Source organism: Ranitomeya variabilis, chromosome 8, assembly GCF_051348905.1.
Source record: "Ranitomeya variabilis isolate aRanVar5 chromosome 8, aRanVar5.hap1, whole genome shotgun sequence".
Lineage (NCBI taxonomy): Eukaryota > Metazoa > Chordata > Amphibia > Anura > Dendrobatidae > Ranitomeya > Ranitomeya variabilis.
Window position 1 is genome coordinate 82,628,072 of NC_135239.1, and position 443,598 is coordinate 83,071,669.

The 443,598-nt window shown below is 44.1% G+C and overlaps 1 protein-coding gene and 1 long non-coding RNA gene across 7 annotated transcripts; one reads left to right on the forward strand and one right to left on the reverse strand.

Moving 5' to 3' along the window:
• Positions 1-120,708: 120,708 nt before the first annotated feature.
• On the reverse strand, positions 120,709-366,758 carry DENND1B (DENN domain containing 1B). 6 transcript variants are annotated; one of them, XM_077278454.1, is made up of 24 exons: positions 366,416-366,758; positions 346,709-346,773; positions 302,376-302,419; positions 278,014-278,063; positions 277,775-277,894; positions 274,979-275,048; positions 271,987-272,067; positions 270,226-270,285; positions 266,539-266,592; positions 257,714-257,824; positions 227,335-227,435; positions 208,156-208,201; positions 203,823-203,924; positions 153,991-154,116; positions 150,029-150,130; positions 144,434-144,509; positions 143,785-143,825; positions 142,962-143,030; positions 142,765-142,809; positions 139,745-139,852; positions 134,122-134,204; positions 131,077-131,302; positions 124,620-124,668; positions 121,265-121,436 (listed from the first exon to the last, which is right to left on the reverse strand). In XM_077278454.1, exons 1-24 carry the CDS (start codon positions 366,430-366,432, stop codon positions 121,414-121,416), a joined length of 1,869 nt encoding a protein of 622 aa, XP_077134569.1. In that variant the 5' UTR covers positions 366,433-366,758; the 3' UTR covers positions 121,265-121,413. The 6 variants fall into 6 exon arrangements, with proteins under 6 accessions (XP_077134570.1, XP_077134564.1, XP_077134565.1 ...); XM_077278455.1 differs by lacking the exon at positions 270,226-270,285 and having other exon boundaries at positions 120,709-121,436; XM_077278449.1 differs by lacking the exon at positions 124,620-124,668 and having other exon boundaries at positions 120,709-121,436.
• Positions 125,172-130,969, forward strand: LOC143788647 (uncharacterized). The gene is made up of 2 exons (XR_013218695.1): positions 125,172-125,310; positions 130,768-130,969. It is a non-coding gene; the product is annotated as an uncharacterized LOC143788647 (long non-coding RNA).
• Positions 366,759-443,598: the final 76,840 nt, after the last annotated feature.

Consider the following 443,598-nt stretch of genomic DNA (forward strand, 5'->3'; position numbering starts at 1 on the left):
TCGGAAAGGATCTTCGCTTAATGATGGTATTGACCCCAATTTGAGTTCGGTGATGTACATTAGGGGTGTCAAACTGCATTCCTCGAGGGCCTCAAACCATGCGTGTTTTCAAGATTTCCTTAGCATTGCACAAGGTGCAGGAATCATTATCTGTGCAGGTGGTTAAATTATCACCTGTGCAATACAAGGAAATCCTGAAAACATGACCTGTTTGCGGCCCTCGAGGAATGCAGTTTGACACCCCTGATGTACATATCATTCGATTCAGCGATGGAGTGGGTTCGAGTATGCGGAAGGGGGGCTAAGTTGGCGAAAACTGACATTGAAGCGGCTTTTCGTTTGTTGCCATTTCATCCCGACAGTTTGCATTTATTGGGTCGTTTCTGGGATGGCGGTTTCTTTGTCGATCGATGTCTTCCCATGGGTTGCTCAATTTCCTGCCCTTACTTTGAGGCCTTCAGTACGTTCCTAGAATGGGTGGTGAAAAATGTGTCTGGGATTCGTTCATGTTCCCACTATCTAGACGATTTTTTGTTTATAGGGCCAGCGGAATCAGCGGAATGCTCGATCTTGTTACACACAATGGAAAGCGTGGCAAAAAACTTTGGTGTGCCATTAGCGGAAGAAAAGACAGTGGGCCCGGTGACGGTGTTGAGCTTCCTAGGCATTGAAATTGACACGGTAGCAATGGAGTGTAGGCTACCTGCAGATAAGCCTACGGCGTTGCGTCAGGATGTGGTTTGAAAAAAATTAGTTTGCGCGGTTTGAAATCGCTGTTAGGGAAACTGAACTTTGCCTCCAGGATCATGCCGATGGGTCGAGCGTTCTGTCGTCACCTATCATTGGCAACAGTAGGGGTAATGTCCCCTTTGCATTTCATCAGGATAAAGAAAGAATTTCGGGACGATTCGAAGGTGTGGGCGGCTTTTCTTGACGAGTACAATGGCAGATCTCTGTGGATTCAGCCTGTTGCATATGCCGCCTCATTGGGCATTTTGGTTCATGTTGTCGAAGACAGTGGCTTTGGTCTTTTCTTTCACGGGAGCTGGTCAGCAGCGGCTTGGCTAGTAGAATGGAAGGAGGAAGGTTGGTCAAATAACCGGTTATTGCTGCATTTGTTCCCCAGAGTTGTTGCGTTGGCCTTGTGGGGCGACAAATTGAGGAATTTGAAGATCTCTTTTCCTTGCGAACATGTAGGAACGGTAACGGCTGTAAACTCGCTGTCAGCCGCTACGCCCGCAGTAGTGAAGGTTTTACAGCATTTGTTTTTTCTGGGACTTAAGTACAATTTATGGATTGTATCTGAAGTTGGTTTGTTAGCGCCTGATCCAATAGTTGTTGCTCTTTCTCAATTTCAGTGGCGGCTTTTCCGAGAACTGGCACCTCAGGCGCAGAGTTCGGGTCTGGATTGTCCAGAGGAATTGTGGAACCTGCTGCGAGGGCCGTAACAGAGTTATTTGCCAAATTGCTCGCGGACTCATCTTGGTCCCACTATAATCAGGCTTGGTGCCTGTGGGAATCCTGGAAGTCAAGTATGGATCAGGATATGGAGGAGGAGTATGGTTTGTTGTTGTTCCTCGGTCATCATTGGGAAGCAGGATGGTCAGTAACGCGTTTGAATAAGTTTTTGGCGGGGCTAGCTTTCAACCTTAAGTTCAGGGGTTGTAAGGATTTAACGAAATCCTTTTTGGTTCGGGAAGTAGTTCGTGGTTGGAAGAAAGGTTGGAAGGCCTCTGATGGCCGGCGTCCCGTGTCTTATGAGGTGCTTTCAGCCATTGGTCATAAGTTGCAGGAAGTGTGTCTTTCTGAAGGGGAAGTGGTTTTGTTCCGGGCAGCCTTTTCTTTGGCTTTCTTCGGGGCGTTTCGGCTAGGAGAATTGGTTAGCCCGTCTAGGAGTCAAAGAGGTACTTTGTTAAGAGAAAACGTTGATGTTGAAGGGAATAGGGTGGTGGTGTTTGTTAAGTCCTCGAAAACGGACGTGTATGGGAAGGGGTGCAAAGTGGTGCTATTCAGTGTTGAGGGCTCCCCGTTATGCACTGTGGCATCCGTGAAGAAGTACATGTCAAAGGGCAGTATGTTAAGCGAGCCATTTCTGGTGCATGAAAACGGGTCTTTCTTGTCCCGTTTTCAGTTTATTACGGTGCTTAGGAGATGTTTGGCGGCAGCTGGTTTACCTTCAACACAATATAGCGGTCACTCCTTCAGGATCGGGGCAGCGACCGAAGCAGCCAGGTTGGGCCTGGGTGAGGATGTGGTTCGGAGAATTGGGAGGTGGGAATCTTCTAGGTTCCGGTCGTATGTTCGCCCAACCTTATTGTGATTTCAGGGCTGTGGTGAGTTAATTGTTTGTTGCCTTTCTTTCTTTATTGCAGGGGCAGATTCGGTGCTCGTCTGGATCATGGGGCACTCGTACGTTTTTTGGTCCGCGTTGCGTGCTGCAGTTCATCCGGACGGCCGTCAATTAGGTCTTTCCAGAGAGACAGTAACATTACGATGGATCAGTAAAAGGTAGATGGTGTGGAAGGAATGGTTACCTGAATTCCATCATTTCTTTAGATTGGTTAGAGTGCCTGAGATTGTGGTTATTCATCTAGGGGGGAATGATTTGGCAAAACGGCCTTGTAGGGAGCTGATTAAGGATATTAAATTTGATATCCTGAGGTTTTGGGTCATGTTTCCAAAAGTATTGTTGGTTTGGTCTGACATCATTCCGCGTAAAGTATGGCGAGGTGCTAGATCCCCTGAAGGGGTGAACAGAGCTCGGATCAAAGTGAACAGGGCTATATCAAGGTTTATGGCTCGGAATTGTGCGTTGGCTGTGAGGCATGTGGACTTGGAATCGGGTCAAGGAGCTTACTGGAGAGCCGATGGCGTGCACCTGAACACGGTGGGAAATGATATGTGGTGTTTGGCTATTCTCAGTGGCATCGAACTAAGTCTGAAGGTGTGGAGGGACATGAATGGCTAAGGTGTCAGGCCATTCATGTTCATGGCGGGGGTGGAGGTCCTCAAAGTCAGTGGTAATGGTAAATGGCAGTTCAATGGGGGGGGATCTTGAGAGGTCCTGGACCCCCCAGGAGAGAATTTAACAAGGCGCGGTTCGGTTATCCCGCGTGAGGTGGATTTATGGGCCCCTAGGATGGAGGCAGGTTCGGTGGACCAGGATTGGTTGTTATCTATCCCTGAGCTGGTGCTTTATGGCTGGGGGTAAGACATCCTGGACTGAACAATGTGGAATTTGGGATGCTGAGGTTTATAACTTTGGGGCTTCGAGGACCGCCCCTCCTATTATGGGTTGTTAAGAAAGTTCTGTTATCATTTATGTTAATAAAATGGCTGCTGTGGCCAATTAAATCCAACATATGTCTCAGTCTGTTGATTTGCGCACAAAAGAAGTTTAATCTTTAGGTTGTTAAGTGTAAAAGGGGGGGGGCCGGTTTAAAAGGGATGGGGGAATTTTTCCAGGTCACGGAACTCACGTATACCCTATGTCATGTTTTCCTCATCTCCAAAATGACCGTCACATTGGCATGGGGGGGGTGCTGTGGAAAGTCTATAGCACACCTCTCCTGCTTTTCTCTCCCAGAAGTTGGACACAGCACTGTCATCACCAAAACTAGTGTGAGGGTGGTGAGGATGGCGCTCCACTCCTCTGACAACTCCTGTCATTTATATGTGTGGAAGTGTATATTTATATGTATTTTACTGTATTGTATTTATCAGTTAACCTTCTGTGGCTGCAGTTCCTGTTAGTAGGGAACGGGCCGGCTCCAGGTTTTCATGGACCACTGGTGAAAGAGTCTCAGTGGGTCCCTTTTACCCATACCACGATTCATGATGAACAGATACAGCAAAGAAAGGTAGGTATGGCACAAAGCCAAAGACTTCACTTCTTACATTACATGAGTGATATCTATTGTAAATTCCACAATACCATACATATACTGTAGTATAATGCATCCCATAGTCCTCCATAGAGTATAGTGCACAGCCCATAGTCCTCCATATAGTATAATGCACGGTCCATAGTCCTACATAAAGTATAATGCACAGCCCATAATCCTCCTGATAACATATTGCACAGCCCATAGTCCTCCTTATAACATAATGCACTCCCATAGTTCTCCATATTCCTCAATATAGTATAATGCACCTCCATATATAAGACACAGACCATAGCCCTCCATGTAGTACAATGTACAGAGCATAGTCATCCATGTAGTACAATGCACAGCCCATAGTCCTCCATGTAGTACAATGCACAGCCCATAGTCATCCATGTAGTATAATGTACAGCCCATATTCCTCCGTTCAGTATAATGCACAGCCCATATTCCTCCATATAGTATAATGCACAGCCCATAGTCATCCATGTAGTATAATGCACAGCCCATAGTCATCCATGTAGCATAATGCACAGCCCATAGTCATCCGTGTAGCATAATGCGCAGCCCATAGTCATCCATACAGTATAGTGCACAGCCCATAGTCCTCCATTCAGTATAATGCACAGCCCATATCCTCCATATAGTATAATGCACAGCCCATAGTCACCCATGTAGTATAATGCACAGCCCATAGACAGCCATGTAGTATAATGCACAGCCCATAGTCAGTCATGCCTGGCCTGGCGGCCTCGACCAATCAGCGACGGGCACAGTATCGACGTAGATGTCATAATGGTTGCCATGGCGACGATGATGTCATAAACTTTGCCTCGACCAATCAGCGACGGGCACAGTCTGCCGCGAATTCTGGAATCATCATTGTCCATATACTACGGGGACATGCATATTCTAGAATACCCAATGCGTTAGAATCGGGCCACAATCTAGTGTAGTATAATCACAGCCAATAGTCATCCATGTAGTATAATGCACAGCCTATAGTCCTCCATTAAGTATAGTGCACAGCCCATATCCTCCATATAGTATAATGCACAGCATCTAGAATAATGCACAGCCCATAGTTCTCCATATAGTATAATGCATAGTCCATAGTCATCCATGTAATTGGATGGTGACCATGTACTCACAGATTTAAAAAAGAACAACTCAGCTTCCTACTGCTTCCACACCACACGGTGTCCTCTTGGGAAGCTGGCAGTTGACTTCATGGTGCAAGCAATGGGAGCGCATGATGTCACTGCCATGAGCCCCTGGTCACGTACATGACGACGTCAGCTGCTGGCCTCTGATTGGCCGACAGCATGTATTGCATCCAGTATGAAGTATTTGATGGCGTCGGCAGCCACTTCACCGGGCCTGGAAGGTAGCAGTGGCAAACGCTGTGACCACAATAGTTACGCCTCTGCCAATGGCGAGTTGGCCCCCATTTGTCCAGGGCTCTGGCACTTGCTCAGGTGCGCCAGTTGGCGATACTGGCACTGGTAGGTAAGACAGGGTTAACTGCAGGGCCAACCCTGATAGGAAGTTAGTTATATTTTGTCAACTGAAGAAGGACACCCTCTAGTCAAGGTGATTTTCACCTGGGTGTGTGTTGAAGGAGTCAGCAAAGACAGCAATGAAGAAGAGAAAAAGGAACATCTAAGGACCATTACATCTGTGCCAACATAAGACTCTCAGCAGGCAAGTTGGGGAAGGGAACGAATGGTCAGCAACTTAGAGTCTCTAATAGTGATGAGCGAGTGTACTCGTTGCTTGGGTTTTCCCGAGCATGCTCTGGTGGTCTCTGAGTATTTGTTAGTGCACGGAGATATAGTTTTCGTTGCCTCAGCTGCATGATTTGCGGTTGCTGGACAGCCTGAATACATGTGAGGATTGCCTGTTTGTTATGGAATTCCCACATGTATTCAGCCTGTCTAGTAGCCGTAAAACATGCAGCTGAGGCAACGAAACCGAAATCTCCGAGCACTAACAAATACTTGGAGATCACCAGAGCATGCTCGGAAAAACCCGAGCAATGAGTATATTCGCTCATCACTAGTCTCTAAGGGTCTGTGGATAACGGAAAAGTGTCAGCCAGGTCATGGAAGCTGGTGGCACAGTTGGATAATAGAAAAGTGTCAACCAGGTCATGGAAGCTGGTGGCACAGTTAGTATAAGGACAGCCACAGGACGCTTCATTTACATGGTTTCCTGAAAAAGTGGGCTGAAGGATAGTGATCACTGAAATGCTCATTGTAGCTAAAAAGATTGCAAATTTCACCAACTATGCCGCTGAAGATGTTTACTAGAGATATGTCACAGTTTTGTAGCTGGAAGAACGAGGTCTGCATCTCCTGCTGTTTCTTGTGTGCTACAACAACTGTTAGTAAAGATGAGTTTGTTTTTACGGTCTGGTGTGTTTTCCCGTTCGTGGGGTATCTGAGTAGTGCAAAGCATGGTGGACCAGAGGAGCTGGCAAGTGTCCACGGAAACAACGACATCACACACACACACACACACACACAGAAAACATATCACATTTTTCTGTAGAGGGCCAGGGCACGGAAAAGGAGCCTCTCACCCATGGCTCCTGCCCTGAGCCCTGGTCTATCTCACACCGACAAAGAGAAAGGGGAGTGTTGTGAATTAGACTTTTTTGGCTCCCTCTTGTGGTCACTAGTGATATGACTCTGGGATTGTCTTTCCTCAGTTTGGCACCCACCTGGGTTGTTAGTCCAGGGGTGTTGCTATATGAACTTCCTGAATTCTCAGTCTGGTGCCTGGCATCATTGTAATCAGTCCTTTCTGTTTGCTCCTGTCTGCTGGTCTTGGTTCCTGCAAAATTAAGCTAAGTCTTGCTTCCTTGTTTTTTGGTTATTTGCATTGCTCTTATTTTTTGTCCAGCTTGTACTAAATGTGATTCCTGATTTTGCTGGAAGCTCTAGGGGGCTGGTAATCTCCCCCCGGGCCGTTAGACGGTTCGGGGGTTCTTGAATATCCAGCGTGGAAATTTTGATAGGGTTTTTGCTGACCGTATAAGTCATCTTACTATATTCTGCTATTAGTCAGTGGGCCTCTCTTTGCTAAATACCTAGTTCATTCTTACGTTTGTCTTTTCTTCTTACCTCACCGTTATTATTTGTTGGGGGCTTGTATCCAACTTTTGGGGTCTTTTCTCTGGAGGAAAGAAAGGTCTATCTTTTCCCTTCTAGGGTTAGTTAGTTCTCCGGCTGGCGCGAGACGTCTAGAACCAACGTAGGCACGTTCCCCGGCTGCTGCTATTTGTGGTGCTAGGATTAGATATACGGTCAGCCCAGTTACCACTGCCTTATGAGCTGGTTTTTTGTGTTTGCAGACTTGGTATTTATTTCTGAGACCCTCTGCCATTGGGGTCATAACAGTATGCCAGGCCATCATTGAATGTTTAATGCATTGCAGAAGTGGGATAATAAGAAAGGAAATTCTGAGTTTTTTTTTTTTTCCTCTCTTTCTTCCTCCCCTTTACCTCTGAGTGGCTTATGCTTGCTGCAGACATGAATGTCCAGACTTTGATTACAAGTGTGGATCAGCTTGCTGCTTGTGTGCAGAGCATACAAGATTTTGTTACCAGTAGTCCAATGTCTGAACCTAAAATACCTATTCCTGAACTGTTCTCTGGAGACCGATTTAAGTTTAGGAATTTCAGGAATAATTGTAAATTGTTTCTATCTCTGAGACCCCGTTCGTCTGGAGACTCGGCTCAGCAAGTTAGAATTGTTATCTCTTTCTTGCGGGGCGACCCTCAGGATTGGGCTTTCTCGCTAGCGCCAGGAGATCCGGCATTGGCGAATATTGATGCGTTTTTTCTGGCGCTCGGATTGCTTTACGAGGAACCCAATCTTGAAATTCAGGCAGAAAAAGCCTTGCTGGCTATTTCTCAGGGCCAGGATGAAGCTGAAGTGTATTGCCAAAAATTTCGGAAATGGTCCGTGCTTACTCAGTGGAATGAGTGTGCTCTGGCCGCAAATTTCAGAAATGGCCTTTCTGAAGCCATTAAGAATGTGATGGTGGGTTTCTCCATTCCTACAAGTCTGAATGATTCCATGGCGCTGGCTATTCAAATTGATCGGCGTTTGCGGGAGCGCAAAACTGCTAATCCTCTGGTGGTGTTGTCTGAACAGACACCTGATTTAATGCAATGTGATAGAATTCAGACTAGAAATGAACGGAAAAATCATAGACATCAGAATGGGTTGTGTTTTTACTGTGGTGATTCTACACATGTTATACAAGGGTTGTTAGCCCTGTCGCCATTGGTAATTTGCAACCTAAATTTATTTTGTCTGTGACTTTAATTTGCTCATTGTCTTCCTACCCTGTTATGGCGTTTGTGGATTCAGGTGCTGCCCTGAGTCTTATGGATCTGTCATTTGCCAGGCGCTGTGGTTTTGTTCTTGAGCCATTGGTAAATCCTATCCCTCTTAGAGGTATTGATGCTACGCCATTGGCGGAAAATAAACCGCAGTTTTGGACACAGGTAACCATGTGTATGACTCCTGAACATCGGGAGGTGATTCGTTTTCTTGTTCTGCATAAAATGCATGATTTGATCGTTTTGGATCTGCCATGGCTACAGACCCATAATCAAGTCTTGGATTGGAAGGCAATGTCTGTGTCAAGTTGGGGCTGTCAGGGAATTCATGGTGATTCCCCGCCGGTGTCTATTGCTTCCTCTACTCCTTCGGAAGTTCCTGAGTATTTGTCTGATTTTCAGGATGTATTCAGCGAGTCCAGGTCCAGTGCTCTGCCTCCTCATAGGGACTGTGACTGCGCTATAGATTTGATTCCAGGTAGTAAATTTCCTAAGGGAAGACTATTTAATCTGTCTGTACCTGAGCATACCGCAATGCGTTCGTATATCAAGGAATCTCTGGAGAAGGGGCATATCCGTCCATCCTCTTCCCCTCTTGGTGCGGGATTCTTTTTTGTGGCCAAGAAGGACGGATCTTTGAGACCTTGTATTGACTATCGGCTTCTGAATAAAATCACTGTTAAATTTCAGTATCCTTTGCCTCTGTTGTCGGACTTGTTTGCCCGGATTAAAGGTGCCAAGTGGTTCACCAAGATAGATCTTCGTGGTGCGTACAACCTTGTGCGCATTAAGCAGGGAGATGAATGGAAAACTGCATTTAATACGCCCGAAGGTCATTTTGAGTACTTGGTGATGCCTTTTGGGCTCTCTAATGCTCCTTCAGTGTTTCAGTCCTTTATGCATGATATATTCCGGAAGTATCTGGATAAATTTATGATTGTTTATCTGGATGATATTCTGTTTTTTTCTGATGATTGGGACTCGCATGTAGAGCAGGTCAAGATGGTGTTTCAGGTCTTGCGTGAGAATGCTTTGTTTGTTAAGGGCTCAAAGTGTCTCTTTGGAGTACAGAAGGTTCCCTTTTTGGGTTTTATTTTTTCCCCTTCTGCGGTGGACATGGACCCAGTCAAGGTCCGAGCTATTCATGATTGGACTCAACCCACGTCAGTTAAGAGTCTTCAGAAGTTCTTGGGTTTTGCTAACTTCTACCGTCGTTTTATCGCTAATTTTTCTAGCGTTGTTAAACCTTTGACGGATATGACCAAGAAAGGTTCTGATGTTGCTAACTGGGCTCCTGCAGCCGTGGAAGCTTTCCAAGAGTTGAAGCGCCGGTTTACTTCAGCGCCTGTTTTGTGCCAGCCTGATGTCTCACTTCCCTTTCAGGTTGAAGTGGATGCTTCTGAGATTGGGGCAGGGGCCGTTTTGTCGCAGAGAGGCCCTGGTTGCTCTGTAATGAGACCATGTGCTTTTTTCTCTAGGAAGTTTTCGCCTGCTGAGCGGAATTATGATGTTGGCAATCGGGAGTTGCTGGCCATGAAGTGGGCGTTTGAGGAGTGGCGTCATTGGCTCGAGGGTGCTAAGTATCGTGTGGTGGTCTTGACTGATCACAAAAATCTGATGTATCTTGAGTCTGCTAAACGCCTGAATCCTAGACAGGCCCGTTGGTCATTGTTTTTCTCCCATTTTGACTTTGTGGTCTCGTATTTACCAGGTTCAAAGAATGTGAACGCTGATGCTCTTTCAAGGAGCTTTGTGCCTGACTCTCCTGGAGTCGCAGAACCAATTGGTATTCTTAAAGAGGGAGTAATCTTGTCAGCCATTTCTCCGGATTTGCGACGTGTGTTGCAGAGATTTCAGGCTGGTAGACCTGACTCTTGTCCACCTGACAGACTGTTTGTTCCTGATAAGTGGATCAGCAGAGTCATTTCCGAGGTTCATTCCTCGGTGTTGGCAGGGCATCCAGGAATTTTTGGCACCAGAGATTTGGTGGCTAGGTCCTTTTGGTGGCCTTCCTTGTCACGGGATGTGCGGTCATTTGTGCAGTCCTGTGGGACTTGTGCTCGAGCTAAGCCTTGCTGTTCTCGTGCCAGCGGGTTGCTCTTGCCCTTGCCTGTCCCGAAGAGGCCTTGGACACACATTTCCATGGATTTCATTTCAGATCTTCCGGTGTCTCAGGGCATGTCTGTCATCTGGGTGGTATGTGATCGCTTTTCCAAGATGGTCCATTTGGTATCTTTGCTGTCATGAATCCCCAATGGCTAGGGATAGCACAGGACAAGCAAAGTACAAATAAATAACGGACGAGCTCTAGGGTGATGGAACCTGGGCTGACCGCTGCCCTACGCCTGACAAACGCAACTAGAGATAGCCAGGGAGCGTGCCTACGTTGGTTCTAGACGCCACGCACCAGCCTAAGAGCTAACTAGTACTGCAGAGAAAATAAAGACCTCACTTGCCTCCAGAGGAATGAACCCCAAAAGATATAGTTGCCCCCTCACATGTATTGACGGTGAAATGAGAGGAAGGCACACACATAGAGATGATATATATAGATTTAGCAAATTGAGGCCCGCTGTAAACTAGAAAGCAGAACGATACAAAAGGGGACTGAGCGGTCAGCAAAAAACCCTAATCAAAAAACCATCCTGAGATTACAAGAACCCATGTGCCAACTCATGACACATGGGGAGAACCTCAGTCCACTAGAGCTACCAGCTAGCATAGAGACATAATAAGCAAGCTGGACAAAAAACCAAACAACTGAAAATCAGCACTTAGCTTATCCTGAAAGATCTGGGAGCAGGTAGGCAGGAACCAAACAGAGCACATCTGAATACATTGATAGCCGGCAAGGAAATGACAGAAAGGCCAGGTAAAATAGGAAACACCCAGCCTCTGATGGACAGGTGGAAACCAAAGGCCGCAACCCACCAAAGTCACCCAGTACCAGCAGTAACCACCAGAGGGAGCCCACAAACAGAATCCACAACACTTTGCCTAAGCTGCCTTCCTCTTCCGATCTGGTTCCTTTGTTCTTTCAGAATGTGGTTCGTTTACACGGCATTCCTGAGAATATCGTGTCTGACAGAGGATCCCAGTTTGTTTCCAGGTTCTGGCGATCCTTTTGTGCTAAGATGGGCATTGATTTGTCGTTTTCGTCTGCCTTTCATCCTCAGACTAATGGACAAACGGAACGAACTAATCAGACTCTGGAGGCTTATTTGAGGTGTTTTGTTTCTGCAGATCAGGATGATTGGGTGACCTTCTTGCCGTTGGCTGAGTTTGCCCTTAATAATCGGGCTAGTTCCGCTACTTTGGTTTCGCCATTTTTCTGCAACTCTGGTTTCCATCCTCGTTTTTCCTCGGGACATGTGGAGCCTTCTGACTGTCCTGGGGTAGATTCTGTGGTGGATAGGTTGCAGCAGATTTGGAATCATGTGGTGGACAACTTGAAGTTGTCACAGGAGAAGGCTCAGTGTTTTGCCAACCGCCGCCGCGGTGTGGGTCCCCGACTTCGTGTTGGGGATTTGGTATGGCTGTCTTCTCGATTTGTTCCTATGAAGGTCTCCTCTCCTAAATTTAAGCCTCGCTTCATCGGTCCTTACAAGATATTGGAAATCCTTAATCCTGTGTCCTTTCGCTTGGATCTTCCGGTGTCATTTGCCATTCACAACGTGTTCCATAGGTCTTTGTTGCGGCGGTACGTTGTACCTGTGGTTCCTTCTGTTGAGCCTCCTGCTCCGGTGTTGGTTGAGGGCGAGTTGGAGTACGTGGTGGAGAAGATCTTGGATTCTCGTCTCTCCAGGCGGAGGCTTCAGTATCTGGTCAAGTGGAAGGGCTATGATCAGGAGGATAATTCCTGGGTGGTTGCCTCTGATGTGCATGCGGCCGATTTAGTTCGTGCCTTTCACGCTGCTCATCCTGATCACCCTGGTGGTCTTGGGGAGGGTTCGGTGACCCCTCCTTAAAGGGGGGGTACTGTTGTGAATTAGACTTTTTTGGCTCCCTCTTGTGGTCACTAGTGATATGACTCTGGGATTGTCTTTCCTCAGTTTGGCACCCACCTGGGTTGTTAGTCCAGGGGTGTTGCTATATGAACTTCCTGAATTCTCAGTCTGGTGCCTGGCATCATTGTAATCAGTCCTTTCTGTTTGCTCCTGTCTGCTGGTCTTGGTTCCTGCAAAATTAAGCTAAGTCTTGCTTCCTTGTTTTTTGGTTATTTGCATTGCTCTTATTTTTTGTCCAGCTTGTACTAAATGTGATTCCTGATTTTGCTGGAAGCTCTAGGGGGCTGGTAATCTCCCCCCGGGCCGTTAGACGGTTCGGGGGTTCTTGAATATCCAGCGTGGAAATTTTGATAGGGTTTTTGCTGACCGTATAAGTCATCTTACTATATTCTGTTATTAGTCAGTGGGCCTCTCTTTGCTAAATACCTAGTTCATTCTTACGTTTGTCTTTTCTTCTTACCTCACCGTTATTATTTGTTGGGGGCTTGTATCCAACTTTTGAGGTCTTTTCTCTGGAGGCAAGAAAGGTCTATCTTTTCCCTTCTAGGGTTAGTTAGTTCTCCGGCTGGCGCGAGACGTCTAGAACCAACGTAGGTACGTTCCCCGGCTGCTGCTATTTGTGGTGCTAGGATTAGATATACGGTCAGCCCAGTTACCACTGCCTTATGAGCTGGTTTTTTGTGTTTGCAGACTTGGTATTTATTTCTGAGACCCTCTGCCATTGGGGTCATAACAGGGGAGGTCAGATTTAGACTTTCCACAGCGCTCCCCATGCCTCCATTGTGGTCATTTTGGAGATTAAGAAAATGGGGAACCAGTCTGATAGATAAAGACCGTGGCAGAAGAATGGAGGACGTGTCAAACTGACCAAAACCCTCATAGACTCACAGTTGGCATCCAATAATAGTCAATGGGAATCTTGAGGAAGTATTTGGATGTCTCTTATGATGGATCTGGTGCAGCATCATGGCTTCTGTTATTATTAAGAGCCAAGATAGAAATGCACACATAGCCCCAATAGGATTCAGGAGACTCCCGCTGAATGGATCAGTAACGTGGCATGATTGGTATGAATTTGTTGACTTTTAGACAGCAGAACTTACCATAAAAAGCATTTGTAAAATCAACTAACATAGATGAGAAGATATTACATCCCACACCATTACTCATTGACCTGTGAGTATGTATATTATATTAATGCTTGAGGGCAATAGGAAAAGTACAAAGGGCAGCGCAACTGCGCACGCCCTGAAAAAAAACCTTAATGCGCAGGCGCCGGGGATGATAATGCAGCAAGAGGAGGCGGCGCCCAGCGTGCACAGGCCTGGAGTGACGGCTGTGCTGCGTCTGATTAGGAGGAAAAGACACGCCTCCGGGAACATTTCACGGTATGAGGGGGCACATTTTATAAGTGATTATTTCAGCGGAAAAGAGACCCTGATTCCAGCAATATATCACATAGTTTTCTGGGTGCAGCAGTAGTGACACAATTAGAGTTTTTAGATGTAGTATATAGCAGAGCTCAAAAAGCTAACCCCGCCCACACTACAGCTTTTATTTACATTGTATATTGATTGTAAGCTGCTATCAGTGCTGGGGGCGGAGTTAGACCAGGTCTCCAAGGAGCACTGGTCCGGCAGTGATAATCTCCTGCTGATAAATCACTCATTGTGTTTAAACAAGAGCAAGCAGCCTGAAAAGTGACACATCCCTAAATCAGTGCCTCAATCCCTACCTTATGCTGCTCTCAGATAACAAATCAAAATCCTGCTGAAAGATTATCTTTAAGAAGTGGCCTATAAGAAAGCCAACTAGTAGGTGGTGTGAACCTAGATTAAACAATCTAAAAATGCACTAGATTTATCATCCACCAGAAGTCTTTGAGATAAATTTGGTACATTTTAAAATTCTGTTGCCTGAGTTTATGCTATTACCCATGATTTATAGATTTACACCAATTTTCAACTGCATGCCGAAACCTAGAAATGCATCCAAGGCTACCATATCAGTGTCCACACAATCCAATGATCTCCAACCTGCAGATCTTCAGACAGCCACAGACTATCATATAGCTCCCAACCGTCCCTCATACTGCTGGACTGTCCCAATTTTGAGGCTGTGCCCCGCAGTCCCGGCCGGGACTCTGCTTCTCGCACAGCCAGCAGAAGCAGCTGACATGCCCCCTTGTGTTAGGCCATGCCCCCTCAATATATTCTTCTCTGGTGGTTCAGAGAGGGAGAGAGGACATTCTGAGGTACGTGTGTATGTGTGTGTGTGTACTGCACACACAGCTGCAGCTGGCCCTGCTCTGCTATGCTTACAGTACAAGGCATTATAACCAGGAGTAGTGGCAACAGTTAGAGCAATCCAGTGCAGCCTGTTAGTCATAGGCACAGTATATACATATAGATATATATATATACAGTACAGACCAAAAGTTTGGACACACCTTCTCATTTAACGATTTTTCTGTATTTTCATGACTTTGAAAATTGTAAATTCACACTGAAGGCATCAAAACTATGAATTAACACATGTGGAATTATATACTTAACAAAAAAGTGTGAAACAACTGAAAATATGTCTTATATTCTAGGTTCTTCAAAGTAGCCACCTTTTGCTTTGATGACTGCTTTGCACACTCTTGGCATTCTCTTGATGAGCTTCAAGAGGTAGTCACCGGAAATGGTTTTCACTTCACAGGTGTGCCCTGTCAGGTTTAATAAGTGGGATTTCTGTTATGATCCCAATGGCAAGGATCTCAGAGATTACAGCAAAGTCTGCAAACATAAATACCAGCTCATAGGGACGTGGTAACTAGGCTGACCATATACCTGATCCTAGCACAAACATTAACAGCAGCCGGGGAACGTGCCTACGTTGATCCTAGACGTCTCGCGCCAGCCGGAGAACTAACTAACCCTATAAGGGAAAATAAGACCTCTCTTGCCTCCAGAGAAATGACCCCAAAGTAATACAAGCCCCCAACAAATAATAACGGTGAGGTAAGAAGAAAAGACAAACGTAAGAATGAACTAGATTTTAGCAAAGAGAGGCCCACTGACTAATAGCAGAAAATAGTAAGATGACTTATATGGTCAGCAAAAAACCCTGCAAAATATCCACGCTGAATATCCAAGAACCCCCAAACCGACTAACGGTGAGGGGGGAGAATATCAGCCCCCTAGAGCTTCCAGCAATATCAGGAATCACATTTTGTACAAGCTGGACAAAAATATGAACTGTTGTGAATTTGGATTCTGGGCTCCCCCGGTGGCCGCTTGTGGAATTGGACTTGTCATCCTCTTTCCTGTTTCACCTGGTTCCATCAGTAGTGGGTGTCGCTATTTAAGCTCATTTCTCTGGTGGTTTCTTGCCGGTCAACAATGTTATCTGATGCCTCTCAGTGCTTGTTCCTGCTTCTAGACTACTACTAGATAAGTTGGACTTTTGTCCTTGTTTTGTTTTGCCTATTTGTTCCAGTTCACAGCTGAAGTTTTGTTACTGTGTCTGGAAAGCTCTCGTTGATCAGGGATTGCTACTCTGGCGTTATGAGTTAATGCCAGAGTTTAAGGTAATCTCTGGATGGTGTTTTGTTAGTGTTTTTCTGCTGACCATGAAAGTATACTATCTGTCTTCTGCTATCTAGTAAGCGGACCTCAAATTTGCTAAGACTATTTTCCTGCTGCGTTTGTTGTTTCATCTGAACTCACCGTCATTATATGTGGGGGGCTACTGTCTTCTTTGGAAATATTTCTCTAGAGGTGAGCCAGGTCTTATATTTCCCTCTGCTAGCTATTTAGGTCTTAGGCCAGAGCTGGGCATCTAGCGATAAATAGGAAATGCTACCTGGCTATTTCTAGTTGCGCGGCAGGCTTAGTTCATGGTCAGTATAGTTCCATCTTCCGAGAGCTTGTCCCTCTATAGGCTTGCTATGATCTCTGCCTGCAGAGATCATGACAGTTTGACCGGCCCCTAAAGTGTTAAAGACCCAGGTTTAGAAAGGAGAGTTATTAGAAGTCTGCTGGAATTTTTTTTTTTTTTTTTTTTTCCTCCAGTCTGCCTTGCTGCAGTCTTTTTTCTCTCTCTCCTCCTAATCTCTGTATGCTCTGTGTGCACCTGACAATAATGGATCTCCAGAGTGTAACTGCGGGTTTGAATAAACTCATCACGAAAGTACAAAATTTACAAGATTTTGTGGTACATGCTCCGGTATCTGAGCCGAGAATTCCTTTGCCGGAGTTCTTCACAGGGAATAGAGCTAGCTTCCAGAATTTCCGAAATAATTGTAAGCTTTATTTGTCCCTGAAGTCTCGTTCAGCTGGAGACCCTGCTCAGCAGGTTAGGATTGTGATTTCCTTGCTCAGGGGTGACCCTCAAGATTGGGCCTTCTCATTGCCAGCAGGGGATCCTGCGTTACGCGATGTGGATGCGTTTTTTCTGGCCTTGGGCTTGCTTTATGAGGAACCTCATTTGGAACTTCAGGCAGAAAAAACTTTGATGGCACTATCTCAGGGGCAAGACGAAGCTGAAGTTTTCTGCCAAAAATTCCGTAAATGGTCTGTGCTTACTCAGTGGAATGAGTGCGCCTTGGCGGCAACTTTCAGAGAAGGTCTCTCTGATGCCATTAAGGATGTTATGGTGGGGTTCCCTTTGCCTGCAGGTCTGAATGAGTCCATGACAATGGCTATTCAGATTGATAGGCGTCTGCGGGAGCGCAAACCGGTGCACCATCTGGCGGTGTCTATGGAAAAGACGCCAGAAAGTATGCAGTGTGATAGAATTCTGTCCAGGAGCGAGCGACAGAATTTTAGACGGAAGAATGGATTGTGTTTCTATTGTGGGGATTCTACTCATGTTATATCGGCATGCTCTAGGCGTACAAAGAAGCTTGATAAGTCTGTTTCCATTGGCACCATTCAGTCTAAGTTTATTTTGTCTGTAACCCTGATTTGCTCTTTGTCATCCATTGCCACGGACGCCTATGTTGACTCTGGCGCCGCTCTGAGTCTTATGGATTGGTCCTTTGCCAATCGTTGTGGTTTTGATTTAGAGCCTTTGGAGACTTTTATTCCTCTGAAGGGGATTGACTCCACCCCATTGGCTAATAATAAACCACAATACTGGACACAAGTAACCATGCGTATCAATCCGGATCACCAGGAGATTATTCGTTTCCTGGTGCTGTATAATTTACATGACGATTTGGTACTGGGATTGCCATGGTTGCAGTCTCACAACCCAGTCTTGGACTGGAGAGCAATGTCTGTGTTGAGCTGGGGATGTAAGGGTATTCATGGGGACGTACCTTTGGTTTCTATTTCGTCGTCCATTCCCTCTGAAGTCCCTGAGTTCCTCTCTGATTATCAAGACGTCTTTGACGAACCCAAGCTTGGGTCGTTACCTCCGCACCGTGAGTGCGATTGTGCCATAGATTTGATACCGGGTTGTAAATATCCAAAGGGTCGTTTGTTTAATTTGTCTGTGCCGGAACATGCTGCTATGCGGGAATATATAAAGGAGTCTTTGGAAAAGGGACATATTCGTCCATCTTCTTCTCCCTTGGGAGCTGGGTTTTTCTTTGTCTCAAAAAAAGACGGCTCTTTGAGACCATGTATTGATTATCGGCTTCTGAATAAGATCACTGTTAAGTATCAATACCCATTGCCATTGCTTACTGATTTGTTTGCTCGTATAGAGGGTGCTAAGTGGTTCTCTAAAATTGATCTTCGTGGGGCGTATAATTTGGTGCGGATCAGGCAGGGGGATGAGTGGAAGACCGCATTTAATACGCCCGAGGGCCACTTTGAGTATTTGGTCATGCCTTTTGGTCTTTCTAATGCCCCTTCAGTTTTCCAGTCTTTTATGCATGATATCTTCCGCGATTTTCTGGATAAATTTATGATAATATATCTGGATGATATTCTGATTTTTTCTAATGACTGGGACTCTCATGTCCAGCAGGTCAGGAGAGTTTTTCAGGTTCTGCGGTCTAATTCTTTATGTGTGAAGGGGTCTAAGTGCGTTTTTGGGGTCCAGAAAATTTCCTATTTGGGGTATATTTTTTCTCCCTCTTCCATTGAGATGGATCCCGTCAAGGTGCAAGCTATTTGTGACTGGACTCAGCCCTCCTCTCTTAAGGGTCTTCAGAGATTTTTGGGCTTTGCCAACTTTTACCGCCGATTTATTGCTGGTTTTTCGGATGTCGTTAAACCACTGACTGATTTGACCAGACAAGGCGCTGATGTTGCTAATTGGTCCCCTCATGCTGTAGAGGCCTTTCAGGAGCTTAAGCGCCGTTTTGCCTCTGCCCCTGTGTTGCGTCAGCCTGATGTGAATCTGCCTTTTCAGGTTGAGGTTGACGCTTCGGAGATCGGAGCTGGGGCAGTGTTGTCGCAGAAAGGTTCCGACTGCTCCGTCATTAGGCCTTGTGCCTTCTTTTCTCGCAAATTTTCGCCCGCAGAGCGGAATTATGATGTTGGGAATCGGGAGCTTTTGGCCATGAAGTGGGCGTTTGAGGAGTGGCGCCATTGGCTCGAGGGGGCTAGGCATCAGGTGGTGGTATTGACTGACCACAAAAATTTGATTTATCTTGAGACTGCCAGACGCCTGAATCCTAGACAGGCGCGCTGGTCTTTATTTTTTTCTCGCTTTAATTTTGTGGTGTCATACCTACCGGGTTCTAAGAATGTTAAGGCAGATGCCCTTTCTAGGAGTTTTGACCCGGACTCTCCTGGTAATTCTGAACCCACAGGTATCCTTAGGGAGGGAGTAATTTTGTCGGCCGTTTCTCCTGATCTGCGGCGGTCCTTGCAAGAGTTTCAGGCGGATAGACCGGATCGTTGTCCGCCTGATAGACTGTTTGTTCCGGATGATTGGACCAGCAGAGTCATCTCTGAGGTACATTCTTCTGCATTGGCAGGTCATCCCGGAATTTTTGGTACCAGGGATTTGGTGGCAAGATCCTTCTGGTGGCCTTCCCTGTCACGAGATGTGCGAGTCTTTGTGCAGTCATGTGACGTTTGTGCTCGGGCCAAGTCTTGTAGTTCTCGGGCTAGCGGACTGCTGTTGCCCTTGCCTATTCCTAAGAGGCCTTGGACACACATCTCGATGGATTTTATTTCAGATCTGCCTGTTTCCCAGAAGATGTCTGTCATCTGGGTGGTCTGTGACCGTTTCTCTAAAATGGTCCATTTGGTTCCTCTGCCCAAGTTGCCTTCTTCTTCTGAGTTGGTTCCTCTGTTTTTTCAGAATGTTGTCCGATTGCACGGTATTCCTGAGAATATTGTTTCTGACAGAGGTACCCAATTTGTGTCTAGATTTTGGCGGGCATTCTGTGCTAGGATGGGCATAGATTTGTCTTTTTCATCTGCTTTTCACCCTCAGACTAATGGCCAGACCGAGCGGACTAATCAGACCCTTGAGACATATCTGAGGTGTTTTGTCTCTGCTGACCAGGATGATTGGGTTGCTTTTTTGCCATTGGCAGAGTTCGCCCTCAATAATCGGGCCAGTTCTTCCACCTTGGTGTCCCCGTTTTTCTGTAATTCGGGGTTTCACCCTCGATTTTCCTCCGGTCAGGTGGAATCCTCGGATTGTCCTGGAGTGGATGCGGTGGTGGAGAGATTGCATCACATCTGGGGGCAGGTTATGGACAATTTGAAGTTGTCCCAGGAGAAGACTCAGCGTTTTGCCAACCGTCATCGTCGTGTTGGTTCTCGGCTTTGTGTTGGAGATTTAGTGTGGTTGTCTTCTCGTTTTGTCCCTATGAGGGTCTCTTCTCCTAAGTTTAAACCTCGGTTCATCGGCCCTTATAGAATATTGGAGATTCTTAATCCTGTTTCTTTCCGTTTGGACCTCCCTGCGTCCTTTTCCATTCATAACGTTTTTCATCGGTCGTTATTGCGCAGGTATGAGGTACCTGTTGTACCTTCAGTTGAGCCTCCTGCTCCGGTGTTGGTTGAGGGTGAGTTGGAGTACGTTGTGGAGAAAATTTTGGACTCTCGTGTTTCCAGACGGAAACTCCAGTATCTGGTTAACTGGAAGGGTTACGGCCAGGAGGATAATTCTTGGGTCAATGCATCTGATGTTCATGCTTCTGATCTTGTTCGTGCCTTCCATAGGGCTCATCCTGGTCGCCCTGGTGGATCTGGTGAGGGTTCGGTGCCCCCTCCTTGAGGGGGGGGTACTGTTGTGAATTTGGATTCTGGGCTCCCCCGGTGGCCGCTTGTGGAATTGGACTTGTCATCCTCTTTCCTGTTTCACCTGGTTCCATCAGTAGTGGGTGTCGCTATTTAAGCTCATTTCTCTGGTGGTTTCTTGCCGGTCAACAATGTTATCTGATGCCTCTCAGTGCTTGTTCCTGCTTCTAGACTACTACTAGATAAGTTGGACTTTTGTCCTTGTTTTGTTTTGCCTATTTGTTCCAGTTCACAGCTGAAGTTTTGTTACTGTGTCTGGAAAGCTCTCGTTGATCAGGGATTGCTACTCTGGCGTTATGAGTTAATGCCAGAGTTTAAGGTAATCTCTGGATGGTGTTTTGTTAGTGTTTTTCTGCTGACCATGAAAGTATACTATCTGTCTTCTGCTATCTAGTAAGCGGACCTCAAATTTGCTAAGACTATTTTCCTGCTGCGTTTGTTGTTTCATCTGAACTCACCGTCATTATATGTGGGGGGCTACTGTCTTCTTTGGAAATATTTCTCTAGAGGTGAGCCAGGTCTTATATTTCCCTCTGCTAGCTATTTAGGTCTTAGGCCAGAGCTGGGCATCTAGCGATAAATAGGAAATGCTACCTGGCTATTTCTAGTTGCGCGGCAGGCTTAGTTCATGGTCAGTATAGTTCCATCTTCCGAGAGCTTGTCCCTCTATAGGCTTGCTATGATCTCTGCCTGCAGAGATCATGACAATGAACAAGCAAAATAACAAAAAATAAGAAAGCAGGACTTAGCTTATCTTGCAAAGAACCAGGACCTGAAGACAGGAGCAAACAGAAATGAACGGATTACAACGATGCCAGGCACTGGACTGAGAATCCAGGAAGTTTAAATAGCAACACCCCAGGCCTAACGAAGCAGGTGAGTACCAACCTTGTAAAAGACAATCCAAGTGCCAAATCACTAGTGACCACAAGAGGGAGCCAAGAAGTATAGTTCACAACAGATTTCTTGCCTTATAAATGGGGTTGGGACCATCAGTTGTGTTGTGCAGAAGTCTGGTGGATACACATCTGATAGTCCTACTGAATAGACTGTTAGAATTTGTATTATGGCAAGAAAAAAGCAGCTAAGTAAAGAAAAACAAGTGGTCATCATTACTTTAAGAAATGAAGGTCAGTCAGTCTGAAAAATTGGGAAAACTTTGAAAGTGTCCCCAAGTGCAGTTTCAAAAACCATCAAGCGCTACAAAGAAACTGGCTCACATGAGGACCACCCCAGGAAAGGAAGACCAAGAGTCACCTCTGCTTCTGAGGATAAGTTTATCCGAGTCACCAGCCTCAGAAATCGCAGGTTAACAGCAGCTCAGATTAGAGACCAGGTCAATGCCACACAGCGTTCTAGCAGCAGGCACATCTCTACAACAACTGTTAAGAGGAGACTTTGTGCAGCAGGCCTTCATGGTAAAATAGCTGCTAGGAAACCACTGCTAAGGACAGGCAACAAGCAGCAGAGACTTGTTTGGGCTAAAGAACACAAGGAATGGACATTAGACCAGTGGAAATCTGTGCTTTGGTCTGATGAGTTCAAATTTGAGATCTTTGGTTCCAACCACCGTGTCTTTGTGCGACGCAGAAAAGGTGAACATATGGACTCTGCATGCCTGGTTCCCACCGTGAAGCATGGAGGAGGAGGTGTAATGGTGTGGGGGTGCTTTGCTGGTGACACTGTTGGGGATTTATTCAAAATTGAAGGTATACTGAACCAGCATGGCTACCACAGCATCTTACAGCGGCATGCTATTCCATCCGGTTTGCGTTTAGTTGGACCATCATTTATTTTTCAACAGGACAATGACCCCAAACACACCTCCAGGCTGTGTTAGGGCTATTTGACCAAGAAGGAGAGTGATGGGGTGCTACACCAGATGTCCTGGCCTCCAGTCACCAGACCTGAACCCAATCGAGATGGTTTGGGGTGAGCAGAACCTCAGAGTGAAGGCAAAAGGGCCAACAAGTGCTGCTAAGCATCTCTGGGAACTCCTTCAAGATTGTTGGAAGACCATTTCTGGTGACTACCTCTTGAAGTTCATCAAGAGAATGCCAAGAGTGTGAAAAGCATTCATTAAAGCAAAAGGTGGCTACTTTGAAGAACCTAGAATATAAGACATATTTTCAGTTGTTTCACACTTTTTTGTTACTGTTCAAAATATTTTTATTCAACAAGAAGAAGAAATATACAAACATTATAACGGTAACCATTGATAATAATGTCAACATTCTACTCCCCTCTCCCTCATCAGGAGCTCCACTACTACTATGGTGATACCACAGCAGTTTATACAACAATTTGTAAACAATATGAGAAGGGACAAAGCAGGTCACACTTACATGAAATAGCAAACAAAAGAAAACAAAAAAAAACAACAAAATACATTAAGAGAAAAGAAAAAGAGAAAGAAAGATAAGAAAGAAAAGAAGGGAAGAACGGAGATCGGTACAGGTACAATGATAGGACTCCAACAGCCTACTACTTAGTAATTTTCCATTATAAGGAATGAGGTAGTACACCCTGTGACTAGTGTTGAGCGATACCGTCCGATACTTGAAAGTATCGGTATCGGAAAGTATCGGCCAGTACCGGCAAAGTATCGGATCCAATCCGATACCCGATACCAATACAAGTCAATGGGACTCAAGTATCGGACGGTATTCCTGATGGTTCCCAGGGTCTGAAGGAGAGGAAACTCTCCTTCAGACCCTGGGATCCATATAAATGTGTAAAATAAAGAATTAAAATAAAAAATATTGCTATACTCACCTGTCCGACGCAGCCTGGACCTCAGCGAGGGAACCGGCAGCGTTGTTTGTTTAAAATTCGCGCTTTTACTTGGTTACGTGAAGTCCCGGCTTGTGATTGGTCAGGGCTGCCATGTTGCCGGGACGCGGACCAATCACAGCAAGCCGTGACGAAATTACGTCACGGCTTGCTGTGATTGGTCCGCGTCCCGGCAACATGGCCGCCATTAACCAATCACAAGCCGTGACGTCACGGGAGGCTGGACACGCGCGCTTTTTAAAATACGCGCATGTCCAGCCTCCCGTGACGTCACGGCTTGTGATTGGTTAATGGCGGCCATGTTGCCGGGACGCGGACCAATCACAGCAAGCCGTGACGAAATTACGTCACGGCTTGCTGTGATTGGTCCGCGTCCCGGCAACATGGCCGCCATTAACCAATCACAAGCCGTGACGTCACGGGAGGCTGGACACGCGCGCTTTTTAAAATACGCGCATGTCCAGCCTCCCGTGACGTCACGGCTTGTGATTGGTTAATGGCGGCCATGTTGCCGGGACGCGGACCAATCACAGCAAGCCGTGACGTAATTTCGTCACGGCTTGCTGTGATTGGTCCGCGTCCCGGCAACATGGCGCCGTGACCAATCATAAGCCGGGACGTCACTGGAGGCTGGACACGCGCGCTTTTTAAAATACGCGCATGTCCAGCCTCCCGTGACGTCACGGCTTGTGATTGGTTAATGGCGGCCATGTTGCCGGGACGCGGACCAATCACAGCAAGCCGTGACGTAATTTCGTCACGGCTTGCTGTGATTGGTCCGCGTCCCGGCAACATGGCGCCGTGACCAATCATAAGCCGGGACGTCACTGGAGGCTGGACACGCGCGCTTTTTAAAATACGCGCATGTCCAGCCTCCCGTGACGTCACGGCTTGTGATTGGTTAATGGCGGCCATGTTGCCGGGACGCGGACCAATCACAGCAAGCCGTGATGTAATTTTGTCACGGCTTGCTGTGATTGGTCCGCGTCCCGGCAACATGGCCACCCTGACCAATCACAAGCCGGGACTTCACGTAACCAAGTAAAAGCGCGAAATTTAAACAAACAACGCTGCCGGTTCCCTCGCTGAGGTCCAGGCTGCGTCAGAGAGGTGAGTATAGCAATATTTTTTATTTTAATTCTCTCTTTTACACATTATTACATTAATGTTGTTGCGATACCCGATACCCGATACCACAAAAGTATCGGATCTCGGTATCGGAAATTCCGATACAGCAAATATCGGCCGATACCCGATACTTGCAGTATCGGAATGCTCAACACTACCTGTGACACCCACATCTGAAGATGTTGAGCTTCCTTAAATTGTATCCACGGATACCACGTCGCATACCAGCTGACACCCGACCTGTCATCGAAAGCCCTCATCTCCTCCATCCTGCACAGTACATCCAACACCTCCACCCAGTCTATCCTCCTCGGCGCAACGGGGGATCTCCACAATCTGGGTATGATTTGGCGCATTGCATTCATGAAGTACGGCAACATACTCCTCTTATTTTTGGACACAGAGCCCGGGAAAATTGATAATAAAGCTATCTCCGGTGTCGCTTCTACTTGCTTTTTTGTAATATGATTATATAGGGCAAATATGTCGTTCCAGAGGGGCCTGACACCACTGCAACTCCACCATATATGTAACATGGATCCCACCGCCCCATTACATCTCCAGCAGGTGTCCGATATTGTCGGGTCGATTCTATGCAATCTAGCAGGTGTTCTATACCACTGTGTTATAATTTTATAATTCAGCTCCTGGATTCTACAAGACACCGACATCCTATGTGCGCATGTGAAGGCCCTCAACCACAATCTCTTTGTGCAATTCCCTTTGCCATTGTACTGTACATCTGAGAGGCCCATCTCCCATCCCCCCAGACACTATCAAACCGTATATCAAGGAAATAGAATGTGTCGGGCCCTGAGACATAAAACACAATTGTTCAAAAGGAGTGGACATGCGGTACAAGCCTCAAGACTCAATGTAACTCCGGAGTTGCAGATACTGCAGCCAATGCCCCGGCATTTGCCTCCCCTCTCCCAGAATCTCTCCCAATGATAAAATATCTGAATGACTGGTCACGTCTCTAATGCGAGGAATAGCCCCTTGAGCACTAGAACAAACTATAGATGTTGAATGTTGTAATTCAGGGGGGAGTCCAGGGTTACCAACCAAGGGAGTTAATGGTCCCGGAACACACTTTTTTGTTAAAGGGACTCTGTCACCTGAATTTGGAGGGAACAATTTTCAGCCATAGGGGCGGGGTTTTCGGGTGTTTGATTCACCCTTTCCTTACCCGCTGGCTGCATGCTGGCTGCAATATTTGATTGAAGTTCATTCTCTGTCCTCCGTAGTACATGCCTGCACAAGGCAATCTTGCCTTACGCAGGCGTGTACTATGGAGGACAGAGAATGAACTTCAATCAAATATTGCAGCCAGCATGCAGCCAATGGGTAAGGAAAGGGTGAATCAAACACCCGAAAACCCCGCCCCTATGGCTGAAAATTGTTCCCTCCAAATTCAGGTGACAGAGTCCCTTTAAGTATATAATTCCACATGTGTTAATTCATAGTTTTGATGCCTTCAGTATGAATTTACGATTTTCATAGTCATGAAAATACAGAAAAATCTTTAAATGAGAAGGTGTCCAAACTTTTGGTCTGTACTGTATATGTGTGTATCCTTTATATAGTACAGCAGTTATGGAGTGGAGCCAGTAGATAGTAGTGTTGTCTGAGAGCATGCAGTTTGCAGAGCTGGGCTACATTGCAATGTGCAGGATCTGTGAGGCAGCATTGTGGACAGCGAAAGGTGGGGAAATCTTTGCCTGCATTGTAAGCAAAGCTGCTGGGACACATCTACAGCCCCGACTGTACACTGGCATCATGTGGGGCCATTATACTGTACGCAGCATCATGTGGGGCCATTATACAGTATGGAGCACTGTGTGGTCACTATACAGGATTGAGCATCATGTAGGGCCATTATACAGTACACAGCATCATGTGGGGCCATTATACAGTATGGAGCACTGTGTGGTCATTATACAGGATTGAGCATCATGTAGCAACAGAAATCCCATATACATATTTGAAAAACAGGGGTAGCAACACAAATTGTCTGCAACCCCATCAGACAAAAATAGGAGAAAAAGGAGCAAACTGATTACATCCGGTAAAAATAGTCATATAACTTTATTAATTCGTAGAAAAGATAAAACATCTCAACAGTACATAAAGAGCCATAAACAATGCAGATTGCTATATACCCCACCCCCCACCTATCACCACCTCACATTGCACATGGGTCCCTGAAAAAATAACATAAAGGTCCAAAGACCATAACCCTGAGGGAGCAGTGCATCCAAAAGTGGACACCTGGAGGTCAGCATGCATCCATAAAGTGACTAAGGATAAAGTAACACCTGTCTATCTTTCATATCCCTGTCCCTTGAGAAAGCGGCCCCAAGTAGCCGTGAAACGTGCGTCGGGACCCTCCATCCGACCCCCCTTGTTCCCACTCATCTGCTGGTAAGCATTGCACCTTTTGCTAGTTACTTCCGCACTTTACAGTATATGAAAGATAGACAGGTGTTACTTTATCCTTAGTCACTTTATGGATGCATGCTGACCTCCAGGTATCCACTTTTGGATGCACTGCTCCCTCAGGGTTATGGTCTTTGGACCTTTATGTTATTTTTTCAGGGACGCATGTGCAATGTGAGGTGGTGATAGGTGGGGGGTGGGGTATATAGCAATCTGCATTGTTTATGGCTCCTTATGTACTGTTGAGATGTTTTATCTTTTCTACGAATTAATAACGTTATATGACTATTTTTACTGGATGTAATCAGTTTGCTCCTTTTTCTCCTATTTTTGTAGGATTGAGCATCATGCAGGGCCATTATACAGTACACAGCATCATATGGGGCCATTATACAGTATGCAGAACCATGTGGGGGCATTATACGGTATGGAGCACTGTAGGCCATTATACAGTATGGAGCATCATGTGTGGCCATTATACTGTACGCAGCATCAAGTGTGGCCATTATACTGTATGGAGCACTGTGTGGCCATATTTTTTCTGTTTATAATTATTGTTTATAATTATTGTTTATGAAACAGTGTGATCAGCACTGCTAAATGGGTGTGGTTGGGGCGTGGATATGTGTGTGACTAGTTGTGAAATGGGTGTGGTCAGTGGTATGGCCTAAGGCTGCTGTCACACTAATCTTATGCATATCAAAAATCCAAACTATGAGGCAATACCTCCAACTAAATATCATTATTCAAAATCTCCCATAAGGACATGGGAAGAATTGAGGCAACAACCAAAATAAACATATAGTATAACATTTAATAATTTATTTCAAATACAAAAATTAAAATAACAAAGGGAATATCACAAACAAACACCTGAGGGTAGTACATTGACCAGGATTTAGGTGTAGGCAAGCAAATGCAATATTAACCAGTATTCCTGCACATGACTGCCTTAATATCTACCAACAACTCAAAATGGAAACTGTTCTATGTCAGGATCCTAGTTGTAAAGTGGCAGTGCTTTGTGCAAAGTAGGTACATATTCAAGCAAAAGCCTGTTCAATAATACTATAACATGCTACTTACATATGGTCTTTGAACCTGGTGTGTACCGCCTCAAGTACCCCGACAGCGCCGTTTCGCCATAATAGCTTCCTCAACACATGCTCCCTGTTTATTTTGGTTGTTGCCTCAATTCTTCCCATGTCCTTATGGGGGATTTTGAATAGTGGTGCGGTCACACTAGTAGTATTTGGTCAGTATTTTACCTCAGTATTTGTAAGCCAAAACCAGGAGTGGGTGATAAATACAGAAGTGGTGACGTGTTTTTCCTCTGATTGTTCCACTGCTGGTTTTGGCTTACAAATACTGATGTAAAATACTGACCAAATTCTGCTAGAGTGACGGCAGCCTAAAATTTGCCGCGGCATACCACGCATGACGTTACCTTTATCCCTCTTTGCCTTCTTCTAAAGTTGGGAGGTATGCTATCAGGTCATGCTGAAAATTGCTTCTCAAGAGCTCGAAAGCCACAGGGGTTGTAGACTTCTGCAATAACACAACACACATTTGATGCCATTGTGGGATTAGTAATGATTGCTGACCACATAACATAAGCAAGTATAGACACAGGCAGCCACACTTACACTTTATAAATGATGGACTTTCTTTTACAGTTGGCCTTCTATTCCGTAAAATATTACTGATACCATTCATAAATGCCAAGGGTTTATCCTTTCTGCAAGGCAGGAGACCTTCATTGACCTGCCGCAAACTGTGTTAGAATGAATTTTGTTAGTTAAAGTCTGACTTCATAAGTAACATAACTTCATCCCAAAGTAAGGGTATGCTCACATGTGGCAGGTTTTGCTTGGTTTTTCTTGCATTTTTTTGCATTTTTTGCTGTGTTTTTGCCATGCTACATTTCTCTCTCATGCATGCTGATAAAGTTTAGTGACAAAAAAGTCATATTCTAACTTCATAAGGTTTTGGCACAAAAAATGCAGCAAAATCTGATACCTGCTTTTTTCAGCGTTTTTTCACCACCCATTACTTTCAATGGGTGAAAAATGCTGAAAAAAACGCTGAAAGAAGTGAAAAGCTCCATTCTGCAAAAAACAAGCAAAGCACAAAAGACTAAGGAAAAAAACCAAGCTATGTGCATGAGATTTCTGAAATCTCATAGACTTTGCTGGCATTGTAAAACGCAGCTGAAAAATGGCATTGAAAGATGCATTAAAAAACACAGTAAAAACACCCAGTTTGCACTTACCCTGAGATGGATCGTCATGTTTGGTGGTGCACCAACTGGTAAAGCAAGAGTTGTCATATAGCTTAAAGTGTTCATAGAAAATGCCTAAGAATGAACTAAACAACACGATAAAATATCCCACGATGAAATAGTGAACTGTTCTCATTACATGTCATGAATTTATAAGACTTCATAGACCTCACTAGTGACTGTTCTCTCATATGTGCCATGATAAGGACTTCATAGACCTCACCAGTCACCAGTGCACCGTGTTCTTCTACAATATGTGCCATTATTTTACATTTAACCATGGTATCGTCCTATGTGTGACAATATTTCCTAGTGCAATAAACATTAGAAACATATTGATCGGCTCTGCCTTTATTTCATAAATGGCTGCTGTGCCCTTCGCAGTGGAGTAAGCTCTCATACTGGCAAATGTTGTAAAGGAAATCAAAGCCTAAGTCTGTTCAAAACCGGAGACTGCAATGTGACTGCAGGAAGCCCCATGTACCCAGTGAAGACCTGTGGTCAAGTATACATTTCCCCTTGGCTCAACATATCCCAAAATCTGTTTTTCAGGATGAACAGCCTTAAACGGAATGCGTTGTCAGGTTTTTGCTATTTAATCTAAGAGCAGCATAATATAACAAAGAGGCTGTGTGTTGTAGTTTCAATACAATCAGTGTTTTATCAACAGGAGATTATCGCTCCCTGACTAGGTCACACATGCACAGAAGTCCAGCTATTCTGTTTAACCACGCCTCCACTTCTGATTGGTAGTTTGCTTAAACAGTTTACACAGAAAGATGCCAATCGGGACTGTGGGCGGGGTTATACACAGCTGAGCGTTCTGACCAATGCTACATCTACACCAGAGAAAATAGGGATTATATCAAAACTGCAGTGGGCAGCCCAGTAAGTGACACATTGATGGAATCAAGCTCTCTGCTCCTACATCGTGCTGCTAAGAGATAGTGCAGCTCCCCAAGTTCCTGGTCGTTGCAGTAATATCATTCTCCTCTAGGGGGGAGTGATGTTAACGTTTGGAGGCAATAAAGGAGGTCTCTTTACCAGGTACCACAAGCATACAACACATTTCATACTCCAGTCCACCAGGGGGAGCTGTGCTCCTATTTATTAGGGCACTTTTCACACTTAGGTAAAACTGGTGGCCTGGATAGGAAGTTAGGCAGATGCTAGCTGAGCTTCGCTCAGGCAGTTGCTGGCTGAGTTTCGGCTCAGGTAGTTGGTCCCTGACAGGGGTGGGATCCTGTCAGAGGCCTAGACAGAAGGTCACGGAGCTGCGCCTGCCCCACGTGCGGCAGTTCCTAAGAAAGGACACGAACAGAGAACTGTATTGTAGAGAGTGAGAAGTCATAGCAAAAGGAGTGGAAACCAGAAGGAGTTCTGCCCTACACAGGCTGCCTCCTTCTGAGGCGCAGGATCCCGGTAGCCGGAACAACGAGGGAGCAACAGTCCTTTATGCCTTGCTCCAGAGACAGGAGGACAGCTATTTGCAAGTTACTGATCCGCACTATACCCAGGAGCAAAAAGAATACTTGCAAAAGAAGTCAGCATGGCAGATACGTGGATATAAAAAAAGTACAAAAGTCAATCATAATAATAAATAGCCAGCTATATAAAAAGGACTACATTAATACGGACTAGTCGCTAATCAAGACACAGAAGAGAACACATGGCTAAGAAAAAGCCAAAAAGACGACCAAAAACAGTCCATATGTATATAAAAGTGCAAATACTTTATTTCATATATAATAAGGACAGACAGCCATCAGGCAAAGGAATAGCATGCAATACAAGTATCCAAAAAAATGACAACAGTAAAACATGCAAGGTGTGCACACAAACAGGAACCCACTCAATATAAATTACTAATACAAATTAATCCCCCTTCACAATATTGCGATATGGGAGTAGATGCCTAGGAAAATTCAGAACAGCTCACAAGGTAAATAACGCTCTGAAAAGCAGAGCGACCTTACAATTTAGTAAAAAGAGAGACATGCATAGTAATGACTATACCTATGTAGTGAGCGGCACCGGAGTAAAGGTTCCTGGGGTGTGTGCACACCTTGCATGTTTTACTGTTGTCATTTTTTTGGATACTTGTATTGCATGCTATTCCTTTGCCTGATGGCTGTCTGTCCTTATTATATATGAAATAAAGTATTTGCACTTTTATATACATATGGACTGTTTTTGGACGTCTTTTTGGCTTTTTCTTAGCCTTGTGTTCTCTACTATACCCAGGAGGCACGGTGGCACCCCTCAGAGGCCGGGGCGTGCTAGAGTCCCTGTAAAAAGCCTCAAGCCACCTGTCATATGGGTTGTCCTATCCATCTGGGGGACAGAGAGAGACACAACATCTAGAACATCTACAACAGTTGTGAGGACCTTATGAGAGGCTCAGCAATAAGGTACTACAACACCCAGGCACTAGAGGAAGGCTACTGATTTCCACCTGGATAAGAGGACTCTGGATTTGCCTTCAGACCGGCCGGACTCTGCCTACCCTGTGATCTGGTGCTCTGGACTGTGGATGCCGAAGCCTTCAGTAAAAGGTAAAGAGACTGCACCCTTGTGTCCTCGTTCTTCACTGCGCCTTACATCATCCACCATCACCATCTACACACTGGGAAGCCCTGGGGACACACTTCACCTGTGGGAAGGTATACCATCTTGCTGCCATAACATCACCCCAGCGAACCCCTTTAAGCAGCGTCGGTCACCCTGACCGAATACCACAGGTGACGTCACGAACATTTCCCCTTTAAAAACCTTTCCCCCTTTTACAACGAACGTCCCGAGGGCCACGGACGGGGTCAGCCACCGTGACATCCCCCTTGAGAACCGAAGGACCCGGTACCGTGTACCCCGCTGCCCTGATGGGGCGATCCAATTACGTGGCAAAAAACTGCTGACGGATTCCTTTTTAAAAACACACAATTTCTCATTAATCTGTTGGGATATGCATCTGCTATATGTGTCTATTTATGGCCTGTGGTTGTGATGTCTATCTAGAATGTTGCTTGGACATCTCAAAATTTTGTACAATGAGAAAATGGAGTCAAGATAAAGGTGGACAAAGCATGGAGGAGCACAACTGTCTCAAAAGCCGCTTACTCCTGTATGTGACAGTTCTTAAACAGACTGACATGATGGACTTTATAGCTCACAATTACTGGTGCATATGGACAGAGACATAAGGAAAGCTATGAGTTATTATTCTGCTGCCTGCTGTCTACAGTTCCCCACCATGCAATGTCAGGCTCACATGGATCCAGGATGCTGAGAATTTGGGGCAGATTAACTCCTTCACGATGGGTCCAATTTCCATCTTTGCCTTTTCGTTTTTTCCTCCCTTTCTCTCCAGAGCCATAACTCATTTTTTTTCTGTCCACATATATAGATTGCTTCTTCAGAGAGGAAGAGGACTTGAACTCTACTGCACCACACAGACATATGAGGGCTTATTTTTTGCAGGATGAGTTGTACTAATTCCGACATTTTTGGGGAATTGTTTTTATGGTGCACATTGTGTGGAAAAATGACCTTTCAGTATGATTTTGGTAATCATTATGATAACAGTGATACTAAACATGTCCAGTTTTTGTTATATTTTAGAGGTAAAAAACCCCACAGTTTTTATTTTTCAGTTGATGGAGCTGTTTGATGGCGTATTATTTTGCAGGACAAGATGACTTTTTTTGTTACCATTTTGAGATGAATTGTGTTTTGATCTCTTGATTTTTTTCTGGGATTGCAGCCACCAAATAAACATAATTTTGTCATTCTTGATTTTGTTTATGACATTTACCAATTGGGTTAATTATTTCTATATTTTTTGTATAGATCAGACTTTTCTGAAAACAGCGATACCACATATTTAATCATATAGAAAAAATTGCACATAAGAGCCAAAATTTACACAAAAAACTAAGAGAAAATAGAATAGACCACTAACACAATAACAACTGGGACCCACGGAACGTGCGTCGGGTCCTAGGTGTATCTCATGCCCCTAAGCAGGTATCTGTTTACCCCCTATTTCATGGTTCCTTGTTATAACATGACTTTAGACATCTAGTTTATTGTTTATTTCCTGAGAATTTGTTCCAAATGGGACCACATCGGGGTTTTTAGTCCCAGTTAATAAAGTGTTAGCAGTCTTTTCCATTACATATATTGCAATGCCTGCAATTATGATCTTTCGGACTGTGGCGCCACCTTGTGGTTTCCCACTTTTTAATGTTTGTGCTTTTTATCTTTTTTGTATTGTCTAAGATTAATATGATTTCTATTTTCTCACAGTTTTGTGGTGTATATTCCGGTTCTTGTGTACAATTTTTTCTTTTTGATTACATTTTCCTATGTACTGAACTGTGTATGGTGTCCATGTAGAAATTTATTCTGGCATATCATGGGTGACGTTATTTGTAGATCATGATGCATTGTTTGTTGTCATTTTTGCTAGATACCACATATGTGTATCTTTTTATTTTTTAATATCATTATTTTTAATATATTATATATTATAGTGAGTATCATAGTAAATCATTTATGCTATATATACAGTTCACCAAATGGTAATACACTGATTTGTGTAGCAGAACCAATGAGGAATAGTGGTAATACACATGTACGTGCAGCAGTACCAATCTCCAGCATTATCAAGTGACATATCAAAGAACAACATTATCTATTTCTTATACAATATCTTGTACACAAATGGATATAACCATAACATAATGGTACTGGGACGACAGGTACGTCATGCATAACCCATCCCCCTACACCTGCTCTACTGGGCTGGTTCCATGCCTGTGTAGGTGCTTGACCTGTCATCTTGTAGTGGTGAGCAGACCACACTGGGTTACAAGCTTGCTGAGAGTATGTGAGATAATGGCATCACATGTCGGGGTGACTGATTAATACATTATGGTGCATTTAGTGGGAATATGCCCTCAAAGTCATATTTCACCATAACATATTGGATACATACAACTACATATAAATACCCTTATAATACTAGATCTGAATAAAAAGCCATTTCCTCTGATTTATGTCTAGAACTGGAAAAAGTGAAATTATGGTAAACAATTCATCCAGCTGAGTCGGTGAAATATGGGTGTAATTAGGAAACCCCAGAATTCTCAGCTCAGAATTTCCGCCTTAGCTCAGCCCCATGCCCTCTACTTGTTCAGCATTCAGGGGGCAAAGTGAAGGGATTTCTATGACTAGAGGAGGGAGCAATTACAGAAGCACTGACATTTTAGTGCGAGACATGAAAAGCATACGGCCAGAGACCACATGAAAGACAAATGGCAAAAATGCAAACTGCTAATTAGTGGAAAATGCCAAATTCGTTAGTAAGCCGCTCAAGGGATGGGCACAGAGGCTGTAAAGTTACATGCTGAGGCTAACTCTTTCAGTGCTAGCAGCAAAGCATCATCAATAGAGCCGTGTCTGTGAGTCCTAGCAGTGCCGGACTTCCGTAATTGGGATTATTTATATCAGGAATGAATCATTTCTGTTATCGGTTTAATGTTTCATTACATGAAATTGTTAATTTGTGACATAGCGAGAAACAGCAGATTATTCCGAGAATATTACCGAGTCTTACAGAGTTCATTCAAAGGACACATTGGAACTACTGAAACATGGATCTTACTGGGATCTGTCAGATGTTACCAGTCTAGTGGCTGTAAAATATTCCCGAGATACAGAATTGTTTTCTTACTATAAGGGTATGTGTCCACGTTCAGGATGGCCGGCGGTATGGACGGAGCGACAAACCCGCTCCGCCCTAAGCCTTCTGTGACGCGATGATGCTGGATGTGTTCATTGCACACATCCGGCATCATCGCACCCCACACATAGGGCCCTGTGATTTACCTTGCGGCAGCGCAGCGTCGCCGCAAGGTATACGGGTATGCTGCGATCTAAAAAGACACGCAGCATGTCCGGAATCGCAGGGCCGCCGGGTGCGTGTTACCACGCATAGTGGAGACGGGATTTCATAAAATCCCCTCCGCTATGCTGTAACATCCGGACGCTGCGTGTTTGACACTGTTTCTATGCACAGTTTCAAACACGCAGCATTTCCTGCACGTGGACACATACCCTAAGGGTAAGTTCACACTAGCGTAAAAAATCGGTCCTGTTTTCATCCAGGAGAGTGGGACAATTTCCCCTCACTTATATAGAAAAAGAAGCAGCATCCGTTCCAGGTGAAGAGGATATCAAGCAGTCCTTTATTCTGCCATCATAACATACAACGTTTCGGCCATGTTGGCCTTTGTCAAGTACTGACAAAGGCCAACATGGCCGAAACGTTGTATGTTATGATGGCAGAATAAAGGACTGTTTGATATCCTCTTCACCTGGAACGGATGCTGCTTCTTTTTCTATATTTGTGAGTATTGTTCCAATTGGATCCTTGGACTTTGGAGCGTGCATCTGAATACTCTGGTGCTGTTGGTTGTGGTTTTTCTACAATTTCCCCTCACTTGTCATCCGTGTGCTGTCCGTGTACAATTTTTTTTTTACTCAGCAGCTGTATCTTTTACAGGACCATTTACAGTTTACTTGGCTACATAACTGTAATGTATCTATAAAATACTGATGGTCCGGGTGGCGTGTGAAACATTCAACCATTGTGCCTTTGTTTCACAAAGATAGTGGAACAATACTAGGATTGCAGTACAATAGCTAATCAGCAGCCAGTGAACAATAATTTAGTGACAATAAGGGCCAACAGTCCTTCTCACATGAACTCTAGCTCATGTCTCTGGGCCTACCAAAATAATAAGTCTGGATAATTCAGATTAATGCGATGTCACCACAGGGGTATTATCCAGAGCAGTCTAAAGATGCTCCCCCAAAGAATTCTGGGAGCCATGCCACCTTAATAAAGGCCATAAAAATCTGTACTAAATAAAAAGCCCCATATTTCTGGAACAGTATGGCGACTTAAAAAACGACAAAAACAGAATACTCAGTGGAGCAGCGGGAATAAAATTAGAACAAAAAACTGCACAGGTCCGATTTAAGAGGATTGTCCAGTACATGTTGATGTTTCAACATAAGAAGTAACTGCAGCAACCCAGTGGATTTCCAAAAGCAAACCTCTATAATATACAGCAAATCAGCAACACGTCTCCTGCTGATCAGTACAATTCTGTCTCCTGCTGATCATACCAATGTACAAGCAGACATATCCAGTCCTCATGACATCACATTTTCATTTAGTCTTCCATAATATCCCTTCATACAAAAGTACAAAAATATTTGAAAATATTTAAACAATGACTCATTACCATATCTAAAAGCATATACAGTAGGAATATACAAATATTAGCAGCACAAAGTATAATAATCATTACAAATCACACTGAATCTTATAGCAATTCCTTGGCATCCAACCATTCTGATACTGATGCTACTGTGCCATCAGGGTCAGAGGGTGCAACCGTGACTGGGCCCAAGAAGGAAGAAGAGGGCCTGCAGACACCTTTTTCAGCTGGATGTGTGTCTTCAGATGTACATTCAGTTGAATTGTATTGCAGTGCAGAGATCCACCAGCTCCCTGCACTGCAATAGTTACACAGGGTGCCAGGCTATTAGAGGCTGGCAGCTTATATCATGGGTAGTGCATGACACCCCTGCCATGCCCCCTGCCTGCGCTATCTATGGGGGAGTAAGACAACAGGGACAGAGGAGAGGAGTTGGTTATATTTTGATGTTTTCTTTTTTAAATGTGTTTAAGAAGAGTGCCAGGACATGGGACGTATTTATGGGGGACATTATTACAAGATAGAGGCCAGGACGAGGGACATTATTACAGGATGGGGCATGGATGGGGAACATTATTACAGGATAGGGGCTAGGACAGGGGACATTATTACAGGATAGGGGCTAGGAGAGGGGTCATTACTGCAGGATAGGGGCTAGGGCAGGGGACATTATTACAGGATGGGAGCTAGGACAGGGGACATTACTACAGGATAGGGGCTAGGACAGGGGGCATTATTACAGGATAGGGGCTAGGACAGGGGAGTATGGGGGCTAGGACAGGGGACATTACTACAGGATGGGGGCTAGGACAGGGGACATTATTACAGGATGGGAGCTAGGACAGCGGACATTACTACAGGATAGGTGCTAGGACAGGGGACATTATTACAGGATGGGAGCTAGGACAGGGGACATTACTACAGGATAGGGGCTAGGACAGGGGACATTATTACAGGATGGAGCTAGGACAGGGGAGTATGGGGGCTAGGACAGGAGACATTACTACAGGATAGGGGCTCAGACAGGGGACATTACTACAGGATGGGGCCAAAATAGAGGAAATTATTACAGGATGGGTGATAAATTTTATAGATAGTTAGAATAGACTCTCACTGGAAAACCTGGTATGGGAGCAAAATAATTATTATTAGGTATGGGAAAAAAAGAATTTATTAATCTTAGAACGTTGCTGTAAAGAGATATACATATGTTATGCAAAGGTTCACTTGTTGCATGTACTAGATATATAATCCACACTTATCAATGCTTATACTGTTACCTATTGGCTCAGGAAAGAGAACAATGGTTTGTGGCAAATAGAAGTAATCCCCAATATCAGTGTTATTGCACTATGCCCTTGAGAAGCTGTGGAGAGAGGCTGTAAAAAATTTTGATGGGTAAAAAAAAGTTAATTGAACTCCTAGATAATGCCACGCTAGGCAATGAGAAATAAAAGTTAATGAGTACAGATAAACAATTGGTATAAAAAATAGTCCAAATATGTCCTTAGTAAAACATTCTTTGCACCGAAATGCCTTCAGGATAAGATAAAAGTTGTTGTCTATAATCCTATGGAGTGTTACCCCGACCGGTGGCAGCTGCTCCAAATCACGTTTGCACGGTGAGCAAGTGTTGTGTGCTCAAAGAATGGTATGTTGAGCGGCAAGGTTAAATATATCTGTGTGCAGTACCCTCCAGTGGTCTGCACGTAGTGCGGTCACCTTGCTATCGGCTGCGTCCTGGCAGGACGTTGTCAGGGAGGGACCTTGTTGAGGCTGTGATGTGCCGTGAGATCAGCGCTCCAGCAGTCAACGGAGATCCGGTCACTCCAGTTGGTAATTGCGTCCCGGCGGTGTGTAGTGGGAGCAGGACCTGTGTGACGCTGTGGATCATGTGATGCCGCGTGACTCGTGCTGGGTGGAAGTACGGATAGCAGAGAAGACCAAGATCCAACGCGTTTTGGAAAACCCGGTTTCCTTCTTCAGGGAATGTGATATATTTTATGTCTGGGGGCTAAAATGAGAAACATTAATTATTAGTTTATATTGGTGGTTGTGATGGTGTGATATGCTATGTGGGTATCATTTTTGTGTATATTTTTATTTTACTTATTTTCATGGTGTTCTCTTGTAGAAGGAGTTATTTGCTAATTGATGAATGGTTGTTGTTGCCATCTGATATCAGCCCCTACAGCACTGTATTGTCTTCTCACAGGATCAGTGAATAGTCTATTTGCTAATATGCTAATGACATGTTGACCTAGCTTGTTGAAACAATGAGCCCCTGAGATCTTCCCCCTCCTGACCTGTGAATGAGGAGGGAGACTTAAAATATCAGGGAGGTGAGACACAGATGAGTCCTGTGTGGAACCATGATGTGAAGACAGCACGTGAGAGAGAAAAAAATGTATATGGACTATGTGATCCTCTGTCTGCTGGATTGTTGGACTTTTATCCTGTTACTGAATTGCATTCGTGTTCTGGACTATTGTATCCTCAGTGTGGTGGATTATATATGGACCTTTCGTATTTTTGCCTAAATAAAGGTCTTGGAATTGTTTACTATACTCAAGCTCTGTTGATTATGTGGTACCGGAGAAGGATTCCGTGACAGTAGACATAATTACTGTAGGAGGCCAATGGGATGACACTGTCATTATATATACACCATGTTCCAAATTCTTATGCAAATTATATTTTTCTCGGATTTTCCTAAATGGTCAGTGCAAATGACAGTCAGTCTAATAAAAGTCATCACCCGTTAGAGTATACATTGAATTTTATTGAAGAAACTTCCCAATGATAACAGTATAATCTCCAAAATGAATAAAAACTCAAAATGCACTGTTCCAAATTATTAGCCACAGTAGAATTTTTTAACAGCATTAGGAGGTCACATTCACTGAATAAGAAAGCTATTTAACTCCTAAACATCCTAACAGGCCAAGTTACATGTTAACATAAGAACCCTTGTTTGATATCACCTTCACAATTCTTGCATCCATTGAACTTGTGAGTTTTTGGAGAGTTTCTGCTTGTATTTCTTTGCATGAAGTCAGAATAGCCTCCCAGAGCTGCTGTTTTGATGTGAACTGCCTCCCACCCTCATAGATCTTTTGCTTGATGATACTCCAAAGGTTCTCTATAGGGTTGAGGTCAGGGGAAGATGGTGGCCACACCATGAGTTTATCTCCTTTTATGCCCATAGCAGCCAATGACTCAGAGGTATTCTTTGCAGCATGAGATGGTGCATTGTCATGCATGAAGATGATTTTGCTTCTGAAGGCACGTTTCTGCTTGTTATACCATGGAAGAAAGTTGTCAGTCAGAAACTTTATATATTTTGCAGAGGTCATTTTCACACCTTCAGGAGCCTTAAAGGGCCCTACCAGCTGTTTCCCCATAATTCCGGCCCAAAACATGACTCCTCCACCTCCTCGCTGACGTTGCAGCCTTGTTGGGAAATGGTGGCCATCCACCACCCATCCACTACTCTATGCATCTGGACCATCCAGGTTTGCTCGACACTCATCAGTAAACAAGACTGTTTGAAAATTAATCTTCATTAGGGTTGAGCGACTTTTACTTTTTTAGGATCGAGTCGGGTTCTGCGAAACCCGACTTTGTCAAAAGTCGAGTCGAGTGAAATCGGCCTATTATCGCGCAAAGTCGGGGATCGACCGAAACACGAAACCCAATGTAAGTCAATGGGGGAGCAAAGTCGGCAGTGAGTGGAGGACAGGAAAACACCTACAGTGCCCATCTTAATGTCAAAAACATCAATTCGTGTCACTTAAGCTTGTGAATCTTAATTTACCTTACAATAATAGTTAGGCATTGAAAATTGGGGGTCATTTGGCTAAAGTTGTGGGGGGGGGGTAGGGCTGGCTCAAGTTTTTCGTGGGCCCAGGAAACGCAGACTACGTCACGGCGGTGGAGCAGGAAGAGGTCAGTATTTCAACTTTGCAAGTGCTGCGATCCTGAGCAAGCAGGGAGGGGCCACTCGTTCGCATTGGCACTGGCACAGGGCCCCTCAAAGTACGGCGTTGTGTTTGATGGCAGAGACACTTTTGCGTACTATGAGGGGCCCTGTGACAGTGACGTTGCCAACGAGTAAGCCCTCCCCACCTGATAAAGGAACCTGCACTTTCATCTGCGCCTTCCTCTTTGTCCCCCTGTAAGGTGGTATAGTATGCGGGAAGGGGAACCTGACTTTCAGCAGGGTCAGATTCTGGCTGTGCAGAGTGCAAGGGGAATGTAGTGGTCTGGGTCCATGTAACAGCAGACTCATGTAGCAGTGGCTGGGCAGGATGAGGAGGAAAAACAGATATAGGCCCAAATAATAAAGTGGGCTAAATGCAGTTCAAAATTGGTAACAGGACAAACCAGGCAGCATTGCTTTGTTCAGTGGAGGACAACTGTAATGAGTGGCAGACAGTTAGTAGGCCCACCCAAACTAGTAGCCCAAATGCAGTTTAAAATTCTAAATACAGGCCGAAAGCCTGAAGATAGAAGCTCAGGAGAAAAGCACAGGAGAACACCAAGGAGCATCAGACACCGTTAGTAGGGCCCAACCAAACTAGTAGCCCAAATGCAGTTTAAAATTCTAAATACAGGCCGAAAGCCTGAATATTGAAGCTCAGGTGAAAAGCACAGGAGAACACCAAGGAGCGGCAGACACCGTTAGTAGGGCCCAACCAAACTAGTAGCCCAAATGCAGTTTAAAATTCTAAATACAGGCCGAAAGCCTGAAGATTGAAGCTCAGCTTTAATCGGTGGAGGAGAACACCAAGGAGCGGCAGACACCGTTAGTAGGGCCCAACCAAACTAGTAGCCCAAATGCAGTTTAAAATTCTAAATACAGGCCGAAAGCCTGAAGATTGAAGCTCAGGAGAAAAGCACAGGAGAACACCAAGGAGTGGCAGACACCGTTAGTGGGGCCCAACCAAAGTAGTAGCCCAAATGCAGTTTAAAATTCTAAATACAGGCCGAAAGCGTGAAGATTGAAGCTCAGCTTTAATCGGTGGAGGAGAACACCAAGGAGCGGCAGACACCGTTAGTAGGGCCCAACCAAACTAGTAGCCCAAATGCAGTTTAAAATTCTAAATACAGGCCGAAAGCCTGAAGATTGAAGCTCAGCTTTAATCGGTGCAGGAGAACACCAAGGAGCGGCTGACACCGTTAGTAGGGCCCAACCAAACTAGTAGCCCAAATGCAGTTTAACCCCTTCATGACCTTGGGATTTTTCGTTTTTCCGTTTTCGTTTTTCACTCCCCTCCTTCACAGAGCCATTTATTTTTTTTATTTTTCCGTCAATTTGGCCATGTGAGGGCTTATTTTTTGCGGGACGAGTTGTACTTTTGAACGACATCATTGGTTTTACCATGTCGTGTACTAGAAAACGGGAAAAAAATTCCAAGTGCAGTGAAATTGCAAAAAAAGTGCAATCCCACACTTGTTTTTTGCTTGCCTATTTTGCTAGGTTCACTAAATGCTAAAACTGACCTGCCATTATGATTCTCCAGGTCAGTACGAGTTCATAGACACCTCACATGTCTAGGTTATGTTTTACCTAAGTGGTGAAAAAAAATTCCAAACTTTGCAAAAAAAAAAAAAAAAAATTTGCGCCATTTTCCGATACTCGTAGCGTCTCAATTTTTCGTGATCTGGGGTCAGGTGAGGGCTTATTTTTTGCGTGCCGAGCTGGCGTTTTTAATTATAGCATTTTGGTGCAGATACGTTCTTTTGATCGCCCGTTATTGCATTTTAATGCAATGTCGCGGCAACCAAAAAAACGTATTTCTGGCGTTTCGATTTTTTTTCTCATTACGCCATTTAGCGATCAGGTTAATGCTTTTTTTTTATTGATAGATCGGGCGATTCTGAACGCGGCGATACCAAATATGTGTAGGTTTGATTTTTTTTTTATTGATTTATTTTGATTGGGGCGAAAGGGGGGTGATTTAAACTTTTATGTTTTTTTTATTTTTTTCACATTTTTAAAAACTTTTTTTTTTCACTTTTGCCATGCTTCTATAGCCTCCATGGGAGGCTAGAAGCAGGCACAGCCCGATCGGCTCTGCTACATAACAGCGATCATCAGATCGCTGTTATGTAGGAGAATTGCAGGTGTGCTGTGAGCGCCGACCACAGGGGGGCGCTCACAGCCACCGGCGATCAGTAACCATAGAGGTCTCAAGGACCTCTATGGTTACCATTCAGAAGCATCGCAGACCCCCGATCATGTGACGGGGGTCGGCGATGACGTCATATCCGGCCGCACGGCCGGATGCGGTAGTTAAATGCCGCTGTCTGCGTTTGACAGCGGCATTTAACTAGTTAATAGGCGCGGGCAGATCGCGATTCTGCCTTCGCCCATTGCGGGCACATGTCAGCTGTTCAAAACAGCTGACATGTCCCGGCTTTGATGCGGGCTCACCGCGGAGCCCTGCATCAAAGCAGGGGAGCTGACCTCGGACGGTATAGTACGTCCGAGGTCAGTAAGGGGTTAAAATTCTAAATACAGGCCGAAAGCCTGAAGATTGAAGCTCAGCTTTAATTGGTGCAGGAGAAGACCAAGGAGCGGCAGACACCGTTACTAGGGCCCAACCAAGGTAGTAGGCCAAATGCAGTTTAAAATTTTCTATAGGCCGAAAGCCTGAAGATTGAAGCTCAGCTTTGTTCAGTGGAGGAGAACACCAAGGAGCAGCAGACACCGTTACTAGGGCCCAACCAAACAAGTAGGCTAAATGCAGTTAAATATCTGACATCGGATGAAAATTGAGGCTCAGCTTTGTAGAGTGGAGGAGAACTGTAATGGGAGGCAGACACAGTTAGTAGGCATAAATAAGAAAGTAGGCAAAATGCAGTTCAAAATTGGTTAGTGGAGTACACAGGCGACATAGCTTTGTTCAGCGGAGGACAACTGTAATAAGTGGCTCAGACAGACAGAGTAGGCCTACAATTAAAAAAGGTGGCTAATTGCAGTTCAAAATTTGGAATAGGAGTACACAGTCGGCATAGCGTGGTTCAGTGGAGGAGGACAAGTGTAATTAGTGGCTCTGACACACTGAGTAGGCGTAAAATTAAAAAGAAGGCTATATACAGTTCACAATTGGTAAGAGGAGTACACAGGCGGCCTTGCTGGGTTCAGCGGTGGAGGACAACTGTTGTGAGAGTCTGACAAAGTTACTAGGACAAAATAAATAAGTTGGCTAATTGCTGTTCTAGATTGGTAAGAGGAGTACACAGGCGGCCTACCTTGTTTCAGTGGGGGGACAGTTGTAATGTGTGGCGAAGACAGACAGACAGACAGAGGCCTAACATAAAAAAAGGTGGCTAAATGCAGTTCAAAACTGCTAGCAGGACTAACCTGGCAGCCTAGCTTGTTTCAGGGGGGGACAGTTGTAATGTGTGGCGCCGACAGACAGACAGACAGACAGAGGCCTAAAATAAAAAACGGTGGCTTCATGCAGTTCTAAACTGCTAGCAGGACTAACCTGGTGGCCTAGCTTGTTTCAGGGGGGACTGTTGTAATGTGTGGCGCCGACAGACAGACAGACAGAGGCCTAAAATAAAAAACGGTGGCTTCATGCAGTTCTAAACTTCTACCATGACTAACCTGGCGGCCTAGCTTGTTTCAGCGTGGGAGGACAACTGTTATGAGAGGCTGACACAGTTACTAGGCACAAATAAGTAAGTTGGCTACATGCAGTTCACAATTGGTAACAGGAGTACAGAGGTGGCATAGCTTTGTTCAGCGGAGGTCAACTGTTAGAAGTGGCTGACACAGTTAGTAGGCCAAAATACTAAAGTGGGCTAAATGTCAGCCAAGGAATTGGTCATAAATAAACTGGTGGCATAGCGAGGTACAGGGGTGGGCTCCTCTGAAGAGTTGCAGACAGGGGTAGTTGGCGCAAAGTATTAAGGGGTCTAAATGGAGGCCAGGGCCCCTGTATATTTTTACTATCATCTATCATTGCAACAAATTTGTTATGGCAGTGCCATTTAAGGATTTAACAGCACAGACTACACAGTGGTGGGGCAGGGAGAGGAAAGTTTTGCAAGTGGTAGAGCACAGTTCGAGCTGGGGGGGAACACTCTCTCGTGGGCGGCGGTACTGGCCCAGGGCCCCTCATATTACGACGATGTGTCTGATGTTGGTTGTGCACCACCACCGTCAGAGACACTTCATTGTACTATGAGGGACCCTGTGCCAGTGCCGTGGCCCAAGAGTGGGCACACCCACCTGTCCAGGCAAAGGGCACTCGCACGGGTGGTTGCGCCACGTTGTGACCACGGCCCTATGGGGGGAGTCAGCCCATTTAGGGAGGTATACAAATGGCCTATGGTGGACATTCGGCACCTGCAAATGGCGGAATTGGAGCAGTCAGTAAGAGGAGGCCAAAAACAAGAACTTTTTCTGGCAAGCTACGTGTCAGCAGGGGAAGGTGGGGCAAAATAATTCGAAATCCATGATTGGTTCATTTTAATGAAGGTTAGATCATCAAAATTTCGGGGAGCCAGACGTGTCCTTTTTTCGGTCAGTATTGAACCAGCAGCACTGAAGACTCTTTCTGAGAGCACACTAGCAGCTGGGGAAGCGAGCTCCTGTAATGCATATTCTGCCAATTCGGGCCAGGTGTCTAGTTTAGATGCCCAGTAATCAAAGGGGAATGAACTGTGAGGGAGAACATCAATAATGGCGGAAAAATAGTTGGTAACCATACTGGACAAATGCTGTCTCCTGTCACTTTGAATCGATGCAGCAGAACCTGCCGTGTCTGCGGTCATTGCGAAATCACTCCACAACCTGGAAATCCCCTCTGTCCAATGCCACTTCAGCTTTGTGCACCTCTAGCACCTCTGCCATGTTGCCCCCTACAGCTCGTGTGAGAACCATCAGCGCCGCTGTGTGCTGGGAATGCCTGAACCAAACGGTCTACAAGAGTTGCTTGTTTGGTAGCCAATATTTGCTCAAGGTTCTCATGTGGCATGATATTTTGTAATTTGCCTTTGTATCGTGGATCCAGGAGGCAGGCCAACCAGTAATCATCATCGGTCATCATTTTGATAATGCGGGGGTCCCGTTTTAGGATACGCAAGGCATACTCTGCCATGTGGGCCAAAGTTCCAGGTGTCAATTCACTGCTTGTGCTGGGTTGAGGAGCACTTTCTTGAAAATCTACCTCACTTGTGGCCCGCAAAAACCCTGTACCTGACCTTGCAATGCCACCAGTTTCTATTGCCCCCTGAGAAGCATCCTCCTCCCATAAATATTCAGCCCCATCATCCTCCTCCTCCTCCTCTTCATCTGCCACCTCGTCCCGGAGACTTCCCTGACCAGACAATGGCTGACTGTCATCAAGGCTTCCCTCCTCCTCGGCCGCAGACGCCTGCTCCTTGATGTGCGCCAAACTTTGCCTCAGCAGACACATTAGTGGGATGCTCATGCTTATGATGGCGTCGTCCGCACTGACCAGCTGTGTGCATTCCTCAAAACACTGAAGGACTTGACAGAGGTCTTGGAGCTTCGACCACTGCACACCAGACAACTCCATGTCTGCCATCCAACAGCCTGCCCGTGTAAGTGTATCCTCCCACAAATACATGACAGCACGCCTCTGCTATTATTAGGCGGTGCTGGGGAAGATTCAGCGATCGCTGATGGTTAAGCATACGGCTGGAGTGTACGGACGACCGGCGGATGTGCGAGCAAAGTCTGCGCACCTTCAGGAGCAGGGCTGGTAAATCAGGGTAATTCTTGAGGAAGCACTGCACCACAAGGTTCAAGGTGTGAGCCAGGCAAGGTATGTGTTTCATTTCGGAAAGCTCTATGGCAGCCATAAAATTCCTTCCATTATCACTGGCTACCTTGCCTGCCTCAAGATGTACACTGCCTAGCCATGACTGAGTTTCTTGCTGCAAGTACTCGGCCAGTACTTCCGCGGTGTGTCTGTTGTCGCCCAAACACTTCATTTGCAGCACAGCCTGCTGATGCTTACCACAAGCTGTTCCATAATGGGACACCACGGGTGCAACACTGGCAGCTGCGGATGGAGTGTTCGTGTGACTGAGCTCTGTGGACAAGCTTTCGCTTCTGGAGGAGGAGGAGGAGGAGGTGCAAACGCCTACAGCCAACTGTTTCCTAGACTGTGGGCTAGGCAGAACTGTGCCACTATGGCTGTCCCCTGTGGACCCTACATCCACCACATTAACCCAGTGTGCCGTGATGGACACGTAACGTCCCTGGCCATGCCTACTGGTCCATGCATCAGTTGTTAGGTGCGCCTTTCTACTGACCGATTGCCTCAGTGCATGGACAATGCGTTCTTTGACATGTTGGTGGAGTGCTGGGATGGCTTTTCTCGCAAAGAAGTATCGACTGGGTAGGTCATAGCATGGTACTGCGTAGGCCATCAGGGCTTTGAAAGCTTCGCTTTCAACCAACCGGTAAGACATCATCTCTAACGAGATTAGTTTAGCAATGTAGCCGTTCAAACCCTGTGTACGCGGATGAGAGGAAGAGTACTTTCTTTTCCTATCTAGAGTCTCTAGTAGGCTGAGCTGGACTGGAGAGCTGCATATGGTGGAACTAGCGGGGGGGAGGGGGTGGACATGGCAGATTGAGAGAGGCTTGGTGATGGTATTCTTGATGTGGGCCTACCTACAGTGTTTCCAACCAAGAACCTTGTGATTCCCTGACTGCTTTGGCCTTGCGACAATACCTCCACATTTGTTACTGGTGGTGCCATAACCGGTGGGCTTCCAGTGAGGGAAGCAAAGTTGCGTTGCTGACTAACTTCAATATGAGGAGGTGCATCAATGGTACGGGAAGTTTGGTAGTTAGTCCATGCTTCCAAGTGCCTGCTGGTTAGATGTCTACGCATGCACGTTGTATTTAAACTTTGTAGATTCTTCCCTCTGCTAATGGTCTTGGAGCATTTCTTACATATTACTTTGGACTGATCATTCGGATCTTGGTTAAAAAATTGCCACACTGCACTCGTCCTACCATGGAATACCTTTTCAGGCTTTGCACGCCGTGCTACTATCACCGGATTGCAACGCTGTCCTACACCTGTTGTGGTTTTTGACACACGTTTTGGGCATGATGCGGGCCTGCCAGATGACAGCTTTTGCGATGTAGATGGATGCAGCAGATCATCCTCCTCCGCTTCTGAGCTACAGGCAGCGGCACCCTCTTCCCCCAATGGCTGCCAATCAGGGTCAACAACTGGGTCATCTATCACCTCCTCTTCTATGTCCTGTGCACCTTCCTCTGTGTCACCGTGTAAGCCGGTGCTATAGCATTCGGAACGGGCACCATAGTCTCATCAGGGTCAGATTCTGGCTCAGTACACTGCGAGGGCAATGTTGTGATCTGAGTCAATGGAACAGCATAATGATCTAGCTGTGGCTGTGCATCTGTGCACTCCATGTCCGATTCATCTTGTAATGGGCATTGCCTGTTAACAATTTCCCTTTCTAACCCAGGCACAGTATGTGTAAAGAGCTCCATGGAGTAACCTGTTGTGTCGCCTGACGCATCCTTCACTGTTGTTCTGGGTGAAGGACACAAGGAAGCGACTTGTACCTGACTGGGAGCATCCACTGGCGACACGCTGCTTTTAAATTTTGCACTTTCCGAAGAGGAGGCGAAAGAGCTAGAGGCTGAGTCAGCAAGGAAAGCCAAAACTTTTTCCTGCTGCTCCGGATTTAAAAGCAGTTTTCCTACTCCCAGAACAGGGAGTGTTCGAGGCCTTGTGTAGCCAGACGATGACGCTGGCTCAACAACTCGAGACTTAGGTGCTATATTGCTTTTCCCACGACCACCTGATGCTCCACGACCACCACCACTACCATCATTACCAGCTGGCAATGACCGCCCACGGCCACGACCTCTTCCACCAGACTTCCTCATTCTTGGAAAACTGTAACCAAACTAACAACCGTTATATGGTACTGTAAAACCAGGTAGAAGGTGTACGTAAACTTGTTGTGAATTAAAATCTCCCTTTATAGGTGTGGGAGACTGCTGGGAAAATCAGGCCCACTGTATTACACTACACAGCTTCAGTGTCAGAAAGTGGCTGACAGATATGCCACAAACAGGACTGACGCAGATGCACTCAGTGGCAATAGAAATTTCCCTTTATAGGTGTGGGAGACTGCTGGGAAAATCAGGCCCACTGTATTAGGGCTGTCCCACACGTCCAGATAATTCCGGTACCGGAATAAATCGGTACCGGAGTTATCCGTGTCCGTGTGCCTGGGAACTCACGGAGGCCATACGTGCGGCACACGTGTGCCGCCCGTATGGCGAGTGGGTACCACACGGAGCGTGTGGTACCCACTCTGCATGGTGCTGAAGCTGCGATTCATATCATCCCTGCAGCAACGTTTGCTGTAGAGAAAATATGAAGAATAGTGTTTAAAATAAAGATCTATGTGTCCGCCGCCCCCCCACCCCCTGTGCGCCCCCCCGCTGGTCAGAAAATACTTACCCGGGTCCCCCGTCGGCTGTCGCTCCTTCCTGGTCTGGCCGCGGCTTCTCCTGCATGCGGTCACGTGGGCCCGATCATTTACAGTCATGAATATGTGGCTCCACCTCCCATAGGGGCGGAGCCGACTATTCATGATTGTAAATGATCGGCCCCACGTGACCGCATACAGTAGGAGGCGCGGCCAGACCAGGAAGGAGCGAGGGAGCGGGTAAGTATTTTCTGACCAGCGGGGGGGCGCACAGGGGGTGGGGGGGCGGCGGACACATGGATCTTTATTTTTAACACTATTCTTCATATTTTCTCTATAGCAAACGCTGCTACAGGGAAGATATGAATGGCGGCTTCAGCACCATGTGGGGGGACAGCGCTTACTGTAGCGCTGTCTCCTGCACGCACACGGACCCCAGACGGAGAATGTCCGTGTGAGGTCCGTGTTTTACGCGGACCCATTGACTCTATTGGGTCCGTGTAAAACGTGCGCTCCCACGAACACTGACATGTCTCCGTGTTTGGCACACGGAGACACGGTCCGCAAAAAATCAATGACATCTGCACAGATGCATTGATTTTTATGGGTCTACGTGTGTCAGTGTCTCCGGTACGTGAGGAAACTGTCACCTCACGTACCGGAGCCACTGACGTGTGAAACCGGCCTTACACTACACAGTTTCAGTGTCAGAAAGTGGCTGGCAGATATGCCACAAACAGGACTGACGCAGATGCACTCAGTGGCAATAGAAATTTCCCTTTATAGGTGTGGGAGACTGCTGGGAAAATCAGGCCCACCTTATTACACTACACAGTTTGAGTGGCAGAAAGTGGCTGGCAGATATGCCACAAACAGGACTGACGCAGATGCACTTTGTGGCAGTATAAATCTCCCTTTTCATGTGTGGGAGACAGCAGAAAAAAACTCAGGCCCACTGTGTTACACTACACAGTTTCAGTTGCAGACAGTGACTGGCAGATATGCCACAAACAGGACTGACGCAGATGCACTTTGTGGCAGTATAAATCTCCCTTTTTATGTGTGGGAGACAGCAGAAAAAAACTCAGGCCCACTGTGTTACACTACACAGTTTCAGTTGCAGACAGTGACTGGCAGATATATTTAAAAAAAAGGGACTGTACTACAATAACAATCTCCCTACAATGATCTCAGTCAGGACAAGTATGGCAGCCAGCAATAAAAAGGACTGCTGCACACAAAAGTGTGGACAAATAAACAAGAGATCTGTGCAGAAAGGAAAGAGCAACAGGATTTTTGCTTTTAAAAAAGCAGTTGGTTTGCACAGCGGCGTACACACAGCAATGCAGCTATCAGGGAACCTTATAAGCTACAGAGCTGATGCACAGAAATCTAGCCTCCACTGTCCCTGCAAAGAAAAGGTGGTGTTGGACAGTGGAAATCGCTACAGCACAAGCTGTTTGGGGGTTAATCTTTCCTCCCTAACAATATCCCTGCTTCTGACGAATCTGCAGCAAACTCTATCTATGCTACGATCGGCAGAAGTAAGATGGCGGTTGGCGTGCACGCCCCTTTATAGCCCTTGTGATGCCGCAGAAAGCAAGCCAATCACTGTCATGCCCTTCTCTAAGATGGTGGGGACCGAGACCTATGTCATCACGCTGCCCACACTCTGCGTGCACCTTCATTGGCTGAGAAATGGCGCTTAAAGCGTCATATGAAACGCGACTTTGGCGCGAAGATCGCCGAGCGCACGGCCGATCCCACACTGGGATCGGGTCGTGTTTCAGGAAACCCGACTTTGCCAAAAGTTGGCGACTTTTGAAATTGTCCGATCCGTTTCGCTCAACCCTAGTCTTCATGTATGTCTGGGCTCTCTGCAACCATTTCTGCTTGTGAACACTGTTTAGGGGTGGCTGAATAGTAAGTTTATGCACCACAGCAGGCCTTTCAGGATCCTACACCTTGAGGATAGAGGGACTCCAGAGGCACCAGCAGCTTCAAATATCTGTTTGCTGCTTTGTAATGGTATTTTGACAGCTGCTCTATTAATCCAATGAATTTGTCTGACAGAAACCTTCCTCATTATGCCTTTATCTGCATGAACTCTGTCTGTGCTCTGTTTCAGTCACAAATATCTTCACAGTATGATGATCACTCTTAAGTTTTCATGAAATATCTAATGTTTTCATTCCTTGACCAAGGCATTGCACTATTTGATGCTTTTCGGCAGCAGAGAGATCCTTTTTCTTTCCCATGTTACGTGAAAACTGTGGCCTGCTTAATAATGTGGAACATCATTTTGAAGTAGTTTTCCTTTAATTAGTATCACCTGGAAAACTAATTATCACATGTGCTTAAGATTGATTTCAGTGATCCATTGAGCCATGAGACACAATACCATCCATGAGTTTATTTGAAAAACAAAACAATTAAATCTTTGACACTTAAATCCAATTTGCATAATAATTTGGAACACGGTGTATATGGCCAATTATGGGACATTATTATTATATGGGGCTAATTGGGGAACAATTTTACTGTTTGGAGGTCAGAATAGAGGATTCTATTACTCCAAAATGGGGACATTAATAACATTCCTCATTGAGGCCTACATATTATCATTAATTTATGGAGCCACAATATGGGATATTCCAATTGTATCATAGCGTTGACCTTACTATGATAAGGTGGACGCTATGACTGTATGATGGCAGAAATAGTTTCTGCTACTACTGTATTGTTGCCACTAGGGTGGGTGCATTATTGTTGTATTTGAGCACAAAGACAGATATTACTACTGTATGGGGCCATAAAGAGGAATTTTACCATTGAACGGGGGCCACAAAAGGAGACATATGCATTAATATTGTATTGGAGCCACGAAAGGGGACATTTGTACTGTGAGTGAGGGAAAAAAGGAGATCGCTAATGTTAGTCCTCATTGAGACATCCATGTTGCACTTATGTGTTGTATCCGTTTTTTTCACAGATAGTATTCACTAGCCTATTTTTTCACATTTAAAACTCAGAGACAGGTCTGTTTTTTTCCGGTATCACAGATGAAAAGGGCCAATACAAGTCAATGGGTCAGTGAAAATCTCATAAACCATCTAATTAAAGGGCCGGCATAACCATATTGCATATCTCCATTAAGAAACCTATACCATGTACCATATGTTGTAGCCTATAGCACCATAAAAAGGCAACATACAGTATATCAAAGGTAATAAGGGCAAGGCAAACATCTTGGATAAAACCACATCTTTAGTAATACATTTAGAATGAAATATACAATTGGTACGGAGACAGCACAAGTTCACAGGAATACAGATAAACTGGATGGGAAAACACCTGGGCAAGAATGTGATCCTTTCCGAATTATTAACTTCAATATCTACTACAATATGGCAGCATATAATGACAAGAGCAAAAAAAGCAAAAAAACAAATATTTCTATGCTGTCAAGGAGAAACAATATATCTAATAGAGTAAAGCCAAGGGATATTAGGTACTAATTGCCCCATAAATATGTGTTGGGTCCCAAAATAAGTCCCTGGGAAAGCTTGAGAATACTAGAGAATAGTAACAAAAAGGTATTTTGAAATCAGCATATAAACAAGAGTTTTTACAGTAATATAAGTCAAAGATGAAGGATGTCCTCCAGTGGCAAATATCCACTACATAAATTGATGATCGGTTAGAATAAAAAAATCGCCTTTCATTACTCAACATAAGAAATATAAAAACTAGCCACCAAAGAGGAAGGCATGTATAGAAACCGACGCATTTCAGTGAAGTGCCTTAATCGTGGTGTGTAACACAGCATACTGACCAGTATTCTGATATACTTCCCCCATTCCCCAAATTGTACAGAGACTGGATAATTACAACAAATTTTAACCCTATAGGATTGGGGTTGGAAAGTACAAACAGATTACACAGACAAATAATGGAAAACATCAAAGGAAAAACCACTGATAAAAACAGAACATATTATGCAAGGATACAGGTGATAGAAGAAAAAATTATCAAAAAAAATTTTTTGAAAGAAAAAAAATTATTTTTTATATACTCCACCATGCTTCACTACTACCAGTATTGTACTACTCCCCATTCCTTCTGCAAATAAACTGCTTTCTATTATAGTCAAATATTTCAGATTTTGACTCTTAAGTAGTGTTGAGCGATACCGTCCGATACTTGAAAGTATCGGTATCGGAAAGTATCGGCCGATACCGGCAAAGTATCGGATCCAATCCGATACCGATACCCGATACCAATACAAGTCAATGGGACTCAAGTATCGGACGGTATTCCTGATGGTTCCCAGGGTCTGAAGGAGAGGAAACTCTCCTTCAGGCCCTGGGAACCATATTAATGTGTAAAAGAAAGAATTAAAATAAAAAATATTGCTATACTCACCTCTCCGAGGGAACCGGCAGCGTTGTTTGCTTAAAATTCGCGCTTTTCTTTCCTTACGTGAAGTCCCGGCTTTGTGATTGGTTGCGTCGCAGTCACATGGGCGACGCAACCAATCACAGCAAGCCGTGACGTAATTTCAGGTCCTTAAGGATTTTAAAATTACGTCCCGGCTTTGTGATTGGTTGCGTCGCAGTCACATGGGCGACGCAACCAATCACAGCAAGCCGTGACGTAATTTCAGGCCCTTAAGGATTTTAAAATTACGTCCCGGCTTTGTGATTGGTTGCGTCGCAGTCACATGGGCGACGCAACCAATCACAAGCCGTGACGTCACGGGAGGCTGGACACGCGCGCATTTTAAAATGCGCGCTTGTCCAGCCTCCCGTGACGTCCCGGCTTGTGATTGGTTGCATCGCGGTCAACCAATCACAAGCCGGGAGGCTGGACACGCGCGCATTTTAAAATGCGCGCGTGTCCAGCCTCCCGGCTTGTGATTGGTTGACCGCGATGCAACCAATCACAAGCCGGGACGTCACGGGAGGCTGGACAAGCGCGCATTTTAAAATGCGCGCGTGTCCAGCCTCCCGTGACGTCACGGCTTGTGATTGGTTGCGTCTCCCATGTGACTGCGACGCAACCAATCACAAAGCCGGGACGTAATTTTAAAATCCTTAAGGACCTGAAATTACGTCACGGCTTGCTGTGATTGGTTGCGTCGCCCATGTGACTGCGACGCAACCAATCACAAGCCGGGACTTCACGTAAAGGAAAGAAAAGCGCAAATTTTAAACAAAGAACGCTGCCGCTTCCCTCGGTAAGGTGCAGGCTGCGTCGGAGAGGTGAGTATAGCAATATTTTTTATTTTAATTCTCTCTTTTACACATTTTTACATTAATGTTGTTTCGATACCGATACCCGATACCACAAAAGTATCGGATCTCGGTATCGGAATTCCAATACCCGCAAGTATCGGCCGATACCCGATACTTGCGGTATCGGAATGCTCAACACTACTCTTAAGTCCAGAGCACCTGATGGCTGCCATTTTCTTCACCCCAGTTCCATGTTTTTGTGCATAGTTGAATCTCATGGCCTTGCTTCCTTGTCTAAGGTATGGCTTTTTGGACGCAATTCTTTGATAAAGACCACTTCTGTCCAGACTTCTGTGAAAAGTAGATGGATGTATCTGGGTCCCACTAGTTGCTGCCAGTTCTGACTTGCTCCTCTCACAGCTGAGTTCTGATCTGCTCCTGGAGATATTCCAATTTTGAAGGACAGTAAGCATGATGTTTCATCTGCTGCATCTAGTTTCCTTGGCAGACCACTGTCTTTAATGTTGCCTATTTCTTGGTGCTTCTTCAAAACAGTTTGAAAAGCACATTTTGAAACTCCAGGCTGCTTTGAAATCTTTGCCTGGGAGGGACCTTGCTGATGCAGTATAACTACCTTGAGTCTTGTCAATGTGCTCAGTCCAGGTTTGTCATGGTGTTTTGTCTATGACATAAAACGATCTTCAACAACCTCACGGTTGTAGTAGAGTTTTGCTGATCCTCCCTGTTATGATCTGGTGGCCTAGGAGCAGCATGAGACGTACTCTGGAGAAGGTGGTACCTGTACTGACCGCAGACCCTGAACTTAACACCACAACTAGAAGTAGCCGTGGAATGTACCTAACACTCCCTGGACATCTCGACCCAGCCGGAGGACTAATTACCCCTAGAGATAGAAAAGGGAAAACTATCTTGCCTCAGAGAAAATCCCCAAAGGATAGACAGCCCCCCACAAATATTGACTGTGAGAGGAGAGGGAAATAAGATACGCAGACTGAAATCAGAATTTAGCAAAGGAGGCCACTTCTAGCTAAATAGAAAGGATAGGACAGAGTACTATGCGGTCAGTATTAAACACTAGAAAATATCCACCACAGAAAATACAAAATCTCCACATCTAACTAAAGACATGGAGGGTATATCTGCATCTCCAGAGATACCAGCTTGGCTGAACAAATCCTTATACAGACCAAGCTGGACAAAACAAAACATGGAAAATAACTTGAACGATCAGGCCCACAGCATGTGGACTGCAAAAAACAAAGCCAGAACTTATCTTTGTTGAAATGAACAGCAAGCAAGAGAGACCAGGCAGGGAAGTGAATCCTCCAGGAAACAATGGACAACTGGCACTAACTAAAGGGTCAAGCAAGACTAAATAGCCCAGTCAGAATTGCAATAAGTGGACACACCTGATGAATGCTGCGATCCAAAGACAGCAGCGCTACCACTTATAACCACTGGAGGGAGCCCAAGAGCAAAATTCACAACACCTCCCCCTATTTTAAGCCTCGTACCCAGCTGTTTCTGTTTCAGCTGACTGTGTTTTATCCTAAATATGAAAATGATGATCATTATCACCTGTGTGGTATAACTGGCTACTCACACACCTGACTTTAGTCCTATAAAATCCCTAACTTTGTACCTAGAAAAAAGGATGCTGTTTTGAAGGCAAAGTGTGGTCACACCAAATAAATCTCCAATGATATGTCTATAACTTTGTGCCTTTGTATGAAAGAGGCCGGGAAGCAAGCATCGGCAGACTTCAGTATTGTTCAAAATTAATTGTAATTCTTCATATGTCGTTTATCTTATCACATGTGTACAATGTAATGTCCAATGAGTAGGCTGTACAACCCACCCACTAATGGTACACATGTGTCAGCACTAGTGTTGAGCATTCCGATACTGCAAGTATCGGGTATCGGCCGATACTTGCTGTATCGGAATTCCGATACCGAGATCCGATATTTTTGTGATATCGGGTATCGGTATCGAAACAACATTAATGTAAAAATGTGTAAAAGAGAGAATTAAAATAAAAAATATTGCTATACTCACCTCTCCGACGCAGCCTGCACCTTACCGAGGGAAGCGGCAGCGTTCTTTGTTTAAAATTCGCGCTTTTCTTTCCTTTACGTGAGTCCCGGCTTGTGATTGGTTGCGTGCCGCCCATGTGACCGGGACGCAACCAATCACAGCAAGCCGTGACGTAATTTCAGGTCCTTCAGGATTTTAAAATTACGTTCCGGCGTTGTGATTGGTTGCGTCGCAGTCACATGGGAGACGCAACCAATCACAGCAAGCCGTGACGTAATTTCAGGTCCTTAAGGATTTTAAAATTACGTCCCGGCTTTGTGATTGGTTGCGTCGCAGTCACATGGGAGACGCAACCAATCACAAGCCGTGACGTCACGGGAGGCTGGACACGCGCGCATTTTAAAATGGGCGCGTGTCCAGCCTCCCGTGACGTCCCGGCTTGTGATTGGTTGCACCGCGATCAACCAATCACAAGCCGGGAGGCTGGACACGCGCCCATTTTAAAATTTTAAAATGCGCGCGTGTCCAGCCTCCCGGCTTGTGATTGGTTGACCGCGGCGCAACCAATCACAAGCCGGGACGTCACGGGAGGCTGGACACGCGCCCATTTTAAAAAGCGCGCGTGTCCAGCCTCCCGTGACGTCACAGCTTGTGATTGGTTAATGGCGGCCATGTTGCCGGGACGCGGACCAATCACAGCAAGCCGTGACGTAATTTCGTCACGGCTTGCTGTGATTGGTCCGCGTCCCGGCAACATGGCCGCCCTGACCAATCACAAGCCGGGACTTCACGTAACCAAGTAAAAGCGCGAATTTTAAACAAACAACGCTGCCGGTTCCCTCGCTGAGGTCCAGGCTGCGTCGGAGGGTGAGTATAGCGATATTTTTTATTTTAATTCTTTCTTTTACACATTTATATGGATCCCAGGGCCTGAAGGAGAGTTTCCTCTCCTTCAGACCCTGGGAACCATCAGGAATGCCGTCCGATACTTGAGTCCCATTGACTTGTATTGGTATCGGGTATCGGTATCGGATTGGATCCGATACTTTGCCGGTATCGGCCGATACTTTCCGATACCGATACTTTCAAGTATCGGACGGTATCGCTCAACACTAGTCAGCACCTTTTAGAAGGTGCTACTCGTCTGCCCCCTCTCTCCCATGTGCAGGGCCCATGCACTTTATGTGGTACCCAGATGGTGTACCTGTTTATTAATGTCTTGTGTTCATGTACTGTGCTTATAATGTCTTTATGCTGCATCATTGTAATATATGTGCTGTGTTTGCCTTGTTAAAATGTTCTACCATTGTACTGTATGATGTCTGTAGTGTAGGGTTAGTCTTGGGTTAATTTAGGGGGCTGAGCCAGCAGCTCCAAGCAGACAGGAAGTCCCTGTCAGCAAGTTAGAGCCCAGGCAGCATGACCTGAGGCAAGATGCCTGTCCCCATCTGGGACAGCAAGGACCTCAGCTGGGGAAAATATAAGCTGGCAAAACCCCCTCCTGGACTGAGACTGCTGCCCAGGACCACAGGCAGTGAAGCAGGCACCGGGACTATGTGGTGCTCTGCCGAAGGGACTTTAAGCATCCAGATTCCGGCATATGGACTATCTCCTCTTTCGGTCACCAGGGCTGAGGTGGGCGCAGGACTGTGTGAGTGCCCCGCCGAAGGGACTAGAAGCATCCAGTTTCCAGTGAGTGAAGTTTCACTACCTTTGCTTGTGAACGGTGACCGCTGCTGTGGCTAATGCTGAGACGGCAGTGAATAAGAGTAGGAAAAGAGCAGGAAGTCTCTATCGTATTTTCTCCAATCACCTCTTTCTACCCCGTTTATCCTACAAAAATAAAAGTTATACCTGTTGGATTACTCCTGTCACCCTGGATTGAGATTGTCTGGACTGCAATGACTGGGAAAAAGAGGTAACTCGTGAGGGGAGCCGTGTCCGTCCTATCTATTTCTGTACAAGGTCCCGGGGTGTAAACTGACTGTGGCTTAGTTGACTCGGCTGGGGATACCACCCCGGACCACCTTGTTACACTACCAATATGGCCACTAATTTTAGTGTGACACCTCAGGTTCCTAGTTGTCACTGTGGCATAGCTTTCCTCACGGGGAGAGTAATGTTACGCTTGGAAGCGAGGGAGGATCTCTTTTATCAGGTAAACACAAGCAAACAACATGTTCACACTCCAGGTCAGAAGGAGGAGCTCTGATCCAGCTTGTGGGTGGTTCCCCTATATATATTCTGGTCTGGAGGGAAAGTTAGTCAGTCAGAGAGAGTTCCTGTCAGAAAGACAGAGGAAAGGAAGCTGAGGGGCTGTGCAGCCACGAGAAGCGCTGCAGCTCCTAGAGAAAGAGAAAGACAAACGGATTGTAGAGAGTGTGTTGGAAAAGTCAAGCGCAGAAGAGTGAGAACTGGGGAGAATAGCTGCGACTGAGCTACCTTCCTGCAGAGTGCAGAAAACAGTAGCCGGAAGACCGAGGTTGTGAGGGACTCCAAGACTCACAGCAGAAACCGGCAGGACAGCTGGACTACACGTCATCTGTTCGCCCTAACACCTGGAGACACAGTGGCGCATAGAGGCCTGGTCGTGATAGACACCCTGTAAAAAGGCTCGAGCTACCTGTCATACGGGTTAGTGTTCCATCTTTAAGGAGGACGGAGAGAACAGTGAGGACCTTGACAGAAGCCACAGGCAGCAAGGGACTACACCACAGCGCTAGTAGGAAGGCTTCTAACTCCACCCGGTAAGGGGGACTCTGAACTCACTTCCAAGCCAGCCGGACCCTGCATGTACCTGTGATCTGGTGCCCTGGACTGTGGATGCCTGAAGTCTTCAGTAAACCAGGTAAAGAGACTGCAAACCTGTGTCCTCCGTTTCTTACTGCACCACACACTATCTTCATCTACACACCGGGAGCCCTGGGGACCCAACTTCACCTGTGGGAAGTTAAACCATCTTAGCTGTCACAACATCACCCCTGCAGACCCCTTTAAGCAGCATTGGTCATCCCTGACCAAATACCACAGGTGGCGTCACGAACACAAACTTTATTCACAAACCCCCTTTAAAGACTTTTCCCTTAACATGAGCGCCCAGGGCCACGGACCGGGTAGCCGCCGTGACACATCCCTTTAAGTACCGGACCCGAGTACCCCACGGCCCTGGCAGGCGTTCCATTAGACATTTTGTTCATCAGCATAATAGCAGCACCACTGCTTTTCGTCGTGTAGGGATTTACAGACATCTAGCCATGGAAGGGATTGTATGATATTACTTCTAAGCCGTGAATCATTTTGGATCTTCACTTTAAATACTAGATACCTGACAGCTTCAAGGAGAGGAAGTTAATATACTTGTACTAATATTCATTATACAACATTTTTTATGCAAAACATTTTTTGAGGATGCTTTTTATTTTCTGGCGTATCATAGTGGAATTATGTTAAGGCTCACCTCAGTATCGGACTGGGGTGTCAAGGACCCACCAGTAACATTGACTTTGGGGGCCCACTTTTCACCTGCATACAAATATTACACAACCCTCGTTCACAAATCTGCCTATATATTTATATAATAATAAAGTCCGTAGTTTGGTTAATGAATGAGCTGTTGCTTTTTTTTGTACAGAGTGAATCAAGTGAATTATGCCAAGCACTGCCCATACTGTGGGGTTGGGGGACCAGATGTGCACAAGGGCCCACTGGGGGATTCCCCTGTTCCCCCATGGGCCAGTCCGAGCCTGGCTCACCTTGTGAGGCGGATCCTCTAAGTCCAGGTTCTAGTGGGCACACAGATCTTGGGCATTGATGCAGCAGCAGAAAAGCATGTATGAGGGAGGACTTGAAGCACTGAAGGCCGCAGCCAGACTGGCCACAGGAAAGCAGGTATGGAGCACAGTAAAACAAACCAAACCAAGAGCCTTAATACCAAGGTCAGATGTGTGTCATAGAGGTCCTTATAAAGGCCTAGGCAGATGATCACGTTGGAGCACATCAGGCCACTTGTAAAACTCGGCGAGGAGCACAGCAGAGAGCAGCGGCCATAGGGGAAGGTGATGAAGCCCTTCCCAGCCAAGGCAGATGTGCAGCGCCCCAGAGTCCTGGTCGTTGCAGTACTGTGGCTCCGCCGCTAAGGGGGGCTATGGTACGTCTGATGGCACTGAAGGAGTTCATCTGACCAGGTATCACATACACCAATACATTTCACAGTCGGGCCTCCAGGGGGAGCTAAGGGTACTATTCATTAGGCCACTCCTCACATACTGGTAAAACTGGGGGTCAGGCAGGAAGTTAGACAGAAAGCTGACTGGGTTGGAACCAGGCAACACCTCCTGGCAGAGGGTGTTGTGGGGAAGATTCGGTAGGGTCCCTGTCAGGTTTGGGACCCTGACAGAGGCCTGGCAATGAGAAAGAACGTTACGGGACCGTGCCTGCTCAGTATAGCGGCGATGCCCCAAGAAAGGACAAGAAGCGAGATTTATTGTGCTGAGTGAGAAATGAGATCAAAGCAAAAAGGAGAATACCAGTAGGAGTCGTGCTGTAAGACCGAGACAACATCCTACTGAGGCGCACAGCCGGCGGCTGGAACGCCGAGGAAGTATTTCTATATATAGCTTCAGGCAATACTTCAAACCAACGGCAGGACAGTCAGTCATAGGCGGGCTGTCTCACCTAAATCACCTACGCAGACATAGGGGGCAACCTGTGGAGAGGGGCGACTCTAGGGTCCCAGAAGAGCTCCGAACCTACCCGTCATACGGGTGCGTCCCAACCGTAACATCAGGAAGGGACGGTGGATTAGCAGAACATCATCTAATCGAGTTGTGAGAGAACACGAGAAACAGACACAACAGTTGTGGGGACTATCCCGTAAGCACAGCAGGGGAGGACCACAACACATAGCGCTAGCAGGAAGGCACAGATTTCCACCTGCAAAGAGAACTCTGAAGGTGCCATTGGACCGGCCGGACTTGCGCAGCCTGGTGAACCGTATTCCGGACTGAGGACCCAGAGACCTTCAGTAAAGAGGTAAAGAGACTGCAACCTGGTGTCCTCGTTATTTACTGCGACCGGCACTACACCGCACCATCCACACCTATCATTGTGCGCCCCTCAGCAGGGTCACGCACCGGGTCTAGCCACCGTGACAACCCCTGAGCAGAGACTCAGAGGCCCGGTACCGGGTACCCCTCGGCCCTGCGACAGTGGGGGCGCAACAACTTGGCGTCACGAACAGGATCTACTTAAGCCTGAGGAATCGGGTCATGTGTGCCTTGGAACTGTGATTTACTGTTCTTGGACTGTACTTTATTGCAAAGACTGTGTGTTGTCGCTTGCCGCCAAAAAGTCCCGCCAAAAGTCGCCGCCATTGCAGCGCCACAGGGAGCGCAGAGGTGAAGAAGGAGCCCGACCTCGGAGGAATGGCGGAGCCAGGTGCATGCGTTGCCGCCGAATGCCAGACAGCGACGATGAGCAGCAAGTGCCCGAGCAACGGCGAGGTGATCCCGGCTTGCCCTCACCCATCAGAGGCGGACTCGCGTCCACCGCCGGTGAAGGACCTGAACTCCTTGGAGCCGCCAGTGGAGGAGCCGAGCCTACCTATCCCAGCCACGGAGCCATGGAGGGTGGAGCCACATCAAGAGGCGACTCCGGAAGAGCCGCGGTCCGGGCTGCAGCCGATTCCAATGTCCTCGTCAACGGAACAGATCGACATCGGTGGAATCATATCAGGCGCAGGTATGGACGGCACACCTACTCCCCCGGCCGATTCTGCTCTCCCGACCGATCTGGCTCCGCTGACCGATCCCGCTCCTGTGACCGCTCCTCACCCCAGCAACAATAACCGTTTCTTCTCAGTGGAGCGGGTAGTCCTCACCCCCGACGCGATGGGGAAGCTGGTACCTCCACTACCGACCAAGATGGGGGAACCCATAGATGTAGGCCCGGACGGGGTGATCCTCCGGTGGGACACCCCCTGGAACGAGCCGTATGGAGCTCCGGGGGAGAGCCTCACCCTTGCTGTGCTCACTTGGGAACAGTATAGACAATGTCTGATCCAACACTGGAAAAACCGAGATGGAACAGAACAATCTGATATACCGAAGACGCAACACAGGAAGCCTGCGCACAACAGGAACGACGTGGTAAAGCGGGGGACTGTGCTAGCCTTCCACCCGAAGAGGGGTTGGGGCTCCATACAGGAACCGGGACTACCAACTGATGTCTTCGTTACTAGCTACAACGTAAAAACTCCCTGCTGCAGTCGAGATGGTGACCCATTGCAAAGGGGGGGATCAGGTGACCTACACTCGCCGCCGGAATGCACAAGGATGGTGCGCTCGGAACGTCCACCGGTGTGAGCCTGAAGGAGCGTCACCTGTTGCCGCGACCCCGATTGATCCAGATTTGACAGATCTCGTCACTGTCACCACCGTCCGCCTTGTAGCAGCCACTGAGCTTGCAAGCAGGGTTAGCCTCCAAATCCAGACACCGGCTGATCTGATGGCACCTGAGAGACCAACTACCAGCAAGGGTGCTGCATCGGCCGGGGACCAACGACCACCCCCTACACTACAAGACTGAGTAAGCAAAAATGCTTTAATGAATGTAAATAGTTAACTGTTTAACTTTTCACTGTTTTGCTGCTAAAACCCGTCCAGGGTTAACTCTTAAAGGGATCCCTTTGTTGACCCGGGATCCCTATTGTTTTTGTTTGTTTTCTACATTTGCACAAGTTATCAAAGAACTTCCGAATCATGAACAATGCATGATACAAACTCCTTGTATGTAGTTTGCACCTTCTTAAAGGTGCTCTCTACTGGTTTTACATAAAAGGCGGACTCTTTGCGAAGATACGGTTCTTGGAACCTGCACTGGAGTCCTTGCTGCATACGGACTTGCAGCTTGAGAAGTTGCGCTACCTCATAGAGACTTGGTCCCCTCTTAAAAGGGATGTTCACATCCTGCACTTATGAACAGTGTTGCCTGTCATGAATCCCAATGGCTAGGGATAGCAAGGGACAAGCAAAGTAATACAAAATATCGGACGAGCTCTAGGGTGATGGAACCTGGGCTGACCGCTGCCCTACGCCTGACAAACGCAACTAGAGATAGCCAGGGAGCGTGCCTACGTTGGTTCTAGACGCCACGCACCAGCCTAAGAGCTAACTAGTACTGCAGAGAAAATAAGACCTCATTTGCCTCCAGAGGAATGAACCCCAAAAGGTATAGTTGCCCCCCACATGTATTGACGGTGAAATGAGAGGAAGGCACACACATAGAGATGATATATATAGGTTCAGCAAATTGAGGCCCGCTGTAAACTAGAAAGCAGAACGATACAAAAGGGGTCTGAGCGGTCAGCAAAAAACCCTAATCAAAAAACCATCCTGAGATTACAAGAACCCATGTGCCAACTCATGGCACATGGGGAGAATCTCAGTCCACTAGAGCTACCAGCTAGCATAGAGACATAATAAGCAAGCTGGACAAAAAACCAAACAACTGAAAATCAGCACTTAGCTTATCCTGAAAGATCTGGGAGCAGGTAGGCAGGAACCAAACAGAGCACATCTGAATACATTGATAGCCGGCAAGGGAATGACAGAAAGGCCAGGTAAAATAGGAAACACCCAGCCTCTGATGGACAGGTGGAAACCAAAGGCCGCAACCCACCAAAGTCACCCAGTACCAGCAGTAACCACCAGAGGGAGCCCACAAACAGAATCCACAACAGTACCCCCCCCCTTGAGGAGGGGTCACTGAACCCTCACGAGAACCCCCAGGGCGATCAGGGTGAGCTCTATGGAAGGCGCGGACCAAATCAGTCGCATGAACATCGGAGGCGACCACCCAGGAATTATCCTCCTGACCATAACCCTTCCACTTAACCAAATACTGGAGTTTGCGTCTGGAAACACGAGAATCCAAGATCTTCTCAACAACATACTCCAATTCTCCCTCCACCAGCACCGGAGCAGGAGGCTCAACCGAAGGAACAACGGGCACCTCATACCTCCGCAACAACGACCGATGGAACACATTATGAATAGCAAACGATGCTGGGAGATCCAAACGAAAAGATACAGGGTTAAGAATCTCCGAGATCCTATAAGGACCGATGAACCGAGGCTTGAACTTAGGAGAAGAGACCTTCATAGGGACAAAACGAGAAGACAACCACACCAAATCCCCAACAAGAAGTCGGGGACCCACGCGGCGACGGCGATTAGCAAACTGCTGAGTCTTCTCCTGAGATAACTTCAAATTGTCCACCACCTGATTCCAAATCTGATGTAGCCTGTCCACCACCACGTCCACTCCAGGACAATCCGAAGACTCCACCTGACCAGAGGAAAAACGAGGATGAAACCCCGAATTACAAAAAAAAGGAGAGACCAACGTGGCAGAACTAGCCCGATTATTAAGAGCAAATTCGGCCAGCGGCAAAAAAGCAACCCAGTCATCTTGATCAGCAGAAACAAAACACCTCAAATAAGTTTCCAAGGTCTGATTAGTTCGCTCCGTCTGGCCATTCGTCTGAGGATGGAATGCAGACGAGAAAGACAAATCAATGCCCATCTTGGCACAAAACGTCCGCCAAAATCTAGACACAAACTGGGATCCCCTGTCAGAAACGATATTCTCCGGAATCCCATGCAAACGAACCACGTTCTGAAAAAATAAAGGGACCAACTCAGAGGAGGAAGGCAACTTAGGCAAGGGCACCAAATGAACCATCTTAGAAAAGCGGTCACACACCACCCAGATAACGGACATTTTCTGTGAAACCGGGAGATCAGAAATAAAATCCATGGAAATGTGCGTCCAAGGCCTCTTCGGGATGGGCAAGGATAACAACAACCCACTGGCCCGAGAACAGCAAGGCTTAGCTCGAGCACACACTTCACAAGACTGCACAAAGGTACGCACATCCCTAGACAAGGAAGGCCACCAAAAAGACCTGGCCACCAAGTCTCTAGTACCAAATATTCCAGGATGACCAGCCAACACAGAAGAATGGACCTCGGAGATGACTCTACTGGTCCAATCATCCGGAACAAACAGTCTTTCTGGTGGACAACGATCCGGTTTATCCACCTGAAACTCCTGCAATGCACGTCGCAAGTCTGGGGATACGGCGGACAATATTACCCCATCCCTAAGGATACCAGTAGGCCCAGAGTCTCCAGGAGAGTCAGGCACAAAACTCCTGGAAAGAGCATCTGCCTTCACATTCTTTGAACCTGGCAGGTATGAAACCACGAAATTGAAACGAGAAAAAAACAACGACCAACGAGCCTGTCTAGGATTCAAACGCCTGGCAGACTCAAGGTAAATGAGATTCTTGTGATCAGTCAAGACCACCACACGATGTTTAGCACCCTCAAGCCAATGACACCACTCCTCAAATGCCCACTTCATGGCCAAAAGCTCCCGATTACCCACAACATAATTGCGCTCGGCGGGCGAGAATTTTCTAGAGAAGAATGCACATGGCTTCATCACCGAGCCATTAGAACTTCTCTGTGACAAAACCGCCCCCGCTCCAATCTCGGAAGCATCAACCTCAACCTGAAAAGGAAGTGAAACATCTGGTTGACACAACACAGGAGCAGAAGAAAACCGGCGCTTAAGTTCCTGAAAGGCCTCCACGGCCGCAAGAGACCAATCAGCAACATCAGCACCCTTTTTAGTCAAATCAGTCAAAGGTTTAACAATACTGGAAAAATTAGCAATGAACCGACGATAAAAATTAGCAAACCCCAAGAACTTCTGAAGGCTCTTAACAGATGTAGGTTGTGTCCAGTCACAAATCGCCTGAACCTTGACGGGATCCATCTCAATAGTAGAAGGAGAAAAATTGTACCCCAAAAAAGAAATCTTCTGGACTCCGAAGAGACACTTTGAACCCTTCACAAACAGAGAATTTGCCCGCAGAACCTGAAACACCTTCCTGACCTGTAAAACATGAGACTCCCAGTCATCAGAAAACACCAAAATATCATCCAAATACACAATCATAAACTTATCCAGATATTCACGGAAAATATTGTGCATAAAGGACTGAAAGACTGACGGAGCATTGGAGAGTCCAAAAGGCATTACCAAATACTCAAAATGGCCCTCAGGCGTATTAAATGCGGTTTTCCACTCGTCACCCTGTTTTATCCGCACCAGATTATACGCACCGCGAAGATCTATCTTAGTGAACCACCTAGCCCCCTTAATGCGAGCAAACAAATCAGTCAATAATGGCAGTGGATACTGATATTTGACTGTAATCTTATTCAGAAGGCGATAATCTATACAAGGCCTCAGGGAACCATCTTTTTTTGCCACGAAAAAAAAACCTGCTCCCAGAGGGGACGAAGATGGACGAATATGTCCCTTTTCCAAGGACTCCTTAATATAATTCCGCATAGCAGTATGCTCTGGCAGTGACAGATTAAATAAACGACCCTTAGGGAACTTACTGCCAGGAATCAATTCTATAGCACAGTCACAATCTCTATGAGGAGGGAGCGAATTGAGCTTAGGCTCCTCAAAAACATCCCTATAGTCAGACAAAAACGCAGGGATCTCAGAAGGAGTAGATGAAGCGATTGAAATCGGAGGTGCATAATCATGAACCCCCTGACATCCCCAGCTTAACACAGACATTGTTTTCCAGTCCAGGACAGGATTATGAGTTTGTAACCATGGCAGACCAAGCACTAGTACATCATGTAAATTATACAGTACAAGGAAGCGAATCACCTCCTGATGAACGGGAGTCATGCGCATGGTCACTTGTGTCCAATACTGCGGCTTATTGATAGCCAATGGTGTAGAGTCAATTCCCTTCAGAGGGATAGGAACTTCCAGAGGCTCCAGACTAAAACCGCAGCGCTTAGCAAATGACCAATCCATAAGACTCAGGGCAGCGCCTGAATCCACATAGGCATCGACGGAAATGGAAGACAGTGAAAAAATCAGAGTCACAGACAAAATGAACTTAGGCTGCAGAGTACCAATGGCAAAAGATTTATCAACCCTTTTAGTGCGTTTAGAGCATGCTGATATAACATGAGCTGAATCACCACAATAAAAACACAATCCATTTTTCCGCCTATAATTTTGCCGTTCACTTCTGGACTGAATTCTATCACATTGCATAGTCTCAGGTGCCTGTTCAGAAGACACCGCCAACTGGTGCACGGGTTTGCGCTCCCGTAAACGCCGATCAATCTGAATGGCCATAGCCATCGACTCATTCAGACCTGTAGGCGTAGGGAACCCCACCATAATATCCTTAATGGCCTCGGAAAGACCATTTCTGAAGTTAGCAGCCAGGGCGCACTCATTCCACTGAGTAAGCACCGACCATTTCCGAAATTTTTGACAATATATTTCCGCTTCATCATGCCCCTGAGAGAGGGCTAATAAAGCCTTTTCAGCCTGAATCTCCAGGTTGGGTTCCTCATAGAGCAATCCCAATGCCAGAAAAAACGCATCCACATTGAGCAATGCAGGATCCCCTGGTGCCAATGCAAATGCCCAATTCTGAGGGTCGCCCCGCAGGAAAGATATTACAATCTTGACCTGTTGAGCAGGGTCTCCAGAGGAGCGAGATTTTAAAGAAAGAAACAATTTACAATTGTTCCTGAAATTCAGGAAGGTAGATCGATCTCCAGAAAAGAACTCTGGAATAGGAATTCTAGGTTCAGACATGGGAGTGTGAACAACAAAATCCTGTATGTTTTGAACTTTTGCCGCGAGATTACTCAGGCTGGAAGCCAAACTCTGGACATCCATGTTAAACAGCTAAGATCAGAGCCATTCAAGGGTTAAGAGGAGGTAAGAAGCAGCTAGACAGCAATTAAGGGCTAGGCAGCAAAACTCTGAAGGAAAAAAAAAAAAATAAAAAAATTTCCCTTAAACACTTCTTTTTCTCCTGCTTCAGCCCAAACAATTAACACTTTGTGGGCCGGCTATACTGTCATGAATCCCAATGGCTAGGGATAGCAAGGGACAAGCAAAGTAATACAAAATATCGGACGAGCTCTAGGGTGATGGAACCTGGGCTGACCGCTGCCCTACGCCTGACAAACGCAACTAGAGATAGCCAGGGAGCGTGCCTACGTTGGTTCTAGATGCCACGCACCAGCCTAAGAGCTAACTAGTACTGCAGAGAAAATAAGACCTCACTTGCCTCCAGAGGAATGAACCCCAAAAGGTATAGTTGCCCCCCACATGTATTGGACCTCAGTCCACTAGAGCTACCAGCTAGCATAGAGACATAATAAGCAAGCTGGACAAAAAACCAAACAACTGAAAATCAGCACTTAGCTTATCCTGAAAGATCTGGGAGCAGGTAGGCAGGAACCAAACAGAGCACATCTGAATACATTGATAGCCGGCAAGGGAATGACAGAAAGGCCAGGTAAAATAGGAAACACCCAGCCTCTGATGGACAGGTGGAAACCAAAGGCCGCAACCCACCAAAGTCACCCAGTACCAGCAGTAACCACCAGAGGGAGCCCACAAACAGAATCCACAACAGTTGCCTTAAGATGGTTGAATGGCCATAATGTCTTGAAAAGAAAGTATTGATGATGTTGATATGTGAAAGTTAAATGTAACCAACTAGTTGATTGTAAGAAATGTTCAATAATGTTAATAGAAGAATGAGGACAGGAAGTGAACCCGTAGGGGTTAGTAGTGAGTCCTCCTAGGAGCCATATAGAGATGGCTCAGTGATCTTAAACTGAAAGAAAAATGATATGTTCTATACTGTGTATAGTAGTGGAAGGACAGTAGGCTCGGGCAGAAAGGAGCGGTCCTGTAACAGAAAGGAGAGGCAGTAGGTCTGGAGCAGTTAGGACAGGCGGTCCTGCAGACGTAAGGTAGGAGAATGTAGCACAGTTGCTTAAGCCTTATAATGTGTTATAAGAAGGTCTTTAGTGGATTCAGAGTGTACATCCTTAAAGGCAATGTTAAATTATTGTTCAAAAATTTTGCACTTAGTAGAATACCCGGTTGGGTAAGAAAAGTTATTTATAGTAAGTTATTTAAAAATAAGTAACCATGTTTGTAACGTTCAAGTGTCCTCACCTCCCATAAAGGGAAGCTCTGTTCAAATATGCTTATTGTTATTGCACTCACAAAAATTGTATGTCTTTTTGCTGACATGTATTGTTGTTTTCTTCCCAGTCCAGGAGTACTGTATTTAACCGGGGGGGAGTGCAGCGCCCCAGAGTCCTGGTCGTTGCAGTACTGTGGCTCCGCCGCTAAGGGGGGCTATGGTACGTCTGATGGCACTGAAGGAGTTCATCTGACCAGGTATCACATACACCAATGCATTTCACAATCGGGCCTCCAGGGGGAGCTAAGGGTACTATTCATTAGGCCACTCCTCACATACTGGTAAAACTGGGGGTCAGGCAGGAAGTTAGACAGAAAGCTGACTGGGTTGGAACCAGGCAACACCTCCTGGCAGAGGGTGTTGTGGGGAAGATTCGGTAGGGTCCCTGTCAGGTTTGGGACCCTGACAGAGGCCTGGCAATGAGAAAGAACGTTACGGGACCGTGCCTGCTCAGTATAGCGGCGGTGCCCCAAGAAAGGACAAGAAGCGAGATTTATTGTGCTGAGTGAGAAATGAGATCAAAGCAAAAAGGAGAATACCAGTAGGAGTCGTGCTGTAAGACCGAGGCAACATCCTACTGAGGCGCACAGCCGGCGGCCGGAACGCCGAGGAAGTATTTCTATATATAGCTTCATGCGTTACTTCAAACCAACGGCAGGACAGTCAGTCATAGGCGGGCTGTCTCACCTAAATCACCTACGCAGACATAGGGGGCAACCTGTGGAGAGGGGCGACTCTAGGGTACCGGAAGAGCTCCGAGCCTACCCGTCATACGGGTGCGTCCCAACCGTAACATCAGGAAGGGACGGTGGATTAGCAGAACATCATCTAATCGAGTTGTGAGGGAACACGAGAAACAGACACAACAGTTGTGGGGACTTACCCCGTAAGCACAGCAGGGGAGGACCACAACACATAGCGCTAGCAGGAAGGCACAGATTTCCACCTGCAAAGAGAACTCTGAAGGTGCCATTGGACCGGCCGGACTTGCGCAGCCTGGTGAACCGTATTCCGGACTGAGGACCCAGAGACCTTCAGTAAAGAGGTAAAGAGACTGCAACCTGGTGTCCTCGTTATTTACTGCGACCGGCACTACACCGCACCATCCACACCTATCATTGTGCGCCCCTCAGCAGGGTCACGGACCGGGTCTAGCCACCGTGACAACCCCAGAGCAGAGACTCAGAGGCCCGGTACCGGGTACCCTTCGGCCCTGCGACAGTGGGGGCGCAACAGATGCGTAACAGGAATGTCAGTGATTGTATTGTTAGTAAAGAACACTCATCCTGCTTTACAATTTTCCACGCTATTATATCAATGCTATTGTGTGATTGGATAGATTTCTGGGAGGAGGGGCTAAGCCGTATATAAATAAATTCATTGGGTTTAGCCGTTTATGTGAGCCATGAATAAGAACTAGCTGTTCGAAACACGTTGGTATTTAAGTGGCTGATGTGTATGAACATATTCATATAATAAAGACTGAGAATATAATCATCGATTGTGTGCTGGACTGAAATTCATATGTTTTTGGATTGCTAGCTCACTCGATTGGATGAGTTCACGCACCAAGAGAAGGGAGACCAATTTGCATTTTCCAGTGGTGTCCCATATATTTGATAAGAATGCACGATACAATAAGCCCTATCGTAGCATGATAGCTGTAACAGGGCTTCGAAGAGGACAATAAAAAAAAGGACCTCAAGGGGTGACCTCAAGAGGTTAATATTGAGCAGAATTAAGTTCAGCCTATTGGTTCTGCTCTTCACAACAGTCATATTTTCTCTTACGTGACTCCATGGGCAAATTAATTGCCCCAGAGCTATACCCCATATACCCCCCTTCACTTGTGCAGCTTACTCTCCGCGTTCTCCAGATTCTATAAATTGCCTTACCCTACACGTTATCACCACTGATACCCTGTAAGTGAAGTTTAGCCTGTCTACATTCTCCACTTGGGAAAAGACACCCAGAAACCCACCCACCGTAATGAATAAGGTCCAAACTGAGAACAGAAAATGTGCACAGAGGAATAAACCTGTAATAAAAAAAACTGCATAGATGTTGCACAGACGGAATAGTGTGGTAACAGGTAACATCACTTATAGAGTTCATAAACTCCAATATTAACCCCCGGAGCTTTTTTTGATTTTTCCAACTGTGGTGAAATTGTAAAAAAGTGCAATCCCAGTTGTTTTTTGTTTGGCTTTTTTACTAGGTTCACTAAATGCTAAAACTGACCTGCCATAATGATTCTCCAGGTCATTACAAGTTTATATATACCAAACATGTCTAGGTTCTTTTTTATCTAAGTGGTGAAAAAAATTTTCAAATTTGTAAAAAAAACAAATAATAAATTGCACCATTTTCCGATACCCATAGCATCTCCATTTTTCGTGATCTCAGGCTGGGTGAGGGCTTATTTTTTAATGACACCATTTTGGTGCAGATACAATCTTTTAAACGCCCGTTACTGCATTTTAATGCAATGCTGCAGCGACCAAAAAATGTAATTCTGGTGTTTTGACTTTTTTTTCTCGCTACACCGTTTAGTGATGATCAGGTTAATTCTTTTATTGATATATCAGGCGATTCTGAATGTGGCAATACCAAATATGTGTATGTTTGATTTTTTTTATTGTTTTATTTTGAATGGCGGAAAGGGGGGTGATTTGAACTTTTATTTTTTTAATTATTTTTTTTTTAACTTTTTTTTTAACTTTTGGCATGCTTCAATAGTCTACATAGGAGACTAGAAGCTGCCATAACCCGATCGGCTTTGCTACAAAGAGGCGATGATCGGATCGCCTCTATATAGCAGAATTACTCACTTGCTACGAGTGCCGACCACTGGGTGGTACTCACAGCAAGCTGGCACTGACAACTCCGATTGTCATGCTAACACACCGGTGACCCGCGATCACATGACGCGGATCACCGGTGGGTGGATTTCCGACACAATTGCCGGAAGCGCTTGCTAAATGCCGCTGTCAGCGTTTGACAGTGGCATTGAAAGGGTTAATAGCAGCGGGTGGATTGTGATTCCACCAGCGGCTATTCCAGGCACATGTCAGCTGTTCAAAACAGCTGATATGTGCCGGTAAAGATGTGGGCTCACCGCTGGAGAACACATCAAAGGGAGGGAGTCCGATATGGGCGTAAATGTACGCCCGATGTCGGAAAGGGGTTAAAAAAGTTCCGAAATCTTCGCTACTCAAAGCATAAAAATGGAGATTAAAAAGAGAGGTACGTGGATGATAAGACAGGATCCACAAGGACCAATAGAAGGAAATGGAATCATTTATTTTTTTAGAAAAGATCAATTATTAAATTTGGAAGATAGTAGCAAGTATAGGTATGAATACATAGAAAGGAGGCCATGCTCGAGAGTAGCACATAATACATAAGTAAACAGTGCTGTGTAATATTAAAATATCAAAAAGGGGATACCGTGCATGTACTTACATTAATCTATTTATTATATAAAAGATGGTAATAAATAAGAACATAGAACAAAAGTCAAGTCACAAGACCCAATCTAGGTTGTGTTTAATTACATACCATATGAACAGTCCAGGGTCCAGTATTTCACCTCAGTATTTGTAAGTCTAACCAAGGAGTGGGTGATAAATACAGAAGTGGTGCCGTGTTTCTATTATACTTTTCCTCTGATTGTTCCTCTCCCGATTTTGCCTTACAGATACTGATGTAAAATACTGACCAAATACTGATAGAGTGAACATGGCCTAATACTTGCATAATTTGCAGAAAACTGTAAAAATTTCTTCACACTGGTTAAAGGGGTTGTGACTGCTGTTAGCCATATTGTGACTCTGTGCAATGTGCACTGTCATTATTCTACTGGATTCCCCATGCAAATGGGCAGACATATGGCTGCATGTATACCATGTGTATGTAGCGCCCCCACTGCCGCAGGGCCGAGGGGTACCCAGTACCGGGCCTCCGAGTCTCTGCTCCGGGGTTGTCACGGTGGCTAGGCCCCGGTCCGTGACCCTGCCGTGGGGCGCACAGTAAATGCCAGATACGGTGTGACGGATGGTGGTGAGGGTGGTGCAGTTGTGGGGTGCGAGTCGCGGTAAATAATGAGGACACCAGGTTGCAGTCTCTTTACCTCTTTACTGAAGATCTCTGGGTCCTCAGTCCGGAACACGGTTCACCAGGCTGCGCAAGTCCGGCCGGTCCAATGGCACCTCCAGAGTTCTCTTCACAGGTGGAAATCGGTGCCTTCCTTCTAGCGCTATGTGTTGTGGTCCTTCCCTGCTGTGCTTACGGAAAGTCCCCCACAACTGTTGTGTCTGTTTCTTAAGTTCCCTCACAACTCGATTAGATGATGTTCTGCTAATCCTCCGTCCCTCCCTGATGTTCTGGTTGGGACGGCACCCGTTTGACGGGTAGGCTCGGAGCTCTTCCGGGACCCTAGAGTCGCCCCTCTCCACAAGTTGCCCCCCAAGACTGCATAGGTGATATGTGTTAGACAGCCCGCCTTAGACTGACTGTCCTGCCGCTGTTTGGAGTATTGCTTGAAGCTGAATTTTATTCTACTCCCTCGGCGTTCCGGCCACCGGTAGTGCGCCTCAGTAGGATGTTGCTTCGGTCTTACAGCACGACTCCTACTGGTATTTCTCCTTTGCGTGATCTCGTTTCTCACTCAGCACAATCTATCTCGCTTCTAATCCTTTCTTGGGTACCGCCGCTACCCGGAGCAGGCACGGTCCCGTTACGTTCTTTCTTGTTGCCAAGCCTCTGTCAGGATCCCACCCCCGACAGAGACCCTACTGTATCTTCCCCCCACGACACCCTCTGCCACAAGGTGTTGCCTGGTTCCAACCCAGTCAGCTTTCTGATCTAACTTCCTGCCTGACCCCCAGTTTACCCACTATGGTGGGGAGTGGCCTAATGAATAGCACCCTTAGCTCCCCCCGGAGGCCCAGCTGTGAAATGTATTGGTGTCTGTGATACCTGATCAGATGAACTCCTTCAGTGCCATCAGACGCACCATAGCTCCCCATAGTGGCGGAGCCACAGCACTGCAACGACCAGGACTCTGGGGCGCTGCATGTATACTTATGGATCGCCCCCAGAGTAGGGCAATGGGGTACTCGGCACCGGGTCTTTCGGTTCGGGGGATGTCACGGTGGCTGACCCGGTCCATGGCCCTCAGGGGTGACAAGTAAAAGGAATAGTTCTTATGGGAAAGGTCTTTAAAGGGGAAGTGTTCGTGATGCCACCTGTGGTATTCGGTCAGGGCGGCCGACGCTGCTTAGGGGTCCGCTGGGGTGATGTTATGGCAGCTAGATGGTATACCTTCCCACAGGTGAAGTGTATCCTCAGGGCTTCCCAGAGTGTAGATGGTGAATGGTGTGAGGCGCAGTAAAGAACGAGGACACAAGGTTGCAGTCTCTTTAACTTTACTGAAGGCTTCAGTGTCCACAGTCCAGGGTACGGACCACAGGGTAGGCAGAGTCCAGATGGTCTGAAGGCAAATCCAGAGTCCCCTTATGCAGGTGGAATTTAATAGCCTTCCTCTAGCACCTGGGTGTTGTAGTACCTCCCTGCTGAGCAACTTGGTATGGTCCTCACAACTATTGGAGATGTTAAGTCTCTTTCTCTCTGTCCCCCTGATAGGATAGGACAAAACACGTATGACTGGTGGCCTGAGGCTTTTTATAGGGACCCTAGAGACTCCCCGGCCCCCACAAACTGCCACCGTGTCTCCTGTGTATAAAGGTCGGGCAGCCAACATAGAATTAACTGTCCTGCCAGTCTCTGAAGTAAAGCGTAGAGATCCTTACTCCCTCAGTATTCTGGCCACCGGGATTCCTGCGCTTCAGAAGGAGGCAGCCTTTTACAGGGCAGAACTCCTTCTGGTTTTCTCTCCTTTTGCTATGACTTCGTTTCTCACTCACTGCAATACACTTCTCTTCTATATCTCTTTCTTTGGATGCTGCCGCACGTGGGGCAGGCGCAGCTCCGTGGACCCTCGTCCTCCTCAGACAGCAGTCTGGATCTGACTGGAACTTCCTCCAGCCAGCTCAGTCTGGAGACCTTTCTCTCTCGGTCCCCAGCCAGGAACTCTCTAACTTTCCCTCCAACTACCAGTTTTACCTAACTGTGAGGAGTGGCCTAGTAAATAGAAACTTTGCTCCCCCTGGTGGCTGGAGTGTGAAGTGTGTTGTGTGTGGCTGTGATACCTGGACAGAAGATCTCCTTTATTGCCTTCAGATGTAATATCACTCCCCCTGGTGGAAGAATGACATTACTGCAACGACCAGGACTCCGGGGCGCTGCACTTACACCCTGTTCCAAATTATTATGCAAATTGGATTTAAGTGTCAAAGATTTAATTGTTTTGTTTTTCAAATAAACTCATGGATGGTATTGTGTCTCAGGGCTCAATGCATCACTGAAATCAATCTTAAACACATGTGATAATTAGTTTTCCAGGTTATTCTAATTAAAGGAAAACTACTTAAAAATGATGTTTCACATTATTAAGCAGGCCACAGTTTTCAAGTAACATGGGAAAGAAAAAGGATCTCTCGGCTGCCAAAAAGCATCAAATGCCTTGGTCAAGGGATGTGTAATAATTATAGGGGATAACTCAGGAGACTCTTTGCGTGGAACAAGACAACTACAGGACACAGTTTTATAAGTGGTAAAGTCTATATTATCACACAGTGATTCAAACAGGTGCAGAGAGAAACTCAAGTCCACAACACTTGGAGTAAATATTAAACGCAGCTTAGCAGTCTATAAGAAACTTCAGAGGAAAATGCAGTCACGCAGAAAGTCTATGAAGTACAGTTATTCTTGAGGATACTTGACATGTATAAGTCCTTGTTTTAGTCCAAACACAGATAGATATGCTTATAAGGCAGTTCAAATAATATCTTAGCTCAACCAGGGAGGCCTGGGTAATAGTCTCAGGTTTTTGCAGAGCAGCAACAGCTTACATGTCAAGCAAATGCAGATGGAAGTAAACACGAGCAGCAGGTGAAGGATTACTGGAAACTGGTGTATGCAGCAGGAACTCAGAGCAGAGTAGCAGGATCACCACACAGGTTCACAGGAGCAGGTATATAGCCAGGGAGTCATCAGAGTCAGGAGCTGGATGCAAGGCAGAATACTGTAGCACAGACTGAAGGCTGGGGTGGAGTTTTATAGCAGGAAGACACAGTGCACATGAGACCAAAGACACCATCTTGGAAAAGGGCAGTAATACACAAAAGGTAATAAAAAATGTTCAGAGTCCTGACATTACTCCCTCCTTAGAAGCGGCCTCAGGACGATCCTGGACATGGTTTCTCAGGGAATCTCTGATGAAAACGAGAAATCTTCTGTTGGGCATTGATGTTTTCCACAGGTTCCCAAGAGTCTTCCTCAGGGGGATATCCCTGCCATCTTATCAGATATTGGAGCCGATTCCTGCGAATCCTGGAATCAACAATTTCCTCCACCACAAATTGTTCTTGCCCATTAATCACCACAGGCTGCGGAGGTGGCACAACACATCCCTGGAAGGTATTAGGAGATACAGGCTTTAGTAAAGATACATGAAAAACTGGATGTACCTTCATAGTCCTAGGCAGCTTCAGCCGGCAGGCCACAGAGCTCACAATACCGTTGATCTTGAAAGGGCCAATGAATTTCTGTCCAAGTTTTTGTGAAGGAACGTTTAACTTCAGATTCTTAGTTGCTAACCACACGGAATCTCCTACCTTGAACATGGGTGCAGGTTTACGGAATCTATCAGCCGATCTCTTATAACGTTCTTGAGCTGTGGTCAGGGATTCCTTCGGAACCTCCAGATTTTGCCTCATAGCAGTCAGCCTTTCCTCCACTGCCAGAACCGGAGAATTAATTGGAGACCTAGGTAAGATACACGGATGATAACCCAGATTGGCAAAGAAAGGTGTAAATTTAGTGGAGGCGCTCTGAGAATTGTTATATGAAAATTCGGCTAACGGCAACAACTCCAACCAATTATCCTGGAGATAGCTGACATAGCATCTTAGATATTGTTCCAGCGTCTGGTTGGTACGCTCAGTCTGACCATTTGTCTGGGGATGATAAACGGAAGAGAGACAGACATTAATATTGAGTGCAGAACAAAACCCCTTCCAGAATCTTGAAGTGAACTGTACTCCACGGTCAGAGATGATCTCATCCGGAACCCCATGCAACCAAAAGACATTCTGTAACCAAGTTCACTGTATCTTTAGCTGAGGGGAGGCCAGTGCATGGAACAAAATGAGCAGCTTTAGTCAGGCGATCAACTACCACCATGATTGTATTCATGCCCCTCGATTTAGGCAGCTCCACAATAAAGTCCATTGATATATACCCCCAAGGGCGGGACGGAACAGGTAATGGTTGTAGAAGACCCGTAGGTGCCACATGAGGAGTCTTGTAATGAGCACATACCTCACAAGAGAGAACATAGTCCTTGGTATCCTTCAGGCAAGTTGGCCACCAGAAGAATAGGCTCAGGAACTCTTGTGGCTTCTGTACCCCCCTGTGACCAGCCAACTTGGAGTCATGTACCAACTTGAGATTCTGCAGACGGACGACCTCAGAGACATAGATACGTCAACCTCTGAACCACATGCCACCCTTAAAGACAAGATTAATATCCACAGGTGGGTTGACCAGAAATACATCACCATCATAGGCCTCCCTGCACTCCTTCCACAAGTCCTGATAGTGGATAACTCGGATGAAATTGGCATCAGATAGAATGGTCTTGGACGGGGCTCCAGGTACAGAATCCGCAGCATGGATTCGGGATAAACCATCAGCCTTCCCATTACGAGAACCTGGACGGTACGAGATAACAAACTTAAATTGATTTAAACATAAGTTCCAATGAGCCTGACGAGGAGAAAGACATCCAGCAGATCTAAGGAACTCTAAATTGCGATGGTCAGTTAGCACTATGATCTGTTGTGCAGCTCCTTGCAGATGATGCCTCCATTCTTTGAAAACCGCAATAATAGCCAGCAATTCCTTGTCTCCCACGTCGTAATTCTTCTCTGCTGAGGTTAGTCTATGGGAAAAGAAAGCACAAGGATGTAGCAGACCCTTCTCTCCAGTTCTTTGGGAGAGAATAGCTACCAAAGCATTATCAGAAGCGTCCACCTCCACAATGAAAGAAAGTGTTGGATCTGGATGTATCAACGTGCTGATGTGAAACAGATCTTAAGCCGATCAAAAGCTTCTTGAGCCTGTGATGACCACTTAAAGGGCTTTTCCTTCTTTGTCAAGGAAGTAATGGGACGGACAATATCAGAAAAATTTCAAATGAAGCGTCTGTAGAAATTTGCAAAACCAATAAAACGTTGGACCTCCTTAATGTTCTTGGGTAGCGGTTAGTCAAGGATAGCCTGAATCTTACCAGATTCCATGTTCAGCCCCTGGGGAATGATGATATAACCTAAGAACTGTATCTCAGAACAATGGAATTCGCATTTCTCCGGCTTAATATACAGATGGTTCTCTTTCAGACGTCTTAAAACAGTTTTGACATGTTCTTCATGTTCCCGTAAAGAGTCAGAAAACATTAGTATATCGTCCAAATAGATCACCACAAACTGGTCCAACAAATCTCTGAAAATGTCATTAGCAATGTGTTGAAATGTTGCAGGGGCGTTACAAAGCCCGAAGGGCATCACAAGATATTCAAAGTGTCCATACCGGCCCCACGAAGATCCAGTTTAGAGAACACCTTAGCATGGCGGACTCTTTCCAGTAATTCGGGAATCAGAGGCAAAGGGTAACGGTTTCGTGCGGTTACCTTATTGAGTTCCCGATAGTCAACACAGGGTCTCAGGGTCCCATCCTTCTTTTTTACAAAAAATATAGGTGCCTCTGCTGGTGAGGAAGAAGGACGTATGAAGCCTTTGGCCAGATTTTCATCAATATACTCCTTTAAGGCTTGAAGCTCAGGTGCCGCCAAAGGGTATACGTTACCAAAAGGAATAGCTGCCCCAGGAAGCAGCTCAATGGGACAGTCATAATGCCTGTGTGGAGGAAGCTGATCTGCATTCTTCTTGTCACAGATGTCAGAGAACTCTTTATATGCTGGAGGTAAAGAAAATACCTGTACATGTGGTTCCGTAGCCGTGGACTCAGGGACAGCTTCTGTTAACGCTGAGTTGCTCCTTGTTGGAAAGATAATCTCCTTGGTCTCCCAGTTGATAATTGGGTTCTGAGAACGCAACCAAGGAATGCCTAAAATCACAGGAAAATGAGGAGAGGAAATTAGCAAGAAAGAAAGTTGCTCCTGATGATTAGGCTCCAACACAATTTCAAGGGGTACGGTCTCCTGATCCACAGGCCCAGAGATTAAAGGTGACCCATCCACTGTTTCCATGGTAATTGGAGAGGCTCTTTGCTGAATTTCAATACCATGTTCCTTGGCAAATGCGATATCCATGAAATTGCCACCTGCACCAGAGTCAATCATAGCTGCACTGGAAATCCACTGTCCTGAACACAGGATCTTAATAGGGAGAGAACAGCGAGAGTTCTTTTCCTTCAGCTCCTTGGGGGGTGGTCATAGAAAGTGAATGGAATACAGCGTTTAAAGGCAGGCTACATTCAGAGATGTCAGATTCATCATCACAGTTCAATAAAAATCCAAAAGGAAAGACAGCGCCACAACGGTCAGTGAAGAATAACTTACATCTTTAATCTGCCCTCTGCGGCGACGTTTCGGTATAACAACCTTTATCAAGCACAGTCAAACACATGTTCCAACCACCATTAAATACTACAAGCACCCCCCCCCCATTACATGAACCACCAATGAGAGAAAGGCACCATGATAGAAAATCAACATTAATACATATAAAAACACATAAGCATACAAAATATTGCACCAATTCCTAGAACAACATATCATAACATCTAACAAAGGTGTACTAGGTCTGATCGCTAAAACGCTAAAAACAAGTCCTCCAAAGTGCAATCAAAGCTCCCCACAGAACAGTATAAATAAACCACCATCATCCAATCAATATCGCGCATCATAGGTAACCTGGAAACGAACACACCCTCCAAATGACATCATGACGACCACAGTCCAATGCGAAGTTGATCCTAGGTCAGATGAATAAGGAGGTGGAGAGAACTACTGCGCAAGTCCTATTCCAAGATCTCCACTGCGCATGTCATACAAAATGTCCAAGAATGTTACCATGGTGATTGTTATCCAGTCAAATTCTCAATTGTCCGTCACATGACCGCGGCGGTGAGTGGATTATTGCGCCAGTCCAACTTAAATACTGCGCAAGTCCCACTCCAAGATCTCCACTGCGCATGTCATACAAAGTGTCCAAGAATGTTGCCATGGTGATTGTTATCCAATCAGATTCTCAATTGTTCGTCACATGACCGCAGCGGTGAGTGGATTATTGCGCCGGTCCAACTTAACTTCCCCAGGCAGAGCAGATACAGCATCCGCAGGAATCTATGTATATAATGCTACTGTGTAATTCCAACAACAGTGTTCATTAAAATTATCCGGACATCAGTATAAGTGTCCCACAGAGCTTCCATGCGCTGACGAATGTGGATCCAATATCGCCCCTCCAAACTATATGGTAATCCCGCATATATATCTATTAAAAAACTAAAACTCATAAGAAAATTAGAAATAGACATACAATGCAACACAGGTCACCTAGCACGAGTCACCTAGTATACTATTCTAAACAAAGATGTGGAATGTCCGCAAAAAACAGATAACATTAACATATGAAATCCACATCAAAGTATAAAAAAAGGTATAAAAAACCTTTCCATATGTGCTGATAAACCCCTTCAGTATAGACCAAATACAATGAACTAAAAAAGTCCACCGCACATGGCCCCACCATAGGGCAACAACAGTTTGAAAAAAGGGAATAAACCCCACATATACACATTTCACATCTTTGTTATAAAAAAGGGGGGAATACTTAATGATATGCACTGAGGTAAACCAAATACTTTGGTATAAATATATTATAAGACATACAAAAAAAGGAAAAAGTAAACTAATATACATACATAAGAAATAAACAATGTAGAAAATATGGTTAAAAACAATATACCGGAAAAAACTGCAAAAACTACAAAAGACTACTAAAGACAACAACCTTGATGGTACTCCAAATTCATACCCCTAGGGTATAGGGTGTCCAACTCAAAAATCCATTTTAATTCCTTCCTTTTTAAAAGGGTAATACGATCACCACCACGTCTCATCACTGGTACATCGTCAATCACCCTATACCTTAGTTGGTTGACCGAGTGGCCTTTATCATGGAAGTGTTTTGGTACAGGTAGATCCAAAAGTTTGGTCCTGATTGTACTCTTGTGCTTGCTGATTCTAGCTCTGTCCTCCATTGTGGTCTCCCCCACATAGAAGATACCACAAGGGCAGGTCAGAACATACACAACATAACTGCTCCTACACGTATATCGTTTCCTGATATCATACCTCTTACCCATGTAGGGGTGGCAAAATGAGCCCCCTTTAAGCATGTTACCACAGCAAGCGCAACCCAAACATGGGAAATTGCCAAGACTAGGTTGGCTCAATGTTGTTTGCAAATCCCTCTTTGAACTTCCAATATCAGAGGAAACCAATTCATCTCTCAAGTTTTTACTCCTCCTATATGAGAATAATGGAGGTGTTTGAAATTCAGCGACTCCAGAGTGACCTTTATTAAGCAGGGACCAGTGCTTCCGTACAATGCCCGAGATTCTAGAGCTCATATTATTATACGTGCTCACAAAAGGAATCCTTTTATTGGTCCTAACCTTATCCTTCGGAACCAAAAGGTCCTCACGCCTGGTCATCAAAGCCTGCTGTTTGTATTTCTCAAGGTCAGCCCTGGGGTAGCCCCTAGCTAAGAATTTGCAACACATCTCCTCCAGTCTATCATCAACAGAGGTTTCACAAGACACAATCCTCCTCACCCTCAATAGCTGGCTCCAAGGCAAGGATTCAACCATCTTACGTGGATGCTCACTAGAGAAGTAAAGAAGATTGTTTCTGTCTGTCTCCTTGACATACAGATCAGTATGTAAACGTCCCCCAGTCTTATATACACAAGTATCAAGAAATTGGATCTTATCCTGAGAACACTCCATCGTAAAACCAAGACCAGGGTGAACCTCATTCAAATGGGCAAGAAAGGATGTAAGTTCGTTCCTATCACCATCCCATACCAGGAAAATGTCGTCGATGTAGCGTCGCCAACCCCTGACATGGCACCAAAACCGTGAACCGTAGACGTGTTCATCCTCAAGGACGGCCATATAGATGTTTGCGTATGTGGGGGCCACATTGGACCCCATGGCCGTCCCTCGGCGCTGCAGGAAGTAGTCATCACCGAAGAGAAAATAATTCCTCCCCAGGATGAACTCCAACAGCGCCAGGATGAACCGTATACAGCTCGGGGCCATGTCGGAGCCGGCGAGCGCCACATCGACGGCATATAAACCCCTGGCATGTTCGATGGAAGTGTATAAGGAAGACACATCAAAGGAAACCAGCCACGTTGAGTCAACCACACATATTCCTTCAAGGGACTTGATGAAATCACTAGTGTCCCTTACATATGAAGGGGCAGACACAGCATAGTCTCTTAGAAGTCGATCAAGAAAAATGGCCACTTTATTGCTCAGAGACCCCCTGCCCGACACGATCGGTCGGCCAGGAGGTCAGAGCTAGAATCAGCAAGCACAAGAGTACAATCAGGACCAAACTTTTGGATCTACCTGTACCAAAACACTTCCATGATAAAGGCCACTCGGTCAACCAACTAAGGTATAGGGTGATTGACGATGTACCAGTGATGAGACGTGGTGGTGATCGTATTACCCTTTTAAAAAGGAAGGAATTAAAATGGATTTTTGAGTTGGACACCCTATACCCTAGGGGTATGAATTTGGAGTACCATCAAGGTTGTTGTCTTTAGTAGTCTTTTGTAGTTTTTGCAGTTTTTTCCGGTATATTGTTTTTAACCATATTTTCTACATTGTTTATTTCTTATGTATGTATATTAGTTTACTTTTTCCTTTTTTTGTATGTCTTATAATATATTTATACCAAAGTATTTGGTTTACCTCAGTGCATATCATTAAGTATTCCCCCCTTTTTTATAACAAAGATGTGGAATGTGTATATGTGGGGTTTATTCCCTTTTTTCAAACTGTTGTTGCCCTATGGTGGGGCCATGTGCGGTGGACTTTTTTAGTTCATTGTATTTGGTCTATACTGAAGGGGTTTATCAGCACATATGGAAAGGTTTTTTATACCTTTTTTTATACTTTGATGTGGATTTCATATGTTAATGTTATCTGTTTTTTGCGGACATTCCACATCTTTGTTTAGAATAGTATACTAGGTGACTCGTGCTAGGTGACCTGTGTTGCATTGTATGTCTATTTCTAATTTTCTTATGAGTTTTAGTTTTTTAATAGATATATATGCGGGATTACCATATAGTTTGGAGGGGCGATATTGGATCCACATTCGTCAGCGCATGGAAGCTCTGTGGGACACTTATACTGATGTCCGGATAATTTTAATGAACACTGTTGTTGGAATTACACAGTAGCATTATATACATAGATTCCTGCGGATGCTGTATCTGCTCTGCCTGGGGAAGTTAAGTTGGACCGGCGCAATAATCCACTCACCGCTGCGGTCATGTGACGAACAATTGAGAATCTGATTGGATAACAATCACCATGGCAACATTCTTGGACACTTTGTATGACATGCGCAGTGGAGATCTTGGAGTGGGACTTGCGCAGTATTTAAGTTGGACTGGCGCAATAATCCACTCACCGCCGCGGTCATGTGACGGACAATTGAGAATTTGACTGGATAACAATCACCATGGTAACATTCTTGGACATTTTGTATGACATGCGCAGTGGAGATCTTGGAATAGGACTTGCGCAGTAGTTCTCTCCACCTCCTTATTCATCTGACCTAGGATCAACTTCGCATTGGACTGTGGTCGTCATGATGTCATTTGGAGGGTGTGTTCGTTTCCAGGTTACCTATGATGCGCGATATTGATTGGATGATGGTGGTTTATTTATACTGTTCTGTGGGGAGCTTTGATTGCACTTTGGAGGGCTTGTTTTTAGCGTTTTAGCGATCAGACCTAGTACACCTTTGTTAGATGTTATGATATGTTGTTCTAGGAATTGGTGCAATATTTTGTATGCTTAAGTGTTTTTATATGTATTAATGTTGATTTTCTATCATGGTGCCTTTCTCTCATTGGTGGTTCATGTAATGGGGGGGTGGTGCTTGTAGTATTTAATGGTGGTTGGAACATGTGTTTGACTGTGCTTGATAAAGGTTGTTATACCGAAACGTTGCCGCAGAGGGCAGATTAAAGATGTAAGTTATTCTTCACTGACCGTTGTGGCGCTGTCTTTCCTTTTGGATTTGTATTGGACTTTTTAGCTGGGCTGACCCCCTGGCACTGACGTGCGCTACACATTAGCCCATGGAAGGCATATGGGCATAGGGTGCGGTTTAATTAATTTTTTTTTTTTTCTCATCATCACAGTTGTCATACTCCCCTACTGCTGCTAGCACCTTGTTAGGCCGTCTAGGACACTTAGGACAATTGATCAAGAAGTGGTCAGACTGGCCGCAGTAGAAACATAGACTTTCACGAAGGCGATTCTCCCGGCGCTCATTGATCTCGCGCCTCTGAACGGAATCAATTTGCACCACCTCCTCCTCCCGAGATGTTTTACCTGCAGGCTCTTTGGAAGGAAGGGAAAAGTTAGAAATACAGTTATATGCAGCAAACTTCTCCTGTCTACACTCTGTAAGGCGAATGTCTATGCGCACACAATGCTGTATAAAGGTCTCTAGCTCTTGTGTTGATTCAGAGCGAACTAGTTCATCTTTTACAATACTAGACAGACCCCTTTTAAAAATAGGCAATTGTGCATAACTGTCCCAATTGGTACCTACCGCTAATCTCCTGAATTCAGTAGCATACTCAATAACAGAACGTTTAGCATGGCGTAAAGACAATAAAGCAGATTCAGCGGTTGCACAGCGATTAGGGTCATCAAACATTAATGCCATAGCGGCCAAGAAATCATCCAAGTTATTTAACTGTGGGTCACGAGACTCAATCATCGGATTCGCCCAGGCGAGCACTCGTGCGGCCAGCAGCATTATTACACACAATACTTTGGATCTATCATTAGGAAAACGGTCAGCATGCACATCAAAATATAGCATGCAGTGATTCACAAAGCCACGAAATTTGTCGCGATCACCATTAAATCTGAATGGGGGCAACTTAGGTGGGCTAGCTGGTGGCGGTTGCCCAGAGGGAAAAGACGCTTGTGCAGCTATTTGCATGCTTATGTCCTGAAAAGCTCGTCCATACTGGGACTCTATGCCAGCAAGTTTGTTTTCCTGGCCTGCCATGCGGGTGCTTAAGTCCTGCAAAGTCTGTCCAAACACTTGTTGATTGTGTTCAAAGCTTCCATACTTCTTTTGCAGACCTTCCCCATCTTTCTGCAGTGATCTAATTATGGAAAACACCTGCTCTAATCTTCTCTCTGCAGTCATTGTTCCAGCAGTCTCCTATTTTGTGGCTAGAGTATCCTGTAATAATTATAGGGGATAACTCAGGAGACTCTTTGCGTGGAACAAGACAACTACAGGACACAGTTTTATAAGTGGTAAAGTCTATATTATCACATGGTGATTCAAACAGGTGCAGAGAGAAACTCAAGTCCACAACACTTGGAGTAAATATTAATCGCAGCTTAGCAGTCTATAGGAAACTTCAGAGGAAAATGCAATCATGCAGAAAGTCTATGAAACACAATTATTCTTGAGGATACTTGACACGAATAAGTCCTTGTTTTAGTCCAAACACAGATAGATATGCTTATAAGGCAGTTCAAATAATATCTTAGCTCAACCAGGGAGGCCTGGGTAATAGTCTCAGGTTATTGCAGAGCAGCAACAGCTTACATGTCCAGCAAATGCAGATGGAAGTAAACACGAGCAGCAGATGAAGGAGGATTACTGGAAACTGGTGTATGCAGCAGGAACTCAGAGCAGAGTAGCAGGATCACCACACAGGTTCACAGGAGCAGGTATATAGCTAGGGAGTCAGCAGAGTCAGGAGCTGGATGCAAGGCAGAATACTCTAGCACAGACTGAAGGCTGGGGTGGAGTTTTATAGCAGGAAGACACAGTGCACATGAGACCAAAGACGCCATCTTGGAAAAGGGCAGTAATACACAAAAGGTAATAAAAAATGTTCAGAGTCCTGACAGGATGAAAACATTAGATATTTCATGAAAACTTAAGAGTGATCATCATACTGTGAAGAGATTTGTGACTGAAACAGAGCACAGACAGAGTTCATGCAGAAAAAGGCATAATGAGGAAGGTTTCTGCCAGACAAATTCATTGGATTAAGAGAGTAGCTGCCAAAATACCATTACAAAGCAGCAAACAGATATTTGAAGCTGCTGGTGCCTCTGGAGTCCCTCGAACCTCAAGGTGTAGGATCATTCAAAGGCTTGCTGTGGAGCATAAACCTAGTATTCGGACACTCCTAAACAGTGTTCACAAGCAGAAACGGTTGCAGTGGGCCCAGACATACATGAAGACGAGTGTCGAGCAACCCTGGATGGTCCAGATGGATGGAGTAGTGAATGGTTGGTGGATGGCCACCATGTCCCAACAAGGCTGCGACTTCAGCAAGGAGGTGAAGGAGTCATATTTTGGGACGGAATCATGGGGAAACAGCTGGTAGGGCCCTTTACGGTTCCTGAAGGTGTGAAAATGACCTCTGCAAAGTATATAGAGTTTCTGACTGACAACTTTCTTCCATGGTATAAAAAGCAGAAATGTGCCTTCAGGAGCAAAATCATCTTCATTCATGACAAAACAGCATCTCATGCTGCAAAGAATACCTCTGAGTCATTGGCTGCTATGGGCATAAAAGGAGATAAACTCATGGTGTGGCCACAATCTTCCCCTGACCTCAACCCTATAGAGAACCTTTGGAGTATCATCAAGCAAAAGATCTATGAGGGTGGGAGGCAGTTCACATCAAAACAGCAGCTCTGGGAGGCTATTCTGACTTCATGCAAAGAAATGCAAGCAGAAACTCTCCAAAAACTCTCAAGTTCAATGGATGCAAGAATTGTGAAGGTGATATCAAAGAAGGCGTCCTATGTTAACATGTAACTTGGCCTGTTAGGATGTTTTGGAGTTAAATAGCTTTTTTGTTCAGTGAATGTGACCTCCTAATTAGGGTTGAGCGAAACGGATCGGAGAAATTCAAAAATCGCCGACTTTCGGCAAAGTCGGGTTTCATGAAACCTGACCCGATCCTAGTGTGGGATCAGCCATGCGGTTTCGTATGACGCTTTCAGTGCCATTTTTCAGCCAATGAAGGAGGACGCAGAGTGTGGGCAGCGTGATGACATAGGTCTCGGTCCCCACCATCTTAGAGAAGGGCATGACAGTGATTGACTTGCTTTCTGCGGCGTCACAGGGGCTATAAAGGGGCGTGCACGCCGACCGCCATCTTACTTCTGCCGATCTTAGCATAGGGAGAGGTTGCTGCAGCTTCATCAGAAGAAGGGATATAGTTAGGGAGGGAAGATTAACCCCCAAACTGCTTGTGCTGTAGCGATTTCCACTGTCCAACACCACCTTTGTTTTGCAGGGACAGTGGAGGCTATATCTTTGTGCATCAGCTCTGTAGCTTATTAGGCTGCCTTATAAGGTTCCCTGATAGCTGCATTGCTGTTTGCACCGCTGCTGTGAAAACCAACTGCTTTTTTAAAAGCAAAAATCCTGTTGCTCCTTTCTGCACAGTTATCTTGTTTATTTGTCCACACTTTTGTGTGCAGCAGTCCTTTTTATTGCTGCCAAACTTGTCCTGAGATCATTGTAGGGAGACTGAAATTGCACTACAGTCCTTGTATTTTTTCATATATCTTCCAGTCACTTTCTGCCACTTACATTGTGTTGTTTTATACACTGGGCCTGAGTTTTGGTTCAGTCTCCAAAAAAAAAAAAAAGTGAGATTCAAATTCTCACAAAGTGGATATACTTCTGTCCTGTTAGTTTGTCGTTAGTGTTGAGCGATACCGTCCGATACTTGAAAGTATCGGTATCGGATAGTATCGGCCGATACCCGAAAAGTATCAAATATCGCCGATACCGATACCCGATACCAATACAAGTCAATGGGACACCAAGTATCGGAAGGTATCCTGTATGGTTCCCAGGGTCTGAAGGAGAGGAAAGTCTCCTTCAGGCCCTGGGATCCATATTAATGTGTAAAATAAAGAATAAAAATAAAAAATATTGATATACTCACCTCTCCGACGCAGCCTGGACCTTATCGATGTTAACCGGCAGCTTCCATTCCTAAGAATGAGCGCGACCAATCACAAGCCGCCACGTCATCTAAGGTCTTTCAAGCGCTCATTCTTAGGAACGGAAGCTGCCGGTTAACATCGGTAAGGTCCAGGCTGCGTAGGAGAGGTGAGTATATCAATATTTTTTATTTTTATTCTTTATTTTACACATTAATATCTATCCCGATACCGATTCCCGATATCACAAAAGTATCGGATCTCGGAATCGGAATTCCGATACCGCAAATATTGGCCGATACCCGATACTTGCGGTATCGGAATGCTCAACACTATTTGTCGTATATCAGCCAGCCACTTTCTGCCACTTACATTGTGTTGTTTTATACACTGGGCCTGAGTTTTGGTTCAGTCTCCCAAAAAAAGTAAGATTCAAATTCTCACAAAGTGGATATACTTCAGTCCTGTTAGTTTGTCGTATATCAGCCAGCCACTTTCTGCCACTTACATTGTGTTGTTTTATGCACAGGGCCTGAGTTTTGATTCAGTCTCCCAAAAAAAAGGGAGATTTAAATTCTCAACAAGTTTATATACACCTTCTACCTTGTTTTACAGTACCATATAACGGTTGTTATTTTGGTTAGATTTTTCCAAAAAATGAGGAAGTCTGGTGGAAGAGCCCATGGGCGGTGGTTGCCAGCTGGTACTGATGGTGGTTGTGGTGGTGGTGCATCTGGTGGTAGTGGCAAAAGCACAAAAGATGTTTTCCCTCACAGGTCATTCCCCTTTGATTACTGGGCAACTAAAATAGACACCTGGCCTGAATTGGCAGAATATGCATTACAGAAGCTCGCTTGCCCAGCTGCTAGTGTGCTATCTGAAAGAGTCTTCAGTGCTGCTGGTTCAATACTGACCGAAAAAAGGACACATCTGGCTACCCGAAATCTTGATGATCTAACCTTCATTAAAATGAACCAATCATGGATTTCAAATTATTTGGCCCCACCTTCCCCTGCTGACACGTAGCTTGCCTGAAAAATTTCTTGCTTTTGGCCTCCTCGTACTGACTTCTCCAATTCCTCCATTTGCAGCTGCTGAATGTCCACCATAGGCCATTTTTATACCTCCCTAAATGGGCTGACTCCCCCCACAGGGCCGTGGTCACCACCTGGCGCAAGCACCCGTGCGAGTGCTGTTTGCCTGGACAGGTGGGTGTTCCCACTCTTGGGCGACGGCACTGGCACAGGGTCCCTCATAGTACAATGAAGTGTCTCTGATGGTGGTGGTGCACAACCAACGTCAGACACACCATCGTAATATGAGGGGCCCTGTGCCAGTACCGCCGCCCACGAGAGAGTGCTCCCCCCCAGCTCGAACAGTGCTCTACCACTGGCAATACTTACCTCTCCCTGCTCCACCACTGTGTAGTCTGTGCTGTTAAATCCTTCAATGGCACTGCCAATACAAATTTGTTGAAATGATAGATGATAGTTAAAGTATACAGGGGCCCTGGCCTCCATTTAGACCAGTTAATATTTTGCGCCTACTACCACTGTCTGCTACTCAGCAGAGGAGCCCACCCCTGTACCTAGCTATGCCACCAGTTTATTTCTGAACAATTTTGGGGCATACATTTAGCACACTTTATTATTTGGGCCTACTAACTGTGTCTGCCGCTCATTACAGTTTTCCTCCACTGAACAAAGCAATGCCGCCTGTTTAGTCCTGTTACCAATTTTGAACTGCATTTAGGCTACTTTATTATTTGGGCCTACTAACTGTGTCTGCCACTCATTACAGTTGTCCTCCACTGAACAAAGCAATGCCGCCTGTTTAGTCCTGTTACCAATTTTGAACTGCATTTAGGCTACTTTATTATTTGGGCCTACTAACTGTGTCTGCCACTCATTACAGTTGTCCTCCGCCTCCTGTTTAGTCCTGTTACCAATTTTGAACTGCATTTAGGCTACTTTATTATTTGGGCCTACTAACTGTGTCTGCCACTCATTACAGTTGTCCTCCACTGAACAAAGCAATGCCGCCTGTTTAGTCCTGTTACCAATTTTGAACTGCATTTAGGCTACTTTATTATTTGGGCCTACTAACTGTGTCTGCCACTCATTACAGTTGTCCTCCACTGAACAAAGCACTGCCGCCTGTTTAGTCCTGTTACCAATTTTGAACTGCATTTAGGCTACTTTATTATTTGGGCCTACTAACTGTGTCTGCCACTCATTACAGTTGTCCTCCACTGAACAAAGCAATGCCGCCTGTTTAGTCCTGTTACCAATTTTGAACTGCATTTAGGCTACTTTATTATTTGGGCCTACTAACTGTGTCTGCCACTCATTACAGTTGTCCTCCACTGAACAAAGCACTGCCGCCTGTTTAGTCCTGTTACCAATTTTGAACTGCATTTAGGCTACTTTATTATTTGGGCCTACTAACTGTGTCTGCCACTCATTACAGTTGTCCTCCGCCGCCTGTTTAGTCCTGTTACCAATTTTGAACTGCATTTAGGCTACTTTATTATTTGGGCCTACTAACTGTGTCTGCCACTCATTACAGTTGTCCTCCACTGAACAAAGCAATGCCGCCTGTTTAGTCCTGTTACCACATTTGAACTGCATTTAGCCCACTTTATTATTTGGGCCTATATCTGTGTTTCCTCTTCATCCTGCCCATTGCCCAGCCACTGCTAGATGAGTCTTCTGGTACATTGACCCAGACCACTACATTCCCTTTGCACTCTACACAGCCAGAATCTGACCCTGATGAAAGTCAGGTTCCTCTTCCCGCATACTATACCACCTTACACGGGGACAAAGAGGAAGGTGCAGATGAAAGTGCAGGTTCCTTCATCAGGTGGGGGGGCATACTTGTTGGTGACGTCACTGGCACAGGGCCCCTCATTGTACGCAAGTGTGTCTCTGCCGGTGGGAGGCGCCACCCGCCATCAAACACACCGCAGTACTATGAGGGGCCCTGTGACAGTGCCAATGCCAATGAGTGGGCCCCCCCTGCTTGCTCAGGATCACAGCACTTGCAAAGTTGAAATACTTACCTCTCCCTGCTCCACCGTCGACTCGTGACGTATTCCGCGTTTCCTGGGCCCACGAAAATCTTGAGCCAGCCCTACCCCCCCACAACTTTAGCCAAATGACCCCCAGTTTTCAATGCCTAACTATTATTATAAAGTAAATTAAGATTGACAAGCTTCCGTAATAAGAATTGATGTTTTTGGCATTAAAATGGGCACTGTAGGTGTTTTCCTGTCCTCCACTCACTGCCGACTTTGATTCCTCATTGACTTGCATTGGGTTTCGTGTTTCAGTCGGCCACCGACTTTTCGCAATAATCGGCCGATTTCACCCGACCCGACTTTTGACAAAGTCGGGTTTCGTGAAACCCGACTCGATCCGAAAAAAGTAAAAGTCGCTCAACTCTACTCCTAGTGCTGCAAATTCCACAAATGAGCATTTTCAGTTCTTTAAAACATATCAAATGTTTAGAAATTCTACTGTGCCCAATAATTTGGAACAGTTCATTTTGAGTCTTTATTCATTTTGGAGATTATACTGTTATCATTGGGAGGTTTCATCAATAAAATTCGATGTATATTCTAACAGGTGCTGACTTTTATTAGACTGACTGTCATTTGCACCGAACATTTAGGAAAATCCGAGAAAAATATAATTTGCATAATAATTTGGAACACGGTGCCTGTAGACTTGCAGAGATCGGGATGTCATCACGGACAGGAGGCAGATCAAAAGTTAACAAATCTATTAACAGATGAAAACTCCACACAGGGAGTAAATGGCTATGGGAGGCAAAGGATAGAACGATATGGGTACTGGAGGGGAGGACAAGGTAAATAGGTGTTAGGCAAATGTTTAGAAAGGGGAAAGAAGAGTACAACTTATCAGTCTGTCGGCTTCTTGATTGCAGTTTCTCGGTTTCCAACGATGGCACCGACAACAGCGGCACGTGATGTCCCGGGGTCATCCTGGATAGACGGAGGTCCGGTCCCTCGATGTAGATAGAGAGTCTTTGCTACACTAGGCGGGGTTCTGTACCTACGGTTTCCTAGTACTAGTCTCGGTTCTTTATACGGTATCACCGGAGCGTGGCTCTGCTCCACAGTGTAGGTGGGGAAGGAGTCGGTATATCCTGACTCAGTCACTGGTACAAGGCTAGGCCGCACACACACGCAGCAGTCATTGGTCTCACGTGTGAGTAACCTCCCGGCACGAGGAAAGTTGGGAGAGTAGCTGTCTGATGTCCAAAAGCAGTGGACACAATTACAGGGGTTGCGCTAGGTTGGCCTACGCTTGCATGATGCCCCGCTATAAAGGCCTGCACCTCAACCTGCTGTGTGCTCTATCTTCCCGCCAGAACTCCTGCCTTTTTCCCCACACGCAGCCTTTTTATCTCTGACCCGACCCCTGCTGACAAGTGTAAAGATCGGTCCGGGCCAGAAAGCGCTCCCCTGTGCAACAATGGTGACAGTCACGACAGTTCTAGAACTGGCGCAAGAGAGGTACCCCAGGTCCTGTTCATCTTCTTACACTTGCTAACCCGGCTTTTCTTAAAGGGCCACTGTCACCCCCCCCCCAGCCGTTATAAACTAAAAGAGCCACCTTGTGCAGCAGTAATGCTGCAGTCTAACAAGGTGGCTCTTTTAGTTTTTGATTCATTTATTACCTCAAAAAAGCGTTTTAAAAATTGGCCACACATACCAGATATTATACCGGGAGGCGGTCCGAAGCGTCCTGTATGAATCCCCCAACTGCCGTCACTCATCTCTTCAGGGCCGATGGTCCCCGCCCCCTGAGCGCTGATATCATCTGAAATCCGGCGCCTGCGCTGTTCTTTCCTGCCTGGGGCCTGTGCAGTGTTTATTGTGAGTCACAGCACAGACGCAGGGTGCCTGACTGCGCCTGTGCGGGCAGTGCGGCCGCCCTGTTACTGAATCCCCGCCCCGCACTGTGTTATTCATTATGCACAGTGCGGGGCTGGCATTCTGGAATCTGGCAGCCGAAAATAACAATGCAAAAGGCGGGGGAGCAGGGGGAACGTCAGACAAGGGAGAACGTCCGAGATGGGGGAGGGCCTGAACAGCGCAGTGCAGTGCGCATGCCCAGGAATGCCAGCCCCGCACTGTGCATAATGAATAACACAGTGCGGGGCGGGGATTCAGTAACAGGGCGGCCGCACTGCCCGCACAGGCGCAGTCAGGCACCCTGCGTCTGTGCTGTGACTCACAATAAACACTGCGCAGGCCCCAGGCAGGAAAGAACAGCGCAGGCGCCGGATTTCAGACGATAACAGCGCTCAGGGGGCGGGGACCATCGGCCCTGAAGAGATGAGTGACGGCAGTTGGGGGATTCATACAGGACGCTTCGGACCGCCTCCCGGTATAATATCTGGTATGTGTGGCCAATTTTTAAAACGCTTTTTTGAGGTAATAAATGAATCAAAAACTAAAAGAGCCACCTTGTTAGACTGCAGCATTACTGCTGCACAAGGTGGCTCTTTTAGTTTATAACGGCTGGGGGGGGGGTGACAGTGGCCCTTTAATAGGAGAGAATTGAAATGAGCTGGATGAAACCAGTAGGCAAGTGACTACCCAAATCGTCCACCACACAGGGAATACATACCGTAATTCTGACAGCGTGCACATCAAATTCGGCACACTTCACATAGAGTGACTGCAAACTTTTCATTTTAATCTAGAAAACCCCTTTAATGAAGGATTAATCAACTATAGAAAATGACGAGAAGACCTGAATGTGAAGAGCTCTCTGTATTATTCTTCGTTCAATGTATTTTTCCAAGTAGGCCCTGTTCCACCATAGCCTAATCCACTTATGGAGCAACTCTTTCAATTATTTTTGACAACCGTCTCTCTCTGACCACCCACCATGGAGTCATTTTCAAAGACTAAGACAAGTTGGAGAACCAGGATTCTTCCCTTGCTCAATAATTCATCATAACTGTTCTCAAATTTGTAACACAACACAAATTCCTTGACTGGCTATGTGCTGTCTGAGTGTTCAGTAAAGTTTGAATTCAGTTCCCAGTGTGCTCCTGGTGTTTTGCTTTACCATCCATTTCTCTCAGCTGGCTAATCATCTATTCAGCAATCTCCTGCTTGTTTATCATCTATCTGCACTTATGTCCTGGCACAGGCCTTTGGTAACCATTTCTCTACCAAGAGCATAACAAACTGTTCTCTACTATACTGGTGCTGTTCACACCAGAACACTGCTGCAACAGTGCTATCTGCTAGCAAGTATCCAGTTTTGCCTGTAGTTAGCCACTTTCTTCATGATTGCCTATATCTCTGCCATTGACAGTCTGCTAATAGCATACAACTCTGCTATTAAGCAGTTGCTTGCTGCAAGTCCTGCACTGACTTTACCTTTACAGTTCCTGTTTATATCCACACTTTTGTGCCTTCTGGCGTTTCCTGCCCTGCTTCTCTGCCTGCCATCCTGCAAACTTTGAAGCTGTGGAGCTTGTCCTGCCCATTGTTCCATCACCTTTGGTCAGTGTTGCTCACTTCCCTGGATGAGCCCTTTACAATACATTTATATAAGCATATGCACATCACCCCTTTTGGTATATTTAATTTATTATTATTATACATTTTTATAGCGCCATTTATTCCATGGCACTTTACATGTGAAAAAGGGAGCAAACATAGACAAATACATTAAACATGAGCAAAAAACAAGGCACACAGGTACATAAGGAGGGACGACCCTGCCCGCGAGGGCTCACAGTCTGCAGGGGATGGGTGAGGATACACTAGGAGAGGGTAGAGCTGGTTGTGTGGTGGTTCAGTAGGTTGAGGATCACTGCAGGCTGTAGACTTGTCGGAAGAGGTGAGACTTCAGATTCTTTTTGAAGGTTTCTATGGTAGGCGAAATTCTGATGTGTTGGGGTAGAGAGGTCCAGAGTATAGGGGAGGCACGGGAGAAGTCTTGGATGCGGTTTTGGGAAGAAGAGATGAGAGGGGAGTAGAGAAGGAGATCTTGAGAGGATCGGAGGTTGTGTGTGGGTAAGTACCGGAAGACCATGTCACAGATGTATGGAGGAGACAGGTTGTGGATGGCTTTGTATGTCATTGTAAGGGTTTTGAACTGGAGTCTCTGGGCGATAGGAAGCCAGTGAAAGGCTTGGTATTACGAGCAGGAACGAAACAAGAGTGGACCCTCTGGACCGTGGGGGAACTACCCCTGGGCGAGCGGACCTAGATAGGAAACCAACCCCTATACAGGGATCGTTTAGGAGCAAGCCCAGAGGTCTCTTACCCACGGTGGAGTACCAAGAGGGACGGCTCCAGGAAGGAAGACGGGAGAGGCTGGAGGAGAACAAGGCTGAAGGTGTTTTGAAAGGCTGGAAACCGGAGCAGGGAGACTGATGGAAAGAAACAAAGGAACAAAGACAAGGGAAGGAAGGAGCGGGTACTGGAAGGGAAAGGAGGGCAATGGTGAGACTAGACGAGGAACCAAACGGAGTAGGTACACAGCACAGTAGCGGAAGGGGCCAGACGCACAAGCAAAAGCTAATGACAATCAGGCACAGAGGAACAGGTGAAGCAGCCTTTTGTAGCAGGAGCAAGAACAGGATAGGATGAGAGAGACCCCATGACCTCAGGGGGCGGTGGCCGAGAGGCTGTACCTGCGTCCAGGAGGGAAGCTAGAGCGCCTGCATTGAGACAGGACACCAGCCGAGGACCTGGAGACCGGAAGTGCCGGGAAGGCAGAGGAGCGTGCAAACCGGGACGCAGCAGAGGTGGAATGAGAACGCAGGAGAGTGGCGGTTGTAACAGGCGCAACGCTGGAGAGGTGAGAACTGCGCCGCAGGAGAGTGGCGGTTGTAACACTTGGCATAGGGGAGAGGCTGGGGAATAGCGGGGAGACAGGTAAATTAGTCGGGCAGCAGAGTGTAGGATGGATTGGAGTGGTGCCAGAATGCTAGAGGGGAGACCAGAGAGTAGGAGGTTGCAGTAGTCAAGGCGGGAGATAAGGGCATGCACTAATGTTTTTGTGGTGTTGCGGTCAAGGAATGTGCGGATCCCGGAAATATTTTTGAGTTTGAGATGACAGGAGGAGGCAAGGGCTTGGATATGTGGCTTGAAAGAGAGAGCAGAGTCGAGGATCACCCCGAGGCACCGGGCGTGTGGGACTGGGGAAAGTGAGCAACCATTGACATTGATGGATCGGTCTGGTGGAGGGTTAGAGTGAGATGGGGGAAAGATGATGAATTCTGTTTTGTCCATTTCAGTCTTAGAAAGCGAGCAGAAAAGAAGGCCGAGATAGCATACAGACAGTGTGGGATTTTGTTACGCAAGGAGGTGAGGTCAGGTCCGGATAGGTAGATCTGCGTGTCATCGGCGTAGAGATGATACTGCATACCGTGGGATTCTATGAGCTGTCCCAGACCGAAGGTGTAGATGGAGAAGAGTAGGGGTCCTAGAACAGAGCCTTGAGGAACACCGGCAGACAAGGGGCGAAGTGAGAAGGTGGCATGGTGGAGAGAGACACTGAATGTTCGGTCTGTCAGATATGACGAGATTCAGGATAGGGCCAAGTCTATGATGACAAGAGATGAGAGGATCTGTAGTAGAAGGGAGTGGTCCACAGTGTCAAAGGCAGAAGACAGGTCAGGAGAAGGAGAACAGAGTAGTGTCGCTTGCTCTTGGTTAGTAGGTCATTGGTGACTTTAGTTAGGGCAGTTTCAGTTGAGTGATGGGGTCAGAAGCCAGACTGAAACCGGTCAAAAAGGGAGCAGGAGGAGAGGTGGGAGGACAGTTCAAGATGGACATGTTGTTCCAGTAATTTTGAGGCATAAGGGAGAATAGATATTGGGCGATAGCTAGACACAGAGGATGGGTCAAGGGAGGGCTTTTTGAGGATGGGTGTGATCTTGGCATGTTTGAAGGCTGAGGGGAAGACACCTGTTATGAGTGAGAGGTTGAAGAGGTGTGTTAGGGTTGGGATGAAGACAGTGGCAAGGTTAGGGATGAGATGGGACAGGAGCAGGTCAAGCTTGCAGGTGGTGAGGTGTGATCTTGACAGGAGGGTGGAGAGCTGATCTTCTGCCATGGTGGAGAAGCTGGTTTTGGAGGAACAGGGTTGAGCAGCTAAGAGGGGCATTGGGTGCTGTGGGCCAAAGCTTTCTCCGATCATATCGATCTTCTGTTTAAAGGAGGCAAAGTCTTCAGCAGAAATGAGAGGGGAGGGAGGGGGTGCAGGGGGAATGAGTAGAGAATTGAAAGTGTTGAAAAGCTGTTTAGGGTTGTGAGACAGGGAGGATATGAGAGATGAGAAGTTTGTTTTGCGGCAGTGAGCATGGACTTGAAGCTGGCGAGGGACTGCTTGTATGCAGTGAAGTGGTCAGCGGAGCGGGATCGCTTCCATCTCCGCTCAGCGATCCTGGAAGCCCTTCTCAGTTCTTTGGTCAGGCTGGTCAGCCAGGGCTGCCTGTTGAGTATACAAGTTTTGCTATGCATGAGTGGGGTGGCCGAATCGAGTGTTGCTGTTATTGTGGTGTTCTAAAAAGTGGCAGCAGCATCTGTGTCATGAAGGGAGGCTATGTCTGTAAGAGGGAGAAGGGACTCAGAGAGTGATTGTAAGTTGAGGTGTTTCAGATTTCTGCGAGGGTAAGTGAGTTTGTGGAGTGGGGGTTGCACATTAGGAGAGGAGAGGGAAGAGAATGTCAGTAGGTTGTGGTCAGACAGGGGGAGGGGTGAGTTAGTGAGATTATTAAGGGAGCAAAGGTGGGTGAAGATGAGGTCCAACGTGTGGCCATCTTTGTGAGTGGCCTCAGAGGACCATTGAGTGAGGCCAAAGGAGGCAGTGAGCGATAAAAGTTTAGAGGCAGCTGAGGTGGAAGTGTCAATGGGGATATTGAAGTCACCCATGATGATAGTGGGGATGTCAGCAGAGAGGAAATGAAGTAGCCAGGTGGTGAAGTGGTTAAGAAAGGTGGAGATGGCTAGTTCTGAGGGGCGGTAGATGACAGCCAGCTGGAGGTTGGAGGGGGAATAGATGCGGACGGAGTGCACCTCAAACAAGGGAAGATTAGCGGAGGGTGGTAGCAGGATTAGAGTAAAGGAGCAGGTGTCAGACAGGAGCAAGCCAACACCTCCACCACGTTTGTTGCTGGCACGAGGGGTGTGAGGTGGAATCCGCCATAGGAAAGCGCAGCTGGAGAGGCTGAGTCAGAGGGAGTGAGCCAGGCTTCAGTGATGCCAAGGAAGGAGAGTTTGTTGGTGATGAAGAGGTCATGGATAAATGGCAGTTTGTTGCAGACAGAGCGTGTGTTCCACAGTGCTCCAGGTAGGGGGGCCGGGGGAGTGGGGGCTGGATGAATGGGTATGAGGTTATCATGGTTGGGAAAACGTGCAGAGGATCATGGCAGGTGGTTAGAAATGAGTGTGGGGATGGGTTGAGGAGGGCCGGGATTTGGGGATATGTCACCAGAAATGAGGAGTAGCAGACAGAGTGTTAGAAGGTGGGAGCAGGATTGGACATGATGGGGTAGTGTGTGTCTGGAGAAAAAGGATTGTATGTGGAGAAACAGTTCTGAGAAGGTGAGATGACTGGGGAGGATGGAGGGAGAAATGACTAGTTCTTTACTAGGTGGAGGGATTTCAGGAGATTGTAAGAAGGAAAGTAGTATGGGTGAAAGAAAAAAGAAACCGAAGCATTGTAGTGGTTTGGTAATTTGTTACCTTCCAGTCAATTCCAGTCCAATTCAAAGTAATTAAAAATATGTAATTTCAAAGATGGAATGTGAAAGATGCATGGATCAGACTACGCCTGGGTCAGACTCCTGGATCTGAATATATCCCCAGCTAAAGGCAATCAGGTGTGAATGAGGAGGTGGGTGGGTATGGGAGACCAGATGTAGAGAGCTAAGCAAAGGTCATAAAGAGAGAGAGGGGTTGGACTGACCACTCAAAGATATGCCAGAATAACATAATGAGAGACATGAAACAGGTCATGGAAACAAGATGATGGGTAAGAAAGCATACCAGAAAAAGATTATATGCGCTGCACATAGACACTCAGATGCCAGGGAAAGCATAGAAAGTCAATGCAATATACAGAGACATTCAGGATCCAGGGAGAGCTGGGGACATTCAGTGCATACCAGAAAAAGATTATATGCGCTGCACATAGACACTCAGATGCCAGGGAAAGCATAGAAAGTCAATGCAATATACAGAGACATTCAGGATCCAGGGAGAGCTGGGGACATTCAATGCATACCAGAAAAAGATTATATGCGCTGCACAGATGCCAGAGAATATTTATATGTTTACTATAACACATCACTGTTTACTTCTAGATTATTTTTCATTCATATTTATCACACCCCTTTTTATTTATTCATATCCATATTTACAATTATATTCCAATTTGGTCAGGGATCATTTGTGAAAGATTTTTCCATGTCCTTCCACTGGTTCTTGTTGATGCTGTTTTATCATCCACGGTGGCTTTTTTTTTTATAATCACCATTTTTCTCCATGCTATGGCTAAAAGGTTTATTAACCCTTTCCTGACATGGCCAATTTCTATTTTTTGCATATTAGTTTTTTTCCTCCATTTCTTCCAAGAGCCTTAACTTTTTTTTTTATGGCCACATAACCGTATGAGAGTTTGATTTTGCAGGACAAGATGTACCATTGAATAACACTATTCATTTTACCATATTCTCTACTGAAAAATTGGAAACATTTTCAAGTGCAGTGAAAAAACAGCACTATTCTGACATTGCTTTTTGAGAATTGCTTTTACGGTGTATTGTATTTTTTGGTCTAGAAGATGCACTTTTTTCCTCCAAAAATTTGGAGGAAAATGTGGGGTGCGTTTTATGGTTGGAATGTACCTGCTGAGGTTGTGGAGGAGCGGTAACAGTGAAGCATTGGGTCACAGGAGGCACGAGCCGGCTGCCGCGGCTAACTCCAGTGCCCGCTGTTGAAGAGAAATTAATATTCTCTGCTCCACACCCCCATAGTCCCTCCCACCTATATATGCACTGCAGATGGTGATGAGAGGTGGGAGTGACTATGGGCATGTGGATCAGTGAATAATAATTTATCTTTAATAGCAGACCCGCTGTTAGCCGCATGCTTCCAGCAGCTGCTGGGTGATCATGTGTGCCCGCTGTTAAAGAGAATGAATTCATTGCTCCCCATGCCCATGGGAGTGGAGACCAGTGACTATTCATTCCCTTTAGTAGCGGGCACAGGTGATCGCCCAGCAGCTGCAGGAAGGCGGCGGCTGCTGCTACTGTGGCAGCTGTTAAAGAGAAATCAATATTCACTGCTCCACATGCCCATAGTCCTGTGCAGTGAGTATTCCGGCAGCTGTCCTCAGCTTGTAAGCAGCGCATTATGTCACTGCCATGCCCTGCTTACAAGCATAAATCAGCTGCTCACATCAGAACAGGACACTGTTTTTTTTATGTCTTTCTGATGGGGGCCATGCATATAAATATGACTACCTCTTGAAGCTCATCAAGAGAATGCCAAGAGTGTGCAAAGCAGTCATCAAATCAAAAGGTGGCTACTTTGAAGAACCTAGAATATAAGACATATTTTCAGTTGTTTCACACTTTTTTGTTAAGTATATAATTCCACGTGTTAATTCATAGTTTTGATGCCTTCAGTGTGAACATAACATTTTCATAGTCATGAAAATACAGAAAAATCTTTAAATGAGAAGGTGTCTCCAAACTTTTGGTCTGTACTGTATATCTATATCATGATGGAGGACATTAGTACAGAATTTACCACATTTTTTGCTTCAATTTTTTTTTCCTCCTCTAAAACCTTGGTGCTTCTTATGGTCTGTTGAGTCTTAGGCCATGTGCACACGTTAAGTATTTTTCGCGTTTTTTTCGCGTTTTTTCGCTATAAAAACGTGATAAAAACGCGAAAAAAACGCTTACATATGCCTCCCATTATTTTAAGTGTATTCCGCATTTTTTGTGCAAATGTAGCCTTTTTTTCCGCGAAAAAATTGCATCGCGGAAAAAAAAGCAACATGTTCATTAAAATGCGGAATTGCAGGGGATTCCGCACACCTAGGGGTCCATTGATCTGCTTACTTCCCGCACGGGGCTGTGCCCACCATGCGGGAAGTAAGCAGATTATGTGCGGTTGGTACCCAGGGTGGAGGAGAGGAGACTCTCCTCCACGCACTGGGCACCATATAATTGGTCAAAAAAAAAGAATTAAAATAAAAAATAGCGATATACTCACCCTCGATGTCTTCCCGCCTCCACTGCATGCTGCCGCTTCGGTTCCTGTATCTGATGTGCGGCGAAGGACCTTGCCGATGACGTCACTGTCCTGTGATTGGTCGTGAGCGGTCATGTGACCGCTCACGTGACCGTGACGTCACGGAAGGTCCTGCGCGCACACACCAGCTATAGGAAGACGAACGGACGCCGCTGATGAGATGTCTGGGTGAGTATAAGCATTTTTTTATTTTTTTTATTATTTTTAAACATTCTATCTTTTACTATAGATGCTGCATAAGCTGCATCTATAGTAAAAAGTTGGTCACACTTGTCAAACAGTATGTTTGACAAGTGTGACCAACTTGTCAGTCAGTTTTCCAAGCGATGCTACAGATCGCTTGGAAAACTTTAGCATTCTGCAAGCTAATTACGCTTGCAGAATGCTAAAAAAACGCGAAAAAAACGGAACAAAAACGCAAAAAAAAAAATGCTGATTTCTTGCAGAAAATTTCCGGTTTTCTTCAGGAAATTTCTGCAAGAAATCCGCAACGTGTGCACATACCCTTACAGTCCGAAAAATACATTACATTGTTTGCTAAAAATAACCTGGCAATATAATTTTCCGCATCAGTACGATTACGACGATGCCAAACTTGTCCTTTTTGTTATTATTTTAGTGGTGAAAACAAATCCAAAACCCTTTTTATTATGGTGCCGCCATTTTGCAAGACCCAAAACATTTTCATTTTTCAGTTAATAGTGCTATGTGAGGGCTTATTTCTTGTGGGATGAGATGGTTTTTATTGATATTTTGGGATAAATATGACATATCGATTGCTTTTTACAGCATTTTTTGCATTAATTGCAGTGACCAAAATAACTGACATTTTAGAGTTTATTTTTTTTTGTTTTGTTTACAGTTTACAGTATTTAACAATCGGGTTAATTATTTTTATATTTTGATAGACCAAATTTTTTTGGGTGTGGCAATACCACAAAGTCGGTGAAATAAGTGTATGTCACTAACCCCGCCCATCGACGCCACCTGTCACATGATCGCGGGGCGCCGATGGGTTACTATGACAACTGGGGATCTCCAGGACACAACATGCTTGTCGTTTGCCGATCTGCTAATGAGCGCCGTCCCGTGGCTGGCGTTCATAGCCGATGATGATTTTTGCTACACATGGCAGAACTGAAGCACTGCTATGTGTAGCACAAGCGATCAGATGATCGCAGCTTCAAGTCTCTTAAGGAAACTATTGAAGCAAGGAAAAAGTGTAAAAAATCATTTTTAAAAAACAAACATAAAAGTTCAAATCACCTTCCTTTTACCCAATTCAAAATAAAACAAAATAAATAAATGCACATATTTGATATTGCCGAGTTCCGAATAGCCCAATCTATGAAAATATAAAAAGAGTTAATCAGATCAGTAAACGGCATAACAAGAAAAAAAATGAAAGCTCCAGCATTATGTTTTTTTGGTCGCCGTAGTGTGGCAATAAAATGCAATGCAGGTGATAAAAAGATCATATCTACCCCAGAAGGGTATTGAAAAAAAGGTCAGCTCGGCGCACAAAGCATAAGCGCTCACCAAGCACCAGCTCCCGAAAAATAGAAACGCTACGGGTCTTGGGAAATGGCGCCACTTAAAATATTTCTATTTTTTTAATTTATTTATTTATTTTTTTTTTTACAAAATTTGGATTTTTTTTTCACCACTTAAAAAAGAACCTATACATGTTTGGTACCTGCGAACTTGTAATGATCTGGAGAATCATAATGGCAGGTCAGTTTTAGAATTTAGCGAACATGGTAAAAGAAATAAAAAACAATTGTGGAATAGCACATATTTTGCAATTTCACCACACTTGGAATTTTTTTCCCATTCTCTGGTACACTACATGGCAAAAGTACAACTCGTCCCACAAAAAACAAGCCCTCACACAGCCATATGGACGGAAAAATAAAAAAAGTTATTGCTCTGGGAAGAAGGGGAGGAAAAAATAAAAATGGAAAATACCAAGGTGGTGAAGGGGTTAATACTTTATACAGAAGCATTTGTTGGTGATGACAGCTTCAAGACACCTCCTGTATGGAGAAACTAGTTGCATGCATTGCTCAGATGTGATTTTGTCCCATTCTTCCATACAAACACTCTTCACATCCTGAAGGTCCCGTGGGCTTTTTATATGAACTCTGAGCTTTAGTGCCTTACATAAATTTTCTGTATATCTTGAAGGTAAGGTGAACAATTGCTGCTCATTTAGATGGCAGTGCTTTATTTTGTAGAATTTCAATTATTTAGATCTAGTACAGTTTAAGGAGTTGCACTTGACAACATTTTCACATATGTCAATGCACTATAGTAAAATATGCGGTTGAGGAGAGAAGGCCATACTTTCCTAACCAGAAAGACATCAAATATCTGATCAGAGACCTTCGTCTTACCAAGTCCAATGCTGAGCTTCTGACATCCAGGCTCAAGCAGTGGAACTTGTTGGATGAAAGAGTGCAAGTCACAGATCTGAGAAAGCGTCACCAAACATTTTCCAACCTCTTCTGTCGGGAAGATGAGTTGTGCTTCTGCAACAATGTGGCTGGTCATTTTGAGGCTATAGGTATCACCTGTAACCTGAGTAAATGGCACCTATTCATAGACAGTTCATCCCGGAGCCTCAAAGGCGTGCTGCTTCATAACGGAAACAACTACCTGTCTCTCCCTATGGCTCACTCTGTGTACCTCAAAGAGGACTACACTAGTGTCAAGATGTTGCTGAGTGCCTTGAAGTATGACGACTATGGATGGGAGGTCATCGGAGACTTCAAAATGGTGTCATTCCTGATGGGCCTTCAAGGTGGTTTCACAAAATTTCCTTATTTCCTTTGCCTCTGGGACAGCTGTGACACTAAGGCGCACTATCACAGAAAGGACTGGCCACAGCGGGCCAAATTCTCTGTGGGGAAGAGCAACGTCAAGTGGGAGCCACTGATAGAACCTCTGTCACCACGGCACATCAAGTTAGGCCTCATCAAGCAATTTGTTAGGGCTCTTGACAAGGAGTCAGCAGCTTTCAAGTACCCCCAAGATCTCTTTCCAGTGCTGTCCGAGGCAAAGGTCAAGGCTGGTATCTTCGTCGGACCGCAGATCAAGAAGATCATAGAATGTGACGAGTTCACAAAGCTGCTGAACAGGACGGAGAAAGCGGCTTGGAACAGTTTCGTTGCAGTGGTTCATGGCTTCCTGGGTAATCACAAGGCTGAAAACTATGTGCAGTTGGTGCAGACTCTCAAAGAATTACGCCATAATGGGATGAAGAATGTCTCTCAAAGACCATATCCTTGACGCTCATCTTGAAAAGTTCAACGAGAACATGGGAGCTTACTCAGAGGAGCAAGGCAAGCGCTTTCATCAAGATATATTGGACTTTGAATGTCGTTACCAAGGACAGTATAACGAAAACATGATGGGGGACTACATTTCGGGGCCTCTTCGAGAAAGCGATTTGCAGTAAAAAGGCAAATCTGGAAAAACTACTCATTTCTGAACCTTTTTGAGTGATTTCTGACTGTCTTTGTCTATTTACTATGCAAGTGTTGTTTTTTATCAGACCGCATGAATGAAAATATAATAATATCCTATTTTTGTCACAATAAATACAAAATTTTTCTGGCATGTGGTCATAAAATCAAAGTTTGTGCTGAATGTAGTAGTTTTTCCATAGCCTTTAACCATAAGCAGTTGAAATATTACACTTGGAAGCCAGGAACAAAAATTGTGTTACATAGTGAATTATTTATATGCGATCTGCAGTAAGTTATCTGAATAGTTTGTGCACTCGATTACCATGGACTGTCGGATAAATATGTATCTGTGCATGGAAGTCATGATGGGCACGTCTCATTTTCGTGAATAATAGATGTTGTACTTCTCTTTTAATCCTTCCTCCAACGTCAGGGTCTACCGAGCAATGCAGAGCGGGGTGTCCGAGGCCTCGGCCGGCATGTACACCGTGAGTGAACAGCATGTTGTGTACTCAGGATTCGCCTCTGGGATTTGAATGTCTTGCAACATTTTTCCCTTCTATGACTGACGTGAAATCGCCACCAGATCTTCCCGCGTACAACAAGGCTTTCTATAGAACTGACTTCACAACTCCCGGCGTGGCTTCATTTCATATTTGCTAAGACCTGCCACATCAAATTAGCCTCCCATTCCCCTCATGCCAGTAAATAATCCGGCCTCGTTATGGCCTCGTCATCACTCTGATTAAGAAGACACTACAATCCCAACCACATCTGCTGCGCCATTAATGACCATGGGATGACGGCTGGGGAACGCACATCATCACTCTTACACCTCTCCAGGCATAACATCATATTTCTCTATCAGTTATGAATACCTGCATTAATACCTGCAGATATATGCAAACGGTTCAGATTTATATTACATATTAACAACTTGATCCGCAGAGAAAACAGGAAGTGGCGTGTCTAATGTTTGTCACCTCGGCCTGGAAAATGAAATCATGACTTATTGAGCGTGGGATCCAGGTAGACAGAAACCCTGATTATCCAAGGAAATGCGAGAAATGTGAAAAGAAATTACGGGGGATTAAGTGTCAGCTTTCGCCAAGTGGAAAGATGAAAATATATAGCTGCTAAAATATTTCCCAGTTTTTTCCACAAGTCCGCAGTGATGCACAAGTCATAGAAGCCATTATATAAGGTATATGAGGGGGTAGAGATCAGTCAGATTCAAGCATGATTATGGGGGCACTGTGACTCCCACAGTCATTGCAAGGATCAAGAGGTATGTGCATAACTCACTAAAAACTGTGTGCAAATAAAATTCCTGCAGCAGTCATTCAACTCTACGTCCTGCAACAAATTTGTGTCCACGGCCCTAAACAACCCCCATAACTACAGCCATTTTCAGTTCTTTCTTAGCTGGCAGAAGGAGATGACAGACGGGGCATGGTGGCAGTGAGTGACACTCCGCAGACCGCCCGGGACAGCAGGGCGTAGACCCAAATCAAGAACTGTCCCGCTGTATCCATGATGGGTGAGATCGATGCTTTTACTGTCTTGTTCTTTCATTCATTTATTCAGCCGAAATTTTTACGTAAGCTTCACTATAGGAGATCTTGCCTCTCAGTCTGTAAGGTCATGTTCAGACGTATCGTAAACGCATTTTCTTCTGCGGCTTTAAGTCTACATGTTTTCTGAGAGCATGCACACCAATTTATGCAATAACAATCATCTCTGTGTCCTGCATTATTTTGGTTTTCACCCTTATTTAATGCATTTTTGAATCAACATTTTCAATGCATTTTTGTTTTATACTACAGGAAAGTTTTGATTTCGCATGTAAAAAGCAACTTTTTAAAATGTTTTTTTTTTTTTCGGGCCTCCCATAGAAGTCTAGAGAAAAAAAATGCACCAACACCGCAGAACGCCAACATCTTTAGATGCACAGTAGGCAGGAATTTTCATAAAACCGCATGCACTTTACCTAAACAGTTATACGCAGCGGAATTTCTGTGCAAAAAAAAGCAGAAAAACCTCAGCATTTCCGCTACATGTGAACACAGCCTAATTGTCCAAGCAACGTGGCTGCGATTAATTAAAACTCCTGCCCACTGTGAGTCTAAATAAAAACAGTTGTTTTTAACCCCCTTTGACATGTATTAAACACAGGTTGTGTGCCCGACTTTGATGCAGATCGCATGCTGAGCCCAGACCTTTCCCCGCACTTGATGGCTGGGTAAATCGACCAGTCTCCCGCACTGCTCCATCCCCGGCAGCTTTTACAATACGCTTTCCTCTAACGTCGCAGGTCCGAGCATTCCTACATGAAGTTTCCTGGAAAGTGGATTGGTCGTCATGGGCCAGTTGAATTTCTTCATGACCCTCTTCCCACTGGAAAAAATAAAGTTGGATCCAAAATGTCTGACTTCAAAATGGCCGCCACGGTCACCACCCATCTTGAAAAGTTTTCCCCATTCCAAATACTAATGTGCCACAAACAGGAAGTTGATATCACCAACCATTCCCATGTTATTTAGGTGTATCTATATAAATGGCCCACCTTGTAGAACAATTTTAACTGATTATAAGGATACCAAATATGTCTATAGTAACAAAAAAGGGGCAATAACATTCCAGACATGTCTGTGCTATTTGCAGATTTGTGATGTTTATTTATTTTTATGTGCATTAAAAATGTCATTGTTGTAATCGATTTTCATTATTTTTTTAGCAATTTTATAGGAAGAAAAAATGTCTGATTTTTTAAAAACTCTAATATAGAGATACATAAAATACACTGGTATACAGAGATGTATCGCCATGTACCAGGCCAGCTGCATGTAAGAAGGCACCATACAATGAACATTCAAGTACATAGAATTTTCATACACCTGTTGCTCATTGTTTCTGCTGCTGCCTCCAATGCTACAGGTTGGGAGTTTAAATTCAGGGAAGATCAGACTTTAAAGGAAAAAAAGAACGAGTTAATTAGATAAGCTTAAGTATAAACAGTACAGAAAGTCTGCTTCAGTCACCGCTAAAGCGCATAGTGAGCGTCAGCTATAACCACGCCCTGCCACTGACTGCCAACTCCATGGTGCAACAGCACAAAGCCGTCTGTCAGTCAGTGGCGGAGCGTGGTTATAGCTGTCGCACACTATGAGCTGAGTGGTGACTGAAGCCATGCCGGCTGCACCTCTATGACTGAAAGCCGGAGGCTGCCGAGAGGAATAAAGTTAATTTCCTCCAGGTAGCAGAGTTATCGATACAGAGGCTGAGTGGCTTTAGAAAGCTATTAACCCCATATCTGTAAGTTAATAGCTTTTTTTTAACATGACAAGTTACCTTGAAAATTGGTGCTGAATTGAAGCACAGGGTATGAAAATAGTGTGACTTTTAGGTACACAGCACCCCTTCAAAGTCCCATAAATTGTATCGAGCATCTGAAAACCTCACGAGCGAGGATCGTGACACTGTCCTAGAAAATCGTTTCGGGCTTGTGCACACGTTGCAGATTTGGTGCGTTTCTGCAGTTGCTTTTTCCCTACAAAGAGATGCAAAAATGGTGCAAAACACCTGCACCCATTTACTCAGCGTGTGCACATAGCCTTATAAGAGATGCACAAAAAACACAAACTGGCATCTAGAGGGCAAGGGAGAGACTTTATTTAAATAACAGTGTGGGCACAATGAGGGATTACAGTATTATTTCTCGGATACAGTGCACTTTCTACACACATTAACATTGCTGATTATGTGCAGGAGACAGTTTTCATGGACAGATACTACATCCCTTTTTCCCCTCGGACAGAGCACATACTATATGACATTAGTACGGTTAGAAGTTGTGGCATCTTCCATTACGTTCGTTATAACTCGGCTGTCTTACAAATGTCCTCAAAACCCCTAATTGTTTCACTCTGGCTACAATTCTTTTCCTGTCTTGCCCAAAAGCCTTTTTGCTCACTGACCTTTAACGAACGTGTGATAATACATTGGCAGAAAGTCCCTAATTTTACCTCTCGCCATGTATCACGCATTGCAGTAAAATAAAAAAAAAATAAAACATTGCGGCGTTTTATGGCATCTTTATAATCCTCAGATAACCAGCAACTACGGATCACACAAGTAACCACTGATGGATGCTATGCTCATTCACCAAGATTTGCTGCTCAGATGTGAAAGCCGAGCTTCCACGTCCCGCACCCAGAAAGAGGCGAGCATTCAGCTGCAGGCTGGGAAAATTGACAAAATGCATGTTTTTTTTTACGTAGCCAAATATTTAAATGGAATGTGTCAGCAGGTTTTTCTATGTAATCTGTGGGCAGCATGAGGGAGGGGTTAAAACACTGAATTCAGCAATGTGTCACTTATTATTAGGCTGTGGGTTTTATCACCAGAACATTGTCATTAATGTGACTAGCTGGAGCTCACTTGCAAGTCCAACTTTGCCCCTCCTCTGATAAGCAGCTCACTGTCAATAGACACTGTACACAGAAAGCTGTGGTGTGGGAGGGGTTAGCTGTGATGTGTGTGGGGTTAGCTGTGGTGTGGGAGGGGTTAGCTGTGGTGTGGGAGGAGTTAGCTGTGGTGTGGGAGGAGTTAGCTGTGGTGTGGGAGGGGTTAGCTGTGATGTGTGTGGGGTTGGCTGTGATGTGTGGGGTTGGCTGTGGTGTGGGAGGGGCTAGCTGTGATGTGTGTGGGGTTAGCTGTGATGTGTGGGGTTAGCTGTGGTGTGGGAGGGGTTAGTTGTGGTATGGGAGGAGTTAGCTGTGATGTGGGTGGGGTTAGCTGTGATGTGGGTGGGGCTAGCTGTGGTGTGGGAGGGGTTAGCTGTGATGTGGGTGGGGTTAGCTGTGATGTGGGAGGGGTTGGCTGTGGTGTCGGAGGGGCTAGCTGTGATGTGTGTGGGGTTAGCTGTGATGTGTGGGGTTAGCTGTGGTGTGGGAGGGGTTAGTTGTGGTATGGGAGGGGTTAGATGTAGTATGGGAGGAGTTAGCTGTGGTGTGGGAGGGGTTAGTTTTCTGTGCTCAGCTACATGATGAATCTAAAAACTCTAATTGTGTCAGAACGGCTGCACCCAGTAATCTAACTGTTACATCATTGAATTCAGGGTCTCTTTGCCTACATCAGACTGCTCTCAGATGAGGTAGCAAAAACCTGCTGACAGGTTCCCTTTAAGTGATCACAACCATCTGCAGAATGGCAGAAAACCTCAGCTTAATATTTTCTCTCCATATCTTAAAATCCCATTAATAGGACAATGCATTGTCATTACTTTTTCCACTAAGGTCAATTAAACGTTTTATTTCAAAATAAAAATGACTGGTTTTCTAACAAATCGATTTACTACACACAGAAGAACTGTGAGATTTGGTGCATTATTAATAGGTATGTAATCAGAAAGAAGAAACCTTCTGATTAAGAGCAGGTTAGAGGTTTCCGCTTATTCTTTAAACTGCTGGTAAGACGGTGGAGACTGTCCTAATACAAGGGTAGGATCTATAAACCAGTGGACCTAAGCAGCTTACATTGGTTGCATGGTTTGGGCTAGCTACACATATTCATGGCCACTGTTGGGTGTATATGGCGGCTCGCTGTATAGGATAATGCAGTCTTATGCGCTGTCCCATACAGTTTACCAAATGGTATACAGATGGAGGCCAAATGTACACACTTCTGTGCTGGCCTCCATCTGGTGACTGGGGCTTATACAAAGTTACATATATGTTGCAAAATGCTCAGGTTTAAAGAAGAGGGTCCTCTATTCATGACCCTGATCTATTATCCAGAGGGAACGTTACACAGACCACCATCACTAAAAATCAGCAATATACTTAAAGTCCAGAGGTGGCGCTGTCCTATAGTTGAGCCTTTGTACTGACAAAATATCGGAATTATGTGAAATATATTTCTATTTAAACGTTTGGTTACAAAATCAGTTTCTAGTGAACTTTAAAGGCATCTTGATGAATGTGCAAAATGACTGCATCCAGTGTGTGACAGAGCAGATCCTCAGAGGCCAGGAGATAGGACACATTTTACTAGTTATTTGGTATAGTTCCTTTTGAGATACCTTTGCCTAAACCGTACAACTGAATCTCAAAATTTAGGGTTCAACGACAGATGAACATCAAGTGATGGGAATTCGGTTATAGATCAAGGGCTTGTAATTATTTACACTGATAACTTCCTGCAGAATCCCATCAGGAATCCCGGAATTCCACATTTCAGTAAGTGCAAATCTTAAGTCTTTTTGACACATATAGAAAAATTACTTTCAAAATTTTAGCATGAAAAATAACTTCTACATTAGTTTTCTATTAAATAAACACAGTGACTGATGGAGCACGGGGTTCATATAAAACATTACAGTGCTACATTGGTCACTAATGAGTTGTGCGAGAACATCCAGGGTGCGGCCCGTCTTACCGAGAGTACCGCCTACCCCGCGACTGCATAGGAAGGATCAGCCCACTCCACAGCCCTATTCCCTTAAACAGTAAAAGAAATAGTAATGAAATTGAAGTAGCCTGGGATAAAGCCTCCCGCGCCATTATAGCCATCAAATTGTATGGATACAGTTGTGCAGAACCCAAATAGGGAAGATTCCCAGTTTGTTATTTATAAATAATCCAAATAAAATGTACCGTAAGAACTCGTTAGATTTTGTCAAATATGTTATCACGCACCATAACTGACTAATCTCAAAAATGTTAGGTCACCCTTAGGGCCGGGTTCAGACAGTTGCAGCAAAATGCGGACCATATTGCCTCCGTACACAGCTCTTGTGGACTGGTCCAGGAGCTACAATCGTTTACACACATTCTTCTTGTCTGTTGCGATTTTTCTCCACTATAGATAAGTAGACCATGGTGCCAATTGGAAAAATGCCCAATCACACCACCATATTGGCCACAATTGGTCTGAGTGCTGTTCATCGTGTACACGGTCACAACACACACACAGAAAACGGTCTTATCTGAATGCGTCCTTGTGCACATACTTGGAGTAATTATTTTGAAATCACTGTTAGGTCTCCACTCTTATAATATAGGTAGATCTGTGTGTCCATCTCCATATAACAATTTCCATAGTGCTATTGATATACATCCCTTCTTTATACATTAAATTAGGTACCAAAACCATCAGTGTTTATCGGGCGCACCATTGAGCATGGACTCCCTCCCTTTCTAACCCAAAAATAACAAAGTTAAAAAAAGGAAAAAAAATGTAATTAGTTCAAGCTGAACGACAAACACATGAAGGCCATCTGATAAAAGTAATTATCTGCCCAGCATGTACTATTTCCAGTAGGATTGTCCGGCCAGGCAGTTAGCGCTCAGTCACAGTGCACTGGCATTGCCGGGTTAATAAAATATAGGCTACTAATAACTATATCTAGGTAGTTCAATAGAAATACAGTATTTACAATCTTCTAATAAAATATATTCAAGATAACACCAAGAAAAAGGAAGAGTATTCCACATTGTACCAGGAGGAGATCACACAGAGCCTGCGCTGCAATGTCACTAGGTATTAGGTACAAGTGTGCTGCTACGTGGGGACAATGGTCATTCAGCATCTTATTAAAGCGGCTGTTCAGAGGGTAGATATTGATGATCTTGAGAATCGATCATCAATATCAGATCGGAGAGGTTCCAAAATCCAACATCCTCACTGATCAGCGTTTTGCAGGGCTGTACCCGCGAGACTACCACACCATCACCCTTGGGTATTCCAGATTTGCTCCCTTTGATGCAGGACCAACAAATTGCTAATTGATAAGGGTGTCGGGTTTTGGAACGCCAGTGATCTGGTATTGATGATCTCTTCATTTAGGCTACTTTCACACTAGCGTTAACTGCAATACGTCGCAAATGCGTCGTTTTGCCGAAAATATGCATCCAGGAAAAGTTCTTGCTGGATACGTTTTTTCGTCATAGACTAACATTAGCGACGCATTTGCGACGCATTGCCAAACGTTGCATCCGTTTTGCGACGCTTGGGCGTGTGGTAGCGGACCGTCGGGAGAAAAAAACGTTACATGTAACGTTTTTTGCTCCCGACGGTCCGCTTTTTCCGACCGCGCATGCGCGGCCGGAACTCAGCCCCCACCTCCCCGCACTTCCCTGCACCTCACAATGGGGCAGCGGATGCGTGGGAAAAATGCATCCGCTGCCCCCGTTGTGCGGCGGAGACCACGCTAGCGTCGGGAACGTCGGCCCGACGCACAGCGATGGGTTGTTCCCGACGCTAGTGTGAAAGTAGCCTAAGGGCTTTTTCGGGAAGAAATAATTGATGACCTATCCTTAGAATCGGTCATCAATATGAGATTGGTGGGGTCCGACACCTGACACCTCCACCAATCGGCTGAAAGCTGTAGTACTCAGCAGTGGCCACTAGGAATTGCTCGAGCTACTGAGTTCCACCATGTCCAATGCTTACATTTCACCACTGCAGGAGCAGAATTTAGCTGAACGTTGGGAGTGCTTTGTTTCGAACACTCACTGATCTTATATTGATAACTGGTCCTAACAATATGTCACTTGTTTAGTCCTGGAAAACGCCTTGAAGGGTAGGCCACCAATATCGAAGCGCTGGACAATCTCTCTATATTACACCTCTAAGGGTAGGTCTACATAGGTAGCAATGTTGCAGAGTTTGCTTGCACAGATCACATTAGCCAAGAAGTGAATATGATGTTATACGTCTCGTCCACGTGCTGCTTATTGTGTCTCAGCGGAATCTCAGTTGTGGCGCAGGGTTATAATTTGGCAGCATGTTAAATCTGCTGCAGATTTTTTCTTTTCAGATTTTGCAGCAAAGTCTACAAATGAAAATCTGCACGATTTACTTTGCATTTTTCCAGCGACTCGTGCCTATAGGGATTCAAAACCATCACATACAAGGTAAAACAATATTCAGCTCCTAATCCGGCAAATGTTCTGGAACAAAAACTAAATGATGTATTCACAAGTGCAAAAATGATATAGGACAGCGCCACAGTTACTATGCCACAGAGCATCGCGGGTCAGGAGTCATATATACCGGCGTGTGGCTGCAATTCACACGTTTACATATAATCACCATTTGTGCGCTGTATTATTGGTGAATATTGAGCCCAACCTAATTCACTACGGTCCGGAGCAAATACTGCTGGTCAGTGTCAGAGCAAAGCCAACATAATCCATATATCTAAAGTCAATCAGTCTGTCTACAATGGAAACGTAAAATACAATACCAGAACTTTCATTTCTTTTAGTTCTTTCTGCAAACACTTTTGGTTTTACGTCATTCTCAATATATTGCATGTTAGGGCCGCAAACAAGTACCATACAGTTACAGGGAACTTGTCACCATGAAAATGCAGCCCAACCTGCAGGCACCATGTTATGGAGCAGGGGGTGGGTAGATTGATAGATTATTTTACTACAAAACTTTCAGTATCACTTGTGTATTAATTTTTTATACCACTGATGTTTATGGCATATCGGTCCAGGCAGCATTCCTATCAGTGACTGATAGCTGTACCTGTATGCTCTCTTATACAAGGAGGGCTGTCAGTCACTGACAGGACCGCTCACTAGACTTAAAATCTCACAAAGAGCAGAGGCTAAAGAGAACTGGACATGTAAAACAATGCTATTAACCTGCTGATACGGAGTTAATCTCACAGGTTTATAGCGCTCCTAAAGCCGCCACGTGCCCGCAATGAAAGCCCTGTTGCTGGGAAGAAATACATTTTATTACTCCTGGCAGCCTCTGGCTTTCAGTCATAGGGATGGGCCGGCACGGCATCAGTCACCGCTCAGTGTATAGCGAGCTGTGGCTGTATCCGTACCCCGGCACTGATTGACAGACGGCTCAGCAATAGAGCTGTCAGAGTGCCATGGTGTGGCTACAGCTGTCCCTCACTATACACTGAGCGGTAACTAAAGCTGCACGGCTCCAGCCCTATGACTGAAAGCCAGACGTTGCCTAGAGGAATAAAGTTAATTTCCTCCCAGCAATGGGGCTCTCAGTGCGGGCTATTAACCTGCAGATTAACCCCCCTATCTGCAAGTACATAGCTTTTTTACATGACAAGTTCCCTTTAAGTGAATAAACTATAGGTTATACTGTTTTCTCACAAACTCTATATTGGTCTGCTCAGCTTCCCCTGCTCTATAATATCCTGACTGCAGAGAGTTCTGCATTTTCATGGTGACAGGTTCCCTTTAAGGGTATGTGCACACGTGGCGGATTTGGCTGCGGATTTTTTCTGAATCTGCATGGAAAAATCCGCACACGAATCCGCAACGTGGGCCCATACCCTAAATGTTCTGGACTACTGGAGGTCAGAAGAAAAAGATTTTAAGTGTTTCTATCTACGGTATGTCACAGATCTGATGAGGGTGTATGACGATATGTGGAGACCCACTTGCATGTGAACACTATATAACCTGCAGAATGCTTAGGGTTGTACCCACAGATTCCAGAGCCAGCCTGCAGAATTGTGAATGCAGCTCTGGATGACAATGAACAACTAGACATGCTGCAATTAGAGATCAGTACGCAATGAGTAAAGTTTAATAAGTTACCATGTTATGTCAATAGCCAACATGTGAGAGATTTACAAAGGTAAACCAACCCTTAACAATTTATAGCACAATTCCCATGACATGCCGTCATAGGGAATAGAGAGAGCAGCATTCAAGCTGCTATTTCCCTTCTTTCCTTCCCTGCTATTAGGAATGCAATATTTATTGCAAAAAGATATAAATTATTTCTTATATTCCGCATCTTGGGCGAAGGTTGTCCGACAAGCCAGAGATTTAGACTTGGGGATAGAATTACCGGCAGATGTATACGGGAAGCCGTGCTGCTACTAAACGCAACAGGTCTGAAGTCCCAGACACCATCTTTACCGACCATCGTAATCATGACACGAACGGACACATGTAAAGGCACTGTATACACCTTGCAATTCCTTTACTCCGGCATCAGCGGTGCTTACCCATTATACAGAACCTTCCGGAAGAACATGTAAAATATTAATAGGGAATCCGCTTCTCAAGATCTGACTGTAACAGAGCAATCACAGGAGTTTTCTGCTTCTGGTTTTGTAAAAATCCACATATTGCTGAAGATGTGTCATATCCGATACCAGATTAAAGACATTTTCCAGTATTTCTAATTGTGAAAACATAGCGTATGGTGAAGTCATATTTTTAACATATTTTTTTTTACAGAAGACCTGGTCAATGATGTGTCAGGACTATAATTGGTCAGTTACAGAAAGTATGTATGGTATCCGGCTAATTATCTGTAGAAGACCCTGGGCACACCAGACACGGCACAACAGACCCCCTGTGACTGTAGTCTGTTTACAGGATGGACCGCCATTGTCTGACAATAGCCTAGCATCGGCACTGCTGCTCTCCCTATAGTGAGACTGCTCAGATGGCACTGCTCTAGGCACCATGTACCCATCACCCTCCGCCATCACTGGGGAAAGACGACCGATAGTAAGGTCAAGTAACAAAACCGGAAAATAAACCGGATGAGCTTCTGTGCATCCGCGGCTGTAACATATCTACCGTTATCCCAGGGTACCATACAGCCCGCCACCATAATAACGACTGTACTACAGGGATCGGGTAAGTGGCAGTTAGTAAAAAAAAAAATAACTCTGCTACCCAAGATGTCTGGAGTATAAGGACAGAAGTGAGATAGTTAGGGTATGTTCACACAAAGGTTTTTTCAGATGGGTTTGGGGTGGGTCCACTCCGAAACCTGAGCACTCAAATATACGTAACGTATGCATTTCTACATAAAGACGACTTGCCGTGCATATGTTCAGGATTTTTAATTGCTTCAGGTTCCCAATGACACCAAGTGGTTAAAAGAAGTGACCGTTGGTCAAAAATGTTCTGGACTAAACATTATTAAAGAAGTTAATAGGAAAGCTCAGAAGACTCCCAGGCATCTTTTTGATCATCAGTTCAGATCGTTTTGTTAGCATTTTTGAATAAAAAAAAAATAGTAAGTTTTTCATTGTTGAATGGAATTTAAAAAAATCCTGAAAAACAGCAGTAAAAAAGACGCCTCAAAATTGCTGAAAAAGAAACTGCCTGCGGTCAAAGACCAGCAACAACGTTAACGATGAAATCAGGATTACAGAACGGCAGAGAAAAGGAGCAATTCCTGAAGCAGCTTCTGCTTGAAAAACAGATGTTTTTGGCCAACGGAAGAAGACATTGGTCATGATTTCAAACAATTTCATCAGAATTTTGAATAAATTACTTTCAAAAATTGCACAGCTTTGGTATAACTTTAGAGTTGTGCAAAAATGTAGCCACTTGTGGGGTTTTCAAACCAGTTTCTCCAAAATGTGGGGAGCAGGGGTGGGAGGTGTGACCCCACTGCTCATGTAATTCATGACAAGCGGAGATGTACATTACGCCAGTATTTTTAGTCCAGTTGGGGACTTGAGCAAAATTTTGGCAAAGACTAAGAACTGTTGTTCGAAACGCCTCTGCCCACATTACAGTCCAATATGGAGGTTGTTTATGATATGTAACTTTTTTCTGAAAGATATTTTTCTAATAAAGATTTAATTTTTTTTTTTTTTAATGGACCTTTCTGACCTGGATTATATCTTCATGATTCACTTGCTCCTGCTACACTGCAGCTTTCGTGCTTGGCTTCTGGGACCGACAGATGGGTGAGCTGGCTTTTTTCTATATTTTTTCTTAAAGGTAACCTGTCACCCCCCAGGCGTTTGTAACTAATGCTGCATTCTGACAAGGTGGCTCTTTTAGTTCTTGTTCCAGGCACTGCTGAAAGAATCGGTTTTGAAATTTGTTCCTCATACCGTGAACTCGCCAGGGAGGCAGGTCTTTCCCCCCCCGAATCCAGACGCCTCTCAGCCGTCAATCATGGCCTCTGCACGCCAGGCGCCGCCTCCTCTTCCTTCATTATCGTCCCGGGCGCCTGCGCTGTTATTTTTTTTTCAGGCATGCGCAGTTGCGCTGCCCTTCGAGCTTACAGCGCAGGCGCCGGGGACGATAATGAAGTAAGAGGAGGCAGCACCCGGCACGCAGAGGCCATGAGTGACGGATGTGAGGCGTCTGGATTAGGGGGGAAAGACCTGCCCTCGGGACAATTTCACAGGTATGAGGGACAAACTTCAAAAGTGATTATTGCAGCAGTGCCAGGGACCCGAACTAAAAGAGCCACCTTGTCAGAATGCAGCATCAGTGCCTGGGGGGGGGGGGGTGAAAGGTTCCCTTTAATATATCAAAATGGTTCGATAGAAAAACTGTTACCAATAACAACTGATCGAAAACCATGTTTCATTCCATTTTTAAGAAATGAAGGCTAAGCTCTGATTAGTTGCACAAAGCTTGATTTTTTTTACTCCCACAAAACTTTTTATTACCTAAACTTGTATAAATGTGTATGTAATACAGTACAAGAGGGGTAATATTTTCACCGTTCACCATCTTCTCCAGTTTACAGCACCGCTCCTGTCCTCTTCTTACCACTCTATTCCACTCCCCGTTATACTGGGATCTATGTGAGGGCTGAAAGTGGGTTTATAATGTAAGGCTATGTAGCGCTAGAACGAGGCTTCACAGACCTACATTGTAACAGCGTCTTCTGGCTCACACATAGACCCCAGTGTGATATGGCAAGTCTTGTGAATGAGAAGAGGACCTGAGTGGTGCTGGAAATCAGGGAAGATGGCGATTGGCGGGAATATTATCGCACTTACACTGCATTTCACATACATTTACACAGGAGTAGGCAATACAAAGTCTTGTGGAAGTGTTTCTTTAAACAGCATTAAGTTATATCTCATTAGTGCTTTTTCTTTGTCCAGACTCCACTCCCCCTACAGCTTACACACTTTCTATTATTTTCACGCCACTCCTCTCAAGGTTTCTCAGTTTCATCATGGGTAAATCTTTTAGAGCCCATACATCGGTCTGATTCTCATGTAAGCAGCTTGCCTGGAGTTTACCAGGAGGCCACATTCCCTTTGCTTGGAAAAAAAAAAAAAAGACATAGAGGTCATTCTAGGAGGTCTGACTCTCAGAGGTCCAGTGTGTGTGTGATGATGGGGATGTTGATTTTGGATGTTCTGGAATTGTGAACTCGCAGGCCAGAATCCTCTAGTCAGTGAACCAGAAGGAAATCACTAAGCCGGAGGTCAGTCCCTCCAGTGGCTGCCACTTTTGGGTCTGATACCAGAGACCTCTTGCTTCCATAAGCCCAGAACGGTTTAGTGGCTTGCCCCAGATGTTCAGACCAGATGACTGTATGAGAGGCCTGGGAAAACTGGCATCCAGACAATGTAAAAGTGCTATTTTTATTGTCTTTTTCATTATTATAGAATAGCAGACCTTTATAATATCAAGTTTATTAAATATTTCCTTTAGCCTCCCCTCCAGCAGCCATTGAACTAATGACTGCGGAGGGAAAATGTGCGGTGGCGCTCAAGTCCGTGCATTACCCCCCTGTCAGTATTGTCTGCACATTGCACAGAGCTTTCCTAACTGGGGCTGCGTCACACATGGCAGGTGCAGAGAAAGATGTGGCCACACCAAAGCCCCTCTGTAGTGGGGAGATATATGGACAGGACATTGCTGCAATGTAGGAGTGCCCAGCTAAATGGGCGCCAGAAGGAGGGAGGACATTTTTTAACAAACATTGAATTATAAATTCATCTTATTATTTTAGAATTAGAAAGCTAAATAAAATGTTATATCCCAGATTACCCATACATTAAATCAGACCCACTGTGTGAATAACAGGTGGATTTCCATCAGGCATGGGATAGGAAAATCACATTTAACAAGTGAGTAACCTGCATGTGTGGCTGGTTGTTATCTGAATGCACAGATTTGCTTGTCCTCATACCCACATGTACACAAGACAGCTGCAAATTAAAATAATAGCAATTAAAAAAGTACCTTTGAAATACCGTACCACAACATAATAAAATAATTATATCAACTTTTTTGGCCTTGTAGGGCTGTTTCCATAGTCAGTTTTTGTGGCAAATTATTCTATGATATGACTCAAAATTGTTGGGGTTCAGAAGATCAACTGATCATGAAAACGTGTCGGTCTCGGTGGAGAAGTGGCCATATTGTGAGATGGAGCGTGTAGGTTTCTGAAGCTCCCAGAGATATCACTGATTGACACATCATCAGAGCTGATCGCAGGAAACAACCCGTTTACTACCAGGTGGAATAAAGTGACGTAATAGCACACACCAAAGCTAGAGCAGACAGAGAAGCTTCTGTCATAATTCTAAGTAACCGAAGCATCCACTCCACAGTGCAGACCCACGGACAGAGAATGAGATGAAAAAGAACTAACAAGTCTGTGAAATGGTCAGGTGTAACAGAAATTCAATGGATTCCTCCCGGAGGACTGAAATGATTCATCTAGGACACTTTGTGACACAGTAGTTATACCAGGGACATTTCCATTCCCCTTCTTCTAACTTTCACAATTATTCTGGGAGCTGACACAAATAACCTCAAAGACGGGAAATATGTTCGAGAGGACTATTTGGACTTTGATCACCGTTTGACTCAATGTCCTCTTTTTCCCATGGCACATGAGTATCTAAACTCTTATATGGAAGCTCATCATTGGATATCTTGATGCTGTATACTGCTCCCTCATCTGGTCTGCAGAAAAGAGAAGTGGGACGTCCAGTTGTTCCAGGCACTGCCATCTCATGGAGAACCATTTTGGGAAATTCTGATCTGCGTCTGTCGAAGTCTTTGCAAGATGCCTCCCCTCTTTTTTGTTGGTAGGTGGTGGTAGAGACAGGTTTTCTGTAAAGGACACTGTCATCCTGGCCATAATTCCAATTTTGTCCAGAATCCAGGCATAGTGATGTCAGGTTGTTCTCACTGGGAGTATTTGGCTTTTTCTGGGGATGACAAAAACCCAATGTTGTTAAACGATCAAATATGGGTCCCTAAAAATGGTGAGGAACTGCAACACATACAAATCGAGATGAAAGCATTAATTATCATGAAGGATTTAAAGGGAACCTGTCACCCCCAAAATCCAAGATGAGCTAAGCCCACCGGCATCACGGGCTTATTTACAGCTTTCTGTAATGCTGTAGATAAGCCCCCGATGTATCCTGAAAGATGATAAAAAGAGGTTAGATTATACTCACCCAGGGGCGGTCCCGTCCGATGGGCATCGCGGACCTGTCCAGGGCCTCCCATCGTCTTATGATGACGTCCACTTTTTGTCTTCACGCTGCGGCTCCGGCGCCCTGTTGAGGGCAGAGCAAAGTACTGAAGTGCGCATGCGCCGGGAAAGGTCAGAGAGGCCCGGCGCCTGCGCACTGCAGTACTTTGCTCTGCCCTCAGCAGGGCGCCGGAGCCGCAGCGTGAAGACAAGAAGAGGACGTCATCCTATGAAGATGGGAGGCCGCGGACCGCAGCGGGACCGCCCCTGGGTGAGTATAATCTAACCTCTTTTTCTCATCTTTCAGGATACATCGGGGGCTTATCTACAGCATTACAGAATGCTGTAGATAAGCCCCTGATGCTGGTGGGCTTAGCTCATCTTGGATTTTGGGGGTGACAGGTTCCCTTTAACAAGATATTATGGCCATCATTGTACCGTGCTGAAAGCAACAGGTAGGAAAGAAGCCACAAGGATGTCATACCCAATATAGATGGACAGAGGCGAGTTTACAGCATTTCAAAAAAATTCTCACGGTGAACTGCGGTGAACTCACCTCTCACCGGAGGAAGGTCACCGCAGTTTAGCCCAGCTGACAATGCAGTTTTCAGCCTGGCAGGTCGCATCTTGGCACCGTCTAGGTTGAAAACTAGTTATCACCAGACATGGATTACAGCATCTTGTTTTTTACTTTTGTTTTATTACAGGATGCAAGGGATTCAATGCAATGGGCATTAGGTGAGTATAACTTTATTTCTTAGTTTTAAATAAAAAAAGGAAGACTATGCTTTGTCTTATTTCTAATAAACCACCAAAAAAAGAACACCTTCACATAAGGCCAATAAAATCCACATAATCTTTATTAAACATTATAAAAACAACCAATATAGATATAAAGGTATATAACCACAGGCACAGGCAAATAAAGGGTGGGAAACCCCAGGTGGTAACCTCAAAATATGGTATATAAACAAATGACAATTATATATTCAAACAACACTGTGTGACCATGTACGATCCAGCACAAAAAGTGACAATAATATAGTAGTAATACAAGTGTATATAAGAGAACAATGACATAATATAATTACCAATGAAGTACTCCTGGGGCCCCACCAAACCCGACGCGCGTTTCGCACTGAAATGCTTCGTCCAGGGACCCCTGGACGAAGCATTTCAGTGTGAAATGCGCGTCGGGTGTGGTGGGGCCCCAGGAGTACTTCATTGGTAATTATATTATGTAATTGTTCTCTTATATACACTTGTATCAAAAACTAGAGAACATGGAGTACAAAAACACCAGCGAATTTGAAAAGGTAAAAACAATAATTTTATTATTACATTTAAAACATACAAAAACGACCCAATCAAAGTAAATAATACAGAAAAGAGGAAAAATACTGGGAACCTACTAGCACAGCAGGCTAAATGGACCAGTAATGCAATATATGTAAGGGCAGGTGCAGCAAAGCCAAATGTGGGGGGAGGAGAAATAAATAGGTAAAACATCCAGGCTGTGCGCATAAACCTCTATGGATGCTACCAACAGTATAAAATCCCCAAACCCCCTATACCTATCAGTAGGAAGCCGTCACTCACCCATGAATACAAGTGTCCTAGGTCCTCCTGCTGTGGCCCCTTATTATTACTATTGTATATTGTATTACTACTATATTATTGTCACTTTTTGTGCTGGATCGTACATGGTCACACAGTGTTGTTTGAATATATAATTGTCATTTGTCTATATACCATATTTTGAGGTTACCACCTGGGGTTTCCCACCCTTTATTTGCCTGTGCCTGTGGTTATATACCTTTATATCTATATTGGTTGTTTTTATAATGTTTAATAAAGATTATGTGGATTTTATTGGCCTTATGTGAAGGTGTTCTTTTTTTGGTGGTTTGTAGCTATTTACTTCATGGCCTTAATTTAAGGATATACTTAGGTGTTTTTATTTCTAATAAAGGAAGAGCTGGGCAAAGCGCCAGATTTGGCGCATCTAATAGATGTGCCTTTTCTGGGTGGCTGCTATTTTTAGGCTGGGGGGGTCAATATCCATGGCCCCTTACCAGCCCCCAGCTGTCAGCTTTAGCGAGGCTGGTTGTCAAAAATAGGGGGCACCCCACGTCGTTTTATTTATTTAAATAATTTAAAAAACAGCATGGGGACTCTTTTATTCTTGATAACCGGCCTTGCTAATGCTGACAGCTGAGGGTTGCAGCCTGCAGATATCAGTTTTGCCTGGCTGGTTATCAAAAATACAGAGGAACCCACACTGTTGTTTCTAAATTATTTATTTACAGTGCAGGCGCCGGCTGATGAATACTTCCATCAGCCACTGCCTGCTCTCGCTGTTATTAACGGAAGCAGGCGTAGGCTGATGGGAGCAGTAGTCCCATCTGCCTGCGCCAGTGACCGGAGGTAAACTTTATACCTCCGATCAATAAAGCATCCTGGTTATCCATTCTTATTGTCATGGGATTGCAGGTCTTCTGATTCCTGGGCTCTGCCCCTTTTCTGAGCACAACTCTTATATTAATGCAGTGGTGGAGTTGCGGCTGCATCATGCTGTATGGACGTCATCACACAAGTAGAATAATCTCATAAAACTATTGCACTTACACAAATGTAAGAATAATCCTCAGGGAATAACTGGGAAATCTAACTGTGCCCTGGGTTTGTTTTATTTGCTCATACATTAAATTGATAAAATCAAAGATCAGCCATCATAAGAAAAAAGAGAGATGGATGATGACAATAGTTTATGAAACATCAACAAAAGAATATCAAACCAATACAATGTTTAGTATTAAAATATATGCTAAAAAAAAATGTATATAGAGTGAACATTTGGAAAATATGCTGGGACAAGGAGCCATGGGAATAGTCATCGAAACTTGCCTACCTTTGGTATAGGTTTTTTCGTCCACACTCAATGACTTAGATTTGGTTTGCTAATATCAAGTCCAACAAATTGAATGCATGAAAAAAACATCAATGCAACAATGAAAGTCGGAAACTATGGCAAGCATCAACTGTGCGGATAAAAAATGGTTACACACTGTAAACACACTTAGTTATATCTATATTTGTAAACCGGCCAGTAACAGAACTGACTGCACACCCATACATCATCAGCAGATGGACGTGGTACGATATCCTTAAAGCAAATTTAAAGGGGTTATCTGGAATCCGGGACTTTAATTTTATGTCCCTGTGGGGCTAAGCACTTATCGGCAGGTAAGTCTGTGCTGCCTGTGACAATCTCCTCCAGATCAGAGCGGTCACTCACAGATCCATCTGATGATTCTCCCGCTTCCTGTGACATCACATCGACAGAGAACGCCTTCTCTTCCCCTCTGCTCTGTCGACGGGGCGTCACTGCTGACATCATACTGATTGACAGCCGCCCACCTCCAGAAACCTCACCATCTAACTGCGGGAAGTTGGCTGTGGCTGTCAATCAGCATGAGATCGGCAGTGACACCCCGAGCTTCTCTGCTGATGAGGGGTCACAGGAGGCAGCAGAATCGCGGCCTGAGCCAGGAGAGATCGTCACAGGGCAGAACAGGCAGATAATTAGCAAGTACCTGCCGGTAAGTTATCAGACCCATAGAGAAAAAAAACAAGAGCCACGGATGACATCTTTAAAGGGGTTTTCCCACAAACATACGTACACTTAATCAATAGGTCTTGTAATAATAATAATTTTCACAATTGGGGGTGTTCACACTAGGCAGTTAGGTCAGGGACCCATCCGATCTGAGATTACCTTGACGTTTGGTGGATGGGCTCACATTTTTTGGCCAAATCTTGTGCTAAGCATCTCATATGTTTTTTCATAGACTTCACAAGCCTTTAACCCCTACCCGACCTTTGACGCATACGCTGCGTCATGAAAGTCGGTGCCAATCCGACCTGTGACGCAGCGTATGCGTCATGGAATGATCGCGTCCCTGCAGATCGGGTGAAAGGGTTAACTCCAATTTCACCCGATCTGCAGGGACAGGGGAAGTGGTGCTTCAGCCCAGGGGGCTTCACCCCCCCCGTGGCTACGATCGCTCTGATTGGCTGTTGAAAGTGAAACTGCCAATCAGAGCGATTTGTAATATTTCACCTAAAAAACTGGTGAAATATTACAATCCAGCCATGGCCGATGCTGCAATATCATCGGCCATGGCTGGAAATACTGAAGTGACCCCCCCACCCCACCGATCGCCCCCCCAAGCCACCGATCTGTCCCGTAGTCCCCTCCGTCCTGTGCTCCGCTCCCCTGTCCGCTCCCCCCGTGCTCCTATGTCACCCCCCCCCGTGCTCCGACGCCCCCCCCGTGCCCCGATCTCCCCCCCCTTATACTTACCTAGGCTCCCGGTTTCGGTCCGTCTTCTCCATGGGCGCCGCCATCTTCCAAAATGGCGGGCGCATGGTCAGTGCGCCCGCCGAATCTGCCAGCCGGCAGATTCGTTACAAGTACATTTTGATCGCTATGGTAGGTTCTATCACAGCGATCAAAATAAAAAAAATAATAAATAAACCCCCCCCTTTATCACCCCCATAGGTAGGGACAATAATAAAATAAAGAAAATATTTTTTTTTCTTTTTTCACTAGGGTTAGGGTTAGAACTAGGGTTAGAACTAGGGGTAGGGTTAGGGGTAGGGGTAGGGTTACGGGTAGGGTTAGGGTTATGGCATGTGTACACAGTGCGGATTTGGCTGCGGATCCGCAGCGGATTGGCCGCGGATCCGCAGCGGATTGGCCGCGGATCCACAGCGGATAGGCCACTGCAAATTCGTAGCAGTTTTCTATCAGGTTTACAGTACCATGTACACCTATGGAAAACCAAATCCGCTGTGCCCATGGTGCGGAAAATTCCGTGCAGAAACGCTGCGTTGTATTTTCCGCAGCATGTCAATTCTTTGTGCGGATTCCGCAGCGTTTTACACCTGTTCCTCAATAGGAATCCGCAGGTGAAATCCGCACAAAAAAACACTGGAAATCTGCTGTAAATCCGCAGGTAAAACGCAGTGCCTTTTACCTGCAGATTTTTCAAAAATCGTGCGGAAGAATCTCACACGAATCCGCAACGTGGGCACATAGCCTTAGGGTTAGGGTTGGAATTAGGGCTAGGGTTGGAAATAGGGTTAAGATTAGGCTTATGGTTAGGGTTACGGATAGGGTTAGGGGTGTGTTGGGGTTACAGTTGTGGTTAGGGTTGGGATTAGGGTTAGGGTTGGGATTAGGGTTAGGATTAGGGATAGGGTTGGAATTAGGGTTACGGGTGTGTTGGGGTTAGGGTTGTGGTTAGGGGTGTGTTGGGGTTAGGGTTGTGATTAGGGTTATGGCTACAGATGGGATTAGGATTAGGGGTGTGTTGGGGTTAGTGTTGAAGTTAGAATTGAGGGGTTTCCACTGTTTAGGCACATCAGGGGTCTCCAAACGCAACATGGCACCACCATTGATTCCAGCCAATCTTGCGTTCAAAAAGTCAAATAGTGCTCCCTCCCTTCCAAGCCCCGACATGCGCCCAAACAGTGGTTTACCCCCACATTTGGGGTACCAGCGTACTCAGGACAAACTGGGCAACAACTGTTGGGGTCCAATTTCTCCTGTTACCCTTGCAAAAATAAAAAAATTACTTGCTAAAACATAATTTTTGAGGAAAGAACAATTATTTTTTATTTTCACGGCTCTGCGTTATAAACTTCTGTGAAGCACTTGGGGGTTGAAAGTGCTCACCACACATCTAGATAAGTTCCTTCGGGGGTTTAGTTTCCAAAATGGGGTCACTTGTGGGGTGTTTCTACTGTTTAGGCACATCAGGGGCTCTGCAAATGCAACGTGATGCCCGCAGACCATTCCATCAAAGTCTGCATTTCAAATGTCACTACTTCCCTTCCGAGCCCTGACGTGCGCCCAAACAGTGGTTTACCCCCACATATGGGGTACCAGCACACTCACAACAAACTGGGCAACAAATATTGGGGTCCAATTTCTCCTGTTACCCTTGTGAAAATAAAAAATTGCTTGCTAAAACATCTTTTTTGAGGAAAGAAAAATGATTTTTTATTTTCACGGCTCTGCGTTGTAAACTTCTGTGAAGCACTTGGGGGTTGAACGTGCTCACCACACATTTAGATAAGTTCCTTGGGGGGTCTAGTTTCCAAAATGGGGTCACTTGTGGGGGGTTTCTACTGTTTAGGCATATCAGGGGCTCTGCAAACGTAACATGATGCCCGCAGACCATTCCATCAAAGTCTGCATTCCAAAACGTCACTACTTCCCTTCCGAGCCCCGGCATGTGCCCAAACAGTGGTTTACCCCCACATATGGGGTATCAGCGTACTCAGGAGAAACTGGACAACAACGTTTGGGGTCCAATTTCTCCTGTTACCCTTGCAAAAATAAAAAATTCTGGGCTAAAAAAATATTTTTGAGGAAAGGAAACATTTATTATTTTCACGGCTCTGCGTTATAAACTTCTGTGAAGCACTTGGGGGTTCAAAGTGCTCACCACACATCTAGATAAGTTCCCTTGGGGGTCTAGTTTCCAAAATGGAGTCACTTGTGGGGAGTTCCTACTGTTTAGGCACATCAGGGGCTCTGCAAACGCAACCTGACGCCCGCAGAGCATTCCATCAAAGTCTGCATTTCAAAACGTCACTACTTCCCTTCCGAACCCCGACGTGTGCCAAAACAGTGTTTTACCCCCACATATGGGGTATCAGCGTACTCAGGAGAAACTGGACAACAACTTTTGGGGTCCAATTTCTCCTGTTACCCTTGGGAAAATAAAAAATTGTGGGCTAAAAAATCATTTTTGAGAAAAGAAAAATTATTTTTTATTTTCATGGGTCTGCGTTATAAACTTCTGTGAAGCACTTGGGGGTTCAAAGTGCTCACCACGCATCTAGATTAGTTCCTTGGGAGGTCTAGTTTCCAAAATGGGGTCACTTGTGCGGGAGCTCCAATGTTTAGGCACACAGGGGCTCTCCAAACGCGACATGGTGTCCGCTAATGATTGGAGCTAATTTTCCATTCAAAAAGCCAAATGGCGTGCCTTCCCTTCCGAGCCCTGCCGTGCGCCCAAACAGTGGTTTACCCCCACATATGGGGTATCATCGTACTCAGGACAAACTGGACAACAAGATTTGGTGTCCAATTTCTCCTATTACCCTTGGGAAAATAAAAAATTCTGGGCTAAAAATCATTTTTGAGGAAAGAAAAATTATTTTTTATTTTCACGGCTCTGCGTTATAAACTTCTGTGAAGCACCTGGGGGTTATAAGTGCTCACTATGCATCTAGATAAGTTCCTTGGGGGGTCTAGTTTCCAAAATGGGGTCACTTGTAGGGGAGCTCCAATGTTTAGGCACACAGGGGCTCTCCAAACGCGACATGGTGTCCCCTAACGATTGGAGCTAATTTTCCATTCAAAAAGTCAAATGGCACGCCTCCCCTTCCGAGCCTTGCCGTACACCCAAACAGTGGTTAACCCCCACATATGAGGTATCGACGTACTCAGGAGAAATTGCCCAACAAATTTTAGGATCCATTTTATCCTGATGCCCATGTGAAAATGAAAAAATTGAGGCTAAAAGAAATTTTGTGTGAAAAAAAAGTACTTTTTCATTTTTACGGATCAATTTGTGAAGCACCTGAGGGTTTAAAGTGCTCACTATGCTTCTAGATAAGTTCCTTGGGGGGTCTAGTTTCCAAAATGGGGTCACTTGTGGGGGAGCTCCAATGTTTAGGCACACAGGGGCTCTCCAAACGTGACATGGTGTCCGCTAGCGATGGAGATAATTTTTCATTCAAAAAGTCAAATGGCGCTCCTTCCCTTCTGAGCCCTGCCGTGCGCCCAAACAGTGGTTTACCCCCACATATGAGGTATCAGCGTACTCAGGACAAATTGGACAACAACGTTCGTGGTCCAGTTTCTCCTTTTACCCTTGGGAAAATAAAAAATTTTTCGCTAAAAGATCATTTTTGTGACTAAAAAGTTAAATGTTCATTTATTACTTCCATGTTGCTTCTGCTGCTGTGAAACACCTGAAGGGTTAATAAACTTCTTGAATGTGGTTTTGAGCACCTTGAGGGGTGCAGTTTTTAGAATAGTGTCACTTTTGGGTATTTTCTGCCATATAGAACCCTCAAACTGACTTCAAATGTGAGGTGGTCCCTAAAAAAAATGGTTTTGTAACTTTTGTTGTAAAAATGAGAAATCACTGGTCAAATTTTAACCCTTATAACTTCCTAGCAAAAAAAAAAAGTGTTTCCAAAATTGTGCTGATGTAAAGTAGACATGTGGGAAATGTTATTTATTAACTATTTTGTGTCACATAACTCTCTGGTTTAACAGAATAAAAATTCAAAATGTGAAAATTGCGAAATTTTCAAAATTTTCGCCAAATTTCTGTTTTTTTCACAAATAAACTCAGAAATTATCGACCTAAATTTACCACTAACATGAAGCCCAATATGTCACGAAAAAACAATCTCAGAATCGCTAGGATCCGTTGAAGCGTTCTTGAGTTATTACCTCATAAAGGGACACTGGTCAGAATTGCAAAAAATGGCAAGGTCATTAAGGCCAAAATAGGCTGGGTCATGAAGGGGTTAAGCTATTGACATTTCATGTATCGCACATTTCCTTGCTTTAGTCATGTTCCTGTACGGTCAGACACGGCCATTACACAGTACACAGCAGGGCACATTTATAAGATTATCTCAGCACAGGAACATTTTAGTTAAACACATCCAATTGTGGAAATTATTATGATTCCAAGATCTATTGATTAAATGTACTTTTGTTTGTGGCACAGCCCTGTTAAGCATCATCCTACATTTTTTATGCAAGTCTACCCTCAGATAGCGCTATCCAGCTATTTTTGCTCTTCTGTGCTGGCTGGTTTTCCGCTATGGCCCAGGGCGCAGCTATAATTCAGTGACTTCAGTGTTACTGCATTGTCTAGTCCACCTCCTGTTTTTCTGGTGCTCTGGCTGCTGCTCTGTCTCTTCTCTATTCTTTACACTGCAGCTCTACTCCGTTACAGTGACTTTTCTATAGAAGAAGCAGCCTACTGCAACCTCACAAGGAACTCAGCGCACGCAGAGCTTCTTTCTAAGGCACCAAAGACTGGGAGAAAGGACATTATTCCGTAACCGGCACACATGTACTGAGGCAAAGGGGCTTTGGTAAAAGAAAGTCTAGAAGTCTAGAAGTGCGCCTTAGGGCTCAATAAAGAGTCTATTCCACTACTGAATTTGTATGTATAAAACAAGGTTTAAATGTCAAATCTCTGTATTTGGATGAGAAAATGGAACAATACAGACAGAAAGGGGAGTAGAGATCAGGAACATACCGTAACCTTATAGTCCAGATCCTCCACAGAGCGGAAGAAGTCCAGACTCTTAGCAGCGGTGAGGCGGCCTCCTCCGGGATCAGAGCTGTGCGTACTTAGCGAGTCCAAGATCTCTCCAAGAAGATCCATCTCTCCTCCCGGGCGAGACGACAGACTCACATCATCGTATGAAGCATCACTGTCGTACAAATATGCAGACGCTTCTTCACCGTCCTCTGATGATAACCTGTGCAGGGGAGATGGAGGCAATGACTACTATACAAGGACACCCCGAGCACTGGGCAGGATACATGTACAATCCTTCACCAGCAGTAATGGCAGGATACATGGAACACACATGAAGGTGTGCGGCCACTCTGAGAACACCCTACAATGATGTCAGAGTGATCTCCGGTGATAGAAGACAATATGTAAACCTCAGGGAAGGAATTCCTACACAGCCGCAGGACAATGAGCCGGAATGCGGCTAATGGTCCAGCACTTCATTCCCCGGGTGTTGCAATCATTGCAGATTTGTTCCGAAACTTAAATAACTGTATTTAATGGTCCCTTAGGGGACTTTGATCTGTGCAGATGTTGTTGTGTAGGGACATGGGGGAATTAAGCTGTGGCATCAGACATCACTATTATGAATGGTGGATCCTATGTTATCAATGTATGGATGTTATGTGTTATTGTAAACCTCCCCATGATGATAATGCGATGATTGCAGAAAAGTGATATCTACAGACTGTAAGTGTCAGCCTATTATGAAGCCCTAACCTGTGAAAATGGCAAGATTTTTTAAATACCTAGAGTAAGGATTTATTAGAAAGCATAGCCAAGATATATATGCACACTCAACCAGGAGCTATATGCACGCTCAGCCAGGAGTTATATTCACGCTCAGCCAGGAGTTATATGCACCTCTCGGGCAAGGCAGATCCAGTGATCCACCTTCTCATTTAAAGATTTTTCTCTATTTTCATGACTATGAAAATTGTACATTCACACTGAAGGCATCAAAACTATGAATTAACACATGTGGAATTATATACTTAACAAAAAAGGGTGAAACAACTGAAAATATCTTATATTCTAGGTTCTTCAAAGTAGCCACCTTTTGCTTTGATGACTGCTTTGCACACTCTTGGCATTCTCGTGATAAGCTTCAAGAGGTAGTCACCGGGAATGGTTTTCACTTCACAGGTGTGCCCTGTCAAGTTTAATAAGTGGGATTTCTTGCCTTATAAATGAGGTTGGGACCATCAGTTGTGTTGAGCAGAAGTCTGGTGGATACGCAGCTGATAGTCCTACTGAATAGACTGTTAGAATTTGTATTATGGCAAGAAAAAAGCAGCTAAGTAAAGAAAAACGAGTGGTCATCATTATTTTAAGAAATGAAGGTCAGTCAGTCCAAAAAATTGGGAAAACTTTGAAAGTGTCCCCAAGTGCAGTGGCAAAAACCATCAAGCGCTACAAAGAAACTGGCTCACATGAGGACCGCCCCAGGAAAGGAAGACCAAGAGTCACCTCTGCTTCTGAGGATAAGTTTATCCGAGTCACCAGCCTCAGAAATCGCAGGTTAACAGCAGCTCAGATTAGAGACCAGGTCAATGCCACACAGAGTTCTAGCAGCAGACACATCTCTACAACAACTGTTAAGAGGAGACTTTGTGCAGCAGGCCTTCATGGTAAAATAGCTGCTAGGAAACCACTGCTAAGGACAGGCAACAAGCACAAGAGACTTGTTTGGGCTAAACAACACAAGGAATGGACATTAGACCAGTGGAAATCTGTGCTTTGGTCTGATGAGTCCAAATTTGAGATCTTTGGTTCCAACCACCGTGTCTTTGTGCGACGTAGAAAAGGTGAACGGATGGACTCTACATGCCTGGTTCCCACCGTGAAGCATGGAGGACGAGGTGTGATGGTGTGGGGGTGCTTTGCTGGTGACACTGTTGGGGATTTATTCAAAATTGAAGGCATACTGAACCAGCATGGCTACCACAGCATCTTGTAGCGGCATGCTATTCCATCCGGTTTGCGTTTAGTTGGACCATCATTTATTTTTCAACAGGACAATGACCCCAAACACACCTCCAGGCTGTGTAAGGGCTTTGACCAAGAAGGAGAGTGATGGGGTGCTATGCCAGATGACCTGGCCTCCACAGTCACCAGGTCTGAACCCAATCGAGATGGTTTGGGGTGAGCTGGTCTGCAGAGTGAAGGCAAAAGGGCCAACAAGTGCTAAGCATCTCTGGGAACTCCTTCAAGATTGTTGGAAGACCATTCCTGGTGACTACCTCTTGAAGCTCATCAAGAGAATGCCAAGAGTCTGCAAAGCAGTCATCAAAGCAAAAGGTGGCTACTTTGAAGAACCTAGAATATAAGACATAATTTCAGCTGTTTCACAGTTTTTTGTTAAGTATATAATTCCACATGTGTTAAGTCATAGTTTTGATGCCTTCAGTGTGAATATACAATTTTCATAGTCATGAAAAGACAGAAAAATCTTTAAATGGGAAGGTGTGTCCAAACTTTTGGTCTGTACTGTATATGCACGCTCAGCCAGGAGCTATAAGCACGCTCAGCCTGGAGCTATATGCACCTCTCGGGCAAGGCAGATCCAGTGATCGGTGGGAGTCTCAGGACCCCAAACTCGACTAATATGGTTGAATTATAATGAAATATGAAAATACATGATAAAGGTTTAGTTCCTCTGTATTCAGCAGTGTGTCATATCGATGGTAGCAATTTATGGAAAAGGAATATTCTCATTTATTCCAAGTATACTTTCTACAGCTTTATTTCCATCGCTGAATAATGCTAGCTATTTAGCGCCACAAGGCTTCCTTGTTTTCCCCTCATCCATCAGATGTCTACCTGCAATCAAAACTCGTCAACCCAGTAAATCCAAGGAATACAAAATCCCATTTGTATAAATAATGCCATTGACGTGTGTAAAAATGATTCTCGCGAGCTTTTGGAAAAGATTGAAAAGCATTTCTGATGTTGTCAAGATAACATGTTCCTCCTACTCTGGGGTTGTGCAGTGTTACTCACTTGCTGGCGCTGTCACCGGTGTCTGAATCCTCCAACCCAGAGTTATGGTTTGCTGTGCTGAGTAGCTGTCGACTCATCCGTGTCTGAACGGGAAAAAAAAGAAGATCACTTAAAAAGTTGTAAAACAATTTTAAAGTGGACAGAAAACTATTTTATAGTGCAGGAATCACAGCTTGGAAGGGATTGACAAGAGCAATGTACAAGAAAAATTAAAAGCTCAGGTGTTACATATTTTGACCACAAGAGGGCAGTGAATGATCTACTAATGCACTAAGCAGCTGTGGCTTCGTGCGCTGCGGTTATCGCCAACATGGCGTGATTGTAATACGCCATCGCATACGCTAAATCCAGGATTAACTGTGTGCGCGCAGTGATAGCATCTACAAAACCACTCATTAAGTGAAAAGCAGCATATTTCACCTTAATCACGGTGGACGGATTAAAAACCATGTAGCTTTAGGGATTTATAAATCATTTGCAGAGCAGACTGAACAGAGATTGTCATTACTTAACCCATTCAGACAACAACTAATCATTTAAATACTCATTTATTAGCTCTCTAAGAGTGATGTTAACGTGTCAGTATCCCAAATACATATATCTGCCCGACACAGCGCCCCAGCTACGGGCAAAGCGGGCATTTAGGGGAGCAAAGTTTCATTGCGTATGGTTCATAACTAGGTTTTTCTTTCATTTTCTGGCATGGTGGTGCAATGAAGCACTGAGGGGGTTACTTTCCATAATGCATGTTCCCCCGTGGCGGTGGCAGAGCTACAGAAATGATACTAGTTTTTTCAGATCTAATTGGGGATTTTTTTGAGCAGAATGTTGACATTTTCACAAGCGCTGCCAGGCTAACGAGGAAGTCACCATTGCTAATTAGGGAAGCACAGAGGAGAGGAGACCAGATTATGGGGAATAGTGTCAGTATGACAGAAAACAACTTCAAACCAGCCCCGCGCCGCCTCGGTGGGAAAGGCGATTCTGGGGGAGAGAAGTCAGGGATGTGCTGCGGACTGCGGGCGCTCCACCGTTCCCGCTAGCCCAGGCCTAATGAACATCAAATGCCGGGGAACTCGGATATCTGCTCCTGAGCAGTGGAGACTAGGACGTCACCCAATTAAAACATTTCATCAGAGAGGAGATAAATGTCCGCTGTGCATCTGCAAACACTTGGTGAAGGGGTCCTCTCACTAAACACAGACCAGCAGGGATTAAGTGGTGGAGGGGAGTGGGCACTGCCATATGTCTCCTGGCACTGACCATACTGAACCTCGGAGCAAAGCAGCACAGGGTCACCCAGGAGCCTACGGGCTCCAGCAGGGTCTCGCTAACACAAGGCTCACCTGTCTGGGGTCGCTGAGGCGAGCCACTAACTAAAGGCTCAGAAAAGGCTTTTATAATAAACGGATGGGGTTTATTGGGTGGTGGTGGGGCATACAAGTTCCAGAAATTTACCAAGCCCACAGCCGGCACACAGATTTCACACTCTGGTGCATGGGCAGCCCAAATATTCAGGTGTGTGACTCTGCTGAATTTGGCACATTTTATTCAAGGGCAAGAAAATGTCAGCTTTCTGCAATCACCACTAGGGGGAGCTCAGATAACACATCCATTGTAAAGGCTGCCTAAGCCTTACTGGAGGCGCTTTATTATATATATATATATATACACACACACACATATATATATATTATACATACACACATATACAGGTGCTTCTCACAAAATTAGAATATCATCAAAAGATTAATTTATTTCACTTCTTCAATACAAAAAGTGAAACTCATATATTATATAGCAGAAGTGTCAAACTGCATTCCTCGAGGGCCGCCAACAGGTCATGTTTTCAGGATTTCCTTAGCATTCCACAAGGTGCTGGAATCATTCTGTGCAGGTGATTAAATTATCACCTGTGCAATACAAGGAAATACTGAAAACATGACCTGTTGGCGGCCCTCGAGGAATGCAGTTTGAGACCTCTGTTATATAGAGTCATTACTAACAGAGTGATCTATTTCAAGTGTTTATTTAGGTTAATGTTGATGATTATGGCTTACAGCCAATGAAAACCCAAAAGTTGTTATCTCAGTAAATTAGAATACTTTATAACACCAGCTTGAAAAATGATTTTAAAATCTGAAATGTTTTCCTGCTGAAATGTATGTTCAGTAAATGCACTCAATACTTGGTCGGGCTCCTTTTGCATCAATTACTGCATCAATGCAGCATGGCATGGAGGCGATCAGCCTGTGGCACTGCTGAGGTGTTATGGAAGCCCAGGTTGCTTTGATAGCAGCCTTCAGCTCATCTGCATTGTTGGGTCTGGTGTCTCATCTTCCTCTTGACAATACCCCATAGATTGTCTATGGTGTTACAGTCAGGAGAGCTTGCTGCCAATCAAGCACAGTGATACTGTTGTTTGTAAACCAGGTATTGGTACTTTTGGCAGTGTGGACAGGTGCCAAGTCCTGCTGGAGAACGACATTTCCACCTCCAAAAAGCTTGTCGGCAGAGGGAATCATGTAGTGCTCTACAATATCCTGGTAGACGGCTGCACTGACTTTGGTCTTGATAAAACACAGTGGACCTACACCAGCAGATGACATGGCTCCCCAAACCATCACTGATTGTGGAAACTTCACACTAGACCTCAAGCAGCTTGGATTGTGGCCTGTCCACTCTTCCTCCAGACTCTGGGACTTTGATTTCCAAATGAAATGCACAATATACTTTCATATGAAAACAACACCTTGGGCCACTGAGCAACAGTCCAATTCTTTTTCTCCTTGGCCCAGGTAAGACGATTCTGTATTTTCGTGACTATGAAAATTGTACATTCACACTGAAGGCATCAAAACTATGAATTAACACATGTGGATTTATATACTTAAAGGGAACCTACCACCCCGTTTTTTAAAAATGAGATAAAAATAGTGTGAAATAGGGGCAGAGCTGGGCTTTACATTAGGGCCTTTTCGGTGCCTTTACACCCCCGTTAGGCTGCCCAAATACCTTTGTGAAGTGGCCGTTTTCTGCTGTCACTCAAGTGGGTCAGGTCGGATGGGCATGGTCACAGCGCTGTTTGTCCCCCAGGATCCTGCTCATCATTACGTTGGTGGCGTAGTGGTGTGCGCATGTCCAGCAGGCGAATCCACTGCCCAGGAGATGAATAACGGCGCGGTCTTCGCTATTCAGCCGTTTACCGGTGGGCGCGGCCATCTTTCCTGTGGCCGCGCCTGCGCAGATGGAGCTCTCTGCTGCCCGGGACTTCAGGAAAATGGCCGCCGCGATCTCCATCTGCGCACGCGCGGAAACCCGCGGCCATTTTCCTGAAGTCCCGGGCAGCAGAGCGCTGAATAGCGAACGGCTGAATAGCGAAGACCGCGCCGTTATTCATCTCCTGGGCAGTGGATTCGCCTGCTGGACATGCGCACACCACTACGCCACCAACGTAATGATGAGCAGAATCCTGGGGGACAAACAGCGCTGTGACCACGCCCATCCGACCTGACCCACTTGAGTGACAGCAGAAAACGGCCACTTCACAAAGGTATTTGGGCAGCCTAACGGGGGTGTAAAGGCACCGAAAAGGCCCTAATGTAAAGCCCAGCTCTGCCCCTATTTCACACTATTTTTATCTCATTTTTAAAAAACGGGGTGGTAGGTTCCCTTTAACAAAAAAGTCTGAAACAACTGAAATTATGTCTTATATTCTAGGTTCTTCAAAGTAGCCACCTTTTGCTTTGATGACTGCTTTGCACACTCTTGGCATTCTCTTGATGAGTTTCAAGAGGTAGTCACCGGGAATGGTCTTCCAACAATCTTGAAGGAGTCCCAGAGATGCTTAGCATTTGTTGTCCCTTTTGCCTTCACAATGCGGTCCAGCTCACCCCAAACCATCTCTACTGGGTTCAGGTCTGGTGACTGTGGAGGCCAGGTCATCTGGCATAGCACCCCATCACTCTCCTTCTTGGTCAAATAGCCCTTACACAGCATGGAGGTGTGTTTGGGGTCATTGTCCTGTTGAAAAATAAACGATGGTCCAACTAAACGCAAACCGGATGGAATAGCATGCCGCTGCAAGATGCTGTGGTAGCCATGCTGGTTCAGTATGCCTTCAATTTTGAATAAATCCCCAACAGTGTCACCAGCAAAGCACCCCCACACCATCACACCTCCTCCTCCATGCTTCACGGTGGGAACCAGGCATGTAGAGTCCATCCGTTCACCTTTTCTACGTCGCACAAAGACACGGTGGTTGGAACCAAAGATCTCAAATTTGGACTCATCAGACCAAAGCACAGATTTCCACTGGTCTAATGTCCATTCCTTGTGTTGTTTAGCCCAAACAAGTCTCTGCTGCTTGTTGCCTGTCCTTAGCAGTGGTTTCCTAGCAGCTATTTTACCATGAAGGCCTGCTGCACAAAGTCTCCTTTTAACAGTTGTTGTAGAGATGTGTCTGCTGCTAGAACTCTGTGTGGCATTGACCTGGTCTCTAATGTTAACCTGCAATTTCTGAGGCTGGTGACTCGGATAAACTTATCCTCAGAAGCAGAGGTGACTCTTGGTCTTCCTTTCCTGGGGCGGTCCTCATGTGAGCCAGTTTCTTTGTAGCGCTTGATGGTTTTTGCCACTGCACTTGGGGACACTTTCACAGTTTTCCCAATTTTTCGGACTGACTGACCTTAATTTCTTAAAGAAATGATGGCCACTCATTTTTCTTTACTTACCTGCATTTTTCTTGCCATAATACAAATTCTAACAGTCTATTCAGTAGGACTATCAGCTGTGTATCCACTGGACTTCTGCACAACACAACTGATGGTCCCAACCCCATTTATAAGGCAAGAAATCCCACTTATTAAACCTGACAGGGCACACCTGTGAAGTGAAAACCATTCCCTGTGACTACCTCTTGAAGCTGATCAAGAGAATGCCAAGAGTGTACAAAGCAGTCATCAAAGCAAAAGGTGGCTACTTTGAAGAACCTAGAATATAAGACATAATTTCAGTTGTTTCACACTTTTTTGTTAAGTATATAATTCCACATGTGTTAATTCATAGTTTTGATGCCTTCAGTGTGAAAGTACAATTTACATAGTCATGAAAATACAGAAAAATCTTTAAATGAGAAGGTGTGTTCAAACTTTTGGTCTGTACCATATATATATTATATATATATATATATATATATATATATATATATATATATATATATATATATATATATATATATATATATATATATATATATATATAAAAATATATGTGTATATATATGTGTATATATATATATATATATATATATATATATATATATATATATATATATATATATATATATATATATATATATATATACACACACACTCACACACATATCTATCTATCTATAAACACACACATATAGTCTTAGCTATTATCAGGGCATATATGGTTACTTTGACAATCCCAATAGCACTTGTAATAACTGTGCCCATGCCCATAAATGCCCAGTAAATGTGGTGCAGCTTTCGGCCACAGGTTCCCAGTTGTGAACTCTATAGGATATAGATGAGGTTGCTCTTGGAGTGACCTAGAATTAGAGGTTTTGCCCCCATGATGTCCCATATGTCCTCACCTGAGAGAGTTTCCGCTTCTCAAAGCTAAGTTGCTTTGCGTGGTTTAAAGGGAAGGTATTAGAGTTCAAGGACTCCAACCCGTCCATAGAACTTTCCTCCTCAATTTCCTGTAACAGATGCACCAAACACATATAAAGCATGCAGAACACATGCGGTTAGTGACATGCAGCATACACAAGCATTTTATTGAATTTGTCTATAGTAAATATTTTAAGGGGACAAAACTAATCCTTTTTTTTTTGCTGGACACAGAAGTCAATCAGATTGTAGCTTTCTTTTGTATAGCGCAGAATGGTCATTATAGGCCTCCATCTGATAGGTCACCATAACTACAGTTGCTCCTGTTTCCAAATATATTATTTTCTATTGTGTTTCTATTGACCCCTTATCAAGGGACATTACACCCTAAACAAGGAAATATCTATCATCAAATATACACATCTTGTTGCATCCATTGTGGATGGGGTTGTCCATCTTTGGGAATATTTTTTCTTACTTAAATGTATGAGTTCTTGCAATTGGGTTTCAATAAAAATTCTGCACTGTTTTACTTCTATGGTCTCGTTGTACTTTGTATTGTTGGCTGCAGAATGGGTTAACTGAGAATCTGTCAGTGATTTCTTTCTGACGGCCCAATGGCAGCGTTTCTATCTCTTATAGGTCAGTTTTCTTTTCTCTTAGCTCATGTATGATCACAGATGACAACATAGTTGTATGAGCAGGAAGCAAAAATCAAAATGGTGCAAAATTTGTTATGAAGCGGAATTGCAAAAATGTCTTTTAGCCTCAAATAAATGGATTTATGTAAGTAAAAATTTCCCCAGGGGAGGGCAACCCCACACACCTTGGACTTGTTGAGCAATCAGTGGCACCAAATGGTGTCTGGCAGCTGCTTTACCCTACGCTTTAGAAACATGTATCCCAAGGAGCATCATTTATGACAATGGGGTAATCAGGGCTGAAATTCTCTTATGCTTCCACATGCAACTGTGCCGAGGCAGCCGAATTTCAATCTCTCGGATATTAACATCTTGTTAGGATATTACAAGGGCCTAACACACACAGTATCAAACACAATAATCCAGACGGCACAATCCCAGGGCAAAATACGAAGTGAAGAGGAAAGTGTCCGGCACGTCCGTCCGGTAAAATAAAAATCCTTCATTCAAAATCCATTGAAACAAAATCCCTATGGTTTAGAGGGTTTGTTGAGCCCAAAATGTGTCAGTTTTGAACGTTTTTGTATGGATCCACGTGTTTTAATAGATTTAGAATAAAGGATTTTTATTTTACTGGATGGATGTGCCGAAAAGTTTCCTCTTCACGTCATATTTTGCTGAGCTTCATCTCCAGGACCCGCCGGTCTCGAGCTTCTCAGAGGTCTATCCGACAAGCAAGCGTGGTGAGCTCTATCCTCCTCCACATCTACAATCCCATCCTCCTCCTTTCCTCCCCTACATGTATTATACTATGTAGTAATTAGAACTGTCCCGGTTGCTGGTAGTAACCAATTTACAGCAACGTTACATTTTTCTAGTGTGGAAACAAAAAACTATCAGTGGGATAGAAAATAAGTTAGTTGATCACTGGGAACCAAAAATCGGGGTATTACAACACTAAGAGCGGTGGCCCAGTCCCATTACTGCCCATGGGACTGCGGAGTTTGGTCAGTATTTTACATCAGTATGTGTAAAACTGGAGCGAAACAATCAGAGGAAACGTAGAACAGAAACGCGTCACGTCACCACTCCTGTATTTATCACCCACTGCTGGTTTGGGCTTACAAATACTGACTAAATACTGAATGTGTGACCGTGGCCTTATACTGATCAACTTACTAAAGGTACCTTAACACGAAACGACATCGCTAGCGATCCGTGACGTTGCAGCGTCCTGGCTAGCGATATCGTTTCGTTTGACACGCAGCAGCGATCAGGATCCTGCTGTGATGTCGCTGGTCGCTGAATAAAGTCCAGAACTTTATTTGGTCGTCCGATCGCTGTGTATCGTTGTGTTTGAAAGCAAAAGCAACGATACCCAGCGATGTTTTACACTGGTAACCAGGGTAAACATCGGGTTACCAAGTGCAGGGCCGCGCTTAGTAACCCGATGTTTACCCTGGTTACCAGCGTAAAAGTAAAAAAAACAAACAGCACATACTTACATGCGTCCCCCAGCGTCTGCTTCCTGACACTTACTGAGCGCCGGCCCTAAAGTGAAAGTGAAAGCACAGCGGTGACCGCTGTGCTGTTAGGGCCGGAGCTCAGTCAGTGTCAGGAAGGAGACGCTGGGGGACGCATGTAAGTATGTGCTGTTTGTTTTTTTTACTTTTACGCTGGTAACCAGGGTAAACATCGGGTTACTAAGCGCGGCCCTGCGCTTAGCAACCCGATGTTTACCCTGGTTACCCGGGGACCTCGGCATCGTTGGTCGCTGGAGAGCGGTCTGTGTGACAGCTCTCCAGCGATCAAACAGCGACGCTGCAGCGATCGGCATCGTTGTCGCTATCGCTGCAGCGTCGCTTCGTGTGAAGGTACCTTAAGACCCGACCACGGAGCTTTGTAATCTGATAGAATAAGAGAACCACTTGTTTACAATGAGAGGGATGAGCTCATTACTGGGGTCTGAACGGCGCTGGGCCCTGAATCTCTTGTGTACAAATGTTTCCATTATGGAGGAGGTTACAATGGGGAATCTGAAAGGTTAAGCTTTACATGAGAATTCAAAAGTGACAAATTGGTAAAATAAGGACTTATAATAAGCAAAATAAAATAATAAATAACATAAGAATGTGTCCGGCTCCAGACAAGCATATATCAGGGGCATTGTACATCCGTATTATGGATGCGGGTCCCGGCCTGACCGCTCATTAAAGGACCCAGCCACGTCAGGAATGGACATGCTAGATCGGGCTCTCGGATCCGCTGTCAGGCCGGGACTGGAACCTGTAATGCTTGTCTGAGACGGCTCCAATATGTACTTCTGGGAGAAAACCATATGGATCCATGGTAACTACTACCTTATTCTTCAGCTTGCTCTTCACTTCTTTGATGCCTTGTTTGGCCTGCAGACAAACACAGACTAATTAGTAAAGCTATGAGTGGCAGGACTCCGCCATGGCCATATCTATGCTTTCTTCTGCAGAGTGTCCCTACACTTGTACAAATACAATATTACAGCGGTAGGGGGTCATTTCTCCTTTTTCAGCATACTTACATACATGTAGGCGTTCTTCACCGCTGGGCTGGCTTTAATCACTGCAGTATTAATTAGAGCGCCCCCTTTCTGTAAATTGGACAAATGATACAAGCACGGTTTATAGATCACCCAGACCTGGTTCTGATGGACACATCGAAAAATGCTAAAAAAGAAAAGCTACGGGCGGCTAAGGGGGGATATCAGAAAATTACAAAGACCTGAGCACTATAAAGATGTCATATAATATTTTAAGACTCTTTAGATAAAAAATAACAAAAAACAAACATAATAGTATTTAACCGTGAGCATTAACTTTAGACCATGTTACCCATATGTTAAGGTTTACTTCTTTTACCATTCTTTTTTTTTTTTTTTTTAAATGTTCTGAGAAGTTCACTTCTACATCGGGAGGTGAGGCGTGCGGATGACTTGGGGTCCACATATACCTGCCAGGAGGTGTGCACGTGCCATAGTGCGTAGGTCAGGGGTACGATACCTGCCAAATGTGCACGCGTCCTGGCCGGTAGGTGTCCATGTGACATCATGGGGAGCACCCACCTCGCAATGTGGAAGGGAGCGCCTCCAAGTGGCCATTCAAAGGATAGTAACACAAGTCAACATTAAAGTTTGGGGTAAAACAAGCTAAAGCTAATATTACTGTGATATTAATGTGTATAGATGAACATTTGTTGTATCAGTACGTTGATGATGATGATTCAGAGAGCATTTTTACAGAATGGATTACAACCAAACATAAAATCTTCCAGAGACTGACACTAATTCAGACCTGCATCATCCTGATCTCTATAACTGACTAGAAAAATAATAACATTAGTTTTACCTTCATTGTGTTCATCCATTGTTGGTATGACCGTGCATTTCCTGAAAGACACACAAAAATTAATAAAATCAATAAAACAGAAAGCCTAAAGGAAATCTATCACCAAGTTTTTACTATCTGGGTTTTTTTTTCTTTCTGAGAGCAGCACAATGTAGGAGCAGGGTCGATTGGATGTTTTGGGTTGTCATTATGATTTAAAAAAAGAAAATACAGTAGTTTGACAATGAATGGCTTCACCCAACCACTAACCATGAGTGGAGAAAAAGTTTTGGTGTTATCATTCATATTCTCTGAAAAAGGCCAAGAAAGCAAAAATTCTGCTGGGGTATGTAAACTTTTCAGCACAACTGTATCGGTTCTCTGAATGCTGAGTTGTGTATAACCCCGCCAACACCACTGATTGGTAGCTTTTTATGTACACTCTGCATAGGCAGAAAACTGCCAATTAGTTATGGGGGGTTATACAGAGCTCATAAATATGGAGGACTACATGGCAGCAGGTTTACTAGTCCTTTAGTGATAATCTTCTCATAAAACAGTGATTTTATCAAAACTACAACAAGATTCCCTTTTTTATTCCTAATATATATTTTTCCAACAACAACAAAAGTTATTATCAATAAAAATGAAATACCGCCACCGAATGTACCTGAAGTTATCTCCTCTTCAAACATGCCGGAGAATCCGTGCCCCGAGTTAAGTTTCTCCAGTCGACCATCAATAAACTAATTGGAAAGATAAAACAATTACATATCAGTGATTCAATCTCCACAAGGAAAATAACCACGGCAATCTTCTGTGAGCTCTTTGCAGCCCAGCTCTGCCTGGGTTCGGGCACGGTGGCAATCATCTGTGAGCTCTTGGCAGCCCAGCTCGCCTGGGTTCGGGCACGGTGGCAATCTGTAAGCTCTTGGCAGCCCAGCTCTGCCTTGGTTCGGGCACGGTGGCAATCATCTGTGGGCTCTTGGCAGCCCAGCTCTGCCTGGGTTCGGGCACGGTGGCAATCTGTAAGCTCTTGGCAGCCCAGCTCTGCCTTGGTTCGGGCACGGTGGCAATCATCTGTGGGCTCTTGGCAGCCCAGCTCTGCCTGGGTTCGGGCACGGTGGCAATCTGTAAGCTCTTGGCAGCCCAGCTCTGCCTTGGTTCGGGCACGGTGGCAATCATCTGTGGGCTCTTGGCAGCCCAGCTCTGCCTGGGTTTAGGCACGGTGGCAATCATCTGTGGGCTCTTGGCAGCCCAGCTCTGCCTTGGTTCGGGCACGGTGGCAATCATCTGTAAGCTCTTGGCAGCCCAGCTCTGCCTTGGTTCGGGCATGGTGGCAATCATCTGTGAGCTCTTGGCAGCCCAGCTCTGCCTGGGTTTGGGCATGGTGGCAATCATTTGTGGGCTCTTGGCAGCCCAGCTCTGCCTTGGTTTGGCACGGTGGCAATCATCTGTGAGCTCTTGGCAGCCCAGCTCTGCCTGGGTTTGGGCACGGTGGCAATCATCTGTGAGCTCTTGGCAGACCAGCTCTGCCTGGGTTCGGGCATGGTGGCAATCATCTGTGGGCTCTTGGCAGCCAAGCTCTGCCTGGGTTCGGGCATGGTGGCAAACATTTGTGGGCTCTTGGCAGCCCAGCTCTGCCTTGGTTCGGGCCCGGTGGCAATCATCTGTAAGCTCTTGGCAGCCCAGCTCTGCCTTGGTTCGGGCATGGTGGCAATCATCTGTGAGCTCTTGGCAGCCCAGCTCTGCCTTGTTTCGGGCACGGTGGCAATCATCTGTGAGCTCTTGGCAGCCCAGTTCTGCCTGGGTTTGGGCATGGTGGCAATCATTTGTGGGCTCTTGGCAGCCCAGCTCTGCCTTGGTTTGGCACGGTGGCAATCATCTGTGAGCTCTTGGCAGACCAGCTCTGCCTGGGTTCGGGCACGGTGGCAATCATCTGTGAGTTCTTGGCAGCCCAGCTCTGCCTGGGTTTGGGCACGGTGGCAATCATCTGTGGGCTCTTGGCAGCCCAGTTCTGCCTGGGTTTAGGAACGGTGGCAATCATCTGTGAGCTCTTGGCAGCCCAGAGCTACCTGGGTTCGAGGATGGTGGCAATCATCTGTGGGCTCTTGGCAGCCCAGCTCTGCCTGGGTTCGAACCACGGTGCTCACACAGCTGCCATTACTATGTTTCAGTTCATGGACATGGCACAGGCAGATAGAAGCACTCTGTACACACTGGTAAAATCCTGATATCTTGCATTGTCCCATAAATCAAAGCAGTATGAGCTCTAACAGGAGACATTTATGTGCTGACTTTAAATACTTCCTCAGAGGGATTAAAAATAAGGAGGATCTTTCATACAGTAATAAAAACAATCATTACTTACGGTGGTTACTATCTGCAGCATGTCATGCTCCCTTCATGTGCAAACTACAGTCCGTGTCCATTATTCATAAAATATGGCTGATAACCTACAGCTCTGGCAAAAATTAAGAGACCACTACAAAATGTTCAGTTTGTCTGATTTTTCTCTTTGTAGGTATATTTTTGAGTAAAATGTAAATTCTTCTTTTATTCTATAAACTTCTGACAACAAGTCTCCGAATTTCCAAGCAATAAATTTTGTATTTTTTTCTGACAAAGAAAAATGGTCAAAATAAAAAAAAACCCAGTGCTTTCAGACCTCAAATAATGCAAAGAAACAAGTTCATAATCATTTAGAAACAACAATACTAATGTTGTAACTCAGGAAGAGCTCAGAAATCAATATTTCGTGGAATAACCATGATTGTTAATCACAGCTTTCATGTGTCTTGGCATGCTTTCCACCAGTTTTTCACACTGCTTCTGGCGCAAAAATGTAAGCAGCTCTTCTTTGTTTGATGGCTTGTGACTATCCATCATCCTCTTGATTACATTCCAGAGGTTTTCAATGGGGTTCAGGTCTGGAGATTGGGCTGCCCATAACAGGGATTTGATGTGGTGGGCTCTTAATTTTTGCCAGAGCTGTGTTTTTTGAGGTTTGTGATTGTGGATTTCTAAAGCTCAAACTACAAAACTTCACATTTCTTCACACATGTCCCTTTTCTCTTACAAAGTAAATCTCTGGAGTATTGGGCACCATTATTTAAACCATATCAATTTACAAAAAAACACTCTCCAGTGTAATTTTCACCTCCTTTTAGCCTCCTCCCTCCTCTGCTGTTGTCTTTTTGTGGGAGGCCAATAAGTCTCCTAGCATAGCACTGCAGCCAGTTTCTGCCAAGTCCTCATCTCATATCTACAATCAATCAATCAACTATATATATAGTTCATATGTCTTTGAACATCATTTCTCCCTCTTTCGCACCTGCTTGGTTCACCTACTCCATATGCCTAATTTTTCCTCTCGTTATCGCATAGTATATAGGCCTATTCACTGTCATATGGCTACTAGTGATGAGCGAGCGTGCTCGGATAAGGTGTTATCTGAGCATGCTTATGTCCTAATTGACTATTTTCGGGGTGCTCGAAAAATATGCTTGAGTCCCTGATATTGCATGTCTTGCATGTGTTTGACAGCCGCAACACATATAGGGATTGCCTGTTTGTTAGGCAATCCCTGTATGTGTACCAGCTGTCGAATGTCCGCGAGACATGCAGGCACGGGGACTCGAGCATATTTTTCAAGCATGCCGAACATACTTGATTAGGACATGAGCATGCTCAGATAACATCTTATCCGAGCACGCTCGCTCATCACTAAGTGGTACACATAATCCTTATTGTGGAACAGCTCCTTTAAGCTTTTATCTTAAAGGGAATGTATCCTCTACATTATTCTTAATTATTTAAACCAGATCATTATACATATTCATTTTTAGATTGAATTTTGTGATTGCAAATTTTGCATTCTAATTTCTGAATATAATTAGAGGGGCGACCAGCTAGTTTAACCGCTGTTATCAGCATTCAGAGATATGCTTTACAGCAGCGACAAGAAACGTATACACCAATAGTCTGGACATATTCATTGACTTCTATGGGACAGCGTTCTAGCATGGCCTTTGAAGTACCGTAATTTTGCTGGGAAATGGGAGGAGGTATGATTATCACCTACTGTGAAATGTGTGATTCAGGCAAAAGGAAACATCAGCTTATTATGGGGCTCAGTGACCAGAGTGAAAACTGCAAGATACCAGGATAGTTTTTTTAATGGAAAGTGTCATCAGAAAATGACCTATTGTTTAAATTAGGTTTTTATTTTAAATGAATTTTTCCAAAACATATCACATTCTGCATTTTTAAAAATGGTTAGCAATAGCTCCAGTGGCCAAAGTGACAACTTCAAGATTTTAATTTTTGAATACAAATTGTAAGATGAAAAAACATGGACAAAAACTTTTACAAATACATTTAAACACAAAAACTTGATTTAAACAGGTCATTGTCTAATGATAACTTCTCTTTATATAGAGATGTGAAATAGTAATAATGACAGATATAGAAAAGAAAATAACCAAAAACCTATAAAATTCTATAAGTTTAACATAAATACATGAATTAACAGGTTATTTTCTGATTGTCATAGCAGAAAAGTGAGCCAAACTCTGATATTTCTGAAATGTCAGCACCGGTATGCGTGCCTTTCATCTGGGCATATAGTACTTCAATCGTGATCCTTTGTTCCCGTAGGAGAAAGCCACCGTCAAAGATGTCTTGCAGTGGCTTATTCCCTCTAACCAAAGAATTAAGCGGGCAAATGTCTGAGCCAAGCATGCAAATGTACAGTGAAGAAGGCAGCGGATGACCAGGAGTTTAGCTAAAGGTAACCCATATGTACGGTGGCCTTTATGTGGCACATTATCTGCTCACTACTTACAGATGCTTTCCCTACTGTAAATGCCTTGTTGAGGTACAAAATTCAAGTCTATTAACCTGTTCAATAATGCAACTTTTTCCTGCACCCTTCTCCCTTCAAATATAAATTCTTATCCTCAAATCCTGCCCATGACCTCTATCAATTAGATTTATTACAATTACAACTTATTGTAGGCTATTATCCCTTTTTGTGGTGCACAATTTAACCCTCACCCAAGATCCATCTAGAAACCCCCACCAACCCCCTGCAGAAGCAAACTTTGCTACACATTTGCACAAGACCTGTTTCGCAGGACAATCCCAATAAAAGCTGGGATAGTTTTGAGGTATGGGACCTTATCTGTTTCTAGCTGTGTCCCATTTTAAGAGTGGTGGACTATGGCTGTCACATTTCAACCCTTGAAGACACCACTCGTGTTATGTGTATAATGTCCTGCGTTTTTGTGAATATCATGATGTAATGTGCCATGTGAAATGTAATATGTCCCTGTGTGACATATAGTAATATAGCAATGTGAAGTTTAATATCTATATTGCAAAGCAGTGTTATAGGTAATATTGGTAATGTACTGTATAATGTGAGATGTGATTAGATATGTAGATAGTTGGTGACAGGGTAAGATAGTGTTAAAGCTTGGGACAAGCCCATAGTGGGAGTGGCTACTGTTTAGGTAGAGTGACTGCTCCCTGCTAGGAATGAGAGCTGGGTTTTGGAGTGCAGAGTGAGCAGTGTTGCATCGGAGGATGATCCTGTGTAAGAGGAGACTGAAGAAGGAGGGATAGCATGATCCTGAGGAAAAGTGACAAAAGAGACAAAGTGGCCTCCCGGAGTCAAGTCCTGGAGAGGACAAGCTATGGCAAGACAGAGACGGTGACTAGTAAAGGGTCCAGAGTGGGAGATCCAGGGAGCCAGTAGTGGATGAAACAGGACGTGGAACCGCTGAGCAAGTAAAGGAGACTTGTTAATCAGGACTGGCATTAAAGCTGCATTGTGGTGAAGTAGAGAGAAACCGTGTATACAGAAATCCCTGGAGTATACTACAGAGGAAAGATACTGTGTGGAAAAGGCTTCATACTGTAAAAGAAACGTCCATAAGACTTTGTAGCCGCTATCCCTAGTATATAACCCTTACCAAGTTCCCATTCAGTACAGAGTTTATTTTGGAATAGTGGTCTCCCTCATTGAACTGTGAAACATCTGGTCCTGGTACACCGGCAACATCAGTTACATGAGGCCTGCAAGGGCATAATGCCCTCACAGCACAAGTCCACACACTCTGCCAGGACCCAGACTTTCATGTAACGTGCTGGGGTGCTGAAGACAAGGGACTCACCCACCCACAGCTACCGCCACAAACCATGTTACACCATGACTATTTGTGGGTGGGGGTTTGGATGTGACACATTACTAATTCTGTACCTGCTTAAAGAGCTGCAAGTTAACAGCTTTTTCTAAAAATTGCTTCATGGTGCTGGAACGATGGGCTACAAAGCTTTCTTCTGAAAATGTAACTGGCTCCCCCTAGAGAAATCAAAGAAGAGAAATTAGCAGCAAGCAACACATGAACATGCTACTGTGTTACTGTGACACACAACACATAGAAAGGACATCATAACGGTTGGTCTACAAATAGCAATTTTGTCTTTAAGAAATATCAGAAATCATGCTTTTTTCTATATGGAAAATAGAAAGACTGTCTTCAAAGCCCATTAGTAAACCCAAAGTAGCTAGTGATGGAGCAAATTCTTACATGTAATGCCATACGTAAACACCTTCAATATTTTAGCACCCAAACCATGGTAGCCTATCCTGAGAGCATGGTAGTATACCATTATTTTGTTAGTTTGGGTGACAGAACTTTAGGTCCAGCAGAAACATCTGAAGAAGACCTTGTGTCTTGTACGTAACGTCTTTATTCCGATGGCGTAACCGTCAAGGTTTTCCTAGGTGAAGACGTTTCAGGAAAAAGTGGTCTTTCTCCTGAAGTGGCCAGCGCCATTTTCCTATTATCTCAACTATTAAGACCTGGCGACTTTCAGATGAAGCTAACTGAGGAATAAACATGTTACTTCTTTTAAAAGATTCACGGTTTCTGAACCCTGAAGTGGTTGAAAGAAGCAACAGATCATGACTGATCACACTGATCATGTGCACAGTAATGCCATTTTTTGATTGCCGTACATTATGTTCATTTTTTGCACCAGTTGTATGGTGTCTTTTCAGGCGTAATCCAACCGAAACAGACATGGTGTGCACATAGCTTTATACTGTATGTACAGTGCCTTGCGAAAGTAGTCGGCCCCCTGGAACATTTCAACCTTTTCCCACATATCATACTTCAAACATAAAGATACCAAATGTAAATTTTTGGTGAAGAATCAACAACAAGTGGAACACAATTGTGAAGCTGAACGAAATTTATTGCCTATTTTACATTTTTGTGGAAAATCAAAAACTGAAAAGTGGGGCGTGCGATATTATTCGGGCCCTTTACTTTCAGTGCAGCAAAGTCACTCCAGAAGTTCATTGTGGATCTCTGAATGATCCAATGTTGTCCTAAATGCCTAATGATGATAAATATAATCCACCTGTGTGTAATCCACTCTCCGTATAAATGCACCTGCTCTGTGATAGTCTCAGGGTTCTGTTTGAAGCACAGAGAGCATTATGAAAACCAAGGAACACAACAGGCAGGTCCGTGATACTGTTGTCAAGAAGTTTAAAGCCGGATTTGGATACAAAATGATTTCCAAAACTTTAAACATCCCAAGGAGCACTGTGCAAGCGATCATATTGAAATGGAAGGAGTATCATACCACTGCAAATCTACCAAAACCCGGCCGTCCCTCTAAACTTTCACCTCAAACAAGGGGAAGACTGATCAGAGATGCAGCCAAGAGGCCCATGATCACTCTGGATGACCTGCAGAGATCTACAGCTGAGGTGGGACAGTCTGTCCATAGGACAGCAATCAGTTGTACACTGCACAAATCTGGCCTTTATGGACGAGTGGCAAGAAGAAAGCTATTTCTCAAAGATATCCATAAAAAGTGTCATTTAAAGTTTGCAGAAAGCCACCTGGGAGACATATCAAACATGTGGAAGAAGGTGCTCTGGTCAGATGAATTCGAAATCAAACGTTTTGGCAACAATGCCCAAAAGATATGTTTGGCATAAAGGCAACACAGCTCATCACTCTGAACACACCATCCCCACTGTCAAACATGGTGGTGGCAGCATCATGGTTTGGGCCTGCTTTTCTTCAGCAGGGACAGGGAAGATGGTTAAAATTGATGGGAAGATGGATGGAGCCAAATACAGGATCATTCTTAAAGAAAACCTGTTGGAGTCTGCAAAAGACCTGAGACTGGGACGGAGATTTGTCTTCCAACAAGACAATGATCCCAAACATAAAGCAAAATCTACAATGGAATGGTTCACAAAGGAACGTATCCAGGTGTTAGAATGGCCAAGTCAAAGTCCAGACCTCAATCCAATTGAGAATCTGTGGAAAGCTGAAAACTGCTGTTCACAAACGATCTCCATCAAACCTCACTGTAATCGCAGCAAAAGGTGGCTCAACAAAGTATTAAGCTAAAGGGGCCAAATAATATTGCACGCCCCACTTTTCAGTTTTTTAATTTCCACAAAAATTTAAAATAACCAATAAATTTTGTTCAACTTCACAATTGTGTTCCACTTGTTGTTGATTCTTCACCAAAAATTTACATTTGGTATCTTTATGCTTGAAGCATAATATGTGGGAAAAGGTTGAAAAGTTTCAGGGGGCCAAAAACTTTAGCAAGGCACTGTATGTAATGTTAGACGTCCCATTCTTTACCGCGTATTAGAGAGAATGGATCTACAACGATATGCGAGCCATTTTATTCATTATGATCCCGTTAAGAAAAAGGCATCCATGGCAAAGCGACTCTAACTTTAACCTCTTGACATTACTAAACTTCCTCCTTTAAAGGGAACCTGTCACCCCCAAAATCGAGGGTGAGGTGAGCCCACCAGCATCGGGGGCTTATCTACAGCATTCTGTAATGCTGTAGATAAGCCCCCGATGTATCCTAAAGGTACCTTCACACGAAGCGACGCTGCAGCGATAGCGACAACGATGCCGATCGCTGCAGCGTCGCTGTTTGATCGCTGGAGAGCTGTCACACAGACCGCTCTCCAGCGACCAACGATGCCGAGGTCCCCGGGTAACCAGGGTAAACATCGGGTTGCTAAGCGCAGGGCCGCGCTTAGTAACCCGATGTTTACCCTGGTTACCAGCGTAAAAGTAAAAAAAACAAACAGTACATGCTCACCTGCGCGTCCCCCGGCGTCTGCTTCCTGACACTGACTGAGCTCCGGCCCTAACAGCACAGCGGTGACGTCACCGCTGTGCTTTCACTTTCACTTTAGGGCCGGTGCTCAGTAAGTGTCAGGAAGCAGACGCTGGGGGACGCGCAGGTGAGTATGTACTGTTTGTTTTTTTTACTTTTACGCTGGTAACCAGGGTAAAATCGGGTTACTAAGCGCGGCCCTGCGCTTGGTAACCCGATGTTTACCCTGGTTACCAGTGTAAAACATCGCTGGTATCGTTGCTTTTGCTTTCAAACACAACGATACACGGCGATCGGACGACCAAATAAAGTTCTGGACTTTATTCAGCGACCAGCGACATCACAGCAGGATCCTGATCGCTGCTGCGTGTCAAACTAAACGATATCGCTAGCGAGGACGCTGCAACGTCACGGATCGCTAGCGATATCGTTACAAAGTCGTTTCGTGTGAAGGTACCTTAAAAGATGAGAAAAAGAGGTTAGATTATACTCACCAAGGGGCGGTCCCGTTCCCGGTCCGATCCGATGGGCCGGCGCCTCCCATCTTCATCAGATGATGTCCTCTTCTGGTCTTCATGCTGCGGCTCCGGCGTACTTTGTCTGCCCTATTGAGGGCAGAGCAAAGTACTGCAGTGCGCAGGCGCCGGGCCTCTCTGACCTTTCCCGGCGCCTGCGCACTGCAGTACTTTGCTCTGTCCTCAACAGGTCAGACAAAGTACGCCTGCGCCGGAGCCGCAGCGTGAAGACCAGAAGAGGACGTCATCCTATGAAGATGGGAGGCCTCGGACCGCGACGCCCATCCGATCGGACCGCCCGCCCAGGTGAGTATAATCTAACCTCTTTTTCTCATCTTTTAGGATACATCGGGGGCTTATCTACAGCATTACAGAATGCAGTAGATAAGCCCCTGATGCCGGTGGGCTTAGCTCACCGTCGATTTTGGGGGTGACAGGTTCCCTTTAAGCAAAAAAGCCAACCCACAAATGAATGATAACAGGCTAAATCATAAAGTGAGTGCAGTAGGTGAAGTTAGAGGAAGCTTACGGGTTTATATCGGAGAGCATCCCTGTATGAACCAAAGAGCGCGGCCTGAGCTCTGAGGAACGCCCGGGACACTCCATCTCCAGTAGACGTTGACTGCTTCTTCAGCTTGCTCTTCAAAGTTGACACCTGCAATACAAAAGGATATATATAATAGATTAGAGATAAATCAGAATAACAAAATAGGAAGAAAATTGGAGCTTGAACAATGATATATGGCACATGATAGCAATGAGGAAACGTGTAGGGAGAAAAGCTTTAATATTCTAAAAAAGTTCAATAAATAAACAGATGGACATAAAACTATAGCAGATTAGGACAACCAGAAATGAAACAAGAAGACAAGGAAGCGTCAACAGGAGACAAAATGAATTAACACCTGTGAAATTGACCCGGTGAGGGGTGACAATATCCAGTGGTGTGGGTCTCATCCCCACTGACTTAGCCAAAATCTCAGAGCCCTTTGCAAAAAATGTATATTACACCTGCTGAACTGTTAATGGAAATGAAGGTGGGGGCACCCCAATGTGAGAAAGCAATCTCTCTCACTTTCTTCTCCCTGGGACTACCACATAGACATCTTTTATCATGTGTGCACCCATTGTGTAACCTTAGCTGGGGTAAAGCTTTGACCTTTCTCTACATCCTTCAGCCCAACCAGAGTAAATAGCGTGTGACCTCTGCGGCGGCGCTGTGTGGCAGATCAGCCCCGCTGCGCCAGAGAGCTCTGCTGCAGAACATATTGTGCCAATGCACCAGACGCTTTCTGCCTGGGAAGAAATCCACAAGAGGCTATGGGAAAATGCAGCAGTAAAAATTTATGCATCTTTTCACACGTTAGACCCACTTTAGAGCAGGAGAGAAGCGTAAAGGTGCATTCACACTGGGAAAGTTCTCAATGCATAAATCAAATGTATACACAGGTCACTACATAGAGACTAAAAGAGTATTATTACAGAGAAGGGGGAGGAAATGCTATCCTTGATATAATTTATATCTTAAGTCATATGGCGAGGCTTTTTAAAGGGTCAAGATTGACTTCAATGTGCGGCATCAAAGACCCTGTTCTCTTCCTCTGCATGGCCTGTAAGTCTCCCTACGCTGACTTGGTATTCTTCTTAATGAAAATTTTTATCCCCCAGTTCTCCAATAAAGACCTCTCACCCAGTTGACCTACTTTGTGCCGATGAAGGTCCCGAACCCTGAAACAGTAATGGAGTTATTTTCCTCTTGGAGATGATTCTGCTTTGGCATTCTATCCCAAGTTCTTGTAGGAAGGCACCTTAAAGGGAGACTGTCACCTGGAAAATGCTATTTATCTCCAGATATAGGGTTAGTATGCAGCTACATAGCATCACAATGCTGCCCGGCTGCCTCACTGAAAGTGCAGCCACCAGGAGAAAATGAACTGACTTCCTCCCAGGACCAGCTGGCTTCCAGTTATAGAGATGTGCACAGAGCAGCTACAGTCAGCGCCACTCAGTATACTGTGAGTGACGGCTGTAACCATGCCCGATGCTTTCATTGACTGCTGTCTCTGTAGCATATCTGTGCACAGTGAGCTGTCAATCAAATTAATGAGGGTGCTTACAGCTGCCGCTCACAGTGCAGTCAGAGGTGACTGTAGCCGCTCAGTGTACTCACCCTTGACTGTAAGTCAGCGGGTCCCAGGAGGAAAAAAGTTAATTTTCTCCTGGTTGCTGCACTGTCAGTAAGGCGGCCACAAAGCAGTTTAACACTATTTACCTGCTTATTAACCCTATATCTGGAGGTGAATTGCGTTTTCCAAGGTGACTGGTTCCCTTTAAAGGGAATTTGTCACCAGGTTTTTGCCGAGAGCAACATAATATAGAGACCGAGACCCTGATTCCAGTGATGTATCTGTTACTGGGCTGCTTGCTGTAGTTGTGATAAAATCACAGTTTTGTCAGCAGGATATTATCACTAGAGGAAGGTTTAGCCTGCTGCTACATAGTCCAACTCACCCCCCCCACACTGATTGGTAGCTTTCTGCCTATACACAGTGTACATAGAAAGTTGCCAATCAAGTGATGTTGGCAGGGTTATGCAGAGCTCAGCAGTCGGAGAACTGGTGGATTTGCAGCAGAGAAAACTGTGATTATATCAAAACTGCACAAACGGCCCAGTAAAGTAAGTTACCGTATATACTTGTGTATAATCTGAGTTTTTCAGCACATTTTTTTGTGCAGAAAATGACCCCCCTCGGCTTATACTTGAGTCATTGTCCCAGAAAGACGGCAGGAGAAAGGGAGCGGCGGAGCAGCGGCAGGAGCCGGCGGCTGTGGCTAACTTCTGTGCCCGCTGCTAAAGAGAAATGAATATTCACTGCGCTGGCAGTGAATATCCATTTCTCTTATAACACGCACAGTTACAGCTGCAGCCACCGGCTTCCAGCACACATCCTACTTCCCTTCCCTGCACGCCCTCGCTGTATCTTGTTCCAGTGCCAGCAGCTCATCTGGCCGAGCAATCATGTGTCCCCCGCTCATGAAGGTAATGAATATTCACCTCTCTGCACGCCCATAGGCGTGGAGTGAATATTCATTACCTTAATGAGTGGGGACACATGATCTCTCGGCCGGATGAGCTGCTGGCACCGGAACGAGATGCAGGGTCACGCAGGGAAGGTGAGTAGGATGTGTTTTTTTTTTATAGGAACCATGCATACAAGGACAGGGATGGGGAGCCATGCATACAAGAACAGCAATGGGGAGCCATGCATACAAGGATAGGGGAAAAGGAGCCATGCATACAGGGAGCCATGCATACAAGGACAGGGAGCCATGGATACAATGACGGGGACAGGGAGCCATGCATACAAGGACAGGGAGCCATGCATACAAGGACAGGGAGCCATGCATACAGGGATGGGGAAAAGGAGCCATGCATACAGGGAGCCATGGATACCATGACGGGGACGGGGAGCCATGCATACAAGGACAGGGAGCCATGCATACAAGGACAGGGAGCCATGCATACAAGGACAGGGAGCCATGCATACAGGGATGGGGAAAAGGAGCCATGCATACAGGGAGCCATGGATACCAGGACGGGGACGGGGAGCCATGCATACAAGGACAGGGAGCCATGCATACAAGGACAGGGAGCCATGCATACAAGGACAGGGAGCCATGGATACAAGGATGGGGACGGGGAGCCATGCATACAAGGACAGGGAGCCATGCATACAAGGACAGGGACGGGGAGCCATGCATACAGGGATGGGGAAAAGGAGCCATGCATACAGGGAGCCATGGATACAAGGACGGGGAGCCATGCATACAAGGACAGGGAGCCATGCATACAAGGACAGGGACGGGGAGCCATGCATACAGGGATGGGGAAAAGGAGCCATGCATACAGGGAGCCATGGATACAAGGACGGGGAGCCATGCATACAAGGACAGGGAGCCATGCATAAAAGGACAGGGAGCCATGGATACAAGGACGGGGACGGGGAGCCATGCATACAAGGACAGGGAGCCATGCATACAAGGACAGGGAGCCATGGATACAAGGACAGGGACGGCGAGCCATGCATACAAGGACAGGGAGCCATGCATACAAGGACAGGGAGCCATGGATACAAGGACGGGGATGGGGAGCCATGCATACAAGGACAGGGAGCTATGCATACAAGGACAGGGACGGGGAGCCATGCATACATGGATGGGGAAAAGGAGCCATGCATACAGGAAGCCATGGATACAAGGACGGGGAGCCATGCATACAAGGACAGGGATAGGGAGCCATGCATACAAGGATAGGGGATAAGGAGCCATGCATAGAAGGATGGGGATAAGGAGCCATGCATACAGGGATGGGGAAAAGGAGCCATGCATACAGGGAGCCATGCATACAAGGACAGGGAGCGATGGATACAAGGACGGGGACAGGGAGCCATGCATACAAGGACAGGGAGCCATGCATACAAGGACAGGGACGGGGAGCCATGCATATAAGGATAGGGACGGGGAGCCATGCATATAAGGACAGGGATGGGGAGCCATGCATACAAGGACAGCCATGGGGAGCCATGCATACCAGCATAGGGATGAGGTGACAATGCATACGTGGCTTATACTGGACTCAATAAGTTTTCCCAGTTTTTCGTGGCAAAATTAGGTGCTTGGGCTTATACTTGGGTCGGCTTATACTCGCATATATACGGTATATATATCAATAGAATCAGTGTCTCTGCCCCTACATCCTGCTGATCTCAGATGAGATAGCAAAAACTTGATGTCAGATTCCTTTTATAGGATCAATATTGATTTCTGGGATTCCTGCTTCCAAAAGAAACCCTGTTCTCTGCCTCTATGAACAATATCAGTATATGTTGGTAAACCTTATATTCGGCTATACAGAATAGTTAATCTGGCTATTTAATACAGAAACACCATATTAAAAAAATGTACCATGCCGTGTAAGTCTTTTTTAACATGAAAGCTTATTGAAAATGTGCACCATGGTATGTCTATACAATAGCATTATTTGGAAAATCATCCTGATGCACATCTCCAACATACAATGCAAACAGGTTTGATGCGTCTATAAAAGAAACACTTGCATAAAGGAAATGTAAAGCTCAGTTCAGATCCTAAAGCTACACCACAGAGGCAAATCCCAGCTGCTGAAATCTACCCCCATTCTGAGATCACACAGTATACTGCCATGTTTGGATTAGCGTGGCTCCTTTAGTTTACCAGTTAAACACATAATACTGTAAAAACACAGCGCTCCACTCATAAAGGGGTTAATACTGTCTTGACGAACCATACTTGTGAGTAGGCCTCCCTTAACGATCGTAATGGAAGAGTCAAATTAATTAGTGTGTAATCCTAGTAGGCTGCTAACAAGGGCAGAGAGCGGCTTTATAGAGAAGAAATTAAAGAAAAGGACATCGCTGTGGGTGATGAGGGCACCGGCACGGGTGACATTCTGCATTCAGTCCTCCCACGTGAGCACATCAAAGGAGAGATGATGCCCCACTGGGTGCAATTATCATATGGTTGGAGAGGGGGGATTTCTGCACAATGTATGAGCTGATCACACTTGCATACATGATGAGTTCTATCACTTACCTTGTTTATATGTATGGAACTAGAATCAGCACAATACATTTCCTGGACGTACATACTGTACATATTAATGTGCTCAAGAGCGCAGCTCGGAACGGGCTCTGGGGTCTTTTCTTGTTTGTTTTTTTTTTGTTTCTTGCCTGCAGTTCAGTATTTCAAGCGCTTACACCTACATTGCTCCAGACAAGGCTCCTGCAGAAACCAACTGTCCAGACTCAGCCGTTGTAAAACATCTATGGATGCAGAACTGTCAAAGAACATATACTAGTATGATGGGGCACGACTTCATGAAATGGACTAGTGAGTGACAGCTCGGCTTCTCTAGAGATCCAGTAGCACCAGCCACCGGTGCCAAGGTCTGTGATGTACAGCCGGCCACATATCATTGTCACAATGCCAGGATGGATATGTTGATGCTTTAGTAGTCACTTAACCCCTTACAGTCATTAAATGCTCAAGTAAAAAAAAAATGTCTGCGCTTGAGGAAATGACTGCATTTTGTTCTGGAGATTCTCTGCGGTTTATAATTTAGACTGATGGCATCTGAAATGTTTTGGATTTGCTTTTTCCGCAGCAAAAGACATTCTAGGAAGGAAAACGGTGTTAACCAAGAAACTTAATCCTGAGGGTGCGTTCACGTAGGAAGGATGAAATTACAATAAAAAATAAGTATATGATGTGGATTCTTCTATATACAGTTGTGCTCAAAAGTTTACATACCCGGCAGAATTTTTGCTTTCTTGGCCTTTTTTTCCAGATAATATGAATGATAACATCAAAACTTTTTCTCCACTCATGGTTAGTGGTTGGGTGAAGCCATTTATTGTCAAACTACTGTATTTTCTCTTTCTAAATCATAACTCAAAACATCCAAATGACCCTGATCAAAAGTTCACATACCCCATTTCTTAATACATGCCCCCTCTAACATCAGTGACAACTTGAAGTATTTTATGGCAGTTGTGGATGAGGTTCTCTATTTTCTCAGATGGTAAAGCTGCCAACTCTTCTTGGCAAAAATCCTCCAGTTCCTGTAAATTCCTGGGCTGTCTAGCATGAACTGCGCGCTTGAGATCTCCCCAGAGTGGCTCAATGATATTGAGGTCAGGAGACTGAGATGGCCACTCCGGAACCTTCACTTTGTTCTGCTATAGCCAATGACAGATTGACTTGGCCTTGTGTTTTGGATAGTTGTCATATTACTGTAGAACGTCCAAGTATGTCCCAGGCGCAGCTTTCGGGCTAGCAATTGCAAACTTGCCTCCAGTATTTGCTGATAACATGCTACATTCACCTTTCCGTCAACTTTGACCAAGTTTCCTGTGCCTTTGTAGCTCACACGTCCCTAAAACATCAGCGATCGACCTCAGTGCTTTACAGTAGGAATGGTGTTCCTTTCATCATAGGCTTGTTGACCTCTCTCCAAATGTAACGCTTATGGTGGTGGCCAAATAGTTCAATTTTGGTCTCATCACTCCAAATTATCTTGTTCCAGAAGTTTTGAGGCTTATCTCTGTACTGTTTTGCATATTGTAGGCCAGATATTTTGTGAGATTTGCACAGTAATGGCTTTCTTCTGGTGTCTCAACCATGCAGCCCATTTTTCTTCAAGTGCCTTCTTATTGTGCATCTTGAAACAGCCACACCGCTAGTTTTCAGAGAGCCCTGTATTTCAGCTGATGTTATTTGTGGGTTTTTATTTGCATCCTGAACAATTTTCCTGGCAGTTGTGGATAAAATTTGTGTTGATCTACCTAACCGTGGTTTTGTTGTTACAGAGCCCCTGATTTTCCAATAGTTAATCATAGTTTGAACACTGCTGACTGGCATTATCAATTCCTTGGATATCTTTTTGTATCCCTTTCCTGCTTTATACAGTTCAACTACCTTTTCCTGTAAATCCATTGACAATTCTTTTGCTTTCCCCATGAGCCACAATCCAGAAACGTCAGTGGCTGGATGAAAGATGCAAGAGTCTGTCTGGATCCCAGAAACTCACTCAGCTTTTATGCACACACTGATTACAAGCAAACAGGTCACACGTGAGGATGTTACCTTTAGTAGCCATTCAAACCCATCAACTTCTGTGCATGTTATCAGGCCAAAATCACCAGGGTATGTAAACTTTTGATCAGGGTCATTTGGATGTTTTGGGTTGTCATTATGATTTAAAAAGAGAAAACGCAGTAGTTTGACAATAAATGGCTTCACCCAACCACTAACCGTGAGTAGAGAAAAGGTTTTGGTGTTATCATTCATATTCTCTGGAAAAAGGCCAAGAAAGCAAAAATTCTGCTGGGGTAAGTAAACTTTTGAGCACAACTGAATTTTACTATGGAATTATGAAGAAATCCATTGCTGCAGATTCCCCAACCTAAACTGACATGCTGCACACTTAAGATACATAGCAGGGGTTAATTTAACCATGGAATCCATGCAGATTGTTTTTCTGCAGCATGTCAATGCAATTTGGTAAAAATTGATCCAAAATCCTGCAAATTTGCAGTATAATTGCCGTGTTTGATCATATTCTAAAGTTACCAGTGACACCCAATATATGCTGATATACCCTCAATAAGAAAATAGCACTGGGCAGAGTCTGGGAGAGTATATTGGAAATTGAACAGGTTTTTTAACATGTGTACCCCGCAGCCTTCATAAACAGCTTTGTTTATGTCATTGGAAAGAATCAATTGACTTTACAGCAGAAAAGTTCAGCATAAAAAAAATTAGAGAACTGGTGAAACTAAATCACAGGGTCATTTTAAATTTCGCACCATAGCCCAATGCATAACATAGCACAGGAGGGGATTTGCCTTCAAACACAGCTTCAATGACAGCTGGGATGAGTTTATTTTGTTTCTTTGCATTGGAGCAAGAAATTATGACGTTATTGAATTTTGAAAACCTTATTTTATCATCCTGCCATTTGAGGTCCAATATTTTGATCCAATTCATCTCTTAATACATCGTTACAGTGATCAGAATTCTGTTTGGTTACAAAGCTCCAAATTCTCTACAAAGACTTGTAGTTAAAAATTGACATGCTGAGTTCCAGCAGCCATCAGTAGTTGGAGCTCAGGAGTTTATTGCATGCTCAGAACAAACCACTGATGGGCGGATGTGTTACAGCTGTGTTGAGCTTTATAGTTGGACTAATACCACAATTCGGCTACGCACCCGAACTGTCACTCAATGAGGAGAGCCTGCCCTGCCAGAAACCAGTAAGTAAGGAGCCTGCATAGCTCAGAGCTGCTCAGGAGACAGAGAATACCACTGTAATGTTGCAGAACGCAAAGTTTTCACTGCAGAATTTCCACTATTGTATTTCCACGGTGGACTCAGCCTGTGCGAATATATCCTGAAGCAGTGATACAATAAATTATGGACAACATATTGCAGGAACAATCTTTGGTTGTTATGGCACTTTATTTTCTATGAGCAACCAAGTCACAGATTTTTTTTATGGCTACGTGTGACCTTTTCATTTACTTAAAAGGAATGATTTAAGTTGTGAAGCAACTGATTTTTACCACTATTTAAGCAGAACTTTTATCAGCTTCATACCGCTAGCCTCAAATTAGCCTAAATTGTAGCTTTACAAGCTGGATTTAGAGAAGGCTAAAAAGCAAGCAATATTAACGCCAATGACTTCAGAATACCTGAAAATGCTAGGAGAAACAAGAAGGAAGACAACTTTTGAGTTATTGGCAAGAGTAAAAATCTTTCACTCCAGCAACCGTGTAAAATTATGGAAAGAAAAATACAAGAATCTCTTGACCAGCCGTGTAATGGAAACTCTACACTGGTCAACCAGATACTTTAGAGACAAAAACAGAACAAAAAATAGGTTGGTTTCATAGTTAAAGTAGGTAATAATGAAAAAATGTATCATTTGACTCTACTTATTCGAAAATAGGATATTGCTTAGCCGAGTCAAAGTGATACATGTAGAGACACAAGGGTCAGTGGGTGCTCTAGTCCGTTGGCCTGGCTGTCTTTAGAAAGATTGAACAGGCCGGGACTCATCCAACTGAACGCCCGCACTCCTTCCCCATGGGCAGAACACTACCCAGATAACACAGGGTGAGAGGACCCAGACTCCGGTAAGACTTTATTGGATCACCAATAGATAACAGCATCTGTTACATTTCCAGCAAGGACAGAAGATGGTGCATGTGACAGAGTCTCACTCTTTCTTTGGCTAGCCAGGGATTAGAACCTCTTCAACTACAGGGCAACCAGGGCCAACTACGCCAACCAACAGCACCCAGCCTTTGGTGGGCACCCACTGAGAAGAGGTAGCAGTAAGCTTGGGAAGCTGTCCGAGCACAGTGAGGTATGATGCCAGTTGACTAGCATAACACAGGGGGCTGAGGCATTCCGTAATCAGCAGGCATTCAACAAATTACAGCACGAAAAAGGGGCAACTCTCACATGAAACAATGGCTCATGTACGTTGACTTGCTGAACAAAGGAATAGTACGTCTGGCATAATTAAGACTAGTTCACCCCCGCACAAGTGGCCAGGTTTTCCTCATTGATGCAGAGTCATCACAATACAATTTAAGAAACCGTGAAACATATAATACTGGAAATTGTATGTTTTTAATGCAAATGAATAAAGGCACTGATAAAGAACACAGGTTTTAATTTGAAACGCATTGCTTAATCCACTGTGATTATGGAATTTATTTTACAGGACTACATTTGTGCAAAATGTATGAAGCTGGAATCCTCCCTTTTTTCATTGAATTTCACTGCAAGTGGTCCCTTGAGTTCCATGCTTCAGGACCCGAGTCTTTGTGAGCTAGTTATTTCTTTATTTCACTTGTTTTTTATTTTACCAAATTTTTACAATTTTCTAATATATCTTTCTTCTCTTCAAAATAAAAAAAAAGTAGTTTACACCAAGCACTCACCTAAACAAAATTTGGTACACAAACAAACACTGCATAAGTGAAAAAATGTTGTTCCCAAACGCGGTATTCAGCATAGGAAGCGTACGCCTTCCTTGCCTCAGACACTGATAGTGAGGGAGAGCACTCCACCTTCCTTTATTTTTCCTTATCCTCCTCTTCCTCAAGTGATCCCGAACCGCAAAAGCAGACGCCTAGGGACAAAAAGTGAACCAGCACCCACTGCTAGTGACCCCATGTGGACCCCATCCCTCAAAGATTATTTTGTGGTGCTATCAGGAATCTAATTTGACATACCGGCCTCACAGAAATAGAATTTTTCAAAATCTTTTTTCTCTGAGGATTTTGTAAACCTCGTGGTGCCCCAAATAAATTTGTACACCTAGCAAATTTTTAACACAAAACAGCCCTTCATCATTTTCTAACTGGACCCCTGTAGTCGCAGTAGAAATGAAGACGTTTTGGGGCCTGGTCCACTCAACATTGGTGAAGTGAACCTTGGTAGCACGCAGTACTGTGAGAGCGAGTATGTTTATCCTTGACAGTACTTCTCCATTGCACAGGCACTTTACGCTTACCTCCACTACCTCGGAGTATTAGCCACTTTATACCGCTGGTCACCTTAGATTTTATAATTTGGTGTTTATTATTATATTGACCGTTCTGCAATATTTAATAATAATCTTCTGACTTTATATTGAAATAGTTGTGTATTAGTGGTGTAACCTATTTATACTAGCAATTTTTAAGAGTGACTATTTAATCGTGCCTGCACTTAAATTCATTATGTGTTGTATTATTTATCACATAATCATTGTGCATGCTATCAAGGTTCAGTTCAGCAGTGTTTAGACTTGATGCATTTCCCACTTAGTCTCCATATAGTCAAATCATCTATATATATATATATATATATATAATCGTCCAAGGGGCACTTCCGTCTGTTTGTCTGTCTGTCACGGAAATCCCGCGTCGCTGATTGGTCGCGGCCGGCGAGTTCGCCTCTTCATACTCTATGTCAGTGCCCCCTCCATACTCCCCTCCAGTCAGCGCTCACACAGGGTTAATGGCTGCGTTACACCGCGTTATGCCGCGGTGTAACGCAGTCCATTAACGCTGCTATTAACCCTGTGTGACGAACTTTTTACTATTGATGCTGCCTATGCAGCATCAATAGTAAAAAGATCTAATGTTAAAAATAATAATAATAAAAAAAAATCATTATATACTCACCTTCCGGCCCCTTTCCCGCTCCTCACTACGCTCCGGGCCACGCATTGCAGTCTCGTGAGATGATGACGTAGCGGTCTTGCAAGACCGCTATGTCATCATCTCGCGAGGCCGCAATGCATTCTTGGGACCGGAGCGTTGCGAGAAGCATCGCTAAACGTCTCGCCTGGATCTGGGGGCCGCTGGAAGGTGAGGCTGTGTTATATACTACGTGGCTGTGTTATATACTACGCGGGCTGTGTTATATACTGCGTGGGCTGTGTTATATACTGTGTCTCTGTGCTATATACTACGTGGGCTGTGCTATATACTACAGCGCTGTGCTATATACTACGTGACCTGTGCTATATACTACGTGGCTATGTTATATACTACGTGGGCTGTGCTATATACTACGTAGCTGTGCAATATACATGGCTGGGCAATATACTACGTGGCTGTGCTATATACTATGTGGCTGTGTTATATACTATGTGGGCTGTGTTATACACTGCGTGGGCTGTGCTATATACGTGGGCTGTGTTATACACTACGTGGCTGTGCTATATACTACGTGACCTGTGCTATATACTACGTGGCTGTGCTATATACTACGTGGGCTGTGCTATATACTACGTGAGCTGTGCTATATGCTACGTGGCTGTGCTATATGCTACATGGGCTGTGCAATATGGTACGTGGGCTGTGTTATATACTACGTGGGCTGTGCTATATACTAAGTGGGCTGTGTTTTATGCTATGTGGCTGTGCAATATGCTACGTGGGCTGTACTATATGGTACGGGGCTGTGTTATATACTATGTGGCCTGTGCTATATACTACGTGGCCTGTGCTATATGCTACGTGGGCTGTGTTATATGCTATGTGGGCTGTGTTATATGCTACTTGGCTGTTGTATATTTCTCTGTTGTATCTGTGCATCATGAATCGTGGTATGTGTTTAAGAGGGGGGCCCACTGAGACTCTTTCGCTCGGGGCCCTCGAAAACCTGGAGCCGGTCCTGGCTTCACTGATTGGTATTGCCCGGCCGGCTGCGAACAATCAGCGACAGACGCAGTCCGGCCGCGAATTGGTGCGAAATTTGAACCACGCTTCGCTAATTGGTCGCGCCCGGCCGGCCGAATCCTGTGTATAAATTGCATTATTCTGAAAACTTCATAAATAAACTACATACATATTCTAGAATACCCGATGCGTTAGAATCGGGCCACCATCTAGTTGTTACAATAACTGTACAGCATGTTGATGATATATGTGTATAGACTTTTTTAGAACCTGATGCTACCTTTATTATTCATCAGCAATTTTTTGGGAAACTGAATATAATGGATATATTAATTACATATCAACATACCTACCCCTCTCGTTCTATTTTTTCCTGTTGAGTTTTCTTTTTATCTTAATTTTATGTCGTAATTAATTCAATAAAAATTTTAATTTTACATGTAGTTGTGTCCCATATTTTAGGTTGCATATTCCAAATGGTTACAGAACATTATGGTAATTACTTTAAGTTTGTGTTAAAAAATGAAAATAAAGGAATGTTGCAAAAGTGGTGCAGAGTGTGTTATAGAAGGGAGATACGCAAGGACACCACTTATCAATGCGACCCCTGCACGACAAACCTGGCCTGTGTATAAAAGAATGCTTCAGACTGCACCACACGTCCAAGAACTACTAAATTCATTTCTGTCTCACAACTCGCGAATGCCTGACCGAACACTACACAATGCATGTATGTCAAGCTGATGTACACTACACAATGCATGTATGCCAAGCTGATGTACACTACACAACTCACGTATGTAACCGGGCCCTGGAGACCTAGAGGGACCCAAAAGGTCTTTTTGTAAAATATGACATCTATACCAATGCTATTAAAAATTCATAAAAGTTGGGGGTCCTGTTGGAGATTTTGTATTGGTGCCCACAAGCTTCATTATTGGTGCCCACGAGCTTCAAGTAACATCATTGCTTGAGCAGTTCAATAACATGCAATGATACTTAGCTAGGATGGTAGGAAGAAAATGTTCATGTGTACAAATTAGCAACTTGATTGGTTTAACTTTTTTATCCAGTAACCCACAGAATAATATGCCAGTTGGGACTTTGCAACATTTTCTATATATGAACGTATGAAAAGCAAAGAAACAAGACATAATATTTCTAAGGCCCCTTCACACATCTGTTTTCATGTCCATATGCATTCGATGGTGGTGCGTATGTGTCAGTTTTTTCACACAGACTCGCAGACATGTCCGTTTTTTATCAGCAGCACAGACTGCAAAATGTCCGTGTGTGATCAGCATGACACGTACTGGCACCTGGGAAAAAGAAGTACAGTTCGTGTTGTTTCCAGATGCCGAGTTGTGTAATGAGAGTTGTATTCAGCAAAATGAAGAATTAAATGAAAAAAAAATTGGCATGGGCTCACGCCTAATTTTGATAGCCAGCAAAGGAAAGCCCACGGCTGGGGTCTAATGTTACTAATGTGGGAAAGGGGTAATATCCAAAATGGTTCACAGGCTATTTGTTTAGCCTTTACTGGTTAGTTTACGGGGGATTCCAGAAAAAAAATGACATTGGGTCCCCCTAAAATTATAACCAGCAAAGGTTAAACAGACAGCTGTGGGTTGATATTAGTAGCCTGGGAAGGGGTCAGAGATATTGCTCCCCCCCTCCCAGACTACCAACATCAGCCTTCAGCCACCCCATAAATGGTGCATCCATAAGACTATGGGGTTAGTAATGGGGGTGTCTTATAGACGCCTCTCCATTATTAACCCCTGGGCTTGGTTTGAGAGGCCATAAAATAGCTGACATCAACCCCAGCCCTATTACCCCACTTGCCATCGCACCAGGGCAAGGTGGAAGAGCGAGGCTAAGAACCAGATTTGGCACATCTTATTGATACGCCATTCCTGGGGCCGCCAGAGGCTGATGTAATTAGCCTGGGAGTGGAGCCAATAACCATGGCCCATTCCCTGGCTATTAATATCAGCCCAGAGCTGTCTGTTTAGCGTTTGCTGGCTAAAATTTATAGGGTGACTCTACATCATTTTTTTTCTGGGGTCCTCCTGTAAACTAAACAGTGAAGGCTAAGCTAACATCTGTGAGTGGTCATTAATCGCCTGGGAATATATAAAGCTAATGGTCCCTTTCTCAGATTATTACTATCAGCCACCATCGGCTTTCCCTCTGCTGGTTATAAAAACTACATGGGAGCCTATGCCTTTTTTTTTTTTAATTAATTTATTTAAAAATAAAAAACAAGTACAGCAAAAAACACACACACACAAAGCACTGATTATAGAGTACCCTGACATACACTACCGTTCAAAAGTTTAGGGTCACTTAGAAATGTCCTTACTTTTTGAAGAAATGCACATTTTTTTCCAATGAAGCTAACATTAAATGATTCAGAAACACACTCTATACATTGTTAATGTGGTAAATTACTATTCTAGCTGCAAACGTCTGGTTTGTAATGCAATATCTTCATAGGTGTATAGAGGCCCATTTCCAACAACCATCACTCCATGCTACTTTGTGTTTGCTAACTGTGTAAGAAGGCTAATGGATGGTTAGAATACCCTTGAAAACCCTGGTGCAAGTATGTTAGCACAGTTGAAAACAGTTTGGCTGATTACAGAACCTTTAAACCTGACCTTCCTTTGAGATAGTTGACAATCTGGAGAATTACATTTGTTGGTTCCATTCAACTCTCAAAATGGCCAGAAAAAAAGAGAACTTGCATGTGAAACTCGACAGTCTATTCTTGTTCTTAGAAATGAAGGCTGTTCCATGCGAGAAGTTGCCAAGAAACCGAAGATTTCCTACAACGGTGTGTACTACTCCCTCCAGAGGAGAGCATAAACAGGCTCTAACCAGAGTAGAAAGAGAAGTGAGAGGCCTCGCTGCACAACTGAGCAACAAGACAAGTACATTAGAGTCTGTAGTTTGATAAATCGACACCTCACAGGTCCTCAACTGGCAGCTTCATTAAATAGTACACGCAAAAAGCCAGTGTCAACATCTCCAGTGAAGTGGGGACTCCGGGATGCTGGCCTTCAGGGCAGAGTGGCAAAGAAAAAGCCATATCTGAGACTGGCTAATAAAAGGAAAAGATTAATATGGGCACAAGAACACAGACATAGGACAGAGGAAGATTGGAAAAAAGTGTTATGGACAGACAAATCCACGTTTGAGGTGTTTGGATCACACAAAAGAACATTTGTGAGAAGCAGAACAACTGAAAAGATGCTGGAAGAGTGTCTGACGCAATCTGTCAAGCATGGTGGAGGTAATGTGATGGTCTGGGGTTGCTTTGGTGCTGGTAAAGTGGGAGATTTGTACAAGGTAAAGGGATATTGAATAAGGAAGGCTATCACTCCATTTTGCAATGCCATGCCATACCCTGTGGACAGTGCTTGATTGGAGCCAATTTCATCCTACAACAGGACAATGACCCAAAGCACAACTCCAAATTATGCAAGAACTATTTAGGGAAGAAGCAAGCAGCTGGTATGATTTCTGTAATGGAGTAGCCATCGCAGTCACCAGATCTTAACCCCATTGAGTTGTTGCGGGTGCAGCTTGACCGTATGGTGCAAAAAGTGTCCATCAAGCCAAACCAACTTGTGGGAGGGGCTTCTGGAAGCATGGGGTGAGATTTCTCCAGATTACCTCCGCAAATTAACTGCTAGAATGCCAAAGGCCTGCAATGCTGTAATTGCTGCAAAGGGAGCATTCTTTAACGAAAGAAAAGTTTGAAGGAGAAAATTATTATTTCAAATAAAAATCTTGTTTTCGAACCTTGTCAATGTCTGGACTAGATTTTCAAATCATTTGGCAACTCATTTGATTAATAAAAGTATGCGTCTTCATGGAAAACAGAAAATTGTCTGGGTGACCCTAAACTTTTGAATGGTAGTGTATCTATCATGTTCCTCATCACTATCTTTTTGTACATCTTTAATACATAACACTCTTTAATTTCTATGCTGCATTTCATTCCATACACGTCACACTGACAGCACACGGACATGGACAGCACAAGGATGTCACATACGTACACACGGATGGCACACAGACACGGACTACGGATCTCACCCGTACTGGTTTTTCCAGTACCAAAATCATCAGAACATGTGAAGGGGGCCTAAGAGAGGGATGTATGAGCTAAATAACCTAATACCCTAATTTACTAAAGAACTGAGTCTACCATTGAAGTAAAAATTGGAAGGAGTATTAAATCCTACACATAATAAAATAAATGTGGAAGCTTAAGCCTTACATGTACCAGAACTTTTTTTTTTTGTTATTGTTGTTTAGTCTTTTTTTTACCGTCTTTGGTTGATTTATATTTGCAATCTGAAATACTTTAGCGGGAGCGGAAATGCTACTGGCTGACAGCGTCTGTAACAGCCAGTAAATCTGAAATATTATGTGCGAATTCTGGAAGGCAGCCATTAGGAAGATTGTAGTATGGGACGCAGCAGGGGCATCCCCATGGAGAAGGGACGTCTAATGGGGGACAAGTGTGACCTCTAACCTTGGCAGGGATCAGCACTATCTAGACTAGTAATCAGTATCACATGCTTCCAATATCTTACACCCTGAAGCCCTTCCTAGGACTGCAGACAGGTAATGGCAGTGATATGTTTAATGGGTTCAGCGGAGCTGACTGACACCTCTCTAACAATTAAAGTCAGACAAGCCGTTTGGAAATAAATTCTCCATGTTTGATGTTATGGTAATAACATGGCATGTGTGCGGAGTTTCACTTTGTGGAAATGATGAATTCACAGAAAGAAACAACTGAAAATGTGTCATGCGGTGTTCAAACATCAAATGAAATTAAGGTTTTGTGCAGGAATTCAGCAGCCGGCTCTAATGTGAATTGTGTGAACCAAATCTATTGACGGCAAAGTCACAATTTCAATATATTATTTGATGTGAACATTGGAAAAATTATATATATAAAAAAAATTGCTTACATCCACTTCTGAAAAAGTTAGCAGCCCTCATTCTCTTTTATAAATCTTCCCCTATGTACCAAATATTGCAGTCTGCCGACATTTCTAACATGCAAGAATAACAGTCACAGGGACAGATATCATTGGCGCAACCTGGTCAGTCGCACGGGGGCCCAAGAGGTAAAGGGGCCACATCTACTTCCAAAACAGGTGGTATTGTGCATTCTGATGAGTTATAGGACTATAAAGGGCCTAAATATTGCTCTCCTTTCCGTGTCCGCCAGTGCACTGTCTGATGCATTGTTCCTGCTGTCAGAAATATTAGAACCAACGAGGAATCTGAGCAGTCCCATCATAAGTCAATGTGATGTATTAAGAATTATCAATATCCATAAAGAAACAGATCTAGCATATCAGTTATGGTTCCATTATGGACAGATCTGGCGCAGCTGTCATGGCTCCATTATGAACATATCTAGCATAGCTGTCATGGCTCCATTATGGACAGATCTGGCGTAGCTGTCATGGCTCCATTATGGACAGATCCGGTGTAGCTGCCATGGCTCTATTATGGACAGATCCGGTGTAGCTGCCATGGCTCTATTATGGACAGATCTGGTGTAGCTGCCATGGCTCTATTATGGACAGATCTGGTGTAGCTGCCATGGCTCTATTATGGACAGATCTGGTGTAGCTGCCATGGCTCTATTATGGACAGATCCGGCGTAGCGGTCAAGGCTCCATTATGGACAGATCTGGCGCAGCTGTCATGGCTCTATTATGGACAGATCTGGTGTAGCTGCCATGGCTCTATTATGGACAGATCCGGCGTAGCGGTCAAGGCTCCATTATGGACAGATCTGGCGTAGCTGCCATGGCTCCATTATGGACAGATCCGATGTAGCTGTCATGGCTCCATTATGGACAGATCCGATGTAGCTGTCATGGCTCCATTATGGACAGGTCCGGTGTAGCTGCCATGGCTCTATTATGGACAGATCTGGTGTAGCTGTCATTGCTCCAAGATAAACAGATCTGGCACAGCTGTCATGGTTCCATTATGGACAGATCTGGCGTAGCTGCCATGGCTCCATTATGGACAGATCCGGTGTAGCTGCCATGGCTCTATTATGGACAGATCTGGTGTAGCTGTCATTGCTCCAAGATAAACAGATCTGGCACAGCTGTCATGGTTCCATTATGGACAGATCTGGCGTAGCTGTCATGGCTCCATTATGGACAGATCCGGTGTAGCAGCCATGGCTCTATTATGGACAGATCCGGTGTAGCTGTCATTGCTCCATTATGGACAAATCTGGAACAGCTGTAATGGCTCCATTGTACATACATCCGGCATAGCTGTTATGGTTCCAATATGGACAGATCTGGCATTCCTGTCATGTCTCTATTATAAACAGATCTGACACAGCAGTAATGGCTCCATTATGGACAGATCTGATGTAGCAGTCATGGCTCCATTATGGACAGATCTGGAATAGCTGTCATGGCTCCTTTATGGACAGATCTGGCGTAGCTGTCATGGCTCCATCATGGACAGATCCAGTGTAGCTGTCATGGCTCCATTATGGACAGAACTGGCGCAGCTGTCATGGCTCCATTATGGACAGATCTGGCGCAGCTGTCATGGCTCTATTATGGACAGATCCAGTGTAGCTGTCATGGCTCCATTATGGACAGATCCAGTGTAGCTTTCATGGCTCCAGTATGGACAGATCCGGTGTAGCAGTCATGGATCCAGTATGGACAGATCCGGTGTAGCCGTCATGGCTCCATTATGGACAGATCTGGCGCAGCTGTCATGGCTCCAGTATGGACAGATCCGGTGTAGCTGTCATGGCTCCATTATGGACAGATCCGGTGTAGCTGTCATGGCTCCATTATGGACAGATCCGGTGTAGCAGTCATGGATCCAGTATGGACAGATCTGGTGTAGCCGTCATGGCTCCATTATGGACAGATCCGGTGTAGCTGTCATGGCTCCATCATGGACAGATCTGGCGCAGCTGTCATGGCTCCAGTATGGACAGATCCGGTGTAGCTGTCATGGCTCCATCATGGACAGATCTGGTGTAGCAGTCATGGATCCAGTATGGACAGATCCGGTGTAGCCGTCATGGCTCCATTATGGACTTATCTGATAGATCTGTAACAGCTCTGTTATGATTAAAAGCTTATACAGACATGGTCTAAAACCATTTTTATTGAACATGGGATAATTTGGTCTCAGAATCTTTAGTTAATAGGATCTCTCATTTTTCTTCCTTTGGTAAAATAAGGTAATAATAAATGGATAATACAGATGCATTACTAAAGGATACACAAGGTAAAGGTAGGTATTTGACCAGTCATTGTGGTAACAGACTTCAGCAGCTAAATGATAACTGTTGTGCTCAGTAGAAGAATGTTAAATGATTTAGGACAGGGATCAGTTTTGTGATGGTTCTGAAATACCAAGTGACACTTCTATCTCTGATCGCCTCCAGTATCTAATTAAAATGTCCAGAGCAGAGAACAGGTAATTGAATAAGATAAGTTCACAGATGGGGAGAGGATTGGTCAGATAATTAGCATCTTACCTGAGAGGAGGCAGATACTAATTATCAGTGAGCAGAAACCGAGCTGGAGCAGTGTTTATTAGATGAAGTGCAGATGCAGAGAAGGGACTAATGAACCCTGCTCTATTAAAATCCTGCTTTTCGCATGTAAAGATTGGCCGTAATGGTGGATGAATGTGAAATATGAGCCATATCATTTCTGATGTCAAAAGTTCTACATGATAGAACAGACGTTTACTCCAGGCCTGGTGACACAATGTACATTTGGCAATTTCTAGTAGTAGTCAGTCATTTGACACCTGGTTAAAATATCAAACTTCTTAAAACCATGCACCATTCGTCTTCTTCCAAAAGGAGAGACTAGGGTCCGATTCCTTACACCGGAAACAGTTTTGAAAAGTCATAAAAATGTTTGTGCAATTTAGAGTTGTGCACAAATTTTACGACATTTGCCATTTTCACAACACTTTTGGCTAGCTCTGCCAAAATGGGCGAAGCTGGGGTGGGACGGGGGCGTGACGCCACAGGTCCTCTAATTCATGACAAGCATTTCTCCCACTTCTAGTATGTGACTACAGCAGACAATAACGTTAGATGTGCTGAGATTGACATCACACAGGCACAGGCAGGTTCAGTGTACTGAAGAAGAGTGTGATATAAAATGTCTATTATAATGTTATATAGCACTCGGAAAACCAAGCAGCATCCACCACATTACTTGTTCTCTGGGGAGCCTGCACTGTTTATATGGCTGCTGCTCTCCCTCCCAGTACACAATCCAAATCTCTCCCACCATTATTACACCACCATTCAGATCACACTGCTATGACGCTGCTGGCTGAGTCCTGCCTCCTGCATGTTGGGCTGTGCTTGATTGACCTAACTTTAAAGCACAGACAGGAAATCTCTGTACTCTGTGCTTTGACTGAACCATGAGAAGAAGCTAGAGGGCATTTAACAGTTCAGGAACAGAGAAGAAAACTCATTTTAGCCGTGACATCACTGTTATTATTATACAGGTCTACAAAAAAATTTTTTCCAGGTGCCAAGGTTTTTTTTTTAATGGATTCAGGGTAGTTTGAGGGTGCTGAACTCAAAAATCCAATTTCTCTTGCTGAATTGTTTCTAGTTTTTGAGATACAGTTAGGTCTATATATACTGTATTTGGACAGACACCAGTTTTTTAAATTTTGGTTATAGACATTACCACAATGAATTTTAAACAAAATAATTCAGATGCAGTTGAAGTTCAGACTTTCAGCTTTCATTTGAGGGTATCCACATTAAAATTGGATGAAGGGTTTAGGAGTTTCAGCTCCTTAACATGTGCCACCCTGTTGCTAAAAAGGGACCAAAAGTAATTGGACAGATTCAATAATTTTAAATAAAATGTTCACTTTTAGTACTTGGTTGAAAACCCTTGGTTGGCAATGACTGCCTGAAGTCTTGAACTCATGGACATCACCAGACGCTGTGTTTCCTCCTTTTTGATGCTCTGCCAGGCCTTCACTGTGGTGGTTTTCAGTTGCTGTTTGTTTGTGGGCCTTTCTGTCTCTTTATGCACATAAAGAGAGGGCCTATTTTACAGATTTTTCACTTGGGTAAAAACTCTATTTGACTCACATGAAATAAAAGAACCACCTGTATACATTAGGCTACTTTCACACATCAGTTTTTTGCTGTCAGGCACAATCCGGCAAATTTTGAAAAAAAACAAAAACGGATCTGGCGGAAATTGTGAAAACTGATGCCGGATCCGTTTTTTTTACCCGGGTATAGAGTTTGGATTTCCTGTTCCGAGAGAGAGAGAGAGAGAGAGAGAGAGAGAGAGAGAGAGAGAGATGGGGAGAGAGAGAGAGAGACGGGGGAGAGAGAGAGGGAGAGGAAGATGGGGGAGAGAGAGAGTGAGGGGGAGAGAGAGAGAGGGAGAGGAAGAGAGAGAGAGAGACCAGAACGGAAAATGCATGATTTGAATGGAAAAAACAGATTCGGTCTCCAGATTCCAACATTTCACCTCACGTTTCATACGTTTTTTGCTGGATCCATTGCTGGGCGTTTTTTTGCCGGACAGAAAAAACGTTCCTCTGTATGTTTTCTCCGGCCGCCAGAAAAAGAATTTTCAACGGATCCGGCAAAAACAGATGAAATGTGAGGCCATCAGGCGCAATCTGGCGCTAATACAAGTCTATGACACAAAAATGGATCCAGAGGCAAATTTTGCCGGATCCGTTTTTTTTTCAAAATTCGCTGGCTTGTGCCTGACGGCAAAAAACTGATGTGTGAAAGTAGCCTTTGAGATAATTAATATTGGTTTTATAATGGGTCATGAATGGGAAAACATTCACAAGTCAATATAATATTTATGAAATTTTCCTTCACTATAATAGAGTATTTACAGCAAGCAGGCAGGCGGACACAGTCAAACAACCAGTTTGCAGATAAATAAAGCTGAATAACAATTTTTTTGTCTGAAAATCATTTCATTTCAATGTGAGAGGAGATTCAGCAGAGTTTTAGTTCTGGGAGGATTTCATACCACTCTGTTCTGAAGTTTAATATGCAATTTGTCTCTTCAGAGGGGAAGAGGACTAGAACTCTAGAGTCAGCTATTGGAAGTAGCTGCCTAGAGAAACTGCCATCAGCTTTCAGAGCTGATATCCAGCATTCTATAATGCTGTATATCTGCCCCCAACCCGATCTGTAAGAGAAGAAAAAGAACTTTTATTATACTTACGTGTGGGGCGGTCCGGTAAAATGTGCTTCGCGGGTCTTGACCCGGAGTCTCCCATCTCCTCACAATCCCCATCCTCCTGCTTGCTTCCTGTGGATGACACTTCCCTTCGTCATCCAACACAGTCTCCTCAACACAGCGGTCCTGCGCAGGCGTACTTCTCTGCCCTGTCGAGGGCAAAGTACTGCAGTGCGTATGGGCCGGAGCTCTTGGACCTTTCCCGACACCTGGCACTGCAGTGGTGCTGAGGAGACGCGTCATCCACACAAAGCAAGCAGGAGGGTGGCATCGCAAGAAGATGAGAGGCGCCGCTGCGATGCCGATCAGACCAGACCTCCCCGCAGGTGAGTATAATAAAAGTTGTTTTTCTTCTTTTTCGGGTTGGGGCTGATATACAACATTACAGAATATGCTGTATATCGGCCCTGAAAGGTGATGGACGTGTCTTCATGATTCATGTGGTATTTTCTTGATGAAGTTATTTAGATTTTGAAACGCATTGAATAAATAACCATCCTTTATGTGAAATACATCTGGATCTACATTTATTCAGCAGCGTGGACCATATCCACACCAATTCCCTGGTTTATCTATAATACAGTCAGAGGCTGACTAGTAGATCTGCTGCAGCTGCCATTTCTACATGCTCTATCAAAAGTTTGTCTCAGGTTAGTATAATCTGAGTTTATTCTTTGATTCTCCATCAGATAAGACCCTATTTGCGCTAATCTCTCCAGCATCGATCAAACCTGGTGACAGGTTCCCTTTAAGAGACAAATTGCATATTTAATTTCCCAGAGGAGCATGCATGGCTTATAAGTCTCCTCACTCTGACATGCCAGACTTGGCTTGTCATTCTATACAAGGAGAAATGTTACCTCTTAGACACCTGTTCTGAAGCCTCCAACCTATAGCAAGTTTTCTTGCTTGCAGTTATTAATTTATGCATGCTAAATTACAACCTAAAATTTTATGGCAATTCAAGAGTACAGTTTAGTAAATGTGCAGAAAAAATCCCCACATATCTCACATTATCGTGGTGCAACGAAAGCTACGCTGCCAGCTGACGGCTGCCCTCATTCCCACCCCCGGCCAAGGTGACTGCACAGCTGGATTTTAACTTTGCATATAAAGCATAGCAGTCATTTTCAAAAACTTGATTTGTGTTGTGAAACATTAGGTAATTACTGTATATATCATTTTTATACACAGAGAGCTCCGTATAGCGTCAGCCATAGTTACAACAGATTTCTTTTTTCTTAAAAGACTGGAAACAAAGCATATTTTCCTTCATTACAGTCCCAGTACGTTTCACAAGGTGTTGATACATATATCAGCCTCTCACAAACGGGGAAGGTGTCGCCTCTGGTTTTCTCGCTCGTTTTCAGCAGAGTCATCTGCTTTTAGTTTTCCCTCCAGCATACCAGCATTTCGGGAAGCGTCAGAAATGCTGTGACTGAGATCTGGCATGTAGCTAACAGCGCTGTGCCTGGATTACGCCAGAGACACAAGTGCTTCGTGCTAGATTCTAGTAAAAAAGTGGGTTCTTTTTTCGCAAAAAATTAAAATGGTTATGTTAACTAAAAAAAAAAAACATGCCTCACAAAAGATTTCTATTTTTCACTTGTATAAAATGAATGCAAAAAATTCTGTTATGTTTCATGTATGGTTCAAATTTATTCAAAACTAGATGGCGGCCCGATGCTATCGCATTGGAAGGGCGGTAATGTCATGATGGGGGCAGGCATGCGGCACTGTTGTTGACTAATGGCATCCTGTGATAATCTAATGACTTTTGCATCAGGGGACTCATGGGCTTGAAGCCTACACTTATATGCATTGTTTTTGTCCCAGTGATGCTGTTGCTCTTCGAGAGTCTCATTTGCCTTTTGTTGTCTTCGACGTCGTGCCTTTGCTGCTTTCCTTTCACTGTCATTGGCGTACTTTTTAGGAGGAGCCATGTTGGCTTTGATATTTGCTTTTTAAAGGGGTTTTCTCACAAACAAAAGATCATTTTAAAAATTGTCTGTGTCTGAACGTGCACCGAACATACCACAGCTCCTGGTCAGGAGAGGAAGCAAAAGACAATACTGACAGGAGATCGCAGAGGATACATTTTGTGAGGTAAAACATTTTTTATAAACTGTCAGTGAAATATTTTACCTCACAAAATGAATCCACTGTGATCTCCTGCTGTAATGTCATATTGTCTTTTGCTTCCTCCCCTGCCCAGGAGATGTAGTATGCTCCGTACACAGTCAGACACACTCACGCCTGTGTCTGACTGTGTACAGAACATACCACAGCTCCTGGGCAGGGGAGGAAGCAAAAGACAATACTAACATTACAGTAGGAGATCGCAGAGGATACATTTTGTGAGGTAAAATATTTTTTAAAAACAGTCAGTGAAATATTTTACTTCATAAAATGAATCTTCTGAGATCCCCTGCTATAATGACAGTATTATCTTTTGCTTCCTCTCCTGCCCAGGAGATGTGGTATGCTCTGTACACGGTCAGCCACAGTCAATTTTTAAAATGAACTTTGTTCTTTGGAAAAACTCATTTAATGTGACTGGCTTCCGCTGACTGCAGACACATCACGCATCTGCTGGCAAACGATTCACTGCATCTGCGCGTAATTCGCACAGGCACAGTAAATCAGACAGCTGCCATCTTTGTGCAGACAGACAGCAATGGTCACATTAAAACTGCGCATGCACTCCTCTTGTACAAAGATGGCAGCAGTCAGTGAATCATTTGACTGATCATGGCGGCGGCGTGTTCCCGACGGTGTTTCCGCTGATGGCACCGCGCAACAGGCTGCGTGAGTGTGTGATTGTGAGTGTGTGAGTGTAAGTGTGAGCATGTGTGTTTGAGTGTGAGAGAGTGTGAGTGTGTTTGAGCGTGTGTGTGTGTGTGTGTTGCGTACGGCATATAGAGTGTGTGTGTGTCTGTGTGTCTGGTGCAACAGTGTTCCGCTGGTGGTACCACGCAATAGGTTGGTACTAGCAGCAGTTTTCATATTGAGACACCCATCACTTGGGTATCCCAATATAGCGGTTGGTGAACTTCCTCCGCTTGGAATTCTGGGATACGGTGACATCTGGACAGAACAGGAAAATAAATCATTTCAAGGCAATTATACAAATAGACTATGGGATTAGGCTTTTAAATACATATACACACACACATTACACTGTGTTCCAAGTTATTATGCAAATTGGATTTAAGTGTCAAAACGATTTAATTGTTTTGTTTTTCAAATAAACTCATGGATGGCATTGTGTCTCAGGGCTCAATGGATCCCTGAAATCAATCTTAAACACGTGATAATTAGTTTTCCAGGTGATTCTAATTAAAGGAAAACTACTTAAAAATGATGTTCCACATTATTAAGCAGGCCACAGTTTTCAAGTAACATGGGAAAGAAAAAGGATCTCTCTGCTGCCGAAAAGCATCAAATAGTGCAATGCCTTGGTCAAAGGATGAAAACATTAGATATTTCTTGAAAATGTAAGCGTGATCATCTTACTGTTAAAAGATTTGTGGCTGAATCTGAGCACAGTCGTGTTCATGCTGATAAAGGTATAATGAAGAAGGTTTCTGCCAGGCAAGTTCATCGGATAAAGAGAGCAGCTGCTAAAAAGCCATTACAAAGCAGCAAACAGATATTTGAAGCCGCTGATGCCTCTGGAGTCCCTCGAACCTCAAGGTGTAGGATCCTTCAAAGGCTTGCTTTGGTTCATAAACCTACTATTCAGCCACCCGTAAACAGTGTTCACAAGCAGAAACGGTTGCAGTGGGCCCAGACATAAATGATGACTAATTTTCAAACAGTCTAGTTTACTGATGAGTGTCGAGCAACCCTGGATGGTCCAGATGGATGGAGTAGTGGATGATTGGTGGATGGCCACCATGTCCCAACAAGGCTGCGACATCAGCAAGGAGGTGGAGGAGTCATATTTTGGGCCGGAATCATGGAGAAACAGCTGGTAGGGCCCTTTAAAGTTCCTGAAGATGTGAAAATGATCTCTGAAAAGTATATAGAGTTTCTGACAACTTTCTTCCATGGTATAAAAAGCAGAAACGTGCCTTGAGGAGCAAAATCATCTTCATGCATGACAATGCACCATCTCATGCTGCAAAAATACCTATGAGTCATTGGCTGCTATGGGCATAAAAGGAGATAAACTCATGGTGTGGCCACCATCTTCCCCTGTCCTCAACCCTATAGAGAACCTTTGGAGTATCATCAAGCAAAAGATCTATGAGGGTGGGAGGCAGTTCACATCAAAACAGCAGCTCTGGGAGGCTATTCTGACTTCATGCAAAGAAGTACAAGCAGAAACTCTCCAAAAACTCACAAGTTCAATGGATGGAAGAATTGTGAAGGTGATATCAAAGAAGGGTCCTATGTTAACATATAACTTGGCCTGTTAGGGTGTTTTGGAGTTAAATAGCTTTTTTGTTCAGTGAATGTGACCTCTTAATGCTGCAAATTCCACAAATGAGCATTTTCAGTTCTTTAAAACATATCAAATTGTTAGAAATTCTACTGTGCCTAATAATTTGGAACAGCACATTTTGAGGTTTTATTCATTTTGGAGATAATACTGTTATCATTGGGAGGTTTCTTCAATAAAATTCGATGTATACTCTAATCTAAAGGGTGATGTCTTTTATTAGACTGACTGTCATTTGGACCGACCATTTAGGAAAATCTGAGAAAAATATCATTTGCATAATAATTTGGAACATAGTGTGTGTATATATATATATATATATATATATATATATATATATATATATATATATATATATATATATATATTTGCTCTCAAAAGTTTACATACCCTGGCAGAATTTTTGCTTTCTTGGCCTTTTTTCAGAGAATATGAATGATGACACCAGAACTTTTTCTCCACTCATGGTTAGTGGTTGGGTGAAGCCATTTATTGTCAAACTACTGTGTTTTTCTCTTTTTAAATCATTATGACAACCCAAAACATCCTAATTACCCTTATCAAAAGTTTACATACCCCATTTCTTAATACCGTGTATTGCCCCTCTAACATCAATGACAGCTTGAAATCTTTTGTGGTAGTTGTGGATGAGATTGTTTATTTTCTCAGATGGTAAAGCTGCCCACTCTTCTTGGCAAAAAGCCTCCAGTTCCTGTAAATTCCTGGGATGTCTAGCATGAACTGGGCGCTTGAGATCTCCACAGAGTGGCCCAATGATATTGAGGTCAGAAGACTAAGATGGCCACTCCAGAACCTTCACTGTTGTTTTGATCACTTTTGCATTTTGTCATTGCTCTTACCCCTAAAGGTACAGTAGCATGAGGCAGAAGTTGCTCAGGTAGTGCAGCTCATTCAGGATTACACATTAATGCGAGCTGTGGCAAGAAGAGTAGCTGTGTCTGTCATCAGTGTCCAGACCATGGAGCAGATACCAGGAGACAGGCCAGTACACCTGGAGACATGGAGGGGGTTGTAGGAAGGCAACAACCCAGCAGCAGAACTGCTACCTCAGCCTTAGTGCAAGGAGGAACAGGAGGAATAGTGCCAGAGGACTGCAAAATTACCTCCAGTAGGCCACTAACATACATGTGTCTGCTCACATCAGGAAACAGACTCCATCAGGATGGAATGAGGGCCCAACATACACAAGTGGGTGTTGTGTTTGCAGCTCAACACCGCACAGGGCGATCGGCATTTGCCAGAGAACACCAAGATTGGCAGATTAGATATTGGCGCCCTGTGCGAATGGATGCCTTCAACATCCTCCAGCATGACCATTTTGGCAGTGGGTCAGTAATGATGTGGGGTGGCATTTCTTTGGAGGGCCGCACAGCCCTCCATGTGCTAACCAGAGGTAGCCTGACTGCCATTAGGTACCGGGATGAGATTCTCAGACCCACTGTGTGACCATATGCAGGTGCAGTAGGCCCTGGAATCCTTCTGATGCATGACAGCGAAGTGTGTTAGCAGTTCCTGCATGATGAAGGCATTGATGCTATCGGCTGGCCTGCCCGTTCCCCAGACCTCAATCCAATAGAGCACATCTGGGACATCATATCTCATTACATCCACTAAAGCATTGTTGCACCACAGATTGTCCAGTAGTTGACTGATGCTTTAACCCAGGTCTGTGAGGAGATCCCTCAGGAGAACATCCACCACCTCATCAGAACCATGTCCAGGCACTGTAGGGAGGTCATACAGGCACGCAAAGGCCACACACACTACTGAGCATCATTTCCTTGTCTTGAGGCATTTCTACGGAAGTTAGTTAAGCCTGTAATCTGATTTTCCACTTTGATTTCGAGTATCAAAATCCAGACCTTCATGGGATATTAATTTTGATTTACATTGAAGATTTTTATGTTTTATTGTTCTCAACGCATTCCACTATGTAATGATTAAAGATTTGCAACTGGAATATTTCATTCAGTGATATCTAGGATGTGGGATTTTAGTGTTCCCTTTATTTTTATGAGCAGTGTATATTCTTACTGGAATAATTGATCAATAATGAATCCATCATTTTATCAATTCCTGATTTCATGTATTTTTTTCATTGGCTCTATTCTTGCATTTGCACACTTTTTTCTATTGCTTTTATGCGTGCTCCTTTTTTAAACTGTATTTTATTCAGTATGTGTGATTTTTGCTATTTTTTTTATATTAGTCATTGTGGCCAGAATTTTACCACTTAAAGGGAACCTGTCACCCCGTTTTTTCAAGATGAGATAAAAATAGCGTTAAATAGGGGCAGAGCTGTGCTTTACATTAGTGTATTTTTTGTGCCTTTATTCCCCACCTATGCTGCCGAAATACCTTGGCAAAGTCGCCGTTTTGGGCTGTCACTCACGCTGGTCTGGTCATATGGGCGTGGTGACATCGCTGTTTCTCCCCCAGATCTTGCTCATCTTTCCGTTGGTGGCGTAGTGGTGGGGGCATGCCCAACAGGCGAATCCACTGCGCAGCTGAAGGAAAAGAGCGCGATCTGTGCTATTCAGCGGTTTATCGGTGGGCGCCACCATCTTCCTGAGGCCGCGCGTGCGCAGATGGTAGTGCTCGGCTTCCCGGGGCTTCAGGAAAATGGCCGCGGGATGCCACGCGTGCGCAGATGGAGATCGCGGCGGCCATTTTCCTGAAGCCGAGTTCGCATAATTTGTTTTCTGGCACTGTTTTCCACATAAAAGCTTAAAATAATGGTTCAAATTAATAAATCAGTGCTGGAAGTCCGATTTAAAAGGGCATTCCCATCTCAAAGATAGTATCTATTTCCTCATGTGCAGCCTGTGGAAGGTCCTGCAATGCCTGCACATTAGGTAAGTGACATAATCAGAAAAACTATACTACATTTCTAATTGGAGGTATTTGCTAATACTATTATTACACGTACTACATATTGGGATAGGATCTTGGAGATGGGAATACCCTTTAAATATGTTATTTACTAACCAAGGGTACAATCTCACTAACATCACAGCTTCCATCTATAACACAAAAAGACAATGGGCCAGATTTGTAATATATCAGAACCAAACGGCCATCAACATATTACACTAGTTCATGATATAGTCTGGCAAAATGATGGTGCATTTTCTAAAAGTGTCTAATAAGTTGCAAAAAGTGTACAATAGAATTGTATAACTCAATACCTTACACATAGTTAAAAGATACATATGGGGTGTGAGTACAGATAAAAAACACAGCACAAACCACACAACAGCTGCAAACTGTAGCTACTTACACATAGTTCTATCTAGTCCATCAAATTAAAATTGTATATGGTAAATCAGCTAATTATATTTAATGACAGATAAGATTACACTGAGCAGCTGAATCACATACAGTTTAACTGGATGTGACAAAGGCTTTACCAGGAGTTTATGACAAAGCTTTTGGGAAGGTGAAACATACAGTAATGTGTCTGTACTCTCTGTGTTTACTTTCTCCATCATGTGGAAAGGAAGATGCGATGATTTGGATCTGTACTGCTGCACAGGTTATGTATGTAGTGACACACATGTGGGTATCGTCGGCCTCAGCACTTGTCACTTATCCATCCCTGCGGAATATGTTGGCGCTATATACAGTCATGGCCAAAAGTATTCACACCCCTGCAATTCTGTCAGATAATACTCAGTTTCTTCCTGAAAATGATTGCAAACACAAATTCTTTGTTATTATTATCTTCATTTAATTTGTCTTAAATGAAAAAACACAAAAATAATTGTCCTAAAGCCAAATTGGATATAATTCCACACCAAACATAAAAAAGGGGGTGGACAAAAGTATTGGCACTGTTCGAAAAATCATGTGATGCTTCTCTAATTTGTGTAATTAACAGCACCTGTAACTTACCTGTGGCACCTAACAGGTGTTGGCAATAACTAAATCACACTTGCAGCCAGTTGACATGGATTAAAGTTGACTCAACCTCTGTCCTGTGTCCTTGTGTGTACCACATTGAGCATAGAGAAAAGAAAGAAGACCAAAGAACTGTCTGAGGACTTGAGAAACCAAATTGTGAGGAAGCATGAGCAATCTCAAGGCTACAAGTCCATCTCCAAAGACCTGAATGTTCCTGTGTCTACCGTGCGCAGTGTCATCAAGAAGTTTAAAGCCCATGGCACTGTGGCTAACCTCCCTAGATGTGGACGGAAAAGAAAAATTGATTTCAACGCAAGATTGTGCGGATGTTGGATAAAGAACCTCGACTAACATCCAAACAAGTTCAAGCTGCCCTGCAGTCCGAGGGTACAACAGTGTCAACCCGTACTATCCGTCAGCGTCTGAATGAAAATGGACTGTATGGTAGGAGACCCAGGAAGACCCCACTTCTTACCCCGAGACATAAAAAAGCCAGGCTGGAGTTTGCCAAAACTTAACTGAAAAAGCCTAAAACGTTTTGGAAGAATGTTCTCTGGTCAGAAGAGACAAAGTAGAGCTTTTTGGGCAAAGGCATCAACATAGAGTTTACAGGAGAAAAAAAGAGGCATTCAAAGAAAAGAACACGGTCCCTACAGTCAAACATGGCGGAGGTTCCCTGATGTTTTGGGGTTGCTTTGCTACCTCTGGCACTGGACTGCTTGACCGTGTGCATGGCATTATGAAGTCTGAAGACTACCAACAAATTTTGCAGCATAATGTAGGGCCCAGTGTGAGAAAGCTGCATCTCCTTCAGAGGTCATGGGTCTTCCAGCAGGACAATGACCCAAAACAAACTTCAAAAAGCACTAGAAAATGGTTTGAGAGAAAGCACTAGAGACTTCTAAGGTGGCCAGCAATGAGTCCAGACCTGAATCCCATGGAACACCTGTGGAGAGATCTAAAAATGGCAGTTTGGAGAAGGCACCCTTCAAATATCAGGGACCTGGAGCAGTTTGCCAAAGAAGAATGGTCTAAAATTCCAGCAGAGCATTGTAAGAAACTCATTGATGGTTACCGGAAGCGGTTGGTCGCAGTTATTTTGGATAAAGGTTGTGCAACCAAGTATTAGGCTGAGGGTGCCAATACTTTTGTCTGGCCCATTTTTGGAGTTTTGTGTGAAATGATCAATGTTTTGCTTTTGCTTCATTCTCTTTTGTGTTTTTTCATTTAAGACAAATTAAATGAAGATAATAATATCAAAGAATTTGTGTTTGCAATCATTTTCAGGAAGAAACTGAGTATTATCTGACAGAATTGCAGGGGTGTCAATACTTTTGGCCATGACTGTAAATAAAGATTGTTATTATTATTATCCATGATGTATCTTAGGATATTGTAGGATGACCTAGAGAATTGTAGTTGATTAAGCCGCTCAGTGTTATCGACATTTCTGCTCTAGAATTGTCTTGGCATGTAGCAGTAAATATAATTAGAAATGTATATAGTAAATTACTTATATTGATTGACTAAATGTAACTATGGTGTATGTTGAGTGGATAGTGTTTGGGGTGTTCCTCCCTGTTTTTGTTGTTGTGTTCCCATTAATTACTTAAAGGGGTTGTCCAACCCAGCTTAATAATTCAAGACCCCGTATAAAATAAAACCAATGTATGCTCACCTCCTGCATCAGCACCGCTGTTCCCGGACAGAGAGGTGACTTGTTGCATCACGGGCAGGCTGTGGTCAATCAGCAGCCGCTCTCTGGCTGCATCTCACCAATATTCAGCTCATTAGCTGAAGCCAGCGCATGACACAGGTCATGTCACTCTCCATGAACAGCGGCGCTGTCATCACTGGGATGGTGTTGCTGCGGGAGATAAGTATTGATTGTTTTTATTTTAATAGGGTCCTGAAATTAATAAACTGGGGTTGTCCAGTAGTGGACAAACCCTTTAACTATACGATGTATATTTTTTATACTGTATAATAAAATATATTTTTTTTTTTTAAATTAGAACGGCATGAACGGCATTGGTTCCTATACTGGGTCTCTGAGGGATAGAATTCAGAAGATTTTTATTAAATATGGTAAAAATGTCTAAGCTGGGAAATACCCTTTAAATTTTGATGCCTAAATCTCATGTAAATAGAACCCAAGACCTAGGTATCTGTAAGGGATCCAGGAGTAACAATTACTATATTATAAACAGATACAAAACATCGAGACAGAAGCAGATGTGATAAAACTGCAAAATAAAGCCTCTTATTTCCCCCAGCCAGCAAGCCACATAGGTACATGCCCCACAGGTCTTCTCAGCCTCCACTAGGGCCCAGCACATGACTCTTGTAGCCATTTACAAGCCTCATTGGCCATGGGCTATATGCCAGGCTTTGCCACTAAGTGATGGAAGCCACTGATTAGCTGCAGTGGTCACATGTCAGTCACTTGTCAACAAACATTGGGAGGGTCGTTACAGCTTCTGCATTATATCGCCGGGGAAGAAGAAGAGGCAAAGTATAGTTAATTTTGCTATGTTGTCACATCTGCTGATGTTTCTATTTATTTTTTAAAGTTGAAAAATCCCTTTAAGGCTTCTTTCACACTAGCGTCGGTATGGGTCCGTCGCTAAGCGTCAGCGCGACGTACCGAGGCACGTTGTGAAAATTTGGCACAAGGTCGGCAGCGGATGCAGTTTTTCAACGCATCCGCTGCCCATTGTAAAGTCCCGGGGGGGGCGGAGTTCTGGCCGTGCATGCGCGGTAGGAAATGGCGGACCCGACGTAAGAAAAAAGGTTCCCTTGAATGTTTTTTTGTGCTGACGGTCCGCCAAAACACGATGCATCCAGTGCACGATGGACGCGACGTATGGCAATACAAGTCTATGGGGAAAAAAACGCATCCCGCGGGCACATTTGCAAGATGTGTTTTTTCCCAAAACGACGCATTGTGACGAACGTCACATGACGCAAGTGTGAAAGTAGCCTTAGGCGTCTTTAAATATTTCTAGAATCACACAGACCCCATTTAAATATACAATAAGTCACCTTAATTCGAGAATGTCTATTTATGAAGTTTGAATTAAACACATACAATGCACACACTCTCTGTTTACGGCCAGCGTGGGTCCTGATGGCTGATATCGCACACACACCGACACATTGTATACTGCGTGTATCGCACACACACTGACACATTGTACACTGCGTGTATCGCACACACACTGACACATTGTATACTGCGTGTATCGCACACACACCGACACATTGTATACTGCGTGTATCGCACACACACTGACACATTGTACACTGCGTGTATCGCACACACACTGACACATTGTACACTGCGTGTATCGCACACACACTGACACATTGTATACTGCGTGTATCGCACACACACCGAAACATTGTATACTGCGTGTATCGCACACACACTGACACATTATATAGTGCGTGTATCGCACACACACCGACACATTGTATAGTGCGTGTATCACACACACACTGACACATTGTACACTGCGTGTATCGCACACACACCGACACATTATATAGTGCGTGTATCGCACACACTGTCACATTGTACACTGCGTGTATCGCACACACACCGACACATTGTACACTGCGTGTATCGCACACACACTAACACATTATATAGTGCGTGTATCGCACACACACTGACACATTGTACACTGCGTGTATCGCACACATACTGACACATTGTACACTGCATGTATCGCACACACACTGACACATTGTATACTGCGTGTATCACGCACACACACTGACACATTGTATACTGCGTGTATGGCACACACACCGACACATTGTACACTGCGTGTATCGCACACACACCGATACATTGTACACTGCGCGTATCGCACACACACCGACACATTATATAGTGCGTGTATCGCACACACACTGACACATTGTACACTGCGTGTATCGCACACACACTGACACATTATATAGTGCGTGTATCGCACACACACTGACACATTATATAGTGCGTGTATCGCACACACACTGACACATTGTACACTGCGTGTATCGCACACACACTGACACATTGTACACTGCGTGTATCGCACACACACTGACACATTGTACACTGCGTGTATCGCACACACACTGACACATTGTATACTGCGTGTATCGCACACACACTGACACATTGTACACTGCGTGTATCGCACACACACTGACACATTGTACACTGCGTGTATCGCACACACACCGACACATTATATAGTGCGTGTATCGCACACACACTGACACATTGTACACTGCGTGTATCGCACACAAACTGACACATTGTACACTGCGTGTATCGCACACACACACTGACACATTATATAGTGCGTGTATCGCACACACACTGACACATTGTACACTGCGTGTATCGCACACACACTGACACATTGTATACTGCGTGTATCGCACACACACTGACACATTGTACACTGCGTGTATCGCACACACACTGACACATTGTACACTGCGTGTATCGCACACACACCGACACATTATATAGTGCGTGTATCGCACACACACTGACACATTGTACACTGCGTGTATCGCACACAAACTGACACATTGTACACTGCGTGTATCGCACACACACTGACACATTATATAGTGCGTGTATCGCACACACACTGACACATTGTACACTGCGTGTATCGCACACACACTGACACATTGTATACTGCGTGTATCGCACACACACTGACACATTGTACACTGCGTGTATCGCACACACACTGACACATTGTACACTGCGTGTATCGCACACACACTGACACATTGTACACTGCGTGTATCGCACACACACTGACACATTGTACACTGCGTGTATCGCACACACACTGACAGATTGTACACTGCGTGTATCGCACACACACTGACACATTGTACACTGCGTGTATCGCACACACACCGACACATTGTATACTGCGTGTATCGCACACACACCGACACATTGTACACTGCGTGTATCGCACACACACCGACACATTGTACACTGCGTGTATCGCACACACACTGACACATTGTACACTGCGTGTATCGCACACACACTGACAGATTGTACACTGCGTGTATCGCACACACACTGACACATTGTACACTGCGTGTATCGCACACACACCGACACATTGTACACTGCGTGTATCGCACACACACTGACACATTGTACACTGTGTGTATCGCACACACACTGACACATTATATAGTGCGTGTATCGCACACACACTGACACATTGTACACTGCGTGTATCGCACACACACTGACACATTATATAGTGCGTGTATCGCACACACACTGACACATTGTACGCTGCGTGTATCGCACACACACTGACACATTATATAGTGCGTGTATCGCACACACACTGACACATTGTACACTGCGTGTATCGCACACACACTGACACATTGTATACTGCGTGTATCGCACACACACCGACACATTGTACACTGCGTGTATCGCACACACACAGACACATTGTACACTGCGTGTATCGCACACACACCGACACATTGTACACTGTGTGTATCGCACACACACTGACACATTGTACACTGCGTGTATCACACACACACGGACACACTGTACACTGCGTGTATCACACACACTGACACATTGTACACTGCGTGTATCGCACACACTGACACATTGTACACTGCGTGCATCGCACACACACCGACGCATTGTACACTGCGTGTATCGCACACACACCGACACATTGTACACTGCGTGTATCACACACACACTGACACATTGTACACTGCGTGTATCACACACACACGGACACATTGTACACTGCGTGTATCACACACACACTGACACATTGTACACTGCGTGTATCACACACACACGGACACACTGTACACTGCGTGTATCACACACACACTGACACATTGTACACTGCGTGTATCACACACACACGGACACATTGTACACTGCGTGTATCACACACACACTGACACATTGTACACTGCGTGTATCACACACACACGGACACACTGTACACTGCGTGTGTCCCTTCATCTGCCACGCAGACATTCTTCATCCTCACATGGGGCGGAATCCAAGCTACTATCCAGTGAGGGAGGAAGAAGCGTCCAGGGACAAGAACTGAGAAGAGCCTGTGTGGTTTTACAGTAATACAATACTATTTGTAGAAATATACGGACACTGTGTTTTCTGGTGACAGGTGTAATTACACTGGGAGCGATTCTGTATTCTCTCATCCCGCTGCATTCTGATCTCTTGTTAGCGCCATAGATGAGCCAGTATTTCCCTACTGTAGCCATGATCTAACAAATCTGAGGTGAAAAATCACAGGGGCAAACAAAACTGATGTGCGAATAAAAAAAACAAGCCTGCTTGTTTGGAATAAATGATCGTTCTCCGTATTTTAGCAATTAATAATTGCATTTACACTTTTGGAATAATGCTATTTATAGTAAGGGTACTAATCTACTGTACATAGTAAAGGAACTTTACCCCAGACAACAGTTCTCAATTCCAATCAGTGCGGAAATAAACACAGTGCAGGTATGAGAGACAGTTATGTCACCGTACAGGTATGAGACACAGTGATGTCACCGTACAGATATGAGACACAGCGATGTCACCGTACAGGTATAAGACACAGCGATGTCACCGTACAGGAATAAGACACAGTGATGTCACCGTACAGGTATGAGACACAGTGATGTCACCGTACAGGTATAAGACACAGCGATGTCACCGTACAGGTATGAGACACAGCGATGTCACCGTACAGGTATGAGACACAGTGATGTCACCGTACAGATATGAGACACAGCGATGTCACCGTACAGGTATAAGACACAGCGATGTCACCGTACAGGTATAAAACACAGTGATGTCACCGTACAGGTATAAGACACAGCGATGTCACCGTACAGGTATAAGACAGTGATGTCACCGTACAGGTATGAGACACAGTGATGTCACCGTACAGGTATGAGACACAGCGATGTCACCGTACAGGTATAAGACAGTGATGTCACCGTACAGGTATGAGACACAGCGATGTCACCGTACAGATATGAGACACAGTGATGTCACCGTACAGGTATAAGACAGTGATGTCACCGTACAGGTATGAGACACAGTGATGTCACCGTACAGGTATAAGACACAGCGATGTCACCGTACAGGTATGAGACACAGTTATGTCACCGTACAGGTATAAGACACAGTGATGTCACCGTACAGGAATAAGACACAGCGATGTCACCGTACAGGTATGAGACACAGCGATGTCACCGAACAGGTATAAGACACAGTGATGTCACCGTACAGGTATAAGACACAGCGATGTCACCGTACAGGTATAAGACACAGTGATGTCACCGTACAGGTATGAGACACAGTTATGTCACCGTACAGGAATAAGACACAGCGATGTCACCGTACAGGTATAAGACACAGCGATGTCACCATACAGGTATAAGACACAGTGATGTCACCGTACAGGTATGAGACACAGTTATGTCACCGTACAGGAATAAGACACAACGATGTGACCGTACAGGTATAAGACACAGCGATGTCACCGTACAGGTATAAGACACAGCGATGTCACCGTACAGGTATGAGACACAGTTATGTCACCGTACCGGAATAAGACACAGCGATGTCACCGTACAGGTATAAGACACAGCGATGTCACCGTACAGGTATAAGACACAGCGATGTCACCGTACAGGTATAAGACACAGCGATGTCACCGTACAGGTATAAGACACAGCGATGTCACCGTACAGGTATAAGACACAGCGATGTCACCGTACAGGTATGAGACACAGCGATGTCACCGTACAGGTATAAGACACAGCGATGTCACCGTACAGGTATAAGACACAGCGATGTCACCGTACAGATATGAGACACAGCGATGTCACCGTACAGGTATAAGACACAGTGATGTCACCGTACAGGTATAAGACACAGCGATGTCACCGTACAGGTATAAGACACAGTGATGTCACCGTACAGGTATGAGACACAGCGATGTCACCGTACAGGTATGAGACACAGTTATGTCACCGTACAGGAATAAGACACAGTGATGTCACCGTACAGGTATAAGACACAGTGATGTCACCGTACAGGTATGAGACACAGCGATGTCACCGTACAGGTATGAGACACAGTTATGTCACCGTACAGGAATAAGACAGTGATGTCACCGTACAGGAATAAGACAGTGATGTCACCGTACAGGTATAAGACACAGCGATGTCACCGTACAGGTATAAGACACAGTGATGTCACCGTACAGGTATGAGACACAGCGATGTCACCGTACAGGTATGAGACACAGTTATGTCACCGTACAGGAATAAGACACAGTGATGTCACCGTACAGGTATGAGACACAGTGATGTCACCGTACAGGTATAAGACACAGCGATGTCACCGTACAGGTATAAGACACAGCGATGTCACCGTACAGGTATGAGACACAGCGATGTCACCGTACAGGTATGAGACACAGCGATGTCACCGTACAGGTATGAGACACAGCGATGTCACCGTACAGGTATAAGACACAGTGATGTCACCGTACAGGTATAAGACACAGTGATGTCACCGTACAGGTATAAGACACAGCGATGTCACCGTACAGGTATAAGACACAGTGATGTCACCGTACAGGTATAAGACACAGTGATGTCACCGTACAGGTATAAGACACAGTGATGTCACCGTACAGGTATGAGACACAGTGATGTCACCGTACAGATATGAGACACAGTGATGTCACCGTACAGGTATGAGACACAGCGATGTCACCGTACAGGTATAAGACACAGCGATGTCACCGTACAGGTATAAGACACATATTAACAAGGAGAAATGAGAGTTCTTTTGGGTATGATAGAATAAAAGACAAAATTTTATTGAAAATTCACATTAATATAAATAACAATAATATATGAAAAGGAGACCCAGTACAGTGATACATGTGCAGAACTGGATAACAGGGCAACCAGAACCCAACTAACAGCTTAAAGCCCCCTAATGCCTACCGCCTATTCAAATGTAAAGTGCACGTGCAACAATATGAGGGCACAGGTGGGCTGGCATGGCCCAGAGTAGAACCATATATAAACAATTACCCAGACAAGGAAATGGCAATGTGGAAGGTAAGATAATATCAGGTATGGCCAGCCAGCACTTACCACGGGCAGAAGCTGAAGGGATTCTGGGGCCGGGTGTAAAGAAAGCCCCCCGACGCGCGTTTCGCGTCCACAACAGACCGCTTTCTCAAGGGAGGTAGGGAAATCAATGCAGGAGGACCTTTTAAGGTCAGAAGGTGTGATCACATGTGTCCTCGGGGCCAATCCCGAGTGGTCAAAAGCGGCGCATGCGCGCCGCAAGCCACAGGTCCTGGAAGTGCAGAGGGAGCGTCATGCATAACTGCGCACGCGCGGGGAGGAAAAACAGCCCCAGGCATGCGAGGAAGGCATAGAGACGCGCCGCTGCACCACAGGGGTCCCCGGCCACGGAGCGCATGCGCACAACCACTTACGGTCGAACACGGGGTACATGCAGCTTAAGGATGAACAGAGACGAGGTAAAAAAAGTGTGGGAGGGGGGAAGGGGGAAAGAGGGAGAAAGTACACGAGTGTATTTGCCTAAAGAAGGACTATCGGCATATATGCGGTATAATGGAGGTCAACACATCGTATCCATCAGGAGTCGTAGATCACATAACAATAAATCGACCCCATAGGGATTCTTTCTCCATCAATATCCGCATACAATTCTCCCAAAGAAAGTTCTTCCAGCCCATTGGGATGATAGCCAAGCTGATCCGGATTAATGTCCCTGTCACCTTGTCACGTCCATTTCAGATGGTAAGAGGGATAGCCTCACTAATAGGTCCTACTGCAAGGATATGAATAAACCAAAATTACACAACATATCAAAAACATATAAAAGGTTAAAACCAATTAAAACAGAACACCCTAGACGATAGTCCATAGGATTTTGCCAGCTGCTGCACCGTCCCGTCCCACAAAAAGAAAACATCATCTATATATCTATGCCAGCACAGCACATGGGAGGAATTTATGGGGACGCTGAATCGAAATTCTTTGAACATCTTTTTGACCTACAGTTATGATCTTAAGAGGGTTAATTTTTTGGATGTTGTCTTCGAAGTGGATACTGACAGATCCATGCAGACGGATGTATACCGGAAGCCAACATCTGTAAATTCTCTGATCCATGCGTCCTCAGCTCACATTTCTTCCACGATACGGGCCGTCCCGGTCGGACAGTTCCTCCGGAGGAGGCGGATCTGTTCATCGGATGCAAAATTTGAAATACAGGCCTCCGACCTTAAATCTAGGTTTGCTGCACGGGGCTATTCAAACCGGTTCATCAAGCAAGGGTATCGGAGAGCACGGGCAACTCCACGTGACAGCCTTCTTAGAGGTACCAGAGCTCGACCGTCTACCATCAATAGTGGACCAATTCGGTTCATATCAACATTCAACCATGAGTGGGAGGACATGCGGCAGATCCTATCTAAACATTGATCTATTTTGAGCGTGGAGCCCTCCCTGGGAGAATTTTTGGGTGACTCTCCTCAGATGACTGCACGAAGGTCCAAAAATTTAAAGGATCTTCTTGTCAGCAGTCATTATGTGCCCACTTTAAAACACCCATTCTCTTCCAAAGGTCCTACGTTAGGATGTATCCCATGCGGTCGCTGTCTTGCCTGCTCAAATGTCCTGCGCTGCTCCACCTTTCACTCCTCCGATGGTCTAAAAGCTTTTGATATAAGACATCGGATCTCCTGTAGCAGTACAAACGTGATTTATTATGCTACATGTGGGTGCCACAAAATTTATGTGGGACTCACATCAAGGGAACTTAGAGTCAGAGTACGGGAGCATGTGCGGGACATTTGCGCGGCCAAGACAGCGACCGACGTTACCCTCCTCAAAACCATCCCCCGTCACTTTTTTCAGTATCATAACTGCGAGCCATCTTCATTTAAGGTGAGGGGGATAGATTTAATTCATCTCGGTATTAGAGGAGGGAACTATAAAAAAGCGCTAGCGCAGGTCGAGGCAAAGTGGATCACATTATTGGATACGTTGACCCCTAAGGGTCTGAATGAATCTTTGTCCTTCTCCTCTTTTCTGGGACCATGATTGTCCCCAGGTTCTTGTGCTTCTGTCAAAATCCTATGGACTATCGTCTAGGGTGTTCTGTTTTAATTGGTTTTAACCTTTTATATGTTTTTGATATGTTGTGTAATTTTGGTTTATTCATATCCTTGCAGTAGGACCTATTAGTGAGGCTATCCCTCTTACCATCTGAAATGGACGTGACAAGGTGACAGGGACATTAATCCGGATCAGCTTGGCTATCATCCCAATGGGCTGGAAGAACTTTCTTTGGGAGAATTGTATGCGGATATTGATGGAGAAAGAATCCCTATGGGGTCGATTTATTGTTATGTGATCTACGACTCCTGATGGATACGATGTGTTGACCTCCATTATACCGCATATATGCCGATAGTCCTTCTTTAGGCAAATACACTCGTGTACTTTCTCCCTCTTTCCCCCTTCCCCCCCTCCCACACTTTTTTTACCTCGTCTCTGTTCATCCTTAAGCTGCCTGTACCCCGTGTTCGACCGTAAGTGGTTGTGCGCATGCGCTCCGTGGCCGGGGACCCCTGTGGTGCAGCGGCGCGTCTCTATGCCTTCCTCGCATGCCTGGGGCTGTTTTTCCTCCCCGCGCGTGCGCAGTTATGCATGACGCTCCCTCTGCACTTCCAGGACCTGTGGCTTGCGGCGCGCATGCGCCGCTTTTGACCACTCGGGAATGGCCCCGAGGACACATGTGATCACACCTTCTGACCTTAAAAGGTCCTCCTGCATTGATTTCCCTACCTCCCTTGAGAAAGCGGTCTGTTGTGGACGCGAAACGCGCGTCGGGGGGCTTTCTTTACACCCGGCCCCGGAATCCCTTCAGCTTCTGCCCGTGGTAAGTGCTGGCTGGCCATACCTGATATTATCTTACCTTCCACATTGCCATTTCCTTGTCTGGGTAATTGTTTATATATGGTTCTACTCTGGGCCATGCCAGCCCACCTGTGCCTCATATTGTTGCACGTGCACTTTACATTTGAATAGGCGGTAGGCATTAGGGGGCTTTAAGCTGTTAGTTGGGTTCTGGTTGCCCTGTTATCCAGTTCTGCACATGTATCACTGTACTGGGTCTCCTTTTCATATATTATTGTTATTTATATTAATGTGAATTTTCAATAAAATGTTGTCTTTTATTCTATCATACCCAAAAGAACTCTCATTTCTCCTTGTTAATATGTTGCTCTGAGTGGGTATCTTTCCTCCCTGTATGAGCTAACGTTAGCCTATCAGGTGGATGCAAGCATGCCAAAGAGGTTTTTGTGGTTACTAATATTTCCTGTGTTTTTCACAGTTATCCTCTATGTCGATATGGACTTCCGTGCCCGTGACCAGACGTGGCGCGCATTAATTAACGACACTGTGCAGGACGATATACAGGGGTGTTCTGTGGGAAATGACAGAAGTACACAAGATGCTATTAACAAATTTAAGGACTTGATCAGGAAAAGGACACGTATCTGGTGGAATCATGCATTCCTAGAACAATATATACAAAAAGACCTGATACCTTGTGGTCTTCGAGTACAAGTCTTCCCATCTTTCCCTGTAGAAGATGAATTATTTAAAAATAAATGGGAGGCTCTGACTAACACATGTTCCAGAGGTTTCTTGGAACTACTTAAAAATCTGAATCAGGACTCCCTGACCTCATTAGAGGGTGAGATTGATGAGTTACAGGCTGTCCTTCGGAGAGACATGACGTCTGATGCCCTCAAAAAACTCAATGAGGAAATGGATTCCCTCTGCCAGAAATGGGCGAGTGAAATCCAAACTACTAAAAGTAAAAAATTTCAGAGAGATGTGGAGGACAAGAGGCTTTTACGGGTCTATCGATGGCAGAATAGCAGCGATCGGTCAAGGCCTCGTTTTAGAAATTCAATGTACTCGAGGTCACGATCTACATCCGCCAGATCTAATTTTTCTGGAGAGGATGAAGCGACGTCTAGGAATGCCAAACAAAGTGGAGCCCCAGGTGGCACAGTGAATAATAAAAGAACAACTAGACAGACGGCTAAATCTAAAACTAATGCAGCCGCTTCATCTGACTCCCAGGGGGGGCTCCAGGTAGTTAACTTATCCTCTTATCAACTTACAGATGCTCAATTACAGCTTTTATCTAAAGGATTTTCGTTTTCTCCTACTAACTCATTTCATTATTTTACAGCGATAAAGGATCTGCACTTGTTCTCCCGGAAACTATTGTTGAAAAAATTACATCAGAAAAAGAATTTTGGTGAACATATGAATGAGGCCGAGAGAGAGACTCTCCAGAACTTGGAGGACCTTCTGGATGAGCAGGTTGGTTTACATGCCAATAGATTTCCCACTACGTCCTTGCCCAGATCTACCAAGTTCCCCCCCTTGTCTTTGAGTCCGGCGATTGAGGTCTTCACCAAGTGCGTTGGTGAGGACTTCAAAAAACTCTCAACAAGGAGACGCCATGATAATTTGACTCATAAGGAACGGTTAGCTCTATCTCAATTACAATCTTTACCAGATATTGTCTTTAAACCAGCTGACAAGGGGGGGAACATCGTGATCTGGCCACAGGACAAATATGAACGCGAGGCCCTCAGACAGCTGAGAAACTCAGATACATACTCCAGATTATCCTACAACCCTCTGGCTACTTTCTCTCTGGACCTACAAGGTATTCTGGTTCGTGCTCTGGATAAAGATATTATTACCAAACAGGTACTAGAGGGTCTTACGGTAAAATTTCCTAAGATTCCAACATTTTACCTGCTACCCAAGATCCACAAGAATGCCCTCGACCCCCCTGGACGTCCTATTGTGTCTGGTATTGGGGGTCTTTGTAATCCGATTTGCCAATTTATTGATTTCTACCTCAAACCCCTAGTTGAAACACTACCGTCATATGTATGTGACACAACGGACGCCCTGGCGAGGGTCGACGGCATTCTTGTGGATCATAACACCTTAATGGTAACGGCAGATGTGGAAAGCCTGTATACTTGTATTGACCATCAACATGGCATCGATGCGATCCGCCTCTTTCTGGAGGCCTCCGACCGTGACGGCCCTTTATGTGATTTTATCCTGGAGCTGCTGCACTATATCCTTACCCACAACTTTTTCGTCTATAAGGACCATTTTTATCTACAGAGACGCGGCACAGCCATGGGCGCGGCCTGTGCGCCCTCGTATGCCAATCTCTTCTTGGGCGCCTGGGAGAGATCCATTTTTGGCGACGAGGGCCTGCGGGCCGCCTCCCATGTGCTGTGCTGGCATAGATATATAGATGATGTTTTCTTTTTGTGGGACGGGACGGTGCAGCAGCTGGAGGAATTTATGGGGACGCTGAATCAAAATTCTTTGAACATCTTTTTGACCTACAGTTATGATCTTAAGAGGGTTAATTTTTTGGATGTTGTCTTCGAAGTGGATACTGACAGATCCATACAGACGGATGTATACCGGAAGCCAACATCTGTAAATTCTCTGATCCATGCGTCCTCAGCTCACATTTCTTCCACGATACGGGCCGTCCCGGTCGGACAGTTCCTCCGGATGAGGCGGATCTGTTCATCGGATGCAAAATTTGAAATACAGGCCTCCGACCTTAAATCTAGGTTTGCTGCACGGGGCTATTCAAACCGGTGCATCAAGCAAGGGTATTGGAGAGCACGGGCAACTCCACGTGACAGCCTTCTTAGAGGTACCAGAGCTCGACCGTCTACCATCAATAGTGGACCAATTCGGTTCATATCAACATTCAACCATGAGTGGGAGGACATGCGGCAGATCCTATCTAAACATTGGTCTATTTTGAGCGTGGAGCCCTCCCTGGGAGAATTTTTGGGTGACTCCTCGGATGACTGCACGAAGGTCCAAAAATTTAAAGGATCTTCTTGTCAGCAGTCATTATGTGCCCACTTTAAAACACCCATTCTCTTCCAAAGGTCCTACGTTAGGATGTATCCCATGCGGTCGCTGTCTTGCCTGCTCAAATGTCCTGCGCTGCTCCACCTTTCACTCCTCCGATGGTCTAAAAACTTTTGATATAAGACATCGGATCTCCTGTAGCAGTACAAACGTGATTTATTATGCTACATGTGGGTGCCACAAAATTTATGTGGGACTCACATCAAGGGAACTTAGAGTCAGAGTACGGGAGCATGTGCGGGACATTTGCGCGGCCAAGACAGCGACCGACGTTACCCTCCTCAAAACCATCCCCCGTCACTTTTTTCAGTATCATAACTGCGAGCCATCTTCATTTAAGGTGAGGGGGATAGATTTAATTCATCTCGGTATTAGAGGAGGGAACTATAAAAAAGCGCTAGCGCAGGTCGAGGCAAAGTGGATCACATTATTGGATACGTTGACCCCTAAGGGTCTGAATGAATCTTTGTCCTTCTCCTCTTTTCTGGGACCATGATTGTCCCCAGGTTCTTGTGCTTCTGTCAAAATCCTATGGACTATCGTCTAGGGTGTTCTGTTTTAATTGGTTTTAACCTTTTATATGTTTTTGATATGTTGTGTAATTTTGGTTTATTCATATCCTTGCAGTAGGACCTATTAGTGAGGCTATCCCTCTTACCATCTGAAATGGACGTGACAAGGTGACAGGGACATTAATACGGATCAGCTTGGCTATCATCCCAATGGGCTGGAAGAACTTTCTTTGGGAGAATTGTATGCGGATATTGATGGAGAAAGAATCCCTATGGGGTCGATTTATTGTTATGTGATCTACGACTCCCGATGGATACGATGTGTTGACCTCCATTATACCGCATATATGCCGATAGTCCTTCTTTAGGCAAATACACTCGTGTACTTTCTCCCTCTTTCCCCCTTCCCCCCCTCCCACACTTTTTTTACCTCGTCTCTGTTCATCCTTAAGCTGCCTGTACCCCGTGTTCGACCGTAAGTGGTTGTGCGCATGCGCTCCGTGGCCGGGGACCCCTGTGGTGCAGCGGCACGTCTCTATGCCTTCCTCGCATGCCTGGGGCTGTTTTTCCTCCCCGCGCGTGCGCAGTTATGCATGACGCTCCCTCTGCACTTCCAGGACCTGTGGCTTGCGGCGCGCATGCGCCGCTTTTGACCACTCGGGATTGGCCCCGAGGACACATGTGATCACACCTTCTGACCTTAAAAGGTCCTCCTGCATTGATTTCCCTACCTCCCTTGAGAAAGCGGTCTGTTGTGGACGCGAAACGCGCGTCGGGGGGCTTTCTTTACACCCGGCCCCAGAATCCCTTCAGCTTCTGCCCGTGGTAAGTGCTGGCTGGCCATACCTGATATTATCTTACCTTCCACATTGCCATTTCCTTGTCTGGGTAATTGTTTATATATGGTTCTACTCTGGGCCATGCCAGCCCACCTGTGCCTCATATTGTTGCACGTGCACTTTACATTTGAATAGGCGGTAGGCATTAGGGGGCTTTAAGCTGTTAGTTGGGTTCTGGTTGCCCTGTTATCCAGTTCTGCACATGTATCACTGTACTGGGTCTCCTTTTCATATATTATTGTTATTTATATTAATGTGAATTTTCAATAAAATTTTGTCTTTTATTCTATCATACCCAAAAGAACTCTCATTTCTCCTTGTTAATATGTTGCCCTGAGTGGGTATCTTTCCTCCCTGTATGAGCTAACGTTAGCCTATCAGGTGGATGCAAGCATGCCAAAGAGGTTTTTGTGGTTATTAGGTATAAGACACAGCGATGTCACCGTACAGATATGAGACACAGTGATGTCACCGCACAAGTATAAGACACAGCGATGTCACCGTACAGGTATGAGACACAGCAATGTCACCGTACAGTAATAAAATACAGTAATAGCACCATATAGGTATAAAACAAAGTGAAGTCACAGATAAATTATAATAAACAAAGTGAAGCGATACCATAGATATAATAAATACAGTGAACAAACTGTGATATTCATATTACAGGTATTATTAATATAGTGATGTCACCGTACAGATATGAGACAGTGATGTAACAATACAGATAGGGTAAATATGGGTAACACACAGATACACATGATACAGGTATTATAAGTAAAGTGAAATCACATTTACAGGATTAAAAAACTGATATCGGCATGAAGATAAAAATACACAGATACAAATAATAAGAATTGGATCATCATGAATAATGCACACAGTGATGTCACAGTACAGTTTCTACTCGGCCTCTACCAGCTTTAATATGTTTTTTTCGTGTCTCACAATTGGGCACAGTACATGCCATTTTTTTCCTAAAACCCTCCATTGAGACGGCCGGGGAAAATGTAGCTACAGAGCCCAGCGCTGAGATCCATCCCAAACACATAGGATGAGAGTCAGAATAAACATATCTGTCTGTACTGTCTCTAATGGGGGCTGTACTCCTTCATCTGCACAATATTCTTCATTTTTACAGCCATAAGCCCACTGGAGGGGATCAGAAAGCTTCCAGTGCAGTGGAATATAAGACTGCACAGCACAAATCAGATGTCGGTGTCTATGTAGCAGCTTCTTACGCTGCTTCTCTCGGAGGGCAGTGTGCATGGGGAGGAGCGCAGAGTTGTGTGAGACATTCAGGTCCGTCAACCAATTTACCTCCACTACTTTGTACATACCAACATTTTTAAAAAGTACCTTCATTTATGTTTTATTTGTCCCCTGAACCCAGTAAAACATTAAAAATGAGTACAAAAGGAGTCAGGATGATAAACCAAATGTTGGTTCAACCAAAGGAAGGCCTGGGCAGCATGTTCTCTCCTGTCAAAGCTGCCTCCCTTGTTGTGCCTCACTAATGCCTCATAGTTTCAGAAGCAATGATCTAAACAGCAGAAATGCAGGAGTAGTAAACCAAAGGGATGTGGAGCAACTGACAGCCGCGTGAAAACTCCCTGTGGTTACTATTAAAGCTGGTTAAACTACAGAAATCGACATTAAAGGGTTTGTACCAGGAGAACAAGCTTAATCATAGGATAGAGGACAACTTGATGGCTGGCGATCCATATGTTGGGATCCCAACCAATCCTGAGAACGGAGTTCTGCAGTTCCCCATCTAAATAAAGCAGCAGTCGAGCATGTGTGTACTACCGTCTCCACATCACTAGCGGTCCCATAGACAATGAGTGGAGTGGTGGTGAGCATGCGGAACCGTCATGGCATTTAGATGGTGCACTGCTGAGCCTTGTTCTGGGGGTCAGTAGGGAGAGTCATCGATGTGACCACCAGCGATCAGCAAGTTATCACATCCTTTAGGCAGGAGATAATTTATCTTGGTACAAAACATGGAATATACAAGCAATGACCCCACAAAGGCCAAATTTAGGTGGGCTTTGCATAAATTGTTGCCCAACATTGTCCAAAATTGGGACAACTGGAAAGTATTCACGATACAATAGTTGAAAAGAAACTGTGAAAATAGGAATCCTGACATAAATTAAAAGGATAATTTCAGGAAACCAAAGATGATCAGGCAACAATGGAAATCCTCACATTTATTTATGCAATTAATTAGGTTAAACCATGAAAAAAAATCCATTTCTATAACGAGCTGGGCTTACTTGTCAGTTATATTTCTGGTGTTAGAAAATAATAGTCACTAGTTGCTGCAATGTAGAAACCATCCTGTAACAGTGAATATGAGGCCTATAGAACACAGACAAACGTCATGACAGCAGAGTTTCCTTTCAACTACCTATTGGTTACGGAAACACTTACCACATCACTCGGCAGAGCTGTTAGGTCGTTAAAGGGAGTTTCCAATGAATTTGTGTCCACATTTAATACTACCACATCATCCAGAGATCTACTTCTCACCCTCTGAAAAAAGACGTTAAAAGTATAGGATGAAAAAAGGGTAATAAAGTATTAGGGTGAGACCACATGGTGCAGCTGCTGCGGGACTATAACCCCGCCCAGATTAGGCCATGCAGCCAGAAGCTCCAGTGGTCTCTCCCTTACAGCAATTTTTATTAAGATTTTCATAGATCAATATTTTTAATCAGAGGCTTTGCTATTGAAAAAGAAACCAGTCCCAGTATACTGTTCATTTTTTCCTACTTTCTAAAGCTAAATTTTGTAGCATATTTCTATGAGCACATATCCTAACTACAATGTAACAGATATTAAGGAGCTTATGTTTAATAAATCAGACAAGACCTCAGTATAGAGCCAACGTCAAACATGGTCTTGTAGGAAAAGGATTTTAGTTAGTAATCCTTGTACATTTGCATTAAGTATGTGGTCAACCATTTTCACTTCTGGGTAATATACAGCTGGTGGAAAGCTTCCATGCTGCATTTCCAATGCCAGCTAAAATGTATATCACTGGCAGAGGAGCCTAAAAATACAGCTCCTCTATATATAGGACATTATAAGTGGGAATGTACAAGAAAACAGCACTAAAGAATACAAACTAAAAAATGCTTTCTCATCATCTCATCCCATCCTTAATGGGGAGCTAAAAATCACTTCTGTATGTAAACAGGGGAAGTGTTGCCAACAATATGAAAATTATGTGCTTACCGGACCATTATATTAATCATCTGACTACTGAACTAGTGATTTACATGACGCGGGGATTTCCTGCACTGAATGAGACTGCTGCTCATTGAGTATTTGGGCACAGAGCTGTTGCAAAGACTAGAGCACAAGGATAAAAAAGGAACACACAGGTGAGAAGTTTTGGGCTATGTACGCACATTGAGTATTTGATTGCAGAAATTTCTGCAATTTTTCTGCATCTCAAGTAATTTGCTGGCGCAAAAACACAACAGAAAATACAAGCGGTTTTGATGCATTTTTGTACTGCAAAGACTACTTTTTGGCGCTAAATAAAGATATCTGAAAAAAGAAAAAAAAAATTGGTGGTATCATTACCTTGTTCAACCCTTTCATTTTCATGCTTACCGGTATTTGCCCCATCCCAGGCAAAAAATACCAGCACTCTGCTGCCCCAGAAATGGCACTTTATATCTGAAGCGCCAATTGTGGCACTTAGCCCAGGCTCTTCCCGATGCCCTGGTGCAGTCGCATCGGGGTAATGGGATTAGGCGTCGCTGACACTCAGTCCTAGATTTACTAATGAAGAGGTGTCAGCCAGACATCCTCATTACTAAACCTGTAAGTAAAGAGTTAAATAAACACACCGAAAAAACCCACTTTATTTGAAATAAAACAGACACATTCTTTAAACATGTAAATTAACCCAAAATACTCACCCCAGGTCCAAAGGTAATCCAGGGGTTAAAGCGATGTCTCGTGTTGTCACCAGCCTATGTAGGAGCGTTCGCAGAATGAGCCTACATAGGCTGTAACCAAACAAGGGTACGTGCCCACGATCAGGAAATAGCAGTGCTTTGGACGCAGCATAGTTCAATCACGCAGTTAAATCCACATGTGTGATTTACCGCATCCACTACATTCTACTGTGGAAATTTCTGTAGCGTTTCCGCAACAGAAATTGATATGCTGCGGCTTGTAAACCCGCACTGCGGTTGAGTTTACGCAGCGTCAAATAGAAGCACAGTGGACATGGCATTTCTATAAAGCCCATCCACTGTGAAGAAAGGAGCTGTTTGGATGCAGAGCAGGCGAGCTGCATCCAAACTGCTGCTATTCCAGATTGTGGGCACATACGCCCACTGGCAGAACTCAGAGCGCACCTTGATACTTGGTGGCAGTGACGAGCGTAAGGTTCACAAAGGGGTCCACTGTGGCAAGTCCAACTTTGGGTAAATACATCTACTGGTAACCCTGATTTTTGTACCATAGAAAATGTCATTTTTGTAAGCAATAACCTCCCTGGCCTGTCTGCGGACTTAAGGTTCGAATTGATGCTATTATAGCTTTATTTTTTGATATCCGTCCCTTATGAGCTGCAGTACAGGTTAGGGACACCTTCCAGCATCATCCTGTATTATTTCTACATTTTAAGCACTCGGCACTCTTTGGGACTAATCTGTATCTTATGTAGTACATGGTTTTCACAAGATGTCTGGTATGATACAGGACACCTATTGTTATTAACTGCTGTTCTATAAGATATTGCTTGCATTAGGTGTTTACCTATTTATTTATGCACCTTATATCTAATAATATCTCTATATATTGACTATTTATTTATGCACCTTATATCTAATAATATCTCTATATATTGACTATTTATTTATGCACCTTATATCTAATAATATCTCTATATATTGACTATTTATTTACTCGCACAGTGTCTTTCATTTTCTGTACAGTAAGTTTTGCCATCTCCTGTGTTCTATGTCATTATTATATTTTTAAAATACATTGGTAATTGAATAAAAATAATTATTTATTATATAGCTTTGGGAGGATCTTTGTTCTTCTTATTGGCTATCTGACGACAGTAGTAGTCTCTCATCTGCCTATGACTGGCAGTAAGCTTTTGACCGGGAGTCACAGTCACAGCTGCGGGGTCACGCTGATATCTGATAGCGTGACACCGCAGTGCTCTGACGATCTTACCGCTGATCACCACTGCCAGTGTTTCTCACATTGTCGCACAGATGACAGCACGGGAAACACCATAGGAAGTCTGTGAAAACGCAAGCAAAAACTCAGCAAATTCGCAAACATTTTTATACCTCCGTTTTTGCTTTGTATTTCACTGACTCAGTTGAAGTCAATGGGTGAAAAACGTGGTAAAAATGGTAGAAAAATTGTCATGCTGCAGAATTAAACACACAGTAAATCCTGAAAGTGAAAATACTTATGTGCACGGCACTTCAGGATTCTCATTGACTTTGCTGACAATAAGATTCCCTAGCTTTTCTGGGCCAATTCTGCGAGGAAAAAATGCACCAAAAATGTACCTTGTGCACACAGCCTTATTGGTGCTCTAGATCTAAACAATATGAATGTTTAGAGGAATTTTCATGTTCTAAATTGTACTAAAAAGGATCTTGAACCTTTTATTGAATTGCACTACAAAAAATTAAATGTTAATGTGTGCACATCTGTTACTAGTGTGTCCAGCATAAAAGATGGAAACCAGTGAAAAAAAAAGTCATAATGAGTCCAAAGTTGCATGTTTTGGATGTAGTTTGCCTAAATGAAGTCTATGGGCCTCATACATCAAAGATTTTCCTTCAGAATTCTCGTGTAAAAAGCTTTGAAAAATTGCTGTGCTAAAATTTTGTGACTTAAGTGGATGAAGCTGGGGTGTGTTGGGGGAGTGGCAGTTGCGTTTATTTTGCCACAAATCTTCAGTCCCCGACAGGAGTATCATTTGTGGCGTGGTACACACGGAGGTGTATGCCACTTGTCAGATGCTTCATGAAAAGGCGTGCTTCACTTAATGAATCAGTAGCATCTAACTCCAGCATATCCCTCATCAACACTGGAGTAAACAACTCCGGTATTGATGAACTGGGGCCAATGGCTCCACCGAGGCACATCAGAATTCCATTTTTCACAATTTCAGAACGAAACTCACAACTGAGTCAGGAACATGGTCTGAACCCGATCTAACACAACAAATAAAAAAAGAGTATCTTTGCAACATAAATACATGAACATTTCAATGTAAGGGTACCGTCTCACAGCAGCACTTTGGTCGCTACGACGGCACGATCCGTGACGTTCCAGCGATATACTTACGATCTCGCTGTGTCTGACACGCAGCAGCGATCAGGGACCCCGCTGAGAATCGTACGTCGTAGCAGATCGTTTGAAACTTTCTTTCGTCGTCAAGTGTCCCGCTGTGGCGGCATGATCGCATCGTGTAACAAAGGTGTGCACGATATTGTATACGATGTGCGCACAGTAACCAACGGCTTCTACATCGCAAATACGTCATGAAATTATCGCTCCAGCACCGTGCATTGCGAAGTGTGACCACAGTCTACGACGCTGGAGCGATAATGGAGCGACGCTGGAGCGTCACGGATCGTGCCGTCGTAGCGACCAAAGTGCCACTGTGAGACGGTACCTTAAGACTCCTTGAGTAAATAAAGACTAACTTACATTCATAAGAAAATCAGCTTTGTGTAACAACATAGAATATGAAAGGATAACCTACCTCTATGAGGCTGAAGTGAACTCCAATTAGATAAGGCATAGGGGCACTGAAATAAACAGAAAAATAAAGCTCGTTACACCGATCCTCCACGGGGTATAAGAAGTAGACGCATGATATTTATATTCAGAAAATTATTTTCTGAAGAGCTGGTAATACCTGAGTATTTATCATCATCTACTCTATATAAGTATGAGCACATCAGACCAGATTTGGAGTGAAGTCAACAAATGCTAATCTCTTGGACTTCTACCTTTTGGGCATTACTTATAATCACAAAATAAACTCGCCGATCTAGTTAAGTAAGCGGATATGTGACTAAAGAACTTGTCCACCCAAGACTTGCCAATATGTACAGCATTTAGAGAAGCTTCAGCACCTCCTTTATTATTCATAAGAGAGAACTCTTCTCACTATGGGGGATACAGTAAGAACATACATTTCATAGTTGCTCATGGATTTCAACATACGTTGAATAATTCTACATTTTCACTACAAGTCATTATTGCATTAGTGCTTTGTCTCATTTTCTTTTGCCTACTTCGTTTCTTAACTTGTGCTTTTTTTTTTTTTTAACAGAAATTATCTATTTGTTTGCTTATTTTTTTTTAGGATTGTTTCTGGGTGGTGTTTTCATCTGGTTCATTAATTACAATTTAAAAAAAAAATAAAAAATGTCCAAAAAATTTAGCGCAAATGTACTCCAATCCCTACCCCACCCCAGAAATGATATTATGTATGTCTGAAATGTTTGCCATGCTTTAGCAAAACATGCCACTTTTTGAGCTAAGAGGTTGCTAAACAAGTTAAAGACAAAAAATACAAAGCATTCTTGATGATGCATAAAATTCATGAACCACATGCGCCATTTTCAAGAATTTAGTGCAAAAACAACAATGAATGCCACAGGGCAAATAATAAATAAAAAAAAAAAACCTCACAAATGTTGAAGTGGACCGTAAGAGTTTTAGGAGAAACTCTTCTGTAAGGAGAACTGCTGATTGTAAGAAAAAATTAGATAGCATATAGCTAGATCAATGAGTCATCTCCAAACCATAGAGCCTGATGCCGTGTTGTATGTGAACCCTTGCATTTAGCTTGCCACTTGGTAAATATAGGCATTATTTTTAGTTTCATAGGGACATCAAAAAGTTTAGCTTTCAGCAGTGAAGACACAGTCACTGCTCCCTAACTGTGCGTTCTGGAATTAAACATTTGACGTTGTAGAAGACGGTAAAAGCCCCTCTATGCGCTTACAGACAGACCATGTTGTGTCTTCACACGGCACCACCAAAATCTTATTTTCTAATGGTCACTGGAATGTCCCAAACTTAATTAGAGGGAGAATAAGTCACGAAAAAGAGGCCGATTCCAACTTACTAAGATGTTGATCTGTCCAAATTAAGTTATTTTGAGAAGATACAAGACAGTTCTGTAGAACACCACAGCTTTCAGAATCCTTTAGAACAATTCCTCTCTGTGCAAGAGTAATTACCAAAGACGCAGCACCAACAAATTAATTTCTGTGGGTAAAACAGACCACCCGCACGTCACAGACCACCCTGAAATACTGTAGTAATTATCTTATGGTGAAGCTAATAATTCGATTGATGTGTACGAGGCCTCAGAAGCATAAAGAGGTCTTGTCACCTTCAGATCTTCCTCGTGTGTCTTTCTCATCCAATCTTGCTTTCTCTTTTATGCCATAAGTTTGTATATTCCATATTTGTGCACATTAGAGAGAGTTGAGTCATCAAAATATATACAGAAAGGGGCAAGCTAATCTATCAAATCTAAGAGAAATAAAGAGAATAATAAAATAAAAATTTGACAATCAGAAAAAAAAATCCTAATGTGCCATATGTTCCCAGGTGATGAGCAGTAGCTCACGGCCAGGTGCTTAATGCACCTGCACCACCCGGAATGAACAGTGCACTGGCACCGTCAATCGAAGCAAGGAGGAAGGCATTTTGGAGGGCTTTGGCACAACCGTCAACTTCTGCCGGATGTGCACATGCGATCTTACTTTGCATACATTAAGGTTTCTATACTGAGCGACAACAAAAGTTATTTTTGTTAATTTTTCGGAGGAGTACCCAGAAGTTGTACGTCTTAGGCTACTTTCACACTAGCGTCGTGCACTGCACGTCGCTATGCGACGTTGCAGCGCACCGACGCATAGTGTGGAAGCGCCGCACAACGGCTGTTTTTCAACGCATCCGCTGCCCCATTGTGAGGTGCGGGGAGGAGGGGGCGGAGTTCCGGCCGCGCATGCCCGGTCGGAAATGCTGCAGACGATGCACCAAAAAACGTTACATGCAACATTTTTTGGTGGCGACGGTCCGACGCAACACGACGCAACTTTTTGGAAGTGCATTTGAACAGCAAGGAGGCTTGTTGTTGAAGGGAAATAGAGGAAAAAAAAAATAAAAATCTTTAAATCTTCAGCACAGCGAGTGTGAGCGAGCTGAGTGTGACCTGAGCGTAAGTGTGAACGGCGGTAAGTGTGACTTGTGACTCAGTGAAGAGGTATTTGGAAGGCCTTTAACAAATACCTGTGTGAATTTGTGTGAGTTGTTGAATTGGGAGTAGCTATATTCACAAGGGGTTAACTTAGGGTGGGCGGTCATAATCAAGGGTTTGTAAGGGGCAGCTGTTTGGGGCTCAAGTCCTTTTTGGAAGTGCATTTGAACAGCAAGGAGGCTTGTTGTTGAAGGGAAATAGAGGGAAAAAAAAAAAAAATCTTTAAATCTTCAGCATAGCGAGTGTGAGCGAGCTGAGTGTGACCTGAGCGTAAGTGTGAACGGCGGTAAGTGTGACTTGTGACTCAGTGAAGAGGTATTTGGAAGGCCTTTAACAAATACCTGTGTGAATTTGTGTGAGTTGTTGAATTGGGAGTAGCTATATTCACAAGGGGTTAACTTAGGGTGGGCGGTCATAATCAAGGGTTTATAAGGGGCAGCTGTTTGGGGCTCAAGTCCTTTTTGGAAGTGCATTTGAACAGCAAGGAGGCTTGTTGTTGAAGGGAAATAGAGGGAAAAAAAAAAAAAATCTTTAAATCTTCAGCATAGCGAGTGTGAGCGAGCTGAGTGTGACCTGAGCGTAAGTGTGAACGGCGGTAAGTGTGACTTGTGACTCAGTGAAGAGGTATTTGGAAGGCCTTTAACAAATACCTGTGTGAATTTGTGTGAGTTGTTGAATTGGGAGTAGCTATATTCACAAGGGGTTAACTTAGGGTGGGCGGTCATAATCAAGGGTTTATAAGGGGCAGCTGTTTGGGGCTCAAGTCCTTTTTGGAAGTGCATTTGAACAGCAAGGAGGCTTGTTGTTGAAGGGAAATAGAGGGAAAAAAAAAAAAAATCTTTAAATCTTCAGCATAGCGAGTGTGAGCGAGCTGAGTGTGACCTGAGCGTAAGTGTGAACGGCGGTAAGTGTGACTTGTGACTCAGTGAAGAGGTATTTGGAAGGCCTTTAACAAATACCTGTGTGAATTTGTGTGAGTTGTTGAATTGGGAGTAGCTATATTCACAAGGGGTTAACTTAGGGTGGGCGGTCATAATCAAGGGTTTATAAGGGGCAGCTGTTTGGGGCTCAAGTCCTTTTTGGAAGTGCATTTGAACAGCAAGGAGGCTTGTTGTTGAAGGGAAATAGAGGGAAAAAAAAAAAAAATCTTTAAATCTTCAGCATAGCGAGTGTGAGCGAGCTGAGTGTGACCTGAGCGTAAGTGTGAACGGCGGTAAGTGTGACTTGTGACTCAGTGAAGAGGTATTTGGAAGGCCTTTAACAAATACCTGTGTGAATTTGTGTGAGTTGTTGAATTGGGAGTAGCTATATTCACAAGGGGTTAACTTAGGGTGGGCGGTCATAATCAAGGGTTTATAAGGGGCAGCTGTTTGGGGCTCAAGTCCTTTTTGGAAGTGCATTTGAACAGCAAGGAGGCTTGTTGTTGAAGGGAAATAGAGGGAAAAAAAAAAAAAATCTTTAAATCTTCAGCATAGCGAGTGTGAGCGAGCTGAGTGTGACCTGAGCGTAAGTGTGAACGGCGGTAAGTGTGACTTGTGACTCAGTGAAGAGGTATTTGGAAGGCCTTTAACAAATACCTGTGTGAATTTGTGTGAGTTGTTGAATTGGGAGTAGCTATATTCACAAGGGGTTAACTTAGGGTGGGCGGTCATAATCAAGGGTTTATAAGGGGCAGCTGTTTGGGGCTCAAGTCCTTTTTGGAAGTGCATTTGAACAGCAAGGAGGCTTGTTGTTGAAGGGAAATAGAGGGAAAAAAAAAAAAAATCTTTAAATCTTCAGCATAGCGAGTGTGAGCGAGCTGAGTGTGACCTGAGCGTAAGTGTGAACGGCGGTAAGTGTGACTTGTGACTCAGTGACTTTGGAATCAGGGAGTTTCCAAAGGAGGAATTGCTGTTCCAAGTGTTAATTAATACTTTGTATTTTTTTTATTTTTTTTATTTAACATTTCTGTCTGGTGCAATCCCCATTAGGAAATGTGCTCCACAATTGTTAATGCCATCCAGTGCACATCTTGCCACATGTATGCAGTCCTTGACCAGCCGGTCGAGGGTGCATACTGCTGTGCGAGATGTGAGCACGTTGTGCATTTGGAAACCCAGATACTGGATCTAAATGTGCAGCTGGCAACACTGAGATCCATAGACAATATGGAGAGGAGTCTTCTGCTCACAGAGCAGACGCTCAATGGGATAGATGAGGAGGGGGATGGTAGGATGGAGCTGCAGGACAGTGAGGCAGTTAGCTGGGTGACAGTTAGGAAGCGGGGTAGAGGGAAGAGTGCCAGGGAGGCTAGTCCTGATCTGGCACACCCCAATAAGTTTGCTAAGTTGGCAGATGAGGGGGGTGCCAGTACAGGGGTAGCACTGCTGCAGCCAGGCATGTCCTCTGAAAGCCGGAGGAGTGACTGCTCCAGTAAGGAGGGAAATAGGAGAGCAGGGCAGGCCAGACAGGTGCTGGTAGTGGGGGACTCAATTATTAGGGGAACAGATAGGGCAATCTGTCACAAAGACAGGGATCGTCGAACGGTGTGCTGCCTACCTGGCGCTCGAGTCCGACACATCGCTGATCGGGTGGACAGATTACTGGGAGGGGCTGGTGAGGACCCAGCGGTCATGGTGCACATTGGCACAAATGACAAAGTTAGAGGTAGGTGGAAGGTCCTTAAAGATGATTTCAGGGAATTAGGCTGCAAGCTGAAAGCAAGGACCTCCAACGTGGTATTTTCTGAAATATTGCCTGTACCACGTGCCACGCCAGAGAGGCAACGGGAGATTAGGGAGGTTAATAAGTGGCTCAAGAATTGGTGTAGGAAGGAGGGGTTTAGGTTCCTGCAGAACTGGGCCGACTTCTCAGTTGGCTACAGGCTCTACGCTAGGGATGGGCTGCACCTCAATGGGGAAGGTGCAGCTGTGCTGGGGGAGAAAATGGTTAGAAGGTTGGAGGAGTGTTTAAACTAGGGATTGGGGGGGAGGGTATTCATTTTATAGGAGGGGAAGATAGTGCAGATAGAGACCTGGGCACAAAAAAGGAAGTTGGGGGTGGTGGTGGCATGGGGGGTGGGGTTAGAACAGTTAGTAATTTAAGAAAGAATAGAGGTACAGAGAGGAACATCAAGTGCATGTATACTAATGCCAGAAGCCTCGCCAACAAAATGGACGAATTAGAACTAATGTTGTTGGAACATAATTATGACATGGTGGGTATATCTGAGACATGGCTGGATGAGAGCCATGACTGGGCTGTTAACTTGCAGGGCTATAGCCTTTTCAGAAATGACCGTACAGATAAGCGAGGGGGTGGGGTGTGTCTGTATGTAAAATCGTCCTTAAAACCCACCCGGCGTGATAATATAAGTGAATCTAATGAAAATGTAGAGTCCCTGTGGGTGGAGATAAGGGGAGGGGGAAAAAATAATAAATTACTGATAGGGGTTTGTTATAAATCTCCAAAAATAATGGAAGCAATGGAGAATATCCTCGTAAAGCAAATAGATGAAGCTGCGACTCAAGGAGAAGTCATTATTATGGGGGACTTCAACTACCCTGAAATAGATTGGGGAACAGAAACCTGCAGTTCCAGTAAAGGTAATCGGTTTTTGACAACTATGAGAGACAATTACCTTTCACAACTGGTTCAGGACCCAACAAGAAGGGGGGCACTGCTAGACCTAATATTAACCAACAGGCCAGACCGCATATCAAATATAAGGGTTGGGGGTTACTTGGGGAATAGTGATCACGAAATAATAAGTTTTCAGGTCTCCTTTAATAAGATGTGTAGTAGAGGGGTGACAAGGACACTAAACTTCAGGAGGGCAAATTTCCAACGGATGAGAGAGGATCTTGGTGCAATTAACTGGGACGATATCCTGAGGCATAAAAATACACAAAGAAAATGGGAGACATTTATTAGCATCCTGGATAGGACCTGTGCACAGTATGTACCGTATGGGAATAAACATACTAGAAATAGGAGGAAACCAATATGGCTAAATAAAGCTGTAAGGGGCGCAATAAGTGACAAAAAGAAAGCATTTAGAGAATTAAAGGAAGTAGGTAGTGAGGAAGCATTAACTAAATACAAAAAATTAAATAAATTATGTAAAAAGCAAATCAAGGCAGCAAAGATTGAGACAGAGAGACTCATTGCTAGAGAGAGCAAAAATAACCCCAAAATATTCTTTAACTACATAAATAGTAAGAAACTAAAAAATGATAGCGTTGGCCCCCTTAAAAATAGTCTGGGTGAAATGGTGGATGAGGATGAGGAAAAAGCCAATATGCTAAATGACTTTTTTTCATCAGTATTTACAAAAGAAAATCCCATGGCAGCCAATATGACTAGTGATAATAATCCCCAATTTAATGTTACCTGCTTAACCCAGCAGGAAGTACGGCGGCGTCTAAAAATCACAAAAATTGACAAATCTCCGGGCCCGGATGGGATACACCCCCGAGTACTGCAGGAACTAAGTACAGTCATTGATAGACCATTATTTTTAATCTTTAAAGAGTCCATAATAACAGGGTCTGTACCACAGGACTGGCGTATAGCAAATGTGGTGCCAATATTCAAAAAGGGGACAAAAACTGAACTCGGTAATTATAGGCCAGTAAGCTTAACCTCTACTGTGGGTAAAATCCTGGAGGGCATTCTAAGGGATGCTATACTGGAGTATCTGAAGAGGAATAACCTCATGACCCAGTATCAGCACGGGTTTACTAGGGACCGATCATGTCAGACTAATTTGATCAGCTTCTATGAAGAGGTAAGTTCCGGTCTGGACCAAGGGAACCCAGTAGATGTAGTGTATATGGACTTTTCAAAAGCTTTTGATACGGTGCCACACAAAAGGTTGATACATAAAATGAGAATAATGGGGATAGGGGAAAATATGTGCAAGTGGGTTGAGAGTTGGCTCAGGGATAGGAAACAAAGGGTGGTTATTAATGGAGCACACTCGGACTGGGTCACGGTTAGTAGTGGGGTACCACAGGGGTCAGTATTGGGCCCTCTTCTTTTTAACATATTTATTAATGACCTTGTAGGGGGCATTCAGAGTAGAATTTCAATATTTGCAGATGACACTAAACTCTGCAGGGTAATCAATACAGGGGAGGACAATTTTATATTACAGGCTGATTTATGTAAACTAGAAGCTTGGGCTGATAAATGGCAAATGAGCTTTAATGGGGATAAATGTAAGGTCATGCACTTGGGTAGAAGTAATAAGATGTATAACTATGTGCTTAATTCTAAAACTCTGGGCAAAACCGTCAATGAAAAAGACCTGGGTGTATGGGTGGATGACAAACTCATATTCAGTGGCCAGTGTCAGGCAGCTGCTACAAAGGCAAATAAAATAATGGGATGCATTAAAAGAGGCATAGATGCTCATGAGGAGAACATAATTTTACCTCTATACAAGTCACTAGTGCGACCACACTTAGAATACTGTGCACAGTTCTGGTCTCCGGTGTATAAGAAACACATAGCTGAACTGGAGCGGGTGCAGAGAAGAGCGACCAAGGTTATTAGAGGACTGGGGGGTCTGCAATACCAAGATAGGTTATTACACTTGGGGCTATTTAGTTTGGAAAAACGAAGACTAAGGGGTGATCTTATGTTAATGTATAAATATATGAGGGGACAGTACAAAGACCTTTCTGCTGATCTTTTTAATCATAGACCTAACACAGGGACAAGGGGGCATCCTCTACGTCTGGAGGAAAAAAGGTTTAAGCATAATAACAGACGCGGATTCTTTACTGTAAGAGCAGTGAGACTATGGAACTCTCTGCCGTATGATGTTGTAATGAGTGACTCATTGCTTCAATTTAAGAGGGGACTGGATACCTTTCTGGAAAAGTATAATATTACAGGGTATATATATTAGATTCCTTGATAAGGCGTTGATCCAGGGAACTAGTCTGATTGCCGTATGTGGGGTCGGGAAGGAATTTTTTTTCCCCATGATGGAGCTTACTCTTACCACATGGGGTTTTTTTGCCTTCCCCTGGATCAACATGTTAGGGCATGCTAGGCTATGGGTTGAACTAGATGGACTTAAAGTCTTCCTTCAACCTTAATAACTATGTAACTATGTAACTATGCAACTGTCGCATGACGGTTGCGACGTGTGGCAATGCGTCGCACTGCGTCGCTGATGCAAGTCAATTGAGAAAAAACGCATCCTGCAAGCACTTTTGCAGGATGCGTTTTTTCTTCAAAACGACGCATAGCGACGTGCAGTGCACGACGCTAGTGTGAAAGTAGCCTTATAGTGAGAAATTCACTAACAGACGCCCTATAGGGCTAATGTGTATTATGATTCCATATGCAAATCTATATCTAAAGTTATGACAGAGGAAGGCAGGCATCATATATTAGCTTACATACACTATGGTCATATATTGCTTAATTTACCACATCCCTGGTATTTGTGCGCCCTTTTTTTCTTATGGAGTATAACAGACAATCTTTTCTGCAACATTTCAGAAAATATATACTATATACAGTGGGTACCGAAAGTATTCAGACCCCTTTAAATTTTTCACTCTTTGTTTCATTGCAGCCATTTGGTAAATTTTAAAAAAGTTCCTTTTTTGCTCATTAATGTACACTCTGCACCCCATCTTGACTGAAAAAAAACCCAGAAATTTAGTTATTTTTGCAAACTTATAAAAAAAGAAAAACTGAAATATCACATGGTCATAACTATTCAGACCCTTTGCTCAGACACTCATATTTAAGTCACATGCTGTCCATTTCCTTGTGATGCTCCTTGAAATGGTTCTACTCCTTCATTGGAGTCCAGCTGTGTTTCATTAAACTGATAGGACTTGATTTGGAAAGGCACACACCTTTCTATATGAGACCTCACAGCTCACAGTGCATGTCAGACCAAATGAGAATTATGAAGTCAAAGGAACTGGCCAAGGAACTCAGAGACAGAATTGTGGCAAGGTACAGATCTGGCCAAGGTTACAACAGAATTTCTTCAGCAAAGTTCCTAAGAGCACAGTGGCCTCCATAATCCTTAAATGGAAGAAGTTTGTGACCACCAGAAATCTTCCTAGACCTGGGTGTCCAGCCAAACTGAGCAATCCTGGGAGAAGAGCCTTGGTGAGAGAGGTAAAGAAGAACCCCAAGATCACTGCGGCTGATCTCCAGAGATGCAGTAGGGAGATGGGAGAAAGTTCCACAAAGTCAACTATCACTGCAGCCTTCTAAAATGCAAACTGCAATGTACCATGACCACGTTTCCAAAGGTGTTTCATATTCTGACAATGACTGCAAGCTATTCATTTGCTATATACTTCATTGAAAGTTATATGTCTCTTGAATGAGATTTATTTGTGATTTGTCCATTTTTTTTTTACACAAAATTCACAGATTTAAAAGGGAATCTTAAAGTAGGATGAACCTTCTTAACCCCTTCACGACGGAGCCCTTTTTTGTTTTTGCGTTTCTGTTTTTTGCTCCCCTTCTTCCCAGAGCCATAACTTTTTTATTTTTCCATCAATATGGCCATGTGAGGGTTTGTTTTTTACGGGATGAGTTGTACTTTTGAATGACACTATTGAGTTTACCATATTGTGTACTTGAAAACAGGAAAAAAAATTCCAAGTATGGTGAAATTGCAAAAAAAAAAAGTGCAATTTCACAACTGTGTTTTGGATTTTTGTTACCATGTTCACCAAATGCTAAAACTGACCTGTCACTATGCTTCTCCAGGTCATTACGAGTTCATAGACACCAAACATGTCTAGGTTCTTTTTTTATTTACTGTAAGTGGTGAAAAAAAATCCAAAGTTTGTTAAAATAAAAAAAATTGCGTAGTTTTCCAAGACCCGTAGCATCTCCATTTTCGGGATCTGGGGATGGGTGAGAGCTTATTTTTTGCATGCCGAGTTGATGTTTTTAATGATACCATTTTGGTGTGGATACGTTCTTTTGATCGCTTGTTCTTACATTTTAATGCAATTTTGAGGCGACCAAAAAAACGTAATTCTGGGGTTTTGACTTTTTTTTTCACTACGCCATTTACCGATCGGATTAATTCTTTTTATAGCATAATAGATTGGGTGATTATGAATGTGGCGATACCAAATATGTGTATGTTTAATTTCGTTTTTATTGTTTTATTTTGAATCGGGCAAAAGGGGGGTGATTTGAACTTTTATATTTTTTTTATTTTTTTAATAATTTAAAAAACTTTTTTTTTTTTTTGCATGCTTCAATAGTCTCTATGAGAGACTAGAAGCTGCCATAATCCGATCGTCTCTGCTACACACAGGCGATGATCAAATCGCCTGTGGGTAGCAGACATGCTCACTTGCTATGAGTGCCGACCACCAGGCGGCGCTCATAGCAATCCGGCTATGACAGCCATAGAGGTCTGCTGGAATCCTCTGGTTGTCATGCCAACCCATCGGTGACCCGCGATCATGTGAAGGGGTCACCAAAGGGCGGTATTTTCGGCGCGTTTCCAGTAAGTGTGAGTTAAATGCCACTGTCAGAGATTGACAGTGGCATTTAACAGGTTAACAGCCGTGGGTGGATCGCGATTCCACCCACAGCTGTTAGAGGAGCATGTCAGCTGTTCAAAACAGCTGACATGTGCCGGGAAAGATGTGGGCTTACCGCCGGAGTCCACATCAAAAAGGGAGACACAACATGCGCAGTACATGTATGGCGCATGTCATGAAGAGGTTAAGCCATCTATATTGGCATACAGCTCATAGGAAGCTGACTAACATGATATCTTGATATCTGCGATACGGGGCCCGCTATCGCTACCGTTAACTGTATGCATGTGCACAGCACGTTGATATTCTTAAGCAGTGAGAGAGCGGGGAGACATGATCTCCCAGCACTACTGCTCTTCTTTCCGTAGAAAGCTAATCGTTTTATGGCTGCGGTTTGCGGAACGGGACAGAAGTGCTGGCGCAATGACTTTGATGTCCAGAACGTGTGGCAGCACTTTGCAGGAGGACTTGTCAGGATTTATTTTATTAAGATGTGTGAGGGCATCATATGGCTGTGGGTGCATCATAATGTATGTTGTGGTCTCATACATTGTAGGGACTACTGTGGAGGACCCTTATACAGTGTGAGGCCCATCATAGATTGTGGGGCTACAGTGGGGGGCCATCATACAATGTGGGGGGCCCTTATTCAGTGTGGGTGTTACTGTAGTGGGCCCTCAAAGTGAAGGGGCCAATGTGGGAGGCAATCATAAAGTGTGGGGGCTACTGTGGAAGGCCATCATACAGTGCAGGGGCTACCATGGGGAGCCCTCATACTGTGTGTAGATTACTGTGGGGTGCCCTCATACATTGTAGGCACTTCTGTGGGGACGTTCATAAAGTGAAGAGGTCATTATATAGCATGGACCTAATGATAGGGTCATTATAAAATTTGGGTCTTACTGTGGGGGCCATCATACAGTGTGGGGACTACTGTGGGGGTCATTAAACAGTATAAGACCTAATGTGGGGGGCTATTATATAGTTTGGAAACTACTGTGGGGACCATTAAACAATATGGGGGCCATTATACAGTGTCAGGACTACTGTTGGCTCTATCATACTCTGTATAGAGGAGTGGTAGGCCCCTCATACTGTGTATAGGGTAGTTGTGGGCCCATCATACTACTGTATGTATAAGGGAGCTGTGGGCCAATCATACTGTGTAAACGGGAGCTGTGGGCCCATCATACTGTGTATAGGGGAGCTGTGGGGCCATCACACTGTGAACAAGGGAGCTGTAGGCCCATCATACTATGTATTTGGGAGCTGTAGGCCCATCATACTATGTATATGGGAGCTGTAGGCCCATCATACTATGTATTTGGGAGCTGTTGGATCACCCCCAGGCCAAGGGCAGTGGGGTACTCGGTACCGGGTCTGTCTCTCTCAGTTCTAGGGATGTCACGGTGGCCCGACCCGGTCCGTGGCCCTTCTAAGTGGCGCCCAATTAAAGGTGTAGTGGTTTGTACGGTGTTCGTGACGCCACCTTTGGTATTCGGTCAGGGTGACCGACGCTGCTAGGGGTCCGCTGGGCTGATGGAATGGCAGCCAGATGGTGTACCTTCCCACAGGTGAAGTATATCCCCAGGGCTTCCCAGATGTGTAGATGGTGATGGTGGACGTCGTAAGGCGCAATGAATAACGAGGACACAAAGGCTGCAGTCTCTTTACCTTTTACTGAAGACTTCAGCGTCCACAGTCCAGAGTACCCTAGGGACCCTAGAGACGCCCCCTCTCCCACAATTTGCCTCCGTTGTCTTCATAGGTATTAAGGTCGGGCAGCCAACTTGGAATTAACTGTCCTGCCGGTCTCTGAAGTAATGCGTAGAGCCTATTACTCCCTCGGTGTTCTGGCCACGCGCCTCGGAAGGATGTTGCCGGTCTTAAGGCAGGACTGCTCCCGGTGTTATCTCCTTGTGCTGTGATCTCGTTTCTCACTCTCCACAATATACTTCGCTTCGTGTTCTTTCTTAGGATGCTGCCGCAATGAAGTGCAGGTGCAGCTCCGTAACGTTCTATCTCGTGCTTGGCCTCTGGCAGGATCCCACCCCTGACAGAGACCCTCTGTCTGCAGCTCAGATGTTCCTCCTTCTCCCCCTGTCTGCCTGACAGGTCTTCTCTGGGTCAAACCCAGGTAGCTTTCTGTCTAACTTCCTATCCAACCCACCAGTTTTACCCATCTGTGAGGAGTGGCCTAGTACATATAACCTTTACTCCCCCTGGTGGACTGGAGTGTGAAGTGTAGTGTGTGACTGTGATACCTGTTCAGGTGAACTCCTTTAGTACAATCAGACGTAATATCACTCCCCCTGGTGGAAGAGCGACATTACAGCAACGACCAGGACTCTGGGGCGCTGCACTGTAGGGCCATCATACTATGTATATGGGAGCTGTAGGTCCACCAAACAGAGTATAGGGGGGCTGTATAGTGGAGCTGTGGGCATTATACTGTATATAGGGGAGATGTGGGCCCATCATACCGTGTATATGGGGCTGTACATGGGAAGACTCAGAGGACATTATTAAATGTTAAACAGGCACTTAAAAAGCATTATTGAAGCACCCAGAGTATTATGACTGTCAAAGGTGCACATGGGTCATTACCACTTTCTAGAGGCAAAATGTGGACACTGTTTTCTAGGGCATTTGCATAGGGTATTAAAATGTTCTAATATTCTATTGGTAAAATGTTCTACTATTCTATTGGGATATTTTAACATCCGAAGGGCACAAAAGAGACATTTTACTTTGTAATATTTTCTATCACTGTGTTCATAAAAGTCAGATCTATCAAAATATAAAATAAATTAATCCGATTAGTAAATGACTTAATGAGAAAAAAAATCAAAACGCCAGAATTACGGTACATTTTTTGGCCACTGCAACATTGCAATAATTAAAACATCATATCTACCCCAAAATGGTATTAGTAAAAATGTCAGCTCCTGGCGCAGTAAACAAGTCTTCACCCAGCCCCATATCCCGAAAAATGAAAACGTTATGAGTCTCGGAAAATGACAACACAAGAAAGGGTTTTGTTTTTTTTTTAAAGAATTTCTAATTTTTTTTTTACCACTTAAATAAAAAAAACGATGCATGCATACTCATACTGACCTGGATAATAAAACCCCCAAAACAATTGTGAAATTGCACTTTTTTTTAGAATTTGAACGCACTTGGAATTTTTTTTACCGTTTTCCAGTGCATCACATGATAAAATGAATAGCGTTGTTTAAAAGTACAACTTGTCCTACAAATAATAATCCCTTATATGGCTATATTGATGAAAAATTTTTTTAAAAAAAGGTATGGCTCTGGGGAGAAAAAAAATGAACCCACCCAGAAATTAGCCATGGTGACGAGGGGTAAAAAATAAGCTCTGGAGGCGGATTGTCAAGGAGAGCAGTGTCCGGCCCATAGCCTGGAACAGCTAATTCACATAAGAAAAACATGGATTTCTCTGGAATAAGACATTGGTTCACAGATATAAAGGTAGCACTTTATGCAGCTTCCTACAACCTGCATGTCCATATAGACGGCTTAGGAGGGTTCATCCTACTGAGAGATTCCCTGTAAAATAGTCGTGTGACAACAAGTTGTTAGGTTATGTGCACACGTTGCGGATTTTGCTGCAAATCCGCAGCGGATCCGTAGCTGGGGGTCCGCAGCAGTTTCCCATGAGTTTACAGTACAATGTAAACCTATGGGAAACAGAAAACGCTCTGCCCATGCTGCGGAAAAAAACACACGGAAACGCAGCGGTTTACATTCTGCAGCATGTCACTTCTTTCTGTGGAATCCGCAGCGGTTTTACACCTGCTCCATAATAGAAAACCGCAGGTGTAAAACCGCAGTGGAATCCGCACAAAAACCACGGTAAATCCGCGGCAAATCCGCGATAAATCCTCAGGAAAAACGCTGTGTTTTTGTCCTGCAGATTTATGAAATCCGCTGCGGAAAAATCCGCAGCCCTCACAAATACGTGTGCACATACCCTTATACATCTTTGGTCTTGTGACTTGCCTGAAAATTGCTGTCATGGACACGTCACTGAGACATCAAGACCATGCCCAGTAATATAAAACAGTCCTGGGGTACAAATCCTGAGACTCCGTTCACATTAAGGTTACAGCTGGTTTCTGCTGTTTTTTTGTACAAAATACAATAACCTGCTACATAATTCTTAACAGCAACAACAAAAAATAAAACCACACCATGAATCCTGTAAAGACTGACACCAATCTGCACAGAGCCTAATGTTCCACCTTTAGAAGTATACTTTAAAATATGTAACAACTTCCAAGTGTCTATCAAGGATAAAGCCAAATTATTTTGTAGGGAGTAAAAGGAAACTTTTAATTTTGTAAGCGATCCTTAAAAAAATATGAGAAACTCCGAAAACTGCAGCCTTAGGCTACTTTCTCACATCAGTTTTTTGCCGTCAGGCTCAATCTAGCGAATTTCTAAAAAAAAAAAAAACCGGATCCGTCGCAAATTGTGAAAAACTGATGCAACTGATCCGTTTTTTTCGACGGATCCAACTAGCTGATCCGGAGCGCGAGGGAGAGACCCCAGAATGGAAAACGCATGCTCAGTTTATAAAAACAGAATTCGACGCTGGATTGCGTCATTTGACTGATCCGACACTATAGGGTTCCATTATAGCAAACGACAGATGGTGATAGATCCGTCGCTGTCCGTTTTTTCGACGGACACAAAAAACATCACTGTGTCCGTTTACTCCGGCTGCCAGAAAAACAATTTTCGACGGACTCAGCAAAAAACGGATAAAACGTGAGGCCATCCGTCGCAATTCGTCGCTAATACAAGTCTATGAGAAAAAACAGATCCGCCGGCAACTTTTGCAGGATCCGTTTTTTTCAAAATTCGCCGGATTGTGCCTGACAGCAAAAAACTGATGTGTGAAAGCAACCTAAGACTGCACTTAATTATTTAAATGCAATTACATGAAAAAGGAAATACAGAAAATCCTACTCCGTGTCTTCATGGTGTCAGTCTACAAACAACCCCTACAGGCGGTTCCTGCGGGTTCAATGCCCTTCTTCTCCTCTACTTCTTTATAACCCACCAAAGAATCTTAGTAAGAAGTAGGAGACAGATGGATGCCGATGTTACATAATCAATCTATGATGTCTCCCTCTAGATGTACTGGAACATAAGAGAAATGTAGCTTGTGTTTACAACGCATTGTGGTTTGAAATGTGGACAACTTGATGGCCAATGTTCCGAGTATTTGCATGTGACATTTTGCCACAACATTATAGTACTCATAGAGAGTGTAAATTCCTAATATACACTGGGTCCGATGATCTGCTTCCTCACTATAGAGCTACTTCTTCAGGCAAGAACATAATCAATACTCTTTTGGTGTCCAAAGGAGATGCCCATGGACATAGAGGCGGATTGATGGTAGAAATATCCCCCATGTTCTCCATCATGCTGCAGGTGATACTGTTGTGTGTTGTGCTTCTGTGTGGGATGAAACAACATCAGTCGGCACAGGCAGCGCACTCATGCTACTGCATTTTAAACAGCAATTCACATAAAAACACAGGGCCGATTCATCAATGCTTTTGTGCCAGTATTATGGCATAAAAATCTTTGATAAGTCGCATAATTTGGGCTAAAATGTAGCAATTTTTGGCACTCATGCCATTTACGACCAGATCCGACAAAGTCAGGCTAGACTGAGGCGTGGCAATCGATGCTCGTCAAATTCATGATGAGCAGTGGTGTTCACTACCCCACAAACCTTACTCTAGTAGGATTGGTGGCAAGGTGCACACAGAGGTGTACGCCACTTGTCCGATGCTCCTGATTCATGATAAGGCGTGAACCTCTTCATGAATCAGAAGTGTCTGACTCCAGCACATTTCCTCATCAACACCAGCATGAAGAATGCAGATCTTGAAGAATCAGACCCTACGTTTTAAAGCAGAGATTATCAAATGGATCTGAATGGTGAAGTGCACCCAGTTGTTGGTGAGGCACAGCTTTGTGGATGGCAGCAGCTTTGACAAAATTAGTCATAGACTTCATATGCTTTACTCTGGTAATGTGTAACTAAGGGTTAGCGACATGTTTTGATTAGTGGGGGTCCAATAGCAAAATTTTAGGAGCCCCACTTAAATTACTAGAAAGGAGTGACACAAACTTTGTTGGCAACTTATAAGCAGACTTATCAAAGTATCGCTATGTTAAAAAAACAGTTACAAAGATCTCTATTTTCTCCCTCATACACAGGGCTTCAATAAGCTCTAGATTTTATTAAGTGGGTTATAAGCTCCTTTCCCATTGGTATAGCGTTCAAAATTGTCTGCATGCTCTTTTCCCCTCATCTGATCTACATGTTGGAGATGTGGCAAGGCAGAAGGTTTATTCATGCCTATCATTTTGTCATGTAAAACACTTCTCCCACTATGGTCAGGAATGAAAGACATTATATGTAAAGTCATAGGTTTCTCAGGAGAGATGGGCCCTGCCTTGCTGTTGTTACATTACTGTGAGATTCCAATTGCCTCCTACTAACGGTCCCAAGTAAAATTCCTGGTAATGGCTGCTCATGCCTGTATTCTGGAAAAAGCCTGCTTGCCCCTCTATTTCATTATGGTTGTCAAAGGTCAACGAGATCATGTATATGAAGGACATAACATCTACAATGCTCCGAACCACATGGTTTACCTGGTTGGAAAGTCAACAGACAATTGAAAGAGGTTGTCCACTACTTTATCATTGATGACCTATCCTAAGGATAGGTCATCAATGTCTGATTGGTTGGGGTTGGACACCCATGAACCCCTGTCAATCAGCTGTTTAGTATCACCGTCCGGAAATGGTCAATCACTGAGCTGCTCCATCTTCTGATAGTGGCACTGGCCGAGCACTACACATCTGTCTTCTATTAAAATCAATAGGAGGTGAATATGTAGTACCCAGCCGCGGCCACTATCAGAAGACGGAGCAGCTCGCAATTGAGCATTTCCAGCCACCGACGACAACACCAAGAACAGCTGATTGGCAAGGGTGCTGGGTGTTGGACCCCGACCGATCAGACATTGATGACCTATCCTAAGGACAGATCATCACTGATTAAGTAGTGGACAACCTCTTGAACATGTTTCTGAAAGACTGATGTGTGAACATAAAGCAGCCCTCCATTTCCTCATCCTTCTCTTCTTTCACTTTTCCCCTCTTTTGCCTATCTTTGACCTCTTACTTTTGATAAAACCTTCTAAGATTCGGACTAGGATCCAGCTACACTACTGGATGATCCATGACCTCTCATCCTCTGTTACGTTTTCTATTGGCAAACATTGATGTTATGTTAATGCAGTGGTTGTATTGCTTCCCTGTCTGATTCTACTAAATAAAGAATTATAAAAAAAGGCCAGTCACAGTGCCCCCCATAAAATTGTTAACTGCAATTCCACTCAAAAGTACTGAAGTAAATCCATCATAAGTGTCCTTCCAATAATGTTACATTTAGCACCAGCTTAAGTTCCCCCCAAACTGAGTGCTCACAAGTTCTAGAGAACTTTATAACCCAAGTTCTTCAAAATTGTATTCTTCTATAAAAGGTGCATTAACCATTGCAACTAATGGCGTATTGCGCCATCACTTGTTAAATCGTGGCTATTCGATTGTCTAAATCTTCAGAATTAAGGGGCTTCAGAGTCACTTTACGGTGTAGCTCCTTTTTAAATTAATCAGAATAGGGCTACAATAGAGTCTTCCAGTACAATGGATGAATGGGATCGATGATGTGCTGGGAAAAAGGTGAAGGACCAGTCATTCATGGGGTCAGAGAGGTCCTAAAGACCACACAGGCCTCATCATAATGGTATGACATATCTCATACACCATTACATTATATGATGGGAACATCCTTTGTAATAAATTGTAGCATAATTTGTCTCCAACATTGGAAAACAAATATTGTATGGTATACAGATTACACAGACGTCAGACTAGTTGGTGTGACTCAATATTCGCTTTATGAGGCGACTCATGAAGTTCTTCAATAATATTTAGTTGTAGGACACAACTTGTGCATTAAAAGGCATAGTGGCGAGACGCTAGTGATGCCACATAGGAAAGCACTTACCAACAGTAGTCTAGTAGATGTGGAGGAAGAACAGGGATGTAAATGTGCTGCCAATACATGGGGTACAGCAGAGAGGCGGATGCATGAACACAAGCTGTTAACTGAAATGCAGAAATAAGACACAATATAATAACAGATACATCAGTATAGGCTTAACCAGATAATTATAAATGTAATAAAAACAAAGAGCGATAATATAATTTATAATGATAAATATGATATTGCCTTACAGACATATCTATGAAATACTGACATGAAGCTGTGATGTCTGAGATCTATGTAATTTCCCAGAAAGGCGGTATGGATTCTTTTGGCTACAGAACATGGATAATTGGGCCTGTGATGGGATGCAGGACCTTGGCTAGCCGAGTTCATTTAACCCCACTAAATATGGCTGGTCGCAAGGCCCGAGAGCTCCCAAGAGAGCTCGTTAGGGCTGATTGCCAAACGATGGAGAACCAGGAGGCGGTGGGGAGCATCTGGAAAGGGTCGCGATAACGGGAGGTGAGCCTATACTGCAGAACGCTCTCTCTTGGGACATGACTGCACTCTGTCACACGCTGTCACCACTGCCCAGGCAGCTGTCTTCTGGTGACAATACAACATCAGTCACTCATTAGCTCAACTGCCACTAACCCCTTGTAAATGTACAATTATGGCAAGTATAGAGAAATAACATGAGATTAATAATACTGCATAATATATAATAATATACCGTCCTATGCCTATGTACGACATGCTCGTCTTATTTATAGTTCTCTCTAGAAACGGCGTTTTCATTCTGCAATTTGAAGTGGTTTCAACAGGACAAGACCTTTACTTTTTAGAAAGATGCCCTATCAAGAGTTTGATTTCTGCAGGACAGTCTATTGGAGAGACCGGCAAAAAGCTGTTATCAGGAAACCTGCCACCGGCCACACATTGCAATGTAACGAACGACCATGTAAAATATAACCAGGACTCCAACAGTGAGATCGCTCTTACTCAGTGACTCTCCAATCTAACAGAATAAGACACGAGTTGTCTCCTTGAGACAACCTATTTTAGTAATACTTTTCCAAAATCTTAAATTGAGCCCGTCACCCTCCAAAATGCATTTTAAATGGAATATATAATATTGTAGTGGACTTCGCCCCTATAACAACCATACTATTACTGAGCTACTACTGGTACAGTGCCTGAGAAAATAACTTAATTCATATGCAAATGAGGAGGCTTCGGTGCACCCTTGGCGTGGCCAAGAGTTTGGGGCCCCAGTATACCTCCCCATGTGTTTATTGGGGTCCTTGCCCCTGGTTTTGATTGACTGTGCTAGTTTCCCAGAGCGAGCACTGTCTGAATGCTGCCAGTGTGTGAGGCGGTGGGTGACTCCCTATAAATCGGTTGCCCAACTTTATTTTTATTTGAAAAATGAGCCCAGTGTACTGGAAAAATTTTAATATCTAAATACTTACCTACCAATCGTCCGCCACTGCTCTGTACCACTGTCCACATCTCGAGGTGGTCCGCTCACTTGTTTTGATGGTGAAGGCGTATAACTACAGCAGTCAATCACTGCCAAAGACATACTGGGGTGGGCAACCTGTTTAAGGCTAAGTTTTAATCTCCAATTGGAAGTGCCATTTGTCTCTTCCATTTTACGAACAGACAAAAGCAATCTATGCCCCAAAGAGCCCATTTGCTGACTGACCCACATAGGTCTCAACCATTATTATGGCGTCTGTCTGGTTTCCATTTGATGTCACCTTTTTAGAATGGAAGAAAACGTTCTGCAGGCTGCACTTTTACTTCCATTGTAAACATTGACAGCAAACAAAAACCAAAAGATCCCATACTAATCAAAGGGGTGCCGTCTGCTTCCTGCTGTATAACGTCGTTTTGGGCACCAACTCCATTTGTCTGTTCCTAAGACAGAATAGAAAAATGGAACAACCAAGCAGATATATACAGCCTAAAGTTTTCATGAAACTACAATAAAGGCAGTATATTAAATATAATCCATCTGGTTACCGGATATTCCACTTACATTGGGATTTTCTTGGGCCATTTAAAAGCACAACCTAGAATGCTAAAAGACATCTGCAGAGACTGCAATTTATCATCTCATTGATTAAGGGACTCATGATATTCATCAGGAACTAATCGAGAAGATTTAAGAGCTTGTAAGGTATGAGAGGGAGAAACATCACTCACGGGATGGGATTTTGTTATTTACAGTCCCTAGTTATCAGAGTAACAAAGCTCTTGGGTCAGGAAGAACAGTTATATAGGAGAACACTCACTTGATGATGGAGAGTGGGAGTCTACAAGGCAGGGTGAAATATTGAGAGTACAAGATGAATTGACCGATGTGCCATGTTTTACCTATAGTAAATATAAAGGGAAGCTGTCACCAGTTTTGTCACATATCAACTAAAATTATCACCTTATTCAGTGCCTGTGCTGAATTCCATACATTTTCATTCCCCTGACTCCCCCTGTATATTCCCCAAAAACATTTTTAAGTTCTCCAGCGCTGTATGGTAATCCGGCCGGTCCAGTCCAATGGGCATAGTTTTGGGCCTCTCCGTCCATCCTGGCTGCTCCTCACTGTCCTCCTTTAATTGACGTGGATGTGGCCTTGTGTCATCCACATTGCCCTACTGCGGGCAGAGTCGAAAACATAAGTGTGCATGCGCGAGCCACGATTTCTGTGCGCAGGCACAAGATTTCGCCTGCCAATATGTATGACGCGAGACGTCGTCGTCTGAGGCATGGAGAGGCCCAAAACCACACCCATCGGACCAGACCAACCCAATTACCATACAGCGTGGGAGAACTGAAAAAGGTTTTTGGAGGACATACAAGGGGATATACACTCACCGGCCACTTTATTAGGTACACCATGCTAGTAACGGGTTGGACCCCCTTTTGCCTTCAGAACTGCCTCAATTCTTCGTGGCATAGATTCAACAAGGTGCTGGAAGCATTCCTCAGAGATTTTGGTCCATATTGACATGATGGCATCACACAGTTGCCGCAGATTTGTCGGCTGCACATCCCAAAGATGCTCCATACAAGGCAGGATGGATCCATGCTTTCATGTTGTTTACGCCAAATTCTGACCCTACCATCCGAATGTCGCAGCAGAAATCGAGACTCATCAGACCAAGCAACGTTTTTCCAATCTTCTACTGTCCAATTTCGATGAGCTTGTACAAATTGTAGCCTCAGTTTCCTGTTCTTAGCTGAAAGGAGTGGTACCCGGTGTGGTCTTCTGCTGCTGTAGCCCATCTGCCTCAAAGTTCGACGCACTGTGCGTTCAGAGATGCTCTTAGGCCTACCTTGGTTGTAACGGGTGGCGATTTGAGTCACTGTTGCCTTTCTATCAGCTCGAACCAGTCTGCCCATTCTCCTCTGACCTCTGGCATCAACAAGGCATTTCCGCCCACAGAACTGCCGCTCACTGGATTTTTTTTCTTTTTCGGACCATTCTCTGTAAACCCTAGAGATGGTTGTGCGTGAAAATCCCAGTAGATCAGCAGTTTCTGAAATACTCAGACCAGCCCTTCTGGCACCAACAACCATGCCACGTTCAAAGGCACTCAAATCACCTTTCTTCCCCATACTGATGCTCGGTTTGAACTGCAGGAGATTGTCTTGACCATGTCTACATGCCTAAATGCACTGAGTTGCCGCCATGTGATTGGCTGATTAGAAATTAAGTGTTAACAAGAAGTTGGACAGGTGTACCTAATAAAGTGGCCGGTGAGTGTATAAGCATTTATGGATGCAGCACAGGCGCGGAATAAGGTCATACTTTTAACTGATATATAGGACACCAATTGAGCCCTTATTTGACCAAATCGCTCAGGTGAAACACACAAGAATATAGGATACCAGGGTAAAAATAGAGATAACCAGATGAATAAATACTATGACAATAAACAGCTATATTAACATAAAGAAATGAATGAGTAAGGTATGTTTGAAACCTTGAAATAAGAGCAAAAAGAATTAGGGTGAGGTAGATGGTGGTATTGGTACATACCGGTAACAATAAACACCTATACAAATAGGGCAATAAAAATGTGCATTAGTTGGGTAATGTTAGCAATAGTCCCCAGGCAGAAATATGGTTGGTGATCCCTGGATGATGGAAAGTAGCAGACTTAGGCTAAGTTCACATTAGCGTTCGGGGGCTTTGTGGAGGGCTGCGGAGGTCCTCAGCTAAGCCCCGCCTACTTCCATATACTTCTGCATGCGTCCTGCGTACCTATCTTTAACATTGGGTACGCAGGACATACGGATGCATTGTTTTGACGCACCCGCCGACCGCATGGGAACGCAACAAGTTGCGTTTTGTGCGGACGGCGGGTGCATCTAAACGACGCATCAGCATACATCCGCATGTCCTGCGTACCCAATGTTAAAGATAGGTACACAGGACGCATGCAGAAGTATGCAGAAGTATGCGGGGCTTAGTGGAGGGCGTACGCAGCCCTCCGCAAAGCCCCGAACACTAATGTGAACCTGACCTCAGTCCTCCAGAATTTAACAACATTGCTTTGATTCAATATAAACAAAATTAACAAATGGTAAAAGAGTCATACAGTGTAAGGATTCGACCCCTGCACTCCGTATGACTCTTTTACCATTGTTACCAGAATGTACTAATACCGCCATCTACCTCACTCTAATTGCCACAAGCGCCCTTTTTGCTCTTATTTCATGATTTCACACATACCTTTCCCATTCATTTCTGTATGTTAATATAGCTGTTGAGCGCAATAGATAACTAGATGAATAATTACTATAACCCTAGGGGGGTAACACAGGACCTGTTTCACTGTCAGCAGAATCCAGCTTATCCTATTTCCCCCCAAAAAATGTTTTGAGCGCTAGTGTCTTATACCTTTTTCAAGTCTATAAAGAGATGTTTGCAATCTAGTGCCTTTTCCTTTAACCAAGCGCCTACTAAGGGAAAGATGAAAGAGGTGGCCATTTCATTTTTTAACTCTGCAGGGGAACTTTTTTGGTTGCATTTTTGGGCCCATATCACATACATTTACAATGGCCATGAACTGGATTATGATAAGGATATTGTGAGTTGCTCCCAAAATAACGTAAGCGGTTGCTCTGCAAGTAATATATTTATTGTAAAAATTATAAAAAACTATGAATCTTTTGTCATTTGCAGACGTAGCAATGCTCCAACACATGCAGCAGGCTACTACAATCAGAGCTCTTAACTTCTTTTCCCATTTATATGGCGAATGGTATGAACCCAGCCTAATGTGGATGAGCCCTAACAGTACTGGTAAAATATTAAAAATGTATTTTATTGTTTCCTTATAGTAGATGTTGAATACATGAACTTCTGAAACTACAGGGACCTTTATGGCAGCCCTATTACGGCTCCGTACAAATGGGCAGTGTGCATGAACTCTATCTGGAATAGGAATATATAAATATATTTCCTATAACAGTTGGACTTTATTCATACGCAGATGCACTTAGAATCACTACAATATCTCTCCAATTTAGAGTCACACATTACTACCCTCTACCTCAGGGTGTAAAGTCTGACCCTCAGTTAGTGCATCGGTAATGATAAAGATTCGCCTGCTCTCATTATGTACTCACCCTCGCCACATACAACCTTACCAGGAGCTTCCTCCTAAAGAACATCCCTGACATCTGATTGGCTACAGAAAGTTTTGTTCGTACCAAGACACGATACGAAGTGAGCAGAAAGTCCAATAAATACTCAAATGTCAAAAGAAGCAAAGATTTATTTTATTCTGGAATTCTGAAATTAGCCGGCACAAAACGGTCTGTCGAGACCTTGACAATGCTTATTACACTGTGCGCGTCTGAGGAGGCCAATGGCACTAACATCAGACAGGAGATCCCTCTACACACTTGCCTAATTGATTCTTTGAATTATCTGAAAAGATTAGAGCTGTCCAATGCCAAATATATATCTGAGCAGGAGCCAGCCGGGGCGAGCACGGTTAAAGAAGTATCTTCAGAAGTGACCAACAAGACTTTAAGGTGGAGGGTAAATGTGTCGAAAGCTGCTTTCAAAACAGATGTACTATAACGTCTGCATATCTTTAAGTGGGAGGTCACCTCGCCACGTGTATTCACTGATTATATGGCACAATCCGTTCCACTGTGCAGATCAGTGACCTAATAACATTGATATGTTTACTCCTCAGCTCAAGAAGGCTATTATCATGTGCAGCACAAAGGATAAGTGTGTGTTGTGTGTTTAAGGTGGTCACTAGAGAATAAACTGAACATTCAGAAAAAAAAAGAAAATTCAGGGCATAAGGGTACTGTCACACAGTGCAATTTTGATCGCTACGACGGCACGATCCGTGACGTCGCAGCGTCGTATGATTATCGCTCCAGCGTCGTAGACTGCGGTCACACGTTGCAATCACGGCGCTGGAGCGATGCCGAAGTCCCCGGGTAACCAGGGTAAACATCGGGTTACTAAGCGCAGGGCCGCGCTTAGTAACCCGATGTTTACCCTGGTTACCAGCGTAAACGTAAAAAAACCAAACCGTACATACTTACATTCCGGTGTCTGTCCTCCGGCGTCTCAGCTTCTCTGCACTGTGTAAGCACAGCGGCCGGAAAGCAGAGCGGTGACGTCACCGCGTCACCGCTGTGCTCGCTTTCCGGCCGGCCGGCGCTCACAGTGCAGAGAAGCTGAGACGCCGGAGGACAGACACCAGAAAGTAAGTATGTACTGTTTGTTTTTTTTTACGTTTACGCTGGTAACCAGGGTAAACATCGGGTTACTAAGCGCGGCCCTGCGCTTAGTTACCCGATGTTTACCCTGGTTACAAGCGAACACATCGCTGGATCGGTGTCACACACAACGATCCAGCGATGTCAGCGGGTGATCAAGCGACGAAAGAAAGTTCCAAACGATCTGCTACGACGTACGATTCTCAGCAGGGTCCCTGATCGCTGCTGCGTGTCAGACACTGCGATATCGTATGGATATCGCTAGAACGTCACGAATCGTACCGTCGTAGCGATCAAAATTGCACTGTGTGACAGTACCCTTAGGTAACTTGTTGATAGCGCCCTTCTCTGAGTTAAAAGAGATATCCGCATTTAGGACATTTATAATATATAGTATACAAAAAACAGTGAATAGACATTCTATTTTTAGACCGAAGAAGCCACAATGCAAGGTTGAAAAACTTGAGTACCGTACTTTTTTTTTTTTTTCTTGAAAAAAAAAAAAAATTCTAAAACTAAAAACTTTAAAAAATTCCTATAAACAGATATCTTAGAGGAAGTAAACTTTCAGGGTTTCTTTAATGTTTTAGTACCTTACAACATATTTACTAAATGTATGGTCCCTGGAATCCATAACGTTCTTCAACCATCTCAGGTCTCGCTGTGAGCCCAGAAGACAAGTAAATATTGCACCCCCGAACAAGTGCATATTGCACCCCTGAGCAAGTATATATTGCACTCCTGAGCAAGTACATATTTCACCCCTAACCATGGACATATTGCACCCCTGAACAAGTACATGTTGTACCCCTGAACAAGTACTTGTTGCACCCCTGAACAAGTACATATTGCACCCCTGAGCAAGTACATATTTCACCCCTAACCAATGACATATTGCACCCCTGAACAAGTACACGTTGCACCCCTGAACATGTCCATGTTGCTCCCCTGAACAAATACACGTTGCACCCCTGATCAGGTAAATATTGCACCCCTGAGCAAGTACATATCTCACGCCTGAACAAGTACATATTGCACCCCTGAGGAAGCATTTGTGAAACACGTGTAGAGTGTTTGGTAAGTGAGCCTTACTACCCCTTTGCTACTATTGTTGCACTATATGTATTTTATGGGATTCTATTCTCATGGATTTATTATTTGTTGGCACTCCTACTTCAGTTACCTTATGTACCATAGATGCTTGATGTTGTATTTTTTAAATGTCCATCATGATATGTTCTTTAGCATATATAACCTTTTATACACCCCATGTTCATGTATTACGGGGATTCCCTTGTTGGCTCACCCACCAACATATTTTCGTGTCTATCTTGTTGGGCTACATAAAGGTCTTTTAATTGATACTCAATAAAAACCTGTAATTTTGCATTTGCCTCAGCCCCTGCATGTGTTTTTGAGTACTGTTTTCTCGTCTCTCAAGTAAATGACATAAGTAGAACCCACTGACACAGTGCAAATAAAAAGGACAGCTTTCTAATTGTTTGGCCTCAATTTTTGGGGGTACAGCTTGGAAAAAAAACAAAAACACAAGCTATGAAAATGGACAACATTTTTTTTCATAGTTTTGGATTTTTCCTTCAATGTTTAAAAAATAAAAAGAATAACGTATTTTAATCATCATCTAATCGTTAACTAGTTATATCGCTAACACGGAAAAAGTGCCATAGTAAAGAAGGGGAATAGATAATTACTGGAGGGTTAGCTAAGCGGTTAAGACCAAGAAAAAGAGGAACGAGCAGACATACCTAAATATGGTAAGTTCAGGTATATAGACTATTCTGCTTCCAAGACTCATTAATATCGAATTCAGTAAAGTCACCGGTATGGCACTCTGCATGCACGCACCCATAGATGCCGCAGCTTACACCCTGCTAATGCTTATGCTCTATGGATGACGATACGTTTCGCAGCATCTCCTGCCCGGAATAGGAAGCATTATGGATGAGTATTGTGTTCTGAGCTCTAGAGCCAGCGGTGCTTTGTAAAGACATTGGTTCTAACCTTGTTGATATACAGCTGAACCCATGGTGTTAAGAGACCTCGGGATTAACCCCTTCACAGACAGGAGAGGCCCGTGAACATGCAGATGTCTGCATTATCAGACACACTCTAGTTAACATATCAGCAATGGCACTGGAGCGAGTCGTGTGTCAGGCGCGGGCCAGCCATGTAAAGCCTCGTTTGGCTGGTTATGGGATGCATGCTGAGGGGGAGCAATCATACAAGCATATGACAGGAGTGACCACGCTTGGCTGAGCTAGAGAGGCACAAACGTAGTTTCGGAACAGGGATCTAGCTCATTGACGGCTCCAAGACAGAGAGAAGGAAACTGATGCCTTGTTGTACAACCATGATTCATTCCGCGTTGTGCCTATGTCCAGGGTAGGTGTCAGTATGTGAGATGTTACAGGATATCAGCTAAACATACCCTTATTCAGCTGCCTCTGATTTTTATTTTTTTTCTTTATTTTGTATCAATGTTCACTTAATGAAACAGATAAACCACTAAATCCTTATGACCAACATTAAAGAGGTTTCCCTTTGTTAAAACTACACTACTCTAGCACAGAAATTGCATAGAATTACATCTCTAATGGGACATATGTCATTACTAAAATGTAAAAGATGAAAATATATAGATTATGTTTGCCTAAAATACAAAGGAAATGTGTCATCTTTAACTTTAGGCCTATTAGAGATCATTTCATCTTCAACTTGCTTAACTGTTCACAATAACAATAATTTTGACCAGGGGTGCTCACACTTTTACATGTCACCACACACATACACAGATTACACCTCCTACTATACTCTATAGATATGGGAGAGAGAGGAGGAATGAGGAACAAACAGAGGGATACACAAAAATATCATGCTGCGCTTTGTGACAAATGTTTTACTTCACCTGAGAGCTGGATTCACATACACAGTGTTCAGTGCTGCAGTATAATGTCCTCCATGCCTCTGCTGCTTGTGTCTGTGTACTAATGAATATATATCAAATACCTCAATTTTTGTGCTGTGCAGTTTATAGGATAGAGCATAGCAGCTCGTCTCCCACCAGCTCAGAGTGAATTGTAAATTAACAAATAGAGCCTGCAGAGGGGAAAACTAGGGAAAATGCAGAACATATCTAATTAGCCATATATTTATATGACTCATTACATATGTAATTCTATGTAAGGAAGCATCTTCGTAAAAGAAGGAAAGGGGCTGCAGCAAAAAAAAAGCAAATTAAAGGGAAGGTGCCACCAGTTTTCTTGTAGTTTGTTTTTTTGGAAATTAAGCTTAAAATAGTAAATAAAATGTATTAATGCAATGTTTGCACTGTTTGCAAACATTTCTATATGAAATATATTATATATTTTCTTACAAATATATATATATTGACCACTAGGGGGAGCATTTTCCGTTTTAGACCTCAAGCAGCTATAGTGAGACTTACCAGCTTTACTCTTAGCTGGAGAATTGGGGCAGTAACTGCAGACATCACCATTTCCCTCCCCCTTTGGGTGGTCTAGTATCTCTGGGGGCAGAATGAAGAGCAGCATCACAGGGCAGCGCCATTTTGTGTGTGACTGACCTGTGATCTACTATCACCAGCAGTTACTGCATCAGAAGCACAGCTACAGAGTTTACAGAAGAGCAGAACACAGTGGGCTGAGCAGCATCATGGACCGCGGAAGAGTGAAGACATGTGGTGTGTATGGAGCAGCATTATCTGAGCGGAGCTGTCTGGGACTCATCCTTCAGTAAGATAAGAAGGAGATCCAGGTCTGCAGTGAATGGCCAGGCATTGTGGAGGGAGGGGAGAGATACACTGGTATGGCTGAGAGAGACTGATGGGAGAGAGACATGTAGAATGATGAGTGAGACACTTGGAGCGTCATGGGGAGAGAGATACACATGGAATAGCAGGGGTGAGACACTTGGATGATTTTGATGCGAATCCGCAGTGTAGTGCACAACCAATGTTAGTCAATGGGAAATTGAGAATTGTTGTGCACATGCTGCGGAAAAATACTCGAGGATTTGCAGGGTTTTATTTTCCGCAGCATGTCAATTCTTTTTGTGGATCTGCAGCGTTTCTGCACCCATTGACTACCATTGAGTTACGCAAATCCGCAGCAAAACAGCAGGTGTAAAAATCCGTGGTTTTGCTGCGGAGTTGCGTGCGATAAACGCTGCGGAGGAGGAAGAGTGTGGGCGGAGACTGTGAATATGTGCGTGTCTGTGTGCGGGTGTCCGTGTGTATCTGCGTGTGTCTGTGCGGGAACAGGGAGTATACTGCTGTTTTTTGTTTTTTTATCAGGAGACTGAGGGCGTTGCACGGTTAGCTGACTAATAAAGATGAGAAAGTGTGTAGTGTTTTAATTCGTTAAAATACTTTATTCTGGCTGTGTGTTTATTTAACCCCTTAACAGCTATAGGATTAGTAATGGATAGGTGTCTTATTGACGCCTCTCCATTACTAAGCCGGCTTGATGTCACCTTACAATACAAAGGTGACATTAACCCCACAAATATTACCCATATCACACCTCTACAGGGTAGTGGGAAGAGAGAGGCTAAGTGCCGGAATTGGCGCATCTTAGAGATGCACCATTTCAGGGGTGGCTTTGAGCTGGTGTTTGTAGCCGGGGAAGGGGGTGGGTGAAATATCCATGGCCCCTTCTTAGGCTATTAACATCAGCCCACAGCTGTCTGCATAGCCTTTTCTGGTTATTAATTATAGGGGGACCCTATAGGCTAAATATACAGCTGCGGGCTGATATTTATAGCCTGGGAAGATCCATGGGTATTAACCCCTTCCTGGGCTATAAACATTATATAGTTCTCACATAATACCGCCATATAGATCACACATAATGGCGCCATATAGTTCTCATATAATACCATCATATAGATCACATATACCGCCATAGTGTTCTCATATAATACCACCATATACTTCTCACACACATAATACCGCCATATAGATCACACATAATACCGTTATATAGATCACACACAACACCATGTAGATCACATAAAACCACCATATAATTGTCACATAATAATGCCACATAGATCACACATAATCCCACAATATAGTTATCATATAATAGTCATATATTTTTTACATTATTCCACCATACTGATCAAACATAATACCACCATAAAGATCACATATAATACCGTCATATAGATCACACATAATGCCATAATACAGATCACACATAATACTTGTCCGCATCAAGTGTAGTCTATATGACAGTACTATGTAAAAAATATATATGGTGGCATCATGTGTGATCTATATGGCAGTATTATGTAATAAATATATATGGCGGTATAATGTGTGGTCTTTATGGGAGTATTATGTGATAAATAGATATGGCAGCATTATGCGTGATCCATATGGCAGTGTGCTGGTCTATGGGGGGGTCACAGAGAGATATACGGTGGAGGGAGCAGAGTATTTCAGGAGAGCAGTGTGCTGGTCTATGGGGGGAGTGTGATCACGCTGACGCTCACACTCTGACACACACGCACACAACTGTTTACTTAGCCTTTACTGGCTATTAAAATGGGGGACCCCAAACAAAAAAAATTACGTGGGGTCCCCCTATAATAAGCAACAAAGGTTATGCAAACAGCTGCGGGATATTAATAGCCTAGGAAGGGGCCATGGATATTGCCCCCCAGGCTAAAAACCTCAGCCACCCCAGAAATGGCGCATCTATTAGATGCGTCTTTTCTGGCACTTTGCCCGGCTCTTCCCACTTGCCCTGTAGCGGTGGCAAGTTGGTTTCATATTTGTGGGGTTGATGTCACCTTTCTATTGTCAGGTGACATCAAACCCACAGCTTAGTAATGGAGAGGCGTATATGAGACACCTATCCATTACTAATCCTATAGTTGTATTGTAAATACACAGCCCGAATAAAGTCCTTTCTTAATCTTAATTAAACTATACTTACCGAACGCACAATCCCCGAATCCCTCGTCCTCGTCTCCTGCAACAAAAATAAAATAAACCACAAATATTCCTACGACGATCCTGATAATGTCCCACGACGATCCTGATCACTTTGAGAGCAGTCACATCAGTGATATAACTGCTCTCAAAGAAAGCCGGCGATAGACTGACAGGATGAGATCGCCCCCTGCAGTGGATCACTGCACCACCGTGAGTATAATTTTTTTTTATTTTTATGTGAATGTGTATGTAATGTAACTTTTTTTTTTTTTGTTAAACTGTGAGCACAGGTAGCGGCAGATGATACTACTCTCCCATCAGACATAGCCCAATGGGAGCAGTAGTCTCATAGGTCCGCGCCTGCTTTTTTACCGCAAGTCACCGCTGCAGGTCACAGTCAGGTCACACTGACATCTGCCAGCATGATCCCGCAGCTCTGTGACCGACAGTACCGGCGGTAGTGTTACCGCAGGTGACAGTCACAGCTGTGGGGGTCACGCTGACATGTGACAGCATGACCCCCGCAGCTCCTGTTATCACAAGCACTGAGCTGTGTGTGCAATGGGGAAAGACATGCAGGGGGAGAGGAGTGCATAGGAGTGAGAGCGAACAGGCACAGGGGGATGGAGAGCACACATGGGGAGAGACACAGCACCCATGGGGAGAGACAGTCACCTCCATGGTCACGGAGGGAAGATATATAGGGGAAGGAGCAGGGTGACTACAGCACAGAGTATTTCAGGAGAGCAGTGTGCTGGCCTATGGGAGATCACAGAAGAGATATATGGGGGAAGGGTATGTGATCCCTGTTGTGTGCATGCTACTTCTCTCCTGTTTTGTGACTAACATTCTTGTCATCCCCCCTTCCCCCACCTTAGTCACTGTCCTGTCAGTTGTCCTGCCCTTTCTCTCCAGGTGTCAGCTCCCTCTCTGCAGGCTGTGAGTGCAGCTTACTGGAGATCACCGAAACTGTGTATGAGGAGGTGGAGGCAGAGCAGAAGGACACAGGGCAGTGTGTGAGACCAGAGGATGTCTGCCCAGGATGTGCTGTGCCTGGAGTACAGAGGAGCACGGAGGTAAATCGCCCGCACTCCCCACTGTCCATCCTCCGGCTCCAGTGAGCGCTTCTGTCCTGCGATAGAGAGTAAGTGGAGCTCGGCAGATAGCACTGGGCTATATTAAAATGGCGGCCAGTCACACCTACAGCAGCGAGTTGTGCAGCCCACAGAGGCGTGCCCAGCTCACTGCTAATGCTGCTGCAATGTTAGAGATAGGGTCATCGCCGGTCTATTATCTCCTATGTCCATGGGGTGCCGTAATATGACACTGATAGTGTCGTGCTACTGCTGTGAAACCAAGATGTCAGCCCCCAGTGCCTTCTTTAAACTCCTATAACACACGAAATCTGTTTCACATGCATTTAAAACTTGGTTATAGCAGCATGTTATGCTACATTACAGTGATTTATTAATGATCTACAAACGTGGTACCTTCCCTTTAAAGTTAAAAGGTAACTGCACTTTCAAGTCATTTTTCTGTATACACTCTCTTGTGGATATACATGAAGAACAACACTACTTCTGGCCACTATGTGACTTAAGTAGAGATGGGCAGACACCTGGATGTTCGGGTTCGGCAGAACAGTTACAAAAAGTTTGGGTTCGGATACCAGAACAGTTCCCGGACCTGAACCCAGAGCTCATTCACTTGAATGGGGGGCCTGAACATCCAGTGTTTGCCATGCTGTCATGTGCATGACAGAGCGGCAAACACCGCTTCTGATCAGCGGTGAAATCCTCCCAGACAGTCAGAGAACCTTGGTTCCCGCGCTGTCAAAAGAGCGATCAGCTGTGATCAAAGGTATAAAGTTTACCTCCGGTCACTGGTGTCAGCTGACGGGACTACTTATAGACGCCTATCCATTACTAAACCATGTGCTTGATGTCACCAGACAATACAAAGGTGACATCAACCCCACAAATATTAACCTCACTTGCCACCGCTAAAGGGCAAGTGGGAAGAGCCAGGTATCTAATAGACTTGCCTTTTCTGGATGGCTGAGGGCTGCTATTTTTAGGCTGGGGGAGAAATATCCATGGCCCCTTACCATCCTGAGAAGACTAACCCCCAACTGTCTGCTTTAGCAAGGTTGGTTGCCAAAAATGAGGGGGACCTCATGCCATTTTTTAAATTATTTATTTAAATAATTAAAAAATACGACGTGGGGACCGCTCTATTCTTGATAACCAGCCTCGCTGAAGATGACAGCTGAGGGTTTCTGCTTCCAGCTGTGAGTTTTGCCTGGCTGGTTATCAAAAATACAAAGGAGCCCATGCCGTTTTTTTTTAAATTATTTTTTTACAGTGCAGGAGCCGGCTGATGAAAACTCCCATCAGCCGCTCCTGCTCTCCCTGTTATTAGCAGCAGGAGGCGTCAGATAATGGGAGCAGCAGTCCCATCAGCTGAAACCAGTGACCGGCGGTAAACTTTATACCTACGATCACAGCTGAGCGCTCACACTGTCTTTTGACAGCGTGGAAACCGCGGCTCTCTGACCGGCGGGGATGATTTCACTGCTGATCAGAAGCGGTGTTTGCCGCGCTGTCATGCACACGACACAGTGACAAACACCTGGTGTTCAGCCAGCTGAACCTGAACAGTAACACGGACTTCATGGTGAAGTCCATGCTCGGTAGTAACACCTACTGTTTGGTACGGATCCCGAACTTTACTGTTTGGGTTTGCCCATCTCTAGACTCGAGTCCTTTGTTTTCATCTGCATTCCCTCTGCAGACTCTATTTCTTTATTTACAATTCACTCTGAGCTGGCAAGAGGAGACGAGGTGCTATGATCTCTCCCATAAAAGCACAACACAAACATGAGCTATTTATTCATTAGTTATCACACAGATAGAAGCAGCAGCAACATGGAAGACATTATACTGCAGCACTGAACACGGGATATGTGAATCCATCTTTCAGATGAAGTAAAACATTTGGTACAACGCTCAACATGATATTTCTGTGTCTCCTCCGGTCTGTCTGTTTTCTCACTTGGTTCCTCATTCATCCTCTACCTCCCCTCTCCACAGAGTATAACAAGAGGTGTAATCTGACACCTAAGTGAGCTGTCAGTCAGTCTTGTTTTGATCAATAGTGAGTTGATTTTTTTTATTGTGAGTTCAATAGACAGGTGGGGGGGAGGAAGAAGTGTCTCAACAGGGCAGAAAAAAAAACATTTCTTTGATGAGACTTTTTACAAACTTCTTATATTCATGTACTATGAATTGATGCAAATCTTGTTGAAACGGCAGTTGCAATTTAAAGATAAAAAAAAATAATACTATGATAACCGAACACGAAATACTGCTTGAAGGGATCCCAGAGGTCAGATCTTTATGATCAAAAAAAGAAGGCATGTCCTAGAAATATGCCATCAGTTTATAAGATGAAAATACCCTTTCAATATTTAAAGGGAAACTGTCAAGCTGTACATGCACCCCTATCTGTGAGCAGCATGCTATAAAGCAGGAGAAGCTGAGCAGATTGATATATAAAATTTGTGCAAAAAGACTGAGTATAACTTTATTAATTTAATTCCATGCTTTTTATTCTTGGAGCCCAATGACACGTCCTATTTGGTGATTGAAAGCCATCTCTGTATGCATAGGCTGTCAATCATTGACTAGAACCGCCCACTGGATTCCTACGCAAAGAATTAGCAGTGATTTATATGTATATAACACTCATTTTAATGAGTGTTTTCCAACAGCATACATATATAGCTTCTCAGCACCTTCTGCACTATAATATACCATTTGCAGATCAGATTTTATTTTCAAAATGACAAGTTACCTTTAATTAATTTCTCATAGGTTAATATGAAAATGGAAATGCACAAAAGTACTCAAAAAAGTAATGCAGAACCTGTTAAAAGTTTTATTTCGACCATTCTAAGTAATAACACTAGAATATGTCATGAATTCCTGACTTGATTTGTGATTTGTGATGTCCCCAGAAGAAACGAGCAGCGAAACGGCGCCCATCGGGTGTGTGGTGAACACAGTTAGCAGCACTTGTCTCTAGACTTATCCTGGTAGGTAAACTGGATTATTCATTTTAAACATAGCCTTGACTATAGATCTGGTGGTTCAAAGTTACTTGTTCCATATGGAACTATCTCTGGTGCCCCCCCTCCCACCCATATACTCGGCAAAACCTGCCATGGGACTGTACTCACAAATATAGTATAATTGGGATTTTTTCACAGGGAGCCTTATCAGTAGTACTCACATGTGAAGTACTTAAACCCCTACATATCCTTTAACCTTACCATTTTTACTTTCAAAATCACCTTCTTGGCCCTCTTTTTGGGAGACTTTTACTCTGGCTTTTTTAATTATTTTAACCTTAGAATTTGTTTTTAGGATTTTGAGTCAATAAAAATACTGTGTTTTATTGAAATGGCTTGGAATCGCTTTTTATCAAATGGGGCTGTCCTCCATTTCACTTAGTTGATTTATGTGTGCACAAATGCCTTCATTCATTCCAAAGTGTTTTATACTGCTTTCAATTCATGCACTATTAACCATCTCAACACAAATACGTGTATCGATAATGGTTAATATATGTAATATTGATGAATTATAAATGTATGCACGTCAAATGTTTCTTTTTATATTATATTTATCACCTTGCTTACATTTGTTGTTAAAAAAATCATTCTCTATTCATTTAAGCCCGGAATCACTTTTCATCAACGCCTCTTAACATGATATGTATTTTCTTTTTATTTATTAGTTATTATCGTTTTTTTATTATTGTTTTTTATTCTTGTAAGCATCTTGCAATTTATATATTCCGCCAAGAACTGAGTGTATGATAATATGATAATAAAATGATGACTTGAATTTTAGGTATTTATTCCCTTTTTAATTTCTTCCATATGTTTGATAGCAGACTCCATCCACGCCACTTCCGTCACCTCTTCTAAGTTCTAACACATCTTCCCTTTGTACGCAGTAGCCGGCTGGTGCGCATGCATCTTCTGCAGTCTCTCGCAGACTTTGTTGCTGATGGCAAATTTGGACCTTGGTGTGTCTGTCTCCGCACTCTTGGGCAGACCCAGATGTTGGCGTTTCATCGCCACCACACCAAAGTCACTTTCTATAGCAAAACTAAGCTGAAGTGTCATGCGCCGATACCTGCCATGCGCAGCCCCCAGTAAAGACGTGCTCTCATTGGGTGACCTACATATATACACCTGACATTGTTCCCCTACCCCAATACACTCCCTGGAAGAAGTGAAACGCGCGTCGGCGTCAGGGATGCGGTGCCTGCTCCACTCGCTCATGCAGCTGATCACTGGGAAATATTGATACCTTTACTGATTGTCTATGGCGCATCTGCACTATATACTTTTATGCACTATGGGATATAGTGTTTAGTTTACTTCATAATGGGAACCTTGTTCCTCTATGTGTGGTTATCAACCTCTCTATAAAACCGTTAATAGCAGACTTTTTACGCTGTCCCTTCAATAGAGGCACCTTTGTTTTTATGCTCTTTCTGAATTTTTTTTTTAATGTTCTTATTGATTATTATCTAATAAACTTGTATATCTTATACTTTGGATTTTGTATTAACTTCCCTTGTTCTTGGAACCTTTATTATCTTCATTGGGACATGGTTGCAAAAGTATCTGAAAATGTCAGCAGAACATTTTTTTTTTAGAAATATCAGATTCCCCCCCCCCCCCCACTAAAATATCTAAAAAAAAAAATAAAAAAAACCCAAACAATTTTGGTATTGGAATAATTTGTGATGAATCATGATATAAGGTAAATTTTACCACTCAATGAATGACGTTAAAACAGAACCCAAAAAGCAAAGTCGGAATTGCGATTTGTTTTTTCACAATTTTCCTGTTTTCCAGCACATTGTATGGCAAAATGAATTATGTAATTCAAACCTATAACTTGTCCAGCAAAAATCAAGATCTCATAGGGCTATGTTGACAGAAAAAAGAAAAAAAGCTATGACTCTTTGAAGAGAAGGATGAAACAAAAGCACTTAAGGGTTTAACAAAAGTGAATAAAGTAGCTGGCAGGGGTGTAACTATAGTAGGTGCAGAGCTTGCAGTCGCACCTAGGTCCTGGAGCTTAGGGGGACCAAAGGCTTGTTTTGGCTTAGATGAAAATACAAATACTATTGAAGACCCATGATAGTTGGAGGCACGGTTGGATATTTTGCATTGGGGTGCATGAGCTTCACGTTACATCTCTTGTAGCAGACTTAAACTGGTTTTCCCATGAACAAAGTTACGGTAATTGTAATCAACATTTGAATCTATAGATCTTGGAATAATAACAACTTCCTTCCTTCCTTCAACTAATCTTATAAATGTCCCCTGCTGTGTACTGTGTAATGGCTGTGTCTGATCGTAGAGGAACATGGTCTGATCATACCACAGCTCCTGGGGGGTGAAGAGTATACAGACAGGACAGCATAGGATCACAGCTGATTCTTACTTTGAGATAAAAATACTTAAAAGCAGGAATTGAAATGTTTTGCCTCACAGAAAGAATCAGCTGTGATCCCATTCTATCCTGTCTGTATAGTCTTTTGCTTCCTCCCCTGCCCAGGAGCTGTGATATGATCAGACCATGTCCCACAGTACACAGCAGGGGACATTTATAAGCACAAGAGCATTTTTTTTTTTTTTTTTACACATCCCGTTTGGAACTTATTTTTATTCCACGATGTGTTAATTAAAATGTACTTTGTTTGTGGGGAAAACCCCTTTAAAGCCACCATAAACATTAGATTAATGTCGGCTGAAAGTGATATCAACAGGTTCGACCGATGGTCCAATGTGTGTATGGACATGCAAGCCAACGGCCGATCACATTGCTCTCCCGGAGATAAGTCGTCAGCTGACATGTCAGTCGGTGGCTTTCTCGTAGAGAACACAGCAGTGCTCGACAGAACAAGAGCTCCGGTGTATGGGAGAACTGGCTGAGAGGGCTGCCGGATGAGTGATCAGCCCAGGCATTATTCGGCCGACAGTCCGCTAATATGTACGTCCAGCCTGAGATGGCAGAACTCTGCACAATCAAGTCCATGATAGTTGATATCAAGTAAATTTAAAGATGTTAGAAATTCTTATACTGACATATCAAATCTGAAGGGCTAACAGCAACATTTACACAGAAAAGTAATAACGTTTCCGAGCATTTATTAAGACATTTCAGCATTTAGTCTGGTTCTAATGGGTTAAGTCTGACCCTTTGGGCTTCTTCTGTAAACTCTATCTTGTAGATTTATAGTTGCTTTCATAAAAAGTAAGACAGAAACAGTCCTACAGTGAAGTGTGGGAGGACGGCAGAGTGTGGTCTTATTTTCCTTTCTTTATTATATTTTTTCTAATAATTAGCCTTTCTAGTTTTGATAAAACATTGCCCTCGAAGGCTGGCAGCTTGTGAAGGTGAAACATATGACCTCCCTTCTTCCAGATAAACACGACTTACTCCTTCTGATGGAATGCATTGGGAGAGAAATATGGGATGCCTGCTGCACCAGGAAGACGCCAGCAGAAATATTTGTCTTACAGAAAGTCTTTCTGCTTCCCCGGTTTATCATAGACTGCTGTCAATACCACTGAGATATTACCAAACACAGCTAGAGGATGCATAGTAACACGGTGCCCTAAAAACTATTATTTTAACTGTGTACATATTTATCTTGGAGAAATAGCTTGTAATATTATTCATGCATCATTCCTAAGAACAATATAAAAATATATATATATATATATATATATATATATATATATATATATATATATATATAATGTGTGAAAATATACTTGAGCTTCAAAAGTAACTTTGAAACTAAAATTATTAAAAATATTTAACATTTTGTTTTCCCATATTGCTATTGAAATATATTTTCTACCACAGGAATGCCTCACAATCTACACTGCCAAGATGCTCACCGCTTAGGCCTCTTTCACACTTCAGTTGTTTGGCGTCAGTCACTTCCGACATAGTGACGGATCGACGGATCCATCACAATTGTTGAGAAAACGGTTCCAACGGATCCGTTTTTTTGATGGATCCGTTACTTGGGGGTTGTCTGGGAAAAGTATCTACTTTTTGGAGCATGCGCAATTGAAAAAGCGGATTGGGGTGACAGATCCGCCGAAATGACGGTCGCGACGGATCCGTCGCCTATAGGCGGCCATTCTATGGAATGACGGACGCGACGGATCCGCCGCGAACCGTCATTTCGGCGTTGACAAAAAACGTTTCAATGTCCGTCTATGTCTAGACAACGTCCGCCAAATTTCGACGGATCCGTCGCATGACGGATGGAACGGACGACCATCCGTCACAATCCGTTGCCAATGCAAGTCTATGGGAAAATAACGGATCCGCCCCCCCAAAAAATGACGGATCCGTTATTTGAGGAAACTGGCGGTTTTAGACTGACGCCAAACAACTGAAGTGTGAAAGAGGCCTTACTGAACAATGTTTCTCAAAGGTGAACGAGACGAAACAGTGCTTCAGAGGGCGAAATTGTGCAAAATGGACAAGTGCTAACTTATAGTGTTCTGAATCAAGCGCCACTTTGAAAAAAGCCATGGAAAATGGAAACGTTTACAGAAACAAGGAATTGCACGATCGGTGCTGCCTGCTCAACAATATTCTATAAAGGCAGATAAGTGGATCATCGCATTAAAGAAGCTCCCCCATCAAAGTTTTTATTCTGTTAATGTACAGTCATGGCCATAAGTGTTGGCACCCTTTAAATGAAGAAATTCTCTCAGAAAAGTATTGCAATCACACATTTTAAGTTTGTTTCCTTTGTGTGTATTGGAACAACAGGAAAAAAAACAGAGGAAAAAAAGCAAATTGGATATAATTTCACACAAAACCCGCAAAATGGTCCGGACAAATTGTTGACAATCTCAACTTAATATTTGGTTGCACACCCTTTGGAATAAATAACTGCAATAATTCGCTTCCTATAACCATCAACAAGCTTCTTACACCTATCAACAGGAATTTTTAACCACTCTCTTCTTTTGAAAATTGCTCCAGGTCTCATATGTGAAGGCGCCTTCTCCCAGCAGCAATTTTAAGATCTCTCCACAGGTGTTTAATGGGATTTAGATCTGGACTCATGGCTGGTCACTTCAGAACTCTCCAGCGCTTTGTTTCCATCCATTTCTGAGTCCTTCATGAAGTATATTTGGGGTCATTGTCCTGCTGGAAGACCCATGACCTAGGATGCAAATCAAGCTTTCTGACACTGGGTACTACATTGCGACCCAAAATGCTTTAGTAATTTTCAGATTTCATGATGTCTTTTACAGTCAAGGCACCCAGTGCCAGAGGCAGCAAAACAACCCCCAAATATCTTTGAACCTCTATTTTATTTGACTGTAGGTAGTGTGTTATTTTCTTTGTAGGCCTCATTCCATTTTCGGTGAACAGTAGAATGACGTGCTTTACCAAAAAGCTCTATCTTGGTCTCATCTGTCCACAAGACGCTTTCCCAGAAGGACTTTGGCTTACCCATGTACATTTTAGCAAAATGCAGTCTAGCTTTTTATGTCTCTGTGTCAACAGTGGGGTCCTCCTGGATCTCCTGCTATATTGTTTGATTTCATTCAAATATAGAAAGATAGTTTGCACTGACACTGATGCACCCTGAGCCGGCAGGACAGCTAGAATTTCAATGGACTTTAATTGGGGCTGCTTATCCACCATCTAGTCTATCCTGTGTTGCAACCTTTCCTCAGTTTTTTTCTCTGCCGTCCAGGTCCAGAGAGATTAGCTACAGTGTGATGGGTTGTAAACTTCTTGATTATGTTGAAAAACATGGACAAAGGAACATCAAGATCTCTGCAGATGGAATTGTAACCTTGAGATTGCTGATATTTTTCAACAATTTTGCTTCTCAAGTCTTCAGACAGTTCTCTTTATTCTCTCCATGCTTAGTACACCAAGGCATACAATGCAAAGATTGAGTCCATTTCTACCCTTTTATTTGGTTTCGGGTGTGATTTTCATATTGCTCACACCTGTCACTTGCCACAGGTGAGTTTGAATGAGCATCACATATTTGAAATAAAGTTGCTTACCTGCAATTTTTGGAGAGGTGCCAATATTTTTTTCAGGCTCTTTTTTGGTGATTTGTGTGAAATTATGTCCAATTTGCCTTTTATGTTTTTTTTTTGCGCTGTTCCAATACACACAAAGGAAATAATCATCTGTATAACAAAACTTGTAATTGCAATAATTTTCTGGAATAAGTTCAAGGTTGCCAACACTTTTGGCCATGACTGTATTGCGATCATCATATTATATGGCACCGTCTAATTACAATTGCTCATTTTGCCTTTCTACCCAGCTAATTCTTCTATTTTCTCTGCTCTATGTAGAAACAGGGAGTCTCTTGTCCCTGCATTTACCATCCCCCTTTTCATCTCCTGACCCAGGTGCTCCGCTCCTCATGCTGCCGGGGACTTTTGCAGTGACTGATGACTCATACTGAGAAAACTGACCTCCAGTTTTCACAACAAAGCTTAAAAGGATTCAGCTAGTCTGCTTCTAATCACGTGATGTCATAGACCTAATGGAAAAGCAAAATAATTAACTGAGTAGAAAGGCAAAATGGACCAAATATATAAACATAGTGCAACATAATATGATTGCAATATAGTAAGAAAATAAAAATTTTGAAGGCGGTGCTGCTTTAAGGGGGTTATCTATAGAGTGGATCAGGCAAAATTTAAATTTGCCTTTTTGCACGGATTTTACCTGGAATTTCACAACTATTATTATTCTCTGGGATTTCTACTGATCCTATGGCATAATAAATGTAATATAAAAAAAATCCTTATACGCACCTTACTGTTCACCTCTGTGGCCCTTCTGTTATTCTCTTCCACCTCTCCGGTCCCCATTGCATCTTCTGACCCCTCACTGCTCGCGCTGGAATTCCCAGGTCTCTAATGCCATGCCGGACTTACAGCTTATATATGGCCCGGAGAGTGCTGCGCAACTGCACAGATCACAGCATCATGATGTCATGACATATGCGGAGACCATCCCGTGTGCCCCATGAAAGCAGAAAGTCCCAGAACAGCTTGATGCCCGAAGATTCCAGAACAAGCAGTGGGGGATGAGAAGGACAGGTGATGCGGCAGTGAGTAGTGGAGGGGCCAGAGAGATGAGCTGTAAAGTAAGTAAAAATATCTTATTTTCTTCATTTTTGATGACTATTATGGTTCTGAAAAATAAGGGCCAGTGAATCACAAAAAAATATGCATTTTGCCGAATGTGGATTTTTGTAAAAATTGAGTAGAATTCAATTCCATCTGCTGGCTCAGACTGGTCACAGACTGCAGCTTCTAGTGATGCCATGTCGACAGAGCAGCTGCTTCTCTTACGCTCTGCTCTGATGATGGGATGTGACTGTTGATGTCAGACGATTGACAGCCGGCTCCCTGCAGTTAGACTGCTGTCAATCAGCATGACGTTGGAAGTCACGTCACATCAACAAAGCAGCCTGGAAGAGGAGGAGTTGCTCTGTTGATGTGAAGCAGCAGAATTGCTAGTAGGTGTAGTTTGCGATCACTCTGAGCTGGTGCAGGGAAGAACAAGCAGGTAGTTAAAAACTACCTGCCTGTAGGTCCATGAGAAAAAAAAGTAGTTTTGGATAATTCCTTTAAAGATCATTTGACATCTTTGGGTTAAGTCCAGTTTTAGCTTAAAGGGGTGGTCAAATACTGGGAAAATGCCTCCTTGAACCAAATGTTCGGCCTTAATGAAATAAAAAAGCTTATACTCACCTCCAGTGCTGGCGCTGTTTCAGTGGTGTCAGCACTAGCGGACCTGGAGCTCTCGTGCGGTTGTTGTGACACGTGGTGCCTGGCGCCCAATCAGCGCTGGAGTCACTGTCTATGCATTGAACATGAAGAGGAAGTCATGGCTGCAGCTGATCCTGACTTCCTCCTCATGTTTAATCCATACGAAGGCGGAGACTGTGAGGCTAGTGCTGATTGGTTTACACTTTTTTTTTCTAGTTTTGTGGCTTTCTTTGTTTGCAACCAATTCCTTATTCTATTTGGCCCTTATTTTTAAGTCTTTTTTTTTGTGCTCGCCTGGTTCTCGTTTTCCTACTTTGTGGGCGATGTCTAGCAATTCCAGATGTTTAAAGGGAATCTGTCACCAGGTTTATGCTATGTAACTTGAGGACAGCATGAGGTAGGGGTTAAACACAGAATTCAATAATGTGCCAACCTGTGTGCTGTTTACTGATACTGAATGTTTTAGCACTAGGACATTATCATTGCTGTGACTAGCTGGCATGCGCTTGCTAGTCTGACTCCGCCCCTTCCTGTGATAATCAGCTCACTTAGACTATGTATATAAAAGCCTGGTGTGGGCGGGGTTAGCTTTCTCAACTGTGCTGCATTGCTAAATCTAAAAGCTCTGATTGTGTCGGAATGGCTGCAACCAGTAATCTAAGTGATACATTGTTGGATTTAGGGGCTCTTTCTATACATCATGCTCTCAGATGAGTTAGCAAAAACCTGCTGACAGATTCACTTTAAGGTTAGGTTCACATTACAGTGTTTAAAAAAAAATTGGTCTGTTTTTCATCTATAAAAGTGGGACATTATTTTCTTACTAGTCACCCATGTGCAGTGTGTATGCAATCCTTTTTTTTTTACTCAGCAGCTATTAATCATTTACAGGGCTATTTACAATTTTGTAAGTTACAGAATTGCGATGTATCCATAAAAATCAGCTGCGACTCTCTATCTAAGCCATCCCATTTTTTTTTAACACACCCACAGGTTTGAATGGGCGAGTCTCATCCAATGTACGGAGAAAAATCATGCATGTTATAATATTTTCACATGAAGATTGAGTCAGTAAAACAAAATTGTTCGTCTGCCCTGCCCCATTGAATAACATTGGTCTGAGTGTGATCTGTTTATGTTTTAATGGATCAGACTCGGACCAAGACTAAGGTCGTGTGCACGATCCCTTAGCCTTATTTATCAATTGCAACTTTATAAAATCTTGCAAAAAATTGGGAGAAACGTAATTCCTATCCCATTATCCCCTCTGTCTTGGCATCAACGTGTGACTCTTGGTGCAAAAGGTCACAAAAACAGTTGTAGACAAGAAGAAAGGCCCTTTTTGCCTTTGAGCCAAATCCATAAATTGTGTGCACCATTTTGATTAATTTGGCATAAAAAATGGCAACTAATACCACAACTCATAAAAGGAACGTGCCTTAAAATAAAACAAAATGCAAATGATGAAATGGGTGCCTTAAAGATTTTACCTATTACTATTTTTGTATCTTAATATATAGTGGTGGGTCAATAGTGGCATCGTGCACATCAATCTAATCGCACATTCTTCAAATATAAATAACTAGCGTTGTTCACAGCAAAGCATGAGACTCTAGCTTTAATCTATCACCTTCCCCCCCCTTAAAAAAATAAAATGTGAGGGCACTTAACAACTATGGACAGCACCACTATTTCTCTTAAAGATTTACTCCAATGTACAGTGATTCATGTCTGCACTTGTCAGACAAAAAAACACAATCACAAGACACCTGCAGCAAATCTTGGCTTCTAGCTTCCAGGCCTGACGTCTTTCTTCCATTTCTTGCCATAAGAGTATTAATGGATAAAGTAAAGAGAAAAGTCAAATAATGATAATAGAAGTAAGCCATTGTGCGCTAATGTCAAGGCGAAGGTAGACAAACTGTGAAGAGAGGGCTTAGCGAAATCACTCTAAAAGAGAACCTCTTCTGCTCACAATGGCGCATCTATGTGCACCCAGGTGACGGCAGACGCCATTGTAAGCGCCTCTTCATTGGGTTTTATGTGCTTCTGCATGTGTGAATAATCCAAAAACTCATTATGCTGCTTTAGAGCAACCAATGAAATAAAAGACCTCTTGATCAACAGGAGAGAGAAAAAGAATAATTAACTTTTACCTTAATTTACTTAAAACCCAGATGTCATCATTATTGCTGTACTTTTGTTATGAGAAACAGAATGAAATAAATCGAGCAGGTGGACAGTGGGATGAATGACATATTAATAGGGTGCAAACACTGGCACTGAACAGTGGTGGATTATCTACCCCTCCATGACGGGGAGATTTTCAATTTTTTTTGCACTCGTTTTTCCCCTTCTTCCAAAAATCATAACTATGTGATTTTTCTTTTTTTTTTTTTTTTGCAAGACCCTTTACATTCAATTTACAATATAATGTACTGATGGACGGCAATAAAAATCTAATTTTGGTGAAATGGTGAAAAAAAAAAAGCAATTCCATCATTGTTTTCTAGTTTTCGTATTAATGGTGCGAATTGTGCGGTAAAAATGAGCTGGAACATGATTCTTCAGGTCAGGAATACCACCAAACTTTGAGATTTCTTTTTAAATAATTTAGCGGTTTCAGAACTTTAAAAAAAAAAAAGAAAGAAATTGGTTTCTGTTGCCACTTTGAGGCCCATAACATTTATTTTTTTGTGTTGATGGAGATGTGTGTGGACCTGTTTTTGTTATTGATACTAATTTTGGATACATGTGATCACTTTGTTGTTTTAAAGTCTTTTTTTTGGAAGGGGGATGATTGAAAAACATCAACTTTAGGTGTTGATTTTTATTTTTTTTATTTACGATTACTTTAAGGGTCACTCTGAATGTGTGCCCATGTTAAAATAAAAACAGCTATACTCACCTCCTGTGTCGGCAGCGTTCCAGCGGTGTCTGCACTCACTTTCCCTGGGCTCATGCAAGGTTGTTACATCATGTGAGCTCTGCGCCCAATCAGCGCTGGCGTCACAGTTCCCGCCCACGGACGTATAAGTAATCAAGGGGAGGTGACAGCTGCCGCTCACTGCCTTATAAGTCCAAAGGAGGAGACAGTGATGCCAGCGCTGATTGGGCACCGAGCTCACGTGACGCAACAACCTTACGAGCCCCGGGGAGCGAGTGCACACACCGCTGGAACAGCGGTGGCACCGGATGTGAGTATAGGCAAACATTCAGAGTGAGAAGGGGTTGTCCTAGTAGTGGACAACCCCTTTAATTTTATATTTTCGTAGATTGAACTTTTACGGGTGTGACGACGACAGGTATGCTTATTTTTTTATTTTTGATCTGGCAAGATGGGAGTGATTTAAACTTAATATTTGTTTTACTTTTTAAAATATTTTGAATAAGATTTTATAGTTATTTTCACTTTAGTTTTTAATCCCCATAGGGTACTTAAACCTACAATCACTTGATTATTTGTACTATATATATGGAAATACTACAGTAATGCATTATATACTAGAAATAATAATCTTCTATGAAACCCAACTTGTAGTTGGGCTTCATGATGGCACAAAGATGAGAATATTCATGACAGTACTAAAATGAGGGCACAAAGATGGTGGTGATGGGGGTCTTCATTACGCCCATGGCTGCCACACCAACCCAGCAGCACCCCATGAATCCTTTGCAGGAAGAGCTGGAGCAAAAAGGTTCTGGAACAGTCATGTCATGTGATTGTGGAAATTAAATATTGTTGTCAAAGATTGACAGCGACAATAAAGTGGTTAAACAGCAGCCATCAGCGATTTTCATTAGCACTTGCTTTGAATGGCGCAAGCTCAGCTCCTAGCCCAAACCCACACTTAAAATGTGATGTACATGTCAAAGCTTTGGCCAGGATTTAAAGAAGATGTCCCACCAACATTTTTATTTTATGGAGAGCCCAACGAATAAGCTCTCCATGCATGTGTTGTAACTGTCACACAGCAGCTACACATGCAGCTTCATAACCAAACAGCTGATTATCGAGAGCGCTCCAGGTATCCGGGTTCCCGATGCAGCAATTCGGTAAGCTCTACAGCTATTCAGATAAGTGCTTATCCGAAGATATTCTATCATCACTAGTTATAAAGCCATTTCTCAAACTTTGGGACTCCAGCGAACCACAGAAAGAGTCATTATCCACGAATGGCTAAAACATGTAACAGTAGTGAACCTTCCCAGGAGTGACCGGCCAAACAAAACTACCCCAAGAGCGCAGCGATGATTCATTCATCCAAGAGGTCACAAAAGACCCCATAACAACATCCAAAGAGCTGCAGGCCTCACTTGCCCAAGTTAAGGTCAGTGTTCTTGACTCCAACATAAAAAGGATAATGGGCAAAAATGGACTACATGGCAGTTTCAAGACGAAAACCACTGCTGAGTAATAGGAACATAAAGACTCATCTCAGTTTTGCCAGAAAACATCTTGATGATCCCCAAAACTGGTCGGAGAATACTATGTGGACTGATGAGACAAAAGTTGAGCTTTCTGAAAGGTGTATGTCCCATTACATCTGCCGTAGGAAAACACGGCATTTTAGAAAAGGAATGTCATATCAACAGTAAAATGTGTGGTGGTAGTGTGATGGTCTGGGGTTGTTTTGCTGTTTCAGGACCTGGAAGACTTGCTGCGGTCAATGGAGCCATAAATTCTGCTGTCTACCAAAAAATACTAAAAGAGAATGTATGGCCAATCTGTTTGTGACCTCAAGCTGAAGCACACTTGGGTTATGTAGCAGGACAATGATCCAAAACACACCAGCGAGTCCACCTCTGAAAGGCTTAAGTAAAACAAAATTAAGACTTTGGAGTGACCTAGTCAAAGTCCTGACTTTAATCCGATTGAGATGCTGTGGAATGACCTTAAAAAAGCGGTTCATGCTTGGAAAAATTCCAATGTGGCTGAATTACAACAATCCTGCAAAGACGAATGGGCCAAAATTTGTCCAGAGCGCTGCAAAAGACGTATTGCAATGGGTGCCCCAGCCAGTTATTAGGTTTAGGGGGCAATCACTTTTTTCACACAGAGCACTATAGGTTTTGATTTCTTTTTCCTTGAACAATAAAAACCTTCATATAAAAACTGCATTTTGTGTTTACTTGTGTTATCTTTGTCTAATATTTAAATCTATTTGGTGATTTGAAACTTGTAAGTGTGACAAACATGCAAAGGAAAAGGAAATCAAGAATGGGGCAAACACTTTTTCTCACAACTGTGATGCCTGAAGGACGCCAAAGTGGAAATCAAGATCCTACTGACTAATCAGTGTACATTGTTGCCATCTGCAAGCACAATTATCATATCCAGTAGAAAATCCAGGTAAAAAAATAGAACTTTATTTCAGTGCGATTAAAAAATGAACGACATCTTCAATTTCATATAGCAATAATGTAGTGTAAATTGTATATGAGTTTCTGACTGTAGACATGTTTACCAGTCCTCAAAAAGATATCATTCATTTTTTAATCGCACTGGAATAAAGTTCTATTTTAACCTGGATTTTCAGCTGGAGTTTTTCTATTCGATCTATGCAGCGCCGAGTTTAGCAGGAGTGGCTTCCCCCGTGCCAAGGATCTTCGTCATATAGCAGGGTTGAGCTGGTTGTGCCTATTTTTACATTTATCACATCAGCTATGTCTGACATGGTCCTCCCAAACATGCAAGAATGTAAAATTTCATGACTTATACAGTGCAATATTGCCATAAACTGAATTATGGTAGTTAAATCTGGACTCACCGTGCTTAGTTTTCTTGAGGTGAAGATAATTCTGCGTTCGTGTAGCATGCTGGCATATATCTGAAGCATATTATTTACATCCACAGCAACAAAATATTCCGTAAGATTCCTCTGTTCACAGAAAAAGTAGTAAAGTAATAGTTACTTTCTAGAACATGCATTTGTCAAAAAGTAGCTATGCATTCTACCTTGAAAAATACTTGTATGTGGACAAGGGACACTAACACTCTGTTGGTCTCCAAATCTCTGGATGAAAACTAGTGCCAAAACACGCGTCAGGGCGCACCCCATCTTAGCAGAAGAGGACATGACTGGTTTGTATTTCTTCCAAAATACTTGTGCCATAAGCCTTCTCTATAATATATATACACACACGTGCGTGCGTATATATTAACAGATGCATATGCACACGAATTATATCTATATATATATATATATATATATATATATATATATATATATATATATATATATAGTTTATATTCTTTTTCTCAGAAGAGGCAATTTGAATATATTATATATATAATGCAGGGACCCCAGCACACCAGAACCGCAGCACAGACTGGGATCGCTCCCCCTTCCCTGACCTTCATTCTCTCTGCATTAACGCCAACTGCTCTATCCTGGAGCCTTCTTTATACAATTATCTGTCCCGTAATTGTGGGATACCTTACACTATTATTTCTACAAGTGAGGATTGACAAAGGCCCACCAAGGGGCCGAAACGTTACCTCAGCATCGCTATATTATTGTGGTGACCTCAGCTTCGCTATATCACTGTGGTGAAAAGAATAAATTACCCCCTTGCATTTGAAAAACTACAAAAACTTGAGTGCAGCTGTTTCTTACTTATTGGTGATTTAACTGGATGCTATCCAGGATCAGCCTGCACCTGCCTGCATTGACCTGAGTGCACGCCATTTCAATCTCTATAATGCTAGGAGCGTCACTCTGTCCAAAACCTTTATAGATTGCGCAAGCGTGACGCGCCTGCGCAGTCTGGACCCCACAGAGTTACGCATCCGGCAGTAGCGTAGCTACCAGGGGGGCAGAGGGCCAGGCCCGGTGCTCACAGGGGGCCCACCCGGAGATACGCTACTGTAACTAGATTGGCGTGCACAGCGCACAGAGACAGTTACATTCTGTGTCAGAGCAGGGAGAATCGATCCCCCTACTCTGCCGCCCGGCCGCTATGGGCCCCTGAGCAGGCGGGGGGGCGGTGCCAGCAGTGGTCCCCCTGCCTGTCATCACAGGGTCAGCTGTATCGGCATCTAGCTGATGCAACTGACCACATTGATGAGGGAAGCTCTACGCTCCTTCTCTCATCATCCTCCTGTCAGCGTCTGACGTCACCGACACTGACAGGGGGCGCGATGACGTCACTGCCTTGTGCCCGCGGTCCAGAGGTGAGCGGGAGCAGCGCAGGAACCAGGAAGAAGAGAGGTGAGTATTTACTTTTTGTTTTTCTTTATGGGGGCTGCCTTATATTACAGGGTCTGCCTGTGGGGGGGTGCTGCCTTATACTACAGAGTCTGCCTGGGGGTTGGTGCCTTATACTACAGGGTCTTCCTGTGGGGGGTGTTGCCTTATACTACAGAGTCTGCCTGTGGGGGGGTGCTGCCTTATACTACAGAGTCTGCCTGGGGGGTGCTGCCTTATACTATAGGGTCTGCCTATGGGGGGTTGCTGCCTTATAGCACAGAGTCTGCCTGTGGGATGGGTGCTGCCTTATACTACAGAGTCTGCCTGTGGGGGGGGTGCTGCCTCATACTACAGAGTGTGCCTGTGGGGGGGTGCTGCCTTATACTACAGAGTCTGCCTGTGGGGGGTGCTGCTTTATACTACAGGGTCTGCCTGTGGGGGGTGCTGCCTTATACTACAGGGTCTGCCTGGGGGGTGCTGCCTTATACTACAGGGTCTTCCTGTGGGGGGTGCTGCCTTATCCTACAGAGTCTGCCTGTGGGGGGGTGCTGCCTTATACTACAGTCTGCCTGTAATCCTAATCCACATACAGCCGTCCATACAGTATAATGGGTCCCACATTGTGCTCCGTACAGTATAACGGGGCCATCCATTGCTTTCCATACAGTATAATGGCACCACATAGTGCTTCATACAGTATAATGGCCCCACATAGTACTCCATACAGTATAATGGCCCCACATAGCCCTCCATACAGTATAATGGCCCAACATAGTGCTCCATACAGTACAATGGCCACCACATAGTGCTCAATACAGTACAGTGGGCCCATATAGTGCTCCACAAAGTAGAATAATGGGCCGCAAATAGTGCTCTATACAGTATAATGGTCCAACATAGTGCTCCATATAGTATAATGACCCCACATAGTGCTCCATACCATATAATTGGCCCCACATAGTTCTCCATACAGGGACAGAGCTTGACAAATGTGCTTTATGTGGCGCACCCATTACTTTATCTATGTTGATACACTGGTGTGTCACTTCCATGCATAGTTTAGATTTGTCAACTTTGTCCTTTATTGCAGGATGATGTCTACTGTGATCCACTTTTGAATCCTGTAATCATGGTAATTAATAAAGTAGCCATTTTAGATTATAGTTATCGGTATTTTCTATGGTGTTGGGCCTTTTTTTGGGAGGGTGGCGGGGCAATTCAAAGTTCACTTTTGTAAGGTATTTGTTAGAAAATGATTCAAGTCCCACAGTTGGAGTTACCGTAGTATTAATGTAAAAAAAAGTGCAGCCATTGTCTAAAAAAAAAAAAAAATCAAACAAAAGAGTTGACATCATTAGTATCACCAAGCCTGGAAAGACCCAAACTATAAAACTATCACATTATTTATCCCTCTGGATAAACATTGTAAGGTATACATAAAAAAACACAAAAATATAGCTTTTTCAGCATACTGACACAAAAATTTGAACAAAAAGCCATCAAAAAGTCATATGCAAAAAATAAAAAAAATGCTACGGTATCACTGAAAACATCAACTTGTCCTGCAAAAACAAGCCCTAGCATGGCTCCATCACCAGAAAATGTAAAAAGTTATAGTTCTGAGCATATGGTGATGCAAAAAAAATTATTAAATAAAGAAAACAAAAAAAAGTTATGTACCCTGATCTAGTACTAATAAGAACTTCAACTCATCTCACAAAAAAACAATAAAAACCTATAGCCCTCAGAATATGACAACAACAAAAAAATATAAAAAAATAACACCGCAAGGTTCATGGTGTAAAAAACAAACACTTGAACTGTTTGTTCATTTTGCTTGCCAAAAGTTAGTACGGTATATGGCTTAATTCACGCATATTATGTGATCTCCCAATAAGTGTGATTCTGGTGAAACCTTCAATAGAACCATTCAATTCAACGAGGCAGATGGCGTCAATTTGGATTACCTCTGGTCTCTGCTATGAAAGTATTTGTCTTTTCGGGTGTCTTTTTAGTGTTCGAAAGTGTGGTTGACCACAGTTGTGTGCATGACTAAAATTATGGGACGTCACTAGACCAGAGGCCAGACAAAGTCCAAAGTCTTTAGCAGTTTCATCAGAATCTCATTTTTTGGTGATTTAGATGAAAAACCAAACATAAATGCTCACCATCGAGCATAAGGATATATGTGAATCTAGAGATCAAATAATTTTATGTACCACAAAATTATGATCCTGCAAAAAAACAAGTCCCCAATCAGTTCTGCCATCAGTCAGCGGAAATACAGGGGTTTATACGTTAGGCCCGTTGCAAACGTCAGTGCTTCCAGTACAAGTGGTGACAGTTTTCACACACACAGACCAATTATAATCTATGGGGCTACACACCTGTACGTGTGTTCAGTGTGTCCGTGTGTCATCTCCGTGCCGTCTGCGTGACACGCACCGGAATAGAATGCAGAATAGAAGTGACAGATGTTTAGGAGTTAGACGCGCAAAGAGATAGATATCGGTGAGAAATATAATTAGTGCTTTGTATGTGTAGTTTCCTGTACTTGTATTTAGCTAATAAATAAATGAACGACGAAAAAAAAAACAAGTGGAGTCGCCCCTATTTTTGATAACCAACAAAGGTAAAGCAGACAGCTGTGGGCTTATATTATCAGCCTAGGAAGGTCCCTGATTATTGGTCCCTTCCTAGCCTAAAAATACAAGGCTGCAGCAGCCCCAGAATTGGCATATCACATTAGATGTGATGAGCGCAGCGTGATATGGCGGCTCTGATCAGCGTTGAGTCAGTACCCGATCCCTGGGAATAACGGTCACTTTACTGCTATTCACAGTTGCCGGAGCAGGATTCGGGGAACGTAGACTACATTGGAACTTCGTGGGAACATTTTATCAAGTACATTGGTGAACGAGGGAGTGTCTCTTGTTTTTATTTCTGTCTTTTTATGTTATTCAGGTGTCCATTTCTGAACTAAATCAGATTCGGTAAAATACAGCAGACCTCGATGGGATTTTTTTTTTCTCAATAAATTGGTGGACAAGAGATAGTGTGGGATAGTCTCTATTCAAATAAAGATTTTTTTTTATGTGTCTGATTATCTTTTTTATTATTGGGTTAGTAATGGGGTATTTGATATACACCTCTCCATTACTAATCCCAGGCCTTGATGGCAACTGTGATTTTGTGTCATCAACCCCACTCCAGTTGCCACCACACCAGGGCAATTGGGAAAATTCAGGCAAAGAGCCAGGATTGGTGCATCTCATGTGATCTGTCAATTTTGAGGAAGCCGCAGGCTTAGGCTGGGAAGAGTCCAATAACCGGGTACCTTCCCAGCCTAATAATATAAGAATGCAGCTGTCTGCTTTACCTTGGCTGGTTATCAAAAATGGGGGGACCACACGTCGTTTCTTTTATTTACTTATTTATTAACAAGTACAGAAAAATACACACGCAAGACACTAATTAGATATGTCTATTTATTTACCTCATACCTAAGTGTCTCTATCTTTGCACATCTTTAACATTTAAACATCTGCCATTTTTTCTTATGCATTCTATTCCTGTATGTGTCACACGGATGCGGCACACAGACATCACACACGTACACACGGATGATACACACGTACACAGCTTTTCCAGTACCGGAAATATAAGGACGTGTGAAAGGGACTTTATTGGTAGCTCAAAGGCTCTGGAAAAGTGACACCCCCACCTCCTTAAAAACTAAAATTAAGTCAAGCTAAATCCAAATGCCCCTCCCAATCCCTTCCAAAACTCCACAGTGTGCCTAAACCACAATAGTGTATGCCACTACTGTAGCAGGAAGAAACCACTTAATTTACGCAGTACGTGTCTCCCGAAGCACATGCTGGGCACCATGTATTGGGCACTGTAAAGCCGTATTTGCAATTTTCACTCTGAAACATTCACTCCATACTTTTATCTGGAAAACACCAAAATAACAGATCAATTCATTGAAATTATAATTTCCAACATGAGGTCACTTTGTTTTGTTTTTCTGCTGTTCTGGACTTAGAGGATCAGCAAATGGCACCCGCAAACTTATCTAGAAAAATCTGCATTCCAAAATTCAAATGGTGCTCCTTCTTTGGGTTTACCTTGAGTCGTGATAATTCCAAAATGTGGCCGCTTGTGGGAAATTTTTGCTTTTCTGGAAACTCAGGGTCTCTTCTGCTAATAGTGCACACAAACTAGTCAATCAAACTCTGCATTCCAAAAGCCAAATGGTGCCCCTTCCTTTCCGAGCGTCGAACCCCTCAAACACTAGTGTACAGTCACATATGGGATATCACTGCTTTGGGGAGAAATTGTGTAACAAATTGTGTGATCCATTTTGTTCTATTACCCCCTGGGAAAAACGTAATTTTTGTTTTCCACGTCCTAACATTTCAAAGTTCTGTGAAGAACGTGACGGTTCAAAATGCTCACCACACCCATGGATACACTTCTTCAGGCGTTCAGCTTACAAAATAGGGTCACTTGTGTGGGGTTTCTGATGTTTTGACACCTCAGGGACTTGTGACTCATCAATCAAATAGTGCTTCTTCTCTTCCAAGCTAATCCTGGTGCCCAAATACCAATTTTTTACCACATATGGGATATTTCCACATTCGCATGATGTTGGGTAACAAATTGTGGGGTCCATTTTCTTCTATTACCCGTTGTAAAAATTAAACATTAGGGACTGAAGTAATATTTTGGTGTAAAACATGTACATTTTTCATTCCACTTGCGTAAAATCTGGCGAAGCACTTGAAAAGTTAACAAATTTCCTTACAGCTGTTTGGAATAACTTGCGAGTATAGTTTTAAAAAAGGTATCACCTTTGGATGCTTTCCCATATGTAGGCCTCGCAAGCCACTTTAAAACCAAATGGGTTTGTAAAAACAGCACAATTTATACATTTCTTTGGTAAAATTGCTGCTCAATTTTAACCCCTGTAACATCTTAACAGAATAAGAAGATACATGAAAAATGATGCTGACATTAATTATACATATGGGAAATGCTGTATATTACTTAATTTGTCTGGTATTACGATCTGGCTTAAGGGTGTAAACATTCAAAGTTCAAAAGTTGCAAATTTGTCCACATTTTTATCAAATTTCAGATATTTGCAATGTAAAAAAATAACATATCAATCTACTACTACTACTAACATCAAGTACAACATAAAATGATGAAACAATCTCCGAATCACAGGGATCTGTTGAAACATTTCAAAGTTATTGCCACATAAAGTGACACTGATCAGAAATGAAAAATAGGGTTTGGTCTCTAAGGATAAAATGTTCTCCTTTGACTAAAGGTACCTTCACATTAAGCGACGCTGCAGCGATAGCGACAACGATGCCGATCGCTGCAGCGTCGCTGTTTGATCGCTGGAGAGCTGTCACACAGACCGCTCTCCAGCGACCAACGATGCCGAGGCCCCCGGGTAACCAGGGTAAACATCGGGTTACTAAGCGCAGGGCCGCGCTTAGTAATCCAATGTTTACCCTAGTTACCAGCGTAAAATGTAAAAAAAACAAACACTACATACTTACATTCGCGTCCCCCGGCGTCCGCTTCCTGCACTCACTGAGCGCCGGCCCTAACAGCAGAGCGGTGACGTCACCGCTGTGCTGTGCTTTCACTTTCACTTTACGACGCTCAGTCAGTGTGGGAAGCGGACGCCGGGGGACGCGAAGGTGAGTATGTACTGTTTGTTTTTTTTACATTTTACACTGGTAACCAGGGTAAACATCGGGTTACTAAGCGCGGCCCTGCGCTTAGTAACCCGATGTTTACCCTGGTTACCAGTGTAAAACATCGCTGGTATCGTTGCTTTTGGTGTCAAACACGACGATACACGCCGGTCTGACGACCAAATAAAGTTCTGAACTTTGTTCAACGACCAGCGATATCACAACAGGATCCTGATCGCTGCTGCGTGTCAAACTAAACGATATCGCTATCCAGGACGCTGCAACGTCACGGATCGCTAGCGATATCGTTTAGTGTGAAGGTACCTTAAGGGGTTAAACAAATACATGTTGGGGTTTATAGTATCACAACTAATAAAATTAAGTTTTACTCCATTTGGGCATATGTCTGATGGGCATTACTCAAGTAAAAAAGTCTCCTGAGGTTTTGCCGGTATACTCCCCAAAAACATTTTCTTCCTTTAGGGTATGTGCACACGTTGCGGATTCTCTGCGGATCCGCAGCGTTTTTTGAGGTGCAGAAACGCTGCAGATCCGCAACTGATTTACAGTACAATGTAAATCAATGAGAAAAAAAAAATGTTGTGCACACGTTGCGGAAAATCCACTGCGGGAACGCTGTGGTTTAAAAGAAGTAGCATGTCCCTTCTTTTTTTGTGAATCTGCAGCGTTTTTGTACCCATTCCATTGTAGAAAACCGCAGGGGTAAAAAACGCAGCAAATCCGCAAGAAAAGCGCCGCAAAAACGCACAAAAAACACTGCGGAACCGCACAAAAAAACGCAGGTGCGTTTTCTGCCAGGAGAGACAGAATCCGCACCAGAAATTCCTAAGCCTAATCCGCAACGTGTGCACATAGCCATATAGAGTTTTCAAATTTTATTTTCATTCAGAACAAATATTTACAGGAACTTTAATTAAATGGAATATGTCAGAGTGTTTTGCTATGATCTAAGAGCAGCATGATTCATGGGCTGAGAGTCTGATTCCAGCGTTGTGCCATTTATTACGCTGTGTCAATCAAATCAGTGATTTATCAGCAGGAGATTACCATTTCAGGACTAGGTTCCTCGTGCATACTAGTCCAACTCTGCCCTCACCACTGATTAGCAGCTTTCCGTCAATGTATGGTATACACAGAAAGCAGCCAATCAGTGGTGTGGGCGGGGTTATACAGAGCTCAGCATTCAGAGAACTGCTAGATTTGCAACAGAGAAAATAGTGATTCTATCCAAATGACAGCAAGCAGCCCAACAAGTAATATATTACTGGAATAAGGGTCTTCGTCCTTAGATCATGCTGCGCTTAGATTGCACAACAAAAATGTAGTCCTGGCAGTGTACAGAGGGGGACACAATGCTCAAAAGGTGTTCTTGAAAAGGTGGACCTTTTATAGGGAGTGCAAATAATACCAATGGACATAATAAAGTTCTTGTTAAAGTTGTCTCATATAAAACAGATTTTGCTGTATTGCTATCCAAATAGACTACAGTTTTGAAGCTGGAATAAGCATCAATAATTGGATTGCAATCAGCAGGTCTTTCTCCAACACATGGGCGATGCTCTCTTTAATAGAAAACAGAAGGCGCAAAGTGATTAAGTTAACAAGTAAACAGGCTTGTTCAAGGAAAACAGACAAGTGGTTAAAACCCAATTAGATACATACACTTTCAGGGATTGTCGGCAGTCCGGTTACGTCAGGAGTAATGAAGAACGAGTGCTAGGCGGGAGGGAAGGTCGGAGAGAAGACAACACAGGTTAATTAGGACTTAATAAGGATCTTAGTTGGTATTTGGTGCAACGAAGGGGGAATAATGGGATTAATTTGTTTTGTGGTATGTGGACACAAAATGATTTCAGCATCTAATGATAGAAAGTTAGTAGCACCTTCAATTTACAGTAATCAAGATAGAAAGTGTCCAGGAAATGCTACGTCATTACTAGGAGCGGAGACGGGCTCTAATGTGTGCTCTTCATACAGTAACAGGGGTTAATCAGGTCAACTACAATATATTGTAAAAAAAAAATGATATGACTGCACATAAATCAAGCAATTTTTATTAGTCATGCTATAAACAATACAATAAAAACATGATTAAAAGTAGTGAATGACAACGTCCAAAATGGTGCCCAATGAGGCACATAACAGAAAAAATGCATCTACAAAGGCAATAAATCTGCTTGTAGATCAAACAGAAAGTGTTATGGCCCAATGAATAAGTGACAGCACAGTAATATATTATATAATGACCAATATGAAACAATAGAGTCTAGAAAATGATCCGAAAATAAGTTAGGATAATACCCATATATGTGGTAAATGGCTGACAGACTTCGTTATTAGGCATAGTACACAAGTCTCACTGACCACAGTGTATAGGAGGGAGAGAGATGTCATTACATACAATGGCGTATAGGAACATTCAGAGAAGTCATCATACCGGCGGAGAAATATCCAAAGACATAAAAGGAGAGACCACAAAAAATGTACATAGTGTCCTGTGCTGCACTGCCTGTAAATGCTTCTTCAAGAGGGCACCATGATTGCGAATACTAACGATACCAATTTCTTTTCGGATCATTTTGCAGACACTATTACTTCACATCGGTCATTATATTTTGCATTACCGTGATGTCACTTATTTATTGAGCCGCAAACACTTTCTATTTGATCTACAAGCAGATTTATTACCTTTCTGGATATTGGGCACCGTCTTTCGATGTTGTCATCCATTATTTTTTAGCGTGTTTTTTAATTTAATTTTTATATCACGACTAATAAAAACACATTCAGTTATATTTAGTAGGTTTTTGTTCATATATAGCTTTTCTGAATGCAATCGTGGTCATTATTAAGGTGGCCCATTTGCCTTGCTGCCATGTTTTATAGGTTTATATAATATATCTTTTGCAAATTTCATGTGAACACTATTAAACATCACAATATTTCTAGTTCTGACTAAAAATATCGGGAAGAAACGATCTATCACAAGAATTACAACTACTCCCACTGATCCTGAACACCGGGCAGCACTATTCCAGCCAAAGAGCACCATTAAATGACATTTACAAACATTACAGTGGAAGGGAACCGTATGCACCCATCTAGCCCACCCAATAAAAAAAGTGATTTATTGCTCTTTTTGGCACAGCTGGGGGTGCATGTTGTTTGAAACATATAAAAAAAAACTAGGGAAGCCACCCCTCTAAAACAACCATATGCTCTAACACGGCACATATACGGATATATATATATATATATATATATATATATATATATATATATATATATATATATATATATATATATAGATATATATATAGATATATATATATATATATATATAAAAAAAAGAAAGACAGCACAAAAAAAATTGAAAAAAGGGCTTTAATGCCTGAACGGCGTGGCGACGTTTCGGATATCTATATCCTTTTTCAAGCCTTGATATCCGTCGCCACGCCATTCAGGCATTAAAGCCCTTTTTTCAGTTTTTTTTTGTGCTGTCTTTCTTTTTTTCATCTATTACCAAAGACCATTTCAACAGTGGTTGGGAAGACGCTGCACTACAGTTTGGTAATATAAGATGCTGCTCCGATTTTGAACTATATATATATATATATATATATATATATATATATATATATATATATATATATATATATATATATATATATATATATATATATATATATATATATATATATACACATACATACACACTGTGTGTGTATATATATATATATATATATATATACACACACATACACACTGTGTGTGTGTATATATATATATATATATATATATATATATATATATATATATATATATATATAAAATGTAAAAAAAAATTTATTATCCCAAGACTCGTTCCCAACCTGTTATTTTTTGTTAAAAGTAAGCCTTCCGTGCAAATTTTTCCCATAACTATGTCAGTATATCTTTTAAACCAAATAGGTAAATAGTAAAGGGAATTTGGAAATTGTTCCACAAAAGTAACATATATAATATGGCTGAGTGATCACTGCTTTTGCTATCTAAAAATCTGGAACGGATCCCAAAGCAGGGAATATTCCCTAACATTCGCTCTGGGAAAGTTTCTCTTCTCCCTTTAATTGCTGCCATGTTTCTTAAAAAAAGAATATGCAAATTGCCTCTTCAGAGAGGAAGAGGAGTAGAACTCTAGCACCACCTATTGGAAGTAGCAATCCTAACAGTCAATGTCGACCCTTTAACGAACCTTGCAATATGAGTTAGTATAAATGGCAAGGCTCCTTAAAAGGTCGACATTGACTGTTAGGATTGTTACTTCCAATAGGTGGCGCTAGAGTTCTACTCCTCTTCTCTCTGAAGAGGCAATTTGCATATTTCGTTTCTCTGTGGAGCATGCATGGCATGTAAGTCTCCTCACTGTGACATGCCAGGCCTGGCTTGTCACTCTCCACAAGGAGAAATGTTACCCCATAGATACCAGTAAAAAAGAATGAAACAGAACATCAGAAAAGTTCAAATCTTTAGTTCTACATTTGATCCAGATAAAGGTCAAAACATTTTGGTAAGATAATTTGCCTTATATTAGGGGAAAAAAATCCTTCCCACTTTGAAGTAGGTATTTTTCACAAATGGATAATTAGAGAGTTCAATGGTCTAGTCTTACTCCACTTAAGGAATCCATCTACATAAGATGAAAGTCAGCCATATTGGCCAACCATACATAGAGACCTCCAGAAGAATCAGGCAACTTTGAAGGCAAATGTCCAATCCTTTGTTTTCCCTCTTTCTCTACTTGCACCACATTAACACTTGGCGCAGAGTGAGGCTCAGTGCAATCTTTGAGATCAAACCTGGCAGAGCCCAGAAAAGAAAAGCATTTATAAAAGGAGCGAAAGGAGGAGAGAGAGTCAAAAACACAGGTTTGATGAAAACCTTTCGGAATGTGCACCTCTGATGTCAGTAATGGCACACTCTAAATTGATGTGATAAATTCTCAAGAAAATTAATATTTCTTATTTTAACCAACCATGAAACGGTATGAATGCACACATGGCCAAATTTCCTATAAGAGATTAGGAGATACTGGAGAAGAGTAAAATAAAATAAAAAATGCTGAAGTAATTACCGGAATATAAAAGTAATTGGGAAACAAAAGTAATTTAATCTATTCTAAAGAGAAAAAGACCATGATCACGTCAAAATGATTGGATTAATGCAGAAGAGTCACCTTGTCCGACATTACGGGTGGCTTAGTGAAGTGCAGTAAATGGTTGCAGGAAGGGGATAGATTGGGCACCACAATTTTTAGGATTTGAGAAAGTTCTTTACTACAGAGGAGACTCACCCTGACCTGTGACTTACCGGCTCAGGAGTGGACTGATTTTTTAAAAGAGGTTCACGTGATACAAACTGTAGTGGGTTCTTGTAAATAAGAAATTGCAGCCATTAGTAATTCTCTGATTTGTGAGACTAATCCACTACGTATACACAGATGTACATCTATCAGCGGAAACATGATGAATCTGAATTAAAGGGGTGTTCCGATTTCATATTTATTGGAACGTTATATCCTCCATGTATCATCTTCTGCCTGATTTCAGGATCTGTGCTTGCTGTCATTCAATAGGAAGCTAGCTGAGATGAGCAAATAAATTCACAGGACCTTGGTCCAGAGACCATGTCAGTATTTTGTGGCTGGTGGACAGGATCCCTGCCGGCATCCTCGGCTCTTTTCTGACTTCCCGGCCTGCGGCAATGTCATATGTGTGTCACGCCGCAATGATGGCGTTGTGCTAGGATACAAAACAGACCAGGAGCCAGACACGCCAGCAGGTAAGAGGAGGCCCGCAGAGTTCCTGTCCAGCGGCCACAGGATACTGATATGGCTACCAAAGTGGGTCCTGAGATTCGGTTCACCTGTGTCAAAATGCTTCATTTTATATTTTGTGACTGCAGAAACCTGTCTGTGTGATGGATACAACGTTTTATAAATCTAGATACTGTATAGGATCAGTAATCAGTCCTGCAAAAATCATAGTACTCATATACAAGGGAATCTGTCAGCAGGTTTTTGCTACCTCATCTGAGAGCAGCCTGATGTAGGCAAAGAGAAGCAGAATCAAACGATGTATCACTTAGATTACTGGGTGCAGCTGTTCTGACACATCAGAGATTTTAGATTTACAATGTAGCAGAGCTGAGAAAGCTAACCCCACCCACATCTCAGCTAACCCCACCCACATCTCAGCTAACCCCACCCACATCTCAGCTAACCCAACCCACATCTCAGCTAACCCCGCCCCCACACTAGGCTCTCTGTGTACAATGTCTATAGACAGTGAGCTGCTTATCACAAGAGGGGGGCGTTCCCAGACTAATGTAGTCAAGCAATGTTAACCTCTTAGTAAACAACATTAAGCACTGTGACAAGTGACACATCCCTGAAATCTGGGTTTCAGCCTCTATCTCCTGCTGTCTTCAGATGCTGACAGATTCCCTATAACAATTAACACACCTAATTCAGTGTAACATTGCAGAGGGATATTACTAAAGGACCCATCATTATAAAGAACTAGGTCCGTCTGTTCAGATGAGCACAAACACGAGGTCTGCTGTGCGTCTGAGCTAGTCTGAATGGATGAGGTCTGCTGTGCGTCTGAGCTAGTCTGAATGGATGAGGTCTGCTGTGCGTCTGAGCTATTCTGAATGGACGAGGTCTGCTGTGCGTCTGAGCTAGTCTGAATGGACGAGGTCTGCTGTGCGTCTGAGCTAGTCTGAATGGACGAGGTCTGATGTGCGTCTGAGCTAGTCTAAATGGATGGACACTTTCAGGAAAATGCACAAATGGAGTCAATATGAAGTCCGTTCATGTCATTGCAGCCTGTGGCTGTTGGGGATTTCTCTGATTCCAGGTGTTTGGGGCACTTGGGTGGAAACCACTAACTCTCTGCGGAAACAGTGTAAGCAGGTTGCAGACCAGACTTCACAGATTACTTGTGCTCTACTTTATATACATTTTATATAAGGAGTGACAGATCGTTCATACAGTATTATGTTCTGATGGAAATCTGTTACTAAATATTAAACGTTAATGAAGACGAGAGAGAAGCTGAAGGGTCTTACCAGGTTCAGACTAACAGGAGTGTGCGCTTCGGGAACAGGATGGTTGTGCAGAGTCTTCAGTATATCATTCAAATCATTTTCCTGAGTTAACAAAATAAAAAAGACACTTTTAGTAAAAGCCCACAACATTTCCAAGTGTTAACCTAGTTCTAAGGGTACCGTCACACATTGAAATTTCCATCGCTACGACGTTACGATTCGTGACGTTCTAGCGATATCGTTACGATATCGCTGTGTCTGACACGCTACTGCGATCAGACACCCTGCTGAGAATCGTACGTCGTAGCAGATCGTTTGGAACTTTCTTTCGTCGCTTGATCACCCGCTGACATCGCTGGATCGTTGTGTGTGACAGCGATCCAGCGATGTCTTCGCTTGTAACCAGGGTAAACATCGGGTAACTAAGCGCAGGGCCGCGCTTAGTAACCCGATGTTTACCCTGGTTACCAGCGTAAACGTAAAAAAACAAACAGTACATACTCACCCGTCGGTGTCCTTCAGGTCCCTTGCCGTCTGCTTCCTGCTCTGAGTGCCGGCCGGAAAGTGAGAGCAGAGCGCAGCGGTGCTGTGATCTGCTCTCACTGTACGGCTGCACTCAGAGCAGGAAGCAGACGGCAAGGGACCTGAAGGACACCGACGGGTGAGTATGTACTGTTTGTTTTTTTACGTTTACGCTGGTAACCAGGGTAAACATCGGGTTACTAAGCGCGGCCCTGCGCTTAGTTACCCGATGTTTACCCTGGTTACCCGGGGACTTCGGCATCGCTCCAGCGCCGTGATTGCAACGTGTGACCGCAGTCTACGACGCTGGAGCGATGATTATACGACGCTGCGACGTCACGAATCGTGCCGTCGCAGCGATGAAAATTTCAATGTGTGACGGTACCCTAAGAGAAAAAATAATGATATGACACAGTTAGGAGGGTAAGAAACAATGGTTGATTCACTACTATGGTCCTTATATGCAAAACCCAACGTAAACCACAATATATTCTCATAAACTGATTTAAAGGCATTATATTGCAAAGTCGTCCATAGTGATAGTGCTTCTTAGACAACTGGACTTAAACATTTGGAATAAGACACAAGCACAGGGATCTTTAGGTCTTAATGTATGACTCTAAAGTCTCTGAATGTGGACAATATGGCCACAGTTGATCTTTTCTGGAGCAATTAGCTCCTATATGGTGGCTTTAGTATTAGTCCTTTCTACTTGTGCCTTATTCTCTATCTATTTTGTGCCACTTTTTAAAATGAATTTGTCAGCAGGTTTTTGCTATGTAATCTGAAGACAGCAGGCGATAGATGCTGAGACACAGAATTCAGGGATGTGTCGCTTGTTAAAGTGTGGGCTGCTCTTCTCTATCTCTACATCATGCTGCTCTCAGAGGTAGCAAAAACCTGCTGACGGATTCCCTTTAAGTTGTCTCTTTTTAATGAATAAGTGACATAAATAGAAAATGCTGAATTAGTCTGTATGGGTGTTAGGATCGGTTAGCCTGGCTGAAACGCGCGATGGGGCTGGGTAACCACACAATACACAGCCCTATTAGGGTGCATCACTTGATGCAAGCACTGTGCTTGCTTTTTTGTCTTTCTCATATATGAATTCCATTTTCCTTGTAAACAGTAAGGATTCAGGTTGATACGGTTGTTCCTGTGCATCCAGGACATTTTTTTCACATTATGTATGTTTGTGGCCGTACAGTGGATACTTAGTATTTATTTTAATTTTTATTCTCTTTGTACGGTTTTAATATTTTCAATAAAATGTATGTTTTATGAGACTTCTAAGCACTTCTTTTGCTCTTTTGTTGGCATTTGATTATCTTATAGTGCGTCTCCGTATGTGATCTTTATATATGCTCACGACTGTGTTGGTATTAACTTTAAGAACACAGCAGGACAAATATTAGATCATCTGGTTATGTGATGTATATATGTGACTATGAGGTCGCTACATAATCACACTGTTGGTTTGGGGTGTGCGCATGAGGCTGGGGTTACTGCTTGTGCCTGTAATTTAAAAATATGTTGTCAAAATGTAATAAAAATGTACTTTATATGAATGTAATTGGTAAATAATATGCAAACATTTTATACAATAAGGCTGTTATTGTAAAGGTAAAAGCTGCTATGCCAAAAGCACATTATTGTTTGTTTTTCTTTCCATTTCTCTGATTTCCTGCAATACCTCACCCACGTGTTAGCAAATATGCCTACTGACTTGTTCACACACTGCTTTTTTGCTGTGTTTTTTTCTCCCCAAAAAATAACAGCATTTTACAGTAACAGAAACGTGAATGAGAATTTTGAAACCTCATGCAGATGCTGGTTATTTTTTCCTTGCAGATTGAAAGCACCAAAGAGTTTTTTCTAAATTTGGACCAGGTCAATTCTTTCAGTGTTTTTTTAGCAGCATTTTTCACCCATCTAAGAGAATGGGGGAAAAAAAAACCAAAAGACAAAACAAAAATGAATGCAAAAATGTATCAAGCTAAAACAAAACAAAAATGCTGCAAATACTGAGTGTTGACAGGAAAAATGCTCTGCAAAAATATGAGGTTTTTTAATGTGCTTTTTTTGTGTTTTTTTCTCATTTATTTGAATGGGTGAAAAACAATGGAGAAACACAAATAATTGAAATCTGCAAGGAAAAAAAAAAGGAACATGTTCACAAATCTCATTCACTTTGCTCTCACAGTAAAACACATTTTTTTAGCGGAAAAAATGCATCAAAAATGCAACTTGTGGATAAGAACTAAGTGTCCTCCATGGCAGCATTGATAGGATATTTTGCATAGAATTTAAAGAAAGGAGATCTCCATTAAAGTGGTTAGTTTGCCTAAAAACATATAAGAAATGTTGGCGAATACATGGGAATCGGTGCAGTGTGTGTGACACACGGATAGAGAATTCTTACAGCCTGCATTATCCTATTAAGTAGAACAGTAGGTGACAAGTCACAGTGACGGCAGCGACGGTGCGTTACCTGCTCCTTAACCAAATAGTCGGCCAATGTGTTTAACAGCTTGTAGTAGACTTCAAACCAGGGCAGATAACTGTGGGAAGAGAACATGATCACCGCTACATACGGAGAAGAGGGTAAATCCACATATTTACATACATAGACACAAGGCCAAGCAGTCCCACAACGAAGACAGTTGCTGATTTATTTTCCGGAGAAGACATTGTGCTGCTCACCGCCGAGTGCTCATTTATCATATTACTGCATGAATATTGTTCTCCACTGTCTAATGAAAAATAGCATGTCCCCTCTGTGGGCAGCCCGCTCCTCGGGGTGGCAGATTTATGGCCCTGCTGCAGAGCGATACCCAGCGGCACCGCACCAGAGAGGTCAATGTCCTGCCCGGCTGACCACACTCCACCGAGGTGCAGCCATCGGGGTCATTACAATGTGAGGCAGAACGACATCCATGGTGGAGTAAGATGTCACAGAGAGGACTAGAAGAGAAACGTCTGCCTGTCCTAGCTAATATTTATAGAGTAGGGGTATACAAATATGGATGTTGTGCTCAATATAGACCATGTGCTCCATACAACACCACCACACAAATGGTCCACAATTATCGGTAGTCTTCAGTATCCTTGAACTAGATAGAACCAAGGATAAAACACATTAGCAAATACCCAACAATAAGCAAATAAGTACCGTAATAGTACATGTAATTAACATAGGCTACTTGGATGACACTACCTTAACCTAAAGAGCGTAAAAGCCATCCCCCATGACAAGGTGTCCACAATCAGGTTGTGTTACGCTATTCATTGTATGGGAAAAAAATATTGAAAAATTGATTCTCCAAGACAGTACGATTATGGTCATACCACACTTGCTAAAAAAAAAATAATAATAATTTAAGCTGTGAAAAATGTGAAGAGGTTTGTAAAAAAAAAAAAAAAATGTTGGGTACAAACGATGGTTTGATTGCTTTTTATTGTATTTTTTTTATGGGATGTTGTAACCGAATAAGCACAATTCTGGAATTCTGATTGTATTCTTTAAGGCATTTACAGTATTGGTTATGTCATTTTGTATTTCGATAAACCACACTTTAGAGATGCGGCAATTCCAAGTATTTTTAGATTTTTATTATTTTTTTACTTTATTTTTAATTGGTTGAAAAAGTGGGTGATTAAATATTTTAATATTTTTTTGTAAGTTTTCTCATATTTTTAAAAACGTCCGTTTTTTTCACTTTCATTTTTAGCTCACATAGGGGACTTGGACCTGCAATCACATTTACCATCTAGTTAAATGCTACAGAATTGCAGCATACAGTTTTAATCGCGTTCTTCTACGACCTTCAGCCTATAGCAGAGCTGTACAGTAATGCCAAGATGGCGCCGACTAGGTCCTTCAGCAGGATGCCGCAATTGTGCTGCGAAGGGTGGAGGGCGGATAGGAGCTCGTTTCACTTAAATCAGACTAAATGGTAAACAGAAGTGATGGGAGCTCTGCTCGCTGCTGCTACAGATGGATGCAGGCTAGGTAACATAGCTGGAATCTACTGCTAGTGGATGGAGCTCCGCTCCTGATGTAGGCCCCAAGGCTAATGTACAATTTTGAGTCCAGGGGGTAAGGCACTTTTATATAAGCTAATGAATAGCAGAATGCACAGTCATAGGAATGGTTGTTCCCAATCAGTGCCAATCAGTGCCCAAGCACACATGCCCAACAACTGTCGAATGAACGCATCTTCGAAGCAGGCAGAAGAATCATCCATTAAGGGCAGCACATTTCCACATGTAAAGGGGGATGTCGTGCTGACAATATTACAAACTGCACGTGGCCGATCGTTCATCCCCTACAATTTACACATGCATGACGATGGCTGCATGAAAAACTGCACAATGTGACTTCTTAGATCACTGATTGGCGCTTGTACAGGTAGTTGACCTCCCAATTTAAGATCTACTAGACTTTTGCCACCAAAACTGCCAACTGATTGTGCCAAGCAAACGGCAAAGTAAGGGTCAATAAATTACCATGCCGGCATGACATTTTCAGGATTGTTTCCACACTAAATATAGGGACTTAGCTTCCTGAACCTAATGTGCAGCACAACCGGGACACCTGATGTGTGGACTGGAGCACTTCCATCTGCATATAATATAGAGAGTGAGGGGCTTACCGAATGTTGAGTCTAGCAAGAAATACATGGCCCCATAAGGCGTTGTCCCACTCCACAATCCTTCCCATATTTCAGAGCTCATTAGAAGGCGATTCAAACAGTTTCCCCTGGAAAGGATTCCCAAGGCTGCAAGCTATTAGCAGCCCAGCCTGGCTCCAGGCTCTTGTGCCACTTGGTGCCACTGCAGAGGATATGTTTAAATTGAAGGAGTCAGAGGTTAAGTGACGGAGAGGAAGCGCTTTGTGTAAGAAGGGGCAGGTGAGCAGTTACTGCTAGGACTTTATAACGAGACCTCCTTTTCTGCAGGTTCACATCTAAAGAAAGGGAAACTGCCTTTCCTTCTGTCCAGACAGTAGAAAGTGTTGGGGGGAAGGGACCCTCCTATCCAAGGAGAGGGAAGTCTAGGAAAATGTAAAACACGTGATGTCTGCGTGTGAAAGAAAACTGGAAAAGCATGGAAAATCCAGGAGAAAAGGCCTGGTTAGGCAAGGAACATTACATGTTGACTAAGACCTCTCGGAGTTGTTATGGGGGCAAGTAGAGGTGGAGAAAAGAATTAGAAAGGTAGGGCAACAAAGAACATAACATTTGAACGTAGACCAATCTAAAATATGTATGTAGAAAATACCCACCTTAAAATACACAGGCAGATTTTACCCCCTGATGTCAAGCGGCAGAATCCAAACCTCTGCTTACTCTCTATATCCGTCAAGACAAAAGTAAAGTGCTGCCCCATCTGAGCCTGTGAGCCCCTGCAACAGACATTGGAAAAAATCAAACCAATGTATCTAAAAGAGACAGCAACACGTTTAAGATAAGAAATGTAGTTGGCGAAGGTACACGAGTGTTAAAAAAACCAACATGGCATTACCTTTCAATTGCAAAGGGAAAGCAGAACTTTGGCACCATGCATAGCAGGTCCTGCAACATAAAATGCGGAAAGAACACTATGAAAAGAGGATGTTACATGAAAACACATGAAATGAGGAACTATTCACAAGATATAATTGCTTCAATATGATAAACAAAAATGTAAAGCATTACAATGCCCTGTGGAGACATCCAATAAACTTTATTTTCCAAGAGCCAAACCTATAGCTGGCCAAACACATCAGAGGAAAGTGGCCACATTGGCCGATGTCTTGACATTGAGGCTATGTGCACACGTTGCGGATTTTGCTGCGGATTTTGCTGCGGATCCGCAGCAGCTTTCCATGCGTTTACAGTACAATGTAAAACTATGGAAACCGCAATCCGCAGTGCCCATGCTGCGGAAAAAAACGGACGGAAACGCTGCGGGATACATTCCACAGCATGTCAATTCTTTGTGCGGATTCCGCTGCGGTGTACACCTGCTCCATAATAGGAATCTGCAGTTGTAAAACCGCAGGTGGAATCCACACAAAATTTCATAAAAACCGCAGAAAATCCGCGGTAAATCCGCAGGTAAAACGCAGTGCCTTTTACTTGCGGATTTCTCAAATCCGCTGCAGAAAAATCCGCAGAGCTCCAAAATACGTGTGCACATACCCTTACCCTCAGAAATGTTATACAAAGCAATATGTGCCAATGGGCTGTCAACTGTAGACTAGTCCCCTCTCCACCAGCTGGTGGCTCAGAAAGCACAGGTAAGCTGCCTCCTTAATGTCTCCACTTGTGCCCGTAGTACCTTGTGATTCTGTATAATAATGCCCCCTTCTGTGCCTCCATGCATCAATAAACCCTTCTGTGCCTCCATATAATACATATAACCTCTTTCTTACCTGAATATATTACAAATAATGCCTTCTTTCTATACATATATTAATAATAACCCCTTCTGTGTCATGTGGTAGATCGGCTCACTCGGCTGCTTAACGAGGTAGTCACAGAAATGCTTCTCGTTTAAATCTTCAACTGGTATATTAAAATTTGGCTTGATAAACCAGTTTAAAGAAAAGAAATAGACATACTCAGTCTTTTTGCCATAAACCAAACTGCACTCACTATAGTCCTTTATACCGGCGGGGTGCGTCCTCACAGGAAACCAGTTTCAGCTCTGTTTACCAAGAGCCCAGCACTGGAGGTCAGCTCCCCTCCAGCGTGCACAGAACTCACAAGTCCAAAGGCTCCACTTTTACCTCCTGGACCCCTCCTGAGGGTGGAGATATGGTGAACAGCTGTCTCACTCAACTCTTCACTGTTCAAAATAGACCTGGCCCCGTCCCACTCAGCACATAACATGCAAGAGCAAAACTTCTAGGTTTGTATCACTGAAGCCAACAACCTCAGTGAAACATATCTCCCTTCCAGCACATTACCAGTGACCCTCTTACAGTCTCCATATATTAATAATGTCTCCATACTAATAATAATAATGTCACCTTTGTGCCTAGATTCATGTGATAATAATAATGTTTCCTTTCTATAATTTAATACCCCACTTGTGTAGATTTAAAAAAAAATGAAATTTATCTAACCCCCGCTCCCCATGTCAGGCTACTGGGCTCTGCTTCTTCTTCCTGCAGCTGTTACCCTGGCACAGGAGGTAAGATGTCATTTTTCCACGTGCACCAGAAATCTCATAGGCTGCAGGCATTAATGAGGTTATCCAATACTAGGACAACCCCTTCTTGATCTAAATGTTTGGTGCCGATAAAATAAAAAAGCTTATGGTCACCTCCCGTGCCTGCGCCGTTCCAGCAGCGTCGGCAGTCACATTCCCAGTGCTCAAGTGCGTTTGTTATGACACGTGAACCCGGCGCCAAGCAGTGCTGGAGTTACTGTCCCCCACCTTCGGATGTACTGTCCACCACTAAATATACAAATTTACATTTGACCAAGGGGTTAGAAATGGGGGTGTCACCTATCCATAATTAACCTTTGGGCTTGATATCAGCTAACATTACACAGTTGAAATCAACCACACAAATATTACCCCACTTGCCACCACACCAGAGAAAGTGGGAAGCACCAGAATTGGCGCATCTAATAGGGGCGGCTGCGGGCAGCTATTTTTAGGCTAGGGGGGGCAATAACACAGCCTAGCAAAGTGAGAATAACAACTAGTCTCGACCCCTCCACTAAATATATATCTAAAAAATGTGTTCACTAAGTCACCGCACTATTAGGTAAAGCCAATACATATATTGTATCACACGCATCTATATGTGGACAAATAGTATATTTTAGTAACACAAGAGTATTTCAAGAGAAACCATTCTCTGAAGTGCTACATATTGACTGAAAATGTGTGATACTAAAGAAAGAATATATGCTAAATAAGTATGAAGAATGCATCAGCACCATATAGCAAATAATACAATAGCAATTGTATCACAAGAGATACAGTAGATTCATAGCACAGACTTACAAGTTTGCTGGAAGACAAATTCTGAGAATTATACAAAAATATCTCCGACTGTAATGTTCAGGGACTATACAAAGGAAAGAAACTGGGTCTGAGCCTTCCCAGCTGGACAGCACGGGTGGCCTGGAAGTCTAATGCACAGAGTGCTTCTTACACCGAGGCTCACATTAGAGTATTCTTTTTTGGATCTCTGAAAAGACACCAAGCTTCCCACACTCCTGCTGAGACTCTCTTTTTAATAAAGACATACGGGTATCACATGAGATTCCTTACTATATGAAAAACATCCCAGTCCTGTACGCTGGTGGGATGCTTGACAAGAATATGTCATATGCTATCAGCATTTCATAAGGCGCAGAAAGAGAAAGGCGGCCGGGCGCTCAGAAGGAAACAGTAATGGGGCACAGCTTGTACGGCCATTTCTTGTACCGTCTTCCATAGACGCATACAATTAACAGTTAAACATTTCAATGTAGTTCAATGCAGGATTCAGTGTAGTTTTCGTAAATGTATTTTCTACAGAAGTAACCATTTTCTACATGACGTTCTGTAGAGCTTTGTCATGTTGTATTGTGAGTGTGCAGAGAATATGTGCCCCTTATGCAGAGTGACGTAGTCATAAGCGCAGAGGGCCGTTCTGTAAGACCCCCAATCACTGGAACACAGACATGAGGGGAGACACTTCATAGCTGGCATTGTTTTGGGGCACTGTTTGGCATGCACTGTGAAAGGGGCTGCAGTTGGTCTGCACATATCCTATTATAAAGGGATATTTGGGTAAAGAGTATCTCCTAAAGTGCGGCAGCTGAGCATGTGGACCACCCTGCTCAATTCTAACAGGGATAAAAATGCCCCATTCTGGAGTCACAGTCAGACCTCTCCTTCCCCAATCTAGAGGCTATCTACTGGATAGATGGTAATTACTACCTACTGGAATACCTTTTGTATCAGTTTAAAGAAGCAAATCAGCCCAAACAGTGATATCTTATATTTATTGCAGAGCGTATCTTATCTTCCTCCCAGTGTCATCCTTACCCTCCCCCCCAAGGCCATGCACTAAACCAGCACATCACAATGCTAATTACTATGTATGTAATGATTTATTTACGTAGACAGAATACCTCAATGTCTGGTAGGTGGGGGTTCATTTTTCGGACTCCCACCTACCTGCTCCCTTGCAGGTCTTTCCATAGCAGAGCACACAAGGTGGCAGCAGAAGCACCCAGCTATGTTACGAGATATGGAATCGCCTAACTGAAATCAAGAGACTTCTGCATCTCCATCTATGGGAAACTTTCATGGAGTTTTTATTAGTTGCAAATGTTACATAGTAAATGATGATATAACGATGATATGTTACATTTCAATAATGTATAAACACAGTACAATGGTACATAAGCCTTATATAATGTCTACTAGCTGAAGAGCCCGGCGTTGCCTGGCATAGTAAATATCTGTGGTTAGTTATAGCACCTCACTTCTCTTATTTTCCCATCACGCCTCTCATTTTCCCCTCACATCTCTCATTTTCCCCCTCACTCCTCTTATTTTCCCCCTCACTCCTCTCATTTCCCCCTAACACTTGTCATTTCGACCTCACATCTGTCATTTTCCGATCACTCCACTATTTTCCCTCACTCCTCTCATTTTGCACTCACACCTTTTAATTTTCACCTCACACCCCTCATTTTCCCCTCAGTATATACATGTTTGTCATCTCCCTTATATATAGTATACACCTGTATGTCATCTCCTGTATATACCTGTATGTCATCTCCCCTGTAAATAGTATATACCTGTTGTATGTCATCTCCTCCTGTATATTCCTATGTGTCATCTCCTCCTGTATATAGTATATACCTGTATGTCATCTCTTCTGTATATACTATATACCTGTATGTCATCTCCTCTTATATATAGTATATACCTGTATGTCATCTCCTGTATATAATATATACCTGTATGTCATCTCCCCTGTATATAATACAGTGGGGCAAAAAAGTATTTAGTCAGTCAGCAATAGTGCAAGTTCCACCACTTAAAAAGATGAGAGGCGTCTGTAATTTACATCATAGGTAGACCTCAACTATGGGAGACAAACTGAGAAAAAAAAATCCAGAAAATCACATTGTCTGTTTTTTTTATCATTTTATTTGCATATTATGGTGGAAAATAAGTATTTGGTCAGAAACAAACAATCAAGATTTCTGGCTCTCACAGACCTGTAACTTCTTCTTTAAGAGTCTCGTCTTTCCTCCACTCATTACCTGTAGTAATGGCACCTGTTTAAACTTGTTATCAGTATAAAAAGACACCTGTGCACACCCTCAAACAGTCTGACTCCAAACTCCACTATGGTGAAGACCAAAGAGCTGTCAAAGGACACCAGAAACAAAATTGTAGCCCTGCACCAGGCTGGGAAGACTGAATCTGCAATAGCCAACCAGCTTGGAGTGAAGAAATCAACAGTGGGAGCAATAATTAGAAAATGGAAGACATTCAAGACCACTAATAATCTCCCTCGATCTGGGGCTCCACGCAAAATCCCACCCCGTGGGGTCAGAATGATCACAAGAACGGTGAGCAAAAATCCCAGAACCACGCGGGGGGACCTAGTGAATGAACTGCAGAGAGCTGGGACCAATGTAACAAGGCCTACCATAAGTAACACACTACGCCACCATGGACTCAGATCCTGCAGTGCCAGACGTGTCCCACTGCTTAAGCCAGTACATGTCCGGGCCCGTCTGAAGTTTGCTAGAGAGCATTTGGATGATCCAGAGGAGTTTTGGGAGAATGTCCTATGGTCTGATGAAACCAAACTGGAACTGTTTGGTAGAAACACAACTTGTCGTGTTTGGAGGAAAAAGAATACTGAGTTGCATCCATCAAACACCATACCTACTGTAAAGCATGGTGGTGGAAACATCATGCTTTGGGGCTGTTTCTCTGCAAAGGGGCCAGGACGACTGATCCGGGTACATGAAAGAATGAATGGGGCCATGTATCGTGAGATTTTGAGTGCAAACCTCCTTCCATCAGCAAGGGCATTGAAGATGAAACGTGGCTGGGTCTTTCAACATGACAATGATCCAAAGCACACCGCCAGGGCAACAAAGGAGTGGCTTCGTAAGAAGCATTTCAAGGTCCTGGAGTGGCCTAGCCAGTCTCCAGATCTCAACCCTATAGAAAACCTTTGGAGGGAGTTGAAAGTCCGTGTTGCCAAGCGAAAAGCCAAAAACATCACTGCTCTAGAGGAGATCTGCATGGAGGAATGGGCCAACATACCAACAACAGTGTGTGGCAACCTTGTGAAGACTTACAGAAAACGTTTGATCTCTGTCATTGCCAACAAAGGATATATTACAAAGTATTGAGATGAAATTTTGTTTCTGACCAAATACTTATTTTCCACCATAATATGCAAATAAAATGATAAAAAAACAGACAATGTGATTTTCTGGATTTTTTTTCTCAGTTTGTCTCCCATAGTTGAGGTCTACCTATGATGTAAATTACAGACGCCTCTCATCTTTTTAAGTGGTGGAACTTGCACTATTGCTGAATGACTAAATACTTTTTTGCCCCACTGTATATACCTGCTGTATGTCATCTCCTCCTCTATATACCTATGTGTCATCTCCTTTTATATAGTATATACCGGTATGTCATCTCCTCCTGTATATAGTATATACCTGTAAGTCATCTACTCCTGTATATAGTATATATCTGTGTGTCATCTGCTCCTGTATATAGTATATACCTGTGTGTCATCTCCTCCTGTATATAGTATGTACCTGTATGTCATCTCCTCCTGTATATAGTATATACCGGTGTGTCATCTCCTCCTGTATATAGTATATATCTGTGTGTCATCTTCCCTGTATATGGTATGTACCTGTATGTCATCTCCTCCTGTATATTGTATATACCTGTGTGTCATCTCCTCCTGTATATAGTATATATCTGTGTGTCATCTCCTCCTGTATATAGTATATACCTGTATGTCATCTCCTCCTATATATAGTATATACCTGTATGTCATCTCCTCCTATATATAGTATATACCTGTGTCATCTCCCCTGTATATAGTATGTACCTGTATGTCATCTCCTCCTGTATATAGTATATACCTGTGTGTCATCTTCTCCTGCATATAGTATATATCTGGGTGTCATCTCCTCCTGTATATAGCATATACCTGTATGTCAACTCTTCTGTATATAGTATATACGTGTGTCATCTACTCCTGTATATAGTATATACCTGTAAGTCATCTCCTCCTGTATATAGTATATACCTGTGTGTCATCTGCTCCTGTATATAGTATATACCTATGTGTCATCTCCCCCTGTATATAGTATGTACCTGTATGTCATCTCCTCCTGTATATACCTGTGTGTCATCTCCTCCTGTATATAGTATATACCTGTGTGTCATCTCCTCCTGTATATAGTACATATCTGTGTGTCATCTCCCCTGTATATAGTATGTACCAGTATGTCATCTCCTCCTGTATATAGTATATATCTGTGTGTCATCTCCTCCTGTATATAGTATATACCTGTATGTCATCTCCTCCTATATATAGTATATACCTGTATGTCATCTCCTGTATATAGTATATACCTGTATGTCATCTCCCCTGTATATAATATTTACCTGCTGTATGTCATCTCCTCCTCTATATACCTATGTGTCATCTCCTCTTTTATATAGTATATACCTGTATGTCATCTCCTCCTGTATATAGTATATACGTGTGTCATCTGCTCCTGTATATACCTGTAAGTCATCTCCTCCTGTGTATAGTATATACCTGTGTGTCATCTGCTCCTGTATATAGTATATACCTGTGTGTCATCTCCTCCTGTATATAGTACGTACCTGTATGCCATCTCCTCCTGCATATAGTATATACCTGTGTGTCATTTCCTCCTGTATATAGTATATATCTGTGTCATCTCCCCTGTATATAGTATGTACCTGTATGTCATCTCCTCCTGTATATAGTATGTAACCTGTATGTCATCTCCTCCTGTATATAGTATATACCTGTGTGTCATCTCCTCCTGTATATAGAATATACCTGTGTGTCATCTCCTCCTGTATATAGTATATACCTGTGTGTCATCTCCTCCTGTATATAGTATATACCTGTGTGTCATCTCCCCTGTATATAGTATATACCTGTGTGTCATCTCCTCCTGTATATAGTATATACCTGTATGTCATCTCCTCCTGTATATAGTATATACCTGTGTGTCATCTCCCCTGTATATAGTATATACCTGTGTGTCATCTCCTCCTGTATATAGTATATATCTGTGTGTCATCTCCTCCTGTATATAGTATATACCTGTAAGTCATCTCCTCCTGTATATAGTATATACCTGTGTGTCATCTCCTGTATGTAGTATATATCTGTGTGTCATCTCCTGCATTAGACCTCGTTATTTGCTCAGTATTTTTACCACAGTATTTGTAAGCTAAATTGGCAGCATGATAAATCCCCAGCCAACAGGAAGCCCTCCCCCCTGGCAGTATATATTAGCTCACATACAGTGGGGCAAAAAAGTATTTAGTCAGTCAGCAATAGTGCAAGTTCCACCACTTAAAAAGATGAGAGGCGTCTGTAATTTACATCACAGGTAGACCTCAACTATGGGAGACAAACTGAGAAAAAAAAAGCCAGAAAATCACATTGTCTGTTTTTTTATCATTTAATTTGCATATTCTGGTGGAAAATAAGTATTTGGTCAGAAACAAAATTTCATCTCAATACTTTGTAATATATCCTTTGTTGGCAATGACAGAGGTCAAACGTTTTCTGTAAGTCTTCACAAGGTTGCCACACACTGTTGTTGGTATGTTGGCCCATTCCTCCATGCAGATCTCCTCTAGAGCAGTGATGTTTTTGGCTTTTCGCTTGGCAACACGGACTTTCAACTCCCTCCAAAGGTTTTCTATAGGGTTGAGATCTGGAGACTGGCTAGGCCACTCCAGGACCTTGAAATGCTTCTTACAAAGCCACTCCTTCGTTGCCCTGGCGGTGTGCTTTGGATCATTGTCATGTTGAAAGACCCAGCCACGTTTCATCTTCAATGCCCTTGCTGATGGAAGGAGGTTTGCACTCAAAATCTCACGATACATGGCCCCATTCATTCTTTCATGTACCCGGATCAGTCATCCTGGCCCCTTTGCAGAGAAACAGCCCCAAAGCATGATGTTTCCACCACCATGCTTTACAGTAGGTATGGTGTTTGATGGATGCAACTCAGTATTCTTTTTCCTCCAAACACGACAAGTTGTGTTTCTACCAAACAGTTCCAGTTTGGTTTCATCAGACCATAGGACATTCTCCCAAAACTCCTCTGGATCATCCAAATGCTCTCTAGCAAACTTCAGACGGGCCCGGACATGTACTGGCTTAAGCAGTGGGACACGTCTGGCACTGCAGGATCTGAGTCCATGGTGGCGTAGTGTGTTACTTATGGTAGGCCTTGTTACATTGGTCCCAGCTCTCTGCAGTTCATTCACTAGGTCCCCCCACGTGGTTCTGGGATTTTTGCTCACCGTTCTTGTGATCATTCTGACCCCACGGGGTGGGATTTTGCGTGGAGCCCCAGATCGAGGGAGATTATCAGTGGTCTTGAATGTCTTCCATTTTCTAATTATTGCTCCCACTGTTGATTTCTTCACTCCAAGCTGGTTGGCTATTGCAGATTCAGTCTTCCCAGCCTGGTGCAGGGCTACAATTTTGTTTCTGGTGTCCTTTGACAGCTCTTTGGTCTTCACCATAGTGGAGTTTGGAGTCAGACTGTTTGAGGGTGTGCACAGGTGTCTTTTTATACTGATAACAAGTTTAAACAGGTGCCATTACTACAGGTAATGAGTGGAGGAAAGAGGAGACTCTTAAAGAAGAAGTTACAGGTCTGTGAGAGCCAGAAATCTTGATTGTTTGTTTCTGACCAAATACTTATTTTCCACCATAATATGCAAATAAAATGATAAAAAAACAGACAATGTGATTTTCTGGCTTTTTTTTTTCTCAGTTTGTCTCCCATAGTTGAGGTCTACCTATGATGTAAATTACAGACGCCTCTCATCTTTTTAAAGTGGTGGAACTTGCACTATTGCTGACTGACTAAATACTTTTTTGCCCCACTGTATACACATAATAGACAGGTCATGTGACTGACAGCTGCCGTATTTCCAATATGGTACATTTGATGCTCTTGTAGCTTTTCTGCTTATTAAGCAGATTTTTATTTTTGAAGGATAATACCAGACTTGTGTTTGTTTTAGGGCGAGTTTCATGTGTCAAGTTGTGTGTGTTGAGTTGTGTGTGGCGACATGCATGTAGTGACTTTTGTGAGATGAGTTTTGTGTGGCGACATGCGCGTCGCAATTTTTTGTGTGTCGAGTTGCATGTGACAGGTTAGTGTAGCAAGTTGTGTGCAGCAAGTTTTGCGCATGGCGAGTTTTGCGAGTGGCGAGTTTTATGTGTGGTGCGTTTTGAGTATGTGCAAGTTTTGTGTGAGGCAACTTTTGCATGTGTTGCAACTTTTGTGCATGTGGCAATTTTTCCGCGTGTGCAAGTTTTGCGTGTGGCGAGTTTTCCATGAGGTGAGTTTTGCACGTGTGGCGAGTTTCGCGTGAGCCTAGTTTTGCATGTGGCGAGTTTTGCGCGTGGCGAGTTTTGAGCAGCGACTTTTGTGTTTCGACTTTTATGTGGTGAGGTTGGTGTATGTGTGGTGAAATGTGTGCTGAGGGTGATATGTGTTCAAGCACGTGGTAGTGTGTGGCGCATTTTGTGTGTGTGTGTTCATTCATATCCCCGTGTGTGGTGAGTATCCCATGTCGGGGCCCCACCTTAGCAACTGTATGGTATATACTCTCTGGCGCCATCGTTCTCACTCTTTAAGTCCCCCTTGTTCACATCTGGCAGCTGTCAATTTGCCTCCAACACTTTTCCTTTCACTTTTTCCCCATTATGTAGATAGGGGCAAAATTGTTTGGTGAATTGAAATGCGCGGGGTTAAAATTTCACCTCACAACATAGCCTATGATGCTCTCGTGGTCCAGACGTGTGACTGTGCAAAATTTTGTAAGAATCCAGGGAAGAAAAGCATTACTGCAGCAAATCGCACACCTTCAATAATAAACAACAATGAGCATAAAATACAAGCTGATTTTATTGACAGATCAAAAGAACTTTCTTGTTGCCTATTATTTTCTGTTTGCTCAGCACCGTGTGTGCGTCTTTTGCAGACCAATTTTGGCACTGTCCCGTTATTTATATTTTGTCGCTATACCCCATGAGCCATTGGGTTAATTTTGGGTCACTTTATTACACTGAGCTATGGTCCGTTTTTCCTGTGTGTTTTTGATGGTGCTTATATGTTTTTAATTATGTTTTTATTGTTTGTGGTGTGTTTTCTTTTGATCTGTCAATAAAATCAGCTTGTATTTTATGCTCATTGTTGTTTATTATTGAAGGTGTGCGATTTGCTGCAGTAATGCTTTTCTTCCCTGGATTCTTAGTATAGTTTTTAACACTGTTTCCGCACCCTCATGGATATTTATATATAATATAGGGCAGTGCGCCCAATCTCCTAGTCTTGCTGTGCAAAATTTTGTGGCTGTAGCTGCGACAGTGCAGATGCCAATCCCGGACATACACACATACACACACACATTCAGCTTTATATATTAGATATACCTGTAAGTCATCTCCCCTGTATATAGTATATACCTGTATGTCATCTCCCCTGTATATAGTATATACCTGTATGTCATCTCCCCTGTATATAGTATATACCTGTATGTCATCTCCTCCTGTATATAATATATAGCTGCATGTCATCTCCTCCTATATATAGTATATACGTGTATGTCATCTCCCCTGTATATAGTATATACCTGTATGTCATCTCCTCCTGTATATAATATATAGCTGTATATCATCTCCCCTGTATATAGTATATACCTGTATGCCATCTCCTCCTGGCTGTCAATTTGCCTCCAACACTTTTCCTTTCACTTTTTCCCCATTATGTAGATAGGGGCAAAATTGTTTGGTGAATTGGAACGCGCGGGGATAAAATTTTGCCTCACAACATAGCCTATGACGCTCTCGGGGTCCAGACGTGTGACTGTGCAAAATTTTGTAGCTGTAGCTGCGACGGTTCAGATGCCAATCCCGGACATACACACACACATACATACATACATACACACATTCAGCTTCATATATTAGATTAGACCTATAATAACAATCTGACTGTATGAAGAGTCCTGACCAATCTGACTATATGGTAGAATTAATTAGATGTAAAAGTGTAAAGTGGTGTAGTCCTAGGTGGCAGTGCCTTTGTTGGCTATCAACCAACATAACCGTGTACGTCCTCAATGAGAATATCCCCCATTACACAGCGACACATACTCTGCCTTAAGGAAGCACTTCTATTTATATTTTTTATCGTGTGTACATGTGCATGTAGTGTAGTGTGAATATTAATATAATCACTTACCACTGCTCTCTCCGGGATCCAGCACAGTTCTGCTCCTCTTCTCAGTGATGTCACTGCTCTGCAGACTCTCTGGGATTGAAAGCAGTTCTGCTCCTCTTCTCACTGACATCACTGCTCTGCAGACTCTTCGGGATCCACCGCCGTTCTGCTCCTCTTTTCAGTGTCGTCATCGCTCTGCAGACTCTCCGGGATCCAGTGCCATTCTGCTCCTCTTCTCAGTGATGTCACCGATCTGCAGACTATCCTGGATCCATCGCGATTCTGCTCCTCTTCACAGTGACGTCACCAGTCTGCAGACTATCCTGGATTCAGCACTGTTCTGCTCCTCTTTACAGTGACGTCACCACTCTGCAGACTCTTCGGGATCCACCGCCGTTCTGCTCCTCTTTTCAGTGTCGTCATCGCTCTGCAGACTCTCCGGGATCCAGTGCCATTCTGCTCCTCTTCTCAGTGATGTCACCGATCTGCAGACTATCCTGGATCCATCGCGATTCTGCTCCTCTTCACAGTGACGTCACCAGTCTGCAGACTATCCTGGATTCAGCACTGTTCTGCTCCTCTTTACAGTGACGTCACCACTCTGCAGACTCTTCGGGATCCACCGCCGTTCTGCTCCTCTTTTCAGTGTCGTCATCGCTCTGCAGACTCTCCGGGATCCAGTGCCATTCTGCTCCTCTTCTTAGTGATGTCACCGCTCTGCAGACTATCCTGGATTCATCGCTCTTCTGCTCCTCTTCACAGTGACGTCACCAGTCTGCAGACTATCCTGGATTCAGCACCGTTCTGCTCCTCTTTACAGTGACGTCACCGCTCTGCAGACTCTCCGGGATCCAGCACTGTTGTGCTCCTCCTCTCAGTGACGTTACTGCTCAGCAGATTCTCCGGGGCACGCTGCGCGTTGTGTCACCCAGAAGTGGCTTCTACAGCATAAGTCTATGGAGCGTCAGAACAAAGCTCTTTGTAAAAGAGACTTCCGGCTCTCACACAGAGCTCAGAGTGAGCCGCCTAGTCACAAATGTGATGACGTCATGGAGAAGTGGAGCAGAACAGTGGTAGGGGAGTATATTAACACACTCACACCACATTACATACTCACATAAAATAATAATAATATTTCTACCATATTCCACCACACTTTACAATTAAGCGAGGAAATGAACAAACAATAAAAATAATACAAAGTAACACATCATTCACCAGTTACAGGAGGGAGGTCCTACTTGGAAGCTTACACTCTATAAGAAATAGGGGGGACACAATAGGTAGAATGTGCTGTTATATACGGTCCGGCCATCATTATAATAAGTAGGGTATTCATATAAAGCTGCAGGATCCATCATCAGCCAGGATCCGTCTGACTGCAGTTACCGGGTGCTATTGGTGCTTGGAGGATGTCGAGACAGATGAATAGGACGGAGCAGATAATGATTAACATTTAGAAGGAGGGAACAGGTGAACGTTATAAACACACGTTTAATAAAAATAAATATAGATGGGAGGCTTCTTTAATTTCATTCTATTGCACAATTCGGGACAGTTTTTATTCGGGAGCCTGGAAAAGCTGAGCATAAACCCCGGTGATAGCCATCATAACACAAATAGCAATAACTATTATATACATAATGGAGAAATTATCACGCACAGACGGACATTATGGCTCCTGGAGAGGTCACCGGATGCATTTTTGCTGGGCAAACGCTTGCTTGTGCGCCATGCACACTGTGTGCGATGAATTTCACAGACAGCCGCACTCCAATATTTGCACACTATGGGCAAATTCCACAGCAGACACATGCAGGAGGGAGTGTGGGGTGCTGGCGAGCTGCCCGCCTCCAGTCTCTGGGGAAAATCCACTTTAAAACCTTGGAAGTCTTTAAAATTCATTTAGCCAGCAGGTCTGTGGAGCGTTTTATATACAGCACATACACGGGAGGGCGATTGTCTCCCAGCTCAGGTCATAGACAAAGCCACCTGACGCTCTATCCCCCCCACCGGTAACAGGAGCGGGGGCTCCTGTGATCAATAAAAAAAACATCTTGTGAATCTCATTGTCATCCCTCTTTATAGAACCTTTTAGAAAAGGTGAGAAACAAAGCAGAAAAAGGAGATAACAATAGTGAACAAACAGAGTAATAAAAAGCAGCACACAAGTCAGTGACAAATTAAAGGGATTTTCCAGTATTTTAGGAAAATCATCTGTTCCGGTGGTCCCTGATGCCTTTGTGTACCTTCTGTAGTGATGTCTGTGCCCACGTGACGGTCACTGTCCTCATTAGTGGTATCTATGGCACGTGGCGGCAGCAGCACTCACCTGCACATGGATGGCACACTATCACTGCAGGAAGAGAGCGCACACCCGCGGCAGTGCTGGAGCCCGCAGGGAGGACCACGGGTGAGTGGAGGTTACTTTTATATTTTACTCTATTTCCTTCTCAATTGATTTTCTTAAAACACTGGAAAATCCCTTTAACCCCTCATGATCGGAGCTTTTTTTGGTTTTGCGTTTTCGTTTTTCGCTCCCCTTCTTTCCAGAGCCATAGCTTTTTTATTTTTCCATCAATATGGCCATGTGAAGGCTTATTGTTTGCGGGACGAGTTGTACTTTTGAACGACACAGATGACTAAGGGTCAGTTTACACAGACCAACCGGCGGCACAATAGTGTCACCGATCAGTAAAATGTAACCGATCAGTGTCCATTTGAATGATAGTCTACACAGCAGACATATTCCCCCTCCTGTATGCATGGCTCATATCCCCCCCCCCCATGCATGGTTCACATCCCCCCCCCCGCATGCATGGCTCATCTCTCCTCCACCCCCCCCCTTCGCTCCCCGCTCCCATCTTGAATGGCGCGGCTTGCCGTCCTCCTTCATCCCTCCTCCCCTGTCCCCCCGTCCCTCATACTCACCTGTCCCACACTGGGCGGCTGCGCCGACATCCCTCTGGCTCTGTCCCGAATCCCGGCGTAGCACCTTCTTCCTGCGTGAGCGGTCATGTGATACCGCTCATTAAGGTCACGAATATGCACATATTCATTACCTTAATGAGCGGTACCACGTGACCGCTCATTCAGGAGCGCTGCAGAAGCCGAGACCAGGCATCGCTGGAGCAGGGTGAGTATCGTCTTCAAGGAGGGTGGGTGGGAGGCAGGCGGGCGGCCAGGGGGGGCGCAGGCGGTCGGTGACCCAGTACTTATAAAAAAAACAAACAAAAAAAACAAACCTTGCTCAGGTGCCGCCCCCTGCATTGTCCCCGCCCTAGGCACGTGCCCTCAAGTGCCTAGTGGCAAATACGGCCCTGTCACCGAGTGCCGCCTTCTCTGGTATCCAGCGCCCTTCTGCTCCTCTTCTCAGTGACGTCACCGCTCTGCAGAATCTTCGGGTCACACTACGCTCTGCATGACCTGAAAGTGACTTCAGTGTAGGTCTATAAAGCGTCAGAACAAGGCGCCATAGACGTACATTGTAAAGAGATTTTAGGCTCACCCATAGAGCAGTGACGTCACCAAGAAGAGGAGCAGAACATAATTAGATAAAGTAAACTATTATTTAGAAATGAATATCCACAACACAATTAGGTTTTAGGCTGGAGTTCCCATGTCATCTTAAAAAGTTGTTTTTTTAATGAGATACATAGGTCACCACCACAATCGTTTCCACTTCATGAGATACAAGAGGGTCACCATTTCTAGCCAGTATCATTATGACAATAGACATTTGACCTATTTATGACAATCATACAAGACACAGTATTTATATAGAGCTGAATGAGGCAGGCAGCACATACAAGCCATCCACATGTTCTTATGCGCGCCCTTCCCACCCACAGCTCCAGATACGGCACATATGGGTAGAAGAATCCAAAAGCCGTACACGGCCAGCAGATGGCGACAGAGAGCTCTGCAATCCCTGGCACTTACGGAGCACAGTTTATAAGACTAGACACAATATTACGGGACACAGAGGCAGAATACAATGCAAACTTCGATTTTGGTGCATCTTAAATTACTTACTCAAGCAACACTACTTAATATATCCAAATCCATTAACTTTTTCTTATAGAAGGCTGCACAGACTATATTACATAAAATTGAAAAAAAAAATACTGTTCATACCGGCAAAGCTCCAATGCCACCACTGTTGCAGTCTGCATCGGCATCTCTGCACTTCTTGGCACTCATGACATGCTTTGCATACATGGGACTGCTGCAGCCAATCACTGTGGTAATGCTTGCTGGCATGAGACTTCTGAGGACAGTGATTGGCTGCAGCAGTTAAGTGCAAAAAAACAAAAACATTAAGAATATCAGAAAGGAGCAAATAGATGCCAATCAATAAAGGAACAGAACAGTCATAATTATACCACGTAGTATTAAGAGATCAATTAGCAGAAAGATACTAAGATAAAAAGCTAGCCTATGATGCTGCTCCGTCTGGTACAGGACAGCGGATAGTTTGGAAAACTGCAGTCTGTACTTGGACAGTGAATGTCGGAGGCGTGAAAACGGCCAAAATCTGCTGCAAAAAGGTGATGGGTGAAAATAACAATAGAAGTAAGGTTATACTGAATAAAATAGAATATGAGGATCACTTATGGAAGGTAGGTTATATAAAATGAATAATATATGGGATGTGTAAGATGGCCGCCGGACGGGTCCTTGAGGGGAGATATGTGACATCGCGGTTATTAGCTGCGGTGATGTGAGCTCGGAAGCATGCTCCAGCACATATAGTGCTGAGAGAATTATTAGGCCATTCCAGGGCCGGCTTTTACGAGCACTTATAAGAGATGGGTGGAAATGACTGATCATATATCCCTATCCCTGGGGCGTGGTTTAGCAAATAAAATGGAGACCGAGTGTCTGGACCTGGAGATATGTGGATCTCCTGTGTGTTGGTCTGTGCTAAGACCTAAAGAACCAGACACTATCCTGAGTGGGCGGACCAGCTATATGTTGTATGGACTTTTTACTCTATGTTTTCACTTAGTGCAGGAAAAAGCTGTTCTTCTGTTTTGCTATCCTGAGCAATCTAAGAAGTTTAAACAAACTTGCCTGGACATTTCAGCAATATCGCTTCCTCTGCTTACCTCAAACTGCAGTCCGGACCTCAGCATACCATCCACAGACAGATGGCTTGGTAGAAAGGTTCAATAAAACCTTGAAGGCAATGTTGAAGAAGATCGTGGAGAAGGACGTCCGGGACTTGGACTGTCTACTACTGTACCTTCTATTCTCCATTAGAGAAGTCCCAAAGGCCTCTACTGGGTTCTGTCCTTTTGAACTTTTGTATGGCCAACACCCCCTGTGGGCTCCTCGACACAGCAAAGGAGACATGGGAGGCAGAGTCTACACCCTACCAGAGTGTAATCGATCATGTGGCCCAGATGCAAGAGATGATTGCAAAGGTGATGCCCATGGTGAGTGAACACCTCCTCAAAGCATCAGAGCACAAGAGGCACAGTTGAGGGTGTACAATAGGTCAGTGAGGGTGAGACACTTCGACCCTGGGGATCGAGTACTGGTGCTGGTACCTACGGTGGAGAGCAAATTCCTGGCCAAGTGGCAGGGTCCATACGAAACAGTTGAAAGGGTGTGGAAGTCATCTATAAAGTCCACCAACCAGGGAGAAGGAAGCCCTACCAGGTATACCACATCAACCTGATTAAGCCATGGCGAGATAGGGAACCCGTGGAGGCTCCGTGTTTGGTGGCCAAGCCTGAAGCTGCCGTAGAGGAAATTAAGGTGGCAGAGACGCTGTCATGTGTCCAAAAGCAACAGTGTAGAGAGTTGCTACAGTGGAACAGAGACCTGTTCTCAGAACTGCCGTGTTGTACAAAGGTCAAAGAGCATGAGGTTCTGACGGAGCTTTATGTCCGGGTCAACTTGAAGCCATATCGGATACCAGAAGCCCGCTGAGAGGTGATCTCGAAGAAGGTGAAGTGGATGCTGAGCCTGGGAGTCATTGAGGAAACCAAGAGTGGCTTGTCCAGTCCAATAGTCTTAGTGTCGAAACCAGATGGAGAATGGCGGTTTTGCAATGACTATAGGAAGCTGAACGAGGATTCTAAGTTCAATACATACCTAATGCCCAATGTCGATGCATCGAGCGGCTAGGGCCGACTCGGTAGATTACTACCCTTGACCTCACAAAAGGGTATTGGCAAATTCCCATGTCCCAAGACGCCAAGGGGAAGTCTGCCTTTTCAATGCCAGATGGATGCTTCCAAAACACAAGGATGCCGTTTGGGTTACAAGGAGCTCCAGCCACATTCCAGAGAGCCATGGATCGGATCCTAGCTCCCCCACAAGAGGTACGCAACGGCCTACCCGGATGACATTGTGATCTTCAGCCTGGAATGGGGGAGCCATCTGAGCAAAGTCCAGGTGATACTTGATGCTCTACGGAAGGCGGCGTTTTCTATAAACCCGAAGAAATGTGTGTTAGGAATGGAGGAAGCTAAATACTTGGACTGTCATAGGCAGGGGTGAAATAAAGCCTCAGATAAACAAAGTTGTGGCGATCCAGAGTTGGCTACAACCCCTCTCAAAGAAGCATGTCAGAGCATTACTGGGCATTGTAGGATATTACCGCTGGTTTATTCCGAACTTCGTAATGGTGGTCGCCTCGCCGACAGACCTCCTTAAAGGGACCAAGTCTGCTCTGGCTAAGTGGTCTCCAGAAGCTGAGGCGGCCTTCCAGGAACTGAAGCTAGCCCGATGTAAAGAGCAGCTGCTGGTGGCACCGGATTTCTCCAAGAAGTTTGTGGTCCCGACGGACGCATCAGATGTTGGGCTGGGCACTGTCTTATCACAAGAGGTGAACGGGGAAGAGCACCCCAAAGTGTATCTTAGTTGGACGTTGTCATCCTGCGAGAATAATTACTCCATAGTGGAGAAGGAATGTTTGGCCATCAAGAGGACGTTAGACACTCTAATGTACTATCTGTTAGGCAGGAAGTTCAGGCTAGTGTCAGACTATGCCCAACTGAAGTGGATGAGGGAGAAGTATTGAAACAATGCCCAAGTGACCAGGTGGTTCCTAGCATTCCAGGATTATAACTTCCATGTGCAGCATGGGCCAGGGAAGCTGCATGACAATGCTGTCACTCTGTCGAGAGTCCACTGTTTGATGGCACAAGATGCCAAGCCCCCTGGCTTTGGGCAGAGGGGGTATTTAAGATAGCCGCTGAATGGGTCCTTGAGGGGAGATGTGTGTCATTGAGGTTATTAGCTCTGGTGATGTGAGCTCGGAAGCATGCTCCAGCACATATAGTGCTGAGAGAGTTATTAGGCCATTCTAGGGCCTGGTTTTATGAGCAGTCATAAGAGATGGGTGGAAATGACTGATCACATATCCCTACGGGCGGGGCGTGGTTTAGCAAATAAAATGGAGACTGAGTGTTTGGACCTGGAGATATGTGGATCTCCTGTGTTGGTCTGTGAAAAGATCTAAAGAACTGGACACAATCCTGAGCAGGCGGACCCGCTATATGTTGTATGAACTTTTTACACTATTTTTTCTCTTTGTGCTGGAAAAGGCTGTTCTTTTGTTTTGCTATCCTGAGCGATGGTATATGCACATAATAATGGTGGCAGGAGATAAGTGAATAATATATAGGATGGTATATGCACATAATAATGGTGGTAGGTGATAAGTGAATAATATATAGGATGGTATATGCACATAATAATGGTGGTAGGAGATAAGTGAATAATATATAGTATGGCATATGCACATAATAATGGTGGGTAGGGGATAAATGAATACTATATAGGTTGGTATATGTACATAATTATGGTGGGTAGGTGATAAGCGAATAATATATAGGATGATATACACACATAATGGTGGGTAGGTGATTAGTGAATAATATATAGGATGATATACGTACATAATAATGGTGGTAGGTGATAAGTGAATACTATATAGGATGGTCTATGGCAGATAAAGCACCAAGTCATCCAAACTTTCATGGATATACAACATCTAGTTAGTCATTAGTCTTTGGATTGTATGGAGTCACATACATCAATGTGACGCCAACACTACTTTGTGTTAGTAATAGCAACAATAACTGCAACTTTGTGTAAATCTCACAGTCCCACACAAAAATGACTGAATACCGACCTCTGCAGTCTCCTCACATTTCTCCATTCACTTGTATTGGCGTACAATGTGGCTGAAGTTGTCATGCACACCGCGGCTATGGACTATCAATGCTGGCAATTAGCGTAGGTATGAGACAGAACAGTAATAGCAGCTATGGAGCGCGATAAATAATAACACTACGAGCTGTCAAAGAGAAAGCTACGAAAAATAATAATTAAAGCGTGTGCGCAAGGAGGAACCCCGCGCCCACTACCCCTCGCACAAACCGCGCAGATAAATAGAAATATCTCACAACCCACACACAGGCTTCTTTCACACCAGTCAAAATGACAGAATTTATCTTTGAAACCTGCTGGCAACATCCTCTGCATTATTAAAAGAGTGTCTGGATATAAGGGGATTAAACTCTGCCGCATACATTATTCCAAAATATGTCTAACAAGTCGCTTCATTATCCTCTGCCTTTTCACAGCTCCTTGTGATGTAGCAATGCTACATTCTCCTTTTTTATTTTTACCAACAGCTGGGAAGGGTGAGCTCCCAGCCCATTCTTAGTGTTCACATCTCGCCGTAGCCCCTTCTCCCCCTCGTCATTGTGTTTCCTGCAGAACAGAGGAAGGGCCCTTCTTCTAAAGATCAATTCATATTTCCATAATCCATGCCTGTGCCTCTCCCCGGGGTGGTGGGTGTCCCTCGTGTCTTCAGCTACGTTCTACAACTGTCAATAAGTCCTGGTAACAATGGGGCCGAGACAAAGGGGCTTTGGCAGACGAAAGAGGCAGATAAGTGGGGGGGTCTTGGCTGGTGCCATATGCTGGTTTGATTCTTAAAATGCCCTCCCGGTAAAGAAAAACTGTTTCTTCATCGTAATCTCCAACATGTACTTTTAACCCTTCCGCACAACAAAGGCGAAGGCTTTATAATAGCTTATACACATTACTACATTGTGCCATCATTTCAATTATAACATGACGGGTGTAATCATATTATCCCTCGTTGATATGAATAATTACATTTCTTTTTATTTTATTTTATTTTTTTTTCTAAGTTAATTATAGGTAAAATGTGACTTATTGCAGAGTAAACTAAAAAAATAAATAAGGAGAACGAGTATATCCACTATACATTGGTTTACAGTGACCCACTGTCTATAGTAAAAACGCAATGACGGGCCGTAAAATGTAATCACCTCAAGAATCAAAGCAGCCCGGCCGTAGGAAATAGAGATGGAAATTTCTAAATGAGATTATCCCTTAAAGACCATTACAGACGTGGCCATTAACCCCAGATTAAGTGGTTAAGAAGTGAGTCTGCCATTCAGATGTCACACGTGCCGTAACCACAAAGCAGGTGAAGAGGATGGAAATCGGAGGCAGCGCTCTCGTCACTACGGCCCAACGCAGGAGTTTGGGGGAGTTAAGGCTGTGTGCCCACCATGAGTGCCCGGCGTCTTACCGCTCCAGCAATGTGGATGGGATTTACAGAAACCTCATGCACACTGGGCTTCTTTTTTTTTTTATCTCCATGTAAACTGACTTCCGAAATGAGTTTCAAGTCCGCAACATGTACATTTCTCTTGCGGGTACGAAGAGATTTATGTGCAGAATTTTCCCACAAACAAGTAAATCCACGGAAGAAACGCATCAAAAAGGAATGTACGGTAATCTGCACATGACTGTATCAATAAAGTCAAAGCCAAGTACAGGAAGTATCAACAACAAAGCAGCTTCATTTAAAACATGACACACTAAAAAGACAAAAATAACAGTGTAACAAACGCAATAAAAATGCATGTAAAAAAACGACCCTCAAAAACACAATGAAAAAATGCAAGTAACTTAATTTACACTATAGGTGCAAAAAATCTGTAACATCAAAAACTGAATGTAGCCTGGATATCCGTGTACCAAAGAATCCGCCATTTCCCTGGTACATTTCTGGTTTCCCGTCCTATGGATCTACATGCTAATCTCATAACGGGTGGTGCATCGTGGTGAGAGGGTAAGAGGTTTACATGTTATCATCCTTATGGATAGGACCTGGAGCCCTGTGTACATATGCAGTTATCTATTAAGAGAATTGTTAGTATTGACTATTCCCTGACCCTTTGATCTGTAAAAGTAAGGTTTTATGTGGGTTTTTTTTGGATGGTTTACACACAGAGAAGGGTTAACAAATCCCAACATTTGGAACTATCAGAAGATCAGTGTTGGCACTGCAGTGCTATGGGGCCCATTATCTGAGACAGCTTGCCTACCATTGGGTAAGGGCTTCAATTTCACATCTCCCACCAGGTAAGGTGCTAGGTCAATACTGGTAAGATATTTCCAGCTGCCGCCATAACTCAGGTGAGGGAGTATCTTTATGGCTTTGAGGAGACACCAAAAGATGGGTATGAGAGCAAGACAGCGACTTGCATTTGGTATTAGTGCCACATCAGGCCACAGCAAAGGGGAGAAGTGGAGGTCATCTGAGGCCACTCTCCCTCCCCACACACTCCGTATGTGCTCCTTCTTAATCACCATCGCCTTCATTCCAACTCTTGGGAATAGAATGGATGGGAGTGCAGATGCCTGGAGAGCACCAAGCCTCAAGTGGTGGTGAAGAGGCTGCTGGTCCTTACGTAACCCCTGCCCATGGACCCACTGATGCATCCTGTGAGGCCACAATACATTACAGCCCTTCTGAATGCAGGAAAGATAGTTTTTTTTCTAAAAAAAAGCCCCCTTCTTAAGTTACCGACAACCACAGCGCCCTCATAAGTACAATTGCCCCATTGTCCCTGTAACATTAATGCCTATTTGAGATTCCCCATATTGCCGAAACCCACAATGGCCTTACAATGCGTGGCCTGCACCTCCATAAAGGCAACTACCACGTTATCCTCAGAATTTCTGACCAGTAGTTTTATAATAATGTCACGTCGCGGTGTCCCCCTGAAAGTGACTGCCATTGTTCTCATAAAGAGGACAGCCACAGTGCACCCCATAATACCCAGCCAGGGCTCCCAAAACAGCAACAACTTCAGTAATAGAAACTGTCCACATGAAATATGGCTCGAATTTATTATATTGGTAAAGTTACTAAAATTAAAATAAAACTTTTTCCCCAAAAAAATAGTTTTACTTTGACAGTGTAATGCTACAATTGTATAATTTATCACATTATATAATATGCACAGTGAACGACAAATTACAAAACTAAAATACAGCATAATAGCAATTCCTCCCCTCCTCCAAAAAAGTAATTAAAGTTAATAAATTATTTATATGGTCACGGGGTATCCAATCAATGGTGGTCAACCTCTTAGGATAGCCACATATCAGCGGAGTAAATGGGCCGCGGCATAATAGCCTCATAGGCTTATGTGAACCTGCTGTGTTTGGATGAAGGGCCCCGCCATCGGCCCCGGTCATGGCAATCCATACACGGACTGTGAATGTCGGACATGTGAGACGCCACAATCAGATCTGCACACGCACCATAAGATCAGATTGGGCAAATGCGCGTGAGATCCCAATTGGAAGACAGACTCATTTTTATCTAATAGGTATGTGGCCTAAAACAGTGGCCTATGAAGCCAGGGCGATAGCATGTATGCTGACTGTTTGCTGCACATTTGACCCTATGTATTGCTAAGGGTGAAAACCATGGTCAAATCCAAGGAAAAAATCCACATTAATTGAAATGCAGATTTAAAATTTGTAGCGTATGTCAATTTTTACTGCCGATTTTCTTCACAGTGTGTGGATGAGAGGTCATCTCCATACAAATCAGAGGTGGAAACTCTGCTGTGTATCTGATCCATGTGATCATTCTTTACCATGACAGTAATCCAAACTATTCTTATGATCATTTCCATCAGTTTGGGCACAGAATTGCTGATAATAACATTCCAGATTATTCCAACAAACTGAATGAATTTCATATTAATAGTAAAGTTCACGACACAGTACTGTGCTCGGGCCTGATTAGAGGTGCTTTACATACGCAGAATTCCTCCTGTGAGCTTGCAGGTCAGGAAAGTCATTGCCGTTTCAGGTCACGCCATCAGATAGTCCGGCAGATTTACCACTGACAAATATGAAGGTAATTGTGAGCTGCACACAGTGAAGTAGAATTCTAGGGAGCGGTCCAGAGATGTTCCCGGGAAAGCGGAGGTGTGCACACATCATTACATCCAGCCGCGCTCACTGGACGCTCACACAATCAGACCTACTTGTGATGTTACCAACCTGGTCCGAGAAGTCCTCCGGGAACATCCAGAGTAAGGCCGGATCTGTAAATAATTGACACAGAGCATTAATCAGAGGAGTCAGGACAGGATGGATCCACCAGAGACATGAATATTGACAACTTCTCTTCCAAGGATGATCAGAATTCTTGCACACATACTCCCAAGACTTCTGCGGATCTCAAAGAGTTAATCCTGACCTCTACAACTGGGCACAAGTGATGTCTGGCTTTTATACAGAGTAACCTGTAATCTTCCAATCAAAGCCATACTGCTTACAGACCATGATTAGAATAGAGCTTTCCCCAACCCCACAGCCTGTGCGCTGCACACAACACATTAGCCAGAGACATGGCAAGAAATGTGCATCTAAAATTAGATTTATAAGTCTTTTAGTGTCAAAGGATGCCCTCTTATTAGAAAATTAGTCACCAGAAGAGGGAGATTCCTTGATCCGGACCCATAAAGCCGGGGTCAGACAAGCAGAGGAAGATCAGCTGAATTTAAAGCAGAAAATGTGGCCAATTATCTGTATTGTCATCCCTTTCCATTTTTAAAGGCTGTGTGTCATCTCTTTTTAGACAACAATATTTTAAAATGTACATGATCAAATACAGTTTCCTTGGTTAATAGAGATGTATCTGTAAAAATCTGGAGCTGTACAAATTATCTGCACGGGATCAGATTTTATTTTTTTTTTCTACACATTCATAGACTTATACTGAAGATTCTGATCCAGTACTCAGAAGAAAATACTTATACTTATTGATTGAATTACATGTGTCGGTGCTCAGACAGCACACATCCGTATAACGCGTGTGACACGTACTAGTGCTGCCCGTTTTTCTCGGACAGCACACATCCGTATAATGTGTGTGACACGTACTAGTGCTGCCCGTTTTTCTCAGACAGCACCATCTATATAATGCGTGTGACACGTACTAGTGCTGCCCGTTTTTCTCGGACAGCACACATCCGTATAATGTGTGTGACACGTACTAGTGCTGCCCGTTTTTCTCGGACAGCACACATCCGTATAATGTGTGTGACACGTACTAGTGCAGCCCGTTTTTCTCAGACAGCACCATCTATATAATGCGTGTGACACGTACTAGTGCTGCCCGTTTTTCTCGGACAGCACAAATCCATACAATGCGTGTGACAAATACTACTGCTCCCCGTTTTTCTGTTTTTCTCGGACAACACACATCCATATAATGTGTGTGACACGCACTAGTGCTGCCTGTTTTTCTCAGACAGCACACATCCATATAATGTGTGTGACACGTACTAGTGCTGCCCGTTTTTCTCAGACAGCACACATCCATATAATGTGTGTGACACGTACTAGTGCTGCCCGTTTTTTCCCTCGGACAGCACCATCTATATAATGCGTGTGACATGTACTAGTGCTGCCCATTTTTCTCGGACAGCACCATCTATATAATGCGTGTGACATGTACTAGTGCTGCCCATTTTTCTCAGACAGCACACATCCATACAATGCGTGTGACACGTACTAGTGCTGCCCGTTTTTCTCGGACAGCACACATCTATATAATGCGTGTGACATGTACTAGTGCTGCCCGTTTTTTCCCTCGGACAGCACACATCCATACAATGCGTGTGACATGTACTAGTGCAGCCCGTTTTTCTCGGACAGCACACATCCATATAATGCGTGTGACATGTACTAGTGCTGCCCGTTTTTTCCTTCGGACAGCATACATCCATACAATGCGTGTGTTTTACTCATTTACATAGTGCTATCATATTCCACAGCGTTTTACACACATCATCACTGTCCCCATTGGGGCTCACAATCTAGCCCCTATCAGAATGTCTTTCAAGTGTTTGAGGAAACTGGAGAACCCATAAGAAACTGATGCAAACATGGGGAGAACATACAAACACTTTGCAGATGTTGTCCTTGGTGAGGTTTGAACCAAGGACCCCAGCGCTGCAAGTCTACAGTGCTAACTACTGAGCCGCCATGCTGCCCCTAATGTAGCTTTAGAGTGGAGAACAGCTACAAGAGGGTTCTCCTCGCTTTGGGGGTTTAGCCACATCCATATGGTACATAGGTAGTGCAGTAATTTTAATGGAAACTGTATAATACTTAAGTTTGCCGTGTAGTGGCCCTACTGTAGAAAAACCGATAATCAATGAAGATTTTAAAAACCGGACAGCCACCTACAGAGGTTTGATTCTGATAATCCCATGCCAATCTGGTTGATGACTAAACAACTACCATCAAGTAAAATAGTAAAAATATAAGACAAAATTTGCCAAAAAATATCAAACCTTTATTTCATACAATTAATCAATACAAAAAAAACAAACGATTAACTGCCCAGAACTCCCTGATCAAACTGCATGCAAAGGGGGCTTCTTTTTTACAAACTGTGGAATTTTGTTTTTACCACTTAAATAAAAAAGAACCTTTTACATGTTTGGTACCTGTAAACCCGTAATGACCTGGAGAATCATAATGGCAGGTCAGTTTTAGCATTTAACAAACATTGTAAGAAAAAATACAAAAAAACAACAATTGTTGAATGGCACTTTTTTTGCAATTTCACAGCAGTTGGATTTTTTTTTCCAGCTTTCTAGTACATGATATATGGTAAAAATAAAAAGGTTAAGGCTCTGGGAAGAAGGGGAACAAAAAAGGAAAATGCAAAAATAGAAAAGCCCAAGGTTGGGAAGGGGTTAAAAGCTGCTTTTTACAGTACCAGCAAAACTTATGAGATTTCAGAAATCTCATGCACACACAATGTTTTTTTTTTTCCTGACTGAATTAGAAAACTGCAGCATGTCACTTTTTTCAGTGTTTTTGCAGCATTTTTTCACCCATAAAAAGCAATGAGTAAGTGCAAAAACGCAGCAAAAACGTTGCCATAAGTTTTTGATACATTTTTAGTGGAACAAAGCAGGTACAGCAAGATGTGAAACCCATTTATCTTTGTGTTTATCTCAAGCATAATGTCTTGTTCTCCTCACCTGAGATGGCATTTAGGATTAGTACAGTTTAATTAAAATAGTGATACGCATAAAGTAAATATTGGCCGACCAAGGTGTGAGATTGGACAATACCCGACCAACTGAATGGCTGACTAATGTGTATAAAGTAAACAGTGTCAATCTTAGAAAATGCACTGCCAATGTCTTATGTAAACTGTTCCTGACCAATTCATCTCCCCCCACTGTTTTTACATTTGCAATTGAATATTTTTTCATGAACTCTAACTTTTTTGTACAGAATAGTCACAATTTTTTTTTAGACATATATACATCCTCTTTCCAATTTCCACTAAATAATTTGACCAACTTGCCTTTTTTCCAAATATGTTTTATGGTGTCACAAACGTCTTGCATTGGTGGCCTAACACCTTTTATTGTTCATGCTTGTATGGCGGCAGCAAAGCTAGACGGTGGGATCCTGGAAAATGCAGCAAAAACGCAGCAAGTAAACAAGCCAAAAAGCCAGCAAAACCTGCTTTTTGTTGACTGCATTTTTTTTTTACTTGCAAGAAATCAGGTTTTGGCTGCAGAAAAAAAATGGCAAAAAAGCAGTATGTAAACATAACCCTAGCTTCCACTGGAGGAATGGAGACTTACGGCTGCCATGAACATGTAAGGCAGAGCAGCTTTCCTGGCACATAGACTTATTGTGTTCACATAATGACATGTGAACACAACCTACAAATAACACATATAATATTGCAGTCAGGATCATACGCTCTTTGTATTAGCCAATCTACTAAGGACTCCTACAGCCTCATAGTGGAAAGGAAACCCAAGTGTGCTTCTATTCTATTCTCCTGCCAATATACATAGACCCCATTAACACATTTTGGCCTCCACTGCAATAAAGTATATAAATGTTACTTTTGGCTTCAGCCGTTACTAACTGTTGTTCTTTTTAGCGGTGGAATTAGAAACCCTACACATGGGAACCCTCAGTCACAATGTTGGAGAGGAGATTATCACTGGTACAACTGGCACAACCAATCTCTGAAGACACAGTGTGACCAGAGGGAGCGTGTTACACCGTATATCACGGCTTCTTGGATTTTGTGGGGCAGCATTCCTCATGGCAGTCATATATCATCATCCAGGTCATTTTGTGGCAGCACAACTATCACTTCTGTCAACTTATCATCCCTTTGTCAGAAATTACTTTTGGGGCCAATGTGTCAAGAGTCAGGTCTGAACATTCACTCGTGGCTGTAAATCACCACAGACCATACAACAGAGACCAGGAATTGATAGGGAAAAATTTAAAGGGGTTTTCCCATGAACAAAGTTCATTTTAATGAATAGATCTTGGAATAATAATTATTTCCACAATTTGAAGTGTTTAAAAAAAATGTTCCTGTGCTGAGATAATCTTATAAAAGTCCCCTGCTGTGTACTGTGTAATGGCTGTGTCTGACCGTACAGGGACATGGTCTGATCATACCATAGCTCCTGGGCAGGGAGGAATCAAAAGAGTATACAGACAGGACAGCACGGGATATCCTAGCCAATGCCTTTATTTTCTATTTTCTGTCTCTAATTTCTGCCATTTCTTTCTTTCTGCATGCATCAGAATGTCATCTTCTTCTGATGAGGAGCAACGTCATGGGCCTTCTCAAGCCGAACATGTCAGTGAAGTGAGTACTCAACTCCTCAGATTGGAAAGTATTCACTGTCACTTCTACACGTGACATTTTTTTTTCCTTTTTTTAGAGCACTTCTTCCACTGTGGCAGAGGGTGAGCAGGAGCAGCGGGGTCACGGTCGGGTGGCAAGTATACCTGACTGACTGTTTACTGTATCTGCACTTTTATTCTTGAATCTTCCTTTCTTTACTTTCCTCTTTCTTTACAGTTTTCTTCTGGACTCCTTTTTTATCTTGACTTTCATTATTCATGCCATTTCTCAGCCTCTGTTTTCTTTCTTTTCCTTTTGTTAATGTATCCAACATTAATATCTTCATTTATTTTTTAGGTTCCAGAACGGTATGAGGACCTCATTGACAACGATATCCTCATCTCCCTGGTCCATGAGCGAGTCCCGTTGTGGGACACCTGGATTTCACAGCACTCGGACAACGTGACGATCCGGCAGCTATGGAATGAGGTCGTCAAAGCGATGTAGGATGGCTGGGACAACGCACCGACTTGGGTCCAAAATGCATTTTGTAAGTATTGCAACGCAGTGTGAAGCAGCAGAGACCTTGGCCGTGCTCACACAACTGTGTGTGATGACAGAAACTCTCAGGAGTTTCTCTCATCACACACAGTTGTGTGAGCACGGCCAAAAGTCCATTGTCTAACCAATTTTTTTTTTTTCACCAGTGCTCAAAGTCAAAACACGTTGGCGTTCGATGAAGGACCGCTTCAACAAGGACCTGCGTCACGAGAGCCGTGTTCCCACTGGTTCTGGAGCTCCTGCTTGGACCTCCTCCACTGACACCTCCATGCAGCAGCAGGACCGTGGCACGGCCTTCCGCTCCGCCACCACAATGCAGCAGGACCCTGGCATTCCCTTCCACTCTGCCACCACGATGCAGCAGGACCCTGGCATTCCCTTCCGCTCCGCCACCATGATGCAGCAGGAACCTTGCATGGCGTTCCACTCTGCCACCACGATGCAGCAGGACCCTGGCATGTCCTTCCACTCCGCCACCACGATGCAGCAGGAGCCTGGCATGGCCATACAAACTCCTACCGCAACCATGCAGCAGCAGCAGCGAGATAAAGACAGTGATAGTTTGGCCACTATGACCAGGCCGCAAGAAATGAGCCCGCCGAGGCTCCCCAGACCGCAGCGCCGATCCCAAAAAGGGAGAAAAAAAGCAGACTATTTTTATTCCTCCCCCTCACCTCCCAATGTGTCTGTTATGTCAGGTTTGTCTCACCCTTCCAGTGTGTCTCAGCCCTCTCATGCATCGGGCCCCATCTCCGATCTGCCAGACCCCAGTAATTTACTTGCCCCTTCTCCTGCCACCCTTGCGTAGTCCACAGTGAGTCAAGCTTCACAGCTACATACCCCCCATTTACAGCACTCTACCCCAAGCAGGCACAGTTCATTTTTTTTTTCTGTGTAAATAAAATAAATAATAATGTTTTTTGCCCCCAAAAAGGTTTGGTTAATTGTGTATTTCGCCGCCGGCAACACACACCGTGCGCCAAATAAAAAACTGCGCCACACACTTTACTTTTTGCCCACATCATAGCGCCAGTAGTTAGCAAGTACAAGACTGCAGTTTTGTGTGTCTTTAGTATTGAGATATGAGGTGGGCCAAAAAATTTATACTTGTATTATCTCCATAATCTCTTCCTTCTGCTTAGTCTGTGACTAGTGTTGCAGACTGAAGAGAAAATGGCGGCAATACAATGCAGAACTATACTCAACAGGTCATGTGTCCAAAAACTAATTAGTTAGGACACATGACCTGGTGAGTAGAGAACTGCCTTGTATAACCTCCATTTCCTCTTCTGTGTACGTAATCTATTTCACACAAAGTGAAGGGACGATGGCGGTCATACAAGGCATATCTATGCTCACCTGGACATGTGTCAGAAATAGTGAATTCATGAGGCTGTTATATGTGCATCATGAATTCATTATTTCTGACACCTGACTTGGTGAGTATAGATCTGTTTTGTATTAAACAGGCATTGTCTCTTCAGTCTGCGTCCAATGGATACTGCAGAACAGAATCAGGACGCAATTATGTCAACAACCTTACCACTAAAACAACCTGGCTGCCGTCACACTAGCAGTATGTGGTCAGTAATTTGAATCAGTATTTGTAAGCCAAATCCAGGAGTGGAACAATTAGAGAAAAAGTATTACATTTACATATTTTGCACCTCAGCATTTATCACCCACTCCTGGTTTTGGCTTACAAATACTGATATAACATACTAACCAAATACTGCTAGTGTGAGGGGAGCCTTGGTTTGTAGAGAAAATACATAGACACGGTCAAGATACCAAAAAATAAAGTTTATTCACAACAAATATTTTTAGTAACATTAAAAAAATAACTGGTACAGACCAAATCCCAACAGGACATTTACACAACATTGTCCTGCCATGACACACGTCCAATATCTGAATCAAAAAAGGCAGCAAATTGGTCCCGCATGTGGCCAACTTCAGCAGTTGACCGCACCAGGTGATGCTGGTAATCTGGCAATGGGTGTGCAACTGGTTCATCCAGTTCAATGTTGGGTCGCTCCTTAGCCATTATGTAATTGTGGCGAACCACACAGCCTTTGACCACCTCATCGACTGTCTCCATTTTTAGATTAATGGCTGTTGCAAGAATGCGCCATTTTGAGACTAGAATCCCAAAGGTACACTCTACTGTTCTTCGGGCCCTGGTCAGTCTGTAGTTAAAGATCCTTTTATTGTGGTTCAAGTCCCAACTGGAATAGGGCTTCAGTAGGTTTTCACACATCTGAAAGGCCTCATCCCCAACCATAACAAATGGCATCGGTGGACCTTGAGTGTTGGGGAGAGGTCGTGGCCGTGGAAAATTAAAATTTTTGCCATACACACGGCGCCCCATATCCGAGTTCTTGAAAGTCTGGGAATAGTTGCCACGGCCAAAAGCTCCAATGTCCACGGCGATGAAGCGACAGTCCACATCGGCTATTGCCATGAGCACAACAGAAAAATATTTTTTATAATTGAAGTACTCCGATCCTATTCTGGCTGGTTTGATAATGCGGATGTGCTTTCCATCCACCGCTCCCAAACAGAGCGGGGAAATCACACACACTCCAGAATTTTTCAGCAATTTCAATCCACATGTCCGCGGTGGGTAGGGGTATAAATTCATCCCGGAGAACATTCCACAAAGCCCGGCAGGTGTCCGCAACTATTCCGGACAGGGTGGAAATTCCAAGCCTGTATTGGAAGTGGAGGGATGATAAACTCTCTCCGGTTGCCAGAAATCTGGAAGAAAATAAATAAAAAATAAAAAATTACAATCAATTCTATTTATGGTGTTTTTATGCTAAAGACATAAAGGAAAATTAAAAAAAAGCATGTCAGAACACCCAAAATTAGCACTGGCATTTGTTTAGATTTGTTACGTACCTTAATATAACCAGCAGACGTTCCTCTGGTGGAATCGCTCTGCGGAGCTGGGTGTCCTGTCTCCGGATGGCTCCTTGGACACGAGCAAGCAAATCCCAGAAAGAGTCTTGCGACATCCACGGCTCTCACGTAGTTCGATAATGGGGTGTCTCCAGAAACGCCTACGCCGTGTCCTTCTCCATCTTTCACGATTTCTGTTTTTGCTCCCAAGCAAACGAACAGGCCAGAAACAGCTTGATGCTTAAATCCAGGTTGAAATAAAAGCTCTCCAAGCGAAGATCCATCATAACACAGGATACAGTAGCACACTGTTAATATTTCAGCAGTCTTAGGGTCTATATATAGATATCCCATAATACACGCCCTCTGTAGTCCCATTGGCGGTGTCTGGTTATTTAGATTTTTTTCCTGTAAAATTTTCCACCATGCGCACAAAAAACCCAAAGCATGAAAAAACGCATGGAAAAGCGTGAAAACGTGGTGTTTTATTAACCGCATGCATTCCCGCATGCGTCTAGAAAACGCTGTGTTTGTACGTGTTTCTATGCATTTTTTCCTGGACTTGCGAATGGTGATTAAACACTGCGGATTCGAACGCAAATGTGAAACTAGCCTAATATGGCTGAAAAAGATTAAGGAATGCTGGCACATCCACTGGTAAGTAACATCTTATTCGACTGCTTTATTCAATCAATCCATAAAAATGTTACTCATGTTGTCTTGGTATAAACTCAAGGCTGTATAGAGAAGTATATACCAAGATAACATGAGCAACATCTTCATGGATTGAATGAATAAATAAGTCTAAGATTTTACTTACTAGTGGATGTGTCAGTCAGGGTTGCCAACAGTCCAGAAATTCCAAATTTGCACCATCCACATAAAAACTTTTTATTTTAAGATGTCCATGTTTTTTTTGTCCATGTTTTTTTTTTTTTAAATTGAAGAAACTTATACAGATGACTTTGGCTGCAATTATCATTATTTTGCAGTGAATGCAGTTGTCTTCATATTAGAATTATGGGGCTTAGGCTAGGTTCACATTGCGTTAGTGGGTTGTCGCTAACGGACAGTGTTGCACGGCGAAAATGTCGCAATTAACGCCGTGCAACGGGTCCGTTAGCGCACCCATTGACAGCAATGTTGTTTCAGCCTGAAGCGCATCGCTAGCGCGTGCCTTTTTCAGCTCGCGCTAGCGATGTGCCGTTCTTTAGTGGCGCGCCTCGGACGCTGCTTGCAGCGTCCGCGGCACGCCCGAGGTCCGTTCCCCGCTCTCGCAGATCGGGGATCTGCGAGAGCGGGGACGTTAGCGCGACCCCTACAAATACATTGCGTTAGCGCAATCCGCTAGCGCTAAACGGATTGCCCTAACGCAATGTGAACCTAGCCTTAGCGATTTTTTGATAAGCTGTCTAAAAAAAAAAATTAAAAGTCAAGTTGGCAAGCTTGCCCACGTTACTTCCTCTCTTTTTCATCTATATGGTTGTCATTACTTCTTCTAAGATGGGACATCTCCATAGATTTGCAGGGAGATTTTGCCACTTCAGGGTTACAAGAACATCGGAGATCACTCACATTAACAGTATAAAGGAAGCGGCGATATTGACAGTCACCCAACTACATCATTCAAGGGCCTACATTTGCTAACTATTACTCCAAGGAAGAATGCTCGTTAAAGAAATCATTCAAAACCATATCTATGGGCAGCAATTAACAGTTTGTACATATTAATATTATTGGAAAAAACCTAAGAGCAAAGCTACATGTGACATGTGAGGACAATGAATATGAGGTGGAGGAAGGAGGACGATGAAGTGACAGGTTGGTGGATAAATAAGCAAGTGCTGTATCCAGCCTCTCGGAGAGTCCATCCCGCTGATTCAGAAAGCTCAAACAATACACAAGGGAGCCATTGCTAATCTGCTTTATAGATGCTGTGTTCTTGAACATGACACTTCAAGTGGTTACAATGTGACAAAGGAGCCTGAACAGGCATTTGACTTGTCAGACTGATAACCATGTCTGCACAGCTACAATGCAGCGCTCGCTGTCGTATCATTTATACATGTGGACTTAAAATGCTCCGGTGTGACATTATTATAAATATTTCATTCCTCACAATGTTTGTATGGACTCACATCGCTTAGAATAAAAAGCCTTATTCTTCATTGCAGTAGACAATGCAAAGTTAGAGAACAGTGTTCGGAGATTTCAAGAGAATGAACGTTACTGGGGAAAACAATTGAAAACGCATCACAGCAGATCACAGAGAGATGTATAGATTCCTAGATCTAGCAATATGATCTGCCAAAAGCCTGCAGACAGGTATTATGAGGCTGGTCCTAAATAGAAGCAAAATAGATATTTGATGTTAAGCAGAGCTGTGGAGTCAGGGTCGTGGAGTCGGAGCCCATTTTGCTTGAGTCGGAGTCATGGAAATCGAGGAGTTGGAGGTTTGGCTTACCGAATCCACAGCCCTGATGTTAAGATTCCGACCTGTAAAAGTATGTAGAACACCGTGAAAAAAAAAAAAGTCTTCTTCACTTGATGCTTTGATGTGTTTTTTGAAAAAGAGACATAGTTTTCAAAATTTACAAAAAACTTGTTATTGCAGATAAGTTTCTAAGTAATCAGTATTTAGCAATACTTCACTGCCTACCCAATGTTAGGTGCTATGTAAGTATGCAGCCCGGTGACTGAGCATGGCAGACACAAGGTGGCCAGACAGGAGAATCAAGATGTGCTGTCCAAGGAGTTCTGAACAAAAAGAAACCAGAAAGGTCAAAGAGCAGAAATGCAAGAGATAAATGCGAATATTGTCAAAAAACAGAAAAGATCTTAAATAGGCCCCAACATCAAAACCACCAACAATCATAAATTTGTTGCATGGCCTCCATAAAGCCACCAACACACAGGTCTATGCTAGGGCTACACTGCATCGAAGATCACGACAAGTCGTGCAGCCAGAAATCTCTATATGTTGGAAGGAAAGGAGCACTATTTGATTTAAATGCAAAATTGTCTGGAATAGATTGTGGATGCCATGTCACATTTGGAGAGCAACCAATGTTCCAAATCAGCAGAAACTCCCAAGTGACCTCAATTTGGGAGCTACACTTCTTAAAGAATTCCTCAAGGTGTGTAGTGAGCATTTTAGACCCACAGGCATGTTCACAGAATTGTATAATATTGGGCTGTGAAAATGAAAAGTTTAATTTTTTCCAATAAAATGTTTTAACCAAGTTTCTAATTTTCAAAAGGGATAATATGAGAAAATGGACAACAAATTATGTTATGCAATGTCTCCCGAGTACGGCAATGCCCCACATGTGGTTAAAAACAACTTTTTAGGTACAATGCAGGAAGTGAAGATTTGCCTGCAATGGTTTGCGATTGCCATGTCACATTGGCAGGGTCTCTGAGATGTCAGGACAGAAGGACCTCCATAAGTGACCCCATTTTACAAGCTACACCTCTCAATTAAATCATCCAGGGGTGATGTGAGTGCATTGACACCCCATGCGTTTCACAAAACGTTATACCATTGAATGCTGAAAAAAAAATTACATTTTTACCATTATAATGTTGTTTTAGCCCCAGATTTTAAATTTTCACAAGAGGAAATAGGTAAAAATGACTGCATAGTTTGTTACACATTTTATCTTTAACGTGGCAATATCCCATACTGTTTGGCCACACGGAGTAACTCAGGAGGAAAGGAGAACTTTTTGGCTCGGAAAACTTTTTGTTGTAGTATAGTTTGCGGACTCTATATACACAGCCCCTAAGTGCCAGAAAACATAATCCTGCCTCAATTAACCCAGATTTGGAAATTACACCCCTCTGGGAATTCATCTACCGGTGTAGTGAGGATTATTACTCTATGGGTGTTTTCCAGAAACAAGCAGCAATGGATGTTGCCAAGTGGAAATGCAAATCTGTCATTGTAGTGTCTGTACATTATGCCCAGACACCCAGTAAATTAAGCGGACTCTTCTGCCTACAGTATTGCCAAACGTGTACGCTAACTGCGTCTTAGACACACTGTTGGGCGCAGGAGGTGGGGGCATTTGGGAGCACAAATTTCTTTAGTCGAGAGCCATGTCACTTTTCCAGAGCCTTGGTGCTACCAGTAGTATGGACACTCCCTATATTATTGTGAAGAGATGGCGGACCTGATTGTGGATTTGTTTTTTGTGAGCTGAGTAGAAGCTTTTATTTGTGGCATTTTGGGGTACAGAACATTTTGGAACAGTTCACATTTACCTAGCGCTCTATGCTGAGCACTTACATCAGGGTTTCCCTCTAAATCTTCAAAATAAGTGACTCGGATGAAACCCCGGAGGGATCCATTCACTAATGAGTAAGCAGAGTTACTCCGGACACCGTCTCGCTTCTGTTTGGCGGCATCCAGTTTTAAGAGATGCACAAAAATGTGGCCAATGGCAATTTTATGCACACCTAAAAAGACGGTCACTGCCAGATCATAGGCCAGACGGACTCCACAGTGCCTCCATCTTCCTCATTATTGGGAATCTTCCACCTGGAGGTCCATCTGAATTACGAATTTCAGAGATTTACACAGAAACCCCGATGTAAGCGCTTAGCGCAGGACAAATGTGAGCCAAGCCTTACTGTGATCTTTGGGAGGCAGAATGAACAAATGAACAGCAGGTGAAGAATTGGGTTTTATTTCTCACGACGTTCCTCATGCAGTATAATTAGACTGCTTAATTCTTCAGGTCAGTATGATTTTTGTTTGTTTTAACAGCCTTCACTGTAGGGGTTAACTAGTCTGACAGTTTTATAGATCGGGTTGTTCCATAAACGCAATACCAAATATGTGTACTTTTTTTGTTTTTACATAAATATGTGTATTTATTGGTGTAATATTTTTTTGTTCATTTTGTGTTTTATTTGTTTTTCTACTTTTTTTTTTTTTACTTAGTCCCTCTATGGAACATTAACTTTTATTATTCTGTCTGATCACTGGTCTCATGCATTGCAATGCTCCAGCACTGCAATGCATGAGACCTATGATATTACACAGGCATATAGCCTGTTACACCTCGCCAAAGGCTGGGTCTCACAGGCCACTGTACCTGGCACACCAGGAGGTAATTGTTTGGCCTCAGGGTGCCATGACAATCATGGGTTCCCCGTGATTTTGTTATGGGGGTGCCAATAAGGGTAAGAGAGGGAGCCCACTCGCTCTCACAACCTTTGAAATGCTGTGATCGGCAATGCTGTTACCACAGGAGCTCGGCTGTCAGCTGAGACGAGTTCCCGGCAATGATTGTGCAGGAAAGTGCTGACATTTCAGCACTTCCCAGCAATCACATGCTGTGATTTGTCAGTCAGATTGTTGACCGATCGCAGCAATCAGAGAACAGACACCGCTGAAATGGGTGCCTGCATCTCTAGCTATGCCGCTCAGCTGTCAGTGACAGCTTAAAGACATTACTTGCATAGCATATAGGAACTGATACCTGCTCATGACATGCTATACACATCATTGGTTGTTAAGTGGTTAAGCAAGACTGAGTTCAGCTGTTGTTTTTCAAAGTGGATAAGATAAGGAATCAGGGACTATGGGAGATATAGAACCTAATTCCATAAATGTTCAGATATTGTGTAAAACGTAAAGAAAATGAAAATTCACATATCTGACATTTTCTTATAGCCATATTTTATTCACAAAAGAACAAAGCACGCGTATCAGAAGGTAAAGTTTAAAAAACGTAACTCATTTGTAAATTTATGGCAGCAACACATCTTAATATAGTTGGCAAACATTAGGCTATGTGCCCACGTTGCAGAAATGCTGCGGAAATGTCAGCAGCATTTCCGCAACTCCCTGCCGTGGGTAAAACGTATGCTGAATTCGCATGCGTTTTCCCGCAAAACACAAACGTTTTGCAAGCGTTTTTAGCTTGCAGAATGCTTGCGCTTTTCCAAGCAATTTGAAGCATCGCTTGGAAAAGTGATTGACAGGTTGGTCACACTTGTTCAGCATAGTGCTTGACAAGTGTGACTAACTTTTTACTATTGATGCTGCCTATGCAGCATTAAAAGTAAAAGATAGAATGTTAAAAATAATTTAAAAAAATATGGTTATTCTCACCTTTCGACAGCCCCCGATCTCCTCAGCGGCGCTCCCAGTACGTTCCGTTCCCAAGGATGCTTTGCGCGAAGGACCATTGTGACGTCACGGTTGCGTGACCGCAACGTCATCTCAGGTGATTCCCGCAATGCATTCCTGGGAATGGAAGCCGCCGCGTGCACCGCTGAGAGCCGGGAGGACCGCGATTCCGCAAAAATAATGAACATGCTGCAGATTTTACCGCTATGCTATTCCTCATTGGGAAAATCCGCAGCATGGGCATCCCATAGGATTGCATAGGAATGCAGTTTTTAAGCGTTTTTTAAGCGTTTCTGCAGTGGCAAAAACGCGGTGGAAACGCATAAAAAACGCAACGTGGGCACACAGCCTTAAACAAAAAACATTGTTGGTTTCCTTACATTTTACACAGAGTTCCAAATTTTGGGGAACTGGTGTTGTATTAAGTTTGTTATATTTGCTAGTACTATTGATTTATGCAAAGTAAAGTGAAAATGGAGTTACCATGTAATATTTTTCTTGTTTTTTTATATAAAAAATATTTATTACATGTCGTGGAAGATGAGCTCAGGCCTCTTGAGAATCAATGACCATAGACGACTTCTTACGTTTTTTCGGCAGTTGCGTGTGCTTCCTCCACACTTCATGTTTCACTAACTTTACAACGCCATAACTATAGTGCGTCCAGGGACTGCAGGTGCACCTGGACCCTAGAGCTTAGGGGTGGTCAGAAGGCTCCACTGACCAAGAGAAAACCAAAACTATCAAAGACTCATGGTAGTTGGCATCAGGGCCAACAAGCTTCAAGTTATGGCACTGGTCACTTATGCAGAACATTGGGTTTTGTTTGGATCTTTCTGAATTGGTAGAAGTACTGAATTCACAGTATTGAGCACGATTAATTTTATCTTGTTCATTTTTACATTGCTTTACACACAGGAAGCTTGGAGGCTAATAGGATTAAAGCTTCCTTTGTGAATCACTTCCTCACCACAATACGTATACACTCCGACCATGGTAGAAGCTGAGTAATAACCCAACTCCAATATACATTCATACTCATAGAACAAGCCTTGGCACTGTGCATCTCATACAATTGCAAAACCTTTTATCTTCCACCATCTTATTATGAGCAATATCATAATATGATAAAATGAAACTGGTAAGTTCTGTATATGTAAAAATAATTACCGTATATACTCGAGTATAGAAGAAGAAGAAGAAGAAGCACTCGACTTCTGTGGAGGTGACGGTGCTAGTGAACGAAGCCAATAGTCCCATCGATAATAAAATATATCCTCACTGCACTCGTACAGGAGAAGGTTTGCTTCAAGTGGATAATTTACTGGAGAAAAGTGAAGCAACAGGAAAAAATGTAACGTTTCGGCCAATCGGTGGCCTTGATCACAATGTCGCCTTTCGTAGGTTCTTTTCTAGAATTTGAACATGTAGTATTGTTGAAGTAGATAAATATGAGGGTGTATACATACAATCCACACTGAGGGGAAAAAAAAAATTTGCACTGGGGTCCAAAAGACCCCAAGGTAAGAATGCATACAGTGTGCACCGACAGGCAATAAGATTGGTATTTGGTTTTGAAAAAAGAACACGTCCGTGTTTAAATGGAATTACTATGCTGGTCGGCGTTAGTGATACTGTGGAAATGCTGAGATATATATATCCAGGCAAGGAGGATTTATAGCCAAAAGAGGGTTTGGAAACAAGTCCATTGGTGGCACAGCTGTGCCTGCAGATCAGGCAGTTTCCCTGGAGTTGGTGCAGGAGCCAGCGTTGGTGGCCTAATGGGAGATGCTGCTCCTTCTGCTCAGACACGTCTATGTCAGCATCTCCCATTTAGCCACCAACGCTGGCTCCTGCAGCAAACATGAGCCAGCCATGGGGCAGTTATCCAGAAGATTGAGAAATGCCTTATCCCGTCCTTTACCATGGTACTAACAGCTCAGATTATTTCCATCCATCAGCCCCTTAGTAGCCAGAGCTTAGGTGGCTCCTGCCAAGTAGGCAAGAAAGGGGAAAAGTAACACATTGAGAATATTGCTTTGTGTAGGTCTCAAATTTAATAGTAATATTAAATATAACAAGATCAAAAGAAAAGATTGCGGAAGAATTGGAAAAAAAAAAGAAATGTGTCCATTTTCTAAGTTTAGTGTAAGACATTATTTGCTGGGGACTGGTTAGATAATACCTCTGAGGAGCAGGCAGTAGCCACCGAAGGTTGAACGAGGTGAATCTACCCTACAGAAGTTTATTGGGGCCACACACTGCAAAGGGAATGAATGGGCCCTCATCCAATACATGGCAGTCACACTGAGTGCCTATGGGACTGTGTTCCAATATATAGATCTCTGTATTATAGGACAAGGTACATGCATATATCTGTCTACACGTATAATACACACATTATATATATACATACACACTTTGCAAAAGGTTGAAGTGTCTATCCTTCATAAACACCAACACAGATTTTATACCTCCACTTGTTTACAAGTGGGTGGTCCAGTACAGAACATACATAGTTAAGTATATGCCGACCACCTAGTAGAGTTAACATATTCTTGGGAAGTTACATAGTTAGGAAACATAAAACAAAAAGGAAGTAGAAACACACATCCAAACTTGGTTTGCTCACCATGTACGAGGACTAAGAACGCTGTAGTGTTCGAAACACATTGGTATATGTGGAGGGTATTCACTTCAACCTTTTGTAAAGTATGTATATTTTTTCACTTTTTTTTAAAAGTATTTTGTCAGCCACCAATTGTGCAAGTTCTCCCACTTAAAAGATTGAGAGAGGCCTGTAATTGACATCATAGGTAGACCACAACTATGAGAGTCAAAATGAGAAAACAAATCCACAAAATCACCTTGTCTGATTTAACAAGATTTATTTGTCAAATTATGGTGGAAAATAAGTATTTGGTCATCAACAAAAGTTCATCTCAATATTTTATTATATGTACTTTGTTGGCAATAACACAGGTCAAACGTTTTCTGTAAGTCTTCACAAGGTTGCCACACACTGTTGTTGGTATATTGGCCCATTCCTCCATGCAGATCTCCTCTAGAGCAGTGATGTTTGGAGCTTGTCACTGGGCAACATGGACTTTCAACTCTCTCCAAAGGTTTTCTATGGAGTTGAGATCTGGAGACTGGCTAGGCCACTCCAGGACCTTCATATGCTTCTTACGAAGCCACTACTTCATTACCCAGGCAGTGTGCTTGGGATCATTATCATGCTGATAGACCCATCCACATTTCATCTTCAATGCCCTTGCTGATGGAAGGAGGTTTGCACTCAAAATCTCACGATACATGGTCCCATTCATTCTTTCATGTACACAAATCAGTGGTCCTGGTCCCTTTGAAGTGAAACAGCCGCAAAATGTCATAATGGGTTGCCATGGTGATGATAATGCCATCATGGGTTGCCATGGCTACAATGATGTCATAATAGGTTCCCAAGGCGATGATGATGTCATAATGATTGCCATGGTGACGATGATAACATAATGGTTGCCATGGCAATGATGATATAACGGGTTGCCATGGCAATAATGCCATAATAGCTTGCCATGGCGACAATGATGTTATAATAGGATGCCATGTCAAAAATAATGTCATAATAGGTTGCCATGGAGACGATGTCATAATGGTTGCCATGGCGACAAAGTTGTCATAATAGGTTGCCACAGCGACAATGATGTCATAATAGGTTGCCATGGTGACGATGATGTCATAATGGGTTGCCATGCAGACAATGATACCATAATAGGTTGACATGGCAACAATGCCATAGTAGGTTGCAATTGCGAAGATGATGTCATAATGGTTGGCCTGGCGACTATGAAGTTATAATGGTTGCCATTGATGTCATAATGGGTTGCCATGGCAACAATAATACCATAGCATGTTGTCATGGCGACAATGATGTCATAATGGTTGCCATGGTGACATTGATGTCATAATGGGTTGCCATGGCGACAATAATACCATAGTAGGTTGTCATGGCGACAATGATCTCATAATGGTTGCCATGGCGATGACGATGTTACAATGGATGCCATGGCAACAATGTCATAGTGGTTGCCATGGTGACAATGTCATAATGGGTTGCCATGGTGATGATAATGCCATAATGGGTTGCCATGGTGATAATAATGCAATAATAGGTTGCCATGGCTAAAATGATGTCATAATATGCTCCCAAGGCGATGATGATGTCATAATGATTGCCATGGTGACGATGATAACATAATGGTTGCCATGGCAATGATGATGTTATAATGGGTTGCCATGGCGATAATGCCATAATAGCTTGCCATGGCGACAATGATGATATAATAGGTTGCCATGTAAAAAATGTCATAATAGGTTGCCATGGAGACGATGATGTCATAATGGTTGCCATGGCGACAAGGATGTTATAATGGGTTGCCATGGCGACAATAATGCCATAATGGGTTGCCATGGCAACAATAATGCCACAATAGGTTGCCATGAAAACGATAATGTCATAATGGTTGCCATGGCGACAATGATGTCATAATGGGTTGCAATGGCGACAATAATGCCATAATGGGTTGCCATGAAAACGATAATGTCATAATGGTTCCATGGCGACAAGGATGTTATAATGGGTTGCCATGGCGACAATAATGCCATAATGGGTTGCCATGGCAACAATAATGCCACAATAGGTTGCCATGGAGACGATGATGTCATAATGGTTGCCATGGCGACAAGGATGTTATAATGGGTTGCCATTGCGACAATAATGCCATAATGGGTTGCCATGGCAACAATAATGCCACAATAGGTTGCCATGAAAACGATAATGTCATAATGGTTGCCATGGCGACAATGATGTCATAATGGGTTGCAATGGCGACAATAATGCCATAATGGGTTGCCATGAAAACGATAATGTCATAATGGTTCCATGGCAACAGTGATGTCATAATGGGTTGCCATAGTAACAATGATGCCATAATAGCTTGCCATGGCGACAATGATGTCATAATAGGTTGTCTTGGCAAAAATTATGTCATAATGATGGCCATGGTGACAATGATGTGATAATGGGTTGCAATGGCGACAATAATGCCAAAATGGGTTGCCATGGTGACAATGCCATAATAGGTTGCCATGGCAACGATGATGTCATAATGGGTTGCCATAGTGACAATGATACCATAAAAGCTTGCCATGACGATGATGTCATAATGGTTGCCATGGCGACAATGATGCCATAATAGGTTGTCTTGGCAAAAATTATGTCATATTTAGTGATGAGCGAGTGTACTCGTTGCTTGGGTTTTCCCGAGCACGCTCGGGTGGTCTCTGAGTATTTGTAACTGCTCGGAGATTTCGTTTTTATTGACGCAACTGCATGATTTATGGCTGCTAGCCAGGCTGAGTACATGTGGGGGTTGCCTGGTTGCTAGGGAATCCCCACATGTAATCAAGCTGTCTATTAGCTGAAAATCATGCAGCTGCATCAACAAAAACTAAATCTCCGAGCACTTACAATTACTCGGAGATCACCCGAGCAACGAGTATACTCGCTCATCACTAGTCATAATAGGTTGCCATAGTGACAATGATGTCAAAATGGTTGCCATGGCAACGAAGATGTCATAATTAGTGATGAGCGAATATACTTGTTACTCGAGATTTTCCGAGGACGCTCAGGGGTCCTCCAAGTATTTTTTAGTGCTCGGAGATTTAGTTTTCATCGCCGCAGCTGAATGATTTACATCTGTTAGCCAGCATAAGTACATGTGGGGGTTGCCTGGTCGCTAGGAAATCCCCACATGTAATCAAGCTGGCTAACAGATGTAAATCACTCAGCTGAGGTGATGAAAACTAAATCTCCGAGCAGTCATAAATACTCGGAGGTCACCCGAGCATGCTCGGGAAATCTCGAGTAACGAGTATATTCGCTCATCACAAGTCATAATGCTTGCCAAAATGAAGATGTCATAATGGGTTGCCATGGCGACAATGATGCCGTAATTGGTTGCCATGGTGACAATTGTCAATGGTTGCCATGGCAATGATGATGTCATAATGGGTTGCCACGATGACTATGATGTCATAATAGGTTGCCATGGTAACGGTTATGTAATATTGGTTGCCATGGCGACAATGTTGTCATGACAGGTTGACATGACGACAATGATCTCATAATAGGTTGCCATGGCGACGATGATTTCATAATAGCTTGCCATGGCAACGATGATGTCATGTTTGCCATGGTGACAATGTTGTCATAGTGGGCTGCCATGGTGACAATGATACCATGGTGACTATGGCATAAAGGGTTGCCATGGCGACAATGATGCCATAAAGTTTGTCATGGCGACAATGATGTCATAATAGGTTGCCATGGCGATAATGATGTCATAATGGGCTGCCATGGCGACAATGATACCATGGTGACTATGAGATCATAAAAATTTGTCATGGTGACAATGATGCCATAAAGTTTGTCATGGCGAAAATGAGGTCATAATGGTTGCCATGGTGACCTTAGGAACCTATTATGACATCATTGTCGCAATGGCAAGCTATTATGGCATTATTGTCGCCATGGCAACCATTATATAATCGTCGCCATGGCAACCATTATCATCATCATCATGGCAACCTATTATAGTATCATTGTCGCTATGGCAACCCATTAGGACATCATTGTCACCATGGCAACCATTATGACAATGATGTCATAATGGTTGCTATGGCGACCTTGGGAACCTATTATATCATTGACGCCATGGCAAGCTATTAAGGCATTATTGTCGCCATGCCAACCATTATGTCATCATCATGGCAACCTATTACAGTATCGTTGTCGCTATGGCAACCCATTATGAAACCATTGTCACCATGGCAACCTATTATGGCACTATTGTCGCCATGGCAACCCATTATGAAATCATTGTCACCATTGCAACCATTATGACTTCATGGTCGCAATTGCAACCTATTATGGCATTATTGATGCCATGTCAACCTATTAGGGGGTCATATAGTGTCAATAATGTCATAATGTTTGCCATGGCGACTATGTCATAATGGGATGTCATAGCAACAATGTCATAACACAATTATGTCATAATAGGTTGTCATGAAGACAATATCATAATGGTTGCCATGGCAACGGTGATGTCAGAATGGGTTGCCATAGCGACAATACTATAATAGGTTGCCATGATGATGATTATGTCATAATCGTTGCCATGGCGACAATGATATCATAATGATAGCCATGGCAACAATAATGCCATAATAGCTTGCCATGGCAAAAATGATGTCATAATAGGTTCCCAAGGAGACAATGATGTCATAATGGTTGCCATGGCAACAATGATGTCATAATAGGTTGCCATGGCTAAAATTATGTCATAATAGGCTGTCATGGTGACAATGATCTCATAATGGGTTGTCATGGCGACAATGTTGTCATAATAGGTTGCCACGGCGACTTTGATGTCATAATGGGTTGCCATAGTGACAATGATACTATAATAGGTTGCGATGATGATGATGTCATAATGGTTGCCATGGTGACGATGATATAATAATGGTTGCCATGGCGACAATAATGCCATAATAGCTTGCCACAGCGACAATGATGTCATAATAGATTCCCAAGGCGACAATGATGTCATAATAAGTTGTCATGGCGACAATGTTGTCATAATAGGTTGCCATGGCGACAATGATGTCATAATAGGTTGCCATGGTTAAAATAATGCCATCATGGGTTGCCATGCAGACAATGATACCATAATAGGTTGACACGCAACAATAATGCCATAATAGACTGCAATTGCAATGATGTCATAATAGGTTGCCATGGTGACAATGATGTCATAATGGGTTGGCATGGCGACCATGAAGTCATAATGGTTGCCATGGTGACAATGATGTCATTATGGGTTGCCATGGCGACAATAGTGCCATAATAGGTTGCCATGGAGACGAAGATGTAATAATGATTGCCATGGCAACAATGATGTCATAATAGGTTGCCACGGCGACAATGATGTCATAATAGGTTGACATGGCAACAATGATGTCATAATGGGTTGCCATGGTGACAAAGATGTAATAATGTGTTGCCATGGCGAAAATGATGTCATAATAGGTTGTCTGGTGTCATAACAGGTTGCCATGGTGACGCTAGTGTCAGATTGGTTGCCATGGCGATGATGATGTCATAATGATGATCATCTTTCCCCCATTTCACTCTACCCCTCCAAGAGACCTATCCATCAATGTCAATGGCTGCTCACTTACCCCAGTCCCACACGCTCGGTGCCTCGGGGTGATCCTCGACTCTGACCTCTCTTTCAAGCCACATATCCAAGCCCTTGCCTCCTCCTGCCAACTCAAAATTCAAAAATATCTCCCAGATCTGTGCATTCCTTAACCATTAAACCACAAAAACGCTAGTGCACTCCCTTATCATCTCCCGCCTTGACTACTGTAACCTCCTACTCTCTGGCCTCCCCTCTAGCACTCTAGCACTACTCCAATCCATCCTACACTCTGCTGCCTGACTAATTCACCTGTCTCCCCGTTATTCCCCAGCCTCTCCTCTCTGCCATGCCCTTCACTGGCTTCCTATTGTCCAGGGGCTCCAGTTGAAAACCCTAACTATGGCATACAAAGCCATCCACAACCTGTCTCCTCCATACATCTGTGACATGGTCTCCCAATACTTACCCCCACGCAACCTTCGATCCTCTCAAGATCTCCTTTTCTATTCCCCCTCTTATCACTTCTTCCCACAACCACATACAAGACTTCTCCCGTGCTTCCCCCATACTCTGAAATTCTCTACCCCAACACATCAGAGTCTCTACTACCACAGAAACCTTCAAAAAGAACCTGAAGACCCACCTCTTCCGAAAAGCCTACAACCTGCAGTGATCCTCAGTCTGCTGAACCACCGCACGACCAGATCTACTCTCTCCTAGTGTATCCTCACCCATCCCTTGTAGACTGTGAGCCCTCGTGGGCAGGGTCCTCTCTCCTTCTGTACTTGTGTGTGCCTTGTTTTGCTCATGTTTTTTGTACTTGCTTATATTTGCCACTTTCACATGTAAAGCGCCATGGAATAAATGGCGCTATAAAAATGTATAATAATAATAGTCAATGGAAATCAAAATTAATATCCCATGGGGGTTTGGATTTGGAATGATACCCAAAATCAAAGTGGAAAATCATATTACAGGCTGATCCAACTTCAATGGAAATGCCTCAAGACAAGGAAATGATGCTCAGTAGTGTGTGTGGCTCCACGTGTCTGTATGACCTCCCTACAATGCCTGGGCATGCTCCTGATGAGGCGACGGATGTTCTCCTGAGGGACCTCCTCCTGGATTCAAGCAACAGTGATCTCCTGGACAGGCAGCAGAACATTCTCCACGGCTTCTCCAGGCTGTCACATGTGCTTAGTGTGAACTTGCTCTCATCCATGAAAAGCACAGGGCGCCAATGTCTAATCTGCCAGTCTTGTTGTTCTCTGCCAAATGCCAATCGCATGGTGTTAGGCTGTAAGCACAACACCCACTTGTGGATGCCGGGCCCTCATATCAACCTCAAGAAGTCTGTTTCTGACAGTTTGAGCAGTGACATAGATGTTAGTGGCCTGCTGGAGATCATTTTGCAAGGCTCAATGTCACAGGTGTGTCAGAGGCTGAAGACCATTGGTCTACATCTGACTGCAGAAGGTCTCAGCAGTTTGCTTTGCAGACTTCTTCCTGGTCCTTCTGACTTTAGGTCCCAGTGGCAACCTTCCCCCAGCTCTAGTTGACACCTGAATTGGGGAGTTTTTAACTCCCAGCTTGCTGCTGGGAGTTGCTGGTGATATTTCCATTTCTATTTCCCTGTTGAAGTTTGGAGCTATAGCAGTCCGCTATCTTCCTCTTTGGTATTTGGAGGACGTCTTTGTTTCTCTCTGAGTCTACTCAAACTAAGTGTTCCACTTGTATGTGTATCTCATCTGCCTTTAGTTGTGGTGGGGATTGACTAGTGCACATCCTGCCCTTCCTTGTACAGGGCTTACTGCTAGGGTCAGGAAGGGTTCAGGTATCCTGCTCAGCGATAGGTGCTGAACCTATATAGGGACGTTAGGGCAGACAGGGTGAAGTTAGCGCTGCCTAGAGGTCTCCACTTCCCCCTTCGTGTTGAGTTCCCTTCCCCTTATCCCTTCGTGTTGCAATTAGTCTTTCCTACACTGTGCATGACATGTTTGAGTAGTTGGATGCATATAGTACAGTCTCTTGCACTACTGACAGTAATGACACATGACTCAGTAAGCAGACAAAACACGAGAGACCTGGATGATGCGGTGCCCCATGAGCACTTGACCAAGTAGACAACCCATCATTAATGTCACAATCGGCTGAGGGTGAGAATTAAGTGCTACCACATACAAGTAATGGTAATCTCACGTTTTATAGCGCCATTTGAAGCTTTAAACCTAACCACTGATATCTTGGCAGGGAATAGTCAAATCATGAGGGTCTAACTGATATATATGCAGGGGAGGGAAAAAAAGCACACATTTCTTTTGTCTTTTAAGCAAAAAATAATATTTTGTATTTCCATTTCTTGCTGACCAGAAATACTTAAAATTCTGAGATCAGTTCCGAATTTCCTGCTGGAATGTGCAGCAGCCAGAATTTAGATAAGTTCCATGCATAGAGTTAAAAAACTAAATACATAAATACCAAGCTAAAAAAATGCATGGTCTTCAGATACAGAAATGGAATGTGAATATCAAGCAACAACTGACTTTCTGATACAAAACAGGAAATTTCAATGTAGAAAAATCCCCTTCAAATATCTTTATATGATACTGCTCACTACACGCCATGACATGCCATCAGCGTGCACAGTGGAATCATAGAGCAATTTACAGAAGATAATAAAATAATTATTATTTGCATTTCTGAACTGTGAGAAAAGTTAGTGATAGCTCCGCTTGTGTAACCCTGTGATCACCGTTATCAATGGAGACAATGGGGTGATTAAAGGGGTCTACCCTGTCTCAGGGCTTCATGGTGATGTAACCAGCGACAGTACCTCCAGGTGTCAGGACTTAGGAGGACCTCACCTGTCTGGACACTCAGCCTGTCGATAGAGAACACCAAGTGCTGCTCAAAACTCTGCATGTCAGCATGGTAGCGTGCAATAATATTGTATGCACAAATATACTAACAAGTTACAAGTTTGAAGGATAAGTTAATGAGTCAGGCTACGTTCACATTTGCATTGCGTCGGGCGCAGCCGCGGCGACGCATGCGTCATGTGCCCCTATATTTAACATGGGGGGCGCATGGACATGTGTTGTGTTGCGTTTTGTGACGCATGCTTTTTTTGGCGCAAGCGTCAGGGCGCAGAGGACGCAGCATGTTGCATTTTTTTTTGCGCTAAAAAAATGAACGCATGCGTCACAAAACGCTGCGTTTTCCTGCGTTTTGCATGCGTTTTGCGTGCGTTGTGTCGCCGACGCAGCACACAACAACGCAAATGTGAACGTAGCCTTAATGAAATTTATATTAAAAAAAAAATAATAAAAAGAAAAAGTCCAAATAACAGATTGCCACAAACAAGATTTATTATAGTGTGAGGCAGTGACCGGGGTCATATACGAGGGTCGCTATGTGTCCCCCAGGATGCGCTCAGAAGCGTATTGAGGCCGCGGGAGTGCATTGCAGTCACAGGCATAGCTGTGATTACAATGCAAAATAAAAGTAAGTATTAGTCTTGGGCAAACTATTTGTCCAAGGCAGATTTAGGAAAACGTTCCATGGGCTTTTATTTTTGAAACGGACTACAAGAAGGTAGTGGGGAGGTCCATTTCCTCACCCAGCCCGGGTTTTCCATGTGGCCTACGGCCACAGGTTCTTTGGTACAAACCCCTGCAGCAGAGGGTTGGGTGTGTCAGTGTGGAGTTTACAAGGTGCAGAGCAGATGACTCAGCAAAAGCTCAGCCTGTGTGAGGGAACACAGCACCAAGCAGAGCGAACTCCTGGCACCCTGCAGCATGATACCGTAGTGCAGTCACCGTCGGCAAATGGTCGCATTTATGGAAAGTCTTGGTTCCCGGCTGCGATCCGGAGGATATCGTTTGTTTTGTTTGCAAGCTTTGGACATTAAAGCAGGGATGTCACCGAGGTCACGGCCGTTCAGCAAGGCTGGCAATGGAGCCTCAGTGACCGGAGGTAACCTCGATGACGTCACCAACAGTAACTGAGGCTGCTCTCGCAGCAGTTCAGTCACCAGTGGTTCTCAGCCTGGACGGTCGCATTTTGGCACCGTCCAGGTTGAAAATTGTTTTTCCCCCAGACATGAATTATGGCATTATTATAGGAGAACAAGGCCTTCGGTGGAATAGGCGTTAGGTGAGTATAACCATGTTTGTTATTTTTAAATAAAAAAGGAAATCTGTGTTTTGTTTTGTTTCTAATAAAGGACTTTATTCTGGCTGTGTGTTTATTTACCATAGAACTGTAGTATTAATAATGGATAGGTGTCTGATAGACGCTTCTTCATTACTAAGCCGTGAGCTTGATGTCACCTGACAATACAAAGGTGACATCAACCCCACAAATATTAACTCCACTGCCACGGCTACAGTGCAAGTGGGAAGAGCCGGGTAAAGCGCCAGAATTGGCGCATGTAATAGATGTGCCTTTTCTGGGCAGCTGCGGACTGCCATTTTTAGGCTGGGGGCCACTTACCAGCCTGAGAATACCAGCCCCCAGCTGTCTGCTTTAGCAAGGCTGGTTGTCAAAAATGGGGGGATCCCACTAAGTGTTTTTAAATTATTTATTGATATAATTAAAAAATACAGCATGGGGACCCCTTTATTCTTGATAACTAGCCTTGCTGAAGCTGACAGCTGATAGTTGCAGCCCCCAGCTGTGAGTCTTGCCTGGCTGGATAACAAAAATTCAGGGGAACCCAAGCGGGATTTTTTTTTAAATTATTTATTTACAGCGCAGGAGTCAGCTAATGAATACTCTCGTCAGCCACTCCTGCTCTCGCTGTTATTAGAGGCAGCAGGTGTCGGATGATGGGAGAAGTTATCCCATCAGCTGACACCAGTGACCAGAGATTAACTTTATGCCTCCGATCACAGCTGAGTGTTCACGCTGTAGATAGGACACAATAGCCCACCATACACATTAGATGGCTGTCGGCCGGAAGCTATCTTGGTCAGCTCCCCATACATAGGAGCGCTCGTTTGACAGAGTGCTTATGTTCTCTTTGTGAGAGCCTCCAGGAGACAAAACGATGGGCAGTCCGAACTCGGACATGCCGGATCAATATTTTACCCTGCAATGAATTGGATGCATTACAAATTCTGCTCCAACCACCGGCTTACAAAAATCTGGCCACACTATGAACAGTACAAGGTGACATGTCCCTGCAGATATATGTCACGCACAGTCTCCAGTGATAAACTCTTACAATGCTCAATATAGCGGCTGATCACACTGGTCACTGTATGGCGGAACAATTGGATGTCACTTTACAGGATGATGACTAATCTGCAGCACAATCAGTTACATATGGCCGCAGGGTTTTGCAAGCAGAGACTTTTAATAAGATAAGCATGTTTGCACAGTGTAGGAGGAAACCACAGCACCTACAACACAATTAGACTGCGAGCCCTATGGGAGGGCGTGCCATATACATGAGCTTTCTCTCTGCAGCCAGTGCTATATAAATCAGTAGTATGCCACATCTGGATTACACAGTGCAAGGTGGTCTTCTGACCGTAATAACGTGCCAGGTAGTGTAATAAAGCACTGCCTGCTGGAGAACTCGGCACATATACTAAATATACGGGCAGCATGGTGGCTCAGTGGTTAGCACTGCAGCCTTGCAGTGCTGGGGTCCTGGGATCAAATCCCACCAAGAACAACATCTGCAAGGAGTTTGTATGTTCTCCTGATGTTTGCGTGGGTTTCCTCCGGGTTCTCCGGTTTCCTCCCACATTCCAAAAACATATTGATAAGGATTCTAGATTGTGAGCCCCATCGGGGACAGTGATGACAATGTGTGCAAACTGTAAAGCGCTGAAGAATATGTTAGTGCTATATAAAATAAAGATTATTATTCCGTCTGAAATAAAGCAAATAAGAAGCAAAAAGCCGATAACCAAGTGCTCTTCTCACAGACTGAAGCAGTAAGTGCCCCACACAGTCTGGCCTTTCTGTGATAAGACCCTGCAATTGTGTCACACTTGTTGCGTCTTTGTTGTGCCAAACAAAAGAGTGGCTTTTGTGTGGCTTGTCTGAGCATGGCAGAGTAGCCCGCTCTCACAATGCCCATGCTGTGGAGGAGCTTGGACTGGCGGCGTCTCCTCGGTCACCCCGTGGAGGGGGTCAAGAGAATCCTCTCAACCACTGGAGTGGAAACATGGAGAGGACCTCGCAGTATTCCTGATCATCTCCACACCGGGCATATGTGAAGGCTGCGCATTGTTCTGATGACTGGAGACAGCCTTGTGATGAGTCTTGGACTCTGGAGATGCCATTGTGCCCCGCTAGCACAGAAATTCATTGTATGCACGCAGCACTACACGACGAGGCCGAGGATCCCAGAGAAGACCACAGAGCAGCCCTCAAGGATTTCCTGCTTCAGGGTTAGAGTGCCGACTCTTCTGCTAATTCCACATACATGCCATATAGAAATACATGATCCATCTCAATCAGACGCCGCATAACAGGAAGTCACAGAGTGAAGAATCAGCCAGGTTTCAAAAGACCATGTGAATGGGGATTAGCGCAGTCACCCTGCTGGGAGTCAAGGATGGGTCAAAATAAATCTTTAAGGATTAACTTGCTCTGTGCTGGCTCATTCTTGCCCCAATAACCATATGGCAATATAAGCCAACACAGCAATATTTATTTCCAAAACAAAGAAGGATAATATTTTAATTCAAAATTGACTCACCGCAAAGATTTATTTCGTTACATATCACCCTTTACATTGTTTGACAGATTTCAAACATAAAAGTTGAAAAAGAAACTCGCAGACCGTTGAGCCATCTAGCTGGCATCTTAAAGCCTCGCACCATGTTTGCATATGTTACGTATACAATTCATGTTGTAGGGAAGTTGCAGTTCGTGCAGCTGATGTCCTGAAGATTAGACGCCATGAATAAAACCCCATTGGGCATTTAACCAAATCCTGGAGGACTCTTACACTGAAGAACAAAAACCAGCTACATTACATTGTACAGGCAAGCAAAATATATTGTTACAGGGTCATGAAAATCTGAGAATGGAATAACCCGGTCCAGGCGCCGACCCCTAGGGGTGCAACACGGACACAGAAGGCAGCGCCCATAACTCCCACTGACATGGGGGTGACGCCTGAACAGCATTAGTCCTGTCACATGAAAGGTGGACATGGAAAAAAAAAACCTTTAAGCATAAGTTCCCAAGTTTTTTTTATTTTATCACTTGATATCATATAAGGATGTTAATGAATGTATATAAACTATATAGCTGAGAGGTGACTAGTTGAAGAGTTCTCAGCCTCTGGCTCAATGCTTCTGACTATTCCTTCCAAGAATTACTGGAAGTCTCAGCAACCAAACCTCCACTGATGACAGCTTCTGACAAGTCACTATGACTCTAAACAGGGAATCTGTCACCAGGTTTTTGCTACCCCACCTGACAGCAACATAATGTAAGGGCAGAGACCCTGATTCCAGTGATGTGTCACTTGCTGTCAGTTTAATATAGTAATTGTTTTCTCTGTTGCAGATCTAGCAGTTCTCTAAATGCTGAGCTCTGTATAACCCCACCCACACCACTGATTGGCAGCTTTCTGCCTATACACAGCGTACACAGAAAGCTGTCAATCTGTGGTGTTGGCATGGTTGGACTACCTGGCAGCAGGTTTGCTAGTCCTCTAATGATAATCTCCTGCTGATGAAACATTGATTTTATTTAAGGGCAGGGTCCTCGCCCCTCTGTATCAGTCTGTCATTGTTAGTTTGTTTACTGTAAGTGATATCTGTAACCTGTATGTAACCCGTTCTCATGTACAGCACCATGGAATCAATGGTGCTATATAAATAAATAATAATAATAATAATAATAATTTAAATCGCAGTCCATTAAGTGACACATGACTGGAATCAGGGTATCTGCCATTACATGATGCTGCCCTCAGATTAGATGGCAAAAAATTGTTGACAGGTTCCATTTAAGGTGAATGTTTTGTTCTATAGCCTGCCAATAATAGCTTGACAATTATTATTTAAATACATATCTACAGTGGTATGTAAAAGTTTGGGGAACCCCTGGTCAAAATTACTGTTATTGTGAAGAATTAAGAAGGTTGAAGATGACATGATCTCTAAAACGCCTAAAATTATAGATGACACGTTTTCTTTGTAGTTTGGGGGGGGGAAAAAATCGTCATTTTTTTACATTTCAAAAATTACAATAGGAAAATCGACAGATGCAAAAGTTTGGGCACACTACATGTTTAGTACCTAGTAGCACCCCCTTTGCAAGTATCACAGTTTGTAAACGCTTTTTGTAGCCAGCCAAGAGTCACTCAATTCTTCTTTGAGATATTTTCATCCATTCTTCCTTGGAAAGTCCTTCCAGTTCTGTGAGATTCCTGGGTTGTCTTGCATCCTCTGCTATTTTGAGGACTAGCCACATATTTTCAATGATGTTCAGATCAGGGAACTGTGAGGGCCATTGTAAAACCTTCAGCTTGCCCCTTTTGAGGTAGAAAATTGTGGATTTTGACATCTGTTTAGGATCATTATCCATTTGTAGAAGCCATCCTCTTTTCAAATTCAACTTTTTTACACGTTGTTTTATGTTTGCATCAAGAACTTGTTGAAATTTCATTGAATCCATTCTTCCCTCTACCAGTGAAATGTTCCTTGTGCCATTGGCTGCCAACGCCAAAGAATGATTGATCCATCCCCATGCCTAATGGTTGGAGAGACGTTCTTTCCACATATTCTGTGCCCTTTTTTCTCCTCACATACCTTTGATCATTGTGGCCCAAAAAGTTTTATTTAAACCTCATCAGTCCACAGGACTGGTTTCCAAAATGCAGCAGGCTTGTTTAGATGTTCTTTTGCATATTTTTGACACTGAATTTTATGGAGAGGACACAGAAGAGGTTTTCTTCTGATCACACTTCTATGAAGGCCATATTTGTGCAGGAGTTTCTAAACAGTAGAACAATGTACCACAACCAGGGCTGAGGAGTCCGTAAGACAAACCTCTGACTCATCAATTTCCGACACACAGCACTGCCTCACTACTGAGCCTGTTACAAAAAGTGCAGCACAGATTCAGCTCAACTAAAAGCCGAGATCTTTAGATCAGGAATAGAACAACATTTATAGGACATTTCATAACTTTCACAAATTCTTAGGAACAAAATGTATAGCACATTGTGCATTGTACTACTGTACTCAATTTATTATATATTTTACGAGTCAGGTCGGTCCATTTTATCCTGACTCAGACTTCACCAAAATAGACACAGTGTCAGGACTCTGAACATTTTTTACCTTTTGTGCATTACTGCCCTTTTTCAAGATGGCGTCTTTGGTCTCATGTGCACTGTGTCTTCCTGCTATAAAACTCCACCCCAGCCTTCATTCTGTGCTAGAGTATTCTGCCTTGCATCCAGCTCCTGACCTCTGATTACTCCCTGGCTATACACCTGCTCCTGTGAACCTGTGTGGGTATCCTGCTACTCTGCTCTGAGTTCCTGCTGCTTACACAAGTTTCCAGTAGTCCTCCTTCATCTGCTGTTCGTGTTTACTTCCATCTGCATTTGCTGGTCATGTAAGCTGTTGCTGCTTTGCAATAACCTGAGACTATTAACCAGGCCTCCCTGGTTGAGCTAAGATATGATTTGAACTGCCTAATAAGCATATCTATCTGTGTCTGGACTAAGACAAGGATTTATTTGTGTCAAGTATCCTCAAGAATAACTGTGCTTCATAGACTTTCTGCGTGATTGCATTTTCCTCTGAAGTTTCCTATAGACTGCTAAGCTGCGTTTATTATTTGCACCAAGTGTTGTGGACTTGAGTTTCTCTCTGCACCTGTTTGAATCACCGTGTGATAATATAGACTTTACCACTTATAAAACTGTGTCCTGTAGTTGTCTTGTTCCACGCAAAGAGTCTCCTGAGTTATCCCCTATAATTATTACACACAGACTCCAACTAGTGATGAGCGAATATACTCGTTACTCGAGATTTTCCGAGCACGCTCTGGGGTCCTCCAAGTATTTGTAAGTGCTCGGAGATTTAGTTTTCATCGCCGCAGCTGAATGAATTACAGCTACTAGACAGCATACGTACATGTGGGGGTTGCCTGGTAGCTAGGGAATCCCCACATGTAATCAAGCTGGCTAACAGATGTAAATTATTCAGCTGCGGCACAGAAAACTAAATCTCCGAGCACTAAAAAATACTGGGAGGACCCGCGAGCATGCTCGAGAAATCTCGAGTAACGAGTATATTTGATCATCACTAATTCCAACCCCACAGCCCTGACCACAACTCCAGACTCTGCTAAATCTTTCCGAAGATCTTTTGCAGTCAAGTAGGTGTTCTGATTTGCCTCTCTAGCAATCCTATGAGCCGCTGCTGAAATTTTGCTTGGTCTTCCAGACGTTATCTTGACCTCCACTATTCCTGTTAACTGCCATATCTTAATTATATTTGGAACTGAGGAAAAGGCAATTTGAAAATACTTTGCTATCTTCTTATAGCCTTCTCCTGCTCTCTCTCTCTCTCTCTCTCTCTCTCTCTATATATACACACATATATACACACACAGTACAGACCAAGAGTGGACATAGCTCATTTAACACGCTGAAGGCCTCAAAACTATGAATTAACACATGTGGAATTATATACTTAACAAAAAAGTGTGAAACAACTGAAATTATGTCTTATATTCTAGGTTCTTCAAAGTAGCCACCTTTTGTTTTGATGACTGCTTTGCACACTCTTGGCATTCTCTTGATAAACTTCAAGAGGTAGTCACCAGGAATGGTTTTCACTTCACAGGTGTGCCCTGTCAGGTTTAATAAGTGGGATTTCTTGCCTAATAAACGGGGGTTGGGATCATCAGTTGTGTTGTGCAGAAGTCTAGTGGATACACATCTGATAGTCCTACTGAATAGACTGTTAGAATTTGTATTATGGCAAGAAAAAGAAGCTAAGGCTACTTTCACACTAGCGTTGGTACGGGGCCGTCGCCATGCGTACCGACGCATGCTGTGAAATAAAAGCACAACAGGGGCAGCTGATGCAGTTTCTCAACGCATCCGCTGCCCCATTGTAATGTCCGGGGAGGAGGGGACGGAGTTTCGGCCGCGCATGCTCGGTCGAAAATGGCAGACACGACGCACAAAAAAAACGTTACATGGAACGTTTTTTGTGCCGACAGTCTGCCAAAACATGACGCATCCGTCGCACGACGGATGCGACGTGTGGCCATACGTCGCAATGCGTCGCTAATATAAGTCTATGGGGGAAAAACGCATCCTGCAGACAACTTTGCAGGATGCGTTTTTTCTCCTAAACGACGCATTGCGACGTAGGCAAAACGACGCTAGTGTGAAAGTAGCCTTAGTAAAGAAAAATGAGTGGCCATCATAACTTTAAAGGGAACCTGTCACCCCCAAAATCAAAAGGTGAGCTAAGCCCACCGGAATCAGGGGCTTATCTACAGCATTCTGTAATGCTGTAGATAAGCCCCCGATGTATCCTGAAAGATGAGATAAAGAGGTTATATTATACTCACCCAGGGGCGGTCCCGCTGCGGTCCGGTCCTGGGCCTCCCATCTTCTTACGATGACGTCCTCTTCTTGTCTTCATGCTGCGGCTCCGGCACAGGTGTACTTTGTCTGCCTTGTTGAGGGTAGAGCAAAGTACTGCAGTGCGCAGGTGCCGGGAAAGGTCAGAGAGGTCCAGCGCCTGCGTACTGTAGTACTTTGCTTTGCTTTCCTCAACAGGGCAGACAAAGTACACCTGCGCCGGCGCCGCAGCGTGAAGACAAGAAGAGGACATCGTCCTATGAAGATGGGAGGCCCCGGACTGGACCGCGACACCCATCGGATCGGACCACCCACGTGAGGATAATCTAACCTCTTTTTCTCATCTTTCAGGGTACATCGAGGGCTTATCTACAGCATTACAGAATGTTGTAGATAAGCCCCTGATGCCGGTGGGCTTAGCTCACCTTCGATTTTGGGGGTGACAGGTTCCCTTTAAGAAATGAAGGTCAGTCAGTCCGAAAAATTGGGAAAACTTTGAAAGTGTCCCCAAGTGCAGTGGCAAAAACCATCAAGCGCTACAAAGAAACTGGCTCACATGAGGAATGACTTTGTGCAGCAGGCCTTCATGGTAAAATAGCTGCTAGGAAACCACTGCTAAGGACAGGCAACAAGCAGAAGAGACTTGTTTGGGCTAAAGAACACAGGGAATGGATATCAGACCAGTGGAAATCTGTGCTTTGGTCTGATGAGTCCAAATTTGAGATCTTTGGTTTCAACCACCGTGTCTTTGTGCGACGCAGAAAAGGTGAACGGATGGACTCTACATGCCTGGTTCCCACCGTGAAGCATGGAGGAGGAGGTGTGATGGTGTGGGGGTGCTTTGCTGGTGTCACTGTTGGGGATTTATTCAAAATTGAAGGCATACAGAACCAGCATGGTTACCGCAGCGGCATGCTATTCCATCCGGTTTGCGTTTAGATGGACCATCATTTATTTTTCAACAGGACAATGACCCCAAACACACCTCCAGGCTGTGTAAGGGCTATCTGACCAAGAAGGAGAGTGATGGGGTGCTACGCCAGATGACCTGGCCTCCACAGTCACCAGACCTGAACCCAACCAGATGACCTGGCCTCCACAGTCACCAGACCTGAACCCAATCGAGATGGTTTGGGTTGAGCTGGACCGCATAGATATATTCTAGCAGTTTTTTGTTGAATCCATTTCAACAATGTGCTCTATGACAATCCAAGTCCAAAGTGGGGCTCAAGTGTTAGGCTAGGACTAGAGAGGAGCAAATTCTTCAAAATTTGGTTCAGATTACAATCTGAGGCGAATATTGTATTTGCCATATTCGCCGAATGTCATTGGGGTCAATGGGAGTAGAAATGAACGAATATGTTCAGTATCCATTGTCAAACATAAGTTCGGCACAAATAGGGTACCAATATGGCACGAATATGGCCAATTCAGATTCGGCGACCGACCGATTCTAAACATATTCGCTCAACTTTATCTAGGACTACATGGTGAGTTTTGGACATCCACAAGCCATGCTAAAATTTTAATAATACCGTGACACATCCTCTGTGGTTAAAATAAAATAAATTAATAAATTTGGCCTATTGTTGCCTGTTCCTGTGGCAGAAACGGAAGCCTACACAAGCTGAGCATGCAATGATTTTCACAATAAGAAATGTAAATTTCTATCATGAATCATAATAAATGTGTTGGCCAGCAGAGGCCAATGTCCTTTTTTTCTTGGCCGTAAACACTATTTCCTTCACTTTGGAGCATACGAAAAGAAATGCAAAACTATAAAAAAAAATAAAAAAAAGTTGGGTGTGATCCAAAAATCAGTGAGTTTTTACACTACAAAACTACTGTAAATTGATTAGCAAATTCCCCAATGATTTAATGTTGATTAAACCAAGGAGCTTATTTTGTAAGTTACGTAAAAATTCAGGCTCCAATATTCCCCATAGGCAAAATCCCCATAGAATAATGGAAGGTGAACCGAGACCATGATGGCCATGGAACTCATACAAATTTCTGCCAAACCGTGGCCACAATACAGAAGTCACGGCATATAAGCTAAGGCTGGAGAAGTTTGGAAGGTTTTGTGCATGACCAATGCACTATTTCTTGCGGTACTTGCTAGTTTTTCCATTAGTCAGCGGTACAGCTCCAGTGTAAAACTTAAGACTGCGGATGAGTTCCTGTGTTTGTGTCTAAGCTGGCTTTTCTTTTGAAGCCCTGCCAAGGCTCTGGTGTTAATGACACTAGCAGGAAATCATAAGGCAGGGGGCAGCTGTGTATTATTCTGGATTTAGCTGTGAACACATCACACAGAAAACATGCAGATCCGCTGGGAGTCGGAGATGTGTTAGTGCTGGGGATCATGCTGATAATGACGGAAATACTACTACTTTTAAATGTATGAATTCAAGAAGACCTTCTTCCAAAGAAATAAATATGAGGGGAAGAGGTCAGGCTTGAAGGTGTAGGACAGAGGACTCAAGGGAAGGTTTTCTGGCCCGCTGTACGAGACAGCCTCCAAACTGACGGGAAGACAAGAGAGGAACAGAGCCTTGATTCGTGCTGAATGCAAACCATATAAAGTGAGTTATGGCGGCAGCTTTATGGGAAACACATTAACTCTGTAATGTAACTTCACACCTTTCATTTAGAACATGGTCTCCACAAGCAGAACTGAACCCATTATCATGGTTTTCGGTTGTCGCTTGGTTCTGCCCAGCTTTAGGCCAACATTTGGAAATAGTTAATCAAGGTGGGGTGTCTGGACAAGAGCGAGAACCTATTGGATTTAGTTAGGCTAAAAAGGGAGAAGAGCCTAGAGGACTTTGCAATCTTCAGTCTTCTTTCACTGGATTTTTTCGACATTTCTCCTCCAATGGCTGCCGTTCCCCTGATTCTGGGATGGTTTTTATTTTATTTTCTGTTATGTATTCCTCCGTTTTCATGCCTCCAGGTAACAAAGAAGAACATTTTTCCTTCACCCAACTGGGCGTATACTACAGAACTTCTCTGTTGCTTTTTCTCCTCTATGATTAACTTCCAGTTGGTTGAAGGGAAAATTTGCACCTTTTTCACGCAGGGGCATAACTTTGGAACGGAAGGACACATAAAAAAAGAAAAACTGTTCTAGAATCAGAGAAACAGTTGTAATTGGAGGACATACTGACTTTAAATAAAAAATCCAGTGAAAGATCCTCATCAATTCGGAGTTCAGGACAGGTTTGAGCCTACATTAATGACTTTGTAAGGGCCTTCTGTTTGAAGCCTTGAAAATCGGGATTCATAGGTGGCTCCTGATTGAGACGTAAACTTTAATCAGGAAAATGGAGTACAAAATATACAACTGCACTATTCTGTCATGCTTATAGGGTCAAACGGATTCCAAAAGATGCATGCTCTGAAGTCTATTTGTCTAATTAAAGTCTATGACAAGTCTGAAACCGGTTTCTCAGCACTTCAGAATGAAGCCCTCAAGAAGCCAGGAATGGGAGCTCAGATGCAGTTTGAAATTGGCCTAAAAAGAAGCTCACAGTTCACATGTCCAGGACATTTTATGTCTAACCACTGTGACTTGTAGACGGATGTATCTGAACAGAACAATCAGGGCTGGAGGAAGAGAAGACAGATGTAGGAAAGGGTGGGTAGTGATCCAAAAGAAGAGTCACAAAAAAAGTCAAGGTAAAGTCCAAAATAGCTAACAAATGCCTTCGCAAATTACCAGGAGCCAAGTATTTCTAATCAAGCAAGGTAATGTACTTCTGACCAATTGCGTTGATTACAGGTGAGCAACCAGCGGCTTAACACTGAAGAGTGACAAAGGTCTGTTACTTTTGGGCTCATTTAGACGCTCGTTTTTCGCAAATGAATTCTATCCGTGTTTTTCACAACTCGCACCTAGTATAGTCTAAGAGGTTGTTCACAAACTTCACATGTCCATTTTTATTTTTTTTTTGCAGATCGAGCAGACAGAATAGAATCGCAGAGACATGTCCATTATTGATCCAAGTGACAGATCAAAATCAACAATGCAAGTCTATGGGTCCATGAAAAAGATTGGACAAAACAGACCACCCGAGTGTGATCCGCTTTTCATAGACTGCTAGATAGGAAAAGATGGAGAAAGTAATAAATTATACAAGTTACACGCGTTTTACAGAAATAAAGCGATAGCCAAGTCAAGGAGGATTGAGGGGTTAAACGTGATGATAGCGGGGTAGCTTGCAACATTTTGTTTTCTTAAGGAGTAACATTACAAGACCTGGTCGCCACTTTAATATGACAATTTCAATGCAAGTAGTGCCATGTCACCAGGGATCTGGCCTTAATTCCAGTATAGCTGAAATATTTTTTCCTAGTTATAATATATAATAAGGATGTTAACATCTCTGGTTGCTGCAAGTGACTGGAAACATTGATCTTTTCATTCAGAGGATGAAAACTTCAGGGAACATTCACATAAGTTACATCATAAAACTTTCCTTTTTCTTTCATTAAAAGTCCTTACTACAAGCACATGGCTCTCACTGTGCAATATCACCCTACAAAGAATTGAGGGAAATTACAATTTAGGGTGGATATCCTGAATCATATGCATGATTTCATGCAAATACAAGCTTACAGGTTTAGATATGGCCAAGAAATACTGTGTGGCACAAATAATACCAAGACACATCCACAGGAATCTGACAAGTTAAAGTGCTTGCCTGCCTTACGTTTTTTTAATTCCAAAGGTGACACAACATCACATGATTGTTGCAGCCAATCACTGAGCTCAGCAATCCTACGCCTCCTACACCGGCATCACTGCTGCCGATTGGCTGCAGCAAGCACGTGATGTCATCATGATGTTACCACTGCAGTCATCACACCAAGAACAACTGTGGACAGCAGTAAACCCATATAATGAAAATAAAATTAAGATGCACAATCCCTTTAATGTTTTTAAGTAGTCTAATGTAAACATGAGAAGCATATTATATACCAAAAGTGGATAATTTGATAAAACATACACTATATGACAAATAACATTTCTGTCCATCGTACAACTTCTATGCTGGTAATGTCACCAATGTTTCCCTCGGCAGGCTGTATCGCAAACATTTCCAGTTGTCTCCGAGCTAGTGGATGGAGATTAGCTGCTATGAGATCTCACATTTACAAAGACATAAGGAGGTTCTGATCCCTGTCTTTTTATTGCAAAGTCTCAGAACCAGCAGAAGAATAGAAGACATTGCACAATTATAATGAGCAGTGTAACTGTGAATCCAGCTCTGACGTAAGATATGACACTTACTAGATTCATTGATGCTCTTTTCTAGTAGGCGTGTCTGAGTCTCTCTATTTCACTCTATTCCTCCCTACTCCTACCCCCCTCCTCTCCATGGACTTTAATAGCCATCTATCTAATCACTCAGTATTACGGCATCTTGTTTTAACCAAGAGAGACTTGAGCTGTTTTTCAGAGTCATTGATAGGTTCAGGATGCAGGAGGAGATAAAGTTGATCACAAGTATCTGCTTGCACTATTTACGGTACTTGATTGAGAAGATAGTGATCATTTAAGCATCATTTCTTCCCAAAACACTATCCAGTTATAAGAAACCTGGATGCATAGGGAGAGACCTGTCAATCCAGTGGAGAGGGGCGGGAACAAGCCTGTCAGGTATCACAATCGGATGAGATATGCATCTCCTTATAGTACCTGCTGGCTTTTCAAATTATCTTTTCTCTAAACCCACATTTTTCAGAATGAAACACACTGGTCTGCAATCATGCAGCCAGGCTCTGATTCACGGTGCCTGGGATATTGGAGTAGGAATCTGACATGTTCACAGATAACTAATCTATATACGGTCTATATATGATTTTAGAGGTTAAGTTATATGCTATATTTCAGTATTAGCATAAAAAAAATACAGTATCACGAAATAATTTTTTAATGTTGGTACCCTTGAAATTATTCTAGAAAATGAAGCATTTTATTTCAGAAAATTATTGCATTTTACACGTTTTGTTATACACGTTTATTTCCTTTGTGTGTACTAGAGCAACTAAAAAAAAAAAGTAAATTGAACATAATTTGACACAAAACCTGGAAAATGTGCTGTACAAAATTGTTGGCACTTTCCCAAAATTGTGAGAAACAACTTTGTTTCAAGCATGTGATGCTCATTCAAACTCAGGTGTGGCAAGTAACAGGTGTGGGCAATATGAAAATCACACCAGAAACCAGATAAAAAGGGGAGAATTTGACTCAATCTTTGCATTGTGTGTCTGTGTGTGCAAAACAAAGCATGGGGAACAGAAAGAGAACTGTCTGAAGATTTGAGAACCACAATTGTTGAAAAAGTCCATCTCCAGAGATGTTGATGTTCATTTGTGCATCGTGCACAATATAATCAAAACGTTTACAACCCATGGCACTGTAGCTAATCTCCCTGGACGTGGACGGTAGAGACAAAACGCTGAAAAGTTGCAAGCAGGATAGTGTGGAAGGTGGCTAAGCAGCCCCAATCAAGCTCCAAAGAAATGTAAGCTATCATGCATGCTCAGGGTGCATCAGTGTCAGCACAAAATATCTGTCGACATTTGAATGAAATTAAACGCTATGGCAGGAGACTCAGGAGGACCCCACTGCTGACATAGAGACATAAAAATGCTACACTGCAGTTTACCAAATCTACGTGAATAATCCAAAATTCCTATGGAAAGCATTTTGTGGACAGATGAGACCAAGAAAGAGCTTTTTTGTAAAGTACATCATTCTACTGTTTACCGTAATTAAATGAGGTCTACAAAGAAAAACCTACAGTCAAATATGGTGGAGGTTTCAAGATGTTTTGGGGTTGTTTTGCTGCCTCTGGCACTGAGTGCCTTGACTGTGCAAGGATCATGAAACCTGAAAATTACCAAAGGATTTTGGATCGCAATGTAGTGCCCAATGTCAGAAAGCTGAGTTTGCATCCTAGGTCATGGGTCTTCCAGCAGGACAATGATCCCAAACACACTTCAAGAAGCACCCAGAAATGGATGGAAACAAAGCGCTGGAGAGTTCTGAAGTGGCCGGATCTAAATCCCATTGAACACCTGTGGAGAGATCTTAAAATTGCTGCTGGGAGAAGGCGCCTTCACATATGAGAGACCCGGAGCAGTTTGCAAAAGAAGAGAGTCGTCCAAAATTCCTGTTGATAGGTGTAAGAAGCTTGTTGATGGTTATAGGAAGCGATTTATTGCAGTTATTTATTCCAAAGGGTGTGCAACCAAATATTAAATTGAGAGTTCCAACAATTTGTCCAGCCATTTTTAGGGTTTTATGTGAAATTATATCCAATTTGCCTTTTTTTCCCTCTGTGTTTTTTTTTCCAGTACACACAAAGGAAATAAACATGTCTACAGTAGAACAAAACACATGTAACTGCAAGAATTCTCTGGAAGAAATACCAGAATTTCTGTAACAATTTCAAGGGTACCAACACTTTTGGCCATGACTGTATGTGTAAAGATAAAAGCCTTGCTCTACCAGCCACAGAATAAGGAGATCTTAGGGTTGATCTCATTGTGCTTGCTACTAAAACAACTTCACTGAGACCAATATAAAAATGTTATTTCATCAACATTTCTGCTACAAATTTGCAAAGATAGAACTTAGCCTTAAAGAAAACCTGTCAGCAGGTCAAAAACTGGCCAGCTTGTGCACGTATTTTATTCTTGATGCTCCCCCGATTAGCCTGCTTTTTTTAAAATCCGCCTTACGGTTCCAGAGATATGGGACTTTTTAATGAGTGCTAATCTTTAGGTTCTCTTCCAAGAGGGCGTGGCCCACAGGATCCTCTGGGGCGTGTCTTTCGGGTGCTCATCATTATTACCTTGTGAGCGACGCCCTCTTGGTAAAGACACAAAGTAAAGAAGCTCATATCTCTGTAATTGAACAGTGGATTTAGAAAAATATAACCAGAATACTCAGGGGAGCAGTGGGAATAAAGTAGAAAAAAGTGGCCTCTTTTGACCTGGTGACAGGCCCTCTGCATCTGCAATTTATCAAACCACTCACGGAAATACACATTATATGCCAATAACAAGCAAGCGTAGCATATATAAAGGCCAGAATTATGGGTATTTCATCAACTAGCCAAGGCTCTGTTCACATCTATGTTTTTATTTTCAGAAGTTTCACCTTGGAGAGCACCGTGCGGTCCGAGTCAATCACGGGCCAGTCATGTAAGACATGGACAAGCCGGATCTTTCAGAGCGAGAGCTCCTCTTATACAGTGGCTCTATACTCCGGATCACTGAATGTTATCGTAAGGCTGCCGTCACACTATCAGTATTTGGTCAGTATTTTACATCAGTATTTGTAAGCCAAAACCAGGAGTGGGTGATAAATACAGAAGTGGTGCATATGTTTCTATTATACTTTTCCTCTAATTGTTCCACTCCTGGTTTTGGCTTACAAATACTGATGGAAAATACTGACCAAATACTGATAGTGGGACGGCAGCCTAACACTTTTTCCTAGCCTGGAAATCAGTAAGTTGACCATTACCTTTAATACTGTATCTAAGAGGCATGTAACCTATTTCACTATGACTCATGTCCAGCACATGTTACATTCATTCTATCAGTACAAAACACAACTTCTTCAAAATTATTCTAAAAAAGGAAAAGGTTTCATATTTGTTTTAGCCACAAAACCGCACAAGATCCTCTCCAATTAACAGAGAAGCAGTGTAGGCCTACAGAGAAGTGTGAAGTAATGAAGAGAACGCTCACATGTACATCAATTAGCAGAAACATAAAGGCTTAACGTCTACCAGTCATATCAGGTAATGTTTCAGAAGCTGTCATGTCTGTGGACTAACATTTATGGTCATTACATGACTTATACGCTCCATTTTCCAACAATTTTCCTTTCTGCAGACTGTCTGTAATTTTTCAGTTCTGTCTAATCTATTGGGAGGTGTAATGGCTCCTATGCAAAAAAAAACCCAGAAATATAGGGATTCCTGCTCTTCTCTTTTTAGCACATGTACAGAAGTAGCAGCAGCAGAAAGGACCACATATAGCAGTACTGAGCGCTGTAGCTGTGAATCCAGCTCAGAGACAAGTTCAAACAATCACTGAATACAACCTTCCCGTTTATACCTTAGTTAGTTTTCTACCCGCTCCACGCTTCTGCTCCCCCCTCTCGACAGCTAGTTGTAACAAAGGCTGGGAAGTCGGTAAGCCAAACCTCTGACTCCTCAATTTCCCTGACTCCTGATTCAGACCTCGACTCCAGAGCACGGCCTTACTACTTATCATGTACAGAAAGTGCAGCACAGATTCATCTCAACTATAAGCGAAGATTCTTACATCAGGAACAGAACAGACACTTATAGGACATTTCAGAACTTTCACAAATTCTTATGAAAACATTTACAGCACATCCTGCACTGAACTACTGCGCCAATGGATAATATAATTTGAGGAGTCACAGTTGGTCCATTTTATAGCGACTCCACCAAAATGGATGTAGACTCCACAGCCCTGATTGTAACACACAGCCCTGATTGTAACACTATGCTGGCAGTCTGTCTTGCATTGACCTAGACGGATTTGAGCTCTTTTTCAGAGTGGATGGTAAGTTCGGGGGTAGAGATGAGTGAATATTGTCGGCTCCATCCTCATTCGGCAAGCTATAGCACTTACCGAAGAAGCTGCATTGGGAACCCGGATACCTGGAGCGCTCCGATAATCGGGTGTCCGGCTCCGCAGCTGCATGTGTCGCGGCTGTGTGACAGTCACAGGCTCTCCATGCATGTGTTGTGATTATGGGAGCGCTAGAGGTATCCAGGTTCCCAATGCAGCTTCTTCAGTAAGCGCTAGAGCTTGCCGAATAAGGAGGGAGCCGACGATGTCCGCTCCTCTCTATTCTGGAGGAATGGGGGAGCAGAAGTGGCTTCTAAGTGGAGAAAGAAGCAGAGATAGAAAACAAAGTCTTCATCTTATGTAAGTAGGAGGTACAATAAGACAAAATAACTCAGAAAGCATTTAGTCATTCAAATGTGATCTTAATTATCTATTCCATTAAAAAAAATACTCCATTTTGTGCGGAAGCCTAAACTCTTATGATCCAGAAGAAGTAGGCCAGGAAAACAATGCTTGTACTGAAGATGTTGGAGTGTGGAAAACCAAGGCCAATTGTTGAAGAATCTTCCCAGCGTTACCTTACAATAGAACAACGAGACTTGCCTTCATTTTCAGATGCAGGACACTCCACCTTCAGCACCAACTCAAACGTTCTCTCCGGCTTCTCCCTGCAACAGAGTTAGAGCATCAACTTTTGGACCTCGGATGAGAATATACACTTTATGCAGCTCATGAAGGAAGAGATGGAGGAAAAAAACACTTTGTATCTTTATCAGACACTCATATTGTAGTAAGGGAGTCTGCGGACAGACATACCATGGTGCAACCACACAGGGGCCTAAGAGGTGAGGGGCCGCTTCTACCTCCACAGCGGGTGGAATTGTGCATTATAGTGAGGACCCCTATATTGGTCCTGTACAGGGGCCCTCTTCTGCCTGTGTCCACTCCTGGAAGGGATTGTCTAGATAGGAGATTCCCGTTTTGGGAGGCAGCCCATCTGACGTGAAGTTAATCACCCAGAGGCTTAGGCTATGTTCACACATTGATTTTTCGCTGCAGCCAAAACCTATTTCTTGGCAGTAAAAAAGCTGCAGACACAAAGCAGGTTTTGCTGCGTTTTTCAGGATCCCACAGTTCAGCTTTGCTTCCACCATACACACATGGACAATACAAGGTGTTAGGCCACCAATGCAAAACGTATGTGACACCAAAAAAAACATTTTTGGAAAAAAGGGGCAAATTAATCAAAATATTTAATGGAAAAAGATTTTTATGTCTGAAAAATTAATGTCTATTCTGAACAAAAAAGTTCATGAGTTTATGAAAAAATACACAATTACAAATGTAATAACAGCGGGGGGAGTTGAATGGGTCAGGCACAGTTTACCTAAAACAGTGGCAGTGAAGGACGGACACGGTTTACTTTCACACTTTGGTCAGCCATTAAGTTGGTCAGGCATTGTTCAATTTCACACATTAGTTAGCACGCTTAGTTTTACACATTGGTCGGCCACTGAATGTTCTGCCTCCATGTAAGGCGAATAGAGGTGTAGCTGACTGACAAGGTGCTGCGAGGGTTTTTTTCCTACTTCCACATCCAAGATGAGGAGTAGACAGGACCAGCGCAGACTCAGTCTGTAGACACTAATGTAGAACCACAGCGTGGGTACAATTCAAGTCTTGGTTTATTTAGTAGTTTTGAGTTAAAAAAATCTGTTTTATGAGCAGGAGATTATCACTAGAGGACTAGTAAACCGGCTCATCCTCCTCCATAACCCATCCGACCACAGATTTTCAGCTGTCTATGCACAGTGCACACAGAAAGCTGCCAACTAGTGGTGTTGAGGAGCGGGGTTATACAGAGCTCAGCATTCAGGGAACAGAGAGATCTGCAGCAGAAAACTGTGATTTTATCAAATCTACGCAAACAGCCCATTAAGTGACAAATCACTGGAATCAGGGTCTCTGTCCCTATATCATGCTGTGCTCAAATTTCTATCTTGGGTGTTATCTGATTAGTGGCTAGTGTGAACATGCCCTACACTTTGCATGCATACCAACTTACCAGGTAATTTATTTTGGTTTTGACTCTCAAATTCGGTAGCAAAATCCTGGTAACTAATTTCCTATAACCTCTTTACGACCCATGACGTATGGGTATATCATATGTTGCCTCTCCCTCTTTGATGCTGGCTCCGATGCGGAGTCTGCATGTTCTATGATCAGCTGTCATGTGCCCCTAACAGCCGTGGGTGGAATCGTGATTCACCCGTGCTGTTAACATGTTAAATGCCACTGTCAATTTCTTGCTTCACCCATCAGAGCCCCTGTCACATTATCGCGGGGCACTGATGGGTTATAATGACAACTCTGAGTCGGCAGGAGACCCCCGTGGTTGTCATTGCCGATCTGCTATGACCTGTGGCCGTCATTCATAGCAAATGAGCATTTCTGCTACACAGAGCAAGGCTGAAGTTAATAACTATTCTGGATGTTATTGAGCAATTTAAAAAAATCAATTTAAAAATGGAGTAGCAGCTATGGGTGTGTATAGAGATCCGATAGCTACTATTGCCCAGGCGCCGATGGCGCCATCTTGCTGGAGGAGGAAAAACATTTCCTCCTCCACCAACCTTTTTTATTTTTTTGGTATGAACACATTCATTATGCAAACTAGGGGGCAGGTCAATGAAAGACCTGGCTATTCATTGCTTGCGTTGAGAAACACGTGATGGTGTCTCCGCGGCTTTTCTACATGCATTTGCATATTTCCCATAAGGGATGGGGGCAGTGTTCTGGATCACTGTGTTGAGAAACACGTGATGGTGTCTCCGCGGTGTTGGATGTTTTGATCTCCCCGAGGTCATTCATCCTTATGTTCATAGTGAGGGATTAGTGACCTGTCAGAAGCCATCAGTATGAATATCTATTGAGAGCACCACATGAAGACCCCCCACAGGCCGCCCCAGAGCACGAGAATATCATTAACTCAAAACTGACAATAAAGATTACACAACAACCACAAGACTGATTTCATCACCAGGTATCATTAATCAGTATAACGGCTTCGACCTGACACTGTCTGTAGGTTACTGAGTACAATCCTGCTGGCAGGATCACTTTAAATAAAAAAGAACCTATACATATTTGGTGAAAAGGAAAAATCCAGCGTGGAAACAGGTAAGTAAAATGTCCAATTTTCTAGAAGAAATAAATCACATCCATAAAAACATGGTAAGTGCGGTTCTGGTCACAATGGATACAACTGACGCGTTTCAGCTCCACTGAGCCTTATAGACTGTGACCAGAACCGCACTTACAATATTTTTATGGATGTAATTTATTTCTTCAGTAAAATTGGACATTTTACTTACCTGCTTCCATGCTGGATTTTTCCTCTTCGTTTGCCTCAGCCGGATCCCAGGCTTTTCCGTGCGCTTCTCAGCAGGATTGTGGCTGCATCAATGGTGAGCCGACTCTCCTTCTCCACTTCTCCAATTGCTTCCATACACATATTTGGTATCTACGAACTCATAATGACCTGGAGAATCATAACAGTATATCAATTTTAGCATTTCATGAATTGTGGAATTTAACTTTTTTTGCAATTTCACCGCACTTGGAATTTTTTCCGCTTTCCGGTACACTATGTGGTAAAATCAAAAATTGTCGTTCAAAAGTACAACTCGTCCCACAAAAACAAGCCCTCGCTCGGCCATATAGAAGGAAAAATAGAAAAAGTTATGGTTCGGGGAAGAAGGAGGACAAAAAACGAAAACGCAAAAAAACAGAAAATTAAAAAGTTCTTATTTAATGGTTTATTAAAAACATTTCAAAATTTGTAATAAAATTAATGGCGGGAGGGTAGTGGGGGCTGAGTAATTATGATTGCATAGGTATCTGGTCAAGATGAACCCTCCATTAGAAAGCCATTTTGCTACAGTACCACGTAACGGTCCCTTTATAATGTCTATATGGGGTTTACATGACCTTCTACAGGAAGTATATGACCTTGAATAAACTAATGTAAGTGCTGGTGTGCCCACAGTAATCAGTGCTGCATGGATAGGACAGACCTCTACAAGCTATAGGTTACCAAACTAACGTTATCATATAACCTTCTCTCAAGGTTTTGGTAACCTCACAATACACATCTCAGGGTATCTGAAGCAAAGTGGAAAAGGAAGGAAGAACAGCTTGTAAAGATCAGCTTTGACAAATCTCAGTACAATGACATATATAATAAAATTCTCTTCTTAAAGGGGCAGTCCCATCTTTAAAAGTAACTTTTGTTTTAATTTTTATTTCAGAAATCAATAGTATACATGAAAATAAGCAACTTTGGAATATATCTTATTAGCAAAATCTGCTTCTTTCCCTGCCAAAACGGGTCAGTCACGATCAAAATTCTCAATTCCGAGGTAAAATCTGTATTCAGTGAAGACAGATTGTTAGATTACCTTGATAGGAGAAGGCGGCTGCTACTGAAGAGATTCCATGTAGACAGGAGGAAGGAGCTAGAGCCGACCTCCACCCTCCTCCCCTCATATCTAGATAAACTCTTTATCTGTAGCACCTCTCCTATCTCAGTAATGGGAGGTTACACTTTACGCTACAAGTCTGCAGTCACCATGTGACTGCACACTTGTGAATACCCACATTGCGTGCACTGAGCACTGTAAGGATTCTCTGGTGCTGGCTTTGAAGTTTGCCAGTGCCGTATCTTGAAAAGTAGCCCCACACCATGATGTTCCCACCTCCTATCTTCACTGTTGGTATAGCGTTTTTGGGGTGATTCCCAGTGCCTTTTGGCCTCCAAACATGGTGGGTATTATGGCATCCAAGGAGTAACATTTTAGTTTCATCTGACCAGGCTATATTCTCCCAGTATTTCACAGGCATGTCTAAATGTTGTTGAAAAAAAATGTAAACACACTTGAACATGTTTTTTGTTCAGCAACGGAGTTTTGCATGGTGCGTATGCATACAGGACAAGGAGGTTGAGTGCATTACTGATTCAAGGTCTTTCTGTAGCTATGCACAGGTGGTCTTTGGCTCTTGGACAACTCTTCTGATAATTCTTTTCACTCCTCTGTCTGAAATCTTGCAGGAAGCACCTCGTCATGGCTGGTTTATGGTGCAATGATGTTCATTTTTGGATTATGGCCACAACAACGCTCACTGGAACCTTCAGTAGTTTAGAAATTCTTCTGTAACCAATGCCATCAGTATGTTTTGCAACAATAAGGTTGTGAAGGTCTCGAGACAATTCCGTGGTTTTACCCATAGTAAAACCCATTGTGTGGCACCTTGGTAATGAGACACCTTTTTATTGGCCATCAGTTCAAGAGACAGGATTGCTTTCTAATTACTGATAAATTTCAGCTGGAGTCATGACTTTCAGGGGCTTTTTGCAGCTCTTTCTTCATGTGTTTAATACTTTTCCCTCTGTAATTTCTCATTATTAGACATAATTTATGGACACCTATGGTATGGTTTGATTTCTTTGCTGTGTGGATTGGATAGGTTGTTACTGACATCTGGTGAGAATTTCATGCCAATAGCACCTTTAGAAATAGATTTACTTAGAGAATTGGTGATGTGTTCAATACTTCTTTCACAAGCTACATGTATAGACTACCATGTATATATAAAAATAAGATATTGGCCAGGTATATAGTATATAACTTTTTATGGTCACCAGATCTGGCGTATGCGGCACTAAGGGAGACACAACCAGGGGAAATAATACTCCCTTAATCTATATACTTATATTGACTTTCATCATGTGGATATTTTCTACGTGGTGCATAACTGATCATGGTTGATTTTCTATTATTATCATGCAGGACACATGCAAAATTACCTGACAAGTATTGATTTCAGCTTCAGCATTTTATTTTTATACTGCCATAGCTACTGGGAATATAGGCTTCCAGACAGAGTGGAGACTTCGTGCTTCTCATCCTGCCTGCAAGGGTCTGGGAACCTTTGTGTCTTCTAGTCATCAAAAACATCCTCAATTTAAAAACTGGCAAACAAAAAATAAACCCGCAGCCATTGAGAACACTGAAAATATTCACAAGGAGTAAAATCACTTTGCCTGTCTGCTATAGGCACATCTCCAGGATTGTCGGTAAAAAGGGCAGTGCTACTATGTGAAGAAGGTAACGGACAGACAGAAGTCATTTAAAGAAGACCTTTTACTAATTTTTTCATGTTCAACTGGACACAGGATGTAATAGTATAAATACATTTTTTATTTCACATTTCTGTTGTGCAGATATAAGCAATCAAAGTATTTGGTTGATAATGAGTTAATTTTCACTAAGTTCAAGTGTGTGTTACGTTACCGCTGAGATTTCTGGCCACCATCTGGTCCCCTCCGGCCACCGCCCGGTCCTCTCCGGCCACCGCCCGGTCCTCTCCGGCCACCGCCCGGCCCTCTCCGGCCACCGCCTGGTCCTCTCTGTCCGTCGTGTGCCGCATCTCTGTCCTGTTCACTTCAGACCGGGATACCAGGTCTCGTCAAAGCCGGAGCTCACTGAGCATCATAAGGTCACGTCATCAGCGCAACCTTCTGATGCTGAGTGAGCCTGAATGCAGCTGGAATTCCTGACGTATAGTAAAAAGACCAGAGAAATGGTGTATCCAGCGACGGAAAGAAAAGGACCGGAGTGCAAGGGAAGTGTATGGGTCAATAAAAAAAAAAAAACAACACACATTAAGAAACCTGCTCTAAGCTATTGTGGCCTTCTTTCCCAAGTATTGCTGCCTGCTTATCATTGGTCAACATCATACAGGAGGAGAAAGTACAGACCCCCAGAGAAAAATAAATGATTCTCCAATCGAGTATTCTATATACTGCAATATCTTTAGTACTGCAGTATATAGTGAAACTCTCAGCCACAACATATAGCCGAGCTTCAGAGGAGGAGCAAGATGTGAATGACTGGGGCCTTCCGTGGGCCCCTGTCTACATTAGTAATTAGTGATCAGAGAGCGTGCTCGGTTAAGGTGTTATCTCTCGTGTGCTGGTACAGTGTCTTTGTCGTGCTGGAATAGTATGTTCGAGTCCCCACGGCTGCTCCACAATCTCAGCACTTGCAGGGATTGCCTGTTTGTTTGTCTCTCGCTCATCACTATTAGTAACCCATCAGCGACTGCAATCACGTCGGCTGTCAGAGACTGACAGTGGCATCTAAATGGTTAAAGCACCACTCCGGTAGGCTTTTTTTATTGCACCACTGGAGTGGCGTTTTACATGTAATTCCCCAGCCCCCTGTCTCATACTCACCTGCCGCCGCTGCCTTCATCATTTTCCATCGTCGCTTCCATCGGTCTCTGGTGAAAAGTTCTCTCCTGGCAGCTCCAGGGTTTCATGGAGCGGAACAGAGGTCACTTTTCAATACAAGTCTATGAGAGCCTAGTCCTGGCCTCGGTCTGACTCTCATAGACTTGCACTGAGAGTTGTGACGTAGCTTCTGACTTATGGCCAGTCCGCGAGACCGTAGCGGTGCCAAAAAACAGTGAAGAAGCCCGAGGGGGAGTACATTAGCGGGCAGGTGACTTACACTTAAAGCGCCACTCCAGCGTGGAAAAAAAACACTGGAGTGCTGATTTATTAGCCACAATCAGAATTCAGCTCTGATCTCAGCTGTTCGGGCTCGTGCACAGAAGCGCATAAATCGGATGAGTGCTACTTTAGTGGGTAGCACACTCACCCATGTTATTCAATGAGACGGTGCAGATGGCCGATTTTTTTAACTGACAGAATCTGTTTGAAAAAGAAAATCACAGCATGCTGAAATCTGACTCTGAAATCTGACGAGACTCGCTCATTCAAATCTATGGGTGAGAAAAAAAATCAGGTACCACATTAGAGGATCCGATTTTTATCCATACATTACAATTCTGTACTATAGGAAACTGTAAATCATCTTATAAATGATTAATAGCTGCTGTGAAAAAAACGATTACACAAGGACTTTTCTGGATGAAAATCATATTGATTTTTTACACTGTCGTGTGACCCCAGGATTAGAGACTGATGCCAACTATATAAAGGGGTTATCCAGGAATATTTCATATTTTTACTGTGGGCCAAAGAACTAAAAGGCCGCTGGTTGCCAATTACCTGCTTGCTGTGCCCAGCACAGAGAGGTCACTGACGTCTCCTGCCGGCAATTCAGTGGCTTCTGCTGACATCACATCAGCAGAGCAGAGGCTTCTCTTCCGCTCTGTTAATGGGGTGTGACTGCTGGCGTCATGCTGATTGACAGCCGGCTCCCTGCTGCTGCCTAACTGTGGGGAGTCGGTTGCCAATCAGCATGACGCCAGCAGCCAATCAGCATGACGCCGGCAGCCACACCCCAACAACAAAGTAGCCTGGAAAAAGAGCTGGCAGGCATAATAGGCGACCGCTCTGTGCCGGCACCGGGCAGAACAGGCAGTCAGCTTCCGAGCACCCTCATCATGCAGTCACCCCAGCGCAGGCATACAGTTATACCCATGTGCACAAATGGGTTAAAGGGGATGCATGGTAATAAAAAATCATGGCTGCTTTCTATCACAGGCAGCACCTCGGATCATGGGTTGTGTGTGATACTGCGCATCAGCTCCATTCAATATTGCTAAGCCACAATACTAGACATGCCATGCTAGACAAGCCATGCTACTGCTCCATAGGAAAAGGAGCGCGTATACGGCCATGCATACACTAACGTAAGTCCTATTTGGCCGCAACAGCAAAAAAAAATGCGTTTTACATTGGAATTTTGTACAGGCAAAACTAAATTTATATTATATGTTTCAGCTGTGAAAAATAAAATGACCAAAAACCAGTTCACAAAAAATCAGCAATTTGTGGAAAAGTCACAAGTGGTTTTTGATACAGTTTTTGCTGCTGTGGCCAAAAACAACTCCTACAAAGGTGTTGGTAAATCGCCGCTCGGCCAGGGTGTGCGGGGGGCACGGCTTTCAGAGCAGGTACATGCCTACATGTTATTAGTAATTTAATGCTCCATATATAAAGGGGCATGTGTAAGGAACATACCTGTGAGTGACAGAGACGGTCTATATGCCGCTCTCTGAGTAACCGGTGGTCCGGCTGACTCAGCGTCTATATATATGTCCCCCCACACTGGGCCCTGGCTATAATTAGACTGAGATAAAACATTATATTACAGCTTCATCTCATCTACATTATCGATGCACTCAGGTCTGACTTCTAACAATAATCTGTCACACGGCGTTACCTTCTGACAGATGCAGGATCACTGGGCTAAACAAGCGACTGCGGGGAGTGAATCCATCATGTAGCGTGACAGGTGGGCAGAGTGAGATGAAGCAGGTGTGCTGGCAGCGGGAGCCCTACGTGATATGCCCAAATGCTCAGCAATGTCCAGGCTGCCACCCAAACACATTACCAAAGAGATACATCATGCCTGGCAGCGAAGACGCCCAGCCCTGACCATGGCGGTGCAGATACAGCAACTGTCAGAAGAGGTGTTCATTCAAAGGGTTTGTCTCATTCCTATTTCTAGCCTGTAGGCACAGGGATGTATTAAATAACAAACTCCCACTCACCAGGTCCAGCACAAAGTGAACTCTATTGATCGACTGCAGCGGTAACCTCACGATGCTCTGGGGAGGGCTCATTGAGACATCTGAGTTTTGCGTACGAGTGCTAATCATGATTTTCATTCATAGCACTCGTACCTGTGATAATCTAGGGGGCATTCAATTGGCCGATTTTTCCCTCGGATCAAGAGGTCCAAGGAAAATCACAGAATATGTCCAATTTTGATCCGTAGGTCAGATCAAAAACGGTGATGCAAATCAATGGGTCCATGAATAAAGTTGGACCACACTTGGATGACATCCGCGTCAAGTCCGATTTTCATGGACTGTCAGAATGGAGAAGGTGGAAAAACATATTTATTTCAATATATCTACGTACGAGGAAATCAGATGACACTCGGATCACACTCTGATCAAAAAGACTGACTAGAATAATCAGTCTGTTATTCTCATACATGGAAAAATCAGAAGTTAGAATAAGGCCTGCAGCTCAGTTTGTTATTGTACACATCACTGAGCCTATAGGCCAAGGATGTCAAACTCAAACACACAGAGGCACAAAATTAAAAACTTAAAGTCGCGGGTCAACCTTGTTATGTATTTTACAAAATGTCTACAATTGGGAACGTTTTCCTTATCATTCTTGACAGAATAATGGGCCCCACATAATCCGTACAGAATAATGGGTCCCACATAGTCCTCTATAGAGAATAATGGACCCCACATTGACCTCCGTACAGAATAATTGGCCCGAAATTGACCTCCATACAGAGTAATGGGCCCCACATTGCCCTCAGTACAGAATAATGGGCCCCACATTGACCTCAGTTCAGAATAATGGACCCCACACTGACCTCAGTACAGAAAGTGCAGTTGAAAGTGCAATACCGGTGGGGGCAGTGCCAGCGGACAAATATAATTACCCTGCAGCCAAATTTGGTTCATGGGCCAAAGTTTGACATGTGGGCTATAAGCAAAAAGGAATTAAAAGGGGACAACCCCTTTAAATAAAAATTAAGCCACCTTTACCAGTGGCAAACTGATATATGGTATTTGCAGCTGGCATGGGTGGTTACACCTTATCTTTTGCTTATACTAACTGGCAGATGGCACATATGTGCACCAGTCTTTAGTACCATGAAATGTTAGGGTTTTATACAATTGTGGAGCATTTTATCACTTCCCATAGCCAAGAAGTTTTTTTAACCAAATTTTTCAAAATTGTTGGGCTAAAGATATAAAGTGTAAAAGACAATTAAGGCCTCATTTATAAAAACATATGGTAGAGAAGAAAAGTCAAAGAAGGTCGGAAAAAAATAAATGCTGTAACATACAGTGGAATGTAAAAGTTTGAGCACCCCTTGTCAAAATAACTTTTATTGTGAACAATTTAACAAGTTGAAGATAAAATGATCTCTAAAAGGGCTAAAGTTAAAGATGACACATTTCCTTTGTAGTTTAGGAAAAAAAATATATATATATATATATATTACATTTTAAAAATTACAAAAAGGAAAATGGGCCAATGTAGAAGTTTGGGCACCCTGCATGGTTAGTACCTAGTAGCTCCCGCTTTTGAAAGTATCACAGCTTGTAAATTCTTCTTGTAGCCAGCCAAGTGTCTTTCAATTCTTGTTTGAGGGATTTTCATCCATTCTTCCTTGGAAAATTCTTCCAGTTCTGTGATATTCTTGGGTCATCTTACATGCACTGCTATTTTGATGTCTAACCACAAATTTTCAATGATGTTCAGGTCAGGGGACTGTGAGGGTTATTCTAAAACCTTCACCTTGCACCATTTGAGGTAGTCTATTGTGGATTTTGACATTTGTGGAAGCCATCCTCTTTTCAACTTCAGCTTTTTTTACAGATTGTGTTATGTTTGCATCAAGAATTTGTTGAAATTTTATTGAATCCATTCTTCCCTCTACCTGTGAAATGTTCTCCGTGCCATTGGCTACGGAACAACCCCAAAGCATGATTGAGCCACCCTCAAGCTTAATGGTTAGAGACATATTTTCCTGAAAATCAGTGCTTTTTTTTACTCCTCACAAACCTTTGATCATTGTGGCCAAAGAGTACTATTTTAACCTCATTGGTCCACAGGATTTGTTTTCAAAATGCATCAGGTTTGTTTAGATGTTCTTTTGCATACTTCTGATGATGAATTTTATAGTGAGGATGCAGGAGAGGTTTTCTTCTGAAGGACATATTTGTACAGGTGTCTCTGAAAAGTAGAACAATGTACCACAACTCCAGAGTCTGGTAAATCTTTCTGAGGGTTTTTTGCAGTCAAGAAGGGGTTCTGATTTGCCTCTCTAGCAATCCCATGAGCAGCTCTCACTGAAATTTTGCTTGCTTTTCCAGACCTTATCTGGATCTCCACTGTTCCTGATAACTGCCATTTCTTAATTTCATTTCAAACTGAGAAAAGAGCAACTTGAAAAAGCTTTACTATCTTCTTAGCCTTCTCCTGCTTTGTGGACCACCACCATTTTCATTTTCAGAGTGCAAGGCAGCTGCTTAGAATAACTCATGACTGTTGTATTTTGGCACAAGGTTAGAGGTGGCTAGGCTTTTATAAAGCTGGTAAATAAGCATCAACTGCCCTTTCCTAACGATGATAGTAAACAAGCCATAACTCTAACAGGCTAATTAAGGTCTGAAACCTTGGTTAAAATTATTTTAGCACAGAAATATCCAAGGGTGCCCAAACCTTTGCATAGGCCCATTTTCCATTTTGAAATTTTTAAAAAGTAAAAAATGACAATATATATATTTTTTTTTTTGCCTAAAATACAAAGGAAATGTGTCATCTTTACCTTTAGGCCTTTTAGAGATCATTTAATCTTCAACTTGCTTAACTGTTCACAATAACAGTAATTTTGACCATGGGTGGCCAAACTTTTACATGCCACTGTACTGTATATGTGCGTAATATGTGGATACCCCCATAGAAGGCGGCCTACCGCCATGGTCTGATGGGATATGAAGCCGTGTCCATATGGAGGCCTGTAATGCTATTCTTTCGGTCAAAATAGCAACATCCACAGCAATATACCAATGAATCCCCATCACCAATGTGTCACAATTTACATTTATACTGGAAGCCACTTCACAAATGGTAACAGGACCTTATATGACAGCGCAATGTAAACCAAATTACATATTACCTGTTTCCACAGCCTACAATATTTTGGGAAGTATTAAAAAAAACTTCCCTCCATGAAAGCAGGAACGAGATGAGGAACATAAGCCAGGCCCAATGTGTGAACACAGGGGAAGTAGTAGAAAAAGCCACAACTCAGACTAAATTAAAACAGTGGACACTAATACTGAAAGCTGTAAATAGTCAGTGTGCGTGATACTAAGCACCAAACCCAGCGACTTACAAGAAAACACAAGGAGAACAAGGATTCAGAAACTAGAGTCCATCATGGCTGGAGAGTATCAAACCTAAGGAGGCCTCCACGGGATCTGCCACCATGTCTGACAGATGCTGTGCCCCAGAGAGTTACAGAGTTACAAGATAACACAAGGAGAACAAGTTCTCAGAAACCAGAGTCCATTATGGCAGGAGAGTATCAGACCTAAGGGGGCCTCCACAGGATCTGCCACAATGCCTGACAGATCCTGCCCCCCGCTTCTACATGACCAACAGTTCAGACCAGTGGCATTGTCGCACCGCTGGCCTGAATGGAGTAGTTATGCTCCTATGTCACTGCTTTGCGTCTGCAGCATTGCAAGTGGAAGGCTATGTTCCCACGATGAGCTTTTGGCGCCTTTTTGACACAGAAACGCACTGAAAACATGTGGAAATGCGCCGGTAAAAAACACAATCTAATACAAGTCTATGGGAAAATCTGGATAGAGATCTCAGCATTCCCACAAGAGAAGTTTACATGTTGCAGATGTGAAGAATGCACCGCAGGTCAGTTTACATGGAGTAAAAAAGAAGCACAGTGTGCATGAGGTTTCTATAAATCCCATCCACATTGCTGGAACTGCAAGAGGCTTCGTATTACAAACAGCATCAAAAACTCATGGTGGGAACGAAGACTAATGAGACTGAAGGCGGCCAGGATCAGGAGATAACAGCGCTCTCCTGCGATCCTGGCCTGCCTCGGTGCAGTGGTTACAAGCTCGCTAGTAAAGAGTTTGTAAGCACTGAGCATCTGTGGCCACCGATGGTAAACCACAGCAATGGCCATTCCTCCTAGACAAGGGCTCTAAACAATGAACAAAAAAGCACAGAGACCAGAGTAATAACGTAATACAAAGTGATTTCTACAACTATGCCCATCAAGAATAATTAAACAACCCTTAAACGAGCGTCAGGCTTTTTATCCCACTCTGGTATTGGCGTTTCCCGGTGACATTAAATCTTCTCACACGCTGTACAGACATGCCAGAAAATTTCTGACGGTGAACCTTGCTATAACGATTCCTCAACGTGGGATGTGAATTCAACGGAAAAATCCCCACATGGATCTTAGTGTAAATCTGAAGCTAAATCCGTGGCAAAATGTGCAAGAGTTACATGTGATTTGCTGCAGCTCCTGGACTTATTATAAATGGTGAAAAATGTAGTGAAAATCTGCAGCATAAAATGACGTTACAAGCTTAAAATCTGCACCGTAAGTCACTTCACATACTTTCCAGCCACATGTGAATGGCATTTGGTGAAATCTCATCCACTTTACCAGTGAAGTAATAATAATATTTATACACTACAGGTTCTCGGCACTGAATGTGTGAATGAAAAGTCTGCTGCATATCTGTCCTGTGTGAACATGTCCTAAACGTGAGTTTGTGGATCACAGCACTGAACATAAAAGACTACACTCATCATCCACATGCAACTTTAAAGAAAAAACATTTTCATCAGCTCAAAGAAAACCATACAGTCAACCGCTTATACAATATATGATAGGACAGGAGTTGTCCACCTTGCTTATATGCTCAGCTGTCCGTACTGCCGGCCTCCATTTCCTTCTTCCGGGGAAAGATGAGCATGCTAAGAATGCAGCCGATCACTTGTCGCAGTAAGGAATCATTGGTCCCCCCCACTGTGACAAGTTATATGGCTTCTCCTGTCACAGCATCCAATCTACAGAGGGACCGACCGCCTCACAGCATCCGATCTACGGAGGGACCGACCGCCTCACAGCATCCAATCTACGGAGGAACCGGCCGCCTCACAGCATCCAATCTACGGAGGGACCGACCACCTCACAGCATCCGATCTACAGAGGGACCGACCGCCTCACAGCATCCGATCTACGGAGGGACCGACCGCCTCACAGCATCCGATCTACGGAGGGACCAACCAACTCACAGCATCCGATCTACGGAGGGACCAACCAACTCACAGCATCCGATCTACGGAGGGACCAACCAACTCACAGCATCCGATCTACGGAGGGACCAACCAACTCACAGCATCCGATCTATGGAGGGACCAACCGCCTCACAGCATTCGATCTACGGAGGGACCAACCAACTCACAGCATCCAATCTACGGAGGGACCAACCAACTCACAGCATCCGATCTACGGAGGGACCAACCAACTCACAGCATCCGATCTATGGAGGGACCAACCGCCTCACAGCATTCGATCTACGGAGGGACCAACCAACTCACAGCATCCAATCTACGGAGGGACCAACCAACTCACAGCATCCGATCTACGGAGGGACCAACCAACTCACAGCATCCGATCTATGGAGGGACCAACCGCCTCACAGCATTCGATCTACGGAGGGACCAACCAACTCACAGCATCCAATCTACGGAGGGACCAACCAACTCACAGCATCCGATCTACGGAGGGACCGACCGCCTCACAGCATCCGATCTACGGAGGGACCGACCGCCTCCCAGCATCCAATCTATGGAGGGACCGACCACCTCACAGCATCCGATCTATGGAAGAACACCATAGCATCCAGTCTATGGAGGGACCGACCACCTCACAGCATCCGATCTACGAAGGGACCGACCACCTCACAGCATCCGATCTAGGGAGGGACCGACCACCTCATAGCATCCGATCTACGGAGGGACCGACCACCTCACATCATCCGATCTACGGAGGGACCGATCGCCTCACAGCATCCAATCTACGGAGGGACCGACCGCCTCACAGCATCCGATCTACGGAGGGACCAACCACCTCACAGCATCCGATGTATGGAAGGACACCATAGCATCCAGTCTATGGAGGGACCGACCACCTCACAGCATCCGATCTACGGAGGGACCGACCACCTCACAGCATCCGATCTATGGAGGGAGGGACCGACCACCTCACAGCATCCGATCTATGGAGGGACACCACAGCATCCAGTCTATGGAGGGACCGACCACCTCACAGCATCCGATTTATGGAGGGACTGACCACCTTACAGCATCCGATTTATGGAGGGACACCATAGCATCCAGTCTATGGAAGGACCAGTAACCTCACAGCATTCGATCTATGGAGAGACATCATAGCATCCAGTCTATGGATGGACCAACCACCTTACAGCATTCAATCTGTGGTGGGTCATCATAGCATCCAGTCTATGGGTGGACTGATAACCTCACAGAATCTCATCTATGGTGGCATCGACCAACTCACAATTAACAGAGAAAAATCTGCTGCAAATATCTTAGTGCCAAAGACCACAGGAGTCTGGTGGTGCCTATGCCTCCATGGGACAATATTAGGCAGATGGTCTCAATGATCTGATTCGTGTATATTACCAATATGCCAGAAATATCTGATCTCTATTGCTGGCCATGCACACCAGACAGTTGTCGGGTGACCTGTCGCTCGGCTGACAGCTGCTGTACACAGGATCACTTGGTTGGTTCTCTATGAGAGAGGCGCTGCAGAAATTATCTGAAAGTGGCCTATATCCCGGCCGAACCACAGGATTGGTGATTGTATTTCAAAGGCCCAATCCTCACGTCCCCCGAGGGGCAGTCAGAAGGCCAGGCACATTAGTTGGGTGTCCGATACCGTTGAAATCAGCATGTTGAGATGACTGCAGCTATGGGGTAGGTAGGTGGCGAACAGCGGTAGTGACAGCAGCTATGGGGTAGGTAGGTGGTTGACAGCAGTAGTGACAGCAGCTATGGTGTAGATAGGTGGGGACAGTGGTAGTGACAGCAGCTATGGGGTAGATAGGTGGGGGACAGCAGTAGTGACAGCAACTATGGGGTAGGTAGGTGGGGGCAGAGGTAGTGACAGCAGCTATGGGGTGGGTAGGTGGGGACAGCGGTAGTGACAGCAGCTATGGGGTAGGTGGGGGACAGAGATAGTGACAGCAGCTATGGGGTAGGTAGGTGGGACAGAGGTAGTGACAGCAGCTATGGGGTAGGTGGGGGACAGAGGTAGTGACAGCAGCTATGGGGTAGGTAGGTGGGACAGAGGTAGTGACAGCAGCTATGGGGTAGGTGGGGGACAGAGGTAGTGACAGCAGCTATGGGGTAGGTAGGTGGCGAACAGCGGTAGTGACAGCAGCTATGAGGTAGGTAGGTGGGGGACAGTGGTAGTGACAGCAGCTATGGGGTAGGTGGGGGCAGAGGTAGTGACAGCAGCTATGGGGTTGGTGGGGGACAGAGGTAGTGACAGCAGCTATGGGGTAGGTGGGGGACAGAGGTAGTGACAGCAGCTATGGGGTAGGTAGGTGGGACAGAGGTAGTGACAGCAGCTATGGGGTAGGTGGGGGGACAGATTTAGTGACAGCAGCTATGGGGTAGGTAGGTGGGGACAGAGGTAGAGACAGCAGCTATGGGGTAGGTGGGGGACAGAGGTAGTGACAGCAGCTATGGGGTAGGTGGGGGACAGAGGTAGTGACAGCAGCTATGGGGTAGGTAGGTGGGACAGAGGTAGAGACAGCAGCTATGGGGTAGGTGGGGACAGAGGTAGTGACAGCAGCTATGGGGTAGGTGGGGAACAGAGGTAGTGACAGCAGCTATGGGGTAGGTAGGTGGCGAACAGAGGTAGTGACAGCAGCTAGGGGGTAGGTAGGTGGGGGACAAAGGTAGTGACAGCAGCTAGGGTTTAGGTAGGTGGGGACAGAGGTACTGACAGCAGCTAGGGGGTAGGTAGGTGGAGGACAAAGGTAGTGACAGCAGCTATAGGTAGGTGGGGGACAGAGGTAGTGACAGCAGCTATGGGGTAGGTAGGTGGGGACAGAGATAGTGACAGCAGCTATGGGGTAGGTAGGTGGGGACAGAGGTAGTGACAGCAGCTATGGGGTAGGTAGGTCGGAAAGCGGTAGTGACAGCAGCTATGGGGTAGGTAGGAGGGGAAAGCAGTAGTGACAGCAGCTATGGGGTAGGTAGGTGGGGAAAGCGGTAGTGACAGCAGCTATAGGTAGGTGGGTGGGTACAGAGGTAGTGACAGCAGCTATGGGGTAGGTAGGTGGGGGACAGAGGTAGTGACAGCAGCTATGGGGTAGGTAGGTGGGTACAGAAGTAGTGACAGCAGCTATGGGGTAGGTAGGTGGGTACAGAGGTAGTGACAGCAGCAATGGGTAGGTAGGTGGGTACAGAGGTAGTGACAGCAGCTATGAGGTAGGTAGGTGGGGAAAGCGGTAGTGACAGCAGCTATAGGTAGGTGGGGGACAGCGGTAGTGACAGCAGCTATGGGTGGGTGGGGGACAGAGGTAGTGACAGCAGCTATGGGGTAGGTAGGTGGGGACAGCGGTAGTGACAGCAGCTATGGGTGGGTGGGGAAAGCGGTAGCGACAGCAGCCAAGGGGTAGGTAGGTGGGTACAGAAGTAGTGACAGCAGCTATGGGGTAGGTAGGTGGGTACAGAGGTAGTGACAGCAGCTATGAGGTAGGTAGGTGGGGAAAGCGGTAGTGACAGCAGCTATAGGTAGGTGGGGGACAGAGGTAGTGACAGCAGCTATGGGGTAGGTAGGTGGGGACAGCGGTAGTGACAGCAGCTATGGGTGGGTGGGGACAGCGGTAGTGACAGCAGCTATGGGTGGGTGGGGACAGCGGTAGTGACAGCAGCTATGGGTGGGTGGGGAAAGCGGTAGTGACAGCAGCTATGGGGTAGGTGGGTGGGGGACAGCGGTAGTGACAGCAGCTATGGGGTAGGTGGGGGACAGCGGTAGTGACAGCAGCTATGGGGTAGGTGGGTGGGGGACAGCGGTAGTGACAGCAGCTATGGGGTAGGTGGGGGACAGCGGTAGTGACAGCAGCTATGGGGTAGGTAGGTGGGGACAGCGGTAGTGACAGCAGCTATGGGTGGGTGGGGACAGCGGTAGTGACAGCAGCTATGGGTGGGTGGGGACAGCGGTAGTGACAGCAGCTATGGGTGGGTGGGGACAGCGGTAGTGACAGCAGCTATGGGGTAGGTGGGTGGGGGACAGCGGTAGTGACAGCAGCTATGGGGTAGGTGGGGGACAGCGGTAGTGACAGCAGCTATGGGGTAGGTGGGTGGGGGACAGCGGTAGTGACAGCAGCTATGGGGTAGGTGGGGGACAGCGGTAGTGACAGCAGCTATGGGGTAGGTAGGTGGGGACAGCGGTAGTGACAGCAGCTATGGGGTAGGTAGGTGGGGACAGCGGTAGTGACAGCAGCTATGGGGTAGGTAGGTGGGGACAGCGGTAGTGACAGCAGCTATGGGTGGGTGGGGACAGCGGTAGTGACAGCAGCTATGGGTGGGTGGGGACAGCGGTAGTGACAGCAGCTATGGGTGGGTGGGGAAAGCGGTAGTGACAGCAGCTATGGGGTAGGTGGGTGGGGGACAGCGGTAGTGACAGCAGCTATGGGGTAGGTGGGGGACAGCGGTAGTGACAGCAGCTATGGGGTAGGTGGGTGGGGGACAGCGGTAGTGACAGCAGCTATGGGGTAGGTGGGGGACAGCGGTAGTGACAGCAGCTATGGGGTAGGTAGGTGGGGACAGCGGTAGTGACAGCAGCTATGGGGTAGGTAGGTGGGGACAGCGGTAGTGACAGCAGCTATGGGTGGGTGGGGACAGCGGTAGTGACAGCAGCTATGGGTGGGTGGGGACAGCGGTAGTGACAGCAGCTATGGGTGGGTGGGGACAGCGGTAGTGACAGCAGCTATGGGGTAGGTGGGTGGGGGACAGCGGTAGTGACAGCAGCTATGGGGTAGGTGGGGGACAGCGGTAGTGACAGCAGCTATGGGGTAGGTGGGTGGGGGACAGCGGTAGTGACAGCAGCTATGGGGTAGGTGGGGGACAGCGGTAGTGACAGCAGCTATGGGGTAGGTAGGTGGGGACAGCGGTAGTGACAGCAGCTATGGGATAGGTAGGTGGGGACAGCGGTAGTGACAGCAGCTATGGGGTAGGTAGGTGGGGACAGCGGTAGTGACAGCAGCTATGGGTGGGTGGGGACAGCGGTAGTGACAGCAGCTATGGGTGGGTGGGGACAGCGGTAGTGACAGCAGCTATGGGTGGGTGGGGGACAGCGGTAGTGACAGCAGCTATGGGGTAGGTGGGTGGGGGACAGCGGTAGTGACAGCAGCTATGGGGTAGGTGGGGGACAGCGGTAGTGACAGCAGCTATGGGGTAGGTGGGTGGGGGACAGCGGTAGTGACAGCAGCTATGGGGTAGGTGGGGGACAGCGGTAGTGACAGCAGCTATGGGGTAGGTAGGTGGGGACAGCGGTAGTGACAGCAGCTATGGGGTAGGTAGGTGGGGACAGAGGTAGTGACAGCAGCTTGTACATGTGTCACGGCTCCTGTTGCTCTCACCTGGTCCTGGAGTCCATGCTCAGCTCATGTCAGTGCCAGTCACAGCTCGGTGGGTCTCGGACATGTCTCTCTGTGCCGCTCTGCCCCGGCCCCAGCACTGCAGCCTCCGGTGTATGTACCTGTGCTCCTATGTGTGCACTAGTGTCCCTTCCATTACATGAGTGTGGCCTCGGTGTGGTGCATGGCTCTGCTCTGTCTCTCTGGCTGTCACTGTCCCAGGCTGTCTCTGTGAATCATCCTGTGTGATTGTCCCCGACCGTCTCTCTCTGCGATGATCACTGCTGTCTATGTGTCCACAGCTGTCCCTGCCGTGTGTGACCAGGAAGTTACCAGAGGAGCCTCCGCTGACGTCACGTGCGGGGGGAGGGGAGCTGGTGGGGAGAACAGTGAGGACTGGAGACACCGAGGAGACAGCGAGAGGAGAGAGGACACAGAGCAGTGAGGAGAGAGGACACAGAGCAGTGAGGAGAGAGGACACAGAGCAGTGAGGAGAGAGCAGGAGAAGAGAAGACAGCAAGAGGAGAGAGGACACCGAGAGCAGTGAGGAGACAGAGCAAGAGGAGAGCAGTGATGAGACAGCAGGAGGAGAGGACACAGAGCAGTGAGGAGACAGCAGGAGGAGAGGAGACAGCAAGAGGAGAGAGGACACAGAGAGCAGTGAGGAGACGGCAGGAGGAGAGGACACAGAGAGCAGTGAGGAGACAGCATGACATAGGGTATACTTGAGTTCCGTGACCTGGAAAAAAAAATTCCCCGAATCCCCTTAATCATGCCCCGTAACAACCTAAAGAATAAACTTCTATCGTACGCAAAGTAACAGACTGAGACATATGTTGGATTTAATTGGCCACAGCAGCCATTTTATTAAAATAAAAGATAACAGAACTTTTATAACAACCCATAATAGGAGGGGCGGTCCTCGAAGCCCCAAAGTTATAAACCTCAGCATCCCAAATTCCACAATGTTCAGCCCAGGATAAGTCTTACCCCCAGCCGTAAAGCACCAGCTCAGGGATAGATAACCAATCCTGGTCCACCGAACCCACCCCCATGCCAGGGGCCCATAAATCCGCCTCACGTGGGATAACCGGACCGCGCCTTGTTAAATTCTCTCATGGGGGGTCCAGGACCTCTCAAGATCCCCCCCCCCATTGAACCACCATTTACCATTTCCACCGACCTCGAGGACCTCCACCCCCGCCAAACTGCCGTGACAATACCCTAACAGCATTCACAGAACAAAACAAATACATTTAAACACCTCTGAAAACAATACCCAAAAAACCCTCGCGGGCCGACTTCACCCCCATTACCCTAACCAAAAAAGGGAGGGCGGGCGGGAGATTCCTCACTTGTCACTCAGGCACCTAAAATGGATGCCTGCGTGAGGAGCGTACCCCCTTTTATGTGCCCCCTCCCCGCAGTCCCACAGTTCCACCCCCTACATTCAAAAAATGCCATTAAGCCACCCCCCATATTCCGATTAACCCTTACCTCTGTACACCAGCTAAACTGCTCCAGCTCCCCAGGTCCCACGTAACCCCGTCATGGCGGCCTCCCCTTAAGTGCCGTGGGCCCCCCAGTACGGCCTTTCTTGACATAGGGTATATGTGAGTTCCGTGAACTGGAAAAAAAAATTCCCCCAATCCCCTTAATCATGCCCCGTAACAACCTAAAGAATAAACTTCTATCGTACGCAAAGTAACAGACTGAGACATATGTTGGATTTAATTGGCCACAGCAGCCATTTTATTAAAATAAAAGATAACAGAACTTTTATAACAACCCAGAATGGGAGGGGAGGTCCTCGAAGCCCCAAAGTTATAAACCTCAGCATCCCAAATTCCACAATGTTCAGCCCAGGATAAGTCTTACCCCCAGCTGTAAAGCACCAGCTCAGGGATAGATAACAACCAATCCTGGTCCACCGAACCCACGACCATGCCAGGGGCCCATAAATCCGCCTCACGCGTGATAACCGGACCGCGCCTTGTTAAATTCTCTCATGGGGGGTCCAGGACCTCTCAAGATCCCCCCTCCCTATTGAACCACCATTTACCATTTCCATCGACCTCGAGGACCTCCACCCCCGCCAAGAACACGAATGGCCTGACACCTTAGCCATTCATGTCCTTCCACACCTTCAGGCTTAATTCAATGCCACTGCGGATAGCCAAACACCACATATCGTTTCCCACCGCGTTCAGGTGCACGCCATCGGCTCTCCAGTAAGCTCCTTGACCCGATTCCAAGTCCACGTGTCTCACAGCCAACGCACCATTCCTCACCATGAACCGAGATATAGCCCTGTTTATTTTGATCCGGGCCCTATTCACCCCCTCAAGGGATCTAGCACCTCGCCAACTTTTACGCGGAATGATGTCAAACCACACCAACAACACCTTTGGAAACATGACCCAGAACCTCAGGATATCAAATTTAATATCCTTAATCAGCTCCCTACAAGACCGTTTAGCCAAATTATTCCCCCCTAGGTGAATCACCACAATCTCCGGCACTCTATCCAGTCTAACGAAACGATGGAATTCCAGTAACCATTCCTTCCACACCATCCCCCTTTTACCGATCCATCGTAATGTCACTGTGTCTTGAGAAAGACCCAATTGACGACCGTCCGGGCGAACCGCAGCACGCAACGCAGCCCACACAACATACGAGTGCCCCATGATCCAGACGAGCACCGGATCAGACCCTGCAACAAAGAAAGAAAGTCAACAAACAATTAACTTACCACAACCCCTAATTCACAATAGGTTTGGGCGAACATACGACCGGAATCTTGAAGATTCCCACCTCCCAATTCTCCGAACCACATCCTCACCAAGCAGGGGCTGGCTGGCAAATTTTAGCCTGGGGGGCAAGCACACAGCAGTGGCCCATGAGTCGCGGCCCATCCTTAAAGGGGTTGTCGGATCTTACATGTCTACAGTCACTATGTGTGAATCCTCATATCGTGCGCACAGAGGATTCTCTGGTGCCGTCACCGGGAACAGGCGGTCTTGTTACTGCAAGCATGCGAATATATATATATTTATTGACACACACAGTCCTACTCTATAGTGACAGTCACACACACAACCCCACTGTATAATGACAGGCACAGCCCCACTGTATAATGACACACACGCACAACCCTACTGTATAATTAATGACACACACACTGCCCCACTGTATAATGACACGCACAGCCCCACTGTATAATGACACGCACAGCCCCACTGTATAATGACACGCACAGCCCCACTGTATAATGACACGCACAGCCCCACTGTATAATGACACGCACAGCCCCACTGTATAATGACACACACAGCCCCACTGTATAATGACACACACAGCCCCACTGTATAATGACACGCACAGCCCCACTGTATAATGACACACACAGCCCCACTGTATAATGACACGCACACTGCCCCACTGTATAATGACACGCACAGCCTCACTGTATAATGACACACACAGCCCCACTGTATAATGACACACACGCACAACCCTACTGTATAATTAATGACACACACACTGCCCCACTGTATAATGACACGCACAGCCTCACTGTATAATGACACGCACAGCCTCACTGTATAATGACACACACAGCCCCACTGTATAATGACACGCACACTGCCCCACTGTATAATGACACGCACAGCCTCACTGTATAATGACACGCACAGCCCCACTGTATAATGTCACGCACAGCCTCACTGTATAATGACACACACAGCCCCACTGTATAATGACACGCACAGCCTCACTGTATAATGACAGGCACAGCCCCACTGTATAATGACATGCACAGCCTCACTGTATAATGACACACACGCACAACCCTACTGTATAATTAATGACACACACACTGCCCCACTGTATAGTGACACGCACAGCCTCACTGTATAGTGACAGGCACAGCCTCACTGTATAATGACACACACGCACAACCCTACTGTATAATGACACGCACAGCCTCACTGTATAATGACACACACGCACAGCCCCACTGTATAATGACACGCACAGCCTCACTGTATAATGACACACACAGCCCCACTGTATAATGACACGCACAGCCCCACTGTATAATGACACGCACACTGCCCCACTGTATAATGACACGCACAGCCTCACTGTATAATGACACGCACAGCCTCACTGTATAATGTCACGCACAGCCTCACTGTATAATGACACGCACAGCCCCACTGTATAATGACACGCACAGCCTCACTGTATAATGACACACACGCACAACCCTACTGTATAATTAATGACACACACACTGCCCCACTGTATAGTGACACGCACAGCCTCACTGTATAATGACAGGCACAGCCTCACTGTATAATGACAGGCACAGCCTCACTGTATAATGACAGGCACAGCCTCACTGTATAATGACAGGCACAGCCCCACTGTATAATGACACACACACTGCCCCACTGTATAATGACAGGCACACACACTGTATAATGACACACACGCACAACCCTACTGTATAATTAATGACACGCACAGCCTCACTGTATAATTAATGACACGCACAGCCTCACTGTATAATGACATGCACAGCCTCACTGTATAATGACACACACGCACAACCCTACTGTATAATTAATGACACACACACTGCCCCACTGTATAGTGACACGCACAGCCTCACTGTATAATGACAGGCACAGCCTCACTGTATAATGACAGGCACAGCCTCACTGTATAATGACAGGCACAGCCTCACTGTATAATGACAGGCACAGCCTCACTGTATAATGACAGGCACAGCCCCACTGTATAATGACACACACACACACACTGTATAATGACACACACACACACTGTATAATGACACGCACACACACTGTATAATGACACGCACACACACTGTATAATCACACACAGACAGGGCCGGACTGGGACAAAAAAAACAGCCCTGCCACACAAATCCCACCAGCCCACATACTATAACACTCCCCATCCCCAATCAGTGAATTTTGCTATGCTTTGTCCTGCCCCTCAACACTCCTCTTAAAGGCGTTATTTGAAGAGCCACATGTGAATGGCGCCGCAGTGCGCATGATCGACCACAGGTCCATGTACATGGTGCTCATTACACCGCAGGCAGGCGCCGGGGACACCCTGGGGACGAGGAGAGCCCAGAGGATGGTAGAGGACTGAGGAGGACAGCGCCCAGTGACCACTCTGCAGAGGAGTCACAGCAGAAGTGGCATCTCCCTCACAGGGGACCAGCGCTCCTCCTGCCGCCCAGCAGTCTCTGCTCCGGAGCCGGGCGCCACCTCCTCTTCCTTCATTAGCATCCCCGGCGCCTGCGCTGTATGTTTGAAGGGCAGCACAAACTGCACATGCCCGAAAAAAACTTACAGCGCAGGCGCCAGGGACGCTAATGAAGGAAGAGGAGGTGGCGCCCGGCACGCAGAGTACTGAGTGATGGCTGGAAGGCATTTGTGTCAGGGGGGAAAGGACATGCCCCCCTGACAAACTACAGGTATGACAGGCAAATTCTAAAAACGATTACGGTATTTCAGCGTTGGAAGGGACCCGAACTAAAAGAGCCACCTTCACGGAATGCAGCAGTAGTGCTGCACAAGTGGCTCTTTTAATTAAAAACACCTGGGGGGTTACAGGTTCCCTTTAATACAGGTGCTCATTAGGGTGGAATCACAGCAGCATATGGCATCCGATGTGATCTGCCAATGATACTTGGCTCTTGCTCTGCTGTGAGTGTGAGCCAAGTGTCCGTGCTCCAATGCTCTCGCAGCACAGGTGTGGAGGAGATGGAGAAATTAATTTCTCCATCTCCTCAATGGTCTGACTCGCCGTGTATCAGACTGCAACATCTGCTGAGAAAAAAAAAAAAACTACTGCACATGGACAGCAAGTGAGAGGAGAATCAGACCACTTTTGTGGAAGAAAATGGAACAGTTTTTTTTTTATACTCTTTATTAGTCCATGTGGCAACATTTCACTTCCATATCAGAGAAATGTTCAGTTATGGATCCGAAATGTTGCCACATGGGCCAATAAAGAGTACGCTACTTTTCTCACAATTAATCGGAGTGATAGATAGACAGATACACACATACATAATAAGAATAGATACTGAGAATTACACCATTTATGCAGGACAGTAGAAGCATACACAGCTCCACAATATACCGTATATACTTGAGTATAAGTCGACCCAAGTATATGCCGAGGCACCTAATTTTGCCTTAAAAAACTGGGAAAGCTTATTGAGTCGAGTATAAGCCAGGTATGCATTGTCCCCACATCCCCGTCCTTGTATGCATGGCTCCTTATCCCCATCCTTGTATGCATGGCTCCCCCGTCCCTGTCCTTGTATGCATGGCTCCTTATCCCCGTCCTTGTATGCATAGCTCCTCATCCCCATCCTTGACTGCATGGCTTCCCCGTCCTTATATGTATGGCTCCTTATCCCCGTCCTTGTTATGCATGGCTCCCTCGCCTCTTATTCCCATTTTTGTATGCATGGCTCCTTATCCCCGTCCTTGTATGCATGGGCCTCTTATTCCCATTCTTGTATGCATGGCTCCTTATCCCCGTCCTTGTATGGCTCCTTATCCCCGTCCTTGTATGGCTCCTTATCCCCGTCCTTGTATGCATGGCTCCTTCATTGTTCATGTATGCATGGTTCCGATAAAAAAAAAAAAAAAACACATCCTACTTACCTTCCCTGCATGCCCTCGCGCAGCATCTCGTTCTGGTGCCAGCAGCTCCTGTAGCCGGGTGATCACGTGTCCCCCACTCATTAAGGTAATAAATATTTACCCACGCCTATGGGAATGGAGAGGGGTGAATACTCATTACCTTAATGAGCGGAAGACACGTGATCGCTCGGCCTGAAGAACTGCTGGCGCCGGAACGAGATGCAGCGAGGGTGTGCAGGGAAGGTAAGTGGGATGTGTGCTGGAAGGCTGTGGCTGTGAACGCTATAAGAGAAATGAATATTCACTGCCAGCGCAGTGAATATTCATTTCTCCTTAGCAGCGGCCCAGGCTTTAGCCACAGCCCCCACCGTTTTTTTGGGACAACGACTCGTATATAAGCCGAGGGGGGTGTTTTCACACAAAAAAAATATGCTGAAAAACTCGGCTTATACACGAGTTTATACGGTATACTACAATCTATTAAATACACAGCGGCATATTATATACCGTGTTAAGGAATATAGAGCAGTGTATATATTATATAGTGTAGAGATGTGGCAGCAGTGTATATATAGTGTGAATTCCACACTATATACATAGCGCCATACTATATAAACATCTCTACACTATACAAACATCTCTACACACTCTCACTCTCTCTCTCTATATATATATATATATATATATATATATATATATATATATATATATATATATATATACACACACACACACACATCTCTACAATATACGGTAATTAGGACAGCATTATACTATACTAGATGGTGGCCCGATTCTAACGTATCTGGTATTCTAGAATATGTAGGTAGTATATAGCACAGCCCACATACTATATTGCACAGTCACGTAGTATATAACACAACCGGCGAAGTATATAACATAGCTGCGTAGTATATAACAGAGCCAAGTAGAATATAACAGCACAGCGCACGCAGTATATAGCACAGCCACGTAGTATATAACACAGCCACGTAGTATATTGCACAGCCACGTAGTATATTGCACAGCCACGTAGTATATTGCACAGCCACGTAGTATATTGCACAGCCACGTAGTATATTGCACAGCCACGTAGTATATTGCACAGCCACGTAGTATATTGCACAGCCACGTAGTATATTGCACAGCCACGTAGTATATTGCACAGCCACGTAGTATATTGCACAGCCACGTAGTATATTGCACAGAGCACGTAGTATATTGCACAGAGCACGTAGTATATTGCACAGAGCACGTAGTATATTGCACAGTCACGTTGTATATTGCACAGTCACGTTGTATATTGCACAGCCACGTAGTATATAACACATAGAAGTAGTATATAACACTTCGCATAGAGTATATAACACAGGTTACGTAGTATAAAGCATAGCGATTTAGTGTATTGCCCGGCTACATAGTGTATAGCACAGAGATGTAGTATATAACAGAGCCCACGCAGTATGTAACACAGCCCACGTAGTATATAGCAATGTAGGCACTATATGCGTGGTAAAAAAAAAAGAATTAAAATAAAAAATAAACATATACTCATGTTCCGAAGGCCCCTTTAAGTCCTGGCGCCTCTGCGGTGCACGTGGCGGCTTCCGGTCCCAGGGTTGCTATGCCCTTAGGACCTGGGATGACGTCACGGTCACATGACGCCATTCCAGGTCCTGCGTGCATAGCATCCTTGGCATCCGCTTGCACTGCCATGGACAGCGGGCGACGTCGGAAGGTGAGAATAACCATTTTTTTTTAATATTATTATTATTATTATTTTTAACATTAGATCTTTTTACTATTGATGCTGCATGGGCGGCATCAATAGTAAAAAGTTGTTCAGACATGGTTAATAGCTGCGTTAACGGAGTGCGTTACACCGTGGCATAAGGCGGTCCGTTAACGCTGCCATTAACCCTGTGTGAGGGCTGACTGGAGGGGAGTATGGACGGGACACTGAGTGCAGGGCAGTAAGCAGCGGCCATTTCGCTGCTGGACTGTGCCCGTCGCTGATTGATCGTGGGCGTTTTGCCAGGACCAATCAGCGACTTGGATTTCCGTGACAGACAGAGGCCGCGACCAATGAATATCCATGACAGACAGACAGAAAGACGGAAGTAACCCTTAGACAATTATATATATATATAAAGATTATGATGCACACATCACATAGGAGACACCACGACTGCTGAATATATATTACATTGAAACTACTGTATATACAATATATAGCTGATACTGCGACCGATGTGTATAGTTGTAGTATCACCTATATATTGTATGTGATACTGTGACTGGTGTACACACATTATATAGATGAAACTGAAAAAAAAAATAATATTATTTATATATATATATATATATATATATATATATATATATATATATATATTAGACACAGATAGATAGTGCGACTATACACAGCAGTATCACCTATACAAAGTATATGCAGTAGTCTATACATTATACAGGTGATACTGCAAATGTTGGATACACATTATATAGGCGATACTGCTACTGCTGTATAATGATAGTATCACCTATATATCATGTATACAGCAGTCTATACTGTATATATATATATATATATATATATATATATATATATATATATATTATATACATTATATAGGCAATACTGCTACCAATGTGTATATACGTTATATATAGGTGATACTGTTGTGTATATATGTACGTGTTTGTGTGTGTATATACACACCAGTATCGCCTATATAACGACATATATACACAGCAGTATCACCTATATACACACATCAGTGTACACATCAGTAGCGGTATTGCCTATATCATGTGTATAGACTGCTATATATACATTATATAGGTGATACTGATGTATATAATCACTATACCACCTATGTAATGTATGTATAGCAGTCTACATCTTATATAGGTGACACTGCTACTGATGTGTACATACGTTATATAGGTGATACTGCTGTGCATACATGTACATATATGTGTATACATACGTGTGTGTGTGTGTGTGTGTGTGTGTGTATATATATACACACACACTGCAGTATCACCTATATAACGTATATACGCATCAGTAGCAGTGTCATCTATATAAGATATAGACTGCTATACATACATAATATAGGTGGTATAGTGATTATATACAGCAGCATCACCTATATAATGTATATATAGCAGTCTATACACATTATATAAGTGCAACTGCTGTACATACATTACAAAAATCATCTTGGGACTCACCCAGGTCCCTGAGATGGGGGGGGGGGGGAGGTCGGGAGGATGAAGAGCTGAGGTGGGTCGGGTCCTGTCCAGCGTCGGCGGTGAAGACGATCCCAGGCATTGGTGAGCAGCAGTCTTCTCTGACGCTGGTGCAGGCGGGCCAGCGTCAGACAGTCAGGTGGAGGCGCCCTATGCGCGCCGGACTTTTCAAATATCTCCATGTGCGCGCGTGGTCTCCTGCTTGCCCGCGCTGACACTGGCAGCAGACGAGCACGCGCAGGACTCAGGATCGCGGCCGTGCTCGCGCACTAGCGTGGGCCGCCGCGGCACTTATCAGCTCGGGCAATGCGCGCACACAGGACCTGGCTGAGTTTTAAAGGGCCGGCTGGAGGGATTCGGAGCGCTATGTATTAAAATCGCTGCCGGTCCTCCAGCGGCCCTGTGCACCTGCTCAGGCACCGGCCCGGGGGGCATATGCATGCCTGCAACCCGGGCCAGTCCGCCCCTGTCACCAAGGCCCAACCTAGCGGCTTCAGTCGCTGCCCCGATCCTGAAGGAGTGACCGCTATATTGTGTTGCAGGTAAGCCCGCTGCCGCCAAACATTTCCTAAATACCGAAATAAACTGAAAACGGGACAAGAAAGACCCATTTTCGTGCACCAAGAATGGCTCGTCTAACACACCACCCTTTGCCATGTACTTCTTCACGGATGCTACCGGGCACACCGGGGATCCTTCAACATTGAACAGCACCACTTTGCACCCTTTCCCATGCACGTCCGTTTTTGAAGCCTTAACAAACACCACCACCTTGTTCCCTTCAACATCAACATTTTCTCTTAACAAAGTACCTTTTTTACTAACGGACGGGCTAACCAACTCACCTAACCGAAATGCCCCAAAGAAGGCCAAAGAAAAGGCTACCCGGAACAAAACCACTTCCCATTCGGAAAAACACACCTCCTGCAACTTCCGACCAATGGCTGAAAGCACCTCATAAGACGCGGGTCGCCGACCGTCCGATGCCTTCCAGCCTTTCCTCCAACTCCGAACAACTTGCCGAACCAAAAAGGATTTCGTTATATCCTTACACCCCCTGCATTTAAGGTTGAAGGCTAGCCCCACCAAAAACTTATTCAAACGTGTAACCAACCAACCTGCCTTCCAATGATGACCGAGGAACAACAACAAAACATACTCCTCCTCTATATCCTGATCCAAACTTGACATCCAGGATTCCCACAGGCTCCAAGCCTGATTATAATGAGACCAAGATGAATCCGCGAGCGATTTGGTAAATAACTTCGTTACGGCCCTCGCGACAGGTTCCACAATTCCACCGGACAATCCAGACCCACGCTCTCCGCCTGAGGTGCCAAATCCCGGAAAAGCTGCCACTGAAATTGAGAAAGAGCAACAACTATTGGATCAGGCGCTGACAAGCCTACTTCAGATACAATCCATAAATTAAACTTAAGACCCAGGAAAACCAAGTGCTGCAAGACCTTCACTACTGCAGGCGTATCTGCTGACAACGAGTTTACCGCCGTCACCGTTCCTACATGCTCACAATGAAAAGAAATCTTCAAGTTCCTCAATTTGTCGCCCCAGAGGGCCAACGCAACTACCCTGGGGAACAAATGCAGCAGCATCCGGTTGTTTGTCCACCCTTCCTCCTTCCATTCTTCTGGCCAAGCCGCTGCTGACCAGCTACCACGAAAGAAAAGACCAAAGCCACTCTTTTCGATGACATGAACCAAAATGCCCAAGGAGGCGGCATCTGCAACAGGTTGAATCCACAGAGATCTGCCATTGTACTCGTCAAGAAAAGCCGCCCACACCTTCAAATCGTCCTGAAGTTCTTTCTTTAATCTGATGAAATGCAAAGGGGACATTACCCCAACTGTTGCCAGGGATAGGCGGCAGCAGAACGCTCGACCCATCGGCATGATCCTACAGGCAAAGTTCAGCTTCCCTAACAGTGATTGCAAACCGCGCACATTCATCTTCTTCAAACCAATCGCATTAACCACATCCTGACGCAATGCGGTAAGCTTATCTGCAGGTAGCCTACACTCCATTGCTACCGTGTCAATTTCAATGCCTAGGAAACTCAACACTGTCACCGGGCCAACTGTTTTATCCTCCGCTAAAGGCACCCCGAAGTTTTTTGCCACACTCTCCATTGTGTGCAACAAAATCGAGCAATCTGCGGAATCCGCTGGCCCTATAAACAAAAAGTCATCTAGATAGTGCGAACATGAGCGAATCCCAGACGAATCTTTCACCACCCATTCTAGGAATGTGCTGAAGGCCTCAAAGTAAGCGCAGGAAATTGAGCAACCCATGGGAAGACAATGATCAACAAAGAAGCCACCATCCCAAAAACAACCCAATAAATGCAAACTGTCGGGATGAACTGGCAACAAACGAAAGGCCGCTTCGATGTCGGTCTTTGCTAGCTTAGCCTCCTTTCCACATATTCGAACCCTCTCCATCGCTGAATCGAATGATAAGTACGACACCGAACTCAACTTGGGATCAATACCATCATTAACCGAAGATCCCTTCGGAAACGACAGGTGATGGATTAACCTAAATTTATTAGATTCTTTCTTAGGGACCACGCCAAGAGGTGACACCCTCAGATTCGCAAACGGGGGGGCGACATACGGGCCTGCCATTCTTCCCAGAGCAACTTCCTTATTCAACTTATCTGACACGACCTCCGGGAATTGTAACGCCGATTTCAAATCAAATTTTTTCTTTTTAAACTAACGTCCTGCTCAACATAAGGAATTTTGAAACCTTCCTTAAAACCGTCGCGCAATAAAACCGCAGCTGACCTATCGGGGTATCTACTTAGAAAGGCCTCCATCACGACTCACTGCACCGGAGTCACCCCTTTTTTCAGCTGAATCTCCAACTTTTTGCCTGTTACCTCTGAAACATTTTGAGGCGCTATGCACCTCCCCGCAAGATGAACACTCGTGCCTAAATTTACACTTGCTCCCGAATCTGCATACCCCATCATTGAAGGCGAAACACAGTCCCTTCTGCAAAGCCGCCGAGTGTTCTGACTGTCCCGAGCTCCCAGCGCCCCCGTGAAAAGGCTGGCTGGTCTGACCTAAACGAGACGGGACCATAACTCTCATCCACAACGCTATGTCCTTGTGATCCCACCTGATATTTGGCCTAAAAGCCTTCCGCTGACGAAACTGTTCGTCATAGCGTAGCCAACCCTGTCCCCCGTAGGTTCTGTAAGCCTCCCCTATGGCATCTAAATAACAGAATAACGCCGAGCAATTTTCCGGGGCCTTCTCCCCGATTACGCTAGCCATAATAGTGAAAGCTTGTAGCCAATTTGAAAACTATCTAGGAATCAGTCTGTATCTCCGTTTCTCCTCATCCTCTTTCTTAGGGTCTTCCCTTCTAGGTCTATCCAAGTTAAATCTCTCTAGGGGTAAAAGAGAAAATATCTCCATGTACTCCCCCTTCCAGATTTTTTCCCTAACTTCTTGTTTTAAGTGTGCCCCTAACAGGCCCTCAAAACAGACATAAACCTCCCCCCTAGCCGCATCGTCCAGTTGCGGGACGTCAACCTTTTCCTTATCCTGCGAAACTCCTTCACTTGACGCATCAATCCCTGACCCAGGCCCTACAGATAACACCGGTGCCGCTCCGCCGATCTCCCTTGATGAGCCCCCGGTGTTTGACGCAGGACCCGCACTGCTGGCCGTACCCGTAATCTCGGTCAACTCTCTAGACCCCTCAAACGATCCTGCATTTCCTAACCAAGCTGCTGACGGCAAAGACCCCCTGCTAAACCCGGACCCCCACAAACCCGCTAGCTCCCCTAAACCTCTAAGAATTAAACCCATACCCCCGCTAGCGACTCCCGAAGTAATATCAGTATTCCTAGCTTCAGGGGAAACTATGCCTGGCATATTAATCATAGGAAAAATGTTCTCACCTAGCTGCCTGGGTGCTGTGAGCCCAGCAGCCGAAGATCCAGCTCCCAGCCGAAGGTATCCTGAATCCAGTCCGGCCTGATCCGCGATGTTGACCGCCGAACTCATGGCGGCCGTATCCGTGTACTGGCGACCCGGTGATGCCGTCGACTGCCCTGGCACTGCAGATGGGGAATAGGCCGAGCCGGCATCCTGCCGCCCGCTGGAAGATGTGTGGCTCCTTGCCACGGATACGTCCCTAGCACTGCCTCCCGAAGCAACGGAATGTCGCCTGCCAGAAACCGGAAAATCCCAGCCACCACCACCAGAGGGCGCAGCTCCAGGAAAATCCCGGCCACCACCAGCAGAGGGCACAGCTCCAGGAAATCCCGGCCACGACCAGCAGAGGGCGCAGCTCCTGTAAAATCTTGGCCACCACCAGCAGAGGGCGCTGCTGCACTGAAAACTCCGGAGCTGTGCGCTGCTGAGGGCCGCACACTGCTGACAGAGCCGGCCGACTGCCGCCCGCATTGTCCCCGGCGCTGAGGGGCCACCGCACCTGACCCCCGTCTCCTCTGCTGTCGCTGCCCCCCTCGCTGAGCGATGCCAGCGGGCGTGCTGGCGGCCGCAGTTCCGGCTCCTGCTCCTGTCATCCCTCGCCTCCTGGTTACAGAAGGAGGGGAGGAAGGACCCGCCCCCCAGTGTAGGCTCCGCCGCTCTGGAGGATTCCTCCCGGCGCTGCGCTGCGAGGTGGAGGGGCCAGCGCTGCTTACCGGAGGGTCCCCGGAGGGGCTCCTATTTCGGCGCGGGGCCCTGGGGATCACTTCGGGGCTTAGGCGCGCCGGAGGCCTGGTCCTCTGCGGCCGGCGCCCATCCTGCTGTGCTTGCGAAGATGCCTCAGCTGTCCCCTGGAGGAGGCTGTTCACGGACGCATTCAGCCAGTCTGTACCCTGGGAGCTGGCTGCCGCCCGGAGACGCTGGAGGATCGCTTCAACAACCACGCTGGTGAGTAGTGCCTGCAGACCGCAGAGATTCCTCACTTGTCACGCAGGCACCTAAAATGGATGCCTGCGTGAGGAGTGTGCCCCCTTTTATGTGCCCCCTCCCCGCAGTCCCACAGTTCCACCCCCTACATTCAAAAAATGCCATTAAGCCACCCCCCATATTCCGATTAACCCTTACCTCTGTACCCCAGCTAAACTGCTCCAGCTCCCCAGGTCCCACGTAACCCCGTCATGGCGGCCTCCCCTTAAGTGCCGTTGGCCCCCCCAGTACGGCCTTTCTGGAGGAGAGGAGAGGACACAGAGCAGTGAGGATACAGCAGGAGGAGAGGAGACAGCAAGAGGAGAGAGGACACAGAGAGCAGTGAGGAGACAGCCAGAGGAGAGAGGACACAGAGAGCAGTGAGGAGACAGCGAGAGGAGAGAGGACCCAGAGAGCAGTGAGGAGAGGAGAGAGGACACAGAGCAGTGAGGAGACAGCGAGAGGAGAGCAGAGAGGACACAGAGAGCAGTGAGGAGACTGAAGAAGAGAGAACAGTGAGGAGACAGAGGAGAGCAGTGAGAAGACACCAAAAGAAAAGGCGACAGCAAGAGGAGAGAGGACACAGAGAGCAGTGAGGAGACAGCAGGAGGAGAGAGGATACAGAGAGCAGTGAGGAGACAGCAAGAGGAGAGAGGACACAGAGAGCAGTGAGGAGACAGCCAGAGGAGAGAGGACACAGAGAGCAGTGAGGAGACAGCGAGAGGAGAGAGGACACAGAGAGCAGTGAGGAGAGGAGAGAGGACACAGAGCAGTGAGGAGAAAGCGAGAGGAGAGCAGAGAGGACACAGAGAGCAGTGAGGAGACTGAAGAAGAGAGAACAGTGAGGAGACAGAGGAGAGCAGTGAGAAGACACCAAAAGAAAAGGCGACAGCAAGAGGAGAGAGGACACAGAGAGCAGTGAGGAGACAGCAGGAGGAGAGAGGATACAGAGAGCAGTGAGGAGCCAGCAGGGGGAGAGGAGACAGCAAGAGGAGAGAGGACACAGAGAGCATTGAGGAGACAGCAGGAGAAGAGAGGAGACATCAAGGGGAGAGAGGACACCGAGAGCAGATGAGACAGCAGGAGGAGAGAGGACACAGAGCAGTGAGAAGACAGCAGGAGAAGAGAGGAGACGGCAAGGGGAGAGAGGACACAGAGCAGTGAGGAGACAGCAGGAGAAGAGAGGAAACAGCAAGATGAGAGAGGACACAGAGAGCATTGAGGAGACAGCAGGTGAAGAGAGGAGACAGCAAGAGGAGAGAGGACACAGAGTGCAGTGAGAAGACAGCAGGAGAAGAGAGGAGACGGCAAGGGGAGAGAGGACTCAGAGCAGTGAGGAGACAGCAGGAGAAGAGAGGAAACAGCAAGAGGTGAGAGGACACAGAGAGCAGTGAGGAGACAGCAGGAGAAGAGACAGCAACAGGAGAGAGGACACAGAGAGCAGTGAGGAGACAGCAATAGAAGAGGACACAGAGAGCTGTGAGAAGACAGCAGGAGAAGAGAAGACACAGAGCAGTGAGGAGACAGCAAGAGGAGAGATGACAAAGAGAGCAGTGAGGAGACAGCAGGAGAAGAGAGGAGACAGCAAGAGAAGAGAGGACACGGAGACAGCAAGAGGAGAGAGGACACAGAGAGCAGTGAGGAGACGGCAGGAGGAGAGGAGACGACACAGCAGTGAGGAGACAGCAAGAGGAGAGCGGACACAGAGAGCAGTGAGGAGACAGCAGGAGGAGAAGAGATAATAAGAGGAGAGAGGACATAGAGAGCAGTGAGGAGACAGCAAGAGGAGAGAGGACACAGGGCAGTGAGGAGACAGCAGGAGGAGAGGAGACAGCAAGAGTAGAGAGGACAGAGAGCAGTGAGGAGACATCAGGAGGAGAGGAGAGAGGAGACAGCAAGAGGAGAGAGGACACAGAGCAGTGAGGAGACTGGAGAAGAGAGGAGAACAGTGAGGAGACAGAAGAGAGCAGTGAGAAGACACCAAAAGAAAAGGCGACAGCAAGAGGAGAGAGGACACAGAGAGCAGTGAGGTGACCGCCGGAGAAGAGACAGAGGAGAGTAGTAAGGTGAGGAGACAGCAAGAGAGGGGAGAGAAGACAGCAACAGGAGAGCAGTAGGGAGACACCGCTATGAGAGCAGTGAGAGAAGAGGAGACAGCAGGAGAAAAGAGGACACAGAGAGCAGTCAGGAGACAGAAGAAGAGAGGAGAACAGTGAGGAGACAGAGGAGAGCAGTGAGAAGACACCAAAAGAAAAGGCGACAGCATGAGGAGAGAGGACACAGAGAGCAGTGAGGTGACAGCCGGAGAAGAGAGTAGAGCTGTGAGGAGACAGCAGGAGGAGAGGAGACAGCAAGAGGAGAGCAGTGAGGAGACAGCAATGGGAGAGCGGTGAGGAGACACCAAGAGGAGAGTAGTGAGGTGAGGAGACACCAAGAGGAGAGTAGTGAGGTGAGGAGACACGAAAAGGAGAGTAGTGAGGTGAGGAGACACCAAGAGGAGAGTAGTGAGGTGAGGAGACAGCAAGAGAGGGGAGCGAAGACAGCAACAGGAGAGCAGTGGGGAGACACCAATATGAGAGCAGTGAAGAGACACTAAGAGAAGAGGAGACACCAAGAGGAGAAGAGACAGCAAGAGGAGAGCAGTGAGGAGACAGAGCAAAGGGACAAGAGACAGCAAGAAGAAAGCAGAGGAGACAGAAGAGGAGAGCAGAGACAGTAAAAGAGGCACAGCAGAGGAGACAAAGCAGGAGGAGAGAAGCAATAGTATAGCAGAGGGGAGACAGAGCAGGAGATCAGTGAGATGGGTATTACCCCATAGCCTATAATATCAGTCCTGTCCATAAAAAACACAGACAGAACTTGTACGTGAATGACGAAATGAGTTCTAAAGCTATGTGCACAAGATGCAGATTTGCTGCGGATCCTTCCACGCAGAAATGCTGCAGATCCTCACTGTGATTTACAGTACTATGTAAATCACTGTAAAAAAAAAAAGTTGTGCAGATGGTGCCGTGAAAATTAAAAATATCATTTTTTTTCCACAAAAATGATCTTTTAGCCCCCAATTTTGTATTTTCACAAGGTTATCTGGAGAAATTGGGCCCCAAACGTTGTTGTGCAATTTGTCCTGAGTACGCTGATACCCCATATGGGGGAGAAAACTACTGTTTGGGCACATGGCGGAGCTCGGAAGGGAAGAAGTGGCGTTTTGGAATGCAGACTTTGATGGAATGGTCTGCGGGCGTCACGTTGCGTTTGCAGAGCCCCTGATGTGCCTAAACAGAAACCCCCATAAGTGATCCCATATTGGAAACTAGACCCCCCCAAGGAACTTATCTAGATGTGTTGTGAGAACTTTGAACCCGCAAGTGTTTCACTAAAGTTTATAACGCAGAGGCGTGAAAATAAAAAATCTTTTTTTTCCACAAAAATGATTTTCTAGCCCCCAATTTTGTATTTTCCCAAGGGTAACAGGAGAAATTGGACCCCAAAAGTTGTTGTCCAGTTTGTCCTGAGTACGCTGATACCCCATATGTGGGAGAAAACTACACCCTAACTTTAGCCCCAACCCTAATGGGAAAATGGAAATAAATACATTTTTTTTATTTTATTATTTTTCCCTAACTAAGGAGGTGATGAAGGGGGGTTTGATTTACTTTTATAGCGGGTTTTATAGCGGGTGTTTATGATTGGCAGCCGTCACACACTAAAAGACGCTTTTTATTGCAAAAAATATTTTTTGCATTACCACATTCTGAGAGCTATAATTTTTCCATATTTTGGTCCACAGAGTCATGTGAGGTCTTGATTTTTGCGGGACGAGTTTACTTTTTTATTGGTACCATTTTCGGGCACATGACATTTTTTAATCACTTTTTATTCCGATTTTTGTTAGGCAGAATGAACAAAAACCAGCAATTCGTGAATTTCTTTTGGGGGGGCGTTTATACCGTTCCGCGTTTGGTAAAATGGATAAAGCAGTTTTATTCGTCGGGTCAGTACGATTACAGCGATACCTCATTTATCTCTTTTTTTTATGTTTTGGCGCTTTTATACGATAAAAACTTTTATAGAAAAAATAATTATTTTAGCATCGCTTTATTCTGAGGGCTATAACTTTTTTATTTTTTGCTAATGATATATGGCGGCTCGTTTTTTGCGGGATAAGATGATGTTTTCGGCGGTACCATGTTTATTTATATCCGTCTTTTTAATCGCGTGGTATTCCACTTTTTGTTCGGCGGTATGATGATAAAGCGTTGTTTTTTGCCTCGTTTTTTTTTTTTAAGGTGTTCACTGAAGGGGTTAACTAGTGGGAAAGTTTTATAGGTCGGGTCGTTACGATGCGGCGATACTAAATATGTGTACTTTTATTGTTTGTTTTATTATTTAAATAAACAAATGTATTTATTGGAACAATATATATATATATATTTTTTATTTATTTAGGATTTTATTTTTTTTTGCACATGGAAATATTTTTTTTTTTTACCTTTTTACTTTGTCCCAGGGTGGGACATCATGCTATAGTGTCAGATCGCTGATCTGACACTTTGCACAGCACTGTGTCAGATCAGCGATCTGACAGGCAGTGCAGGAGGCTTGCCGGCGCCTGCTCTCAGCAGGCGCTTGCAGGCCACATCCCTGCAGGACCTGGAAGGCTTGGATCCGGGGCCTGCAGGGAGGAGGACGGGGGAGACGCTCGGAACAACTCAATCACATCGCGTTCTTCCGAGGGTCTCAGGGAAGCACGCAGGGAGCCCCGGAACGCTGCGATCACGTTTGATAATCAGCTGGCACCAGGCCGCGCTCCCCCCTTCAGCGCGGCTGATTGGTGATGACATACTATCCCGTCGGTGGTCATAGGGGCCCAGACCACCTCGACGGGATAGTAATGTCAGAAAGGGGTTAAGTGTTCCCTTTATTTTTTTGAGCAGTGTATATATATATATATACATATATATATATATATATATATATATATATATATATATATATATATATATATATATATATATATATAATAGATTAAAAGCCGGCAGATGCATCGTACAGAATAGAATAGGTTAGAATAGAATAGATAGAATAGAAATATACACATAGTATAGGTGTATATATATATATATATCAGTGACACACATATATATATCTTTATATTTCATAGAGAGATAGATAGCAGAATAGCCAATAATTCATTTGTCGGCTTCTGTAATATCATTGCAGGAGCCGACAGGATAGGAGACATGGTTTACATACAGTAAACCAATGCAGAACAGTTAGATGTATATATGTCAGTGACTAACACTGTTAGTACTATGTGTATGTAAAATTTGGGATATTTATGTATTTAATAAAATAATTTTTTCACGGAAAAAAAATGGCGCAGGCTCCTGCGCAATTTTCTGCGCCAGAGAGGCAAAGCCAGTGTGTGAGGGCAGATATTAATAGCCTAGGGAGGGACCATAGTTATTGGCCCCCCTGGCTAAAAGTATCTGCTCCAGCCACCCCAGAAAAGGCGCATCTGTAAGCACTTAGGCACTTAGCCTCTCTCTCCCCACTGCCCTGTAGTGGTGGCATATGGGGTAATAAGGGGTTAATGTCACCTTTGTATTGTAAGGTGACATTAAGCCGGCTTAGTAATGTAGAGGTGTCAATCCTATAGTTTGTAAAGGGTTAAATAAACACATATGCTGAATAAAGTCTTTTAACCCTTTCACGACATGCACCGTACTATTACTGCGCATGTCATGTCTCCCCCTTTGATGTGGGCTCCGGCGGTGAGCCCACATCAAAGTCGTGACATGTCAGCTGTTTTGTACAGCTGACATGTGCGCGCAATAGCGGCGGGTGAAATTGCTATTCACCCGCCGCTATTAACCTGTTAAATGCCGCTGTCAAACGCAGACAGCGGCATTTAACCGGCCGGGCGGCCGGAAATGACGTCATCGCCGACCCCGTCACATGATCGGGGGTCGGCGATGCATCAGGATGGTAACCATAGAGGTCTTTGAGACCTCTATGGTTACTAATGCTGGCCTACTGTGAGCGCCCCCTGTGGTCGGCGCTCACAGCACACCTGCATTTCTGCTACATAGCAGCGAACATCAGATCGCTGCTATGTAGCTGAGCTGATCGAGTGGTGCCAGCTTCTAGCCTCCCATGGAGGCTATTGAAGCATGGCAAAAGTAAAAAAAAATGTTTTTAAAAATATGAAAAAAATAAAAAAATATGAAAGTTTAAATCACCCCCCTTTCGCCCCATCCAAAATAAAACAATAAAAAAAATCAAATCTACACATATTTGGTATCGCCGCGTTCAGAATCGCCCGATCTATCAATAAAAAAAAGCATTAACCTGATCGCTAAACAGCGTAGCAAGAAAAAAATTCAAAACGCCATAATTACGTTTTTTTGGTCGCCGCGACATTGCATTAAAATGCAATAACGGGCGATCAAAAGAACGTATCTGCACAAATGTGGTATCATTAAAAATGTCAGTTCGGCTTGCAAAAAATAAGCCCTCACACGACCCCAGATCAGGAAAAATGGAGACGCTACTGGTATCGGAAAATGGCGTTTGTTTTTTTTTTGTTTGTTTTTTTTTAGCAAAGTTTTGAATTTTTTTCCACCACTTAGATAAAAAATAACCTAGACATGTTTGGTGTCTATGAACTCGTAATAGTAGAAAATAGCGTGTGCACTACTGGTCAAATGGTGCTAAGGTAGGCTCCCACACCTTAATCCAAATAAAGAAAAAACCTAGCACTCAACTGATGCTTATTTGCAAATTTTATTGTAGTACCCAAAAACGTTTCGGTCCCTCAAGCAGACCTTCATCAGTTACGTACTAAACTGAAGCTCGGGCATAAGAGACAATATAGATAGACGAGGTGCATAGCGGAAGACTCATGTGTGTGACGTCCACGTGTTGCAGTAAAGCGTATTAAAATGAGTTGTGGCATTGACCATTTTTATCCAGCAGGAGTGTGGACATAACTTTTTAGCTTTGCATTCCAACAATTGAGAACCTGGAGCTACGGCTCAATATTTTCCCTTTATTTTCTCTTACTGAATTATGTTACAACTGAGTATTCTGTGCTGTCAGGATCTGTATTATGTGCTGTGGCCTAAGGGTGACACCTTTTTATCCCTGTAGTGTGATAAGTATTTATTCTCTATGGCTTTCTAAAGATCTTTTCTTGTTCTATCGTATACCCTCTCTTTTCATCCATTTACTACCAGTGTAACTGCCTTCACAAGTGGCAGATACTCAGTTAGGGCCTTGATCATACAGCAGTTTTAGCCAAAGCCAAGAGTGGATCATAAGGAGAGGAAGAACATAGAAGAATGACTAATATCTTACCTCCTTTTGGGTCCTTTACCGTTTGTTGCTCCAAATTACGGTAAATCTGCTACAAGTCACTATATCCTTAATGTAATCCTAGACATGCAATATTGCCGACAGGTGCTGACATCATTTGTAGCCTCTTGCTTTTGTTTTTCATGTTTTACTTTATACATTTCATTTTTTATTTTGTTTAACCTATTGATTTCTGTGACATATAAAAGAGCAGCCCATAAATCTTTACATTCTATTATTGACCTTATTTATAATACATTTTGTGATTGTGTAAAATGTTATAGTTTTGATTCAAAATAGTGTCACTAAGTGTCCAATGTTATTTATTTGTATTACTGTTATTTATTTACATACTGCAGGTATCTTTGTGTTGTTTTTATTTTAGGTTGTGTTTCTTAGTGGTCAGTGTGTGAATGTTAGGGACGATCCGGACTAGGCACACCTTGATGGCTTGTACACTTTTTGGAGTGTTGGCTACGTACCCTGTGTTATTTATCTGTATTACTACTTATTACTGCAGGTATCCATTCATTGTTTTTATTTTAGGTTGTGTTTATTATGTACAATTAAAACCATCCCTTCTTCTAGTATGTGGGAGACCTGATACCAGTAAAGGATCATTATTTTGCTGTTTAGTGGTTAATCATGGCCAATCATTTTCTTACATTCACATGTTATTGTGTAAATTAGTTTCCTTCCCCCTGTGCGGAGTGTTAAGCTGGAGTCACACTAAACGACTTACCAACGATCACGACCGGCGATACGACCTGGCCGTGATCGTTGGTAAGTCGTTGTGTGGTCGCTGAGGAGCTGTCACACAGACCGCTCTCTCCAGCGACCAACGATCAGGGGAACGACTTCGGCATCGTTGAAACTGTCTTCAACGATGCCGAAGTCCCCCTGCAGCACCCGGGTAACCAGGGTAAACATCGGGTTACTAAGTGCAGGGCCGCGCTTAGTAAGAGCTTCCCTGCATGAATGTGTCAGCGCCGGCCGTAACAGCGATTACGTCACCGCTGTGCTCTGCTTTACGGCCGGCGCTGACACAGTCAGTGCAGGGAAGCTCTCGGCAGCAACGCGTGCATTAACAGCGCTCCTGCCGAAAGCAGTTTTAACCCTGTGGACGTCAGGGACGTGACATCAAAATGTGAGTATGTACTGTTTTTTTTTTAACTTTTACAATGGTAACCAGGGTAAATATCGGGTTACTAAGCGCGGCCCTGCGCTTAGTAACCCGATATTTACCCTGGTTACAAGTGAACACATCGCTGGATCGGCGTCACACATGCCGATCCAGCGATGACAGCGGGTGATCAGCGACCAAAAAATGGTCCTGATCATTCCCATCGACCAACGATCTCCCAGCAGGGGCCTGATCGTTGGTCGCTGTCACACATAACGAGATCGTTAGCGGGATCGTTGCTACGTCACCAAAAGCGTGACATTGCAACGATATCGTTAACGATATCGTTATGTGTGACTCAGCCTTTAGGCAGATTGTTGCCATACCTTGATTTTAATCCAATAAATACAGTTTGAGATAATAACTTACATTGGCATTCAGATACTGTATCTCAGTGGTCAGGTCAAAAAAGCAGCAGAGACTTTGGGTATGTGCACATGTTGCGGATTCTCTGCGGATCCGCAGCGTTTTTTGCGGTGCAGAAATGCTGCAGATCCGCAATTGATTTACAGTACAATGTTTTTGTACCCATTCCATTATAGAAAACCGCAGGGGTAAAAAACGCAGCAAATCCGCAAACAAAACGCACAAAAAACGCACAAAAAACGCTGCGGAACCACACAAAAAACGGGACAAATCCGCAGGTGCGTTTTCTGCCAGAAGAGGCAGAATCCGCACCAGAAATTCCTAAGGCTAATCCGCAACATGTGCACATAGCCTAAGGCCTCATTTAGACATGCATTTTCTTGTTCATTCCTGCATTGTTTTTGAGCAGTTTTTCCCTGAATCATCTTGTTAGTCATCCTTTTAGTCATTTTGCAGCATGTTTTCCATTGGTGTCTTTTTCTTTTTTTAAATGTGCATATAAAATAAATGACTAAAGCCTGAATATAAGCACAGCAGGTCGGTTTGACATTGCGGTGCATATGTTCATTATTTTGTTTTACATTTTTTTTACCGCTTTTTCAAGTGGATACCACATATGTAAAAAAGAGACGTTTGAATGGGGGCTTATCTGTTTATGGATATAAATACACAAAGGCCACATAGTATCTGATCAGGATAAGTTATATACACACATGTTCAGAACTTACAAGTTACTCCAGTATGTTCCTGAGATGCCATCGGGAACGACACTTCCATACAATTAATGCAAATGCAAATACTTCCTGCATGCATGAGATGCCTAAAATAAATCATGACTTAATCACAGGTTAATGGTAGGATCAGCAACTGAATCTGGCACACCCTTATTATTTCTAGCATTATCAATCGGTTCCAAGCTGAAGTCAAGCTTCGAGGTGTAGTTTTCAGAAATTACTTTACACCAACCCGTACCTTCCGGATATTCAGGATTCTAACATGATTCTCAGGGCTCGCTCACACTTGCGTATAAAACGGACAAGTGCAATCCGATAAAAAAATCCAACCAATAATATTTTATGATGCAGTGCAGATCTGTGTATTTTTTCTCAGCTTTATTTGGCATGAAAAAAAATCATTACATGCTGCGATTTCATTTCGAAATTGGACAGTGTGAGAAAGAAAAACATCGCACACTATATGGATCATCAGTATAGCATCTGATTTTTACAGATACATTACAATTCTGTAACACAGGAAACTGTAAATGGTCCTGTACATGGCTGCTTAGTAAAAAAACGGATTGTATACGGCCAGCACATGGATGACAAGTGAGGGAAAAAATAGTCCCACTATCCTGGAAGAGAATGGGACTGATTATTTATACGCAAGTGTGAGCGGACCTCATAGTGGTAAAGTCATTGCTCGATGTGGAGGAGGAGAGCCGATATGGGGAGAGCTTCCGGACAGGACTGCTGTGCAGTCAGTGTGCATAGAACCCAGCCATTGATAATGTCCAATGCAGGAGTGAGGAGCCTGGGCAGGGAGCTACTGAGCAGCCTATAGCTATGGACGCTCCCGACAACCCGGCCAGTGATAATGATAAATTCCTTACTGCGCAAGCGTGGCCAGGAACGCCGTACTGGTTGTATGCATGGATACCTGAGTGACCGTGATACCCTGCACGGGGGGGGGAGACAATGGAACTAAAAAAGCTATACAGAATATTTAACTGGAGGTAATTACTAATATTAATATTAAACCTAGTACATATTGAAATAGGATCTTTGATATGGGAATACCCCTTTAAGCAAGTTGAAGATGAAATGATCTCTAAAAGGGCTAAAGTTAAAGATGACACTTTTCCTTTTGTATTTTAGGCAAAAAATATATTTTCTTGTTTTACTTTTTAAAAATTACAAAAAAGTAAACAGGCCAAGGCAAAAGTTTGGGCACCCTGTATGGTTAGTACCTAGTAGCACCCTCTTTTGAAATGATCACAGCTTGTAAACACCTTTTGTAGCCAGACAAGAGTCTTTCAATTTTTGTTTGAGAGATTTTCATCCATTCTTCGTTGGAAAATTCTTCCAGTTCTGTGAGATTCCTGGGTTCTCTTTCATAATCTGCTCTTTTGAGGTCTAGCCACATATTTTCAATGATTTTCAGATCAGGGGACTGTGAGGGTCATTCTAAATCCTTCAGCTTGCGACCTTTTGAGGTAGTCTATTGTGGATTTTGATGTGTGTTTAGGAACATTATCCATTTGTAGAAGCCATCCTATTTTTAACTTCAGCTTTTTTTAAAAAATGTGTCATATTTGCATTACGAATTTGTTTAAATTTTATAGAATTGATTATTCCCTCTACCCATAAAATATTCCCTGTGCCATTGGCTGCAACACAACCCCAAAGCATGATTGATGCACCCCCAGAGGAAATATAAAAAAGTTATAGCTCTCAGAATATGATGATGCAACAACAAATACTTTTTTGGTAAATCATTGTTTTAGCATGCAAAAATACCAAATGTATTGTTTCTCAAAAATTAGAATAAAAAGAAAAATTTTTTTAATGTACCCCAAAATGGCACCAATAAAAGCAGATCTATCAATGTAAGGCCAGGATCACACTTGCGAATGCAATGTGAGAAACTCGTGCATCAATACCTGGCACTGCCGCAGGCACTACGCTGCAGAAATACATGCAGCTGCACACACCGGTTCCGAGTGCCAGCGGCAGTGCCAGGTATTGATGCGAGAGACTCGCACGAGTTTCTCGCATTGCACTCACAAGTGTGACATCTGCCTAAGAATAGTAGTTCTCCATGTTCTTAGTAACTCAGAGGTGCTGAAAATGTGACATGGCTCCAAAAAAAACAATACAGTAAAATTCAAGATCGGAAAGCCAAATTGCTCCTTCTGAGCCCTGTACATCGCTTAGGATAGATGCACACTGTGTCCATACACCTAGCCTACAGTATATGTCTGGAAATTCTGCTCCCTAAAAGCTAAATGGCGGTCTCTTCTGAGCCCTGCCATTTGCCCAAACAGAAATGTATGACCACATATAGGATATTGCTGCATTCTAAAAAAAAAAAATGCTTTATAAATGTTTGAGTCCGTTTCTGCCCATTATTTGTTGTGAAAATTAGAAATTTGAAACTAAAACAACATTTTTGTGTAGAACAAACTTTTTATTTTCACATCCCCATGTTATAAAATACTGTGAAGCACATGCAGGTTCAATAGGCTCACCACACCCCTTTAGATTCATTGATGGTTGTAGTTTCCAAAATTGGATTATTTGTGGGGGTTTACTGATCTTCTCGCAGTACAAGGGCTCTACAAATGTTGCATGTTGCCCAGAAACCATACGCACAATGTCTGCTTCCCAAAACGGCACTCCTTTACTTTGGAGCATCAGTGTACTCAGGAGAAATTGGAAATTGCACAACAAATTGGGAGGTCCATTTATTTCTGTTACTTTGTGAAAATCACCAATTTGGAGCTAAAGCAATATTTTTGGTTAAAGGAAAACGTAATTTTTAATTTTCGCGGTCCAATGTTTTAAAATTCTGTGTGAAGTATCCACACTCAATGATGGTTTGTTTGGGGAGCCATGTCATCTGCTGGTGTAGGTCCACTGTGTTTTATCAAGACCAAAACCAGCGCAGCCGTCTACCAGGAAATTTTAGAGCACTTCATGCTTCTCTCTACCGACAAGCTTTTTGGACATGGAAATTTCATTCTCCAGCAGGACTTGGCTCCTGTCCACACTGCCAAAAGTACAATACCTGGTTTAAAAACAACAGTATCACTGTGCTTGATTGGCCAGCAAATCGCCTGACCTTAACTCGATAGAGAATCTATGGTGTATTATCAAGAGGAAGATAAGAGACACCAGACCTAACAACGCAGATGAGCTGAAGGCTGCTATCAAAGCAACCTGGGCTTTCATAACACCTCACCAGTCCACAGGCTGATCACATCCATGCCACGCCGCATTGATGCAGTAATTGATGCAAAAGGGGCCCTGACCAAGTATTGAGTGCATTCACTGAACATACATTTCAGTAGGCCAACATTTCGGATGTTAAAATAATTTTTTCAAGCTGGTGTTATAAAGTATTCTAATTGTTACGGCTAGCGGAACGCACCGAATAAATAGAGATGTTTTTATTGATAATGGTGCGTTCGCAGCCCGGGGTCCACCGTACAGGAGTGTTGTGAATTCTGCTCTTGGGCTCCCTCCGGTGGTTATAAGTGGTAGTGCTGCTGTCTTTGGATCGCAGCATTCATCAGGTGTGTCCACTTATTGCAAGTCTGACTGGGCTATTTAGTCTTGTTTGACCCTTTAGTCAGTGCCAGTTGTCCATTGTTCCTGGAGGATTCACATCCCTGCCTGGTCTCTCCTTCTTTGCTGTTCATTTCATCAAAGTTAAGTTCTGGCCTTGTTTTTTGCAGTCCACATGCTGTGGGCCTTATTGTTCAGTTCTTTTTCATGTTTTGTCTTGTCCAGCTTGGTCTGTATAAGGATTTGTTCAGCCAAACTGGTATCTCTGGAGATGCAGATATACCCTCCATATCTTTAGTTAGATGTGGAGATTTTGTATTTTCTGTGGTGGATATTTTTTAGTGTTTTATTACTGACCGATGGACTAGTAAAGTGATTTCGGACGTTCATTGTTCTGTGTTAGCTGGTCATCCGGGGATTTTTGGTACCAGAGATTTGGTTGGTAGGTCCTTTTGGTGGCCTTCTTTGTCACGGGATGTGCTGATTTGGTTCCGTTGTTTTTTCAGCATGTGGTTCGTTTGCATGGCATTCCGGAGAATATTGTGTCCGATAGAGGTTCCCAGTTTGTTTCAAGGTTTTGACGGGCCTTTTGTGCTAGGCTGGGCATTGATTTGTCTTTTTCTTCCGCATTTCATCTTCAGACAAATGGCCAAACCGAGCGAACTAACCAGACTTTGGAAACTTATATGAGATGCTTTGTGTCTGCTGATCAGGATGATTGGGTGGCTTTCTTGCCATTGGCCGAGTTTGCCCGTAATAATCGGGCTAGTTCTGCTACCTTGGTTTCACCCTTCTTTTGTAATTCTGGTTTTCATCCTCGTTTTTCTTCAGGGCAGGTTGAGCCTTCTGATTGTCCTGGGGTGGATTCTGTGGTTGACAGGTTGCTGCAAATTTGGGCTCATGTTGTGGACAATTTGGTGTTGTCTCAGGAGGAGGCTCAGCGTTTTGCTAACCGTCGTCGGTGTGTGGATTCCCGGCTTCAGGTTGGCGATTTGGTCTGGTTGTCTTCCCGTCATGTTCCTATGAAGGTTTCTTCCCCTAAGTTCAAGCCTCGGTTTATTGGTCCTTATAGGATTTCTGAGATTATCAATCCAGTGTCTTTTCGCTTGGCCCTTCCAGCCTCTTTTTCCATCCATAATGTTTTTCATAGATCTTTGTTGTGGAAATATGTGGTGCCCGTTGTTCCCTCTGTTGATCCTCCTGCCCCGGTGTTGATTGATGGGGAGTTGGAGTATGTGGTGAAGATTTTGGATTCTCGTTTTTCGAGGCGGAAGCTTCAGTATCTTGTCAAATGGAAGGGTTATGGCCAGGAGGATAATTCTTGGGTTGTTGCCTCCGATGTTCATGCTGACGATTTGGTTCGTGCCTTTCATTTGGCTTGTCCTGATTGGCCTGGGGGCTCTGGTGAGGGTTCGGTGACCCCTCCTTAAGGGGGGGGGTACTGTTGTGAATTCTGCTCTTGGGCTCCCTCCGGTGGTTATAAGTGGTAGTGCTGCTGTCTTTGGATCGCAGCATTCATCAGGTGTGTCCACTTATTGCAAGTCTGACTGGGCTATTTAGTCTTGTTTGACCCTTTAGTCAGTGCCAGTTGTCCATTGTTCCTGGAGGATTCACATCCCTGCCTGGTCTCTCCTTCTTTGCTGTTCATTTCATCAAAGTTAAGTTCTGGCCTTGTTTTTTGCAGTCCACATGCTGTGGGCCTTATTGTTCAGTTCTTTTTCATGTTTTGTCTTGTCCAGCTTGGTCTGTATAAGGATTTGTTCAGCCAAACTGGTATCTCTGGAGATGCAGATATACCCTCCATATCTTTAGTTAGATGTGGAGATTTTGTATTTTCTGTGGTGGATATTTTTTAGTGTTTTATTACTGACCGCATAGTACTCTGTCCTATCCTTTCTATTTAGCTATAAGCGGCCTCCTTTGCTAAATCCTGATTTCAGTCTGTGTATGTTATTTCCCTCTCCTCTCACAGTCAATATTTGTGGGGGGCTGTCTATCCTTTGGGGATTTTCTCTGAGGCAAGACAGTTTTCCCTTTTCTATCTCTAGTATTATTTAGTCCTCCGGCTGTGTCGAGATGTCTAGGGAGTGTTAGGTACATTCCACTGCTACTTCTAGTTGCGGTGTTAAGTTCAGGGTCAGCGGTCAGTTCAGGTACCACCTTCTCCAGAGTGCGTCTCATGCTGCTCCTAGGCCACCAGATCATAACAGTACAACTGGCCAACAATGAGTTAATCGCATCTCAGAAGAAGGGAAGGAAAGTGCTGAGCCATTTTTTTTTCTGTAGTCTGTTGTGGTTTTTTTTCCCTCTTTACCTCTGGGTGGCTCAGGAGTTTGGCGCTGGCATGGATGTTCAGGGATTGGCTTCTCGTGTGGATCAACTTGCTGCTAGAGTACAGGGTATTTCCGATTATATCGTTCAGACTCCGGTTTTAGAGCCTAGAATTCCAACTCCTGATTTGTTTTTTGGGGACAGGTCCAAATTTCTGAGCTTTAAAAATAACTGTAAATTGTTTTTTGCTCTGAAACCCTGTTCCTCTGGTGATCCCATCCAGCAGGTTAAAATTGTCATATCTCTGCTGCGTGGTGACCCCCAGGATTGGGCATTTGCTCTGGAACCTGGGAATCCGGCTTTGCTTAATGTAGACACCTTTTTCCAGGCGCTTGGGTTATAGTCTGATGAACCTAATTCAGTGGATCATGCTGAGAAGACCTTGTTGGCCCTGTGTTAGGGTCAAGAAGCGGCAGAATCGTATTGCCAGAAATTTAGAAAATGGTCTGTGCTGACTAAATGGAATGAGGATGCCTTGGCGGCAATTTTCAGAAAGGGTCTTTCTGAATCCGTTAAAGATGTTATGGTGGGGTTCCCCACGCCTGCTGGTCTGAGTGATTCTATGTCTCTGGCCATTCAGATTGATCGGCGCTTGCGCGAGCGCAGAGTTGTGCACGCTATGGCGTTGTCTTCCGAGCGGAGTCCTGAGCCTATGCAGTGTGATAGGATTGTGTCTAGAGCTGAACGACAAGGATTCAGACGTCAGAATAGGTTGTGTTTTTACTGCGGCGATTCTGCTCATGTTATTTCGGATTGCCCTAAGCGCACCAAGAGAATCGCTAGTTCCGTTACCATCAGTACTGTACAACCTAAATTTCTGTTATCTGTGACCCTGATCTGCTCATTATTGTCATTTTCTGTCATGGCATTTGTGGATTCAGGTGCCGCTTTAAACTTAATGGACTTAGAATTTGCCAGACGTTGTGGTTTCCCCTTGCAGCCTTTACAGAGTCCTATTCCTTTGAGGGGCATTGATGCTACACCGTTGGCTAAAAATAAACCTCAGTTTTGGACACAGCTGACCATGTGCATGGCGCCAGTTCACCAGGAAGATTGTCGTTTTCTGGTTTTGCATAATTTGCATGATGCTATTGTGCTGGGTTTCCCATGGTTACAGGTGCATAATCCGGTGTTGGACTGGAAATCTATGTCTGTGACTAGTTGGGGTTGTCAGGGCGTTCATGGTGACGTTCCTTTGATGTCAATTTCCTCCTCCCCCTCTTCTGAAATTCCTGAGTTTTTGTCAGATTTCCAGGATGTATTCGATGAGCCCAAATCCAGTTCCCTTCCACCGCATAGGGACTGTGATTGTGCTATTGACTTGATTCCAGGCTGTAAGTTCCCTAAGGGCCGACTTTTCAACTTCTCTGTGCCAGAACATGCCGCCATGCGGAGTTATGTTAAGGAGTCTTTGGAGAAGGGGCATATTCGGCCATCTTCTTCACCATTGGGAGCAGGTTTTTTTTTTGTTGCCAAGAAGGATGGCTCCTTGAGACCCTGTATTGATTATCGCCTCTTGAATAAGATCACGGTCAAATTCCAATACCCTTTGCCTTTGCTTTCTGATTTGTTTGCTAGGATTAAGGGGGCTAGTTGGTTTACTAAGATTGACCTTCGAGGGGCATATAATCTTGTTTGTATTAAGCAGGGTGTCAAATGGAAAACTGCGTTTAATACGCCCGCAGGCCATTTTGAATACCTTGTGATGCCATTCGGACTCTCTAATGCTCCATCTGTGTTTCAGTTCTTCATGCATGATATATTTCGGAATTATCTTGATAAATTCATGATTGTGTATTTGGATGATATTTTGATTTTTTCAGATGATTGGGAGTCTCATGTGAAACAAGTCAGGATGGTATTTCAGATCCTTCGTGATAATGCCTTGTTTGTGAAGGGGTCTAAGTGCCTCTTTGGAGTACAGAAGGTTTCTATTTTGGGCTTCATTTTTTCTCCCTCATCTATAGAAATGGATCCGGTTAAGGTTCAGGCCATTCATGATTGGATCCAGCCCACATCCGTGAAGAGCCTTCAGAAATTTTTGGGCTTTGCTAATTTTTATCGCCGTTTCATTGGCAACTTCTCCGGTGTGGTTAAACCCCTGACCGATTTGACGAAGAAAGGCGCTGATGTGACGAATTGGTCCTCTGCGGCTGTTGCTGCCTTTCAGGAGCTTAAACGCCGATTTACTTCTGCCCCTGTGTTGCGTCAGCCGGATGTTTCTCTTCCTTTTCAGGTTGAGGTTGACGCTTCTGAGATTGGGGCAGGGGCCGTTTTGTCTCAGAGGAATTCTGATGGTTCCTTGATGAAACCGTGTGCCTTCTTTTCTCAAAAGTTTTCGCCTGCGGAACGCAATTATGATGTCGGCAATCATGAGTTGTTGGCTATGAAGTGGGCATTTGAGGAGTGGCGACATTTGCTTGAGGGGGCCAAGCACCGTATTGTGGTCTTGACCGATCATAAGAATCTGATTTACCTCGAGTCTGCCAAACGGCTGAATCCTAGACAGGCCCGATGGTCCCTGTTTTTCTCCCGTTTTAATTTTGTGGTCTCGTATCTTCCGGGTTCTAAGAATGTTAAGGCTGATACCCTCTCTAGGAGCTTTTTGCCTGATTCCCCGGGGGTCCTTCAGCCGGTCGGCATTCTGAAGGAAGGGGTGATTCTTCTGCCATCTCCCCTGATTTGCGACGGGTTTTTCAGGAGTTTCAGGCTAATAAACCTGACCGCTGTCCAGTGGGGAAACTGTTTGTTCCTGACAGATGGACTAGTAAAGTGATTTCGGACGTTCATTGTTCTGTGTTAGCTGGTCATCCGGGGATTTTTGGTACCAGAGATTTGGTTGGTAGGTCCTTTTGGTGGCCTTCTTTGTCACGGGATGTGCTGATTTGGTTCCGTTGTTTTTTCAGCATGTGGTTCGTTTGCATGGCATTCCGGAGAATATTGTGTCCGATAGAGGTTCCCAGTTTGTTTCAAGGTTTTGACGGGCCTTTTGTGCTAGGCTGGGCATTGATTTGTCTTTTTCTTCCGCATTTCATCTTCAGACAAATGGCCAAACCGAGCGAACTAACCAGACTTTGGAAACTTATATGAGATGCTTTGTGTCTGCTGATCAGGATGATTGGGTGGCTTTCTTGCCATTGGCCGAGTTTGCCCGTAATAATCGGGCTAGTTCTGCTACCTTGGTTTCACCCTTCTTTTGTAATTCTGGTTTTCATCCTCGTTTTTCTTCAGGGCAGGTTGAGCCTTCTGATTGTCCTGGGGTGGATTCTGTGGTTGACAGGTTGCTGCAAATTTGGGCTCATGTTGTGGACAATTTGGTGTTGTCTCAGGAGGAGGCTCAGCGTTTTGCTAACCGTCGTCGGTGTGTGGATTCCCGGCTTCAGGTTGGCGATTTGGTCTGGTTGTCTTCCCGTCATGTTCCTATGAAGGTTTCTTCCCCTAAGTTCAAGCCTCGGTTTATTGGTCCTTATAGGATTTCTGAGATTATCAATCCAGTGTCTTTTCGCTTGGCCCTTCCAGCCTCTTTTTCCATCCATAATGTTTTTCATAGATCTTTGTTGTGGAAATATGTGGTGCCCGTTGTTCCCTCTGTTGATCCTCCTGCCCCGGTGTTGATTGATGGGGAGTTGGAGTATGTGGTGAAGATTTTGGATTCTCGTTTTTCGAGGCGGAAGCTTCAGTATCTTGTCAAATGGAAGGGTTATGGCCAGGAGGATAATTCTTGGGTTGTTGCCTCCGATGTTCATGCTGACGATTTGGTTCGTGCCTTTCATTTGGCTTGTCCTGATTGGCCTGGGGGCTCTGGTGAGGGTTCGGTGACCCCTCCTTAAGGGGGGGGGTACTGTTGTGAATTCTGCTCTTGGGCTCCCTCCGGTGGTTATAAGTGGTAGTGCTGCTGTCTTTGGATCGCAGCATTCATCAGGTGTGTCCACTTATTGCAAGTCTGACTGGGCTATTTAGTCTTGTTTGACCCTTTAGTCAGTGCCAGTTGTCCATTGTTCCTGGAGGATTCACATCCCTGCCTGGTCTCTCCTTCTTTGCTGTTCATTTCATCAAAGTTAAGTTCTGGCCTTGTTTTTTGCAGTCCACATGCTGTGGGCCTTATTGTTCAGTTCTTTTTCATGTTTTGTCTTGTCCAGCTTGGTCTGTATAAGGATTTGTTCAGCCAAACTGGTATCTCTGGAGATGCAGATATACCCTCCATATCTTTAGTTAGATGTGGAGATTTTGTATTTTCTGTGGTGGATATTTTTTAGTGTTTTATTACTGACCGCATAGTACTCTGTCCTATCCTTTCTATTTAGCTAGAAGCAGCCTCCTTTGCTAAATCCTGATTTCAGTCTGCGTATGTTATTTCCCTCTCCTCTCACAGTCAATATTTGTGGGGGGCTGTCTATCCTTTGGGGATTTTCTCTGAGGCAAGATAGTTTTCCCTTTTCTATCTCTAGGGGTATTTAGTCCTCTGGCTGTGTCGAGATGTCTAGGGAGTGTTAGGTACATTCCACGGCTACTTCTAGTTGCGGTGTTAAGTTCAGGGTCTGCGGTCAGTTCAGGTACCACCTTCTCCAGAGTGCGTCTCATGCTGCTCCTAGGCCACCAGATCATAACACAGGAGTACCTGCTGCTAGCAACGGCGGCATGATATGGCAGTATGGACTAACTCAGTTACTTCACCGAGTAGTCGTGAAAGAAAAGCACTGTGCCCTGTTAGACTTCACAGAGGCACAGGCTAACTGCCCACACAGAGAGCAGTCAGTGCTCACGCATGCACACAAAACTCCTCGCCGGAGGTGCCAGCATTCTAGGGGCTTATTTCAGCCGGGTCCCTGAACACATTCAAACAAACTCCTCGCGAGAGGTGCCAGCATTCTAGGGACTTATTTCAGCCGGGTCACTGAACACATACTCTCGTGACCACACTGGCACAAAGCACTTAACAAAGAACAATACTAGCGCATGGCCGTGCGGTCATGCGAACCTTAAATAGCTGCAGCACGTACAGGACCTTCCTAGAAGGACCAATGAGAAGCTACACCAGAGCGTGAGCACCTACAGGACCTTCCTGAAGGAGCCAATGACCTTAGCTGCAGTATCAGATCATGTGACCCTCGATCTCCACTGAGAGATCTTACTCTGGGCATGCTCAGAACGAGCAAAGCAGGACTTAGACCCAGAAGCGTCTGCTCGCCGCTGCCCAGCACCGACTTCAATGGCAGAAGCAGGAAAGGCAGCAGTAACTCTTAGCACAGAGTCAGACTGAGTGAGACGATGGGACCGACGTCTCTGCTGAGCAGGCTCCACTGCGGCAGGAGAAAAATGGGAGACCGCAGCGGAGATGGACCGAGATTCCCCCTGTGCAGAGGAGGGAACTCGACCCCTAACACTAATTTACTGAGATAATGACTTTTGGGTTTTCATTGGCTGTAAGCCATAATCATCAATATTAACACTTGGAATAGATCACTCTGTTTGTAATAACTATATAATATAGAGTTTCACTTTTTGTATTGAAGAACTGAAATAAATTAACTTTTTGGTGATATTCTAATTTTGTGAGATGCACTGTATCTTTACGAAATAGAACAGAAGAATAAAAATGTTAACTTATTGGCACAAGAGGATAACCAAAGGAACAACAGAAATCGGTTTCTTTTTGTCGCTTACATTTTTTTCACATACTGTGACTTAGAAACGGTTGCCATAGTAGAATTTATGTTACTTTGTGAGTGATGCATTGTGCTTTGATAAAGTAGCTCTGTCCTTTGCAGTTTACATAAAGCATGTGTTAAGGGAAAGTCTGTACACATTTCTAAATACACAGAGGATCGGTAAACAATGTTTCTTTACAGAGAATGTGTAATACTAAACACAGAATAGTGCAGTTTATGCATTGAGTGATGTCTCATTCCTTACCTGCGGTATGATCAGATTGTTCTTCCTTTCATCGTCAGGCTTCTGTCTCATTGCTCAAATTGTATGACATGTTATATTTTTTAGGACTCTTCAGGTGACAAATGACAATCGTGAACTATATTTAACTAGTAAACCCCTCTGTTATGATAGCCGGCTCAATGTGCCAGGAGTGTGGCAACACATGAGATACCAACTGCGACCATCGTGTGGATAAAATCTGTGGTTTGTAAATAGACCTGGTGACCTACCCCATAAAAACCTTCACCAGGAAACTCTTTGGATCAGAATGAATATGCTTCAAATATGGTGTGGCTCCATATGCTGTGGTTCCACGGGCTGGACGGCATTGAAGCGACTGGGGAAGAGCAGATGCAGATCTCCGATAATCAGGGTAAGTATAACACGAGCTGGGGAAACTCACATGAGGGCCTAAATGCTGATGCAGTCTGTGAAAAAAAAGCTACCTGTGCTGCAAAGAACGATATACCATCGGAAATTGGAACGTGAGAGGGATGAACATTGGAAAGCTGAACATTATCAAGAGGGAAACGTAAAGAAAGAGTGTTGACCTGGTGGGAGTCAGTAAACTGTATTGGATTGGTCTGGGGACTTCAGCAAAGTTGAGTACACCATTTACTTAGGCAAATAGAAAATAAGTTGATATTGTGTCCAACAAAAGGATCACGAGGTGCATAAAGATCTCCCAGTAAATCAATGAGGTTATGTCTATTCACTTTAGATGTAAACCTCTGAATGTGACCATCATCTAAGTTTTTACACTAGCAGCAGATGTATCAGAGTGAGGCATTGAGGACTTCTACACACAGGTCCAAAGCACACTTAGTAGAACCCCAAGAAAGGACATACTTTTGTATTATGGACGACAAAGTGCAATAAAGATCAATGCCTTTAAATATATGACCAGATAACAAAGAGAAAAACACCATATAGATTAACATAGCCTATCCTGAAGTGCATTCCACAATGGGTCTTGGCAAAATGGTATAGTGGTAATACATTTAATTACTTTCCATTTAATCTGTTGCACAGTCAGTGTAATACAAACGCTTAGTTAAGTATAATGTAGCCAGCAATGACATTCAAAGAGGGCTTTTACCCATCATGGATTCAGGGAGCACACCACATCACCTCCCCAATGTGCGTTTCGCATCTCTCACATTTTCAGAGGGCCTGGTTAAGGGCGACGCAATGTCGACTTCCATAGAGAATCCTGGAAAAACAGGAACAATGTCCTGAATGCCCAGTACATGAACCTTGAAAACGCCTATGAGAAGGGTCACACCAGGGAATTATTTGCCATGTTGAAACAAGTAACCAGAATTTTGTAAGATGCAGCATATCACTTCTGCTGCAGATTCTCACTATGGCTTTTGCCCCTTGTCCAAACAGTAGAAAATAACATCAGCAGTACTCCCTGAAACAGGATAACCATGTAGAAATAGAGGCGGCCTGTAGATGCAATGTCTGAAAGCGTTTAAATGTAATATGTTGAAATATAGATTGGCATTCATTATGTAGTATGATAAAACATGTTTATTTTCATTGCATAGTCAAGGGGTATACAAAAAGATCAATATTCAGCCGGTCAGTAGCCTATGGTCATTTCACGCACAGAGCGCTTTCTCGAGATCCTTGCAATGCTGAGAGGCATCTACCTTGTGCTTTTTATTTCCGCTTTTTAGAACACATTTGTTTCAGGGGTGCTTTGCCTGCATGTATGGTGTGTTCGTGTCATTTATACATGCATTATTTTATGCTACTTTTGAAGTTCTACGGAGAAATCTATAAGAAATACAAAATAAAACCACTAGCGCAGTCTCTGCACCAAGAACGTTGCAAAAAAAAATAAAAAATACAATTTACATCAGGACTACAACTGTAAATGCCAGGATTGGAGAAACCACTGATCTCAGCCAACCCCTTAGAATCCGCAGACCATAGAAACTGCCGAATCTTAGGAGGTTGACATAGCAAGGAGACTCCATACAACACAAACTTTACAAATGTCCACAAGTCTGGCACAGATATAAGTCTAAAGGCCCATGCCAGACGTGCCTGACATTCAGCAATACAGCTCGGAGCTAAAAACACAATTGGATTGTGGCTAGGTAAGTCTATTCTCAGGGATGTCACTAGAGGAGAAGCATCTAAGACAAACAGCCCTGATTCCTGGAACAGTGTTCTGGGTCCCTGAGCGACCTCCAGGACACATTTTTGATTGCATCCTTTTGTATGATTAGAATACAACTGAAAACTATGTATGATGGAACAGAGAATCATTAGCTCCCTGCCCAGCCATCGACTCTTGTAAGACACATGCTTGTTTCAAGCTGTGGCCAACCATACCAATGCCCGATGATTATATCAGGGACTTGGTGTAAGTGACACTTGGATCACACTGGGCTGCTGAGCACAGCTTGCAAGAAGCACTCACTATGTATCTCTTCTATTTTAAGTTATGAAATAAAAAATATGAAATATCATCTTTGAATGTGAGTCCTGGGAAGCGCTGCCATTCATGGGCTGGATGTGCTTTTCTTGAAGAAGCACTCACTGTTAGTGGAAGTGGGGCTATATGTCGTTTTTTGCTTGTCAAAAAAGATGTGGGGCAAAAAGTAGAGGACACTATTACTGTGTGGGGCACAAAGTGTAGAACATTACTACTGTGTGGGGCACAAAGTGGAGGACACTATTACTGTGTGGGGCACAAAGTGTTGAACATTACTACTGTGTGGGGCACAAAGTGGAGAACACTACTACTGTGTGTGGCACAAAGTGGAGGATATTGCTGTGTGGGGCACAAAGTGGAGGACACTATTACTGTGTGGGGCACAAAGTGGAGAACACCACTACTGTGTGTGGTACAAAGTGGAGGATACTACTGCTGTGTGGGGCACAAAGTGGAGGACACTATTACTGTGTTGGGCACAAAGTGGAGAACACTACTGTGTGGGGCACAAAGTGGAGGACACTACTGCTGTGTGGGGCACAAAGTGGAGAACACTACTACTGTGTGGGGCTCAAAGTGGAGGACTGTCATGATTCTCAATGGCGAGAGAACATAGCCCAGCATATATGAGAACTAGCTCTTGGAAGATGGAAACTATACTGACCATGAACTAAACCTGCCGCACAACTAGAAGTGGCCGGGTAGCATGCCTACATTTTTTTATCCCTAGATGCCCAGCGCCAGCCGGAGAACTACCTAATCCTAGCAGAGGAAAAGACAGTCCTGGCTCACCTCTAGAGAAATTTTCCCAAAAGGCAGACAGAGGCCCCCACATATATTGGCGGTGATTTTAGATGAAATGACAAACGTAGTATGAAAATAGGTTTAGCAAAAATCGAGGTCCGCTTACTAGATAGCAAGAAGACAGAAAGGGCACTTTCATGGTCAGCAGAAAACCCTATCAAAACACCATCCAGAAATTACTTTAAGACTCTAGCATTAACTCATAACACCAGAGTGGCAATTTCCGCTCACAAGAGCTTTCCAGACACAGTAACGAAACAGCAGCTGTGAACAGGAACAAAATGCAAAAACACACAAGGACAAAAGTCCAACTTAGCTGGGAGTTGTCTAGTAGCAGGAACATGCACAGAAAGGCTTCTGATTACATTGTTGACCGGCATGAAACTGACAGAGGAGCAAGGTTATATAGCGACTCCCACATCCTGATAGGAGCAGGTGAACAGAGGGGATGATGCACACAAGTACAATTCCACAAGTGGCCACCGGGGGAGCCCAGAATCCAATTTCACAACAGTACCCCCCCCTCAAGGAGGGGGCACCGAACCCTCACCAGAACCACCAGGGCGATCAGGATGAGCCCTATGAAAGGCACGGACAAGATCGGAGGCATGAACATCAGAGGCAGTGACCCAAGAATTATCCTCCTGACCGTATCCCTTCCATTTGACCAGATACTGTCTGGAAACACGAGAGTCCAAGATCTTTTCCACAACGTACTCCAACTCACCCTCAACCAACACCGGAGCAGGAGGCTCAACGGAAGGCACAGCCGGTACCTCATACCTGCGCAACAATGACCGATGAAAAACATTATGAATCGAAAAGGATGCAGGGAGGTCCAAACGGAAGGACACAGGGTTAAGAATCTCCAATATCTTGTACGGGCCGATGAACCGAGGCTTAAACTTAGGAGAAGAAACCCTCATAGGGACAAAACGAGAAGACAACCACACCAAGTCCCCAACACAAAGCCGAGGACCAACACGACGACGGCGGTTGGCAAAAAGCTGAGTCTTCTCCTGGGACAACTTCAAATTGTCCACCACCTGCCCCCAAATCTGATGCAACCTCTCCACCACAGCATCCACTCCAGGACAATCCGAAGATTCCACTTGACCGGAGGAAAATCGAGGATGAAACCCCGAATTACAGAAAAACGGGGACACCAAGGTGGCAGAGCTGGCCCGATTATTGAGGGCGAACTCCGCCAAAGGCAAAAAAGCAACCCAATCATCCTGATCCGCAGACACAAAACACCTCAAATATGTCTCCAAGGTCTGATTAGTCCGCTCGGTCTGGCCATTAGTCTGAGGATGGAAAGCAGACGAAAAAGACAAATCTATGCCCATCCTAGCACAGAATGCCCGCCAAAATCTAGACACGAATTGGGTCCCTCTGTCAGAAACGATATTCTCCGGAATACCATGCAAACGAACAACATTTTGAAAAAACAGAGGAACCAACTCGGAAGAAGAAGGCAACTTAGGCAAGGGAACCAGATGGACCATCTTAGAGAAACGGTCACACACCACCCAGATGACAGACATCTTATGAGAAACAGGCAGATCCGAAATAAAATCCATCGAGATGTGCGTCCAAGGCCTCTTCGGGATAGGCAAGGGTAACAACAATCCACTAGCCCGAGAACAACAAGGCTTGGCCCGAGCACAAACGTCACAAGACTGCACAAAGCCTCGCACATCTCGTGACAGGGAAGGCCACCAGAAGGACCTTGCCACCAAATCCCTGGTACCAAAGATTCCAGGATGACCTGCCAACGCAGAAGAATGAACCTCAGAGATGACTCTACTGGTCCAATCATCAGGAACAAACAGTCTACCAGGTGGGCAACGATCAGGTCTATCCGCCTGAAACTCCTGCAAGGCCCGCCGCAGGTCTGGAGAAACGGCAGACAATATCACTCCATCTTTAAGGATACCTGTGGGCTCAGAATTACCAGGGGAGTCAGGCTCAAAACTCCTAGAAAGGGCATCCGCCTTAACATTCTTAGAACCCGGTAGGTAAGACACCACAAAATTAAACCGAGAGAAAAACAACGACCAGCGCGCCTGTCTAGGATTCAGGCGCCTGGCAGACTCAAGGTAAATTAAATTTTTGTGGTCAGTCAATACCACCACCTGATGTCTGGCCCCCTCAAGCCAGTGACGCCACTCCTCAAAAGCCCACTTCATGGCCAAAAGCTCCCGATTCCCAATATCATAATTCCGCTCGGCGGGCGAAAATTTACGGGAAAAAAAAGCACAAGGTCTCATCACGGAGCAGTCGGAACTTCTCTGCGACAACACCGCCCCAGCTCCGATTTCAGAAGCGTCGACCTCAACCTGAAAAGGAAGAGCAACATCAGGCTGACGCAACACTGGGGCGGAAGAAAAGCGGCGCTTGAGCTCCCGAAAGGCCTCCACAGCATCAGGGGACCAATCAGCAACATCAGCACCCTTCTTAGTCAAATCAGTCAATGGTTTTACAACATCAGAAAAACCAGCAATAAATCGACGATAAAAGTTAGCAAAGCCCAAAAATTTCTGAAGACTCTTAGGAGAAGAGGGTTGCGTCCAATCACCAATAGCCTGAACCTTGACAGGATCCATCTCGATGGAAGAGGGGGAAAAAATGTATCCCAAGAAGGAAATCTTTTGAACCCCAAAAACACACTTAGAACCCTTCACACACAAGGAATTAGACCGCAAAACCTGAAAAACCCTCCTGACCTGCTGGACATGAGAGTCCCAGTCATCCGAAAAAATCAGAATATCATCCAGATACACAATCATAAATTTATCCAAATAATCGCGGAAAATGTCATGCATAAAGGACTGGAAGACTGAAGGGGCATTTGAAAGACCAAAAGGCATCACCAAATACTCAAAATGGCCCTCGGGCGTATTAAATGCGGTTTTCCACTCATCCCCCTGCTTGATTCGCACCAAATTATACGCCCCACGGAGATCAATCTTAGAGAACCACTTGGCCCCCTTTATACGAGCAAACAAATCAGTAAGCAGTGGTAACGGATATTGATATTTAACCGTGATTTTATTCAAAAGTCGATAATCAATACACGGCCTCAAAGAGCCGTCTTTCTTAGACACAAAGAAAAAACCGGCTCCTAAGGGAGATGACGAAGGACGAATATGTCCCTTTTCCAAGGACTCCTTTATATATTCTCGCATAGCCGCGTGTTCAGGCACAGACAGATTAAATAAACGACCCTTAGGGTATTTACTACCCGGGATCAAGTCTATGGCACAATCGCACTCCCGGTGCGGACGTAGTGAACCAACCTTGGGTTCTTCAAAAACGTCACGAAAGTCAGACAAGAATTCAGGAATCTCAGAGGGAATAGATGATGAAATGGAAACCAAAGGTACGTCCCCATGAGTTCCTTTACATCCCCAGCTTAACACAGACATAGCTCTCCAGTCGAGGACTGGGTTATGAGATTGCAGCCATGGCAATCCCAGCACCAAAACATCATGTAGATTATACAGCACCAGAAAGCGAATACCCTCCTGGTGATCCGGATTAACACGCATAGTCACTTGTGTCCAGTATTGTGGTTTATTACTAGCCAATGGGGTGGAGTCAATCCCTTTCAGAGGTATCGGAGCCTCCAATGGCTCCAAATCATACCCACAGCGTTTGGCAAAGGACCAATCCATAAGACTCAAAGCAGCGCCAGAGTCGACATAGGCGTCCGCGGTAATAGATGACAAAGAACAAATCAGGGTCACAGATAGAATAAACTTAGACTGTAAAGTGCTAATTGAAACAGACTTGTCAGGCTTCTTAGTACGCTTAAAGCATGCTGAAATAACATGAGTTGAATCACCACAATAGAAGCACAACCCATTCTTTCGTCTAAAATTCTGCCGCTCGCTTCTGGACAGAATTCTATCACATTGCATATTTTCTGGCGTTTTCTCAGTAGACACCGCCAAATGGTGCACAGGTTTGCGCTCCCGCAGACGCCTATCGATCTGAATAGCCATCGTCATGGACTCATTCAGACTCGCAGGCACAGGGAACCCCACCATAACATCCTTAATGGCATCAGAGAGACCTTCTCTGAAAATCGCCGCCAGGGCGCACTCATTCCACTGAGTAAGCACAGACCATTTGCGGAATTTTTGGCAGTATATTTCAGCTTCATCTTGCCCCTGAGACAAGGACATCAAGGCCTTTTCCGCCTGAAGCTCTAAATGAGGTTCCTCATAAAGCAACCCCAAGGCCAGAAAAAACGCATCCACATTGAGCAACGCAGGATCCCCTGGTGCCAATGCAAAAGCCCAGTCTTGAGGGTCGCCCCGGAGCAAGGAAATTACAATCCTGACCTGCTGTGCAGTGTCTCCGGCAGAGCGAGACTTCAGGGACAAAAACAATTTGCAATTATTTTTAAAATTTTGAAAGTGAGATCTATTCCCCGAGAAGAATTCAGGCAAAGGAATTCTAGGCTCAGACATAGGTGCATGAACAACAAAATCTTGCAAATTTTGTACCTTTGTGGCGAGATTATTCAAACCTGTAGCTACACTCTGAAGATCCATTTGAAACAGGTGAACACAGAGCCATTCAAGGATTAGAAGGAGAGAAAGAGAGGAAGGCTGCAGTATAGGCAGACTAGCAAGTGATTCAATTAAGAGCACACTCAGAACTAGAGGAAAAAAAAAAAAAAAAAATTGTAGCAGACTTCTTTTTTCTCTCCTTTCTCAGCCAGTAATTTAACCCTTTTTTTTGGGCCGGTCAAACTGTCATGATTCTCAATGGCGAGAGAACATAGCCCAGCATATATGAGAACTAGCTCTTGGAAGATGGAAACTATACTGACCATGAACTAAACCTGCCGCACAACTAGAAGTGGCCGGGTAGCATGCCTACGTTTTTTTATCCCTAGATGCCCAGCGCCAGCCGGAGAACTACCTAATCCTAGCAGAGGAAAAGACAGTCCTGGCTCACCTCTAGAGAAATTTTCCCAAAAGGCAGACAGAGGCCCCCACATATATTGGCGGTGATTTTAGATGAAATGACAAACGTAGTATGAAAATAGGTTTAGCAAAAATCGAGGTCCGCTTACTAGATAGCAAGAAGACAGAAAGGGCACTTTCATGGTCAGCAGAAAACCCTATCAAAACACCATCCAGAAATTACTTTAAGACTCTAGCATTAACTCATAACACCAGAGTGGCAATTTCCGCTCACAAGAGCTTTCCAGACACAGTAACGAAACAGCAGCTGTGAACAGGAACAAAATGCAAAAACACACAAGGACAAAAGTCCAACTTAGCTGGGAGTTGTCTAGTAGCAGGAACATGCACAGAAAGGCTTCTGATTACATTGTTGACCGGCATGAAACTGACAGAGGAGCAAGGTTATATAGCGACTCCCACATCCTGATAGGAGCAGGTGAACAGAGGGGATGATGCACACAAGTACAATTCCACAAGTGGCCACCGGGGGAGCCCAGAATCCAATTTCACAACAGAGGACACTATTACTGTGTGGGGCACAAAGTGGAGAACACAACTACTGTGTGGGGCACAAAGTGGAGGACACTACTGCTGTGTGGGGCACAAAGTGGAGAACACTACTACTTTGTGGGGCACAAAGTGGAGGACACTATTTCTGTGTGGGGAACAAAGTGGAGAACACTACTACTGTGTGGGGCACAAAGTGGAGAACACTACTACTGTGTGTGGCACAAAGTGGAGGATACTGCTGTGTATGGCACAAAGTGGAGGACACTATTATCGTGTGGGGCACAAAGTGGAGAACACTACTGTGTGTGGCACAAAGTGGAGGATACTACTGCTGTGAGGGGCACAAAGTGGAGGACACTATTACTGTGTGGGGCACAAAGTGGAGAACACTACTGTGTGGGGCACAAAGTGGAGGACACTACTGCTGTGTGGGGCACAAAGTGGAGAACACTAATACTGTGTGGGGCACAAAGTGGAGGACACTATTACTGTGTGGAGCACAAAGTGGAGAACACTACTGCTGTGTGGGGCACAAAGTGGAGGACACTATTACTGTTTGGGACACTAAGTGGAGGGAACTACTACTGTGTGGGGCACAAAGTGGAGGACAATACTGCTGTGTGGGGCACAAAGTGGAGGATCGTATTAATGTGTGGGGCACAAAGTGGAGGACCGTATTAATGTGTGGGGCACAAAGTGGAGGACACTATTACTGTGTGGGGCACAAAGTGGAGGGAACTACTACTGTGTGGGAACAAAGTGGAGGACCCTACTGCTGTGTGGGGCACAAAGTGGAGGACACTATTACTGTGTGGGGCACAAAGTGGAGGACACTATTACTGTGTGGGGCACAAAGTGGAGGACACTATTACTGTGTGGGGCACAAAGTGGAGGACACTATTACTGTGTGGGGCAAAAGGGGAGGACACTATTACTGTGTGGGGCAAAAGGGGAGGACACTATTACTGTGTGGGGCACAAAGTGGAGGGAACTACTACTGTGTGGGGCACAAAGTGGAGGACACTATTACTGTGTGGGGCACAAAGTAGAGGACACTATTACTGTGTGGGGCACAAAGTGGAGGATCGTATTAATGTGTGGGGCACAAAGTGGAGGACCGTATTAATGTGTGGGGCACAAAGTGGAGGACACTATTACTGTGTGGGGCACAAAGTGGAGGGAACTACTACTATGTGGGGCACAAAGTGGAGGACACTATTACTGTGTGGGGCACAAAGTAGAGGACACTATTACTGTGTGGGGCACAAAGTGGAGGACACTACTGCTGTGTGGGGCACAAAAGAAGATAATTACTCTTGGGGAGACACAAAGGGAGACATTATTGAGTTGGGGTACTACTACTGTGCTGAGTCATTATTGTGGTGGCGACATAAAAGGCATATTACTGTATAGTAGCATAAAAGGGGCTTTATTGCAGAGTTGATGGCTAAAGGGGCACTTTGTGTGTGGGGGGGGGGGGAGGGAACTAAAAACGCCATTATTATTGTGTGTGGTGCAAAAATGAGGCTACTATTACTGTGTGCAGCACTGACATCATTTGGTGCACTATTACCTATGGCATTCTTACCATTTGAGGCACTGTGGATACAAAGTTTGTGCAGAGAGGAAAGGATCTGTGCAGAGGAGCTAAAGATGTCTGTGTGGCAAATTCTGCAAAGGTGTGTCATTGGCTGGAAGCAAACATTGCAACCTGAACCAGATGGAGAAGATTAGGGAATGTGAAGGACTCGTGTCAGTACTGTAATCATTTATTTGTCACTACTCTAATCTAGTAACATGACTCTAGTCATTTCTATAGGCTCCAGAGTGCCAGTGTAGAGCTGATATGATCCTTGTTTGGTGGTAATATTGGATTTATATGGTGTGTTTTTTATTATTATCTAGTGGTTATATTCAGTTCCTATTTGTATAGAGGTATGCATTACTATCACACATACTGTATATTACTGCTTCTGAAGAGGCAGGTTATTTGTAGGCCCCATAGGGGTGCAGCGATCATGTGCCATACATTATACCGTACATGACTGCAGCAGCCAATCACTGGCTTTAGAATTAATTATACAAGGCCAGTGATTGGCTGCAGGGGTCACATGAATGATGTATGGCCCTTGATCACTGTAGGAAATGAGCAGAGACCAGCGAGGACCACTAGGTTCCCCACTGGGAATTGAAGAGTTGAGTATAGTTTTTTTTTTTTTACCCATTCCTTGCTCTTCGTTACAATTTTATAAATTCCATAAAACTCTTGTAATGATCCCTGCTTTTTATACCTACTGGCCAGGTTTAGGTGAAGGGAAAATTTAGTATAATAAGTATAAGTATGTTAAATATCTCTTTATCAAAGGGAATCTATCACCAGTTTTCACAGTAGTAGCTGAACAGATTACTAAATAGACCTTACAAACTGATGATGATGGTGTACTTACCGTACCTTGAAAATCTGTGTCATAATAGCTGTATATAATCCCTGATATTAAAAATGAGCATTTTATGAGCCCAATTATGCAGCCAATCTGCCATAAGGTTGAAGAGATCCTTTAATATATACAGTATATACGGCTCTGGCAAAAATTAACAGACCACTGTACGTTTTTCAGTTTGTCTGATTTTTCTCTTTATAGGTATATTTTTGATTAAAATGTAAATTGTTTTGACAACATGTCTCCGAAGTTCCAAGCAATACATTTTTTATTTTTTTTTCTGAAAAGGAGAAATGGTCAAAATAAAAAAAAAACAGTGTTTTCAGACCTCAAATAATGCAAAGAAAACAAAGAAATCATTTAGAAACAACAATACTAATGTTTTATCTCAGGAAGAGTTCAGAAATCAATATTTTGTGGAATAACCATGATGTTTAATCACAGCTTTCATGCGTCTTGGCATGCTTGCCACCAGTCTTTCACACTGCTTCTGGCGCAAAAATGTAAGCAGTTCTTCTTTGTTTGATGGCTTGTGACTGTCCATCATCATCTTGATTACATTCCAGAGGTTTTCAATGGGGTTCAGGTCTGGAGATTGGGCTGCCCGTAACAGGGTTTTGATGTGGTGGTCTCTTAATATTTTGCCAGAGCTGTATATGTAGGCTTAACCTCTACGGAGTTACGTGTCAGGACAAGAGAACAAGTGAGGGATATTCTTGCTTAAAGGGAACCATCTGTTTTTTCAAGATGAGATAAAAATAGCGTTAAATAGGGGCAGAGCTGTGCTTTACATTAGTGTATTTTTTGTGCCTTTATTCCCCACCTATGCTGCCGAAATACCTTTGTAAAGTCGCCGTTTTGGGCTGTCACTCACGCTGGTCTGGTCATATGGGTGTGGTGACATCGCTGTTTCTCCCCCAGATCCTGCTCATCTTTCCGTTGGTGGCGTAGTGGTTTGCGCATGCCCAACAGGCGAATCCACTGCGCAGCTGAAGGAAAAGAGCGCGATCTGCGCTATTCCCCTGGTGATCGGTGGGGGCCGCCATCTTCCTGTGGCCGCGCGTGCGCAGATGGAGCGCTCTGCTGCCCGGGGCTTCAGGAAAATGGCCGCGGGATGCCGCGCGTGCGCAGATGGAGATCGCGGCGGCCATTTTCCTGAAGCCGAGTTCGCATCTCGGCTTCAGGAAAATGGCTGCCGCGATCTCCATCTTCTCCATCTGCGCACGTGCGGCATCCTGCGGCCATTTTCCTGAAGCCCCGGGCAGCAGAGCGCTCCATCTGCGCACGCGCGGCCACAGGAAGATGGCCGCCCCCACCGATCACCAGGGGAATAGCGCAGATTGCGCTCTTTTTCCTCATCTGTGCAGTGGATTCGGCACTTGGGCATGCGCAAACCACTACGCCACCAATGGAAAAATAAGCAAGATCTGGGGGAAGAAACAGCGATGTCACCACGCCCATCCGACCAGACCAGCCTGATTGACAGGCGAAAACGGCGACTTTGGTAACGTATTTCGGCAGCATAGGTGGGGAATCAGGGTCCAAAAAATACACTATTGTAATGCACAGCTCAGGCCCTATTTAACGGTATTTTTATCTCATACGGAAAAAACAGGGTGACAGGTTCCCTTTAAGACAGTGCTAAAGCACTTTAAACTGTATCACAACTCTGATCCTCGGGGCTTTCATGTTAGAGGTGTCGATAGGGTTTGTGGTGGTATCAGAGAAGGGAATCTCAGACTAACCCTGGCGCAACTCGAAGCCAGGTGGATTGTGGATCTGGGCACCACGTCCCCTATGGGACTTAATGAGAAATTAAGTTTTGCTTTGTTTTTGTAATCTCTGCATTTTAATATATTTTTTACACACTGCTCCTGGCGCAAAAATGTAAGCAGTTCTTCTTTGTTTGATGGCTTGTGACTATCCATCATCCCCTTCATTACATTCCAGAGGCTTTCAATGGGGTTCAGGTCTGGAGATTGGATTGCCCATGACAGGGTTTTGATGTGGTGGTCTCTGACTTTTTGCCAGAGTTGTATATATATATATATATATATATATATATATATATATATATATATATATATATATATATATATATATATATATATATATATACATCGTGGGAAAAAACGCAGCATGTTCATTAATTTTGCGGAATTTTGGCCACGAAAGGAGTCCAGTTTTTATCAGGAAAATTCACAAACATTCTGCAACGTGGGCACATGGCCTTATAAATAATATTTCCCACATGTTTGCTTTACATCAGCACCATTTGTTAAATGTTGTTTTATTTTGTTAGCATTTTAGGAGGTTTACAAATATAGCAGTAAGTTTTCATTTTTTCAAGGAAATTTACTAAAAAAATAATTTTTTTAGGGGCCTATCGAGGTTTGAAGTGACTCTGGGGGTCCTATATATTGGAAAACACCCAAAACTGATACCATTTTAAAAACAACACCTCCAGACATACTGAAAACTACTGACAGATAGTTTATTAACCCTTCAGGTGCTTTTCAGAAATTAATACAAAGTGGCATGATAGGAATTAAAAAGTTGATTTTTACAACCTAAATATCGTAGACTTTTTAACAGGTACGTGTAACCAGCAGACTGTAAGGCTGCTATTTGCTCGCGAATTGCCATGACAAACATCAGGACCACACAATCGTGATCTCAGTGTGCCGATGGGGATAAAGAGCGAGAAGCCACACTCTTTGACAATCCATTTCATATGCTGTTGTGCAAATGGAATAGACAACAGATGGACATTTTTGGCAATTATCAAGACATACTCAATAAAGGAGTGGTTCTTCAGGTGGGGACCACAGACCACATCTCAGTACCAATGCTTTCTGGCTGATGTTTTGGTCACTTTTGAATGTTGGTTGTGCTTTCACACTCGTGGTAGCATGAGATGGACTCTACAACACACACAAGTGGCTCAGATTGTGCAGCTCATCCAGGATGGCACATCAATGCGAGCTGTGGCAAGAAGGTTTGCTGTGTCTGTCAGCGTAGTGTCCAGAGGCTGGAGGCGCTACCAGGAGACAGGCCAGTACACCAGGAGACATGGAGGGGGCCACAGGAGGGCAACAATCCAGCAGCAGGACCACTACCTCAACCTTTGTGCAAGGAGAAACAGGAGGAGCACTGCCAGAGCCCTGCAAAATACCTCCAGCAGGCCACAAATGTGCATGTGTCTGCACAAACGGTTAGAAACCGACTCCATGAGGATGTCTGAGTGCCCGACATCCACAGATGGGGGTTGTGCTCACAGCCCAACACCGTGCAGGACGCTTGGCATTTGCCACAGAACACCAGGATTGGCAAATTCACAACTGGCGCCCTGTGCTCTTCACAGATGAAAGCAGGTTCACACTGAGCACAAGTGACAGATGTGACAGAGTCTGGAGACGCTGTGGAGAGCGATCTGCTGCCTGCAACATCCTTCAACATGACCAGTTTGGCAGTGGGTCAGTAATGGTGTGTGGTGGCATTCCTTTGGAGGGCCGCACAGTGCTCCATGTGCTCACCAGAGGTAGCCTGACTGCCACTAAGTACCGAGATGAGATCCTCAGACCCCTTGTGAGACCATATGCTGGTGCGGTTGGCCATGGGTTCCTCCTAATGCAGGACAATGCCAGACCTCATGTGTCTGGAGTGTGTCAGCAGTTCCTGCAAGATGAAGGCATTGAAGCTATGGACGGGCCTGCCCATTCGCCAGACCTGAATCCGATTGAACACATCTGGGACATTATGTCTCGCACCTTCCACCAACGTTGCACCACAGACTGTCCAGGAGTTGGCGGATGCTTTAGTCCAGGTCTGGGAGGAGATCCCTCAGGAGACCATCCGCTGCCTCATCAGGACCATGCCCAGGCATTGAAGGGAGATCATACAAGCATGTGGAGGCCACACACACACTACTGAGCATCATTTCCTTGTCTTGAGGCATTTCCGCTGAAGTTGGATCAGCCTTTAACTTCATTTTCCACTTTGATTCAACTCCAGACCTCCGAGGGATATTAGTTGTGATTTATATTGATCATTTTTAGGTTTTATTGCTCTCAACACATTCCACTATGTAGTGAATAAAGATTTACAACTGGAATATTTCATTCAGTGATATCTAGGATGTGGGATTTTAGCGTTCCCTTTATTTTTTTGAGCAGTGTATATACATGTGATTTTAAATGGCTATAGGGTGATCGTATGGGGAGACATGCACTTTGGGGCTTCGGCCCTTCATCTTTAAGCAGCCTAGCAATGCCCCTGCCATAATGTGTGTTTACATGTCCGCGTTTCTGGAGTTGTATGTATGTTTGTAAGTAAGCTCAGTTATGGTACCATATCTAATCAGTAACCTTGGTTCTGGTACTGTATCAATATAGTAATCTAGATTCTGGTACGATATGTATTGGTTCTTTTTCCGTATCTTGTAGTAGACATAGTAAGCTCTGTTCTACTCCCTTATCTCTGCAGTAAGCTAGGTTCTGCTCCCATATCTCTGTGGTAAGCTCAGTTCTGCTCCCATATCTCTGTAGTAAGCTCCAGTCAGTTTCCTTTTCTACGTAGCAATCTTGGTTCCAGTCTCGTGTCTATGTAGTTAGCTTGCTTCTGTTACAGTATCTATGTAGGCAGCAATCTTGGTTCTGCTTCCATATATATGCAGCTAGCTCTGTTCTGTTCCCATATCTATGTACCAGCCTGTTTTTAAAGCCTGTTATCTCTGCTTCTTTAATGCAGCGGCCAGAGATAAGCAGGGCAAAAGCACCGCATCCGGAGGGCCACTGCCTTGTGATTGCCCCACAGGCTGAAAAGTGCCAGCCAGCCCCTGACCACTGCTAAGGACAGGCAAAAAGCAGAAGAGACTTGTTAGGGCTAAAGAACACAGGGAATGGACATTAGGCCAGTGGAAATCTGTGCTTTGGTCTGATGAGTCCAAATTTGAGATCTTTGGTTCCAACCACTGTGTCTTTGTGCGACGCAGAAAAGGTGAACGGATGGACTCTACATGCCTGGTTCCCACCGTGAAGCATGGAGGAGGAGGTGTGATGGTGTGGGGGTGCTTTGCTGGTGACGCTGTTGGGGATTTATTCAAAATTGAAGGCATACTGAACAAGCATGGCTACCACAGCATCTTGCAGCGGCATGCTATTCCATCCGGTTTGTGTTTAGTTGGACCATCATTTATTTTTCAACAGGACAATGACCCCAAACACACCTCCAGGCTGTGCAAGGGCTATTTGACCAAGAAGGAGAGTGATGGGGTGCTACGCCAGATGACCTGGCCTCCACAGTCACCAGACCTGAACCCAATCGAGATGGGGTTTGGGGTGAGCTGGACCGCAGAGTGAAGGCAAAAGGGCCAACAAGTGCTAAGCATCTCTGGGAACTCCTTCAAGATTGTTGGAAGACCATTTCCGGTGACTACCTCTTGAAGCTCATCAAGAGAATGCCAAGAGTGTGCAAAGCAGTCATCAAAGCAAAAGGTGGCTACTTTGAAGAACCTAGAATATAAGAGATAAATTCAGTAGTTTCATACTTTTGTGTTAAGTATATAATTCCACATGTGTTAATTCATAGTTTTGATGCCTTCAGTGTGAATGTACAATTTTCATAGTCATGAAAATACAGAAAAATCTTTAAATGAGAAGGTGTGTCCAAATATATATAGTATCTACTATACAATTGTCTAAGGGTCACTTTCGTCTGTCTGTCACGGATATTCATTGGTCGCGGCCTCTGTCTGACATGGAAATCCAAGTCGCTGACTGGTCTTGGCAAAACGCCCACGACCATTGCCACGATCAATCAGTGACGGGCACAGTCCGGCGGCAAAATGGCCACTCTTTCCTCCCCGCAGTCAGTGCCCGCTCCATACTCCCCTCCAGTCAGCCCTCACACAGGGCTAATGCCAGCGTTACCAGAGCACGGTGTAACGCACTCCGGTTACGCAGCTATTAACCCTGTGTGACCAACTTTTTACTATTGATGCTGCATATGCAGCATTAATAGTAAAAAGATCTAATGTTACAAATAAGAATAATAAAAAAAAAGGTTGTTCTCACCCTCCGACGTCGCCCGCTGTCCTCGGCAGTGCAAGCGGCAGGTTCCGGTGCCAAGGATGCTATGCGAGAAGGACCTTCCATGATGTCATGGTCATGTGACCGCAATGTCATCACAGGTCCTGCGCTCATACCAACCCTGGGACCGGAAGCTGCCGCGTGCACCGCACATAGGCGCCAAGACTTCAAGGGGCCTTCGGAAAGTGAGTATATGTTTATTTTTTTATTTTAAGTCTTTTTTAACCACGCATATAGAGCCCACATTGCTATATACTATGTGGGCTGTGTAACATACTGCCTGGGCTCTGTACTGCGTGGGCTGTGTTATATATTACGTGGCCAGTGTTGTATACTGCGGGGGCTGTGCTATATACTGCGTGGCTGCTATGTACTGTGTGGGCTGTGCGTGGGCTGTGTTATATATTACGTGGCCTGTGTTATATACTGCGGGGGCTGTGCTATATACTGCGTGGCTGCTATGTATTGCGTGGGCTGTGCTATATATTACGTGGCCAGTGTTATATACTGAGGGGGCTGTGCTGTATACTGCGTGGCTGCTATATACTGCGTGGCTGCTATGTACTGCGTGGGCTGTGCTATATATTACGTGGCCAGTGTTACATACTGCGGGGGCTGTGCTATATACTGCATTACGTGGCCAGTGTTATATACTGCGGGGGCTGTGCTATATACTGCGTGGCTGCTATGTATTGCGTGGGCTGTGCTATATATTACGTGGCCAGTGTTACATACTGCGGGGGCTGTGCTATATACTGCATGGCTGCTATATACTGCGTGGGCTATGCTATATATTACGTGGACAGTGTTTAATATTACGTCGCCTGTGTTATATACTGCGTGGCTGCTATATACTGCGTGGGCTGTGTTATATAGTACATGGGCTGTGTTATATACTGCGTGGCCTGTATTAACGCATCGGGAATTCTACAATATGTATGTATTTATGTATATAGCAGCCACATAGTATATAGCACAGGCCACGTAGTATTTGTCTGCTATATACTACATGGCTCCTGTATACTACTTTGCCTGTGCTTTATACTATGTCGCTGCTATATACATACATATTCTAGAATACCCGATGCGTTAGAATCGGGCCACCATCTAGTATATACTGTATATATATATATATATATATATATATATATACATATATATATATATATATATATATATATATATATACACAGTTTGTACTACCACTTTAAGACACTTTTCACATTTGTAGTCTTATTTGTATCTGCTAGGAAAAAAATATTCTTTGTCTGTGAACTGCACAGACTGAAAAAGAACTGCATCAAAAGCAATAAAGTTAATGTTTTATAGTGAGGAAATAGGAGCAATGGATGCCTGCAGAGTTTGCGGTCAAAGTGGCGTAGGAGTTAAAAGGGTTCTCCAGCACTTTTTTTCTTATTTCTGCACAAACCTTAGAATATAATAAGAAACTTACGTTCCCCTGGTCTACACCTTGGAGAGGCTGCAGCCATATGTATACTGCACAGTATGAGATGTCTCCTCATGTGTTCTTAGGCTTTGGCTTGTTTTTTTGTCTCCCATTATACATTAATGCAGAGATACATGTATACAAGCATTAACATGTTACTGTGTTGCTGAAAAGTATGGTCAAATAATTAAAATAACTTTATCTGCTTATGGAAGAAAAATCCAGTTTGCTTCACATTATTTAAAGTGAATCTCCACTTTTAACAGCATGCAGTTTTTAGGGTCAACATTATGTGCCAATTAATTTCCTAAATATTTCCTTATAATAATTGGAGCTACATAGAGCAAAATGCTAAATATCTGGAGGGAGCAGCCATCGATAGGTGGAGCTTAAGGGCTTTCTGTACATGTTTTGCCATCTAGTGCAATGTATAAATAGTATGTAATAAACTCAAGGGATGGCAGAAGACAGGCCAATGATTTGGAAGATGGACCTTCTTATACTCTATTTATGGAAGGAATTTAGAGGTTTACACCCCAGGCTTTTAAAGGCCCTGTGAGGTGAATGTGCATTCAGGTGGCAAGAGCAGGCCGTTACCGTGTGCTTTGCAGGAGACTAGTCATCTGCTACTACAAGGTGCCTTTTGTCTATTCCTATCTGATGTTTCTAAGTAATTTACACACCCAATGGTATCATGGAGTCATGCTAAACACATACTGGTATGGTTATGTCAAAGAAATGGCTCACTCACAATTTTGCCTAAGAAATTTCCATGAATAATGAATGGGATCTAAACATCCTCCAAGAGCAACTTCTCACAACCATCTAGGAGCAATTTTGGTGATGACCAATGCTTTCCAGCATGATGGAGCAGCAAAAGTGATAACTAGCAATGGGTGGATCTATTGGCGGGACTCAGGTCAATAATCTCTGGACTGTAGGATCGCAAATCTCTTATTTTCTGGGAAACCCGGAGCAACTTTTTATTAGAGATTTGTGACCTCCTGTGAAGCAACAAGAGACTAATGACCTGGCCAATGAATGGGAGTCCCCCATCTCTAGTTATCACTTTTCCATTGTGACTTGATGTTCGATCATACTGGAATCGAATTATTGTACATCACCGAATTAATCCTGGATCATTGGGAGAATTTGCTCTTCTCCTGTCACGGGAGACCTAGGCAGGAAAGAGCAAAAACCCGGGCCCCTGCGATTTCCCTCAGACTAGGGAAACCCTGACTGACCCTCTCTCAGAGTTTACACTAATGGTGTGCATGTCTGAGCCTCCACCCTCGCCCTATCTCCTGTTTCAACCCTAGGCTGAAACTACCACCCACCACCCAGTGAAGAGTCCACACTCCAATACCCACAGTTAGCACAGACAAGATTAACGGAAAAGTAAGCACCACGCCGCAGTCACTCAGGAATACACTATAAATGCAAAGGGCAAAGCAAATACAAATATAGGAAGGAGCAAATAAGACAAAGGGAAATACACCACCAGCAACGATACTCCAACTACTAGCTCACCACTCCAGACCGAGATAACCACACACAAGACTGAAGCTATAATCGGCGACGCCCAATGTTCAGGAGAACTATTTAAATGCAGTGGGCATGACCCAGCTTCCAATCCGAGCACCAGGTAAATTAACCCCGGACATCTAGATAAAACCTAGCCGACGCCAATGAGCGCATAGTGGTCAAAAGCGGAATTACCGCTGTCTGTCGAACGGCCTGGTCTGAACAGCGTCCGACATGACAGTACCCCTCCTTCTACGAGGGACCCCAGGGCCCTCACGGCTTATAGGACCCGGCTTGTCCGGATGGCGGCGGTGAATAAACCTGACCAGCCGATCCGCATGAACGTCCGAGGCTGGTACCCAGGACCTCTCCTCAGGCCCATAACCACGCCAGTGTACCAAGTACTGTAAGGTGCGGCGCACTACATGAGAGTCAACCACCTTGGAGACTTCAAATTCCAAATTACCATCCACCAAGACTGGAGGTGGCATAGGCGCCGCATCCACGGAACCCACCACCTTCTTTAAAAGAGACCTGTGGAACACGTTATGTATCTTATACACCGTAGGAAGCTCCAATCGGTACGCTACTGGGTTAATGACGGCGGTGACCCTAAATGGACCAATAAACCATGGACCCAATTTAAGGGATGGTATTTTGAGTCTTATGTTTTTTGTGGATAACCACACCCAGTCATCCACACTCAGGTCCGGACCTGGCACACGCCTACTGTCAGCCACACGTTTGTACCTGGCACCCACACTCAACAGGCGCTGTTTAACTCTCTTCCAGACTGATGATAATTGTGCTCCTAACTAGTCTTCCTCCGGGACGCCGGAAGAGCCCCCCTGACTCAAAGTACAAAATTGAGGATGAAGCCCGTAAACACAAAAAAACGGAGACTCCCCAGACGACTCCTGGTGGTGATTATTGATGGCAAACTCAGCCAAAGGAAGAAACTTCGACCACTCCTCCTGGTTATCCGAAACAAAGCTGCGCAAGTACTGCTCCAAATTTTGGTTCATACGCTCGGTCTGACCATTTGACTGAGGATGAAACGCCGAAGAATGAGACAACTTGATCCCCAGCCGTGAGCAAAATGCTTTCCAAAATTTTGCCACAAACTGAGACCCCCTATCAGAAACGATGTCAGACAGAACCCCATGAAGTCTGACCACTTCCTGCACAAATACCTGAGCCAGAGTCTTAGCGTTAGGCAACGAAGGCAAAGACACAAAGTGCGACATTTTTGAGAACCGATCAACAATCACCAAGATGACCGTGTTCCCAGCTGAGGAGGGCAAATCAGTGATGAAATCCATGGAGATGTCCGTCCATGGCTGGACGGGAGCGGGGCATCTTAGTCCTAGCGCACGTGGTGCAAGCCGACACGTATGAGACCACGTCCTGTCGGATCTTGGGCCACCAAAACCGACGTGACACCAACTCCAAGGTACCCCTAACCCCTGGATGGCCAGCCAGGACAGCATCATGATGCTCCGCCAAAACCTTTAAGCGGAGATGAAGCGGTACAAATGTTTTGTTGATGGGAAGCTCAGATGGTACCTCCTCCTGGGCCTCGGCAATCTCAGCCTCAACCTCGGTAGTGAGAGCCGAAACCACAACACCCTTTTGGAGGATGGGTACCGAATCTTCCCGAGGCTCTCCCCCCGGAAAAAAACTGGACAAAGCATCCGCCTTAGTGTTTTTAGAACCAGGTCTGTAAGTGACAGCAAAGTTGAACTGCGTGAAAAACAATGCCCAGCGAGCCTGCCTGGGGGACAGACCCTTGGCAGACTCCAAATAAAGCAAATTCTTATGATCGGTAATAACCGTAACCTGATGAACCGACCCCTCCAAGAAGTGTCGCCATTCCTCAAAGGCCAATTTGATTGCCAACAACTCTCTGTTGCCGATATCGTAGTTACGTTCGGCGGGCGACAGTTTCTTGGAAAAATAGGCGCACGGACGCAAACCGCTCAAGGATGAGCCTTGTGACAACACCGCCCCCACACCAACCTCAGATGCATCGACTTCTACAACAAAAGGTTTTGATACATCTGGCTGCACCAGAATGGGAGCCGAAACAAACCTGTTTTTAAGAGATTCAAATGCGCACACAGCAGCCTCAGGCCAAACGGAGAAATTGGTACCCTTTTTAGTCATGTCAGTTAGCAGTTTAGCAATGATAGAAAAATCCTTGATAAACTTCCTATAGTAGTTAGAAAAACCAAGGAACCGCTGAAGTGCTTTTAGGTTATCAGGCCGCTCCCAATGCAACACCGCTTGCACCTTAGCGGCGTCCATTTTAAAACCAGAAGCAGACACAATATAGCCCAAGAAAGGCAACTCCTGTACCGAAAATACACATTTCTCCAGTTTTGCATATAGCTTATTCTCTCTGAGAAGCTGTAACACCTGTCTGACATGATCTAAATGAGTATCACGGTCGCAAGAATATATGAGGATGTCATATAGGTACACAATAACGAATTTCCCCAAAACATGCGAGAACACATCATTTATGAAATGTTGAAACACTGCAGGTGCGTTTGTCAACCCAAATGGCATCACCAAATTTTCAAAATGACCCACAGGGGTATTAAAAGCAGTCTTCCACTCATCACCTTGACGGACTCTTATGAGGTTGTACGCCAACCGAGGTCAAGCTTGGTAAACCACTTAGCACCTGCCACCTGGTTGAACAAATCCGGTATCAATGGCATTGGGTATGGATCACGAACCGTAATCTGGTTTAACTCCCTGAAATCCAGACATGGCCGTAGTCCACCATCTTTCTTCTTAATGAAGAAGAACCCTGCTGCCACTGGTAAGGACGAAGGCCTGATGTGCCCTTTGCTCAAACTTTCAGCAATGTAATCTTTTAGCGCTTGTCTCTCCGGACCGGAGATGTTAAACATCCTTGCTTTAGGCAACTTGGCCCCTGGTTTAAACCTGATAGAACAGTCATAGGAGTGATGTGGTGGCAACTCTGAACAACCCTTCTCAGAGAACACATCCACAAAATCCAGAAGTGACTCAGGAACGCTTGGAGTCACAGCAGAAACACATGTGGCCAAGCAATTCTCCTGACAGAAATCACTCCACTGAATTATGTCCTGAGTTTTCCAGTCAATAACCGGGTTGTGTGAAGACAACCATGGAAAACCCAGAACCAATTGTGCCGGAAGACTCTTGAGCACCTTACATGTAACCTGCTTGAAATTAAGAACCCCAATGTGGAGTTTAACCTCAGCCACAAACTCAGTAATCTCCCCCTGTGGGAGAGGAGCAGAATTGATGGTGACCACGCGGATAGGATGAGGCAGTTTTTCAATCCTAAAACCAGCAGTGCGCGCAAACTCCTCATCAATGAGATTTGTGGCAAAACCACTATCCACAAAAACAGTGATTGGCAGCTCTCTGCCAGCGACAACAACTTTGGCAGGGAGCTTGCACTGAGAAACCATCATGGAGGATACACATAAGCTCAGATTGGACTCCTCCACACCCTCTGAGCTTAGAAGAGGACAGATATTAATAAAATGACCAGTTTTACTGCAGAAAAAACAGGCTCCCTGCTTCCTGCGTACAGAGGCTCGATTCTTAACATGTGATACCCCTGCGATTTGCATAGGTTCCGTGGGCTCACCTGCAGCAACCTCACGTGAACCTAAACCTTCACCCACAGGCAGCGTCTCATGATCCCCCTGACGCAAACGGCGATCAATACGGACAACAAGACTCATAGCGGAATCTAGTGAAGCAGGAGTCTCGTACATCAGGAGGGCTTTTTTAACCCTATTAGAAACTCCATGAATAAAGTGACTCCGCAGCACGGAATCATTCCACTGTGTGTCAACCGCCCAGCGGCGAAATTCAGAACAGTAATCCTCTGCAACACGCTCCTCCTGGCAAATAGTGCGTATCTTAGATTCTGCTACAGCCATTCTGTCCGGATCGTCGTAAATGTGTCCTAGAGCAAAAAAAAACTCTCCGCCGAGTTAAATGTAGCAGAATCAGACGGCAAAGAAAACGCCCATGCTTGGGGATCCCCGCTTAATAATGACAACACCAGGCCCACACGCTGAGCCTCATTACCAGAGGAGATCGGGCGCATACGGAAATACAGTTTGCAAGCTTCACGAAAAGAAACAAATTTACTGCGTTCCCCAGCAAATTTTTCAGGCAAAGGAAACTTAGGCTCAGCAACTTTACCTGTAACTCCAGCTTGCACATTAGACACTGCTAGTCCCTGTTGCTGCACTGCCCCCCTTAACTCAGTGACCTGTAGGGACAGCGCCTCCAACTGGCGGGTTATGGAAATCATGGGATCCATGGAAATAATGTTGGCCGATTATAATGTCACAGGAGACCTAGGCATGAAAGAGCAAAAACCCGGGCCCCTGCGATTTCCCTCAGACTAGGGAAACCCTGACTGACCCTCTCTCAGAGTTTACACTAATGGTGTGCATGTCTGAGCCTCCACCCTCACCCTATCTCCTGTTTCAACCCTAGGCTGAAACTACCACCCACCACCCAGTGAAGAGTCCACACTCCAATACCCACAGTTAGCACAGACAAGGTTAACGGAAAAGTAAGCACCACGCCGCAGTCACTCAGGAATACACTATAAATGCAAAGGGCAAAACAAATACAAATATAGGAAGGAGCAAATAAGACAAAGGGAAATACACCACCAGCAACGATACTCCAACTACTAGCTCACCACTCCAGACCGAGATAACCACACACAAGACTGAAGCTATAATCGGCGACGCCCAATGTTCAGGAGAACTATTTAAAGGCAATGGGCATGGCCCAGCTTCCAATCCGAGCATCAGGTAAATTAACCCCGGACCATCTAGATAAAACCTAGCCGACGCCAATGAGCGCATAGTGGTCAAAATTCGGAATTACCGCTGTCTGTCGAACGACCTGGTCTGAACAGCGTCCGACATGACATCTCCCCAATGGACAGACCATAAGTGCCATAATAATATTCATCTAACCTTTTACTTCTTAAGATGCATTTACACCAATAGATTTAATGGTGTTAAATGCCCACAGTGGTAGTTAAGTAGCTTGTTTACCCAGACACACCACCCATAAGATGCCACTGAGTGATCTCTAATAGAGTATTCGGAGCTCTTAAGCTGCCATTGTCCTTGGCCATTTATACAGGTTGCTCCCTTGCTGAGAAGAATGGCACAAAAGATAATTTATCCAGATGAACGAGCATTTGGCTTATTCATCGGATGATTGGCTTTTATTTTTTGCATTCTATTTTTTAAACTCATTTTATTCTTATTTTTATTATATTGAGACATTTGCATTCACATTTACTTTATGGACTTATTTGTTGTGAACATGTGCATACTATAAAATGATTACAAACATTGTATTTAATTAAACAAAACAGTTATTATTAATTGCTACATATATTTGTTACACGATTTACAACATTTTATTGCCATAAAATAAGATACATTACAAGCATTTGCAAAAGCTTATTTCAGCACAATCCTTAAATCTGGCATCATCCTGCCAGATGCCTGGTTATCAAACATCCGGAATCGTTAGACAATCATAGAAAAATAAATGGGGTAAAAGCGTTATGCAAAAAACGCAGTGTCTAATTTTATCTAATGAAGCGGAATCGCCTGAAAAACATGTAATGTTTTTAGATAATAAAATAACCTGCTCTTTTATATTAATCACTGGAACCTTTATTAATTACTTAACATTTTTTTTGCAAACAATTAACACTGCTAGTTGTCATGGAAAAATATGTGAAATCTACTTGTAAAGCTAGAGAGCATATGTAAACAAGAAGTGCTGAAATATCAGAATTTCAGGACATAGTTTTTTTCAATTCAAGAAATTCTAATGTACAGCATATTGCCTATTTTTTTCAATAAATGTTTGTTTTTAATCCCTAAATTATATGTATGAGTAATAAATCTCTTGTCGAGGTAACAATATTATATAGCACAGACAACAATGCTAACAGGAGCTTTGCTATATGATTAAAGAGGGTCTTTCTCCAAATTTTCATGTTGAATTAGACACATAATATAATTGTATCTGCCGAGTTGAATAAAACATTTTTTTACTTATGTCACCTCTCCGTTACAGAGAAATTAGCAGTCAAAATATTTGGCACCTAATGAGTTACCTTTTATATGTATAAGTGGATGTTATCAAGTAGTTTTCATTGGGTAGTGTACTTCTTCTCCCTGTATGATGGTAACCAGTCATAAGCTTGCAGCAAAACACTCCCCACAGTAGCTTAGAGCAGGTTTCTCAGTGTGTGAGATGCAATCACATTCATGTCTGCTGTGCTTAACTTGTAATGGCTCTTCAGTGACATCAGGGCGGTCATTGTGTCTCAAACAGGAGTAAAATATCTGATAAGGACTAGTCCTGTGTGAGATATAATGAGACCTTTCTGTGATCTCACTGCAGCTATTACATGTTGAGCATAACAGACATAGGTGTGATTAACCCCTCCACGACAGGCGCCGTACATGTACTGTGCATGTTGTATCTCCCCCTTTGAAGTGGGCTCCGGCGCTGAGCCCACATTTTTGTTTGTTTGTTTTGAACAGCTGACATGTGCCTCCAACAGCTGCGGGTAAAATTGTGATCCACCCGCGGCTGTTAACCTGATACATGCCACTGTCAATCTCTGACAGCGGCATTTAACTTGCGCTTACAGGAAGCGCACCAGAAATCCTGCCCATTGGTGACCCCGTCACATGATCGCGGGTCACCGATTCGTCAGTATGACAACCAGAGGTCTCCAGCAGACCTCTATGGTTGTCACTGCCTGATTGCTATGAGCGCCGCCCGCCGGCCTAGATCTACAGAAGATCTTTGGATAGTTCTCCAAGATGTTGGGAACAACCTCCCTGATGAGTTCCTTCAAATACTATGCAAGTGTACCTAGAAAAATTGATGCTTTGATACAGTTTTGAAGGCAAGGGGCGGTCACACCAAATATTGATTTGATTCAGATTTTTCTTGCATTTTGTTTATTGATAAAAATAAATAATTAACATATTTACTTTTGAAAACATTCCTATTCTGAAAGTTTTTCAACCTAAAATGTTTGCACAGTACTGTATGTTTCATTTTTCTTTTCACCATACAGACAAATGCATGACCAGAAAACAATTATACTATGTTCCAAATTATTATGCAAATTACGTTTTTCTTGGATTTTCCTAAATGGTCGGTGCAGATGACAGTCAGTCTAATAAAAGTCATCACCCACTAGAGTATACATCGAATTTTATTGAAGAAACCTCCCAATGATAACAGTATAATCTCCAAAATGAATAAAAACTCAAAATGAACTGTTCCAAATTATTAGGCACAGTAGAATTTCTTAACATTTGATATGTTTTAAAGAACTGAAAATGCTCATTTGTGGAATTTGCAGCATTAGGAGGTCATATTCACTGAACAAAAAAGCTATTTAACCCCTTTACCCCCAAGGGTTGTTAATGACCGGGCCAATTTTTACAATTCTGACCACTGTCCCTTTATGAGGTTATAACTCTGGAACGCTTCAACGGATCCTGGTGATTCTGACATTGTTTTCTCAAGACATATTGTACTTCAATATAGTGGTAACATTTCTTTGATTTTACCTGCGTTTATTTGTGAAAAAAATGGAAATTTGGCGAAAATTTCGAAAATTTCGCAATTTTCCAACTTTGAATTTTTATACAATTGAATCACAGAGATATGTCACACAAAATACTTAATACGTAACATTTCCCACATGTGTACTTTACATCAGCACAATTTTGGAACCAAAATTTTTTTTGTTAGGGAGTTATAAGGGTTAAAAGTTGACCAGCAATTTCTCATTTTTACAACACCATTTTTTTTAGGGACCACATCTCATTTGAAGTCATTTTGAGGGGTCTATATGATGGAAAATACCCAAGTGTGACGCCATTCTAAAAACTGCACCCCTCAAGGTGCTCAAAACCACATTCAAGAAGTTTATTAACCCTTCAGGTGTTTTACAGGAATTTTTGGAATGTGTAAATAAAAATGAACATTTAGCTTTTTTACACAAAAAATTAATTTCAGCTCCAATTTGTTCTATTTTACCAAGGGTAACAGGAGAAAATGGACCCCAAAAGTTGTTGTCCAATTTGTCCTGAGTACGTCGATACCCCATATGTGGGGGTAAACCACTGTTGGGCGCATGGCAGAGCTCGGAAGCAAAGGAGCGCCATTTGACTTTTCAATGCAAAATTGACTGGAATTCAGATGGGACACCATGTTGCGTTTGGAGAGCCCCTGATGTGCCTAAACATTGAAACCCCCCACAAGTGGCACCATTTTGGAAAGTAGACCCCCTAAGGAACTTATCTAGATGTGTGGTGAGCTCTTTGACCCATTAAGTGATTCACAGAAGTTTATAATGCAGAACCGTAAAAATAAAAAATCATATTTTTTCACAAAAATGATCTTTTTGCCCCCAATTTTTTATTTTTCCAAGGGTAAGAGAAGAAATTGGACTCCAAAAGTTTTTGTACAATTTGTCCTGAGTACGCTGATACCCCATATGTGGGGGCAAACCACTGTTTGAGCGCAAGGGAGAGCTCAGAAGGGAAGAAGCGCCGTTTGACTTTTCAATGCAAAATTGACTGGAATTGAGATGGGATGCCATGTTGTGTTTGCAGAGCCCCTGCTGTGCCTAAACATTGAAACCCCCCACAAGTGACACCATTTTGGAAAGTAGATTCTTTTTTTCCCCACAAAAATTATTTTTTAGCCCCCAGTTTTGTATTTTCCCGAGGGTAACTGGAGAAATTGGACCCCAAAAGTTGTTGTCCAATTTGTCCTGAGTACGCTGATACCCCATATGTGGGGGGGAACCACCGTTTGGGCGCATGAGAGAGCTCGGAAGGGAAGGAGCGCTATTTGGAATGCAGACTTAGATGGATTGGTCTGCAGGCATCACGTTGCATTTGCAGAGCCCCTGATGTAGCTAAACAGTAGAAACCCCCCATAAATGACCCCATATTGGAAACTATTTGCACCCCCAAATGTTTCACTACAGTTTATAACGCAGAGCCGTGAAAAAAAAATATTTTTTTTTTTACACAAAATTTATTTTTTAGCCCCCAGTTTTGTATTTTCCCAAATTGGACCCCAAAAGTTGTTGTCCAATGTGTCCTGAGTACGCTGATACCCCATATGTTGGGGTAAACCCCTGTTTATGTGCACGGGAGAGCTCGGAAGGGAAGGAGTACTGTTTTACTCTTTCAACGCAGAATTGGCTGGAATTGAGATCGGACGCAATGTCGCATTTGGAGAGCCCCTGATGTGCCTAAACAGTGGAAACCCCCCAATTATAACTGAAACCCTAATCCAAACACACCCCTATCCCTAATCTCAACTGTAACCCTAACCACACCCCTAACCCTGACACACCCCTAACCCTAATCCCAACCCTATTCCCAACCGTAAATTTAATCCAAACCCTAGCCCTAACTTTAGCCTCAACCCTAACTTTAGCCCCAACCCTAACTTTAGCCCCAACCTTAACCCTAACTGTAGCCCTAACCCTAGCCCCAAACCTAGCCCTAACCCTAACCCTAACCCTAACCCTAGCCCTCACCCTAGCCCTAACCCTAATCCTAATGCTAGCCCTAACCCTAGCCCTAACCCTAACCCTAGCCCTAACCCTAACCCTAATGGGAAAATGGAAATAATTTTTTTTAATTTTTTAATTTTTCGTAACTAAGAGGGTGATGAAGGGGGGGTTTGATTTACTATTTATAGTGGGTTTTCTAGCGGATTTTTATGATTGGCAGCAATCACACACTAAAAGACGCTTTTTATTGCAAAAAATGTTTTTAGCGTTACCACATTTTGAGTGCTATAATTTTTCCATATTTTGGTCCACAGAGTCATGTGAGGTCTTGTTTTTTGCAGGACAAGTTGACGTTTTTATTGATAACATTTTGGGGCACCTGACATTTTTTGATCGCTTCTTACTCCGATTTTTGTGAGGCAGAATGACCAAAAAACAGCTATTCATGAATTTCTTTTGGGGGGGCGTTTATACCATTCCGCGTTTGGTAAAATGGATAAAGCAGTTTTATTCTTCGGGTCAGTACGATTACAGCAATACCTCATTTACATCATTTTTTTTATGTTTTGGCTCTTTTATACGATAAAAACTATTTTATAGAAAAAATAATTATTTTTGCATTGCTTTACTCTGAGGACTATAACTTTTTTATTTTTTCGCTGATGATGCTGTATCGTGGCTCGTTTTTTGGGCGGTATGATAATAAAGCGTTGTTTTTTGCCTGGTTTTTTTTTTTTTTTACAGTGTTCGCTGAAGGGGTTAACTGTCATGAATCCCCAATGGCTAGGGATAGCACAGGATAAGCAAAGTATAATAAATATCGGACGAGCTCTAGGGTGATGGAACCTGGGCTGACCGCTGCCCTACGCCTGACAAACGCAACTAGAGATAGCCAGGGAGCGTGCCTACGTTGGTTCTAGACGCCACGCACCAGCCTAAGAGCTAACTAGTACTGCAGAGAAAACAAAGACCTCACTTGCCTCCAGAGGAATTAACCCCAAAGATATAGTTGCCCCCCACATGTATTGACGGTGAAATGAGAGGAAGGCACATATATAGAGATGATGCATATAGCTGTAGCAAATAGAGGCCCGCTGAAAACTAGAAAGCAGAATGACACAAAAGGGGACTGAGCGGTCAGCAAAAAACCCTAATCAAAAAAAACATCCTGAGATTACAAGAACCCATGTGCCAACTCATGGCACATGGGGAGAACCTCAGTCCACTAGAGCAACCAGCTAACAAAGAGACATTCTAAGCAAGCTGGACAAAAAACCAAACAACTGAAAATCAGCACTTCGCTTATCCTGAAAGATCTGGGAGCAGGTAGGCAGGAACCAAACAGAGCACATCTGAACACATTGATAGCCGGCAAGGGAAATGACAGAGAGGCCAGGTAAAATAGGAAACACCCAGCCTCTGATGGACAGATGGAAACCAAAGGCCGCAACCCACCAAAGTCACCCAGTACCAGCAGTAACCACCAGAGGGAGCCCGCAAACAGAATCCACAACAGTACCCCCCCCTTGAGGAGGGGTCACCGAACCCTCACGAGAACCCCCAGGGCGATCAGGGTGAGCTCTATGGAAGGCGCGGACCAAATCAGTCGCATGAACATCGGAGGCGACCACCCAGGAATTGTCCTCCTGACCATAACCCTTCCACTTAACCAAATACTGGAGTTTGCGTCTGGAAACACGAGAATCCAAGATCTTTTCAACAACATACTCCAATTCTCCCTCCACCAGCACCGGAGCAGGAGGCTCGACCGAAGGAACAACAGGCACCTCATACCTCCGCAACAACGACCGATGGAACACATTATGAATAGCGAACGATGCTGGGAGATCCAAACGGAAAGATACAGGGTTAAGAATCTCCGAGATCCTATAAGGACCGATGAACCGAGGCTTGAACTTAGGAGAAGAGACCTTCATAGGGACAAAACGAGAAGACAACCACACCAAGTCCCCAACAAGAAGTCGGGGACCCACGCGGCGACGGCGATTAGCAAACTGCTGAGTCTTCTCCTGAGATAACTTCAAATTGTCCACCACCTGATTCCAAATGTGATGTAGCCTGTCCACCACCACGTCCACTCCAGGACAATCCGAAGACTCCACCTGACCAGAGGAAAAACGAGGATGAAACCCCGAATTACAAAAAAAAGGAGAGACCAACGTGGCCGAACTAGCCCGATTATTAAGAGCAAATTCGGCCAGTGGCAAAAAAGCAACCCAGTCATCCTGATCAGCAGAAACAAAACACCTCAAATAAGTTTCCAAGGTCTGATTAGTTCGCTCCATCTGGCCATTCGTCTGAGGATGGAATGCAGACGAGAAAGACAAATCAATGCCCATCTTGGCACAAAACGTCCGCCAAAATCTAGACACAAACTGGGATCCCCTGTCAGAAACGATATTCTCCGGAATCCCATGCAAACGAACCACGTTCTGAAAAAACAAAGGGACCAACTCAGAGGAGGAAGGCAACTTAGGCAAGGGCACCAAATGAACCATCTTAGAAAAGCGGTCACACACAACCCAGATAACGGACATTTTCTGTGAAACCGGGAGATCAGAAATAAAATCCATGGAAATGTGCGTCCAAGGCCTCTTCGGGATGGGCAAGGATAACAACAACCCACTAGCCCGTGAACAGCAAGGCTTAGCTCGAGCACACACTTCACAAGACTGCACAAAGGTACGCACATCCCTAGACAAGGAAGGCCACCAAAAAGACCTGGCCACCAAGTCTCTTGTACCAAATATTCCAGGATGACCAGCCAACACAGAAGAATGGACCTCGGAGATGACTCTACTGGTCCAATCATCCGGAACAAACAGTCTTTCTGGTGGACATCGATGCGGTTTATCCACCTGAAACTCCTGCAATGCGCGTCGCAAGTCTGGGGATACGGCGGACAATATTACTCCATCCCTAAGGATACCAGCAGGCCCAGTGTCTCCGGGAGAGTCAGGCACAAAACTCCTGGAAAGAGCATCTGCCTTCACATTCTTTGAACCTGGCAGGTATGAAACCACGAAATTGAAACGAGAAAAAAATAACGACCAACGAGCCTGTCTAGGATTTAAACGCCTGGCAGACTCAAGGTAAATGAGATTCTTGTGATCAGTCAAGACCACCACGCGATGTTTAGCACCCTCAAGCCAATGACGCCACTCCTCAAATGCCCACTTCATGGCCAAAAGCTCCCGATTACCCACATCATAATTGCGCTCGGCGGGCGAGAATTTTCTAGAGAAGAAAGCACATGGCTTCATCACCGAGCCATTAGAACTTCTCTGTGACAAAACCGCCCCCGCTCCAATCTCGGAAGCATCAACCTCCACCTGGAAAGGAAGTGAAACATCTGGTTGACACAACACAGGAGCAGAAGAAAACCGGCGCTTAAGTTCCCGAAAGGCCTCCACGGCCGCAGGAGACCAATCAGCAACATCAGCACCCTTTTTAGTCAAATCAGTCAAAGGTTTAACAATACTGGAAAAATTAGCAATGAACCGACGATAAAAATTAGCAAACCCCAAGAACTTCTGAAGGCTCTTAACAGATGTAGGTTGTGTCCAGTCACAAATAGCCTGAACCTTAACGGGATCCATCTCAATAGTAGAAGGAGAAAAAATGTACCCCAAAAAAGAAATCTTCTGGACTCCGAATAGACACTTTGAGCCCTTCACAAACAGAGAATTGGCCCGCAAAACCTGAAACACCTTCCTGACCTGTAGAACATGAGACTCCCAGTCATCAGAAAACACCAAAATATCATCCAAATACACAATCATAAACTTATCCAGATATTCACGGAAAATATTGTGCATAAAGGACTGAAAGACTGACGGAGCATTGGAGAGTCCAAAAGGCATTACCAAATACTCAAAATGGCCCTCAGGCGTATTAAATGCGGTTTTCCACTCATCACCCTGTTTTATCCGCACCAGATTATACGCACCACGAAGATCTATTTTAGTGAACCACCTAGCCCCCTTAATGCGAGCAAACAAATCAGTAAATAATGGCAATGGATACTGGTATTTGACTGTAATCTTATTCAGAAGGCGATAATCTATACAAGGCCTCAGGGAACCATCTTTTTTTGCCACGAAAAAAAAACCTGCTCCGAGAGGGGACGAAGATGGACGAATATGTCCCTTTTCCAAGGACTCCTTAATATAATTCCGCATAGCAGTATGCTCTGGCAGTGACAGATTAAATAAACGACCCTTAGGGAACTTACTGCCAGGAATCAATTCTATAGCACAGTCACACTCTCTATGGGGAGGGAGCGAATTGAGCTTAGGCTCCTCAAAAACATCCCTATAATCCGACAAAAACGCAGGGATCTCCGAAGGAGTAGATGAAGCTATAGAAATCGGAGGTGCATCATCATGAACCCCGTGACATCCCCAGCTTAGCACAGACATTGTTTTCCAGTCCAGGACAGGATTATGAGTTTGTAACCATGGCAGACCAAGCACTAGTACATCATGTAAATTATACAGTACAAGGAAGCGAATCACCTCCTGATGAACGGGAGTCATGCGCATGGTCACTTGTGTCCAATACTGCGGTTTATTCATAGCCAATGGTGTAGAATCAATTCCTTTCAGAGGAATAGGAACTTCCAGAGGCTCTAGACTAAAACCGCAGCGTTTAGCAAATGACCAATCCATAAGACTCAGGGCAGCGCCTGAATCCACATAGGCATCGACGGAAATGGAAGACAGTGAAAAAATCAGAGTCACAGACAAAATGAACTTAGACTGCAGAGTATCAATGGCAAAAGATTTATCAACCCTTTTTGTGCGTTTAGAGCATGCTGATATAACATGGGCTGAATCACCACAATAAAAACACAAACCATTTTTCCGCCTATAATTTTGCCGTTCACTTCTGGACTGAATTCTATCACATTGCATAGTCTCAGGTGCCTGTTCAGAAGACACCGCCAACTGGTGCACGGGTTTGCGCTCCCGTAAACGCCGATCAATCTGAATGGCCATAGCCATAGACTCATTCAGACCTGTAGGCGCAGGGAACCCCACCATAATATCCTTAATGGCCTCAGAAAGACCATTTCTGAAGTTTGCAGCCAGGGCGCACTCATTCCACTGAGTAAGCACCGACCATTTCCGAAATTTCTGACAATATACTTCCTCTTCATCATGCCCCTGAGAGAGGGCCAATAAAGCCTTTTCAGCCTGAATCTCTAGGTTAGGTTCCTCATAGAGCAATCCCAATGCCAGAAAAAACGCATCCACACTGAGCAATGCAGGATCCCCTGGTGCCAATGCAAATGCCCAATTCTGAGGGTCGCCCCGTAGGAACGATATAACAATCTTGACCTGTTGAGCAGGGTCTCCAGAGGAGCGAGATTTCAAAGAGAGAAACAATTTACAATTGTTCCTGAAATTCAGGAAGGTAGATCTATCTCCAGAAAAAAACTCTGGAATAGGAATTCTAGGTTCAGACATGGGAGTGTGAACAACGAAATCCTGTATGTTTTGAACCTTTGCCGCGAGATTACTCAGGCTGGAAGCCAAACTCTGGACATCCATGATAAACAGCTAAGATCAGAGCCATTCAAGGGTTAAGAGGAGGTAAGAAGCAGCTAGACAGCAATTAAGGGCTAGGCAGCAAAACTCTGAAGGAAAAAAAAAAAATAATAATTTTTCCTTGAACACTTCTTTTCCTCCTGCTTCAGCCCAAACAATTAACACTTTGTGGGCCGGCTATACTGTCATGAATCCCCAATGGCTAGGGATAGCACAGGATAAGCAAAGTATAATAAATATCGGACGAGCTCTAGGGTGATGGAACCTGGGCTGACCGCTGCCCTACGCCTGACAAACGCAACTAGAGATAGCCAGGGAGCGTGCCTACGTTGGTTCTAGACGCCACGCACCAGCCTAAGAGCTAACTAGTACTGCAGAGAAAACAAAGACCTCACTTGCCTCCAGAGGAATTAACCCCAAAGATATAGTTGCCCCCCACATGTATTGACGGTGAAATGAGAGGAAGGCACATATATAGAGATGATGTATATAGCTGTAGCAAATAGAGGCCCGCTGAAAACTAGAAAGCAGAATGACACAAAAGGGGACTGAGCGGTCAGCAAAAAACCCTAATCAAAAAAACCATCCTGAGATTACAAGAACCCATGTGCCAACTCATGGCACATGGGGAGAACCTCAGTCCACTAGAGCAACCAGCTAACAAAGAGACATTCTAAGCAAGCTGGACAAAAAAACCAAACAACTGAAAATCAGCACTTAGCTTATCCTGAAAGATCTGGGAGCAGGTAGGCAGGAACCAAACAGAGCACATCTGAACACATTGATAGCCGGCAAGGGAAATGACAGAGAGGCCAGGTAAAATAGGAAACACCCAGCCTCTGATGGACAGATGGAAACCAAAGGCCGCAACCCACCAAAGTCACCCAGTACCAGCAGTAACCACCAGAGGGAGCCCGCAAACAGAATCCACAACAGTTAACTAGTGGGACAGTTTTATAGGTCGGGTTGTTACGGATGCGGCGATACTAAATATGTGTACTTTTATTGTTTTTTTTATTTTTATTTAGCTAAAGAAATAATTATTGGAACAATATTTTTTTTTTATTATTATTTATTTAGGATTTATTTATTTTTTTTCACGTAACTTTTTTTTTTTTTTACATTTTTACTTTGCCCCAGGGGGGATATCACAGTAAAGTGACAGATCGCCGATCTGACACTTTACTGTGCACTGTGTCAGATCGGCGATCTGACGTGCACTGCTGGAGGCTTCCCTGCGCCTGCTCTGGGCATCTGGGTCCCTGCAGGACCCGGATGCAGCCCCGCGGCCATTTTGGATCTGGGGCTTGCAGGGAGGAGACGCTCAGTACAAGGTGAGCACATCGCCTTGTACCGATTGTCTCAGGGAAGCATGCAGGGAGCCCCCTCCCTGCGCGATGCTTCCCTGTACCGCCGTAACACTGCGATCATGTTTGATCGCAGTGTGCCGGGGGTTAATGTGCCGGGGGCGGTCCGTGACCGCTCCTGGCACATAGTGCCGGATGTCAGCTGCGATAGTCAGCTGACACCCGGCCGCGATTGGCTGCGCTCCCCCCGTGAGCGCGGCCGATCGTGCTGGACGTACTATTCCGTCCTTGGGAAGTAGGGCCCACCCCACATGGATGGAATAGTACGTCCAATGACAGAAAGGGGTTAACTCCAAAACATCCTAACAGGCCAAGTTACATGTTAACATAGGACCCCTTCTTTGATATCACCTTCACAATTCTTGCATCCATTGAACTTGTGAGTTTTTGGAGAGCTTCTGCTTGTATTTCTCTGCATGAAGTCAGAATAGCCTCCCAGAGCTGCTGTTTTGATGTGAACTGCCTCCCACCCTCATAGATCTTTTGCTTGATGTTACTCCAAAGTTTCTCTATAGGGTTGAGGACAGGGGAAGATGGTGGTCACACCATGAGTTTATCTCCTTTTATTCCCATAGCAGCCAATGACTCAGAGGGATTCTTTGCAGCATGAGATGCTGCATTGTCATGCATGAAGATGATTTTGCTCCTGAAGGCACGTTTCTGCTTTTTATACCATGGAAGAAAGTTGTCAGTCAGAAACTCTATATACTTGCAGAGGTCATTTTCAGACCATACCAGCTGTTTCCCCATGATTCTGGCCCAAAACATGACTCCTCCACCTCCTTGCTGACGTTGCAGCCTTGTTGGGACATGGTGGCCATCTACCAACCATCCACTACTCCATCCATCTGGACCATCCGGCGTTGCTCGACACTCATCAGTAAACAAGACTGTTTGAAAATTAGTCCTCATGTATGTCTGGGCCCACTGCAACCATTTCTGCTTGTGAACACTGTTTAGGAGTGGCCGAATAGTAGGTTTATGCACCACAGCAAGCCTTTGAAGGATCCTACATCTTGAAGTTCGAGGGACTCCAGAGGCACCAGCAGCTTCAAATAACTGTTTGCTGCTTTGTAATGGTATTTGGGCAGCTGTTCTCTTAATCCAATGAATTTGTCTGGCAGAAACCTTCCTCGTTATGCCTTTATCTGCATGAACTCTGTCTGTGCTCTGTTTCAGTCACAAATCTCTTCACAGTATGATGATCACTCTTAGGTTTTCGTGAAATATCTAATGTTTTTATACCTTGTCCAAGGCATTGCACTATTTAACGCTTTTCAGCAGCAGAGAGATCCTTTTTATTTCCCATATTGCTTGAAACCTGTGGCCTGCTTAATAATGTGGAACATCACTTTTAAGTAGTTTTTCTTTAATTAGAATCTCCTGGAAAACTAATTATCACATGTGTTTACAATTGATTTCACTGATCCATTGAGCCCTGAGACACAATAGCATCCAGGAGTTTATTTGAAAAACAAAACAATTAAATCTTTATGACACTTAAATCCAATTTGCATAATAATTTGGAACACAGTGTAATGTAGATGACCTAACCAGTGACTCGAGGTTTTGACCAATGAAGTACCCTTGAACAAAAAGCTACAGCATTAGAAAAGTTATTTTCACATTGTATTCAACCATAGCTTGTTTTAATGCTATGTGAAAGGCCCAGAACAATATTATTTCCGGGTGGGAGATTCATCGAGTGTGACATCTGCTTTTGGCCATTTCAAATATTCTACACCTTCTGGGGACCGTCCCTTGCAGCACGCTAAGGGCAGAGTATTGATAGGTTAATCCTTTCTCTAAAAACTGGCGAAGAATGGTGCAGCAGGAGCAGAAAAAAAGAGTGCTTAGCATGCAACTTCCACTGTTCTATTGTCATATGCCCTGAGTGGTTTTTGATATTTGTCAGAGGTTTATCCATATACATCCACATGAAGTCTAATCTTTGCGTAGCTGTTTTGTGGAAGAATCCCAACATAGTCACTGTTCTTTTACTTGCTGATGCAGATAGAACAGAGCCTCGTTTATTAAATTGTAGATCTACATCTTAGTGTATAAGTGATAATGTATGCATTATTTTAATGTTTTTATTTTTGACTAATTGTATATATTCACTTTGTTTGGAATATGTTGTGCACTTTTTCATGATTATTGATGATAACCTCTCAGCAAGTGTCACGCTGCCGCATATCTTCTTATCTGATAGATACCTTTAAACAGTTTCATGTTACTTATATAATTTGTGTTCATAATCATTGAGTCAAATAACTTTATGTAATTTATGTTTAATTTTGTCTTCTTTTCACCTTATTTTAATATATTTTTAACTTTTTATCATGTGTTTCTTTCCTCTCTTTCTTTTTTCTTCCTTGTTCTTTTCCGTCACTCGCACTTTTAGGCTATGTGCACACGTTGTGGATTTAGATGCGGATCCGCAGCGTTTTTGGACGTGCGGAAGTGTGTGTACATGCTGCGGAAAAAAACGCGTGGAATCACGTCTTTTTTTCCCCAGCATGTCAATTCTTTTTGCGGATCTGCAGCGTTTCTGCACCCATTGACTTCCATTGTGTCAAGCCAATCCGCAAGAAAAACCGCAGGTTTAAAAAAGATCTGCGGATTTGCTCCAGATGTGCCTGTGAGAAACGCTGCAGATTGGAGGAGGGACAGTGTGTGGGTGGAGACTGTGTGTGTGTGTGTGGGTGGAAACTGTGTGTGTGTGTGTGGGTGGAAACTGTGTGTGTGCGGAGAAGATGTGCGGGGCTGCGTGCGGGTGATTGTGTGTGTCTACGGGGGTGTGTGTGCGCGCACACGGGTGTTTGTTGTGTGTATCTGTGTGTGTGCGCGTGGGTGTGCGGGGCTGTATGTGTGTGTGTGCGGGGATGTGTGTGTGCATGCGGGTCTGTGTGTAGGCAGGCATCGTCCGATGCACCTGGTCCCTGAAGCCCTTGATCACCTGGAAAAAATTTAAAAATATTAAACCAACAGTATACTCCCTGATCCGATGTAATCCATTTAATAACGAGTGTCCCACAACGATCTCCCATGGAGAGCTGTCACATCGGCAGGGGAGATTGTCATTATTAATTGGACTGCGTCGGACAAGGGAGTATACTGTTGGTTTATTATTTTTATTTTTTGCAGATGATCGATGGTTTCGAGGAAAAAGGCGTGGTTGTAGGTATGGTGAAATTGAGAATATTAAAATACTTTTTTCTGGCTGTGTCTTTATTTAACTCTTTCACTATTATAGATAGGTGTCTTATTGACGCCTCTCCATTACTAACCGGACATTAACCCCTTATTACCCCTTATGCCACCGCTACAGGGCAGTGGGAAGAGAGAGGCTAAGTGCCAGAATTGGCACATCTTACAGATGCTCCATTTCTGGGGCAGCTGGGGGCTGGTATTTGTAGCCGTGGGGCAATATTCATGGCCCCTTCCTAGGCTATGAATATCAGCCCGCAGCTGTCTGCTTAGCCTTTTCTGGCTATTAATTATAGTGGGACCCTGCGTCATTTTTTTTGGGGGGTCCCCTATTTTAATAGCCAGTAAAGGCTAAATATACAGCTGCGGGCTGATATTCATAGCCTGGAAAGCTCCATGGGTGTTAACCCCTTCCCAGGCTAGAAACATCATCCCCCGGCCATCGGCTTTCCCTCTCTGGCGCAGAAAATTGCGCAGGAGCCCATGCCATTTTTTTCCCTTTTTTTTAAATTAAAGATAAGTGCATGCAGATTTTGTGTGTGTCTTTAACTATTTATGTACCATTTCATTAGGTTCATTACTAAATATCAGCCTTGGTATTATCTATCTATCTATCTATCTATCTATCTATCTATCTATCTATCTATCATCTATCTATCTATCTATCTATCATCTGTCTATTATCTATCTATCTATGTATCATATCATGTCTGTTATCTATCTATTATCTATCTATCATCTATCTATCATCTATATATCTATCTATCATCTATCTGTCTATATCTGTCTGTCTGTCTGTCT

Bases quoted from the DNA above. Each gene is read 5' to 3' on its own strand.
- DENND1B (XM_077278449.1), bottom strand. The intron at 143,031-143,784 runs GTAAAACTAATG...TCCAATTTACAG, and splicing joins AATGGATGAACACAATGAAG to AAAGGGGGCGCTCTAATTAA. The intron at 142,810-142,961 runs GTAAGTATGCTG...GTTTGTCTGCAG, and splicing joins TGAAGAACGCCTACATGTAT to GCCAAACAAGGCATCAAAGA.